General features: G+C 40.8%; 2 long non-coding RNA genes across 2 annotated transcripts; one reads left to right on the top strand and one right to left on the bottom strand.

Annotated features, from left to right (window-relative positions):
* Nucleotides 1–40,010: 40,010 nt before the first annotated feature.
* On the top strand, nucleotides 40,011–256,171 carry LOC110141081 (uncharacterized). The gene is made up of 5 exons (XR_011489978.1): nucleotides 40,011–40,400; nucleotides 127,225–127,338; nucleotides 227,365–227,516; nucleotides 250,457–250,519; nucleotides 255,409–256,171. It is a non-coding gene; the product is annotated as an uncharacterized lncRNA (long non-coding RNA).
* A 264,867-nt stretch (nucleotides 256,172–521,038) lies between these two features.
* LOC110141083 (uncharacterized) lies at nucleotides 521,039–522,974 on the bottom strand. The gene is made up of 2 exons (XR_002314978.2): nucleotides 522,883–522,974; nucleotides 521,039–521,122 (listed from the first exon to the last, which is right to left on the bottom strand). It is a non-coding gene; the product is annotated as an uncharacterized lncRNA (long non-coding RNA).
* Nucleotides 522,975–576,716: the final 53,742 nt, after the last annotated feature.

The following is a 576,716-nucleotide window of genomic DNA, read 5'->3' on the forward strand; positions in this document are numbered from 1 at the left end:
AGTGAGATTAAAATAAATATCCAAAAACGAGAAACCAAAGGTGAACCTCAGACAAATGACAGTTACAAAATCAGGCAAGTAATACGTAAAATAATGGAATATACACATATACACTCATGAGCAAAGTCAAAACAGTCCAACAAAAATAAAGAACAATAGACTGACTTGGTGAACAAAGGAAATAAAAAATTATATTTACCAGTTAAGACCAAAACTAACTAAAGTGCAAACTGGAAAAGCAAACTAAAGCAAGATGCCAAGTGGGGAATAAAGCAATGAACACAAAACTGACATATGTTGAGAGGAAAGGAAAGTAAGAATAGACATGCAAAGTTAAATAGAGGTAGATGAAGAAGATTTATATAAATTAAAGATTAACTGCAAGGGAGAAAGATCAGTAGGAAAGACACACAAAGGAATAAATGTAGAAAAAATATAATAGGTTTTAAAAATTAAAAGCTAAAATTATAAAAAAGAAAAGAGGAAAAAGAGAAGAGAAAAAATATGCAAAAAGAAAGAAAAAAGGGAAAAAATGGAAAACTTCACAGAACTGTGAAAGCCCAACGTAGGTGCAGAGGTTTATAACAATAATAAAAAGTGTGACTGAATATACACATATACACCCATATGCAAAATCAAAATACTCCAACAAAAACAAAGTTCAATAGATTGACCCAGTCAACAAAGGAAACCAAAAATTACATCTACCAGAACAAAACTAACTAAAGCACAAACTGGAAGACAAAACTAATGCAAGGTGTCAGTTAGGGAATAAAGCAATGAAAATAAAACTAAGAAATATTGAGAGGAAAGGAAAGAAAGAGAAGAAAGAATAGATATGCAAAGTTAAATAGAAGTAGATAAAGAAGGTTTATATACATTAAACATTAACTGCAAGGGGAAAAGAACAGTAGGAAAAGCAAACAAAGGAATAAATGTAGAAAAGATAATAATAGGTTTTTAAAAATACAAAATTAAAATTAATAAAAGATAAAAGAAAAAAAAAGGTCAAAAGCTTAATTAGCCTTCATAGTACCAATAAAATCGACACCTACAACAGAGGGGGAGAAGAAAGGAAAAAAAAGAACAATCCAAAAGAATCTACAGAACAAGTCAAAACATAAGAATAATGTTTTTCTTGAGTCACTGCTGTCAGAATGCTTTCCCTTACTGGGAGTCACAGTCCACCTCACCTCCCTAGGGGCCTCCAACTCGGCGCTGATCTCTGGACCTGCTGTGGGGGCAGCTCAGATTCCGATCTGGTCCTACCCCTATGTGTTCTTGTCTCCAATGTCCACGGCTATCAGAGCTAGTGCATTTTCTTTCGTGGGAGCGCTCAGTGACCTTTTATATATTCCAGAGACACAGAGTCTGCCTAGCTGATCGTCTGGATTTAATCTGCAGCTTGAACAGCTGGTGGGAAGGTTTTGGGTCGTCTTCTTCAGCCACACTGCCCTGGGTTTCGATTGTGGTTTTATTTCCACCTCTGCATGTGGGCCGTCCATTGGGGTTTGCTCCTGAGGCTGCCCTGGAGGACTTGGATTTGCCCCTGTGAGGGCCAGGGGTGGAGGTGGTGCAGCTGCTTGGGTCGCAGGGGTTCTGGCAGCACCAGGTACTCAGGGGAGCTGGCGGTTAGGGCAGCAGGAAATACAGTGCTCTAGAAAGGTATGGCAACCAGGATTGGCCAATACGCTCCAGTATTCTTGCCTGGAGAACCTCCCCTAACAGAGAAGCCTGGCAGGCCACAGTCTACAGGACCACAAAGAGTTGGACATGACTGAAGCAACCCTGTGCACAGAGACGGATTTTTTTTTTTTTTTTTGCCTTGTGGCAGCTCTGCCCCGTGAGAGTTGAGCATGAAGGTGGCAGAGCTGCTTGGCTTGCAGGGATCCTGGTGACCCCAAATGTGCAGGGGTACACACTGCCTCTGCCCCAGAAGTTATGGTCCTATCAGAGTCTTTTTTTGAACCTCTTGTAGCTGGCAGTCAGAAGGCCTCTTCAGCCAGTCCTTCTCCGTAGCTCCGCCCACACAGGCACTTAAAGAGCCCCCTTGTCTGGGGTCCTTCTCTGTGGTTCAGCGTGTCAGGCACATAGAGCGGCCCTTCTGGCTGGAGTCCTCTCTGTAGATCGGTGTGTCAGGCACTTAAAGGGGCGCCCTGGCTGGGGTCCTACTCTGCAGTTCAGGGCATCAGGCGTTTGATGAGCCAGCCTCTCTATTGTTCAGCTGCAGATGCTGGCAGTGTGGGGAGGAAGAGGCTATGGTGATGGCTCCACCCCTACACGTGACTCAGCAGTGTCACCTTGCTTCCATGGCTGCCTGACTTTCTTCCACAGGCATTTCCTACCACATTCTCCTCCCTCACATCCCCTTGATCTGTCTCTCTGCAGTCCACAGCAGCCCTCGCCCTGGGATTGCTCCACAGTCCCTAAACTCCAGCTTCCAGCCACTGTGCCTTCCCGGGGACCTGTGTCCCTGTCTGGGGTATGTGTGGCTGCAGCAAGGACTGTCTGCTGTTTCACTCTCAGCCTTAAATGTTTCTCTTCTGACTCAGTTGCCTGGATGTGGGGATCAGACCCTGCTTCGGTTCCCCCACCCACTGAGGGCAGGTCCAGCCCTACTAACACTCCTGTTTTCCCCTTAGTTCCTTCCTCCTATGAGTTTTGTGTGGTTCTGTATTTTCTTTTTCAGTGGTCAGGTACTCCTGTCTGCTCTCAGCTGGCATTCTTCATGCACTTCTGTGTCTGAAGGTGTATTCCTGATGTATCCATGGAGAGAGATGTACTCCACGTCCACCTACTCCTCCACCATCTTGTTCTCTCCTATAGATATAATATTTTATTAATTATATAATATGATAATTATATATAATTAATGTTAATTATATAATTTATATAATATATAGTAATGTAATATTATATAGATATAATTTAATTATATGTTACATGAGATGTTTCTATGAAAACTAAGTTGAATGCTTTGGAAAGACTTGGGAAAACAGTCAGTATGAAACTTGTTCTTGAATTAAGTGAGATAAAGATGATTGTAAAATAAAAAAGTAGGAAATATCTAGAAGGATCATAGATATTTTTTAATAATTACTCCAGGGCAAAAATTTTCACCTAGGACTGCACTGTGTAGATTGCTGCATATTTTCTTCTCTGTTTAAAAGAGAGATGCTTTATCAGGTCAGGCATGTGGAGGATGGAAGGATATTTCAATAAGAGTGACCTGCTTGAGTAAAGATGCTAAAAAGAAGGCACGTGCTGTGTGTGCATGAGAAAGTGGAACCTTGGTTTGGTAGGTCACAGAAAAGTGAAGGTGAAGTCGCTCAGTCGTGTCCGACTCTTTGCAACCCCATGGACTGTAACCCATCAGGCTTCTCTGTTCATGGGATTCTCCAGGCAAGAATACTGGAGTGGGTTCCCATTTCCTTCTCCAGGGAATCTTCCCGACCCAGGGATCAAACCCAGGTCTCCCGCATTGCAGACAGGTGCTTTAACCTCTGAACCACCCAGGAAGCCCAGGTCACAGAAAGGCAATGCAAATTATTGAATAATAGACAACCATGTGCTTTGTTTTGTTTAAACTTTTTGCTAAAGTGTAATCTATATATAAAAAGACACAAATGCAAAATGTAATGAGTTTTCATCATGTAGCTAGTGCTTAGAATAAGAAACAGAATATTACAAGGGCCCCTTCTGGTCCTGGCCGGTCAGTATCCCTGTAATCCCCGTAAGGGAAGCCACACATTATGGATTAGCTCTGTTTGTTTTTGTACTTTATGTAGTTGAATTTTGGTGAATGCATCTTTTTGGGCCTGACTTCTTTCACTCAGTGTCATTTCTCTGAGACTCATCCATGTTGTTCACATGTTGTTGTATTTCATCCATACTTTCTGCTAATGAATGTTTCATAGTATGATTACACAACAGTGTATTTTTCCATTGTACTCTAGGTGGATATTTGGCTTGTTTTCAGACTTTGGCTATTACAAAAGATACCAAGTGAGTGGATGTTCTTGAATATGTCTTTTATGAAATAGATGCCCATTTCTGTTAGTGTATACCTGGGGGTAGAATTTCTGTGTGTAGGGTTTGTGTGTGTGTAACTCTTACTGATGTGGAAGTTTTCCCCAATTGGTTGTGCTAACTTGTATTCCCACCAGTAAGTGGGTTTCAGAGTTCCAGTCGCTTCACTTCCTCACCATCACTTGTCATTTTCTGTCTTCTTTATTTAACCTTTCTTGTGAGGTGTGTAGTAGCCATTCATTGTGGTTTTAATGTTTATTTTCCTGATGCCATATGAAGTTAGGTGTGTCTTCATAGATACACTGGCCTTTCAGGTATCCTCCTTTAAGAAACACCTGTTTAGATTTTTGTTCACTTCCTATTGAGCATCTAAGCTATTTCTTTATTGATTTAAGGATTTTTTGGGAAACATTTTTATTTTGAAATAATTTTGAACTTACAGAAAGGTTGCAGAAATAGTGTAAAGCTCCCATATAAGGGTCACCTAGATTCTTCAAATATTAATAGCATATGACAGTAACATAATAAATAAAACCAAAAAATTAACATGGGCACAATACTATGCAGTAACCTGTAGACTTCAGTAGGATTTCAGCAGAGTAGTGATTTTAAAACTTCACAGTGTGACCCATTAATGCAGTGATTTTCAACTTTGGCTTCATATTGTTACCATTTGGAAATTTTATTTATTAAAATTGTATATGTTGATGGTGTATGACATATTTTGATACACACGTATACATATAAATGATTGCTACAGTCACTTGAAATAACCTACCTTCTCACATAATTATTGGTGTGCAGGTGTGTGTGTTGAGAGCTCCTGAAATCTACTCTCAGAAAATTCCCAATATTCAGTGCAGTTATTACTAATGCTAGCTATAGTCATTATACTCTACATTAAATCTCTAGACATGGAGAAGATCACAGTGGCATATACATGCCAGAGGGCTTGTGGGAAGAGGTTGGAGATGGACTAGCCAAGAGCCTACACACACACACACACACACACACACACACACGCACGCACGCACGCACGCACATATATATGCGATATATAGCAAACACTTAGGTATCACCTAGGGTTTAAAGAGAAGGAGAATAGGATCAAGAGCTCTGAAGATGTGGGGCCAATCTTCCTGCCTAACTGCGTGAGAGAAGAATGGATCCAGAACTCCAGGCTAACTCTAATCTGACTTTGATACTTACTTAGATACAGAGAGAATGGAAATCCTTTCAAACTGCAGGATCCACCCTTCTCAGTGATGTCTTGAGTACCTATTTGCCAGATTCAGAGAACAGAGTAAGCAAGAAGTTGTAGCAGGTATAATTTTGGAGCAAGAAAGGATTGGAGAAGTTGGCTGGGGGAGGTCCTGGGTCTTGATCTGAGAGACAAGCAGAGTGAGCAGCCAGCCGTGTGAGTAGGTGGACTGCTGGCTGGATGGAGTGAATGCTAACGGCTTTAGTGCGTCCTCATCTCGCAGCTTGAGGCTGAGTCATGGAGGCCGTTTACATGGGGAAACTGACATCTGTTTAATGCCACGGAGGGCCGGGTTTGCCAAGTTTACTTTTCCGAGGCTGTGATTGGTAAACTTCGCTGAAAGACCTTCTCCTCTAAAATACAGACGTCACATTTGAATGGCTTGTGCCCCGAGACTCTCTAAATGACGCAGACTGCAGCATAGTCACGTCATGAGGGAGAGGTCTATGTAAACTTTTCAGAGAAGAGAGCCTGCAGTTTAGATTTTTGTGTTACTAATTCATTCTCATTGCATTCTGGTGAGGATGTGTGTCCGTGATTTAAGTAAACAATTTCTCCATTAGATTGGAGATCGAGGTAGGAGTAACCCCATCTTTTGCTAGATCAAAATATTGTGCCAGATTTGAAATCCCACAAATTTTGACTAGCAGTTGGGTTTTATTGTGAGGCAGTGAAGGGATAAGTAGAGCATGAGATATGTAGACTCTGATTTTTATATATTTTTTTTTACTTAAATATAGTTGAGTTACAGTGTGTTAGTTTCAAGTGTACAGCAAAATAATTCAGTTATGTATACATACATACATACATATATTATTTTTAAAAAATTCTCTTCCATTATGGGTTATTACAAGATACTGCATATAGTTCCTTGTTGGTTATCTATTTTGTATATGGTAGTTTGTAAATTTTAATCCCAAAGTCCTGATTTATTCCTCTTCCTCCTTTCCTTTGATAACCCTAAGTGTGTTTTCTATGTGCAGACTCTGATTTTTTAATATCCTAACATCGTTTAAAATTCTCTCATTTTTGGAAGTGTTTGCTTGCCTTTGTGCCTGATTTGTCCTCTTTGGACTAATGAGGAATTGGGTTTCATCTGCAGAGGACTCTAGTCCCACAGTAGGACTTTATCTATGGCTTCATTCATTTGCTGTGTTTCAAATCCTACAAGATGATGCTGTGAAAGTGCTGCACTCAATATGCCAGCAAATTCAGAAAACTCAACAGTGGCCACAGGACTGGAAAAGGTCAGTTTTCATTCCAATCCCAAAGAAAGGCAATGCCAAAGAATGCTCAAACTACCACACAATTGCACTCATCTCACATGCCAGCAGAGTAATGCTCAAGATTCTCCAAGCCAGGCTTCAACAGTACATGAACTGTGAACTTCCAGATGTTCAAGCTGGATTTAGAAAAGGCAGAGGAATCAGAGATCTAGTTGCCAGCATCTGTTGGATCATCAAAAAAGCAAGAGAGTTTCAGAAAAATATCTACTGCTTTATTGACTATGCCAAAGCCTTTGACTGTGTGGATCACAACAAATTGTGGAAAATTCTTCAAGAGATGGGAATACCAGACCACCTGACCTGCCTCCTGAGAAATCTGTATGCAGGTCAAGAAGCAACAGTTAGAACTGGACATGGAACAACAGACTGGTTCCAAATCGGAAAAGGAGTACATCAAGGCTGTATATTGTCACTGCATATGTTTAACTTCTATGCAGAGTACATCATGTGAAATGCCAGGTTGGATGAAGCACAAGCTGGAATCAAGATTGCCAGGTGAAATATCAGTAACCTGAGATATGCAGATAATACCACCCTTATGGCAGAAAGTGAAGAGGAACTAAACAGCCTCCTGATGAAACTGAAAGAGGAGAGTGAAAAAGCTGGCTTAAAACTCAGCATTCAGAAAACTAAAATCATGGCATCTGGTCCCATCACTTGATGGCAAATAGATGGGGAAACAATGGAAACAGTGAGAGACTTTATTTTCTTTGGGCTCCAAAATCACTGCTGATGGTGACTGCAGCCATGAAATTAAAAGACTCTTGCTCCTTGGAAGAAAAGCTATGACCAACCTAGACAGCATATTTTACTTTTCCAACAAAGGTCCATCTAGTCAAAGCTATGGTTTTTCCAGTAGTCATGTACGGATGTGAGAATTGGACTGTAAAGAAGGCTGAGCACTGAAGAATTGATGCTTTTGGAAGGTGGTGTTGGAGAAGACTCTTGAGAGTCCCTTGGACTGCAAGGAGATCCAACCAGTCAGTCCTGAAGGAAATCAGTCCTGAATATTCATTGGAAGGACTGATGCTGAAGCTGAAACTCCAACACTTTGGCCACCTTATGCGAAGAACTGACTCATTTGAAAAGACCCTGATGCTGGGAAAAATTGAAGCTGGGAGGAGAAGGGAACGACAGAGAATGAGATGGTTGGATGGCATCACTGAGTCAATGGACATGAGTTTGAGCAAGCTCCGGGAGTTGGTGATGGACAGGGAAGCCTGGAATGCTGCAGTCCATGGGGTGGCAAACAGCTGAACATGACTGAATGACTGAACTGAGTGATACCCTTAACATCTCATCTGGGTTATCACCTTCTAGAGATATAGGTCCTTCCTTATTCTTTGCATTCCCTAAATATCCTAGTATATTGCATTACATGTAGAAAGTACTTAATAACTAGTATTGGGAAAAAAAAAACCCAAAACAGTGGACTAGCACAGGGAAATGGGAGTGAGAGATCTATGCAAAAGCTTCTGTCATATGGTCCAAACTTCTATATCCTTCCTTATCTCTGACCACAAACTGTCATATAGTCTATCGTTTAGTTGCAGTGGCCAATTTGCCACTCCTTGAATTTTTCTCCTGTATATATATATATATCCTATAACCATACCTGACAGTAGAGAAAATTGAGGGCCGAAAAAAATATTTGAAGTAATAATTGCCCCCCAAAAGTCCAAGTTAGATTTAAAACTTGTAAAGTGCCAAGAAGGTCAGTGAACCCCAAGTCAAACAGAGAGAAAACCATATATCTCAGCTCAGTGATTTGGTGCATCCCTGTCCCTTCAGTGTGGATGCCCTTTCTCTCCCAGGAAAAGCCTCCAGCAAACCTTTCACCAGAAAAGATATCCAAGTGGTTTATAAGCATATGAAAATGTACTCTGCATTTCAGAAACACAAAATCACAAGGAGGTAGGGATTTCCTGGTGGTCCAGTGGTTAAGAATCTGGCTTCCAATGCAGGAGTTGGGGGTTCCATCCCCGATCATTGAACTAAGATCCCACATGCTGCAGGGCAACTAAGCCAGCATACTGCAGTGAAGAGCCCATGTGTGGCAACTAGGATGCAGTCAAAAATAAAATAAATAAATACTTAAAGAAGAATCAACAGGATGTTAATTTCTTTTAAAAAAAAATTACAAGGAGGTGCAGAAAGAATCCAGAGGGGGGGAAAAAGAGTGTATATTGTATGGTTCTATTTATGTGAATTTCAAACCAAACCAACTAATCTCTCATGACAAAAGGTCAAAATAGTAGTCGCCATGCCTGGATAGGGGTATAACCTGGGAGGAGGCATGGGACAGGGGAGCTGCACCTCCATAAAATCAATTAATAAAATTAATTAAAATAAGGTACTGAAATTCACAAAAATAACAATACTAAGTGTTGGTGAAGATGTGAAGTTAATGGAAGTCTAACCCCTTGAAAGTGAGTGAATTGTTACAAGTGCACAGGAAAAATGTTTGGCAGCATCTAATAAAGCCACACACACCCATTCTGTTATACACTAGTGAATATATACCCCAAAGAAATGAGTGCTTATGTTTATCCATAGCCGTTTATAAGAATGTTTACCATAGTCAAAACCTGCAAACAATTCAGATATCTATCAGTGGTTGAATGGATAAATAAATTGTAGTGTAGTCACACGATAGAATATTGCATGACAATGAAAATGACTAAGACTGCATATGATATGAATGAATTTTTTAGACATAATATTAAGTGAAAGAATCTGGGGGGGGCAGGAAGAGTATATATTATATGGTCATATTTATGTAAATTTAAAAAAAAACAGACCACCTAATCTCTCATGACAAAAAGTCAGACTAGTAGTTGCCCTACAGGGGTGGACAGTTCTTAGAGACTGGACACAGTATTTGAATGCTTTAAGTTATATCTCAATCAAGCATTAAAGAATTAAAAATCTATACAGTAAGCCCCAAAGTCAATTAAATGCAGGTTTACCAGTAATTGTTATAAATACCATTATAAAAAATCAGCTATAAAATCTAGAAATGAAATATATTGTAAAAACAATTTTTTTCAAGAATATGGCTTTTTAACCTACATTATATTGACATTATTTGGAAGTAAAGGTGGGAGGTGGGTAACTAACAACAAAATAAATCAATCATCTTATATAAAAAGAGTAAAAATGACTATTTTTTAAAAACTGATTTTACCTGTAGGAAATATGGGAAGTAGAAAGATAATAAACTTTTGGTTGTCTGATTAGGATTTACTTTGCTAAAACACATAAAATTTAAACAAGAACTTTTTTTGTTCTTAAGTTCCTATGTTAGCTAGTAACAAACACTAAATTTTTTTCAAATCATGATCTTTGAATTTAGACCCCGTCTCTGTGGTTTCTCTTCCTTAGTAATAGACCTCTGCACCATGAAATATTAATAATAAACTGGTCTGGTGGACCAAACAAATTTGACCTCCGAGTTCTCTCATGACTCCTCAGTTGGTTGCGTTTGATTAATTAATTTTTGTCTGCACTGGGTCTTTGTTGCTGTGCATATGCTTTTTCTAGTTGCTTCAAGTGGAGGCTACTCTTCATTGAAGTGTGCAGATTTCTTATTGCAGTGACTTCTCTTGTTGTGAACCACGGGCTCTAGGTGGGGGGACTTCAGTGGTTGTGGTGCATGGGTTTATTGATAGCTGCCCTGAGGCATGTGGAATCTTCCTGGACCAGGGATCGAACCTGTGTGTCCTGCATTGACAGGTGATTCATAGCCTTTGGACCACCAGAGGCATCTGGCTGCATTTTACAAAGGGGGTAGGGTGGGGATTATTACTTTGTTTACAGAGTCTAAGGAAGGAAATTTTTGGAAGATGTCTGAGAAATCAAGTCCGTTACCTCTCCTCCCCCCGGTCCCATATTTCTCTGCCTTCAGCCTACCTCTCAGAGGCTTCATAAATTGTTCTCTTCTTTGCACTGAAGTGTGGAGCAGGCAGCTTTTGCAGTTCTTCAGGTTGCATGTGCTCTGGCCTGCCATGATCTTGGATCAGTGGCCACAGGCAGAAAGAGGGTCTCTTAATAAAGCTGTCTTCTCTGTCTTACTGTTCCCTTCTAATTTCAAATCTAGTTCCCTTGAACTAATGCTCATCTCTTTAGCTCCACAGTCATCAGAGACAAAGGTCCTAAAACAGCAGCTTCGGAGGGAGCATTATTTAATCCTCAAGACGCCAAAAAGACACATGAAATCTGCAACTTTGCTATGTAACAAAGATTGCTGTTATAAAACTTAAATGCAAATATGAAAGAAAATTAGCAGTGGAACAAATAATATGAACAATTTTATAGCAAAGTATGACTTTTCAACCAAGATTATTATTTGGAAGTAAAGTTGGGAAGTGAAAAAATAAAACGAGCTAGTCATCTTGTATTAAACAAGGCTCATTGCCTGATTTTGCATAGGCAATTCCATATTTTAGTGTCTGCTGTTTGTAATACCCTAAACCTGGTAACAAATCTCTATGAAAAAGCTTGCCATTGAAAAAATTAAATTTAACTTAGGAAAAAACAAACAGAAGGAAAAATTGAAGAAGTTTGTTGACAAAATATTGTTGAAACTCTAGAATAGAAGGTAGAGGTTTCAGGGCAGGCACATCTTATTAAAATGGGAATTGGAACCAGAGATCCAGCCACTGTCTAGATGCTGTCTTTTTTTTTTTTCTCCTCATCTATGTTTCTCTCTACTTGGTTTCTTTGTATCTCTGTCTGTAACATATACATATACATCACACACAAATATATGTAACATATATACATAGCTATCTATATCTAGTGAAAAGTAAAAGTAAAGTCGTTCAGCTGTGTCTGACTCTTTGCGACCCCATGAACTGTAGCCTACTATGCTCCTCTGTCTATGGGATTTTCCAGGCAAGAGTACTGGAGTGGGTTGCCATTTCCTTCTCCGGAGGATCTTCCCAACCCAGGGATCGAACCTGGGTCTCCTGCATTGTAGGCAGGCGCTTACCATCTGAGCCACCAGGGAAGTCCCAATCTATGTCTAGAGAGAATGCTTTTTTTCCATCTGGGGGGAACATCGGTCCCAGCAACTCTAAGTTTTTATTATTTTAGATTCATTGACTGAAGACTCGGGAGTTTCTTTTTATTCCTTCCAACTTTAGTGAATAAATTCCAAGGGCAGATTCTAGCTGACAGAGTTTAAATCATATATCTCTGAATATATGTCCAGTTACTATAGTCAGAAGGATAGAATACTATGGTTTGCTTTGGACTTGGCCTTTGATCAGGATGGGAGATATGAATTGTACTAAGATCTTAGCTGCTGTCTGCTATGCTTTACATGGGAAAAGTATTTTGGATGGAAAACTATTTTTATGTCAAAATATTTTTCTCTTCAGTTTTTATAGATACTGTATTGGTGTTTAGAATTGCAGAGATCTGAGAGAATTCACTGAGTTTTAAATTGATTTTATTTTTACCACATGGAGAGAATATTTTTCTTTATAATTTAAAGAATTGCTAGGACATGGTTATGTAAGTTAAGAAAAGTTTTTAAGGTAACTTATTCACCTGACATGTAGTCAGTCCTTTCAACTAATACACAATACATTTTCAAGTTTTTATAGGATTTTTTCTTTTATTTTTATTTATTTTCACTTGTTTTCTTGAAAAATGGTGTACTTTCACAATTGAATAAAGAACACTTAATCAGCATTTATTAATAAGTTTCTCATTGTGACACACGGCAGTTCTCATTGAAGAAATGAATAACGTATAGGCTTCCCAGGTGACACAGTGGGAGATAAATCCACTTGTCAATGCAGGAGATGCAAGAGACCTGGGTTTGATCCCTGGGTTGGAAAGATCACCTGGAGTAGGAAATGGCAACCCACTCCAGTATTCTTGCCTGGAGAAACCTATGGACAGAGGAGCCTGGTGGGCTAAAGGCTTTGTGACCATGGGGTCACAAAGAGTCAGACATGACTGAGCGATGAGCACGCTCACGTGCTTATTAATGCTCTTGGAAAGTCACATATGAAACAGAGATTGCCTGCTTGCTCATCAGCTTGGTGACACCAAATTGAGATTCATATTCTTTGTATTATTCTGATAGAGAACTTTTTCCTTTTCCTTTCTTCTACACCAAGCTCTTGATCTTTGTGACTGCTCTCTGCCTCCATAAACTCTTTTTACCTGACTTTCATATTTCAGTCTGTCTAGAAATTCTTTTAACTGTTGGATAAGCTAAAGAAACGTGTTCCATTTTAGCAGGAAGGATATATCTTATTATTTATAGTATCAATAATTGGTGACCCACCCTAGGCAGAAGGGTAGTGACAGCACAGATTCTTCAAGTCACAGGACCTCTGGCTAATACCTTAGCCTGGGTCTTTCCAGACAACATAGGGTGAGACAAAAGCTTATGAGCTACCACTTCATTAAGGAATATAACCACAAGAAGGAGGAGTGAAGAAAAAGAGTAGTGAGGCGGAAGATGTGCCAATATGAGGCTATGTTAGCGAGGTGTCTGCTGCTTGGAATTTAGTAAACTGATGTCCACAGAAAGTCTGTTGTTACAGTGGCAATTGGGGTGAAACAGGTGGTTAAGGGCTCCCCAAAACTGATACAGTTGAGAGGATGGTGCAAAATAAGTCACTGACAGTATTAACACTTGCACCATTGAAGTGTCCTGTTGGGCCCTCTCACACATGGTTCTCAATTACAGTGTGGCACCTCATTTTTGTGAGACCAAAGTATTTTCCCTGATTTTCAGACAGAGCTGGAGAAAGCCCAGCTAATCACAAAGAGCTCCTCAGGATAGTGGCCAGTGGCAGCAATCTGGCATAAGACTTAACGTCAAGAAGATCGTGGAAATAAGCAGCAGTTGGTCCCCAGGCCATTTTTGATCATCATCTCTTCTCTCCTCCACTCCGTTTAGGTTTTCCTTCCCATCAGCCACCCCTTTAGCTGTCCGGTGGGGAAATCTAGATTTCCACTTGTGTGGGGTCGGCGCGCTAACTTACCTTGACCATTTGAGTCACTGTGATTGGTGATTTGCTCTAGTCACTGAACATGAAAACAGAGAAACCTCAGAGGTTCCCTAGCTTCCAGGCAGTCCCCTAGACTCCCTGCTCTCAACTGTGGAGCAGCAATCCTCATTTCTCATAGTAGTCAGGTTTAATTACCACCAGGAGTCCAGCAGTTCTTTTCTTTGACCTCTACTCCATTGAGGTGAGGAGAGATAAGTGGCTGTCTGGCTACTCTTGCTTTCATCTTGGTAAAACCGGTGGAAGCCTTCTCTCCAAAGAGCCAGGACCTTGAACCTGGCAGAGTCTGATGTTGCAGAAACGCGGAAACATACATTTTGCACGTAAGTTACTGGGAGTGGTTCTGAGAGGGTTCAGTCTTACTCCTCTTCTTGGGTTCCTGGATTCACGTATCCCAGGTTTTAGAGTCCCGGGCCATCAGGCTAATTGGCTGGCTGGTGTGTGTGATGGGGTGCACGGCGCAGTGGATCCCGTGACCCCACGTCCAGTGTTGCTCCTCCTTGACTGTACGATGTGTCTCTTGGTCTGAGGCAGTCTCGAGTGTCCTGCCACATCAGTGGGGTAGACGTCTGGATTGTGGTCCTGGTGAAAGCAACATGCACAGGAGCAGGGAATGAAAACCCGTTTTCTGAATAGAAATAACCCCGAATAGAGAAGAACTACTGCTCCTTTCAGAGTGGAAAAGACCTGATGGAACTGATCTAACAATCAGTGCTGGCCTGTTCATATGGAGTGCTACTCAAAATGAGGTCCATGGAACCTGTGATGGGTCTTTTACCAATCTGGGAATAGTATAGAAATTGAGAGGAAGTGCTTAGAAATGAAAAAATAATTTGTTGGTGCCACATTCAAATATCTAATCATTTTTCTATTAATTTATTTCATTGTGCTATATAAAAATATTTTGTTTAGAGGTTTAAGAGCAGCAGACGTGGTTGCTCACCACAGATAGACTGATAAGCAGTGTCCTAGAGGAATGGTACCCTATCTATCAAGTGGTTAGAATTGGTCTCTGCGGCTGGCAGGCTGTGCAGGATCAGGAACCCTGGTGGGAGGGAGCCCAGACCGCTGTGACTGTGTGATACTCCACCTTTGCCACCACAGCCGCTCAGGGGTGGCTCGGGGCCCCTGAGCTGGTACTAAGCCAAACTGAGAGGCTGACCGACATCCGTCGCAGGACATGCTGTCTCCCTGGGGACTGAGAACATTTTTCTGTCTGGCTAATGGTAACATGAGACAGAAGAATTCTCACAAGTGTTTTAAACTTTACTTTATAATTGTAGTATAACTGCTTTACGATGTTGTGCAGTTTTTGCTGTATAATGGTGTGAATCAGCCATGTATGCATACATGTTCCCTTCCCTCTGGAGCCTCCCTCCCACCACCCGCCTCATCCTGCCCCTCTAGGTTATCACAGAGCACCGAGTTGGAGTCCTGGTGCTATTCACACTAGCTTTGTTTGACACATGGTAGCGTGTGCATGTCAGTGCTGCTCTCCCAGTTTGTCCCACCCTCCCCATCCCTGCCACCACCCCACCCTCCCCTTCCCTGCCACCCCCCCCCCCAATCATGTCCAAAAGCCTGTTCTCTTGTAATTTTTATGCCCACTCACAAATCTCTTTCTAGGACCTGCTCGTTCCAAATTATGGTGGATTAATAGGAGCCGCTGAAGGGATCTGGCCTTCATTTCTGGAATCTGTATATGTGATCTTATTTGAAAAAGTAGTTTTTGCAGATCTGACTAGATAAAGGATCCTGAGATTCAGAGATTATCTGTGTCGGTCTTAAAAACACGTGTGTCTTTATAAGAAAGAGGCAGAGGAATTTGATAAAAACAAAGGAGCAGAGTGTGTGAGGATGGAGCCCAGGCTTCAGTGATGTGGCCACAAGCCCAGGAGTGCCAGTCGTCATCAGAAGCTGGAAGAAGAGAGGAATGGATTTTCCTTTCAAGCCTCCAACACGTTTCTGTCAATCCAATGACAGTAGTTTCAGACTTCAGGCCTCCAGAGCTGTGAGAAAGTAAATGTCTGTGGCTTTAAGCTGCCAAGTTTGCGGTGCTGTGTGACAGCAGCCACAGGAAATGCGCACACACACATTCTAGTGGAGCCCCTCTCAGCCAAGCAGCCGGCCACTTCTCAGGCGTTCATGTACGTGCCCAGGCCTCACACTGTCCTCCACGTGAAGTATGTGGCCTGGATTGCTGCTTTGAAGTTCTGATTTCTAGGGGAGTTATCCTTTACCAGTGTCCTTAGGGTTTCTCCTGAATGAGGCTGGAAAGTGTCAGCTGTCCACATATGGGGTAGCCCCATTTTTAAACTAGGTTTTTATCTTTTTAAATTGGAGTATGATTGTTTTACAATGTTGTCTTAGTTCCTGCTATTCAACAGTGCGAATCAGCTGTAAGTATACAAGTATCCCTCCCTCTCGATCCTCGCTCTGCCCACATCCCCCCTCCTGGGTCATCACAGAGCACTGGGTTGAGCTCCCTGTGTTATGACAGCAGCTTCCCACTAGCTATCTGTTTTCCATCTGGTGGTTGTAGGTATGTCAGTGCTACCCTTTCAATTTGTCCTACTTTTCCCCTCCCCTACTGTGTCCACAAGTCCATCCCCTATATCTGTTGTCTCTTTCCTGCCTTGTAAATAGGTTCGTCAGTACCAATTTTCTAGATTTCATATACATGCACTAATATATGTTACCTGTTTTTCTCTTTCTGACTTACTTCACTCAGTATGACAGACTCCACGTTCATCCACATCAGTACAAATGCCCCAATTACATTCCTTCTTATGACTGAATAATATTCTGTTGCATATAAGTATTAATACCACAACTTCTTTATCCACTCATCGGTCGATGCGCATCTGGGTTTCTTCCGTGTCCTGGCTGTTGTTAAAATAGCGCTGCAGTGAAGATTAGACTACATGTGTCGTTTTGAATTATCGGGGTATGTGCCCAGTGGTGGCATTGCTGGGTCATATTTGATCTGTGTCCTTCTTCACGGGTGTGAATTGAAGGAGAAACGGGAAGGGGCATGGAAGTCTGGCCACTTCCTCATGTCATTTATTGGTGCCTTCTGAGTCCCTACGGGCCTGATGCACAATTTCCATTGCACAGGAATTTCTCTCTCAGTTGATCAGGTAATACCCAGCTTCTGATGGGCAGCCCTCATCACACAGATAGTCGCTATCCTGTTGTCATTCATTTACTCATGTGCTTCTTTTCAAACGCAGTGTCATTTCTGCTGCAGGAGACATGGTTTCCCTCCACATTCACGGTCTGTGCTCAGTGTCCTGGTGTGGCCAACAATTCTACACAACGTCTTTATCCACGTCTAGTATCTCTAGTATTAGTACCATTGAATCCTGAGTGGCATTTGAATCTGGTCCAGAATTTGAACTCTAGGCTGGACCTGCAGCGAAGCCTTATCTTACCTTGAACCTCATTTGAAACTCCACGTAATATCAAGATGTTCAGTTTCATGACTGTATCTCCTGTCAGTTCTGTTCTGTGGAGGGCAGCCACCTCTGAACTTTTCAAAGATGGCAGTGACCCCACCACCAGTGCATTTCTTATTATCTTAATGAGGAGAGAGTGCTCAGGGTTCTCCCAGAATAATGGTTTCTAAACTCTTATATTCTAGTGCATTCAGTGCTGAGGTGAAAATATGCAGGAGGACAGCGGAGCCCATTGGGTTTTGCTGATCCAGAAAGGAGGCCTGGAAAGACTTGTGTCTCTACCTGTGATTATTTGAGGTAAGGAATAATATGCAAGCTCATGGGAGAAGAAGGGATCTCAGTAAGCACCAGTGGCCCCCCTCCCTACCCCTCCCCCGCCAGCAAAGAACCTTTTGAGGTTGAGAGGAAAGTGATAGGGAACAGAGCTGGAGCAGGGATCCAAGCTGATGTTTAAAGCAGTTATCTGAGTTGACTTGGGTGTAGTTTTGGTAATTGATTATCTCATGTATTTGGCTTTTATGGCAGAAAACCCAGAAGGGTGGCATGAATCTCTGAAAACCATTCATCCTCCTAATTTCTATGAGACAACGGCCTCCTTTGCTCACCCATCATCTTTAATGCACTGGGGAGTTAGTTGTGAACTTTCCATGTAGAGGAAACGGCATAGTCTTGAGCTTGCAGAGAGGGGAGACTCTGCTCCAGCTCCATTCCGTCTCTTCTTCCTGGGCTCCCCTTACAGTCTGGGCCTGGCAGGACTGCTTCTCCACAGTCTGCAACATTCCACGGGGTGAGGCCTGAATTCTATTCTAGGATTCCTGGAACAGTGAGATAGAAGCCAGGAAGGTTACCTTATACATCCTGAGGATTTAATAAGTCATTCTCCCCTCTGCCTGTCTGGGTCAGTTCTGAGAAAGAATGGTAGTCTACTGCCTAGGGAACAGTGGCTCCCAACACCAGTCGTCACCGTTCAGCTTGCAGCTTAACCTTCGGTGGAACAATTTTCCTGACTGGGAATAATTAGCTTCTGGGACCAGGAAAGATAGCCAAATGAAAAATAATTAAGAAGACAAGGTCTGTGCATTTCAGTAACTCACTCGTCTTGTCCCCTTGCCCCTCCCTGACATGGAGGCAAGGGCCAGGGCTGGAATCCTTTCCAGCTGGAACAAGAACCTGTCTCCGTCCCGAGCCAGGGCGGAGTTAAATAAGCCATTGTGCCATGTGCTCACGGGTAATTAGGCATGAAAAGGGTCTGCCGTCGGCCCCTCCATTGTTACTCGCAAGCTGTCCTTTTGCTGTGTGCCCGAGCCCCTGGGTCTCGGAGCTGGCACGGCGACAGAGACGGGGATGTCGTCGTCATGGCAACTCCTCTCTGCTAAGCAACTTTATGGTCTAATATTATTAAGGGGGCAGGGGTCAAAAGCCAGCGAAGGACTTTGTCTCCGAAGCCCAGGATAACTGTGGCGGGGATGGGGCAGGATTTCAAGCTCATGGGAGAAGAGGGGTTCTCAGTCAGTACCGGTTGCCCCTGCAAAGAGTCTTTTGAGGCTGCGAGATGGCCATACTGTGAAGTCAATAAAATATGACTGTGAAACGCCCGGTTTCTCATCTCCATGTCCTGTTCTCCCCCTCACTCTCCCTTCAGGTGCCCCATACCCTGCTGCTCCCTCCTGGGAAAGGATCTGCTTTCAATAGTTTCCATCTGAATGTGAATTCTAGTCACTGTTCATCTGTATTTGTGTTTGTATTTCCAATCTTATCTCCAACTGTGAAGTGAAAAGCATTGACTAGGAGGGGGTAGAAAACGTTTGGGGGAGAAAGATCCCTTTCCCCCCAAACCCTAGAGTTAAATAGTATATAAACTGCCTTTTCTTTCGAGTTTACTTTTTTATTAAGGATTTTTAAAACATTGACAGAAGTGGGGAGAATAGTGTCATGGGATTCTGGGTACCTGTGGTCCCAGGAGCCTTCTTTACAACCTTCTCCTCAATTGACAGGTAAATACAGAGCAGAAAGAAGCGCTTATATCCATCTCTTTTACCTCATCCTTAGCAAGAGAGGGTTACTCAGCAAGCCAGGGTAAAAGATTCCTTCAAGACCTACACAGAAGAGGAAGTACTGGGCACTGCCTGGGTACCTTTAAAGCACTGGGTTAGGTGTTGAATGTTCTGCCTTATTCTCCCCTCCATCAGCCAGTCAGAAGACCTGGGGATGCCCAGAACACCCAGGTATCCAGCCAATCAGGGGCCAAAGGTGGCTGGCCTCTCAGCCATTCTGCTCTGTTAGCCATGCAGCTGTTCTTTGGTTTACCCAGGTCCTGTTTACAGACTGTATCATCAAGTCATCTGAGCCAGCAGATGGACTCTCAGTGTTGACCAAGAGAAGGGCTCAAGAGACTGTTCTCAACCTTTGAAAAGCGTCATTCATCTTCATATGAAGTGACAAAATGGATCCGCTGTTCTAATAGAATCCCAAGTGCTGCGACTGTTGTAGAGGTTTTCAGGGTACACTGGTCTTTCTTCTGAACCAGCTTTCGACCTTCATGGACAGGGAGTAGAGGACAGTGCCGTCTAGGAGACTGTGTTATAATGAGGTTACTTTTGTCTGTCTGCTAATGAATTAGGTTTATGATACTCCCCAATTATATTAAAAACGGTATTGTGGCATGAAAAAACCCTGGTTTAAAAAATCAAAGAGTCAACATAGAGTTCTGTGTGAGGTATAAAGATGTAAGAGTTGAGCTCGATTTCGCATTACCAAGTGTAATTTTCTATAGTGTAGACATGACAGCCACTACCACCAGTGCTCACTGCTGGCACTACTGTGGCCAGTACCACCTTATATTTACCATTTATAAAGGACTCTCTTGCCTATCATAGCTGGAATAACTTTTTTCAGTCAGACAAACATGTTGGAGTGTTTCAAGGTGAGATGTGTTGATTATTCAGTGATTGGATATTAGTAGAACTCGGCCAGAAACAAAAGACAGTAATGGCAGAGTAAGTATTATAAGAGAAAGAAATGGTAATTAGGTGGGATGGGGTGGATGTAGGACTGCTCAGTAAATCTTCAGCTGATATTACTAAAAAAAGAATGCAAAACAATTGTTCCTATAATTGATATGACTCATGATTATTTTTATTAGCACCTTATATTTTCACTTTTTAATATAATACCTAATCTTTCAATATGATTATCCATCCTATGAGATAAGTAGGTCAAGGTTTACATCACTACTTCATAGGTAAGGAAATGAAGACCCAAACGAAGAGACTTGTTAAATAATTGAATGAGTTGGGCAAGTATCAGCCCCCTTCCCAATCCAGGGAACTTTAGGAACAAATCAGTAGGACCAATCGCTGGTTGAGTTGCTCAGAGTAGCTTACTGATATCTCTTCATTCCATTTTTATTTATTATTTTTTTTCTTCATTCCATTTTAACGAACTCAAATGGCCTTTGTTTTATACAACTCCTGTTGTGTTACCTTACATTTTTATTTCACTTCACAGAAAAAGCTCCTTTAAAATAACTCTAGTCAGGCTCTTCTGGTTGCAAAGAAGAGAGACACTCAACTCATACTTAAGGAATAAAGGAACTTAATGGGCATGTGTTTGCGCTGGAAACAGGAAGCTTTCTGGAGTTGAGGAGTTGTAGAGACCAGTGACTTCTTTCTCTTGAGTGACCCCACTTCTCTCTGCTACTGGAGTCCATTTTTCTCTCTGCCAATGAATTCCTTGGCTTGCTTAGCATTCAGTATTCTATTGTTTGTTCAGTCGCTAAGTCGTGTCCTGCTCTTTGCAACCCTGTGGACTGCAGAGTACACCAGACTTCCTTGTCCTTCACTATGTCCTGGAGTTTGCTCAAACTCATGTCCATTGAGTCGGTTTTGCCATCCAACCCTCTCGTCTTCTGTATTCTATAACTTTGGTCTATGTGTGACCCATTGTGGCTCTTCTGGCCTCTAAATGATAGCATGTCTTCAGCTTTTCTTCTTTGGCCCACTAATAAATTTTTATGATATATTCTTGCTCAAAGTCTTAGAAGAGAAAATATGATTGACTCAAGTGTTCTAAGGGTTTAGGATTAGCTGTCCTTGGATCAGATGTTCATGCCTGGTCTGTCAAATGTGGCCTGTTTTGGGGTTCATATAAGATAAAACACGGTAGCTTAAAGCTACCCTTTCAGGGTGACTCAGGGAAAAGAGATGGAAAACTGGAGTCAGGGCAGTACAGTTAAGCTTGCTGACTCTGCCTGCTTACCTCTTGTTTGCTCTTCAGCGTGGCCATCAAGGGCACCAGTGGCCTCTCTGTTGTTATAAACCAATGAACAGTTTCAGACTCTTACGATCTCTTTTTTTGACCTTGCTATGTGTTTGACACTCCTTCATTAAAACTATTCTCTGTATTTTCTTCTTCTATCTCAAGATAATCTTTTAAAAAAATGATTTTATTGAAACATAGTTGATTTGCAATGTTTTGTTGATTTCTGCTGTACAACAGGGTGATTCAATTATATATACATATATATAGACACACAGTTAAAATCTTTTCCATTAGGATTTATCACAGGATAGTAAATACAGTTCCCTGCGTTGTACAATAAGACCGCGTTGTTTGTCAATTTTATATCAAATAGTTTGCATATCTCCAGATAATCTTAATCTCCCGCATGCTCCCTTTTTCAACCAGTCTTCACATTTGGGCATACTGTGGTTATCTCTTAACATAACTTCTGTAGGACAATTGAACTATACCTTGGGTTTTCATCAGAACCATGTATTGATGTGATTTTGAAGTTTACATCTTCAAACTGGATCTGTCCTTTGATTGACTGTCCACATCCCATTTGCCTTCCAAACCTCTCTCTTGATGTCTTACGTCAGAAGTGTCAAACTCAATATACCCCAGCACGTGTATATAACTGTCCCACAAAAAAAATCTTTCTCAGCGGTTTGTTACCCACATCAGCAAATCTATTAGATCAATCAAAACAAATGACCATATCATTCATGACTCCTTCCCATCATAGCCAATTTGATATTGAGATTTTTTTGGACTGTCTTCTATATATCTTGCATCTTCTCATTCTTGTCCATCTCTACTATTGTTACCTAACTCAGACTCTACTTCAGTTACCCACAGAGTGGTCTTTTTAAGTCCCATCTTCCTCACTTTCCAATCCATTCTCCACACTACAGCTAGAGTGATCTTCCAGAAATGAAATTCTGAACATGTTAGTTGTCTACGGCCATACCACCCTGAACGCGCCCGATCTCGTCTGAACATGTTAGTCCACTGCATAAAATTCCTAAATAGCTTATCATCATTTAAAAGAGAAAGTCTGAACTTTTTAGTATGGCTTCAAGATCCTTTATAACCTGATCACTTACTATCTCTTACTATCTCCCTTACTACCCCTGAATCTTATCTACCACCACATTCTCAGAGCCTTTAATCCAGTCATATCATATGACTAATATTTTTCCCCAAGACAGGCTGTTTCATGAATCTGTGCCTTTTATATGCTGTTCCTTCTACCATTTTTTGTTTGCCCAGAAAACTCCTACTCATCATTGAAGACCTATCTCCAGTGTTACTTATTAAGAGACTGTTTCTCATATAACCAGAGCTAAAGGCTACCTCTGTACCATTGTGTGTTTATATATCTTTTCTCCAGCACTCATCTGACTAGGTTGTGGTAATTTTTCACTTCTTAGACTTCCAGTTCTTTTCGGAACAGGGATTTTCTTTACTCGCCTTTGTAACTTTGGCGCCCAATTGTTTAACAGAGCTAACTCTCAGTGGGCTTCCGTAGTGGTTCAGATGGTAAAGAGTCTGCCTGAAATGCAGAAAACCCGGGTCTGATCCTTGAGTTGGGAAGATCCCCTGGAGAAGGGAATGGCTACCCACTCCAGTATTCTTGCCTGGGAAATCCCATGGACAGAGGAGCCTGGTGGGCTACAGTCCATGGGGTTGCAAAGAGTCGGACATGACTGAGCGACTGACACTTTCGCTTTCAACTCTCAGTACTCAGAATATGCGATGCTTCCACCTTTCTGGGCTCAGGGAATGTTTGTTGCTGAATTAATACTGCTGTCTGATTTCCAGAGCATATTCATGGGGTTCCTATTGTGTGGGGCCATTACTGCATTGGGTGATTTGGGTCATGGCTTCTCCCTGGGATTGGTCCTGTTGAAAGCAGAGTGGAGTGGCTGGAAGGGGACCAGAGATCTCCTGGGTCTGTCTTTGATGGTGGCATCACCCAGCTCTCCCATGTCATCGCTTGGGTGTAGCTGCCCTCTCTCCCCTTCAGATGTCCATTGTGTTCCCACTCTTCTCCTTTATTCTCAAGAATAACCTCTCTGTTCTTAGGAAATAATCTGATAAGCTAATTCACCCACAGGTGAATGACTAATAGCACTCAAAGGACACCTGGCCTCAAAAATCTGTCAAATCACAGTGGTCAGGCCATCACCACGCAGCACCTTCAAAAGACCCACATGTCTCCCACCCCCTAATTTCCTTCCTCAGCACTTGTTGCTTCATTTCCTGAATTAAAACATGTATGGCAACTTTGATAATATTCAATTGTCAATCCATTAAATCTTATTAACATCTTGGCACTGGTGAGTTTGTCATAGTATTGGATTGGCCAAAAATATCATCGAAAAACCCAAATGAACTTTTTGGCCAACCCGGTATCTTACTTAGCGGAGCTCTGAGAGAATAAAGGTCTGACCAGGGGTAGGAGGGTGCAAGGGGGAACCTGGGAACTGGGAATCAACCATGTCTCTAAGCTCTGGTCCAAGTGTGGGTCATGGGTAATTTGGGAGCAGGGGAACTGGCTGGCGTCTGGACAGTGGTGAAGGGTGGTGAAAAGGGGAATGAGGGACTGAAAAGCAAAGGGGATATGTTTGGTGATTCATTCAGTACTTTTATTTAATTTTACTATGGATCAGACTCCATCCAGGGTGATGGAAAAAAAAATTAACAAGTGATGCTTCTGTATTGAAGAAACTCATTATGTGGGAACATTAGATACTGAAGGTTGCAAAACAGTGTCTCGATTATTATGGCAGAGGTTAAATATAACATGCTCGTTAAAACGAGCACTGGGAGGGAGCAATGAACTCTGATGGGGAAGAGAAGTCAGCAAAACTGGGAAAGCTTCAGAGAGAAGGCAATCTTTGATGTCTGAGTGGGTGACTATGTCTGAATGGAGAAGAGGAGGAAGAATGTTTTAGGGAGCGAAGATGTGGGAAAGGTATTCATTGAACAAATATCTACTGGGAACCTGCTATGGATCAGGTGCTTTTCTGACTGTATGGAGTATATCAGTGAATAAACATTCTTCATGCTTACAGGGTTTACAGTCTAGTTGGGGAGACAGAAAATAAATAAGAAAAATAATTAAAATATCTAGTAAGTTATATATGATAACTGGTAACTAGCAAGAATAAAGCAGACATCAGACATGTGAAACATTTGGAGGAAGAGTAACCTTTTATTTATTTGGTCTTTTTTAAAATTAATTTTTATTGGAGAATAGTTGCTTCATAGTTTTTTTCTCTTTGTTTTTTACTTTTTAAATTATGAAAGTAGATAATACTTTTACAAGAAACTTGAAAAATACAGAAGAAAATTACATATAGTTACCTGTATTTTAAGGGCTTTCCTGGTGGCTTAGTGGTAAAAGAACCTGCCTGCCAACGTGGGAGATGTAAGAGACACAGGTTAGATCCTAGGGTCAAGAAGATCCCCTGGAGAAGTAGATGGCAACCTACTCTAGTATTCTTGCCTGGGACATCCCATGGACAGAGGAGTCTGGTGGGCTACAGTCCATAGGGTGGCAAAGAGTTGGATACAACTAAGCAACTAAATAAACAATAAGCTCTATATATTACAATTATTTTTTAAGTAGATAAATTAAGATTTTTAGTTGGAGTTTCGATAGCAAACTCTCAAAAATGAATAGAATGAATATACAGAAAAGTAAAAGGACATAGTAGGCCTGGAAAGCACTGTGAACCAATTCAACATAATTAAGATTTATGCAATTTTCACTCGATAGCAGGATACAAATTCTATTCGAATTCCTATAGACTGTGAACTTGGGAGACACTGGAACATATCCAAAGACATAAAACAAGGTGCGAAAACTTCATGGTCTAAAAGTATTGAAATCATACAGAGTCTGTTGTTTTATCACTGTGGAATTATGTTAGATGTCAGTATCAAAAGATATTTGAAAATAATGCACATATTTTCAAGTGCACTGTGACATTTACCAAGAGAGATCTTTGCCTTAGCCATTGAAAACCTCAATAAAGTTAGAGGAATAACAAACCACAGACAGTGACTGCAGAGAGGAAAGTGTTTAAATGAGAAATTAATATCAAAATGAGAAATTAGTATCAAAGATACTTAAAAAACCCATGTATTTGGAAACCCAATATCCACTTTTAAATGGTGGTTGTATCTAAGAAGCCATAACGAGGAAAATTAGAAAGCAGTTGTAACAGAATAAAAAAGAAAAGAATTTACCAGAATTTGTTGCATGCAGCCGAAGCCGCTTGATGCAATTAAATACAATGTGGAGTCTTGAATTAGGTATGAAAACAAAAAATGAACACTAGCATAAAATTTTGTGAAATTTCAATAACTTTAGTTAATAATGTATCACATATTAATTTCCTGTTTTTTTTTTTGCTACATTGTATTTATTTATATTCTCAGAATTGGATTAAAATTTTCAAGCCTCATTCAGTTAAAAAAAATCATTAAGATAATAAACTTTCTGGACTTTTAGCAGTCATACCAGATGCCAAAATATATGGAACTGTATCAAAGTTTTGAGTGAATAGAAATCTAGCATTCTATCCATACTAAGTCAAACAAGTGAAATTAAAATGTCATAATTTTTTTAATTAGGCCAAAATTTATAACTTTTCAAATATATATTATGCATACTATTTATGTATGTGTGTATATGAAAGTTTTTCTACTAGGCTTGATAAAGGGTTGAGAAAGAGCAACAACTAAAGGAGATGGAGAAATTGGAAAACATAAACTATGAAATGAGATTAGCGTTTTAGATGGGGGACCAGGAAAGGCTACCTGAGAAGGTGGCCTCTGGGTAAAGGTCTGAAGGAAGAGAGGGAACGAATCAAATGAGATTATAAGAGGTAGGGATGCTTTGAGTAGAGGAAACCGACAGGGCAAAGGCCTCAGCTAGGGGAAGGCATGGACTCTTTGAGGGTCACAATGGAGGTGAGAGGGACAAGAATGAGAAGATGGAGTGGGGGCTAGGAGGAAGTGAGGTTAGAGAGGCAAGGAGGAGGCAAATAATTTGGAGCTTTGTGGGTCACAGTAAGGACTTTGGCTTTTACTCCAAGCTGATGGATAGCCATCAGAGGGATCTGGACAGAGCAGAAAGGCGTTCTCAGATCCTAACAGCATCACTCCAGCTGCTATTTAAGAAATGACTGCAAGGAGTCGAGGAGGATGATTAGGAGACTATTTTGACCGTCCACGCAAGAGTTGATATTGACTGGAACTGCATGCAGTAGAGGTAGGGGAGGTGGTGAGACGTGGTCAAATCTTAGATTTACTATGACCGTGAGACACAGAAAGTCATGGCATTTTGGCAGGAGGTGCAAGAGAAGGAAGAGTCAAGAACAGCTTCCAAGTTTTAAAACCTGAGTAAGTTGTCATAAACAGAGAAAGGAGAGGAATGGGTTTGGGGAAAAAACAACAGGAGCTCAGTTTGAACTCAGTTATGTTAAACTGTAATATCCAAGAGGTGATATTAAATAGGTAGTTTTGGGTATGTTGGGAGAGATCCAAGATCCAGGCTGAAGAAATAATATTGAGAGTCATCATTACCAGATAAGAGAGTCATCCTAATTATATAAATAGCATTTAAGGTCATGAATCTTGAAGAGGTTATGTAATATAGATCACAGATAACATTTTTTTTCAATAAGTATAAATAGAAGACATTCTAGAAATGAGCAACGGGGAGATAGCTCTAAGAAGTTATACATTAAGTAGCAAGAGGGACGAGGACAAATCAGGGAAACAAGTAAATAGGGGCAGCCAGAAATGAAGAAGAAAACAAAGATAATGTGCTGTCCTGAAAGCTAAGAACATGTGTTTCAAGGAGAGTTTTCACTTATATCAAAAGCGGCTGATGGGTAAACGAAGATGAGGACTTGAAAAATGGCCTTTGGATATAGCAACGTGGAGGTCATTGGTAGCTTTCTGTTCCAGTGGAGTGATGGGGACAAAAATTTGATTGGAGTGTGTTTAAGAAAGAAAGATGCTCAACATCATTAGTCACCAGGAAAATGCATCAAAGCTGCCATGAGCTACCGCTTTTCATCCACTAGGATGGCTGTAATAAACATGACAGATAATAACATGAATTGGCATGGAAAGGATTTGGAGACATTGAAAGCTTCATACATTGCTGGTGGGAATGTGAAATGGTGCCACTACTTGGGAAAATAGTCTGGCAGTTCCTCAAAAAATTAAACATACTTAACATATGACCCAATAAATAATTCCATTCCTAGTATATACTCAAGAGAAATAAAAAATACATCAACACAAAAATGTATGCATGAATGTTCATAGCAGCTTTATTCATAATAACCAAAAAAGCAGAAATGACCCAAATGCCCATCAACTAATGAATGAGTACATAAAACAGAATACTATTTGGCAATTAAAAGGAATGCATCACTGATACATGATATAACATGGATGAACCTTGAAAACGTTAGGCTAAATGAAAGAATCCGGTCACAAAAGACCACATATTAATTTCCATGTATATAGGAAGTCCAGAATAGTCAAATCTGTAGAGACAAAAAGACTAACGGTTGCCTGGGTCTAGCGGGTAGGAGATAGGGATGGATAGGGAATGACCTGCTAATTGATAAGAGAAGAGGTTTCTTTGGGACTGATAAAACTGTTGTAAAATTAGACTGTGCTGAAAAATGAAACTCTGAACACTAAAACCATTGAATTGTATATTGTAAATGAGTGAATTGTAGGGTATGTGAATTGCTGCTGCTGCTAAGTCGCTTCAGTCGTGTCTGACTCTGTGTGACCCCATAGACGGCAGCCCACCAGGCTCCCCCGTCCCTGGGATTCTCCAGGCAAGAACACTGGAGTGGGTTGCCATTTCCTCCTCCAGGTATGTGAATTATATCCCAGTAAAATTATCTCAAAAAGTCATACTGTGAGGAAAGGAGAAAAATAAGTTGGAGGGGGAAACTGGATTAAGGAAGGAATTTTTTTTTTAATCAGAGGAATTTATCAGCATGTTTTATGATATTGCAGTTGATCTAATGGAAAGAAAAAGGTTGATGACACAGGAAAGAGATTTGGTGGAGCAAGAGAAAATAAAAGAGTGCATTGGTGAAGCGAGTATGGGGAGCTTATACAAAATAATAACATAAAGTGGAGTATATTCACTCTGGTTCTGGTAGGTAGGTAGATATAGAGTTGGAGAAATTTAAAATTCTATTCTAATTGCTTCATTTGAAAAATTATAGTAGAAAGCAAGATTGACTAGCTGAGAGTGAAGGTAGGGAAGGAGGTGCTGGAAATCAGAGAAAAAAAAATCTGAAATAGTTGTCCTGGAGAGCAAAAAAAAAGAATGAATTAGGGAAGAGAAGAATGACTTCTGAGGAGAGTTAAGGACTGACCCATGTGAGGTTGAGTGAGCCTGAATGTAAGATGAGACTAATTGGCTTGCTTGTATATTTTCTCTCCAGCTATTTTCAGTTGCATGGGTTCAGGCATGGAGTAAGTTAAGAGTTGAATTTAGCCAGGGTTTTGATTTTGCCAGATTAGATTGGGTTTCCAGAAAACAGACTCTGAGGTGGAGATTTGTGTGCCGGAAGTTTATGGAAGAGTGCTCTCAGAGACAACATTTGTGAAGAAGAGAGGGAAGGTGGAGCTGACCAGAGGAAGGAGAGGTTGACTGGCCAACACATGCGTAACAGTCTCAGGCAATTCCGTGAGGAGTTATGGGGCTGGAATGCCTTCAGAGTTGTCCCAAACTGAGGTAAGGGGGGTGGTTTGCGTCCCTTTGTAGATACTTAGATATGGGATTTCCCTGGGGAAGAGGCACTGTCTTGGGCAAGAAGACTTCCTTCAGGTGAAGGGAATTCTGCAAGAGGGACTGGGCTGTGACAGGAAAGTCGTCAGTATTCCTAGGAGCTGAGGTAACAGTGCCTCAGTCCTCTGGGGAGGGGTCACATGCAAGACCACACAGTCCACTACAGTTCATCCTGTGCTTTGCTTGCTGGCGTACGAAGTTTACCCCTTCTAGGAAGAACTCCTCTGAGTTTTTGATTGGTCTCCTTTTCCCAGGCAGACTTCCAAGAAGAAGGTTAGTGGGACTAATCCCACCTCTGTAACTGGCTTGGGGGCTGTGCCTGATATGCATCATCTCTGTATTCTGTACCCATTCTAGATTCTCTCTTTCTTTGGCTGGTCACTCTGCATATCTAGGTGGCTCACTTAGTTTTTATACACGTGGTGTCTGAGCCCAGGGTGACCAACCCATTCTCAGGATTTGGCTGTTGCATTTGTCCATTCACCATCAAAATTGGGTCCAGAGGTACCAAGAGATGCCACAGTGGATTACCTAGTTGCCAAACACAGTTTTCACTCCTGCCTTATGGAAGAGCCATCCTTCTTCTAATGGTCAGGGTTAAGTTCTTCTACCAGGTTGATGACACCTTTCTTCAACAGTTAGTACTGTGTACAGGGCGCTCAAAGTGACCAAGTGGCAGACATAGTTTAAAGTTTGGCTTAGTCTGTATAGAATCCACCTGCAATGCAGGAGACCCTGGAGACCCAGGTTCAACCCCTGGGGTGGGAAGATCCCCTGGAGAAGGGAATGGCTATTTACTCCAGTATTCTTGCCTGGAGAATCCCATGGACAGAGGAGCCTGGAGGGATACCGTCTGTAGGGTTGCAAAGAGTCGCACGTGACTGAAGAGCTAAGCACACATGCATGCAACATGTTTCTTTGTTGATTTCCATTTTGCGGATGAGGAACTTTAAACCTGTGGGGCACTGATGTGACAACAGGATGCTTATGTTCCCAAGTGGATTGCTGGGATGCTAGGAAGCAGGTCACCTGGTTCCCAGACCCATGCATTCTACATCCTAAGGACATGGGATCATAAAGCCGTCATTGCGTTAAGGTGTGTGCTGTATCTTAGAGGATAGACCCTCATCCTTCCAGAGTATCATCTCCAAGCTAGTGCCAGTTCTGCACTTCTGAAAGGTCTTTCTATTGCCTGATCAGTTTTATAGGTGGAGTGGTGCAGTATATAATGGGATCTTAAGTTCAGGTGCTTTCTGCCACATCTGCCTTAAATACAGTTTCTTGGTACAGTCAATGTTATGTGGCATTTCATGCTAGTGGAACAAACATTCCAAATACTATTGGTTAGTAGTGCTGGTCAAGGTCTTTTGGGCAGGAAAGGCAAATCCACATTGGGTTTGGATTTCCTGTGAAAACGAATTGCTGTTCCTTTTAGCATGGAAGAGATTCAGTGCAATAAACTTAACACCAGTGTCTTATTGGTCTCCTCTAGTGATAGGACCACATCAGCGGCTGCCTATTATATTAGTCTCCATTGCTAGCAAGTTGAGCATTTGGCAGCATCAGTAGGGAGCATCGGTAGCTAGATTGGCATAGCTGACTGGTGTTTCATGCTGTCGGGTTTCACGAATAGCCTCTAACTCTATTACCATAGCTACTCTACTCAGAAGCCTGTTATGCTGGCCCTGGGGGGACTACTAACAGTGGCTGGGAGAATTATTCGGTCCATTTAATTGTTTAGTGCTTATCCCATGGCGGGTGCCCTCTTGTGGGCATAGCCAGCAATAAAGCCTTCCTTACTTTGTGATCCTTCCCTACTTCCATTTGGGGCTTCCCAGGTGGCACAGTGGTAAAGAATCCGCCTGCCAATGCAGGAGATGCAAGAGATGGGTGTTCAATCCCTGGATCAGGAATATTCCCCTGGGGTAGGAAATGGCAACCCACTCCAGTATTCTTGCCTGGGAAATTCCGTGGACAGAGCAGCCTGGTGGGCTACAGTTAATGGGGTTGCAAAGAGTCGGACACGATTGATCAGCACAGTGGAGCATGCTTCCATTCATACCTCACTTCCCCTGGCCTCCTGTCCACAATCTTCCAAACTTCCTAGGTCTGATCAGCAAGCCGCGTTCATTATCACTGCCCACGGGTCATGTGTATTCTTATCTCAGGCCACTTCTTTCTCCATACAAAGTAAATGAACAACTTTTCCCTCTGAAGTCTACACATTGGGAGAACTTTCTCTTACCTCTGTCTTTGGTGTCACCTTTGAATGAGGCTATACTGCATCGGTGGGTCACCTTTGAGTGAAGCTACAATACATCAGTGGCCCTCATTTATCTTGTAACTGAACTGATGCAGCCATGAGCCAAACTTCAACTTTTTCATCCCCTGCCAGAGTGACCCTGCACCCCATGTAGTCATAGGTATGAGCTTAGAGACAGGCATTGGTGCAATTATGGGGATAACACAGGGGGTGGGGCTCTCTACTTATTCAACTTGTACTTGCCTGCAGTCCTGCTCATGCCTGATCCCGATAGACCACTTCCATCTTACAGCGAATTGCCATTGGGTCCTCTGGACCTTACAAAACATAGATCTCTCCAGATGGCTAGCAGGATCTAGCCCATAATGGTAGTTCTAGCCACATGGCCTCTTAATGTTCAATGGTCAAGTTCTTTATCTCAACCAGGGTCCAGTAGCAATGCAAGCAACATTGTGTCATATAAATTAAAGTTACCTGTTAGAGAAAGCATAGCCTTGCTCTAGATGCCTAAGGGTTTGTGTTGTGATTCTTTTATCCAAGTTTGGTGTAAAGTCCCTATGATAGATAATCTATGACTCTGCTGGGTCATATGGCCCAAGTGGTTGGCTTCCTGCAGTGTGGTCTTGATTCCTGCCTTGCTTGGAGCTGAACAACTTTTATATTGCTCAGTAATTGGTTCAGAGAAGCATCCCAAGAGTGGAATATGCTGCCTCTAGAGTGTGGAGAGGTTTACCAACCATTTTTTCCTTCCTCGTAGTGGAAGGTACATGATACAATAATATGAGCTTTAATATAGACAGTGTGTTTCAGCCCAAATTCTTTGTAAGAATCATGGTCCTCTCATTCTTTGAAAGTTGGATTTCTAACTGTCATACATGTCTTCATAATGTACTTGCTAGTTCTTATCCACTCAGTTGGACTAACGAGATGTCATCAATATAGTGGAATAATGTGATGTTCTGTGAAGAGTCCAAAGTGTTCAGGTCCTTTTACACAGTATTAAGGGGAAGGCAAACTTGTGTCTGTGTTTTTTTGTCCATTGCACATGGATGCAGACTCTTTCTGAGCCTACTTTTGATAAAGAAGGAAAAGACACATTTGCCAAGTAAGTGGGTATCCAAATACCACGTGCTTAAGGCTGTGTGACCAGCAAAGATCCCACATCTGGAAAAGTAGCTGCAACCAGGGTTACTGTTTGGTCAGATTTGCTGCATATCATCATCATACATCACAATCCGTCTGGTTTTTGTAGCAGTCAGAGTGGTGCATGAAATGTGATATGATGGGGACCATCACCCTTGCATTCTTCAGGTCTTTAGGGTAAGTTATCTCTAACATTGCCTCCTAGTATAAAATACTATTTTGATTTATTATCTTAGCCAGAGAATAAGATTTAGAGGATTCCGCTTGGATTTCTCAGTTGATAAATCATATTCCACAGTCCAAGGAACCATATGTGTATCCTGTCAATTATCAAGTATGTCCATTCTGATTGCACATTCAGGTATCAGAGAAATGACCACTGGGTGGATCTTTGAATAAGTGGACCCATTGTAATTTGGACCTGGGACAAGACTGTATGTATTACCTGGTCCTCAAACCCCCCACTCACATAGAGTGGCCATGAAGATAGCAGATGTCAGTGTCCTCAAAATGCCTCATTACTCCCATCTTCTTAATAAATGACTTTCTTTCACTTTGGTTTTTCTGGAAGGATTGGGAAAATTATTTTCACATATACTTGCTGACAGCAAGGAGATCAACTCAGTCATTCCTAAAAGAAATCAACCCTGAATATTCACTGGAAGGACTGATGCTGAAGTTCCAATGACCACCTGAAGAGCAGACTCATTGGAAAAGACCCTGATGCTGGGAAAGATTGAAGACAGGAGGAGAAGGGGATGACAGAGGACTAGATGGTTGGATGGCATCACTGACTCAATGGACATGACTTTGAGCAAGTTCCAGGAGATGGTGAAGGACAGGAAAGCCTGGCATGCTACAGTCCATGGGGTTGCAAAGAGTCGGACATAACTGAGCGACTGAAAAACAACAGATACTTGCTTTATTCCATACATTTTCTTCATGAGAAATCAGCCTGTATTTCAAGCAATGGGTTCTGGATTTGTCCAAAAGATTTTTACTCTTGATTGGAGTGACTACCTTCAGTTTCCTAGGATCCACACTTGATTTCTTTGGGTTCTATGAATTAAGCAACTTCCTTGCTGGCTGCACATCATCTTTCCCTTAGGATTAGTAAGAACCGGTCTTTTATTAACCATCTCCATGCAGTCCTTCAAGAGGTGGAACATATTCTTTTGTAAAACCAAGACCTAAAATAGGCATAAATGTCCTTATAAAGGCATAAATGCCAGCTTTTAACAAGGAAGAGTGGGCCACTGCTGCAGATCTAGGAGGTCCATGGGTATCTGGAGATTCTAGATTTTCAAGTTCATCACCACACATGTCCCTGTCCCCAGACTCAGGGTTCCATTCCTTCCTAATTGTGGAGTAGCAGCTCCCCAGGGACTGAGAATTCAACCTCCTCTGGAATTCTGCTACAGCTATCATTAAGTTGCCCTGGTCCTCAGCTTTCTTTTTCTCCAGCTGCAAAAGAGTTCTCTTTAAATACATCTGAAGAGGCCTACTGACTTTCACACTTAACCTTTAATTGATGATTAATCACCCACAGCCTTTCACTGTCATTCCTCGCGTCAGTAACCCCCAACAACAGCTATTCAACTTCATGGTCTGTGTCTTTCATGTTCCTGAGATATCCTTCCTAGTGCATTTCATTACACCAGCAACTTATCCAGTTTACCGCTGGTGGAAGTTACAACAGTTGTACCGTGGGAGCATGCCGGGAGCTACTCATACCTCTCATCCCAGTGATGGGGTCTTCACTGCCAGCTAGCTGGTGGGTGATCTGGCTGCAAAATTTATTTGAGTCTGTTTCCAAGAACTCATGGGACCAATTGTCTTGGGTCAGAATTTCTTAAAAAATTTTTTTAAATGTTATATTAGAATATAGTCGATTAACAATGTTGTGTTAGGTCCAGGTGTACAGCCAAGTGATACAGTTACACACAAACATGTACTCTTCTTCAAATTCTTTTCCCATTTAGGTTATTGCAGAATACTGAGAGGAGTTGCCTGTGCTATACAGTAGGTCCTTGCTGGTTATTTTAAATATAGCAATGTGTATACGTCAATCCCACACTCCCAATCTATCCCTCCCCCCACCCTTCCTTCACTAACCATAAATTCATTCTCTAAGTCTCTGAGTCTGTTTCTATTTTGTAAGTCACTTCATTTGTATCACTTTTTTAAGATTCTGCATGTAAGCAATATCATGATATTTGTCTTTCTCTGTCTGACTTAGTATCATAATCTCCAATCTATTCATTTGCTGCATAGGGCATTATTTCATTCTTTTTTTATAGCTGTGTAATAATATTCCATTGGGTGTTTATGTGTGTGTGTGTATAATATATATGTTTTATGTGTGTGTGCTAGTCACTCAGTTGTGTCCAACTCTTTGCGACCCCATGGACTGTAGCCTGCCAGGCTCCTCTGTCCATGGGATTCTCCAGGCAAGAATACTGGAGTGGGGTTGCCACTTCCTTCTCCAGGGGATCTTCCTGAGCCGGGGATTGAAGCCATGTCTTTTATGTCTCTTGTGTTACAGGTGGATTCTTTACTGACTGAGCCACCAGGACAGCCATGTGTGTATGTATGTGTATGTACATAAATACACACAGCATCTTCTTTATTCATTCCTTTGTCAATGGACATTTAGGTTGCTTCCATGTCTTGAGTATTGTAAACGGTGCTGCAATAAACACTGGGGTACATGTATCTTTCTGAACCATGTTTTTCTCCACATATATGCCCAGGACTGGGATTGCCAGGTCATATGGTAGCTCTAGGTTTAGTTTCTTGAAACACACTTGGAGGTAGATATGTGCATGTAGGAAGCTTTGGGGGATGCTCTTGGGAGAAATACCTGTAAAGGAGTGAGGGTAGCAGGATGGGGCAGAGGGAGGTAGAAGTGTGGTGCTATTGCCAGAGAACTGGCAGTATTGTTCCAAATGCGGCCAAGGGGGCCTGGCTTTCATACCTGCTCAGAGACCGATCAGGATGTGGGCTGTCTCAGGGATGGGGTCTAGCCTTGGAGAAGTGGCTCCCATTGGCTGAGGACAGTGCTCAGAGAGAGACTCATCTGTGAGCCCTCAGCAGCAAATCCCCCCACACCCCCAGGCTTGGGTGCTGTACTGGAGGCCTTCAGAACTGACTCTCCCAGGCTGCCACGGCATCCCCTCTGCTCTGAGAGTATGGTGACTTGAGAGAGGATCAGGAGAACTGAGGGTGTGCACAGAGGGAGAACTCTTGATGGTTGCCCATGCCTTGGTCAAGAGAAAAGTCGGGGTGAGGATGGTGAGAAAGTGGCAGGACCAACAAAGTGTAGGTTCCTGAGGGGCTGAAGTGTTGTTGGAGTTAGAGCAAGTGGTAGAAATTAATCTGAAAAGATAATTAAGGGTTAGCATATGAAAAGCCCTATGCATCTCGCTAAGGCATTTGACTTGTCTCATAGAAAATAGGTAAGTGATGGAGATTTAAAAACAACAATTGTCTTAATCATATGTGTTTTAGAAAGATTAAACTTGTAGTGGCTCACATACCATACAGTCTAGAACAAGGCCAACCGATTAAGATGCTTTTGCAATAATCCAGGCTTGGTTCTGGCTTCAAATGCTAGGTATTTGTGTCAGAAGCTGCCAGTTGCCTATCCAGCATTTATCCTTCTTCATTCCTTAGGAAAGGCTGCAATATTGTCAAAGAAGGGGCCACTGATATAAGAGAAAGACACTGGATAAAGCTTTTGAGAAATCTATATTGAGATAGGTAAATCAGCTGAAGATAGGTAAATCAGCTGATGGCAAGTGTAGAAAGCAGGCTGATGTTCCCCAAAGATGTCCAGGTCCTAACCCCTGGGCCTTTGAATATATTACCTTACATGGAAAAGAAGGATTAAAGTTGTAGATAAAAAAATAAATAAAGTTGCAGATAGAGTGTTGCTTATCAGCTCCATCCTAGATTATCCAGGTGCACCCAATGTAACTTCATCGATCCCAAAAAGTGAGAGAGAGGGAAGAGTTCAGAGTAATGCAACATAAGAAGGACTCAACCCCAGTAGAGGAAGGGGCCCAAAACCAAGGAATACAGTGGCCTCCAGAAGATGGAAAAGACATGGAAATAGGTTCCCTCCTATAGGCTAGAAGGAAATGCTGCCCTTCTGACACTTTAATGATACCCAAAAGAGACCAGGTCAGATTTTTAGCTTATAAAACTTAAGGTAATGTGTTTATATTTTTCAAGTCACTAAATTTGAGGTAGTTTGTTACAGTAGTCAGTTTTACTTTTTACTTCACCCCTGCTTCTTTCTAAATTCTGGAAAGCAGATGTGATGGTTGGTGTTCCAGCAGCCATGTTGGACTGTAAAGCAAACCGAAGCAGGAGCAGTGTGCATTGAGGATGGTAGACCAAAAAATTACAAAGTGGCCAAGTTTTGGACTGTCAACCTCCAAATTTCATTTAAATGAGAGAAAAACAAACCTGTGGGTACTTAAGAAACTGTAATCAGGTTCCTACTAATAGTTACACATAGTTTCTGAATAAAATAATAGTGTAGGCTGGATATCCTTATAACCCTTAAACTCAACATACTCAATCCAGTAAATATTTGAGCTAACCATAAATTAGACATGATTTTCTTTCTCCAGATTTCCTGATTTCTGCTGAAGATACCACCCTTCTCTTTTAATTAGATTGGCAAATAATTAGTTTTCCAAATATGCCTCCCATTTCCCTGGTTTTGTGGCTTCAAGCCCTGACACACACCCATCCACCCACCCACCCACCATGGTTTTCATAACTTATTCTTTCTCGTCATTTCCCTTTGATTCCTTCCCTTTGCTTACGTTCATATTTATTAGTTTACATGGTTATTTATTTATACTTCCACCAGAATTGTCCATCTCAGCCACTACCCAATTTCTAGGGCCCAGATGAGTGTCAGAGTAGGGGCTCAGTAAATGTTCTTTCAATTAAATGGACGAGTGTGCTGTCATTGTAAAAACTATCATAGCTTTGCATAGAATCATCTTAAAGTTCGAGCTGAAAAATGCGTGACTGTTTCCATCAACAGCACCCTTAAATTCAAGATGAGTGCTCATTCTCATGGGAGAAGACAAATAAACAAACCTACTGTACCATGATGGCAGGGAGGCCTGGCTGTCTAAGGTCAGAGCACCAACCTTGATCGAGGGTCCCTCATCTCCGTGTTGTGGGGCCTCTCTGATCACTAGTCCATCTCTTTGGGTCAAATGAACAAGTGTCCTTCCTATTTTACTGTTTGGCAGGCGATGAGATTATTTCATCTTTTTTATAAAAAACAATTGACTTTTAGCTCCGCTGAGGCTTTGTTGCTGCACTGGTTTTCTCTAGTTAAGCAGAGCAGGGCTACTCTTTAGTTGCGGTGTGTGGGCTCCTGGTTGCGCTGGCTTCTCCGTTGCAGAGCGCAGGCTCTGGGGTATGCAGGCTTCAGGGGTCTTGGCACATTGTGGCTCGTAGGCTCTGGAGCGCAGGCTCAACATGGCAGCCGTGCTGGAAACTTAGTTTTCTCTGTACCAGGACGAATAAACACACTTGGAACAGGAGGCTAAACCTTATTTTTCCCCTTGGGCAAAGCCTCAACAGTTGTGGCTCACAGGCTGAGTTGCTCCACAGCATGTGGAGTCTTCCTGGATGAGGGATCAAACCCATGTCTCCTGCATTGGCAGGCAGATTCTTTACCACTGAGCCACCAGGGAAGCCCTATTACATATTTTGAAATTCCGTTTCTTCTGGGCTTCATCTAACTGCTGGGAGCTTTGCTGTTTGGTTGCTAAGTCATGTCTGACTGTTTGCAACCCCATGGACTGTAGCCCGCCAGGCTCCTCTGTCCATGTGATTTCCCAGGCACGAACACTGGAGTGGGTTCCCATTGCCTTTTCCAGGGGGATCTTCCCGACGCAGCGATCGAACCCATGTCTCCTGCCTTACAGGCAGATTCTTTACCGCCAAGCCAGCAGGGGAGTCCATGCTGGAAACTTAGTTTGCTCTGTAACAGGGGACAAATAAACACACTTGGAACAGGGGGCTAAATCTTATTTTTCCCTTAGGCAAAGCCTAAAACAAATAAAACACCCCCGTCACCTCTCATAGTGAGTCTGTACTCACTCCAGACTTCATAATTACAGGAAGGAAAATGTGTCTGAGGAAATTTTATTCATTCAACAGCAGGCAAGGAGATAGTTTATGTTGCAAGGCTCTTATGTAAGGAAATACGTCTTAGCAGTTCAGTGGCTGCTAAAAATGTTACAGGTATGAGGAAGCAATGGGTTTACTCATAAGGTATACAGAAGCCCCTTGTGTTAATCCATGAAATCAATGCTAGTTAGGCAGGCTTTGTATTAGAGTCTGGGTGCATCATATTTCCCTGCACACTTAGGAAATTTCTATTGCTTTTCATCCTCTGTGATGTCATTTCTTTTCAGACACAAATTGGTGTGTATGTGTGTGTGTCTAGGCAAATAAGTACTTTAATTCCAAATGAGTATTTAATCATATTTAAATTTGTAATTTGATAAAGCCCAGAAACCCATGAATGGTACCCTGAAAATGTCAGAAGAAAAACAAAAGATATTTTATTATTATGATTATTTTAAATATAAAATACCCTTTCATTACTATGCTGTCTATATTAAGTTCTCTGTCTTCAACCCTTTTTATTTGCAGGGTAAGAATCCTGCCTTCTTGGACTGTCAGAGAAATAGTCCATTTTTACATTTTTTCAGAATCTCAGGCCTCCCATCATTAAACATGACAAAGGGATTTAGAGAAAGGGAAAGCATTGTTTGAAAATTAAAACCTTTTTTTTTCTTAAAGTATGACCTGGGCAGCAGGACAGATTAAATATGAATTTTGAACATATTTTAACACTGTCTACTGGTGTATACCATTTTAGAAAGACATAATGTATAAGTTATCAGAAAGAATACATTTAGGGTAGAAATTAAAAAAAGAAAAATTCCTGAAAGTCCAAGCTTTGTCACGGTGTGTTCTGATATACAGATGACCTTTATTCTAATCTGGGTTTGGAAGCTTCATCTGGAAAGGCCTTTACACTGGCGTTTAAGACGTGGTGTTCTTTAGAAAAAAAGCAATTTCTCTTTTCTCCAGGGGAACTGCACTTTAGGACAGGCACAAAGCTGGGAACACAACCAAGGGCAGAAAAAAAATTCACCTTCATGTTCTATTTGTCAAACTGACCTGCAGGTCATAACCTGAAAGTTTATGGATCGGTGAGGCCTTGTCTCCACATAAGCGTGTTTTCTGGACTTTGGCTGGAGCTAAATTCCTGACTTCTGAAAGCGGAGTGGGTGTGGACTTCCAGCAGGAATAGCCAGTGGGAAGGAAGTAATATTCATTAAGTGCGTCTCATGCAAGCCGTGCAGGGCTAAGCATGCTCAGTGTAAATTCTCCTGTAGCCTGTCAAGCTATGTTTGAACCCGGTCCAGAATCCTGGATTTACTTTTTTTTTTTCCACGAGGAAGAATGCTCGATTAGACTGCATTTTGCCCTGCTTTTCTCTCTCTTTCTTCCCTTTCTTTCTTTCTCTTTCTTTTCTCTCTCTGTTTTCTTCCTCCTGCCAGAAGATTGGAAACAATATCTTTTTCCGATCAGTTCAGTAATACAATGTCCTTCAGTGTTCACACGAGCATTTCAGTGGAGAAGAAAAGAAACTTTGCTACCTGGGAACAGAAGACTACTTAGGTCTGCTAATAAAGTCCTTAGGACTTCTGGAGCCAGAAGTTAAACTTTTCTCAACTGTTAAGGTAATCTACAGCAAATTTAATTGCCTTTTCAACTAAGTGGGTGTACATCAAAAAAAATTTCTTTTCCACACAAAAAGTATGTTTTTCATATGTTGGAGCGATTTTCCAAACACAGGGAAGATATGTCTTTTGGTTCATTTGCATTTGAAAGAACCTCTTTTTTGTATTAGAGGTTCTCTCTCTCTACCGCAAATTATGTGTTTTTCAAACAAATATTGTGGTAAGCTGATGTAGCCATAATGGTCTGAATGTGGATGTGTTCTGTGTTATATTAATTCTTGGCGTGGGTTGGTTTGGTGAAAGTTATTGCTTTTGTTGCTGCCAAAGATGAAAGAGAGTTTGTTTTCCGTTGCTGTTGTTTTTGGAACTTTTGGTGGGCTTTGAGGCTGCACTGGGAGCCCCTTACAGAGAGGAGAGCCACCTCTTTCTGTGTTTAATGTGCATTTTTTGTAATGTTCAACTCTTAACGCTGAGAAAAGGGGAAAGGAGTACAGATTTTATTTTAGAATTAGTGTAGGAGTGGAACTTTTTTTTTAAAATATAGTTTTGGAGGGAAAGAGTATTTAGAAAGGCAGAAACAGGTTTGTAATGAAGGAATTAAAATCAAGACCTTCTCGGTGAAAATAAGTAAATGCAAAAAATTGCCTGCTATATACTCACTGATTTTGGTTAATAATTTTACTTTTTAATTAAAAAAAGGGCAGATCAGACTTTAATATCAATGGATGACACAGAAAACTCAGATTAGAGAGCTGTTGGGATCTCAGAAATAGCAAGTTGGCAAAGGCAGCCCCTTTAAAACATCCGAGGACTGAGGTTATGAAACCACATGGCTTCATGTAGGAACAGTGCATCCTGGGCTAAAGCAGTTTAATTTTATTCAAGAATTTTAAGAGTAAAAAGGGGATTTATTTCTTTTCAAAAAAAGAACAGCCAGACAGGGATTATTGATCAGTCAGGGATTAAATATTTGCTGGAATACAAAGCATCACATATTATCAATGTGTAAATCAGACTAGCCAGCTATTCAGGGGATGTAAATGAAAAGAGCACAGTTTCATAGGAAATCAAATGCATTAGCACCTCTGCCCTTCATTCTCCATCTTTATGTCCCAGAAAGGGATGATAGAGGTGGGGCAGCATGTGAAATAAGACTTTAGTTGGTGGGCTGACCTTGTTCTTTTAACTTCTGTCCATCTGTTCTCACTGGGCAGCTGAAGCAGTGAGCAAACTCAGAGGGAAGGGACCTCAGGGAGACGAGGACGAAGAAGCCAGACCCGACCAGGGCCGTGATCTGCTTGCTCCCTGTCCTGCGATTTCGACATAAGTAGAGGAGCTAAGTGGATGCATCTCAATCCACTTTCTTCTGCTCTCAGGGTTTTGATTTAGTACCATTGCTGCCACTCTGCACCTGCCTCTGTTTTTCATAAGTAAAAGCCTCTCCACTGCATAGATGGTGGTTTATTTGATATAGATCGATCCCCAAGGAGATGGCCAAAGTAATTCAGGCTTGATTTGGTTTTTCCTTTCTCTCCTAACATGTGGTGTAGATCTTGATGGGTTTAATTGAAACAACAAATCCTTTCTGGGATGAGAGAGCACAGTTTTCCATGAAAGTGTATGTGTGTCTGTGTGTGTATATGTGTATGTGTACGCGTGCACACCACTTGCACTGTGGGCTCTGGGACAGTGCTGCCTGGGAGGCTTTGCATGGCTGATGGCATTTGTCTGGACTCAAGGACCCTCTCTTGTCTTGCCTCTGTCTGTATTAAGAGAGAGGAAACACATTCTGGAGCATTCTATACCTCCTTTTTCCTGACTCCCCTGCATCCCTCTGCAACTTTGTTCCCCTTTTCATGGCCTATGTTCTAAAGAATAGTATGGAAACCTATTGAGGCACAAAGGAAAATGAAAGGGTATGCATAGAGGCAGAGAGCAAACAAAGACAGGCCTCTTCATGTTCACATCTGGATAAAATTTAGACTGTGACAAGGGAAAGTGAGTGGGAGAAAAAAAGAAAAAGTCTGACATCACGTTGAAAAAAATGCATATAATTGACTTTCTAGAGGTTTTCTTGTCTCAAGTGCTATGAGTGTTTCTGAATCTTGCCCACACCCTACCTTCTGGACTTGGGGAGGGCAAGCATCATAAGCCTAGTGGCTCATCCAGAGCAGTGGCCGTGTTAGAGCCAGCAGCCAGAGCCCTCAAGCTCTGGTTCAAGGCTCTACTTATGCAGTAATCAAGAGCAGTCTGGGCTGAGTTTCTGTATCTTAGGCTCAGTTTCCCCATTCACTTTGACATTTTAGATGATGGTAGTTATTTTGTGCAATATTTTCTCTAACTGAATCCCTTACCAGAATGGTTTCTTAAATTGGAGAAGTGCTTGCAAACCTTTCAGGGATCTTTTGCCTCTTTCCTTTTATCTTACCTTCAACACTACTCATTACAACAGATCAGGCCAGTGTTGACATTTTCCTTTGACAAATGATAAACATCAAAAGATTGAATGACTTACCACCTGAGGTCAGGAAGAGGATGGGAGTTCAGGTTGCCCAACTCAGGGTCTGAAGTTCTAGACCATCCTGAGTATAGATGGGACCCTCTGGACTTCCTGAGGTGTAGGGATAACACAATAGGAGGAGTTCCGTGATTCATGAACGTAAGATGAGTGGCAGTGGCAGGAACTTTATTGTTAGTCCCATGGCGAAGGAGGAAATTCAGGCTGGAAAAGCTATGTACCGTCACCCACAGTCACACTCAGGGCATTGGGGAGCTGGCTTTGAATCCTGACTGTGGGACCTCTAGGTGTGTGCCATATGGAGTAATGACAAAGCACATGGCCCTTTGAATTATCCATTTTATTTATTTTTGTCTGTGCTGGGTTTTTTGCTGTGTGGGGCTTTCTCTAGTTGCGGTGCACGGGCTTCTTGTTGCGCTGGCAGGTTGTGGAGCACAGACTCTAGGGCTCAGTAGCCTAGTATCACATGGTCTTAATGTGCACGGCCTTTCCTGAGTTTCTTTGTGTGTCTGTTTCCTTTGTGTAGATTGGGGGTATCTAGCACAGGGTTGGCCAAGAGGATTCTATGAGATGATGCTTCACACAGAGTAAACCTTCAGTGCTTTGAACGGTGCATGCTCTCATTGTTGTGTGTGTTCTGTGTTACCCAAGCTAAGTGTCAGCTCTTCTGATTGGGATTCCCAGTCCCTGGTGGCTCAGAAGGTAAAAAATCTGCCTGCAGTGCAGGAGACCTGGGTTTGATCCCTGGCTTGGATAGATCCCCAGGAGAAGGAAATGGCAATCCACTCCAGTATTCTCACTTGGAGAATTCCTCGGGTAGAGGAGTCTTGTGGGCTACAGTCCATGGGGTTGCAAAGAGTCAGTTAGGACTGAACAACTAACATTTTCACTTTCAATCAGCTCTTAGCTCAGCTCCTAGATCCTCAGGATGGTTGTGATGGTGAGTTCGCATCATCAGGCAAGTTAGGCATATTGAAAACTCAAACTGTGCTGAATGGCCCAAGGAGATACCTGAGACAAGAGCAGGGGTCTCCTTGGTCTCTGTTCAGGGACAGGCTGGAGGGAGGTCATTGTCCAGGAGGACCAGTGCTGTTGGGTCACATCTAGTTATCTCTGAGGGCCTTCAAGTGCAGGCTCCTAGCATGGGAGGAATCTTCTATGAAGGGAAGAATGGATAGTTTGAGTTATTCCCAGACCATGGGTCTGGTAGTTATAGAAAAATGAGGGAAGGCACACATACAGGCAAGCCACAGAATTGTCATGAGTTTGTTTTTCTTGGTCCTTCTGAACAGCATCAACTCGGCTGTTTACACTGATGGCTTATCTGGACCCTGAAGCTCCTGGGATTACCCTTGGCAATGTGTTATCAAGATCCCCCTAGAGAACTCAAAGGCTTGTTTCTGACCAGGCCAATGCTTTCTCATTGAGTATTCTCTGGATAGAGAAATGTAAATCCAGCATCATGGCACAGGTGCGTGCTCATTTGTGTCCGACTTTTTGCAACTCCATGGGCTGTAGCCCACCAGAACCAGGCAAGAATATTGGAGTGGATTGCCATTTCCTCCTCCAGGGGTTCTTTCTGACCCAGGGATTGAACTCACATCCCCTGCATCACCTGCATTGCAGGCAGATTCTTTACCGCTGATCTGGGAAGCCCCAAGTCCACCATCACAGGGCTGCTAAATGCAGTGGAGGGCAGGGCTATCTCCCTCAGAACATGTTCAGTCTATCTGAACAGATGGTGCATGTGAAGGGAAGCACAGACTAACAAAACAGGTGTGGAGAAGCAGAAGCATGAAGCAGGCTGCGGGAGCAGAGGAGGATGAGTAGAGGTGTAATCCTCTGAAGTTCTTTAGTTGTATTCTCCTTCAGATGCCTCGCCATGGCCTTCAGCCACTTGTCCTTACTGGAAAGGGAAGGTCACTCCCAGGGGATGGGGTAGGTGGGTCTCAATTTCTTGAGCAGCTGTTATGTACCCAACACTAGATTTTATTTTACCAACAGTCTTCAAAGTTCACAATATCCACGGGAAGCTTAAAGAGGAGGAAATCTGCCCTGAGGGGAGAAGTATATGGTTGGTCCTCTGTATCTGCATGTTTGGCATCCTCAGTTTCAACCAACCAGGGATTGTCTGCCAGGGTCAACTATACTACCCTATTGTACATAAGGCTTAAACATGTGTGGATTTTTAAAAAAATAATATTTATTTAGTTAGTTATGTGGCTGTGCTGGGTCTTAGTTGCAGCTTGCAGGACACTTTAGTTGCGGCATGTGAACTCTTAGTTGCTACATGCAGGGTCTTAGTTCTCCTATCAGGGATTAAACCCATGCCCCCTGCATTGGGAGTGCAGAGTCTTAGCCACTGGACCAACAGGGAAGTCTCCATGTGTGGATTTTGGTACCCGTGGGAAGGTGGGGATTCCTGGAACCGATACCCTGTGGATACCCAGGTTCAGCTGCACGTGGCAAAAAGGGTTCATGTAATTGAACAACTGGGCATACCTTGTCTTGTGTAATCAGAAAGCGTCCACAACGCATTTTAGGTGGAAAAAAGATGACTGTGGTCCAGTAGACTTGGCTATTGAGTAGTACTTCTCCAAGCTTCTTAGATGGAGGATGCCTGTTTCTTGTCTAATTCTGGATCCATCAATATGAGTTGTCCAGAGTTGGGCAAGTCTGGTTCCAGGAAGAGATAGTGCTTCATGCTGTGTGCACTGTCTGCTTTTGGGGAGCTGTTGAACAGCAGATAGAAATTATCCCCCACCCCCTGCCTATAGTTAGATCCTTAAAATTTTGCAGCTTCAGAAATGAAGACCTCAGTCATTATTAGGTAGTAGCATGTAGTTTATTTTATTTTATTTTATTTATCATGTAGTTTAACAGGATGGAAGTGACATGACTGGGATTTGGGTCCTGACCCTGAAATCTTCCAGCTGTGTGACTTGGAGTCAATTATTTCACTTCATAGCTCCTCAGTTTTCACATCTGAAAAGTGGGTTGTAAGCAGGAATTCCTTCAGGTGGGAAGATCAAAGGTTAAAGTGATTTAGAAAAATGTAGGCTGCTATGCAAGCATCTGTTTTACACCTATCCCCTGGCTGTTATCTCAGAGTTCTAGTGTTTCACTTTTTTGCTTCTAGAAAGCCTTTCTGCCTCACTTACTTAAATGGTAGGTGGCATGACTAACAGAGCTAGACAAACTGCTTTGAATAAGAGGACTAAAAACTTTTTTAAAACAACAATGAAATAGAGTTGACATACAATGTTGCATTAATTTCAGGTGTACAAAATAGTGATTTGACATTTATATACATTGTGATATGATCACTATGCTAAGTCTAGTTACCATTTGTTACCATTTAAAGTTATTATATAATTGATTATATTCCCTATCCTGTATATTACTTTCTCATGAATTATTTGTTTTGTGACTGGAATTTTGTGCCTTTTATTCCCCTTCACTTATTTCACCCATACCCCAACCCCTCTCTGGAAATCACCAGTTCTCTGTATCTGTGAGTCTCTTTATGTTTTGTTTGCTCATTTATTTTTTGTTTTTTAGATTACTCATGTAAGTGAAATCACCTGGTATTTGCTTTGACTTACTTCACTTCGTATAATACCCTCTAGGTCCATCCTTGTTGCAAGTGGCAAAATCTCATTCTTTTTTATGGCTGAGTTGTATTCCGTGTGTGTGTCTCACAGTTTCTTTGTCCAGTCATCTATTGATGGACGTTTCCTTTCCTTCCCCTGAAGTCTTTTTAATTGCCCAAATTAACACTACATTTCCTAAATTAGTGGAAGACAGGACTTTGAAAAGACAGGAAGACTATATAGAAAATGTAGCCAGAGCAACATTTGTTTGAGCATAAGAAGTTCCTGTATGCAAACTAGAAATTAACAGCAAGTCAGCATACCAGACAAATTGTTGACACATGCATATTTCCCCCAAACTCTCTGAGAAGATGGAAGAACCACTACATCCATTAGGATGGCTACTTTAACAAAAATGACAAGTGTTGGCAAGGATGTGGAGAAATTGGAACCATGTGCACTTTTGGTAGAAATGTAAAATGGTACAGCTGCTATGGAAAACAGTATGGCAGTTTCTCAAAAAGTTAAACATAGGATTACCATTGTTGTTGTTGAATCACTAAGTCATAATTGACTCTTTTGCGATCCCATGGACGGTAGCCTGCCAGGCTCTTCTGTCTGTGGGATTTTCCAGGAAAGAATACTGGAGTGGGTTGCCATTTCCTTTTCCAGGGGATCTTCCCAACCCAGGGATTGAACCCACGTCTCCTGCATTGGCAGGCAAGTTCTTTGTCATTGAGCCACTAGGGGAGCTCTAGAATTACCATATGATACAGCAACTCCATTTCTGAGTGTATAACCAAAATAAGTAAAAGCAGGATCTCAAAGAGATATTTGTATAGCCATGTTCACAGCAGTTTTATTCAGAGGAGCCAAATGGTGGAAGCAACCCCAGTGACCATCAGCAGATGAGTGGATAAACAAAAAACAGTATATACACACAATAGAATATTATTCAATCTAAAAAAGAGGTGGAAATTCTGACACATGCTACTGCATGGATGAACCTTGAAGACATTATACTAAGTGAAACAAATCAGACAGAGAAAGACAAGTATAGGCCTACCTCAGTGATACTGGATATTCGGTTCCAGACCACTGCAGTAAAGTGATGATAGCAATAGAGCAAGTTGCAAATGTTTTTGGTTTCCTAGAGCATATGAAAGTTATATTTATACTATAGCTTATTAACTGCGAGATAGTATTATGTCTAAAAACAGTGTGCATATCTTAATTAAAAATATTTCTAAAAAATGCTAAGCTGCATCTGATTGTCCAGTGAGTCGTAATCTTTTTGCTGGTGGAAACTGCGATGGCTGCTAAGTTATCAGGGTGTAGTTCTGAAGATTGGGGTGGCTGCGGCAATTTATTAAAATTAAGACAACAGTGAAGTATGTCACACAGACTGACTCTTCCTTTCATCAGTACTGCATGTAGTATGCAGTGCTGTTTGATAATATTTTACCCACAGTAGAACTCCTTTCAAAATTGGAGTCAGTTCTCTCAAACCCTGCAGCTCTTTTAGCATCTAAATTTATATAATGTTTTAAATCCTTTATTGTCATTTTTTTTTCATTTATTTTTATTAGTTGGAGGCTCTTTATTGTCATTTCAACAGTCTTCACTGCATCTGTACCAGGAGTAGATATCATCTTAAGCATCTATTTTTATTTTTTTGCTCATCCACAGGAAGCAGCTCATCATCCCTGAAAATGTTGTTATCAGATTACAGCAATTCGTTCACATCTTCAGGCTCCACATCTGATTCTAGTTCGCCTGCCCTTTCTACCACATCTTCAATTACTTCCTCCACTGAAGTCTAGATCCCCTCAAAGTCATCCAGGAGGGTTGGAATCAACTTCTAAACTCCTGTTAGTATTGATATTTTGACCTCTTCCCATAAATTACAGATGCTCTTTATGGCATTTTTTCCATTCCAAAAGGTGTTCAATTTACTTTGTCCAGATCCATCAGAGGAATTACTATCTATGGCAGCTATAGCTTTATGAAATGTATTTCTTATATAACAAGACTTGAAAGTCAAAATGACTCCTTGATCCATGGGCTGCAGAATGGATTTTGTATGAACAGGCATGAAAACACCACCAATCTCATTGTACATCTCGCTCAGAGCTCTGGGGGTGATCAGGTGTGTAGTCAATGAGCAGTAATATTTCAAAAGGAATATTCTTCCTGAGCAGTAGTTCTCAAAGGTGGGCTTAAAATTTTCAGTAAATGACAATACAGACACGTTCTCTCATCCAGTCTTCTTTGTTCCATTTGAAGAGCACAGGCAGAGTAGAATTGACATCATTCTTAGGGTCCTGAGATTTTCAGAACAGTAAATGAGCACTGGCTTCAACTTAAGTTCACCAGCTGCATTTGTCCCTAACAAGAGAATCAGCCTGTCCTTTGAAGCTTTAACGCCAGGCATTGACTTCTCCTCTGTAGCTATGAAAGTCCTAGATGACATCTTCTTCCAAGAGAAGGCTGTTTTGTCTGCATTGACAATCTGTTGTGTATTGTAGCCGTCTTTATTAATTGTCTTAGCTAGATCTTCTGGATCACTTGCTCCAGTTTCTGTATCAGCATTTGTTGCTTCATCTTGTAAAATACTTTGAGATTATGAACTTAACCTTATTGCCTTAAACCTCATGAATCACACTTTGCTAGCTTCAAATTTTTCTTCTGCAGCATCTTCACTTCTCTCAGCCTTCATAAAATTGAAGAGAATTAAGGCCTTTCTCTGGATGAGGCTTTGGCTTAAAGGAATGTTGTGACTGGTTTGATATTCTGTCCAAACCACTAAAACTTTCTTTAAACCAGCCATAAGGCTGTTTCACTTTCTTATCATTTGCTGTTCACTTTAGTAGCTCTTTTAATTTCCTTCAAGAATGTTTACTTTGCATTTGCAACGTGGCTAACTTGGGCACAAGGAGCTTAGCTTTTTTTCTTCCTTTTTAATAATTTTATTTATTTATTTTTGGCTGTGCTGGGTCTTCATTGCTGTGTGGTTGTGGCGAGCAGGGGCTGCTCTCTAGTTGCAGTGCATGAGTTTCTCATTGCAGTGGCTTCCCCGGTGGGAGCACAGGCTCTAGGGCACTTGGACTTCAGTAGTTGTGGCCCATGGGCTCAGTAATTATAGCTCCCAGGCTCAGGAGCACGGGCGCAGTAGTTGTGGTGCAGAGGCTTAGCTGCTCCGCAGCATGTGGGATCTCCCTGGATCAGGGGCAAACCCATGTCCCCTGCGTTGGCAGGCTGATTCTTTATCACTGAGCCACCAGGGAAGCTCAGGCGCTTGGCTTTCGACATGTTTTCCTCACTAAACTTAATCAGTTCCAGTTTTTGATTTAAAGTGAGACATGCAACTCTTCCGTGAACACTTACGGCCCACTCTAGCATTATCAACTGGCCTAATTTCAGTATTGTTGTGTCTCAGGAAATAGGCGCTTTCTTAGTGGCTCAGACAGTAAAAAATCTGCCTGTAGTGCAGGAGACCCAGGCTTGATCCCTGGGTTGGAAAGATCCCCTGGAGAAGGGAATGACAACCCACTCCAGTATTCTTGCCTGGAGAATTCCATGGACAGGGGAGCCTGGCAGGCTACAGTCCAAGGGGTCACAAATAGTTGGACACGACCGAGCAACTCACACAAACACACACAACAAGACAGTGTGAGATTGGGGACCAGCTGGTTGGTGAAGCAGTCAGAAGGGATAGGAGGTTTATTGGTTAAATTTGCCTCTTATTTAGGTGCCCTTGGTGGCACCTCCGAACAGTTATAGTAGTAACATCAGAGATCTCTGATCACAGATCATTGTAACAAATATTGAATATGGTCATAAAGAAAAAGTGAAATACTGTGAGAGTCACCAGAATGTGACAGAGGCATTAAGTGAATAAATGCTGTTGGAAAAATGGTGCCAACAGACTTACTCAAGGCACGGTTGTTACAAACCCTCAATTTATAAATAACACGATGTATCTGTGGGACCCAGTAAACTGAAGCACAATAAAACTAAGAAAACGGGGTATGCCTCTGTTATATGATTCCACTTACCAGAGGTCCCTGCCAAAGTCAAATGCATAGAGACAAAGTAGAATGGTGGTTGCCAGGGGCTTGGATAGGGGAAAACGGCCAGTTTTTCTTTAATGGGTACAAGAGCTTCAGTTGGGGAAGATGGAAATTTTTGGAGATGGATCGTGGTGATGGTTGCACAATAATGTCAATGTGCTTAGTGTTACTAAACTGTATATTAAAAAACAGTAAAGATGGTAGCATTTGTATTATGTATGGTGGTGGTAGTTTAGTCACTAAGTCATGTCCAACTCTTTGCGACACCATGAACTGTAGCCTGCCAGGCTCCTCTGTCCATGGGATTCTCCAGGCAAGAATACCAGAGTGAGTTGCCATTTTCTTCTCTAGGGAATCTTCCCGACCAAGGGATTGAACCTGGGTCTCCTGCATTGTAGGCCGATTCTTTACCAACTGAGCTGCAAGGGAAGCTATTTTAGTGCAATTACAAAATTGAGAATATAAAAAATTCAGTCTCTTAGATAATGGTGAGGGCTGAGACACTGAAAGTGTTTCAGTACTGAAATTCAGCTGCATATGAGGAAGAAGGTTAGGCTCAAACTGAGAAGAAAAAGAGAATAATATCATTCAATAAATGCAGTTTGTGGAAGTAAAAAAAAAAATAAGGGAACAGATACAGGAGAAGAATAGGCTCTTGGAATAGAGCAATGGAAATTTTAGAATTTCTCTCCATGAGGTACTTAGGCATAGGGTTTTGTTTTGACACTGTGTTCACGTAGCAAACATGTCACTTTAACATATGCTATTTATTTGGGGTGGCATTTAGTAGCTGATACGTGGAGATACCAAAAGCCCTTCTGAGCCTCCTATTTTTGGTGGACCCTGAACTTTCTCTCGGATTAAATTTTCTTCAGCCCTCACCTTTGTGAGTGATCTGTGGTGAAAAGACTTGCAGAACTCAAGAGCAGTGGAAAAGCTACTCAATAGTCAGGCTGAGGGAGGGGGGGAAATAACTAGCATCCATTCTATGCCTATTTATGTGTATTATCCAGTTAATCCTCTTAGTTGCCTCTAAGGTAGATCTCATGTTGGCATCTTATAAAAGTGACTTTCTTAGATCCTTTTGCTGCCAAGTGGTGAGGCTAGGACTGGAACCCAGGTCTGAGAGAGCCTAAAGCTTATTGCATCACCCTTCAGGTTTTAGGAATTATTTCCTTAGTTAACAATCTAGGTGATCCCTCCCAGGCTTTGCTGTCAGCGGCCAGAGAGACATCTTCCTGGAATAGATACAGATCTCACACACTCTGCTTAGGGCCGTCCAGGGGGCCCCCAGCATTAGCATTCACGATCTGAACATCGTTTCTAATTTTCACAAATACTGGCAGAGCCACCTTTAGCATCCCCGAGGCAAAAAGCTGCAGAGGCACAGGTGTCTGGGATGCGTCTTTTCCGCGCTGCTGTCTTGGGTTCAGGTGTTGGGATGAATGAACGCACAGAGCACCGGCCCCTCCCTGGTGGGCTGCTCTCAGGCTCCTTTGTTTGGTTTATGTATAGCCGTCAATGCATCATTCCTTCTGCTTCAGCTGTTTGAGAATCCCATCTTCTCTATTGATTTCCCACAGAACGTTCACTGCTCTCCAAGGTGTGACCTGTACCTCTAGCTAATTTATTTCTGTCATGGCTGTAGGATTTAGGAATGAGGGGGGAGGGGAGCGAGGGCTTGAGGGGAAAGAGGGAGGGTGGCGAGAGAGCTGTGCGCCCAAGATGTGGGAAATAAATTCAGCCCTGGAACCCCCGACAGGCAGGCCGGCAGCTCCGGAAGGCAGGCACGGCAACAAGGAGACTTTGCTTGAAAATCTGCTCAGTAAGATGGAGGCTGCAGCCACGGGGTTTCAGGAGGCTGGGAATGATAGCAGGGCCCCATGGGGATGGAAAAGCAAGGAAAGAATGTGTTTGGAAATAATCTCTTGCCTGTTCAGGAGCCAGTCACCCTATTGAGCAGGATGTGGTAGGTTTTTTTTTTTTTTTTCTCTTTTAATGAAATGATGGAAAACTCTTCTAGGGGCGGGGTGGGGGGCGACTGGTGAAGTCCTGTTCTCTTCTTCATTATGAGATTTTCAACAGCAGGGCATTCCTGTGTCAGTCCTGGCACTGTGATTACAGTGACTGATGTGTGCGATATTAAATCAAACCACGTTAACACAAACCTTCCCTCCCCTCCGTGCCTAGAACAGACTGAGTTACCCTTTCCGTGGTCTCATTTTGCTAGATAACTGTTTGAGTGCCCACTTCATTTTTTTCTTCCTCATGAAAACAGCTTATATCTTCTTAGAAATTCTAGTTATAAACTTATACAAGGGAGGATGTTGGTTATTTGTTACGTTCACCTAGATGAAGTGAGTGGATGCGTTACACATGAAGGGCATTTTAAAGTTTTCAAAAATCTTTTCATATACTTTATTTCATTTCCATAACAATTATGATTTTCATAGTTGTAGAAATTCTGGCTTATGAGCCCAGCTAAGATCACATGGCTAATAAATAGCAAATGCAGAGTCTAGGGTTTCTGGCTCCAGATTCAGGTTGCAGTACATGACATCCCAGAAATGTGGGGTCACTCTGTTCTACCAAGACCACCCCCTGAAGAATAGAAGCTGGAGAGTAAGAGGCACATGAGTCAAAATTTGCCCCCCCTCTTAGAAAGGTATTGATGGAATGAATTTGAGTTAAACCAAACATATACCCTTCTAAGCTTCCACTCATATGTTTTATGCCTCAGGTCAGTCCATCTAAAGTGTAAAAAAGCCTTAGGAAGCAGGGCAAAAATCACTGGTGAGTATTTTCTCCCTCCTTCCCATATACCAGTCTCCAGTCCTGCCCCAACTCATATACAGATTCTTTGTCATTCTTTATAGGGAGTAAAATAAAACAAGTCATCATTACCACTTTATGTATCACCAACCATTATAATGTACTCTGGGCTGGGCATTGGAATAGCAGTTATTGGTGAGGCTGGCTAGTGGAGTTCATGCTTGTACATCCCAGGCTCTCTGCAACCCCCTCTGTTTTCATGGTGTGATGTATGGAGGGGCTTCTGGGACGTTAGTAGGAGAAGAGGATGGCGGGGATGGTGGACTGGCGGGTCTTTCACAACCTGGACATACTCTAACTGGAACTGTCAAACTCTGGGAGAAGAGTAGCCCACTTCTTCTTCCCTGTAGCCAGATAAATGATCCGCGTGCTGCCTCAGAGCCTGACAGAGCCTCAGAGCCTCCTTAAAGAGTTATTCGATTCTTAGAAGCAAAGCAAGACAGTATTATGGAAAAGATTTCTGTCCTGAGTGTCTGTCATGAAAGAAGGGATCATCTTGTGGATAAATAAAAGTGCCTCCCAGGTGGCTTAGATTCTGGTGAAGAATCCACCTGCAGTGCAGGAGACCTGGGTTCAATCCCTGGGTCAGGAAGATCCCCTGGAGAAGGGAAAGGCAACCCACTGCAATGTTCTTGCCTGGAGAATCCCTTGGGCAGAAGAGCCTGATGGGCTACAGTCCTTGGGGTTGCAAAGAGTTGGACATGACTGGGTGACTAACACACTTTAACATCCAATGTGTAGGAATTAAATATTACTGTGAACATCCCTGGACTACCTGAAGTTACTTTGGTTTGAAAAGATCTGGACTTTGAAAAGAAATGTGTACATGTCCTTTGTACACATGTACATGGCAAACTACATTCCTGCCATTCCTGAGGTAACCTTCATCTCAGGACTCATGATTTGGGAAGGGATAAGTAAGGCAAAAAGTAAGAAATGCTCAGAAGAAGATCATATTTGCTTCCACATCAACATTGTGTGATATGTTTTGCTGTTTCTCTCGCCTGGAACAATTTTTATTTCTCTTTTCCTTTTTGCAGACTCACCTAGGGTGATTCAAAAAGACTGAATTTAGGGTCCTGTTTCCACAAATTAAATTGCGTGCTGCGTGGCTAGAGAGTTCAAACTCTCATGATCAATTTCTACAAGGGTAGAATGGATATGTTAATATCTATCCTAACTCACCAGGTTGTTGTGAGGACCTCAGGTAACAATGGGTGGTGAAGTGTTTTGTGAACTCGAAAGCATGGTACAGGAAAGAATTTACCCTCTATTATTTTGAGTTCTCAAAATGTATACACAGGGACTTCCCTGGAGGCCCAGTGGTTACGACTGGACACTTCTACTGCAGGGGGCATAGGTTTGAGCCCTGGTTAGGGACACAAAATCCCGTGTGCTGCACAGTGGTCAAAAAAGAAAAAAATTATGTGCAATCAGTATTATCTCCATTATCTGTGTGATCATGGTGGTGAAATGGCATGGCATACTGCTGCTGCTAAGTCGCTTCAGTCGTGTCTGACTCTGTATGACCCCATGCATGGCAGCCCACCAGGCTCCTCTGTCCCTGGGATTCTCCAGGCAAGAAGACTGGAATGGGTTGCCATTTCCTCCTCTGGCATGGCATACAGAGTGTCATTATTTAGCATTAGAATCTATGTGGGGCTATGATTTGGAATCAGCCTGCAGCTCACTCAGTTCTCTTCAATTCAGTTGCTCAGTCATGTCTAACTCCTTGCAACCCCATGGACTGTAGCACACCAGGCTTCCCTGTCCTTCACCAACTCCTGGAGGTTGCTCAAACTCATGTCCATCAACTCGATGATGGCCATCCAATCATTTCATCCTCTGTCATCCCCTTCTCCTCCTGCCTTCAGTCTTTCCCAGCATCAGGGTCTTTTCCAATGAGTTAGTTCTTTGCATCAGGTGGCCAAAGTATTGGAGCTTCAGCTTCAGCATCAGTCCTTCTAATGAATATTCAGGACTGATCTCCTTTAGGATGGACTGGTTTGATCTCCTTGCAGTCCAAGGGACTCTCAAGAGTCTTCTCCAACACCAGAGTTCAAAAGCATAAATTGTTCGGTGGTCAGCTTTCTTTATAGTCCAACTCACATCCATACATGACTACTGGAAAACCTGTAGCTTTGACTAGACTACAGCTCACTACCAAATATGAAATATAAGTCTTGTCCCTTCACTGCTCTGCCTCTCCTTATATTTTCTAAATATCCTGCCGCTTTGCTTTGAGAGTTCATGCAACCCTCATATCCACCCCTGTTCCTCTTTGGAGGTTTGCCTGGGAAGGTCTTTAGTTTAAACCTCCTCATGAGCAGGACTCCATCTCACTTCTCTCGGAGTTTGCACTGTTATTGGAGCACAGTGGGGTGGGGTTGGGTGGGGTGGGCTGGGCAGGATACAGAGAGAACCACTGCTGCGAGAGGAGGCTGAGTTTCAGACATCTCCATTCTCAACTTGGAATGGTTTTTCTAGTAAAAATTATAGAATACATGCATTTTAAGTCTGATAACTCAATGGAGTTCTACCACGTGATGGATTAGCTAGTTGGTAGACTAATTTGAGACTCTACAAACCTTTTATATGATTGTGTATTTGGAGAAATGCTTTGTGAATTACAAGGACTAACTGACAAATATATATTTAGAGCTAAACTTAGTTGTGACTTGAGGTCTTTCTTGTCCTGAATATGAGAACCTTTCTTCCAAATTTATTTTGTAGACCTATTTTATGCTCAGTGTTGTGAGTAGTGACTAGGTTAGTGTGAGTAGCTGGATGAACGCTGATGCTGGGGTAGATGGAAAGGGAAGGGTCCCATCCTGGTTCTGTCATTTGCCAGCTGTGACACTGGACAACTACTTATGCTCTTTACTTCTCAATTTCCTTGCCTACAAAATAAAGATGTTGATAATAAAACTCACTTCCCAGGGTGGTTATTGTTATAAATGCATCATAGGAAAAAAAACAGTTTGGGGAGGGTGGGATGAATTGGGAGATTGGGGTTGACATACACTATTGATACCATGTATAAAATAGATAACTAAGTAAGCCAGAAAGATAAAGACCAATACAGTATACTAATGTATATATATGGAATTTAAAAAGATGGTAATGATAACCCTATATTCAAAACAGAAAAAGAGACAAAGATATACAGAACAGACTTTTAGACTCTGTGGGAGAAGGTGAGAGTGGGATGTTCAGAAAGAAAAGCATTGAAACAAGTATACTATATCAAGTGTGAAACAGATCACCAGCCCAGGTTGGATGCATGAGACAAGTGCTCAGGGCTGGTGCACTGGGAAGACCCAGAGGGATGGGATGGAGAGGGTGGCGGGAGTGGGGATTGGGATGGGGAACACATGTAAATCCATGGCTGATTCATGTCAATGTATGGCAGAAACCACTACAATATTGTAAAGTAATTAGCCTCCAACTAATAAAAATAAATGGGAAAAAAAAGGGCTATGTCACAATTCTGCAAAAAATAAAAATAAAAAAGATAAAATAAAATAGATAACTAATGAGAACTTACTGTATAGCTCAGGGAACTCTATTTAAGCCTCTTTGGTGACCTAAATGGGAAGGAAATCCAAAAGAGAGGGGACATGTGTATATGTATCGCTGATTCACTTTACAGTAGAAACTAACACAACATTGTAAAGCAGCTATTAATTAATTAAAAATTAATTAAAAAAGAAAATTATAGCTTATATGAAGAGAGTTGTTATCCTGACTTCACACAATATTCAGAGAGCTTTCCATTTTGCTGAACAGGCGATGACTGGCTTCGGAGCAAGGACTCTTAAGAGTATGTTCACTGATGGAAGGGAGATCAAAAATTACCACGGATGCTTTAGGTGCACACAGGAGTTGATGAAGTCCTCTTGCCTGGAAAATCCCATGGACGAAGGAGCCTGGTAGGCTGCAGTCTGTGGGGTCGCTAAGAGTCGGACACGACTGAGCGACTTCACTTTGACTTTTCACTTTCCTGCATTGGAGAAGGAAATGGCAACCCACTCCAGTGTTCTTGCCTGGAGAATCCCAGGGACAGGGGAGCCTGGTGGGCTGCCGTCTGTGGGGTCACACAGAGTCGGACACGACTGATGCAACTTAGCAGCAGCAGCAGCAGCAGCAGGAGTTGACTAAACTGGTATATACGTACAATGGAATAGTTGTTGTTTAGTCTCTCAGTAGTGTCTGACTCTTTGTGACCCCACAGACCATAGTCCCCAGGCTCCTCTGTCCATGGGATTTCCCGGGCAAGAATACTGGAGTGGGTTGCTGTTTGCTTCTCCAGGAGATCTTCCTGACCCAGGGACCAAACCCACATCTGCACTGGCAGGTGGATTCTTTACTGCTAAGCCTCTAGAGAAGCCCTTACAGTGAAATATTGTTCAACCATAAAAAGAAACGTGACAGTGATACATGCTGCCAGTGTGGCTAAACCTTGAAAATATTATACTAAGTGGAAGTCGGTCTCCAGATCTTATGGTATGATTCCCTATATACGAAATATCCAGAATGGGTGAATCTGCAGAGGCAGAAAGCAGATTGGTGGTTGCCAGGGGCTGAGAGGAGGGGGGACGTGAGAGGTAACGCAGTGGGATGAGATTTTCTTTGGCGATGATAACAATGTTTTAGAACTAGATAGAGGTGATGGTTACACAGTACAGTGAATGTACTAAATATCACTGAATTTAAAATGGGTAATTTTATGTTATGTGCAGTTTTTTAAAATGCTATGAAAGAAGAAAGCCACCTAAATAAGTTGACTGTCTAGGAAGCCTTCCTGACTGTAACTTATATACTGTTGGTCATTTGCTGAGTCTGTGAAGACAGTCTGTTTTATTTCCTTACATTTTTTTTTTTTTTTTGCCTTTTGTCGTGCCATCTTAAGACCTTGGTTTTCTGTCCCTCCGTGAAGACTCAGTTTCTGTTTGAGTCACTTCTTTCATTCACTTCCTGACTCACTCATTCACCTGGTGTCCAGGAGAATGACAATTAATAGGTGATCTGGGACAGAGGACAGCTGGCCCTGCTGTGTAACTTTGGCAAGTGTCTTAACTTCTCTGGTCTCAGGGAGATATCAATGAGATCATTTCTTGGGATTCTTTCAGTTTTAAATTTCTAGAGTTAAGAAATAAGGAATGCATTATTAGGGTTACTTTAAATAGTCTGTCAGCTAAATTCTCTGATTCTTTTACTTTGAATTCATTTATCAAACCTAGCTAGACAGACAGAAAAAAAAATAAATTACAAGTAGAACGAGCCTCCTCTTTTTCATTAGACCTCAGTAACGAGGAGAATATTCATCTCCATGTCTGGGGTAAAACTTCTTTGACCACAGGAAACCTTTCTTCATGGTTTTTTTTTTTTTTTTAAAGATTAAAAATGCCCAAGGCATGAAACTGATTTAGTTTTCTTAAGCTTTGAAAAGCATCAAAAATGATTTTTTTCTCTTTAATTATATTACAGAAAACAGACACTGCAATAACTTAATAGCCCATCAAAACACTATCTTCAAGGGTCATTTAGTATTTCCATGATAAATTGCTATTTTTGGAAGCTTATGTAACCAAACAAAGAATGTGTTCTTGGCTATGGCCATGAAGACAAGTTATTATCGTGGGAGGTACAAAGGAATCTGAGAGGCTTATGAGAGACAGAGCCAATTGCAGGGAACAGTTTATAGAGCGCCCTTTCTTCTGGGTCTCCAGTTTCTGCAGTCAGGATAACTCAGTGCCTCTCAGAGCCATTTTCATTTTTGAAGTGCTCTTCCACCATTAGCTAATAAATACTCATCAATGAATTTTCCTCTGCATCTTGGAAGGTGGGGGAAAAAGAAAATCGCTTTCTATCTCGTGAGTATTATTCCCCATGGGGTCTCCCTTCTCATGCTCCTAATGGAAACAAGAAATAAATTATACCTACTCTTTTGAAAGGGCCAAAGACCACCATTCTTTCCATAGAGAGCACCTGGAGATTTGCATCAGATATTAATGACCTTCAGTAACTACCTCACTGTCATAGCAGAGGGAATGTCTGTCTCCCATTACCATGCTCTATTCTCGTGAGGACAAGTGAGTGGAAAGATGCTTTGGGGGTCTTCTCATGGAGCTGTGTGTATAGAGTTGAGCTAAGGGAAGGTGGGGTCTGAGCGTGGGTTTCCAATGGACTTCATATCTCCAATTTCTAGCGTCAAAAAGTTACCGTTTTGGAATTTTCTGTTCTTTTGTATTATCTATGTTTCTCCTCCCCTATATCAACTTCATTCCATTTAGACTTGGCTGTGAGTTTCAGTCTCTGCTGTGGTAAATTGCACCACACACACTTAAAGCCGCTCCAAGACTTTTCTAGCTGCACGTGGGTTTTGAGGAAGACAGTCTGATTTATAGCATGAGCTATGTCTTACTGGGTTTCTGTTGTCTTATGGTCTAAAGTAATGCTATCCAGCGGCATAAAATACAAACCACACCATGAGCCATTTATAATTTTAGAGTTTATGGTAACTATGTTAAAGTGAAAATAAAGAGGTGAAATTAATTTTAATAATATATTTTACTTAATGCAGCATATTCAAAATTTTATTACTTCCATATCTAATCAGTATAAAAGTTAATGAGATATTTGACATTTTAAAAACCAAACTGATGAATTTTTTTTTTGAGGTTAAAAAAATCTTTATTTGAACTGCCCCATTCACCATTATTGGTCACTCTGTTATCCATGAAACTCATTTTTTTTTTTTCATGGCAGTTGTGATAACATTCTCTTTTTTTGAGCTATATACTCAATATTTTTACTATTTTAATTTTATTGAAGTATAGTTGTGTTATCAACCTGATGAATTCTGATGTGTCTTTTATACTGACTACATCTTACACAACCATCTCAGTTTGGACTAGCCATATTTCATGTGTCTTATAGCTACAGTATTGGACAGCTTGTAGTCATAGTAGATGATATTTTAACAAATATTTTTAAATTAAAAAGTAGTTCTGAATTATTTATTACACACTGAAGTTCTGATATAAATTGCTATAAGTTTTGTCTTCAGGGCTTTCTCTTTACAAAGTAACCCTTGTTTTATTTTTTCAGGAATGGGGGGATATTAGAAGGTTCTAGTGTTTATCTGCAGGAAAGGGGTTAATGCATGTTCTCTCAAACCTACCATTCATTCTGGAATTAAGATAGCATCAGTGAATTATGATCCCACCCTCCCTATTTCGCTTTATGTTTTGCTGTGCTTTGACCTCAGAACTGCCTATGAGCCAAGAAATGCCAAGCCTGTTGATTTTAGATCAAGATTGGGATTTGGCCATGTTTGACTGGGGCCCCATCTTACATTGTTGCTGCACTTGAAGTGGTTTCCACACACAGTCTTAGTTTTTTGGTGCCATCATCCTCCAAAGTAATTTTCTGTGCTTACTTTCTTCTTTTTTTATGGATATGAACTTTATTTTAAAAAATTTAAAAAATGATTTTATTTATTTTTATTTCTGGTTGCATTGGGTCTACATTGCTATGCTCAGGTTCTCCCAAGTTGTGGTGAGAGGGGGCTGCTCTTTGTTGTGGGGTGCAGGTTTCTCATTACGGTAGCTTCTCTTATTGTGGAGCACAGGCTCTAAGCAAGCAGGCTCGGTAGTTGTGGCCCATGGGCTTCGTTGCCCCGTGGCATGTGGAATCTTCCTGGACCAGAGATTGAACCCACGTCCCCTGTGTGGACAGGAGGATTCCCATCCACTGCACTATCAAGGAAGTCCTTTATGTGCTTATTTTTATGTGGTTGTGTTCTCATAACAAAAAAGCATACTTTTTATACTTGTAGCTTCTCACCTTAAGTGAAGGAATTCCAGTGGGCAGCAGCCACAACCAAAGGAGGCAGAGACAGTAAGGTGGCTACAAATCACTTCCCAAAGGCTGGGAATCTCTATTTTTGGGCCAAGTATCTCATTCTGAGGGAGAGGGATATCACAAATAATTGGTCTGTCTGTCATTCCATTGGCTAGAACTTCAGCCATTGGCATTTCCATCTGTCTACATAGAATGATGGTTAACAGTGATAACTGTTGATCATTGAACACCAACAATGAACTGTGGTAAGTGTGACGAGAAACGAAATGGAGGTGGCATCCTTTCTGCCCCTGAAGAGCTTAGCCTGATCATGAAGATTAGATGACACATGAGTCTTAGTCGAGGTTCTCAAGTTTTGGAGCCGAGGTATCAGCAGGGTACAGGGTGACCCTGAGGTCCTTTACAGGGGTTCCCAACCTCCAGAATCTAATACCTGGTGATCTGAGGTAGAGTCGATGTAACAGTAATACAAATAAAGTGCATAATCAATGTAATGTGCTTGACTAATCCCCAAGCCCCTGCCCTGGTCCTCAGAAAAATTGTCTTCCACAGAAGTGGTCCCTGGTGCCACAAAGGTTGGGGACCACTGCTGTCAGATACAGTGAACAAGCATTTATTAAGGACTGTGTCATGCCAGGAGACTGACGAGGTGTCAGTGACAATTAAGGTGAAGACAGTCTCTCTTCCTACAATATCCTAATCTACTGTGAGATAAGCGTGAAAAAACCACCTGCAGTGCCATGTGAGATGTGATATAATGGAGACACAGAACTACAGAAAGACAGAGGAAGGAGAGAGTAAGACCTCCAGTCTAAACTGCAGTCATGTCTTCAGAGGTAAGGATGATGGGGCTGGCTTTCAAAACAGGAGTTCATGGGCAGGAAAGGGCGATGGAAGCAGCCTGAAGAGAAAGGGGTAGGAGGGAAGGTGAAGGTGGTTCTGGAGCTGGTGAGCCCTGGAGAAAAGTCACACCTGGGTGTGTTGTGATTTCAACTGTCCTAGGACGTTTGATTCAAATGCTGCTTGTGTTATGTTCATGGATGTTGAAAAATTATTAAAAGTTCCTAAGGATGGATCATTTATTGTTTCACAATTATTTAAAAAGTACCATATCAATGACTGTTTTGGTTTAATTGCTATAATAGTGAGGATGCATGTCATGGTGGTTAAGAGCAGACTCTGGGAGTTTAAGTGCATAGATTCACATCCCAGCTTTGCCACTTAAAACTGTGCCATTTAGCCCCTCTGTCCTTCAGTGTCTTCATCTGTAATAGGAGAAATAATAATAGCACCTCCCTCAAATATTGTTCTTAGTCATGAGTTAAGATTCTGGAAGGGCATAGAAGAGTGTCTGCTTCAATATAAGTATCCTAAATGCTTGTTAAATGAAGGCACTACACAAAGGTCTAGTGGCTGGTGATGGCAAAGAGTTTTCTGGGTGAGTGGTGTGTGATCAGTACATTGTGTGTGTGTGATTTTTTTTTTTTTTTGATAGAGTGAATTTGTTTGTCGTCTACCTGGTCTGAATTCATCCATGACATGAAGGATGATTGCAGTAGGCAGCCCTGCCCTGGGATTGTACATGTTTTATATTTTACTTTAGCCTGTGCTAAAAACACTTCTAGTTCAGAATATCTAAATGATCCACTTCAAAAAAACTTGCATATAAAATATTCAAAATGCAGTTCTCAGAGAATATGTGAGAATATGTATACATCAGTACTGGATCATGTATGAAAATAGCACTTTTGTAAGTAAAAGCAGAACCATGTCATGTCTCAATGATTGATTTTCACTCATAAAATTGATAAGAAAAACTACAAATAGGTATAAAAGCAAAGAGAATAGTGTAGTGACCCCTCATGTACCCAATATTTATAATTTAGCTCTTCTTTTGGGGGGAAATATTTTAAAGTAAATCCCAGAAAACATGACATTTGAAACCATTAAATGTTAGATTAGAAATTTTGAAAGTTTGCTTTCTTATACAACCACATTATCCAAAGCAGTAATTTTTTTTGATACATCCCTTCTATAGTCAAAATTCCCCACCTGCCCCCAAATGGCTTTATAGAGAGTTTACTTGAATCAAGATACAAACAAGACCTACCCAGGGCCTTTGGTTATCAAGACCCATATGTTTCTGTTAATCTAGGATGGTCTAGATTTCTACATTAGTTTGAGAGGGTCTTATTGTGTGATGGCCTCCAGATCAGAGACCTAGTTGAGGCCAAATGATGGACATGACCAAGTTTATCTTAAGTAGAAATACTTTTGTCAACAAAGTTAAATTATAATTCTCTCACAACCAGCTTTTAAAATTGTTTATCTATTTATGGCTGTGCTGGGTCTTGGTTTCTGCGCATGAGCTTTCTCTAGTTGCAGTGAGCGGGGGATGCTTTTTGTTATGGTGCGCGGACTTGTCACCGCAGTGGTTTCTCTTGTTGCAGAGCATGGGCTCTAGAGCACGGGCTCCGTGGTTCTGATGCACTTGCTCTGTGGCATGTGGGATCTTCCCAGACCAGGGCTCGAACTCTTGTCCCCTGCATCAGCAGGCAGATTCTTAACCACTGGACCACCAGGAAAGTCCCTTACAGTCAGTTTTAATGTCAACTGTAAGTATTGTAGGCAGGGGACCAGGGACCAGGAATGAATGAGACAGGATCCCTGGGCTCAGCAATCAGGCAGAATTTCTGCTCTTTGACCTACCAGAGGATAAGATCTTGTGGGCGAGTGGGGAGTGTGGCTGCCCTCTCATACAATGCTGCCGATTCTTGCTTCTGGCTTTTGTTTGCATCAGACAACTGAGAAGGCTGGAATTTACAGCTCAGTGGGAAAGGTTCTCTGGTGATTAGAGACAGGAGGTCTGGGATCTGCCCTCCATCATAACACACTCTCTCCTTGGGACATCTGACACTGTCAGATGTTTCCTTCCTCCATGATTATAAGTTGTGTCAAGCCTCCACATGTATGCCAAGCCCTGGATAGCATTTGAGAGAGAGTTAATATTTCCCAGGAAGTTTCCCAAGCATTCTAAAGAAAGCACACATGAAATATTAATATTTCCCCCCTTAGGTCTTGGCTTTATGTATACCTTCCTTCCTCTAATTTGGAAGGAATTGCTGAAGATGGTAAATTTGCTGGGAAGAAAGGAGAAACCTCCCCCTGCCCATCCCTTCTCAGGAATATATACGTTAGGGAGAAAGCATGTTCTAGACACCAGAGGTGGACCAGGAAAATGTGGAGAGGAGATGGGGTTGGTGAAAGCCAGGTCTGAGAACTGGAAGGAACTGATATTGAGTTCCTCTCTTGTCACTCAGAAGATGTTTTAACTTGAGCAAGTTTCAGAACTTCCTTGAAATCCATTTTCTAATCTGTAAAATGGGTAGTATGATGCCTTTTCCATATGGTCTGTTTTGAAGATGAAATAAAAGATTATGTTGTTGTTCAGTCGCTAAGTTGTGACCGACTCTTTACAACCCCATGGTCTGCAGCACGCCAGGCTTCCCTGACCTTCACCATCTCCCCAAGTTGCTCAAACTCACATTTATTGAGTTTATGATGCCATCCATCTCATCCTCTGTTGCCCTCTTTTCCTCTTGCCTTCATGGTCTTTTCCAATGAGTTGGCTCTTCCCATCAAGCGGCCAGAGTATTAGAATTTCAGCATCAGTCCTTCCAATGGATATTCAGGGTTTATTACTTTTAGGATTGACTGGTTTGATCTCCTTCCTTTCCAAGGGACTCTCAAGAGTCTTCTCCAACACTATAGTTCGAAGGCATCAATTCTTTGGCCCTCCGCCTTCTTCATGGTCCAACTCTCATATGACTACTGGAAAAAAATCAGAGCTTTCACTGTATGGACCTTTGTTGGCAAAGTGATATCTCTGCTTTTTAATGTGCTGTCTAGGTTGGCCATAGGAACAAGCATCTTTTAATTTCATGGCTACAGTCGCCAACTGCAGTGATTTTAAGTAAAGTCAGCCACTGCTTCTATTTTTTTCCACATCCATTTGCCATGAAGTGATGGGACAAGATGCCATGATCTTAGTTTTGAATGTTGAGTTTTAAGTCTTTTTTATTCTCCTCTTTCACCTTCATCAAGAGGCTCTTTAGTTCCTCTTCATCTTCTGCCATTATAGTGATATCATCTGCATATCTGAGGAGGTTGATATTTCTACTGGCAGTCTCGATTCCAGGTTATGATTCATACAGCCCAGCATTTCATGTGATGTACTCTGTATATAAATTAAATAAGCAGGGTGACAATATACAACCTTGACATACTCTTTCCCACTTTTGAACCAGTCTGTTGTTTCATGTCTGGTTATAAATTGCCTCTTGAACTGCATACAGGTTTCTCAGGAGGCAAGTAAAGTGGTCTAGTATTCCTATGTCTTTGGGAATGTATACCATAAAACTCTGAGGCCATTCATTTTTAGTCTGAAAAAGACTTGGAAATAAGCACTTTCAGAACCATTACATTTCTCCCAATAGAGAGGACACTCCCCTATCTCCCCACACCGTTCCCCCCCCTGCACCACCCAGACCCACACATGCATGCGTTCCAGGTCACTCAGTTGTGTCAAATCTTTGCAGCCATATGGACTGTAGCCCACCAGGCTCCTCTGTCCATGGGTTTCTCCAGGCAAGAATACTGGAGTGGGCTGCTATTTTCTTCTCCAGGGTATCTTCCTGACCCAGGGATTGAAGCCATGTCTCCTGCATTGCAGGCAGATTCTTTACCATTAGTGCCACGAAACACCCATACACTTTCTGTCTATGCACATGCACACCACACAGACTCACTTCTGTTCACTTTTTGGTCCTCTGATCTTTGTTATCTAGGTTAGAAGAAGTAGTTAGGGAAAGTGAATTGAAAGTTGTATGTTACAGGTTTTAGGCCTTAAAAGATGGCATATCATCAGAGAAATATATCCTTTCTTCTGAGATGCCTGTATTATTATTTGGTGTCAGGGGACAAGTCCCCCTTCTCCTTTTCCAGCTCTACCTCTTTAAGTTTCATCCATTATCTCACTTATTGAAATGAACTTCATTTGGGAATGAGAAAGTTTTGGCATAGCTAGGAACTTTTAATGGAAATATGAGAGAAGACATCTCTGACATATATAATATGTTCAATATGTTTCCATATATTGCACAGTCTCTGATGTGTTACCCAAGATTCATAATGACAGATGGGCTGAGTAGAAGCAGGAGCACTCCCCAAGTGGGAATGTCTTTAGAAACCAGCACTCCTTCCAAGGTGCTTTGAGCTATTCTGAGCAATTGGGGTTCAACACATTCACCCCCAGCCAGAGCAGGTTCTGCCAACACACTGCCTGTGGGAGCTTTGTTGCCTAGCATTTTGCTCCAAACAAGAGTCAAGCCAGGCAGCAGAGTCTTAGAGAAACCTAGAGCCGGAGGATTGAGTTCCTGTTTTCAGCTGTGTGACAAGTTACTTGACTTCTTTCAACCTGTGATTCTTCAGCCATATAATGGGGATGAGAAGTGGTTTCTGTTCATTTTCCAGCTATGAAATAAGTGGTGAGGAATTTTTGAGATAGCGGTGGAGATTATGAAAGTCTTGATGTTCTTTGCAGCTATCCTTTTTACACATCTAGAGTGGAAATATTGGGCTGCCCAGATGGTGCTGGTGGTAAAGAATCCATCTGCCAAGCAGGAGACACAAGAGACGTGGGTTCAATCCCTGGGTGGAAAAGATCCTCTGGAGAAGGAAATAGCAACACACTCCAGTATCCTTGCTTGGAAAATCCCATGGACAGAGAAGCTACAGTCCATGGGGTTGCAAAGAGTCAGACATGACTGAGCACACAGCAGAGTGGAAGTAATTAGGAGGGATGTTTCTTTCCTGTCTTATTTGACTCTAATCTGATCATTTGATGACTCAAGATTTCCTCAAATGCAAACCGCACATTCTAGAATAATGCAAAATTTTATTTTGGGGTGAGATAGATGAGAAGTAAAGAGATTTGGCCATATAATGTGGAGTCAAGAAAATTTTAAAAACACCTAAGTGAAAATATAGGGTCAGAACAAAAGCTGTACAGTCATTTGCAATGTTTTCATGTATAGTCATTCTAAAAGCATCTTTTGTTTTCTTATTTTCCCCCATCCTCTCTGACTCATGCTACAACAATCTGAATCTATGGAATATTTTATATGCCATCTTTCTTAACCACATTCTATGAGCTTAAACTGTTTATCAGAAACTGCTTTTTTTAAAAAAAAAAATCATTTATTTTTGACTTGCACACAGTCTAATTGCCTTTTTTCACCACACCCATATATTGTGCTGACAGAGCCTTGTTTTTTTTTCAGCATAGTTTTCCTATCTAGGGTGTGTTCTTGTTATTGTAGCAAGATAGATAAAATGCCTACGTAAAGATGTACTCGGGCTGAACCCAAGGATATGCCCGAATTTATGGCTTGTTAAAGTAGAAGAGAACCAAGCCGCCTTTGGAGCCAGTGCCTTAGCTTTGCAGATGAGACAGGAAGGATTTAGAGAAAGAAAGTGTCTGGGTGTTATAGAGCTCATGATTCATCAGGGGACACATGCCTTTGAAAGGGAAAAGCTACCAATGGCAGAAGTCCTAGGATGTCTCCTTGGGTTAATTTAGGATTTTATTTATTTTTCTATTTTTTTCCCTGGAATTAACTGGGGCCACTGGAATTAAGGCCAGTGAAAATTAAGGATATTATCTTGTTTCTCTGACCGAATACAAATAGTCTTCAAACTGGGAAAACATTATCCTATTGCAAAGTGCAAATCAGAAGATAACTATAACAGGCAGCTTTACTGGATGTTCTCATTCCTCTGGAAACTGTACAGTAAAATGGCTATAATTTTTTTTCCCTTTTGCATTCTTGACATGCCTACCAGTCTGATCACTCCCTGCTTCCCACAGCATACCTTCTCTGCCTCTCCCTTTCATCCAGCCTAAACACCCACTGCAAACGTATCCTTATGTGCTGTTGTCAGCTGCCTTTTGCTCTCATCTGTCCAACGTGTGCGCACTCAATCGTGTCTTAATCTTGGCAACCCCAGGGACTGTAGCCCACCAGGATCCTCGGATCTGATCTCAGCCCATCTCCAAAGACCTGACTTGGCAGTCTTAAACTCCACTCTGCCTGTGGTTGTTAGACTTGGTGTTTAGACTTGGCCTCCATAGAGTCTGGATATTGATGTGTTCAGTAGATGAGGAAGCGGGGCTCAGTGAGAACAGATAGCCTGAGTTCTCAACTGGAGGCAGGAGCTCCTCCAGCTGGGGCTTGTTGATTCAGGGGCCATGCTGTTCATCACAGAATCACGGTGACAAGATGTGCCCACAAAAGGAGGCTCTTCACGTCAGGAACAACGAGAGTGTTCTCACCAGCTTGCCTGCATTAGGGAATCCTGCAGCAGCAGTGAAATGCAGGGGACTTCACTCAAGAGAGCACCCCACCACGTGTCCAGAACTTGTCATTTTAGGTCCTCAGCCACTCACCAGGCCCCAGCTGTGGTCTAATCCTCTTTCCCACTTATCTGATTGCCCACGCCTGGGGTACGCACACCGCCCTCTTCTGAGCGAGCACACTACTCACTATCTGTAAGACCTGAGTTTTCCTCTTGCTTCACCTTTGTTTCTCCTGTTCAATTTGAGCACCAGCCTTTCAGGTAATAAGCCTTTCCTTTGCTTCTAGAAACTTCTTCCACAGCACCTCTCATTCAGGTGACGTTTCGTTCTACTCCTTTTGGGTGGATTTAGGAAAGTGTATACATTGTTCCTGAATCAAACTGTAGATACTCTTTAGAGGGGTGTGTGTGTGTTTGTGTTTTTGTGTATAAATGCAGCTTCAGAATAGTGATTTACCTCCTGATTCATACAAAACAGGCGTAGAATCTCAGCATGAGGCAGTGGACAGAGTCCTTGATAAGGATCGGCAAACCCGAGTTTTGTACGTAGGTCTGCTGCTATCCTTTGCTGTGTGACAGAGGACAGTTACAGCCTCCATGAAATCTTAGCTAAAAACTATGGAGTCAAATTGTTTAACACTGGCATCTTTTACCGATTTTGTCCATGTAAGGTAGATCAGCTTAGCATGATTTGGGAATAACACGTGTGAGAATTTATTATAGAAATAGATTAGATCTCTTTAACCACCCACTGCAGTGATTTTGGGGGACCTGCAAGTTTGATTCGGTGGAAGAAGATGGACGTGTTCATGGCTAGCAAGTAGAAGATAAGAAGACCCAGAGGAGAAACCTCGTTAGCTATTATTGAAGATACTATTCTTACATCTGGCTGATGCTGTTGACATGTTGACTTTCTGAGAAAATATTCTTCTAGCAGCACTTTACTGGCATGGGCTATATTTTTAAGATATTTGGCTTTTCTCACATAAACCAATTAACTGTCATATTCTATCTTTCCAGGAGTATCCAAATATAAGGTTGGCAAAAACCAGTTTGCCAAGTCTTAGAGGATAATAGCTTATTATCTATCAACAACCTTCTTTTAAAATCTCTTTATTCAATCCTGGCAGTACTTGTGATGCAGAGGTTATTTATAAGGCTGTGAATAAAGGTCTTATTTTGGATGTGAGCTGCCCTGAGTAGCCCTAGTGATTTAATTTTTCCATTCAGCAGCTCATCATTGCTGTAGATGACCAAAACAAGGACTCCCTTTCAACTCTTTGCTGAAACTTTCACCGTTGTCTGAAAGCTTTGATATATCTGACTTGCTGAGTGGTTTAGAATGGTCCAATGCAACATTAGGTTTATCCTGCAAATACAGATAAATAATAAGAAAATGTATTTAGTCAGATTTGATAGTTCAGATTCATAGGCAACAGTATTATAATAGATTTAGGTTTCTCTTCTGTAAAAATGACCTCCATATCTAAGAGGAGAATCTGCTTTCAACAGCTTCAATGAGAGGGTGATTTTTTTTTTTTATCTTATGAAGCTTATTTGAACCAGCATATTAATGATTTATGAACCAATAAGGGGACAACATAAGGGATTACATTACTTTTGAGCTATACAAAGTTGTAAAAAGCTTAGAGAAAAAGGGCTTCTTTCAAGATAAATGTTTGTTGAACTGATTTATTGCACCCTTCTAAATGCTCTTGGATGAAAAGCTCATATCTGAACTCATGTTTTTTATGTTGGTAAGTTTTCTAGAAGATGACTTTGAAACCTGAATGAACATAGATTTAGGCATAATGCCGAGCCCTTGATAATTCCAGTTGAGAATGTGGACACCGTGATTTTAGTGCAAGAAAGGATGGCACTCAATCTAGTGTTGTGGCACACTACGAAAAAAGGAAGAACCATGTGGCCAGGCTGCCCTGTTTTGAATCCACTTGCATGATCTCACAATTCCATGACTATTTACTGAGTGCCTTCTATGTGCTATTACATGGCTGCATTGTAGCTGTAGTAATAAAGGAGAAATGCATTCTCTGCCTTCAAGGAGTTTCTAGTCCAGTGGGAGGGTGTGGACAAGGAAACAGAATATTAAAAGGCAGAGTTGCCACCAGAGGTGAATAGGGTGGTTCTGGAATTTGTGGAGCGTAGTCAGGAGGGGCAGGGAAGACTTCTGGGAGATGGGCAGTCTGGGCTGAGCCCTGAATGGTGAGTAAGTTCTTACAGGTTAAGGATGGAAGTGGAAGAAAACTATTGAAAACAGAGGAAGTAATGTGTGTGAAGGGCTTCAGATGACAGAGGATGGGACTAGAGCAGAAAGGGCAAGGGGTAAACGATCTTCCTCAGCTGCTTTTCTTCATCATCAAAAGAACACCTGCCCTGTGGCTCAGTTGTGAGCCTCTGTGAGCTGTCATAGAGCACGTGCCTATCAATGGTTCCCTACTTTGAAAATGTTCCGTTGCTCAGTCGTGTCCAACCCTCAGCGACCCCATGGATTGTAGCCCACCAGACTTCTTTGTCCATGGGATTTCCAGGCAAGAATACTGGAGTGGGTTGCCATTTCCTTCTCCACCCTGCGAAAGTACCTTCATTTGAAAAATTTTTGCAAATATATTATCTCATTTAATTCTCACAGTAAACCTGTGAAATAGATCACATTATCTGACTTTGTAGATGAGGCTCAGTGATGTGATAACTTCACCAAGATTGCTTGAGTAATGAGCTAGGACTGAGTCTCGTGTGGTTTGCTTTCTTCCCTCCACTGCCCTGCATCTTCATCTTCACCATCTTCATCTACTTAACAGTGGCCCCCATTGTTAACAAAGCCTCTACCATTGGTCAGATACTACCAAGCACTCTTCAAATATGGGGCCACTTAACCCTCATAACAACCAGGATCACCTGGAGAGGAGGGACCCATGCTCTGTTCACTCATCCTATCACCCATTTTGTGAAGCAGAGAGCTCACCCCTCCTCTGCCTTCAAACACAGTTGGAAAGTACGGATTTGTGGGGAGAAGGAAGGTTATTTAATAACAATTCCTCATACGAAGACTGAGGTCTTTTATCTTCTGAATGCTATGGATTGTATAACTGATCAAGTTTTCCTCTTTGATGGGCTGCTGGCCAGTTTTGAGCTAAATTTATACCCACCTCTCCGCTTGAGCTAAATTTGCACCTGCCTCTCCCCATGTCCCCTGCAAATACATAGGTCTTTTTGGAATGTATTTTTGTGGTAGCTCCACTCCTGTTTCTGTTTTATGGTATTAGACTTATTTTTCTTCCTCTTTTTTTTCTCCTACATCTAGTTCATCTTACTGTTCCTGGACTAAAGCAGGACATAAATAATTAAAATGGCATGAAATAACCTGAACATAGCGTGGAATTTAAATGTTCTGTCTTGTTGTTCTCTGCCGCTGGAGGGTGAGTTTGTCCACGTAGTTTCACTCACTCCTCTCTAGGACCACAGCTTTTGCTTGTGAGTTGGCACTCCAGGATTTCAGGTGCTCAGTGAGCAGAGGACAGAGTCTTGGCTTATCAGTCAGTTCAGTTGCTGAGTCGTGTCTGACTCTTTGCGACCCCATGGACTGAAGCATGCCAGGCTTCCCTGTCCATCACCCACTCCCAGAGCTTGCACAAACTCATGTCCATCAAGTCAGTGATGCCATCCAACCATCTCATTCTCTGTCTTGGCTTATAGTGGCCCCCAAATCTTTGCCAATAAACTTAGCCTAATTAGCCTTATATTAATATTTTTTTTCTCTGAAGCTCACTATTCACTTACTCCTCAGGTTTGCCTTGTCTTTATAAATAACAGCAGCTTTTTTTTTTCTTTCTTTTTTTAAACAGATAAGCTTAAGGAAGAAGTCAAAGCTGTAGCATCCTGTGTGCTTTCACTCCGGAAAGATGTACATGTAATTTACTGTAATTTAGAATGAAGTGATAGGATTCAATTTAGTAGATTTCTCCAAAAATGGAGCATCAAAAATATACTGTATCTGCAAATGAACTTATTTATAAAACAGAATCAGACTCATAGACTTAGAGAGCTAACTTATGGTTCTCGGGGGGAAGGATGGGGAGAAGGGTTAGGGAGTTTGGGATGGACATGTACACACTGCTATATTTAAAACAGATAACGAACAAGGACCTACTGTATAGCATAGGCAACTCTGCTCAATGTTATGTGGCAGCCTAGATGGGAGGAGAGTTTGGGGGAGAATGGACACATGTATGTCCATTCAAAGGACTTAGTCCCTTTGCTGTCTACCTGAAACTATCACAGCATTGTTAATTGGCTATACTCCAAGAGAAGATAAAAAGTTTTTTAAAAAATTATAAAATAAAAGGATATGGTAAGTCTATAGGTACTCATTTGAAAACAGTTTAAAATGTTAAAAAATATACTGTATCTGATGGAAAATAAGAAACATATTTCTTGGAGATGTTTACCTAAATTAGTCAAATAATATTGTGCTTGGGGCAAAGGACAATTTAGTATCATGAACCTGGCTCTTGGAGCCACGTCTAACTCTGCATGCTAACTTTGTGACTTTGGGCTAATGACATCATTGTGATGGCTTTTAAAATCTGCATAGGTTAAAAGAAAACAGGAACGCTGTAGCCTTGTGAGGATTACTCTGATGCTGTGGGATTAACTCCGTAGAGTTCCTGATGCTCAGTGCTAGTTATTATCCTTAGCTAGACTTCTGCATAGGCTTTGTATCTAAGCTTAATTGTTCCATTTCCTGGAAAGATTTTAATAGAAATAACAATAGTTATTATGATAACCACTGTGGGGTTATTATATATGTGCATATTGTATAAGTGTCCTATATATTCATATGTATACTGCGTGTGTCATATAACTGATATAAATAGAATATACACATTGTGTCTAATATGTATTGTCATTTTGTTGTTCAGTGCGAAGTCCTGTCTGACTCTTCGTGACCCCATGGACTGCAGCATGCCAGGTCTCCTTGTCCCTCACTATCTCCCACAGTTTATCCAGATTCCTGTCCATTGAGTCAGGGGTGCTATTCAACCATCTCATCCTCTCATCTTCTTTTCCTGTTGTCAACCTTTCCCAGCATCAGGGTCTTTTCCACTGTGTCGACTCTTCACGTTAGGTAACCAAAGTATCAGAGTTTCAGCTTCAGCATCAATCCTTCCAGTGAATATTCAGGGTTGATTTCCTTTATGTATTGTATGTGGGAATATATATATATATATATATATGTATGTACATATGTCCAGTGTTTTTGCTACTTCTTGGTGGACTTTGCCGTTTACAAGACCTCACCTCCTCTCTGCTGTCCTGATCCCCGCTCCCTTTTTGTTCCTCTAAGCATTTCTCACTGTCAAATTTACTCCATACTTCATTTGTTTACTGTTTGTCCCTGCCTTGTAGAATGTACACTGCAAAAGGGCATGGTGTGTGTGTGTGTGTGTGTGTGTGTGTGTGTGTGTGTGGGTGGGTGGGTTTGTTCATGCTACAGTAATCCTCAACATCTAGAACATTACCTGGGTTGCAGTAGTCACTGGAATCTATATTGAATCAATGAATGATCTTCAAACATCATCAAATTTTCATTAATATGAGTTTTGATGATACTTGAAAAAGAAAAGGTACTTGTTTGGTTAAGGGCAGAAGCTCTTCCCGGTGGAAGTGGGTGCTTGAAAGGCCAAGGGAAAATGCAGGTTTTGAGACTCTTTAAAGTGGTTGGTAGCTCAGAATTCTGTAACAAATTAGTTGCAGTCTTTTTGTCATCAATGAATGGAGTGCTGACTGTGAGCTAGGGCAAGACCAAATAGGAAATGTCCAACATGCCTTCAGAACACTAGCCGTTTTTCTATTTATACACAAGCGTATTTTGATCGTACCAAGGCATATGAATATCTTAGTTGGAATTCACAGATGTCAAATATTTCTCTTGTGCAGTGTCTGGTCTACTAACCCATCTGGGGTCATGGAAGTTGACCATTTTGTATCCAAATACCATATTAGTTCACAACAATCTAAAGTCTTGATGGACACAGGAATCCTAAGATAAATTCAGCTCAACAGATATTCACATAGTGTATGTTATATGCAAGGATTCTGCAAGGACAGCAGGGGATGTGAAGATAGAACCCTGTGCCAGACCTTTAGGAACCAATAGTCAAGTAGAGAGAATGAAAAGAAATGCCAACATTCTGGGACAAAAACAGAAGAGTTGTTTTTCTCTATTCTTTGTGGAGAGTTTTAATTCTTCTGACTGTATTAATGACAAACTTTCTGAGAATGCCTCTCTCTTTATGAGAAGGCTTAATTTGCTGCCTGTCACAGATAGAGATGAATGTTTTTACATTCTTGGGGCTTCTGGATTTCTGTATGCAAGGAAAGTATTATTTACCAATACTTCCTCTGTGGTGGATAATGTGATAGAAATGATACTCCCTGCATTCCATTTACTCCCCGCATTCCATTGTGAATCAGGTATAATTATGCTCACATCATAGGTAAGGAAGCTGAAGCACAGAGATTGAGTACTTATTGCCAATTTGCTGAGTTGTGTCTGGCTCTTTTGCGATGCCCATGGACTATAGCCCACCAGGTTCCTCTCTGCCCATCAGATTTCCCAGGCAAGAATACTGGAGTGGGTTGCTATTTCAGGGATCTTTCCAACCTAGGGATTGAACCTGAGTTGCCTGTATTGGCAGGTGGAATCTTTACCCCTGAGCCATCCATGGAGTTATCAAATTCAGTTAGTAAATGGCAAATAGACCCCAAAACATTCTTCTGACTAATATCATGCTTCTCCCTGCCCCATTTTCCTTATTTAACTGTAATTGAATATAAAGACTCTGAGAAGTAAGTAATATTATGGCATCAATTTTCCTGGTTCAAGGGAGAATATCACCATATGTTATTATATACACAGAAAGCATAATTTTAACCTATAGTAAATCTTTCTCTGGTATACGAGGTTTTTGAACATAAAGTTACACTTGAATTACTCATATAAGAGTTGAATTTGTTGTTTATGTTCAGTACTTAGTCATGTCCAACCCTTTACGACCCCATGGACTGTAGCACTTCAGGCTTCCCTGTCCCTCACCATCTCCCAGAGCTTGCTCAAACTCATGTCCATTGAGTCGATGATGCCATCCAACCATCTCACCCTCTGTTGTCCCCTCCTGCCTTCCATCTTTCCTAGCTTCAGGGTCTTTTCTAATGAGTCAGCTCTTCAAATCAGGTGGCCGAAGTATTGGAACTTCAGTTTCAGCATCAGTCCTTCCAATGAAGATTCAGGATTTATTTTCTTTAGCATTGACTGGTTTGATCTCCTTGCAGTCCAAGGGACTCTCAAGAGTCTTCTTCAACACCACAGTTCAAAAACATCAATTTTTTGGTGCCCAACTTTCTTTATGGTCCAACTCTCACATCCATACATGACTACTGGAAAAAACCATAGTTTTGGCTATGTGGACCTTTGTTGGCAAAGTAAAATCTCTGCTTTTTAATACACTGCCTAGGTTTGGCATAGCTGTTCTTCCGAGAAGCAAGCATCTTTTAACTTCATGGCTGCAGTCACTATCTGCAGTGATTTTGGAACCCAAGAAAATAAAGCCAGTCAGTGTTTCCATTATTTCCCCATCTATTTGCCATGAAGTGATGGGATTGAATGCCATGATGTTAATTTTTAAATGTTGAGTTTTAAGCCAACTTTTTCACTCTCCTCTTTCATTTCATCAAGAGGCTCTTTAGTTCCTGTTTGCTTTCTGCCATAAGGGTGGTATTATCTGCATATCTAAGGTTATTGATATTTCTCCTGGCAATCTTGATTCCAGCTTATGCTTCATCCAGCTCAGCATTTCACATGATATACTCTGCATATAAATTAAATAAACAGGTTGTCTTTTTTCCATTGTATATCCTTGCCTCCTTTGTCGAAGATAAGGTGACCATAGGTTCATGGATTTATCTCTGGGCTTTCTATTCTGTTCCATTGATCTTTATTTCTGACTTTGTGCCAATACCATACTGTCTTGATGACTGTGGCTTTGTAGTATAGTCTGAAGTCAGGCAGGTTGATTCCTCCAGTTCCATTCTTCTTTCTCAAGGTTACGTTGGCTATTCGAGGTTTTTTGTATTTCCATACAAATTGTGAAATTATTTGTTTTAGTTCTGTGACAAATACCGTTGGTAGTTTGATAGGGATTTCATTGAATCTATAGATTGCTTTGGGTAGTATAGCCATTTTGACAATATTGATTCTTCCAATCCATGAACACGGTATATTTCTCCATCTGTTTGTGTCCTCTTTGATCAGTGTTTTACAGTTTTCTATGTATAGGTCTTTTGTTTCTTTAGGTAGATATACTCCTAAGTATTTTATTCTTTTTGTTGCAATGGTGAATGGTATTGTTTCCTTAATTTCTCTTTCTGTTTTCTCATTGTTAGTGTATAGGAATGCAAGAGATTTCTGTGTGTTAATTTTATATCCTGCAACTTTACTGTATTCGTTGATTAGCTCTAGTAATTTTCTGGTGGAGTCTTTAGGGTTTTCTATGTAGAGGATCATGTCATCTGCAAACAGAGAGAGTTTCACTTCTTCTTTTCCTATATGGATTCCTTTTACTTCTTTTTCTGCCCTGATTGCTGTGGCCAACACTTCCAAAACTATGTTGAATAGTAGTGGTGAGAGTGGGCACCCTTGTCTTGTTCTTGATTTCAGGGGAAATGCTTTCAATTTTTCACCATTGAGGGTGATGCTTGCTGTGGGTTTCTCATATATAGCTTTTATTATGTTGAGGTATGTTCCTTCTATTCCTGCTTTCTGGAGAGTTTTAATCATAAATGGATGTTGAATTTTGTCAAAGGCTTTTTCTGCATCTATTGAGATAATCATATGGTTTTTATCTTTCAATTTGTTAATGTGGTGTATTACATTGATTGATTTGCAGATATTAAAGAATCCTTGCATTCCTGGGATAAAGCCCACTTGGTCATGGTGTATGATTTTTTTTAATATGTTGTTGGATTCTGTTTGCTAGAATTTTGTTAAGGATTTTTGCATCTATGTTCATCAGTTATATTGGCCTGTAGTTTTCTTTTTTTGTGGCATCTTTGTCTGGTTTTGGAATTAGGGTGATGGTGACCTCATAGAATGAGTTTGGAAGTTTACCTTCTTCTGCAATTTTCTGGAAGAGTTCGAGTAAGATAGGTGTTAGCTCTTCTCTACATTTTTGGTAGAATTCAGCTGTGAAGCCATCTGGTCCTGGGCTTTTGTTTGCTGGAAGATTTCTGATTACAGTTTCGATTTCCTTGCTTGTGATGGGTTTGTTAAGATCTTCTATTTCTTCCTGGTTCAGTTTTGGAAAGTTATACTTCTCTAAGAACTTGTCCATTTCTTCCAAGTTGTTCATTTTATTGGCATAGAGCTGCTGGTAGTAGTCTCTTATGATCCTTTGTATTTCAGTGTTGTCTGTTGTGATCTCTCCATTTTCGTTTCTAATTTTGTTAATTTGGTTCTTCTCCCTTTGTTTCTTAATGAGTCTTGCTAATGGTTTGTCAATTTTGTTTATTTTTTCAAAAAACTAGCTTTTAGCTTTGTTGATTTTTGCTATGGTCTCTTTAGTTTCTTTTGCATTTATTTCTGCCCTAAGAAGTAGTGCTGGGAAAACTGGTCAACCACCTGTAAAAGAATGAAACTAGAACACTTTCTAACACCATACACAAAAATAAACTCAAAATGGATTAAAGATCTAAATGTAAGACCAGAAACTATCAAACTCCTAGAGGAGAACATAGGCAAAACACTCTCCGACATAAATCACAGCAGGATCCTCTATGACCCACATCCCAGAATTTTAGAAACAAAAGCAAAAATAAACAAATGGGACCTAATGAAACTTAAAAGCTTTTGCACAACAAAGGAAACTATAAGCAAGGTGAAAAGACAGCCCTCAGGTTGGGAGAAAATAATAGCAAACGAGGCAACAGACAAAGGATTAATCTCAAAAATATACAAGCAACTCCTCCAGCTCAACTCCAGAAAAATAAATGACCCAATCAAAAAATGGGCCAAAGAACTAAACAGACATTTCTCCAAGGAAGACATACAGATGGCACAAAAACACATGAAAAGATGCTCAACATCACTCATTATCAGAGAAATGCAAATCAAAATCACAATGAGGTACCATTACACGCCAGTCAGGATGGCTGCTATCCAAAAGTCTACAAGCAATAAATGCTGGAGAGGGTGTAGAGAAAAGGGAACCCTCTTACACTGTTGGTGGGAATGCAAACTAGTACAGCCACTATGGAAAAACAGTGTGGAGATTTCTTAAAAAGCTGGAAATAGAACTGCCATATGACCTAGCAATCCCACTTCTGGGCATACACACCAAGGAAACCAGATCTGAAAGAGACACGTGCACCCCAATGTTCATTGCAGCACTGTTTATAATAGCCAGGACATGGAAGCAACCTAGATGCCCATCAGCAGACGAATGGACGAGGAAGCTGTGGTACATATACACCATGGAATATTACTCAGCCATTAAAAAGAATTCATTTGAATCAGTTCTAATGAGATGGATGAAACTGGAGCCCATTATACAGAGCGAAGTAAGCCAGAAAGATAAAGACCATTACAGTATACTAACACATATATATGGAATTTAGAAAGATGGTAACGATAACCCTATATGCAAAACAGAAGAAGAGACTCAGATGTATAGAACAGACTTGTGGACTCTGGGAGAAGGCGAGGGTGGGATGTTTCAAGAGAACAGCATCGAAACATGTATATTATCTAGGGTGAAACAGATCACCAGCCCAGGTTGGGTGCATGAGACAAGTCCTTGGGCCTGGTGCACTGGGAAGACCCAGAGGGATCGGGTGGAGAGGGAGGTGGGAGGGGGGACCGGGATGGGGAATACATGTAAATCCATGGCTAATTCATTTCAATGTATGACAAGAACCACTGCAATGATGTAAAGTAATTAGCCTCCAACTAATAAAAATAAATGGAAAAAAAAATTAAATAAACAGGGTGACAGTATCCAGCCTTGACATACTCCTTTTCCATGGAACCAGTCCCTTGTTCCATGTCTGGTTCTAACTGTTGCTTCTTGACCTGCATACAGGTTTCTCAGAAGGCAGGTAACATGGTCTGGTATTCCCATCTCTAAAAGTTTTCCAGTTTGTTGTGATCTACACAGTCAAAGGCTTTGGTGTACTCAATAAAGCAGAAGTAGATGTTTTTCTGGAACTCTCTTGCTTTTTCTGTGATCTAAGGGATGTTAGCAATTTGATCTCTGGTTCCTCTGCCTTTTCTAAATCCAGCTTTAACATCTGGAAGTTCACAGTTCGTGTACTGTTGAAGCCTGGCTTAGAGAATTTTGAGCATTACTTTGCTAGCATGTGAGATGAGTGCTAGTAGTTGGACATTGTGTGGTAGTCTGGACATTCTTTGGCATTTCCCTTCTTTGGGGGTTGAATTACTTAGAAAGTTTTTCAAATATAAACTATAAGTTGGTTATGAAACAGGAAGAGGGCAGTAGTAACCAGCAAGGACTGTCATTCCATGACTGAGGATCTGCTAGATGTTGGATGCAGGAATTTTGCCACAAAAATTAAAAAGAGGAGAAGAAGAGTCACCAACAGCATGTGGTGTTTGGCTTGTTAGTCTTTTTGTGCTCAGAGTAACATTGAAGATAAATCTATTGTTTTGGTCCACCTATGTTTCTTTTCCTTTTTTTTTTTTTTTTTTTAATGGTGACCATTTTTAAAGTCTTTATTGAATTTGTTACAATAGTGCTTCTGTTTTATGTTTTGGTTTTTTGCTCCCATGGCATGTGGGATCTTAGCTCCCCTAGAAGATACCAGACTTTCATCCCTCACATTGGAATGTGAAGAAGTCTCAACCACTGGACCACTGGGGAAGTCCCCAACCTATGTTTCAAACTGCATCCTGAAATATGAATATGTAGTACAACAAGATCTTGTTAATTTGAACTAATTGATGGGAAAGACAATCTAAATTAATAAGAAATTTGAACCCAAGAAGAGATCTAAAAGAAATACATCTTTGTTATTTCCAAGGAACTTGAACCAGAGACAATTGGAGGGCTCAAGAAGATCCCTAGTCCTTGGGTAACATAAGACGAAAGTGTCCTTTTATTAAAAAAATAAAAACCACGGAGACTAGAGGGATCAAATGATTTTCCCCAAGCTCCCTAGCTGGTAAGTGATCTGAGAAATGCCAGAATCCAGTTTTCTAAGAATAGGGCTGTCTGCTCCCATGTACGCTGAATTTAAAATGAACAAAATACTGCCCTTTTTGTATAACTTTTCATGAGTGGATTTTAAAAAATCATTACATGACATATATTTGTATATGGTGACTACTGTTAAAGTGCTTTATCCCAGTTATGAATTTATTTTCTCCTTTTTGGTACTAATTGACTTAAAAAAATTAAGTATAATTGACAAGTGAAATTGTAATATATTTAAAGTATGCAACCTGATGATTTGATATACATAGATGCTGTGAAAAGATTTCTATCATCAAGTTAGCACATCCATCACCTCCCAGATTTACCTTTTGTTCTGGGTGTGAGAACAGAAGTCTTAATTGCTTATCAAATTTCTGTTATAACATTCAGTATTATCAGCTATAGTCATGTTATGCATGAGATGAATGGACCTTGTTCCTATTTATTATTTTTTTGGCTGTACCAGGTCTTAGTTGTGGCACACAAGGTCTTTAACTGCAGTAAGCAAACTCTTACGTGGCATGCGGGATCTAGTTCACTGACCAGGGATTGAACCTGGGCCCCCTGCATTGGAGCACAAAGTCTTAGCCATTGGACCACCAGGGAAGTCCCTGGACATCATTTGTCTTAGAGCTGAAAGCTTGTACACTTTTACCAGTTTCTCCCTATTTTCCTCACCTTCCTAGCAGCAACCATTCTATTCTCTGCTTCTATGCATTCAACTTTTCAAAAAAATTCCATATGTAATACATACCATGTAGCATTTTCTCTTTCTGTCTGGCTTAATGGCCTCCGTGTTCATCCATGTGGTTGCAAATGACAGTTTTCTTCCTTTTTAAGGCTGAACAGTATTTCATTGTGTATGGGTGTATCATATTCTCTTTACTCATTAATCAACAGACACTTGGATTATTTCCATACCTTGGCTATTGTGAATAATATTGCAGTGAGCACAGGAATATATATCTCTCTTTGAGATAATGATTTTGTTTCTTATGAATATGTATTCTGAACTGAGATTGCTATATCATATGGTAGACTGTTTTTAAATTTTTGAGTGATCTCCATACTGTTTTCAGTAATGGCTGTACTAGTGTACATTCTAATGAACTGTGTCTGTGTCTGACACCCTTGCTGTCATTTGCTGTCTTCTGTCTTTGTAGTGAGAGCCAGTCTAACAGGTATGAGGTGATATTTTATTATGAGTTTGATTTGCATTTCACTCATAATTAATAATGTTGAGCACCTTTTTATGTACCTGTTGACCATTTATGTATCTTCTCTGGTAAAACATCTATTCTGGACATTAGTCTATTCTAAAATTGGGTTTTTGATATTGAGTTATATGAGTTTCTTGTATATTTTGGATATTCTTTATTGAGTATGTGGATTGCAAATACTTTCCCCCAATTTCATAATTTGCTTTCTTTTTCTTTGCTGATGGCTTCATTTGCTATTCAGAAGCTTCATCTTTTTTTTTTAAAGAGAATTGGCAGTGGGAAAGTAAGTTGAGCTGTCTGGTTTGAATTATCCTTAATTTGAATTAGTGTGACCCAAATTAATGGAATTTTACTTGACTGTATTTAAAGAGGATAGTATCACCACGAAGAAGATGTTCTGATGAATTCAGGGGATATTTCAAATAATCCTTTGACAATCAATTTTTCATGTCCCTTATAAAATTGTTCTTTTTTTCTTATGTATCCTTTAACCTCCTGAAGAACATTAATTTAGTATTTTCCTGTGGACTTGAGGATTCATTTACAGTGAATATCTTTTTATTTTTAAAGCTTTTCTTTTGGGTCTCACTCTGTTTGCAATGTTCTGTGTAAAATAAAAAATAATAGCTATAAATGTAGGTTTGTAAGAAGGCCTGTTCATTTGGGTTGAACAGTTTCAACTGTGTGAACTTTTTTGGCTCATGCTATTATATACATTTCAGGTATATGACATAGTGATTCACAGGTTTTAAAGATTATACTCCATTTATAGTTATTATAAAATACTTACTGTATTCCCTGTGCCATACAATATATCTTTGTAGCTTATTTATTTTATGCATAGTTGTTTGTATCTCTTAAACCCCTACCCCATCTTGCTCCTCCTCACTTCCCTCTTGCGACTGGTAACCAGTAGTTTGTTCACTGTATCTGTGAGTCTGTTTCTTTTCTGTACTGTTTACTAGTTTTATCTTTTTGATTCCATATATAAGTGATAACATATGGTATGTGTTTTTTTCTGCCTGGTTCATTTCAGTAAGCATCATATCTTCCAAGTCCACACATGTTATGGCAAATGGCAAAATCTCATCCTTTTTTATGACTGAGTAGTTCTCCACTATGTGTGTGTGTGTGTGTGTGTGTGTGTGTGTGTGTGTGTGTGTACCATGTCTTCTTTATCCATTTGTGTGAACTTTTTGAAGCTATGCTTATCTAAGGAAAGAGGCAAATTTAATCTAAGCTCACATCAAAGAAAGTGACTTTTCTTTTAATTTCACTCTGTAAAAGGCTATTAAAATGAGACCAAAACTCAGCACATGGGCATCATGTAAATAGTAAGCAAAGTGCTATGTTCTTACCTAGGTTATTTTTCTTTTCTTCCAGTTTTATTGAGAAATAATTGGCATATGTCATTATATTAATTTAAGGCATACAGCATGATGATTTGATTTGAAAATATTGTGAAATGATTACTACAATATGTTCATCTAACATCTATCTTCTCATAAAGATACAATAGAAAAAAAGAAGAAGAAAGAGAATAATTTTCCCTTCATGATGAAAACTTAGTATTTACTCTCTTAATAAATTTTCTGTACATCTTGTAGCACTATTAGCTATAGTCATCATGTTGTATGTTACATCCCTCATAATTATTTCTCTTATAACTGAAAATGTATAATGTTTGGCCACCTTTTTCAATTCCCCTTCCAACCACCTGTAGTAACCACAAGTCGGATCTCTTTTACTATAAATTTTGGGTTTGGTTTCACTTAGCATAGTGCCTCCAAGGCCCATTCATGTTGTCACAAATGGTAGGATTTCCTCATTTTTTAATGGCTGAATAATATTTCATTATATATCTGTTGTTGTTTACTTACTAAGTTGTGTCCAACTCTTTGTGACATCATGGACTGTAGCCCGCCAGGCTCCTCTGTCCAAGGGATTTCCCAGGCAAGAATACTGGTGTGGGTTGCCATTTCCTTCCCCAGGGGATCTTCCTGACCCAGGGATTGAAGGCGTGTTTCCTGCATTGGCAGGTGGATTCTTTTGCACTGAGCCACCTGGGAATCTCTCTCTCTCTTTCTCTCTCTCTCTATGTATATATCAACTTCCTGATCCTTTCATTCACTGATAAACACCTATGTTGTTTTCATGTCTTGGCTATTATAAATAATGCTACTGTGAACATAGGAGTGCAGATATCTTTTTGAGTTAGTGTTTTCATTTGAATATATTTCCAGCAGTTGAATTACTAGATCATATGGTAGCTCTGTTTTTAATTTTTTGAGGAACCTCCGTAGAGTTTTCTGCAGAGGCTGTATGTCAATTTACAGTCTCACTAACAGTCTCCAGGAGTTCCTTTTTCTCCACATCCTCACCATCATTTTTTACATCTTTTCGTTTTGATGATAAGCATTCTAACAAGCGTGGGGGTGATAACTCACTGTCGTTTTCATTTGTATTTCCCTAATGGCTAGTGATGCCGAGCATCTTTTCATGTATCCATTGACCTTTAGTATATCTTCTTTGGAGAAACATCTATTCAGGTCCTTTGTCCCTTTTTATCTGGGCTGTTTGTTGTTTTTGCTGTTGAGTGGTATGAGTTCTTTATATGTTTTGGATATTAACCCGTTATCAGATATATGTTCTTTTCACTTTGTTGGTGGTTTCTTTTGCTGTCCAGAAGTTCTTTAGTTTGATACAGGCCCACTTGTTTACTTTTGGTTCTGTTGCTCGTGCTTTAAGGGACTCTTCCAGGGAAGATGTCGGTACAGCTGGGTCCCTGGGATTTTGTCCATGCACGTTTCCCTGATATGAAGTTGCAGATGATGGAAAGCAGCCCCTTTGAGGTGATCATTTTTCCCAGTCTGTGTTTTTCTTGGCTTGGGTATGGAACACGGAGGTCTCTGAGCCCTTGGAAGAAGAGCGCCCCATGCACGTACCGCTCAGCTCCCAGGCCTGTGTTTGTGGAAAAAGTTCTTAAAGAAACAGATTGGAATTGAGTAAGCTCAAGTATTCTCTTGGGAGTTTCCACAAAAGTTGCTTTACATTTTTCCCCCCCTTCACGAGCTTGTGGAAATGTCTCAGGGCTGCCTCATCTGGAGAGATTTGCACATTAAGCAAAAATTTTTTATAATTCATATTCCTTCCTCTTCTCCCAGGGTTTCAACACACAGGCAGCCTCATTTGCATTCTCCAGCATTCATCTCCCTGCTTCTTATTTGTTTCAGGACTGTCTTAGGGAGTTACAATACCCTTCTCTCCAGCTCCAAGCCTATGTCTCTTGTGAGTCAGATAGTTGGTTGTCTTCAGAGTGGAAGGAAACTGTACTTATTTACATGGAAAGTGTCTTTCTGGACATCCACTGGCCTCTTTCTCTGTATTTCAAATCCTTGAATTGAGAACCAGAAGCAATGATAGGAGGCTGAAGGATTCAGTGGCAAAGCCTTATAACCAAGTACCATTCTCTATTCTCTCTGCTTTAGGAGTTATTCTTAGCATGATGATTTTTCATAAACATTGGCTTAAGTGTACAGACAGATTCCCCCCACCCCCCTGCCCCATAAAAGATGTTTTTCTAAAAGAAGTTAATTTCCTTTAGAAGCATTGCTAATTCTTTCAGACCAAAGAATGTACTTAAACATTTTCAAGCATGCTAACTAGTAAGTGAAAACCTGTTACTCTGAACATTTTTGAAGCATTGAGAGCTATTTGAGAGAACAATTTATGTTCTGAGTAAATTTAGATAATAATATGTTGTACTAAGAACAATCCCCCTTGCCCCTTTGTCTCCATGTCAGTAAGGAGCCAAACATCAAACCCTCCTCTCGTATTGCCCTGGTGAGTCCCTTACTAAGTCTGATGGTCAGTCTGCATCTCACTCAGTCTAGACATCAGGGCCCAAAAGGAAGAAGAAACTGCATTCAACTCACTAACCTTCCTTTCGCTTCTGGGTTCCTGCTATATCTTGGAGAAAGCATGATATAGTACAGTAAAGCATTAATTAATTAGTCCATTCACTCAATCCATACTGTCTAGGTGCCTATAGTATGTAGGTCTAGGTGCTTACACTATATGGAATGGTGGGCTAAATCTCTATTTAAGAGCTACAAGTTAGCTATTCAAGATAGACATGAAAAAGTGAAAGTGTTAGTTGCTCAGTTGTGTCCAACTCTTTGTGACCCCATGGACTAGCCTTCCAAGCTCCTCTGTCCATCCATGGAATTCTCCACGCAAGAATACTGGAGTGGGTAGCCATTCTCTTCTCCAGGGGATCTTCCTGACCCAGGGATAGAACCCAGGTCTCCTGCATTGCAGGCAGATTCTTTACCATTTGAGCTGCCAGGGAAGCCCATCCATTCATTCAGTACGCACTCTCTAGGCGCATGTAGTATGTGGGTCTAGGTGCTTGTAGTATGTGGGATGGTGGGTTAAATCAGTATGTAAGAGCTAAGAATTAGCTGTTCAAGATTGACATGTACACAAGTAAATGAACTGAAGTATTATACATGCTATAATAGAAGGTATGTAGGAACAACGGGGAGAAATAGAGAACCTCTGTCTTCATGAGAGATGCTTGATACAAGAGGGCACTTAGCATTTCCTGTGGCTGGTCTCACCAGGGAATCAACATAGAAATGAGAAGTCTAGTGTTTTCTAAGAAGCACCTTGCACTTTTTCATGCATTCTCTTAGCGCTTCCTGGAAACCGTTATGAAAAGCCCACAGCCTGCCCAGCTGACCTCCCAATGCTGGCGGTCTAGGAGCACCTGTTGCTCGTGAGGATCACTGGTGGAGAGCTCTGACCTGGGCAGAGTCTGTGTGAGCGTTCACGAGAGATCACAACACAGGTCTCAACATGAGTAAACTAACCAACGACACGTGCTCTTTTCTAGCTTTGTTACTGACTCATTGTGTGACCTCCTTGGGTTTTCTGTTTGTTAGTTGTAAAAATGGCTGCTCTGTTTTATTTCTTGGGGACTGATATAAAAGATCAAGTGAGAAAACCAAGGAAATATTTTGAAATGTGTAAAGTGCTTGAAAAAATGATACATGTGTAAGGAAATGCCATTTCTCATTATATTTTGGGGAAAAAATAACATGACATAGTGAACATGGGCAGGAGAGAAGGAAGAAAGGAAGGAAGCAGGGGAAGAGGGAAGGAAGCAAAGAAGGGAGAAAATGAAGGGGAAGGGAAGGAAAGGGAACAGAAGCGAATAATAAAATGAAACACATTCTTAGACACCCGAATCCAGGCTGTAGTTTCTGCATAATCCCAAGGTGTGCGAAGGAGGTCCTGGGAGAAATGAAGCATATGGTCAGAGAGAATCCTAGTGGACTCAAAGGCTGTAACCTGCTAGGTTTGTTTGGATTCCACTATTCAGCGACTGGAGTTGATCTTTGCTTTTTCTACTTCTACTTCAACTGTTGAGGAAAACTTTTTTGGATAAATAAGTGACATGAAACCAACCCTCACAAGGTCAACAGACGTAAGATGAGACATCAAAAACATAAAACATAAAGATTAAAAACGTTGAGCTTGAAAATTGGATCAAACTTAAGTTGTTATCAACTTATTAAAATAGACTGTTATAGATTTAAGTTGTTACATGTAAGCTTCATAGCAACCACAGAGCAAAAACCTACAGTAAATACATCAAAGGTAAAGAGAATGGAATATAAGCACACTACTAAAGAAAGGAATAAAGAGGAACTATGAAAGAGGAAACAGTTAATGAAAGAGCAATAAGCACATATCTATCAAGCATTACTTTAAATGGACTAAATTCTTCAATCAAAAGACAGAATTGCTGAATGAATTAAAAAACAGAACCTATTTACGTGCTGCCTACAAGAGAGACACTTAAGACGTAAGGAAATCCGCAGAGTGAGTGTGAAGGGATGGAAGAAGTTCCGTGCGAGTGGAAAGCAAGGCAAACTGGGGTAGCTACATGTATATCAGACACAAGAGACTTTAACACAAAGACTGAAATAAGAGGTACAGAAAGACATTATATAATGATAAAGGGGTTAATCCATCCAGAAGTTTTTACATTTGTACATATTTATACACCCAACATAGGAGCACCTACAGGTATGAAGCAAACATTAATTGAATTAAAGGGAGAAATAGAGAGCAATACAATAATAGTAGAGGACTTTAATACTTCATTTACATCAATGGGTTGATCATCCAAACAGAAAATCAAAGCCATAAGGAAGCATTGGCCTTAAACAACACATTAGGCCAAACGGGCTTAGCATAATAGACTATTCCATCCTAAAGCAACAGAAAAATACATTCTTCACAAGGTAAAATTCACCACTACTCTGGTCCTACCAAATTACTTGCAATTCTTAAAACTCACTGTGCCATTTCTGCCTTAATGTCTATATATTCTCTCTTTCCTTCTTGACTAAATCTACTGACTCCTTTTTTCTTTTTCTTGCTGAACACAGTTTCTGCTCATCCTTCAAGCCCAAGCTCTCAATCCTTCTATAAAACCTTCCTTGACTTTCCCCCTGGACAGGTGGTGGCTCTTTCTTCAGCTCCTCATGACCCTTTCAGAGGCGAGGACTTGTCTTTTTCCACCTCAGTATCTTGATGCTTAATATAGTGTCTGGCAGGCAGTTCATTCTAAAATTTGATTAATACAAATGTACATTGAATGATATGTCAGTATTAATTTTCCCTAGTCCATTTCAGAATGAATACGGTGAAAGAGAATTGAAACCAGGTTTTCTGAAATCAACTGCCTTTGATTTTTCTCCATTTCCATCATTAGGCCAGGATCTTATTACTTAGATCCTTGAAATGGCCTTGGAACATGTTTCCAGGGTCCAGAGTTTCCTCTCCACCAAACCACTCTCCATGCAATCTGTAAACGGATTAATCTTTCTAAAAGTAATATTTATACCACTCTTCAGTCTAAAACTTCAGTCCCTCTTTTTTCTACCCAGTAAAGTTCAAACTCCTTACCCATGTATTTAAGACTTCTAAATCTGTTCCTCAACTTATTTTGCTGCTTTATCTAACACTACCTCCAAAGCAAAAGCTTTCTTTTGTGACCACCTGCACTGTTTACCATGGTCCGTGTGTACCCAGCCAGGCTCTTGTTTGAAATGTCTGCCTTCTTTATTTCAGTCGTCAGAACTATAGCCCTCCCCACACCCTTCTGCTTGCCCTCACTCTTTTTTTTTCACCCTACTTTGGGATTCCTTTTTCTACCACACCATTCAGAAATGATCCCACAATGTCTAGTCTTCCTCTAAACACATAGGTTTATACCACCCACTTTGAACTTGTCACATACTGCATTACCTTGAAGACCTAGAACACCTGGGTCCTAGTTCTAGTTTCAGCATTGATAAAAATGACTTATTCATCTTTGAGTGGGACTGGTTATAGCTACCCATTTACCTTTGTTAGAGTATGGTAGAGATCAAGTGTGAAAATGGTATTTGTGTGAAAGTGCTATACACTGTAAGAGGGTTCTTGTTATATTTTATATATACATATATATATATATATGTAATATTTTATCTTTGATATAAGGTTCTAATTGAAGCCAGATCTACATCTTACAACACAGGTATTCTCTTTGCATCCTGAATGGTTTGAAGTCTGGTGCCTTGCACATAACAGGTGCTCAGGAAATATCTCTCGAATGAATGATGAATCATCTCTGCAGGAAAGAGGGGGAGCCAGCTCATTGTCCCCACAGGGTTTGTTTGTTGACAACTGAGACTAGGGATCATCCTGAAATGTGAGATCATGTTTCAAGCTCTTTCCCCTCAAACCCTACCTCCCACATATATTCACACTCAGAACTACTTATTCCCTGTGTCTTGCTGCTGCCTCTGTGCTTTAGAAAGTAAACAGCAGAACCATGAACACCTGCCATTCATTTTACTTTGATGCTAATACTTGGCTAAGCCCTTGGACCCTTTGCCCAAGCAGAAGACCTAGGATGTGTTATCAGGTTGAGTATATTTTCTTGGTTGTGATGAAGATGACAAAGGCCAGTAAACTATTCCACCTTGTAATGGGGAGAGAATTATGGCCAGAGTTAGAAATTGGATATAGATAGCTTTGTGCTTCTTGGTTTTTAGTGTTTTATTAAAGTCATGATCTGAGACCTGTCCTCGAATAGACATGCCTGTGGAGATGAAAGAGCAGTTCTGAACATTATTGTGAAAGTGACTGGTATTCAAAATGAAGGGCCAATGATGCATCTGGTGATATTCCTGCAGCTCAAGTGCCTGAATAAGAAGACTGTAAGTTTTACATTTGTGGGATATCTGAGGCAAGTGTCTGGGTGTCACTTCAGTGTCATACCAACCCATATTTGGAGCCTAAGTCCAAAAACAAAATCCATAACACTGGCTGATCCTGTCTTTAAAAAAAAGTACCATGTTCATCATGGATTTTCTGGCATTAATTTTATTTTTATAATACTGCATTAAATATTATTTGGGCTTTCCAGATGGCACAGTGGTAAAGAATCTGCCTGCCAGTGTAGGAGACGCAGGAGATGCAGGTTAGATCCCTAAGTTGGGAAGATCTCATGGAGTAGGAAATCGCTTCTCACTTCAGTATTCTTGCCTGGAGAATTCCATGGACAGAGGAGCCTGGTGGGCTACAGTCCATGGGGTCGCAAAGAGACATGACTGTGCATGCATGCATGAAATATTATTTGTCTTTTTAAAATTTTATTTTATATTGGAGTATACCAATTAGCAATGTTGTGATAGTTTCAGGGGGACAGCAAAGGGACTCAGCCATAAATATACATGTATTCATTCTCCCCCAAACTCCCCTCTCATCCAGACTGCCACATAACATTGAGCATGCAGTAGGTCCTTGTTGGCTATCCATTTTAAATATAATTTACCTTGATGACTGAGATTTTGACTCCATCTTAAGTCTATGCCTAAGGCAAGTGCCTCACTCTACCTTGTTTAATTTTAATGTGAGTGTCTGTGTGTGCCCTGGTAACAAATGAAATAGTTTAAACATTGTCTCAATTCCAGAAAGAGTACAGGTTTCTTTAAGGAAGCATAAATCAAGAAGGTAATGATTGTATACAATGTAGCCTGCAAAACCATAGAATGGATCATTATCCTTATACTAACAGTGACTCTTTTTAGATTTCTGCTAGGTGTTTTCCGGAAGGCTTTGGTCACATGTGATGGCTTGGAATTTGCAATCTAGCTACATAGACGTGTATACCTGCAAGGACATTTAGAGGTGGTTGAAGTTTAGTGAGCACACACATTGTTCTAGATGCTCTCTGAAGCAGGTTTATGTGCTTTATCTTCTTTTATCTTTTTCATAGCAGTCCTGTGTAATAATATTACACCCATTAAGAGACTATTTTTTAGAGCACTTTTTTGTTTACAACAAAACTGAGCATAAAATACAGAGTTCCTGTATCCATCCTCTCCTCACCAAACACAATCTCTCCCACTATCAACATCCTCCACCAGAGTGGGGCATTTGTTACAACTGATGAGCCTACATGGACATACCAGAGTCTATAGTTTACCTTAACCTTTACTCTTGATGTTGTAAATTCTTTGGGTTTGGACAAATGTGTGATGACATGTGTCTACCACTATAGTATCATACAGGGTATTTTCACTGCCCTAAATATTCCCTGTGTTCCACCTATTCATCCCTTCCCAACCCCCCACTACAGCTCCTGGCAACCACTGATCTTTTTACTTTCTCCATAGTTTTGCCTTTTTTAGGATGTCATGTAAGTGGAATCCTATAGTATGAAGCCTTTTTTTAGATTGGCTTCTTTCACATACAAATGTACACTGAAGTTTCTTCCATGTTTTTTCATGGCTTTTAATAGCTCCTTTCTTTTCTTTTTAAAAATTATTTATTTATTTATTTTGGCTGTTTTGGGTCTTCATTGCAGCTCAGGCTTTCTCTAGTTGTGGTTCATGGGCTTCTCATTGCAGTGGCTTCCCTTGTGGAGCACAGGCTCTAGGGCATGGGGACTTCAGTAGTTGCGGTTCTGGGCTCTAGAGAGCAGGTTCAATACTTGTGGTGCACGGGCTCACTTGCTTCGCAGCACGTGAGCTCTTCCTGGATCAGGGATCTTACATGTGTCTCCTGCATTGGCAGGCAAATTCGTTACTGCTGAACCACCAGGGAAGCCCTATAGCTCCCTTCTTTTTAGCACTGAATAATATTCCATTGTCTGGATGATATATTCATTTTCATATGGGGAAAATGAGGCTCTATACCAAAGTGAGCAGAGGGCCAAAATTGGAGCTCCAGATCTAATGCCTACTTGAGTGCAGTATTTACAAATCTATAGTTGCTTCAGATAAGAAAACAGAGGACATTGTCTGGATATGTATGGATACAAAAGGAAAGTGCATTAATGGCACCTTGGATACATGGTGAAGTCTTCAGAACCTCTTTTGCTAAGGCATGATTGGGACAAGCTCTCATTCTTCCTTTGGTGATTCCAGTAATGTTTCAGGGATTGTGGAGTCCTTAGGAGGTGTTTTAAAGGTTTCTTAATTAAAAAAAGAGACTGAGACTTGGGAGTTTCCCAGACATATGCCATCAACTGACAAATGTAGGACATGTGGACAAGTCAACTTCTTGAGAAACTCCCATGCAAAGCAATATAGTTCTATACACCAGCTATCAAGCTAGTGCAGCTACAGGATGACAAAACCACAACTCTTTGAACAGAATCAAGTTTATATCTCTTCCTTTGACATTTTTCTTCTCTACTGAACAGTGGTCTAAAGTCAGGCCTGGTGCTAACGGCTTTATATATTGATTATGTAATTGTCATATACCTTTTTTTAATTTATTTTTTTTATTGAAGGATAGTTGCTTTAGAGAATTTTGTTGTTTTCTGTAAAACCTCAATGTAATTCTCATATATCTTTAAGGCAGGTGCCACCTTCTGCCCAGTCTACAGATAAGGAAATTCTGTATCTAAAGAGAAGAGACTTGTCCAAGTATTTAATGGGGTGAAATTTGAACCCATGTTGATCTGATTGCAGATCCAAACTCTTACTTACTATGTTTTGTAGAATCTGGCATCAAAGCGTTTTAAACCAATATTAATTACTGTTTATCACATTTGAACATCCTCCCTACACTTCTGAAGAGGTATGCAGGTGAACTTACCATCAGTAAACACACACTAAGTCCATCATTCAATAAACATGTGCTTATTTTCTTTTTTCAGCCTATATATTTTAGTATGTATCAATGAGATATATCTTATTAATTATGTAGGTCTTCCATTCCCTTCTATTTCCATATCAATATTTTGACCTGTTGTAATCTGAGGAAAATAAATTAATATCTGTCACTACTAAAATAAAGTAAAATAAAATAAGGATGTGCCAAGACATTCAAGTTGCCTAGATGAAGCATTGATACTTGTGATAGGAGAGAGGAGAAACATGGTTTGTGTCTTTGATATATCTGCAGTTAGGTGTAGTTACACCAGACAAACATTTCCACTTCTTAAAAGTAGAGAAGTGAAGTTATATTGTGAGTCGGCAAATTGGCCAAGTCTTGTATCAGCAGCCTGTAATGAATAGAAGAGAAGCCAACATTTATTGAAAACTGTGGCTATGATTTTATTTCCTCACTGATAAAGCATCATTTTGTTCACTTTATAAGTAAGAAAACCAAAGCTCAGAAGAGTAGTTTGTTCAGTTACCAAGGAGTCAGTAAATGGTAGAGTTAGAATTTCCACTCACACCTGCGTGACTCAAAAGCCTTTGCTCTCTCTAGTACATCCTGATTCTTCTTCTTAAGCCCAGTTTTGTGGATACATGTTGTTTCTGATTTTTGTATGTTGACGGTTGGACACCTCGTAAAGCAGACCTGGTCATTAAAAATGCCTGTGAGGAGAAGAGATGTCAAGGAGCATGTTGAGAGTTTAATGGCAGTTCTGAAGCACTCCAGTGTTCTTGCCTGGGAAGTCCCATGCACAGAGGAGCCTGGCAGGCTACTGTCCATGGGGTTGCAAAGAGCTGGATATGACTTAGTGACTAAACAACAACTGAAATACTCAGGTGCTCTGTTAAGGGAATACTCAGATTCACTGGTCTTATCCTCCCACTTTCCTATTCTCTTTCTATAAGGTGGGTCAAAAAATGGCATAGTATCAACTCAAGAGTCCTGGCCTATCTACAGTGTCCAAATATGTTTGGATAGGAAAGGGAAGTGCATTGATCGCGTATGGTTTTGCATATGGTTTTCTGTAACTTTGGATGTTCATTTTCCTTTATTGCAAAATGAGAAGGGGCTGGACACATTGCATTCCTCAGTCTGTGTTTTTATAATTCTCTGATCTGGGGGTCCGCTTCTACTCAATCTTCCTTAATTCAGGGGTATGAGCTGGATCTTCATCTTGTAGGATCTTTATTTCTTATTTTTCACTGTAATCACAAAGCATCGATTACAGTTAGGCAACCTTCACACTTTCTCTACTTGTCCTAAGTTTGTGTAGCTCTCAGTGGTTTATAAAGCCCCATTATCTACTGTGCACTGCGTCTCATTTTCTCTCTCAGTAACCCAGATGAATGGAGGCAGCATCAAGCATAGGTGTGAGTTATTTAGCTTTATCTGAAAAACGTGCATAATATTAGTGTCTATCTCCTCAACAGGCCATGGGGAAGAAATAAGATGATGCACATAATGTGGTGAGCAGGGAATCCACCGGCGTAATCAGTGTTGAGCATGTGCCAGCTATTTTTTGGTGGCTTCCTCCAGATCTACATGTTCCTGCTGACAGAGCTAGTCTGGAACCTCAGTCCTCAACTCAAAGAGAAGTGCTCTTACTCCTACAGTCTCCTGTTTTTCAAGGTCTGGGAGAGAAACTAGAAGGAAAATTTCTTCTGGGCAAACAATAGGCTGTTGACTTTGATCTCGGGTCTGTGGGTACTCCGTGTACCCACTCAGTATGTCTTACGGTCACCTACTGTGCTTTAAGCACTGTGGGGGCTCAAATATAAGCACACCTGTCTGTGTGTGCAGAGAACTCACATGTATCCTCTGAGATAGAAATGTTAAAAACAGTGAGCCAGGCTTTCAACAAAGGTTCTTTTATTTTTAAAAACTTTTTTTTTAATGTGGACCATTTTTAAAGTCTTTATTGAATTTGTTACATTATTGCTTCTGTTGTTTATATTCTGTTTTTTGGCTGTGGGGCATGTGGGATCTTAGTTCCCCGACCAGGGATCAAACCCACACCCCCTGCCTTGGAAGAGGAAGTCTCAACCACTAGACCACCTGGGAAGTCCCCCAAAAAATGTTATTGTAAGCCAATAATGAAAGTAGGTGCAAGATGCCTTGGTGTGAATAAAGAAGGAAGCACCCAGATGCTAGGGGGAATTTGGCAAAGTTATATTTGAGCTGAGAGTTCTGAGTGATGAGGTGGTATTTGCTATACGAAACGCTGGAGGAAGGAAGGGCATTACAAATAGTGGGAATGGTGTGTGCGGAGGAAGCAGCGTGAGAGAACACGGCACACCCAGGAGCGCAAGTACCTCTGTGTGCCTGAAGCCCAGCAAGAGCCTGCAGGGTTGACAGGAGTGGAGTCTGAGGAAGAGGGTAGGCATCATGTGGCAGAGGGGCTGTGCACCACATAAGGGGATGGACATTTATCTTCAAGGCAACAGAGTAACATTTCATGACCTTGAACCACTGAAAAATGGCGTGTTCTCTTATTTTAAGAGTATTCCGGTGTTTATGTGGGGGAGAATTGGAGAGTGCAGTTACTGGAAGCGGGTTTAGTTTTTTAATAAAATTATTTTATTTGGTCTAGATATGAATTGCACAATTCTGAGCCACGTTGGGAAGTACCTTAGGAGACTTGTTTGTTGTTGTTTAGTCACTAAGTCATGTCTGACTCTTTTGCGACTCTGTGGATTAGCCCGCCTGGCTCCGCTGTCCACGGGATTTCACAGGCAAGAATACTGGAGTGGGTTGCCAAATTTTCTTCTCCAGGGCATCTTCTCCACCCAAGTATCGAACCCGTGTCTCCTGCCTTGCAGGTAGATTCTTTACCACTGAGCCAGTTACAAACAGGATTGCTATGGTTCTGACACATCGTGGAATTTAGACTTCATTGGTGACTAGGTTACTGTGTGCAAAGTGCTGGGCTTGAAATGATTTCAGATACTATTTGTGCAAACCCCACATTGCCCCTTGAAAAATCTGTTTGGGAAGTCAAATTCTTTCTTTCTTTCTTTACTACTACCTTTTAGGTAAGAGAGACTTTGGATACAGAATCAGACTGCAACCTTGGAAAATTGCCTCTAGGTTGATGAGCTATTTTGGAGATATTTGGGAGGATTGTTTATTGGGAGTGGAGAAGAAGTTAGAGGAATGAAGTAGAACTGACTCCCAGGTTTCTGGCTTGCATGATAGAGTGGATGGTTGGCCATTGTTGGCAGAAGCCATAATATGTCATGTATTAGCACGGGAGAAAAGAACACTTACTGGTGATATTAATAGTTCTTTTTAAGTGATGTTGAGTTTTAGTTTCCTGGAGGTCTTTGAAAGAAGTCTTGGGGGACTTTGAAAGTATCTGCCTGGAGTTCTGGAGAGAATCCTAGAATGACAAAGGGACTGTGAGTGAGCAGTATCAGGAAAGTGTGAAGGACTTGTGGCTTCGGCTGTGGCAGAGACGGCCCAGGGAGAATGGGAGCATGGGAGTGAGAAGTTGTTTTGTGTTCCCTGTGTCTGCAGAGACCAGGGAGTTTCACCCCATGAATGAGATTGTTGAATGAAGCTCCGCTAAGAAGCAGAGGTCCAGGCACTTCACTGGGGCTGCACGTTTCTCAGAGTGACCAGGAAGTGATGAGACAGCCAGGAGGTGATTGAGGCTCCCTCCTCCCCACTGCTCACCTCTGCCATATCACTGCTCTTCTGAGACTGAATCAAATAAAAACGAGGAGAGAAAAAACAGAAGAGTCCTCTAGGCTACATGGGAAAGACCCATAGTTCATGAGGACTGGAGATGAACCCCTTAAACTGTTGGTGACCATTATGCTGTCGTGTTATTCTTGAATGTGTGTCTCCATTCCCAGATGCTGTTAGGGATGGTGGAAAATGGGCCATCTTAGTTATCGCCAATATTCTTTTTTTGTGTGAGGCATGTTTTATACACACACACACATATACATATAGAAATTAACCCCCATTCCCCAAGTTCCTTTCTCCAGAAAGCTATTCCAGAATGGGTAGCTCTCTGGATATTTTTCTCAGAAGAGCTTCTCTTTTTCTACCCAGAGTTTTATCAGCAATTCTTATGCTAAGAGGGGTCAGGAGATGAGGCATTTCTCACGTTACTCTTGAAGCTACTCATGAATAATGGCCTATATCACCTCTATTGTCTGCCCCCAAACATAAGCAACCGGACAGGCAGAGGAGAAATTAAAGATCGCTGAATGAGCAAGAGGGGCAGGATAAGGCTGAGATGGTAGGAAGAGGTGAAAAATGCAAGGTGGGGCAGAGGGTTGCGCAGGCAGAATTGTTTGAGTTGATTACTCAACAGATAGAGAATAAGTCAGATTCCCTAGCTTAAAGGCAAGCAAGATGAACAACAGAAAAGTGTTATGAAATGTTCCTAGTGAGATTAAGGGCATCCCCACTGAAGAGTGATGTAGCTAAAATAAATGAGGGGTCATTATTCCAGGCTGAATGCATAATGGATTAAGAAGTTCACAGAGCTTTTCACCACCTCTTCATACCATTACTGGTGATTTATGCTGCAGTCTCTGCTGGGTGGGGGGCGGGGGTGGGGGGGTGGGAGGGTTATAGAATCTGTCTCTGAAAAATTTTCTTCCTTCATCAGTGAATTGATTTCCTTGGGCTCTGACTGGGGTTTTAGGTTTGTGGGACTTAAGAGGGACAAAAAAAGTCCAAATAATTCCAAACCATCTTGGGACTTGCAGTGCAGTTTCTTGATGGGAAGGCTGTGTGTAGTTTTTGCTGCCTATAGGTGATGTGATGTATGAAAATGGTGCCTTCTGCTGACTTGAAAGCATCTCACTGCCTACCAGAAAACTCATCCAGGACTCTCGAGAGAGGCAACATTTAAAATGAAAACTTGGTGGGGCTTCCATGCTGTGCCGGCTGAGTCATTTTACAGCGAGAGGAGGCAACAAAGAATACACCAGCCGAGGAGGTCACAGAGTGTGACCGAGGTCTGTGAGAAGGCACGCGGTGCTGCTGGATGAGAGCAAACCAAGCCCTTTGTGCTGGGGCTCAAGTCTTGGGAGTGATGGATGCTTTATGCACAGAGCAGGCTCTGAGCGGCCTGTCCTGTGGCTCTGCTGCTCCTGGGCCCCGTGAGATGACCGGCTGGTGGGGCGGGGCCTCGACTTTTGTTTCAGTGTCTTCAGAGCAGTGACATCAGATTTGATAGGCTCTTGGTATCTTCAGAGAGGCAAACTTTATGTTCCTATGAAGTGAAGTGAAAGTCCCTCAGTCGTGTCTGATTCTTTGCAACCCCATGGACGATATAGTCCATGGAATTCTCCAGGTCAGAATACCGGAGTGGGTAGCCTTTCCCTTCTTCAGGGGGTCTTCCCAAACCAGGGATCAAACTCAGGTCTCCCACATTGCAGGCAGATTCTTTACCAGCTGAACCACCAGGGAAGCCCAAGTATACTTGAGAGGGTAGCCTATCTCTTCTCCCGGGGATCTTCCTGACCCAGAAATCGAACTGGAGTCTCCTGCATTGCAGGCGGATTCTTTATCAGCTGAGGTATCAGGGAAGCCCAATATGTTGCATGGGAACATATGTTCCTATGTTTCTTATTAAAGTTTGTTAGAAGTAAGTAGAAAGGAGCCCTTTAATCCAAATGGAGAACCAGAACTGAGACTCTTGATTGATTATAATGGTAAAACCACAGCAAAATCACTCCAAGCCCTTCTTTAAAAAAAAAGATTACCACATGCAGGATCTGTGAAGACATGAAGAGAGTAAAACAGTGTTGCACTCTGGCCTAAATTTTCCTCATTTTGTTTTTAAACAAGTATTTTAAGGCAACAATCTCTTTTTCTCCTTGTCAGTCTAGCAGTAGTGAATGCAAAACAGTGGTTGCCTTCTGAGGTCCTCTGAGAATATGCTTCAATTTAACAGTGGTGGTGGCATTGATGGAGATGGTGGTGGTTATGGCAGAAGTAGTGATGATGGTGGTGGTAGTTATGGTGGAGATGATGGTAGAGATGGTGGTAGTTATGATGATGGTGGTAGTTATGACAGTGGTGGTGGTGGTGGTAGTAGTTATAGTGGAGGTGGTGCTTGAGATGGTGGTAGTTGTGGTGGTGGTGGTTATAGTGGAGGTGTTGTTTGAGATGGTGGTAGTTATGGTGGTGGTGGTTATAGTGGAGGTGGTGCTTGAGATGGTGGTAGTTGTGGTGGTGGTGGTTATAGTGGAGGTGTTGTTTGAGATGGTGGTAGTTATGGTGGTGGTGGTTATAGTGGAGGTGGTGCTTGAGATGGTGGTAGTTATGGTGGTGGTGGTTATAGTGGAGGTGGTGCTTGAGATGGTGGTAGTTGTGGTGGTGGTGGTTATAGTGGAGGTGGTGCTTGAGATGGTGGTAGTTATGATGGTGGTGGTAGTTAAGTTAACGCACTAGTTGTGGTGGTAGAGGTGATGGTCTTCCATCCCAGAGCTATCTGACGTACCAGAGGATCTGACGTATGCAGGGTATCTTTCAAATAAGATGGTTCGGGACTGTTGTTCCAAGGACTGGCTCATACTCACATCATGGACCCTTTGGGTTAAGATGGTAACAAATCAGAATCTATAGAATCAGAATTGTACATGGAAAGGACTTTGTGAGGTCTTTCTTGTCCATCACATGTCACTAGCTGAGAAGTGCTTCAGCTGCGCATCTTGTTGCTTTTGTTTAGCTGTTAAGCTGTGTCCAACTCTTTTGTGACCCCATGGACTGTAGCCTACCAGACTCCTCTGTTTGTGGGATTTCCCAGGAAAGACTACTGGAGCGGGTTGCCATTTCCTTCTCCAGGGGATCTTCCTGACCCAGAGATCAAACCTGTGTCTCCTGCATTGCAGAGAGATTTGGGGGGAGCCACAGATGAAAATCTCCACTATTGTACCCTATGTTCTTCCTTTAAATAAGAATATACAGTATTAAACATACTTCTGAAATGACTACTCAGCCCTACCTAGAAAAGAATGGCTCCATGTTGTTATTCTCAGAACACTTCCTTTTCTTTTTCTTTAACCTACTGAATCTTACAGATATGTGGATTAATTAAATAATTCATTTAACTAACAGGTATTGATACATTAAGTGCCTAGAGTGGGCACAGTGCTAAATGCAGTGCTGTGGGGAATACAAAAGAAATAAAGGGACAGCTCTAGTCCTTGAGGAGTATATCACATTGCAGAGACAAGAAAATAATTCATGAAATGTCTAGAGAACAGTGCAGCCCAGTACAGTGGAAGTAGGATCCTGGGGTGGCGGGTGGAGCAGGGTGATGCCACAGGCTGTGGGAAAGAGGAAAACGTCATGGAACAAGGCCAGTCTTGATTTTGAGGAATGGATTTCAGTTGATAGAAAGTGAGGGTTTGGGAGAAACATCTGACCTTTTGTATAGAATGTATAGGAATTTAGGATTCCATTTCTTTCTTCCTTAGTGACTGATCCTGTGCAAGATGTAGGGATCATCCCATCAACCTTATAACCCACATTCTCCATCCTGCACCCACCACCAAGACTTTTGTTACTCACATTGGAAGAGCTTTGTGCTGGCTCTTCTCCAAACAGGGCCCTGTCTATGAGATGCAGCTTAGGTGCCATAGGAGGACTTGGTTCCATGGACAAAGCTCAGTGAATGCCCACCTTGCTCTTCTTCCCTACTGGTGGGCAATACTAGAATGATGCTTCTTTCTACCTTTATTCCCTCCAACAAAGGACTGATTAACTAAGATAGGGTTTTTGCACTTCAGAGCATGGGACCCATTGTTTACAGTATAGTTTCCAAAGGTCAGTATTGGGAATTTCATCAGCCTCATGGACTGCTTCCTTCCAGCCAATGTTCATGAAAATTTTATACTCTAAGCTGGTGTTGCATCTTTTGTATCATGATGTCAGCTTCAGTTACACTTCCTCAGGGAGATTGTCCCTAAATCCGCATAATCTCTCTCCTCTTCTCAACTGTGCTACTCTAGTCATGATTTGTGATAATGTATTTACCTGTGTGGTTACCAGATAAGCTTTTGAGTCTCCCATTAGGAGTAAAGATCCATGAGTCGGGAACATAGTGTGTCTTGTTCACTACTATACACTTCAGCCCCTAGCCTTGGTGCAGAAATAAATGTTTGATGGTTGGAGGAATGAATTTAAAAATAAAGGCATGAGTGGGTAGAGATGTATAATCCTAGGAATTAGGAGACATTGGGATGACTATCACAGGCAAGGAGGTTTACTGGCTGCTAGCTCTGAAATCGCCCACAGGACCTCAAATAAAGCAGTTGGGAAAGAAGCCTGCTGTGGCAGTCTAGAGAAATGTCATCCTTGTGCCCTCTGAATTAACTCAGCAGACCCTTGGAACTGCCATCCCAGCTGTTTTAGAGGTGTTACCCTTTCTGTGACTACAGGCTGGATACTCTAGTGTTGCCACTAGAATCCATTTTATTGCAGTGCAGATTTTCCATTAACAATGGGGCAATCAGCTCAGAAAATCAGGTTTGTTGTTGATTTTCATTTAAGTCGTGTCTGACTCTTTTGTGACCTCATGGACTGCAGCACACTAGGCTCCCCTGTCCTTTACTATCTCCTGGAGTTTGCTCAGACTCATCTCCATTGAGTGAGTGATGTCATCCAAACATCACATCCTCTACTACCCTCTTTGTCTTTTATCTTTAATCTTTATATTTCCAGAGGAAAAGAAATTTCCTTTTATGTTTTCAGTTTCTTACTGACTTTTGACCTGGGGAATTCTGCCATGCATTCTGAGTACTTAAAACAATAACAATAACGGCCAATTTTTTATAGATAGGCACAACTGTTTAAGTTTGTATGTATATCATTTCATTGAATCTTCAAAACAACCCTGTGGAGCAGATAGCTTCCCTGGTTGCTCAGCTGGGAAAGAATACGCTTGCCATGGAGTAGACCCCAGTTTGATTCCTGGGTTGGGAAGACCCCCTGGAGAAGGGATAGGCTACCCACTCCAGTATTCTTGAACTTCTCTGGTGGCTCAGCTGGTAAAGAATCTGCCTGCAATGCGGGAGACCTGGGTTTGATCATTGGCTTGGGAAGATCCCCTGGAGGAGGGCATGGCAACCCACTCCAGTAGTCTTGCCTAGAGAATCTCATGGATGGAGGAGCCTGGTGGGCTACAGTCCGTGGGGTCACAAAGAGTAGTACACGACTGAGCGACTAAGCACTTGGAGTAAGTAAAGCTGTAATCAAATACCCATTTGGTAGAGGAGGGACGAGGGGGAGGCATCAGAACAAACAACAGAGGGGGCTTCCCTGGCGGTCCAGTGGTTAAGAATTCGCCCTGTGATGCAGGGGACACAGGTTTGATCCCTGGTCCAGGAAAATTCCACATGCTGCAAGCGACTAAGCCATATGCCACAGCCTGCTGAGCTCACACACCACACAGCTATGCTCATAACGAGAGAAAAGCCACCACAGTGAGAAGCCTATGCACCACACCTGGATAGAGACCTCCTCTTGCGGCAGTTGGAGAAAGCCTGTGCAGTAACGAAGACTCAACATAGCCAAAAGTAAAAATAAAAATAAATAAATAATTTAAAAAAGAACAAACAGTAGAGTTGGCGTTTCAGCCCAGATTCAATCTTCCACCTTGCATTCCCTTTCCTGTCTCCTAACATAGGTTAATATTCTAATGCTTCCCATGTACAGATCCACATATATTGTCCAAATGTGTTTTCTTATTTATTGTTATGACAACCCTATGGGGTGAATACAGCTGCTCTGCCCATGCTACCGGTGAAGGCACTGACGCTCAGAGAGGTTAGGGAACTTACTCAAGATGACACAGCTAGTTATTGGCACAGTTAGACTCAAGCATTGGCTTTCCTCTAAAGGCCATGTTTCCAGCCACTGCACCTTGATCCCTACACAGTCCCAGAAATGTTACGTGTGGACCATTCAATGTGGTAGCATGGAAGGACTAGTTAATTGTGTACCAGGCAATAGCAGCAGAAAGCCGACAAGTTTTTCTACTATGTGCCATAGCCTTCTTTCCCCCTCTACCTTAAAAAGAGGAAGCGCCCTTTCTTTTGATGACCCTGCATTGTCAATTGACCTGTTTTCCCTGGTTGGAACCCTGCATCTTTCCAGCACTAGCACACCACTGGTAAATGAGCTGTTTAAGTTTTCACCCTTCCCACCTGAACTTACGTGGGCACTGCAAAGGGACAAGGTGACCTGGGGTGGGTATCCCTCTCTTTAATTTTGAACCAAACTCTGTCTTACTTTTTCTTACCAGTGAAAAGGAAGGAAATTTAGATGACCCAGCACAGTTCTGTTTAACTAATTCATCACATATTTCTTTGGGGAAATCTAAACTGTAGCTGGCTTCCCTGATGGATCAGATGGTAAAGAATCTTCCTGCAATGCAGGAGACCTGGGTTTGGTCCCTGGGTCTTGAAGATCCCCTGGAGAAGGGACTGGCTACCCACTCCAATATTCTTGCCTGGAGAATTCCATGGACAGAGGAGCCTGGTGGGCTATAGTCCATAGGGTCACAAAGAATTGGACACGACTGAGTCACACACACACACACACACATGCACACACACACAGTAGTTAAGTTTCTGCAAACTAGATGTCCAAATGAACTTGTGCTTCTTGGTTCTGACCAAGAACCTTGCATCATTCTTATGCTTGCTCAGGAGATGAGCTGAATCCCCTCCCCACCCCCATTCCCTTGCAGGGTCTATCTTCTCTTCAAGATGTTCTGGCTCCCCTCTTCATCTGGGTCTATAAGGATGAGCTCAAACTTGGCTGATCTTTTCAAACTTTAATTTCTAAGTGCTCTTGTCAGTACCTGGGTCTTGACTCTCTCCTGCAGATGTTTATTTGATTAACCCCTATGACTCCTGCCTTCCCCTGTTGCCATAAGGTGGAATCTTCTGCCTTAATCTCAACTCCTCTGAATTCAATTTCAGCTCTTTGGTCATCAAGGCTCATCCAGAGACCCAGCTGGTTTTAGCAGCAGTCTTATCACCTAACATCAGCAATGTGATTGTCCCAATCCTTAATAATAGGATATTTTTGTCTCTCTGATGGCAGAACTCTTTCTCGAGATGATGAAATAGAAAATGCTTTGATAGTTTCATACATTAGAAAGAATTTAAATATAAACATCTGAATGGAATAGGTGGTCCTGAAACAAGTTTGAATATATATATTTTATTATACTTAAAATATCAATGGAGATCAGGATGAAAGGTAGAGAAATCGCCAGGTGAAGAGAATAGAAAACCTTCCTGTTATATCCTTATCTCACAAAATGCACCAAGTGAAGCTTAGTAATATTACATGCAAAGATGTTTCATGTAAAATAAATTGAAGACAATATAGGTGAATAATTTTGAATGAAAGGTGCTTCAGAATATAAAAACATCTGATGATATCACAAGGGAAGATATCAATAAATTTGCATATAGAATATAAAAGTTCTGCAAACCAAAAATTCATAAACGTCTTAGAAAATATATTTCCAATAGTTGACAAAAGCTATATATGTATATCTATGTGTCTATAAGATATACATATATATTATGAATCATGCAAATCAGTAGGAAAAACAATAGTGACACAGTAAGGAAATGAAAAAAGATAAACAGGTAATTAATAAAAAAATAAGTGATGAATAAATTCTTAAAATATCAGTCCAGTCTCACTAGAATTCAAATAAATACAAATTAAACAGCACTACTAAAAAGTAGATACTAAAATAAATAAAACTAAAGGCTGGTGAGATTATGGAGAAATAATTTTCTCCAGTCGTTAAATATGTAAATTGTCAGAACCTTTCTAAAAAGCAATCGAGCAAGACATTAATAAAAACACTTTGATCAAATAACCCTACTCCTAATCTGTACTAAGAAAAGTAGCCACATAGTTACATAATAAGATGGTTTTTACACCCCTTTATATAATACAAATCCTAAATACATCTAAATGCCTAATATTGGGAAAGTAGTTAAATAGCATATCCCGTAGAATAGAATATTACACAGTATTTTTATATGTTTTTGAAAGATATTTAAGCATCAAAAGTGCTTCTGATGTGGTGTTAAACTAAGAGTGTCAGAGGCAAAATTATCTACATTTTGATCCAAGTGCTGTGAAAAAAAAAAAGCCAAATATTAATACATAAACACCTACATAAGTACATGAAAGATTAGAGGGAACTCTATTAAAATACCAGAAGTGGTTATCTTTAATTACTTTTATCATGGATAATTTTAATTGTCATCTTTAAATTTTAATTTTTTTTCTAAAACTTTGATAGTGACTGTGTTCTGTGTTACTGTTATGATCAGGAAAAGTAATAAGCATTATTAAAATGTGTGTCCCTGCCTTACTTGAAAAAAAAATTTTTTGAGCCTCTGTTCCAGTTGAGGCAAGAGAGGAAGATGGGAAGATGTCCTCCTTTCCTTCCTTGTGGGATCTGGGCTGGAACAGGTTATTTGCACTCAGGGGATGTATGTCTCCAGGGCAGTTGAAAGGGGGTCCTGGTGAGCAGCTTACATCAGCATGTATCACACCAGGCCAGAAAAAATACAGATAGAAATTAAAAAGAGTGATTTTGGTTAGCATTAAACCAGATGAAAATACCTCTCTGAGAAATTTCTGGATCCAGACATACCGAATCTCACAAACCTGCTCTCCTAAGAGCTGTCCTAGATGCAAAGCAAGTATCCGGCTTTTCAGTTCTAGATTTTCTAACAAAGCCCTCATCTCTGTGTATTGCCATTGTTGTGACAGTGCTCTTATACCAGCCTATAAGCTCTGTGGGCTGGGGACCCACTCTGTCTGGTAGAGTCATGCTCAGTGATAATATTTGAAAGTGTGAACGAATGAACTTGGGAACTGAACTAGAGGATAAACAGAAGACTGGCTTTGTAGCAGCTTCACACGGTTAATGTTTTGGTTTGGGCTGTAAGGTTTACTTGCCTGTGTAGATGCCATCTCTTTTTTCTCTCTCAGGGTTTACCCATGGCTGATTTAACTTGTAGTCCACTTGGTCCCACTTTGTACTGAAAATCAGAATTGATGAGGATCTAAGGGGGGAAAAGGATGAGAGGTGACTGACTGTAGTGGTCAAGAGTGTGGGCTCAGGCGTGCAGTTGGTTGGGTGTGCAGCTTGATTCTGCTTTGTGCTAGCTGTGTGATCTTGGGTGGGTCACTTGACCTCTCTGTGTTCTAGTTTATTCATCTGTAAGGAGTGATGATAACAACAGAATGAATGTACCTAAAAGGGATGCTGGGAGGCTTAAGTGGATTATTATGACACATAAAGCACTTATCTTGGCAGTGTAAGTGATATATGCGTGATAGCTTCTATTGTTTTTGTTCCAAAAATCAGCAGACATCCTCTGCAGTTAACTGTAGCTATGGAATTAGTACATTTTTGTTTCTGTATGCCTCCCAATGTTTCCTATCCAAAACTGTGCCTAAATGATGAACTTGATGTCTTCATAAAGCTTGTTATTTTGCAGCATTTTAATCTCTCTCATCTATCATATTGTTTCATTAGTTAAGAATTATGAGAAAGTAATAAAAAGGGCCCCTTAAAAAAAGTTCTAATATTTCAGATGTCAAATACCAATTACCACAAAATTTTACTCTGAGACCTGTAGTATTTTTTTCACTCAATGCTTTGTAATTCTTTTTATGATTTAAACGTTTCCTTTTCTAGACTCTCAGCTCTCTGAGGGCAAACACTGTTTACTAGCCCTCCTACCTGGTCTACTCTTTATGGATATTTTACTGACATACAAGTGTTTCTTGAATGAATGACTAGGTCCCTTTTTGTTTTATTACAAACACAGGGGACCCTGAGTTGTGATAGTCTTACATCTTAGCAGAGGTGTCTCTGACACTTTGGTAGATGATTTCTTATAATTTCATCTGGGAATTTAAAAATCCTATTTTCCACCCTCTAATATTGCCATCTGCAACAAAGAGAGGATGTACTGGAAGACTGGTTGGTGATGACCATTCATGACACACCTTCTCCTGTAGAAGGCAACTGCTGAGATCTCCCCCGTGGATTTGAAATACATAATTGTGCACACAAGGAGATGCTGGACCATATTCCTCATCCTCTATGTCTTATGCTAAATAATGTGTTTATTTTTAAAAGCATTGTTGTTATTTTATGATAACTATAATACCCTTCTGTTATGCTGAACAGTTTATAGAATGTCCTGTATACATTATTTCATTTAATCTGTACAGTAAGCTTATGTGTATATTTTTAAACATGTAGATTATTTATTTGGCTGCATTGGGTCTTTATTACATCATGTGAATCTTTCATTGTAGCATATGGGCTCCAGAGAGCATGGACTCTAGAGCGTATGGGCTTGGTAGCTGTGGCACATGGGCTTAGTTGCCCCGTGTTATGTGGTATCTTGGTTTCCCAACCAGGGATTAAACCCACCCTGCCTGGCAAGGTGGATTCATAACCATAGGACCACCAGGGAAGCCCCAGTAAGCTTACATTTTTGTTACTGTTTTATATGCAGCAGTCTGAGAACTGGGAGGAGAAAGAGTTAGCTAGTCTGTGCCATGTGCTTTAGGTACATTATCTCATTCAACTTCATAGCAGCCCTGGAGGTAAGTGGTAGGATCTCAATTGTACCAATACAAATCCAAGGTTCAGAGATGCTTACTATAATACAAATGAGATTCAAGCTCTGGTTTGTCTGGCAACAAAGCCTATGCTCCTCTCACTACACCAGTGGTTGATTCAATGCCATAGTAACCTTTATTCTGTAGAGTCTACTTCTTAGGACTGAAGTCACTGATTTCTGCTCCCTCCCCCCGCCCCCTGCCCCTCCCAGGTTTATTGAGGTATAACTGACAAATAAAAATTGTATGTATTTAAGGTGCTCAATGTGATGATTTGATATATCCATACATTATAAAGTGGTTACCACAGTCAAGCTAATTAACATATCCATCACCTCACCTATTTACCATTTTTGTCTGTAAGACCAATTAGGTCTACTCTCTTAGCAAATTTCCAGTATGCAGTACAGTACTGTTGGCTATAGTTACCATATTGCATATTAGATCCTCAGAACTTACTTGTCTTATTAACTAGAGGTTGGTACCCTTTGACTCACCTCTTCGCATTTCCCTGACCCCCAGGCCCTGGGAGCTATGATTTCACTCTCCGCTCCTGAGTTCAGGGAGTCACCGCTCACCCCTACTAACCCTGTGATGCAGATATGCACGTGAATCTGGAGAACATCCTAGAACAAGCTTTCTTTGCCTCCTTCCCACAGAGAACTCATACTTGAGTCCTCTGTCTGTGGTGATAAACAGAGAGGATCGGCACCATGTTTTATTCCTGTCTGGTACTGTTCACATTGTTTCCCACCAAGGCAGTGATTTGGGATTAATAATGCCGACCGTCATTAACATTCTCATCATTCTTTCCCTGTCTCCCTCTTCCTAAGCCTAATTCCTTTCTACAGAATGCCCTCAAAAACTAGGGCCACAAATTTAGCAGTTTGGTTGGGCTAAGAAGCAGGAAGCGATGGCTGCCCTGCCTCTGTCTTGCATTTCAAGGATGTTTGTTCTAAAACTCTCTGAAACAACCAATTTAACTAGACCAACCTGTGGCCTTGTGAGAATACTTCAGAGACTCTTTAGAAAAAAGACTAAGCTTGCTTCTGACCAAGTAGACTAATTTTGGATGCTAGTAACCCTGGTTGGAAGGTAGAAACATCAATGTTCAGTTTTGGGTCAGGGAGTCCTTGTTCAATATGCTAAGAGAATTAAATTTTCCTTGAGTGTTTTTCCTTTCAAGTCACGTTTTACTGCTGGAGTTACTCAGCGAATTAATAGGTATAGAAATACAAAGCTCTTTTCTTATTACATCCTATCGATCTGATTGCAGTGTCATTAATTGAAAGACTGGGAAAATGTGATGGATGGTTCAGCTTAGGGTTCTATATTCATTTTGGCTCAAATCTGTTGGAAGAACGCTGCAGGAAACTGACCGAAACTGGCCTGTTGGTCTGACGTGAATTCTTTCTTTGTCAGTCCTTGTGAGAGCACTCAGCCCTAGTGAGATTTACAACGTGAAATTATAAACTGTTTCTACTCTTAAAGGAAAACCAACACTCAGGTTGCTTATTTGTAGAGTTGGCAAGAATCCATTTTGTACCTCCCTTTTATAGATACCACATATATGACATTTACAAAAAAAAAGAACAATTCTGACAGAAACAAATTTTGACTCAAAAATAAGGAAGTGGACATTTTGCTCTTTGTCTTAAGTACTTTTATTTGGAATATTGTGGTTGTGAAACATTATTTTCATTCATCACCATTGCAACCATCTCATTTTTGTGGTGTGTGAAACTTCAGAGACTGGTTATGTGGTCAGAGATTGTTTTTTAGGGTTATTTTCTTTCGGGGTTGTTGGACCTGCAATCCCTTGAATTTCTCCCATAAATTTAAATTAACTTGGAAATTTTATACATGTACAGATATGTCCACATACATATTTAATAAAGAATCTTTTAAAATATTTTAATCCTCTATGTGTACGAAAAATTCCCAGGCTCAAACAAAAGCATATCAGATTATGTCTGATTTGTTTGCAAAGGCTGAGCTGGTCTCCTTGCTTTCTTGCTTATGCTTTAATGAGCTGGGCTATTTTTCTCTCCTGTTTATTATTTTAAATGTTTGAAGCTTGACGTGAACGGGAGGAACACTCAGATTCAAAGCACGTCGACATGACAGAAGACATCACTCGTCTTGTCGCTTGCTTTTAATAAACGTTGTTTGGAGAAGTTTTGAAGTTTAGGACATGTTACTCATAATACATGTCCTGCCAAATATTTTTTCATCCTTAGTTTGTGGCATTCAGATGTGGTGTTTCTCAAGGTGCGAATGCTGCTTCTGGTTGTACTTTCGGATGGTAGAATAAGGCATCCGTGGAAAGATATGAAGTGAGCAAATGGCCACATGGCGTGACCTCGTTCTGGAGCACATCTTGAAAATGTATTTCATGGTCTGAGCGCAGAGACAATGGATTGCGGTTCGGGGTCCTCTTCACTGACCTTTGGCTTGGTGAGAAACGTGGGCTGCTTTCTCTGATCTTCAGCTCCTCTGAGAGTGAGAAAGAGGCTGCTCCCACTTTCAGATGTGAATACTGCCGCTGAGTGCACAGACTGCCTTACCCCGATATTGTGTCTAAAAATATATCCTCAGAGAGGCAGGCATATGCTCGCGCCTCGGTGTGAAGGAGCTGTCGCCTGTGTTCCTTGCTGTCCCCGTCTAGATGCTGGAGTGAGAGATTAAATGATCCCAGCAGCCCTGCCAGGGTTTTGATTTGCCATTGTCTCTGCTGCTTCGCTGCCTGTGAACGGGACCCCCGATGCAGGGCTTTCAGAGACCAGCCGGTGCTGATGGAGTCCGTGACTTGCTGCTGGTGCCTGCTCCTTCTGTTGTGCTCTGTCCCAGCCACGCTTTTCTTGCCTTTTCGGGAGGCAGAGAGCACGGGGCAGGGGTTGCACTTGGCACATTTCAACGCCGTTGTCACTGCGGTGGCTGTTACTCCCTTCGGCAAGAGCCAAGGAGCAAACAGGACGGTGGGTCACCTCTCCAGCTATTTAGCACCATTTCCCTTCCCCTCTATCCACATGGTTAGGATTTTTTTTCTGTCTTAGGTGACAGGGTTTGATGGGTGGTGGTGTGTGTGTGTTGGGGGGTGGGTCATGAGCCTCCCTCACTACCTGCACTCTATCTTGCTGGGGACCTGCTTTCTCTTGATTTCTACCACCTCTCCTCATTTCCAGAGCTTGCTAGATTCTTCATCCTGTTCCTGCAGCTCAGTGGGGTTTTCTGTTTGAGTGTTATCTCCAAATTTCTCAGCTTCTGCAGTCGCCTCCCAGGTTACAAGGGGGTAACATGATTGTTGAAATAATTTTGTCCAGGAAGAAAGAAAACAGAAATGACTCTTTAGAGTGATAGTCCTGAGAAGAGATCCATAGCACAGGGAAATCAAGTGGACTCTTGGAGACCCTGTCACAGTGTGGCTGTAAATGTATGTCTTCAGGTGAGACGTCCTGTCTTATTTACAGAGTTAGGAAAATATATTAACCTTCATGACAGCTCCCATACCTTACTGGAAAATAATTTCAATTCTAACAAGTGCTGAGGAAAGAAATGCAGCTTTTTATGGGCCAGAAAAGAAGAGTAAAATCACAGATCACATCAGAAACAAAGTACACCACTCCCTTTGCAATGATCCCTGTGCAAAAGTGAGTAAGATCAACGGCTACTTATTCCTCCCTCTTTCCTCTTACATATTCAAGTTAACAATATTTTGATGGCCTTGAAAATTGAAAGGCAAAGCCTTGACTTTCCAAAGATTAGGTTTTTTTTTTGAGGTTTCTGCAAAATGAGGGAAAAAAATTCTTTCTATTGTTTCAGATGGTTAGCAGGATACATGCAGTATAAGCTGATATACACAAGATGTGCAATTAGAAAAAATATACTCACGCACACACATGTACACACACATATACACACTCCAAAAGAAACCCACCTGATGTTAAACAAAATCCAGATTTGAATTTAAACCAGAACAGTTTCATCTATTGTGGAGAAGAATTAGTCTTCTTATATTCTTTTCCATGGCTGAATACTTCCTTCTCCTCCTTTCATCATTATTTTGTTAGTTTATTTCATAGATGGCACTGAAATGGACAAAGAACTCTACCATAGAGTTAAGTTCTAGTGGCAGTTCATTGAAATGGAGCGTGGATCAAATGTGTCATAAACTCTTATTTGTAATCAGGTATTTCCTTTTAGTTCAGCTTAATACATTTTATTCCCAGTTGTGTCAAAGAAACATGTATGCCTTTAGACACTCTGAGCCTAATTATGCAGCTGGATACATTAATATCCTGTCATGTTACATGGATTTGAGAGTTAAACAGGGAAAGATGCTGTTATTCATAGCCAGCAATTTCCCGGGATCCAGCAAGATCCTGGTGCTGGAGTATTTGCTTGTCTTTCTACCTTTGTTCCTTCAGAGGCATTGAGGGTCTCTGCTATTGCTGACTAATTGATAGTCTTACTAACCACTGTGGGCTCTGCAGATTAGAATTGCATGCAGATATGGGTCTTGATTCAAACACTAAGGAATGCACACTCACATTTACATGGGCAGAAAGTCTTCATACTAACAGAGGTGTGATGGAGACCGCAGGTCGTAGAAGAGGAAGGGGGTGGGGTGGGAGAGAGATGGCTGACAACAAGTATACCCCTGCAAATAGTTCTAAAATGCATGTACAGATGTAGAAGACTTCAGAATCATCCAGCAGTGCAGACACCCTTTTTTTATTTCTTCTCGGCAGGAAGTCTCCGTCCAGAGTATTCACAAACACACACACACACACACACACACACACACACACATGCAAACCAAGAAAAGGTGAGAGCCCTGCCATCTTAGCTCTGAATTCATCTGATTTCCTTTTTTCCTCCCTGCCTTGTATTCCTCCATGCATTGTCCCTGCATCCGATGGCAGCCGCCCTTACTCTTGAAAGCAAGAGTCACAGCAGGAGCAGAAAGAGGGTTGAGGGAATGCTTTGTCAAAGTCTATTGTTTCTTTGCTTTCACTGCTCTGCTTTTTTTCCCCCTGAGTCTTTCCCTTCCTAGTGGCCTGTGTCCAGGAGGAGGAAAAAAATTGCAAGAGTCTGTAGAGTAGCAGAGGGCAGCTATTTCTTTTGCACAATGTTCTAAGAAACAGCTTAGCAATTCGGTCCACAAAATTAGGAAATACAGCAAAAATGGGGGGTTCTGGTGGAAGAGTGAGGGGCGGGGGTCTTCGGGGCTCATTTGCTCCAGCCTAGATGCCAAAGGCAGTTTCTTCACAAGGACTTCTGTGGTTGTGTGTGTTTCCGGCTGCATTTTCAGTTTTTTTTTTTCCCCCGTTTATTTTTATTAGTTGGAGGCTCATTACTTTACAACATTGCAGTGGTTTTTGTCATACATTGAAATGAATTAGCCATGGATTTACATGTATTCCCCGTCCCGGTCCCCCCTCCCACCTCCCTCTCCACCCTGATCCCTCTGGGTCTTCCCAGTGCACCAGGCCAGAGCACTTGTCTCATGCATCCAACCTGGGCTGGTGATCTGTTTCACCCTAGATAATATACATGTTTCGATGCTGTTCTCTTGAAACATCCCACCCTCGCCTTCTCCCACAGAGTCCAAAAGTCTGCTCTATACATCTGAGTCTCTTTTTCTGTTTTGCATATAGGGTTATCGTTACCATCTTTCTAAATTCCATATATATGTGTTAGTATACTGTAATGGTCTTTATCTTTCTGGCTTACTTCGCTCTGTATAATGGGCATTTTCAGTTTTAAAAAATCATGAGACAAGGCTCATGTCTCTGTCAGGCATTCCACGTGTTTATTTTCTATTCGGCTCCACAACTGGATGGACATTTTAAGCCAGGCCAGATCTGCTGTTTGGGATTTACTCAGATGCTGAAATCAGTTCAGCCTGGATTGGTGATTGTCTTTTAAGCTTGCATGTGAAATGTACATAGTAACTTTTCCAATGTAGATTACAAAAACTGGTTTTTGACTATCATTTGTATGGCTATAAATCTTGGGGTTATGCTGTTTTGCACCTAAACTAACCATAGCTGTTCTTTTGGGTGATATTTATGCCCAAGTGATTGCCTTCTAGTTGGGCCAACTCCTCTGATAACTCACAAAGCTGTCTAAGGTTACAAAGTCACACTCTCAAAATAGATTTTCAGTACAGTATTTCAAATGGGCATTTGACATAGCATGAAAATCCTGGGACTTTTTCCCAGGGATTTTAGCTTCCTATAATTTGTATTTCTTCAAATAAATAAAAGTGATGAAAACTGATTCCATGTAGAAGGAATCAGAAGGCAGATTAAATCTGAATTCCATTTTCACAAAATTTTGCCAAAAAACATATTTGCCTTTATTTTAGCTTAGAAAAATTACATACCTATATTAGTTCTCTATAGTTTTTTTTCCCCTTCTAAATACTATACTATCCATAATTATCTAGAAAAAAGTTATTTTAAGTTTATTTTTTTCCCCTCAAGCTATCTAACTTCTGGCATGAGCCCAGGACTCCTGACTGTTGTCAGAATTTGCTACAATTCAGCATTTCAATTCCAAAATGTATTTTAAGTCTAACGGGAGTATATCTGCATGCAGAAGAGGTTGTTCTTTCTTTTGAAGAGCCATTCCATTTTATGACACATGCTGTTGGGTTGACGTTCAGTATGAGCTCATGATTTCTTTCTTTTCCGAATAATGATTGTAGTCTGCATGTGAATGTCAGAATAGAATACCTTCTGGGTTCCATAAGAAAACACCCTAAATTGGAAGTATGAGACCTTCACTCTTATGAACAGCTACTTTGGCACCCTGCAAATACATTCTCTTCCTGCCCATTTTCATTGCCTTGATTTAGGGGACTCGGACCCAGCCACCCTGCCTCCTTCTTTTGTGAAGAGACATTCTGAAATGTCTATAGAAATCTAACTTCTCCAAGAAATGCAGCGCGGGCCATGGTTTGAATGCAAGTCTGAATTTAATTGCGGCCACCCTGGCGGCACACTGTTTAATTTCCAGCACACATCTACATGAACCTACAGCAACTCCAGGCCAGGAATTGTGAACAAGGAGAATTCATCTGTGATAAAGCATATCTTTTCCAAGGAGCAGTCCACTTGGGGTTGATTCCAAAGTCAAATTTTAAACACATGTTGCCAATGCCTGTGTCCTGGGAAACTGGTGTTGCTAACTTGTTCAGAGTGTTTTGGACAGAAAGAAACGGAGAGCTCCAACTTGTGACCAATTCTTTGGTAAATGGGGAAATGAAGGGAAAATGACAAGTATCGAAAGGCTGGCTAGCATTTCCACTTGAAAATACCAAAGACAAAGAGGTTCATGAAAGGCTCAGGGTCTCAATGACTGAAGTAGTACAAACCAGTCCCTTTTGGACTGCGGCACTGTGTAGCTCTCCATGGAGCTGGGAGGAATGCTCATCCCCATGGGAGAACAGACTTGGAGGGCACCCCATCTCTCAGCCTGTGCCCCCTGCAGATAGCTAATTCCTGCTGGATCAACTTAAAAGGAACAGCTAAGCTTGTGGCCAAGGTCAATCTCCAGATATTTTAAAGGCACAGGTTCAAGTTCAGCCATTAATCCAAATATTTCACACAATAGCCTGTAGTTGCTCCAGTTGATGTTAAACTTCCAAATTATGCAGAAGACCCAACCTGGGCTTTTCTTGAAAATGGAAACCCTACTTCTCATATGTTACATATTGAGCACAATGTGGTCAAAATACTATCTGTGTCTTAAATCTCCTGGGTCCTAAAATTACAAACATCTTTAAAAACTAAAGGGGAAAAATAGCTTCTTTGGCATGTTAGAACAACCTAAGAAGAATCAAGCAAAGGGTCACAGGTGTGTGTATATTGCAGCTAGAGTAGGATGTAGCTTCTACTTCTCTTCACCCATATGCCTGCAGGCTGATTTAAGATAACCGCTAAAATGGCAGTGTATGGTCCAAAATATGAAACTCACCTACAACCGCCTCATTCATTAAAACAGTTTCCTTTTCAGAAGCATATACTCCGTTGAGATACTACACTTCAGTAGCTGACACATCTTTCAGGGTTCATCACTCTGTAAACCTTTTCAGAGTTTTCTCCCCTCCAAATTGAGAGAACAAAGTGGAGCTGCCTTCCCCTTTGCCATCCCCAACACACACCTTTTAATGTGTGGCTGTGCTGGGTCTTTCAATGCTGCACATGCTTTCTTTTGTTGTGGAGCATGGGCTCCAGGGCCTTAGGGCTTCGTATTTGTGGCACGTGGGCTCAGTCGTTGAGGCTCCTGGGCTCTGGAGTGTAGAATCAGTAGCTGTGATGCATGGGCTTAGTTGCTCCATGACGTGTGGGATCTTCCAGACCAGGGATTGAACCCGCCTCTCCTGCATTGGCAAGCGGTTTCTTTATCACTGAGCCACCAGGGAAGCCCTTCCCCACTTCCTCTACTTAACTGTGTAAGGCCTTTAGAGAGAAAATGCTCATTTAACTTCCTTTGCAATGTAGGCTTCCTAGTCCTTGTAAGAAACGTGACACACATTAGCACTGAAGAAAGTCTTCGTTTTGCTAATGAACCAGCACAACAAACTGTTCTTGTGATATTTTGGGAAGCAAACAGAAAGCTCGTAAGGGTTTGTTAAAATAGCAAAGAGGTAGCACTTGGATGTGGTGTTGGATTTTAAAGGAGTTGGATTTTAAAATAAGCAATGTGGAAAATGAGGATTTCATCGATATGGAATGATGCTTCGATGAAGCTCTATTTTCTCCCCAGATATATTTTTTTAGCTAGGGGACATGAAGACACTCTTCCATTTATATAAACTTGCTAGGCTAACTGTGGATGTTTGGGATTTCCTTGAAAAACCATTATCTTATTTTGACAGTTGGTGTTTTAAGGACAGCATAAAACTCCCAAGAATGTCCTAAGAGAACATTACCACAGGATTGGATTTTTTCCCCATGTTCATTTAATGTGAAATTCTGTGGAAAAGATGATTTGGAGACAATTCCTCCTGTACTCGCTTCTCTAAGTGTCAGTCTGGAAGGATGGAAGAGGAAGTGTAAAAATGCCTGCCCCAGAACTGCCAGCAAGAAAGTTTGTGGGAGGGTATTAGAAAGGAAGCTCAACAGGGAACTGTATTCAGTGTCCTGTGATAGACTGTAATGGAAAAGAATATGAAAAGGATGTATGTGTATATATATATTTATGTGTGTGTGTGTGTCTGTGTATGTGTATATATATATGTATGTGTATATATATATATGAAAATGAAAAAAAAATGAAAATGTTTGTTGCTAGTCATGTCTGACTCTTTGTGACCCCATGGACTATAGCCCGCCAGGCTCCTCTGTCCATGGGATTTCCCAGACAAGAATACTGGAGTGGGTTACTACTTCTTTCTCCAGGGGATCTTCCTGACCCAGGAATTGAACCCAGGTCTCCCGCATTGCAGGCGGATTCTTTACCATTGAGCTACCAGGGAAGCCTGGATACATATGCATAACTGAATCACTTAGCTGTACTGCAGAAATTAACCTAACATTGGAAATCAACTATATACTTCAATAAATAAATTAAAAGGGAATCTGAGACCAGCCTTTCCTCAAAAAGGGAGTAATTTTGTAATGCCTCTCTACCCTTCAGTCCCTTTTGCTAGTCCCCATCCCTTTGGGTTTTCTTGTCCCACCCTTGCCCCAGCCACTCGCAAAGTAGAACTAAAAGCCCAATAGGAATCACCAGTGCCATGACCCCCATGAAACCAGCTCACCCAAGCAGAAATCAAGAACTCATAGAAAAATTTTTCCAGGGCTTGGAGGAAACAGTTTACTGTTACCGCTGCAAAATCTTTTCCCAAAAAGCTGAAGTCATTTGACTATCACAATCTAATTGATCTTCATACTTTGGAAGAGTTTTGTACTGTTCTTCCCCCGCCCCACAATATACAAAAGGAAGCCCTGAGGACCAGAGAGAGCTTTGGCTTGTCCAGGGTTAAAAAAAACATCCTGCTGAATCACAAGACAAAGATCTCAGCTTCTCAGTTTAGCGACTTATGGCAGCATGTATTACTTTTCAAGGTTATGCTTGAGATGGTAGAGGAATTCAGTGGCTGCTCTGGGGTGGTTGGTGGGATCCTTGATGTAGACTGTGCTAAGAAGCTTACAATCAAAAGGAAAAGTTGTTTCAATATGATGCACTTCCTTGGTTTCAGGAACCAATTTCCTGGTAGAGAGAATCAACTGTTTGGTCCACTTGAGACATCTAGAGTAATTTTGAGCTCTTTGCACATAAAGTGTTAACAAAGTAGGACCAGTAGACATTAGAGTGGATAATGCTAAAAGTGTTGAAACATCTCAAAATGTTTATTTTTTTTTCACTCCCTGCAAATCTGAGAAATGATCTGAAATGACAACTCAGGTCTGCAGCATGGTGACCTTAACGAAGACTTCTCCTTTTTGTGTTAGGACTAGTCATTTTGGATATGCAAGATCACTCCATCTTATACCAGTGGATTTCAGTTGTATGGATAATCAGTCAGAATCATTCAAGTCCAGAGCAATCTTTTTTCGAATGTCAGATTTTATAAGACTAGTCTACACTGTTGCCTCGATTTCTGATTTCCTTTCATTCTTCTTGATGGAGTCTTAGAATACTGCATTGCAGCTAATAACACAAATGATCTCACTGCAGAAAGAAAATTATCTATCCTAGATCATAGAATTTTAAAATAGACATGACTCTGGGGATGCTTAAATACGGTGATAAAATGTGGATTAAAGTTCACCAGTATCCCATGTCACAGTCATTACTTTCTGTTTCCAAGTAATTTCATTCGTAGACCTATCTGGAAGAAACTCTAAAATTTTTTGACATCTCTGCTATCATGATGTATGATGGTGGCAGCCTTGCTTGGCATCTCTCCTCTCAGTTGATGTGCTATGATCAATGTTGAGTTTGTTCTTTTTATTTAACTCAAGTTAATATAACTTCCCAACTTCCAGAAAAACTATTTCCTCATCGGTTTTTCGGTTCCTAACTTAATGTTTTAAATGATGGTGTTAGCTAGGTTGTGCCTAGGCATTTGAGAATGGTTGGGCAATTTATGAACTTGTAGGACCATGTTTGTGTTGTTTTATTTAAACAGTGGAGAAAGAGAGAACTTTTATCATGTTAGTGCTTTTTAAAAGCATGATTATTTTTACTACCTAAAATAAAACATACCATGCAGTGTCTTCATTGTTTTGATAATAATGAGATATTGAGTTATTTTTTGTTTGTTTTTTTTTAATTTATTTATTATTGAAGGATAATTGCTTTACAGAATTTTGCTGTTTTCTGTCAAACCTCAATAAGTATTGTGATGTTTTAGTTTTTAAAAACAAAACTCCAAAAATGTTCAGTTGTGGATAAAGGAATGTTTTTCATTATCCAGTTGGCCTCTGTATTATGAATACATTGAACAGTGATCCCACCCTCAGCCTTGTTGGACTGGAACTTATCACATCAGTAGGCATTATTTTCACTCCTGTTTGAAGTTAATATGGTGCATGCCATTCTGATGAACACATTGGGACAACTGGAGAGAAGGGAGGTGGTTGGTATTGGACCAGGGAAATAAGCTGGGAATTGCAAAGTGACAGATGTGATCTTTCTAGTGATATGATGAACCATGATGAAATACCAGGATATATACAGGATGACAATTAGAGTTAGGAGATGGTCACTGCAAGACTGAATTCCTCCTTTCTTGGAAACACAACCATTAGGGACACTGTACCCTCTCAAGCAGGCCTCAACTTATTTAGGAATATTCAAGAAGAATGCGTCATGGATAAATATTTTGCTGAATGTTTGCTTTCAACCCAGGACTGGAGGAGATATTGAAATTGTGAGAGGGGGTAATAAAAGATGCAGTGAGGGTCTTTGAAGAGCTTATCACCTGGAAAGAAATGCCAGTAAATTCAGTTCAGTTATTCCAGAAGCTTGGTGGATAGAGCTATTTGTTGGGCACTGAACAACATGTTACAGGTCAGACAAAGATAAAGACATGGTTCCCACCCCTGATACACTTATTGTCTCAGGTAAGGCTATAAACTCGTAAATGACAATAGAAGGTGGTATTGGTGGCATGCTATGATGTTAGAGGGAAGGCACTGCTACTTCTTAGAGCCTGTAAATGCTTACTGAGGGGACAAGATTCAATCTGGATCTTTTCTTTTTAAATATTTTTATTGATCTGGCTGTGCTGGGCCCTAGTTGTGGCATGCAGAGCCTCAGCTGCAGCCTGTGGGATATAGTTCCCTGACTAGGGGAACCTGAACCAGGGCCCCCTGCATTGGGAGCCCAGAGTCTTAGCCATTAGACCACCAGGGAGGACCCTCCAATCTGGATCTTGACTGCAGTAATATTTGTCTAGCACCCGGTAAAATTCCGTACTCTTGCTTGTGCTGGGGATCAAAGAAGGATAGGATGGCGTCTATCTTTGAGGAGTTCATCGCCTATTAGTAGAGGAGCAGATTATGAACCACCAACCCCCCCAACATATGGAATAGAATAGGGCGTAAGTATAAAACAGGTGTAAACAGTTACTACGAGAACCAGAGGAGGTACGTCTATCCTTTCAGAGAGAGTCAAAAAAGGTGGCCTTCCTGAGCTCTTATTCAATAAATGGGCACTGTGGATAGATTGAGATGGGATATAGAGAAGGGAAGAACTAATTCTGCCTGGAAGAGGATGAAAATTGGTCATGACTTTGTGGAAGAGATGGCATAGGTCTGAACATTGAAAGTCATGTGGAATTTTCCCAGGCAAGGATAGTGAGGTGAGAGCAGAAGAGAATCCCAAGAAGATGAGCCGGCATGAATCGAGACCTGGGGTATGAAAGGGCCTGGTAAGTCTAGAGGAACAAGGCCAAGTTTGTTTCAGCTGGAATGCATGGGACATGGAAAGAGTGGGGAAATCCTGGCCAGGAAAGTAGCCTGGAATCAGAACGTGAAAGCCAGGCTAAAGAATCTCTTGTTTGTTTGCTTGTTTCTGAAAGGCAGTGAGGAGCCATGATAATTGGAGGTTTTGAAAAGTAACTTGAGCAGTAAAGAGGGCTTCCCTTGTGACTCAGCTGGTAAAGAATCTGCCTGCAATGCGGGAGACCTGGGTTCAATCCCTGGGTTGGGAAGATCCCCTGGAGAAGGGAAAGGTTACCCACTCCAGTATTCTGGCTTGGAGAATTCCATGGACTCTATAGGGGAGTAGAGGGGGAAGGGATTGGAGGAGATAGGTTAAAACAGTGGTTCTCATCAGTGATGAGCAATGTATCAGAATAACCTGGAAACTTTTGCAGGAGACTCAAGCCTAGCTTTTCCCTTAGTCTTCTGTCTTTTCCCTTAACTAAAATTTCAGATGCTGTATGGGCTGATGGAAATGTTCATAGGGGTATTTTGAAAAGCTTACTTGGTGATGTTGATACATTCTTATCTCTGCTATTGCATTAATCTAGTCAAGAGAGGCTCCAGGAAGGCTGAGACAATGGAGATGAGAAAGGATGATGTGAGATGCATGAGAGTTGGAATTAATGGGATGAATAGGAGGAGACTGTGATGGAGATGAAACATAACAAATACTTATGTATCTAGTATAAGCAACTGAGAAACTATGAACTGAAATGAACCCATGGAGAGGAGCAAGGTCTTTGAGAAGATTATGGATTCTCCTTGAAACATGTAGAGTCTGAGGTCACTGGAGGCAGCTGGTAACATAGGCTGGAGCCTGTGTGCTTAGTTGTTGAGTCATGTCTGAGTCTGTGCGACCCCTTGGACTGTAGCCCGCCAGGCTCCTCTGTCCATACGGATTCTCCAGGCAAGAATACTGGAGTGGGTGGCCATGCCCTCCTGCAAGGATTTTCCCAACTCAGGGGTTGAACCCAGGTCTCCTGCATTGCAAGTGAATTCTTTACCATCTAAGCCACCAGGGAAGCCCAAGCTGGAGTTTAGGAGAATTTAAACTACCGACACCCAAGTCAGTCATGCGGCAACAGAAAACACCACACTGGTATTTTTCAAAAGGCAACAGAAAACCAGAGACAAGGGAGATTTGTGTTGGCTGGAGCAGGCAGATACATCTCTGTGAAAAAAATGAACTTTGAGTTGCATCTCAAAGCATTAATAGAAAATTCAATTTCGAGCAATGAGGAGATTAAAAATGGAGGTTACTTGCAAAAAGAGTATGGGGTAAGAAAGAAAAATGCTGTTTCGAGAGGGCAGGACAGTAATATAAATGACTTAATAATAAAACGTAATACACTCTCATTTATTTTTCACTCCTAGGAGGAGCCATTATTATTCACAGTTTACAGATGAAGGAATAGGTTCAGAGAGGTTAAACAAATGACCCACATGAGGACAAGTGAAACAGTGGCTCCTTTAAACCTAGACTCTTATTTTGATCCATGAGATTGTATGTCCTTAAAGGCAGTTATCATTTCTTACATGTTGTTAAATACCTCCCGGCTAATGTGTAGCCTGAAAAGACAGTAGGCTCACAAAAAACAGTTATTTAATTATTGAAATGTATCCGTTCTTTTGTATATCAGTTTAGTTGTTTGCTGTCTACTCTTAAGTCTCAATGGCTTCCCCGGTGGCACACCGGGGAAGAATCCACCTGCCAATGCACGAGACGCAAGAGATGTGGATTCGAGCTCTGGGTTGGGAAGATCCCCTGGAGGAGGAAATGGCAACCCACTGCAGTATTCTTGCCCGGGACATCCATGGACAGAGGAGCCTGGCTGGCTACAGTCTATGGTGTTGAAAAGAGTCCAACACTACTAGGCAAACACACACACAAAGACTACACATGATCTATAACTTTACAGGACTGGAAAGTATCTTAATAATTTTCCAGTCTAACCAGCTCATTGTGTAGAGGAGGAAATTCAGTCTCAAGAAAGGAAGTGGCATACCTAAAATCTCACATCCAGTTATTAGCAGAGCTGGGCCAGTAACCTTGACCTCAACTTCTTCCACCAAAGCTTTTCTCTTATAACATTCAATCCAAGGGAACTATGATAGTCATCCCTCTTCTGAGCTCTCCAATGCTTGATGGAAATGAAAAATGTGGATAGGACATAAGAGGTGATTTGATAGGTAAGAACTTTGTCTTTTTAATCATCCAGTGAAATCATTGGATTTAGTGGCATGGGTCAGAGAAGCCTGACAGAGAACTTAAGACACAGGAGGTAGTGAATATTTCATCTGAAAAAAAAGAATAAATGCAACAGCAACAAATAAAAAGGTTCAGGGAGGTAGTGAGTTCTTTCACGTGTCGTCATGAAAAGCTATGGAGCCACCTGTGTTTTGCTCTCTTTTAAGTGGAAAACATGGTCTCACTTGCCTGGGGCAGATGAGAAGAAATGCCATCCCAGGCTAGAGGACTGATGAGGGAGTCATGCAGTGGGTAATGGAAGAGTCCAGGGCTGGGGTCCAGGACCCCTGGGGATGCTCACAAGCTGTGTGATCTTGGGGAACTCCTGTTGCTTTGCTTTTTCAGGTTTCTTATCTGTGTATTGGGGGTTAGAGCAGATCTGTCTAGCTTTTGTCCATCACTGGCCCTTTCAGCTAAGCCTCTGCCCACAGTCAGTGAGTCTCCTTACCAGTGAGTGGGGTGGGGCAGTGACTTGGGGTGGCTCTGCATTGCCGTGGATGGGGGCTCCTGAGGCTGAGCAGAGCCCCTGGGGTTGCAGCAGCATTGAGTGGCAGCCTCTGTGCTCAGTCACACCTCGTGGGTCCAGCTGGCTCCTCGACTCCCTTCTGCTTGAGTTGCTGGTGTTCAGCGGAAACCCCACCTCAGCCTATCGGCAGGGGGAACCTGATCTTTTTACCTGATCCCCAGCAGCCTGTCCTCAGGGATCAACTCTGCTCTGTCCCTCTGCGCTTTACCTACATTCTAGATAAGGACCTAGACATTACTAGATCTCACTCTTTAAGAAAGTTTTTTTTTTTTTTTGGGGGGGGGGGCAACATGGTGTGGCACACAGGATCTTGGCTCCCCTACCAGGGATAAAACCCACACCCCCTGCAGTGGAAGCTTGGAGTCTTAACCACTGGTCTGCCAGGGAAGTCCCTAGTTCTCACTCTTTATCTGTGCATCTCATCCTGCCCCTCAATTTCTTCCCCTTTGATTTTCTTTTATGGCTCAGTTTTTTCCTTAAAATTTTTTTTATTTTTTAATTAACCTACAGTGAAACACTTTCTTGAACAGTTTAATGCATTTTAACACATGTATACACTCATGTAATCATCACCAAAAGCAGGACAGAGCAGTTATATCAACTGCAGAGAATTGTTTTGTGCTGTTTCTTTTGTAGTCATCCCCTCCCCTCCCCCCAGCCCCTGGCAATGCTGAGATGTTGAACATATCTTACAAATGGAATCATGCTAATGGAACTTTTTCTTGAGAATGGTTTCTTTCACTCCATGTGATATCTTTGAGGTTCATCCATATTGTTGTAGGGCTTCCCAGGTGGCACTTGTGCTAAAGAACCTGCTTGCCAGTGCAGGAGACACAAGAAATGTGGGTTTGAACCCTGGGTTGGGAAGACCCCCTGGAGAAGGGAATGGCTACCCACTCCAGTATTCTTGCCTGGAGAATACCATGGACAGAGGGGCCTGGTGGGCTACAGTCCATGGGGCTGCAAAGAGTCCGGCACGACTGAAAGCGGCTTGGCACGCACAGCACGCATGTTGTTATATACATCAGTAGCTTGTCCTTTTTAAATTGCTGAGTGGCTTTTCACTGTATGGATATACCACATTTGGTTTATCCACTCACTGGGAGAAGGACATTCGGATGGTTCCCAGGTTGGGATGGCTGTAAATAGAGCTTCTATAAATATCCATGTGCAGGTGTTTATGAAAACATAAGTTTTCTCTTCTCTAGGGAAAATGCTGAGAAGTTTGAGGTGCTGGGTTGGCCCCCTTCCTTTTGATCATTTCCCACTTTTGGAGTAGGTTTATCCCTCCCCTTGGATTTCTGATACTGGACTCTCTCTACAGCCTTCCCTCTTCCTCAGATAAGCAGGTCCATCAACTACCACATTTCTGGCTCCATCTCTTCCGTCCCCTGGCTCTCCTCTTTCTGGCTAGGAGCTCCCAGCACATCGTAAAGCCGGAGCCCATTTTGATGAGCCTGAGATCTTTCTCGGCTCCGAGTTCGCGGTGATTTGGATTATTGCACCAGTTTTGAGGTGCCCTCTGCTGGCTGATTTACAAAGCTGGCTTTATGCCTGAGCCAGGGGAGAAATCGTAGGTGCAACTGGAAAAAGAAAAATTATCAGGAAGGGATGTTGTTGTGGCGAACTAACATTGTCGTGACAGCCTGATGGGGACTCTTCCTGTATTTGATGCTACACATATAAAGAAACGCTGCAATATTTTTGTGGTACCCTACAATATTGTGCTTGTCTTCTCAATTGTGGGCAAAGATGGGCTGTCTGGAAAGCTGGACTCAGCCTGGAGCCTGTTACCCAGATTGCTGTTTTGTGAAGACATCCGCATACAAATGACTCAGATCCAAACATTCAGAAATGCTCTTGGAGGGCCATCTGGTTCTTGCTGGTTCTAAAAGCCTCATTCAGCCTGGTAGATGGATCCAGTACAAAAGATAGTGAGGGCTCTTCACTGAGGTTTAAATAGGTTCCACTGACCAAGAAGAGAAGCTGCCTTTAAAAACAGCTGATACTGATGCTCTGAGAGCCAGTGGATGATGCTTCCCTCTCGTAGGTCAGCAGGAGTTTGATAAATATTTAATTGACAATCGTACGCTTGCACGGAGGCTCTGAAACACACACTCACACACAGAAATGCAATTTTGTATCACCATGGAACATGTGTTAATTTGTTTGGGTGTCTGAAACAGGCTGGGAAGTCGGCTGACCCAGTCTGCCAGGCAGTGAGGCCTCAGAATCGTCACTGTGATGTGTCATGTTTAATCCGTGAAGACAGCGCTGTCTGAATGGTGGCGCTGATCGGTGCGCCATTTGTACTCGCAGGCTGCTGGCCTTTCCGATCAAAGGTATGGCTGCGCGTTCTGTGGCCAGAGGGACAGGGAGTGTCTCCTTCCTGGGAGGCTGACCGGCTGGGGAAGGGAGGGAATCCTGTGCCGTCAGCCTCAGCTTTGGGCTCTGACCAAGTCCAAACAGAGACTGGGAATCTAGGGAGAAGGACACTCGCTACTAGGGAACAAGAAATTTGAGACAGCCACCTCAGCAAGCAAAACGCAGGATGTGGAGCTCATTTCTCGAGTAACCTTTTGTTTCTCTGAGATTTATCTTTCTCATCTGACGGTGGAACGAAGAGAGGTGCTCTTCTTCCCTTTAGTTTATGCAGACAAAACCCCAGTATATCCTGGATTGTGTGTGCGTGTGTGCTCAGTCGCGTCTGACTCTGTGTGACCCCGTGAACTGTGACCTGCCAGGCTCCTCTGTCCATGGGATGTCCCAGGCAAAAATACTGGAGTGGGTTGCCGTTTCCTCCTCCAGGGGATCTTCCTGACCCAGAGATGGAACCTGCATCTCCTGCATCTCCTCCATTGACAGGCAGATTCTTTACCACTCAGCCACCTGGGAAGGTGTATCCTGGATGGTAACAGTGCAATTCATACTTCATGCATTCTCACTCATGAGGATTCCCCTGGTGGCTCAGACAGTAAAGAATCTGCCTGCAATGTGGAAGGCCTGGGTTCAGTCCCTGGGTCAGGAAGACCCCCTGGAGAAGGGAACGGCTACCCACTCCAGTGTATCTTGCTTGGAGAATCACATGGACAGAGGAGCCTGGCGGGCTGCAGTTCGTGGGGTTGCAGAGTTGGACACGACTGAGCAACTTTCACTTTTCACTCATGAGGATATCAAGTTGTCGGAGGCAGGGGTCACATCTTATTTCTCTATGCCCCCATCTCAGCCCAGCTCTCAGCTCAAACAAGAGATGAAAGGGAGCTTGGTAACCACTGTGGATAGAGGTGTGGCCTTTTTAGGGCACCTGTGAAGTTGCATGAAGTTTATAAATGTTGACTCTTCAGGGAAGTCATTTCAGCTTTGCCTTTGCTAATTTGTCTTTCTTTTCTTCCCTCTCAATAGAGATGTTGGTGTCCCACATCCTGTTGGTCTCATCTATCCAGGACTGTGGCCCTCCAGGAAAATTTCCCTCCTGAAGGGGAGGCAACAGCCTAAAGGACCTCTTAGAAAGGACCGGTAAGTCCTTACCAGCAAGCTTCTAAAAGAAAAGAACTAGAGATGCTCAGTACCTGTTGTCCCCATCTGAGGACACAAAGCAAAAACCTCTTAACAGTCAAAAGCAAAAGCTAATGATTTGAAACTTTTTAGTTTGTCCTACTATGTCTCTCCTGTGGCGATGACACTTGAAATGATTTCTGACTGTTAATGGAGAAGTTTCACATGGTCAGTTTTATAAACCTCTGGTGAGGCTTACTGTCTGCAAGGAAGACTTGGCAGGATTCTGCAGGTGACCAGCTTTGTTCCACATGGACTCCCCTCTTCTCTCAGTGTTCAACACTTTCAGAGAGTTTCAACCTTCTTTTTCTTAAATTAATTTTTATTGGGATAGAGTTGCTTTACAATATTATGGTAGTTTTTACTGTTCAAAAGAATGAATCAGCCATACATATACATGGATACATATATATATCTGCTCCCTTTCGCAGTTCCTTCCCGCTCACATCACCACAGTGCATTAAATAGAGTTCCCTGTGTCATGCCGTGTATCCTCATTAGTTATCTGTTTTATACGTAATATCAATCATGTATTTGTGTCAATCCCAGTCTCCCAATTCCTCCCACCACCCCCTTCTCTTTTCTGCTTGGTATCAATATATTCTCTACATCTGTCTCTCTGCTTTGCAAATAAGATCATCTATACCATTTTTCTAGATTTCACATATATGTGTTAAATATATGTGTGTGTATATATGTATATATATATATATATATTTTTTTTTTTTTTTTCTCTTTCTGACTTCTATTTGTATGACACTCTCTGGGTCCATCCATGTCTCTACAAATGACCCAATTTCATTCCTTTTTATGGCTGAGAAGTATTCCTTTGTATATATGTACCACATCTTCTTTATCCATTCCTATATTGATGGACACTTAGGTTGCTTCCATGTCCTGGCTATTGTAGATAGCCAATTCTACTATGAATGTTGGGGTGCATGTATCTATTAAATTATGGCTTTCCCAGGGTATATGTCCAAGTGTGGGATTGCTGGGTTATATAGTAGGTCTATTTTTAAAGAAACCTCCATACTGTTTCCATAGCGGTTAGAGTCTTAACATTCTTTTGAGTGGTTTCTATTAGGCCCTCACCTAGCCTGATCTCTTGTAGTGCGGCTGGGGCACCAAAGGCTTAAATTGACTCCTGATGAGTTTGCTGATGATGGTTATTACAGTGCTTGTATTTTTTTAAAATTTTGGTAAAATGCATATAGTATAAAAATCACCATCATAACCATTTCTCTGTTCAGCTCACTGGCATTAAGTATAGTCACATTGCCTTGTTATCATCACCTCAGTCCATCCACAGAACTCTTTTCATCTCACAGAAATGAAACTCTGCTCCTATGGATCAAGTACCACCCCTTCCTCCCCCTCCTGCCCTTGGAACCACCATTCTGCTTTCTGTCTCTATGAATGACAGGTCCTCTAAGTACTTCATAGAACTGGAATCAGACAGCATTTGCTTTTTTGGTGGCTGGGCTATGTCCCTTAGCACACCGTCCTCAAAAGTTCACCCACACTGCAGCATGTATCAGATCCTTCTTTCTTGAGGTTGAGTAATACTCTATTGTATGTATATATCGCATTTTATTCATCCTTTCATCTGCAGGTGGATACTTGCTTCACTCTCACCTTTTGGCTGTCTCGTAGCACTCTGCTATAAGCATGGATGTACAAGGATCTCTTCAAGACCCTGCTTTCAGTTCTTCTGGGCTTGTGCCCAGAAGTGAGATTGTGAAATCAAATGGCAATTCTATTTTTAAGTTTTGGTGGAGGCGCCACCACCCTGTTTCCCACACTGGCTTGTGTCTGCATTCCACCAACGGCGCACAAGAGTTCTGATTTCTCCACATCTTTTCTAACACTTAAGCTTTCCGATTTTTTGATAGTAGCCACTCTAAAGGGTGTGAGCTAGTAGTTCACTGTGGTTTTGATTTGCATTTCCTTGCCAGGTAGTGATGTTGAACATCTTTTCATGTGCTTATCAGCCATTTGTATGCCATTTTTGGAGAAATGCCTATTCAAGCCCATTGCCCTTTTCTGAATCGAGTTCTTTGTTTTGTGGTGGAGCTGTTGGAGTTCTCGATATGTTCTGGATCCCTTATCAGATATGTGATTTGTAAATATTTTCCTCCATTCAGTGAGTTGCCTTTTTACTCCGTTTATCATGTCATTTAATGCATAGAAGTATTTCATTTTGATAGAGTCTGATTAATTTTTTTCTTTTTCTGTTTGGCTTTTTGTATTATATCCAAGAAATAATTGCCAAATCCTGTTTTGAAACTTTCCCCCTAAATTTTCTTCTAAGAGTTTGATAGTTTTCGGTCTTATATTTAGGTTTTTGATACACTTTCTGTAGTGCTCGTTTCCACCCCTTCCTGTTCAGTGAACTTCTTAAGCACAGAGACTATGGTTGTTCATTTTTATATTCTTAATGCTTAGGGTATACCTGACACATGACAGGTACTCAGTAAATTATGGTTGAATGAAGCAACTTTATCAGATATGATGAGACTAAATTAAGGCCTACATTCATAGTGATTTGCGATTTTCATAATAATAACAATTATAACAGACTGTCTTGGAGACCCATAAAGAAATCTCTGAAATAAAAATGTCAAACGGGTTTCAAGGGCTTTTTGGTATTGTGTTTATTTACTTCTCCTTGAGGATGTTGAATAGTATGCTTGGATGTTTGTCTCTCTAGTTGTGGCCAGGGCTCTCTAGTCGTGGCAGTGGCTCTCTAGTCGTGGCAGTGGCTCTCTAGTCATGGCAGTGGCTCTGTAGTCGTGGCCAGGGCTCTCTAGTCGTGGAAGTGGCTCTGTAGTCGTGGCCAGGGCTCTCTAGTCGTGACAGTGGCTCTCTAGTCGTGACAGTGGCTCTCTAGTCGTGGCAGTGGCTCTCTAGTCGTGGCAGTGGCTCTCTAGTCGTGGCAGTGGCTCTCTAGTCATGGCAGTGGCTCTGTAGTCGTGGCCAGGGCTCTCTAGTCGTGGAAGTGGCTCTGTAGTCGTGGCCAGGGCTCTCTAGTCGTGGCAGTGGCTCTCTAGTCGTGGCAGTGGCTCTCTAGTTGTGGCCAGGGCTCTCTAGTCGTGGCCAGGGCTCTCTAGTCGTGGCAGTGGCTCTCTAGTTGTGGCCAGGGCTCTCTAGTCAGGGCTCTCTAGTTGTGGCCAGGGCTCTCTAGTCATGGCAGTGGCTCTCTAGTCGTGGCAGTGGCTCTCTAGTCGTGGCAGTGGCTCTCTAGTTGTGGCCAGGGCTCTCTAGTCGTGGCAGTGGCTCTCTAGTCGTGGCAGTGGCTCTCTAGTTGTGGCAGTGGCTCTCTAGTCATGGCAGTGGCTCTCTAGTCATGGCAGTGGCTCTCTGGCCATGGCATGTGGGCTCAGTAGTTGTGGTGAGAGGGCTTAGTTGACCAGTGGCATGTGGATCCCTGCTTGTTCCCCAACCAGGGGTTGAACCCACCTCCCCTCCGTTGTAAGGAGTATTCTTAGCCACCACTCCTTCTAGTCCTACATGATGATGAAAGTTTAGGTATTGCAGTGTGTGCGTGCATGCTAAATTGCTTCAGTCATGTCCAACTCTTTGTGACCCTATGGACTGCAAGCTGCCAGACTTCCCTCTCCATGGGATTCTCCAGGCAAAAATACTGAAATGGATTGCCATGCCCTCCTCCAGGGGATCTTCCTGACGCAGGGATCACACCCATATCTCCTACCTTGACAGGTGAGTTCTTTACCACTAGCGCCACCTGGGAAGCCCAGGTACTGGCAGTGGAACATTTCAAAAAAGAGACGAAATTCAGCCACTTCTGGGAAGAAATGAAGACAAGATTTGCCAGCATCCAGCCTCTTCCTGCGCACCTTCCTGCCTGAGAAGTGACCTGAGGATCAGGTAGAGAGAGCCGCTGTGCCACCTTCGCAGTTAGGTTCCTGCTTGTGCCACACGTGTAGGCAACGGGGGCAGAGGATGAATTGGAAACAAAATTCCTATTATAGTTGTGTGGTCTGAATCAAGGACATCATCTCTGCAACTCGGCATTCCGGAGCCAGTTGTCTCGTGCTTGTATGTGTGTGTGGCACAGCCAGCTTAAAAGATATGAGAGAGAGCTCCTATTTATACCATTGGCTAACACGATGAATGCCATGCTACATCCAAAATGCCATACATCCTACATATTTCCTGGGCCAGTTTCCACCGAGTGAGGGGCAGTTACAACTACATCCTCCCTGGTAAACATCCTGCAGGAGGTGGACTGTGTTGCACTGATATCTGACTCCTAGGCTGCCTCTGCCAAGGCCATCATTGGACCTGTTTGAATCTGGATATTGGGTCATCTTCATGGTGCCAGTCAATCAACAAGGCCTAGCGAGGGCGTTGGGGAGATCTAGGCTCTTGCCTCCACTATTCCCATCTGAACACTTTGAAAAAGTGACTTACCCTCACTAGGAATGGGTTTCCACAAGTGTGAAAAAGTAGAGATTTTCTGTGCTGTTTTATATAGAGAATTGGGTTGTTGAAAAGGGGATGAAACTAGCTTTTACGGAGCACATTCTAGGTGCTAGGTCCTGTGCTGTGTATTTATACAAATTATCCTGTTTACTGCTCAAATGACTCCATGAAGGAGCCGCTATTAGACTCCTCTTATGATGGCAAAATTGATGCGAGAGGTGAAGTGCTTAGTTCAGAGCCACACAGCTTATGCACAACAAATAAGGACTGCAGTGCACGTCTGCTGGGTCTGAAGCCAGTGCCTTCCTCACGTCGTTAGACCTGGATGTAGAGTAAAGTGGGTGCATTTTTCACTGATGGGGGGCCCCCCTCACCCTCTCCTGCCTCTGTTCACAGTGCTGATTTACTTTCCTTAGGGCTCCTGAGAAAGGGAACTTGCAACCATATTTTCAAGTGAAAGAAGTAACTTTTGGTTACATTTGGTGAGGGGCGGGGTAGGTGGGAGGAAGTGTTCAGTCGAGTCCGACAGGCTCCTCTGTCCATGGGATTCTCCAGGCAAGAATACTGGAGTGGGTAGCCATTCCCTTCTCCAGGGGATCTTCCTGACCCAGAGCTCGAAACTCAGTCTCCTGCATTGCAGGCAGAAATTCTTTACCGTCTGAGCCACCCGGGGTGGGACAAAAACAATCCCAGTGCAAAGATCCAAGCACAAGTGAGGTTCATCTACCCGTGCTCTGGTCTTGCAGTCCTTCCTTTTCCTCTCTCTTCCTTTTTCTAATCATACTCTTCAAAACCTCGTCCTTCTTGGGGCCCCTGGTGAGTGTGATGGTGTCCAGATTTCCGCGCCGGGGCCTGGGTTCACAAAAGGCCAAGTTGACGTCCATTCTGCATCTGGCTTATTTGATGCCAGAGGAGCGCTGGGGTCTCCTGAGGAGCCAGGAGAGATTTGCCTCCTGCAGAGGTTTGGATAAGCCCCAGCTAATCTCCATGGCTTCTTAAGGGCACACCTGCTTGTCTGCCAGCCAGCAGCCTCCTGGCTCATTTCCCGTGGGACGGCTGGGGTCAGAGGGCCTCCAGAAAGCCTTTCATCCCTCACTGCCCCGCTAGGCCCCCCTCAGCAGCACCTGGGTTCCACACAGAAGACTTCCTTTGAGGGGAGACTGAGACGTCCCTCCCCAAATGGGGTCTGGTGCCCTTTCCCTTCCTTTCGAGGCGGCTTGCCTGTTCCTTCTTCCTAAAAAAGCATTGAATTCAAGCTTTATCATGGATGGCTCCAACTTTATCCCACTGGGGCTAAGCTGATCTGAATTAGTTTCTGGGCTGCTGAGCTGTGAACACGTAGTAGGTGCTCAGGAAATAAAGATGGTGCCTGATTACAGTCCTCTTGGGCATCCAGGAAAGCCCCGTCAACTTTCCCTGTGTTTTGTTACCAAAATGTAAATAATAATACTTATATAAAATAGCAGAGAATTTGAAAGTCATTGCTGTTTAGCTGTTGGAAGTTTGAGATTAGAGGCTATCTCCTCCCTCTTTTCCCCAGTCACATTTCCTTCTTAAATATCTTTAGGAGTAGTTAGTAGTGAAACTAATTCTTGTTCTGTGAGCACTGCGCTTAGGATGCGTGGTGAGGGGTTGCTCTTTGAAATGCAAAGCTCCCGGGGTTGGCTGTCTTCCTCCTCTCCTTCTGTCCCTCCTTCCTTCTCTCTCTCCCACCTTCTGTCCTTCCTTCTTTTTCTCTCCTTTTCTTTTTCCCTCCCCTCTGTCCCTCTCTTTCCTGTACCTAAAATGAAGACAGAGCTCATTTTGGAAGAGGGTACTATATTATTAATGGTACCCTTTGAGGTTATGGCTGAAAAATCTAGTTTGAAAAACTAGGATCCTCTCTTCCTTAACTCACCAATTGTTCTATAGGCTTATCATTCCACTTGTCCCTAATTTCACTGATATTTGTTGAGCCCTTATTCTGAGACCCTGGATGGAATAACATAGGATGGATCCAGCCCCATGGAAACCAGTTTAACTGGAAAGATGAGCCACTGGAATTACATGATCACATTATGTGTGAATTGATCGCCAATTGGAGTTTTAAGGAATGGAGGGGGGATGAGCAAAGATTTATTACTCTGATGCCAAGCATGATTTCCTGAGCTTATACATATTTCAGTTATCTTCCCCAAACCATGCAAGATAAGCAGTGTTATTCCCATGTTATAGTTGAGGAAGTGGAAGCCCAAAGACATTGAATAGTTTGGTAGATTGTTTGCAGAATTAAGACTATAATTCAGGTGATACAATTTTGCCTAGAAATCAAGCTTTAATTCGAACTGTATTTGAACAACCGTCAGATTCTCTCCTATTCCGTCTACACAGAAAAACAGTTGTGAGAGAGGCAGAGACTTCTGTGTAGACAGCCGCTTTAGAAAGTGAATACTCCAAAGTGATTTTTTTAAGGGGAATACACGTAAAGATAATTTCCCAGCTAATTGCTAATGTTTCCTTTCAGTCTGGATTGTGTACATATCAGGGTACGAGGTGACTTTAAACCATAGGTTTTAATTATTTTAGCTGGAGTGTTGCACCTCTGCCTCTGCCAGTGGCATTCCCATCAAGATGCTCCCCGCTCCCTGAGATGCTTTGGCATTGTCTCTCTTCTGATAATGTGCACACAAAAGGATGCTCCCCACCTCCCTTTTCCCCAGCGGAGTACACAAACCGCAAGCAGACAGACTTGCTCTAAGCAACTGCAACTCAGAGCCCATAATATTGTGGCAGAAAGTGGAAAATTAAACAGCCAGTGCTGGGTGCAAGATAATAGCATAATAGGGTAAGCGTGAGAGAGTCAGGAGGCAGTAAATGGCCCTGGAGATGTTGAGATTCTGGGAAAGTAGGGCAGGATAAAAGCGGAGACACCATCTGTGGGAGCCAGGCAGTTGTGAGAGACTCCGAATGACACAATGTGGGGATCTGTTACACAACACAACAAATAATAGTAAAGTGATCACCGGGCCTTACAAGTGACAGATACTCTTTGTTTGAAATGCCACTCTCCTGGCCATGAACACCAGTGAACCATGGTCATAAATGGCAAGGTTATGAACTACCTCTTCCTCCAGCCAGTAGAAATTGCAGAAAATGAGAATCAAAACAAAGGATGCCTCCTTTCCTCCCTGGATAGACTCTCCCCTGGCCCAGCAGTAGGCACCTTGCATGCCCTCATCCCGTCTTTTTAAAAAATTTTTTTAGTTATTCCATGTGGCATGTGGGATCTTAGTTCCCCAACTAGTGATTGAACCTGTGCCCCCTGCAGTAGCAGCACAGTCTTAACCACTGGAGCACCAGGGAGCTTCCCCTTAACCCAGCTTATTCAATCATAATAAGCAGCTATGTCAATAAACAGCCATATCAGAAGGAATTGAGGGACAAAAGAAGGGATTGAGAAAGGAGCTGAGCTTTTCATTTCTAAAAGTTTGTTAGGAAGTTTAGTTTTTAGTTTGACTGGGTACGTCTGTGTATCAGCCCTTTTGCACAGATCATCTCAGTTGGTTCTCACAATACCACTTTGAGGTTGATAGCATCATTCTGATTTTAAAGATGAAAACTGAAGTGCAGAGAAGGGAAAAGACTTGCTCAGCTTCACCCAGTGGTGAAGTCATGGTTCTCATTCAGATGTGGATGACCCCCAGGTTCCTGCACTTTCCCTTTCATCCTGCGTTTCCCATGCGTGGAACAGTAGTGAAAGCATTACATCTGCTCATCTGAGATCCTTTCCCAAATAGCCGTTATACACGAAAGATCCTTTGGACATGAAAAACTTCTCATTAAGTCTCTGGAAATCTGGAATCAACTAACCCAAAGCCTCAAGTAATTGGAATGATTCTTATATATTTCAATATTAGATGAAAGAGACAAAGGAGAGTTAAGCCACATAGTTTAGGTGTTTAGCAAAGCATTTGCTTCTTGGATGTACATTTATTTCAGTACATTTTTTTTTTTTCAGCTCAATAATATATACTTCTACTCTATTGAACTATGACTTCCAGAGTTTAGAATGATGACCCAGAAGTGTGGCAGGGACATAAATCATCAAAGAGAACCAAGGAAGAGCATAGAAGAAAGAGTACTGATTTAGAAAGTCTTAAGAATTTTGGCTTAAACCCCCAATGCAATCCACAGGTCCTGCCTCTAGGCATATACCACCACTATAACCTTCAGTTCTATCAGCTGCTAGATAGGCATGTAGTGCCTCAAAAGGCCATTGTGAAAAGTCAGTGAGATAGCGTGTGTATCCATTACCTAGTGCAGGGGATGTGCGTTGTACCTGCTCAGTCAGTCTTAGTTTTCTTCATACATCAGAAAGTTAATCTTTAAACACAGGTAAAACAAAATGGATATTAGTCATTTACAATTTTTCCATCTTTTTCTATTTGTGTAGCATCTGTGAAATGGGTTGAGAGGGTTGAGGACATTCAGATCATTTACCTTGACAAAAGGGTCCTGAGAATGCGCTCCCAATATGGAATTTTTTATGTCCAGACAATCAACCCTCTGCTTCTTATATTATTCCTGATCCTGTGTCTCACAGTGATAGGCCATATATTGAGCAACAACAATAACAACAAAGATGTTGAGGTTTGAGCAACCCACAGTAGAATTTACCAGCTTATTGCTTTAATGCAACAATCCAGTTTTCTCTAAGCAGACTCAGTCAAGGGAAGCAAAAGGCAGAGTACTAGGCTGAAATCTCCTTGCTTTCTACATTTCTTCATAACCCATTATTTTATGCCTCAGCTCTCTGCCTAAATAACTCAGTCACCTTTAAAAATATTTGTTCTTGTTCCTGTGAATCCAGACAGGTCAAGAGCTTGCCAGTAACCCCGACATGATGAATATCTTGAAGAAGAGAATGATGGCTTTGAAACACATTGTATTTGCAGGTGACTGTTTAACATTGGAGCGAGGCAGGCCTTGGTTTGAGTCCTAGATTTACTGCTGACAATCTTCAAGCTTTAGTTTCCTTATTAGTCAACTGTATCTGGCTCATGCAATAAGTTCTCAATACATTTCAGTCATTAAAAGAAGTTTGCTTTCTGTTTATCCTGCTGTTAGTAACCTCATTTAGCTACCTCCGAGTCTCTTCTGAGACTGAGATGTAGTTTATACCCATCATTCTAAAAATAATTCACATTCACAGTGTTTACACCTTGGATTAGCTGGATGGGCACTGCAGTCTTCCGGGCTTCTCCGTTAAAGACAACACAACGTGGTATCCACCCTCGGCTCCTGCTATCTTTTTCCTTGCCTGTCTCTCATTCTCCCCTCCCAAGGAGGGAGGGGTGTCCCAGTGACAAGGTCGATATGGCAGAGGTAGGGCTTGCATCAGGAGCCCTGCACATGGAGGACATTTTATCTAAATTTGCAATGATTTGCTTCTCACTGCAGACACTCCTCTTTAGCATTATTGATCTCCTCTGTCTGCTGAGCCACGTGAGATGTCTTTGACCCTGCTTTGCACCACAAGCAGTGGAGAAGCTGCCCAAGACTGTCTGACATTGGATTGAATTCAGTTCCTCTTGATGTCTGCAAAGGCCTTTTTCGTTCTGCCTTGAAATGGCTTGTGTCATTGCAGGTGGGGTCCAGAGCCTGCCTCCTTTGCATCACACCTTGCAGTATAGTAACAACTTCTTTGGGGGGGTGAGACTCTCTTTCCTGCATGAATCAGGTTGTCCCAAGTTGGCAAGCACTCTTGAAGCTTGGATTTATTCTCTAGGAAGTTGGTCAGGATAGTTTCTGAATAAAACTAGGAGGGGACGAAAGAAAATATTATTTATATAAAATTAATTTTTAAGGATTTTTTTATGTAGGCCATTTTAAAAGCCTTTATTGAATCTGTTACAATACTGCTGCTGTTTTATGTTTTGGTTTTTTGGCCACGAGGCATGTGGGATCTTAGTTCCCCGACCAGGGATTGAACCTGCACCTCCTGCATTGGAAGGCGAAGTCTTAACCCCTGGACCACCCAGAAAGTTCTGAGAACATATTATTTAATGAATGCATATAAACTGAAATGGTAGCATAAGTGGGAAGGAAAGGAGAATAAAGACTAAAAGTAGGGGTGCTGTCTTCTTTCCTTCTTTTTTCTTAGAATTGAAGGTTTTCCTGAATTATCTCTAGGGCTTTAGTGAGAAGAGAAGCCAGGTGAAATTTTTTTCTTTATTGTTTTATTTTACCCATCCAAAGGCCAGCTCAAAATATTACACTCCCTCAACCTCCCTGGACCATCAGAATTCCCTGCTGTAGCTTACAACAGCTCATGAACTCACGCCCTTTTTTTTTTCTCTTTTATTCTGGATCCTGTGTGATAATACAAGACACCTACTGTTTATGCTGTCTCACAGTGATGACTTCTGGACTCTTTGAAGCCCTGAGGTCACTCAGAGAGAAGAGTAATAATAACCCTGGGGAACCCAGAATAGCCCTGCTTGAAACATTTAATTTTCATAAGAGAATGATGATAACTTAAATCAGTAGCAAATATATAGCAGAGAAATAGGCCCCTGGTCCACAGAGAGAGGATCAATAAAGGTTCTGCTTGCAAGATGGAGTAAATCAGAGAGCTGGGGTAATTACTGAACAAATTTTCTCCAGAACCTCTGCTCAGGAGGGGTTTAATTTGAGCGCTTACTTTAGATTTATTGTCCCCTAAATTCATCAAGTTTATCAGATTTTACTTGTGCAGGTCCAATCTCCTCTGTCAGTTTCTCTCTCTCTCCCCACCACCTCTTTTCTCTCCCCCGACTTCCTCTGTGTATGTGTGTGTATTTTTCTAGGTGGCTGGAAATTGAGTGATGATCCTCTACCAATCTCATCCTTAGTCTAAATTTCGTTTTCTACCAGGACTGGCAATATTATCAAAATTGTTAACAAATCTGTGTGTTAAGTTATGGTCCCTTGAAGGTGAAAGACAAATAGTTGACTATCACACATTATCCTTAGTATAGTTCTTTTGGTAAGATATAATTATTTTATGTTTTTGCTGGCATGGCTAGCACCAGGCATCCCAGTACATCACATATACTCTGTTGCTTAAACCTGTTGCCATGACAACCTCAGCATTCTCCCAGAGCAACAAAATTTAAATATGTATCTATGAATTTGAAGAAACAACTATAAGATTGAATAAAACTCTACTAACATCAATCTATTTCGTATGGAGTTCTGAGATGATTTTTATAATAAAAATTATTGCATATAATGACATAAGATGCAATCCATAGTTAATCTTTCCTGGTAAAGTACAGTGTAATCAGGTTCTTTCATAGGCAAATGGGTGAATGCCCTATTCACTATCTTTTGAGTGTCTTGTATGCCTCTGCATTAGACTCATGTATCAGTTAGGGTGCTCTCTAGTAACAAACAACTCAAAACTATGTTTTTTTTTTAAAAATGGAAGTACAGTTCTTTCTTTTGTAGTAATCCAGTGTACTGTTTCTAGTCAGTATTAGTGCAGTAGAGTGTGGCCCTGCACAATCCTTAACACACAGCCATTGCTGTGCACCATTATCTTGCAGCCTGTTACTGGGCAACCATTACCCCAGGACCATTACTGGTGCTGCTCAGCCATTGGTTGGTGCCGCAGAGGACCCCACCCCCAAGCAACCAACTGTCAGTGAGTGACTGTTTGTGGTCCTGCTCAGCCATTGGTCAGTACCACAGTGGGCCTCTTCCCCAAGTGTCAATGAGTGACAGTGGTCCTGCTCAGCCATTGGTTGGTGCCACAGTGGGCCCCTCCCCCAAGCGACCACTTGTCAATGAGTGACTGTTAGTGGTCCTGCCCAGCCATTGGTCAGTGCCACAGTGGGCCCCTCCCCCAAACAACCAACTATCAGTAAGTGATAATTAATGGTCCTGCTCAGCCATTGGTACATGCCACAGTGGGCCCCTCCCCTAGGCAACCAACTGCCAATGAGTGACAGTTAGTGGTCTTGCTTAGCCATTGGTCAGCACCACAGTGGGCTCCTTCCCCAAGTGATCAACTGTCAATGAGTGACCATTAGTGGGTGATTCAGCCAGTGGTCAGCAGAGTGATGGTCATCAGGCAGAGTGAGTTAAGAGGGAGATCCTGGACTTCTCCTGGGGGCCTCCAGCTCATCTAGCCTCAGGTCAGTGGGTGACCTGGGGGCCCAGGGAATAAATTGAGGGATGTGTCCTGCAGGAATCCAGAGCCCTCATCAAAGCTGCCCACTGGTGGGGCCCAGGCCTTGAAGCGGTGGTGACCCTGTCTGCCATTCCCATCACCTGATGGCAGAGGCAGTCCTCACAGGATGCAGTCTACCCCCACTGCCTGGGCACCTGAAGAGCCTAGGAGCCAGTTGAGTCATGGACACCTGGATCCCTCAGTGATGAGAGCTGGGTAGGGTCTGGGGACTTGACCTTGGGGAGCTGCCAGCTGAGATCTGCCTCCTCTCACTCAGGATTGGGACCTCACAGGATGACAGTTGTGCCTTGAGACCTGGCCCTTTCTTGTCAGAACAGAGGATAACATTTGTTTGGTGAAGATTTATAGGCACATCATTACCTGACCATGACCTGACCTCAAGAACATAGGATCTACATCAAGACGTTTGCAGCAACTCACCATGCCCCTCCCTCACCTTTCCTAGAAAAGGGCTTTGCTGAAGGCTTTTGAGGAATTTGGGGGTTTCAAGGTGTGAGTCATCCTTCTTGTTGCAGGGCACTGCAGTAAACCTTTCTCTGTTCGAGACCAACATTTTGCTATAGTTTGGCCTCACTGTGCGTCAGGCACATGGACTTCTGTTTTTTGGTGACAGTAACTCTCTTTAGGGCAGTGATCCAGAGACCCAGGTTCTTTCCATCACACAGCTCAGCCAGATCCTGAGTCCCTTCTCAGCCTTAGCATGTAGCTGACAGCAGGCAGAAGACAGCATGGAGACGTGTTGTGTTGTAAACACCTTGAAGGGAAATGCATACCTTCTCCTTTTCCATTGGCTGAGATCAGGTCATGTGGCTGCCACTAGGTATAAATGGACCTGGAAAGTGTAGTCTGTGGCTTGGTAGGAGTTTCTCGGCAGTAATTCGATGAGAGCAGGAGCATCATGAATTTTCACTGGTAGCTGGCCAGCTCTGTCAACATGCAGGAAGATAGAAGAGAAAGCCGTGCTTCAAACACATGAAGGTTCACAGTTCGGGGGGAGAAGTCATGCGGTAGTAAAAGGTGAGCTGGGTGCCATGGGGAGAGCCTGCTTCCACTTGGCAGGATTGGGGAGGTTGGTGGCAGTGCCATCTCAGCAATGGTACCTTGCATTGCTAAGGAGACATGTTCATTGACGTTTAGTCATTCAGTTATGTCTGGCTCTTTTGCGACCCCATGGACTGTAGCCTGCTGGGCGCCTCTGACCATGGGATTCTCCAGGTAAGAATTCTGGAGTGGGTTGCCATGTCCTTCTCCAGGGCCTGTTTCTGACCCAGGGATTGAACCCATATCTCCTGCCTCGCAGATGGATTCTTTGCCACTGAGCCTCCAGGGAAGCCCATAGGAGGCATCGCCTCTAGTAGTTTTAAAATAATGGACTTGCTTAAAGGCGTATGTGGGAATGGAAGGCTAGAGGAGATGGGATTGAAGAGGAATAACTAGATAGCAAAGTTGTCTCTGCTGATTCTCAAGTGATAAAAGTCTGTTTTTCTCTCTCACTCTCCACTTGCCTTATCATGAGTGGGTGACCTTGATGAGACATTTTCAACACAGTATCTTTGCTTTCCTTTAATCTCCTGTCAGTTGCTATCACTGTCAGCATGACCTAGCTCCAGTGAAACATTCAGCTTTCGTTTCTGCCTTAGCAGGAATGTTAAATTATGAGGACATGTCAGGGTGGGAAGAGGCCATACACACCATAGACGCATTACTTGAGGGGAGTCATTGAAGGACACTGACCTCTACTCAACATTACAAGGGTTAAGAAGGCATGCATTTTGGCTTTCTGGATTCTTCTACAGTTTGAATTGATATAACTTGTCACTTGAGCACTGTATCTTTTGAGTGCTGACTACTGTTGTGTTCCAGCCAGGTAAATTGGAAATAGACACCTACTTGCCTGGAGTGAGAATGACCAGTTATAAGTTTACCAAAAGGCTCCAAGACTTCAGACATAACTTTCATTGGTGGGTGAGGTGATTGATAAAGGATTTGTGGCTGTAATGTTCTTTGAAATGTGTTCAAGAAACAAACACCAAAATGCAGTGGTCACTGTAAAAATGCTTTGAAAAATTATAAAGACTTCAATACAAATGAAAGACAGAACAGAGTAATGATTTCAAATGGAGAATTTCTCTAGTGACATTTATATGAGGCACTTCAAGTAATCTGTCTTACTTAAGGAAAAGCAGAAGTTGGGTTTGTGTGATTTCAAAGCATTTCAGTGATTCTTTGAGATGCTTGCCAACCATGGTAGACATGGCAAGAGATTAACATGGATAAAAGCAAAGCATTCAAGTATTTGGAGATTGGTTTGGGAGACAACAAAAGTAATAATTGATGAAGCATGAATTTAAATGCATAAACAGGCAGGAGAAATGGAGGCAGTTGTTTAGATAATTGGAGCAAAACCCCTCTCTATGAATACTGTACATTTTGATATATTTTGCCATTTAACTAGTTTTCTCTCTTTGAAAGCTTTTTAAGGAAAAAAGAGAATTTCGTAGTTTAACTTGGTTTGCAGAACTTGGCCCTTAAGTTCTGGTCATGGCTCTGTTGCTCCTTCACTCTAAGATAGTATTTTATAAAATATTAAAAGTCATAGACCAAAAACTAATAAATATAATGCTTCCCTAAGATAATCACTTTACTTTCTGCTTCTCTAAAAAATTTAAAATGGTCACTCGGCAGCCTGAGCTTGTGTTTCTATAAGTCTATATAAATGGATAACATTTTTCTAGAGGTCTTGGATTCTAAGGGTACATGTGAGTGTTTTTAGTTTTTATTCCAGTTGCCTCTGATATACCCCACATTTGATTAGTTGCATAATGGAAATTTTAATCATGATGTAGCCTTTCCACTTGACTTTTTCTCTAAGTGCTAGTTTTCCTTTCACCGTCTTTTTTTCTCTTCTGGATTTGAATCTTTTTGTGTTCAGTGCTTGGACTTAAGTCCTAGATCTCAAAAAAGACAAATGCCTCCTAACTCTTTTAATTTATGTTTGTAACATTGGTGATGTACTGGTTAAACAATTTAATCTTTTAAATGAAGTTTTATGTTCTCTGTTTGACTGTTGATGGGATAGGTGACCTCAAATTTCTAAGATAATGCTGAACTCTAAAACATCTACATTGACTTTGGCCAGAAAAGGACACATACTAAGACCCACTGCAGACAAATGTGTCTGAGTGATGAGCTGGGGCAAGGGGAGTTTAGCCTCATGGCAAAGTCAGTCCCTTGGGGGCCCAGACATCATAAAGGAGCCCTACCGGGTGTTTGAGTGAGAGTATAATTGTACATTTTTAACAGTTTCTTCTATGTAATGAACAAGAGGCCTTTCCAGCAGGGATGGGATGTTGCAGTGATGTCCATATCATAGAATAGTAGTGGTGATTTTCTTGTGAAGTCATTCAATCATACAACTTTCCAGTTAGAAGTGCTATTCAAAGTCACTGACTCTAACTTTCCAATGTGCTTCCATTAAGTGTTCTTGACTAAAGAGCATTCAGCCTCTGTGTGCACCCCAAAGTTATATCAATAACAAATAAATCCTGTCATTTTATCTCTCTCCCAGCTAGTTGTAAGTTTGAAAAGAGCTCTGAGTGACTAACATTGAGATCAACTAGCTAATGTAGATACCAACCAGAGTTTTAATTATGGTGGTGTCAAATATTCTGCATTTAATGTTGGGGAGTAACCACTGATTTTTAACTGCTTTATTAATAAGAAACAGAATCTAGAGTTTTAGAAAGTCAAAGGATCTTCAGTATCAGGTATGTGGTCATTGAAGGCTGTCCTCAAATCTGAAATGCCCCTACTCTGGGAATGTTTGAATGAATATTGATGAAAAATATGGGAAGGAATCAGGACCACTGGCTGAAACCCACAGCTACCAATATTTTCTGCTGCTTATCCCTCTTTCTGCTTTATGTTCTTTTCCTCTCCTCTAATCCCATTTTTTTCTCCTACTGATCTTTTCACTCTGATCTGTTCCCCAGTGTATAGATACCTTGTGATTAACTTGACAATTAAAAATCCCAGGCCATCTTTACCCAGTTTTATCACAGGTACAGTTAACCTGGAATGTGTGTACTGGGAGACAGCCAATTATGAGTATATCTTAAGCAAAATCAACCCTAGAAGCAGGTTTGCATGCATGTATTTGTGTGCATAGAAAGTGAAAGTGCAAGTGCAAGTCACTTAGTCGTGTCTGACTCTTTGTGACCCCAGGGACTATACAGTCCATGGAATTCTCCAGGCCAGAACACTGGAGTGGGTGGCCTTTCCCTTTTCCAGGGGCTCTTCCCAACCCAGGGATTGAACCCAGGTCTCCTGCATTGCAGACAGATCCTTTACCAGCTGAGCCACCAGGGAAGCCCAAGAATATGGGAGTGGGGAGCCTATCCCTTCTCCAGGGGATCTTCCTGACCCAGGAGTCGAACCGGGGTCTCCTTCATTGCAAGCGGATTCTTTACCAACTGAGCTATAAAACAGATATTTAGAATTACCATCTCTCTAAACTTTTCCCATAGTGTTGCTCCTCTATATTAGGACCAGCCATCTGAAGTACATTATATCTTCAATTTCTACAGCCTTAGAAATGAGGACAGAATATGTCAGTCATAAATTTGTTGTTTTATAAAGCCTCGAACCATACCCATGCATTAACACGTCTTATTGGTTAGTGTCATATTGTTTTTGCTGCTCAGCTGGACTAGATTGTATCACATCTTGTGCGCATGGGCTGGTAGCTGCTTCCAGGGCTTACTGGGTATCTATTTATCTAGCTAACACTTGGTGAATGGCAGTGACAAATGATTATGTACTTCCCAGGAGCACACGTGTATTTCCAAAGGTCAAATGCATTTCAGTGATCTGGTGATTCTCTCAAGGGGGAAGTCAGGAGCCACAGGACAGAACAATAGGAAAAGCTACACGTGAAGTTAACCAGGGAGCAGGGTGGCCCCGAGCTGGGAGGCACCACATGGCAGGGCTCTTGTACTTTCTCACAAATGCTCGTTCACAGCAGTTCCTAAACTCAGTGAACACACAGCCTCAGGAACTAGCAGTGCCAGCGACTCCAAGAGAGCCCTGCATCCTCTGTAACTGCTTGTGTTAGAGTGCAGTGTGGTGGAAACCCTGGAAGGAAGTTGCTACATTGTCTTGGAGACACATTTTTGTCATCCTTCTCCCTTCAGAAGCATTTTCTATAATCATCTGCTTTGCCACTTAGAAAGCCCTTTACTGGCATTCTCTAATGAAGCTCCCAGTTTCATGGACTGCGGTTCCCATTTTTCAGAGCCTGGGTTATTAGATACAGAGCAGTTAGGGTAATTGCCCAAGAGCAGACTGTTTCTATCTGAAATGAACCCAGACATTTAGGATGCTAGTTCTACAATGCTATTCCCCAGCCTTTCTGGATCTGAATTGCAATTCTTTTATGTATGACTTATGGAGTAATTTGTTTATTCGTCCAATAGTTACCAAATACCATTTTGTATTGGTTAGATGTTTGAGAAATTAAGATGTGGTCTCTATCATGGCCCTGGAGGAGGAAATGGCAACCCACTCCAGTATTCTTGCCTGGAGAATCTTGGGGACAGCGGAGCCTGGAGGGCTATAGTCTGTGGGATAGCAAAGAGTCAGACACGACTGAGCATGCACACACAGCTCTATCATGGAGGTCTGGAGTCTAGAAGGAGAGAGAGACATATATAAAAATAGTGATCATATCATGTGACTGATATATCAGACAGGAGTAAGTAAACAAGTACAGGTGACAGAGTCTCCATCTCTGCTTGGGCACTTAGGGGGCTAGAGAGGTGGTTTGAGCCTAGAAGAATTAGTAGGAGTTTGCCAGGCAGCCAAAATAGGGCAATGGCATCTTCCATTATGACTTACCTAAGTGATCTTTAGCAGCATCCTTGGTTCCTTTCCTAGAACCCTCCTTGCTAAGAAGGTGGGTACCATCTGATTGATGTGAGTTTCCTTAACTTCCCTCCATATCCAAACTTCTCCCAATCTTCACCTCTCTTCCCACCCTTCTCCTTGAATCAGAGGAGGATGTGTCTTCCTCTTTGCTGACCTTGGAGCTCCCACGGGAGCCAAATGAGCTCTCTAGGTTCTATCCTCGTTCATAGATTGGCCACAGCTCTCTCCCACATCTCTATTCTTCCTCTGCTTACAAGTTCCACTCTGATGAACAAGGTACAACATTGTCTGGGAGGGGAAAAAGTGCCTTTGAACTAAGATCCATCTCTTGCCTCCCTTTTGTTACCAACTTTTTGAAAGGTGAGTCTGCATGCAGTGGCATCGCTCTTCCACCATCCCTCATGATTTGACCTTATCCTCCACCCTTCGTGGGATCTGAGCTCCCTCGATTGCACTCCTCACTGTGTACCGCCTAGCTGTTCTCTAGGCTCACCCTCCTTTCATCCCTGTGGTGCGTGACACATGACTCACCTGCTAGCTTGATAACTTCTTTTCCTTGTGTTTCTATGACACAGCGTTCTGCTGCTTCTCTTAGCTGCTACATCTTCGCACTCTTGCTAGCTCCTCCTTGATTTTCCTATTAGGATTTGGCAGCTCTAATTAGCTCTTTCTTCCATAGTTTTATGATTTTTGTTCTCCTGAGTCTTACCATAGGCCAACTTGCTTTATAGTATTCATTACAAGGCCTCTATCTAATTTCTGATGATAAGAAGCAATGTTGCAGAGTGGTTGGGAATGCCATCTGAGCCAAACTGCCTGGGTTTAAATCCTGTTTCTGCTGTGTGACCTTGCATAAATAAATTACTCTTTGGTCTATGCATGCTTCCTTGCCCTTGAAGCAAGTGTAACAGTACCTTTCTGAAAATATTGTTGTGAGAATGAAATGAGTTAGCACATATGCAGTGCCTGGGACAGTGACGGGGACATGATAAGAGTCTAAAATTGTTCATTAGCTGTATTTACCTGGCACTCAGCTCATGAGTAATATTATTATTTCTTATATACATTTATTTAAAAATAAACAGTTACAAATAATCAAAATTTCATGAAGTTCATTATTACCACGGAGAGTTTACTCTTGGTAGACTTGGGCTCAATCGTTTTCTTGCTTTATCTCATTTCATCCTCACGTCAGCCCTAGAAATAGGTGCCATTTTATCTTCATTTTGCTGGTGAGACAGAATGGTCTCTGAGAGGTCAGGAGACCTGCCCAACTTCAAGGCCTTGTGGCAGAGCTGGTCTGTGGCAGAGTGTGATGGCTGTTAACTGCTGTGCTCTTAGTAGATGTCACAGAAGTGCCAGCTGACTGACACATTCAGGAATGTTCCCCAGCCTCCGTGAAAGCAGTCCACAGCCATCAAACATTGCTCTGTGGTGAATACCCACTCTGTGTTGCTATGTGGGGTTTGAGAAGTTATGGAGTTTTATACAGTTATAAAACCACAATTGTAATTGCATCGCCTTGCATTCACTTGGGTTATCTAATTATTTTACTGACACTTCTTTGGTTTCACTGTTACGTTTTATGTTCTTGAGGTATAGGGATACTATCTTTTATTTCATTTACGTGCCCTCTCTAGCATCTGAGGCAGCACTGTGTTCAAACATTTATTCTTACACACAACAAGCCGGAAAGTTTTTGTGTATTTATAATTTAATTAATTAAATTAAATTTTTTTTTGGCTGTACCACATGGCTTGTGGGATCTTAATTCCCTGCCCAAGGTTTGAACCTGTGCCATTGGCATGAAAAGATGGAGTCCTAACCACTGGGCCACCAGGGAAATCTGCCGGCCAGATTTGACCGAAGCAAATTCAGTTTGAAGGACCTTAGTGAGAAAACCCTTCATTCTCACCCCTAATAGCAGCTCCTCAGAAAAGACTTCCCAGGTCCCACTGCTTGCCATCACCCCATCTCCTCCCACCCCTGGCGTGCCCCACCCGCCCCTAACACTCATGATGACAGAGCACCCTAGCCTTGAATCTAGACGACTTCTTCCCATTACCCACTCTGTGATAGGGTCAGAGCTGTGATGAAAGGTCAGAGACCTATCAACCTGATTCATTTCCTCTGTGCTGCGCTCAGCACGTAGAAGCTTCTCAGTAAGTACTAATCCAATAAAGAAATGAAGGAGGCTTTTGAATGAAGATTTCTGAGTCTCCTGAAGAATTTGCAGATGGCAGTAACGTTTGACTCCTTGGGGGCTTGAGGTAAGAGTGGGCGAAGATTTTGTCCCTGGGAGTGTATGTTTTCCAAGCGTGAAGGGTGGTGCAAGTGCGTTCACGCGTTCTGTGGTTGGCTCCCTGGATTGTCTACTCCTTCCCCCCAACTCTGGCTACCCCTGAAACATCACCTACATCTGTACCTCCGCCCAGCTAAGGCAGGCATGATACCAGAGTGTCTAGACCTTTCCTTCACACCCTTGGCTGAGCCACCTCTAGAAACGAGCCCCCGTTCCCACGCCCCCTTCATTCCCCTCATTGCCCCAGTGAGTCCTGTTTAAGTGCATCATCTTCGTGGAACTTTTGGATCAAGAAATATTGTGAATTTTCCCGTGGGCCAGCTCCAGTTATCATCATATTTTTTTAATTTGTTTGCTTTCATAAAGCCCTTTCACTTCTTGAAGCACTGTCATATACTGTTTTTCATTTGGACAAAGCAACAGAGGGAGTTTAATAATGATGTTGGCAAAGTAAAATGAATGATCAGTAATATTGCTGTGTCTGGTACCAGAATCAATACTTTATATATTATTCCATTTAATTCCTAAGTGGTGGCTAATAGAGCTCTCGAGTTTGGGCTGATTGGATTTGAATCTTGGCTTCCTTACCAGCTGCATGACTCTGGATAAGTTACTTCAATGCTCTCTGCCTATTTCTTAATAAGGAAAAAGGGCATTTAAGAGTAAATATTCTGTAGAGTTGTTGTGAATGGGAAATAAGATAGGAAATAAGGAAATAAAATAAGAAGTAAGATAATGCATGTCAAGTGTTATGCACTGTTTGGCACATAGTGAGTATGTAGTAATTATTATTTCTCACAAAAAATGTTATAAACTATTTTATCAGATGGGTTAAGAGAGGCTTCCAGTCCTGATTCAAGGTCCGTGGATTAACCACAATGAATCCCACCTATTAGGTGTTGACAGTCATACATTCTTGTTAGATTGACTTGAAGACTTGGGCCAGTTGGTCTTGCAAAGTAATGAAAGCTTCTGACATGTCATTGTTGGGCAATTTTGAATTCTCTTGTTCCCAGGTGGTAATGTGCCAGGCCCTCTGATCTTTTCTCCCTCATCCCTACCCCCCACCAGACTAGAGGAATGAACTTTTCTGTTTGCAAGGGCAGCATAGTTCCCCGATACGGTTCAGTGGTCACATCCCAGTCGCCGGCCTTCCCACCAGCTGTCACACCCTCTACCTGCTGCCAAGTGGCCCTGGAAGAATCATCTGAGTGATTTCCTGCCCCTGGAGACATCAAAGCTGGCCCTCTCCCTGTCCCCATTCTTCTTACTGAATGCACCACTGGTCGATATCAATGGAGACAAGTGTTTCGCAGCCTCGACAACCTGGGGAGAATTCTGGTCCATGGGAGGGGGGCTCCATGGCTGGGATGGGGGAGGGGGAAGTTGGAGCAGCATCCAGCAGTATGGCCTAGCACTCAGGCCCTAGAGGCATCCATGAAAATACCAGTAGGTGAGGGGCATCATCATACACCCAACACCCTGTATGGGTTTCCAAAGCAAGCCTGCTGCCTTGAGTTATTATTTCTATATTGTATAATAATCAGGCCACTATTTTGAGATCATGTCAAAGATAACAAAGCATCAGAAGCCTCTTCCGCTGCTGAAGAACCAATCAACCTAAACTAATACTTTAATGACCACTTTTCCCAACGAGAAAACAAATTCAGGCAAAAAAAAAAAAAAAATGAAGCAGGTTTGCTGAGAAGAACCTTGTCTGGTCAATGAAAAGAAGAAAGAGACGTCTGGAGCCATGGCAATGAAGGAGGGATTACTTTGATCTGGAAAATAGGTTTCTTTCTTTCTTCTTTTTTTTTTTTTTCCCTCCAGTGCTTTTTCTCAGGCAGCCAAGAGATGCTATTGAGTTTGATGAGGGAGGCCCTTTCAGAATGAAGGGGCACCTCAGAGGAGAATTGAATGACTGCTTTCATAGGCAGCTAGTTTAATAGTCTCATGTTTGAAAAATATGCAATTAAAGGAAATAACTATTACAAATAGCCCCTATTTGTTGCTTTAAAAATACTATCGATTAACGGAAAAATGAGAGCGAGGTGTGCAAGATTATTATGTTAAGTGTAAACTGCAGATTGTTGCGGGGAAACACACACACACCGGGACGCACGACCTATGTGCGACACCCAAGGGGCTGGAGAGACGGCGCCTGGGGTGGATCAGAAGCTCTCTATTCCTTTACGTATTAAAAGTGACTTTCAGAGAAAGTCTTGCCCACCAGAGTTTTTTATCACTTTCTTCGTGTCAGTACTGTTAATAAAAATCTAAGTGTTATTGGTTAGGAATTCAATTTCTTGTAAATGTAATCTGCAGCAATTGGGGGGTCTCTGTGCGTGAGAATGATGCTTTTTAATGAATGCTCCATGGGCATTTGAAATGAAACAATGGGGATCCTGGGCATTTTGATCTTGCATTTTCCACCGATACTGCCTTTACCTTGCAGCCCCCTGCCAAGTCCACCTGCCTGTGCACCACATCCCAGATCTTCTCAGATCTTGCCCTGCGTTAATTGGGAAATACTTAGCAAACAAGTGGATGTTTGTCTTTAGCCAGGGATAAAGGAAGACTTTGTCCTTCCCAAAATATACAGAAACATTTCTGGCTGTTCTTTTAAGAGATTTCCAAAAATCTTTGTCCAGGTAACCTGCCTCGTTGTCATGGCAACTGTGGGATGGTTCCTGTCTGCTGTCTTGCCTTTTTGCCTTTCTGGATTTATTTAACACTTTTATAACCGATATAGAGCTGCCATTTAAAAGTGGATTTCTAGTCTTCTGCCCACTTGAGGCAAATAAGACTAAAAGTATAGTACCTATTTTTAGGCATTTGATTTTTTGTTGTTATTGTTGTTTAACCTGAAACAGTTGACCAGAGATCCATGCGTCCCTGTGTTGTGTACATATTCACCTAAGATGCAGGTGAAATTAGTTTTTCACCTTCTTTTAAAGCTAAATTTTGATAAGCATGTATGATAAGCTAGGCAGTGTGTTAGTCAGCCTTTTATCTATATTTAATCCTCAAAACAAATCCATGTGTTGGTGTTATTATTGTGCCTATTTTGCAGGTGGAAAGCTGAATTTGTAGAAGGTTGAGGAATTTGCCTAATGTCACATAGCCCCCAGGTGCTAGAGCCAAGAGGCAGATCCTGACTCCACGGTCCAAGTGTGGCTGTGTCACGGATATTTGAGGGAGTCTCCTCAGCGATGATCTAGTGCTATCACACGAGGAGGCAGAGCTGGGAGTTCAGGCCTTGTTAGTGCGAAGGGTTTAGATCAGACCTAAGTAAGCATATCGTCATGGAAAGGACCATCTGACCTGGAAAAGGGAGTTGATGCGTTGTGGAATCTTCGTAGGAGTCTGACAGTATAATAAAATCCTGCCTGGAAGCAGAGGGATGAATTAAAGTGGCCCCCGGGATCATACAAGATCCTCTGATTCCATGGGATGGGGGCAGGCTGATGTTGCAGGGAGAGTCAGAGATCCGCTTGTGGGGAGGACTCCACTGGCCCCTGGGGCAGGCAGGCAGGGGAGACACAGCAGAGCGTAGTCCCTGGAGACCCAGCTCACCAAAGGCTTCTCATCAGAGAGAGGCTGGCTGCTCCAGGGTTCAGTCACTGTCCTATGGCCCAACTGGGAGAAGTCCATTTCAGAGTAACCAGAGACTCACCTGGAACTTTAGAGCCCATGTCGAGCTCCTTCAGTTTATCCACGTAGACTGCTTGAACTCCCCACGAGTCATTAATATCCACGGGGCCTTTGGCTGGACCATTCTTTCTCTCCCTCTTAACTCATCTGTTTGATACTTGAGCAGAAGGACAGGCTACTGGTGAGAGGTGTGGTCTCTGAGAGCCAGGCTGCCTGGGTCTGATCTTCTTACCATTGACTAGTAACCTTGGGCAAATTGTTCTCCATCACCCCAGTTTTCTTAACAGTAGAAAAGAATAATGAGAACATCTGCTTCACAGAGGGAGTGAGAGGATTAGGCGAAGTGATACTTTTAATATGCATTGATTGTTGTTATTACATAATTCTTAAAATTTCATGCTAGGTACCAAACTCACCAAATAACTGTCTTGACACCCCATAGATTGGGGTAGCTGCTGCTACTCTGTCTCCAGTACCTGTGCTTCTCTTAACCTAATAGAGTCTCTTCTTTGCATTCTCTGATAAACTGAGCAGATCGGGGAAGGAAGGGGCCCTGTCCTGCTCACCAGCTCACAGCATAGTGTTTATGGCGCCGTTTGCTGTGGAATAGTATCAGGAGTGGGATCCCCAGGCTAGACTCAAGTAAGACAGGTTTCCTTAATGTTTCCCAGTAATTATTTGAGAAGTTTTCCGTCAACCTCCTCCTGTCTTGGGAACTGGTAGAAAGAGAAGAGACACATTTACATATTCTATGCCTTCACAGGAAAGCCAAGCAAAGTATATTATGGTTCTAAGACTTGACTGACCAATGAATGTGACAGGGAGTGATCAGTGTGAAATAGAATTTTGTTATAGAGGTGTGTACTAAAGGCAAGGCTTCCAGTGGGCAAGACAGGATGCAGGCGATTCAGTGAAGCAGAGGGGACTAGTTCAGGAAGGGAGAAGAACAAGAGTAAAAAGTGTAGAGTTGGAGGCAGCCACTGAGAGGATGCAGAAGGGTGGTGAGTGTGGATGTTCGACTGGGGGGTTGAGTTCATGAGTCCACGGCTCTGTAGGCAAACAGCTCCAGAGTGGTTGAGAGTATGGATCTCAGAGTAACAATAAGCAAGGTTTGGATGCTGGCTCACCTGCCTACTGGGAAGTGACCATGGGCAGAATATCTGGGCTCATTAAACTTCCATCGTCTTTCTTATAAAATTGGAGGTTCCTAGGAGGAGTACATGAGGCGATGCACGGGGGAGGTAGAAGCCTGGTGTATAGTGAATGCTCAGCTGTTTTTTCCTTTGTTACCAAACATACCTCTCTGAACTTAAAAAAAAAAAAAAATTTTTTTTCCTGATTCTGGAGGTTGATGTGACATGTCTCATTTCCAGGTCCACCTTGGAGATTTTACGTGTTGTCTCAATTTTATAACTAATGGAACATGCATTCCCCTACATAAGTTACAATTTGCAAAAGGATGATTGTATTTAGACCTATAACAGCTTGTGAGGTAGGCTAATTTTCATTTTCTAGCTCAGGCACCCGAGGCATGGAAAGGCTAGAGAAATGTGCAGTTAGTGGGTGGAGGCACCGTAAATATACTCAGGACTTCCGACACTAGTGTAATCCCCTCTGCCCCCATACCAAATGGTTGTGTGTTTCTGGTGAATGACTTGGATGAAACCAAAATGCATGGATGTCTGCCAAATCCTTTCAAATTTGTATCACATCATAATTGGTAAAATTTGCTAAAGGAAGAATGTATAAAGACATTTCAAGGGCATTGGTTTTGCATTCATTATTTGTAAAGGACTATTGAAAAAGAATGTAAAAGAAAAATCAATTTACTGGATATCAGCTTCAAAAGCACGAAAAATCTATTGTACCAAGTGGATAGAGCTGGCAGGGACCTTGTGCTCACTGCCTCTAGGCAAACTGTAGGAATTATGTATGCCACGTGTATTATTGTTCATTATAGAGATTTTTTGTTTTTTTGAGCTGATGGAGTTGATGCTATTGCATTTTTTTTGTTTGTTTGGACTGTTGTTCAGTCGCTCAGTTTTGTCCAACTCTTTGTGACCCTGTGGACTGCAGCACACTAGGCTTCCCCGTCCTTCACTATCTCTTGAAGTTTGCTCAAACTCATGTCCATTGAGTCGGTGATGCCATCCAACCATCTCATCCTCTGTCATCCCCTTCTCCTCCTGCCTTCAATCTTTCCTAGCATTAGGGTCTTTTTCAATGAGTCAGCTCTTCGCATCAGGTGGCCAAAGTATTGGAGCTTCAGCGTCAGTCCTTCCAGTGGATATTCAGGGTTGATTTCCTATAAGATTGACTGGTTTGATCTCCTTGCTGTGCAAGGGACTCTCAAGAGTCTCCTCCAGCACCACAAGTCGAAAGCATCAATTCTTTGGCACTCAGCCTTTTCTTGGCTCCATTAATTGTTGCTGGCAGAAAGCCTGGTCACCATCTTCCAGCCACCAGAGAAGAACCTTTTTAGGAGAGATGTGTGCAGGTGCTGGTGGTATAAATTCCTTCTCAGGTACTACAAGAGCAATTGAATGTTCCTTCCAACCTGGAAACTTAGTAGATCCTGTGTTTGAAATGACTTCCTCGAAGGCTGCTGGAGATTTTTTAGCCTCATCTCTGGAATTCATGTGGTGATACACTGCTTTCATTTTTGTCTTGAAGCAGGTACAATAAAAGACCTGAAGCATAAGCATGCTTAGCCTCTGATGGTCTCTGGGATACAAATGCGTGTTGTACATGTTGCACTTGTCTTTGATCTTACTTTATCTGGGACCAAGATGCTTGATAATTTGATACTCTAGTGGGATTATTCAGAACTTAAAAAAAAAAAATCCCAGAGCTGTCTCTCATTGTTCAGAGACAAATTTCACAAATGAAATCAACAGTCTAGTTAGGACAGGGGTGCTCCTACAGCATAACCAAGCCATCTGTCTCAAATTGCAAATCTGAGAATTTTGTTTTCATTTTATTATGGGGGAAAGCATGGCATATTTTTTGTATATATCTTCAAAACGCATGATATAAAGTGATAGAATGATAAAGTGTTGAAACTGGAAAGACCACAGGATAACAGACATCTCTAGGTCCTGGCTACTTCCTACCAGAGAATAGTTTATTTACATACCGAGTCATAATTCAGGTTGACAAAGAACCCTTGCTGTGATGATAGGATTTAAGAAATTTCACATATACTGTTACTGCAGTGGCTATACTAATTTACTAATGTTTTCATCTGTGGTTTGTTTTTTTTTTTCCATTGTACTGGATCTTCACTGCAGCATGCAGGCTTCTTGAGCTGTTGTGCATGAGCTGAGTTGCTCCTCGGCACGTCAGATCTTAGTTCCCTGACCAGGGATTGTACTAATTATTTATACTAATTTATTAGTATAAATTTACTAATTTATACTAATTTACAGTCTTCCTTGGAAATTTCCTTCAATGATAAGTTTTAGTATTTTAAGTATCCACACTTCATCAAACTTTGCATTTCAAGACTTTGTTTAGGGTGTGTCTACAGACTTGGTTTCAGGTCTAGAAATTTACCTGACACTGACGCCCTGTGTCATCCGTACCACTCCCAGATTTTGTTGGGTTTCCTCTACATGATATACATGATGCATACTTTGTATATGTAGATCACACCCAAATCACCTGGGTTAGGAATAGGACTGCAGTCTAAGAGGGAACAGGTTTACATTCTGGAAACCAGTGGCTGGTCAATAGGAAGGAGAAAGAAAGGCTTCAGCTTGGGGGACTGAAGTGTACCCAGGGCAGAATGACCCCGTGTGGGCTCCGTCTGCTGTGGACCTCCTTGGAACTCACATTCGGGGCCAGGCAGTTTCAGTTTTTGGCTGAGGCGGCCATACTTTCTCAGTGTCCTTATCTATAATAAGCCTTTGATGGTGACAACAGAGTCTACATTTTCCTTTGAGCTTAGGATGGTCATTTTCATAGTTTCTTTAAGCATCTTCTGATTGGCTCACAGAATCACCTCTTTGCATTGCTGTTATTTTTTTTTAAATTTCTTTCATAGAGAGTATTTATCCTTTATTTATTTACATTTATCCTTTTAAAATCCTCAAATTATCCTTAGGGTTAACCCCTGGGATGCTTGATACATCATACCTACCCTAGTTTCTCTATTTTTTTCTTGCTAGGCTATGGTAATACTTCTTCTGCATGCAGATTCTGTTTTCTTCTTTAAAAAGTTAAACTTTGAACCTTGCTGGTAGTTCAGTGGTTAAGACTTTGTGCTTCCAATGCAGGGGACATGTGTTTGATCCCTGGTTAGGGAACTAAGATCCCACATGCTGTATGGCAAGGAAAAAAAAAATCACTCAATAAAGATTAAAAAAGGAAAAAGAAATTAAACTTTCACAAAGCTCTGAGTTACCAAAGACCATTTGTTTTCAACATGTGATTTCCTGGTGGAGAGAAAGACATGAGTGTTTCCTGGGGAGGTGCATCAGATAGCAGGTTTATTCTGGAGGAAGGCAGCAGCAGTGGACATAGCTGGGGTGAAAGGTGATGCAGTGCATCTTTGAGAAATGAGAGTTTTATTGTCTTGATGCCCTTTCTGAAAACTGAAGGTCCAGGCAAAGAAGAGAAAGGGAATTAGGTTGTTTCAGTAGGAATGTTCTCAGTTGACAACAACAAAGGAAGTTTTCAAACCATTTGTAGAACTTTAGCATAGGTTACCAATTGTGGGTATAGGGTTCCTGGAAATCACTGATGAGGAGAGACAGTCACCTGCCTAACTGGTTTTGGCAGTGTGCTACCTGCAGGTAGGTGGATGGGATGTCCCCAAGATACAGAACAAAAGTGACTAACAAGAGAAGGGATTAAGTGTGGAGCAGGGGTTATACTGGGCCATCTTCTGGACCAGGACAGGCAGATACCCTCATGCTCCTCATCTCCTTTGCCACCATATCCAACATGTAGTCTTCAAAGTGTAGTTTTGTTTAGATTTTGTTAACTTTAATGGCTACCTGTGGCTCGGGGCTGCTGAGAACAGGATAATAGCCAAGCACAATGCCTGGAATAGGAAGCTACTGCACTAATGTTCATTGATTGACACTTCTTTTGTGGTTAAGAATCTGCCTTCTAGTGCAGAGGGCGTGGGTACAATCCCTGGTCAGGGAACTAAGATCTGATGTGCCAAGGAGCAACTCAGCTCATGCACAACAGCTCAAGAAGCCTGCATGCTGCAGTGAAGATCCAGTACAATGGAAAAAAAAACCAAAAAAACAAAAACACAGATGAAAAAAATGAACGAACAATGACAAGATAATGAACATGTATCTACTTGCCTCACAGGGTTGCTGTGAGGATTGACGGATTTGATAAACATCTAAGAACTTTAACAAACTTTACAAGCCATCATTCTACAGTAAGGTACTATTTGGAAATATATTAAATGCACCCAAATGTGAATTTTATTTAAAATTCTTTGTGATTGGAAATCTGTAGAAAATGTAGCATATATTTTGTCATCTTAAAACTTGACTTCTCATGGATTTTGGTTATTTCACCTCTCAAGTGAAGGGGTATAAACAGGTTGGGTTTCGGGTTGCAGTAGATGGTTAATGGCTGAGAGTAGCTGTGTGCCTAATACCAGTTCTTCTTGCCACATTATCAACTTGCACTTGTCTTGTCATCATGTTTGACTTAAAAGCTTCTCTCACCCTCCTACTAGTTTGTTGTTTACAATCTGATGTCCTCTAAACAGTCAAGTAAATAAGCTGTTAAGAATTATATGCGGTGAGAGCTAGGAAGGCTCTGACTGACCAACTGTTTGTGATCAATATGTCAGGAAGACGGGTGCCTTTGCATTCAGTGGACAAAGTGGTCAGTTGACTTGGAATTCAGATACTGTTTGCCTTTATTTATTGGTAGGTTAAGGCTTTATCCAGAAAACAAAGTATTGTCTTTTATAGGATTGTGATTTTATTGCTTTGTTTGTTTTATTTCTAGATAGAATCTAAGTTAAATTCTCTTTGACTATAGGGATATGGTGCTTTATATAGGCTTGCTCTTGCAAAAGGATGGAGGGAGGATGAGATTAGATATTAGGCAATGTTAGCTCCATCCCTGGGTTAGACAGAAACCTCTGTTTGACTTAAAATTCAGGATATACATGCTTCATTTCCCTGCTTATTTTGTAGTTAAAAAATAATTTGAACAATCTTGTTTTATTAGCAAGAATTTCAGCCAGTAGGTTGTCCAGGAAGGGTTCTGACTGGTGCATGAGAAAGTACAGGTATGGGCAGAATTGACCACTAGCCTTCAAGCTTTGTGGTGGCCAGGGCAGTGTGTGCCCAGCTCCAGCAGCAGAGACGGGCACAGATTAGAGCTCCGGAAGTAATTGTTGAGTGACCAGTGAATGAATGATGTCTGAATGAATCAATGTGCGTATGAAAGAATCAGCAGTGCATTTAACTTTTCACTAGGTTTTCAGAGGATAACGTACATCCCAGCTCTTTACTAGGCTAGGGAATTTATACTGACCTTACTTGGTTGCCTGGGAAGTCTTTCCCTGGCACACTCAGACACAGCTGTCTGTTCAAATATGATCCAACAGCAGTCTGGTTTGTCAAACACCAGAAGCTGGTCGGCTTGGTCTTTTTCACATCTTTAAGCAACATGAAATGAATATTACAGAGCTGTTCTGAGCCACCTGCTGGCAGTCACTGTTTCCCCAGGGCCAGCTGAGTCAGAGACAGCCACTTGCTCCAATTCGGTTTCTCTGATGTAATTGCCAATTTTATTGGATAGCTGGAGGGGGCTCGTCTTCATCTCCGGCAGATCTGGCCGAGTGGGACACAGCAGAGGGTCTGGAAGGGAGCTGCTCTAGGGCCCTGTGGCCCAGCTGGGCAGGTTGTGAGACTCCTTCTCGGCATCTCTTAGGGCAGAGGACAGGCAGGAGCTATAGTGTCAGCGGTGGCCGGAACAACAAGCAGGGCAGCCATCCCTGTACTCTTCTTGTCCGGGCCCCTGCTTGGTGGGGAGCAGAGAACCTTGGTCTTGGGGATGGTCACTGCTTCCGACTCTGAGCCAGAGAACCCATGGCCAGTGTTTTTACTTTTATTCTTTGAGGGATGTCATTTTTTAAAAACTGAAAAAGAAAATTAACTGAAATAATTTTCATATCAATGAGAGACCTAGAAATAATCACATTTTGGGGGGAACTTACTGAAGTCAGTCTAATGCTGGGGAAGGTAGAATCCTTCTTTTTTACTCTTTTCTTTCATTTCTACCCCAGTCATGTACCTTGCACATTTGGTAGTGGTCTAGGGCACATATGGGCCAAGGTGACTGCAGAATCAGGGGTCTTATTTAAAAGAGAGCAGTTTAACAACAGTGGTCATCATTAAATGAAATCAACAACTCCCAGCACAGCCAGAATAGAATGCAGGTCATGAAGCAGCGAGACTAATCAGCACCATCAGAGGGGGCCCTTGGCCCTTCAAGGAGAACACGAGAGATGTCTAGAGGCCCAGAGTTAGTCCTGGAAAAGCTGGTTTTCCGGCCGATTTTCTGGGGGACTCAGTGTATACCCCTTTCCCTTCTCTAACCTTTGGGGTCTGAGAAACCGAGTTATATTTAACTCCTAGTTCCCGTGGCTACATTATCACCTGTGTAGAAATAAGCATCTCATCTTGCATTTTTCTTGATGCTTAGGGGAGGCAGAGTACAAGATGGAAGGAAGAAAAGATATCCTATTGCTTACTACCCTTGAGTAATTTCAGACATGTCACAGAGGCTGTAAGTACAATGTTGACAGAAGTGCCAGACATGTCAGTTCTAACAAAGATGATTGGATGAAAAACTTAACTGAAGGCTTCTATGAGAACCTGATTCATATCAGCTGTTATTGGAGGAGGGCTTCTTCGTAAAGCTATGCCATGGCTTTTAGGAGAGTAGACTCAAATATTCATTTGAGTGTTCTTTCACATTTTACTCATAGCAGACTGTAAAAACCCACAGCTGCCCCACATAAGAACCCTGCCCCACATAGGAACACATAAGACATAGAGCAGATAAAGGTCTTACACAAATGCTCTAAGAAAAGGATGGGAGCATTAGACGCCAAGAGTTGATTGAAGGAGTAATCGTGACCCATGTTATTAAGAAGTCATGCTTGACTAGTTGCAAGCCGATGAATAAATTGAGTAAACAGGCGAAAAAGCATCTAAATGTATGTAATTCCTCATGTGTTGGAACCATCATTTGTTTTGTACTGACTCAAGGTTCCAACAAAGTCCAAAATTATGCTTTTGAGACAAAACAAAAAGCAAAGCAGAGGTTCTCTAAACACGATGTGGCCAAAACCACCTGGGAATTTGTTAACAGGTTCCTGGTCCCCACCAAGAGACACTGGGATTCCATAAACCTCAAATACGACTTGGGAATTGCATCTTTTAACAAGTCTCAGATGATTTGGGACCATATTCTGAGAAACACCAAACTATGGCCACCATCAAACTAATGGAAAATATCACATTAGCCAATTAAAAAATATTTAACTCAAACTGATTAATCAAAGTCTCACACATACCAAGTACTGTGCCAGGGATCCAGAGACTAATATTACACAGCTTCTGCCCTTAAGATGCCTAGAGTTGAGTGGAGCTTAAAAGTCCTAGAGGACAGTTTAGTGCTTGTTATCACTCATCCTATATCGAACAGTATTAATACCAAAACAAACTAGTTTAAGGGGTGACACATCATTCTCTAATCACATTTATTATAAGAAACAAAGACTAGGAAAAGTTTATAAGCAATATTATTTGAAGTATAGCAATCAAATGTTGATATTGTATGAAAAATCTGTAATCTCTATCTACTTTCTAGTATAGTAATTTTTCTAAAATAAATGTTGTATCTTAGAGGTTAATCTATTTGGTTATTTATGTCATAATTCCACTTCCAAGGAATTCCAAATTCCAATCCTAGATGGGGAAAAAATGGAAACAGTGGCAGAATTTTTCTTGGGCTCCAAATCACTGTGAATGGTGATTCCAGCCATGAAATTCAAAGATGCTTGTTCCTTGGAAGAAAAGTTATGACAAACCTAGACAGCATATTGAAAAGCAAAGACATCACTTTGTCAACAAAGGTCTATATAGTAAAAGCTATGATGTTTCCAGTTGTCAACGTATGAATGTGACAGTTGGACATACAGAACACTGAGCGCTGAAGAATTGATGCTTTAGAACGATGGTGCTGGAGAAGACACTTGAGAGTTTCTTGGACTGCAAAGAGATCAAACCAGTCAATCCTAAAGATCAACCCTGAATATTCATTGGAAGGACTGATGCTGAAGCTGAAGCTCCAATGCTTTGGCCACCTGATGTGAAGAGCCTTTTTATTGGAAAAAGACCCTGAAGCTGGGAAAGATTGAGGGCAGGAGAAGAAGGGGCTGTCAGAGGATGAGATGATTGGATGACATCATCAACTCAGTGGACATGAGTTTGTGCAATCTCCAGGATGTGTTGAAGGACAGGGATGCCTGGTGTGCTGTGGTCCGTGGGGTCATAAAGAGTCAGACACTAATGAGTGACTGAACAACAACATTCCTAGCCTAGGAGTCTGTCACATCTCCTTGAATTATTTTTCAAGCAGAAAACTGCAATTGTTGCCTGGAATGGGAAATGGAGACCTCTGACTCACCACTTACTGGAGGAAATAGTACCCAGATTCTAGAACAGAGGTTTTGGTTAACCTTGATGGAATCTGATAATACAGATACCTAAGAAAGTTACTAAGCTATTGTGTGGGCAGGCATAAAGCCTCATCTTGGTGTCATAGAGTGTTATTCTTCACTAGCGGGTTATGGAATTCTTGGCACAGATAATTTTAAGTGATTTTTTAAGGTTGACTGAAAATGAATTGCAAAGCTGGGAAGTGAATTGCTAGTCCTGTGTCCTCTTCATTAAGAATCTGAGATGTAAAGTCCTTTATGTTTCCTCTTGATCATGTTTCCTGGGGGAGGTGGAAATGACTAAGATAGATGTCTCTGAAAGAATGAATATTGATGATATATTATGTAAGGCTCAATGCAAGTTGTGAATCCACCAGATGCTTGGAAAGTCAGCAGCTTCTCTATTATGCATTTCCTTGGCCTAAGCTTGGATGTTTTCCAAAAAGCAGTTACAGAAGCAAGTGGAAGGACCTGGTGGTTGTGAGTGTGTGTGCATGTGTATTTGTGTGTGTGTGTGTAAACTCTAACTTGTTAAAATGAGTAATGTATGAGCAACTTTCCAATCTTCCTTTAACTGAATGATGAGCTTAGATTTTATAGGAAATCAAATTAGAGTCTGAAAAAATCCTGCTCCTTCCTTCTAAGCAAGTTGGCCTCTGGGCAATCATTTTTACGGGAACCAGGTCCTTACCAGTAAGTTTGCTTAGCAACACGTTTTCTTGATGACAGTTCTCAAAGCAGAGGAAAGTGAATGGAGGTCTGATTAACCACAGGCCATAATGGCTATATCAGTTTCTTTTGTAAGTGAAAGATTGTCTTTGCATATTCATAAGGGGGGTGTCTCAGCAGCACTGCTGGAGCTGTCAGGGCTGCTAAGCTGGGCTGGATTAGTGTGTGTATGGGAGGCCTCCCAATGGGTGGCCCTGGGGACATTTTTTTTTTTCCACAATTGAAGAATTCAGACTGTACAGAATTTACTCACTGTAAAAGTTGTTAGGCATAGAAGAAGGTTATAGAATTTATTTTTCCCATAGATCTTTAAGGACAGAACAGAAACTCACTGAATAGCTTGGGTTCAATACAGTCCTGAACCTTTGAAATTAACTATTACTAGGATGGAAGAGCCAAGGGGAATGTAGGAACTGAGAAGCATGAAAGTCAATCCAATTATCTCAGCAGCTGGGGGTGGAGGCTAGTATATAAATTGGACATTGTGTGGGTTGAAGGATATAGTTTGTGTTTTAGGATAATTCAGATTTTCCTAATAATATACCAGTGTAATGAGCTTGGCCAAATGGCTCTAACTTGTTAAAATGTATGTATATACCAGAGTCATCTGAGTTAGGAGAAGAAATGGAAGGCTTACATCATTTATATCAGAGTCAACCAGTTGCTAAAAATAAGGCATTATTTCATTTATATATATACATATATGTGTGTATATATATATATATATATATATATATATATATATAGTCTTTTGAAGTTACTTTTGTTTTTTTCATGTTTATTTTATTTTATTTTTTATTGAATTATAGTTTTTTACTGTTGGTTTCTGCTGTGCAGCAAAGAGAATCAGCCATACGTATACATATGTTCCCCTCTTTTGGGGGTTTCCTTCCTATTTAGGTCATGACAGAGCTCTGAGAGAGTTCCCTTGCTATATAGTAGGTTCTCATTAGTTACCTATTTTATACATAGTAATATATATACATGGGCTTCCCTGGTGGCCCAGTGATAAAAAAATCTGCCTGCCAGTGCAGGAGGCGTGCTTTGATCTGTGGGTAGGGAAGATCCTTTGGAGAAGAACATGGCAACCTACTCCAGTATTCTTGCCTGGGAAATCCCATGGACAGGGTAATCTGGTGGGCCACAGAAGAATCCAATACGACTTAGCGACCAAACCACAACAGTGTATATTTGTCAATTCCAATCTCCGAATTCATCCCACTTGTCCCTCCCCCCCTTGGTAGCCATACATTTATTCCTCACCTCTGTGTCTATGTTGCTACTTTGCAAATAAGATCATCTATATCATTTTTCTAGAATCTACTTTTAAATGTATTATCTCATTTTATCCTCCAAACATGCTTAACTGAATGATGAGGATCTGGGCTGTTACTTACATCCTGTCTTAGAATTACTGACAAGGCTAAGATTCGAATCCAGTGCTGTTTCCATAAAGCCACATTGCTTTCTTCTGAACACTTTTAGAGTCTTGGCATTGTCTGATTCTACAGTTTTGTAAAAGTGTCATTTTGTCAAAGAGTACTCCCTCCTAGAGACTTGAATCTAGAGTGGCAAGCACAGATACCTAAGAGGAAATCAGAGAGATTTCTATACTGTGGTTCCACTCCAGCTTTTATTTCACCAAGTCTAAGATTGAGGATCGTGTTCACAGACATTTTGCTAAAGACAAATGCAAAGGTAAAAATTAGACCCTCATAGCAGCTTGAAAACAATTCCTACTCAAGACACAGACTTAGCTTAGTGAATACACACACTGAACAGTAAAGACTTTTCAGGGAATTGGCTTTGCCTGTGAGCTCCTAGAGACCAATTTTTGATCCCTAAATTCAGCTTACAGGAACCTTTAAACAAATGTGTGCTGCATTATTCTCATTATTCAGTTATGACAGTCTTTCCCCCAGCATTTTAATTAGTGCTCATTTACAGAGAATTAAACTGTCATTTTAGTTGAACTCAAAGGAGTACCCCAGGGACACACATTCCACAAGATAATAAAAGCACCAGATAATTCCGATGCTTCAGCAATTTAGACTAGAGTTGCAACTGGGCTTCTCTGCCAGCCAGTTCTGATGGGACTTCATCATGACTGTTTACAGGGGTCGGGGGACACCATCATTCCACACCTGAAAACTTGAGGCCTAATCATCTTGATCAAGAAAAGCTGATGTTTCAACGTGGGATGATGGTCTCTTAAACAAATTTCTGTGGTTTGCACAGATTTGTTAAAATGTGAACATTTTCTAACTGTCCTGAATGGGAGAAACCATTATTTTCCAGGATGCTGTATTTCACTCCTCTAAGGAATTTCTTTATCATCATATTCGTAAGGCATATACTTACATGTAAGTTGTCCATGTTGCAAAAAAAGGAGGCTATGCTTACCACAGATTCTCCTTATTGTACAGTTAAACTGCAGCTGTCATTTCTGATATTGCAGTCCATTTTGATTTTTCATTGTACATAGACACATTAAGGTGTGCTAAAATTGTAGCATCTGAAAGGAAGTGATCAGCATGTTAGTGTTAGATGTTTGGCTTCCAACCCTGGTTATGCCCCACGACTGCTGTGTTTTCTAGGTATGTATTGGCCCTGTTTTCCCATGGGCACCATGGGTAATGACTGGTTAGCAACAAGGGGCTATGATTGTGGCTTCCCTTGCTTTCTAGATCCATCCTCATCTCTGCACACCCATCGCTTTTTCTTGGCATTTACACTGTGAAATGTTTCATGTCTGAGTGTAGCAGGAAACTCTGTCAAGACCATGAGATCAAGAAGCACTGTAGAATGTTTCATTGTTATGTCTGAAAAATGCCATTTCCTTTCATTTCTGGAGGTTCATGGGAGAACCAGTGGTTTTTTAAAACTCACCTGAGACATGTTTCATCTTACAGACTTTCATGCTTTCTGTTCTGTCAGTGAAGCAATTTACCAACTTTGAAAAGCTGGATGACCTTAATTCATTAAAATCAGCATAGATTAAAAGACCACAATCAAAATGTACAGACTTTCAGTCATAAGATAAATAAGTCCTGGGGATTTAATGTAGGGCATGGAAGCTATAGTTATAAATACGGTATTGTATATTTGAAATTTTATGAGACTAGATCTTAAGAAATTCTCATCCCCCCAAATTGGTAACAGTGTGAGGTGGTGGATGTTAACTGAACTTATTGTGGTGGTTATTTTGCAATATATTCAAAGATTAAATTATTATGTTGTCTATGTTAACCTATCTTATACAGCAATATCTTAATAAAACTTGAAAAAAAAGTCATGGGACCACAGGACTGTAGAAGAGACATGAATGATCTTAGCAATCCAGTAGCATCTAATGTCCCCACTTTAAAGTTGAGAAGACTGAGCAAGAAATCAGAGTATCAAATAACTTAACTTGAGGGAAACCAACACCAGAACTCATGTACCCTGGTTTCCATGTATTTGTTTTCTCCGTATCCATGAGGCAGCATACCGTAGCAGGGACCAGGAACTCTGGAATGCAAATGCCTTGGTATGACTTCCAGCTCCATCCCTTCCTACTGGGTTTGAGGGAAATGTCTCAATTTTCATGAAAATACTTCTCTCAGTGTTTAACATATAGTAAAAGCTCAAAAATAGCATCTGTTATCATTGCTGAATCTCCCTGTTTTCCATGAGTCCTTACAGCCGCCTGAGACGAGGAAGCAGGCGTTCATCTTTTGTCTGACTGTCTCCTGTCTCTTAGCTTCTGCCACACTTTGTGGCAGCTTTTGATGCTTTGTATCCAAACCTCATAAAAGCCACGCAAGTGCCACGCAGTGCTGTCCATCTGTCTTTGAGTGAGTGAAGTTGCTCAGTCATGTCCGACTCTTTGCTACCCCATGGACTGTAGCCTACCATGCTCCTTTGTCCATGGGATTTGCCAGGCAAGAGTACTAGAGTGGGTTGCCATTTCCTTCTCCAGGGGATCTTCCCAACCCAGGGATCAAACCTGGGTCTCCTGCATTGTAGCCAGACACTTTACTCTCTGAACCACCAGGGAAGTCTATCTTTAAGATTAAAAAAAAAAAAAGACACAGAGAAATAATTTGTTCAAGGCCCATAGCCAGCAAATCAGGACTCTCTCTAATTACAAAATCTAGACAACTTCCAATATGTCAGGTTGATATCACTTACGATTCTAATTCTAGACCTTTCAGATATTGACTGCTGTCTTGGAGTTTTGGTTCTTGTTGGGAGTGGGTGGTAGTTGTGTGTGTCAATATATGCTTTAGAAGTATGTTCTGTTGTTTGTTATTGAGATGGCTCCACCTCTAAACCTCTTTCCACTTAGCAGTAAGGATTAATTTTTTCTAACTTTGGCTTTCCTGGAAGTCAGTTATGTGGAGAAAGAAATTTAGAAGCCCAGCGAGAAGGGAGGGTGAATTTCTACTATAAGTGAGTGTGTTGTCTCTTTTTGTTTCTTGAGACTGTGTTTGGTTTTAACAAGATAGATAGAAAAAAAGGGCTTCTTTGAAAAATTGGCAAGAATAACATGAGAGAGGAAAGGGTAGAAAAGTTCATTTTTTTCTTCTCAAAAAAGTCTCCAGTAACATTTGCTCTGCTCTCCTTGATGGTCTACCATATTGATGTTCCCCACTCAGAAGGATGCTGAAGTCCAGAGCTCTTAAAATAGTTTCTGTTAAATCCTTGTTTCCTTTTAGTTTGAGTTCTCTTATTCTTGTGTGTGATTTTGAATCTTCTTGGCAAAGCTAAGAGGGAGAAAAATCCATCCTGAAGATGAGCATCTCTCCTGCTCACATTGATTTGTGAAAAGGAGCTTCTGCTGCATCCTTTCATCAGGACTAAAGAGGTCTGATGTCTGCCCTACAGATGCAGAAGTGCAGGCAATAGGATGGACTGAGTGGTGGTTTATCAGAAGCCAACCTGAAGCAGACATTGGCCAGTTATTCCCTTGAATACAGAGTAACAGTCAGTCAGTCAGTCAACACTGATTTGTTCTAGGTGCTGGAGAAGCACCAATGGATATGATGATATTATTGTCCTTTGGAGTTTTTAACCTTTTAGTGAGAAGAAAAGCAGGAAACATGTAAATAAATTCAGAATTCCAGACAATAAGGTAGTAATTCTACTGCATATTATTTCTATAGTGAGTTGCAGTTCACTAAATGCTTGTCTATGTGTTATTCCACTAAGTCCTCATGAGGATGGGTAGTGGTTTTCTAGGTAGGCTCTAGGGTGGCAGACACGTTCTCTCTGGTTCAGTTCCTTTCACTTTGGGTTGGTGCTATGCCTTGGATCATTCGCCCTCTCTTCCTTTCAGGAAGGTTAGAGCCTCCTCCTCTATTGGAACTCTTTGTCCTCTTGTGTGGCTTGTTTGTTTGTTTGTTTTGTTTTTTGGCTGCACCATGCAGAATGGGGGATCTTAGTTCTCCGACGAGGGGTCAAACTCACCACCCCCTCCTGCCCTCTGGCATTGGAAGGCAGACTCTTACCCACTGAACCACCAGGGAAGTCCCTATCACTTCTTGTCTTTGTCGCTATTCTCTGCCTAGGTGAGCTCACCCAGTCCAGTGACTATATATGTCATCACTGATGATGCTTCCAGATTTGGATCTTCATCCTTGTCCTCTCACTTGACTTCCAGATTCTTATATGTAGCTAAATAACTAACAATAGATGATGGCTTGAATTAATCCCTCATAGGAATCTCAGTGTGAAAATATAAAAAATGGAGCACTTGATCTTTTTCCTGCTTCCAAGCTCTTTCTCAATGCAACCAACCTTCATCCCTCTCAGTCTTGCCTCTAAAGACAAAGGGCATAGCAAGCTACTCATGGGGTCAGGCCAGAAACTTAGATATTACTCTTAATTTCTCCTGTCTTTGCATCATTCCCAACATCCAGTCTGTGAGCAAGTCCTGTTAATTGTATTCCTACCATGTACGTCAAACTGTTTTTCCCTCCTCTTCTCCTTTTATCATCCCAACCCAAGCTATCATCATCTATTGCCCAGGTTACTGTAGTGACTTCTAACCTAGCTCCCTGCTGCCATTCTGCTTTTCCATCCCACCCCTGACAAGCCAAAGCCCAGTATCTGGAAAGATCTTTAAAAAAACCAAACTAACTCATGTCTTTTTCATGCTTAAATCTTTTTTTTTTTCTTCTAAACTCTTTTTTAATTTGTTTATTTTTAATTGAAGGATAATTGCTTTACAGTATTGCATTGGTTTCTGCCAAACATCAACATGAATCAGCCATAGGTTTACCCATGTCCCTTCCTTTTAATGACTCCAGTTTGGCTTAGATAGCATTTTAACTCCTTACCCTGCCTTAAACGCCACGTGGCATCTGACTCCTCCCCAACCTCATTCCAGGCTTCTGTCCCCTCAGTCAGCATTGCTCAGCCCTCCCCTGGCTGAGCAGAGCACTGATACTTCTCAGAGCACTCTAAGTTCTTCCCTGCCCCCAGGACCTTTGCACCTGTTGTTTTCTTTCCCTCTCTTCCTCTTGGCTGGGCTGCCCTCCATTTTCCATGCTTCATTTTAAATTGAACCTTTCCTGGACACTCCCTCCCCTTACTTTTTTGTCTGTTGCCACACCTGATTGATTTTCTTCTTACTTACTTCTTTACTGTTAACTTACTTCTTTACTTTTGTCTGGAGCTATTTACATCTGGAAGTGGAGTAGTCCATGTGTTATAGGCCAGTTTTCCAAATTTATCTGCTTTGGTCTTAGATGCAAAGCCATCTATAGCCTTTTTTTTTTTTTTTTTTTAATCTATAGTTCTCACAATGGCATCTCCTGGAGTTCAGTCTTACCTTGATTTCCAACAAGGCTAACAGATTTACCCACGTCACATAAGAGGCAATTTTCCATTTGCTAATCAGAGCTGTTTGCACTTACTTAAGCTTCAGAGACAGTGGAGGTTAATGGGTAGGTGAGTTTCAAAATAAGTGAGAAAGAATATGTCTGGTGGCTGCCTATTACTGAGACATTTGCCCAAGTAAAGAATATCATCTTTGCCATATATCAGTGAATTTCAGTTAGCTACTATTTGTGTCTCTTCTCTGTTTGGTAAAATGGAAAGAAAGCTGCTCCCTCTCCTGTAGACACAATATGAAGACTAATGAAGTCTTTGATCTTAAAAAGCACACTTGCTGCCTCTCAGGGCAACTCATTCTGGTTTTATTTTGCAATGATTTAAAACCCACCAGAGGCAGCTTCTCAGAGCAAATATTTTGTGCTTCTACTTGCTTTGTTTTTTACTCATAACATTGTCATCCTTGTTAGGTGCCTGCTGCAGAATAATCTTTGCTGGAGAGAAAATGAATAAGACAAAGGAAGAAGGACATGACCCCGAAAGAGAGTGGTTGGGTCGGAGTGCAGGAAAGGACAGTGTGAACAATCTCCACTCCTGCCTGTTTTAATTATCTCCCAGTTTAGTTCAAGGCTTGCTTCCTTGTGGCTGTCATGAGCTGTGACTTCAGCTTGTGATATTTGAATACAGTGGAATTTAACACCACCAACATCATAATGATGCTCAGTACCACACACTAATTAAAGACAGCCAGTGGCAGTCATGTGACTCTACATGCAGGAGATGATGCAGTGAATTTGACGCTGAAAAGAGATAGGTGCAGAGCAAAGAGAGGAATGAGGAATAGTGAGAAACCTGAACTCTACACAAGGAATATAATTTCCAAGTATTGGCTGTTGTCTGCTCTTCCATCCTTGTAGCTCTTAGGAGATGCCTCTGTTTCTGGTTTTGCTTCTTCAGAGTGAGGACAGATGATATGGTTCAATTGGAAAATACTTAAAAGTGAACACACAAAAAAGGTTTCATTCCATAAGGAAGAAAACCAAAGCCTAGAACAACAGCCCAGTGAAAAACCCAAGCTTCAGTCAGATCATTTTTTATGCAACCACTTGAAGTATAAGGGCTTAGCATTGATCAATGAATTGACTAAGTAACCTGATTGATGTGAAATATTGAATGCCAAATACCAGTGGTTTTTCTCAACAGACAGGCTTCTGCTGGCTATGCCATGAAGTTTGCATGAACTCTACTGATACGTAGAGACAGAGTTGGGGTTAGGGTTGATTCTCTCCTCTCCTTACCCTCAACTGCTCACAATAAATGGCACCATCCCACTTGGTTACTTAAGTTCCTCAGTTTCGTCTTTGGGTTCATCCTTGTCCCTCTCATTTTTGTGTATGTTGACATTCAGTCCATCAGATGCCCTGTCCACCCGCCTTCACAACAGTGCCATTCAGCCATTTTTCATCTTGACCACCAACTTAGTCTAAGCCAAGACTACACTGTCTCCCCTGGACACTGGGCAGGACTCCTGAACACCTATCTGCTTCCACTCATGGCTTCCTATGACCAGCACCCCCTCCCAGAGTAGCAGAACATTGTTGTGAGTATAAATCAAACCATGTCACAAAGCTGCTTCAAACCCTGAAGAGATTTCCCATTGCATTTAGACAAAACCCATCACCCTCACCTTGGCCTGAAAGTTCCTACATGATTCAGCTCCAGCTAATATTTCTGACTTCACCCTGTCCCTCTCTCCATTTTCATCACCACCTGAAGTCACACCAGCCTTCTTCTGTTCCATGAATCCGCTGGTACCACTGTTCTCTCTGGAATGCTCTCTCATCCCCTCAGACACTCTTCAGACTGACTTCTTCTCATCTGGGACTCAGCACTACATATCTCCTCCTCAGAGAGCCTTTCATCAATTATGCCCTTGGACACGCACTCTTGTACATCATCACATGATTCTGTCTTATTTTCTTTGTGGCACTTACCACTCTCTGAAATTATTGTCTTTTTCCGTGTTATTTTTGATCCCTCTCTTTAGAATGTAAGGCATGTGTGAGCTAAGACACTGTCTCTTTTTTTTAACTGGAGTATAGTTGCTTCATACTATTGTGCTAGTTGCTGTTGTACAGTGAAGTGAATCTGCTCTGTGTGTGTAAATATCCCTTCTCTCTTGAGCCCTCTTCCTCCATCCATCCTTCTAGGTCATCAGTAGCACCGAGCTGAGCTCCCTGTGCTATGCGGCAGCTTCCCACTAGCCCTCTGTCCTACCCCTGATAGTGTGTATATGTCAGTCCTGATCTCCCAATCTGTCCCACCCTCTTCCTCCCCCTCTGTGTCCACATATCTCTTCTCTATGTCTGCACCTCTATTCCTGCCCTGCAAACAGGTTCATCTGTACCATTTTTCTGGGTTCCACATATAATGCATAAATATACAATATTTGTTTTTCTCTTCCCGAGTTATGTCACTCTGTGTGACAAACCCTATATTCATCCATGTCTCTACATATGATCCACTCTCTTATTACTCTTGTTATTCTCAATGCTGGGAACGATACTGGGTTCACAAAAGGGTGTTGCTCAATGAATAGTTGTTGAATGAATAAATGAATGAAAAGATGAAGCTCACCGTCATTAGCATCACCGTCAGAGCAGCCGTGACTTTACATGGGCTTGTCACATGCAAGGCACATTACCTCAGTTAATCTTCACAGCAGCCAAATGATAGAAGACTTCTATTGTTGTTTTTACAGATGAGAACCTGAGACCCAGGAAGGTTATGAAACTTCCTCATGGTCACAGGTAGTAAAGAATGAAACCAGTCTAACTGGCTCTGAAGCCTCTGCTTTTCCAACCTTATATTGAGGTCCATTGTATGGACAATAGAGCTCTATGGGGCATCAGTCTGAATCCATTCACTTGTTCTTCTATCTTGTCAGCTATTTGTTAAGAACCAGGTATATGCTGGGTACTATACGAGGTCTTGTGAGTGTCACAGGCATGAGATCGAATCCTTGCTTTCATCTGTCTTGCACTCCAATGGTTATTTGGTTGATGCTCACAAGAGATATTCTGACTGTATTAGTCTTCTGGAACTTGCATACCAAAAACCAGAGTGCGTGGCTTAAACAACAGAAAATTATCTTCTTAGACTTCTGGGCGCTAGAAGTCTAAGATCCAGGTGCTGGCAGGGTTGGATTCTCACTGGCTTGCAGATTTTCCCTGTCTTGCAGTGTCCTCATGCTGCCTTTTCTCTGTGCATACATATCCTTGACATCCTGTCTTCTTTTTACAAGGACACTGGTCCTGGTGGGTTAGGGCTCTGCTGCTCTTACTTCATTTGATCCTATTTGCCTTTTTATAGCCTCTGTATCCAAATACTCAGGATTAGGGCTTCATCCTATGAAATTTGGGAGGATACAGTTCAGCCCACGGGACTGATCACCTGAAAATGTAAATTCTTTATTTAAAAACATGAATAAAATCTGAATTTCTAGCTGAATTAGTATCAGTATTATCTGTGTCTTAGATTAAACTCACTTGTATTAGTATTTGTATTAGTATTTATGTGTTGCCTATGTTGTTTCAAAGTCCAAGACTACATTTTTATTGAGGTACACAGTCAGTTAGTTGTTAAGTCGTGTCTGACTCTTTTGAGACCCCATGGACTGTAGCCCTCAAGGCTCCTCTGTCCATGGAATTGTCTAGGCAAGAATACTAGAGTGGGTAGCCATTCCATTCTCCAAGGGATCTTCCCCACCCAAGGATCAAATCTGTGTCTCCCACATTGCAGGACACCTGAGCCTGGTAAAGAATCTGTCTGCAGGAAAAAAAAAAAAAGAATCTACCTGCAGTGCAGGAGACCTACATTTGATCCCTGGGTCGGGAAGATCCCCTGGAGAGCAAAATGGCAACCCACTCCAGTATTCTTGCCTTGGAAATCCCATAGACAGAGGCTACCGTCCATGGGGTCACAAGGTGCTAGACACTGAGCAACTAACACTTTCACTTTCTTCACACAATCAGTTATTCCTAAGAGAAAAAGACCTGGAGAAATCTCATTGTAAATAAGAAGGGTACTAGCACGTATGATGTGCGCAGTAGCATGGAATGGCCAGAGAGGAGCAGCTTTATCTTGAATATATTGATAGTAGCAAAGGCTATTGCTCCCACCCATGTCTTCATATGTACCTATGCCATGTCTTCTCATGGCAAAAATGTACAAAGAAGGTCCTGAAGGGATCATGTTTGCACATATGTGGCATATTCCAGGTGGACTTTGAATAATCTCCCCTAACTGATTTTGCAGAACAGTGAGCTATGGCTGGTTTAGACTTGGCTGTTTTTATGACACTTTGCCTGGAATACCAGCATGAATTATTCACACTGATGAAGGGGTACAGTGGTTTAAAATTTTTTTAAATAGTGTTTAAAAAAGAATATAATTGGATTAAAAAATATTTTTGACCCTTTGCCTGTATTAAGATTTTTAAAACTTTTTATTTTCCTTAGCATTTTACCAGTTAATACCATGAAAGTTATAAAGATCTGGGCAGAGTGTGTTCACTTCTTTTATTTTCTGTCTGTCTACAGAATTTAGTAGAGAGGTCTGAACAGGTTCTGCCCAAGAAATTTCAGATTTATGAACAAATTTTTGCAAAGTCTAGTTAAACAACACAACTACAAGAATAAAAAAATAATATTGCATTGTTATTAGAGAAGTGGCATGGGTAGTGGGTATAAACCTGTCTGGATTCTGGTCCAAATACTGTCGTTAAGTAGCTATGAAACTTAAGAACAAACAGCCCTCTCCCCAACCCCAAAAGCTCTGAATCTCAGTTCAGCTTAGTTCAGTTCAGTTGCTCAGTCGTGTTTGCTCAGTCGTGTCCGACTCTTTGTGACCCCATGGATTGCAACACGCCAGGCCTCCCTGTCCATCACCAGCTCCCTGAGTTTACTCAAACTCCTGTCCCTTGAGTCGGTGATGCTATCCAACCATCTCATCCTCTGTCGTTCTCTTCTCCTCCCGCCCTCAATCTTTCCTAGCATCAGGGTCTTTTCCAATAAGACAGCTCTTCGCATCAGGTGGCCAAAGTATTGGGAGTTTCAGCTTCAACATCAGTCCTTCCAGTGAACACCCAGGACTGATCTCCTTTAGAATGGACTGGTCGGATCTCCTTGCAGTCCAAGGGACTCTCAAGAGTCTTCTCCAACACCACAGTTCAAAAGCATCAATTCTTCGGCACTCAGCTTTCTTTATAGTCCAACTCTCACATCCATACATGACCTCTGGAAAAACCATAACCTTGACTAGATGGACCTTTGTTGGCAAAGTAATATCTCTGCTTTTTAATATGCTCTCCAGGTTGGTCGTAGCTTTCCTTCCAAGGAGTAAGTGTCTTTTAATTTCATTGCTGCAGTCACCATCCGCAGTGATTTTGAAGCCCAGAAAAATAAAGTCTGCCACTGTTTCCACTGTTTCTCCATCTATTTGCCATGAACTGATAATGGGACCAGATGCCATGATCTTAGTTTTCTGAATGTTGAGCTTTAAGCCAACTTTTTGACTCTCCTCTTTCACTTTCATTGAGAGGCTCTTTAGTTCTTCACTTTCTGCCATAATCTCAACCTTCTCATAAATAAAACAAGGCAGTAGGTCTGGTTCCAAGTTCTTCCTAAAATGTTCTGTTTTATGGTGGTGGGTGATGATTACCATTTGGACATTAGGCAGGGTTGCCAGACTCAGTAAATAAAAGTACAGGTGTCCTGTATTTTCTGTGAACCCTGATATTAGTAATTATACTGAGAGGTCCCTGGAGAATCCAGAGTCCTCAGTGATAATTGTAGTGTGCGTGGTCCTGATGCCACATAAAGAGTGACTGCTCTTGGTCATTTTTGGAACTTGTAGCATTTCAGAATGGTTTTGGATTAGTGGAAAATACTCCTCTCCCTGTTAATATAGCCCAGAACCCAGGACATAGCAGAAGTTAGGTGACTAAGCAGAACAGACACAACTGTTATCAGCTTTCCCCAGCCCCGAGATGGTTCCTTGGAGCCCATCATTCTCCCTAGTGGAGCAGGAACCTTCTGGAAACACTTCCTTTGCAAGGGTCTGCCAAGTTCTTGCAATGCCTCTGCCCTTTCAGACTCCATTGATGTTCTGAAAGAATCTACATTTATAACTAGGTACTTCAGGAAAGAAAATGCAAATATGTCAGATTCTCTTCAATCTTGAATCAAACTCACCCTAACCTGGTGACATTCTTCCAGGATGGGGAAGAAAAGTATTCTGGGTCAGAGAAAACCATCTCCTTGGAGAGCTTTAGAAATGTTCTGTGCCCCCAAAACATCTTTATAGACATCAACAATATTATTGTTCTTTATGCCAGGATAGGGTTACCCTTCCAGCATTTTTAAGAACTAACTTCTCATGGCCCAGGTCAGGTATGATAAGTAAGTTAGCCAATTTCTCCAACACCATGGCAAAGGAATTGAGAATGAGATAGCAGAATGAGGCATGTGGGTTCTGGGTTTTGAGGTCATAAATACAGGTTAGGAGCTTTATACCAATTGCGTCTATCCCTTGACACATTTCCATTTTAAGGTTAAGTAGGCTTAATTACACAGCTCTTTTTCCCATCTTTGCTTCTTTTTGACATTACATAAGATATTTTAGGGACAGAGAAAGGTTAATGGGCCTGTGATGGGGCCTAGAATTAACTTCCTTAATTAAGCTCCAGAAGACATCTTTTCATTTCTTTTAATGACCTGTCTCAGTTAAAAAAGACCCAAAGCTCCAGCAGTTTGGTGCAGGTCCTGCTTGTATAAGACCTGAGCGATCCATCACAGGGTCAGAGCTTTGTCTTTGGTGATGTTCCGGATTCAGGCAACTGCTGTCATCAGCAGGGGAGCCGAAGAGAAGAAACATCTGGTCAGTGTTGTGACTTTGGAAAATTTGCCTTTGAGGATTTGGACGTTTACAGTGCAGCATCAGTTTAGAGTTGACAAATTAAGCCCTTCCTCAAATTGTGCTCAGCAAATACTTGTAAATTAAATTATAATTTAAAGGTACTAGATCAGTAAAAAAAAAAAAAAAAAACACCTCGATAATTAAACACCTTGCCATGATTCTTCTCTCAAACTCGTACTTATACTCTTAATTTCTCTATTATCTAAGTGTTTTTTATGTTTTGCTTACACAAGAGTCAGCTGTACATTCATTTCTTACCTATATTCCAAATTAGATTTGTTTGAGAAGAAGTCATCGTTGGTGAGATTTTTACAGAGTCCATTGCAACATGATCAGAATACTCAAAATTTAAGAACACTTTCTGTGTTCCTGAGGCTTTTGGATTAGTTTACCAACATCTCACTTATATTTCTTGATATTACTGGAGCAAAATATATATGCTATTAGCGTTCTTGCTTTTCCTAGATAATAATTCTAGTGATATTTCCTAATCAGTAATGTGTATTAGAATCTCCTCTTAAAATTACCTATTTAAATCTCTATCTACATCTCCAGGCCATAGCAGGCAGGTTCTGATTCACAGAGATACAGGAGCACAGTGAAATCTAATCTGTGTTTTTCAGAGTCCTCCAGAGGACACTGATATGCACTCCTATGCACATGTGTTTGGAAATAACAGGCTGTTTACCAGGTCCAAGCCCAGGGTAGTGGACAGCTTCTGTTCCCTCTTCTGCTTTTGCAAATCTTCTCTCCTACCTGATCACCGAACTGTCTGAAAGGGGAATTATTGCCAAATGGCTTCTTGCGACATTGACCTCAGGTCTGTGCAGGAAACAGAGAGCTGTTATTATCTGAGCTATACAGACATGAGAGTAAGTGAGCATACTGTTTATTGAAAAGGCTTGTTAGGGACAAAAAAACCCAAATCTGTTCCAGGTGTTTCCACTAATGCCCCCTTCCTGTAATGGAGCAGTAAGGACTTGTGTCTTATTATGCATAGTTACTGCAGTTTGTTAATGGACAGCCCGTGTTTTATTACAGACAGTGTTTATGGAGCCTGGATATATGTCTAGGGAAATGTCAGCAAAGTGATGCACTTTTTATGTTGGAGTGAAGTGACTTAGCAGCAGCAGCAGCATAGTTGATTAACAATGTGTTAATTTCAGTTGTACAGCAAAGTGATTTAGTTATACATGTACATGTATCTATGAGTTTTCAAATTCTTTTCCCAGTTAGGTTGTTACATAATATTGAAGTGTCCTGTGGTATACAGTATGTTCTTGTTGATTATCCCTTTTAAATATAGCAGTGTGTACATGTCAGTCCCAAACTCTCTAACTGTAACCTTCCCCCCAAGTAACCGTAAGTTTTTTTCTCTGTTTCTGTTTTGTAAATAAGTTCACTTATATATCATTTTTTTTGAGATTCTGCATATGTGATATCATATGATATTTCTATTTCTCTGTTTGACTTACTTCACTCAGTATGACAATCTCTAAGTCCCTCCAGAGAAGCGAAAGGCCAAGGAGAAAGGAAAGATATATCCATCTGAATGCAAAGTTCCAAAGAATAGCAAGGAGAGATAAGAAAGCCTTCCTAAGTGACCAATGCAAAGAAATAAATGAAAACAATAGAATGGGAAAGACTAGAGATCTCTTCAAGAAAATTAGAGACACCAAAGAAATATTTCATGCAAAGATGGTCACAATAAAGGACAAAAGCCGTATGGAGCTAATAGAAGCAGAAGATTTTAAGAAGGGGTGGCAAGAATACACAGAAGAAAGATCTCAATGACAAAGATAACCGCAATAGTGTGATCACTCACCTAGAGCCAGACATCCTGGAGTGCAAAGTCAAGTGGGCCTTAAGAATCACTCCGAACAAAGCTAGTGGAGGTGATGGAATTCCAGCTGAACTATTTCAACTCCTAAAAGATGATGCTGTTAAAGTGCTACACTCAGTATGCCAGCAAATTTGGAAAACTCAGCAGTGGCCACAGAACTGGAAAAGGTCAGTTTTTATTCCAATCCCAAAGAAAGGCAATGTCAAAGAATGTTCAAACTGCCACACAGTTGCACTCATCTCACACGCTAGCAAAGTAATGCTCAAAAATCACCAAGCTAGGCTTCAGTGGTATGTGAACCAAGAACTTCCAGATGTTCAAGCTGGATTTAGAAAAGGGAGAGGAACCTGGGATTGAATTGCCAACATCCATTGGATTATCGAAAAAGCAAGAGAAGGGCAGAAAAACATCTACTTCCGCTTAATTGACTATGGTAAAGCCTTTGACTGTGTGGATCACAACAAACTGTGGAAAATTCTTAGAGATGGGAATACCAGACTACCTTACCTGCCTTTTGAGAAATCTGTATGCAGGTCAAGAAGCAACAGTTAGAAGCAGACATGGAACAACGGACTGGTTCCAAACTGGGGAAGGAGTACGTCATGGCTGTATACTGTCACCCTGTTTATTTAACCTATATGCAGAGTACATTATGTGAAATTTGGGCTGGATGAAGCACAAACTGGAATCAAGATTGCCAGGAGAAATATCAATAACCTCAGATATGCAGATGACACCACACTTAGGGAAGAAAGTGAAGAGGAACTAAAGAGCCTCTTGATGAAAGTGAAAGAGGAGAGTGAAAAAGTTGGCTTAAAACTCAGCATTCAAAAAACTAAGATCATGGCATTCAGTCCCATCACTTCATGGCAAATAGATAGCGAAACAAAATGGAAACCATGACAGACTTTATTTTTCTGGTCTCCAACTCACTGCAGATAGTGACTGCAGCCATGAAATTCAAAGATGCTTGCTCCTTGAAAGAAAAGCTATGACCAACTTAGACAGCATATTAAAAAGCAGAGACATTACTTTGCTGACAGAGGTCCATCTAGTCAAAACTGTGGTTTTCCCAGTAGTCATGTATGGATGTGAGTTGGACCATAAGGAGAGCTGAGCTCCAAAGAACTGATGCTCTGGAGCTGTGGTGTTAGAGAAGACTCTTGAGAGTCCCTTGGAGAGAAAGGAGGTCCAACTAGTCAATCCTAAAGGAAATCAATCCTGAATATTCATCAGAAGGACTGGTGTTGAAGCTGAAGCTCTAATACTTTGGTCACCTGATGAGAAGAACTGACTTATTAGGAAAGACCCTGATGCTGGGAAAGATTGAAGGCAAGAGGAGAAGGGGATGACAGAGGGTGAGATGTTTGGATGGCATCACCAACTCCATGGACATGAGTTTGAGTAAGCTTCAGGAGTTGGTGATAGAGAAGCCTGGTGTGCTGCAGTCCATTGGGTTGCAAAGAGTTGGACATGACTGAGCGACTATATTAACTGAAGTCCATCCATGTTGCTGCAAGTGGCATTATTTCATTATCTTTTTGTGGCTGAGTAATATTCCATTATATATATATGTCTTCTTTTTTACATTCCTTTGTCAGTGGACATTTATATTACTTCCATGTCTTGGCTATTGTAAATAGTGCTGCTATGAACATTGGGGTACATGTATGTTTTCAGATTATGGTTTTCTTTGGATATATGCTCCGGAGTAGGATTGCAGGATCATATGGAAGCTCTATTTTTAGTTTTTTAAGGAACCTCCATGTTGTTTTTTTATAGTGGCTACGCCAGTTTCCATTCCTACCAATAGTGGAGGAGGATTCCCTTCTCTCCATACCCTCTCCAACATTTGTTGTTTGTGGATTATTTGATGATGGCCATTCTGACTGATGTGAGATGATATCTCATTGTAGTTTTGTTTTGTGTTTCTCTAATAATTAGCAATGTTGAACATCTTTTCATGTGCCTCTTACAAAAAGCACCATGTCTTTCCTCTTTCCCTAATTCAGATATTATATAGTGTGGCTGCCTGTCATCATGCAGCATTTTATCCATATGACACACTCTGAGTTTGCTTCCAACAGCATTAAGTACCCATATTAAATAGAGTGGAAAATAAATGACCCTGTAACTGTCCTTAGGACAAGGCTAGAATTAGCAGATTAATCAGTAAAATAGGATGACCAGACTGGGAGGTGGCAGGAGGCGTGTGGCCTGGGGACAGAGGATGTGCAGATCCACCTCCAAGTTTAGATCATATTTTCTGAGGGGTGAGAAGATGCAAAGAAGTTAACTCATGCAATCTGTAGTAAATGGAGAGTCCCTAATCAAGAGAAACCAAGAAGCAAGCAATAGATAAAAAGTTTTCTAGGTCTCTACTTCTGTTATCTGTAAAAGAATTCAGCACCTAGTAAATTGGTTTGAATGAAGGTTAAACTTGTTAATACATGAAGTACCCAGACTGGTGCCTGGCACATAGTCAGGCTATATTAACCTGTGAAATAGCATTATTATTACTGTTTTCATGAGCAAAAACTGGAGGATGAGGTGACTTCTGGGTCTCAGTAGCAGGAGAGGGAGGTAGAAGTCAGGGTAGGGATATAGCTTGAGCTCTGAGCAGTGATGCTGAGCTGGCACTCCTGAATTCTTCCCGCTCGGGGACCTCATTGATCTTGGAGACAAGTTGAGCTGAGCCTGAAGCATAACATCCCGTAAAACCCAGTGTGGGCTTATGGGGGAGCAGAGGCTGAGACCCACTTTCTAAAACGGTCTTCTCCAGTTTAGCTCACCTCTCAGCTTAGCTGCAGTTTAGCTCATGCTCTCCTTTTGACAATAGCATCCAGCCCAAAAGGATAGGGCTCTATGACCACCAGAGAGAGTGGCTCATGTCCACATTTACTGTTGGCTCTGCTTTAGGCTATAATTCTGCTGATCTGTAGATGATACAGGTAAATAGATGTTTAATAAATGATTTGAGGTAGCTCATTTCCCTTTAAGGTGGTGGCAGAGCTAACATAATAGCTATTCTCACTACTAATACCAGTTCAGTTCCTTAATATCCACCATTGGAGAATCTCGAAGATTAATCCACTGAAAATATTTCCACAAGATCTGTGGTTGCTGTGTATTTTTCACAGTTCTCAGAGTTAAAGTGATAACTATTTTCCACAGTAACTGTATTCGGTTAATCATGTAATTAATCAGACTGCCATTGCGTTCCTACTGTAAGTTGACAATAGCACTTGATCCTCAAGATACCAAAGAAGAATGGGACATAGTTCTTGACTCATGGAGCAGTGCAGGGACAGAGACAAGCTGACAAACACTGCAGTTCAGTAGACGTGCTGACAATAGATGAAGTAGATGAAAGATGCAGTGCTGTCCGGCTCCAAGGGTGATCAGCTCTCCATCGGTAGCAGAGTCATGGTCAAGAAGAGCCGCACAGAGGGGATAAAGAGAATGACATGGCCTTAAAAGATAAGAAGAGGTTGATGGGCAGAGAAAGAAAGAGTATCCCCAGCAGAGAGATACCTTGTGCTTAGGGAGAGGCATGGAGCACACGTACAGGAGAGGGGGTAAAAGTGGGAGAAATAGAATTGGGCAGGTCTGGGAAAGCAGTGTCATCAGAGACTCTGCTTCGAAAACTTGCAAGTATTGACTTTATCAGAGTCATTAGAGGACTTTAAACCAGAAGATAACATGGTGAATTTTGCCTTTGAGAATATTCTTTCTGATGACAGTTTGGAGGATGCAATGGACAGGAGCAAAAATACTACATAAAGGAGATCAGGAATGCAGTTGAGAGGCTATTTTAATGCCCCCATCACAGACGATGGAGGAACTGAGTTAAAGTAGAGAGACAGCGATGGAAGGCAGGACTCAGATTAAAATCTTTTAGAGGTAAAGGACTTGGTGGCTACCTGGATATCTAGAAATGAAGCCGAGGTACTTTAATGCCCAAATATGTATATTTATTCTTGGCTATCACATTCCATGGTGCATGTTCCTCCTCAAAATGATCCAAACCATATCTGTTTTTTTGTGTTTAGAGGGGAAAAAAATGGAGGTGATCATCCTGTTGCAGCAGGAAAAAAAAAAAAAAAAAAGGTTTAAGGAAGCATTGGATTTTATTGGGATCCTTTCTCCATTTAAGTGCCCAGAGAACCAGGGGCAGTTCCCTTACCAGAACTTTATAGATGGAGCTAATGGAGAAGCCAAAGTCAAGATCTTTATCTCTAGATCAGTGCTTACCACATTTGATGTGCATATAGTCACCTGGAGGTCTTGCTAGAATACAGTTTCTGATGCAGTGGGTCTGGGCTGAGGTTTGGGATTCCATCCACTTAACAGAGCTCCCAGGTGACACCAGTGCATTTGACCTCAATTTGAGCAGTGATTACTTATTCATTATTCCCAGATTATTTATTATTCCTGGAAATACAACTTGTTAGTGCAATGGCGTGGCCACAACCAGATTATAATTGAGGAAGACAGTGCATGCCCCAGATTATGCTGCTGGTGGTGGTCTTTCAGATCTTACCTTGATGGGGCCTCTTGGGAATGAGGTCTGTCCCAAGAAGAGAGCTGATAAAGTCATATACAGTCACAGGTAGTCAGAGCCAGTAGGTGGTTCCGGTGTTCTACAAAGAGCCACTAAGAGTCTTCCCTCGTGCTGCCCCTGGCAACTCTCACTGAGTCAGGCAGTCGTGACTCAGACTTGAAAATAACTGTAACCCACTGGCCCGCAAGCAGTCCCACCTAACCAAACTTGCCATGGGGTTGAGGAATATTTTGAGTTAAGAGTTATAAAGGGCTCTTTGTAGCCTTTGCAGTATTTATGTACCTGTCACCAGAGACAAACAAGACTGGAAATTTGCTAACTGACTCCTTCTTACCTTATGAGTCAGCACTCGTCCACGTTTGGCCTCTCCTCACTAACCATGTCGTGCGTAAGTTATGGTTTGTTTGTGCATGTCAGCCCTTTAATCAAAAGAGCATAAGTGCTAGGGAGCAGGACCAGATGCCAGGGTTGGCATGGCCTGGTGGGCGACTGGCACTGACAAATGGCCCTAGGTGGCTCGAACCCGAGCTGGCCTGCCCTTGTTGCCTGAAATAGAAAGGAAATCTTGCAGGCACGGAGACTTCAGTAGACTCTGAAATGGAGAGGTGTCTGGTATGAGAAAAAGTGAATCTCGGGAATCAGGAAACTAGTCCTCCTCAGCAACAACTGGTTATGTGATTTTGGATGAAAACGCTTTGTTTTTCTTGGTCTTGATTTCTGTCTCTGAGAAACAAGGAGGTAGGTTAGATCAGTGGTTCTCAAACTTTCCTCTGTAGGGTCCTGCAGCCGCATGGAGGAGCCAAGAGCATCAGGCAGAACCTACCTAACTTCTTTCCAACTCTGAGTCATTTGAGTTGGTAGGTCCCCAGCATGTCTCTGCACTTGGTTCTTGCTGTCTTGGTAATTTCTTTCCTGTCTGTAAAAGTGTTCCCATTTGTGAGGCCATTTGATTTAGATTGTGGACTTCCTACAAGAGCTCTTTCTGTACTCAGCACTGGTAAAACAAGATAAGAAATCTTTGGAAAAATAGCTCTAATGTGACTCTCAGGAATTCCATGATCATGTGGAAAATACAAGAAGGCATTTTAACGATACTATACAAATGCAATAGCATCTACTGTATCTCTAGAGTGTCTTAAGAAAATGGATTTATTTCTGAATAATCAGCTGCAGAATTAATTTCAGCCAAATAAGAATTAGCCTAATTTTTGTTCAGTTCAGTTCAGTTGCTCAGTCATGTCTGACTCTTTGCGACCCCATGAACCACAGCACGCCAGGCCTCCCTGTCCATCACCAACTCCTGGAGTTCACTCAAACCCATGTCCATCGAGTCGGTGATGCCATCCAACCATCTCATCCTCTGTCATCCCCTTCTCCTCCCGCCTTCAACCTTTCTCAGCATCAGGGTCTTTTCTAGTGAGTCAGCTCTTCCCATCAGGTGGCCAAAGTATTGGAGTTTCAGCTTCAGCATCAGTCCTTCCAATGAACACCCAGGACTGATCTCCTTTAGGATGAACTGGTTGGATCCCCTTGCAGTCCAAGGGACTCTCAAGAGTCTTCTCCAACACCACAGTTCAAAAGCATCAATTCTTCGGCACTCAGCTTTCTTTATAGTCCAACTCTCACATCCATACATGACCTCTGGAAAAACCATAGCCTTGACTAGATGGACCTTTGTTGGCAAAATAATATCTCTGCTTTTTAATATGTTGTCCAGGTTGGTCATAGCTTTCCTTCCAAGGAGTAAGCGTCTTTTAATTTTATGGCTGCCGTCACCATCTGCAGTGATTTTGGAGCCCAGAAAAGTAAAATCTGCCACTGTTTCCACTGTTTCTCCATCTATTTGCCATGAAGTGACACAAGCTGAAATCAAGATTGCTGGGAGAAATATCAATAATCTCAGATATGCAGATGACACCACCCTTATGGCAGAAAGTGAAGAGGAACTAAAGAGCCTCTTGATGAAAGTGAAAGAGGAGAGTGAAAAAAAGTGGCTTAAAGCTCAACATTCAGAAAACTAAGATCATGGCATCTGGTCCCATCACTTCATGGGAAATAGATGGGGAAACAATGGAAACCATGACCCGGCCATCTTGGGTGGCCCCATACGGCATGGCTTAGTTTCATTGAGTTAGACAAGGCTATGGTCCATGTGATCAGATTGGCTAGTTGTCTGTGATTGTAGTTTCAGTCTGTCTGCCCTCTGATCCCCTCACTCAGTGCCTACCGTCTTACTTGGGTTTCACTTACCTTGGACGTGGGGTCTCTCTTTACAGCTGCTCCAGCAAAGCACAGCCATGGCTCCTTACCTTGAATGCGGGGTAGCTCCTCTCGGCCACCGCCCCTGACCTTGGATGAGGGGTAGCTCCTCTCTTTTTGAGAAATGCATTATTTGGGTTCCTGAACCATGAGCTGAACTTATTAATACACAGCTTGTGCAACCACTGGACTTACCTTTGTCTCAATATATTTCTTCTAAGCACCCTAACATCTTAGCACTTCATTTAAAAGAGATTGACCTGTTTTCATGTTCTCCCTTGTGTTAATATACATTTAAATTCTTTCCATGGACTCCACTTACAAGGATACTTCAGTTCAGTTCAGTTGCTCAGTCATGTCTGACTCTTTGTGACCCCGTGAATCGCAGCACGCCAGGCCTCCCTGTCCATCACCAACTCCCGGAGTTTACTCAAACTCATGTCCATCAAGTCGGTGATGCCATCCAGCCATCTCATCCTCTGTCATCCCCTTCTCCTCCTGCCCCCAATCCCTCCCAGCGTCAGGGTCTTTTCCAATGAGTCAACTCTTCGCATGAGGTGGCCAAAGTATTGGAGTTTCAGCTTCAGCATCAGTCCTTCCAATGAACACCCAGGACTGATCTCCTTCAGGACAGACTGGTTGGATCTCCTTGCAGTCCAGGGGACTCTCAAGAGTCTTCTCCAACACCACAGTTCAAAAGCATCAATTCTGCAGCACTCAGCTTTCTTCACAGTCCAACTCTCACATCCATGCATGACCACTGGAAAAACCATAGCCTTGACTAGAAGGACCTTTGTTGGCAAAGTAATGTCTCTGCTTTTTACTTACTGTACTATTATTTCTCTAACCCTGATTTTCCAGGGTCCTCAGCAGGATGTACAAGGATACAAGTGCAGAACTGCCTGGCCTCAGAGTTCAAAGGGGCTCTGTAACTTACAACTTGTAGATACAATGGAGCATTTCACAGAGGGTTTTTCTTTGTAACACTGACAACAGCCCCATAAAGACAGCAGGTGTACTTGTTGAATGACTGAATGATCGTTCGTTTGTTTTATTTGTTCCATGTTGACTCCATTGCAGACCTTTGTATGAATTTTTCTCCCTGGAGAATTGAAATAAAGCAATGCTTTTCCTAATGACTAAATGCTCATTTTGATTCACTTAGCCGGCTGGGGCTTCAGAGTTACCTGGCTTTATGGGTCAATCTTCTTTTGGCCAAAGCTGCGCACTGTCATTCTCCTCTTCTGTCTCCTCCACAGGGTTCGCCTCTTGGACTTTTCCTCTTGGGCACAGAGGAATCATTCAACACAGAGGCTACTGACAGAAAGGGACATGTTGGGTATCAATGGGGGGGGGGGTGCTGTGCTGTGACTGTGTCATTTAGTCTTGTCTCACTCTTTGTGACCCCATGGACTACATATAGCCCGCCAGGTTCCTCTGTCCATGGGGAGTCTCCAGGCAGGAATAATGGAGTGGGCTGCTATGCCCTCCTCCAGGGGATCTTCCCAAGCCAAGGATCAAACAGGTATCCCTCATTGCTTGCAGATTCTTTACTCTCTGAGCCACCAGGGAAGCCCTAATTTGAGGGAAAATCATAATTAGTTAATGGTTAATAATAGATTTTGATTCTCAAAAATCTAGGGAGTTTTTATCACATTCAATATGGTTTTTTATTGAATTGTGTTAGAATATGCAAGTTCACGTGCACAAATTCTGAATTCATTTAGATTTTTTCATATCACAGCAAATAACTGATTGAAATATGACGTTAGAAGATTGATAAATTAGACTCAGCTTCCCAAGGGCGTCAGAGAATCTCTAGAAAATAGTATTACAGGGACTTCCCTGATGGTCCAGGGATTCAGACTTTGCCTTCCAAAGCAGGGCGTGTAGGTTTCAGTCCCTGGTCAGGGAGCTAAGATCCCTCCTGCCTTGTGGACAAAAAAACCAAAAAACATAAAACAGAAGCTATATTGTAACAAATTTAATAAAAACTTAAAAAATGGCCCACATAAGAATATCTTAAAAAAAAAAAGAAAATAGCATTATATTCCTAGAAAATTGGCATTTTAAAGCACTGTTTATGAGAAAGGTGATTAATAAAACTATAAAAATTATAGAACTATAGACTCTAGGGAATCTGTTCTGGAACTCAAAGGGTAGATGAGTACAATTTACTTAGCTAAGAAACGTATAGGTAAGATAGCAGAAGACTCCAGTGAGGATATACTGGAAGAAGGGAGCAGAAGTTTGGGCTTTTTATCTGCTTGCTTGACCTTGAGCTTGTTTGAAATTAGCATGTCCTCTCTGTCCCTTCCCTCTACCTGGTGGTGGCTCAGATGGTAAAGAATCTGCCTGTAATCCATGTGACCCAGGTTCGCTCCCTGGGTCAGGAAGGTCCCCTGGAGGAGGAAATGGTAACCCACTCCAGTATTCTTGCCTGGATGATTCCATGGACAGAGGAGCTGGAGGGCTACAGTCCATGGGGTCCCAAAGAGTTAGACACATCTGAGTGACTAACACTTTTATACCTTCCTTTCTCATAGAGCAAGGAGTCTGTCTCTCACTTTTTTAATGGAGGTTTGATGAGAATATGATAATGTTGCATCATAGGTGTACAGCAACTCATCATGATATGGCCATGGCAAACACACAAGGCATTGAAGCCATGTAGATCATTGTTCATATCGCAAACCCTGCCCCTTATTATGATACCTTGAGAAAGATATTCAACTTTTCAGAGCCACAAGACTACTACTGTATCTTTAAAATGGAGAGAATAAAGTTAGTGGAGTAAAAATGTAACTTAAATATATAAAATGCCATACTTTATACAGTAGATACTCAATTCCTGCTTCTCATTATCATCATAGTATCACAGGTAGGAAATAAGTCCATTATCTAAGCATTTATTTATTCAACAGATATTTTGAATGTTCACTGCCTGTGTTGGAAGTTAGATTTACCGTCAGTTTTTCATACTGCTCACACCTTGAATCATAGAAAAAGCAAGAGAATTCCAGAAAAACATCTACTTCTGCTTCATTGACTATGCTAAAGCCTTGTGGATCACAACAAACTGTGGAAAATTCTTAAAGAGATGGGAATGCCAGACCACCTTACCTGCCTCTTGAGAAAACTGTATGCAGGTCAAGAAGCAACAGTTAGAACCGGAACAACGAACGGACTGGTTCCAAATTGGGAAAGGAGTACATAAAGGCTGTATATTGTCACCCTGCTTATTTAACTCATATGCAGAGCACATCATGCGCAATGCCGGGCTGGATGAAGCACAAGCTGCCGGGAGAAATATCAACAACACAGATATACAGATGATACCACCCTAATGGCAGAAAGCAAAGGGAACTAAACCACTTGATGAAGGTGATAGAGGAGGGCAAAAGAGCTGGCTTAAAACTCAGCATTCAAAAAACAAATGATGGCATCTGGTCCCATCACTTCATGGCAAACAGATGGGGAAAAAATGAAAACAGTGACAGGCTTTATTTTCTTGGGCCCCAAAATCACTGCAGATAGTGACTGCAGCCAAGAAATTCAAAGATGTGCTCCTTGAAAGGAAAGCTATAACAAAACTAGATAGTGTATTAAAAAGCAGAGACATCATTTTGCCGACAAAGGTCTTTAGTCAAAGCTGTGGTTTTTCCAGTAGTCATGTACAGGTGTGAGAATTGGAATATAAAGAAGGCTAAATGCTGAAGAAATGATGCTTTTGAGTTGTGGTGCTGGAGAAGACTCTTGAGAGTCCCTTGAACAGCAGGAGATCAAACCAGTCAATCCTAAAGGAAATCACCCTGGAATATTCATTGGAAGAACTGATGCTGAAGCTAAAGCTCCAGTACTTTGGCCACTAGTGCAAAGGTCCTACTGTTTGGAAAATACCCTGATGCTGGGAAAGATTGAAGGCAGGAAGAGGAGAAGGTGGTGACAGAGGATGAGATGGTTGGATGGCATCACTGACTCAATGGACATGATTTGAGCAAATTCTCAGAGATATTGGAGGACAGGGAAGCCTGGCACACTCCAGTCCATGGGGTCACAGAGAGTTGGACACAACTGAAAACAAGTGTCAGCTTATGTTACCAGTGGAGATAAAGTGAAATCATGGAAATGCATATGCAGGGAAATATGTTGTCCTTAAACAAAAAGTTAATGTTCATAAATGACCAATAAGATTTAAGTTGCACACATTTTTTTTTTTTGGTCTGGTGTTTGTTTTTAGATTTGTATGATAAATAATTCATATCCTTGCCCATTCTTCCTTGTGATTAACAACATATTTGCAATATGATCATATAGTAGATTTAAGCTGGAACCTAGCTAATAAACTATGGGCTCCTTTTTGCTTAGTATATTTCATGTAGACTTTAGATTTTATTCTGGAGGAGATAGAAGCTGTTTGAAAACTTTGAGCAGAAGAGTATCATGAACTGACTGTACTCACAGAGATTTTGCCCAGGTGGCTCTAGTGGTGAGGAACCCACTTGCCAGTGCAGGAGATGTAAGAGACATGGGTGTGATCCCTGGGCTGGGAAGGTCCCCTGGAGGAGGGCATGGTAACCCACTCCAGTATTCTGGAGAATCCCATGGATGGAGGAGCCTGGTGGGCTACAGTCCACAGGGCTGCAAAGAACATGCACACAATTCTGCCTCTGTGACTATGTGGAGAAGAGATGGTTAAGGGGGCAAAGGTGAACACAAGATGATTTGGATGGTCATTGATTTAATAAAGGGGAAATATACTGATTTTGTCTTGAGTGGCAGTAGTAGGAGGTGGTAGTATATGATTAATCTGATTTGATGGTAGAAATTATAGAGTTTGCTGCTGGATGGTGGTACTCAAAATATCTCAAACATGAGTTTAGGGATTTTGGACTGAGTGATAGGAAGAATGATATTTCACGGAATGGAGATGAAGACTAGAAGCAAATAGGACCATTTTGAGGGGAAGATCAAGAATAGTTTTGTATGACTTGAATGTGGGGTGTATATTAGATATTGTAGAGAAGATGCAGAGTTGATGGTATTCCATGTCAAGGAAACAGATCACCAGAGACTTGATGTATAGAGAGAAGAAGGTGGAGTCCCAAGACTGAGCCCTGGAGCCTGTTAACATTTACAGGTCAAGACGGTGAGAAGGAACCAGCAAAGGAGAACACAGGACAGACCGGTGAAGACAGAGAGAGCAAACTTACGGTTACGAAAGGGGAAAGGGTGGGGAGGGAGACACCGGTGTTTGGACTCAACAAGTACACAGTACTATATTTACAATGGACAAACAACAAGGAACCGACTGTACAGTACAGGGAACTCTATGCAATATTCTGTAATAACCTCTAAGAGAAGAGAGTCTGAAAAAGAATCCCTTTACCATACGCCAGAAACTAATAGAACATTGTAAGCCAACTGTATTTCAATTAATAAGTGCAAAGCAGAAAAAAGGCAGACCAATGGGAAAGAGGAGAACTCAGAAATTGGTGCATCAGAAATGAGCAAGATGGTTAAAAAAAAATGTAAGATGCATTTAAGGAGAGAAAGTAGTTAACTGTGTCAAATGCTGCTAATAAATCAAATAAGGTGAAGATGGAGAACTGATCTTTGGGATTTCAGGTTTTTTTTTGTTTTTTTTTTGAGAACTGATCTTTGGATTTGGCAAAGTGAAGGTCCATTGATGACCTCGACAAAAGCTGTGATGCTGGAAAGATTGGGAAGGTGACCTGATTGGAATGTGTTCAGAGCAAAAGGGGAAGAGAAACAGAGACTGTGAGAATGGATATCTTTGCTCTGAAGGCCAAGGAAGTAATGGAGGTGGAGGGGAGAATGACTCGAAGAAAATGTAAGGTCTAAGCAGATGTGATATTAATAAATGATGAATCACATTGGATTCTGACTGTCAGTCTGGTGCAGAGTCTGGCAGTCCCGCTGATCGAGACTTCAACCCTTTGGTTGCTGGACTGTGGAATGTCCAGGAGGCCCCGGGGGAGAGGTTGGGTTGGCAAAGTGGGAGAGGGGATACCTGGGAAGCTCAGGATGGTGGGTGTTTGTCCGCAGATCCAAATTTGTCTCAGTATTTTCTTAATCATGATAGCAGTACCGGCATGTTCTAGCTGAACATCTGCCTTGGCTACAGAAAGAATTTTTTCTGCGTTATCTTCATTTTTCAAGATGAAGATATTATAGCATATTTCCACCATGATGCAAATGACCAAAAGAGAGGGAAACTTGGAAAACATGATGATATCAGAGAGCAAGTTGAGGGTGAGAATTACAGGAGCTCCTTGAGTTGGTGGGTGAGAATGGGGCCAGTCCATAAATGCGAGGATTGGTTTTGACTGAGACACAGTCTCTTTGTTTCTTAGACTGGGAGGCACATGAAGAGAGCTGTCATAGGGTGGTGGAGGGTATGTGGGATTTCTTGCATGGGTGCTCCTGTTTTCCCTGTGAAAGAGAGGAAGTTTATTGTCACCTCATGTTTTTTTCTCTTCCTCAGAATCACCCACACTTTATCTGAGATTTATGTAGAGTTCTGGAGACATCCTGGTTGCTAGACCAACTTTTGTTTTTTCTTTTTTTTAATTGGAATATAGTTGCTTTACAATGTTATTAGTTTCTGCTGTACAACAGTTGGATCAGCTATTTGGATACATACATCCCCTCCCTCTTAGATCAGCTTTTGATTCAGAATGTCTGTTCCCCATTGTGTGTGTGCTCAGTCGCTCCGTCGAATCTGATTCTTTGCAACCTGTTTGACTGTGGTCCACCAGGCTCCTCTGTCCATGGGATTTTTCATGCAAGAATACTGGAGTGGATTGCTGTTTCCTCCATCAGGAGGTCTTCCTGACCCAGGAACCGAACCCATCTCTCCTGTGTCTCCTGCATTGCAGGCGCATTCTTTACTTGTTGAGCCATTGGTGTCTCCCACTAGGAGACATCAAATGGCAGAACTTTGGTCCTCTCTTATTCCATGAATGATGATTAGAGCCCAGTTTCCTTTAGAGGCAGTTTGTTTGGAATTTGATAAACCTGGGCCATCTAATGTCCTGCTTTGCTATGGAGTGGCCCAATAGGGCCACCCCTGAACCTGGGTGGGTAGATAGGTGTTCAGTAACTATTTGTTGAATGGCTATAGGACAGAAGAAAGCAAGCAAGCAAGAAGATGACATTCAGTTTGCATCTAGGAAAGACACTACTAATCCAGCCTAGTATCATGTATTTCTGCTCAGGAGAGTTACATCTTGCTTATAACTAATTCCTCCATCACATGTTTGGCATGCCAAGATTTTTGCCTAGACTCAGGAATACATCCAGAGTGGCTGAAGGATGACAGCGCTTGATTGCTTGTCTCTCCCTCCACCTCTGAAGTTAATATGATGCTATCTGAGTGCAAAGACACAGACAGGGAGAAATTTAATGCAAATTTAGCCAGGAGTCTAGTGCCACTTCACAAAATATTGATTAGGTGTCTGATTTGCTCTCCCCTGACAATGGGCCAAAGGAACGAACCAATGAGGCGGCTCAACTCCAGCTCGTCACGGTCATTCGATAAAGCCAGGCATCCAATGAGCAGCCGCTACCTTTTGATTGGGCGAGAGGCCAGAGAGGGGGGAAACCATCTTAGCAACAGCAGGAAGAATTGCACACGCCCTTGCACACACGCGCAAACACAGACCTGATGCTTTCCCTGCTGCAGGGAATGGGTGCTGATTGTGTCTCATAAAGGCATTCATTCAGTCACAGTCCTAGCTTCCTAAAGGACGGGTTTCTGTACACAGATCACGCTGCTCACCTGGTCTGTTAGCCCGTAATCCCCTTTTAATAGAATGACGGGGCAGCCTTTCTCTCTCAGCCCCTACCAACCGCATATCTTATTAAGAGCCAACTTTGATCTGCAGGTAAACGGCACAGGCTTTGTTCTTGAAATGGGCAGCTGGCCCCACCATTGCCCTTCCTCATACCACATGCCCAAGGGGAAGGTGGCAGCCTGGAGGCCAGGTCCTCTCCTGGTCTGTTGTTGCCTTTGCTTTCTGAAAGAATGGAGGAAGGGGTTTCCCTAGGCCAGCTCAAGCATCTGTGTGGCTGTTATTTTCCTTACTGGCTTCCCCTTCCTTGTTTCCTGGCCTTCGCATCCAAGGGCCCAGGAAAGCTTTCCTGTTTCCAACTTGACACTTGGCAAAGCCTTTTGTAGCCACTGGGTTCCCAGCACTTAACACTGTTGTTTGAAAGGCTCCCCTCCTTTGGTCTTCACTGGATTTTTATGTTTTCTGAACAGTTGCCCTTATTCCCCAGGTGCCAGGGGCTGGGAGCTGCCTGCCAACCCATGGTTTCCCCAGATTAGTGGCTTCTTGCCCCCCCTTCTATAACCCCCACCTCCTTCCCTGGCTCTGAGTCTATTTGGAGGCCTGTGGTGACTGTGGGTAACTGGTGGGGCTGCACACGGGTTCCCAGCATCTTTCTTTCCTCCATGGACATTGCTGACAGCTGCTTTCAGCATGACTCTTTGATCTAGGAGCATCTGTCCTTGGGTCACCCAGTCGTGCTGGTGGCTCTCACTCATGTTCCCTGCCGACAGGGGCTGTTCTGTCTGGGCAGGAAAGCCTATCAGGAAGGACAGACTTCACTCTAAGTGGCGTGTGGCTATATTCTGTATCAGAGAAAAGGAAGTTGAGATCATGTCATAGGAATTTTCCAGTCCAAGAAGGATTATTGTCTAGGAAATGGTACCCAGCTGTTTTCCATCTTCTAACCTAACCAAACAAAGGGAATGGCATGAAATGGAAGCCAGAGAGGATTATTAAGACAGACATGAAGAACTCATTCCTGCTTATTAGGCTTAACAGAACCTGGAAGATGTTACCAAGGGAACATTTGGAATTACTTTCCAAGTAAGGTATGATCCCTGATTACTTTCCAAGTGAGGTACGATCCCCATCCACTGGAGTTTTGTTTAGGTGTCTTCTCTCCGAGATGCAGTGTGATGGACGTGATGACCTCCAGGGTCCTTTGGAGTCAGAGTGTCCTGGATTTAAGTTGGAGCTTTGCAGCAGCCTGATAATGTGTCAGCAAATTTCTTAACTTCACTGAGACTTTTAAAAAATCTTTACAATGGAAGTCACAATATCAACCATATTGTTTTAAATAAAACCATATATGTAAAATGCCTTGCTTAGGGTTTTCTACGTAGTAAGCATTCGCAACTATTGGCACTTCCTCCCAGTTATAGAATTCCCAGAGCTTCATGCTATTAGTGGACCTATGGATACACTGTTATTAATCAGTTTAAAAACCTGAGCATTTCCATGGAGCTTAGCTTCATGAGATCTGCCCGTGGTTTCTACCCATGGCAATTTATGTTTTAAGCCAGTAAAGCAGTCGAACAGTTTACATAATAGGGAACCCCTGAGGCAAGGCAAATCTAATGCCAGTTGTACAGAGTCAGTGAGTGTAATGTGAAAGGGCTATCTACTCAGGTTAGAATCACCCAAGAAAATATTATAGGAAAGGTTTGTTTTAGTTCAGAAACTATCATTTATGTCTTGTGACTCAGTTTCCTTAGCTATATAGTATGTAGTGTTAGTCACTCAGTCGTGTCCGACTCTGCGACCCCGTGGACTGCAGTCCACCAGGCTCCTCTGTCCATGGAATTCTCCAGGCAAGAATACTGGAGTGGCTTGCCATTTCCTCCTCCGGGAGATCTTCCAGACCCAGGGATTGAACCTGGGTCTCCTGCATTGCAGGCAGATTCTTTACTGTCTGAGCCGCCCAGCTGTAAGGTGGGCACAATAATTGTGAGGATTAAATGATATTGGGAGCAGATGAAATGCTGCGGACATGTTTAACTGCAAAAATCATACTGTATTCAACACACACACACTGCCCTCATCACAGGACAGCCAATCAAATAATTTTAATGTGTCAAGTGAATTGATGAAAGTTCCAGCTATGAACGACAGCTGAACCGGATTCCTCGTGTACTGCTGAGGGGCGCCATGACAGTGACCTCTGGTGCCGCCCCTCCCGAGCAGCCGCAGACACCCACTCCTCCCTCCGCGGGCTGTGATTCATCTCATACACGTTTTCCTTTTTGCCTCCCCCTTTGCACGCTCATAGGCAACGTGGATTTGGTTGGACCTGCATCTGTTGAGATGGCCAGCCAGTAACAGAAGCCCCATGGGGACGACTGTGGTCTGGTTTCGGGAGTGGGTCTAGCAAGTGAGGTCTAGGTCAGGAAGCTATTAGCCGCAGAGTCAGGGAATATATTCAGCTGTCATCACTTTGTAATTAAAATAGCCTGGTAGTGCTTGCATTCCCCCACTCAGTTGCCTACCTCACACTCTATGCTCTTCCGTGCACTGGGTGCTCCTGCAAAACAGGGGCAGGTATTTTCTCCCTGGTCCAAGGTCTCTGGGGTTTGTGTTTGGAGACCATGAGAAACCTGACTCTTAGGAGGAAATGGACAAAATGCATGTTTCTCCCCAGCTCCGCCTTTAGTAATGACAGGGGGAGTGAGGCTCTTCATAGCAGGAAAGTCTGCAAAATGCTGCAGACAAGGGCTTTTGTCTCCTTGGAGAGTGGCACATTAAACACAGACAGTCACATCCATAGAAGAGACTTGGGGTCAATTCCCAGCTGATAATTCCTGAGATTACCCTTGTAAAGTAAGATTTTCCACACTCTAGATTTTTTTCCTTCATTTTCTATCACATTACATCCACGTGTTTCATTGCTTAGATAGAATGGAAACTTGAGAAACAAGATGGGCTCATTTTTAGAACCTGTTCAGCTTACACCTAAGTTAAAATCCCTGCTCTGTGATTGCTTGTCACATGCTTTGACCTTTTTTATATACTTAGCTGTTTTAAGCATTGATTTTCTCATCTGTAAAATGGGGCTAATAATAGTATCTACTGCTTAAGGTCACCGTGAGCATTCAGTGTAATCTTTCATTAAAGCACTGAGTGTGATATCTGGCATGAAATGATTGTGCAGTAAAAGTTGGCTATATTGTTAGTATTTATCATTCTGGTTGGGGGACATGATAAAAAAATTGATCAGATGTCAACTCACCATGTTCAATCAGGCTTGTCATGCATGTGGAAGTTTAGTGAGGACATTATTTGACACAGTTGTCTGAACCATATAACAGAAGTGTATGAATAGGGTGCCATAACACTTAATTAAAATGTTTAATTTATTACCCTGGTGTTTTCTGCGTTTAAAGATACTGTGCACAACAAAACAGAGCACAGTCCCCACTCTCTCAAATTGGCATAATACACAAATTATATATTCAGCACTTATAGCAATATGCAAATAAAGCATCAACATAGATGCAGCTTTATCAACACAAAGCACTTATTTTGTGCCTATTTTCCATAGGCATACCAGAACAAAATGATTTTGGACAAATATAATTTCTACTCTTTTGGAGTTCATGGTATGTAAGAGATAACATAGGCAAACCTTGTTTCATTGTGCTTCGCAGATGTTGCTTTAAAAAAAAGAGGGTTTTACAGCTCTGTGTTGTGAGGCGATAGGTAGCATTTTTAAGCAAGAAAGAATTGTTTAATCAAGGGATATACATTGTTTTTATTGACATAATGCTATCGCATACCACAGATTATAGGATAGTATAAACATAACTTTTATACATACCGGGAAACAAAAGAATTTTTGTGACACCCTTTATTGTGATATTGGTGTTATTGCATTGCTCTGGAACTGAGCCCACAGTATCTCAGAGATATACCTGATACTGTGATGTAGCATAGGTGGGAAGACAGATCGGAGATTCTGAAGGCAGACCAAAAAGTTTTGTACCAGGACCTAACTCGGAAATGTGGAGTTCCTCACCTTTGTCATGAGACAGAAATTCATTTTAGGTGAGCATGAGTTAGCCTCTTGGGAATCTTATACATGGGCCAATAGGTTTTGATTAAAGTTTGTTGCCTAGGTTGACACATTTTAAATTGTTTTTTCTTGAAGTGCAGTTTTCTTCTTAAGAGTGAGCCAAACAAGAGTGAGGGGCCAGTTTAGCAGGGGCCCATGGCAAAGCTCACCCAGCACGCAGCACTCTATTCTCAGAAGCCACCCCCGCCCCTGTTTCACTGGTTGCAGTGGTAGCTCCGGAATTAATGGTTCTCCACAAGGCTCCTCTGTGGGATGTGTTTACACTCTGGAGGTAAGTATCGTCAAGTCACCCTGCATTTGAATCACCTGGAGTGCTTATCAAAATGAAGATCCCTAGGTCAAAATCAAGTCCAGTAAATCACGGGGCTGGGACCTAGGAAGTTAGGCTTTCATTGTGGGCCTTGGATCACTGCTGTCCACCGCATACCCTGCTCTAGATCCTGCCCTTTCAACATTCCTCCTCTCCCTAGGCCTCCTAACTACTTCTGCTGCTATTGCCTTCGATCATAGTCTAACCTGGCTCCTTTATCCCTCTCTTAATTGCTTTCCTCGTTGTCCTCTTTACTAGTAAAAATAAGCTAAAAAGAATTCAAATCTTATGGTGTCAGATTCTACATAAGACTCTACAGTCAGCCCCTGTTTTCTGTGTCTCTTTACTGGGACAAGTAAAGCCATCACCAGCCTTGCCTCCTGTTTTATGCCCCAGGCTACCCTGTCCAGCCACACTGAGGACAGGTTTCTGAACACAGTGTCAGGGCACCAAGTCCTTGCTTGTTGTGTTCTGGCATTTGGCTCGAATGACCTCCCACTAGCCGACTCCTGACTCTCTGACAAATACCTGCTTTAATAGAATAGCTCAAGAACTACCTCATCTGGGATGACTTTTCTATCCTATTCCTTTTTTGTGCCTGCCTCCTCCCTCCCACCTGTATTTTCTTTGATGACAGCATTTATAACATTCCAGTATAATATTAGTTGACAAGTCTGTCACTCCTTTAAAAGCACAGCCCGGGTCTTTATCCTCTCGGTATCTCAAGAAACATGTTGATGTTTTCCAGAGTGAATGAATGAACCCATGAATTATACAATGTGGAGCCTCAGTCTATTCCCAGACTAAATTTGTAGCTCAAGAGTTGGCCACATCATCTTACATTATCTTGATAAGATAATGTATAATCTTATCAAGAGTCTTAAAGATTGAAAGCAAAATGAAGTCACTTTAAGAGTTTTCCACATGTGAGTGGGCTCCATCCAGTTTGACTAACACATACTAAAACTGTACGAAGCCCACAGTCTTCCTTTCCTTTGAGATGTGGAGATAAAAATAGGGAGAATGAAATAAATGAAACCAGTGTCTTTGTTATATAAACCTCAGGGTAAATTTGGGTAAGTGAGCAATCTATGTGGCAAATGTAACTGATCTTTCTGGGGAGTTATTTTATTTAATTGATTAATTTAATTGCCTAGCAAATGAAATCTGAAAATCCTATCCCTGAGAAGACTTACTTGCTACAAATCCATTCTCTTGTCTAAACCTCATTGATTGTAGTTAATTTCCCATCATTCCTTCTGTCTACAGTGTGATTTGAGCATTTTACAATTTTCTTTCAGGGCTGAAGTTCAAAGATTAGACATAAAAAGTTGAAGACTTTCAGTTCTACTCTGAGGCATTTTAAGAAATGCTCTCATGTGTTGCTGGTGGGGATGTGAAATGGAACAGCTGCCTTGGAAAACAGTTCAGCAGTTGCTTATAATGTGAAGTGGAAATTTAATATGAGACTTCTCTATTTCATCTCTAAGAATTTACCCAAGAGAAAAGAAAATACATGTGCACCTAAAGAGTTGAATGTGAATTTTCACCTCAGCAAAATCATAATACCCCTGAAATGGAAACAATTCAAATGTTCATGAGTTAGTGAATGGAGAAACAAAATGGTGTATATCACACAGTGGAGTACTAGTCAACAATAAAAGTAGAATAGTGATGCGTGCTGCTACATAGGTGAGACTCAAAGACATGCTACGAGTAAGAAGACAGACACGGAGGTATTTACATTGTGTTATTCTGTTTATTTAAAATGTCCAGAGAAGGCAAATTTATGGTGACAAGGAGCAGGGTAGTGGTTGCATGGGATTGGCAGGGTAGGAGCATAGAAACGGACTGCAAACAGGTGAGAGGAAATTTGGGCGGTGGTGCTGATTGAAATGGAGAAGGAAATGGCATCCCACTCCAGTATTCTTGCCTGGAGAATCCCAGGGACAGAGGAGCCTGGTGGGCTGCTGTCCATAGAGTCGCACAGAGTCGGACACGACTGAAGCGACTTAGCATGCATGCATTCCTTGGAGAAGGAAACGGTAACCCACTCCAGTATTCTTGCCTGGAGAATCCCAGGGACAGAAGAGCCTGGTGGGCTGCCATCTATGGGGTTGCACAGAGTCGGACATGACTAAAGTGACTTAGCAGCAGCAGAAGCAGTTGATTGAAATGTTTTAAAATTGGATTACAAGGCATTGGCACTTTGTTGCCTTCGTATTTTTGTCATAGTGATGTTACATTTTCAGAAACCTTTCCAGGTAATGTTTTTTAAAGTCTTTAATCACACAGTCTGGATTTTAAGTTGGTTTCTTTCCTCTTCTACAAACCTCTGAGACCCTTCACCTTTATACCCCTGGAGACATATTCAGACTAAAAACTTTTTCTTCTCTTTTAAACTAATTAAGCTTTGATGACATCAGCTGTGTTTGCAGTGCACCTGATTAAGGCCATGATACTAATTAAATTTTTGAGTGATTGGAAATGCAAATTACTAGGCTGGATTGAGCAACAGACCTTGCTTCTGGGCTCCATAAGAGTAGAGAACAACTAGCTTCTTCTCAGGTGAGGGAGCTCTCGTGTCTAACCTGTGTTGAATGAGACAGTGTTAACTGTGAATGACTAAGAGTTGCCAGTTTCATACAGGGCCATATTTCATTTGTAGAAGCAGTACATTTCTGGGTGGCTCATATCCTTGTGAATACACTGATAAGTGTTGTATTGGGATGGAATGACCTCCAAGCTTTGGAGTTAGAACTGAGTTCACATTCTGCCTCTGTCACTTACCAGTGGTGTGATCTTTGTCCAATTATTTAATTTCTCTGAGCATGTATATCTTTATAACAGGGAATTTGATTATCTAGCTCAAAGGACTTAAGGACTAATTCAGTGAGATCACTTATGGCACTGAGCCTAGCGTACAGGGGGCATTTAACAAGTGGGATCTATTCATGAGGTAGCTTCTTTGTTCCGTTCAGCAAATATTAACTGATTGTTTGCTCTTCATTTACTCCTTCAACTTAGAAAATATTTGTTGAACATCTGTCTTCTTGATGGTATTCTTAATGAATTGAAAAAGACAAATTCACACTATAGCAAAGCCTATGTGGGGAATATCTATAAACATAATAAATAATTAAACTATATGTTGTGTTGCAAAGAGATATGATCTATGATTTAAAAAAAAACAAAAATATTGGGTTGGCCAAAAAGTTTGGGATTTTCTATACCATCTTCTGGAAAAACTCAAACCAACTTCTTGGTCAACCCAATAGAATATGGGGTACCCAGAGTGATGGAGGTGAGGGAAAGGATGGATTGCAATTTGGGGTGATAAGAGAAGGGCTCAGTTAGCAGGCAGAAAATGAGCAAAGACTTGGAGGAGGTATGGGAGCTGGCCATGTGAGAAAGAGCCTTGTAGGTTGAGTAAATAGTCAGTATAAAGAGCCACGAGTGTCATGTCCCAGACACCTTCAAGAAGTACCAGAAGGCCAGTTACCATGCCAGACACTGTATACACGTGGCAACCCAACAGTCAGAACTGCATTCAAATTCTGCCTTTGTGACCTGCAAGTTTGGTGAGGTTTGGCTAATCATTTAATTTCCTGGTGTCTGTTATCTATAAAATGAGATTTGAATTTTTACTAATGAATTACCTGTCCCAAAGAATTGAGGCAGTCATTTACCCTAGTCATTTCTGAAGCTAGAGTTTGTAAATCATGCTTCAACAGAATGAGATCTATGGTTTTATTAGGTTGGTGCAAACGTAATTGCTGTTTTGGACTGTGAATTTTAAATCATTATAACTAGGCTCAAACACATCTTCATTAATCAAGATAGGAACCATTACAATCAACACATTTTTGCCAACTAGAAATGTTTGTTCCTGTAGCATAAAAACCCATGCTACAGGATTCAACAAACTCTTGAGAAGCATTTTCTGCATCCAGCTGGTTGTGGGAGCATTTTCCCTGCAAAATGTCTAGATGCCTGAAGAAGTGATAGTCAGTTGGCGAGAGGTCAAGTGAATATGGCAGATGAGGCAAAACTTTGTAGACCAGTTCATTCAACTTCTGAAGCATTGGTTGTGTGACGTGTGGTCAGGCATTGTCATGGAGAAGAATATGGGCCTTTTCTATTGACTAATGCTGGCTGCAGGCTTTGCAGTTTTTGGTGCATCTCATTGATTTGCTGAGCATACTTCTCAAATGTATTGGTTTCTCCAAGATTCAGAAAGCTGTAGCGGATCAGCCTGGCAGCAGACCACAGACAGTGACCATGACCTTTTGTTGGGGGCAAGTTTGGCTTTGGGAAAGTGCTTTGGAGATTCTTCTAAGTCCAGCCACTGAGCTGGTCATTACTGGTTGCTGTATAGAATCCATTTTCATCACACATCACAATCCAATCAAGAAATGGTTCTTTGTTATTGTGTAGAATAAGAAAAAGTGACACTTCAAATTGATGACTTTTTTCATTTTCAGTCAGGCCATGAGGCACCTACTTACCAAGCTTTATCACCTTTCCAATTTACTTCAAATACTGAATGACTGTAGAATGGTTGACGTTGAGCTCTTCAGCAACTTCTTGTGTTGTTGTAAGAGGATCAGCTTCAATCATGCTTTCAGTTGGTCGTTGTCAACTTCCAATAGCCAGCCACTAAGGTCCTCATCTTCAAGGCTCTCATCTCCTTTGCAAAACTTCTTGAACCACCACTGCACTGTACTTTCGCTAGCAGTTCCTGGGCCAGATGCATTGCTGATGTTTCAGGTTGCCTCTGCTGCTATATGACCCATTTTGAACTCAAATAAAAAAGTCACTTGAATTTGCCTTTTATATAACATCATTTTTCAAACTTTAAAATTTATTTGTTTTTAATTGAAGGATAATTGTTTTACAGAATTGTGTTGGTTTCTGCCAAGCATAAACATGAGTCAGCCATAGGTGTGCATTTTCACATCATTTCTATAGTCTAAAACATAAAATAAACAAGTGATAAGTCATTAGCAAAAAATACAGGGCAAAAAATGCACATTAAAATGATGTATAACATAACCACATTTAAGAATGTTTTCCAGTATCAAGCAGCAAAGTTCAACAATGTAAAACTACAGTTACTTTTGCACCAACCTAATATCTGTGTCTGGTTCTGATCTCCTTGGTTGCTTATAGCATCCTCTGACACTGAGCCTGTTTCAGTACTTTGGTGTGGGTGGCAAGGCAGCGAGAAGATGGAAGGACCATTCTAAGATGTAAAAAGGGATGAGAGATAAAGCATTAATTTGTTCATTCAACCAATAGATAGTTGAGCTTCCGCTATGTTCCAGGCACTTACTGCTTGGGGAAGAACAATGTGGAATGTGGTAAAGGGTTTTAAAATACTGAGAGGATAGTAAGTTTACACATATATAAATGTGGGTCAGTGTGTGCGTGAATCTGTGCAGTTTTACTTAGAATCAGTTGTGCACCACAGATGACACAGATATCCATGGAATCTTTGTCAGGGACGTCCAGTGCACTGTGGATTTTGGCGGTTGCAAAACCAGGAAGAGACCTGGGGGCTCTTTAAATTTCAATAGGATAAGTCCCCTACATACGAATCTTCCAAGTTGTGAACTTTTAAAGATGCAGACATTCATTCTATCAGTGTCAGGTGTGAATGAAATTGCAGCTTGCCCTCCACCTCCTATTGCTGACCGTCCTTCAGCTCCACCACCTCCCACCTCCTCTCCCTCCTCCAGTCGGTAACTCTTCTTGCCTGTTCGCTCGATGCCAGCCCCTGTATGCCAGCTATTGTACCGTACTACTGTGCTTTTCAAGGTACTGGACTGCAAGGTTGAAAACGTTTTTATTTTTGTGTTTGTTTTCTATGTGTTATTTGCATGAAAAGTGTTGTAAACCTACTACAGTACAGTATGACATAGCCGATTGTGTTAGTTGGGTACCTAGGCTAACTTTGTTGGACTTTCGAAGAAATTGGACTTACAAATGAGCTCTAGGAATGGAACTAGTTTGTATATAGGAGCTTTGCTGTACTGGCCTTCTCAAATGTTTCTCTCCTTCTCTGTCACTGGTTATGAACTGTGCCCTGGAATACCGGATTGAGTCAGAAGACCTTGGTTGGGTAACCAGCCCTTCAGATTTCAGTTATGTGACTTGGACTTGTCACATGACTCTTCTGAGCTTTATTTTTCTCACTTATATAATGGAAATAAAACTTCTATATTGTTGCCATTCACATGTCAAAGGTCAAATGAAATGCACTTGAAATCTCTTGATAAAATTAAACACGAGATGAGGGAGGGGGCAGCTCATTGTTGGAGGAAGAGGCTGATGGGAAATGGGGGTGGTCAGTTATCTGCTGTAGGAAAGAATGGCTTTGGCACTTCTCCAAGGAGTAGATGTTGGTGCTAATTTATGCACATTAGTTATTCTGCCTTGCTGGGGGCTCAGATGGGACTCCTTGATGGATGTGCCATCTATGACAGAATCATGAAAACCACGTGGCTCAAAGCTGTGATCTTTCCAGGGATGGAACTAGAGGAGAGAGGCTCTTGAGAGGCATAGGCTTAGCTGACAGTTTTAAAATTGTTTGCTCAGGGAAGCCCTGCTGAGCCCTGGGTAGTGGGGTGAGTAGAGAAAATGCTTTTGTCCTAAAAACTGTCAGATGCATCTCCTACCCTCTCCCCAATCATCTGGGTTTTACATTCCAGGCATGCAAAGATAACAGTCACCCCATGGTAGCTGGTGGTGCTAGGCCCTTCTTCTCAAGCTCTGAAACCATATGGGCTGGCTCAGAGTGAGAGGGGAAAGGCAGCATACTTTTCAGGAGGAGAAAAACATTCTCAAGAGTCAAACTTGAGGCAGGTTCTTGGAGCAAAGAGAAGTATTCAGGGGAAAGGCTGTCAGATGCTCTGTAAAAGCATGTATCATAGCATAAAGTGAGGATGGGCAGGAAAGAACCACTGAATCTTAAGAATTAGCAACATTCCCTGCTAAGCAATGACATGCACACAAGATGGCAGAGTAGAAGGATGTGTGCCCATCTTCTCCTGTGAAAACTCCAAAATTGCAACCAACTGCTGAACAGCAGAATGTCAGATCCCACCAAAAAAAGATACCTTATGTCCAAGGTCAAAGGAGAAGCCCCAACAAGATGGTAGGAGGGGCGAAATTGTGTTTAGAATCATAATCCATACATGCCAGAGATGCTCGGAGAGCTCAAACATTACCTTCTGCACAGCAGGACCCAGGGACCCCACAAGAGACTGGGCCAGACCTGTCTTTGAGCATTTGAGTGTCTCCTGGGGAGACACGGGTCAGCTGTGGCCTGCCATGGGGACAGGGGCTCTGACTGCAGCAAACCTGTGTCAACTACAAATTGGCACTTACCAAGAACATTGCCAACAACTGAACAAAGGCATTTGCTGTCTGCCTCACAGAGTCTGAGCCCTGTGCCGCTGTCACTGTTGATCTTCAACAACCCATGAGGGAGTTCAGGGTGGAGTGAGGCACTCTATGCTCCAGGGAATCCGGTGGGATGGGTCTTTAGATAGTTGGATGTTTTCAGGAACAGATTTTAGGATCTCACTCCTTGCATCTCCTCATATCTAGAGAAGCACTAAATCCTTTCATGGTGACATCAGATCCTCATGATTAACAAAAACCTTTTGTAAAATGAGTGCTTAATGGTATTGAACCCCCCCCCACCTTCACCAAAACCTTATATATTGACCTTCCCCCACTGTGGAAGCTATCTGAGATGCTGCCTCCTGGGCTGCAGTCCTCATTTTGCCCCAAATAAAACTTAACTTGCAACTTTCAAGTTGTGCATCTTTTTCAGTCGACACCTGGGAGGTGTAGTGTGTGAACCCCACCACAGAGCAACCGAGCAGACAACCCACAAACTGGAGAGCAATTATACCAAAGAAGTTCTCATACTGTTGCAAAAGTTCTAGGGCCCACACAGATTTCCCAACCTGGGATCCAGCAAAGAAACTGAGAACCCCCAGGGAAGTTGACTTTGAAGGCCAGTGGGATTTGACTGCAGAACTTCCACAGGACTGGGGAAACAGACTCTTGGAGGGCACAAACAGACCCTTGTGCATACCAGGACCCAGCAGAAAGGAGCAGTGACTCCACAAGAGACTGAACCGGACTTGCCTGTGAGTGTGCAGGAGTGTAGATTGACAGTGGCTTGCTGTGGGGTCAGGGGCACTGAATACAACAGTCCTGGCATAAACCCTTTTGAAGGAGGCTGCCATTACCACCATTACCCCTACTCAAGCCAAACTACAGGGGAGGAACACAGCCCTGCCCATCAACAGAAAATTGGTTGAAGATTAACTGAGCATGGCCATGCTCTTCAGAGCAAGACCCAGATTCCCCCACAGCCATTCTCTCTCATCAGGAAATTTCCACAAGCCTCTTATCCTTATCCATCAGAGGGCAGACAGAATGGAAACCACAGTTACAGAAAACTAACCAAACTGATCACTTGGATCACAGCCTTGTCTAACTCAATGAAACTATGAGCCATGCTATGTAAGACCACCCAAGACGGATGGGTCATGGTAGAGAGTTCTGACAAAATGTGGTCCACTGGAGAAGGGAATGGCAAACCACTTCAATATTCTTGCCTTGAGAACCCCATGAACAGTATGAAGAGGCAAAAAGATCTGACACTGAAAAATGAACTCCCCAGGTCAGTGGGTGCTCAATATGCTACTGGAGACAAGTAGAGAAATAGCTCCGGAAAGAAGGTAGAGGCTAAGCCAAAGCAAAAACAGCATCCAGTTGTGGATGTGATTGGTGATGGAAATAAAATAAGATTCTGTAAAGAACAATATTTCGTAGAAGCCTGGAATGTCAGATGTATAGAACAGACTTGTGGACTCTGTGGGAGAAGGTGAGAGTGGGATGTTTCAAGAGAACAGCATCAAAACATGTATATTATCTAGGGTGAAACAGATCACCAGCCAGGTTGGATGCATGAGACAAGTGCTCGGGCCTGGTGCACTGGGAAGACCCAGAGGGTGGAGAGGGAGGTGGGAGGGGGGACCGGGATGGGGAATACATGTAAATCCATGGCTAATTCATTTCAATGTATGACAAAAACCACTGCAATGTTTTAAAGTAATTAGCCTCCAACTAATAAAAATAAATGGAAAAAAAAAAAAGAAGCTTGGAATGTCAGATCCATGAATCAAGGTAAATTGGAAGTGGTCAGTCTGGAGATAGCAAGAGTGAGCATCGGCATTTTAGAAATCAGTGAACTAAAATGGACTGGAATGGGTGAGTGTAATTCAGATGACCACTATATTTACTACTGTGGGCAAGATTCTCTTAGAGGAAATGGAGTAGCCCTCATAGTCAATAAGAGTCCGAAATGCAGTTTTGGGTGCAATCTCAAAAATGACAGAATGATCTTTGTTTCCAGGCAAACCATTCAGTATCACAGGAATCTAAGTCTCTGCTCCAACTAACTAATTCCAAAGAAGCTGAAGTTGAATGGTTCTTGAAGACCTAGAAGGTCTACAAGACTTTCAAGAACTAACACCAAAAAAAGATGTCCTTTTCATTATAGGGGACTGGAATGCAAAAGTAGGAAGTCAAGAGATACCTAGAGTAACAGGCAAGTTTGGTCTTGGAGCACCAAATGAAGCAGGGCAAAGGTTAATGGTTTTGCCAAGAGAACGCACTGGTCACAGGAAACACCCTCTGCCAACAACACAGGAGACAACTGTACACATGGACTTCACCAGGTGGTCGACACTGAAATCAGGTTTATTATCATCTTTGCAGCCAAAGATGGAGAAGCTCTATACAGTCAGCAGAAACAAGACCAGGAGCTGACTGTGGCCCAGATCGTGAGCTCCTTATTGCCAAATTCAGACTTAAATTGAAGCAAGTAGGGAAAACCACTAGATCATTCAGATATGACCTAAATCAAATCCCATATGATTATACGGTGGAAATGACAAATGATTCAAGGGATTAGATCTGATAGAGCGCCTTAAGAACTATGGATGGAGGTTCATAACATTGTACAAGAGGTGGTGATCAAAACTATCTCCAAGAAGAAGTACAAAAAGGCAAATGGTTGTCTGAGGAGGCCTTACAAATGGCTGAGAAAAGAAATGAAAGGCAAAGGAGAAAATGAAACATATATCCATCTGAATGGAGATAGCCAAAGAACAGCAAGGAGAGATAAGCAAGCTTTCCTAAGTGACCAATGCAAAGAAATAAAGGAAAACAATAGAATGGGAAAGACTAGAGATCTCTTCAAGAAAATTAGAGATACCAAGGTAACATTTCATGCAAAGATGGTCACAATAAAGGACAGAAGTGGCATGGAGTTAACAGAAGCAGAAGATATTACGAGGTGGCAAGAATACACAGAAGAGCTATACAAAAAAGATCTCAATGACAAGGATAACCATGATGGTGTGATCACTTACATAGAGCCAGACATCCTGGAGTGTGAAGTCAAGTGGCCCTTAGGAAGCATCACTCCTAACAAAGCTAGTGGAGGTGATGGAATTCTAGCTGAACTATTTCAAATCTAAAAGATGATGCTGTTAAAGTGCTGCACTTAAATACCAGCAAATTTGGAATACTCATCAGTGGCCACAGGACTGGAAAAGGTCAGTTTTCATTCCAATCCCAAAGAAAGGCAATGTCAAAGAATGTTCAAACTACTACCACACAATTGCACTCATCTCACACCTAGCAAAGTAATGCTGAAAATTTTCCAACCCAAGGGTTCAGTGGTACATGAACTGAGAACTTCCAGATGTTCAAGCTGGATTTAGAAAAGGCAGAGGAACCTGAAATCAAATTGCCAGCATCTGTTGAGTCATAGAAAAAGCAAGAGGATTCTAGAAAAATATCTGCTTCACTGACTACACTAAAGCAATTGACTGTGTGTATCATGACAAACTGTGGAAAATTCTTAAAGAGATGGGAATTCCAGACCACCTTACCTGCCTTTTGAGAAATCTGTATGCAGGTCAAGAAGCAACAGTTAGAAGTGGACACGGAACAATGGACTGGTTCCAAACTGGGAAATGAGTACATATACAAGGCTGTATGTTGTCACCTTGCTTATTTAACTTATATGCAGAGTACATCATGCAAAATACTGAACTGGACGAAGCACAATCTGGAATCAAGATTGCCGGGAGAAATATCAATAACCTCAGATATGCAGATGATACCATCCTTATGGCCTAAAACAAAGAGGAACTAAAGAGCCTCCTGATGAAAGTGAAAGAGGAGGGTGAAAAAGCTGGCTTAGAGCTCAACATTAAAAAAACTAAGATCATGGCATCCAGTCCTGTCATTTCATGGCAAATAGGTGGGGAAACCCTGGAAACAGTGACAGGCGTTATTTTCTTGGGCTCCAAAATCACTGCAGATGGTGACTGCAGCCATGAAATTCAAAGATGCTTGCTCCTTTGAAGAAAAACTGTTACCAACCTAGATAGCATATTGAAAAGCAAAGACACTACTTTATTGACAAAGGTCTGTCTAGTCAAAGCTATGGTTTTTCCAGTAGTCATGTATGGATGTGAGAGTTGGACTGTAAAGAAACTTGAGCACCAAAGAATTGATACTTTTGAACTGTAGTGTTGGAGAGTCCTTTGGACAGTAAGGAGAACAAACCAGTCAATCCTAAAGGAAATCAATCCTGAATATTCATTGAAAGGACTGATGCTGAAGCTCCAATACTTTGACCGCCTGCTACAAAGAACTGACTCCTTGGAAAAGATCCTGATGCTGGGAAAAATTGAAGGCAGGGGGAGAAGGGGTCGACAGAGGATGAGATGGTTGGACGGCATCACTGACTCAATGGACATGAGTTTGAATGAGCTCCAGGAATTGGTGATGGACAGGTAAACCTGGCGTGCTATAGTTCATGGGGTCACAAAGAGTTGGACTTGGCTGAACAACTGAACTGAACTAAAGTGAACCTTGTACCCTTTTTATGTGTTGGTCTCAGTCTCCACAAAGTAAGCTCGTCCAAATAGGACCAAGATTTTCGCATTTTTTTTTCTGTAGTGGTTGTGCCAGTGTTGGCATTTCATGTGGCTCCAGATATATGATGGAGTGGAATGGTTCACTGGCACTTTGCACATATCAAGGCTGGTGAAGGAAGGAAGGTAACCCCTAGGTCCTCTGTGGGGAACTTCAGTGTTCCATAATCCTTAATATTTGAGGAAGATATTATTTTGGTTAAAAGACAAAACTGTTTCTCTTCTTTGGTATCTGTTCATCTTGACTCTGCCTTTGTATTATCAATAGGGGCTAGAAATGGATCAGAATGATCTCATTGTCTAAGGCAGAGCTTCTCAGAGGCACTATGGGCAGGCTCAGGGTGGCTGGCATGGTTTATAGGCATTTGCCCAAGATATAGATGGTTGAAAATTTCTTATTGTGGGAAAATATATAAAAGCAGTTTTGTTAACTGTTTAGAGATTTTTCATTCTATTTATTTGAGCATTCATTGTATGGTTTCATCTGTAAACTTCTTGACTTCTATAATGACTATTTAGGTATCTGAAACTCTATGAATAGCTATCACTGCCCCTCCTACCCCTACCACCCATACTGTGTCCTGGGAAGCTATTCAGTACAGTTGACTTTCCTCTGATTAGTCTGTTAAAATGTCCTGATTTGATTAGTTTTTAGTCATGATTTTTTTTAACCATCAGTGATGCTCTTTGCTTTGTTTGTCCTATAAAATGTTAGATTTTTTTCTAATTTCATTTGCTCTTATATTTTATATTTCGTTTTGTAATATAGGAGGCCTATGTGACTTTAATCATTGCAATTTTGTTTTGTTTTTGGCTGCACTGCAAGGCTTGTGGAATCATAGTTCCCAACCAGGGATTGAACCTGAACCCTTGTCAGTGAAAGCACAGAGTCCTAACCACTGGTATACCACCAGGGAATTCCCTAATTATTACATTTTACAAGCAGATGTTAGATGTTTCTAGAAAGAAAATGATTTATTTTAATGGGAGAGTTTATGAAAGTCCATATTTAATATCTTCTGTAACATTTTCTAATTTAAAACATAAATAATGAAATTTAATTAATTTTATTACTAAGTCTCAAATAGAATCTCCTGATGTCTTTCCAATGTATCCCAGTTATATAGTTGTTAAAACTTCTTGTGTGTGGTGACGTCAAAAAGGTAGGGCAACTTTGCCATAAATTATTCTTGTTGCAGTTTTTCTCCCTGGGAGATGGAGTGTCAGTGGAAAGAATGTTAATCTTGGTGGAAAGGTTTTGTTGGAGAAATCCAAGATGTTGCTATTTTTGCTTTTAAAGTTCCATTTGCTAAAATAGTGAAATAAAGAGGGCATGTTGAACTTGAAGATATTTCACAGTGATGGACATGGTATGATAGGGTTGGCTGTGTTTCTGCAGGTTCATACTTTGCCAGCTGTATCTTCCTGCTTCTTCCAGGACAGAATGGGTTGAAAGAGGCACAGAAACTGAAAAGCTATATATCACTACATCCAACTGGCCGTACTTTGAATGTCAACATGGACTTAATAGATTTCAAAGTGTCAGAGAATTCATACAATTCATGAATCCACATTTAAATGAAGAGCAAGTGATAACCCTCCTACCTAAAAACAACTGAGCAAGTGTTTTTATATTGAACAAAACACTTAAACTTCATTGCTATTGAATAAATACATCCAGTCAGTACAGGTGAAAAACATAAAATGGGTCTGAAGTTGACCTTACTCTTCCAATATTCTAGAGGTCTTTCTTCTGGAAGGTAGGCTGGGGAGAGAGATCCGTGCTGAGCAAGTACACTTGCAGCTTTGAATGCACACCCCCAACTCCCACTGCACGGGGATGGGGAGGGGGGAACAGTCATGAACTCAGGGGTCTCAGGAATGGGGCTGCTATATTTAGCAAATATAGCAGCAACACAATATTGGGGATATACTTCTACTAAAAATTATTTAGGTCTTCTGTTTTTATCTGACAACCCTACTTTGGAGTTGACGGGAAAGGAATCTGGGAAAACATGAAGTAGAAGGGCAGAAGTTTACAGCACAGCAAGATTTTATCAGGGACAGGGACAGCAGCACCATTTCTGTGTCATGTACTTTGAATGAGATTTGCACAGGAAAGGTGCTGGTCAGGAAGGGCTTCAGATGGGATCTTTACTGATTCTTGAAGAAGATGAAAAGTTACCCACAAAAGGAAGATGGTGGGCACTGATGAAGGACATTCCAGGCAGAACAAAGCAAGACCAAGGTAAAACAGCTCCAATATCTGTCTCCATGAAGCCTTTCTGGTCCCACCCAGAGGAATTCATCTCCCTTCCTCTGTGTTCTCATGGCCACTTGATGAAGCGTAATTGCTGAGCTGAGTGCCAAAGAATTGATGCTTTCGAAACTGTGCTGCTGGAGAAGACTCTTGAGAGTCCCTTGGACAGTAAGGACATCAGACCAGTCAATCCTAAAGGAAATCAACCCTGAATATTCTTTGGAAGGCCTGATGCTGAAGTTCCAATACTTTGGCCACCTGATACGAAGAGTTGACTCCTTGGAAAAGACCCTGATGCTGGGAAAGATTGAGGGCAGGAGGAGAAGAGGGTGACAGAAGATGAGGTGGTTGGATGACATCAATGGGCATGAATTTGAGCAAACTCAGGGAGATAGTGAAGAACAGGGAAGCCTGGCATGGAGTTGTAAAGAGTCGGACAGGACTTAGCGACTGAACAACAACAACAAATGGCTGAGCTCTTCCACTTTCTGCTATTGAGATGTCTGTGCTGTGGCCCCATCAAGTTACAAGGGGCAGGTTATAGAACAGACTCATCTACTGTCCTAGTTGAGCAGTAAACCCAGCAGAACAGACCCTGCTTTTATAAAAGATTAAGAACAAATACATCAAATATTTTGTTTCTCAATGCAAAATTTTTCATATATGTCCATGTAGTTAAATAAACACAGAGAATTGATTTATAAAACATCAGACCTTAAATATCTAGGATTGCTTCCCCATGAGAGAAATTAGCAACATGAAACTAAACCAAATGGAAAAATAAGTAAAATTCCTTGCATTCCCTAAGACTTATCCCCAAGCTAACCCACACTGCTTCAGTATAGAAGGTCAGTTCTCTATTGCACGTCTCAACAGTCTACTGCTTTTGAATGTTCTGTCTCAGAGGAGAGAGGTTGTCTTATACCCATGTGTGTGACAATTCCATCCCCCCCTCCCATTTAGAATGTCCCCATTACAGTTCTTCAAGTTATGGTGCTGCATAATTAAACAAGTAGGACCACGCTTTCTGCCCTTTGGGGCAGAGAAACTGAGAATCCTCTGGTATCTATGGGAGGACTATTCCACCATATTCTTCCTATAGCTGTATGATTTAGGGGCAACTTACCTAGGGATAATGGGCTTCCCTGTGGCTCAGATAGTAAAGAATCTGCCTGCAATGCATATGATCCAAGTTCGATCTCTGTGTCAGAAAGATCCCCTGGAGAAGGAAAATGGCAACCCACTCCAGTATTCTTGCCTAGAGAGTCCCATGGACAGAAGGAGCCTGGTGGGCTACAGTCCATGGGGTTGTAAAGAGTCAGACATGACTGAGCAACTGACCTCTAGAGATAAGAAGGTAGAGAAGGTGGCTTCGTCTAGCAGCTTTAAGATGGGAATAAATGTCCCTTTTGTGTGTATGTTTGGAAATGTTGCTTTCCAGATCTTCACCAACCAGATTAAGTGGGTTGTGGTTTTGTTCTGTTTTGCTTTGTTGGTGGTGGGGAGAGGTTATTGGGGAAATTATACTTTACCCATCTAAGGTTCAGAATCTAAGGGTTCAGAGTGGTTTGAGCTTTTCAACTCTAGCAGTGTTTATCTTGTCCCCTCAGTTAATATTGTATGTTGTTTTCCTCTTTCTTTTACGTTTTTGCTAAAAGTGCTGACCACTCAAGGATTTTACTTAGACCTTTGAGCACCTCTGTTGGTTTACCTTTACCTGAGAAATGCCCATATCTGGCTCTATGTTCCATCTGGACAATCTCCCTTTTTGGCACCACGCAGAGAGCCTGGTCACCTTGGCCGTTCTTGGCCCTTGCACCTCTTTGGGGTGGAGTTAATCCCATGCTTTCTTTGGGCCCCACGCAGGGTTGGTTTCTGCTCTCCTGCGCCACCTGCTGTCACCTGCTCCAAATGCAGCCTTCCGGGCTCCAGTCCCAGGCTCCCCACAGGAGCCAGAGCCAAAACCACAGCCCAAGCAGATGTTACTTAGGCTGCCAGATTTCTGTCCTGGTCTTATCTGTGCTGCCTCCACTGGCTCACCCGATCAGAATCCCAAATGTCCCCAGATGACTTGCCCTAAGTCACGCAGACCCTGAGCTCCTTGGCCAGAAGAAAGGAAGCTGCCAGTGTGGGGGCTGGTTGGTGATCAGGGGCTCCTGCCAGCTTGCTGAATATGTAATCAGTGGATGCCAGCCTCTGCCCAGTGGTGAAAATGCAAATGGATTTCTGTCACAACATCAACACACCCAGGGCACTGATTCTTTCATGGGCTCACCAACATGTCCCCAACATGTTCCTTAACTTAGCCACTAGTTTTCTCTCAAGCTGCTCAGGAACCAGAAACTTTTCTTTTCTTTTTTAGCACTCTGGACTTCCTTATATTCTTTCAAAACTTGGTAATTCTAATCAAGGCACCCCAAGAAAGTGGAGTGCTGCTATTTATTCCCTATTCTAGGTTGCATATCTCTTGGTGGTCAGGACTTTGGCATGTGTTTATTCTCTCTCTCACAGCCTGGCACATAGTAGGTGATTCCCAGAAACTTGTTGAAATGCACAGATTCTCTCCAGCCAAAATCCTTCTTGAAATTCCTTCTCTATTCTCCTATTTAAAGTAAAAACTGTCAGATCTGAGATTTTGATAGTTCATTCCTGATTTAAACCTGGGGGAAAAAAAGTCTGACTTGGTGGAAAGAAATAATGAGTGATAGCTGTGATTTCTGTTAGTAGTTTGATAAGGATGAGGATGGTCACCAGCTGTTGTCTCCAGCTGAGGTTAGAAAACGTAGCAACATGTGTGTGCAGGGGAGAGCTGGGTTAGATAAGAGAGAGAACGTCCTGAGAGCAAAGGTTACAGGAGACTCTTAGAAATTATAAATGGGGGTTTATGCCAGCAGTCATGATAGATACACATCCACTGAGTTCAATAAGCACTTATTAAGTTCCCACATGTTGCCAACACTGTGCTAGAAGGTTGATAACATATAATTCCTGACCGCAGAGAAAACTAAGACACGTAAGCAGACAATTTCAGATCATTTCCCAAGTGCCGCAAGAGAGGTGTGCCTGGGGCGTTGGGGGAGCCTGATGCAGGGGCACTGGTTCGAGCTATGTAGCCAGGGCTTCCTGGAAGCGGTGGAGTATGTACTGTTTCACTATTGGATGAGAGATTGAAAAAAATGCAATCAGTGCCTTTTAGAAAAGGTGGATAGTTGGATTAATTGATGTAGAAACATCTGTAGATCACAGAAAATGCCTTCAGTCCTTCCGAGCTGAGTCATTTGCAGCATGATATTGTCTTATGGGAAACGTCTTACAATCCTGGTGGCAGAAGGGTGCTCAGTTTTCTGTTCCATTATCGGGATAGCCTTTCATAATTTTAGATTGGTAAAGGTAAAGGAGGGAATTTTATTTTCTCCACGTGTCATGGTCCTTTAAGCAGCCTTTAAAGGTCCTTTAAAGCGGTCCTTTAAGCAGATTTTGTGTTTCAAAATCCTGAGCACTGCTGAGCTGGCATGCTCTGAATGCATCAGATTTGACATATCTGGGGGCTGCACACAGAGCTATGTGGACAGGAGCCCTAGAGCGGGTATTCTCCATGCGATCTAGGGGGCCACAGCCTGCCTGCCAGATTGGCGAGAATGGACAGGCTGCTACCTAGACGCTCTCTCGGCAGCTACTCCTTGGTCTGTGCGTGTGTGTTTTAAATTAATTTTTACCAGAGTGTAGTTGATTTACAATGTTGTGTTAGCTTCAGGTATACAACACAGTGGACCAGTGATACATAGATCCACTGTTTTAATATTCTTTTTCCAGAGATCATTACAGAGTATTGACTAGCATTCCTTGTGCCATATTGTAGCTTCTTATAGTTGTCTCCTTTGTATACAGTGGTGTGTTTGTGTGAATCTCAGTCCCTCAGTTTATTCCTCCCTGCCCCTTTCCCCTTTGGTAACCTTAAGTCTCTTTTCATCTTAAGTTTCTTTACATTTGTGACTATTTTGTTTTGTAAATTAGTTCATTTAAACAGCTACCCTTTGAATTCCAACAGATTCTTTTACCAGGCCCCATTGTACAGATGGGAAAACTGAGACTGAAGACCATGAAGCCACTTCCCAGGTCCTGGGGAGTAATGGGCGGCCGCCGTGCGTTAATTTAGCCTCTTGTTTGTTGCTTCAGTGCTGCAGCCAGTACCTCGCCAGGGTGGGAACCTCTGAGAGGCATTTTTCCCAGAAAGAAGTGCTTTTGAAATGGCAGGCCAGTTAGTAATGGCCCGTTTCCACTGGATACGCGGCTTCCTGGACTGGCATGGTGGGGGTGGGGGTTCCCAGCCTCCTCCGGGGAGGTCAGTCAGCCCCAGCCGTGGCAGCTGGTGTCTCCAGGCTCCTACGAGGGGGGACAAAGAGTGCGGCCCGGCTGCGGACCCGAGCCCTCCACGCCCACTCGCCCAAGGCGGCCCCGCAGGGTCCGTGCCAGGCGCTGTGTCGCCTCTCCACTCCCTGCCAGGGCCCCTCCGCTCATCTGCTCACTCTCGGAACTCCTGAATGGGTCTTTGTGTGCACCCCAGGAGCTGGCTGGGCAGAGTCCCGATCGAAATGCTGGACCGAGATATCTCCTCTGGGTCCAGGCGCCACTCGGCGCACTGCCCATCTTGTGGGAGGCAGGTCTTTATTTTGCCGCTGGCCTGTTCTGTTATCTGGGAGCGAGCTGGGGCCCTGGTGAACGGGAGAATGTTCTTCACCCCTGCTCAGTGGGGTCATGGCCAGGGCCATGGGGATGGTGGTGCCTTCCTGGAGCTCTCTTTTCCACTCTCTCTTTTTGCTAAATATTTTGCCCCCAGAGGTGACTCTACTAATACCAAGAGGGGCAGTTAAATGGTCCCACCTTAGGTGCCAGGCATTGTGTTAGTAAAGGTTTTATCCCATTGAGTCTTCTCAATAATCCCATGAGATATGTCCCCATTATTATCCCCATTTCACAGGTGAGGAAACCAAGGTCAGGAATGTTAATGAACTTACCCTGGTGATTCTCAACACAGATTGAATGGCTTTCAGGACATCACTCACCAGACACGAAAGTCCTAAGGCCGCTTCTCGGCTTCTTGCTTGGCCCCTTGAGCAATCACCAGGCTCCAGGGGGCCAGTTGCCTCAGGGAAAGCCAAAAGGAAGCAAAGCCTGGTTCTGGAAAAAGGCAGACAGGCTCTGGCTTTCTCAAGTCTTGTTTTATTTATACTGTCACCCCTTTGTGCTGTTTTTTAAAATAAAGTCAACTCCAACTAATAAAAATAAATGAAAAAAAATTTAAAAAAAAAAAATAAATAAAATAAAGTCAAGAGTAACATTTTATTTTTTGAGATAGAAGAAGCCAGGGACTTCCCTATAGCTCAAATGATAAAGAACTGCCTGCACTGCAGGAGACCAGGGTTCAATCCCTGGGTCAGGAAGATCCTCTGGAGAAGGGCATGGCAATCCACTCCAGTATTCTTGCCTGGAGAATCCCATGGACAGAGAAGCCTAGCGGGCTACAATTCATGGGGTCCAAAAGAGTCAGACATGACTGAGCAACTAACACACACACACAGGGACGTATAAGGAAAAAATTGAGGAAATTTTTCGATATTGGAAACTTTGCTAAAGAGCCCTACCCTCACTCTCAGGAAACAAAATGGTTTTGTGAGGCAAACGTGACTGAAGACTAGAGCCCAGGATTGACCTTGGGGTGGCCCTCTGCTGTGGGCCCGCGTCTTGCTCTCATGAGGGGATAGAGCTTAATTCCAGGCGGCTGAGTCTTCAGTGCTGCCTGGGCAGGTTGAGGTTCAGGCATCAATTTGGCTTTGGCTTTTTTCTTAGTAGATAGAAGCAGTGGTCATGGCGCCATCTGTATTCACACGCGTCTGGCAGGGCTGCCCAGCTTGAGAGATGTGGTCAGGGCAATCTTATGGAGCAAAGCTCAGTGGCCCCTTTCAGGCACAGACATTATAACCATGGATTTTAGAACAATCCTGTTAGCGGAGCCAAATGGCCAGCTGGAAAGGGCTGTGAGTATTTCTCTATTGGCAGAGAGGCTAGAGCCATCTATGGTCAGACAGAAAAAAACAGCAGAAGGAATGCAGTTTAGATCTCAAGAAGAACTTCTCAGTTGTGTATCACGGTATACTGATAATCAGGCACAATAGATTGTCCTTTAGAGTCTGTGTTTGCTTGTTTCTTTTCTTCATTTTCTCCCCCCTTTTTTTTTCTTTTTAAAGAGAAAGTTACTCTTCACTCCTAGGCTCTTATTGCAGTACATGCTACTTCTGGGAAAAGGGGAATGAAAGTGTCAGAGGCCTTATGGTGAGGGAGATTCCTTTATGTCCATCTTTCACACATGACAAGAAGCTGTATAGAATTAGAATCTTCACAATTGTGTGTGATACGGTGTGTTCCCCTCTTTCCCCCACTCTGAAGAGTTAATATCCACTCCTAGCCACTGTTGCATTCAACCCCAGAAATGACAGCGCTGTCAAGATGTGTGAAGTAACTGAGTAATAACTTTTTCATGCATTATTCTCCACGTTGCTTTCTGTGATCTTTATGCATTGCTCTGATATCCAAGGATCTTTACCCAAACATATTTCTCCATGAAACCATTCCCTTCATCATGGAGTATTATTATGGTCTAATTGTGGTGATACATAATAAATACTTGTGTTTTCAGTAACTGAAGCATACGCATGGCAAAGAAATCCCCCTCAAAGTCAAGAGAATAGCCTGTGGCCATCTGAGGCCCTGAGATACAGGGTACTGAACAAACAAGAGTCACGAACGCTGTGAGCACCCCGTTCTGTTCCAGCTCTTCTCCACTCAAGCTGTGGTCATTCTGTACTGTTTTCCTTAGTAGTCCCTTGTTCCTTTTTTTTACTGTGCTCACCTCATTTCTGAGAGTGGAATTCACTTTAAAAGATGTCATAGTGTGAAAGTGAGCAGAATTCAAGAGCTTGAGGGATAAGTTCAGGAGAGACACAGGAAAGGACTTTCTGATTGTGACAAGGCGAATGTAGAGGAGAGAAACCCACTGAAATAGGACAAGTGAAGTTTACCACTAGTACTTGGGCTGCTGAAGCTTGAGCAACTTTCTGGGTCTCAGTCCTTTATTCATAGGGTGACATGTGAGTCTCTGGACAGTTTCCTCTTTGTGAATAAAGCTGTCCCTTTATCTGTTGGGTTTTGGTTGGTAAGCAATGCAGAATCACCATGTTTGGACTGTGAACAGTAGGTAATAAAGCATCACCAAGAGTGAACAGAGAGGCATGTGTCAGGAAGACTCAACTGAGAGTCATGTGTAAGATGGATTACAGCTGATAGAAGCTGGTATTGGGAAACTAAATGGGAAGATAGAGGAAAAGTCCAGCAGAGAAAAAATGAGACCGTCAACCATGGATGGTAGCAGCAAAAATCAAAGAAAAGGACTGATTCAAGAAATGCAGGGAGAAAGAATGGACAGAGCTTGGCAACTAAGCAGCCAGGAAGGAGGGGCTTGGGAGGGAGGAATTCACTATGACACAGTCGCTATGCCATTTCCCCGGGGAGCAGTTGGGCATTTGTCCAGTGGCCAGTGGGAGTGACCGAACTTTCTGCACTTTTCTTGCTGAGAAACAAGGAGAGAGGAGCAGTGGCCCACTCCCTCTGTAAACTTACCCCGATAACCTATCATATGGGTAAACCGTGGCCTTGACATAGGGTGAGTGGGGTCGTATGACTCCATTGACACTCCCGTGGCCCCATGCTCAAAGGTGATGCTCTCTGACCCTCAGGTTACTGTGAGTTACTGGAGTGCTCTGCATGCAGAGGCAGGGAGAATTCTACAGAGAACCGAGAGGGAAAACATTTTTTTAGCAGAAAGTGCCATGGCAGTATCCTGCATGGCCAATAGCACTGGGTGACATTCAGTGCTGTGAATGACTTCACACGTTCACTCTTCTTGTTACCATTTTCCAGCTCATAATTCCAAGGCTCTGGTACCAGATTTCCTTGGCGTTAATGCTGAAATGGGAAATGAATGGCAGTTGGGCTCTGTGTTCGTTGCTGTCACGCAGCCTGAAGACAGCAGGCATTGGGAAGGGTAGTGAAGATGGCATCCTATTTGCCTTCAAGATGAAAGAGTTCAGTGTGGGACCGCTGGGCTTGTCTCAATGGCATCTCCCTGCCAGCCTCTCAGATAACCCGGCATCACATTCTTTACCCTGACTCCAGAACAAGAAAGAATATTCTTTCAGTAAGCAAAGCCCAGATGACTAAAGCTCTTTCTTTAAAACAAAAAGCCCAGGGGGTTTCCTCTTAGGATCCAGGTTGGTCTCTGGCCAAGGACCTATGAAATCCCCTGAAGATGAGCATCTCTGAAGGATGCAGCTGTATGAATTAAGGGCAAGAAATTTGACTCTTCCTACAACCTCATTTGATTTCCCACATTGAGGCTGCTTTTAGCCTAAGGTATCTCCCCCCAACACCCCTTGGTTAGAAATGTCAGTGTCTACTCTTCCTTAGTTAATATAGGAAAACTAAACATCCTTGTTGTTAGGTCAGGTAACCTTCAGTTTGTAAATTTCCCTCCAAAGCATGGAGATGGGCTTACTTCTGCCTGTGATGTTCCCACTGTGGCTGGAAGCTGCTAGAGAGCTTCTGGGTCAGACAGTGCGGTGTGCTTTGGATGAGCCTAGGAGGGTTTTCAGCATCAAGCCTTCTGCTCATAATGCCAGGTTTTTTGATAAACTTATTGAAGCCACCTTAGTTTCCTAGAAGGTATTTATCCATCTACTAATGAGATTTGCCCTGATTTCTTTAGGTTGAAAATGACAAGTTGGATCCTGGAACCCTTTTATTTTCCATCTGAGTAGGAGAGTTCAGTACTGAATGACTGCTCTAGGTATTTCTGGATACGTGTGGGTCATCTTGTCCTGTGAGAGTGTGTCCAAATCTTACTTTTCAAGAGACTCTGTTTTCCCATCTGAAGAATACCCTCAGACTCTGCCCGTGAGCCTGCAACTCTGTTACCTTTGTTATCCATACACTGATGCCAAGCATGTTGTTGCAGGGCTCTTTGGCTCATCTTGCAGGCATCTCTCAGAAACAGTCAGTTCTCAATGATCTGCACATGGATTACACGCCTTGTGAATTATTCACAGATAATTTTTAATTCCAAATTGGCTGTGCGACTGCTTGACAGGCCCCTGTGAAGATACTCCTCAAGGTTTTCCCCTCACTTATGGACACCTGGGGAACGTTCCATATTCTAATGTTCACATGATAGAAAATAAATGGGAAAGTAAGCTGATCGAAAAGTCATCAAATGTAGCAATTTCCAAATCAGGAAAAAAAAACAAACAAATTTTGGAGTAATCCCTTATGGAATTGGATTATTTCTACCCAAACATCCCTCTATGGTTATTAAAAAATTATTAAAGAAAAATCAAGCAATATATAGACTGGCTTCATCTTCCTCCCAAAGCCACAACTTACAAGAATGCAAGTGCAATATTGAACCCTAAACGGAGTGGAAGCTCGGGAGTGAGAGGGTATTGAGACACATGAATTCTTCTGCCAACTTGGGATCCCATGGGGCTTGCACTAAAAGCTTCCCTAGTCCTTTCTCAAGACAGTCTTCAAGGGAGCTGACTCTGAGCCTTCTGGTCCATCCTCTTAAGTGGAATGAAACCCAATCAAGCAAGGTAAAACTAAAATGAAAATCCGTTGCGCCTCGTCCCCTCTTTGGTTGAGGCCTCCCGTGCCTCTACCACCTTAAACGTGGAGCGTGTGCGTTCTGCACACAGAGACTGCACGGGGTGGGCCCCTGCCCTTTTCAGGGAGGGAATGTAAGCAGATCCCCGAAGAAACTGCCTGGCTCAGCGATTTAGGGGCTTGTTGTGACTGGCCTGGCCTAAAAGAATTCAGCAAGCTGCACCTTTGCCAAGGAAAATGCAAACGCTTCCCCGAAACAGGCGTTGAGGGTGATGGGCTCATCTGCGAACCCAAGCAGGAAAAGCAAGGCGGACAGAACTTTCAGGAAATCGGAGAGGCTCCTTAGAGATGGTTTTCTCACTGAGCCATGGGCAGAGGCCACATGAACTGATGAGGTGATACCCGGAAGGGTGAGTGGGGTCCGGAGTGGAAGGAGCTTGGGCGGACAGCTTCCTCCTTCCATCCGGAACCTCCTGATCTCCTTGAGGAGCAGGGCCCCATTTCTTACCCAGTCCAGCTCCTCCCCAGTGCTCCAGTGGTCCTCTGTTGGGCTCGGCATCTGCCACCTTGCCCGGGACCCTGAGAAGTTGTCAGGGGTGCTTCTCAGCTCTTCTGAGGCCAGGAGGACCCGGCCATGGCCTGACTCCTCCTGCTTCTGGTGGCTCCTTGCATCTCTTTTTTTGTTAAAAATGTAAAAAGAGCACAGACCCTATTTTGTACATCATCTTGTGGCTCAGACAGAGAATGCCCTCCAATGTGGAAGACCTAGGTTTGATCCCTGTGTTGGGAAGATTCCCTGGAGAAAGGAATGGCAATCCCCACTTCAGTATTCTTGCCTAGAGAATTCCATGGACGGAGGAGCCTGGTGAACTACAGTCGTTGGGGTCGCCAAAGAGTCAGGTGACTAACACTTTAACTTTCTCAAATCCCCCTATACTTCTTGGTAGACGTTTTATATCTGGCTACCACCTGCCCCTGCTCCAACTTTGTGATCTCCAAGTCCATAGGCCTGGTGACCCAACTATAGACCTTGTGCTGACCATGGTCCCCAGCTGTAGCTGTTACTAAATAGTTGTTGTTAGTTGACAAATAGTAATGAAGATTACCATGGGACATTCTTTAGCATGATTTTTTTTTTTTTTTTTGCTAACACTTGTATTTCTGTTTCTATCACGTGTGTGAACATATAGGAGGTGTTCAGTCAACACATGACAGATTCAGATCTTTCTGATGGATTAACGATCTTTTGCAGCCAGGAAAAAACTAAGTCTTATGATGAGTCTGGCTTCCTCTCTGCTTCTTTGCACTCAGGAGATCTTTCAGGACTTTGTTTCTACTACACCCCTCAACATTTACCCTTATACCCACCTCTCACCATCTCTCAAGACCCACGATGGTTTTGGAAACATCCCCGGCATCTTGGCCATCCCTTGAGGGTCTCTCCTCACTTCTCCCTACCTCTGAATTCTCTTACTGGTCTCTTGTCTCTCCCTTTTCCTCCAACCTTAAACTCTGTGTCTTTTCCCTCCTCCACTTAAGCGCTCTGTCGTCTCAATCAGAGGTCAATTCTTTAATGCATCGTTTCTCTCATCTGCTACCAACTTTGCCCTCATTTTACAACTCTGCCCCAGCCCTCATCATACAAGCAAGCCACACACATACCACATACCAGCCTCCCTCAAAGTCCCATACCTTGCTTTCTTCCTTGTTAGCAAGCTTCACCTTTTTAATTTCTCCTGCCCCTATTCTTCCCTTTTCCCACCTGGCACAGGAAGCCTTACACATACACTCAACAGACACCACAACAGGCAGCAATTCCACCTATGCTTTTTATCAGCACTGTGTATCATAATACACTCACACTGGAGGTGGCATTTTTCTTTTATTTTTTTCATTTTTTGAATTGAAGTACCATTGACTTACAATGTTGTGTTAGTTTCAGGTTATAGCTAGTGTTTCAGTTCTACACATCTATCCTTTTTCAGATTCTTTTCCATTACAGGTTATTATGAAATATTGAGATAGTTCCCTGTGCTATACAGTAGGTCCTTTTTGGTTGTCTGTTTTATATACAGTAATGCATTAATTGCATCCTCCTAATTTATCCCCCTCCCCCGCAATTTCCCCTTTGGTAACCAGAAGTATGTTTTCTGTCTGTGGGTCTATTTCTGTTTCGTAAATACATTTATTTGCATTGGAGGTGATATTGTTAAAATTTATATAATCTGGCTTTTTATAAGCCTTATTAATTTTAAGTTCTGTCTTTACATCCTGATGTAACGCATACCATTTTTCTTTTCCTTTGTTTCCATGTCTTACTGATGCATTTTACATGTGTATATTTTTGCTCATTTCCCCATTAAAATGGCCAACAATGAAATTAACTTTGGAGGCAGCCTTCAAATAGAGATCGGGCAACACTCAAACAGAGACGATAAGGAAGAAATTCAGACATGTAGAGTGGGGTGTAGGGGGAGGGTCTTTGACAAGCTGGCTTCTAAACATCTCTTTTAAAACCTGAGAGTCTCCATAAACTGATGAGTGCATGGGAATGTGGCCTCCTTTGTGTTTTGCATTTTACTAAATGGTATTTGCCTCACCTGGGAAGTACTTAAATATTGAAATTACCTGAGAGAGTGAAATAAATGATTCTGTTCAAGGGAAAGAGAGGATAAGACATAAGCACATTTTTGATTTAGGTGATCGCTGAATATATTAGGGTGTTAGATCCCTCAGTAGGAGTTACATGCTCTGTGGGAGGATTTCCTGCATTTCTTTTGTCCCATTTCTCCTTTTGGCACTCAGGTTGTTCACAGACCCCAACACTGTCAGAGCTAGAGGGATGTCTGGGGTTATTTCTGTCCAGGAGGTCTTCCTGCCTGGGCCCATCCTTTGACCAAGGGACTTCCAACAACAGAACCCTCCTGATCTTCTCCAGACAGAGAAGATCCTTTTACTTCTGGATTGAACTAGCAGAATGTTTTTCTTTTGTGAGTCAAAAAGCGTTCTCTTTGGAGTTTCTCCCCATTGGTTCCACTGTATTCCCTCAAACCTACAGCAAATCCCATCACTTTCTACCTGAGCCATTTGGATAGTCGAAGACAGTGGTTTTTCCTATATGGAGTTGTATCTTCACCTGTGAAAACATTTCCACTTTTACAGGGTCCTCCTGAGATTACTGCTGGTCTCTTCTGTACTACGGCTGTTCTATTACCAGCATGCTTGATTCTGCCTGCTGTGGGGTCCAGAGCAGAAGGGGATGCTCTGACTAGCCCAAAGGGAAGCAAGAGTCTCCCTCTCACCCCTGTCATTTTCCTGTTCTTCTACCCCTGACCCTTTGTCCTTCACATGCTCCAGGCCCTCTGTTACTTCCTCCTTTGGAAGTATTCCTGGATTCTTATTCCATCCTTCATAGCAGACCTGTCACTGAGGTCCTCAGGTTGAGATCCAGTTACATGAAAAGGAATCTTTTGTTTTGTTTTTGCAGTTTTCCATGAATTCTCCAAATCCTTAGTGCTGTTTTTTTCACTTGACTTCAGTTTATAACAATGTGTAAGCATCTTCACGCCAGGGAGGCCTGGTGTGCTGCAGTCCATGGGGTCACAAAGAGTCAGACATGACTGGGCAATGGAACAACAACAAGCATCTTCAGAGTGGGTTGCCTTTTTTGTATTCAGTCCAGAGCCCAGTATAGGTCTGAGAAATATTTAATGAGTCTGTGTTATGAGTTGGCATTTCTCCTTCATCGCATCATTTCATTTTCTTTTACCCCGAGTGTTTGTATTTATTTTGTCTTCAGTCCTATAGTATCAAGGTTGCTTATGGAGAAAGAGCCAATGAGGAAGCCATTTATTTTTATTTTTTAATTTTTATTTTCTTACTTTTATTGGAGGATAATTACTTTACAATATTGTGATGGTCTCTTAAAAAGCAGAAACATCACTTTGCTGACAAAGATCCCTATAGTCGAAGCTATTCTTTTTCCAGTAGGCATGTATGGATGTGAGAGTTGGACCATAAAGAAGATTGAGCACTGAAGAATTGATGCTTCCAATTGTGGTGCTGGAGAAGACTCTTGAGAGTCCCTTGGACTGCAAGGAGATCAAATCAGTCAATCCTAAAGGAAATCAACCCTGAATATTGAAGTACTGTTGCTAAAGCTGAAGCTCCAATACTTTGGCCACCTGATGCGAAGAGCCGAGTCATTGTAAATGACCCTAACACTGGGAAAGATAGAGGGCAGGAGGAGAAGACAGTAACAGAGAATGAGATGGTTGGATGGCGTCGTTGACTTTAATGGACATGAGTTTAAGCAAACTCCAAGAGATAGTGAAGGACAGGGAAGCCTGGCGTGCTGCAGTCCATGGGGTCGCAAAGAGTTGGACATGACTTGGCTACTGAACCACAGCTGCCATACATCAACATTTATCGGCCATAGGCATACATGTGTCCCCTCCGTCCTGAACCCCCAAGTCTATTATTTTTACTCCCAGTTCAGTCTTTCCATGTGGTTCAGCACAGAGCTGCTACCAACATCAGGGAGGTAATGGAGTTTAAATAGAGATCAGTGGGAACTGACTTGAGTTTTGACTTGCTGAAAGTAATATGCGGTGGCCCACGTCCCCTGGCCAGGACAGCTAGAAGAGTCACGGAGGCAATATGATATGGTGGAAAGAGCTCCAGGCTGAAACAGATTTAGGTTTGATCCCTATCATGGTCACTTATTTTATGGGCACTTAACCACTCTGAACTCAGTTTCTTCATCTGTAAAATGGGGCTCATCCAGCTCCATCTCAGAAATGGCATGAGGGTAAAACGAGGCAGTGTGTCACCATGCATGTCGTGGCGCGTGAACTCCGGCCGAGGCTCTGTTGTCATTCTGTAGTTTCCTTACTCTGTTCTAGCAAATAACGAGCATCCCAGTAGGCCCACTGGCTGTCTCCTCTGCTTTTGATATAATCACATAACGATGCAGCCTCTCCGGCAGGCTTGCTCTGCGTCTCCCGTCTGTGTCACAGCCAGCACACTGTCCTTGGGATTGCCCAGTCGGTCAACATCAATACTTCAGGGTGCAGCTGATTGCCCTGCACCGAGGAAGGTCTGGGAGTCCCCGCATCCCCATCTCTCCAGTCTAACTGGGGGAAGGGCAAGGAAGTTGGGAGACTCGGGCCATTAACAACCCCAGTGGCTTCTCTAGGGCACTGGACACCGTTCTGGGGGTGCATGACCCTCCAGTTCTGTTTGCAGATAGAGTGGTATATTTGATTTCCTCCTTGCCTGCCAGGATGGGGCTTCCCTGGTGGCTCAGATGGTTGAGTCTGCTTGCAATGCTGGAGACCTGGGTTCCATCCCTGGGTCAGGAAGAAGAAGGAATTCCCTGGAGAAGGGCATGGCAACCCACTCCAGTATTCTTGCCTGGAGAATCCCATGGACAGAGGAGCCTGGCGGGCTATGGTCCAGGGGGTCGCAAAGGAGTTAGACAAGACTGAGCGACTAACACTTTCACTTTCACTGCTACTTGCTCACCAGGGTAGGTGGGAATGAATGAGACGGGATCTCTCCAGAGGAAGACACTGTTTGAACCTAACAGTCTGTTTCCATCAAGGTGGGGAACAGGAAGTTGCCAGGACACCAAAAGGCCAGGTGTCAATACTGGTGAGGGTCCAGGAGCCTGGACCATCCTCCTCTCCTCAGATGGCAGACATCACGCCCATCTCCCCGGAAGAGCCCCGTGTGAATATCCAGCTTCATGATCCGTTAGGGCCAGTGAGGGAATTGGACATGAAACAGAGGCAAGTGGTGGCCAATCACCACGTCCACACAGAGCATAAACTGTGCAAGCTCATGACTCATGGTATACTCACCTGGACCAGAGAACCCCAGGCACTGGGAACTGTCTCCCCAGACCGTTTCTCTGGTCAATTACGGAGGACCTCGACCCTGCAGCTCACGCTGGGACTGTTATTTGTGGCTGGAAGGGGTCTCCACAGCCCCGGGCCGGGGCACACCCCTGGGGTGTGTGCACACCTCTCCCTGCTCGTCCCAGAGGCCCTGGCCTGGCTGGGTACCGCCTTGCCATGCCCCGCGTCTTCCACAAGGGGGAGCCCCCGGAGGGCAGCGGAATTTGGGAAGCGCTGAAGTTTTCTCCTCCTGTCCTCTAGCAGATTTTCCCGAACCCAACTGTTAGATTCCTTTGTTGCAATGTGGGGGCCTGAGCTGACACTTTTGGAGGCTGCGGGTGAGAACCACAGCTGATCTGCCATCTTTCCTGGTTTGTTGTTCTTTACCTAGCATCATCAGCTAAGGAGGAAAAGTAACAAAGAACTTGAAGACTTCCATGGCTCCCAGGCCCTGGATGGAGGCAAGCGGCATCAGGCAGCTTCAGACAGAGAACCGTGGAAGCTGAGGGGCAGCCGGGATGTGCCTGTGGCTGCAAAGCCCAGGTAGGTACCTGTGAGGGGTTGGCAGAGGGGCGCCCGGGGCCCAGAGCCCCTGATGGTGGGAAAAGCAGACGGACAGGAGGGATGGAGGACTAGCAGTGCAGACAGGACCTGGAGGTTGAGGGAGGAGCCCCTGAAGAGTGCAGAAGAAAAAGTGATGCAGAAGAAAAAGTGATGCAGAAGAAAAAGTGATGCAGAAGAGTGACCTTGGAGCCGGAGAGGGAGGGTTTGGGGGCTGACTCAGACTTTATTTGAAGGTGCTTCCAGCTCGGCTGCCCTAGAAACTTTATAGGACATCAGAGGCCAGGAGTTTGAGAGTGAAGGCTCAATTGCACAAGAAATTTCAAAGTGAGTAGGTGTGCCTGGGAGTCTCTCTAACCATTCGGGTTGTGCGTCATCGAGCCACACCTACTCCGGCTTTTCTACCTAAACCAGGAGGATTCCTTGCCTGATGGTGTGTTCAGGTTCTCTCCACCTGGAACCATCGTCTCGGTCTTTCCCTCCATGCCTCCGATGCCCACAGTTACTCTCAAGAATGACGAGGAGGCCAGTTCTCATTCTGCCACTTAGTGAGATTCACTTAAGCAAGGAAACCTCAGCATCTTTGTCTTCCTCATCTATAAAGGGAGATAATAATATAATATATTACTGATGAGCCTTATAGGATTTTTCTGAGGATTGAGTAAGTATGATAATGTGAATAAATGCTCTTAATAGATTATAATTGCTAGCTAAATAAAAGATGGCATTAATAGTAATTAATCAGTGAATATATCCTTCCTACTCTCAGTGGGGTATTTTCCTACTGGGCTTTGAAAGAACCTCTGTGAGTATGTGTGTGTGTGTCTAAGTGCATATGTGTATGTGTGTATATGTATACCTTCGACAGATAAGTGGGAAACTTTGTGTTCTTTCACTTCCAGCCACCTTCAAATGTTCCTTTTCGCGGCCTCGGCTGCATTTTTCTGTTTTTCAAATACGCGGATAATGATTGATGGTGTCTGCTTGGCTCCCTGGACAAGTGATTTGTCTGTGTCCTGGACACTGTGCTGCCCGGGTCAATGTCATACCATGCCTTAGGCACATGATCAGACCAAATACGCTTGGAAGAAGCAAATAAGAGGTTGTTTTTATAATCCCATCATCATATTCCCTGACAGCGTTCTTTCCAGTCCGCTTGTTATTCACAGAAATGCCTCACATGGGAGGTTGGGTTCTGCATTCTGAGTCAGGCTGGTTCAAGCAACCTATGAAGGCTTCTGAGCTTGGCTTTGATACCTGTGGACACATTCACTCTCTCCTGGGGTTTTCCGGATGACTGTGGTGTACGGGGAAGGCAGTGTAGACCAGGACAAATCCTTTGACTTCACTGAGCCATCTCTTCCCCATCTGTCAGGTGGGGTACTCCCCTTCCCTCCTGTACCCCTTCATGTGGGGACACCCCAGATAGATGTAAGGCACTCCTAAGATCATACCTGAACCCCCCGAAAGTCTGTAACTTACAATGTGACCTAATTATAAGGTATCACCATAGCTATTCTGCAGGTTTTTCTCTAGGGATTTACCTGCCTTTCACGACTTTATTTTAAAAGCTATCTTTTCCTGGATGGTAATGTACTCTCCTTTCATCTCCACCAACTGGCTGATGAGTCAAATATTTACAGAGATGCTAAGTGATACACTTACTTTAAAAAAACTGGTATCCCGTACAAATCAAATGTATACATGCACAATGTGTACATAGACTGTATTTTTCTAAAACCACCAAACACATATATATTCCTTCTATTTTCAAGCATGTACTTTCTCCCTTTTAAGTACAACTATACACAAATATATATTTGAGCAAAAGACATACACTGACATTCATGCAACATACTTACTTAGAGAGCAAATTTAATGGGCAAGAGGAATGAACAGAAACCCTATCAGCATTCCAGCTCCTTTAGAGTCCCAAAGTGACCGCAATACACAATTCACATGGTTAAAAAAATCATGGATCAATTTCTGCCCTGTTCCTAGTAATGAATATCAATATCTTGCCTCTTCCAGACAGACTCTCAGCAGCTTCAGATAATTTTAAATGTTTTTTTTTTAAATACATTTGCAAAGTCAATTATTTTGAATCTCATTTGAAGCAATTAAAAAACATCCTGACATTTTAGGTGATATTTTTTTCCCAAGTAAAATAATTATAAATAATACTAATTATGAGCAAATCATTTAGTTACTCTCAGCCTGGTTCAACCTTTAGGTTAATAAACCAATCCATTAAAATTCATCTTGCTCAAAGGACCAATTTGTTAAAAAAAAAAATGTAGCGACCTTTCACCACAAGTATGATTGATATTTTCTTTAACAATAATCAGAGCTGTCTTTCCCAGAAGAGAGTGTGGTCAAGTGGTAGGTGTAGAAAACTAGGGTTCCTTTATGCCTGGTCTCAGTAATATTTCTTGTGCGAAGTCGCTTCAGTTGAGTCCAACTCTGTGCAACTCCAAGGAGGGTAGCCCACCAGGCTCTTCTGTCCTGGGATTCTTTAAGCAGGAATATTGGAGTGGGTTGCCGTGCCCTCCTCCAAGGGATCTTCCCAACCCAGGGACCGAACTTACATCTCTTATGTCTCCTGCATTGGCTGGCAGGTTCTTTACCACTAGCACCACCTGGCAATGCCTAATATTTCTCAGTTAGGTACAAAATGATGTTGATGAAGATGGTAATGGGAATACACAAAACTAAAACTCGGATTTCAAAAGGTACTGAAAGAGATGTAAGTTGCAACTGTTCAGGACAGTTGCTCACAAAAACTGACAGTATCGTCCTTTGCACTGGGAAAGATTTTAGCCCCTCTATCTGCCTCTGGTGTTCCATTTCCTTTAAGGATGCAGGCCCGCGATTTGCAAATATGACCCATCAGCCAGATCCAGTCCCCCACCTGTTTTTGAGGTAAAGTTTTATTGAAATAAAGCACATCCTTTCATTTCCATATTATCCATGGTTGCTTTCCTGCTATAAACTCGGAATTGAACAGTTGCAGTAGACGCCATATGGCCCACAAAGCCTGAAATATTTATTTGACCCTTTACAGAAAAAGTTTGCTGACTCCAGGTGCAGGATGATGAAAAAAAAAAAAAAAGCAGTTATCTTTGAATGTATACCAGCAAGTAATATTGAAGCAGCACCTTACAGTTTATAAAGTCTGACAGCATTCTTTTGCAACTGAGCAGATGAGAAATTGCAGACTTTTCTGTGGCCATTCAGCCATTATGTGGTGTGGGTAGGGCTTGGCCTCTGCCCTCATGGCAGCGTGGAGGGAAGCGGTCCATGGAGGTGGCTCTCAGGCTGAAGTGATGGCCGTCTATCTCTTTCATCTGCCCAGAAGTGCTTGCTGCTGAAAGATGGTTGAGGAAGCAAAATTCTTCACATTCTGTTCCCTCTTTATCTGACCTTGACCTGGTTGACTTTAACCTTGTTCCACTTCTATGTCCCTATTCGCGTAATCAGAATGGTGAGAAAGTGAAAGTATCAGTTGCTTAGTTGTGTCCAACTCTTTGCAACCCCATGGATCATAGTCTGCCAGGCTCCTCTCTCCAGAATGGTACCAATAAACAAAAAGGAGAGGAAAGTGCTTCGCAGTCAAACAAAGCTAAGCTTTATTGCGTCAACTCTCGCTTATCCACACTGAAGGAATGTGTCTGCCCTGAAATTGGCACTTGGGTGCTGCTATTCTGAAACAGCCAGGAAGAGCAGTCTTGGTGGTATATGCTATCTTTTGTAAAGTTTGCTTTTTGAAATGGCAGATACCTCTCAATTATTTTTTTCTTTCCCTTGGTTTATGGTCAAAATTATATTTTCTCCCCCGAGCTTGTTCTGTCTACTAGCAAGGTGGACCACAGGTGCTGGGAATAGGAGGCAGGAAGGCTGGGATCTTGCCTTTGAGATCTATGGATCCAAACCAAGTTCTTTGCAGAGACCAAAAGATTTTCTTAATCTTCTATTTTCTTGGAAAGGAGATAAGGTATAAAACAAGAGAGATGAGAGTAAAAAAAAATTCCAAGTCAAACCTTTCCTGAAGATTCTGAGCCAAAGATAAGGATTTTTTTTTTTGGTCTTTTATTTTTTTAATTTGAGGATAATTGCTTTATAGTGCTGTGTTGGTTTCTGCCATACAGCAAGTTGAGTCAGCCGTAAGTGTACATATGTCCCCTCCCTCTTAAGCCTCTCTCCTACCCCTTACCCCATCCCACCCTCTAGATTATTACAGAGCACCAGGTGGAGCTCCCTGTGTTATACTTCTCACGAGCTATTTTACTTACGGTAATGTGTATTTCAATGCTACTCTCTCAATTTGTCCCACCTTCTCCTTCCCCTGATGTGTCCAGAAGTCTGTTCTCTATGTTCCAGAACCCTGCTAATAGCTTCATCAGCACCATTTTTCTGGATGGTGATATATATATATATATATATATATATATATATATATGCTTTATTATATGATATTTGTTTTTCTCTTTCTGACTTACTGCACTCTGTGTAACAGGCTCTAGGTTCATTCACCTCAGTAAGATTGACTCAAATTCATCCCTTTTTATGGCTGAGTAATACTCCATTGTATATATGTACTGCAGCTTCTTTATCCATTCAACTGTCAATGGATATCTAGGTTGCTTGATGTCCTAGCTATTGTAAATAGCGCTGTGATGAACATTGGGGTATATGTGCCTTTTCCAATTATGATTTTCTCAGGGTATATGCCCAGTAGTGGGATTGCTGGATCATATGGTAATTTTATTCCTAGTTTCTTTTTAAAGAAATCACCGTACTGTTCTCCATAGTGGGTGGATCAATTTACATTCCCACAAACTGTGTAAGATGGCTCCCTTTTTTCCACATCCTCTCCAGCATTTATTGGTTGTAGATTTTTTGGTAATGGCCATTCTGACTGGTATGAGGTGATACCTCATTGTAGTTTTGATTTGTATTTCTCTAGTAATGAAAGACGCTGAACATTTTTCATGGGTTTGTTGACCATCTGTATGTCGTCTTTGGAGAAATGTCTATTAGGTCTTCTGCCAATTTTTTGATTGGGTTGTTTGTTTTCTGATATTGAAAAGATAAGGATTTAAACAATTAATCTAATTTAGCTTTTATGCTCAACAGTGTTTATTTGGAGTGTCCTCTCTGGCAGGCACCACTGGGAGCTGAAAGAGTGTCACATTGACCAAGAACCAGATATTCTTCAGGAAATGATTTGTTAGAGAAATGAACCCACACATCTGTGTCTATACAGTAAGCTTCCTACATAGGAACCTTCAAGTTTGTGAACTTTCAAAGGTGCAAATGTGCATTCTCATGTCTAAGTAAGAGTTCACATTTCTGATTTACCTTCTCACGTGTGTGCATCCTCTATAAGGGGCTGTGCTCTTGTGTACTTTGCCACGCAGCAGTGTATAGACTATAGCAGCGCAGCTTCTTTATCTCAAGCCCAGCATGTCCTAAAGCAAACGGAAAGGAAACACTGATGTAGCTGGTGCTATTCAGAAGAGCCAGCTATTGTACTGTGCTTTCCAAGATACTGGACTGTAAGATAAAAAATGTTTATTTTTCATGTGTTCATTTGTTTTTTATACATTATTTGTGTATTACAGTACAGTACTATGTAGCCAATTGTGTTAGTTGGGTACCTAGGCTAACTTTGTTGGACCTATGGACAAATGGACTTATGAATATGCTTTTGGAATGGAGCTCATTGGTATGTAGGGGATTTACTCTAATTAAGGGAAAGGGAGCAGAGATAAAATCTGCACATGCTCAAGAAGACATTATCATCCTTATTGAGTAATCACCGATGATACTGTGGAGGAAATGGCGTTTGGTGAGACTTTTAAAGATTATGTAAGTTTTAGACGTTTGGAAAAGGTAGGTGTTGGGCATGCTAGGAAGAAACAAAGGGAGCAAAGTCATAGAGCAAAGTATAGGATTTGTGTGTAATCAGAAAGTCTTTTGTCCTGTTTGGAGCATATGGTTATGTGGCTGTCCAGGAAGGTATGTCAGAGTCAGAATCTAAAGGGAGTTACAGATTTAAAAGTTTGGTCTTTATTCTATAGATGATGAGAACCATCACATATTTTTATGCAGGAGAATTACATGGTCATACCTGTGATTTATTGAAAAAGAGTGTAACAGATGTTTGAAAAGAACTTGCATGGAAGGTCATCAGTTAGCAGCTAGAGCAGTGATCCAGGCAAGGTGAATAACATAACTCCTTTGTCTTGTGCTGTATTTGCAGGAATGCTCCTCTACAACCTGACTGTCATAGGTTACAGCATTGGCTGAGGGCTTTCCAAGGGCATTTATTTAATGGCATGCCAGTGGCATTTACTCATAAAACCAAAAAGCCATTGGGGCCAGAAATAGGGGTTTTGGTTACTTCCCCAGACAGGATGCAGTTGGGGTGATTATACATGTGATTCATCGAGGTCGGGAAACAAGTCCTCCACAAACAAACACCCCTCCCCTCCAAGCCCAGTGACTCACAGCTTCTTCACTCTGGAAAGCCCTGGAGTCCAGGCAGAATGTGAGGTATGATGTTAAATCATAAATCCTTGGTGTTCATTGTTACAAGAGAAACATTTTTATTCATTCTTTTCGCTCATTGAAGCAATAAATATTGAGTGAACTCTTACTGTTTTAGACACAAAGACATGGAGTTATAAAACATAGTTCCTGCCATAAAATATTATCCAGTTTAGCTGGGAAAACAGGTGTAACATGTGTGTTATCATAGAGAGATACAAACAGTACAAAAAGGTCAGAGGAAAGACCCATAACTGCTCTGGGAAAGGAGGAGCAGCATTGGAATTGGGTTCTGCCCTGTTCATCATTCATTCATGCATTCATTCAGCAAATGAATTATCGAGGACTTACTATCTGCCAGTATTCTTGCCTGGAGAATCCCATGGGCAGAGGAAGCCTGGCAGGCTACAGTCCACGGAGTCATGAAGAATCAGATACAACTGAGTGACTAGACACACACACATTTGCCAACCATTGTTATGAGCATGGGATTTCATGCTTTTGCAGTGCTTACTTTCCAGCAAGATAACTCAGATGTTAAATAGAGCTGGGAGCCAAACACATTGTTGTCCTCAGGGAATTTACTTATAGAGGAAAGTTACGGGCTTCCCTGGTGCCTCAGTGGTAAAGAATTCACCTGCCAGTGCAGGAGATGCAGGAGACACGGATTCGATCCGTAGGTCGGGAAGATCCCCTGGAGAAGCAAAAGGCAACCCACACTAGTATTCTTGCCTGGGAAATCCCATGGACAGAGGAGCCTGGCAGGTTATAGTCCATGGGGCTCCAAAAGAATCGGACATGGCAACTAAACAACAATAACAGCAGCAAGAGAAATATTACAGAGGGGGGCAGCCCGCACTTCACTCAAAGAAAGAACAACGTAGTCAAAAAGAAGCATGGATCTCACCCTACTAGTAAAGAAGAGAGAGAGAATGCTCAGGTTTAGAAGTACCCAGTGTGACAAGAGACCTGAAATGGGATGTGCAAGTCGCCCTGGTATTCTTTGGCTGGAGTTGACAGAAAATGAAGACTTTTCTCACATGGAGACTTGTGCCATTGAGTCCCCAGACCTTCTGATTTTGCAGTGCCTATCGGGCAACTGGGGTCACTGTTTTCAGGGATCTGAGTTCTGTGGCTTGAACTCACAGATGATTTTTCTGTACCTCTGTCTGACTGTCCTGCAGTAGCCCAGGGCCATGAACATTAAAACTGAAGATATTGGCTGCCTCCTTGCTTAAATATCCAGGTCAAATTCTGTCACAGCCAACTCTGGCTTGGAGGTCATGCTTGATTCTCATTTTATCAGGTTGTCTAAAATAACCCGGCCATGAGGTGGTTATTGTTATGGTACTCATTGGAATGGGATTTGACCTATATAAGGGAAAGAACTAGGACAGAAATAGCTCTTCAGCCCATCACAGACTTGGAGAAATCCAGTATAAGCAGCTGCAGAATCACAGAGTTGGAAGGGACTCAAGGTGACTTAGGTGTTATTTGCACCTGCCTCCGGGCAGATATATGCCTGTCTGGAAATTTAATATAAATTCTAGAAGTCATTATTTTAACAATACATAAGAATCTGCCCATCCTGAATCTGCACATCGCTTCAGGGCAGTGATACTGCCTAGCCTCAGGCAAAACATCTTTGAACCTCCTAGTCTACACTAGACCTCAGAACCCATGGCATATTCTTTTGAATATACTTAGGAGGAGGAAATAGTTGTCTTTGGAGGCTGTTTCACATTTTCTACAAACTGAGTGCTGTATCCAGTTGGTCCAGCAGAATGATACCAGTTTTGATTGAAAATGAATTTCAATGCAGCTGTGAAATGATGAGGTGACATTTTTGTTTGGCTCATAACTAGTTCAAAGGAGATTTACCAGTACTTGAAAAAGTAACAAGTACATATTCTCCCAGATGGCTAATTTGTGGGTCTGTGAGCTCTGGTTAGCTGTACAATTCCTCATTCTACTTGGTGAACTGCTTGAGGTCAAGGAGTGCGCCTTGTCTCAAAATACCCATCTACCGCAAGGGCAGGTGCATGCCAGGGGCTATTTATAAAATTAAACAAAATTTATATTTATAGAATTAATTATATCCTATAATTAGAATTAATTATATCAGACTTATTTATATATTAATTATATTTAATTTATATTTATAGAATTTAACAATAATGGCATCAGTTTACAGTCGTGTCATGAACTCTTTGTCCGTTTTGATATTTTCACCAAATTTGAACTCTGTGATCACTTCTTACCTTGAGGCTAATTGCCCAGCATGTGGCAACAAGGCAGCAGTCTGTGTGGATGTGACACTGCTCTGGGAGAGAATTCAGCTTCTGCGTTGAGCTGGATGGCTGACTTTGGGAAAAGTGCATGAGCCTGTGTCCCCATCTTTAAATAAAGAGGTTGAACTCAATGCTGGGAAAAGACCCATCTGAGAAAGAAAATATCAAGGAGCTACTTGGGCCCTAACTCTGTGCACGTTGTGGGATATTTTTGTAAGGTCTTAGTGTTGATCTAGATTCTTGTGTTTGCAGCTGACAGAAACGGCTCGACTGAGTTGAGGTAGAAAGGCAAACTTCAGCCAAGGCAAGGGTCTGGCAAACTCCAGAAATAACCCGAGACAGGGATTCAAACCCTTCCCAGACACCCTTTCTCCAACTTGTCCTTGACTTCTCCTTCCAGATCAGCTCTGTTCTCTCAAATCTGCTTCCTTGGTGAGCCTGAAGAAATTTGCAAAATCTCAAGTCCTCTGGGCCAGGGGAACAAGCTAATGTGCCGGGCAGCTGCTATTCCAGCCACGAGGTTGGTTGGAGAGAGGGGCAGCTCCCCCAGAGAAGGGGCTCCAAACTGGAGCCCCTGGAAAGCCTGCCATCCCTTTTGTCACCCACGTTCCTCTCAGCTCCACACGTGTTGGCTGGGCCCTTCCACTCTTGAAGCTTCACTGTCTCTGAGGGCTAACTCTCTGGGTAGCAACATCCCTCCCTATCTGTGTTCCCAGAGCTCCTTGAACCCATCTGTACCTCGAAAGGACTACTCCTCATGTTGCCTGCTGTGGTCGGTTGGTAGGTTTTTCTTCCCCATGAGACTGGGAGCTCCTCAAAGGCCCCAACTGCCTTAATTGGTTTTGTGTTACTTCATTTATTTGCTAGTGATTGACAGCCTACTGTGTATTAGGTTCTGGGAGGTCAAAAGAGAAGGAACCCAAGATCCCTGTTCTCAAGATGACCAAGGTCAAGTGGGAAACGTATGATAAACAGGTACCTGGAGTATAGTGAGGCGGTGTGAGTCCTCCGTGGATGTCCACACCAGTCTATAACAGCACAGGGCACATAGGAGCGGCTCCTTCCTAAGCGAGGACGGGAGTGGAGGAGGCCAGGGAGAGTTTCCAAGAGGTAGAAAGGGCCTGTCCCGGGTCTGAGCTCGGTTCTGTTGCACAGGATTGAGTGTGGTTGTACAGGGATCCCTGAAAGTACAGTGTAACCAGTCTGAGTGGGACAGATAAGGCAGACATACACAAAATAATTGAAAAATTGGACAGTTTCCAACGAAGTACTAATTTTATTTCTGCACAAGGCGTGTAGGAAAAAATTGAGATTATCATGGACTTGTAAGAGGCATCCTTCAGGACTCCTGGGTCGGGAGGATCCCCTGGAGGAGGGACAGGTTACCCTCTCCCGTGCTCCTGGCCTCCCTGGTGCCCAGTCAGTAAAGAATCCACCTGGAATGTGGGAACCTGGGTTTGATCCTTGGTCGGGAGGATCCCCTGGAGGAGGGACAGGTTACCCTCTCCCGCACTCCTGGCCTCCTTGGTGCCCAGTCAGTAAAGAATCCACCTGGAATGTGGGAGACCTGGGTTCGATCCTTGGTTGGGAGGATCCCCTGGAGGAGGGACAGGTTACCCTCTCCCGTGCTCCTGGCCTCCCTGGTGCCCAGTCAGTAAAGAATCCGCCTGGAGTGTGGGAGACCTGGGTTCGATCCTTGGTTGGGAAGATCCCCTGGAGGAGGGCACGGCGACCCACTCCAGGTTCTTGCCTGGAGAATCACTATGGACAGAGAAGCCTGGCAGGCTACAGTCCCTGGGATCACAGGGAGTCGGACATGACTGGGCAACTAACACTTTCACTTTGAGGACACGTGGGTACTGCGTCACTTCATGGGGAGTTGACAGTGCTAAATCTGAAATCAGAAAGGCTGGGTTTCAGTCTCACTCTGCCAGCTATGAGTTTGGTGGTAATACCTCAAATCTCTAATTTCTATATCACAAAGTGAAGATGTTAAGATTCACCTCTCAGAGTTATACTGAGGATAAAATAAGACTCACAAATGAAAGTGCTTCATAAACCATAAAGCACAGTACAAACTTGCTAGTCTTTAAATCTATTTTTTTGGTTACAACAGAGAGTTCTTAACTGACAAGAATATTTGGAAATATGAAAAGTGAATAAATACAGTTACATGGAAAGATACAATATTCACATTGGGAGTTATGTTAATTTTGCTTGCTGGCTAAACGTTGTGGTTAATGCCGTTGCAAAATGAATCACATGTTAATGAGTTGACTGACATTTCATACATTTCTGACTCTGAGGATAGGGCAATCTGACTCAGCTGGCCATGTGATAGAGTAGGAATTAAGTCATTTGGATGTAGTGATTGTAAAGTGTTCTCTCTACCAAGTGAGCTATATTCTTGTAGAGAGACGGTTTACCTAGGGATCCCTTCTAACTGTATTTCTCCAAGAGATGAAATCTTCCCTTCGGTGCCTCTGTTGCTTCCTCGTCCAATCATCATAAATAATGATGGCATTTTAAGAAGTTACACTCATCTAGAAGATCTGAAAGAGAGTGATCCATTATATTCTGGGTGAATCTATCTTAGGCTCTGAAGGCAGGGAAGTCAAGCCAGTAGGTACAGAACAGATTCCGCTTAAGGAATCTGCACTTGGAGTCTTTGAGTATATCTCAGAGACTAGGATGAAACACTAAATTTTAGTTGTCCAGTGGTTTAGGCATAACTCCTTTCTGAATCGCTTAGTTGTGTCCGAATCTTTGCGACTCCATGGACTATGGCCTGCCCGGCTCCTCTGTCCATGGGATTCTCTAGGCAAGAATACTGGAGTGGGTTGCCATTTCCTTTTCCAGGGGATCTTCCTGACCCAGGGATCGAACCAGGGTCTCCTGCATTGCAGGCAGATTCTTTACCAAATCGTTCACTCCATTTGCTCCCTCAGTTTTCCAGAGCTCTTAGCCACCACGACATGGAAAGAGACCCCTGCCTTGTGTCCCAAGTTCACCACCAAGGCCAGCCCTGATCTGATGATTGTAGGAGAGAGTAATTCTAGTGCTTCTTCATGTTGCTGTGAGGGTGGCCCTGAAAATCATGGAACGAGGCATTAGAGACTGTCATTTCAGCGATGAACTCAGAAACCATGGAAGTAAAGGCTCGTCACTCCCAGGCATAAGGTCAAAGCCATGGCCCGTTGGTAGTTTTCTTTCTCCACCTTTTATTCCATTAACCTCACCTTTCTAAAACTTGGGACTTGCCTGGTGGCTCAGATGGTAAAACGTTTGCCTACAATGCTGGAGACCCAGGTTCAATCCCTGGGTTGGGAAGATCCTCTGGAGAAGGAAATGGCAACCCACTCCAGTACTCTTGCCTGGAACATCCCATGGACAGAGGAGCATGGTAGGCTACAGTTCATGGTGTCACAAAGAGTCGGACACAACTGAGTGGCTTCACTTTCTTTCTATCTAAAACTTACATAAGGAAAGAGTACGTGGCTCCTTTTTGAAGTACTAGACCTATGAGATAGGATTACAAGGTCCACAAAATAAAAGGGCATTCTAATGTCAAATCAGTTTGAGAAATTCTGAGTATGTCCCCAATGAAGATACAGAATATACATGCATGTATCTCAGACCGCAAAAAAAAATTGAACTAAGTTTTCCCAAAGTTATTTGACTGTAGAACTGTTTTATTTAGTAATATTCATTAGCATCTTGTATACTTCTTGTTCCTCTTTAGTACAGTTTGGAAAATGCTATTCTCAGAGAAGCTTCAGTGAATCTTCCCGTTAAAGGCTGAAGTCTATTTCTTAGATTGGAGAAAAGTTGAATAGAGCTTAGATACAACTTTGTCAATAGGGAATACTTGATACCATTCCAAAGATTCTTTTCAACAGTGGTTTGCAGGGAGGGGAGCTGAAACCAGCAATTGGCATTCTAGTCCCTTCATCCAGTAAAGCTCTTATTTCCAAGATTAATTCAGAAAAAAATTTTTCTTCTTTTTTGTTAGACTGCGTAGATCCCATGGAAGATCCTTTGAAAATATTGAAATTGACATTTTTCCCTCCCCTCTGTCCTTCTGTCTTTTTTTTTTTTTGTAGAGAATATGAATGGGTTTGATTTATAACTATTATAGTTAGTATTTGATGGAACCCAATGGAAACCTATTTGCCAAGGGAAAGAGTAATAACTAGTAGTTTTAGCTATAATCACTGAAAAATCCTTTTCTATCCTTCAGTCTTTCCATTGTTCTGTGATCATAAGCCATGTCTTTAATGAAACCTTTTTACTAAGTGCTAGGGTTGTGTTTTTCTCTCAAGAGGCTCCCCAAAGTACCTTTTCTTTCTATCGACAAAACAGGAAGATAATGGAAATGGGATCAACTTCATTCATCATGTGCTTCATTTTATTCCTCTTCTCTGCTTTCATTGATCAACTTTCTCCTCCTCCTATCACTGCTTTCCCTGCATGGGTTCAGAATTTATTCAGTTTATAGGATATCATTTCACCCCTGCTTTGTAACTGACCTTAGTCCATTCATATATGTATTTTCTCTGCCAACTAGAATTTAAAGTTTATTGGAGGTAGGTACAATATGTTTATATCTTTCACATTATCTTCAGAGTCTCATAAGTATTGCTCTGTACATCTGAATTGACTTAAAAATACTTTACGTGAAGCTGAATGTGAGTGAGGATAGCAGCTCCTCTTTTGGGCTTACTATCTCTGTGTCTAGAACATAAACGTTGGAGCCCACATGCATGCTAAGCTGCTTTAGTCATGTCCGATTCTTTGCTACCCTATGTACTGTGGCCCACCCTCCTCTGTCCATTGGATTTTTCAAGTAAGAATACTGGCATGGGTTGCTGTTTCTTTCTCCAGGGGATCTTCCTGGCCCAGGGATTGAACCCACGTCTCCTGCATTGGCAGACAGATTCTTTACCACTGAGTCACTTGGGAAGTCCCTTTTCTCTCTTAAATGGCACCAAAGTCTTCTGAAGAAAGGGCTTTTTTTGTTTTATGAGGGTGGGTAGGGATCATGAACATCTAGATTAAAAAGAATTTACATTCTGAAAGTGTGGTGAGTTGGAGACATTTTTTATTGAACATAGCCATTTTGTGATTTAATTTCCCCAGGATATGAATCAGAGAGAAAAAACTGAAGTCTTGTCCCAAAAAAAGACAGGGAGGACAGCAAAGGATTTTTCACTGGTAAGGCCGTTTATACACTTGTCCTTTTTGTAGTGAGTCACGGTCTGTGATACGTTTCATAGTGGTGTCTATGAGTTTCCAAATGTGGAAGAAGACAGATCAGCCAAATAAGGGAGATGGAAGAAAACAGACTTTTAATCCACCTAGTTACCATTCACAGAGCTTTGGAAGTGGAACTCCAAAAAAAAAAAAAAAAAAAAAGGCTATGGCAGCACCCCACTTTTAGTCACATCTTTAAACCCATTGAGAAAGAATTAGCTAATCACTTCCAAAATATCTTAAGCAGAGCAGCAAAGGAATTCAATTGCTAGCTCTAGGGTTCCAGAAAAAGTTCTCTCTTTCTAATCTCTTCTCCAAAACCTCCCCTCTTTTTTTGCTATAATTTGAAGCTAACTCTTCTCTCTTCTTTATCTTTTATATTGTCTGGCCTAAGTTCATCTTAAAATGAGATTGTAAACTTTTTTAAAGGTAATTATCATGTAACCCCCTAGTGTTTTTATTTTTCTATTTCTATAATAGAACAGTCTATAACAGTCTATTTCTATAATAGACTGTCTTAAGTCTAATTTTTTCCCTCCTTCGTGTCATTTTGGGTTACTGTTCTGAGGGTGTTCCTCAGATATTCTAATACTAGAATAAAAAACACCAACACTTTGTTATATCTGCTTGGGTACTCCCAGGACCTAGTGCCACTCAGAGTACATCACAACTGCTTGAATAAATATTGACTGAATGCGTAAATAGGACCTCATATTTGTATAGCTTCTAATATTTTATGGAAAGCTTTAAGTTCCTCAGAAATTACCTGAGGTTCTCTTACTTTCATTCCCCATCCCCCACAGAAAACATCTTCCTTTTAGTTATAAAGCCAGTCAGAGGTAAAATGGAGACCTGAACTTAGATCTCCAAGTCTCAGTTACATGAGTTTCTTGAGTTGACCTGAACATTTTCTAAAGCAGGGCTGGTAGTGTTTTGAAAAATATAGACCCTCAAATTCAACCTTATCCTCAGATAATGAAGCACATAATCGAAGGAGAATATACCACTTCTAACATGTCTTTGTTTGAAGGTATATCTGAGCATCATGTTATTTTTTCATTGTAAAATGTGATTTCTTCATGGATAGCTTTCCATCTTCTCTGACCCTGGACTCCAATTCCCACTGCCTTTCTGCAAGCTTATCATTTTTTTTTCCAGCAGAGTATGTCCCTATTTTGTTCTGGGCATGAAGTATTAACAGGACAGGACAGAGCACTTTTAAGCCCTTCATCAGGATGTACGTGGTGCCTTGGTTGAATGGTGTGTGGTTGCTGTAAGAGGGTTGGGACACCTCATGGTTTGGTCCCTTGCTGGTCCAAGATTTCTTTAGTGTTGACATCAACCATCTTCACCATTTATTTCATTCACTTTACTAGAACGTACAAAGTGAAAGTCGCTCAGTTGTGTCTGACTCTTTGCAACCCCATGGACTATACAGTGCATGGAATTCTCCAGGCCAGAATACTGGAGTGGGTAGCCATTCTCTTCTCCAGGGGATCTTCCCAACCCAAGGATTGAACCCAGGTCTCCCACATTGCAGGTGGATTCTTTACCAGCTGAGCCACCAGGGAAGCCCAGAACTTACAAAGGTGGGTTTTAAATGATCAAAGAGACAGGGTCTCTTGAATTGAGCTCTTTAATGCAGGGACTATGTCAGAAATTTTTATATTGCCTATCCCTTATCCATGGTCTGGCACAGAGCAGGTACTTAACACGTATTTCTTATATTTAATTGGCATCCGTAAGGAAATCCAGACATCTAAGACTTAGTCTTAACTTGGTCAAGACTTTGTCCATAACAGTGTGCCCTTGAATAGGTCACTGAGCTTTGTTATGTCATCCAGAAAAAACGGGATATGCGTGTACTCTTAAAGAACTAAGGAGAGTGTGAGAGTTACAGGAACTGGGACTTTACAGAATATTGGTTTTGGATTTCACTGACCAGGCAGGGTTCTAATTGTTAAATAAATACTTTACAAACTGATGGTCCCTGTGTCATAATCCTCTATCAAGCAAATGATCAAAGCAAAAGGACTCTTGGTGACCTACTTGTGGATTAATATTTGTAATTAGTATGTCATTCTTGACAAATTTCTCCAACCCTCAATATCTATTTTTTCCTTTAATTCACATTCCGTTGCGGTCGTCTTTATTGTTGAAATGGAATTGTCAACTTGAAGCTAATTTGAAAAATGGTTTGCTGCAATCTGGGTTCATAAATCTTAACAGGAAGAGCTAAGAGCCAAGTAGCTCAGAGCATTGTGAAATCATTAAATTAGGCTCCTGGAATATGTGAGTAGTCTTCTACTTTCTCGTTAATCTGAAGCAGAATGCCCAGAAAGAGTATTTCATAAATGTTAGTGTTGGGTGCTGGATGACCTAGGAGTGTATTGCGTTTATCAATGAAGGAAATCTGTATTCTAATGTTGACTTGATTTTTAAAAAAATACCTTTGTAAACTTGAAAGTGAATGATTATGATGCCTGTCATTTTGTTTCCTCCATGTTTCTTAAACCAAAGCTTTCCACAGATGTCTAAAGTAGACATTATAATTATCTGGAGGAATTGTTAATTCACAAGTAGTTGGGCACTGTCATCAAAGTTTCTGATAGAGTAGATTTTAGGTGGGATGGGTCTCAAGAATTTGCAATTCTAACAAGTTTCCTGGTGTTGCTAATGCTGCAGGTCCAAGGACCTCACACTGAGCTTGCTGTGTTTCCTGATCTCCCTTATGATTGTCAAGGCTGGTACAAACAAATACTCGTACATTGCTCCTTTTTATTGAGACTGCTTTAATAAAATGGAACTAGATAGCTATCAATGGCACAAACCCTAGGTGGACATCAATGGGTCTGAGTGTCTGAATAGAACTATGGTGAACTATAATGAAAGAAAAAGCTGGATTTTTTTTTTTTTTAAGTTAAACTTTGAGTTCCTTCATGACTTTTAGAACACACTGTTGTGGTCTTTTCCATATTCCTTCTTGAGTCATCTGAAAATAGATTACCTGAGTCTTTAAAAGCAAAGGAGGGAAGACATGTCTCCATTTTTTTCCCAGGTTGTCATTTTTGGTTCCATACTCTCTTTCCCAGAAAATGGACCATGTACCTGGACAGCAATTCTCTATCAAGCTATTTTAAGCTGAGCACTTATTTCCTATAGACATGATGTTATCAATTCAGGATTTCCTTTTCTTACTGGAAGCCTATTTCATCCAGTGCATTTCAATTCAATATGATACCCACTGAGTGACTGCATATGCCGGCACTATGTTAACTCAGATGTTCAGGAAAAGACATGACCTAGATCTGCTCAAATTCCTGCCTTTGCAGAGACTACATTCTAGCTGAGGCTGACAGTGAACTTAATACAGAAAGCAATATGTTGAGTTCCTGGTAGTAGATGCTGTGGAAGGGAGGGAAATAAAGCAGGGTAGTGAGGCTCAGGACTTCAGGGACTAGCCCCAGAGGGTTGTGTGTGCATTACATTTTTAAATAGAGGGGCCATGTAAGCAAAGACCTGAGACAGATAGGACTATAGTGAAAGTGATAGAAAGTGAAGTCAGTCATGTCCGACTCTTTGTGACCCCATGGACTGTAGCCTACCAAGCTCCTCCGTCCATGGAATTTTCCAGGCAAGAGCACTAGAGTGGGTTGCCATTTCTGTAAGCATGTATTTATCTAGGGAAGAGTGTCCCAGACAGAAAGAATAGCCCACGTGAAGGCCAAGGGGCAGGAGCATGTCCGGCATATTTAAGGGAAAGCGAAGAGGGCAGTGGGGCTGAAGTCAAACGTGTGAAGGGGGAATAGTGGTAGATAGGAGGGTGACATTGAGGTAAGGTCAAGACCATATAAGGCCTGGTGGGTCACTGAAAAAGATGTTGGCTTTAATCTGAGTGAACTAAGAGTCACTACAAAATGTTGACTTTCAAAAAAGGAGCTGATCAGATGTTGTGTTTAGAATACAGTGAGTAGGACTAGGAAGGAGCTAAGAGGCCAATTACAAGGTTATGCAGTAAGCAAAGCAAGAGATGTGACTTAGGCCATGGGGTTATTGATCACTAGAGATGGTGAGAAGCAGTTCAGTTCTGTATATATTTTGAAACTAAAGTTCAATAGGATTTCACTGTAGATTGGATGGAGAATGTCAAAGGAAAAGAAATAAAGGTTTTGACCCGAGGAGCTACAATGATGAAATTGCTGTCAGTTGAGAGGTAAAAGGCTATAGGAAGATCAAATGTGTGGGGACTGTTGGGATCTTGAATTGGGCATACTGAGTTTGGCATACTACTAGATACCTGATGGGAGATGTAGAGTTGGTTGTTGCTTATGCACATGTGGGGCTTATGAGAGTATGTGGCATGTGTTTGGGTTAAAGAAGGAGTCACCAGCATAATGGCATTGAAAGTTGTGAGGCTGAATGAGATTATCAAGTAAAGGAGAGATTGAGAATGAGTGACAATCCAAGTAGGGAAACTGGGAGTGAATGGTGTCCTAAAAGGCCAAGAGAAGGAAATGTACCAGTTAGAGGGGAGTGAGAAATAGAGTTAAATGCTGCAGATAGGTCAAATGAGATGAAAACTCCAAATTTACTGTTGAGTTTCACAACTGAAGAATTGTAACATGGACATGTTTGGTGGAGTGGTGATGGTTAAAGTCTAGTCTAAGTAGCATAAGGGAGAATGGTAGAAGAAGGATTGGAAATGGCGAAGAAAGACAACTTTTGAAGCTCCTGCCAAAGAAAGCAGAGAAATGGGCGGGAAGCAGGTGAGGAAAGTGGGGTCAAGCTAAGGGTGTGTTGGCGGTGGTGGTATTTGTGTGGGGTTGAGAGAATCAACAATATGGTTGTGTGCTGCTGGAAATGATCCAGTAAAGAGGGACAGATTAATGTTTTAGGCAAGGTAGAAAGGGCTCCTTAAGAAATTTCATTGGATTGGCAAGCAGTGATAATATCTAAGATCCAGGTAGAAGATTCAGTGTCCAGGAAAGCAGGTATTTTCATCAGTGGTAACAGGCAAGTTTGGGGGGAGTAGCGCTGATGGGTTGTGGCAAGTGTGGTATTGAGACTGTGGGTAAAATCCCTTTTAATTGTTTCAGTTTTCTCCGTAAGGGAAGAGCCAACATTATCTCATAAAATACCAAAAAGGATTCAAAAGAAAATAAAGCCCACATATATGCTTCCACACATATTTGTTCAGAAAATAAAGCAAAGCCAAACACAATATGAAAAGTATGCTATAACTGTTTCTTTTGGGGGCTTTTTCTGATGAACTGAATTGACTGAGGTTTTTGAATAGAGACGTAATATCTTTTCATGTAGGGACTCTTCTTCCCCTGGAGACTGCCTCTGTCTGAAGCATAGGCATTCTTTGTTGCTCTGCTAACCTTCACATTGATTTAAAATTAGGGCTATTTGTATAGAAATTTTTATTTGCCAGTTCAGTGTGCATGAATATCTGTAATATTTTTTTTCAGATGGTGAATGTAGGTAGGAAATTTCCTTGAGACTTCTTTTACAATGATCTCTTGCTCTCCATGTCAACAGTATGGATGACCTCTACCATCTTACCAGTGTGGTCAGTTTTATATTTTGTAGATATTGGCTTCAGTTCTCTTTGTTAATTTTTATTAGAGTATAGTTGCTTTACAATATTGTGTTAGTTTCTGCTTATAGCAAAGTGAATCAGCTCTATGTTTATATGTATTTCCCCTCTTTTTTGAAATTCCTTCCCATTTCGGTCAACTCTACCACATTGAGTTCCCTGTGTTATATAGTAGGTTCTCATTAGTCATCTATTTTATACATAGTATCAGTAATGTATATATCCCAGTTCCCTAATTGACTGTTCTTAATTAGCTGTGGTTTTTCTTCTTTTTCCAGGGGGAGGTCAGGAAGAGGAGGACAGAATGTTATTGTAGCCTAACATTATTAAGAACCAATGTTTAGCAACAGAACCACATAGGGGTCCCATGGTCCAGAAACAGTCATTTAGCTTTTATGTCCCAGGTGCTGTGTATGCTTAGTTGCTGAGTTGTGTCCAACGCTTTGTGGCCTCGTGGACTGCAGCCTGCCAGGCTCCTCTGCCATGGGGATTCTTCAGGCAAGAATACTGCAGTGGGTTGCCATGCCCTTCTCCAGGGTATCTTCTGACCCAGGGATCGAACCTGGGTCTCCCTCATTGCAGATGGATTCTTTACCATTTGAGCTGCCGGGGAACCCCACAGCACTATAGGCAGCATTTAATGTATGCATCTTATTTGGTCCTTATGATAGACCTGTACCATAAGGTATATTAACCCGATTGTGAGGATGAACAGATTGAGGAGAAATGACTCAGCACTATCACAGGAAAGCTCCCTATAAAATTTGAAGTAAATTAGAAGACTGACCCCATCTACCAAGCTGCTCACAAAAGAGCAAAATCCACCAAAATCACAGTGTGGTTTGATTCCTAAGTTCGCAGTCTTACTATATAAGTTACTGCATAGTTCATCAAAACCCAACTGAAATCCAGGTGCCTATTGCTAGCTAGATCAGAATCAAGGAGGCAGCTTACTTTGCTATCTCATGGCATTCAGTTCACGCTTCCAAACATGTATGTAGAAATGGTTCCCCAAAAAGGACTTCCCTTGGTGGTCCAGGGTTAAAACTCGGCTTCCCAGGGGGCCCAGGTTCTATCTGCTATCCAGGAAGTTCTGCAAGCATAGGTATGGAAAAAAAAAAAAGTGGTTTATGCTTTGTTATTAATTTTTTTTTAAGTCGCTCAGTCGTGTCTGACTCTTTGCCACCCCATGGACTATACAGTCCATGGAATTCTCCAGGCCAGAATACTAGAGTGGGTAGCCTATCCCTTCTCCAGCAGATCTTCCTGACACAGGAATCGAACCAGGGTCTCCTGTGTTGCAGGTGGATTCTTTACCAACTGAGCCATCAGGGAAGTTACAATTATTAAGTGGTTGAAGACAAAAGGAAAATCTCACCTCCAGTCCCCTGAGGGAAAAAGCTCCTCCCATTCCTGAAAGCTATAACATAGTTTATTTGGATATGGCTGCATTTCATACTCAAACTAGTATCAGTCTGGTTGATGAAAAAGAGAACATTCCCTTTCTCTTCCGAGAGGAATACTGAAATTGCAAGAACGAGAGACCTCAAAAGAATATCCAACTAAGTTAAAAAGTTTTTTCTATTCAGAACAAAAGAAAATCCGGTAGAACAATAAATTTCTTTGTTTAAGAGGAACCAAATGGTGGTATCTTGGTTTTAACAACTTTTTTTGAGAATTCTTCATGGTAATCATTGATTAACACTGAGCAGCTCTATTTGTTAATGAAGGAGGACTAGTTTCGCTGGCAAAGCAACTTACAAAATTATGTTCATGAATATTATGTAAATTCAGTAAATTAATTCAATAATGAATATGTGAAATACAATATTTTACACCTCAAAGTGAAAAGTGAAAGTGTTAGTTACTCAGCTATGTCCAGCTCTTTGTGACACTGTGGACTGTAGCCCACCAGGTTCCTCTGTCCATGGGATTCTCCAGGCAAGAATACTGGAGCGGGTTTCCGTATCCTTCTCCAGAGGATCTTCCTGACCCAGCAGTCGAACCTGGGTCCCCTACATTACAGGCATATTCTTTACCATCAGCCACCAGAATTAATCCAAAACAAAAAGTAATCAACACCAACATTTGCGGTGGGGGCGGGGGGGGGGGTGGGTTGGTAAGGAAATGTCAAAGCTCTAGCTCTTAAACCTTCTAATTTTTTTTGTTTATTCTTATATGCAGTTATAAACTCTCTACTTAGTCTATACTGGGGCACCTGAAATAGGAAAAATGATACCAGGACATCAAAATGTTTTTGTTTTGTTTTCCTTTCTATAACTTGGTGGGCGGGTGGGGTGGTTGAGAAGTTCTCATTTGAGAAGGGACAGGAAAACTTCTGGGTTTTCATTAGGAGTTTAGTATGAGAATACCTATGTGAAAATATATGTAGCATGCATATTTTCTAATGGGCAAAACCAAATCACTTGTCCTTGTCCACAAAGATCACTTTAGAGAAACTTAAGCTAGTTTTTGCACAGAAGTTAGTGGCTAAGAGGGTATGGAAAGATAGAAATTAATTACTAAGAGGAATCATGATTTTCTTTTTCCCCAAAGAACTTAAAATTCTGTTGAGCCTCCAAACTGGATAACCTAGGTACCCTTCTACCTTGGTACATCACTTTATAATGGAGATAGGATTCAGCAGGAATGAGTTTCACAGGTGCAAAGGATCCTGGGAAAGTCTTTCCTCCTCCCTATCTCAAGACTTGTTTATACAGTGTATATATTTTATATTACAAATGAAACTTGATTTCACTTTTTTGACAATTTCTCATTGCCCAGTGGCCAGCTCACTTGTTCCTTTTGGCTGATTGCAGAAGGGCTGAAATCTCTCGAGAGAAGGAGAAAAAAGGGAAAAGGGCAGAGGCTCAATCCAGTTTCCTCCAGCTTTAGTCCACTTCATTTTAGGAGTCTATGACTCATCTCTGAATTCTCCCCACCCCCAAGCACCTTCCATCAAATCATAGCCCCCCAAATGTATTGTTGGACATTTTCTTTAGTGGTGCCATCTTGTTCTGAGATTACAGGAAATGCTGATTCTATTAGAGTTTTTTCAACAAAATTGTTTAATTGTTGGTGCCTCTTGGCAAGTGCTGTGTCATTCTCAATGCTTCACAGCATTCTACCAACACCTCATCCTTCTAACTTTCCTTTTTTCTTTTTTTTTTGAATTCTTCCTTTTGTTTGGTTTAGAACAAGTCTTCCCTTTATTTCCCCTACAGACTTGTCTTTGGAAAAGACTCAGAAGAACCCATTAACTTGGCTTCCTCACTTCTGCTCATCATGTGAGTACAATTTATATTTCTAACTATTATGCAAGTGTCAGTAAACAGCGTTTCCCCCAGGTTTCTATGGAAGAACTGCTTGCTTGATCTTTGCGACGTTGGCACTCTTTTAGAATTAACCACGGAAAAACTTGATGACACTTCCGAGCTTCTTGTAAGATTTATCTTCAGGGTAATTTTATGGTGTGTGTTTCCCCCTTGAAAGTTTTAAAGAGCCGGATTTCTGTCTCTTTGCAGAGCGTTCTAGCAGCTGTGTCTCATTTGCTTTGCAAGGGCATTGGAAGAAATTGCTATTTTGGAAGCTCCTTAACATATGGGAGAATTGTACAAAGCACTTTACAGTTTGCATAGTGGTTGCCCATTGTTTTACCCAGTCATTTCTCACAGAAGCCCAGGACATATTATTTACATTTCCAGAAAGAGAAATAGAGGTCCTGAATAAATAGCAGGAGCTTGGCAGGACAATTTATCTTACTGTGGAATTAATCAATAGGTTAAATCTCTTCCTTCAGATCCTTTAATAACTATGACCAGAAAGCCTCATGTTTTTAGACCAATGTACTCACTGTATATCTGAGGAATATGTGGTCCAGCTAGTTTTAGGTCTATCCTAACAAAGAGCTATCTTAGTGATTGGACATGGGAACTGTGCTGTTTAATGCTTTTATTAAAAGTGATATAGTGGATGCTAAAAGTACTTGTTCCGGGGTCAAACTGCCTAGGTTTAAATACAAGCTCCAAACTTTATCAGCTCTGTGATATTGGATAAATCACCTGACCTCTCTCAGCCTCATTTTTCTTACCTGTAAAGTGGGGATATTAGTCGCTCCTTCTTGGGATTATTGTCAGGCTGGATTGACTGAATTCATGTAAAGCTCTAAGCATCGCACCTAGCACACAGTCAGCCCTCAGTCAGTATTAGCCATTACAATGTTACAATTCAAAAGCTGGGTACCTGATCATTTTTTCTGAGTCCCTTAAGTTGATTGGTTTCATGAAATTACACATGTGACCCAGTCAGGGCTGGAGATAGTTGGGGATCCCAAGAGGTAGTTGGTGGGATACATACTACTATGTAATATAATTAGATATTATACTAATATTTCCTCCCCTCTTAACTTCTTAAGATCATCATAATTTCTCAGTCTCTCTGTCATTCTCTTTAAAACATAAAGCTGCAATGCTGTTCCTCTCAAATAATATGGGGTTTTGACAAAGGACCCTATTTGCTAGTACCCACTATTTCATCCTAGCACTTTTGGAATGGTAGGACACAAAAAAGATGAAAGATGACACGGGTTTTCTTACAGGTCCAGGCGGAAGTAAGGTATAGAGGAAATAGCAGGATTTGCCTAGTTGTGAACGTTCTTTCGTTGGAATGCAGAGACTGAGTCCCACATCGGCTTCTAGTTTGCTGGGTAAACTGGACAGAGCACTGTGCTTCTCTGTGCCTCAGTTTCTGCAGTTTGAAGAGGGGTTATAACATCCACAGGCTGATCCATCAGTTTCTCACTTGCTGGGGCCTTCCCATGCAAGTGCCATGTCTCAGGAGCTTCCTCAGCCCCAAGGAGACTGGGGTGGTTGGTCACCCTGAACATCTTAGGGGGCTCACAATAAGGGCAGTGAGCATAAATGTGCTTTAGCATTTCATGGCCTAAGGAGTATAGGCAACCCAATTCTTAACACCTAAGTTCCCAAAATAGAGCTAGGGGTTGTTGGAAGAAAAAATTGGTAGTACAGTGTATCATTTTTTAAGTAAGAATATACTTTAATTCTTGGTACATTTTTTAAGAAACTGCTTAGAAATATATAATGTGACTGGCAAGTTCCACTAATGGATATGCCATTTTACATCATTTTTACCTGTTTAAATATATGTAATTGAAAGTATATAAAGGCATATTCATACAGAACAGTTAGGACAATTACTTTCAAGTCATGACAAAAATAATTTGCATTGGAAAGACCTCCTTTGAAACATCTTTACTGCCTGAAAAGTTCTGTTTTGCACCCAAGGCATATTTTTGAGAGGATTATCATTTACAATAAATGGATTAGTGATTTGTCTTCAAAGGAAAACAAGATAGTCTGGGGAAGATGACATAACTGACCATCTATTTGCTAGCCAAAAAAAGAAACAACACAACAAAGGATGATAGTCCATTAACTGAGGAAGCATCAGTGTTCAAAAGATGTGCAAAAATATTAACCAAAGTGCACACTCAGGAATTAGAGAACTTTCCCCAAATGATTCAAATGATTCATTTAGATTTCTTTGAGTGGAACTTCAAAATGTGCAAGTATGCATTTGCTTGGTAATTCAAACACTTTTATTTGTGTTTGACCTAGAGGCATCCAACCAGAATTTAAGCCAATGTAAGATCTATAAGTGAGGCTTTTTGTAGACATGAATAGCAAGATAAATAATACAATAATATGTATTAGTAAAAGCATAAAAATAAGTTCAGTCAAACTCAATTGCTTACATTAATAGAAAAAAGTAATATTTATCTTAGAAGTTAGATTTTTAAAACATAATGGCTTGTTTTCTGCTTGGCTTTTGAAATGGAACATGTAAGGAATTCCCTGGTGGTCCAGTGGTTAAGACTGTGCTTCCACTGTACAGGGCACAGGTTCCATCCCTGGCTGGGGAGCGAAGGTCCCTCATGCCAGTGGCATGGCCATAAAAAAGTGAACAAGCAAATAAATAAAATGGAACATATAAACCTCTAAGAAAATGTTAAGATACTTGAAGACCCTGAACATGTCACAAAGTTTTTCTTTATCTACCCCAGAGGACCTACAGCAGTCTTGGGTACATGGCAGACGCTTAGTAAAATCTTGTTAACTTATATTGAGTGTTCTGTGTATTAATAATAATTCAAAATAACATAATGAAACTGGAGTGAAAAGGGCATGGTCTACCATTCCACATTCAACTTTTCCCCAAGGAATGAACTACTTTGCCTCTCAGACAGAAGCAAAGAACTCATTCAAAAGCAGAGCTGAAGGCTGATGGAGTTATTGTTGTTTATATTTCCCTGGACAGAGGAGTAATTCTGTTGGCTTCAAAGGCCTTTTCTTCTACCTTCCATCACGACATGCTTTTGCAGGAAGAAGCCTTCATCCTATTCCTTCATTTTACAAATGAAAACCCAGAGGAGGGAAAATTTGCCCCCAGGTCACAGATTCAAACCTTTCCAGATATTTGTTAATCCTGATTTAATTTTTCCCAATTTCACCAAATCGAGCTGTAGGGAATTTTCTTGGCCCTTTCAAATTTTATTTTATTTTTTATTTTGACTGGGCTGGGTCTTTGTTTCGGCATGCAGGCTTTCTCTAGTTGCAGCTTGCAGGGGCTTCTCTTGTTGTGGAGTACGGGCTCCAGAGCATGTAGGGTCAGTAGTTGCCCAATGAGGGCTTAGTTGCCCCACAGCATGTGGAATCTTAGTTCCCTGACCAAGGATTGAACCTGAGTCCCCTGCATTGGAAGGTGGATTCTCAACCACTGGACCACCAGGGAAGTCCCTGGGCCCCTTTTAAGTCCAGGAGTCTCCCCTGCTCCTTGTGCCTTGCCCTACCATTCATTGTTATTCCAATGCCAATACTCCTACGTCACTCTACTTCCTTCTGTCACTTTCCAGTGGCATTTTGTTAGCTTTCAGACAACACACTTGAACTTCCCCTCCAAGGTCTGAAGCTAAAGGGATTTTCTAGATTACCCAAAATGCTATATAAATTTAAGGGCCACTCCTGCACTTTTTCTTAAGTCTGCACCCTTGGAAACAGTGATGCATAGCTCCGGGCTAGTACTGATTACTCTCAGGCTTCGGTAATACGAGTCAAGGCTCTGCTTTATGGCTAATTTAGCTGATGATGAGAGCAAGCTGAAACTTGTGAAGACAGACATAAGTTGGAACAAACCGAGGTCATAGCTTGAGCAGAACCTCCAAGAAGACAGATTGCCTATGGCTCTTAGAGCATCCTTCCCTCAACAGTAGTGAGGCAGATTGAAAGTAGAAAAATGGCAGTCTCCTTTGAGAGGCATATGAGGGCACAAAGATTTTTCAAAACTCAGCCCCACAGAGAGGAAATCTGCTTGATATTTATTCAGGCCTCTTTCTTTTAAATCTTGATTACCCTTGGCTCAGCTAGGTGCTAAAATTTATGCACCAGCGACAGGTGATTCTTACGTAAGGATGGAATCTCGGGTGTGATAAATTTGGTCTTGAGACATCTCAGCTCGCCTGCTGCAGATGGCAGTGTCATGATGGCAGAGTTAGAAAGTGGTGTCCTGCCAGGCTGTGGGCTGTCTGTGAAATGGCTACTCAGTTCAGAACTGTCGGAGCCAATTCCTTGAGCCTCAAGGTCATGACCAAGGGGCTCAGCACAACTGTATGGTTGACATTCATTCCAGCAACATTCTTTCCTGCTCCCTTAGACACTTCTCTGACTTACTCCTACTCAAAAGTCCAGCAAGAATCAGCTAATCTGTTCTTTGCGAATATCTTTATAACATGAGGTCTGTGTTATTACTAACTGTTATTAGGGGTGAATTCTGTGTTTTTAAGGAATTGCTTATATGATACTGTAAGCATTTGTTGGTTTGGCCGAGGAGGTAGTTTTACTCACTACATCACTGTTGGGTCCTGCAACTCTCAGGGCACAGGTTCTTAGCGTTTGTTTTGAGGACTCTAGAAATCCTTCTAAAATATGTATATGCACACCAATTGTCAACATATACATCTCGTTCTAGGGAGAGCAGTGTTCATAAAATTATTATAGAAGTCTGAGATCTAGCAAGTAGTAAGGGTCACTATTGTAGATGAAGAAGATGTTCTGAAGCATCTCTTGTTTTCTTCTAACTGAATTTCCAACTTTGATTTTAGATGGAACTTGATCAGAGGTTAGAAACATCAGGCAAACTTTGGAGTCAGATAACCTCGATTCTGGCTTAGACCCTGGCTCTACACTTCCTGACTCTGCATGCTTAGAATATCTTCTTCTGTGTGCCTCACATTCTTATTTACTCAATGGGGAAAATATCACCTCCCTTGTTATGCTATTGTGGGACTTGAGGGAGGGATATATTCAATATAAATCTTGTGTTGTACCTGTCATTTGTTTACTTTTCAATAAACAGTGGCTAGGAGTGGTTAAGAGTCAAGTGCACTACAATATTGTAAAGTAATTAGCCTCCAACTAAAAAAAAAAAGAGTCAAGTGGAATTCATATCTCTAGAGTACAGGGTGTGGTGCCCAATCCCATGTGTCTTCTACCTTGCTGCATTTTAAAATTTATCTCCTGTGTTTGTCTAATCACTGAGTCATTGGTGGCTCAGAGGATAAAGCGTCTGCCTGCAATGTGGGAGACCCGGGTTCGATCCCTGGGTTGGGAAGATTCCCTGGAGAAGGAAATGGCAACCCACTCCAATATTCTTGCCTGGAGAATCCCATGGACAGAGGAGCCTGGCGGACTACAGTCCACGGGGTTGCAAAGAGTCGGAAAGGACTGAACGACTTCACTTTCACTTTCACAGTCCTGATAAGCAAGAGCAGGATCTACACACCACTCTTAAGAAATGTCACATTCTAATCCACTAATCCACCTCTTATGGGCAAAAGAAGGCATTAGATCCCTGGAATCCCATTTTACATTTGTTAGTTTCTTTAGAAAAATCATGTTTTATGAATTTTAACAATTCTTCAAAAGGGGTATATGATGTATATTTTAGTAGGGGACATTTTTCCTTACCTTACATCACGTGCAATAACTTATTTCATCTCCTAGCACATGGTAAGTATTGCTTAATATTTGCTGAATGAATGAAACAGAAAATCTTAACAAACAAAAAGCAAGAGATGTATGCATGAGAACATTAGTTCTTTGACTAGTCATTCTCTCATCCACCCGCCCCTTCCCATTCTTTGTCTCTAAAGACCCCCACAAACATGACTCACCTTGGGAGTTATGGGGAAAATGATTCTGTTTGAGGACACTTGTCATGCCAGGTGGCCTAGTGGTAAAGAACCCGCCTGCCAGTGCAGGAGACCTAAGAGACCTGGGTTCGATCCCTGGGTTGGGAAGATCCCCTGGAGGAGGGCAGGGCAACCCACTCCAGTATTCTTGCCTGGAGAATCCCATGGACCGAGGAGCCTGGAGGGCTGTGGTCTATAGGGTCACTAAGAGTCAGACATGACTGAAGCGACTTAGCACACCTACATATCATCCTGGTATCAGGTGCTGCTTTTCTATTTGGGATCTGAGGCCAACAATATCTAATCTCAGCATCTCTTTTTAAAAAAAAATCGATATTTCTATAACAAGTGTAAAATCATCCTAATTGGGGAACCCTATTTTTTTTTAAACTAGAGATTACAGTTTTTTGATACTGGTCAAAAAAAGTTTTTGAAGAGCAAATGCACAGAGTGAAAAAACTATGTCTATGTAAATATCATGAGAGCTAAATGTGATACCCTGGAAGACAGCAGACTTCACTCTGTACCCATGAGATCTATATCTTAACTATACCAATAAGTACTACTCAAGAATGTGTCAAAATTCCTTCTGCATATATGCATTTTTATTGGTCTAGCTCATTGCCTAATTCACAGGAGTTAATAAATATTTTTTGGATGGATTCATATTATATTTCTATTATAATATGTATAACTTATTTATTTTATATTTATATCATTCCAATCCCAAAGAAAGGCAATGCCAAAGAATGTTCAAACTACCACACAACTGTACACATTTCACACACTGGCAAAGTAATGCTCAAAATTTTCCAAGCTAGGCTTTAACAATATGTGAACCAAGAACTTCCAGATGTTCAGACTGGATTTAGAAAAGGCAAAGGAAGCAGAGATCAAATTGCCAACATCTGTTGGATCATAGAAAAAACAAGAGAATTCCAGAAAAACGTCTACTTCTGCTTCATTGACTACGCTAAAACCTTTCACTCTGTTGATCACAACTAACTGGAAAATTCTTAAAGAGATGGGAATACCAGACCACCTTATCTGCCTCTTGAGAAATTTGTATGCAGGTCAAGAAGCAACAGTTAGAACTGGACATGGAACAAAAGACTGGTTCCAAATTGCAAAAGGAGTACAACAATGCTGTATGTTGTCACCCTGCTTATTTAAGTTTTATGTAGAGTGCATCATGTGAAATGCCAGGCTGTATGAAATACAAGGTGGAATCAAGATTGCCAGGAGAAATATCAATAACCTCAGATATGCAGATGACATCATCCTTATGGCAGAAGGTGAAGAACTAAAAAGCCTCTAGATGAAAGTGAAAGAGAAGAGTGAAAAAGTTGGCTTAAAACTCAACATTCAAAAAACTAAGATGATGCCATTTGGTTCCATCACTTCATGGAAATTAGATGGAGAAAACAGTGGAAACAATGACAGGCTTTATTTTTTGGGGCTCCAAAATTACTGTGGATGGTGCCTGCAGCCATGAAATTAAAAGAAGTTTTCTCCTTGGAAGAAAAGCTATGACCAACCTAGACAGAATATTGAAAAGCAGAGATGTTACTTTGCCAACCAAAGTCCATCTAGTCAAAGCTATGGTATTTCCAGTAGTCATGTATGGATGTGAGAGTTGGATCATAAAGAAAACTGAGCATCAAAGAATTGATGCTTTTGAACTGTGTTATTGGAGAAGACTCTTAAAGAGTCCCTTGGACTGCAAGGAGATCAAACCAGTCCATCCTAAAGGAATTCATTCCTGAATATGCACTGGAAGGACTGATGCTGAATCTCCTGTACTTTGGCCACCTGGTGCAAAGAACTGACTCATTGGAAAAAGACCCTAATGCTGGGAAAGATTAAAGGCAGGAGGAGAAGGGGACGACAGAGGATGAGATGGTTGGATGGCATCACCAACTCAATAGACATGAGTTTGAGCAAACTCGGGAGTTGGTAATGGACAGGGAAGCCTGGCGTGCTGCAGTCCATGGGGTCACATGACTGAGTGACTGAACTTAACTGAGTAAGGAGAATGCAGTAGTTTTCCATATAATATCTTTATGGACATTTATTTCTATAGCCCAGCTGACTGATAAACCATTAAAAGAAAGTGTCTTCTGCACCTCTTTTCTATGACAGAAACTTTAGAGAAGATGGGTGTAAAGCTGTTGAGTGAGTGTGAATTGCCATTTAGTGTGTTAACAGTGAGTTTTGCCGTTACACCCATTCAGAAGGATCTTTCTGCAGTCTTGGGGTGTGTCCCCTTTCCTCTTTCTGTCAGTCTTCCCTTTCATAAGAGAGCTGACCAGTAGAATCAGAATGCTGAGTAGAGTCAGGTGCTGGCCTACCTGACTTAGGGCTCATAGTATGCAAGCACAGCAGCACATTCAGCAACAAGGCTCTGAAGCATCCCATCCCAGGGGGCAGACTGACCTGGGCAGTTTGGGGAAAGGTGGCCATGTGGCCAGAAGAGCTCCCTCCAGTCTCCAGTTTTCTCGCGAGGCATACTTAGGTCTGTGGCATTGGCATCCAGAAGCCAGTGGTTATGTTGGAGAATCATAGAAACTGGGAGGTCAAGAGGATAAAAGGTAATGAAATAGAGAGAAATTATCCCTCAAGTGAACCATGTCTTTCTTTCTTCTTTCTTTTATTGCTACCCTAAGCCCTGTCTTTACGTTTGATAATCAGTGCCGTATCTCAAGTGTGTTTTCCCATTTCACCACTGATGCTGCTCTTTAATCCTCGTTGAGAGCTCACCAGGTGGTGCAGTGGTAAAGAATCTGCCACCTGCCAATACAGAAAGTACAGAGATGTGAGTTTGATCCCTGGGTCAGAAAGATCCCCTGGAGGAAGAAATGGCAGTCTGCTCCAGTATTCTTGCCTGGAAAATTTCATGGACAGAGGAGCCTGGTGGACTGCAGTCCATGAGGTTGCAAAGAGTCAGACACAACTGAGCACACATGCCATGTGTTGTGTGCATGTGTGTGTGTCTTACAAAACATCTAAGCAAACAAGGCGTTGGTCCTTGCCTTATATTTCTATTAGGGAACGAGGAAAAGTAATCAGCATTTATTGGGCACCTATAGGAGCTAAGGAATTGTATGTACTTGTCAATTCAATGAGTTTTAGATGAAGAAAAATGAGTATGAAGAAGTAACTTATCCAGAGCTGCCACCTAAGTGGTGGGACAGGATTTGAAACCCTTGGCTGTTGGGACTTCCAGCACAGGGGATGAGTGTTCCATCCTTGGTTGGGAAGCTAAGATCCCACATGCTGAGGGAGAACTAAGCCCATGTGCCACAATGAAGACTCAGCACAGTCAAAATTTTAAAAAGAAGACGGAAAGAAAAGAAACTTTGGCTGTCAAACCTCTGCATTTCTCCATGGAACTCCTTAGAACAGATAGAAAGTCCCAGGAAATTGAGTGCAAAGACTTGCTTGGTGATAAAGAGCATTCAACTTGGAGATTTACCATTTTACTTCCTTGAATTCCTTCTCTATACAGACCCATACAGAGCTACTCATTTATATACCCACCTATGTGAGTGTAAGTCTCCTTCCCAAAGGTTCCATCTCAAAGATATGGAGGTCAGGGTCTGTGACTGCACTTCTAGCGTCAGGCAGGCCAAGATGGTCGTGGGAGGTGATCAAGTAGAAGAGGAATGGTGCGATAGTGTCAGACTGTGTGACCACATACCAGAGCACTTTGGTTTTCCTCTTACCCATGTTGATGTTCGGAGTCATTGCACTAGAGTTTGAATTTACTCTAACTCAATTATTATTATCCATTTCTGCGTTCGTTATTCAAGTAGCTTCATTAAATGTTGAAGTGCCTATGCTCCCACCCTGATAGTTTCTCAAATCCTTCCCCCTCATCCTCTCTCCCTGACACTCTTCCACTGAGTTCGACTTCCTGGTGCAGAATAGCAACTGAGTGCCAGGTGTAAGTCAATCAATATCTCTGTGAAAATCAGGAGAAACAGAAGCTTACCACTTCCCAGTACTTGTTAAAAACGTCCCAGAACAGCTCATGTGCTAGTGCCAAGGTCAAGAAGGTCAGCCCACACTTGAGCTCAGGCATTTGAGTCTGTCAAATGAGTCAGTCAAATGGGAATGTTGGGGCTTCTTGGCTGGACGTGTGTCCACATTACAGCATATAAAATTGTCTGTTTGCTATACCAGGGTTTACTATCATGCTAAACCATCAGTTTAAAGAGTGCCTAACGCCCGGAACCCACTTGTCTTTACATGAAGTTCCTGGTTTCAGGGGAAGGTGAATTTTGTTGTCTGTTCTTTGGTCTCCTGTTTCCTGGCCTCTCCCTGATCACCCCCACCTCCTTCTTGCCTCCTCTGCACCTCTCCTTGCCCATTGACAACACAAACATGCATGCAACCCCTGGTATGCCATCCATCTTCACCTCTAGAGTGGGCATTCCATCTAGACCTGTTTTCCCACTTAAATATAATTCATGTGCAAGTCACTGGTGCCAAGTACATGGCTAGCACAAACCAGACATTCAGTAAATGTTTGTTGAACGAATGTAAGATAGAATGAATAGACAGGTTAGTTTATTTTTTCTGCATGTTTGGCTTCACTGAATCATTTGGGTTTTTTTCCTTTTCAGTATCATTCATTCTTACTGCCTCTCTGCCTTCCTCAGTCAATATTTATTGAGAGTCTTTGATGTGTCAGGCTCTGGGCTCTATGTCAGCATGAGTGAGACATAGTCCTTACTTCCTTGGAAGGTCCAGAGTGGGTTGTACTGATTATGTTGGTTCTGAGTCAGGCAGCCATACTTGATGAATCACCAGCCACTGGGAGCAGAGGCTCGAAGTGGCTGTTTGGGGGAGGATGCAGAGGAGGAGAACATTATTCTGATCTTAAGACTCTCACAACTCATGGGGTAGTGAACAAATAAAGACATGAAATATATAGGATAATATATGCCTAGTAATAGCAAATGATGGGGTTCAGTAGAAATGGCTAGGATGTCTCATAGAGGTAAAGCAATTTATTTTTCTCCCTGTTAACAGATCTCCTTGATACCTTTAGCCAGTATGTAATTTACATAACAGATATTTTTTCTGTACTTCTGTGTGCTCGATGCTATGCCAGGGTTGGGCACGTGGCAATGCAAAGTGTGAAACTTGCTTCTAGGAGGGTGCAGGCCAGGAGACAAGTGTCTGACTCATACCTGAAAGTGAAAGTAAAGGTGAATGAGAAGAAAAGTGAAGGCGAGAGAAAATGGATAGGGATGGGGAGAAAGCAACCAAATCTAAACATTCCTTCTCCTTCCCCTGTTGGGGTCCAAACATGGGAGCTTTGAACTCAGGAATTTTAACTTTCTCCCTGAGAAATGTTTTCAGGAAGGAGCTTGATAGATTCGAGGTGATAGAATGTGAATTAAAAAAAAATAGAAATGTGAAAAATGTCTAACTCCAGCAGTCTAAATTATTGGAGACTAGCTCATTTCCAGGTGACTTAACTCTGACCTAAGATTTCCACATGTAGCCATCTCTCTTCTCCATACAATATCAATCATTTAAACAAAATTTTAATCTGTTTCTTTTACAGTGGCTGGGAACATTAGATCTTGTGTTCATTTCGTGCATGTTTATTTGGTGTTTGGGCTTCCCGGGTGGCGCTAGTGGTAAAGAATAGTCAATGCGCTATCAGGCTCCTATGAGGAAGGCAAGAGAGGCTCAAAGGACAGTTGGCTTCCATACCGTCACTTGAAGAAAAGTGGTTTCTTTTAAACATTGACCTCGGGCTTGATGTGCCTTGGACACAGGGGTAGGCACTTTACACGTATTATTGCATTCAATTCTCCCAATAACCTTATGGAATAAATCTTATTAACCCCATTTTACAGGCAAGGCCTCTGGGGCTCTGAGTAACCAAGGCAGTCACCCAAGACAACACCCCTTGTAAAGAGGGCAGAGAACATAGACAGGCTTCCCAGGTGGCAGTGGTCTGATGAACCCGTCTGCCAGTGCAGGAGACCTGAGAGACACAGGTTTGATCCCTGAGTCAGGAAGATCCCCTGGAGGAGGGCATGACAAGCCACTCCAGTATTCCTGCCTGGAGAATCCCATGGACAGAGGAGCCTGGTGGGCTACAGTCCCTGGGGTCACAAAGAGTCAGACATGACTGAAGCGACTTAGGATGCACGTAGGCAGAAAGCTTACATCCAGATTCACTGACTTCCAACATTGCCTTCGGCAAAACTGTCTTTCAGAATGTCCTTTTTAAGACTTGGAGTCATTTCTTGATGACTCGGAGAAGGTCTTCTCTATCTGAAGACTGAGGAAGGGTTAAGTTGGTCTTGGATTTTGTCTTCAACAGACCTTTGGGGTTTCTTGGAGGATGCTATCACTTGCCATATCCTGGCCTGCTACCCACAGAACATGCTAGAGGGTCCCTCTTCAACTCAGCCATCTGTGCTCTTGGCTTTCAATTTCCATGAAAATGACTGGACACATTCCTCTTCTTCCATCCATACCCAGGGCTAGGGAGACGTTCTTTTGGCTCTCTTCAGTGATATTTCCTAACGTTGTCTTTAGCATCTGTTCCAGGGTCTTTATACCACCTTCCCTTTCTTGCGTGTGTGTTTTTATATGTGTTTGTTATATTAATTCTTATAGTAATTGCATTATGTTAATATATTACAGTTCTAACACAAATATATTAAAATTCAGAAATTGTAGATTTTGATCATTAAGAACCAATGCTGAGAGACTGTCCTTGCCAGTTTGTTTTAGTAATTAAAAAATATAAGGTACAAGAATGAAAAAAAAAAAGAATGAATAATATAAGCAACTTCTGAATTTGAAAGTATCCATATGGCAGCCTGGGGACCCAAAGGCAGCTCACACCAGGTCTGAACAGACCATCTTATATGGCTGAGGGACAGGACTGCCTCAAGGCAGGGAATTGGATCATTCATGGTGATAGAATTCTACAACTTCAAGGAGACTTTGCCATGCAACCACTGCACTGTACAGAAGGAGTTGAATTCTGGAAAGGTTAGTGGTTTGCCCAAAGTCAAAAAGGAAGGCATGATAGGATCTGAAGCAGTTATTCTCCGACTTTATTATTTTTTTTAATCTATACATAAAAAGGAAATTGTTACAATACAGATTCCTGAATCACAGTCTCAGAGAATCTGATTCAGATCAAGGGTGGGGCCCAGAAATCTGTATGATTAATAAGCCTGTTGGGTGATTTGGCAGCTGGTGGTCCTGAGACCACACTTTAAGAAACATGACTCTGGAATCTAGGCCTTATGACTCTTAGTCCAATTTCTTCCCAAAGGAGTAGGCTGCCTTCCCACATTAAAAAAAAAAAAAAAAAAAAGATCCAAACAATACATAAGACTGTCGGTGACTCACATTAGGGCTCTTCTTTCCTGACTCAACAGTTAATTCCTGAAAACATCACTCATTGAGTAGTTTTCTTTCATTCAATCCATCAGTCCCTCTGAAGTGCCAGGTGCTCGAGATAGAAAGATTAAAACGCAGCTCCACCTCCAAGGAAACCATCCAGAGCGGGAGTCGTGACTACTCTGTCCACTGTTTATCCATGCTTCCTAGAAGTTAGCTCATTCCTTACCTTTCTGTAAGCCTGTGCGTAATAAGATGCTGAGTTGGGGGTTGTTCATATATATATATATAGAATCAGGCATATTCTCTGAAACTTGTTCTTTACCCTTAATATGTCTTTCAAGTATTTCTCTCTACTCTTTATATATACTAATCTTTATAGCAGCTACAGAGTATTTTTCAGTATTGACATACCATCATATATTTAACCATTCCCTTATTGATGGATACTAAATTGTTTCTATTGCCTCCTGTTACAGATAGTGTCATGATAAATTCCAAACTAAGTCTTACTATCCCTATCTCACAGATGAGGGAAGTAGGGTAACTTGTCCAAGGTCTCACAATGGCAGAATTCTGTTTCAAACTAAGGCTTGTATGTCTGAAAAACCACAGAGTGAGTTACTTTTCACTATTACACCTTTTAATGATTACAGAAGAATGGTGTGAGTGCTGGACGAGGTGGACTACAGAGCTCCTAAAACTTAGCTACTGATAGAACCTTGGGGTCGTCTGGGGAATAACGTTTGAGCAGAATTTAGGAGTCTTCTGGGCAGAGGGAGAAAAGCCCATCTAGAAGGAGGTTCAGGTTTATTGCAAACCAGTCAGTCATACGTATTGATCACCTACTAAAGGAAACCTGCAATACATACTGTATGGAGATTCACAGAAAAAAGTCATGGTATTTACACACTGGAATCTTGCAGCATGATTATGTGAATGTGCGTGAGAAAAATACTAGAATAATAAGCTAGTGAGCATAGTATAAACAAACACCCACCTCATTTGGCAGCTTCAGCAGAGCCCTGGAAATGAGTGGGCTGTGGGGTCTTGTCTACATGGTGTGGCAAAGAAACGTGCCCTCTTAATAACTCTGTTTCTTTCTCTGAAATGAAGGAAGTACTGTCTAGTCCCTGCCTACTTGTCAGGGATGGTGCAAAGCTTGGTTAATTTCTGTAAATGTTTTGAGTTCCTCCAAGGTGTGTGTTCTGTAAATAAGAGGTATTAATAGCAGCCATCTGAACCCAGGCAAAACTGACATGAACTGTAGTTCTCTGAGAAAAACCCAGAAAGGGCCACAAAGCCTAGAGCCCGCCCAGGGCCCGTCATATTGACCCTCCTTGAAAAGGTAGCGTGGTTTTTCTATGGGGCATTGCAGTAGCTCAGGCCCTGATCTCGAGTGGGAGAATTCAGGAGACTAGCTGGATTTTCTAACATTTAATTTCCCAGCTGATTACTGTGATTAAGAGTCCATCTGGCACAGCCCATTTGTGAGGTATGTGTGTGCAGGGAAGTGGGACTCTAGTAAAGGCAGAGATCTAAGCGAGAAAAAGAACAGGCACAGTGGAGCCAGGCCATGTTGGAGCCCTTGGCTAAGATGTTTAAGCAGGACTTTCATCATATTAGCATTAGCATTAGGCCATATGTTGTAGGAAAGGCAGTGAGGAAGCCAGCATTTCTCTTTCTCAGGGCTTTTATGTTCGCTTAGTGAGGATTTGGTGGTGCCTTTGTCTGCCATGGGTCTAGAGGGGCTGTGAGCAAGCTAAGAAGAAAATCCAGCCCTGGGTATCAGCAGCAGCATACCAACATTTCTATCCACAGACTCACGGAAACTGAGCAGAGGCTGGGAGATGCACCCTTACACTCCTGTCCAGGGTTTGGGGTATTGTTTAGGACAGGGGGTTCCCTGGATCTCGTGCTCCACTACTCTCATCCCTGCAAAGAGCAGGGGGTAGAGGAAGCCATATGTTCGCACTCAGATCCTCATGGCTCCTTTGGCATAACTGCAGTGCCAAATCAACCCACAGGCATGTCGATCTCGTAAGCACTAATAGGAGTTACAGATGCGCACAAACCGATGTCGAGATGCTCAGCTGAACTCCTGGATGGAATTTCTCGTAATTTTCCATTACCCGGGGGATCCTGTGTAAACCTGGCTCAGACAGAGTTTTTATTGTATTTTATTTCTGAGCTCCAACCGAGCCTTCCCTTTGGAGGTCAAGCCTCTCGGTCTCCTTGAAAATTCCGATCTTAAAGGTAAGAGGCTCCTGACTGCTGTAGTCACCACTTCTGCTGGGGCTCCAGGTCCACAAGGAAAACTCATCAGTGACTTGATCTTAATCCCTCGCTGTGTGTGCACAGGTCACTGAAAAACATCTGGCAGCCCTGACCCTTCGTGTCCATTTGCCAAATGTATTGAAGCGGGGAGGAACTTAGCGAGCCCATCTGTGGTCCTCCGTGGAGACAGAGCGATGGACTAGGTAATGGCCTGACTTTGGGAGGACCCCTGAGTCTGTGTTGCTCAGTCAAAAAAGGATTAATGACCTCTCTCCCATGGCTGAAAGATCTCCACTTTTACAGGCTGAGTTCTCGGAGTTGAGACTAGGAAAATGTCCTCTCCCACATCTCAGAAATGTGAAAATAAAGTTGGCTCCCCACAAGTTGGAATCAATTCTTAATTGCCCTCTGCCAAATCCCCACCCTGCCTCTTGGAAAGGTGGATTTCATAGCCTACAATGCGAAGTTTGACAGAAAAAGCTAGATCAGTAGGAGTGACAGTCTCTGCTATGGTCCCCTTAGACTTCTGTTTCTGGAAACTGACTTTTAGTTTAATGACTTGGACCATAGACAAAAGTTTTGCCTTCTTGAAGGGATAGACATCCATTAATGAACCTATGAAACACAGTGAGACCTTGTTTACAATGATGGAGCCTCCTTGGGGCCTAAGGATGTCTGTGAACTGTCTGTGGCTGAGTGTCCTGGAGAAAGGGCAAGTCCCCTGATTTCAGGTCCTGTTTCATCACAGATGTCTAATGTCCTAGCAGCAGGAGCTTGGCAAGGTCAATAAGGTAGGATGGAAACAACCATATCTTGTCATTGTCTTATCCTTGCCCCTGCTTGCCCTCACCTAGCACCAGGAACCTTCCAAGCTACCCGGGAGAAATGGTAATGCCAGTCAGGACCAGCTGCATTGCCCAGAGAGAGGTCTTTCTTACAAAATGCATCATTTCACGTATCTTCTGAGGAGAACTGAATTAAGATAAATAGATTTGGCATCCCAGTCTGCACAGACATTTTTCTTTGTCATGATTTTCCTTGTCTTCAGCAGACTGACTTGTCAGGAGGTTTGTATCTCACAGTGATTGGGGGTGGAGGATGGAAACTGGTTTGCCATTTTTTTCCTACCTTATTCTAGTAACTTTGAATGTGTGAATAAAATATGTAAGACCTATTACATACAAGATAGAAATTCAACATGAACTCCTTTCTTTATTAGCTAGAGTGTCCAGAAATAATATAATAATAACAATTAAACTTTACAGGAATTCAAAACTTGATCTCATAGAGGTTGCTGAATAACACTTCCCACTGTCATGAGGAAGACAAAGAAATGCAGATGCAAGGGGATTAGGGGCTCACTCAGGAATGGAAAATACATAGTGTATGTTTCATCATCAACCTCCTTCTCCCATGGCGTTGATAACTTACACTTGTAAAAACTCTTTCCTGCTGAGATCAAGCAGGATTTCAGACTCCTTCTCAGTTTGTACTCCAGACATCCTCTACCAGTCATTCTGCGTTGGCACAAGCGGTTTCATTTGTAAAGAGAAAAAGTGGCATCTTGAGTTTTTCATGGCATCATTAAAATGTTTCAGGAAGGGATTTTGGACTCTATCTGTGGCGTTTGCCAGCCTTTTCTGTTTACCAATCATTTAGATGGGATTCAAGACTGAACATTCCACATACTCCACCCATTCTTGTCTGCCACCCCAAAAATATCACACCAAAAGAAATAGGAAATATGATCATGCTTTTATGAGCCATCCATGAGGTGATGTCTGGTCCATATTAAATGTCAGAAATAAATTATTTATGTGAGAAGGAAACATAGAGATGTGATTATATTATGGATATTAATCCTACCCAAGAAGAGCATCTTAACCATCTTGAATCCCCCTGAGAGACCCTAGAACTTTCACAGTTATCCTTTAATGACCACCTGCCTTGGTAATATATAGAAAAATATGTCAACATTTTTCACAAGGACACTGTACATTTGATGCCCTCTCTTCAAATCTTGAGCTCATGCTCTCCTCAATCCTGCCCCATGTATGAAAACAAATAGAAGTTCAGCAAGCACTAACAATTACACCGGGTGGTGGGTAGATTGACTTCAGTCTCGGTGTAGATGGGCTAAAACCATTTTGCAGAATCAGGAACCTGAGACCTATTATCTGTCACTCCTGGTCAGAGTTATAGGACCACACAGTTGGATTGGCCTGACCAGAACAGGCTGCTGGAGACCTTTCTCAACCTTAGTTGACCTCTGACATTAAACCCCACTATGAACTTTTGCTGGCTTAGTCTTTGGTGTTAAACAAGATGGTGGCTGCAAGAGTACATGTGGCCAGGGTCTCCTGTATTTGGGGATTATAGGTGATACAAATGCCTGACTAACAAAGCAGAATAAGAGGAGGGACAGCATAAAATTCCTTCAATCTGACCTAGGACCCTCTCACAAGTTTAGGGGCCGAGAGAGTCTTCTGATGCTATTATTATTCCAATAATATATGAGCTTTGGGAAGACACTTAACTTTCCTTTCTGTCAGCTCTCTGACATGAAATGCAATGATAATACCAACTAGACTTACTTATGTGTAAAGCATTTTGCAGTTTGAGGCATTAACTCATATATGATGGAGAGGCCAAACATTCTCTTCCTTACCTTGCATGCAGGGTATAAGACTGAATTTCAGGGTAGAATAAGGGAAAGTCAGTTTACAAAATGTGAAAAAGATGTGGTCTTTGACCTCAGGGCTAGAGGTGAGGGATTTGGAGGGCAAGTGTGTGTGTGTGTGTGTGTGTGTGTGTGTGTGTGTATGTCTATATGTATATATGCATATATATGTGTGTGTATATAGGTATGTGTATGTTTATATATGAACCAATGAACATGTACCTATATACCCATGTTAGATTTATTACTTTATGCTTTGAGATGTGTCTCTAGGCAGCATTTTAGCTTGCCAGCCACTGTTAACATGGCTGTTTTTCTTTCTGCATCTCAAAGAACAGACTCCTTAAAGATTTTGCAAGATGATGTGAAAAACCATATTTTAAAAATCTGAATACTATCTGAATCAGCTTCATGTGCATCTGATGTAACCTTTCTTCCAGACTAGCCTGGCTGTGTTGATCATTTGTTTACTGATATCTTTCCCTTTTTCCACAAAGGACTGGAAGGGTTGGAGGAAGGCAGGTGGTGCTGTAATGAGAGGTATCTAATATGTTTTCTGTTCTTGGGGGAATTTGAGAAAGCGGTAAGCGAACGTATAAAGGAAAAGCACTATTTTGGCAATCTAGACAGAAAAGAATCCTCCATCGCAGGACTGGTTGTTGCATTGATTTTGTAAGTTAGTTCGTCTTCTTGTTGATGCCCTAGGATCACACAGTGTCCTAGCAAATGTGTCTTCACATTAGGGCAAGACAGTCCTCTGATTCCTGGCAGGCAGGACAAATAGCCAACTGGCGACAAGGCTGAATTTCTTGGGGTCTGGGCTACTGCAGCTTCCTGAATGAATGAAAAAATGCAGGTGACACTCCTCTGCCCCCAGGCCAAGCAGGTCACAGGGCAGTTGCCCAGTTGCCCGCTGGAAGAGGCCCACCCTGTTCCTTTCTCTCCAGGTCCATTTTTCATGTTGATTGAGTCATGACGGCTCAGTGCCTTGTAGGGAAAAGGTCAGAAAGGAAACCAAGGATCTCCCCTTCCCTAAAATGCAGGGCTGTTGTAAAGGATGGGCTGGCAGCACTGGTTGGGGGGCTCTGTCTCTCTCTGCAAGTGGCAGGAGCAAACCCCCCATCTTGCTAGCTTCAGGGTTGCCTGGCTGTCTTATTTCAACTGAGGCAGCACAGCTTGCTTTAGCTTTGAAGTGTGAAAACCAAATACAGGTTGGCAAAGGGGAGAGAAGGAAGCCATGTAGCCTTCTTGGAGCATGAAGGCACACACTCAGCCCTACGCACTGAACACAGAAACTTTTCCCATCCCCTTAGCAATCCCTTGTCCCGTGGTCTCTCCTGAGAATTGTGACGAACACAGCAGCAGACCTGGTTGGTTGCCCCTTACTGGGGCTCCTTTCTCTGGCTGGTGGGCAGATGCTGTGAATTCCACTCATTTGGGAAGAGTCCAACCTATACCCCCTTCCAACTCTCTGGTGTGTGTCTTCCTAATCTCGTGACAGTGAGACCAGAACACACACACACAGAGGCATGCACACACAGGCACACACAGAGATGCACACACACACAGGCATGCACACAGAGGCACACACACACAGGCATACACATACAGGCACACACACAGGCACGCACACACAGGCACACAGATCTGACTGTGGTGTGCCCTAGCACCCTGAGCAATGATTGAAGCTATTTATTTTCTCCCCTTTCGAGGTCCTAGAGAAGATTTTAGAATTTCTAATACAGGAGACTGAGAAGGGAAAATATTGGCTTCAACAGTACAAACATCTCTGTCCTGAAAGAAAATGTTAATTTTCCCCTAAATCAAATGTTGACATCTATCAGCTGCTGCCGAAGATGTGTTACTATGGGTGGGAGAAGGTCTCTGCTCCAGAGCGTGGGTATTGAGCCAGAGTCTGTCCTCTGAAATGCTAACTGGTTTAGAATCTAAACAGGCTTGGTTTAGAGGTTTCATGAATCGTTCCAGTTAGTTTTTAAAAAGCTGATCTCTCTGGGATGCCCTCCTGAGCAGGGAAGCAGGGGCCAGGGTTCCCTGCTGGGGAATGCGATCTTTCCTGCAGAAGCCTGGGCCCCTTCTGGGTGTCTGCAGTGATGCAGGCACTGCTTACCTCTGCCGCGAGATACAGGCTTTTAACTGGAGATGGGAGTGGGCAGTGGGAAAGGGCCAGCTGAGTGGAGAGAGGATGGAAACCACAGGCAGAGGGAAATTTCCAGAGTTAGGTGCTTTACCTACCCTTTTCCCCACTGCCCCCAAAACACACGGTGTAAATACTCTTCTTTGTTCAACACCTATGTTTTTAAAATTCCAAATTGAGTTCCCCCACCCACTCTCTCCCTCCAACTAGTCACACACACACAGACGCACACACACACACACGCACCCTTTTCACTTGTTAAGCTTGAAAAATGATGATATATACAACCAGCGCGCTTTGCCAGTGTGCACAGCGAAGGCCAAGATTAATGCAGAAGGTTGGTGCAACGTTGCCGCAGAGCAGCGTGATCAGAATACAAGATGGAGTGCAGGGGGAAAGGCCAAGAAATATGTCTGTGCTTGGAGTTTACACAAGTCTCCTTAGCAACTTGTCTGAATTTATTTTTCCCTTAATGTGTGTGGGTTTCTTCCAAACCCTGAGTGAAAGGGGAGTGGAGTTTCTGAGTCCCCCCACCCTTCCCCTTCCCTGAGGGTGAAATCCTTGAGTTGGTGAGCAGAGCCTTTCTCTCCTTCACCAGCAGCGCCTGCCTGCCGCTCCCCTCCCCCGTCGAGGTAGCTCTGATCCTCTGCTTTGTGACTCTGTGGACTGTTGGTAGCTTTCCAGAAATTCTCGTCTCCATCTCCGTGGGGGAAGGATGGGACCAGTCTCTGACGGCCACAGCTGTGCGGGTTTCTGCCGCAGCGCCCCTCTCCTGGTGCCTGCTCCGGGAGTGGCATTCACGGACATGTGCCTGTTTACACACCAGCATGTTGTAAACTAAGGGAGAAACAGCACCGCTCCTTCCATCTCAACTATTTTTAAAAAATTTTTCTGTCTTGTTCATTTCCCTTTCTGTCTTTCATCACCTCCCAACAAACACACACACACACACACACACACACACACACGCACAAGATCCTGTAATTCTAACTAGAAGATGAATATAAAGCTATGAGAAAAAAAACAAAACGCTGCCTTTTAGGAATCTGATATGTTGGATTTTATGTGACCCAGGCTTGCTTCAGGGGAGACGACCATAAATACTGTAGTGGTTTTTCCCTACAACCGCTTTACCTGGAAATAACTCTCAGGCAGTATGATTGCTGCCTTGTTGGAGCCAATGTTGAATATAAATCTTCATATTTCTTCTTCTTGACCCCTCTCCTTTTAGAGTCAGGGGAAATAAGAAAAAAAAAAAAAAAAAGGAATCCTAGCCAAAAAACCGTGAAGGTTTGAATCTGGCTTTTTTACAAACAGATGTTGCTTGTCATTCTGTTGTTAAGTAGGCACCAGATTGGACCAGGCAGCAGTGTGTGTGTGTGTGTGTGTGTGTGTGTGTGTATGTGTGTGTGTGTGTGTGTGTGTGTGTGTATCTGTGTGTGTGAGAGAGATAGAGAGAGAAAGAGAGAGAGGGACAGAAGAAGGAGGGAGGGTAGGGGGGCGGAGAGAGAGAGGCTTGGAGGAGAGAGAAGGAGTGTGTTGGGGGATAGATCAAGGGCCAGAAGGCAAAACCAGCTTGATTTGGGGAAAGTTGAGATAATATAGATGCAGATTTTTTTTTTCTTTCCAAACTTTAATTTGATGGAGACTGTATAAAATCCTATTTTATTTGGTTGGTTTTTGTTGTTCTGAAAGAAGGGAGAAACATGGGGATCAGTAGATGTGAAGAGCCCTGGATGAGAAGAACGAAGCTCTCCTGGGGTGCGGTGCAGAGAGAGGGCTGGAGGCTCCCCTGGAGGCATCTCTTCCCTGGAGTAAGGCAGAGGTCCCTGTTTCAGTTAAACGTAGTTTCTTGTGTCTGCTGGTCTCTTCTTTTTGTAAGCATCACTGTGGAGGTTCCAGGCGCTTTTGTATTTTTCCCAAAACATGAATCTCCTGTTTTACAGCCAAGGTTCTAAGGAACACTGACTCTTAACCTATTGCCTATCTCCTTTCTTGAAGCATCCAAGCGCTCTGAACTTCAGTCTCCACCCCCACCCCGCCCCAGCCGCCCTGTACCCATATTAATTTGTAACTTTCTAATCCAATTGTGGTCTGCTTTCTCAAAAGCAAAACATAGCTTTGAACATGCAAGCAAGTGTGTTAGAATAGCCTGGCATATAGAAAGCTTTGTGCAGCAGATAATTCATTTATAACCCAAGAAATGACAGACATCTGATTTTTTTTTTTTTTAATATGTCTTCATGTTTCCATACCAGAATCAGGGTCTTCTCTGTTTTTAAAATTTTTGATTCTTGTAAAAGCCTTTTGGCTTTATTAACCTAGAGCTAGAAAGGAAGTTGTAGGCTGGCATCCTTACTTGCTTTTTAAAGAGGAGGAGAAATCGCCATCCTGAGCAAACTTCATGCTTCCAAAAGTGAAAGCGTCCTCAGCCAGCTGCACACGGAGTAACTTGTTACTGGCCGGCTCTCTCCCTTTTGTTTCCTCGGGTGTGTCAAAAGCAAATTTGCTTCCAACTTCTCCCTCTTCAGTAGTTGGTCCCTGTTATACCTCTGTTGTAAATGAACACTTAGTGGGCTTAAGATCGTTTTAAAATGATCCCCCCCCCCCGCCTTGCCGCCAAAAAAGTCCACTACTCCAATAATCTGAGGACATCTTTTGTTTTAGAACCATCTATTTTATCCTATCACGCCATTTTTCATGTCTTTGTTCCTTAGCCGACCTAGTCACACTTTCATTTTGCATCGTACGTAAAATATTCATTTTTTTTTTTTAATACAGGGAGCGTTTGGTAGGAAGGTTATAAATAGCAATTCCTAATTTTCCCTTTGCCCGAAAGGAACGCAAAACCATGGCATTGCTTTGCCAATCTCCTCCCCCCCCTTTCTGGTCAGTTTTTCCTGAGGAGAGAAGGATTCCTTCTACCTAAGCTGGCTGGCCGGGGTGCTGGAAGCCTCTGCGTGGGGTGCTCCCACCATGGAGGCTGGTGTTCTGGTGGCCAGATCGCAGGTAGAGAAAACATGCTGGGATGCGGGGCACCCATGAATTACTCTTGGAGCAGCACTTGCCGATGCACCTCTTTTGTTGAGGTGATTGGATCTTTCTATAAAGGGCCGCAGAGGGTGAGAGAAAAGACATCAGGAGAACTGGAAAGCCACAGGGAGACCAGGAGTAGCTGTCTCTCCTGCTTCGTTATGTTGAGTTAATGCCAAGGGTAGACTTGAGCTCTCTCTCTCTTTCTCTCTCTCTCGCCTCACCTTTCTCCCCACCCCCACCCCGCTTTCTCCTGCCCTTCCTCCTTCTGTTTCTTCCTCTTCCTTCTCTCCCTCTCTTCCTCTTTCTCCATCTCTCATTTTCTAAGTCTCTTTCCTTTCTTTTTCTCTGCCTCCTCTCTCCCTCCCTTCCTTCCTTCTTTCTCCATCTCTCACTTTCTAATTCTCTCTCTTTTTCTGTCTCTTTGTCTCCTTCCTCTCTCCCTCCCTCCCTCTCTTTCTTTCTTTCATAACAGGTTGAAATTGCTCTTTCTTTTCAGCTGAACTGCTCTTTTCTGCCAGGACAAAGGAGATCTGCTGAGATTCTGTATGAGGGATCCCTCCTAAACAGAAGGAGGGTGGAGGGCAGGGAATCTTTCTGTCTGTGTCATTCTGCTGACATCACCATGAATTTGGTGTTCAAGTCCACAGCCAGGCAAAACTCAAGTACATTTTCCCTTTTATAAGCAGCTGCTCAGTGCGTTTTCCTGCCTTTAGTAAAGGAACAATGAAGGAAAAGCAAACCCGGCATCTAAAACCTGGCCAATGAAAAACTGTTGGAATGGAAGCCAAGAATCCTGCTGGGGTGGAGGGGGACAGACTCCTGAAGCCACCACAGTCAGATATTTTACTTCTATTTTAGCGGCCCCATCAGCAGAGAGAAATAATGACTCCTGAATCATTTCAGAATCAAAAAGTTAAAATGATGTCTCAGTGACGCTACATCGTGCCAGGTAATGATTGCCCAACTTGATTATACCTTAACCATGCTTAATTATTGATAGGCTATCTCTTAATCATGTTTAGGCAAATGAGCAGTTTGGTATAAAACATCAGAATTTGGGAGTATTCCGAGACATCCCATTCCTATTTGATCATTTTTCTGGTAAAATCGTTCTCAAGCTTCATCAGTAGCCAGGGAAATTCCAGGAAAAATATGAAAGTGACTTATTTGCAGAACCTTTCTATCATGTGTAGTTCTGGAAATGGAGAAAACATAATGCAGCCCAGTGTTTTTCTAGAGTTACTTTTATTTCAGTCTTTGGTGTTCTTTTTACTTTCATTTTGGCATTAATTCTAGTTTAGCTTTGTAAAAAGAGTTGGGTGACAAAAAGAAACCAACCACAAACCAAGCAAAGAATCTTGATCCTTTTAAAATAATTTTATTTTCCAGACGCGGGTGAATGGTTTGAAGATGCTGGCCTAGCAAGATGGCAACAGGTTTAAAAAATAGGATTCATAAGAAGTTCCTTTTTTCAGGTAACTACATTTTTCTAAAATTTCTCCCAAACCTTCCATTTCCTTAAGTTATTACAAGTTTATAGAGTATGCTTGAATGATTTAATTATGAAGATTAACTGCATTTTAAGCTTTGTTTTTCTGACAATAGTAACCAGCTTTAGAATATTCAGTGAAAAGAACGTTCAATTCTCTGAAGTTCAGAAAAATATTTTGAATGTTATTGTTTAATAGTGCTTATTTCTTTTGACAACAATTTAGGCAAAACTCACTTGAAACCATCAGGTGTCATTCTTAAACTCTGTGGCTATCTTCAGTAATTGTACTTAGAAGTATTAGAAGATTGCTTCTAAAAAGCCTAGTGTATGCTTTGAATTCCTGGAAGATATGGCTTCTAAAAATTGTGTAATCATCGATGCTTTGTAACATAATAATTGCGTAACAGTTGATGTTTTAACTTTAGTCCTAGATGAGTAATCTAATATGTCTGGAATTTTATAAAACTGTGCTTACACAGGTCCAGTGACAAAGATTTAAGCTCAGCTATCATGATATAAGTAGATTCTTTTTGATGCTGTTGAAGGATTTTGTGCCACTTAAATATGTTTAATAACACAAATGATATATTTACTTGATGAATTACCTTACCCTGAGTTTACCATTGTTTTTAACTATTAGCCTGCATTTCCCAACTTAATTGTTACTATCTCCGAGAGCCCTGCAGAATCTTGCTTAAGAAAGCAGGCCAAACTTTGCTCTGAAAAGAGCCCTTATTTTTCTGTTCAACACAAAGAAGGTTCTTGAAGGAGGTATTCAATTAATATTGGGAGGAAAATGTCTCTTCCCAAATAAACCATTCTTCTACTAGATCAGTATTTGACTTTCTTTTTTTCTGCAACCTAAGCATCTTCTGATTGCTCTTTTACTTTTTAAAAGTAAAACTCTAGATTATTTGAAAGTTAACATTACAAAGCCTTTAGAATGAATAACTTTTTTCTGTCCTATATTTTCCAAAAAAAAAAAAAAAAAAAGACAGAGGCCCCCAATTGAAACTAACATTTACAAAGGTGATTAGTTCTTGAATGACTCAGTGTAATACTTTGACAGATCATCCGTTGCTGACGAGTATTGCATGCTGTATTTTTAACAAATGATAACAACAATTAGTTCTCATTACTTTGCGAGCCTAAGCCTATTCCTTTTTATTTTAATAAGAGCCCCAGTGTCACACCCGTTCCAGCCATCCTCAGCGGTGTTCAAAGTGCCCATCCTCAAATACCTCTGGCCCCATGCCCTTGTCAGGGAGATCAAAGGAAAATAAGAGGCTTGGCATTTATTTTAAAATCTTTTATTTTATAAAGGAAATGAACATTTTAAAATAACAGAAAGTCCAAACCATTTTTGAAGTGACTGGTTTGGATCCTGCTTGCTTCCACTTGGGATTGTTGTTTCTTTGGATCTAAAAGTCAAGCCACGGAGCTGCGACTAAATTCTCCGTCTTGGCAATCTTCACAGTCATGCCCGCGGCTCCACCACGATTAAACAGGCAGACAAGGAAGTGTCTATGAATGGTTGCCTCTTCATCCCTGTTTGACCCACTGTTGGTTTCCTGCTTTTACCTTTTAAATTGTGTGCCTAGGGGCCTCCTCTTTTCTCTGAATAATTCCCAAATTCATCTGTCTTTTTTTGTTATTACGAGAGCCTCCTACATTCTTGAGATAGGAATAAATGTTCATATATCAAGGCAAAGTTCTAGTTTTTTCTTTGAGAACCAAAATCTATAGACATTGCTGACAAAAATTGAGAAGAGCTCTTTTTAGGTCCTACAAAGAGATGGAGGCATATGTTTTTCCCAACTTCTCAGAACAGAGGTGATTTTGCTTTCCATCATTTGTCCTTGAAATACTCATGCTTAAGACTATGTCCTCAATAAAATTCATGAAAGGAGTCATTAATGAAAGATCATTGTCTTGGCTGCCCCATTCTTACTTGTAGAACATTGGTTTTGAAGAAAGAATGTTATGCTGACAAAATGCTTTTATAAGAAGTCCTTAGAAATCCATTCATTCCCACAACCTGGAACAGTTATGCAGGGAGCCACTATACAATTTCTTTTCTGGTTCAGATTTTATAAAGTATGTCTAAACTTGCTCAGTGTTGGTGTTTGGACCAATAATGGGGGTGGGGTGAAGGTGAAATATAAGCTTTTCCTGAAGAGGAATCTTCCAAATTAATAGAACTGGACATCTCCTCGCATAATTTTCAGAAAATACTTACAAGCCTGTTGGCGGTGCTTGCTAGTTTACTACTACTGTTTTGTGGAAAGCACATTGGAAGAAGATGGTGTGGAAGCACACCATCTTTCTTTTCATGTAATTACAGGTATTTAAAAGAATGAACTTGCATTTGGGCTTGCCTATGTTTCTCTCTTTCTCTCCCCATAATTGAAAGACTTTTCTTTATTCTGCTGTTTTGCCATCCGTATGTCACTATGTTCAGTTTGTGTGTTAAGGTCGGAATGAATGAGTCTTCTGTAATATGAAACAGTGAAATGATGAGATTGACCCCAGAGCCCACTGTGTCTGTGGGGGAAAGTGAAAAGGGAGAGAAATGTATGGGGGGAAACACAGAGATGCTGCTCGACTTTTGCCCTTTTAAGAGCAGAACGAAGTCTCTCCATTTCTGGCATGAAACGATGGAATGGCAGAGTCTTTGGTTGGACTAACGATGTTTACATTTCATTTTCAGACATATCAGACCCCCACACGAGAGAAGATACTAAGGCCTGTTGCCACAAACCCGTAGATCCGAACTTGTGGTGATAGTCCACACAAGCTTGTGTCTATAGGTATGTGTCTGTGGGCGATCTCACAGACCACGGGCTCTGCTTGTCTGCCATCCAAATCCCTCCCATTTCCTTGATTCTGCCTCCCTTTCCCTTAGTTTCTGCTATGAGGGGTAGACATGGAAAGAGGAGCCAGTGAGAAGGAAGGAGACCTTTTGTCCCGAAATGGATGAGGCTCTTCAGTGATCAGTCTATAGGTTCACCCTCAGGCCCTTCTCTCTTCAAAACTCCTCTCAAGCTGTCAAACCAAGAACGTGGGCTTGCAGGCAAGGCAGCAGGAACTGGGGTGACTGAGACAATTTACTGTTGAGCGGTGAGTAGACACATATATAGGGGTTTGTTTTGTTTTCTGTGAGCCTGCCTAATTGCTTTCAAAATTGTCATGATCTTTTTTGGAAAGTGACAGAGACTTGTGTACAAGACCTGTTTCACCGTGGTTTGGGTTCTACCTTACAGCAGTTCTTCGTCTCCCACTGTGCTCCAAGTGCCATCAAATCAGTCTTTATCTTTAAAAATATAATTAACGAGGGGAATGGATGTGCCTAACTATTTATACTTCTGGACTGACCATGTAAGAAAAAGAATTTTTTATAAAAAAGAAATGGCCCATTTAGGTCCAGCTTCATATTTGTCCAGAGCTGTTTTATAACTCTTCACCATGTTTAAAAGGCTGGAATGAAAATAATTCTATCCCCTTGCCTCTTAAATGTCACCATTGTGCCAGGATTGGAAAGCCAAACTGACTCCAGATCAGAGCAAAACTGGCTATATTTGTCTCATTCCAACAATGTGAGCTGAAGACTCTGTAAACAGAACCCAGGGTGAAAAGTTGATTAGATTTGGATGACTCCAAAACTTTTGCATTCCCTTTTGGTCAAACATAGCACCAAGAATCCCCTTAAGATATAGATATATAGATATCTGTATCTATATATATCTATAGATTAAGCCTCATTTAACAAAAAATAGTCAATATGAAGTAGTTAGTTACTGAGTTAGCATCAGCAAAAAGTTTGACATTCAAATGGATACTTTTTTTTTTTTTTCACTAAATGCTGTCTTCTCCTAAGAGCCACACAGTTCAGGGGTAGATAGTGCTCTTTCTTCTATCAAATGAAATTTTGTATGTCAGAATTAGAAAGGCCCAGATATAGATGGATGTTATTTAAAGAATACCAAGCTCTGCAGACGCTACATCCTGAGGGGGTTGTCTGTATGTGTTTCCTTTGTGTTTGCTCTGCAAAGCATTGAGGAAGGCAGTTTGTAGATCTCAACTTCCAGCTTGGCAAGAAATCAGAGCTTTATTCTAGAATGATGGAACATTACATCCCAAAGAAAAAGTCTGTCCCCATTGGCGTGTAGCATGTATAATTGTTTGCCCAAGGCCTTTATCTACCCATAAGCAAACAATCTATTTGGTTGGTTTTACATGCCTCTTTGAAGCGGTTGACTTAGAATGGTGCAAATTAAACCTGAACCTTCCCTGAATAAGTGCTTAGGTTTTATAAAGGCAAAATCACATCTCTACACTTCATCCCTTTAACATGCTATTAAATGTGCTACCAGTGGGACCAGTAGTACATTCATGAATCCGGGGGATGCTGAGCAGTCTAAATTCCCTCTATAGGAACAATGTTAAGACTGCAGGGTGACCAGTAGGTGACTATCAGTTCATTTCTTTTAAGGGGGTTTTAAAAACCCATCACCCTAAGAATAAAGATTATGCAAAGTAGTCCATCTTTTCAAAGTTTCTAAAAGGCCTAGGATATGATTCTTTGATTCACCTGGCTAGAAAATATTCTAGTGGAAAGCCCAAAGCCCCTGGACACTGGCCACAAGAAACAGGATATTAAATATTTTACAGGATGATGAAATTCAGTATTTTTCCCTTCTTCTGTGTTCATGAATGAATGGTTCTGTAGCTATTAATTATTCCCTTGGGACTCACTCAGAGTGGACTAGATATTTTACAGGAAACTGCAGAAAGTAAAATAACTTCAGGTTTTCCTGAGAAAGACTCTAAATTTTAGAGTCTAAAATATATATTCAGTAGTCATTGCTGCATGAGGGTATAAAGAAAATGGGTATAAAATGAACTTTTTCTATTAAAATTCTCAAAGTCTCATTATCAAAATATATTCTTGAAGCTATACCACCAGGATACAGTTTAGATTTTTTTTTTTAACAGAAAAAACTATTATTCCAAGAATTGTATTTGATAAAGCAATTCACCCTTCAGCACCAGAGTTTGGGGAGAGTGGGGGAACTGATGTTTAATTTTGAAAGGGTTTCTTATTTGCATTTCCAAATTAATAAATGGATTTCTCTTCATGGGAAGACAATGATATTTATAGGACAGAGTTAACTTTGAATTTTAAGTTAATATGATTTCTTATTTTTCAGTGTACCTACCAATCACTCCTCGGCATTTATTATGTACTCTGGATCTTTGTCTGCTATACTATTTAACTCCATCAAATGTCACTCAGCATCTCTAATTGAGATTTTAAAAGTTGCTTATATCTGTAATAGTGATGAAATTTTACAAAGAATTCAGTATGAATAACTCTTCCAAATTTGCAGAGATTTATTAACACCTAATGGAGTAGGAAGTAGCAACCCAGCCCAGTATTCTTGCCTGGAAAATTCCATGGTCAGAGGAGCCTGGCAGGCAATAGTCCAGGGGGTTGCAAAGAGTTGGACATGAGGACTGAGAGACTGAACACACACACACACACACACACACACACACACACACACATACACACACATACACACACACACATACACACACACACACACACACACATACACACACACACACACACACATTAACACCTAATATGTTGCTCAGTAAAGTATGAGTTGGAATAAAGCCACTTTTTTATTTCAGTGTAACCAGATGGCTAGACAATTTGTAAGATGTATTCACTCAACAAACCTTTATGAATGCTCTATGAATGCTTTGCGTTCAGTACTTTGCTAGAGGGTGAAGATATTACTGACACCAAAAAACTGATTATCTGGTCAGGAGTCCCTTTGCACAATTGCTTGTCAGCCATATTGACACATACCGTAATGAATCACATATTTTAATCATAACATTTGTCCAACTTCCAAACAGCAAATCAATACAGAATATGTTTACTAGTGGGGAGTCCCTGCTTTTCCATAATTTCAGACATTGTTCAAGATTCATTCTCCCTTCAGTTGAGGAGATTGCTGCTGGTAGCGCTTAAAACCTCGGTAGTCTGAGAGTCTGTACGAATTCAGAAAACCTTTAAAGTGTATTTTTTAAAGTTAAGGAGTACAATAGATTCTCTATACCTAAAGATATGTAACTACTGTTCTCCTATAAATGCTACTTATTTTATTTTTTCCTTTTCTTTTCAATAAGACTTTTATGACATCATCCCATATCATAATTGCATGTTGTTATTACATGCCTACAAATATTTACACTAATTATGTAATGAGCCATAATTGCACTAATACATGATAATGGGCTAAAATCAGTGTAAATAAACAAGGAAATTCACACAACCAAAAGAGCAGGGCGTTGAAAACCATTAGTATTCTAAGAGCAACATCTTTTTATCTTTGACCCCTAGAAGAAGAATGTACATGGAGAAGGATGAATGTTTCCATTTCCAAATATTTAACAGCTCTGTAAGCTATACATTTAGATGAATATGCTAGCATTCTAGTACACTGAAACTCACCCTCTCTTTGTTATATCTTCTTTTACAATCTCTCACCTGCCCTTCCACTGCCTTGTTTCCCATTTATAAGAGTTATATCCTAGCTGTGTTTATAGGATCAGGCAAATGATCAGTCAGGGCAAGGAAAATGAAGGAAATTCACATTCAAAGGAAAGAAAATGAATTCTATATTCTTTTCGTGTCCCAGTGGATGTTAAATTATATGCATAAGTTAGGATCTGGAGGCAGAGGACTCAGAGTTACCTCTTGAATTTCTGTATGAGATCCAGGACTTGAGGCGTGTTTGCCAGTTTGAATACAGTTATTCTGCACTTCCCCCCCTCTGGAATCTTGATGGCGAATCCACCTTCCTGTGATCACAGTTGCAATGTAAGTGGAAGAATGGGGAACCTGACATAAAATAAAAAATCACCTAGCCATTAACTTTAGGTTCCTTTATACTCTCACTTAATCCATTCGTTCATACATTTTTGTTTTCATGAACATGTTTTGAGGTCCCTACTATGTAGCAGGTAGTAGGCATGCAGGTGGCACTAGATTTGCAAAGGTGAGGAGTGCAGCTTCATCTTCAACTAGCTCCAGGTCTAGTGAAGGAGACAGAGAAGTGATAACGTAATGGCGTATGCCTACATTTGAAATGTGTGTATGAAATCATGAGATAGAGAAAGAACTCTTTAAATTGAGGCTTGAAGGATGAATGGGAGTTTGCTTGGTAAAAGTAAGTTCCTAGTCTTTCCCCAAAACCAGGTAGCATTGATTCAAGAGAGGCAGCCTCCTCAAAAAAGCAGCTTTTACCTCCTTGATGTCAGCATGAGGGAATAGGGTTGGAAAAATTGGAGAAACAATCCTTTGCCAAGTTAATTGAGTAACGCTAACTTCAGTGTTTGATTGTCACCATACAATTATCACTCTTTGATCCCTGTGTGCCCACACAGATCCTCCTCCAACTGTGTAGGTTAGGCCCAGCTCCTCTGAGGAACAACCTTTACCAAGCAAAACCAGAGTCCACCTAAGCAATGAGGCGAGATGGCCCCAGTGTAGTCCTCATTGGAAAATACAAACATGACCAAATATGGGAACATAAAGAGACGGGACGTCACCAGCCTGGTGAGTCTATCAGCTCTAGCACTGAACTGGGCCTGAAGGTAAAGAAAAGACCCAGTTTTAGAATGAAAAGTACAACCAGGGAAATTTATTCCTCATAAGAGAAAAATAAAGTCAACATTTTTGTACATTGTTAAAAGAAAAAAAACTGTTAGGGATAAACTTTGTGAAAAAGTGCTGAAGTAGTCTAGTTTGGAAAATGGATACCTTATAAATATGTCAATTACATGATATACCTGATAAATACTATTTAATAAATATTTATCATAACTTCTATATTATTTGTTTATCTCTAATTTGTTCATTGTCCTTTTTTCTGTATCTTCTCACCATATTTTGGCTTAAACTATTTCCTTTTGTCTACTGACCCTTTAGAGATTCCGGTTTTTCAGTTTCACGTTTGTCTTCCCCATTTTCTCTCCAAAGATGTGAGTTTAAATATTGGTCTACTTTCATTGTTCTATTAACAGATACCAGAGAATCTTAGATTGATCAGAACAATAACCATTATATAATCTTCCTATAATTTTCATGCACAAATAATTTAAAAAAGATTGATCTCAAGTATTTCCTTCCTTCCTGTCTGCACAGTAATCTTGTGCCAAGGTTCTCGTGTTATTTTCTTTACCGTCGAGCCCTTTGATGGTCTCTTGTGAGTGGCCCAAATAAGTGACAGCACGAAGAACAATTATAAGACTAACTTGTAATTTCATTGCTTAAGAAATGGTAGCTTTCCAGCCATTGTGACTGCATGCTCCCAGGTTGAGGTAGTAGGTTGTATAGTTTAGAATTACATCAAGGGAGATAACTGTACAGCCTCCTAGCTTTCCTTGGGTCTTGCACAAAGCAACATGCCAAGAATGATCATGGTTCCTCCAGGCCTTTTTTTTCCCCTAGGAAAGCCTGTTAAAGGTAAGATTGGGTAGTTATTTTATTGGTATTTTAGAATTCATGTTTCATTTAATTCTTATACCCATGCTATATTTTCATGTTTTGTTTCTTTGGGTTAGATTTTGTTTTACCAAAAACATGAGACTTTGAGAGATTCAGATTATCAGTTATCTGTTGTCAAAAGATTGCTGAATAACAACACAAGGTCTCAGTAGCTTATAACAATAAATACATATTTAGCTCATAAGTGTGGATGCATGACTGAGAATGAGAAGTTTTTTCTGGTCTTGGTTGTTCTCATTCACTCTGGCTGTCAGATGTAGGATGGGTTACTAGAATGATCAGGACAATTTGGATCTAGTCCATGTGTCACATACTCCAACAGGCTGGTCCCAGCACATTCTCATGGTGGAGGAAGAGGAGCAAAAACAATAACAGGCCAAATGACTTAAATATTTTTTAAAGCAAGCTTATGCCTGCTTTATGCTTACTAATAATTCATTGGTCAAAAGAAGTCACATGACCAGGCATGGCAACAAAGTTTCATGGTAAAGGGCATGAACTCAGAAAGGCATGACAGATCAGATTGTTTTTGCAATCACATTCTACTTTCTTGAGTTTAACCAAATTGAAAGCAATCATGTATCCTCCATCTTAGGAAGCTCCCAAGATCAAGAACCATGTTTGTGAATTCACACTTTGGATTTTGGGTGAAGCTGGTCTTTGACTGAATGCTGTTTATATCCCTGTTAATGAATGTGATATCCTCCAACCAACTTCCTTGGAGAAAACACCAAGAGACTGAGATGGCAGTAGTGTGGATAGATTGTTTCAGCATACAAGGCCTTGTCATTTCATGGTGATAACTAATGAACAGTGGAGATTTTGCCTGATTTAGACTGACTTCATACAACCTTCCCTGGTAGCTCAGACAGTAAAGCGTCTACCTACAATGTGGGAGACCTGGGTTTGTTCCCTGGGTTGGGAAGATCCCCTGGAGAAGGAAATGGCAACCCACTCCAGTATTCTTGCCTGGAAAATCCCATGGACCGAGGAGTCTGGTAGGCTACAGTCCATGGGGTTGCAAAGAGTCAGACACGACTGAGCGATTAACACTTTCATACAACCTACAGAGCATATGAGTGGTGCTATAACTCAGTATTTTGGCTGGAGTTGTTTGCTCCAAGTTTAGATACTTCTCAGTAGAAAATGCAGAAAGGTTATCAGAAAGTGATTAATGAGGTTATTCTGTTCATTTTACTATTTTCTGACACTTGAATATGTGACACTTGTAGAAGAGAATGGTCTTGCCGTATAACTGTAGCTCTCTCTTCACCACCACCTCCTGCTGCTACATTTTTAAAAAGATGTGATCACTGTATCACCATTTTAATTCCATGCTCAAGTACTTTCATGGTGAATCATAGTGACTGTGACATCACTAACAGGTCAAGGATAACTAGTCCCAATTTGATGATGAAGCACAGCAAAAGGTCCACTGTTATTAGGCCACCATGTAGGTGTACAGCAGAAATAGAAGCAAGACCTTCAGGCTTATGTATGGTCTTCATTTCTTAGCTAATTCATCCATCCTTTAGAAGAGCCTGCAGCCTTGCTCTGGAAGATACTGTCATTACTTTGTCACATTTATTATGAGTTTGATGGGAAACACAGTTACTACCTGTGTCTGTGTTGGCTAAGTTTGTATATTAAACATCTGTAGCCACTTGACATATAAGGACCTACTTAGTATTGTTTATACATTTGTAAAGCTTTTTTTTTTTTCCTAAATCGAATTACCTTCCTGTACAAGACAATATTATCCTCTCCTTTGCTGTGGCATAAACTTGAGTGATTTCACACAGCCATAGTTTCCAAAGGCAAAGTAGGGTTTGGGGTCTTGTTTCTGAAAACAGACTAACTTTCATTATGGTTGAATTTCTCCTGACTTTGTAATAAGGTTACATCCACCAGAGTTTAAATCATGTCATCTTTGCTTTCAGAATGACTGTGGTATCTAGAAGGTCATACCTTTGTGTTTTTCAGCTAGTAGCTCATGGTAGGACAAAGAGTTTGGGAACTGCATGGAAAATAAATTATGGAGGCTACTTTAGATGCAACTTAGTCTCATCAGTAATAGATGGGTAAAGAATTCTTCAAAATGATTTCATTCCTTATCTTCATCTTTGGTGAGTATGGGTTCTGTTTCCTCAGGGAAACTCTTCACTGAATTTTATATCTGAAAGTCATTCTTAGTCCCAGAAATCCCAAGTACACAATTAATGCAATAACCATAGCTTATCTTCTGAGAATTAATCTTGGGATTTAAGAAGAAAAAAAATTGTTGCAGCATGCTACACTTTTTAATACCCTCCAAAGTTATAATATCTATAGTGGGTGATGTGAATGCTATTTTAACTTTTCAGAATCTAGTGATTTAATGCAGCTATTTTCTAGCACGCTGATAAGTTTCAAAGCATAGACATGTTACTGGCAACTTGACCATCTTCATCAACAAGAAATGTTTTGCTGGCACAATTTAAGGAGACTCTGACAGTTAGTATGGCGAGTTTATAAACTTTCCTGAAGACATGTCACCTGTACTTCTTTATTTGAGCATATCAGATTCTTTTTGACTTGGTTTATCAGTAGAAGCATTTAACTAGTATGTGATAACAAAGTCAGCCCCTTCTGGTACTGGGTGATTATACATTTCCAAAGTCGTTCTTGTCAGGACAAACACTAGCCTTCTCCAAGCTGGTTTTGGTTCATGTCTTCACTGAGCATTTCTGAAAGACCCAGGGAGGAATAAGTAAACCAAGTTTTTGTTAATTCAGTCAATATATATTGGGTTTGCTAAAGAGTTCCTTTGTGTTTTTACATACGGTATTGATATCTTAACAAAATTTTGAGCCACCCCAATATTTTCTAAATATTTAGTGCAAGTTTGGATTGCAAATAGAATAATACTCTACCTCATTACTATTATGGTCCCACTATTTCCCCTACATTCTTGCCTTCCAAATTCTAACTCCACCACAACACTTGAATTCCTGTTCTGAGAGAGACTGATCTTAGATGATCTTTAATAGTTTCTTTCTCTAATAGTTGTTTTTCTAAGTTCTATTGAACACTTCCTTTAAATAGCATTTATCAAACTTTAATTACCGTGAACCCCTCAGGGATCTTGTTAAAAAGCAGATTCTGATTTAGGAGGTCTGAACAGGGCCTGAAATGTGACATTCCTACCGACTCTCAAGTGAGGCTGGTGCTGTTGGTGTGTGGAGCACATTCACTGGGTAACAAAGTTTTACATAATCAAATGTTTCTAAATTCCAAGATGGTCGGACACCAGGGCTGAAGAAAAAACATTTGGAGACAGCTTCCCATCTTTAGATAAGTACAGCAGATTTCCCCTTTAATTGCAACTGCACAGTTTATCTTTTACAAATATTTTAGTTTCTTTCACTAATATAAGATGCCACACTATGAAAAAAAAAGTTGCATTTTATTTATTTTTTTTCATTTATTTTTATTAGTTGGAGGCTAATTATTTTACAATATTGTAGTGGTTTTTGTCATACATTGACATGAATCAGCCATGGATTTACGTGTATTCCGCATCCCGGTCCCTGAAAGTTGCATTTTAGAAACAAGGACCTTGTGACTTTGAGTTTTGTCCTAAGATCTGCATATGACACTGATTATTCATGCAGTGTACACATCCTCAATTAGAGCCGGTAAAGAGAATCCACTGGGGGCATGAGTGCAGGTACCAAACCTGGTTTTGCCCTACTCAAGTAATTTAAGCCTCCTGAACATCAGCGCCCAGTTACGTAAATCCTTGGACTAGAACTGGTCTGTTCTGAGGGACTTTTCAAAGGAATATTCTGCGATTCTAGGACTGTCATTCAAGAATGGTAGATAGATGGCAGTGACTAGAATTTTACTTCTTAGCCTCCGTATTCTCCTGCCTTATAACATAAAAGTGGAAATTTCCACTTCTAGGTCCGCACCGTCAAAGGGACATGAGCAGAATAGTAAGAAACAATTTGCAGTAGTGATTACCACACCAAGCTGCTAACACAGAAAGCCACATTAAGGCAATGGAAAAAAACAGCTTAAGAAAACAGTAAATATTAATTCCCTTGTTCCTTCCATGGTTTGTAGATCATTAGGATAATAAAGAAAAGTAAATTAATTTCTGCCTAGTTAATGTCTGTGAACAGAGTTAAAAGCACTGAATATCATTTTACAGTAGAGATTATCTCAGTGGTAAGCAAGAGGGGGCTATGTCGGGCATGTGAAATTCACCACCTCCTTCCCTGGTTCCTGTTTGAGCTCTTTCTAAACAAAAATTATGTGCTTCGTGCTCCACCGCCAACTGCAGTATGGAGCACACGAGAGCTTCTGTGGCCCTTCTCAACCCTTTTACATCAGTCACAGAACTCCCACTGTTCTGTGCTAATGCAAAATGCAATAACGTGTAGCGTCAGGACATCTCTGAGTCAAGAGGTTAACGGAAAACACATCTCCCATTGTGTTCCTGCAGCTCTGATACTGTTAATGGTGAAAACACCATGGAGACAAATAGATCTCTCTTTATTCAGGAAGCTTTGAGTGAAGAGAAAATATATATGACATCTTTACAACATGAGAGCCCTCTCTATATGGTGCATTAAGGAAGGATGGGGGAGGGGAGAGGTTCACGTAACATCATGCTTGATAAAGCTTGAATCTTGTCTAGAGGGAGTTTTCTGTTGCCTTCATTTTCATTCCGTTGCTCTAATATTAATAAATTCTTCCAGTTATGGCAGGGGGTTGGGGGGAGTGAGATTTAATCTTTCAAGGTACAAATTCAGAGAGAGGAATCTTTGGATAAGTATAGTGGAAGCCTTTATGGAATATCTTCTAAAATGTGCCAGGAAGAGATGTGTGATGACATAGCTCCCTTTCTCATCCTACTCTTATATAACTTCTCTTTCTCTGTTGTAAGCTTCCGTGCTTCCAGATCGAGATTATGGACCAATATACTTGTGACAGGGAACCAAGGCAAAAAAAAAACACCCAAAACCCACATTATAATTATGCTGAGAATTTTAGTTAAAAATTACCTGAAAGTAGACTGAATGTTTTATATGGCCATATAAAGATCAGTGTGGTCTTATTATCCATTCACTTATTATCCACTTCCCTTGGGAAAATCTTAGTCAGGGTTACTTCTTGTTCCTGTAGAACTTCAAAAAGAAGTTTGTTTAATAGTTTATGAATTGCTATCAGAAGCTAAAATTGGGGTGTTCTGTTCTTTAGGACCTAAAGACTTTTCAGTTTGTACTTAAAAATTCTGGGTCAAGAATCTATTTTGGGAGGGTATCTATCTGCACAGGTTTAGATGCACCAAATAATTATCAAAATTTTAATGTTATGTATAGTTTTTGAGGGAGTTCTCTTGTGGCTCAGATGGTAAAGAATCTGCCTGCAGTGCAGGAGACCCAGGTTCAATCCCTGGGTTCTGGGTCAGGAAGATCCCCTGGAGACGGGAATGGCTGCCCACTCCAGTATTCTTGCCTGGAGAATCCCATGGACAGAGGAGCCTGGCGGGCTACAGTTCATGGGGTCACGAGGAATTGGGCACGACTGATTGACTAACACTCACACAGTTTTTGAAGCACTTGAAGGATATACATTATTGATTACCACTCGATTCAGTTAGATGACTCCACTGGGAGGGGAAGAGTAAGTATTTGCATTCAGCTTTTGCATTGGACTGGACACTTTTGGGATGTGTTTTCAAACCAGGCTGATGCCCTTCAATACTAGTACTCTAATTGTTGATTCTTTTGCATCAGGGCAGCCACATTTCATGTATAAAAGTTCATCAAGTCTGGGAAACAAGGAAGGAACTTTTCAGAATGGCTCATTGTTTAGTGAATAAGGCCCCAAGTGTTCTGTGGTTGCTGTTTTAAAATTTGAGGAAAATGTATAGAATCCAAATCATAACTTGAATTCCATATTGGAGCAGATCATGCTCAGTTGTGAGGCTGCAGGGTTATAGCAAACTGTTGTTGGTCAGCTGCTAATAAGCAACTTCCAAGCATAAATGGGACACTCATGTTGTGGGTTCTGAATCCTCTAAGGGTTCTTCATTAATCTATTTATAGCTTTTTGTTATTGAGTAATGAAATGCTCCTAATACACTGGAACCTGTATGCAAAACACATTAAATCAAGCATAATTCAAGAAGAATGTATATCCCCAAAGACTGAACAGAAAGGTGCAGAGTGAACTTATGGGAATTAAACTTTGTGGGGTGAGGTGGGGTGGGCTGGGATGGGGAGAGTAAACTTTTCATTACCTTTCATGACCACCAAGAAGCAGAGTTTTCTGGTTAACCAATATAGTTTTGGGGACTTCCCTGGTGGCTTGGATGATAAAGAATCCACCTGCAATTCAGGGGATCCACGTTCAATCCCTGGGTCAGGAAGATCCCCTGGAGAAGGGAATGGCAATCCATTCCAGTATTCTTGCCCAGAGAATCCCATGGAAAGAGGAGTCTGGTAGGCTACAGTATGTGGGATCGCAAAGAGTCAGACATGACTGAGTGACTAACACACAATATAGTTTTCGACAAAATTGCCATATATGAGATTCATGAATGGCCAAATTAAAAAATAAAGATTATATTCTGCTTAAGGCTAAGGTTATTCTAAATATGATATTCTTGAAGATTTATAAGTTGTTTAGAATTCAGTATGCTTCAAGACCACCATTATCTTATATAGTTATTTAATAGTTGATGTGTAGAAGTGCCAATTACAGACCTTACATTGGCAGAATACTGGTTAAATTAGATTTCACCATTTATGTTCCACAGCTTAAGCTGGAAACTTGTGTTAATATTGACTGTGATCTCATCTAATGGAAAAGTGCCAAAATTCTCTGTTGCAAGTGAAATGCTCCTCTTAACCAATCTACCAAAATTCTTAGTTATGAACACAGCATATACATTATCCTATGATCTTGGGTGATTCTAAATTTAGCCAGTTCTCTTGGCTATTCTCTGCCTTGCCAGATATCCTGTCTACCTTTTCCCATCCTGTTCTGTGCTCTTGGAGGCTGGCCTTCATGGGCTATCTCAACAGTCTCTTTCCTTCTGGCTTCAGCGTGTGTTTGGTGAGAGGGAAGCACCATCAGGAGACCCAGGGGAGCATGCAGTTCAGTTTCGTGCATATCAGCCTTGTGGCCTTGTTCACTCAGACCTAGGTGGCTGATGACTTCCTCTCTTGTCTGTCCTCAGATACCTCGGCATTTCTTTTCAATCTCTCTTAACTCTGCCTGATCTTTGCAAATAATACTTTGACTAACTTCCCTTGGCTTCCCCATCAGAGTCTGCCATTTCCCTGTCCGGACTCTGATTTTCCAGCTAAGTTTTTACAAGCTAGATAACAGAAATTAGTCCCTCACGTCCCACCCTGCGCGGGACGTGAGGGATGGCAGAGTAGATATGTATCTTCTCCATAATACCATAAGCTCTGGAAGGGCAGGGACCGTGTTTAATGCCCTTTATATCTGTCAGCAACACCTGGGGGTTGGCCAAGGTGTTAGGGCTTAGCCCGTGGTGCATGCTTAGTGAACATGGAGAGTCTTACTGAGTTTCTCTGGGATCCTTAAATTTGTTATTGGCTTAAAATGGATTGTAAGCTCTTGATGTAGGATGTGTACTTCAGAAAGTCAAGGACCACATTTTTTTCAGCAACATTTTTAGTATACTCTCATGTGATGCAAATACTGTACCTACATGAAATACTAACTCAATAAAAACAGAAGATTTACTCCATGGGTTAGGTTGATTTGTGTTTGGTATATGAGAAATAATTATGTTTAAAATGTTTAGATCTAATTTTTCTTTTGCATTATCATTCCGTACTATTTGTTATTTTTTCCTATTTGTGTTGTTTTTTGTATATTTGTTTATATGACTTTTACCTCTTCATTTGTATTGACAGTTTTCTGAAACTAATGTGGGTAGAAGGAACATGCCTGGAGCAGTTAAAATAGGACTTAAGAACTGCGGAATAAAAAGAATAGGTACCAGAACAGGTGTCTTCACTGTTTCTTTGTAGTTCACATTGCCAGTTTACTCTTTGACTTTCACCATAATGCCAGACTTCTCCATACTTTGTTTCAAAATTATTCCCAATTCTATGAAATGTAGCAAATGTAGAAATAGAAAATGCTTTGATTCTGAAAGTAATAAGCTGTTATCATATTGTATTCTACTGTATTCACTTCCTACTTTGCTCAAACCAATGTTTTAACATCTAATTGCTCCAAAATTTGAGAAAATAGGAAAAACAGTTTGGGAGAATTTGCCTTTTGACTTCCAAAGAAGGGAAACTGCCTAGTTAGTTCAAAGAGCCGACTCCTCACTGTTCATATTTTGAAAACAAGATCATTTCTTCAACAAACGGAGGGGGTTGAAACGCTGTAAACTTAGATTAAGTTAAACTTTGTGTCTTCTTGATAAGCGAAACTGTTTAATGATAATTTTATTAGTCCACTTGGGAAGTGACCAAAGCACTGTTAGATAAGTTAAAACCAAAAAAGCATGGAAAATATTTTTGCCAACTATTTCTTCTTGGCCTCTTGGCAAAGATCAACAATTACGTTCCCTATCTAGGGACTATCTCTTGTGGGCCAGACCGGATGATCTAATAGGTCTTTATAATCTCTAAATACTGTGACTTTTATCCCCAAGTGAACTACATAGTTTATTTACATAGAAACACACTCACAGGCTTAAGGAAATGCAGTTATGACTAATGGTAAGAAAAATGAGCCAGGATGACTTAAGTGACTTTTTTTTTCTAAATAGGATAAGTAAGTTAAAATCATAGACGTCCTCTCTCGTTCTCTTCCAGCATCTCAATGTGTAGATCTTAGATGTCAGAATTTCCCAGTAGTGAGTGAGTTTCCTACCACCAGCAAATTATAAGCATGTTTGCCTGTTAAATCAGCAAACCTTTGCTGTGCTTATCCAGAAAACTCTTCAGTGGAGATTTGGCTTAATTGTTTTAATTTCACATTCTGTTCTGGGCACATGGGAAATTAGAAATGTTGGGAATGATAGGAAAATAAAAATTGCTAGAAAAATATGAGCATTATAAAGAAAGCATATTCACTGTGCATTTCAACATTATTAAGAATGTGTTTTTGTAGCCTTGGGCTACATTTATCTAGACAAATGATGCATTGGGAGGAATCTTATTATTAATAAAAAAGTTGTTTCCTCAGGACTTTGTTGGCAAAGACAACATTTTCGAGGTCTCTTTTCTTTCTATGTGTTATAGAAATATTTCATGCTTTCTCCATAAGGTAATATTTTGAATAGTGTATCTGGGACTAAAATAAAAATATTTGTTCTTGATGCTTTATAGTTTTTTAATCAAATCTTCTCCATACTTGACATTGGCCCCCCTTAAAAATAAATATAGGGACAGTCAAGAGGTCTTATTTCCAAAAGGCTTAGAGTTTCTCAGTTGATTTGTTGCCAACTCACTCTGAAATACAGAGGGTAGAAGAATGTGTTTAAGACACACCAATTGAGCAGGCAGATAATAAAATCCTAATATTACCCATAGATTGTGTTCATGAGACGACTGGACAAATTTCAGGGTGATCTTTATTTTCAGAGGTGGTGTCCGGATGCTGATCCTTTCTGATGAAAATAGTGTTTATGAGGAATTCTCTCTGGGGGCTTGATCAGTGAGACACCCATTCTATTGTGCTTTCTGCTTTCAGAGCCCTGAAGTATCATTTGGAAATCCCTTCTATTTCAGCCCTGAGGAGTGGGGCCACATAAACATCACACATTGTTTTCTGACACCGTATGGCTTATTGCACAATTATGTTGCTCATCCATAAACTAAAGCCTTTCTTAAAAGATGATTATTTTTCCACAGGTTCTCTTATAGTATATGCTGAAAGCCCCAGTAAGTCACACCCAGTCATCTCTGTTATGGGAAGACAGTTCTCATGGTCATTTCCGATATGGGGTGAAGCATGAGTTCTCATCCCATGGTCTCACAGTTTAAGTGAGAATACCACCCTCATGGACATAGCTCATTTTACTAATTTATCTCAGTTTAGGTTCTCATCAGGGCTTCCCTGGTGGCTCAGATGGTAAAGAATCTGCCTGCAAGGCAGGAGACCTAGGTTTGATCCTTGGGTCAGGAAGATCCCCTGGAGAAGGGAAGGGTTACCTATTCCTGTATTCTTGCCTGGAGATTTCCTAAATTCTAAAGGAAGCTGAAGCTCCAGTACTTTGGCCACCTGATGACAGCGGCAGACTCGTTGGAAAAGACCCTGATGCTGGGAAAGGTTGAAGGCAAAAGAATGTGGCCGAGGAGGAGATGCTGGGTAGCATCACCAATTCGATGGACATGAACTTGGGCAAACTCCGGGAGATAGTGAGGGACAAGGAGGCCTGGTGTGTTGCAGTCCATGGGGTTGCAAACACCAAAGTATCTCATCACATATTCTACCTATGATTTGTCTTTATTCTCAGTTACTTTCATAGCTTATGCTTTGAAATTATCCTGTCTAGGGCTTATTCATGGTTGAGGATACCTTTGTTTTTCTGGTTTGCATCTTCCCAAGTCAAGCTGGAATGTCACCATTTGTGTCTGTGTCCCTGTCACCTCCCTCAGGCAGCTCTGTCTTCTGTGTTCACGTAATACTGTGTTCAAACAGCTACCCCATCATGCGATGTGAATGTTACACATGTCTGTTTTACTGATAGTTTTTGTGAGTTCTTTGATGGAATGGACACCATTTTAATCATCCTTCTCTTCCCAGGCTGACACATAATAGTTATTTAATAAGTGTTGGTTCAGTTGAATCACATTTTCGTTCAGTAAACAATTTTTGACAGGTCTGTGATTTAGGAAATATTAAACTCATAACCCACCTTTGTATACCTCACACTTAAGTTCTGTATTATAGTATTCTGTAACATCTAGAGAATATTTTTCCTTTCATTCTGCTATTGTTTCAGTGCACAGGATTGAATCTGAAATAGGGTCAATAGCCAAGTCAAAATAGGGTGCAACTGAAGCTTGGCTTTTAAAAAGTTTTCCTCAGGATGTTGGGAGTTTCTAGAAATTAAAGTGCTTATTAAGCTACAAGAGCAAGAACAAGCCCCAAGAGAAGTATTTGCATGCTTATCAGAACAAAATTGACTAAGTTTCATCACTTGATTTTTATTTCACAGTAATCTCATGCAATTGCCTTCAATGGGACAAAAGCACTAGCAAAGTCGTCTCCCTGAATATTGTACCCTTTTCTGCATTGCTCATTGAGTGTGGATAGAACTATCGTGGTCCTGAAGATGATGGATGGTTGTCTTTGATGTTATTAAGCTTCCACAGTTGTTGTAGCTTCCTACTGAGTTACATTTCTAGTAGAGTTTTTGAAGTGTTTTTTAACTAAGGAATATATTTTATGATTCTGGTGGTGGTGATGGTAATTTGTTTCATTAGTATTCATGGTGCAAACAGAATAGACACTAAATACTAAGTTACTTTTTACACTTAATCAAAATTTTAAAAGTCCTTCAAATAAAGTAACGTACCATTACAATAATATCTATTCAATTTAAGAATTCATTGAGTATACTTAGTCTTCTGTTATCTTTTACTTTTTAATCCCAGGAATGAAGTAAATCTTGCTATCTAGAAGGATTTCAGTACAACTGTACCTAAAGAGTTGTTGTTACAATAATTAATCACTCATCAGTTTCTCCAATCAATTTCACTTTATCAAATGACTGTTAACTTACTACTGTTTTGTTTGCTTTTTCCCTATGTCTATTTCAGGTTTTAATCTATCAATAATATGAGCTACTAACAGTGTTTTTAGTCTTCTCTGTTTTACATAGATCATATTATATATACATATATACTTTATGTATATTATGTCCATACCCATATTAGGCATATATATACATACACACACACTTTATATATATATGTATATATATACACACACACACATGTATCTTTTTGTATAGATATATATATATATACATCTGTAAAGTAGTTTACTGAGCATTTGTGCTAGGTGTTGCGGTGAATGCAAGATAGGTATATATTTTCTGTCCTCAAAGATCTTGAAATGTAGTGAGGAGAGTAAAATAATTACTTAAAAATACAAATGTACTAAGTACAATTCCAGAATGCTATGGTGAGTCAGAGAAAGAGAATATTTCCAAATATTGAAGCAGAGTAGACTTCATAGAAGAGATGTATTTTGAATTGGGGCTTAAAGAATGGGTAAGATTGTGAAGGATAGAGATTAGGGATAAGGTATCTCTGACAAAAGGAAAATATAAATAAGGGGCTTGAATAAAGAGAAGAAGGACCTGTGTAAGAATGGAAATAGTCCATTCAGGCTTAGACATAGTATGAAAATGGATTTAATAGAAGATAAGTCTTTATAAGTAATCTGAAATCAGTTCTTCAAGGGACTTTAGTTTTTTTATTTTTTATTTTCAAGGGAAAATTTATACCAAGTAAAGGTGTTTGGAATTTCGCCAAGTAGCTATAAGGAGCATGTAGGTTGATTAACTGTGTACTTTAAGATGATTAATTAGCTTATAAAGTGGACAGGACAGGATGGGGGGAGACTATTTAGGGACTTATTACCATAGACAGGTGATCTGTGTATCAGACTGAATTAGAGTGTTTGTTGGCAGTATATATAGAAAGGAGGGAATATTTGACAGATCCTGTCTGTGCAATTGGATTTCAATAGTAGATGAATAAGAATGGTAAATATTTGTTGAAGATTGATTGAGTAAATTACTTTATTTTGGATTTTAACATTATCTTGTGAATGTTTGCAGAAATACTTGGCAGACCAGGAATGGAAGTAGAAGAAACAAATGGTGATTACTCAAGGTCATAATTTGGAAAATTAAAAGATGTAAAAGGTCAAAAGATAATAGGTCTTTGGGTGCTAGTGAAAGCATCATTGAAATGACTTCACAAGTGTTGCTGAATTAAGTGCAGCTAGATAGGGTTTCCCTCAAACAATCTGGCTGTAATGCAGGAGACCCCAGTTCGATCCCTGGGTCAGGAAGAGCAGCTGGAGAAGGGACAGGCTCCCCACTCCTGTATGCTTGGGCTTCCCTGGTGGCTCACATGGGGTGCAGGAGACCTGGGTTCGATCCCTGGGTTGGAAAGATCCCCTGGAGAAGGGAAAGACTACCCATTCCAGTATTCTGGCCTGGAGAATTCCATAGACTACATATAGTCCATGGGGTCGCAAAGAGTCAGACACAACTGAGCGACTTTCATTTCACGTCACTTCAGATAGTTCTGATTGTCTTGGGGGATATGTTGAAGTTTTGGAGTTTCTATGTCACAAATTGAAATTGAATAGATTCACCAGAAGTGAGGAGTGGATGTGTGAAAATTAAGAGTCTTTCCTGAGGTTGAGACTGTTCCAGATTTTGATGAACTTCAGGTTGTGGCCAGGTATACTGGTGACTAAAATGGAAAGGAAATCAGTTCCATTGGACTTGGTGAGGCCAGGGCACTGAGGAGGCCCTCAGTATAGCCAGGGTGGGGGACAAAAGGCCATAAACTGAGATAGAACTCATTATAGAATTAAAGTGCCCCCAAACCGGATGAAAGTTCAGAGACAAATGTCCATTCATACTCATATTTCCATCTCTAAGAAAAGTTGATACTGTAATTGGCCAAGTCTTAGTGAAGAAGCCCCATTCTTTCTGCTGAGTTCTAATAAGTGAAGAATTTTCAGTGACTTTCTAATTTTCTGAGAATTCAGTCCACCTTTTGAAATGTAAATATTGTACTTATTCACCAAAGGCAAGAATATAACTTCATAGCCACTGGACGTGTTTAAAGGTACAGTCAGTCCTCGTTATTTATGAATCCCATATTTGCAAATTCACCCACTTACTAAGACTTATTTACTTGTAAACTCAAATGAACATTGGTGGTGCTTTTGTGGTCACTTGCAGACACGCGCAAGGCAGCGAAAATTTGTGTTGCTGGTGCACACAACCCCCCAGCTGGGGCTGAACAATATGGCTCTGCCTTCTTGTTGAAGCTCTCATACTGTGTCCTTTGGGAGATTTATTTAGTACCATTTTTTGTTTGCATCTTTGCACATTTTGCTGATGACTTTGCTGTTTAAAATGGCCCCCAGGAGTAATGCTGAAGTGCTGTCAAGTGTTCCTAAGCACAGAAAACCGGGATGCGCCCTATGGAGAAAATATGTGTGCTAGGTACACTTCATTCACACAAGTTATGGTGCTGTTGGCCATGAAATCAATGTTAATGAATCAACAATATGTATTAAATAAGGTATCTTCAAATAGAAACATACATAAAACAAGATTATGTACTGACCAGAGGCTTGTAGGAAACGACCCCTATATTTCCCTCAGGAGGAATTCTTCAGTATTCCCTAATTTGATATTCTCAGCATCTCTCTAGAAAGTAACTGCTGAACATAATGGAATTCAACTATGCCTTGTTTCCATTAAAGATATCTGTTTTAGTTGTTTGGATCCCCACTCTAGTTCTTTTTGACTCATGACCATTTCCTCTGAAAAGTGTATGAACTTTGCATAAACACTGTTCTCTTATTAATTGGTTGATGAAACCAAAATATGATCTATTTAAATTGTATTTTGAAGGAATTTTAGACCTATGGACAAGTTGCAAAATAGTACAGTGTCATCTGGATTCCCCTAATGTTAACATTTCTATAACCACAGTTAAATTATCATAACCAAGAATTTAACATTGTTATAATGCTATTAATACTAGCTTATTACATGTTATTAGAATTTCTGTTCTCCTTTAATGCCCTTTTTCTGGCCCAGGCAGTATTCTGGGATTCCACATTGCATTTGGTCTTGTTCCTTGGTCTCTCTCAAACCGGGACAGTTCTTTAGTCTTTCTTTGTCTTCCATGGCCCCAACATTGTTAAAGAGTATTGCTGCTCAGATATTTTGTAGTTTGAATTTTGTGATGTTTTCCCATAATTAGATTGAGGTTATCCATTTTTGGCAAGGATACTACCTAAGAGGAGATGACAGCATATCCAGGTCAATGATGTCAATGCGTTATCTTACTGGTGATGTTGATTTTGATCACTTGGTTAAGGTAGTGTCTTCCATGTTTCTCCACTAGAAAGATACTCTTGTTATCTTTGTAATTAATAAGTGGAGGATTTTTTTTTTAATTTTAAAAATTTCTAGAAGATTGCTTTTCAACCAGAGAGTACAATATTACTAATCAATTCCATTCTGAGCACAGTGATAAGTAGTTGGCATAATTTTTAAATGGTGTTATTTTGTTCACTGATAACTGACAGTCTAGTTGGGAAGATAGAAATAGCACACACTGAACAATGTTATATTAATGCAAGGAAAGATACAGAGAACTACATTGTGGCGAAGCATGCAACACAAAATGTAAAAGCTATAGGATTGATTAGGGAAAGCTTCTTGTGGGAAGGGGAAACTCCTATTGTACTCTGAAGAGTGGGTAGGGTTTTTGTAAGTAGAACTTTGTAATTCAGTGAAGTATATTGCTTATTTAGCTCCTTTGGAACTGTGCTAGGATCTAGGAATCCATAGATAAAAAACAGAATCCGTACCGTTAAAGAGCTCTCAGTCTAATGAGAAGGACATATGTGTCTATAAGTGGAAGGCAAATGTGATTACTGTGGTATAGTGATGGGAGAGGAGAGGGCTTTACAGGTATGGCAGAGCAATACCACACCTTAGAGATGAAAAAAGCATAACCTTCAGGTTATCTAGCAAAAATCAATGCACTCTAAGAATGCCAAGAAGTTCCTGTGATGATGTCATTCAATCTGTACTTGAACATTTCTAGTCCCAACAAATTACTTTCTCAAAACATCTTATTCCACTCATTTGTATCTTTTACTGTTTTTTTAAGCTAAAATTTACCTCCTCCAAACTTTTACCAGTGGGTCTAGCTCTTTCCTCTTTTGGCATGAGAGAATATTTCTACTCTCTCTTAGATGGATAGTCCTTAGAAGTAGACATTACATCCTTCCTTAATGTCCTTCTTTCTAGTTAAATGTAAGGAAATTTATATACAGATCTCTCACAAGTCTTCATGTAAATTGTTTGTCAATTGACATGGCAACCAGAATTGAAGATATTCTCAGGCTTTCTAAGCAATGCACAACACCATGTAACTAGTCTATAGACAACATAATTCAATTAATACAGCCCAAGTGTGCTTTATTTTGGAGGCAAAACTGTTGGCTTGGTTTGTATTTTCCTTATAAATAACACCGCCCCCTTGCTCTTGTCCTCATCCCCTCACCCTCACTCTGATCTCCTCCCTTGTAAATATTTTAGAATAATTACTGTATGGAGTCTCCCCTACAAAGTGCAGTTGGGGTTTTGAGCCTGGCATTCAAAACTTATTTATTTCTGTCATATTGTGTGCTCTTCATTTTGACTTCTTGTTGGAGTTCTCTGAGTGTTAATCTTGTCATCTGGCATGGCTTTCATTTTTCCCCCACTTTTGATATCTACAGATTTGATAAGAATAGAATCTATTTTTATCCAAGGCCTTAATAAAGTAAACAAGACAGGTCAAGAACAGAGCTCTCGGGCACGCCGTATATATCTGGTCCTTTCACAATATAAAAAGCTGCCAGTTGCACTGTCATTCAGCCTCCATGTCTCTCTCTGGAGGGAACTGGCAGGGGAGAGAGCAGGGCATGCTCTTTGACAGTGATGAGCCTGACCTAAACAGAGCCCAAGGTGGCACATTGGCCAGGTTCCACTTCATGGAAGGCGGATCACATGGTGTCCTGTCCTAAGTGCCAGGAAGAGCCATCCTTACTAAAGACAGAAATTCTATCGTGTTTCACTCCTTATGGAATTTTCACATGTGCTTGGTCTCGTAGATGTGGAACAGCATGAGATGAGTTGCCAGTGAAGATTTGGGGTTAGGGAATGACAAAAGAAAAGCAGAATTTAAGGCAGAATATCCTGTTAATGGAACTCCAGATGGACCAGAAGGGAAAGAAACTGGAGAACAGGAGGCTAGCAAGGAGTGCCGGAGGGACCCAGGAAGTGAGGAGGTGAAGGACTTAGACAAAGACAGTGGTGAAAAGTGAAGAGAAAGGAACAAATCAGAGGTATGTGTTCCATAGAAGAGAAATAAAATTTTGTAACTAAAAGTGAGTTTGGGGAGGGAGGAGGAGGGACTAGTAAAAGCCAACTGGCACATTCTAATCTGGAAGAATGATGGCTCGGTAGGCAGAAACAAAGGAGCTGGTAAAAGGGGGAATCCTGTTTAGGGTGAGGTTGTTTTTTCTTGTGTCTGTGTTTGACTTAATGGTGACGAGAGATGAGTAACATTGATCAGAACCTAAGACTGAAGAGTCATTGTCCATATTAGCATATAAAGAGGATATTCAAGTCAAAACTTAAATGCCCCCCTGGCAAGGCAGAACTGTAGGATCACTGCAGCTGTCTGCACCTTTAGGTTTCCTGGGTTATTGTAAAAGTAATACACATTGTTTCTGGTTGATCCAAGAATCTCTTAACCTTGCAGATGCATTTATGATGTTGCAGCTGGTAAATGAGGTTATGAAAATCTTGGAAACAGAGGTTGGCTAGGATAAATGATGTCCAAAGTCATAGAATGAGTCACAGGAATAAAATCCTGGGTTTCTCATTCCTTCACCATCAGCAGATATTCTGACAAAGCTGTCTACCTACTTCTAAATGGAACATTCTGTTTGTTTCTTGCAATGAATACTGTTTGTAGTCTCTCTACACCCAGATGCACACACACAAATGAGTGCTGAAGAGAGAATACAAAGATATTGACTTGAAGCCCTATCACAGCCTTTAGAGAAGACCCTGTTATTAAGCTCTTGATGATCACCATCACCAGATATTCATTCAGCACCAGATTGTGCCTATGCTAAGGATGCACACACACTGGGCAAGCAAGAGTCACATGGGTTTACCCATCTCTGGGCATGTAGACCCTCCATACAAGAGCAAGAGAGAGAATAATGCAAAACGGATGGATGGAAATGCTCAATGAACAAGGATTCAGTTTATGTTATCCTGGAGAAAGGGAAATCGGGCAAGGCGTTTTTGGTTGAGCTGATAGGGAACTTCCTCTCTCATCTCCACAAGCTTCCCTTTAATCAGTCTCCCTCAAGATTTTGGCTAATCAGATTCTATACTGTGGGGTGGTCTGAAGACCCAAGAGCTAAATATGTTTTACTCTTTGTTCATTGTCTTTGTTCGTTCCTATTATTAGACATGAGCATTTTCCTTTTACGTCCAATGTGTCATCCTTTTTCTTGTAAGCAAACATTGCCTATTCCTGATATGGGGTCAGTGCAGGTGTTCCCATGTCTGGTTCTAACCTTGGATTATCTAGATCAGAGGCCTATCAAACTTTTATCTATAAAGCTCCAGAGAGGAAACATTGTAAATTTTGCAGGCCATATGATCTTTGTTACAGCTAAACTCTTTTGTAGTGACAAAGATGCTGTAGACAAGAGAAAACAAATGGGTGTGATGAGGTCCCAATAAACAGGGTCTGGACTGAGTTTGACTCCAGAGCTGTGATTTGCTGATCCTTAAACTAAAAGGAAGAAGTTTGTTTGCTAACAAAAATGTGTTAAAAACCAACCCAGAGGGAGGGGCTAATTGAAAGAGTAACAGTGAAACGTATACATTACCACATGTGAAACAGAGAGCCAGTGAGAATATGCTATATGACACAGGGAGCTCAAACCCAGTGTTTGGTGACAGCCTAGAGGGGTGGGATGGGGTGAGAGGTGGGGGGGGAGTTCAAGCGGGAGGAGACCTGTGTATTATGGCTAATTGTGGCTAATTCATGCTGTATGTCAGAAATTAACACAACATTGTAAACCAATCATCCTCCAATAAAGAAGAAGCAAAACAAAACCCAACCCACATCTCCCTATATGTGATGAAAACTTCTTGGCCAGTAGACAGAGTAACATGAGGAAATGGCAAAGTTCATCTGAGGTCTTCAGTCACAGCATTTCTCAACAAATATAACTGCTCTCATCTATAATTTGTCATTTTAGTCAAACCTTCATTATGATTAGTCTTTGAGAGCTTGATTGCATTACCTATTTTATTTCTAGGAGAAGGGATAACTATGTTCTGTTTATTAAATGTGCCTGGTTACTTCTTAAAAATGACCTTCTAGAAATTTTTCTAAACATACATTTCTTCTAAGCAGCTGTGTTAAGAGATCTCCTCCTGACTTGACTTTTTGGGGTCACTTTTTGTGTTTGCTGTACCCAGTACTCCCCTTTCCCCTTGAAATCTTCACACTGGGACCACATTTACTCGTCACTTGTATTTTTGTTGTTGTTGGTTTGTTTCTTATTAGACAATAGTCTACTCTCCACTGACTGCACCAATAGAAAGCAGTGGCGTAGATAACCCAGAAACTATGCTGTTTACTTGCTCAGTCGTGTCTGACTCTGTGTGACCCCATGGACTGTAGCCCGCCAAGCTTCTCTGTGCATAGGATTCTCCAGGCAAGAATACTGGTGTGGGCTGCCATAAATCACTCTAACTTTGGAATGCTTCATATGATTTTTGTGGGAACAGATTTACCCCTGTAGTTGTATTCTACCCAACCTAATATTAAAATCAGCTCTCATTTCTGGATCACCTCATTGACCGAAGTGATAGAAAAGTATGTCTCTGATTAGGAAACTCAGTTGACTTGGGTGGATAATAAGAAATTTGAGTATATGAATAGCCAGATAACAACTGACATGCCAATCAAAATATGTTTAAAAGCCCTACTATTTGTAATGGACATGTAATATCCACTTAAGTATTATTCAGTTCAGTTCATTTCTATCACTCAGTCATGTCTGACTCTTTGCAACCCCATTGACCGCAACACACCAGCGTCCCTGTCCATCACCAACTCCCAGAGCTTACTCAAACTCGTGTCCATCGAGTCGCTAATGCCATCCAACCATTTCATCCTCTGTTGTCCCCTTCTCCTCCTGCCTTCAATCTTTCCCAGCATCAGGGTCTTTTCCAAGGAGTCGGTTCTTAGCATCAGATGGCCAAAGTATTGGAGTTTCAGCTTCAGCATCAGTCCTTCCAATGAATATTCAGGACTGATTTCCTTCAGAATGGACTGGTTGGATCTCCTTGCTGTCCATGAGACTCTTAAGAGTCTTCTCCAACACCACAGTTCAAAAGCATCAATTCTTTGGTGCTCAGTTTTCTTTATAGTCCAACTCTCACATCTGTTTATGACTACTGGAAAAACCATAGCTTTGACTAAATAGACCTTTGTTGGCAAAATAATGTCTATGCTTTTTAATATGCTGTCTATGTTGGTCATAGCCTTCCTTCCAAGGACATATTTTTTTTTGCATTTTTTTAACCCTTAAGACAACTGTATTGTGGGGATATTATAATCTTTAGAATGAAAAGTAAAATGACTTCCAGCAGTTCTCATAAGGATAAAGAAACGGGTTGGAATGTGTGCTCAATCTTCCAATAATAGATGCAGCAGCCTTTAAACAGCTACCTGTGGGTCTAGTGAATGGATCCCATACAATTCAGAAACGTCATTGCCCTCCCCTTTTCTGTACACTGAGAGGGCATCTCTTGCATCTCCTGCATTGGCAGGTGGATTCTTTACCACTAGCACCACCTGGCAAGTCCCAGTATCTGTATGTAAAGCAGCCATGACAGTCAAGACAGAGAACATCTTCATTATCTCCTAAAGGTTCCCTGTGCCCCTTGGCAGTTCATGTCTCCTTCTGGCTCTGGTCATAGGCAAGTGCTGACCTGCTTTTTGTCTCTATAGCTTAGTTTGTATTTTGTACGCTTTGAATAAATGTAATCATACAGTATGCACTCCTCCGTGTTGGTTTCTTTCATTCAATAGAAAGATTTGGAGACTTATCCATGTTGCAAGTGTAAGTCGTTTAGTCCTTTTTATTGCTGAGTAGTATTTCATGGTAGTATGGATATATCACAATTTGTTTATTCATTCTCCCGTTGATGGATGTTTGGGGCTGCTCTGCTTACATTTGTGTGTAAGCCTTGGTGTGGACATATGTTTTTATTTCCTTTCATAAGCCCTAAAATTAGAATTCCTGGGTCATATGGTAGATATATATTTAGCTTTGTAAGAAAATGCCAGTTGTTTCTCAGTGGTTTACCATCTTACATTCCCACTTAGAGTATATGTGAGTTCCAATTTCTCCATGTTCTTGTCAAAACTTGTTGTTGTCAGCCTTTTATTTTTAATTTTACTTATTTTTATACAATTTTAAAGATTATATTCCATTTACAGTTATTATAAAATAGTGGCCTTATTCCCTGTGTTGTACAGTCCATCCTTGCAGCCTACCTTATGCAGCTGTTCTTATGAGCATGTACCAGTGTCTCCTTGTGATTTTAATTTGCATTTCCCTGATGGCTAAGGACTTTGCACATCTCTTCATATCCTTATTTGTATATCTTCTTCTGTGAAATGTGTGTTTAAATTTTAATCTTTTTGTTTTTACTAGGTTGTCATTATTATTGGGTTACAAGAAGTCCTTATATATACAAACTAGATACCAACCTGTCATATTTATTTGTGTGGCAAATATTTCTCTTTAATTTATTGTGTGCATTTTCATTTTCTTAATGGTACCTTTTAAAGAGCAAAAGATTTACATTTTGATCAACTTCAACTTATTGAATTTCTTCTTTGTATTTGCGCCTGATCTTTCTTATCTTGAAATAAAATAATATAAAACCTCTGTTCTTTACAGATTACTTTAAAAATTCTGGAACCTTTGTCTTTCAGTATTAATTTTAGGATGAACTTGTCAATTTTTGCAAGAAAAGGGAAGGGTTTGCTGAACTTTTGATTGTGAGATTACTTTGAATGTCTAGCTCAGTTTGCATAGAATTGACATTTAATGACATTGGGGTCTTCCAAGCTGTGAACCTGGTGTGTCTCTGCACTTCTTTAGGTCTTTAACTTCTCGAAGCAGTATTTTGCCATTTTCACTGTAAGCTCTTACACACTCTAAAAGCTTACACACTGCATTAGTTTCCCAGAGCTGCTGTAATAAATTACCACTAAATGGTTGGTTGAAAGTAACAGAAATTTATTTTCACTGTTCAGGAGGCCAAAAGTCCAACATCAAGATATTGGCAGGTTGGTTCTTTCTGAACACTTGGAGGGAGAATCCATCCCCTGCCTAGCTCCTGGCGTCTGCCAGCAGTCCTTGGCATTCCTTGGCAATTTTCTTGCCTCTGTTTCACCTGGTTTTCTCCTTCTATGCCTCAGTGTCGTCTTCTTTTCTATCTCCTGTAAGGACACTGTTGTTGAATTTAGGGACCACCCTAACCCAGGATGATCTCATCTGAATATTTTTATCTTACATCTGCAAAGACCCTTTCCCTCTCCCGAAAGTTTACATTCTGCGGTTCCAGGTAGAAATATCTCTTAGGAGCCATAATCAAACTCACTATGCACCTATTTTTGAAACTGTGTTCCTGAGTATTTTATGTTTTATGATAAATGGATTTTTAAAATTTCATTTCCAATGATTTGTTGCTAGTATATAAAAGTGTAATTGACTTGTATGTATTAATCTTATATCTTATGATTTTACTAAATGCAGCTCTTAGTTCTGGTCAGTGTTATTTAGATTCCTTTAGGATTTTCTACATGAGCAACCATGCCCTTTAAAAACAAAGGCAATTTTACTTCTTTTTCTATTTATGCCTTTTATTTTTCTTGCTTTGTTAAAAATTGCTTGGATGTCCAATGAGATGATAGCTAGAAGTAGTAAACACAGGCATCTTTACCTTGTTCCCTATCTTAGGGGGAGATAGTTTTATAATTAACTACCAAGGATGATGTTAACAATAGATATTATTTTAAAATCTTTATTGATTTTGCTACAATATTGCTTCTGTTTTATGTTTTGGTCCTTTGGTCACAAGGCATATGGGATCCTAGCTCCTCTACCAGGGATCAAACCTATACCCCCTGAATTGGGAGGCCATGTCTTAACCACTGGCTTCCAGGGAAGTCTTGACAATAGGTTTTTTATAGAATGCCCCTTTTCAGATTGAGAAAATTTCTTTCTATTCCTAAAATGCTGAATGATTTTTCTTTTTCTTTTTTTCTTGGTCATGAATGGGCGTTGAATTTTGTCAAATGATTTTTCTGCACCTGTTGAAATAATAATATGTTTTTCTCTATTTATCCTGTTAATATGATGAATTACATTGCTTGAATTTTAAATATAAAACAAATATTACATCCCTGGAATAAATTCTAATTGGTAATGTTGTATTTTTATGTTGTTAATTTTGATTTATTACAATTTTATTAAGGATTTTTGCATCTGTGGTCGTAAAGGTATTGTCCTGTAATTGTCTTAGAATTTATTTATCCAATTTGGGTAAAAAAAAAAGAATCAGTTGGAAGTGTTCTCTTTTTATCTATTTTATGGAAGAATTTTTGTAAGTTTAGTGTTATTTCTTACTTGAAAATTTGGTGGAAATCACCAATGATACCATTTGGATCTAGCATGTTCTCTGTGGGGAGGTTTAGATAGTGAATTTAATTGCTCTAACAGGTATAAAGCTATTTAGATTTTCTGTTTCATCTGTATCAATTTTAGTTAGTTGTATTTTTCAACAAATTTTTTTCATTTTATTTAAGTTCTAGCCTACTTGTTTTTATTTATCTAGCCTAGACATTTTCTCTTCTGTGAAACCTTTCCTGGCACCTTCAATAAGTGATATCTCATCTTTGTGTCATTACTTTATCTAGTATCATTTGTCCTCTCCACTTTTCTTTCAGCTTGTCTGTTCATGTATCTCTTCCTATGCTCAATGAAGAGCCTTGAAATTCAGTGATTCCATCCTATATATCTTTGTGTCTCTGCCACCTTGTATGTTGCTTGGCACATAATAGATGACCCTCCATCCCAATTTGAATTATCAAATTATTTTGTATACTGTTGTTTAATTTATAGTTACATAAGCGTATTTTTAATTTCCCTAGTAGTAGATTATGAGCATCTTTTGCAAAAATGGCAAGTATTATTCAATATTCATATTCCCTTTATTTCTTACATTTAGAATGATTTTTAAACTATTAAGTTGAATAGACTTACTGAATACTACAGAAAAATCAGTATTCTAGAAACTCAGAGAGAGAGGTTAAATGGAAACCTGGAAATCACATATCAATAGAGGAAGAAAAATAAAGGAACTAACATTGTTAAGCACTTAACTCTGTGCCAGACATTTTGATAAGCAATTTACATTCCTTCTCTCATGTAACCTTAAAATACTTAGGCACAGAAAATATTATCATCCCCATTTTATAGATCAGGAATCTGAAGTTCAGAAAAGTTAAGTACTTTTCCCAAGTCCACAGAGTTATTAAGTGGCAAATCTGAGTTTCAGATCCAAGTCTGAATGATCCCGTCATCCATGTTCTTGGTTTCAGTCACACTTTTGTCCATTTGAGTTTCACTGGTCTCGCCAAGTGAGATGCTTGATGTATCTGCCCAAGTTACCTTTAAACTTTGCTAGAGTAGATTATTCTGTTGTTCCCCTAATTGAGCATTGGAATAATTGTACATTTAGAAAAGCTACAAAACATTCCCTGGAAACATGTTCTGCCTAGAGCATGAAATAGAAGAAGTGTAAAAGATCAAGAACAGACTTATCTCAAAGTATGTTGCATAACTCCCTGTGGTCTTCCCACCATTGTTCATCAGCCTTTTGTCCATAATCCTAGCATTCTTTTGATGGTATCAGGTGCCACCATTCTGGCAAATTGGGGGTGTCGCTGGTTTCTGAGTCCCTACCCAAATAGCCCGGGGCTTTCCAAGTGACTCAGTGGGCTATAGTCCCCGGGGTCACAAAGAGCTGGACATGACTAAGCAACTGAGTACATACACACATTCACACACCCAGACAGCATAAGGGGAATTAAGAGGTCAAGACCGTGATAACTCCATCTCCGTGACTTGGTGTGAGAGGAGAGTATCTTTTCTCACAGTGGATCTCACCTTTAGGAGTGTTTCATGTTGGTTCTGTTTAGAAAGATCTGTGGGCTAATTTGTGCAATGCAGTCCTTCTCCTTATGCCTTGGTGCAAGATGAGTAAAACACCAAATCCAGTCATATAACCTCTATGCTGCTGACAAATAAGATGCTTCTACCTTCAGTTTACTTTCTCTCTCAACACAACAAGTACTGTGTAAGTCACCTAGAGCTGGATTGCCTGTGATAACCAGGCTTTTCTTAATTAGAAACATGAATAGCGCATCATTTTACCAATATATCTTAGCCCAAGAACTAGGAGGGGAAGAAGTTTTTCTGTGATTTCAGTCTTTCCATTGAAACAAGATGTTTCTGAGGTCTTCTCAATGTAAAAATAATAATAACAATATCATTTGTTTATTTATTTGCATACAATACTGTGGTCAGGAACTTGCTACATCTGTAGAGAAACTGCTGGCAAAGCCTCATTGAGGTGGCCACTTAGCAATTCACACTAACCATTCCCTGTGGCCTCTCATGGTGTGGGTGATGCTTTCATGTATTACAAGCACCAGAAAAGGGAGCTGAATCAATTCTGTTTAAATTCTAGTCTCGGTTGGAATGATTCCCTTAGGCACTCACAGCTCCAGGTTCTTTCTGACTAAAAAGTACAGCAAATATTCTCAGAGCTGTTCACATTAGGATTAAAAAAAAAAATCTAAAAAGTATCCTTGCCCTTTAAAAGTCAGAGATCAACCTGGGGATCTTCCTCTCTTTCAGGTAGTATATATGGCTCCTTTGTGGTGTGAGCTTCAAACTTGTTGGGAGAAGGATGTTGTTGAGACTTGTCATTAATTAATCATGATTACCATGCAAAACCTGGGTCATTTGATATGCCACATAGAGGTAAGAGAGAAGAAAATAGCATAAGTAGGTGACCCCCTTGGAAGCTGTTTTCCATGGAAATATTTGAGTAGGCAGTTGAAATCAAGGTAAATATAGGGAGGATAGGAGTTGGGAGGGCTTCCCTGATGGCACAGTGGGTAAAGAATCCACTTGCAATGCAGGAGACATACGAGACGCGGGTTCAATTCATGGGTTGGGAAGATCCCCTGGAGAAGGAAATGGCAACCCACTCCAGTATTCTTGCCTGGGAAATCCTATGGACAGAGGAGCCTGGTGGGCTACAGTCCATGGGGTCGCAAAGAGTCGGACACGACTGAGTGACTAAGCACAGACCAGCACAGGAGCTGGGAAGAAAAGAAGGGCAGAATTAACCACCTTTTTCCTTCCACCTCGCACTGTGCTTAGACAAAACAGTCTGCAGCAGAGTGCCTTCTAAGATCCTTGCTGACTCTACGTGCCTTGCTGAATGAACAGGATGAATGAATGAATGGGTGGATGTCAGATTCTGAGCTTTCTAACATGGTAGCTTCAAATTGTGGTAGATCTGTTGTGTTCCATCTCAGTGCTATAGAAGCCCAGGAAGGACCTTTCAGTTTATTAGATCCTAGAAACTGATCATGTGCTCTGCACTGTCTGGATAGGACCAGCTTCTGTAGTTCTCTCTCTCTCTCTTTTTTTAATTGGGGTATAGTTGCTTTACAATATTGTACAGTAAAGTGAACCGGCTACATGTATCCATAGCTCCCCTCCCTCTCAGCTCTCCCTCCTCCCCCCATCCCACCCACCCAGGCCACCACCCAGCACTGACCTGAGCTCCCTGTGTCCAACAGCAGGTTCCCACTAGCCATCCATTCTACACGTGGCCATGCACGTATGTGAACCCCAGTCTCCCAATTCATTGCACCCTCCTCCCTTGCCCTGGGCCCACACATCTGTTCTCTACGAATGCATCTCTGTTCCTTCCCTGCAAATAGATTCATCTGTACCATTTTTCTAGATTCCACATCATGTGTTAATATATGATATTTGTTTTTCTCTTTCTGATTTACTTCACTCTGTTTAACAGACAAATGAATGGATAAAGAAGATGTGGTACATATATACAATGGAATACTACTCAGGTAAAAAGAAGTGAAATTAGGTCATTTGTAGAGAACATGGATGGACCTCAAGTCTGTTATACAGTAATAGTAAGTAAGACGAGAAAATTAATTCCTACTGTTCTCTTTATCCAGAGGCAGAAGGGACCCTCTTGCCTGCAACTGGAATACTGTTGCCAGTTTTGACAAAGAATCTATATTGCCTAAGGAAACCAGTGTTTCCTCTTCCAGCATTCAGTCTTGGCTCCTTTGCCTGAGAAGGCTGTTCTTAGAAATGTCCTCCAGAGACTTTTCTATTAAACCAGGATGCAAAGTGCATTGCTCTGTAATTCTGCTGCTGAGGTTCTATGAAAGGAATGAGTTGGGACAGATGCAGCAAGGTATTCGGACACATTTTCCCCATTCTTCATCCTGCACAACCCAGAAGTGAACTTATTTTCATCAAGATGACCCAATTCTTAGCATGTTTTTCTACTCACTTTTACTCATAATACTTTCAAATCACTGTCTTTAATTCAAACTATGCAGAACAACAAGAACATGAAAAGAAGATAAACTGGTTAGTCAAAAGCAAAATGTCATTTAATTAAAACTAAGCTGGCAAATTCATGGAAAATAAAAGTATTTTATGGAAAAAAAAAGAAAGAAAGAAACAGCCCTGTGATTAAACCTCAGGGCCACAAAGAGCATCACTGTCCTTTTGAGGTTTTGAGTGTATTTCATTTGTACATTGGAAGCAATTATTTGTCACATTGTTGATAATCTCTCTACTAAATTGTGCACTCAGCACTGCCATCACTTTAACCTTTTTTAGTCACCAGGCTTTCATCTTCTTTCTGCACTTTTCTTAAGTTTCTGAGTGGTAGTTTATTTTCATAAGCTTTTAATTAAAAAAAAAATTAAAACGTAGTTGATTTACAGTGTTGTGTTAATTTCTACGGTACAGCAAGGTGATTTATATACTTTTGTATGTTCTTTTCATTATGGTTTATCTCAGGATATTGAATATAGTCCTCCGTGCCATACAGTAGGACCTTGTTGTTTATCCACCCACCTGCTAACCCCAAACTCCCAGTCTGTCCTCCCCCACCACATCCCCTTTGGCAAACACAAGTCTGTTCTCTGTGTCTTTTTCCTAGCTAGATTTATTTGTGTCACAGTTGACTTATTTCACTAGGTGTCTTTATTCACATAAAGTGTCCCTCTTCTCTGATTCTTTCCCCTACCTTGACCCCACCCTCATCCTATAGTCAGAATAAGGACACAGAGCAGTTCGGACCCTGAGCAGAGAATAAGAGGCTGGCTCTTAATTATCCTTCCCCAATAATCTTGAAAGATTGAGGATGAAAAGTTATGCCTGGAGAAATTCCTCTTCACATTCCTAAAACTGCATCAGAGAAACTACTAAATTTAATCAATGACCCACAATCCTTTTAAGTAAAGAATTTTCTGTGTGTATCTAACAATCTTGTTGGGCTCTTTTGTGGCAAGACAGTATGATGAGAAATAAACATTCCCTATAGTCCGATGTATTGGGTATGCTCTTGGAAACGTGGGAGGGACTGTTTGCCAGAGAGTCTTGGCAGTTTTGAGAGATGACTGGCCAAGTCATAAGGGAATGAGAAGAAGAAGTTTATGTAAAACCAAGTTCATCATTGTGTATAAAACACAGGTTTCAATGTAAAGAAATCTGTTGCCTTAAAATCTTGGGAAATATATCACCACATCTTGTCTTTACTACACAGATAACCCACACAAGTAGCCTCTTCTTTAAAAAAAAAAGGTGTTTTTTTTTTTTTTTTGAAATAAGAATATAAGAAAATCAAGATGATCTTAAAGAAATGGATCTCTTTATATTCATTTTCTTATTGCTTTTACTTTTAAGAGTTAAGACAACATTTCAGGAGAGAAATGTGGAGAAGGATAAAGGGAAATCAATAAAGTTATTCTGTGACTTTTCCCAGGAGGGACCTGTGTTAATCGAGGATGGCTTGCCTGGCTATATATCAAGTCCAAGGAGACCAGGAGTTGATTTTGAACCAGATTTCCCAGCTAGACTGAAGAAAATAAATATGTATATTGATGTATATACATGTATGTATATGTATGTGTGTATGTATATGTTATTTAGTTGCTAAGTCATGTCCAACTCTTTGTGACCCCATGGACTGTAGCTTGCCAGGTGCCTCTATCCATGGATTTCCTAAGCAAGAGTACTGGAGTGGGTTGCCATTTCCTTCTCCAGGGGATCTTCCTGACCCAGGGATCAAACCCATGTCTCCTGCATTGGTAGGCAAGTTCTTTACCACTGAGCCACCAGGGAAGCCCATATATGTGTGTATGTATATATGTATGTGTGTGTGTGTGTATATATATATATATAGATAGATATAATTTTATGAGAATGGTTTATGTTTGTATTTGTACTATTATATACATTTTACTGGGCTTCCCAGGTGGTGCTAGTGGTGAAGAACCCGCCTGCCAGTGCAGGAGATGTAAGAGACATGGGTTTGATCCCTGGGTCAGGAGAATCCCACTCTAGCATGGCAACCCACTGCAGTACTCTTGCCTAGTAAATCCTGTAGACAGGAGCCTGGTGGGCTACAGTCCATGGGGTCAAAAAGAATCAGACATGACTGAAGCAACGTAGCATGCATGCACATACATTTTACTATATATTTAAAATGTGTGTGAATGTGTATACACACATATTTTAAAAGTAGGTAAGAGTAATTTCTTTAGATAACTAATAATACCAGACAAAAATCCTTCTCATCGTATTTCATGTATTTTGATTTAGGTAATTTTGCACTTTATAAGTTTCTCTTATAAGACTTTTGACTGCAAAAGAAGGCAGTTGGTTACAAGAGCCTAAAGAGGGAGAAAAGGGGATGGGAACCAGAGTTCCTGACCCTAGGCAAGTGGACATGTCTGTGACCACAGGAAATCTTCTGAAGAGTCTTTGTGTCATTCACGTGGTCATTTTCTCTTGTGATCACATTACAGAAATCTCTAGCAGGTGTGGTTTCAGCCTGAAAGTCAAGGTGGCCAGGAGACAGTTGGAACGCCAATGGTCCCAACTGCTGGGCTGGGACGCCATGGTCCCATGTTTATCAAAGCAGCGGTGGTGTCTTGTGGCCAAACTGGAACAGCATAGCTGGTTGGGAGACAGGATACCTGGGAGTCAGGCCTGACTTTACCTTCACAGTGTGATCTTGAGTGAGTTATCCATCCTTCCTGAACTTCAGTTTCTTTGATTATGAAATGGAGTGGATACTGATTCTTGCCCCTTCCCAGCAACATGCTGATTTGCTGCCCAAGAATCTTGTCAAAATTTCTTGTTTTACTCAGTGATCAGGAGATTTTGAAGACAAGTTAATGATCCTTTTAATGACCTAGCCTAGTGTGGTGAAACCCCCCATACTGAGATTCTGAGCTTCTTTCTTCTCTTGTATATTCAGACTCTAAGTTGTTTTTAACATCACCTAAGATACTGTCTTTATTTTCTAAATCCCATGTATATCATAACTGCTGAGAAACTATTCTTATACATAAGGGACAGGACAATTCTAGAATTTTCCTGGAGGGAACTTAGGAATTCACCTAATTTAATCCTCTCATTTTATAGTTGTGGGGACTAATGATCAGAGAGGTAAAATATCTTGTCCAGAGATAAGCAGAGAACTCATATCTCTTTAACTTTCATTTCTATGTTCTTTCCATTGATTCATGTGTCTCAAGATAGAAATAGAACTTAATGTTCTAGAAAGCAGACTAGACCAGGGGGTATAAGTCTTTGATTTTCCCCAGGGCCAGATTCTAACTCTGTGTGCACATCCTGGCCAGCAGGCTTGTAACATCCTCCTGAGGGGTGAAGAACTCAGGGTTGTCAGAGCCTCTTCTTTGCCCCTTCTTGCACCATAAAACCCAGTCCAGAATCTGGATCCAATTGAACTCCTGCCTTTCTATGTTTATTTTGGATGAGGTTGCACTTGCCCTTTATCCTGTAGGTCTTACATTTTATCTTCCAGTCGACTTTCCTCATTTTATGTTCAACATTTCTGAGAGTCTGCCTTGTGATATGTTATGGTGCAGTGGGCTAGTTACACAGTCTTTGCCACAGTCACAATGCAACAGGTCCTGAATAAGACTTGCTTGCAGTGCTGGGGGCCTCTGAGGAAAGAGAGACTGAAGTCATCCAAAGGAGACAAGGAAGACAGCAGACAACATATTCATTCTTCTTTCTCATTAGCACAGAAAGTTTCAGCCTGTGCAGTGGTATTTTCCAGACCAATCTCTTCCTCGTTTTCAGTAGAAGAAGAGCAGGAGGAATATGTCAGACTGCCCCCCCCCCCCCCCCCCCCCGTCTCCACCCCACCCATCTTCAGGTCTGCTTGGGTCTTACTTGGCTTGCTCTCCATGAATTGTCTGAACCAAGCTGCTTCCTGATCCTTCACTCATTTCCTGCCACATGATGAAAAGCAGTCATCAGGGCCCAGAGATACACATGTATCAGTATATATGTAGATGAGTTGGAGGGAAGACATTGTCCACCCAGTATTTCCTCCCTTACTTTAGTTTACTGATCTGTTTTCTCTGTTAACTCTGCTTTTTTTTAAAAAAAAACTTGACAACTGGATACCTAGATGTTCCCTAGAAACACCCAAAGCATTATTAACATTTTAAACAGAATCTAAACACCAGCCAGATGTTCTATTTAATTTTCCAAATTCTTTTCCTCCTTCCTTACCTTAGAAGTTTTCTCTCTTTCCCATGCAGTTTAAGATATGGATTTTGAGTCACTATGCTCATGGCAGGAGAAGAAAATCATCAGTTAGAGGTTGATCATGTCTATATCACCAGTCAACAGGCCTGAGTTACATAGCATTATAACCCTAGATGATGTTAAGTTCCCAGAAATGTACAGAATGAGCAATAATTTGCAAAGCACCCATTATGTGGCAGGCACAGTTCTAAGCACAGTAGAAGCAGAGTCGGTACACAAGCAGGTGAACCCCTTGAAGACTTGAGCATGTAGACCCAGAAGCCTGTAAGCTGAACAGTCCAGAAGAATGGGGGTAGACAGTCAGACCATCACCGTGAATCTTCAAAGACCTAAGAATGCTGAAAGAATGTACTTAACCTCCTCTAGTATGGGAATGCAAGTTGGCCTCAAACTGTAGTTGGTTGGCTCCAGGCTGGCCAGCATTGGAGCGCACCGTCCAGCATTCCTGGAGGGCGAAGCATCAGACCGCAGGAGACGAGCCTGGCTCCCTCCAACATGGTTCTCCGTGGCCCTCGTGTCATTGCTCACTGCAGCATGGAGAGACTTCTTGAAAAGTGTCAACTGTGGCAACTATAAAATCTCGGAGGTAGCAGCTTCTACCCTTAAAATATTCCTCGGCTTCTCCCCAGAGCCTTCGCTCTCTGCTTTCATCTCCGCAGGAATTCTGATACCTGTGCTGCACCTCAGTCCTGAAAAACATGTTTGAAAAGGTTTCTGTGTTTTAATTTTTTTAATTCCACATGTTCAGCACTTTTGAAACACATCTGTTTTCAAATGCTCAAGTAGACACAATCGTGTCTTTTTGGAATCCCTTCCTAACTGCCCTGTCCTTAGTTAATAATGGGGGAAACCAAGGTGTCCAGAGCATGATAATACTTTTGTTTGCTTGTTTTGTTTTTAATTATTTGTAATAGAAGGATGATTGCTTTACAATATGGTGTTGGTTTCTGCCATACATCAGCGTGAGTCAGCCATAGGTATCCACGTGTCCTCTCTCTTTTGAACCTCCCTCCCACCTCCCACCCCATCTCACCCCTCTATGTTGTCACAGCGCCCTGACTTGAGTTCCCTGAGTCATACAGAAAATTCACACTGGCGAACAGTTTTACATATGGTAGTGCATATGCTTCCATGCTGCTCTCTCTGTTTGCCCCGCCATCTCCTTCGCCCCGCTGTGTCCACAAGTCTGTTCTATCTGCATCTCTGTTGCTGCCCTGCAAATATGTTCATCGGTACCATCTCAGTGCATGGTAATTCTTAACGATACTCTCGATTTACAGCAGACTCAATCTGGACGAACTTGAGGCAGTTCATACATACTAGTTCATCTTTCCCCACAACAGTTGGGTCCAGAGATCTAGATTCTCTTCCTGGTGCACCAAAAATCCTTCTTGGGGAAATATACTTAGCCATGAACAGCCTTGGTTCCCAACTGTGAAACAGGAGTAATGATATAAGGACGTTTGCTTCCCTGCTTCCTTGTCCTACACCTTTAAAAAGTAAACAGATTTAAAAGATCCAAGAAGTCTGAGATTGAAGGAGTTATGTCTTAACTTTATGACCCTTAATGGAAAAGTGAGAGAGAATATTAGGAACTTGACTGGAAACCCTGAAATCTGAATTGTAATTCATTCTCTTCTTTTTTTAATATTCATTTATTTGTTTGGCTGCCCAGGATCTTAGTTGTGGCATGTGGAATCTTTCAGTTGTGGCATGTAAACTGCTAGTTGCAGCATGTGGGATCTAGTTCCCTGACCAGGGATTGAACCCAGGCCCCCTGCATTGGGAGTGCACAGTCTTAGCCACTGGACCACCAGGGTAGTCCCTCAATCTCTTCTTGATAATGGGTCATTGCCCTGGATGGATACCTCTCTCTTTTTTTTTTTCATTTATTTTTATTAGTTGGAGGCTAATTACTTTACAATATTGAAGTGGGTTTTGTCATACATTGACATGAATCAGCCATGGAGTTACATGTATTCCCCATCCCAATGCCCCCTCCCATCTCCCTCTCCACCCGATCCCTCTGGGTCTTCCCAGTGCACCAGGCCCAAGCACTTGTCTCATGCATCCAACCTGGGCTGGTGATCTGTTTCACTATAGATAATATACATGTCTTGATGCTGTTCTCTCGAAACATCCCACCCTTGCCCTCTCCCAGAGTCCAAAAGTCTGTTCTGTACATCTGTGTCTCTTTTTCTGTTTTGCATATAGGGTTATCATTACCATCTTTCTAAATTCCATATATATGTGTTAGTATGCTGTAATGTTCTTTATCTTTCTGGCTTACTTCACTCTGTATAATGGGCTCCAGTTTCATCCATCTCATTAGAACTGATTCAAATGAATTCTTTTTAACGGCTGAGTAATATTCCATGGTGTATATGTACCACAGCTTCCTCATCCATTCGTCTGCTGATGGGCATCTAGGTTGCTTCCATGTCCTGGCAATTATAAACAGTGCTGCGATGTACATTGGGGTGCACGTGTCTCTTTCAGAATACCTCTCTCTTTTATATGGAGAAAGTACTGAACAGTACAGTATATCAATAGTATATTGCAAAGTGCTCAGAGATCCAGAGATGGAGAACCCAATAAAAGGGACCCAGTCTTCTAAAGAGCATGACTTTGGTCAGCAAAGATGCCGTTAGGGACCATAGCATCAATAGGACTAAATGTAAGGTAAGTACAACCTCCAGGCTCTGTAGCAATTTCAAAAAATATGCACACTCTAGACTGAGTCCCTAGCCTGTACCATTGCACGTCGTCTCTGGACTCTCAACCTAGTAGCCTTAATCTTCCCAGATCTCAGTGGGTAGAGATGCCTCATTGCTTGCCAGCCTAAACCTAATGACTGAATATCACGGACCTAGACTGAAATAAAACTTGGCTCTTAGATGACACATAGCAGCCAAGAGTAATTATAATATCAGGTTCAATTCTCTTAGTGCACAGCTAGTAGGGATCTTACCTTTAAGAAGGGCCTGGATCCTCATCCTCTTCCTCTCCCTTTCTCAGTCAGTTTACCTGCTATTTTACAGGAATGAAAGATTTTTTTTTTCCTTTCTTGGACCCAAAAGGCCAGTGAAACCTACTTCCTCAAATTGGTAGAATTAGGCATAACGCAATGGACAGTAGATTATGTTTCAGACAACTTCACAGACCATGAGGGTTGATCAGATAAACTCCAGTTCTTCTATGGAGTTAAGGCTAGAAACCAGGAAAAGTCCTCTGAAACTCACCCAATGAGGAAGCAACAAGGCTATTTTATAGATTCATATCAAACAATATTGGGCTTCCCAGGTGGCTCAGTGATAATGAATCCACCTACCAATGCAGAAGACGTGGGTTCAATCCCTGGGTAGGGAAGATCCCCTGGAGAAGGAAATGACAACCCACTCCAGTATTCTTGCCTGGAGAACGCCATGGACAGAGGAGCTTGGTAGGCTACAGTCCATGGGGTCACAAAGAGTTGGACACAACTGAGTGAGTATGCGCACGCACACACACACACACACATATACACCAGACAGTATTATTAAATATATACACTGAAGCATTGTCTTGCCATTGATTTCCCCTAATATCCTAAAAGGTTAAAGGAAAGCAAAAAAAAAACCTTCCAGTGGGCCACACATTTAGTGACGTTACTCAGCCTGAGACACCTGGAGCTGATGTGGGTTTGAGGAATAAAATCCACCAGATAACTCCTTTTGAAACCACTTGAAGTATAGAATGCCTGTACCAGACACTGCTCCCTACTGGTTCAAATTTTCTTTGCTTTTGGACAAGGGCATTGCTACCCAAACAGCGCATAACTAAGCTTCTTCTTCCTCATCATCCTAGGAAAAACAGTAGGAGTGTTTTTGTCAATTGATGAGCAACTCTTGCCAACAGAAGTTAAGACAATTCACATCTAAAGTACACAAGTGGACTATGTTATCCATCTGGTTCTCCCATGAGAGATGCCACCCACCCACAAGGGTACATCTTTAGAAACTGTGTTCCAGGTTAATATAATGGAAATTACCCCAGCTTAGTGAAGATAGTCACATATTTGTAACCCGATTCAGTGGTGTCTAAGCTCTGAATGTGCATGGATGCCTGTCAGAGGACAGACTGAATGTTATCCTGTGCCCCTTGCCCTCTGTTCAGAGACAAGGATTCCTCAGATGAAAAGCAGCAGAGAAGCTAGCCTCCCTGGGGTACCACTTACACATACTTAAATAGTCCTTCCTTAGGCAAAAAAAGGAATTGTCCAGTCTTTTTGCCAGAAGACATACTATGAAACCCTGGAGCCTTTAGGTCAAAGAGTCATGAAGCATTTCTACCTTCTCAACCTCTCTTTCTGAAATGAGTGCATCTCAGCTGAGTTGCTGATCTCAGATCTGGACTCACCCACACCCTCTAAAGTGTAAGAGATCTCTCTCCCTCTGTGTAGCTCCGAATAATCCTTCTCGACCACATCATCCTGGATGCTTTATCACTTGGTGTTACCTCCTAATTTCCAGAGCAGTGAGATTTCAGGTGAAATTTGTCTGGCTTCCAACAGCACACCTTTGGAACTTTTAGAATAGATGAAATAGATCAATTTGCTCTTTTCCAGAAACACAAACATGGGTATAGTGGAAACCTCTGTCAGAATATCATCATGGATAAAAAGAGTACCATTCACCATTTATTAAATGCTACTTTTATGTGGCATTTTACTAAGCATTATTTCCAAGGCTATTTAGAAATGAATCCAGATCTCTCCAAAAGTTATGATCAAAACTGCATTTACTGGGGGAGAATGGATACATGTGTATGTATGGCGGAGTCCTTTCACTATTCACCTGAAACTATCACAACATTGTTCATCAGCTATACCCCCAAGACAAAATAAAAGGGTTTAACAAATTACATTTACATGAGTGTAAAAGTTCATTCAAAAAGTGCTTGTTGAGTTCCTGCTATGTGCCAGGTGCTGTGTACTGGGAATCCAACCATGGCCATGTTACAGCCCCATCTTCGTTCACTTTGTCTTTGGAGGTGGAGATAGCAGAGTATTAGGCAGAGCCATTACCACACCAGTGTCTTCTGTCCTCTGGCTGAGGAGGTCACGCTGCCCAGCACAAGGCCTGATATACAGTCAAGTACTCAATATATGTTTATTAGATAAAATGAACTAAATGGAAAAAATGAGTAAATGCCAATATAAAGTGTAGAGTGCGCCATGCATAATCCATAGAAACTGGAGTAACTGGAGATGATGACCTATAGAAAGCGTCATTTACACTGAGCAAGGCAATAGGAGCCTTACTGATAAAAAGGGAACGATCATACTCATGGAGTTAGACCTGTGTTCAAATCCTAGCAGCGACACTCGTGAGCTAGACAGTTCTAACTATTCCAAACCTCACCTGTGAAACACTGATGACGGCTTTCAAGGCTGTGCTGAGGAGTAAATGAGATATTAGTTATCTATATCTGTCTGGCTCATCGAAGAGCTCCAGCAATAGCTTAAAGGAGTCACAGAGAGCATACGTGCAGCAGTAAACCAAAAAGCACCTAAGTAGTAAGATGAACAGCACCAGTATTTTGAGCATCAGAGAGCAATGATAAGCTTAGTATCATGGTGGAAGCAAGGGAGAGGTGTCACCCTTGGGTGGTGACACCCACACAGGGCGGAGGGAGCGGATGACTTTCAGGGTTTTATCTCCCCCTCAGGGTCATCCCCAAAGGCTTTCATGTTCAGCTTTCAGCTACAGGACCACATGGCACCTTCCTGTCATTGTTCACAGAATAGTAAATACCCTTCCAGGCAATCAGATGATGTTACGATATTGTGACACTTGGAGGCACTCTGCGTGTGTGCGACACACACACACAGACATAAAAATACAATTTTAAATGATAATTTCTTGTGACAATTAGCTTTCGTTGCTTTTGTCCTAAATATCCTAAATATATGAGAATCGCTTCCTCTGTTCTTTCTTCCACCCGTGTACCTCAGACCTTTTCTTGCCGCATTCCTGTAGTTAGATGAGTTAACACACACCCTGTTCTCTACTGGCTTCATCTGTTTTTAGGTGAGCTATTAAAAAGTGCCCTGATATGCACTGGCTTACTTTCTATGTTAATGTGAGTGGGGAAAGACCAGGTTGAGGGAGATGCCAGCAGTGGACGTGCAGTTTGAGTTTTCAGTCTGAGACATGAGATAGGACTATATTGTGATATGGCCAAAAAAAAAAAAAAAAAGAAAAGAAAAAGAAGTCCAACTAGACAGTGAGAGAGGTCAAAGAAAGGAGATGGTGGTGGCCAGAGATGAAGAAAAGTTGTAAGACGTAAAAGGATTTGAGACCTAAAAATCTGAGCTTTGGAAAACCAGATGTGCTTAAAATGATGATGGGGGAGAGGGAAAGCAACTGTTCGGACCTGTGAAACCGAGCCGGGAGCTGAGAGCCAGGGGCAGTGGCAGAGGGGAAGGCCAGGTAAGACAAAGCGGAAATCTGGCTCCCTACAACACAGCACGGAGCAGGGATACAGAATTTGCTGCAGTGGGAGGTGGGGCCAGTCTGGCACAGTCTGTGGGTTTGAAAGGAGCTGGGCGGGTTGGAGAATGCCAGGCCGCCTTTGTAGTTGTGAGTTCAGAGAGGGGGTGACAAATGCTGGGTTTCAGGTCAGAAGCCTGACTTGGGTGGCTTCTGGAGAAATTTTCCCTCTGCTCCCAAACTCTTACAGTGCACTCATCACACCGCTGGCCTCCAATCAGAGCATAAACACGTGTCCCGGAGGCCGTCCTCCAAGCAGAGATTTCAGCAGTGCTACCTGTTGGCGGACTCATGGGGCCCTTTCCCTTTCCTATTCCCTGGAGGCAGTAAACTGGGCTGAACACAATATCCTTGTATATTTCCTGTCATCCTCCCAACATGCTTCACCTCTCCCAGACTCCTAGGGTTAATCCCCAAGACAACCTTGCTTTGAAAGAAAAAATGTGGTGAGCCTACTTGAAGATTTGGATCCCAGAGGCCTCTTCTCTGCCCTGCCTCAGCCAGACACGGGGCAAAGAGATGGACGTTTACAGAGAAAGAAGCAGTAAGTTCCTGTTGTTGTTTGTTTTCAAGGTTTGATTGCTCTCCAGATTTAGGGTCCCTGAAAGCAACGGGCCTTTCTTTTCTTCTTTTTCTCTCCTCTCTCTCTTTTTTTCTTTCTTTCTCTGCAGAAATTAATAATATCCCCTTCCCATCCTGCGGGTGATTCATAAAAGCAATTGCATTAGAAAGTGCTTCTTCGTTGCTGCTCGTAGCCTGGGTTAAAGATATCTGAAGTTGATCTGTGTGTGCCTGTTCGCAATACTGTAATATTTGGAAATATATCTGCATTTGTGAAAATGATTTGTACTGATGATTCTTCCCTAGAAGAAACACTACATAGCTGGCTGATTGATTGTAATGATGATGAATTTGTCCCAGGACTGGCATGGATGTCTTCTTTGGGGATTTTTGTGCCTATTTGCTGCTCATCAAAGGGAAGCACGGACCGAGTTTGGAATGAGGGTGTGGTCCGCCTGATTCAGCTTCCTTCCCGGCCCATCTCTGACTCCTGCCTCCTGCTCTTCCCCTCCCACCCTGGCTCCTCCGATCCTTCCTGAGACTGTCAGTGAAACAGCATCCACCTTTCTTTTCCCTTACTGCCTGTGTTGTGCTCCATCAGGTCAGAGACCACTCCCTGTGATCAAACTCATCACGTTTGTGATCTCGGCATATTTTCAATCCAATTGAAATCAACTCCCTTAGCTTCTTCCATCCTGGGATTATTCATCAGTGTAGTAAGAGAAATAATAATACTATATTTAGAAGTTTCTTAGCACATTGAATCTCTGAGAGTCTTATAGATGTTACTAATTAATCTTCACAACACGCCATCCAGGAGCGGTAAATATTATTAACCATAATAGAATATACACACGTGCATGCACACACATACACATATATATGCTAAGGACAGCAAAATAGTTCACTTATTTATCATGGTTCACTTGATACAGTAACTGATATTTTTGAGACACCCATCATAGATACAATAATTAGAGATGTGCTTTTGTTAACAAAACCACTACCCACTTCTAGCGTACCCTTGGGTACTAAATAATTACCCACTTTGTGTGGTTATCTAGCTCACTAATTACCCACAGAAATTGGGGTCAGGTGTTAACTGCTTGAAATAAGTATCCTCTAAAGACATCGCTGAGTTGTATAGAGAAGATGATGTGTTCATAGCAAAACTTTTGTAAGTTACATATTTGTGTGTCTTGGTAAACAGAGTGAATACAGACGGGGATAGATCAGCTCAGTGTGTGAAAATCATGCTGAGCCATTGCTGCAAATATATAGAGGTTTTGGAGAAGCTCAGGAAATGTCATTCTGTCTACCTTTCCTTCGTGAAGATGATCACAATCATGATTCCCATAATCTGGACTTCATATATGAGGACACTAAGACAATTGATGATTCTCCTTAGGAATGATTCATTTTGGTGTTACAGGGAGGCACCCAGTGAGTCAAAGATTTTTTTTTTGACGGCTCCACCCTTTATGATTATTCTAGCATGTTTCTTTTTCTGCATCAGTGTAGTGCAAACATCCTATTAGCCAAATCTGAAAAAGATTCTAATCCAGTCTCCAATCCCTGCCAGCCATCTCTTTCTCCTTCCCAGTAATGACAAAAAGAAAAAAAAGGAAACCCAACACTGTGACTGTAGGTCTTTCCCTTTCTGCCTTGATTTGTTCTGCTGTCCTCTCTCCTCCACTCCCTTCTTCCTCTCTCTGCATCTTCTTCTTGTTTGTGCTTTTTCTTCTTTTCCTTGGCATCCATCCGTGATTCGGCAGGTCTCACAGTCAGAGACAAAGCACAATATCTTGAGTTGAGCACAAAGAAACTACCTTTTAAAAACATCAACTTGGAAGAAACCTGCATCATTAGCTACCTCCCTCCCTTCCTCGGTCTTTACAGAGCTCGGCATTATATTCAACACAGCACTGCCTGTTGTCTGCATGATTCTAGCCACAAAAATTGGGTGAAGGTGGCAACATATCCACTGTGTGTTCAGATAGGTAGAGACCCCAATTTTCAAGGGACACCGGCTTTACAGGATCCTCGAGTAGCTGAGCTTTTAAGATGTGTGCCCGCAAAAATGATAGGATTTTCGTCAATTCAGGATGTCTTTCATTTTCTTCTTGTGCCACTTTTTTCTATCATCTGAATGATTACTTCTCACGATCAAGGGACTGTCAGCTGATCAATGAAGTGTGTATGGATCTGATGGACATATGAGGAGAAATGCTTCAGGAGTAAGAAAAGATGTCTGCAGTGGAAGCGGAGGGTCAGGATGAGCTACAGTCACTGATACGTTCCCTTGGATTTGGAAATGAACTTAAGTGGTAAATTAGTACACATGACTAACAGAGTCAATGTGAAAAGCACAGCCATTGAAAAGAAAGAGATTTTTAGCATTGTAGTCATCACATGCCTTAATGGAGTGTATACTTTAAATACAGATTTGAATCACTGCTCTTTTATCCCTCTAAATGTCAGTTTCAAAGAAGTCCCTGGGCATTGTTGACTTCTTGTCCGTAAAGAAAACCCACCAAGATTCACCAAGTACCTCACCTGCAGCCACAAGCATACGTGTTTTAAATGCCCATGGGATGTTGAACAATTAGGCAGAGAACTGCACTGTGGTCTCTTCTCTTCGCTGCTCCCCTCCACCCCCCATTTTTTTTTTTTTTTCTTTTAGAAAATGTGATACCTGATCTCTGGATCTAGCAGGGATGAGGGTTTTTTTCTTTTTTGGTTTTGTTTTTTTTGTATCTGTATAATACAATGTCTGGCCTTCCCCCTGACCTGCTAGTGTATTTTCGGTCTCATCAGTAGTCAAGGAGAAGCCCTAGCGCATCCGGTGCTGGGAGTCAGGTCTGAGACACAGGACAACAGAGAGAAGGGGCGGGTGAGAGGATACTGGAAGAGAGGCTTGTCCCCAAGATATGGAAGGAAGTGAGAAATGACAGGACTGCAAGCTTTGTATGGAGGAGCCTGGCAGGGCGGGGGGGAGCGGCGAGGAGCGCAAAGTGGGTTCTCAGAAGCCCTAGAAGAGCTAAAGGTGATTAGAGGGGGATATTGATTCCTTATTCTGCCAGCGATTTAAGCAGGCATGCAAGGAATCCGCACCACGGTTGCAAAAGGAGACCCATTGCCTCCTGTAACCAGACACTCGGGCTTTCCAGGAGCCCAGCGAGAGCTGGGAAGAAAGGGGGCAGTGTGGTCTAGGAAAATTCAACTTGTCGCTGATTTGTGCCTGATGCTCGCTGTCCGTCAGCAGCCTCCCTTACAATCTTTTTTTCCTCTCTCTCCCTTTTTTTTTTTTCTTGCCTTCTCCTTCTTCACTGAAGCCTAGGGGAGCCAGTAAAGATTAAATGTGCTTTCTCAAAGGCAGCCACTTCATGCTGCTATGTCGAAAGGGCCATTATTATTATTATTATTTTAATAGTAAAAGAAGAAGGGAGAGAGGTTGAGAGAGAGAGAGAAGCTAGGTAGGATGATGACGGACTAGCTTTTCCGAGAGGAAAAGGGAAGGGAGAGAAAAAGCAGAGACCCTGAACGGAGGATTGTGCCTGAGAAGAACCTACAGAGGTGAGAAAAAAAAAAGTTGTCTTGAAGATTGGGGGGCGGGGGGGAGATGCTGAATAACCCTGTACAGCAGGAAAAGAGACGTAATTTAGCTGTCTTGCTGGTATGATTCTATTTTGGAAGGGGTGGGGGGAGGGACAGGGGTGGGGGGATCCTGGAGCTTTAACGGTTTTTAGTTGCATATGGAAATACATACAAAATACTTAGCATTTTTCCTAAGTGCCCGAGGCCCCCTCCAGTTCCTTCCTATCAGGGGCTGCTTTGTCATTCTCTTTGACTAGCCAGCCATCTACCTGGCTCAGGCTGGAATAAAAGAAGAAAAAGAAAGAAGGACAGGAGAGAAACAAGAAAGAAAAAAAGGGGGAAGAAAAAATGTTAAAAGAGCCATCTTCCCACCCACTTCCCCTCCCTTTCATTTTTTTTTTTTTTTTTTTGGAGGCGGCACTGGGAGCCGAAAGCCCAGTTTCCAGGCAGATGGGGGAAGCGCCGATCTAGCAGGTACAGAACCAGTAGCTGTCTGCGAAGATGGAGGGGAATTATGCTTCGGATTCCTCCGAAATATTGGCAAAAGGCTTCAAAGGATCCGCAGCGGGAGCGGGGCGGGGGAGATGCGCCTCCCTGGCGGGCGCCCACCCCTTCCCACTCCCCTCGACCGAGTGACAGCCTGGTGCTGGCTCGGGGTGGTTTGGCCTTGGCTTCAGCCAAGCAGCTGATGCACAGGAGGCCTGTTCGCAGGACTGGCAAAGTGCACGCTAAAGAAAGAAGGAGGAAATTTTGAAAAGCAACCCTGGGGAGGGTTCATTCTTATGAAAACATTAAAAAAAATTTTTTTTAACTGAATATACTCAAAATTTGATCAGTCCCAGTTCTTCTCTCCACTCCCACCGAATTGCCCCCCACCTCCCCTCGTCAAAGCATAAACTACAGAGTTACAGTCTCTAGATTTGGTGTATCGCTTCCTGCCCCCGCCTCCCCCTCCCCGCCCAGTTCTCGGTCCTCTATTGAAACACCTCGCCCAGGCGAGCGCCCTGCAGCTCACATTTCCCCCCCGGCTCGGATGGTGCTACGGGAGCTGCAGCCTGACTCCACTTCCAATGGGTGAGTTTAAAACGCTATTCGTATTTATACTTTCCAAGCCTCCAAATCCTCCTCCTCGGTCTTCTTCTAAAAACCCAATTTGGATGGTGTTGCATGCGGCATGCTCGCCCGGGGTAAAGAGATGCCTCCGATTTTCTTTACCGTCCTTGGTGCTAAAGCTTTGAAGAGACGTTTAATCCTGACTGTAGACCGTGGTTTGCAAAACATGGGCATTTCTGAGTCTATTCATACTATTTTCCATTTTACTAAACTCTTTTGCTCAAAGCCCCAAAGAGTTTTCTCTGATAGACTGACGATTGTATGTTCAGGTATGTATATGCGCCCACAGACCCTGCGTCTGTGTGCATGTATCTACTCTAAGTGGAATCCAGATTTTGTGGACGAGGGCAATTGAAGAGAGTGAGGGAATATCCTGCCACCTGTTTGTTGTCCTTTAGTAAAAAACTCGAACACAAACTGCTTGTCATTCCTGTTTTGCTTTGTTTTGTCTCAAGAAAGAACAATTTAGCGCGCGCCTCTCAATCCCTGAGACCCTAACTTGTGATGTTTACCGTTTAAATCCACGGGTTAGGCTCTTGGGAGCTGCGAGTCGCGCCTTTGCATCCTGGAAATTTGGTGGAACTTTTTTTTCTTTGAAGCAAAAACAAAAGAAAAGTTTGTCCGAAGTGCCTGAGTGCATCTCTGAGGTTTTCATTGTTAGGTGGGATCAGGTGATCAGAAAAGTGGCAGCTCCTGGATTTCTGTTAAAGTAGGTACATATTCCGTGATAATAGCGTGCTGGCTGCGATGTGTATGCATGTATATTGCTAATGCCTGAGGCTTTTGGAACTCACCTATCCTGGTCTATTCCTTGAGAGCAACACGCAGTACTATCCGAGCGTAACAAGAACAGCTCAGTACCTGGTGCTTGACCTCAGAACATATCAGCTGAAGTCCCAGCATGCCCCATGCCTCCAACTTTTCAACTCAACAGTTAATCTTAAAATTGTGCCCAATTAAAATGGGCATGTGGCTAGAGTATATATTCAGTGCCCACACGTGCATCATGTATGGCTGGGCAGTGAACACACAGACACGGGTAGGGGTGAACCAATAGTGTGAGCTATAATAGCAATAAGCTAAAAATTCTACTTCTATTAGACTTGCTAGAAGGATGGAATTTATGCTGTTACCCAAGATTAAATTTGTATTACTTTGCAAGATTTTAAAAAATAAAACAGATATAGCCTCCTTGCTTGGCATTTATTTTAAGAGGTTATATAGAATGAGCTTAAAAGTAATAGAGATTGCAAATGCATTTTCTAAACATGTAAAAGAAAAAATAATAGGAGATATATATTTTTAAACATATAAAAGGAAACAGCGCAAACAGAATTATTGTATCCTATAGGAGTTGTCAATGCCTATTCTTTATTTAAAAATTGGGAAAAAAATGATCAGGATTTCAAAAAATTGATCCAACAAAGTTATTTATAACACCAAGCTATACAGTTCAAATAATCTCTCAAGGTAATTGTTAGCATTACTCAGTTTGCAGTTTTTAACTTTTCATACCATAGTAATCTCAGTGATTTAGATCTGTCTCATGGTTAGAGAAACAGTAACTTACCTTTCCTTTGTTATGAAAAATTCCAATATACAATTTCATTTAAACCATTTTAATATTTTTGGGGCAACATTTGTCTTCTATTTTTGGAAAATACCTAAATCAACCCTGACTTCAAATGCTTTCTTCTTTTCTTTTGAAGACTTTATATCAGTTATAACCTCAATTTATACATGTCGTCAAAGGTTAAGGAAACTGTTCTTTTTCTGCTTTTCTTTTTTTAAGGGTTTATTGCCATTTTAGTAGCTGACTCCAAATCGCAGTCAAGAAACCATTTTGTATCAGAAAACTGAATCGAGAAAATGAATTGTACAACAATAGCATTGTGCCTTTTGTTGAAACCTTCTAGTAGTTGTAATATTTAAATATTACTTTCCAGCCTTTGATGGCCTGAATATATTTTGAAGAAAAGAGCTATTTGATTTTCAAGTTATCTTTTGAGTTTTATACAATAGATTAATGCTTTTACCCCATCTTATCTGATACGTATGCATAGGCATTTGGAAATTATGGAAGGGCATCTATTTAACTTACGGATATATATTACCACTTGATTCATATCAAGTATTTGCCAGATATTTGGTACTTTTGGAAGTCAAAATATATCTACATCTTATTCTATGAAAATGTATGCGGGGATCAATAAAAGCACACTAGATATGATTCTTCTATGATTTTTAAATGATAATAGCATAGTAATTTAATACAAGTGATAAAATTTCTATTCCAAGACACTCTTTCGGTTTTTTACATGTTTTCAAGTGGGTTGCTCATGTCCTGAGGTTGCTATCATACGATTGATCACACAGGCAACCAGGAGTGCATAACGACACACGAGATTTTATATTTCAGCAGGGAACTGCTTCAGTGTAAGGGCAGGTTTCTCAACACCCCTTCTTCCTCACCGAGCCCATCAGTGAAGTTCAGTGAAATGAATAACATAATTGGTGGTTGGTTCAATCACTACCAGTCTAGACTAGCCCAGACGCATCAATTAGAGGGGGCTGTCTTTTAAAGGAAGAGTGCCACCGAAACAAGCAGGGCATTATTGATACTGATCTTTAAAAGTGCAAATCCAGCTTGGCAGATAAAAAAAAAATAAGGCGGAGAAATGGGGGGGGGGGGGCTGCGTTGTGGGAAGAAAAGAGAAAGAAGTGAACTGGAGCTTTCGGGACACAGAAGGACAGGAAGCTTGAGAGAAAAGCAGGGAATAATGAGTGAAATGCAATGCAGCACTTCCTTGCAACACACAGTTACAATTCAGTTCACAGGGCACACTGGTTCACCGTATTTTTAACTAGATTCCCCACTTCGTTTTTTTTTATTCCTTTTTTGCCCCTCTTTCCAAAGTGCCAGCTTAAAACCAATGCAGTTGGAAATTTAACAGCTCTAGGAAGCTCTAGTGAGAATAAAGCCAAGTAAGACGAACCAGCCAAAACTCCTTTTGCAGCACTTTTCCCCAAAAGAAAAACATGGAAGATGTTTATTTTTCGAGTCTCTTATTCAACCTTTTTTAAAAAGAAAAAAATCAAGTGTTCAAGTGAACAGGACTCATTTAAATCCAGCACCTGGGAACTAATTTTATGGGCAAGACACCTTTAGGTAAACAACTCATAGTTTTCTGTTGAATATAGTAAAATTGTGAAGAATGTAACAAAAGGCTCTGCTAATTTGGTTGGTTTTTTTCTTTCTTCTTTCTTTTTTTTTTGGATGGATAAAAGACAGATGATTTAGAAAGCATTAGGAACACATCAAGCCCCAGGGAAAGAAAATGTTTGATTGGTATTAATTAAAACACTGCTAATATATTCTAATAAAATCAAATTTAGCATTCTAAACTAATCCGCTTGGTATGTCAAAGGGAAAGAAAAGTATTGTCTTATTTGCATCTCTGCGATCCAAATGCATTTGCTCATTCAGCAGAATTAATTTTTATCACCAGCCTGTTTAATCTCCTCACAGATTTAGCCAAACTTATTCTTTCAAACTAAAAAGGATCAGAGTAGGGAATCCATAAAGGTATTGGGAAGACTAGTGACTGTATTTAGTACTGGCTTTATATTACGATGTGTTTCTTCGTCTTCATCCGCTTTAATGGGGTTTGGAGGAAAACGGTGGGTCTGCAGCAAGAATGATGAATGGTTAATTTTTCCTTTCTCTCCTACCTACTGGGTTATTTAGGAATTCCAGTTGCCAAATTATATGAGTAGCATTTATTTACAGGAATGATGTTGTTCTATTGGTTAATATCTCATGTATTTCTAACTTCAGTAGCTTATTTATTACAAATTCTTAATGGAAAAAAAAAGACTCTTAAACCAGAGACCAATCGCCTTTTCTCAAGAAAGTGGAGAGGTGAATGTAACATTTTCTTCACTAAGAACTGAGTTCTTTGTTTCCTTTTTTAAGTCAAAATTTCTATAGAAAAATTCATACTATCATAAAATGGAGAGTTTTACGCTCTTTATTGTTAAACTCTCACAATGGGTAAAATTGTCCCAAAATGACATCATACCCAAAATGTTTCTCCTCTCATTAGTCTCCCATGACTGTGATATCATATGTAAATATGTGCCTCACACACAAAATGAATGGGCCATAAATATCGAGTACCACATTTGTATATTTCAAAAACAAGGAATCCTGCACACTTTCCAGGAGATATAAAACCACTGACTAAACCACTGACGGTACTGCCTCTTGATCCATTGCCTTTTTCAGTTCTTGGACGCAAAAGAGCAGTCGCAGTTCGGTTTCACATGTATTGTTCTATAATCCAGGCAATAAATGCTAATTAGTAATGCTCAAGGATCCAACCATTCAGAGTAATTATCATAATTTACTTCTTCCTTGTTAAAGACATTCCTTGCTGATTAAAAAAAAATTAAATCATGATTTTACCATTGCACTGCAGTGGAAATACACTGGAGAGGTGTTCAAGGTATAGGAATATCACTCTGGCTGCATTTGAAGTCACCGACATGTGCCTCTTAGGTTATTCCAAATGGGATTGCAACTAGATTTTGAAAAAGAAATTCATGTAAATGCACAAAGTTTTGCATGTGCACCAGGAATGTATGATTGTATTTTACAAACCCCAAGGCTCCTCCTTCCCCGCCCACCCCCTTTTCTAAAACCACTTACTGAGCAGAACAAAGGAAGCTGCTAACTATAGAGGCATCATTAAGTATGAACAGCAACAGCGTGATAAAGTATGTGATATGACAACATATTTCATTGCACAAAAGTGCAGATAATTAAATAATTCAATAGTAACCCTGGCTAATTAGGAGTAAGATCTTTAAGGAGGAATCAAGAAAATGGATCCAATCAACTTGAATAATATGCTCCATTCTCCAAGATCACAAATACATATTTGGTTATTTGCTGATTGATTGATTGATACAGAAAGATGAGGACAAAAGCCTATTCTTCAAAATGGAACTTTGATCTGATGTCCTCTTTAGAACAAATTAGCCATATGTTTTAACAGAGCAGAATTGAATCCAGCACTCTGTTTTCAGTCCAAGGTGTAATCTGCCATTCGCTTGCACACTTATTTTAACAATTGATCTAAAAGCTTTTCATATCATTGCCTCCGAATATGTATGTAGCCTCACCACATTTTCTAACGAGGCTCTTGTTTAAGTTTGTTTCTTATTTCTTGAAGCGAATAAGGATCCTCTAAGGAACAGAATAAATAACCTTGTGAACATTATCTTTGGACCCTACCCCCTTGCTTTTTCCATTAAGGTAACATTCCCAATGTTCATTGTTTGTTGGTCCTTTAAAGGAAGAGCTTCAGCTTTTACATGAGGGTTGAAAGCACATTAGAGAAATAATTCCCTTTGGTTACTATACAGAAGGAGCCACCTGCAAAATGTTGATGCTGTTATTGAAATCTCAAGTGGAATCAGCTTTCAAAAAATTAGATATTAGATACATCCGATATAATTTGCAATGTGTAATTATACTAATGTGCATATAGTTGTGTGTTGCTTTACATGTTGCCTACTTGAGATTTTTTTTTTCCCCTTGGGCATTTCTCCTTATTTGAAATGATTCCTGAGTAGAATGCTTTTAAAGTCAGCTTTTATTTTAAAGTCAGTTTTTATTTTTTAAATTCCTTGTTAATTAATAAAAGAAGCAAAGAACTCCATGTTCTCACGTAAGAATGAATGTATCTGACCTAGATGTTGGAAATTAACCGTCACTAAAAGGGTGATTGTGGAGCATACTTGCATTATTTATAAAATATTTGCTGCTCTTTACTGATTTAGTCTTCATCTTGACTTTGGACAACTTGAAGTAATGGAGAATATTAGAATAGTAAATCTTATTCATAGGAAATCCATTTCCTTTATTAGAATAATGAGATAAAATGCCAGGGAAATGGCTTTAGGCAGAGATAGTAATTTTAATTTAATCAAAGTAATCAAAACCATAACAAAAACAACTTCTTTTCTGTTTTTCCTCCACTTTGGGTGGCACGTGATGAATAATTGAAACTCTGGCTCTCGTCATTTATGCACTAACATCACCTTCCTTTATGGTATCTCAATACGGTGTCTCCTAAACTGGAGATCCCCCCACACCAAGGTGTGGACCCTTGAAGATCTAGCTGTGAAGGGGAAACCCAGGCAGAGCAACAGCGAGTTGACCGGTCAGCCTGGCACTTGGCACTTGCTATGTGCTCAGTAGGTGTAGATGCTCCTGATGCAAATTTGGAGAACTGTCACCATCAGATCACAGAGGGACCCTGAGGAAGGCAGTGCAGGGGTCCCAATGTATGCTTATATGTTCAGGAGACAGAAAGGGTTCCCAGGGAGTCTCATGTTGAGATGATACAAGATATTACTCATTCCAATTAAGTAGTCACAGATCCCAAAGAAAGCTGATTTGTTAAACCTTTGACTCATAATAGGCACCTAGAATACGGTACTCTGCATATTTATACTATTTATTCCTCAAAATTCATTTTGATGGTGGGGTCCACATTGTAGAAGAGACATTATGCATGGGCTCCATCTGTACAACACCAAAGCAATACATTGATTTAGTTTTCATCTGATCATGTACACAAGGGCTTTGCATTATTAGCTACCTAAAAGAGTTTCTCAAAAATTGTGTGAAACGTCCTTCCTTGCTACAATAGCATTTTTGTTGATTCACAAATGTATTGTACACATGTAGCAAAACCTTAGCACCCCACCCTCCCATTCTGTGTTCACAAAATAATCAGTTCTAAAATCTATGTTTATTTAGTCACTCATCCAGGATCATTCATTGCATGTTTCATCAGAACAGAAAAATACCTATTAATAATATTTTAATACTAGGTTGTTTTACAGTTTTTCAGAAATATATGTATACTATACCTGTTAGTTATTAGGTATAGTACTAGGTATAGTATTTTCTGGATATAATATACCTAGAAAAAGAACCAACATTTTCAGTGTATCCAAAGGGTTTAGTGCTGAAAGAGAAATGTTTCAGAGTAAATCCTTTTTGGTGTACCTAATTCATTATGCATCTTCATTGTGCTAACATAATGAAGAGATTGACAATAAAGGCTTTAGTTAATTTAAAATCCACCTGCAAAGTATATTTCATTCATAAAAACTTTTGTAGACTAAAAGAAACATTAATACAACTCTTCCCAAAAATCCGTATCTGTAAAATGAGTGGGTTGGATTAGTTGGTCTCTAAAATCTTTTCCAGCACGGAATTTTGGTAAACGATTCTTACAGAGGTGTGAGAACAACTTCAGGACATTTGTACCAACAGCTGCCCTTTAAAGTTATATTTGATCCCACCTCCAGGTGCTGTATTTACTAACATATTTTGCCTTGATGCTAAAACAGTAAAGACTGAAGTTCATTTTCAGGAAGGGCAGGGATGGAAAAGAGGAACAGCCGAAGAACGAAAAAAGCTACCCAGTGGGAGAAGGAAATTCTTGATCTGAGACCTAAGCCCATTTCCTTCAACATTAACTAGAAGAAGCCCAGACAAGCACCTGCCTTTCTATTTTAAGACCAGAAGGACTATTCTTTAGTCCTTCTGCCTTCATTAATTGCTTGTAGTATCCTTTGGTGTTTTGTTTTTTTTTTTTTTCCATTGGGTTGACATCTTTGAGTTTCATATTTCCCTTTCCACTTGATGCATTTGAATCATGTTAATATCCTCTTCAAAAGCCTACAGTAGTTATATTAACATGCCACCCTTCCCCAATTAAACCTTAACACATTCAAAGCCTGCTGAAAATTGCCCCACCCACTTTTTCAAACCACTCTGAATGTATAACGTCTTCTCGGATTACGGGAGCCTGCTCTTATCAGGTCAATGAATATTCTCTCACCCAAGCTCTTTTCTCTGCACACTCTTTCTCTCACTTCTTGTACATTTCAGAAGTCTTCCTTTTCTTTCTCACTCTCTCTTCCTCCCTTCTCCTTCATTCTTCCTCTGCCTTCCCCTTCCTCCCTCCCTGTCTACCTTTTGTGGTTCTTTTTATTCTTTCTTTTATTGGGCATCCCGTGTCCCGTTCTGAGCTAGGCGCTAGAAATACAAAGACACAAGGAATTAGCGTTGACTCCTAACCATTCTCTGTTCACTCCTGCATTGCCAAGCCCTGCTGTACCCACACTTATTTTATTTTGCATTTAGTCTTTAGATTTAGTTGAATGTGTCCTTAATGTCCTGTGTTCTTTTGTTGTTTCCCTCCGTGTCCTATTTCAGTAAGTTGCCTGTTGGATAAGACCTGAAGCTTTTCTTACCGAGCGCTTTCTCCCTGGGCGAGGAGCGTGGCGCTCTCAACACACCCCCGAACAATGCTGTTGCTTGACTGATTCCCAAACAAGGTGAACAGTGAGAAAGCTCCATTTTTCTCATGATGCAGCATTTCACTCATAGTTGGAAATAGCCTGGCCCCCAAAGTATCGTAGCATTCCTTTATTTGTATCGAAGAGTCAATGTGATAACCTTCTGTGACGTGTTCTGTTATTTTTTTAGTCGTCTCCATGTTCCTTTCAGCTGGTCCTATAGTTCCCCTTCCTCAGGAATGTCTTCCCAGTGAAAGAACACAGGCTGCAGAAACCCTGTCCTGATGGATGCTAAAGCCAACTGCAAAGTGGAAACAAAGAGCAACGCCATCACCTGAAGACTTCTCTCCTGCCAAGCGACACACCCACACGCTGCAGTTTCAGCCAGTAGCGTCTCAGAACAAGAGGCAAGCTTTTCAAGAGACAGAAACCCTTAAGAAAGCTATCTAGATTTCGAATGAGCGAGGACTTTCCCTTCCTCACGTGTACTCCTCTGTTTGTATTTAAATTCTGTGTGACGTTCATTTTTTAAAAACTTTTCTTTTCCTAGCATGACTATGCTTATTAATACTCTAATTTTTAAAATAGAAAATTGTTCATGCCAGAGGTCGATTGCATGTTAGCCACACACAGAGTTTGGCCTTAAAAGACTGACTTAAAGAATATTGAGTTCTTTTGCAATCACAGAGTTGTAGGAGGCAATACAAAGGATAAAATGATGGTGGGAACTCAGAATGTGTCATCGAAATACAGTATCAGGCAAACTTGGTTCTGTGAGACATAGTCTCTGCCTCTAAGGAGTTTAAACCTAGTTAAACAGAGGCACATAAACTTTTGAAAAGAGAAGTAACAGATCAAGTCAATTTATAAGAGCAAATGAAAGATATAAACAAGGAGCTCGGAGGAAGTCCCCTTAGGCGGGGCAAACTCGTCTGTCTAGGGAAGAAAGTTCCCAAAGGAAGAAAATACAAAGTGAATTTTAAAGAATGTTAAAGATTTAGATAAATGGGAAGGAAAAAGAAAATAGAATCCTTTCTTTGGATGCAATATTGTAAGCAAAGTCAGAGAGGAAGGCATCTACCTGGTGATTTCAGGAAATTATGAATACACAGATCCAGTTGATTAAATTCCAGACTTCCATTGCCAATCTATATGTACATATATGGTGAAGACTTTGCACACATACTTCCCCTTGCCCACCTCAGGTGTAGACCAGAATTATAATCATATTTCTTCCATTAAAATAAGTGAGTGTGATTGATGATAGTATGATGATTTGTGATTTTTCTGTTAGCCTAATAACAGTGTATATTTATTGAGTTCTCCCTACATGTTAAGCATTTTATATGGTAACTCTTTTAAGGATTACAACAACCCTGCAAAATAGGTATTATTTTGTATTTCCATTTTACATAAAGAAAGCTGAGGCTTAAGTAACTTGGCAAACGGCCACATACAAGGTTCACAATCAGGACTGTGATTTCATAGCTCACGATCTAAGGCACTAAGTCACAGTATTGCAACCAAGTTTGTAATTTTGCCACTTCTATATTCCTTGATATTTTTCTATGGTAGACACATAGCTATTTTCTTTAATCATCTTCTCAAAATTTTCAGTTTTCTGGTTGAACTAGCATGGTGGAATGTATTTTCATGACAGAAATGGAAGATACTGGGAAACAGAGTTTATCAGCATTTTAAGCTTTTTTTGGACCAGACTCTGAGGAGACTGTTAGCTTTGGTCAGCATGAAATCTCAACTTCTTGAGAACAAAATAGGGGGTGGAGAGAGCTTAAAGGTCATCTATTGCAATGTTCTTTCCTACAGATGTGATAAACCTGTAAAGATAGAGCTACTTACAGAAGATCGCACATTTGAATATAACAGAACTGGATCCAGAAATCATGCCCTCAGAGGCTTTTGAACTATACCACCCTGCCTAAATGAGGCATGAGCTTGAATTTCACCAATGGAAACATTCTGTCTGGGTGATCAAGGAGCACCATACCAAGTAGATTGCTTCACTTTTGGCTACGTCTTTGGCTTTTGACTTCAATGTGAAAGATAGTTATGGACTGACATCTTTAGTTTCAAAAGCTGTCAATGGTCCAGCCGCAAAGAACACACAGTAGCCCAAGTTATGCATGCAGTGTCTTCAATGATATTCTTAAGTTACTTGGCGTTCTTCCTTCACCTAAACCAGTCAGATCTTCTAGTGAGCATTTTCTTAACCAAGTTTATGCACAGTATATATTCATAAGAGTTTCTGCAGAATGTTTAAATGTGTCTGTTTTGATAGTCTTTATGGTTTTTTTAAAATATCAGTGGTTATTTGCTATTTTAATTGTCAGTTATCCATATAACTAACCCAAGAATACTTCAGCCGTAAAAAACTAGAATTAAGGAAATCTTAGTCTTCTATACTAGCCCCTTTGCCTTTAGTTGGCACTTAGTAATAATTAATAAAGTGGTGTACTGGAGAATACAGAGGTTCAAAACACAATTTTGTCTTGAAGGAGTCAGTTGAACTGTGTCTACTTGAGAGCAAGCATCTAGACATTTGGAAGGACCTGAATGTTTGACTGTTGTAAATTTCCATTTAGCTATCCGGCTTTGTCACACTTAGACCTCCTGGTGGCTCAGGTCGACCTATTTTCAAAATGATGATCATTGGCCATATCTCACACAGTGATCATTAAGTGAGTTCATAAATAAACAGGTTGTTTTCTTTTTTAAGCATAGCCAAGCACAAAATGTGACTCTGTTGACATTTTATGAGACTTTGTTATATGTCCCCTGAACCCCCAATAAAACCAATGTTGCATCAACTGTGAACTTGTGTTGATTTCTTGGAAGAGTATGCTCACAATTTGGGTGTTTTCGCTAGTGTATATCAAAGCTAGTTTCAGGATCTATGAGGAGCAAATAATCTGATATGATGGGAAATTTTCAATTTAGAAGCAATTTCTCAGTGATCCCACATTGCTTTTAATAAACAGCACAGTTATCTACTCATAATTCAGAAACCAAAGTGTGATCCTTGGCTTTTCTCTTCCCACCTGTCATGGTCAATCAGATGAATCTCTGGTTTTTCTGTCTTTCTGTTTTTAAATGTGTCTCCATCCTCCAACTGTTTAAGACAACCGTAGTATCACCTGGACCACTATCTCATGCCTCCAGTTTCTCCCTTTCACACTGCCAAGTAGCACCCAGGGAAATCCATCTAAACCACAGATATGATCATATCATTCCACAGTTACAAACTTTTCACTGGCTTCCCATTGCCCTTTAACTATCATTATATCTAAGCCCTTCCTAGCCTGGTTCCTGGCCCCAACATTCTTCTCTGGACTCACCGAGTCCCACTGCTTTTGTAGGTCCTTGCCATACATCTTTGCCATTTCTTAATGCCCTCTTTCTCCTCTGGGCTTTCTCACACACCTACACCTTCTGCTTGGTACTCCATCACCCCTTTCAGGCTCCATCTCTTGTCCTTCAGGTCTCATCCTAGAAATCACTTCCTCTTAGAAGTCTTCATCTCGACCCTAAGACTAGCTTATTCACCTACGTGCTTTCATAGCATTCTGTTCTTACCATGTATTAGTGCTTATCACCCAGGTTATGAGAACTTATGTAACAGTCTCTTTAATTTGGATATGATATTCTAGAGCTGCCTTGTCCTGTAAGTTAACCACTTGCCGTATATAGCTACATTAATTTAAATTAATATTAAGTAAAATTTAAAATTCAATTTCTCAGGTGCACTGGCTAATCTCAAGTGCGCAGGATCCACCTGTGTCTAGTGGCCACTGTGTTGAATGGCACAGATGCAGCACAATTCCATCCTTGAGAAAGATGTATTGGACAGGGGTCACACATGGTCAGACATGTCCAGCTCTGCGACCCCATGGACCATAGCCCACCAGGCTTCTTTGCCCCTGGGGCTTTCCAGGCAAGAAATACTGGAGTGGGTTGCTATTTCCTACTGCAAGGGATCTTCCCAACCCAAGAATTGAACCCCAGTCTCTTGCATCTCCTGCATTGGCAGGTGGGTTCTTTATCACTGCACTACCTGGGAAGCTTCTATTGGAGAATACTGTTCTAAAAGACAGGTACTGTATTCTGTTTGTCATTTTATCTCCTAAACATGCAGCCTTTTTTATCTCGAGTTTGTCATCTGAACCCACAGAGCAAAACAATTATTTCAGTGACTATATTTTTTCCAATTGTCTCAACAATGATATATAACTAAAATTAGACTATATGTATAGGAAGGAAATTGATTCATTACATGTAAAGGTGCCCAGGGTATTAAGGTTTAATTCTGGCAAAAAATCCTCATTGAGAAAGCCTACAGTGGTTTATCACAGTGTTTGGCATGATGTAAGTACTTCATAAACATCTGTTGAATGAGTGAATGACATCTGGATAGTCAGATGTTTTATTTATTTTCACCTGAATGTGTGGAGTCATGTAGGAGACATATCCTTAGCTCCCCCTTAGCTCCCTTATTTTCACCTGAGTCATGTAGGAGACATATCCTTAGCTCCCCCTTAGCTCCCTTATTTTCACCTGAGTCATGTAGGAGACATATCCTTAGCTCCCCCAAAAGCCTCTCCTCGAAAGGATATGGAGATGGATGATTTCCTTGCATCCACCCCAAGATAGTTGAATTGTGCTAACTGCAATAGGTTGCCCATTATTTTACTTGCCTTCCTTGTTTGCACTGGCAAACAAAAGTAGAGAATTGAGCTCTTATTCAGTGAAGAAGATCAAAGTGAAAATGATCAGTGTAGACACCAGATTTGAAAAATCCTCTTTTATGAGGGATTGGCCAAAGTTCACTTAATATGTTAATAATTTCCTGAGCACCTACTTTATATATGCCAGACACTTTGTTAGGTACTAAAGTCATAGAAGGTATCAAGCAGATACAATTCTTGAGTTCACAGTGAAACAACATATCTTTATTTCATTGTGCCCAAAGCAGGAGTCCTCAGCTTTGACTGCACATTGTTACTGCCAGGTGGAAAACTGCTGATACATGGGGCCTTCCTCAAAAGACTTTGATTTAATTGGTGTGGGGTGTAGCCTGGGAACTGGGAATTTTTTGTAAAGCTCACTGGGTGATTTTAATATGCAGCCTAAGTTGAAAACCATTAACTTTATGGGGACGAAATCTTCTCTATAAAGATTTTATGTATATATGTGTGTGTGTGTAATATATATCATATATAATATATACTAATATATTATGTATAAAATACACATTATATACATATGTATATACATGTATGGGCTTCCATGGTGGCTCAGACAGTAAAGAACCTGCCTGCAATGTGGGAGATCTGGGTTCGATCCCTGGGTTGGGAAGATCCCCTGGAGAAGGGAAAGATCTCCTGAGAGTGAGCTCAGAGCTTAAAAGCTTTTGGTATTGATGATTGATAGCCTATTAGAACCCAAAAGAGAACCTTTAAAATAATCTGTCTAACATATCCTAATTTTACTTTTTATTCCTCAGAATAGAAACTCAAATTAAAGAGTCAGTGAACTGTCCAGGTCGATCAGTTCATGACTCAGATAAGACCTGACCCCAGGCTTCTGTCTCCAATACCGTGTTCTTTCTGCTGCACCAAGCTGTCTCCAGGAAATGGAAAATATAATTATCTTCAAATCAAGAGACAACCAACATATAGTCTGGTGATAATTTTTTAAAGCAGTAATTGAATTTAGACCAATTTTAATCCCATGTGCTCAAAATTTTCTGCTAGTTAAATGTGAGAAATATACATTTATTTTGCTAGACTGTAACTTTTTGAAAAATATACACTATATACATATGTATATACATGTATACTTATATATGTAATATATATCATACATTGTATATATAATGTATAAAGTAAACATTATATACATTTGTATATACATGCATGGGCTTCCATGGTGACTCAGTTGGTAAAGAATCTGCCTGCAATGTAGGAGACCTGGGTTCTATCCCTGGATTGGTAAGATCCCCTGGAGAAGAGAACAGTTACCTACTCCAGTATTCTTGCCTGGAAAATCCCATGGCCCAGAGGAGCCTGGTGAACTACAGTCCATGGAGTCACAAAGAGTTGGACATGATTGATTAACTAACACTTTCATATACATGTATACTTATATATATAAAATATATATTATATATATGTAATGTGTATGTATATATATGCTGTTGTTGTTTAATCGCTCAGTTGTGTCTACTCTTTGCAACCCCATGGACTGTATGTAGCCTGCCAGGCTCTTCTGTCATGGGATTATCCAGGCAAGAATACTGGAGTGGGTTACCATTTCATCCTCCAAGTGATCTTCCTGACCCAGGGATCAAACCTATATACATATGCATATTTATATATATACACACACAGACACATACACATATACACACACATGTGTACATATATTTACATATATATGTATACATATACACACATACGTGTATACACACACACACACATATAATGAGATAGAGTTTAGTTTCCCAGGAGCCTTCACCACATTCTTACAAAGTCAAAAATCAATAGACATATGTTAAACTCCACGCATGACTAAGGACATTTTGCCTTTAAACTTGAACTACTAAAGAGCAGAAAGGGGAGTGGAGGAGAAATAAGTATGTATTGTACTCCCACAGTCTTTGTTCCCACCCACCTTATTACATGACATTCCATTCAGTTTAACATTTCACATATAGGTACGAGTTGCCAGTCTGTCTCCTTGAAAAATCTTGACTTTGAAAAATAACTGCTATTTTAAAAAGTTACTTCTCTTAGCTATCATTCCCCACTGGCACCTCCCCCCCGCCCATTTTTAGATTCTACTCATAGATCAAGAGAATTCAGGAGCCATACATCATCCAGTCCATTCATCTTTGTCCATATAAGATCATATAGTGAAAATGTGCCTTTCCATTTTTTAACGCTCAAAATAAAACTCATGTCCACTTCCTTTGAGACACATTTCAGTGTTTGAGAGCCTACACAGTTGGGAAATTCTATTTCACTTCTATCCCAAATCCCTCACGCTGTAGTTTAATCCCATTTTCTCTTGTTCCCTGTGGAGAGAAAGGACAGCTGGTCTCCATTCTCTCTAAACCCAATCCCTTCAAGTCCTTAAAGACACCTACCTCCCAGCCTTCTCTTCTCTGAAATAAATAGTAACAGTCCCCATCAGGAAAATGTCTCTCTCGTGCATATTCACTGCCATCCATATCACATATATTCATGTTCATTGCATAATTTCATAAATAAAACAAGCCAAGGCCAAGAGCAAAACAAGCAAATGTATCATTGTTTTCATGAATGAAGTCACAGATCCAATAATAGATGCTGAATACTTAGTTGTGAATGGTAGCCTTCCAATAATTATGTGCCAAAATTATCATAATTTCTTTTAGAAAGTATTGGCAATCTGTTGCTTTTGGAGAGGGGAATTAAAAATTCAGTGATTAGGTTTCAATTTCCTTTATTCAAGTTCTCCCCATGTTCCACAATGGACTATTCCATTCAGCATTCCACAGCAGGAGCCACCATTGCTTTGACAAAAATAGATACAGTATTGGAACATTCAGTCAATGGAGTAATCCAATTGTCTGAACATTCTTTTCTGCTTTATCATTTACATTTTAATAAATCCCAGAATATGTCAAGCTGTAGCAAGTTGTACCAAGTGTAGCTAATAGCATGCAGTTACCAGATGCAAAGAGAAATCATACATGCAATGCATCCACATTTGGTTCATATATATTTTTAGATTTCTACATTTTAAACAGGGATACTCTTAAAAATAAAAAGTGGCTAGTTAGCAAAATCTTTGTTATCAATATTCTGTTAGTATATTCAGCTTTCATGAAGGAAGCTGTGGGGATGGGGTGCTCTATTTAATTGATGTAGCTGGCATCTGCAGATCCCAAAGATGACACTATATAGCGGGTAGAATGTGGAATGTTAAATTATCATCCTACGCCTGTTTCTTTGGCAGTTTACTGTCTCTCCATTCAGGAGGCTCAGATGATCACATTTTAAAGTCACCTGACATCCCATGATCCCAAGATTCCAGGGAAATCAATCCTGAAAAGATTGTGTGTGTGCGATTATTATTAACCTGTTTGCATAACTTACCCCATGAATATATTGACTATCAACTGTGTTTTAACACTTTGAGAGATTTGTTGTCCTGGTTTGACAGAGTCCACTGAATTTCTCCAGCGTCACAGAGATGTAATGGTAGAGTGAGTCTCAGCATGTTGGGGGTCCCTAAGCAGTAGATATGTGCCTGGAGAGAGGTGTTTTCAAGGATGAGACTATTCTGATCAGTCTCTATTAGGAAAAATCATGGGAAGCATGAGACTTAAACTTAGCTTTGTTTATCTCCTTTATACCTAATTACCTAAATTATTTGTTAGCACATCAGAAAACTCATTTTATATACTTCTACCCAAAAAACCAGGATTATTTCTTGACATCAGGTATATCTGATTAGTGTTAAACTTGTAGTAGCCTGAAGGCCTACAAAGAACCGTTTGTTTTTTGCTGATGCTTAGAGCAGAGTAAATGTTTACCAGGGAGACTGTGGGTAGCATACCACTGTCACTATATGGGGTCAAGTTCTGTGCTGAGGATGGAGAAAACCAAAATGCACTGGCATTGCGGTGCACAAGTGAGGTCATCAGCATTTCTTAATTCCTAGATTTTTCTCTAATTTTGCCCACAGTGTGGTGACCGGTAGATTTAATGGAAAAGTATGACCTAGCCATTAGTAAAATGATCACAATATCCTGAAGACCTCTTGAGAAGCACCCTTTACAATTTCCTTGTGCACTTAGAGTAAGATCAAACACTTGCTCTCCTAAAGTACTTCCATGATCATAGAATAATGACTTATGGCTTTGTATAGCTTTCAATGACCTTGAATTAATCAACTAATGATCTGAGCATCAGGGAGAATTTTAGGAGATATGTCAGATGGTGAAGGTCCAAAGGTATGATTGAAAGTTTAACTTCTGTGAATCAAAGGTTCTGTTCTAGGTATAACACTATTGATAATTATCTCCTTTAAGATTTCTGAAGTTGAGTTAGCTCTTCTGTAAAATGAGGTACATGGCAGTTGATGTGTTGTTACTTCATAAAGTTATGGGAAGTAAATACATTTAAATGTTTTACAAAGTCTCAGACTGCTTTTAACATTCTCTCTGTTTCTTTAACATTTAGCCCTTCAGTTATATTGTGTCTTGGTGTGGGTCTCTCTAGGTTCATCTTATCTGGACTTCTTTGGGCTTCCTAAATCTGGATGTCTATAGACTTCCCCAGGTTAGGAAAGCTTTCAGCCATTATTTCTTCAACAAGATGTCTGTCTCTTTCTCTCTCTTTTCTCCTTCTGGGACTCTAGTAATAGAAATATTAGTTTATTTTGTGTTGTCCCATAAGTCCCTTAAGCTATCTTCACTTTTTAAGTTTTTGTTTTCTTTTTGCTGTTCTGATTGAATGAGTTCTGCTGCCTTGTCTTCTAGTTGACTGATTCTTTTTTCTGCTTTGTCTAGTCTTGCTTCGAACCCCCTCTTAGTGTATTTTTCAGTTATCTTTCAGCTCTGTGACTTCTATTTGGTATTCTTTTCTATTTTCTATTTTCCATCTCTCTCTTGAAGTTCTCACATGTTCATCCATTCTTCTCCCCAGTTCGGTGAGCATCTTTATGACCACTCATTACAATTCTTTATCAGGTAAATTACTTATCTCCATTTTATTAATTTTTACTGAAGTTTTATCTTGTTCTTTCATTTGGAACATATTCCTCTGTTTCTTCATATTTTCTTGGCATTCTGTGTTGGTTCTTATATGGATGAAACAACCATCTGTCCTGGTCTTGGAGGAGTGGTCTTATGTAGGAGGTGAACCTTGTTGTTCAACCCTGTCCCAGCTCTGTCATCTCTTAAATCTTTGTGCTTGTCCAAGCAGCCTATTATACTTTTAATGGCTCCCAGTATTTGAGGATGTGCCAAAACCTGTCAGTGTCTTTAAGGGGAGGATCTCAGCACCCAGATCTGGCTGGAAGCCAAACGCTCATACATCAGGTTTTAAAAGCTACAAAAGCTGAGATCACAAGTGTAATTCCTGCTGCTCAGTGCTTTGGCAGTGTCTCCAAGGTGGCAGTCACAAAAATTGGGGCTGCAGACAAGTTTATAGGCGTACCTTGGTGATACTGTGGGTTTGGTTCCAGATCACTGCAATAAAGAAAATGTTACAAAAAAATGAGTCACATGATCTTCTTTGTTTGTTTCTCAGTGAATATAAAAGTTGTGTTTCCCTATGCTGTGGTCTATTAAGTGTGCCATAGCATTCTACCTTTAAAAAAAATCAACAACAATGTACATGCCTTAATTAAAAATTAATGCTATTGGAAATATGGAGCTGATAAACTTGCTTGACTCAGGTTCCCACAAACTCTCAGCTTGTAAAAAACCACAATATCTGCAAAGTTCAATGAAGCAAAGTGCAATAAAACAAGGTATATCTGTGCAAACTCTTTTCTGGGAGATACCAGTGAGCAAGAGCAAGGCAGAGAGGGGGACATCAAGATGATATCCTCCACCTATGTTCCTTGAGATCCTTGAGAATAGCTTTGTGTCCACTAGAAATGTGCCAAACTTGTGCACCTCAAACAGAAGCTTAAGGACAAACCAAGAGACTGCCTTCACAGAAAGACTTGGAGGTGTGCCTCAGTCTGCAGTCCACCTGGTGCCCTGTGTGAGGCAATCTGCCAAGAACTGTCTCTCCAATTGTTACAGTCTTGTGGGACCCAGGAATGCAAGTCCTTCTAGCCATAGAGCCAGTTGATCAAGATTACATATCATTGGCTTTTAACTACCCAAGTTAATAGAGAAGAGCAGGAAAGCAGATGTTATAACAATATAGTTTTACAGAATGCACTATTATTATTTTAAGTTTTTTTAATTTATTTTATTCAAGTATAGTTGATTTACAATGTTGTATTTCTGGGGTCTTCTCTGCTATAAAGTTTTTCAGTTATAGATATATATCCATTTTTAATATTCTTTTATATTAAGGTTTATCACAGGATATTGAATATAGTTCTCTGTGCTATAGAGTAGAACCTTGTTTATCCACCCTATATATAATAGTTTGTATCTGCTAATCCCAAACTCTCAGCCCATCCCCCCACCCCTTGGCAACCACATGTCTGTTCTCTATGAGTCTGTTTCTGTTTCGTAGATAAGTTCACTTGTGTCATATTTTACATTCCACATGTAAGTGATATCATATGTTATTTGTCTTTCTCATTCTGATCTACTTCACTTAGTGTGATGATTTCTAGGTCCATCCATGTTGCTGCAGTCAGCATTATTTCAACAGAATGTATTTTTGATGTTTGCTTCAGCCACATTTCCTTTTGGATTCTAAACCCATGGATTTTCAATGACAAAGAAGCCATAAAAGCCATCTAGTTTATCTTTTGTTTGAATTTTCTCTGCTGCCTGTAATGGACCACTTCACTAATCAGCAATTCCACCTTTGGGGAATGCAGATAGTTTAAATATTTCTCCCTCATATCGAGTCACAAGAAGTTCTTCCATCATTCCTTGGGTGAAAGTCTCATCTCTTGCACCTATCAGTCCTACAGATATTTAAAAGAAGAAACCAGGTTTCTTCCAGAGTCTACTTTTCCCTAGGCTACATACACCTAGTGCCTCCAAACACTCCTTCTGTGACATATTTCAAATGCTTCAATTATTTTTGTTAGTCTCCACACTTCACCTTGTCTATCTGCCTTTTTTAATGTGCTACTCAGAATCAAGAGCAACTTTCTAGACGTGGACTGGCAGATAGAGAGCAGAAGGAGATGATAACTTTTTAAATGCTTCCTAAATACTGAATTTCTATGCATAAAACCTCATATTAATCTTCTTGGCAACTCTTCAGCAGTATTGACCTAGCTCATCTTCAGTTCAGTTCAGTCGCTCAGTTGTGTCCGACTCTTTGAGACCCCATGAATCGCAGCACGCCAGGCCTCACTGTCCATCACCAACTCCTTGAGTTTACTTAAACTCATGTCCATCAAGTCAGTGATGCCATCCAGCCATCTCATCCTCTGTCATCCCCTTCTCCTCCTGCCCCCAATCGCTCCCAGCATCAGGGTCTTTTCCAATGAGTCAGCTCTTCGCATCAGGTGGCCAAAGTATTGGAGTTTCAGCTTCAGCATTAGTCCTTCCAATGAACACCCAGGACTGGTCTCCTTTAGGATGGAGTGGTTGGATCTCCTTGCAGTCCAAGGGACTCTCAAGAGTCTTCTCCAACACCACAGTTCAAAAGCATTAATTCTTCAGCGCTCAGCCTTCTTCACAGTCCAATTCTCACATCCATACATAACCACTGGAAAAACCATAGCCTTGACTAGACGACCTTTGTTGGCAAAGTAATGTCTCTGCTTTTTAATATGCTATCTAGGTTGGTCATAACTTTCCTTCCAAGGAGCAAGCGTCTTTTAATTTCATGGCTGCAATCACTATCTGCAGTGATTTTGGAGCCCCCCCAAAATAAAGTCTGACACTGTTTCCACTGTTTCCCCACCTCTATCCCATGAAGTGATGGGACCAGATGCCATGATCTGAGTTTTCTGAATGTTGAGCTTTAAGCCAACTTTTTCACTCTCCTCTTTCACTTTCATCAAGAGGCTTTTTAGTTCATCTTCACTTTCTGCCATAAGGGAGGTGTCATCTGCATATCTGAGGTTATTGATATTTCTCCCAGCAATCTTGATTCCAGCTTGTTCTTCTTCCAGCCCAGCATTTCTCATGATGTACTCTGTATTTAAGTTAAATAAGCAGGGTGACAATATACAGACTTGACGTACTCCTTTTCCTATTTGGAACCAGTCTGTTGTTCTATGTCCAGTTCTAACTATTGCTTCCTGACCTGCATACAGGTTTCTCAAGAGGCAGGTCAGGTGGTCTGGTATTTCCATCTCTTTCAGAATTTTCCACAGTTTATTGTGATCCACAGAGTCAAAGGCTTTGGCATCGTCAATAAAGCAGAAATAGATGTTTTTCTGGAACTCTCTTGCTTTTTAGATGATCCAATGGCAATTTGATCTCTGGTTCCAATGCCTTTTTTAAAACCAGCTTGAACATCTGGAAGTTCACAGTTCACGTACTGTTGAAGCCTGGCTTGGAGAATTTTGAGCATTACTTTACTACCTTGTGAGATGAGTGCAATCGTGTGGTAGTTTGAACATTCTTTGGCATTGCCTTTCTTTGGGACTGGAATGAAAACTGACCTTTTCCAGTCCTATGACCACTGCTGAGTTTTCCAAATTTGCTGGCATATTGAGGGAAGCACTTTCACAGCATCATCTTTCAGGATTTGAAATAGCCCAACTGGAATTCCATCACCTCCACTAGCTTTGTTCACAGTGATGCTTTCTAAGGCCCACTTGACTTCACATTCCAGGATGTCTGGCTCTAGGTGAGTGATCACACCATCATGATTATCTGGGTCATGAAGATCTTTTTTGTACAATTCTTCTGTGTATTCTTGCCACCTCTTCTTAATATCTTCTGCTTCTCTTAGGTCCATACCATTTCTGTCCTTTATTGAGCCCATCTTTGCATGAAATATTCCCTTGGTATCTCTAATTTTCTAGATCTCTAGTCTTTCCCATTCTGTTGTTTTCCTCTATTTCTTTGCACTGACTGCTGAGGAAGGCTTTCTTATCTCTCCTTGCTATTATTTGGAACTCTGCATTTGGATGGGAATATCTTTCCTTTTCTCCTTTGCTTTTCGCTTCTCTTCTTTTCACAGCTATTTGTAAGGCCTACTCAGACAGCCATTTTGCCTTTTTGCATTTCTTTTCCATGGGGATGGTCTTGTCCTTGTCTCCTGTACATTGTCACAAACCTCCGTCCATAGTTCATCAGGCACTCTGTCAGATCTAGTTCCTTAAATCTATTTCTCACTTCCACTGTATAGTCATAAGGGATTTGATTTAGGTCATACCTGAATGGTCTAGTGGTTTTCCATACTTTGTTCAGTTTTAAGTCTGAATTTGGCAATAAGAGTTCATGATCTGAGCCACAGTCAGTTCCCGGTCTTGTTTTTGATGACTGTATAGAGCTTCTCCATCTTTGACTGCAAAGAATGTAATCAGTCTGATTTCAGGGTTGACCATCTGGTGATGTCCATGTGTAGAGTCTTCTCTTGTGTTGTTGGAAGAGGATGTTTCCTATGACCAGTGCATTCTCTTGGCAGAACTTTATTAGCCTTTGCCCTGCTTCACTCCGTACTCCAAGGCCAAATTTGCCTGTTACTCCACGTGTTTCTTGACTTCCTACTTTTGCATTCCAGTCCCCTATAATGAAAAGGACATCTTTTTTGGGTGTTTGTTCTAAAAAGTCTTGTAGGTCTTTATAGAACTGTTCAACTTCAGCTTATTCAGTGTTACTGGTTGGGGCATAGGCTTGGATTACCGTGATATTGAATGGTTTGCCTTGGAAATGAACAGAGATCATTCTGTCATTTTTGAGATTGCATCCAAGTACTGCATTTTGGATTCTTTTGTTGATCATGATGGCTACTCCATTTCTTCTAAGGGATTCCTGCCCACAGTAGTAGATATAATGGTCATCTGAGTTAAATTTTTTAGAATACTTAACGTCTATTTTGTACATGCTACTGTCAAACACCATTTTCCTCATCCTTAGATTCAGTCCATTATCCTATCTCCCAGTGTCTTTTATAATCCTAATTAAGATTTCTGATCTATTAGATATTTCTCTGAGTTATCTTATTCACATAGACTCAAACTTGTCCAAAAGAGGTCATAAGACTTATCAAGTGACACGTTGAAGTTAGGATTTCAAATGTCAGTCCCTAAAACTTTAAGTCTAATAACTGTCAAAGAGGTGAAGTTAATCTGCAATTTTTGTTGCTGTTTAAATAAAAAAGACATTATTTCTGTCTTATTAATGACTCTTGCTGGGAAGCAGCCATCTAGATGAATGGTGAACGATAAAGGGAAGTTGTTTGCTTTAAGTAATTTTTAGGTAATTTTAAGTTTTCTTTAGTAATCAAAAGAAGGAACATTTCATTTGGGAAGAATTGAGATCACTACTGTATATGTTGATATCTTAAATAACTGGATTTTCCTGTTTCCTCTTATTACTTTTCTTTCCTGATCTTTTTGGGTTGGTTAATAACCTTCCCTGAAAGAGTCTATGGAATTTTCCAGGCAAGAATACTGGAGTGGGTTGCCATTTCCTACTCCAGGGGATCTTCCCGATCCAGGCATCAGATGTGAATCTCTTGCGTCTCTTGCATTGGTAGATGGATTCTTTACGTTAGTGCTACCTGAGAAGGTATAGTAAAGGGAGTTGGAAATCTTTCGTCCACAGTATATAAGGCTTTTAGTAGGTCCATACATCTTTGCACTTGGCTAGCGCACATAATAAAGTAAGAGTAAATGTGTTTTTTTTGTTTTTAAAGAATTTGGATTCTTCACTGTAGTAACAATTCTTTGAAGAGGAGAGGGAGTTACATAAGGTGAGTATAGTCTGGCATCTATTCAAGGGGTTTAGTTACAAAAGTGCCAGAAGACACTCATAATGAGGTATTTCAATTCAATTCAAATTGTTGAGATGAATTACAATTCATGATACAGCAACTCCACAGTCTGGCCCCAGAGGACAGAATTCATAGCAAGGCTCCAGTGTACTGTGCTATCTGATGGTAACGTTATCCAGAAACATTGAAAGTCCTCTTTTTATTCTTTCTCTTTCTCCTTCTGTACTGGATTTGGCAATTATTTCTCTGTACCTCATTTTCTTTTGCTCTCCGCGCTTTCTTTCCTCCCCTCCTTTCACTGTCCCTCCCTTTCCTTCTCCTCTCCCTCTTTCTTTCCTTCCTTTTTTGTTGGCATTTCTTCTTCTCTCTTTCTCAGTCTCTCTCTTTTTATTTTACTAAACTTTGTTCCATTAAATATGAACTATTTAAGAGCCAGCACTACTTGAGTTTGGTGTGTGCACGTGGCTTTATATCTCATACTACCTACTGTCCTCATAAGACCTCATCTTTTAATAAATCAATGTTAAAATTTTATCTGAGGATAAAATCACATGTAGTTATCAGGGTTCTGAACCTTCCTTGAAAGGAAAAAAAAAGAAAAGAGCCCTCCCTGGATTGTTTCTGTACTGTCTTTCCCCTTTATGTTACTTCCTTACTTTCTTCTATAGCTCTCAAGTTTATTGGACATGGGTTAAAAGTCAACACTTAAGAACACACACATCCTTTTATTTTTTTCTGTTAACACTATTCATTTTATTATTTGCTTATGACTGCCACTGTTATACTCTAAGTGGTTCTTAAACTGCAATGTGCATCAGAATGATCTTGGAGAACTGTTAAACCATAGACTCCTGGGCCCGATCCTCAGAGTTTCTGATTCAACAGGTCTGAGATTAGAGGCCTAGGATGGGCACTTAGTATTAAGTTCCCAAGTGATGCTGCTGCTATTGGTCTTGGGACCACACTTTCAGAACCACTGCTTTACTTCTAAATCTATTTCATTCTCCTCCCATCACGTCTTCAATGGGATAAATAACATTACTTCCTTTCATCTTCCTTAGTAACATGTTTCCAGAACTTTCAATCATCAGGGTGACTCCTGTTTGAACTATTTCCAAATCTATATTTTGCTGAAGGGTTAGAACTGAACACAAGACTGTAGCTAATTCTGACATGATAAAAAAAATATTAAATCCCTAGGATTTATATCTCCCAAAGGGTTAGAGCAAGATTTTCTTATCTATTATCTTGTCTGCATAATATCCATATGATATATCTCATTTTGGTAAGAAGAGATATTGGGCAATTACCACAAAGATATGCAGGAAAATTTGAACTCAGGTTTCTAGACTCTTAGTTCACAGTTCTATTTGAATTCTTAAGGGATTTATTTAACTTCTAATACGTGAAGTCCAGTTTATCTCATTGAATTAAGGTGAACTTATCTAATCTATTAATTTACTGTAAAAAACTAGAAAGTTGCTTAATTTTGAGTAAAAGATACCATCAGCTATTCTGATACAAAATAAGCATTCTTTAAAGAATTCCACTCCAGCAATATGAAAATTTAAAACTCTTTTACTTGGAACTTTGTTTCTGTGATCACAAATATTGGCTTTTACTATGATCCCACTTTTGGTTTTCATTTAACTGAACATATTAATTTTGGTGTATTTTGCCCCCAATTTTTCCTGCCATAGTAAACTAGCCTTTCACCTGATTCTACCAATTGATTTTGACATTATTTGATTTTTACAGTCTTAACTGTCCTACATGATAATCAGAAATTTCTACATTTGCCATTTACCTGGTTTTATGGCCTACCTAGTTCCAAAAATGCAAGTGAGAAAGAGAGGTTAGAGGAAAGCAGTTTTCTCAACATGTCATTGTCGTTCATTCGCTAAGTCCTATCCAACTCTTTGGCCCCATGGATTGCAGCACGCCAGCTTCCTGTGTCCTCTGCTATCTCCCGGATTTTGCTCAAATTCATGTCCACTGAGTCGGTGATGCTATCTGACCGTCTCATCCTCTGCCACCTTCTTACCCTTTTGCCTTCAATCTTTCCCAGCATCAGGGTCTTTTCCAGTAAGTTGTCTCTTTGCATCAGGTGGAAAGTAACATATCAGTGTTATTATTTATCATCATCTCGAAGTTTTTAGTTCCTTATATCCCATGGTCTTCTCTTAGCTTTTGTCATATCCTGTTCTGTTCTCCCATCATGGCAAATAAAATGAAGTGTCTGACAGTTTATGAAACAATAAAGCTGGATTAAATGGGTTTTTAAGGGTCCTATTGTTTGCCCCAAACCATTGTTGCTATGGGGGAAGCCTCCAACTCTTTGACTGACACACAAATTGCCATCAGCAAGGTATTAGAAGGAATCTCATTTATTACCACGAGGAAATAAATAATGCCATGGACTGAGTGTCTTTCATCCAGATTAGACTAACCAAATCAATTCAGATCATTAGAATACATTCTATACAATTATATATAAATCTGCCTTGTAAATAACCACTTACCTGCTTGCCCAGAGCAATATAATGCTCTGTGCTAAACCAACAGTTAAAATTATAGATTCGACTGGTAAAGTATTTTAATGCGTTGTTACACATTTTGTACTTAATTCATTCAGTAAACATTAATTGAGAACCTACTACATCTTGGGAATACAGCAATGAATAATAGATGATTCTAGTCCTCAAAGTGCTTACCCAGTAAAGGGAAATAGATATGTAAAAAAGAAAAGTGATTGTCCTTCTCTTGCTCTAAACTGCATTCAATCCCAGGGAAACTAATGGGAGTTTCTTTTCTGATTTATGCATAGGGAAAAAATCATGAAGAGACTGGTGAAAATATCTAGAGAAAACTAAAAAATGAGAATTTGCATAAAGGTTCAGGTTCAATACCTTCCAATGAACTTCTCTAGTAAATACAGGTTTTAAGTTAAGCAAAACATAAGGGGGAAGTGAGTGTGTGCAGGAGTGGGAGACACTGTATGCTGAAGTCAGGTAGCAATGACTCTTGTATTATCTAGAATGTTGTGATTCCATTCTGTCTGTTCTAATGGATAATTAAATACACTAGAAACATTTTCAGGGGAATGATTAGCAAAGGATATACATGTTCATTCTTCAAATTATGTCTCTATCCCTGAGATAGTCCATTTACTTAGGTAATAATATGTTCTTTCATTTATTTATATCAAGATGGTTTGACTAACCCACGTTCAACTGAAAGATGCACAAAGATGCACATGGATCCACCTACACTTTCTTTAAACAATTGCCCCATCTCCTTTAAACAGTGACCCTTGCCAGTTGGACCTAGACAGGCTTGAGATCACAGCACAAGTCCAAGTGGACAAGTGTTTGTGGGGTGAAAACCAAAATTGGTTTATTTAGGGATTTGAATTTGTAACCTCATGAGTGCGAAGTCCAAACCAGCTGATTGTAGAACCCTGTAAGGAGCGAGATTATCTTCTTGGTTTTAACTTTTTAATAGCTTCTTTAAAAAGGCACAACCCTAACATTGAGATGAAATGCTGATTTTGAGACCACCAAGGTGGGTCACTTCAGACCCTTTGACCAAGGTGGCCTTCTTCAGACCTTTAAAAGGAAAAAGTTTCTGTAATCTGTGGGTGTCAAGTCCATTACCATCTTCAGCCAAGGGACCCTGGAAAGGAAATAACAACCCTCTTAGGAGTGCTGAGAAAAAATTTTAGAAGTGGCGTTTGAACCCTAAAAGAGAACCATACCAAAAAAATCATTTTTTCCCGAAGTCACTCATTTTCCCCTTCTTAAGCATAGTGTGTTTCCATTTTCAGCCTTCTCATCATTTTGCATTCTCCAGAATTTCTTTGCAGTGATTATAGTCCTATTATTAGCTAATAACCATGAGAAAGTAAGTCTCCTTTTCAACTGATTTTTTGTTGTTGTTACTGCTTATAAAGCTCCATTATCAAGAACTTTTAAAGTTTTGTTATCAGGTTCTGAAAACTGGCATTTCTTACATCTGTGACCAGTTTGGGACTGGGCCTTGCTGGGCTTTCATTGGCCAGTCTGCTTATGGTCTGACTGCCCCTCAGGAATGCTCATTCACAAAGGCGTGGGGTGAGGTCATCATGCTTACAGCGAGGAAGTTTTGCATGCTTTTTATTTTGTATGTAGCTCGTAATCACCTTTTTCTTCCATCTGGTGAAATATGTGCCCCTGTGAGCTCCATGGATACTAAACAGCAAAGGCGCCAAGTCTGTACAGGTTTTCGTTTTGACTGTGTGAGTGTTGCCAGTGTCCTGTGAAAACAGCACCTTTGTGTTCGGCCAGGGGCGGTATTTTGGGAGCCAGTACAGACACTTGAACAGTCAAGACTCTGGCCAAGCCTCACTGGTCAAGCTGGATGGAACTTTCTCCAGCATGATCCCTGTGCCTAATTCTATCACCTGTTTCCTCCCTTTAGGGTCTCAGGCTCAACTGTATGTGCCTATTAGAAAATAACTGATAGATTTCTGCTTCTTTAAGGTATTATTTTAAAAGGGAGATTCCTTCCATGGGTATTAATGAAGGACTTAATGTCTCAGAGAAGACTTTCATCACAGACTTTTCTGATGCCATAGCAGACTTGCAGGGTGAAGAGGGGAACCCAGGATAAATCACTTTTATTCATGCTTCTCGACGCCACTTGCCTGGGCAGAACTGTGAAGCAGACAAAGCTTATCTTTTGTACCCACAGCTTCTCCTTTTCATATTTATTTTGCTTGCAGGACTCTGAACAGTCAGTTTCTTCCACCTGACTTCAAATCCAAAGTCACTGAAGTTTAAATGGTGATGCCCCCAGAGACAAGCTTTCTCTTTCCCATTAAGCATCTCATTGTTGTGTCAGCAGAACTAGAAAAGCTCACTTGATCCACATGGAGTGGAGTCGGGGAGGAGGAATGGAAAATATGTTACTTTTTCCGGCACATCCATGGTATCTCTCTTCTGTATCCTAAAAAGTTCACTGTGGATATTGAATAGTGAATGCAGTGTCTTAGAGTTCTTGATGTACCTTCCCCCTCTGCTATTTCAGTTCTTGAGAATTTTGACCACTGGTGTGGACCTTAGAGTTCATCTATACAAATTCATCTGCCTTCCCAACTTTTCCAAGTGTAACCTCCAGCCATAATCTTTCTTTTCATAAGCTCAACTGGGAGCATGTTTACAAATAAATAACCAGTCAGAGACAGAGGCACAGAAAGACAGACACCAATCCCCCACATTTAATCCCATGTAAACCCTACTCTTCTTGGCTTTCCATGCATCCACAAGGGTGATAACATTACATTAGTCCAGGACCTAGGCAGAGACATGCATGTTCTCATGAAGGGCGAAGAAAGAATTTCCCTTAGTCAAAATTCTTTCCTTTCATTTTAAATAGAAAAAGCTTAAAACACCTGCAAATGAGATGATTTTTGGTTAAAGGTTTATAGGATTTATTTGAGGCATCCTGGAAAGAGAGGGGTGGTACACTCATCACTTCCTGCTTTTTGCCTTGTGTGTTTCTCTGCTTGTTCCAGTTTATTATTTATTCATTGAGCTATTTCCCCCTGCCCCAGACTTATCTCTCTCCTCCTTTATCATGTTCTCTGGACCATCCTTCTTACTGTCTGCCTACTTTATTTTCAACATACACTCAAAATTAGTAGCACCACTGCTGGACCACTTGTCATCCACACACAATCCTAGAGACATTTGATTGTGGGGTAGAAATGCCTTTAAATGGCCATTCTCTTCAATCCCCTGCTGTCAAGTCACTACTGTGCCCATGATCAACTGCTATCATCATTCAAATCTGAATGGAAACATCGATTCCTCAAGGAAGCCTCCCCTGACCTCCCCCCAATTATATTGTGTTCCTTTGTTTGTGTTCTCATAGCTTGCTGTAATGTTCTTCTTTATACCATTAACGGTTTATAATTATATAGTTAGGCAATGGTGTGATAAATGTATGACCCTTCCATAGGGCTGAGTGCTCCAGAGGGGAGAGAAGTGTATGTTTCACTCACCAGTGCATCCTCACCTCTTTGTTCAATGCCTAGTTCATAATGGGAATCAATAGATGTTAATTCATAGTTATTATTATTATTGTTACAAATATCAAGGTCAGTGATCAACTTTTTTTTTTTCTTATTGTAGAACAAAACCTGGCTAGAGGTAAGGGATTTATAGATTAACTTACCATTTCCTTCACTCATTCATTCACGTAGACATTCATTTAATACAGTTGCAAACAAACAATGAGGAAGGCTTGCACGGAGGAAGTTGCCTTTGCTAAGACTGGAAGGTTCCCAATAATTTGGACAAAGTAGAGATGGAACAGACTGTGCCTTAGATGGAGAGAAGGCTGAGACCAAAAGTTAGTGTCTCTCTCCTTGAATGCCCGGTGCATGGTGAAGAGTCAGTGAATATCTCAGTGACCTTGAAAGTGGAGACTGAAGGAAGGTACTGGAGGAACTTGGATGTTCATCACAGGAGTTGAGATTTTTATTCTTAGGCCAGTACGGAGTGATTGAGGCCTGTGGGCATGGTGATCTCATCTGAATGGTGTGTTTGGGAAGATTAATTTGGCATCACTGCGTCTCGGGGTTAAGTTGGCTGTCTGGCCGACCTTCACGGCTCCCACCTCTAATGCTCATATTCCTATCCCTGTGTCTTAGTCCCTGTTTAGGGCCTGGACTCTAACCACTGCTGCCCTGGCCTGGGGATAGCTGCTGAATCTCCCTGATATTGGTTGCCTATAGTTTGAAACTCTGCTTATCAGCTGTATAGTATCAATGGACATACTTCACCTTGGTCTCTTTAAAAAATGGACTACTCATGACACAATTTTTAAGTGAGAGCTCAACTAATCTTCTTACTTCCATTTTCATATGATGAAACTGAGGCTTTCAAGTGGCAGAACTGACTTCCAAGTTCAGGATTCCTGATCCCAGGTCTAGAGCTCTTTTCTGTCATAAGTTCACAGTCTCTCTCAACTAATATAAAAAATGCCATCCTGTGCTAAATTGCTTCAGTCATGTCTGACTGTTGGTAACCCTGTGGACTGTAGCCCACCAGGCTCCTCTATCCATGGGATTTCCCAGGCAAGAATATTGGTGTGGGTTGCCGTGCTCTCTCCAGGGGACCATCCTGATCCAGGGATGGGGCCCGAGTCTCTTACATCTCCTGCTTCGGCAGGCAGGTTCTTTACCACTAGTGCCACCTGGCAAGCCCCTAAAAAGAATGAATGAGTACAAATCAAGACCCGATAGTTAAAATTTATTGAGCACTTTCTATGTGCAGGCTTAGCTCTAGGTGCTTTTAGATGTGCTGAATTGCTGGATGACCACAAAAAATTGGGAAGCAGGTACCACCGTTCTTTCAACAGGTAGAAAAACCATGATAAGAAAATTTAAGTAATGTGCCTGGTCATGAAGTTACTGAGCAAAATTTTCCAGATGGAAACCCAGACAGTCTGACTCTTGAGCCAGTATTCTGCTGATATGGTAGGTTAAGAGGTATATGTAGGTGAAGGCATCTACTCATTGTCTCATAGACAGTAGGCGCTCAAGGAATGTTGCTAGAATGTCAGTTCATGCTTTGGTCTCAGCTAAAGCTATGTGTACCCTACTTGTCCTATGCTACAGACCAATTCTGGGGTCTGAGTTGGTCTCCAGATGCTCACACACAGGTGATCTTCCTGGGATGAAAAGCTCTACTGCTGTGTGTTTATATTTGGTCCCCCATCTGTCGCCAACCCCAGGAGTCTGTCTTTACTTTCCAACCTGGTCTCCCCAACCAAAAGCAACCTTCCCTCTTCTGGTGAATTACAGATGGCATTCACTCTTCTACACTTGCCACAGACGTGGTCTTTGCAATAGATCCACACAAGCTCTTTCTGGGGAATGAAGCTTTGAGGAATCTATAGTCTAAGCCACCAGCGTTGATGAGTTTTCAAAGATTATCAGAAAAGACCTTCTGACAAGCAGTTCACTTAAAAATTCAACAAAAGGTATTGAATTAAAAGGTATATTGCATGCTACTGTGTCACTCCAGGAATTATGTATTTTTCACAGACCTATCTTATTTATTAGTCTCAACAGTTATTTGAAGAATTGTCATTTCATTTTACAGAGAAGAATTCAGGTGTAGACATGTAAAGATGCCATGGCCAGATAAGTGATAGATCTACGACATAAACATAGGTGTATAAGAGCTCACAATCTAGCAAGGAAATCAGATGACTATATAAATAACATCAAGCATGATAAATACTATGATGGAGAAAATACAACCAATGTGTCCTTTCTTTGTACCATATGTCAAAAGGTGCAAACCTTAAATTTTATATATATTATTATATATGGTGTTAGTGGTTTGGTCTCAAAGTCTTGTCTGACTCTTGCAGCCTCATGAACTGTAGCCCACCAGGCTCCTCTGCCCATGGGATTTCCCAGGCAAGAATACTGGAGTGGGTCGCCATTTCCTTCTCCAGGGGATCTTCCTGACCCAGGGATCAAACCTATGTCTCCTCTACTGCAGGCGAATTCTTTACCAACTAAGTCACCAAACATCTTTATATATATATATATATATATACACACACACACACCCCATTTAATAAAACAATCCTTTCCCTCAAATCTTTAATGTTTATTCCTCATCTTTTAAAATTACTAAGGAGTTTATTTGAACAACTGAAGGTCTTAATGGTATGTAAAGTACCATGATATCTAATATTAGAAATGTTAAAAGCATGAACAAGTATGGTCTCAGGACAACAGAAGCTTAGACAGAGCTGGCCATAGTAGTGAGCAATGTAATGCCAGAAAATTCCAGATAAAGCTCATAAAGAAGGTGAGTTTCAATACACTGAGTTCCCTTTGCATGAGTGGTCAGGGGAAGCCAGCCAGCATGGGCCAGAGTTTTGATGATGGCAGGCTGTGGGCCGTGAGAGAAGTTTGTGCCCTGGTCTTGTTTACAATTTGTCTGAGGCTTCTTGAGATCAGCCCAGCCAGATGGACTCTTCCTCTCAAATATCAGACCTGATCTTTTCAAATAAAACAGTACAAAGCACATTAAAAGCTTTGATCCAACTGTTTACTTTGCATTTGTGTGTGTTGGGGGAAATGGGGACAAAGGAAGGATTTATTAGGCCTTGCTGTGGGTGGCCAGTGCAACCACTGGGCATGTTCGAGTAGAAATGGGAATGCTCGGAGCTCACATACCGGATCCATGTCAGCATTTGGACACCCTGATGTTCCAGCTGAATTCCATGGACTCGCCCCATGAGCCTCCTACATTTCAATCTTCTCATCCACAGTGGGGCAAGGTTCCTGAGATAGGAGCCCTTGAAGTTTAGCTGGTCAATCCATCTATCCGTCTGCCTCAAGGCAGGTTGGAGTCAGACACCTTTTTTAGGATTCTCATGGAAAAGAAGATTCTCAACATCTTTAGGTCATGCCACCTTTCTTTTTCATGAGTGTGTTGTACTTTCAAAACATTTCACATAAATTATTTGGTTTGCATCCTTCTGAAGCAGATGGTTATGTATTTCCTGCCTTTGTCTTTCTCTCTCTCTCTCATATACACACTCACATTTACACAGACATTTCTACTACATAGATCAGAAAACTGTGTTGATAATAGGAGGGAGGAATCTTTCACTCCCATTATATACCAGAAACTCTCAACAGATGATATCGTTAATCTTCTCCAAAGTCCCCTGAGATAGGTACAGTTTGCCCATTTTAGAGATAGAAAAGTTCTGAAGCTCAGAGAAGTTAAAAACTCTTTGGCTCATTCCTAGTAGATATTGATACTTATTATGACCAAAGGGGTGGAACTAAGATTCATGGATTCCAAGACCTGTTTGTCTGTCCTCATCCTGCAGGCTGGTCTCATTGCTCTCTGTTCTTTGGCTCCACAAAAACCCAATGCAGAGAGGCGATTGCTCTCAGAAAATCCTCTTTTATGTCTGTTTTCTATTTGCGTTCATAGGGACAGAGAAGATCTAAAAAGAAAGCTGCGCTACAGGATTTTTGAGATCAGTAAATAAGAGGAAATTACATGGGCAGAATAGACAGTGTGCCAAATGGGGTTTCAGGAACCTTCTTCTGTTTAGGAATGAGAAGATCGCAAAAGAACTGCAGCTTTCTTTTAGCTCAACAGAAGAGCAACTATGATTACTTAGTAAATCTAGTGGAAGAAGTATATGGTATCCCCGAGTGTGAAGACAGAATTGTCCTCTTATTTCTCAGCCCTGGTCACTTTTCTGCCCTTACTTTCCCCACTCATTCAGTCCCCAGATAGAACTGTTGCACATAAGCCCTGGGTCTCTGGGTAGTTCAGAGATGGGCACTAGAGAGGAAAGGAATTTAGAAATTCCAGTACAAACACAGTACAGAAAGCTTCATCAACTGCACTGTCTAGTGACTTTAAAGCTACTCAGAAAAAAAAAAGACACAGTTATTCTGAGATTTCAAAAACAAGTGAGGCATTTGGAAAAAATAAAGCATGATGGTTACATGTTTATCAAGTAGAATTTTAAAATATCTTGTTGGTGTGTGTATGTCTGTGTTAATGTGTATATGAGAGAGACAGACTCATACTGTAATTTTAATTGCTTGTAATCTAACTTGCCTTTTTGTTCCTTTTTTTCTTTCTTTTTTTCTTTTTGTATCAGTTAATCTGTTGGTTACATTTTCAGCTTTTCTTTGCTTCTGGTTTCATTTTCAGATGAAAAAATGCTAGGCACACAGTGCTGCTGTCTGGTTGCCATGGCGACCACAGCCTATTATCCTGCCTTGTCATTCATCAAGAAAGAATTGCACTTGACAGAGGGAGAGGAAAATGCCTGCAGTCTGCAGCATAGAAGGAAAAAAAGGTTCTCTTTTCTTCTATGTCTGTAAAAGGTCTTTAATGCCCGTTTAGTTACATGTTTTATTTAGCATTATTTATTACTTGTAACGACAATAATTGATACCTGTAAAAATACATCCCCTCCCCCCAAAGTATTTAGCTTGCAATTTGTTCATTTGCCTTGCTTTCCCATTTCAAACCTACACCTAGCGTCACACCCCCAACCCCCACCACCACGAACACTGCTTCCACTCTTATAACAGAAATAGCCCAAAGATTCTATTTTCCACAGAGGATGCTCATTGTAAAGGTAGCTAAATGAACTACTTCTTCTTCCTGAAATTGTGTCTTATAATCAACAGTTCTCTTGTCTTGCTATTCCTAAAACTAATTATTGGGATATGTGATCGATCGATAATTGAATATAACTTTTGATGAAATGACTTCTCCAAGTGTGTGATGCTTATGAAATATGGTGTTAGCAGAATAATGCAAAACTACAGCAATCTTTCCATTAGATAATTGAATATAAGATCATGATTGCTCTTTACAAATTTGGATCCATCCCAAATCCATTGTTCTTCAAAGGCAGGGAAATGTAATTACTTGTTATTTGACTATTCCTCATCATGGCCATTGGAATTCACCCAAATTATTTCCAAAAATAAATGGTCTAAGAAATTTTTTATAGTTGAACACTTAGGTTTATTTATTATTTTTAAATCTGATATTTTCTACTTCATTATTTAACTCTTAAAATATCTGCAGCTGGTGGGACATTTTAAACAACTTTGTTCTGTTGATTGCTTGGCTCTTCTTGAATTCTTTGCTGTGTTAAGGTGGAGAAAGTAGTTGTAAAATAGGCAGTATCTTAAGTTGAGATCATCTGAGCTTGGTTTTTGAATATTTACTTGATCTTTCATCTTATTGATGAGACAGAACCTGGACAATTAAGAACATCATGAGTTGGTAAAATCCCAGCATTTGGCATAACCAATGTTTGTTTCAAATAAGCCGTCCCACCTTGAGAATATATGAGCAATGAGGGTGACGAATAATGAACTTCTGAAGTTCAAGTTCTAGTCCATCTGAAGAAAACATCCCTTCTAGAGGTCAAACTTCACCAGCACCCACGGCAATGCTGAAATCACATTTCTACCTTGTAAGTGAGCAGAGAGTTGGATAATTATCCGGTCAGTTTTGGTTTTTGAGATGGTTTAGATTCTGACATTCCCACCACTTCCTTCATTATCTGGATAATTTTGGCAAGAGGAGGTTTGGGGGCGGAGAGGGATAATTCTACAAGAATAAAATAATTACAGCTGTCAGGAAATCTGCCCTGGATTTTAAATATTGCTCCATAATAATTCAAAATCTCTTGATTCTCATTGCGTCGCAGATAAATTCCATGAGTACATACTTGCCAGGATCCTTGATATACCCTGACCGTGTAAAAATGTAGAAACCATGGGATGTTTTTCTTTAATCTTGACATTTGGGAGTGCAAAAGGAAACAAAAGGGAGAAAAGACATATTGAGTTTAGAATTGTGGCTGTGTTCCATTGGTTCTCAACTTTTACTTTAATATTGCAGTAACACTACCGGTTCATTTCCTGTTAAACTTCAAGCCTACCTTTTGATTTTCAAATGTCCCCTAGGCTAATGTTTTCACTGAAGAATGAAATGAACAGGCAGAAACAATTAAGCGAGCAGATACAGTGAAAAGGAACGCCACACTGCACTTTCACAGAAATGGACATGTATGAAGGAATTCTGCTTGGAATTTGATCTCACAGCAGCAAAGCCTTTGCTTCTTGTCATTTTTCTTTTGCCCACCCCCAATCCACACCAATTCCCCTTTATGGGGGGAAAAAAGATCTAGGCACACAAAGGAACTCCTAAATACTCACAGGCATGGGAAATATTTTCTCTGCCTGTTACTAGTACAGGATAATCTCCAAGAAAAAAAAAATGTCATCTAGGTATTCTAAACTGCAAATGTCTTCCAAAGCCTGTTAAATGTTCACATATGCTTTTATGAAATTTGTAATATGGATTGTTTATACACTCTTGATTATGGGCATGGACACCATTAAAAAGGATCAAGTCAGTGTAAAGATGGAAAATTAGAAAATCAGATAAAATTGTAACCTACAAGAAAAAAGTGTGTATTTTTAAAAAACTTAATAATCTGCAACTCCGTATATTAAAAAAAAAAATAAATCAACAGCCAAAAGTGAGCTGTTAAAGAGCCTTCTAACTTCTATGAGGAATTAACAAGGAAGTAATTGACTCTCCCCCAAACAAATCTGCCATCACATGTTTATAGCATTTTTGTCACTCTATGAAAGCTGTGTCTTCTTTTTCAGCACCAAAATGAGAGATTTTACATGGCATTAGCTTGGCGTGCCTATTTTTGGATTTACTTTGTTAAAACAGAACTAAGTCATATGCTGCAATACAGAAGAGGCTGGGTAGAGTATAGCAAGATAAGGAGGCTGACAGTGAGGCATCATCATATACATTTTAGAAGACTCTATGTTATTATCTGACAGAAGACCTGCACAACAGGTTCAAAGTTAGTTCCCACTGAAATTCAAAGTGTATTTCTAAGGTGGTATGCCATGGGAAATTGTCTTGTGAAGGGATCAGAACACTCAAAACATGCACAGTTTAAACCTTGCAACTCTCCTTTGTAAGGCAGAACAATACCTCAGTCATGGATCTGGAAGATGGAAGGCACCCATAAGATTATACTGAGCGGAAGGCCTGGTTTTGTTTTTTTTATTGAATCCATCCCTTAGTATGTTCCCAATAAAACACCTCTCATAAACCGAGGACTTTGTATTTTTGTTGTTGTTACGGGGATTTAAAAAAAATACCAGTATAATAGTTTTACTCTGCAGTAGTGAAGATTTAAAGACAGCTGCTAGTAAACATAAAACCAGCTATATAATGGCATTACAATGGATTTTTTATTTGAGATTCCAGGATGGGGTAAATTTGTTACCCTAACAAACAGCTGGTTACATGGAAATTGACTTCACATAATAGGGAACATTCCCCTGGAAAAAGAAGGCAATTTATATTGGTTGAAATACCAAGCAATGACACACTTCCTTTTCTTTGTTACTTATTAAAAACAAAAAAAAAAAAATGAAAACAACAACGAAAACTCCACCCATGTAGTATTTAGGTGTCATGAGAACACTCCAGTAAACCATTCTTCTTCCAGGTGCCATGGTCCTAGTCCTGGAGTGTTACAAAAGCACATATGAATTTTCAGGTATACAGGAAGTCCCAAGTTGGAACAGGACATTCTTTAATCTTATCTACAGTGCTCTGTCACCAGCATCATTTGTACTAAGCATACTGAGGTCACCTGATGTTCTTGCTTGTCTTTATAACACAAGAAAAGATAAATCTAAAATATCCATGGGTGTATTTCCATGTATTGCGACACCATATTATTTTTCAGATTATAGTGTTACATTTGTTAAATGTCAGAATGACCTTACAAGAAAAATATGGGCAATTGTGGCAGTTGAGAAAGTGTAATTAGATATATAAAAGAATTTTTTGAGATGAGTATCACTAACTCTTGAAACTAGTCACCACTCCAATCTGAGATTTTCTTTTTCTGGAGAGTCATAGCAGACTTCACCAAAGATATGTCCACCCAGAACCTGTGAATTTGCAGAAAGGGTCTTTGCAGATGTAGTCAACTAAGCTAAGGATCACAGCAGGATAACTGTGGGCCCTAAGTCCAACCACAGGCTTCACTGTAAGAGAAAAGAGGGAGAGAAAATACAAAGAGACAACCAGAGGGGAAGGTCATGAGTAGACAGAGGCAGAGGATGAATTGATGCATCTACAAGGAAGGAATACCCAGGATTGCTCAGTGGTAAAGAAATCACCCTGCCAATGAAGGAGATATGAGTTTGACTCCTAGGTTGGGAAGGTCCCCTGGAGGATGAAATGGCAGCCCACTCCAATGCCTGGGAAATTCCATGGACAGTGGAGCCTGGTGGGCTACAGTCATGGGGGTCTCAGAGAATCGGACACGACTGAGCAACTGAGCATGCACGTACACAAGCAGCCAGTAAACACTAAGAGATCAGTTCAGTTCAGTCACTCAGTTGTGTCTGACTCTTTGCGACCCCATAGACTGCAGCATGCCAGGCCTCCCTATTCACCACCAACTCCCGGAATTTATTCAAACTCATGTCCATTGAGTCGATGATGTCATCCAACCATCACATCCTCTGTTGTCCCCTTCTCCTCCTGCCTTCAATCTTTCCCAGCATCAGGATATTTTCAAATGAGTCGGCTCTTCACATTAGGTGACCAAAGTATTGGAGTTTTAGCTTCAACATCAGTCCTTCCAATGAATATTCAGGACTGATTTCCTTTAGGATGGACTGGTTGGATCTCCTTGCAGTCTGATGGACTCTCAAGAGTATTCTCCAACACCACAGTTGAAATCCATCAATTTTTCAGTGCTCAGCTTTCTTTTTAGTCCAACTCTCACATCCATACATGACTACTGGGAAAAACCATAGCCTTGACTAGATGGACATTTGTTGGCAAAGTAATGTCTCTGCTTTTTAATACATTGTCTAGGTTGGTCATAACTTTTCTTAAAAGATAAGCGTCTTTTAATTTCATGGCTGCAGTCACCATCTGCAGTGATTTTGAAGCCCCCCCCCCCCCCCAAATAAAGTCTCTCACTGTTTCCACTGTTTACCCATCTATTTGCCATGAAGTGATGGGACCAGATGCCATGATCTTAGTTTTCTGAATGTTGAGCTTTAAGCCAACTTTTTCACTCTCCTCTTTCACTTTCATCAAGAGGTTTTTTAATTCTTCTTCACTTTCTGCCATAAGGGTGGTGTCATCTGCATATCTGAGGTTATTGATATTTCTCCCAGCAATCTTGATTCCAGCTTGTGCTTCATCCAGCCCAGCATTTCTCATGATGTACTCTGCATATAAGTTAAATAAGCAGGGTGACAATATACAGCCTTGACGTACTCCTTTCCTGATTTGGAACCAGTCTGTTGTTCCATGTCCAGTTCTAGCTGTTGCTTCCTGACCTGCATACTGGTTTCTCAAGAGGCAGGTCAGGTGGTCTGGTATCCCCATCTCTTTGAGAATTTTCCACAGTTTATTGTGATCCACACAGTCAAAGGCTTTGGCATAGTCGATAAAGCAGAAATAGATGTTTTTTCTGAACTCCCTTGCTTTTTCGATGACCCAGTGGCAATTTGATCTCTGGTTCCTCTGCCTTTTCTAAAACCAGCTTGAACATCTGGAAGTTCATAGTTCACATATTGTTGAAGCCTGGCTTGGAGAATTTTGAGCATTACTTTACTAGCATAGGCTACAGTCCATGGGGTCTCAAAGAGTCGGACATGACTGAGCAGCTTCACTTCACTTTACTAGCGTGTGAGATGACTGCAATTGTCTGGTATGCTAAGAGATAACAGGAAGCAAATTCTTTGTCAGAGCCTCCAGAAGGAGCAGGTTCTGGATTTTCAGGCTCCAGAACCATAAGAGTGTACATTTCTGCCATCCTAAGTCCTTCATTTTGTGGTGATTTGTTACAACATATGTTAAGGCAAAAAAACTCAACAATTAAGGCAAAAGGGGGATATATTAGCACATGGAATACAAGGGAGAACAGCACAACCAAACTGTTAGAAGGTGAAGAGTGCAACTGAACCTCAGGAACAACCAATCTGGGTACAAATTCTGCCAGAATGCTCCAGCCTCCCTCTCAGTGTCACGGTCTCACACTGACAACTTCACTTGGCTGGAAACATTGCCACTAGCATCTAAATTTCCCATTTTATGGCTTCAATCATCTCAGACAGACTTATTCCCTTTCATATGTCCAAATATTGCAGAAAAATTATACTTTTCTAATTTAGGTCATGACTACCCCAGAACAAATCAACCAAGGCTAAGCTGCCGTATCTTATCTAATATGGTAGTTTCATGGGAGCTCATAGGAATAGGTGGAGGTGCCGCCACTCAGGTGTCCACCTCGTGGACTCTTTTCTTGTCTATCTCTGATGCCATAGCCACTTTCATAAAGACTACAGTGTAATACTGGCAAAGACATTTGCTCTGTGGATAAGGTATGGAGGTGAATCCAGGCTAGAGTGTGGTGTTAGCAAGTCACGGGACCTTTCTGAGCTTCTTTATCTTCTTTTGAAAGATGAGGAGAGATTCACAATACATATAGAAGGATCCCAGTGGTGTGTGTTCCTGGTGATAGCAGAAGTAGAGATATTGGATGGGCCTAAAAAACACACAAGGTCAACTGCTTTGTTTCTGTAGCTGAGATTTCAGAAGTTAAGTTGGTAAGAAAATCAGGGCGAGAATTTAGGTTACTTAACTACCAGATGAGTGCTTCTTTGTTATTTTATAGGATCTGTCCCATCCCTGTGGATATAAAATAAGGTCTCATCTGAAAGGTGTCATTCACCTAAGTCAAAAGCATCTCTTTTAGAACAGACACTGATACCAGGTTTTAGATTAGATAATAACACCGGGGTAAAGAGATCAAATAAAAGAAAGTGGGTTGGGAGCTAAGACGTGAGGGACCCAGTCTAGGTGCTTGTCAAATTGTGCCTGCCCTGGAGCCTATGGAATGTAATTATTTTGAGACAGCTTTCAGAAAAGAGAGAGATAAGCCCTGGATGATCAGAACCCTCTCATTTTAAAGCCATATTGTTTATATCCCTCTACCCGGTGTTTATTTTTCTCTTACCATCCCTTATTATATAATGAAAACATTTTGAAAGATCCTACTTGCCTCAGTTTTGCAATGAGGAAATCAAGAGAAAGGGTTTTGTGTTCTTTGGGCCAAAGTTGAGCCAGAATAAGGACAGCTACTAATATGTCTGGTGAGTGTAGGTCATCTCATTTTGTTGTTGTTGTTTTTTAACATTTATTTATTTATTATTTTTTACTATGCTGGGTCTTCGTTGCTGCATGCAGTCTTTCTCTGCATGCAGAGTTGTGCTGAAAAGGTTGTTGACTTCCTTCCAATGGCCTTTGCAAAATATGTGCCATTTTAATGTTATCGAAGAGTGGCTTCTCTGTGTATGTGTTCAACTCCAATGCTTGTCTCTGTGTGTTTCTGCAATGCCCTACAGGAGAAGGGAGTCTTCAATATCCAGTGAATCAGCCATCCATTCAGCTCATTCGGCAAGTATTTACCAAGCCCCTACTATGTTCCAGTTGATGCTCTAGGTGCTTGGGATATATTAGCACATGAAACAGACAAAACCAATAGGCCTTGATAGTGCTTATATTTTATTGGTTAAAATAAGCCAACCCTCCCCCAATAAGTACAATAAATAAGCTATGGGGCAAAAATAGAATAAGCATAATCAGAAGTGGTAACAGAAACAGGAGTACAGGCTGCAGTTTTTAATAGGATACATAAAGAGGGTCTCATTGACACAATTTTTGAGCAAAAACAATAGGCACAAGAAGGAGTTAAATATGTGAATACATGGAATAACAATACAGTATTCCAGGTGGATGGAACAGTCACTGCAAAGGCACAACGGAGAATGAGTACTTTGCTAGTGGCAGTAAGCACTGTGATGCCCCCAAAGGTATTCAGAAGTCCATATCCTAATACATGGAACCTGCAAATAAGGTCACCTAACATAGCAAAAGGGACTTTACAGATATGATTAAATAAAGGATCTTGAAATGGAGATATTATCCAAGTGGATGCAATATAATCACAAGTGTCCTTGTACATGAAAGAGGGAGGTAGAAACATCAGAGAAAGAAACATGTGATAGAAAGCAGAGGTTGGAGTGATGTGATTGCTGTTTTTGAAGATGGAAAAATGCCATAAGCCAAAGAATGTGGGAAGCATCTAGTAGGTGGAAAAGGTTAGGAAATGGATTGTCCACTAGGGTTTTCAGAAGGAGTGTGGCCATGCCAACAATTTGATTTTAGCCCCTTGAGAACCGTTTCAGACTTTTGACCTTTAGAAGTGTAAAATAATAAATGCATGCTGTTTTAATCACTAGTTTGTTAATTAATTTCAAGAAACTAATAAACTAGTTCACAAAACTGTGCGTGTGCCCAGACGCTCAGTCATGTCTGACTTGTTGCAATCCCATGGGCTGTAGCCTGCCAAGTTCCTCTGTCCATGGGATTCTCCAGCAAGAATACTGGAGTGGGTTCCCACTTCCTCCTCCAGGGGACCTTCCTGACCCAGGGATTGAACCTACATCTCTTAAGTCTCCTGAACTGGCAGGCAGATTCTTTACCGCTAGCGCCACTGGTTAGCCCAGTACATTCATTCATCTATTCAGGTGATCTTCAGATAATATTATTTTGTGTATTTAATACAGACGAGTTATTGAGTGAGGACCAGAGATTCAGGGTTAAAACACACAGCTTTTACCCTGAAAACTGTGATCTCAAAGCAATGATAGATACTTCCTACAAAATGTGGTAAAAACTGTGATGAAACTAGGCACACAATAATTTGAGATCACATGGAAGAGATGTTTAATCAGACTGAAGAAAGAATAATAGCCAGAAAGACTTCCTGCAGGAAGTGACATCTTAACTAAAATTTAAGCAGTTTAAAGAAGAATTTAAAGTAGAATTTAACCTGGCAAAGATGGGAGAAGAGAGCATTATAAAGAGAAATAATTTTGAGTTCAGAAAGCCTTAAGAATACATGTCACTTTCAGGAGTCTGTGGGTAGTTTGCTGCTTACCAAGAGGTAAAATGAAATGTCTGAGAAGCCAAGGACCAACATCCTCCTAAGATGAAGACTTTAAACACACAAATGAGTGTGCTAATATTAATTTAATGCTGTTATTTTCTTCCCCTGAAGTCTCATTTAGCTATTAGAAAATGCACGGATATTAGATGTACAGTTTAATTAGATTTGACTATTAACCTCACCTGTATGGACCCATACCACAGCATGATAAAGTCAGTTCTACATTGCTAAATTTGTTGCTGCTATTGTTCCGTCACTAAGTCATGTCTGACTCTTTGTGATCCCACGGACTGCAGTACATCAGGCTCCCATTGTCCTTCACTACCTTGGAGTTTGCTCAAATTCATGTCCATTGAGTCAGTAATGCTCTCTAATCATCTCCTCCTCTGCTGCCCCCTTCTCCTCCTGCCCTCAATCTTTCCCAGCATCAGGGGCTTTTCCAGTGAGTCAGCTCTTCGCATCAGGTGGCCAAAGTATTGGAGCTTCAGCTTCAGCATCAGTCCTTCCAATGAATATTCAGGATTGACTTCCTAATCAACATGCCATGCAAGATCATGCAAGAAACATCACATCATAAGTCTCATGCAAAAATGTTGGAGGGTAAAACATTCAAATACTGTCAGTGACATATAAAATAAGTAGTAGCTTAGTAAAAATAGTAGTGCAGTTTTATACATATTTGGTGATTAAGAAGTTCATAAAGGAGTTATTATAAGAAGTTTACATAACAAATATGGCACTTTACTTTGAAAAAGACCTCAAGTCTGCTTGTGCAAGTAGGCATCAGAAGGGTTGCAGTTTGTTAGTTCTTATGAAGTGAAGGAAGCAGGGTTACCTGAAATGCGGCAGAAATATGTACCACCAAATATGGATGATTGTGACTCAGAATACGCGAGATAAACTGAAGCAGCTAGTAGATGTTTGAGGTATGTTCCTTTGTGTGAGATTTGTGTTTTCCTAAGCAGCTCAGTCTAGCTGGATGCAGTTTTTTGCATCCACCTAGCGTTTCTTGCAGACAGCATCACATGTAAGCAAATGAAAAGTTCCATTTCCCATTTCTAATTTTTCAGACAGTTACTCCTACTACAACTCCTCCTCTCTTCCTCCTGTTATCATTATCATTACATTATTAGGCCTTGAATTTAGTTAAATGCTTTTTCTTCAACTAATAAGATACATAAATTTTATTTATGTTGTCAATATGTTGAATTGCATCAATTTTATTTTGAAAAATAAAACATCTTTGCCTTTCTGAGATAACCCCATTAGTTCATGATGTATTTGCCTTTTGATTTATTGCTGGATAGTATTAGCATTTTGTATTTATGCTAATGAGAGGTATTGGTCCATCATTTTCCTTTTTTTGTAATGTATTTAAGTGGTTTTGGTTTCAGGGTAATGTCTCATTAAAGGAATTGAGAACTGCTCCTCCTTCCTTGTACATTCTTGAAAGAGTTTAACAATTTGTATTGTTTGTTTCTTAATTGCTTGAATCAATTTCTTAATAGCTTTAGAACTATTCTAATTTTTTATTTCTTCTTATGTTAGCTTTAGCAATGTGTATTTTCAAGGGTCTTGTCCTTTTAATGTAAATTTTCAAATTTATTCTCATAAAGTTGTTCATAATATTCATATATCAAGTTTTTAAGTTTGAATGATCTCTATTAGTATCTCTTTTTTCATTTGTAATATTGATAATTTGTATTTTCTCTTTTTTCTTGATTAGGTAGGAGCTTATCAATTTGATTAATCTTTTTAAAAAGCCAATTTGTGCTTTTATTGTTTTTTCTTTATTACTTGCCAGTTTTTTATTTAATTGACTTCTGCTCTTATCCTTATTATTTTCTTCTATATTCTTGCTTGGGCTTGTTTTTTTCTGATTTTTCTAACTTCTTAAGGCAGAATCTTAGATTACAATTTTAAACAATTCTTATTTTCTAACATAAACATTTAAAACTGTAAGTTTCTTTCTAAACTTTGATTTCATCCTACAAATTTGATGTATTATATTTTTATTTTAATTTAGTTCAAAATATTTTCAACTTTTTCTCTTAATTTTGTCTTAGATCTATGGTTTAATAGGAAGTATTTTGATTGACTTCTAAATACTAGAGGATTTTCCAAATGTCTTTTTGTTATTGATTTCTAATTTAATCCTAAGAACATACTCTAAATGATTTATAAGTTTATTTAGACTTACGGCACAGCAAAGGGTCTTGGCAACGTTTTGTGATCACTTCAAAAGAATGTGGATTTCCCAATTATTGAGAGGAGTACTTTATCTATCTATCTATCTATCTATCTATCTATCTATCTATCTATCTATATATCAGGTTGTGTTGGTCGTTAGAATGGTTCACATCTTCTACATGCTTATTGATTTTCTAGTTATTCTATCAATTGTTGAGATAAAGGTATTGAAATCTCCAGCTATAATTGTCAGTTTGTCTATTGCTTCCTCCTTTTCTGTCCTTTTTTTCCTCTCTTGAATTTTGATATTGTTATTAGATATATATCCTTTTATGATTACTGTGTTTTCTTTATAATTTGGCACTTCTATTGTCATTTTCTTTATTTCTGTAGGATTACTTTGCTTGAAGTCAGCTTTCTCTATATTAATATACACAGTTCATCATTCTTATGATTAGTGTTTTCACTAATAGTATGTATTTTTTCCACATTCTTACTTTTAAGCTACCTGTGTCTTTACATTATATGTGAGTTTGTCATAAGTAGTACATATTGATTTTTAACACAGTGTGATTGTTTCACCTTTTTAATGGAATGTTTAGTCCATTTACATTTAATGTATTTATTTAAATGGTTGGAGTTAAGATTGTTACCTTGCTATCTCTTTTCCTATTTGTCCCATCTATAGTTTGTTCCTTTTTTCTTCTAACAGACCAATTTTGGACTGTTTATTATTCTATGTTATATTGTCTATTGGCTTATTATTTTTACCTTACTTTATTTATTTTTTAATAATCCTTCTGGGACTTATCACATGAATCCTTAACTTATCATAGTCTACCTTGAATTAATATCAGCCCACCTCATGTAAAACATAGGAACTTAAGTTTTTCCCATTTTTTTTTCCTATTGCTATCATGCAATTTAACAATATGATATTATTAACAATAGCAATATGATATTGCTATCATATCATTTAACTTTTATGCTGAGACTCTATCAGTTTTTCAACCTTTTCCTGTCTGTGTTTAAGTTTAGCTAATTTCTATTTTCCTCTATTCAAATTCACTGATCTTTCCATTTGCTGAGTTAAAATTATCCAGTGAATTTTTACTGCAGATTCTTTTTTTTTTTTTTAATTCTAGGATTTCTTTTTGGTCTTTTTATGTTCTTTCATAAAATTTCCATGCTTTATTGTGTTTATTTTACTTTATCCATGTTTTCATTTAAATCTTTGAACACATTTATAATACTTGCTAAATAATTCCATTATCTCTGTCATTTCTGTATGTTTTTATTGACTCATTCTTCTCCTGGTTATGGGTCATACTTTCAGCTTTTTTATATGTAGTAATTTCTGAGTTGATGCTAAACATTATAGATTTCATGTTGTTGAGTATCTGGCCTTCATTTTCTTTTTAAATTGAATATTAAATTTTGCCCTGGGAAGAAATTAAATCAAGGCAGTTTGATTCTTTTGGGTCTTTTTTTAAACTTTGTTAGGGCAGGTCTAGGATAACCTTTACTCTGGGGATAAATTTTTCTGTCTTTTAAGGCATGGCTTTTCTGGCCTCTCTACCAAGCACTGTGACTTCTCTGAGAGGTCTCTACACTCAGGAGCTAGAACCTGAATGTGCCTCATCATTGCACAATTTCCAGTACTTGTTCTACTCACAGTTTCTCAGTAGTTTTTATCTCCCTAGTAATTGTCTTTGCTAGGTAGCTGTTCTGCACATGACCTATTGGCTTCTTGTTTTGCACATGGGAAGCTTTGTGTTCAAACACTCAAGTGGTTCCAATATAGATTTGTGAAGCTCCTTCTCTGTATAGTTCCCTTTTAGCTGGTAGCCTGACCCACAAGTTCCAACACAGGAACTCCAAACTCATTCTCTTTCTCTTTAGCCAAGCAAGACCATTGTTTTCTGACTTCCCCTTCCCTACATTACACTTCAGAAAGTGCCTGTAAGCAGAAAGCCAGGGGGGTCATGGAGCTCACGTAATTTAGCTCTTTCCTCACCGTAATCATGGTTCAGTGTTGATTGTTGTTCAACACTTGAAAATAGTTATTTCAGGTATTTTCTCTAGTTTTATAGTCCTATACCAGTTACTCAGTTATCACTGGTCAGCAAGTATTTTAATGCTAAATCATTTTGGTCATCAAGTTCTTTGAAGAAAAGATATGAAAGTTTTCCTTCATAACAAGATCTCTAAATAGCCTTTACCTGCAAAAAAAAAAGAAAGAAAGAGAAAAGAAAGATTACTTTAGTAATTGTATTCTAGTAAATTTGTTTTATGTGTGTGCATTTATGTAAATATAAATGTATGTCTATATGTGTGTACATGTGTATAATGGAATTTCAGCAATCACGAGGGACAACAACCATTTAGTTTTATGCATGCAATCTTATCAATTTTTTCAAATAAATTTTGAATAGCTTGGACCTTTTTGAGGCCTGTGGGAATTACAGCTATCAGAACAGAATGAAAGCGTGTTTTTCTGTTTTCTTTAATACTAACGTATATCTCTTTTCACAAATGTTATTCATCTAAGGTGGAGAATAATTCTATTGGTGGGAGAGTTAATCAGAGTTATTTATAACCTAATAGACCTAACAGTCTTTCCATGAACTGGGATATAAAGCGGGTTTGTTCTTTGCATTCATATGGTTGATTCAGAGAGGACATCATTTACAGTATTTGTAAGATGGGGTGCCCAGGTCAATGGAATAAATATGGATTTATTTGATTCACATGGATTCCTATTGTTCAGATAATAAAAATCCATATGCATTAACTTGTAAGCAGCTGGAACCAGAAATATATCCATTATGTTGAATGGTACATTGAAAGTGAAAGTGTTAGTCGCTCAGTTGTGTCCGGCTCCTCTGTCCATGGAATTCTCCAGGCAAGAATACTGGAGTGGGTAGCCATTCTCTTCTCCAAGGGATCTTCCTGACCCAGGGATCAAACCCTAGTCTTTTGCATTGCAGGCAGATTCTTTACTATCTGAGCCACCAGGGAAGCCCATTACATTTTTTAAATCTAATTTCTATGATACAGACATACTTAGCAATTTGCCTGGAGGATTCTCCTAGTGTGAATAGTTCTTAACGCCTTGTAAATTTTTAGAACCAAGTAATACCCTAGTAAACATGATTAAAATAAAGGTTGCAAATACATAGACTTCTTTGATAATGTAAATGTGAATATTTATTGGTGTCATTGATCTAGTTAGTCATTTAACAAACACATTTTGAGTACCAGAAACTTTATTAGGTCCTAGAAAAACCATGATGAACGGTTGTAGGCACATGATAGAATATCTTTTAGAGAAAACCTATGTCTGTGTCAAGATGTGCATATAAATGACCATTTTCATTACCTACATATTGGACAAATCAAGAATTTGAGAAACCATCTTCTCAGTCTCCCATTCCAGAAACATGAAAGCTGTCATTTATCTCAAAGAAAAAAATCACCTGGCCAAAGAGAACTTTCTCTTTCCTCAAAGTGGAGTTGCATTGGTAGTAGTCATTACTGCATTTTATACTTGCTAACCTGGTGGCTCAAATGGTAAAGAATCTGCTTGCAGTGCCAGAGACCTGGGTTTGATCCCTGGGTTGGAAACCCCCCTGGAGACACGAATAGCCACCCACTCCAGTATTCTCATCTGGAGAATTCCATGGACAGAGGAGCCTGGTGGACTGCAGTCCATGGGTTCACAAAGAATCAGACACAACTGAGTGACTAACACACACACACACACACACACACACACACGCACACAAAACCTTAAAATCAATCTCAGCTATGAGTAAACACTATGGGTTTGTTATTTTTTGAAGTCATCATGTCTTTGGCCTAAGTAATGGATGAAGGCGTTTGCTACCAGTAATCTTTTTTTTTTAGTGCTGTATAGACTGAATCTCAGTTTCTACATAGCTTCCAGTATTATCATTAAGAGCTAAGTTAATTTTCCATTGTATAGAGATGTATCACGTCACATACAATTGAAGATCCCTCTGGGTGATAGACTACAAGATGGTATATATTTCTCATCAAATGCATCTGTTAATTAGTTAATGTTGGTAAGGCATTTTCAAAATTAAAGAAAGAGGATAATTCATTTTTATCAGCTTGGGAGCTTCTCTATTCATGGAGACTGAAAGTATAGTACATTGAATCACAGTCATAGAGCTCATTGCAGCTGGTACTTAAAGCTTGTATGGGAAGTGAATGCCAATCAATTTCTGTGATTCTCATCTAAAAGAACATAAAGCTCAAGTTGTACTCTGGAGATTAACTGGCTTTATCAATAGCAAATGTTCTTCACCTAAGATTAGCAAGAATTCAGACCTGGTCAGGCTGCTTTTATATTTGCTCTGGATGATACTTTAACAGATGCCATATTACAGAAAAAAATGCAGATGTTTTTGCATTTTATGGGGAATTGCATCTAGATATTTCAAATATTACAGCTATAGTTCCAGCAAATATGATTACTATAGATACAATATATACTATGTATTTTTCTGCAGTGATTCATTGATATCTTGGGATGTCTACATATCATTAATAAAGGATACATATGCATACACAAATATAAATGTGTGCATTTAAAAATTCGGTTAAATATTTGTTTGCCCTTGAAGCCCAAATATGTCATCTTAACATGAAGGAAATACAATTAATTGGAAAGTAAAAATATTTAGTAGTCAGTTTCGTTTATGCAGTCTTGTTTGCCTGAGTTTTTCTTTTCATGAAACTGACCAATTGTTTTGATATAAAGCCATTTGAAGAATTATGTTTGTTGTTGCTCAGTCGCCCAGTCATGTCTGACTCTTTGACCTCATGGACTGCAGCTTGCCAAACCTTCCTGTCCCTCACCATCTCCCCAAGTCTGCAAGTTCTCCCAAGTTCAGGTCCATTGCATCAGGGATGCCATCCAGCAATCTCATCCTCTGACACCCTCAATCTTTCCCAGCATCAGGGACTTTTCCAGTGAGTCAGAATTATGTTTTCTGGTAATTAAATAATGTAACACATGCTAATTTCGTATTTTTTCAAAAGACATGACACTTAAAAGGTAACTTGCTCATCCAGCTTCAGCATAAGACTGTATTTAAAATTGGTGGAGGCAGAGTGATACCACCACACATCCCTTAAAAGAATACCTAAGAGCAGAATTATTTCAGTTTAGTGTAAGGAAGAAAGCCTCTCTGGGACCAAGGGGGCTCCATGGAGACTCTCTCAGTAGTAAAGTCTACCTAGAAATTTAAAAATAAAAATAATAGAAGGGATACTTTCACTAGAGGATACTTTATTAAGAATAATAGAGAATCTGAAAAAGAAAATGTATATTTATATATAAATGAATTTATTCAGTGTATATTTATTCAAATTCTATTTCACTCATATATTTATATTATATATAATATTATAGTTATATTATTCCATTATATTTATGTTTATTCAACTTATAAATATTTATTATATTTATATTTTAAGGCATTTATCTTTTTATTTAATATATATTATTCATTATATTTATTATATATATATATATACATATATATGAATCACTTTGCTGCATACCTGAAACTAACACAGCACTGTAAATTAACTATACTCCAATTTTATTTTATTTTATTTTATTAGTTGGAGGCTATTATTACAATATTGTAGTGGGTTTATCAATTTTAAAATGGTTAAAGAATGAAGATAATGGAGAAAAACTATCTTCTGGCTGGCTCCTATAAAACCAAAGGAAGAAGCAGGCCAACAAGTACACTAACAGGGTATTCATCAGATATTGTTTAAAACCCAGCTAAGAATAAGCATCGTGAGCAAGAGAGTCACACCAAAGTTATCCACAGTCACAAAAAGAGATATATATGTTAATTTGGAGAGAGTGGAAATCTTTGTAATATTGAGTCTACCAGCTGCAATATGGTGTATTGCTCCACATACTTAAGTTTTCTTTCTTTCATTTTTCTCAGAAAAATTATAATATCATTTTATAGCAAGCCTGATGGATAAGTGAAGTAAGATGAGGTAGACATGAAAGAGAATTGTTTCAGCTCAGCACAGGAGGCCTGTGCATTGATTGGCACTTATACCTCAACGCCAGCCGCAATGGCCTCTGTTTTATAAAATATGAAGAGGAATAGAGGTGAAGCCAACCAACTGGCTTTAGGAACTTGAGGTCAATTCACCTTGGTGTAGAAGGACTGGAACTGAAGCTTACATTCACCATAGATTTTCTGTTTCCTGGGCTTCATTTTTTTATAAAGGACAGACAACTGAGTTGAGGTGGGGCAGGAGGGGAAGGGGAGGATCGGGAACACCCTGTGAGAGAAGATGAGAATCCTGAGAGGAGAATGGCTGGATGGAGCAGAAACATCGCGTGGTCTGGAGTGAGAGTCACGGAAACTGGCAAAGGGTTCCTCTAACTGGCTCTTCAAGGCCCAACAGTCTGAACGCTGTCCTCTGGCTTCTCCTCTCTCCCTTCTTCCCTAAGCACTAGTGGAGTCTGATACCTGAGCTTAATGTCTGAAGGCCTTGAGATAGTGTTGTGTGGCCCTGTATTAGCCACAGTTTAATGCTTGGTTGGGTAGCAGGATTGATAAAGGAAGAGTTGAAACCTACAGAAAGGGACAGGCTTGATACGGCTGCTGACCCAGACCCCTGTCGATGGGGTCCTGATCTCTGCCCTGGCTGTCAGATAGATGAGTAGAAGGGCAAAGACATGAACTCGGGAGATACAGTCTGTGTCCCCTCTACTCCTTCAAGGCAACCTGAAGCCCAATACTCAGACTCTCATAGCTGATGTCTTTCCAACAGACTGTGAAAAAGAAAAAAAGAATGAGGGATAAACAAAGCATGGTATATAAATGCAATGGAATATTATTCAGCTATAAAAAGGAAGAAAATTCTGACATACATTGCAACCTGGAGAAACCTTGACGAGATTATGCTAAGTGAAATAATGCAGTCATGAAAGGGCAAATACAATATGATTCCACAGATGAGAAGTCCCTAGAGAAATCAAACTCATAAAGACAGAAAGTTTTTATGAATGGATGTTGTCAGGGGCTGGAGGAGGGAGGAATGTCGGGGATTAGTGTTTAATGGTTACAGAGTTTGCTTTATAAGATGAAAGAATTCTGGAGATGAGTAGTGTGATTTCAGTGATGAGGATGTACTTAATACTACTGAACTGTATATGTAAAAATGGTTAAGATGATAAATTTTATCTTATGTGTCTTTTTATCACAATTTTTCTAAAAAAGAAGGAAATACGTAATACTTTTGGGTATGCACATTTCTAGTCCCTATATTTTCATCTTTGATCTGATAACCGCTCCTACTAGGCAGTTAAACAAGTCCCTGACTTGACTGTTCTTGGGATTTTTCTTCCAAAAACACGGGGAAAATGCTTCTTAATATGCAAGTGCTTCTTTTGAAGTAGAATTGAACTTTCTCTTACAGTCCAATTGAATAAAACTCGTCTTTTCTTTTCCTGCTGCCTCACTATCCACCTTCTCAAAAAGAAGAAATACTTAGTCATGAAGCTGAAGTGTGGTAAAACTGTTGGGCTGGGTGGGGGCACACTAACTTTCACAGTGCAGGTGTGGACCAAGGGTTAGGACATCTTACTCAACCATTTCTACTTGCCATGGAAAGGGCTAGGAAAGCTGTGATTCCCCCACCTGTCCTGACTTTACTTCTCAGATCTTTTTACTAAATCTCACACGCAGCAGAGTTCTTGTATCCTTATCCCCAGCTGTCCCCTTATTTGAAAATCAACCACTGAAGCAATTAACTAGTGGAGGGACCAAGGCAGGATAGTAAAGAGTTGCACATCCAGGAAGACTTCATTTTGTGTTTGGGGGTTTTTTGAGAAAGGGTTGTTTTGGAGGGAAATAATTTTTTAACTCATTCATTATCTTGTCAAATAACAATCGTAGTTAGTCTAGCATGATTTTTTCTTATTTTAATTAAATGAAAGATTCTTTAGATTCTACAGTGCTGCACAATTTTCAAGTTTCACAAACATGATTTCATATAATCCCATAATAACCCGAATCCCCTCTACCTTTGCTTATCCTGCCCCCTCCCCTCTCCCCACTGGTAACTGCTACTTTGTTCTCTAAACCTGTGAGTCAGTTTCTCTTTTGCTGTATTCACTAGTACGCTGTATTTTTCTTTTAGATTTCACATATACCTGATGTCATACAGTATTTATCTGAATTATTTCACTTAGCACAGTGCCCTCCAAGTCTGTCCAATGTTGCTGCAAATGGCAAAACTTAATTATTTGTTATGGCTGAATAGTATTCCATTGTGTATATTTACCACATCTTTATTCATTCATAGGTTGGTTGCATACTTTGGCAATTGTTAACACTGCTGTGGACATCAGGGTGCACGTACTTTTTAAAATTAATTTTTTCCCCCCAGAGTTGCAGGATCATATAATAGCTCTATTTTTAGTTTTTTGAGGAGCCTCCTTACAGTTTTTCACAGTGGCTGCACCAATTTACATTCCCACCAACAGTGCACGAAAGGAACATCTTATTTTGACTTCTAGCTGCCACTCACTAACTGTGGGTCCTTGGCAACATTGCCAAACCTCTCAAACCTTAAAATTCTCACTGTAAAATGGAGATAATAAGAACCTACCTTTTGGAGAGGTTGCAAGGATGATGTCAAAATGCCTAGTGCACTTAGTTTACAGAAAGTATTCAATATATGTGACCATTTATGAAGATTACCTCCAGAACAGGAAAAGGCAGGTAGAGATTTTGAGTCATGGTATCAGATGGTGACGTGAAACTCTTCCTCTCTATCTGCAATTAAAGTCTCTTACTGAGTGTGTATCACATACACACATATGCAATTACCCACTGTGTTTTTGGTCTATTTCTGTAACTTCCTAATACTGTTTTATTCCTTCTTCCTTTCTTCATCTCTGAAAGACCTCCTTGTGTTTCCTTTTCTTTACCTCTTAAAAATGTCATCAGAAGTTGTGATGAATCACAGTAGTCTGACTTGAGAATTGGTCCACATGAAAATTCCAAATATAATCCACCCTGGAATGATGATGTTGATGATGTTGGTTGTGAATTATTCATACAGTCTAATGAGGAACACAGGAGCATTTGTAGTCAAATAACTTTTCTCCAAATGACATAAAGCACATCTGAAATAGATCACACTGATCTCACTTTGCTTGAATGGAAACCAAGGCCAGGGGATGGGAAAGGACTGGGCCAAGTTGACCAACAATGGGGATTCAGACAGGAGCATGCTTCTGTCAGGGTTCAGGACTGAGGAGTAAATCTCCATCCACTCCCTCTCATACCCTTATTTCCTGTAGGATAAATTATATGATTTTTTTTTTTTTTTTTTTTTGGCTACGTGGCATGGCGTGTGGTATCTAGTCCCCTGATCAGGGTTTGAACCTGCTTCCCCTGGTTTGGAAGCGTAGAGTTAACCACTGGACTGCCAAGAAAGTCCCAAATTGCATGATTTTTAAAGGAAATACAAAGCTGAAAGAAAAACGTAATGGTATAAGGACAGTTGGTTAGCCCAGATGAAAGACAAATGTGAGCTAAAGTCAGCATTTGATCTGTGCTTCCTAACCTAGAAGACAAGGCCCTTTGTGATCCAGCCTCCCATCTACTTGCCAGCCTCAGATTTCCCTGCCCCACAAATGGAAACTGAAACCCTGCTTAATATCCATACTGAAGTCTCTCGAAACACACAGTATCTCATACCTGCCTGACTCTGCACGTTCTTACTCTCCACTGATCTTTACTTCCTGACTTAAATTCTTGTTATCCTTGAGTCTTTGGCCTGAGCATCAGTGCCTCTGGAAATAATTGCCAGTCCTCTTTCACCCCTGTTAGAGTTCAGATTCCCCTCTTTTTTGTTCCCAGGGTTCCCGACACATATTCCTGTCATGATATCTCACACTGTGTTAATATGACCTGCTTCCTGCTCTGTCTTCCTCACCGGACAAAGGACTCCTTTAGAATGAAGACTGTAGCTTTGTATCGTAATGCCCAGCGCCTACTAGGCTTTCAATAAAGTCTTGTTGAGGGAATTGGTATTGTTTCCAGTTCTCCAAAATTCAAGAACTTTTTTTTTTTTTTTTGAAAAAACAAATACTTTCATTGGGGCTTCCCTGGTGGCTCCGTGATAAAGAATCCACCTGCCATTGTGGGAGACAGTGGTTCAGTCCCTGGTCCGGGAAGATCCCACGTGCAGTGGAATAACTGAGCCTGCGTGCCGCAACTATTGAGCCTGTGCGCCAGAGCCTGGGGTTGCAACTCCTGAGCCCATGTGCCGAGACTACTGAAGCCTGCAAGCACTAGTGCTTGTGCTCTGCCACAAGACAAGACACCTCCGTGAGAAGCCCATGCACGGCAACAGGAGACTAGCCCCAGCTCACTGCAGCGAGAGAAAAGCTTGCATGGCAATAAAGACCCAGCACAGGCAAAAATAAATAAATACATAAATTGTAAAATTATAAAATAATAAAATTGTTTATTTATTTATTTACTATTTGGCTGCTCCAGGTCTTAGTTGCGGCATGGGGGATCTAGTTCCCTCACCAGGAATCGAACCTGGGCCCCCTGCATTGCAAGCAAGGAGTCTCAGCCACTAGGCCAGCAGGGAAGTCCCTCCAAATGCAAGAACTTCTAATTCAACTTCTTTTTCTTTCACTAATAGATAACAATGTCCTCTCCGCCTCTCTCCACCATATGCTGGGTATATGGCCTAGCAGACTTGTATGGAATCAATATGACTTACTTCAATTAAAAAGAATGACAGGGGCTTCCCTGGCTGTCCAGTGATTAAGACAATGCGGGGGTGCAGGTTTGATCCCTGGTTGGGGAACTAGGATACTACATACCTCACGACAAAAAACCGAGACATAAAACAGAAACAATATTGTAACAAATTCAATAAAGACTGTCAAAATGGTCCACATTAAAAAAAAAAAATCTTTCAACAAAAAAAGAATGATGGATTGTTAGACTCAAAAGAATGTACAGAGGTCATTTGATCCACTCCTATCAGCACCCAATGTGAATTTTCTGGATATTTGAAAATATTTCAGTAATGGAAAGCCACAAAAGGAAGTAATCAGCATCAGAAATAAGGGGATGCTAACCTTCAAGTGGGCTCAGATGGTATGTTCAGATAAGTTTGGTTTTCAAGAATCAAGAACAAATCTTCCAACTTGTTACCCCTTCATGTTGAAACATGTAAGTACATAGAGCAAAATGTAATTCATAATGTAATTTCATATGCCTGTGATTCATCTACTGTTCATTCATCAAAATGTTTAGGTGAAGGAATGTGCTTGACACCTGTTTAAGCTTCCTTTTCTTGACAAGAAAGTTTGTTCTTTGTGAGGTAACTCATCTCCTAAAATTTGGGTACTTATAAGGAAATTCCAAACCTGAAAAGTCAAAATGGCTAGTAAACTGGTCCCACAACTTTCTTACAGTACAAGTTAATAATCCTCTGTGTGTGTGTGTGTGTGTGTGTGTGTGTGTGCGCGCGCTGGGGGGTAGTGTTAGTAGAGTTATCGTGCTGTAGATGAAATAGGTCACTGACTAATTGACTGAATTTCCCAAGAGATTAGTGATCCACATCAGAACTTCTAAGCTTTTCCCAATTTGCTATACACCCTTAATTGGCTTCAGGTTTATGGTTTGAGGCTAAAGTGTGTAAAACTGGACAGAAGCCTTTGAAAAGAAAACACTCCACTAAAATGGTGATCATTTCGAAAAGTGGATTGCGTTATTGCCTATATAAAAATCCCATGATCAACTTTCAATGCCATAAATTGCATCTATACAAGGAAGGGCTGGCTGTGGTCCTTTTTGTTCCTTTGTGTGATAGAGTTCAAGAACAAAAATGCTAAAATCAAACCATCGAATGAGAGCATCAATCAGAAGCTGGTGTCAGATTACTGAAGCAAAACAAAGCAAGTCAAATAAACAACCCAGACATCTATTTCTGCTGTATTGACTATGCCAAAGCCTTTGACTGTTTGGATCACAATAAACTGGGGAAAATTCTGAAGGAGATGCCAATACCAGACCACCTGACCTGCCTCTTGAGAAACCTGTATGCAGGTCAGGAAGAAACAGTTAGAACTGGACATGGAACAACAGACTGGTTCCAAATAGGAAAAGGAGTACATCAAGGCTGTATATTGTCACCCTGCTTATTTAACTTATATGCAGAGTACATCATGAGAAACACTAGGCTGGAGGAAGCACAAGCTGGAATCAAGATTGCCAGGAGAAATGTCAATAACCTCACAAATGCAGACGACACCACCCTTATGGCATAAGTGAAGAAGAACTAAACAGCCTCTTGATGAAAGTGAAAGAGGAGAGTGAAAAAGTTGGCTTAAAGCTCAACATTCAGAAAACTAAGATCATGGCATCTGGTCCCATCACTTCATGGGAAATAGATGGGGAAACAGTGGAAACAGTGGCTGACTTAATTTTGGGGGGCTCCAAAGTCACTGCAGATGGTGATTGCAGTGATGAAATTAAAAGACACTGACTCCTTGGAAAGAAAGTTATGACCAACCTAGACAGCATATTAAAAAGCAAAGACATTACTTTGCCAACAAAGGTCTGTCTAATCAAGGCTATGGTTTTTCCAGTAGTCATGTATGGATGTGAGAGTTGGACTATAGAGAAAGCTGAGCACCGAAGAATTGATGCTTTTGAACTGTGGTGTTGGATAAGACTCTTGAGAGTCCTTTGGACTGCAAGGAGATCCAACCAGTTCATCCTAAAGGAGATCAGTCCTGGGTGTTCATTGGAAGGACTGATGTTGAAGCTGAAACTTCAATACTTTGGCCACCTGATGTGAAGAGCTGACTCATTGGAAAAGACCCTGATTCTGGGAAAGATTGAGGGCAGGGGGAGAAGGGGATGACAGAGGATGAGATGGTTTGATGACATCACCGACTCAATGGACATGGGTTTGGGCAGACTCCAGGAGTTGGCGATGGAGAGGGAGGCCTGGCGGGTTGTGGTTCATGGGGTTGCAAAGAGTTGGACATGACTGAGCGACTGAACTGAACTGAACTGAGGCTAAAAAGATGGTACCTCCAAATAAATGTCACACCCAGAACTGAGGCCTGTTTCATAGTGCTGACCAAGCCAGTAGCAGCAGAGGTCAGATTCATGCTGAGAAGAGATGGCCCTGCCACTCAGAATCTTGGGCTGAGTTAAAGGAAAATCAGTAGATTCAGATCAATTAGAATTATTGTGTGGGATGCTAGAAATCTGTTAGTCACTCAGTTGTGTCCAACTCTTTGCAACCCCTTGGACTATAGCCCATCAGGCTCCTCGATCCATGGAATTCTCCAGGCAACAATACTGGAGTGGATATTCATTCCCTTCTCCAGGGGATCTTCCTGATCCAGGGATCAAACCTGGGTCTCCTGCATTGCAGGCAGATTCTTTACCCTCTGAACCACCAGGTGGGTCATATCTTAGAAATCTAAGAACTCATCTAATTCTGGAATCATCCCACTCATGTCCTGTGGAGTTCCATCCTATGTCTGAGTAATTCTGGACTTACAAAACTCTTTTCCTCAACTGGTCCTTTGTACAGATGAGTCTAAATTTTAAATGATTGCTCCTTATATCTACCCAACATTTATCTGTGTTTCTTCCATTGTACCTTTTTCAAGGTACAATATACACAATACACTGAATCCTTTTATCCAACATCATTCTGGGAGTTTTAAGACCTGATTCTTGAGATCTCTTGGATTCTTTTCTCTAGATGAAAGCTTCTTGGATCCTTTTACTGTTTTTCATATCCCTTCACTTTCCTGGCTGTTTTCTTCCTCTGAAAATCTTTCTCTTTGTGTCTCTATCCCTTAAGTATATTGATTAGAATGAGTGGATGGATCTCGTCATGATCAGACCTTGAAAAGTTCACAACAGAGTGAACAGTAGATATATTTCCTTCCATGAGCTCATTCCCTCTGTAGTCAACACTTGTGATTTTCCTGTACTTATCACATCAAAGTGTCATGTTTGTAGTTATTTGTTTACTGGAAAATTCCCTTCTCATTATTTTCAAATTCTTACAGACTATTGAGTGAAAGAGCCTGCCTCAGACCACATTTAAGTCTTACCTCAAGTACAGGCCATACAATTCATGGACACATAAACCCCAAATGAAAATAAGGAAGAAAAGGGACTCTTTGTACATCATTCAGAAGCAAAATGAAACATCACTGCTTTATGTGAGTGTAAGTGAAAGTTGATAGGAAATTCAGGGTAGGGTTAGGGAAGGGACAAAAAGCCTTACTGGTTTATTTTTCCACAAAGAAAGGCAGACTGGGGAGCAATAGGTTGTATCTGCATCTAGGGCACATGCTCATCCAAAATTAATCAAGAAGAGAATGTATGACTGAATCATATGTTATTATTTTTATGGTTATTTATGGGGTTTTATTTGTCTATGCAATAGAGAATAGTGCCTAGGTTCCATGGAAAAGGTTTGCATGACATCAACTGTAGCAGAAAACAGATGGTCATCTGATCTTAATAACTGGGTTTAAACAAAGTGGAACTGCTATTAGCGATACCCTCCACAAAGATGTATTTGGGAAGCATGGTACAGGGACTTTCACCCTCATGGAATATTTTTTCTTTCAATGTTTGTGATTGTCTACACAACTCTGGAAACATCTGGATATAAACTAAACCTTTCAGTTGGTCATCTGCATGGTTGGCACATGCAACGCCAAAGCACTGAATGCCAGAAAAGAAAAATGCAGCTGACCATTATTTAGAGATGTGTAGATTGCCAGACCTGAGTAATTATTCGAAGGTTGGTTCATATGGACATCTCACTGGGACAAAATAGAAATCTAATTCAGATCACTTGGTCTGTTAAGACCTACTGGTTCCTCAGTGCTTGCAAGAGCACAGTCCAAGTGCCCTACTAAAGCATTCAGGTCTCTCTGTTATTTGGTCCCACCCTATCACCCCAACCTCATCTGTTAATTCTTTTCACTAAGTGAATTCTAAAACCCAGCTACACAAATGATGCATCAATTAAAAGTGCTTATGCTTTTTCATGGGCTTCCCCGGTAGCTCAGAAGTAAAGAATCTGCCTGTAATGCAGGAGACCAGAGTTCTCCATTCCTGGGTCGGAAAGATCCCCTGGAGGAAGGCATGGCAACCCACTCTGGTATTCTTGCCTGGGGAATCCCATGGACAGAGGAGGCTGGCAGGCTACAGTCCATAGTGTCACAAAGAATCGGACACATTGAAGTGACTTAGCATGCATACACACATGCTTTTTCATGATTTCAGCATGTCTTTGTTCATATGCCTTGTCCCTGACGTGTTTTTCTTCTAATTTCTCTGACTGATAAACTGTCTATTCTCCCATCCATCTTTCAAGACGACGCTCAAGTATTAACTCTTTGGAGGATACATTTGCTGACTTCCCTGTACTAAATAGTTGTTATCTTCACTATGCTTTTATAGGGCACTTCATGAGAATTGCTGTTTCACTTTGCATAGTCATTATTTATCCAGACATCTCTCTTTCTTACTGGACTACAAGCGGAGTAGGCTGCGTGTCTTTTTAATCATTGTGCCTAGAACAGAGGTTGACTCATAACTGGCACTCCATAGATGCTATTTGAATGAATTAATTCTGACTTAAAAACTTTTTTCTTCAGTGAGAGAATTTTTATCTGAATAATTTGGGGTCCTTGTTCAATAGTTCACCCCAGCCATACAGGGGAAAACTCAAGGAATATATCTCAATCCAATATTGGTTTGCTTACATCAATTTAAATAATAATGTGTTCAATCAACTTTAATTCATTGACTACATGTTTTGCATTTCATGTTTTTATGCAAAGGCATGGAAGACACATTTTAATAGTACTTAAATTCTTATTCCCAAAATACACTTTAGGACATGTGTAGCTGTGATACATGCCTTGTGAGGATGCCTGAACTCTCTTTAGGAATTTTCCAATCTCTCTAGAATGAATGATATTAAAAAAAAAATACAGGGAATATTAAATACCTCATAACCTTCGCAGAAGCTATGTTCACAGCATGAAAAACTATAAAAGGATTATAGTTCTTCACCTATTCAGTTCTGGGAATTAAAGACTTTTCATCATGTCTTTTTTGCTTTATGTTTCATTATTTGATAAGAAAACAAGTTCCCATGTTTGCGTGTGTTAGGGTGTGTGTGTATGTATAGTAACATACTACTGTATACTTATGTATGTATTTTACCAGTAGTGGGTATATACATGCAGATGCAGCATATGCCTTTATATGCTTGTGTATACATATACATTTGTATTCAGTGAAACAGGGGCAAACAAACCCACAAAAGAAAATTACTTATCCCCCCCACCCTCACCCTCAGCCCCTTGAAACATGCCAATATTTTTCATTTCTCTCCCAAATTGTCAGTATAGAATTGGATGCAGTAGCATGAAGGGTAATACAGGAATACTTTCACCAGGCTTAAGGGTGTGAGATAATGAAACTTGCTCCCGGGATAAGCATATTGATTGGGTTTGTTACGTATCAAATGTAACAAAAGTAGAGGATCTGAGGAACGCCCTGTGTGGCTCTTTTCACACCCTTTGATCACACAATTCCTCTTTAATTCAGATGCAGTAGAGCTTAAGTGGCTTCATTGATGTGTTAAGTGTGGAATGATTTTTGTATAAAATAAAAAAGGCTCCATTATGTGTCCAGAAAAGCCTGTGTGTGCTCGTTTATTGAGACAGGAAGTCGGTTTCCCACACAGAACAACAGTTCTGCCATGCTGCAGCATTGTGTCTGGGAGGAGAGGAAAGGAAACTTCATTTTCTACCTGGCAGAAATCGGCTTCTGGAGGAAGGGGCAGACAATGCGATTGGGCTTCCACTGAATGGGAGGATTTGATTGATTTTCAGAAAACGCACCATGCCATGTAGAGGGAGGCTCCCTGCAATACTTTTGTAAGGAGAACGTGCATTTTATAACAGGCGCCTGTCTTTTGAATCTTCCTTAAAATGCATTTTGCTGAGCACTTATCACCCCCCTCTTGAAGTAGAGGGGGGAAAGAAAAATGCTCTCTTGGATTTTTCCCTTCTAGTTTTGAGTCTGAATTGATTTTTGTTTGTTTGTTTTTCCCTTAAGTTGGTTGCCATTTGCTTTTTTTAAAAAAGAAGTTTTCTTGTTTTTTGTCCTCTTCTTAATCACGTAGAATACTGAGACTTTCCAAGGTGAAGTTTAAAAATCTATCCATAGTTTAAATATTTAGACATGGATATAGTTCTTATCTGGGGGCTTTCCTGGTGTCTCTAGTGGTAAAGAACCTGCCTGCCAAGGCAATGCAGGAGACATAAGAGACGCAGATTTGATCCCTGGGTCAAGAAGATCCCCTGGAAGGGGGCATGGCAACCCATTCCAGTATTCTTGCCTGAAGAATCCAATGAACAGAGGAGCCTGGCAGGCTACAGTCCATAGGGTTGCACAGAGTTGGGGGACCCCTTCCAGGGCCTGAAACTGGGCTCTTGTCTAACACTCAGAAGTGAATTGTCCAAGGAGACACACGTGCTGACAAAGCAAGAGATTTTATTGGGAAGGGGCCCCTGGGCGGAGAGCAGGAGGGTAAGGGAACCCAGGAGAACAGCTCTGCCACTTGGCTGGGGCTCACATCCCATGGTGATGGGATTAGTTTCCGGGTTGTCTTTAGCCAATCATCTGACTCAGAGTCCTTCCTGGTGGTGTAGGCCTTGTTCAGCCAAGATGGATGCCAGAGAGAAGGATTCTGGGAGGTGGCCGGACATGTGGTATCTGCTTTTGACCTTTCCCAAACTCTTCTGGTTGGTGGAGGCTTGTTAGTTCTATGTTCCTTACCAGGACCTCCTGTTGTGAAACAACTCATGCAAATAGTTACTATGATGCCTGGCCAGGGTGGGCTGTTTCAATCAGTGTGCTTCCCCTAACAACTCCCCCCAAGAGACTTCATGCTCAAGATACTTCTTGGGAATTGGGGTGGAGGTCTCTTTCTTCTGTAACTTCTTCCTGCTGTGCATGGGCGTAGGCCTGCCTAGCAGAGCAGAAATCTCTCTCTTCCTGATCTAAGTCGAGGCTTTTTTTGCCTTGACTGAAACCAGCATTCACCCTTGTAATAACAGCACTTTAGTTTGAAACTGTTGGCTCCTCTCAGAGATGAAATAGACAGGGGCCAAACAGGAGACCTAACAGGATGGTCATCACTGGTCCCCAGAAACAGGAGGCAATATTTGGGGTGAGGGCTGCAGGGTTTGTGACCCTCTTTTTTTTCTCTTTTGATTGACTGGTGGTGAAGCAACAGAGCTGCGCTCCAGGAATCTTGTGTTGAGTCTGAAGTCACCATCCTCCACCTGGGTGGGGCTCCAGTTCTGTAGAAGAACTCAAAGACATTGCTATGCATATTTCTTTGAGTAGGACCCAGGACCCTGTCTGAAGGCTGTACCACCATTTGATTGTTTCTCCTCTGTTTATGTATCCCCTCCCTTCCCTGATTAGCAATTGTTTGAATCCACCCTTTGGAGCTCAGGGAAGGTCAAGGAGGCTGAAGGAAGCCTATATCCTACAGACAAGAAATGGAGAGCACAGAACAGATCTGTACTGCAGAGCCCCACGGAGTCCTGCTCAGTTTTAATTTAGGGACCTGGGCGACTATGACTGTGATGACTTCCTGTCAAAATGGGGCATAGGACTGCCTCAGCTTGGAGAATAAACACCGAATTGGAAGTATTCCTGAGTTCCAAGTCCTAGATCTGAGCCTCGTATGATTAAAATCTCAATCCCTTGGTCTGCCATTTTGTTGTAACAGAACAAATTAGAAGTAGCTGGAGGAGGGATATATGGAATTTTAATAGACGAAATAAATCTCATTTCTTTTTAGAAGAATAGGCCTGAAACCCAGTCTGGACCTGGCACTTCGGGGAGACTTGTAGCCAGGTAGCCAGTTGCCTAGTATTATAAAAAGCAAGGTTGTGGTTACTAGCTTCCAGCAGACATTGTTTTGAGAATGGTGGCATCTAAGCCTGACACAGCTCAGAAAACTCAAGTGGTTAGCAATACAGTGTCTAATCTGAAATTACACTCATAGTATCACCTAGTTATTTCCCAGGATGTCTGAACCATAGCCACTCTATTTCAACTTTTAATGTAAAATTTTCCTTAATAGCCAAAGCAGATGTCACCATTAACAATGTCAGTGTTTCTCTAAGTATGAGAAGATGCAAGAATTGTAACTCATGAAATCTTCGCCTGAAAAGATCTGATTATCTGAAGGCCTGTTCTGCCAGTTTTTCCCAGAGCACAGAGTGCCTCATTCCTGATTTTCACCCTGAATTCCTTTCAGGGGAGTTGAAGGTCAGCAGTTGCAGTGGCCATGATTTAATCTTTGTAGACGTAGATGGCAAGTGTCAGTTTTCAGCTGGCAGAGCCCCTTTTTGTTCATAAACTTGACCATGATTTTGAGGGACTGTTTTATCCCAAGTTGCTGAGAATGTCCATTCTCAGGTTTGGCAAAGATTGTGTTGACAGGTCACTCAATGTGCTGTTACTGGACTAGGCCATAAAACAGTATCCAAAATTCTCTGGACCACCTGTCTTACTAGCCTCTTGGTCCAGGAAAACATTCCCTCTTGTTGCTTCTTCCCATATCTAGACTTACACTGTTACCATCATTGATCTCACATGGAACTATATATTATTTTATCAGAGGCCTCAGTCACACATTTGGCAGTGTAAGAAACAGCAATTTTGTAAAACAGGTGAAATACAAATAACATAGCTAGCAGTATTAGTAAAGTCACAAGTAAGACTTAAGAGTTTCCATTAGATGTAGCCCAGTATATCCCAGGTCATCTGACTTAGTCTACTCTGTACAAATCTTTATCTTCCAGGGAAATTATATATTGGCACTGTCTATAAGGCACATAGCCCAGTTTTCTAGTATTACTAGACTGATTATTCTTAGTATGATTTAATTGTTTCCAACATAGAGGAGACTTTAAACCTAAATTACCATAGCCTGATGGTATCTATATAAATCCATCCCATAATTGTGAGAGATTTTTCCTCCTTTGCTGAAACTTTGCTTGTTGCTCTGATTGAGCTTGAGAAGAAAGCTCAAATTTAAGGCCAGAGTCAGAGCAGGCATTATTAATTGGCCCGGTGAGGGCCATCTAGTAATATCAATAGTGACCTGAATATGACTATAATTTAAGTAAATTTTCTCAGGGCCAACCAGTTAGAGTCTTGTAGTAGAGAAATTTACCAAGGTAACCCAGAACTAGACACAGGTAATTGGCCAAAAACCCAACAATTGGATTGATTTCTAAAAGTAACATAGGATCAGGCCTATGATAGGAAAGCATTTGATTCATATGCAAAGGTCCAAGAAGTCAAGAAAACATTATAAATGATCATACGAATCAGGTCCAGCATCTTGGGCAAGCTGTCTACCTCTGAGGTCATCATCTTCTCATCCTGGCGTAGTGTAGTTTCTCCTCTGTTTGAGCATCATTTTAAGGTGAGATCAGGTCAGCTGTCTTCTCTATAGACCAGTCCAGTATAGGGGTCTTTGGAAGTGGGAATTAATCTAAGAGTTAATTTCCCTTCAGTTTCATTGTGCATGAGCTAGTTAAGAGTACCTGATAAAAAAAGTCCTTCCATCCAGGTTGGAGACAGTCCCTTAAATTATGTCTTTTTCCAGTCTTGGTTGCAGGTCATGAGGCATCTGATCTTCATCCTAAGATTAGATTACTGAGATAAGCTTCAGAAACAAACTTAGGGTGTTCTTTAAGAATTCAATTAAATTTTACATTAATATCACATAACAGCAAAAAACTATCCAAAAAATGAATCTTACTAGATGCAGATCTCCATTAACAAACTGGGATTTAACATTTATTGAAACATCTTTTTCTCCCTAAAATTACCCTCATTTTTATCAAATATAACCAAATTAAGGCTAGCTTGTTTGCAAAATAGGTCTGTTCTCACTAATTTTGGTCTGATGATTTATATAACCATAACTGATTATAGACTTTTTATTTTGCTGAAACATTTACAGAGTCTCAGACTGAACTTTTAAAATAAAACAGGCCTGGGGAACTCACACCAAAGGCTTATCACAGATTTTGCCTAACAAATCTAGGTGAATTCTTCCCTTTATAAGGTCTCAAAAAGTCCTTGAGATTTTTGTACCTGTTATTGAGATAACCTTCCTAACTCATTGATAAACTTACTGGAAACCTAAGAGTTTCCAATTTCTGGAGGAGTCAGATAGAGAGAAAATATAATCGTTTTGTTTATAACATATAATTTTACCAAATTATTGTCATAATTAGTTTGAAAGGAAGATTTTCCCTACTCCCAGAAAACACAAGATTCAAACCCATAATTTTTCAGATAGAAACCATAAAAGTTATAAGCATATTTGCTGGTTCATTCAGTCCTTTTGTTAACTTTTGTGAAGTCATTAGGTTTTCCATTAGAATACCAGGACATATCAGAATGTTAAGAACTCCATATAATTTCTAGGATATCTGTATTAGTAATTTTACCATAAATTATAACATGAGAGGATTTATTACTCATTTGAACATTTGGTCGATTTAGTCAATGTTGATGGGTGTATCATTTAGCTTGTTGATATGTCACAATGGGTGTAAATACTGAGGCTCAAGGTCTAGTGAAAGTCGACTCTGCCATCTTGGCCCTAGTTGGCTCTAACCAGTTTTCCTATGGCTGTGTCATTCCTAACAAAATCCATTTATCTAACTAATTGTAATCCAATTTTAGAAAATCCTGATCATGCATAACTCTTTTTAGTCTTTTTCCATAACTTTTTTTTTTTTTTTTACTGAAAACACACTTCCTACTTTCCTTTAGCAACCAAGAACTAACTTTTATATTAGCAATTTATAGATTGGTGAGCATAAATACCAGTGATAATTTTTAAAACCCTTGCTTTCTTAGAACATTTTAGGATGGCACCAAATATTATTCATGTACAGTCCCAAATCTCTTTAGTTTCTCTGTAAAAGGAAATTAGTGTTTAGTAGTAAATGTTTCAAAATCTTATTTTATTTGGAAATTACCTAACTATTCAATAGACTTCCAGCACTTAGAACACTTAGCACAATCCTTAGAAATTCAAGTTACGCCAATCTGGAGAGACTATTTTAGACAGATATTCCTAAGGAATAATTATTCTTAATAGAGTTTATATAAAAACTCATATTTACATTTTTTTAGAAGCTTCTTCACTTGAGGTAATTTCCTTGTTGACAAACTTGTAACAGATATGATAATATTTAATTTATATTAAACCTAGGTACAATGAAAATATTCTACTTAATGTTAATTACTCTAAGACATGTCTATATTAGATAGGTCAACAAACAAACATTAATATCAGATATTTAATACTGAATATTTCCCAATTCACATGAACCTAGAATTTATTGTTTAATTTAGAATTATTTGATTTGTAAGCACTTACTTTTCTTTAAACCAATTAAATAGAGCTCATTTACAAATTAACCTCAAAAATATTACCCAGAGACAAAGACATACCAAGACATATTTAGACAGACACAATGCAAGATCTAGCTTCATTTTCTAAGTTTAGTCATGAATTAGATATTACAATATAAAATTTACTAATTTATTAAAAAACAGGTGGAATAAATAAAAATGTTAAAGCCTTTTCCCCATTTTTCCTCAGTCTCAGGAGTTAGAGATGGTCTAGATAAGTGTTCCTGAGAGCCCTGGTCTCAAGGCACAGGGAAAGAAAATCAAGTTCTAACAAAATGGTGGCAGGTCTAAACCAAATGGTGGCCAGACAAAGCAAAATGGCCATCAAAAATCAGAACACAGAGTAAAAACACACATATAAACCTGGCAGTCCTCATCAGACACTCCCTTAAGTACAAGAATACAGTCTCTCAGAAAACCTCCTATAGAGACACGGAACTTCAGATCCAAGCACTAACAAAGGAAAATATCTCAGGTCTTCAAAGATTTCAAAGGGAGGAAAGGAAGCCAGGTTGAAAGAAGAAGGGGGAGGAGGCAGGAAAGGGGGCAAAAGGGGTGGACTTACAGACGTCTCCTGCCACCTGCAGATACCCAGGTGTTACGGGACTTTTCCCTGGGCTTCCAGATAAGTGAGGACTGGAACTCAGCCCTACCAGAATTCGAGTTCTCTGCCAAGAGGAGGTATCAATCTCCAATCTTCAGCTCAGGTTGAGGCCCTTCAACCAAATTCCTGCGTCCAGGATCAGGGGACTAGAAAAAAGGGGAAGGATAGGAAGGGTTAAGGAGAGAAAAGAGAGAGGGAAGGGGAGAGAGATCAATAAAGTCTCTTGTTCCTTACCGGTCGGGGCACTATGGCCAGTTGTCCACATCAGGAGGAGACCAGGGACAAAAGGGTCCCAGTTGTGGCCACTGGGTCTGGTTCATTGGCAGGCAAGCTGGCCCCTGAGTACCCCGAGTGGTCAGGATGTCAGTCACAGCGAAGAAGAGTCTCCGCCAGAGTCACCATTTGTTGCAGGGAGACCCTTGTCTGACACTTAGAAATGAATTGTCCAAGGAGACACATGTGCTGACAAAGCAAGAGATTTTATTGGGAAGGGGCCCCTGGGCGGAGAGCAGGAGGGTAAGGGAACCCAGGAGAACAGCTCTGCCACTTGGCTGGGGCTCACATCCCATGGTGATGGGATTAGTTTCCGGGTTGTCTCTAGCCAATCATCTGACTCAGAGTCCTTCCTGGTGGTGTAGGCCTTGTTCAGCCAAGATGGATGCCAGAGAGAAGGATTCTGGGAGGTGGCCGGACATGTGGTGTCTGCTTTTGACTTTTCCCGAACTCTTCTGGTTGGTGGAGGCTTATTAGTTCTGTGTTCCTTACCAGGACCTCCTGTTGTGAAACAACTCATGCAAATGGATACTACGCTGCCTGGCCAGGGTGGGCGGTTTCAATCAGTGTGCTTCCCCTGACAGATAGAGTTCTTATCTGGGTGCTTCCCAGGTGTCTCTAGTTGTAAAGAACCTGCCTGCCAAGGCAGCAGACATTAAAAATGCAGATTTGATCCCTGGGTCGAGAAGATCCCCTGGAGGAGGGCATGGCAACCCATTCTAGTATTCTTGCCTGGAGAATCCAATGGACAGAGGAGCCTGGCAGGCTACAGTCCATAGGGTCACACAGAATTGGACATGACTGAAGTGACTTAGCATGCACGCATGCATATAGTTCGTACCTGGTAGGAGTGGATCTCAGTCACGTTGTAAGACCATGGAATAAACCCTGTGCTGTGGTCACAGGATGAGAAGGAGCAAGATTAGAATTCGCCTCTGTCTCATACTCCAAAACTCAGTCTTTTGTCTTTACATCAAGCTGCCTATGTTCTATGAGGCAGCTAGATGCTAGCCATCCTCCCCATGGCTCATGTAATCCCAATGTCTACCCTCATGGTGACTGTCATTGTCATTTTTCTCTTCAGCCTCATTATGAACCAATCTTAAAAGCCATGAAATTAAAAGATGCTTGGATCTTGGAAGAAAACCTATGACAAACTTAGACAGTGTGTTAAAAAGCAGAGAAATTACTTTGCCCGCAAAGGTCCATATAGTCAAAGCTATGGTTTCTCCAGTAGTCATGTATGGATGTGAGAGTTGGGCCATAAAGAAGGCTGAACACTCAAGAATTGATGCCTTTGAGCTGTGGTGTTGAAGAAGACTCTTGAGAGTCCCTTGGACTCCAAGGAGATGAAACCAGTCAATCCTAAAGGAAACCAATCCTGAATAATCATTAGAAGGACTGGTGCTGAAACTCCAATACTTTGGCCACCTGATGTGAAGAATTGACTCACTGGAAAAAACCCTGATGCTGGGAAAGATTGAAGGCAGGAGGAAAAAAGGATGACAGAGGACAAGATGGGTAGATGGCATCTCTGACTCAATGGACATGAGTTTGAGCAAGCTCTGGGAGATGGTAAAGGACAGGGAAGCCTGATGTGCTGCAGTCCATGGGGTCCAAAGAGTCAGACACGACTGAGTGACTGAACAACAACAAAGACTTATGTATCTTTACTGGGAGTCATTCTAAAAGAATATATGACATAGTTATTCCACTCTACAGTTTTATAATCTGAAACAGACAATAGCTACATGGACCTAATGAGAAGAATGTATAGAAAATAGAACTAGACTTAGGAGATTTTTCCATTGGTTATGTTTTCCATATTAACATTTCCAAGATAAGTAAATTTTCAAGGTGAAAAGCTCAGGAAAGGATAGGTATGGCAGTTTCATGTCTAAAAGGACAGTCATTAGACTATGTAAACTTTTAAGGTAGGAGGTGGAGCCAGGATTAGAAGAGCTATTTGGTTGAGGTTTGGTGAGAGAACTAAGAAGGGTAGATATTCCAGGCACAGTAAAGGCCTCCCCATTGATTATTTGATTCTTCCTTATAGAGTTGTGTTCGTTTCTGCCCATTCTTCTTAACTTTTTCCAAACCTACTGTTAATACAACATCTACTTTTTCCTTCCAGTCAAGTATGGGTGATTTTTTACCCTTAAATTTGATATCACACTCTTCTTTTGATTATTATGTGTGTGCGTGCTAAGTCATCTTAGTCATGTCTGATTCTTTGTGAACCTATGAACTATAGCCCACCAGGCTCCCCTGTCCATGGGATTCTCCAGGCAAGAATACTGGAGTGGGTTGCCATGCCTTCCTCCAGGGAATCTTCCTGACCCAGGGATCGAACTGAGTCTCTTATGTCTCCTGCATGGCAGATGGGTTCTTTACCACTAGTGCCACCTCAGTCAGTTCAGTCGTTCAGTCGTGTCCGACTCTTTGCAACCCCATGGACTGCAGCACACCAGACCTCCCTGTCCATCATCAACTCCCAGAGTTTACTCAAACTCATATACATTTAGTCGGTGATGCCATCCAACCATCTCATCCTCTGTTGTCCCCTTCTCCTCCTGCCTTCAATCTTTCCCAGCATCAGGGTCTTTTCAAATGAGTCAGTTCTTCACATCAAGTGGTCAAAGTATTGGAGTTTCAGGTTCAACATCAGTCCTTCCAATGAATATTCAGGACTGATTTCCTTTAGGATGGACTGGTTGGATCTCCTTGCTGTCCAAGGGACTCTCAAGAGTATTCTCCAAGACCACAGTTCAAAAGCATCAATTCTTCAGTGTTCAGCTTTCTTTATAGTCCAACTCTCACATCCATACATGACTACTGGAAAGACCATAGCCTTGACTAGACAGACCTTTGTTGGCAAAGTAACAACTCTGTTTTTTAATATGCTGTCTAGTTTGGTCATAACTTTCAAGGAGTAAGCGTCTTTTAATTTCATGGCTGCAGTCATCATCTGCAGTGATTTTGGAGCCCCCCAAGATAAAGTCTGCCACTGTTTCCACTATTTTTCCATCTATTTGCCATGAAGTGATGGGACCAGATGCCATGATCTTAGTTTTCTGAATGTTGAGCTTTAAACCAACTTTTTCACTCTCCTCTTTCACTTTTACCAAGAGGCTCTTTAGTTCTTTTGCCACCTGGGAAGCACTTTGGTTATTAAAAATGTGTTTATAAAAAAAATAAAATAAAAATGTGTTTATAAAAGAATCCAGAGTCAAGGAACTCTAGGGGTCAGGTATTGGGGCAACACAAATACTCTTCCAGAAGGTCCTAGCCTACTAGCAACAACCACTAGCTTTCTTCCCTTTGGCATTTAGAACAAATTCTTCATCCCTGACTCCTTTATCAGCCTTATCTATTTCATTACAATTCACAGTAGCACTGCCTTTGCTGTGATCCTAGGTATTTAATGCTTCTTCTTCATGCACTTCTCACATTCTTCTCATGCATTTCTCAGAGATCCCCATCTCTCACCCCTGCAATCTATGTGTGCAATGCTTGGTATGTGACTGTTGCCATGAACAACAATAGACCCTGCCCAAATCATGTGACTTTATCATGTCAGACATCTTTTTTCTTTCCTGCAGAGAATTAGTGGGTGCCCTAAGGCTAACTTTCTTACCTTGATATGATATAGTTTCTCATCTCTTTTCACCCCACACTTATATCCAAAAAAAGAATACTGTGCCTTTATCCCCCAATTCAATAACTCAGCAAAAAGATGGTAAGATCTGGAATCCAAGAGATGGGTTCTGCTTCTTGTACTGTAACTAACTTCTTACAACTTCAGACCAGTTGCTTAACTCACTTCTTACTGGGGGATTTTTGCAGAAACTATTGCCTATGGCTGGTGATTTTTACTTTTTTTTTTTTTGTGTGTGTGTGTGTGTGTGTGTTTTTATTTTTACTTTGGCTGGCCAAAAATTAATTCTATTTCATTAACACTTTGTGGGTTATTACATTCAGTAGTTACACCTGACATACCTGTTATTATTGTTGTTGTGTCAGTCACTCAATCATGTTTGACTCTTTGTGACCCCAAGGACTGTAGCCCACCAGGCTCCTCTGTCCTTGGAATTTCCTAGGCAAGAATACTGGAGTGGGTAGCCATTCCTTTCTTCAGGGGATCTTCCTGACCCAGCGATTGAACCCGGGTCTCCAGCATTGCAGGCAGATACAGTCTCTACTGTCTGAGCCACCAAGTCTTCTAATTTTCATGGAATGCCATCTTCAATCTACTCTTCTGTAGAAGCAAAGGAGTGTTCTCCAACATTGTGACTTTCATTTTCACTTTCCATATCAGAATCAATCAGTAACGTGTTTTTTTTTTTTTTTTGTCTTTTTGTTGGTCTGATATTCACATAGTCTGAATCAGAACTATATTCTGAAGAACAATACTCTTCTAGACACTAGTAAATATGTTGGTTGGACAATCAGAGAAAGTATCTGCATAAAATTCTTTACTCAAAACTTCACAATGCATCATTTTTTAAAATTTCACATTTATAATATACACAAGGTTGGAACAAAAACCTAACAGAATAAAATGTGAATGATAATGACAATGATAAGCTGTATAACGAACCCTTGATCAATTATTTGGTTGGTTTAGTTGCTAAGTCGTGTCCAACTCTTGTGACCCCATGAACTGTAGCCTGCCAGGCACCTCTGTCCATGGGATTCTCTAGGCAAGAATACTGGAGTGGGTTGTCATTTCCTTCTTCAGATCTTTTCATGGTGGTATTAATGTGTCACTCTAATAACATATTGATACATCTCCAGACAATAACATTTGGGTAATAAAAGACATATTAATACATTTCTGGTCAATAATGTGACCTCTCCCTGACCTTAAATTTATCCATAAGCAAATTATCTTTTTTACCCTGTCTCCCATCCTTCCTTCATTTTCCTTTCTTTCCTTTAACTCCTATCTGCTGCAAATCTCTATGCCCTAGTAGAGAACAGAAAAGACAAATGAAACATTAAAATAACCATACAAGACTGGTGTAATTAAATGACCAGGTAACAAGGAATAAACTCTATATGCATTTGTAAAGCACTATGGAAAATTATGATATTGTTATGGGAGAATGACATTCTCAGGAAGACTGGATAACACAGAGGTTAAGAACCTGAACCATGGCATAGAAAAAACAAGAGTTTCAATCCTACATGCTGTGTGATCATGGACACAGTAAATTTTCCAAGTTGAAATTTCCTCATCTATAAAATACAGCATGCTAATAAAATTATATAAATCAAAGAACTGTTGTGAAGATTTTGAGTGAGATTATATATGTAAAATGTTAGGCACGAATGCCTAGCATATGATATTTATGATAAATGCTAGGTAGCTATAGGACTTCCCTGGTGGTCCAGCGGTTAAGACTTCACCTTCCAATACAGAAAATATGGGATGGATCCCTGGTCAGGATCCCACATGCCTCCTGGCCATGAAACCAGAAGCAATATTGTAACAAATTCAATAAAGACTTTAAAAATGGTCCACATCAAAAAAATCTTTTAAAAAGAAGTAAAGTTAGCTGTTATTATTATTGTTAAGGAAGGCAAAGTAGCTTGCACTATTATCATTTCATTTTTATTGTTTAACAGTAATAATGCAAAGGAAGCAAAGGTCAGTGGGGGTTGAAGGAGTCAAGACTTCTGAGGTGTATCAATTTCCTCTGAAGAAAGGCATTCTTGCAAGTAGAGGCGTTAACTGTGCCCCAGTAGAATTAATGGTGAAAGTTCAAGCTCTTGAGCATCCTTTTCTGACTGTGAGCTGTGTGAAGGCAGGAATTACATTGTATTCATCTTTGTACCCCATATCTTAATCACTTGTGCTTAGTATAGCAGAGAACTAGACAAACGAAATGAATTTATTTACATTGCCTTGAATTCAACCTTGCAAAGGAAAAAGCCATGAGTCTGCTTTCCTGAGAGTTTTTAAGGTCTTGCTGCAGCTAAGCTGGGAGCATACAGCCAAGGAAAGGGCCCAAGGGCTTGGAATTCCAGCTCAAATCCCCTGTTCCACCACAAGCTGCCTCTGGATTCAGAGGCCCCCCATTACTGACTAGGTGGCCATAGGTCCCTTGAAGCTGGAATTAAAGATAACCCGTGTGCAATATTTGGATAAGTGCCTTAATAACGTGGACTCTAAAGATCATAAGGCAATAAGAATGTTCCATTTAGCTTATTTTTGCTGTGTGCTTATCAGAGCTTGGAGCACACGGTCCAGGACATTCAGATAGCTGGGGTTAAAATGATTAAAGGATGTGGGGCCTGCATTTGGCTTAATGCTGCTAAGAAATTCCTTGGCTAAAAAAATAATAATAATAATAATCTTTCTTTTCTTCTTTTTATACATTGTATAAGTTGATCGAAAAAAATTCTTTGCAGTTCAAGACGGAGTTTTCTTTTTCCTTTTCTGTCTGTCTCGGGGGCCTTATCTGATTTTAATCAACACTGGCTTGATATGATTTGAAACAGCTGAGGCTGAAATGCCCTTAAAAAAATATCTGAAGTTAGAACTATTGGAACTCCCTACCTCTCTACTCCCCTTGTCCAAGGCAGTATGTGCTATTAAGTGTAAAATATTGGGGATTATGAGTTTACCCTTAAAACTTTTCAGTGCCCTGCAGAGTTTTCTCAGCAATGTGAAAGTCCTGTTAACCATAATATAGCCAGTTCTTGATTATTCACAAAAAAGGAAATGAATAGTGGCACAGATAATCCAAAACAGAAAAACAATCAAAATGTTTCTTATATTTTACTTTGGAATGCTTTGTATGGCTTTTGGGGATTCAGATTTTCCTTCCCAGGGATGTTGCACTCAGGAAAAAGTTAAAATGAGTTTGCATTCCCTAAGCCCACACTAAATAGCTGAAGGGGGATGTGGCCCAGCCACATGCTGGGTGGCAGGGAGAAGGAGCCTGAAATCGAGGGGAAAGAATTCCACTGATAACCTAGAAGTGGAAAATGCCCATATGAATAATTAAGTGCTGACTGGAATATAATTCAGTCTTGTAAATTAGTGTGGACAATTTTCCACCCTACATTTTTGAAAAATCAGGTTATTCTCTTCAGTGGAGTTACACTGGTAGTTAAAACAAATGACCTCAGTGCTCTTTATTGCTCCCAGTCCATTGGCGCTGGCACTGTGCGGAATCAGGACCTATTGCTAATGCTGTGGGGAGTTAGTCCTCAGCTAATGCATACCAGCCCCATCTGACACCATCTTCAACTGAACATACATAGGTTTATAAAATGCCAGACTCTGTACTAATATCATCTCATCCACTAGGATAGTTATCATTATTGGTCCTGTTTTACAGATAAGAAGACTAAGGCTTGAACAGGTCCATTACTGATTTAAGATCACAAAGCTAGTCACTAGGAGAGACTGAATTTAAGCCCAAATCTCTTTTACCTAACTTAGGATAAGGAAGGGAAAAAAATAGAAATGATTTCAAAAAGGAGATTTAGTGAATGAATGAATGGAAGTTAGTGGGTAACTATGATGGAATGTGGGTGATGTTACTGCAGGAACAGATACAAGTGCCATGGAGATAGATCTTAATGATCAAATAGCAATTTTTTGAGAGCTCTGAAATGGACAGGATGGGATTTTCAGTGGCCAGAATAACTTTGGCAGGAACATACAGGTTATAAAACACCATACATGTTCACAGAACCATGAGTTGGTCTGAAAAAAGAATTTGCTCAAGGTGAAGAGATGTTAAAACTATGGTTTTTCCAGTAGTCATGTATGGACGTGAGAGTTGGACTACAAATAAAGTTGAACACCAAAGAATTGATGCTTTTGAACTGTGGTATTGGAGAAGACTCTTGAGAGTCCCTTGGACTGCAAGGAGATCAAACCAGTCAATCCTAAAGGAAATCATAATATTCATTGGAAGGACTGATGCTGAAGCCGAAGCTCCAATACTTTGGCTACCTGATGTGAAGAACTGACTCATTGAAAAAACCTTGACGCTGGGAAATATTGAAGGCAGGAAGAGAAGGGGTCAAAAGAGGATAAGATGGTTGGATGGCATCACCGACTTGATGGACATGAGTTTGAGCAAGCTCCGGGAGTTGGTGATGGACAGGGAGGCCTGGCGTGCTGCAGTCCATGGGATTGCAAAGAGTTGGACATGACTGAGTGACTGAATTGAACTGAACTGAACTGAAGAGATATTAACAAAAATGAAAATAATAACAAATGAAAAGAAGGGTCTAAACAGCATAATAGTCATGCCACAAAAAGTTAGCATGGGGAACAGGAACAGGAGAGAAAAGAAGAGGATGAGGAAGCCTGTTTTTTAATCCCCCTTCATGTTTTTCCATGTTTTAAAAAATGTAAATGCTCACTTTGTTATCTAGTGCAGGACAATCAGTGCATCTTTCAATAATTTTGGTGTTGGGCAGAGATGAGGAAAATAGGTAAAGATAAAGAATTAGTTGTGTCAAAGTCACCCAATTGACCAATTGGATCCCCAAACTCAGGTCTTCTGACTCCTACCCCTAGGGATCTTCCAGTGGTCAGGCTGGCCTTGGGGGTACCATGTTAGCACTCAGGCTAAGCCTCTGGGAAGCCTCAGAGTAGCTTTGCGGAAGAAAGTAGGGACTAGGATGCTTCAGAAATAACTCAAGGCTTATATATTTTCAATTAGTTCTGGAAATGTCCACAGTCATCTTAGCTAAATCATGTTCTTTTTCACATGCTGACTCTTTTGTCTGCTCTTGATCATTTCCCACTGTCCATCAAACCTGAGATATTTCCTATATAAACTTGCAGGATCATGGAGTGGTTTACCTCTGGGTGCCATCTTCTGGGTCTCTGCCTCCTCAGTCTTTGGAGTCTTAGATGTCAGTGGGCCCCATTCTTTGTTCTAGGAGCAATGTTTTATCACTTTGGACATGACCTCAGTAAAGCTGGTCCTGGAACTCTGAGTCCTCGGCATACAGTTCTACTTTTCCTCCCATAGTGGATGCTGTGGTTCCTTTTAGAACCAAGGTGCCCTAGCTACCCAAAGTGTTGCCACCTACTTCCCACAACTGAGCCTTCCCTGGAAATTGCTTTCTGTCAAAGGAGACTTCCTTGCCCAAGGTCATGTCCCCTCCCCAGAGAGGCTCACGTCTAATGACTGCCCAGATCCAATACCACAGTTCCAGACAACCATTCATAGCTTTTCAGTTCTCCAGATTTCCCTGTGGCATCAGTTAGGCCCATACCTGTAAACGCAGCCCTTTGCCCAGTCCTGCTTCCCTTCCTTAAAGGGTACCATTCTTGAGAGCATGCCTGAAAAACTCATCACCTGAAAAAATCTCCTCTCTAGATTAATTTTTCAAAAGAACTGATATATGGCATTCCCATCTCTCTAGATTTATTGTGACTTCTGTGTTGGCTTTGTAGTCACCTGTCCCATAACAAAAGAAAAACAAACTTTGAAGCGGTCAGAGACCAAGTTTTTGGTGGATTACACACGTCAGGTAAGGTCTGCAGTCCAGTTTCGCCATCTTCTTGACCTGAAAGAAGAAATTTATTATCCCTATGTACTCATTTCTTCTCATTCAAAATAGATAATAACCTATAGGTTGGGGGTGATGGGGAAGAAAAATGAACAGATGGCTAAGCAAGTCCTGGAAGACCATTAAGTTCAATGGGAACACTTAAACTCTGTGGTGAAAGCTCTGAAATCTAGGGCCCCATAAGACTGAGGTTCTACAGCCCACTTCCTTGGAGGTAGTTTTGAAAATACCCTTTGCTTCATTTCCTGTGGATTGTGCAACCACAGAATTCCTCCAGGGACTCAGCCACACCCCAACTCTTAGCCTAAATCACTGAGTTTGACACAGATTCACAGGAATTTGGCAAGGAGCTCACCCAATTTTTCTATCTCAAATTGAATCCAAATGTTGCCTAGGTTGGCCGAGAGTTCAGTCGGAAGAGAAGGAGGCCCAGGCCCATCAACTGCTAAATGGTGATATTTGAAACTCAAACAAGTTTGGCTTGGCTTTAAGAGTCAGAGGAAGTTTCAAGCCATAGTATATGATATAAGCCCTGGTCCAACTCAAAATGGTTTCCACCTTTTTTCTGTTCTTGTTTCAAAGAACTGGGTCTGCTGCTAAGGTACACAAGTCACTGTGCTCATTCCAGATGCCAAGGCCATTAGCAGGGAACTTCAGGCTCCTATGGGGTCAAGGCATAGTGGAGAAGTAAATTCTCATTCCCTGATACTTGAACTCCCTCTGTAAGAGAGCAACGGAGGATGGAGAGGGGGGAATGTTGGAGAAGAACTAGGGAAATCCCTTGTTCAGCTCCGGTAAAGAGTCCAGCATGGAGTTGGCTCCTCTGATTGAATTCTCCCTCTTTTCTCTGGGTATTCAGAAAGTGCTGGACTCCTGCTTCCTGGAGTAGTGACAGTGGCTATTACATGGAGCACTGATTTGGGCAAAACTGTAAGTTAGGGAGACTTAGGTTTTGCTGCTCACATAAAACTTTCTATCATAATTTCTCCTTTAAAACTTCTTATTGAAAAAAACTTTTTTTTTCACCCCAAAATCTTCCATCACAATATCCACTGTTTTCAGGCCTCATCTACTCCTCCTCCATGGCCCTAGCATCCAACCACTGGGCTGGCCTTTCCCAAGCAGTGTTACTTCCTCTGGACCTTGCTCCCTACCCAACCCACACACTTGTCTTCACCTGATCCCTCTCTATCTCCCACCACAGTTAAGATTCAGCTTTCATAGATACTGTCTCCTAAGGCCCTAAGAGCAAAACTCTGGGAGATAGTGAAGGACTGGGAAGCCTGGCAGGCTGCAGTCCATAGGGTGCCAAAGAATCAGACACAACTCAGTGACTGAACAACAACTTGGGAAAACTTTAATAACCATAACCCACTAAACTGTTGTCAAGATATGTATGTGTCTGGATCTTGTCACTTACACAGCAAGGAACATCAGGTAAGTCATTTTGATTCTTTAAGCTTCAGTCACTTCACCTCTAAAATAGAGATGAGAAACACTTAACCCATAGGGTCTCAGATTAAAATGAACTCCCATCAAAAATACCTCTTGGTCTTCCGAACTAAGATGAAGTACCCCTTCTCTATGCTGCTCTGCCAACCTGTAATTCTTGTAATTCAAGAAGCATGTAACTTTGCATCTGAATTGCCTTTTTTCTCTGGGGGCAAGGACTATAGCTGATCACACTTGAAGGCTAGTGCCTCACACAATGTCAGGCATGGAGTTGGTGCTCCAAACGTGTGTGTTCAATGCATGGGCCACCTCTGAGAGCATTTATAAATAGCCGAGGTTGTTTCTCCCAGAGAGCGTGTTTATATTGGAACAGGGTCCTTTTGGGACCACGTCTTTCCTGGAGGAGAGACCATAATGGAAATGTCAGGTGCAGGGTGATATTTGAAAGCAGGTGGAGTTCATGTTGTCCCTTGAATAACTCCATGTAGGTGGCCTCTTGCAGGCGTCCAGCTGGCCCTGGGCCTGTGCACCTGAAAGGCGATATATGAGACTCTTGAAATTTCCTGCTCCAATTCAGTGAAACCAGTTTGGCTCAGTTTTCACCTCCAAGCTGGGATCAACTCTTGCCCAAGTGTGGAGAGAAGAGGAGAGATGTTTCGCTCCCTCCCTTGACTTTTTCTCCTTGCCTCAACTGCTCTCTTCTCACATTATTTATGGAAGCTTAAACTAGATTCCCAGGGCAAAGTCCTGCCCTGGTCGCCAGCAGCCTGCACAGCTGTGGGCTCTGCCACTGCTCATAGCCACTCACGATGGGTACCAAAAGTCCCTGGTGGGGGTGCACCACATGCTGGGAGGAGGTGAAGAGGAATGGGATGCAGGGCACATGTGATGTGGGAGACGCCCATGTTCACCGAGCAAAGTGATGTTGTGCAGAAAGCCTGCCTCTGTTAATGAGCCTGGTAGAAGGACAGAAAGGAAATGGACTACTTCTGTTATGCCTTTGGGGAAATGGTTTTCCATGTGTCTGTCTCACATTTTTTACGTCTGGCAAGCAGGAGCGGTGACTGCCTTCGTTCCATCTTTTCAAGGATGTCTCTACAGCAAATAGCATCGAAAGAAAGAAAGAGCCTGGAGCACAGGGCAGGTATGCTGACTCTTCATTGGACAAAACTAGGGTTCTCTAAGCTCGGGCTCCTCTCCTGTAATACACCACACAGTGCACTCAGCCATCACCTGGCTCTATTCCCATTGCCCTGTGGAATTAGGACCTGGGGAAGCAACGCAAATATGATGCTACTCATGTTGCTTGCTGCACTACAAGTAATCAAATCCTTCTTCTCTGATCTAGGAGAGACTCGTGTGTTTTTTTCAGCATCCATGAAAACATGTCAGGTTAACTTGTAAGCTTAAGAGTACTTAATGTTTCAGATCCTTCACAGTTCTTGACAAGCCTCTCTCCTCTCTGCATAGAGGCAGCAATGAAAGAATTCTGCCCTTTATGGGGTTTTGGGAGCCCTATCTGTCCTGTGAAAGGCAGAGAGAGAGAGAAAGATAAAAGAGAATCTATTGATTGAATGTCCTATTTGCCACACTGGACTGGGTTAAGCTGAGTCTTTCATCCATTAATTCATTTAACCTTCACAATAACCCTGAGAATAGGCATATCCTACCCATTTTGCAGATGAGGAATCCTAGCTTCTGTGAGGTGAGGTGACTTTCCAAGGTCATACCCAGGTTAGGTGTAGATGCGGAACTTAAACCTAGACCTGTGTTTGCTAGAAGAGCCTCTGACTCCACCATTCTGGAAAGTCAGTCAGTTCTTTCTGTTGATTAGGTCACCAGCCCAAGATAACTTGAAGATGCCAGCAAGACTAAAATCATTCCTCTCCCCATGTCTGTCATCTGCCTCGTGATTTTGCCTAGTTGTACCCCTGGATATTCCCCTTTACTCCCAGCTTAGCAGAGAACTTCTTACTTTTTAAATTGGCTCTAGACTCCTACCTTCTCTTTTTCTAGGACCCCAGCCTCCCACTGATGTCAGGCTTACTCTTTAGCCTTGATCTTCTTGATCCTGGCTACTGCCCTGTTTTTGTTTTTTGTTTTTTTTTCCTACTCAGAAGGAAGGATGTGAAACAATTTCTCTGATATCGTACGGAACCCATAACACTCTCCAGACTTCACAGTTCTAAAGAATCTTGTTTGGTTTTCAGATGTGACTGGAGTGATTTGCGCCCGGATGCTTAGACTGGCCATCTGCTCAGAGGCTGCTCAGGAAGACCCGCCCATGTGCTCTTCTGTCGCAGACTAGCCTGCTCTGCCTGTAGCTGTGGGTTTCCAGGACCTCGTACGTATGCCACACTGTTTGAAGCCGAGCTTCAAGAAATCACGAGAGCATTTGCCTGGACCTGCTACACAGCCTAAAAGCAACATGAGCTGACCTTGTCTTATAGGAAGTGGGTCAGGGAACAGGCATCTTTTTGGTTCAGTGTCGGCTTCCCAGGTGGTACTAGTGGTAAAGAACCTGCCTGCCAATGGAGGAAACATAAGAGACACAGGTTTGATCCCTGGGTCGGGAAGATCCCCTGGAGGAGGGCATGGCAACCCACTCCAGTATTCTTGCCTGGAGAGTCCCATGGACAGAGGAGCCTGGCTGGCTACAGTCCATGGAGTCACAAAGAGTCAGACACGAGTTAAGTGACTTAGCACACACACAAGTGTTTACCAGTTAAAAGGGGAAAGCAACAGGCAGTTGAAGTGCACATATGAGGACAAGGGATTCAGACAAATGAACAGCCCTTTCCATTGAGAGGGTCTGCTGAGTTCTCAGGCTTCGGGACGTCACCGCTGCTTCCTCTGTCTCAGGCTCAGTGGCAGTGGGTCACCAGGTTCTTAGGGGAGCTTTCATGAGGGTTAGAGTTCACTCATAAAAAGAAATGTTGTGAATTATCTAAATGTTTGAACAAGGATATATTTATTTCTTCATGGAATAGGCTGAGTTCAGCAACAAACTGACCTACCTGACCTAAATCTAATGCTCTGAGGAAGAAAACAGCCACCTACACGAGAATACCATCCAAACACTCAATTAGCCATGGATATTTTAAAGCACTTATCAGCACTGCCTAGACTCAGGGTAAGCAAATTTTGAAATAAAAAGAAAAGGATGAAGAAACATCAACCATGGTTTATGGAGCTCATAACCTAATGCAAGAGAAAGATAGTCATACTTGAAATAACCTATGCCAGACTGTAGGTGAAATTACACATATGAGAAGCAGAGATGATAAACAGATGCTGCAAAAGTTGTGAAAAAGTATCATCAGTCTTCTAGTTACTAAGCCTCTAAATTGGGGTGACATTGAAAACCCACATCTATTTCAGTCCCACACAGACACCTCAAAAATCCTTCTTACAGCCTCCTCTTTCTCCTTTCCGAACCTAACATCAGCACCTTTAAGTTTCAATTTATATTTAATTCATTTAATTCATCTGTCTCCTTTTTGGCCTCTTCACACTTTAATTCATGGGGAGTGCAAATTAAGCTTCAGAAAGGACGACTCCTCTTTTCCTTCCCTGTCCAAAACTCTCCTGGATACTAATTTCCAAGTTGAAATAAAATAAAAATTTGAGGATTGGCTTGGAAGAAGAATCCAGGTTTGAGATCATCCGGGTTTAGTTCTAGGATGGTCACAGTGGAAAAGGGAAAGAAAGAAAGGAAAAGAGAAGCAAGATTTGATATTTGGAAGGTAGGAGATGATAGCAAATAGCATTACTAAGAACTATAGGCTGAAATCCAGAAGACTGGAAGGTGGGCAGAGGGCAAATATAGAGAAGAGCACGTTTCCAAGGAGAGATGCTGAAGTGAAGAGATACAGGGCTTTAGTAACAGCATCCAGTCTGGAATGCACTGAATAGGACCTCGGAGGTGTTCAGTAGCTGTTTGTTGAATGAATAAATAAAAAAAAGAGTGAATAGCCCTCTTAATTTTGTCATATTCATTGCATTTTATCTTTAGAACAACTCTGTTTGGTGGTTACTATTATTACCTCTATGTTACTGATCTCTAAACCGAGGCTCAGGGTGGTTGTATGATTCTTCCAGGATCTCACAGTGATGAGTGGCAGTGCTCAAAAGTGAAGCCAGATCAGTGCAAGGTTGAAATCTATCTGTCATGATGTCCTCTGGAAATATCTGAGTCCAGCACACAAAAAAATTGGGGCTGGGAAGATAGGTCACAACTATCTGTGGGATTTGTTTACAAAAAGGTGATTGTTCATAATTGAACCCAGGACCATGAATGAGACCCTAGAGAATTGTTGTAAATGCCTTTGACCTGAGCAATGGAGAAGCCCAAACTTACAGAGATAAGGGAAGAAAGAGAAACCCCTGAGAACAGCAGAGAAAATCAGAGGAGAACCAACAGAAAAAAATAATGGATGTAAGAGAGAAAGGAAATTTGTTGTAAATATAGGGTCCGCAAAGTCAAAACCTGCAGGAGTGTCTCTGAAGGGAATGATGAGGCAGTATGGTTTGAGTGAAAGAGGGAGACACCTGGACCACATCAGATCATCTGGGTTAAAACCAGCCATTGCTTTAACCTTGAGCAAATTGCTTAACTATATGAAATCTGTTGCTTATCAAATGGCCATTATACATAGAATAAAGGACCTAATACCAGGCTTGGCATCATGGAGCAGATAGCTGACATTTATAAGGCACCAGGTGCTGATCTAAGCATTCAATTTATACAGATTCATTTAGGCCATATAACAACCTTGCTGCGTGCATGCTAAGTCACTTCAGTATTGTCCGACTCTGTGCCACTCTATGCACTATAGCCTACCAGGCTCCTCTGTTCATGGGATTCTCCAGGCAAGAATCCTGAAAAGGGTTGCCACTTCCTCCTCCAGGAGATCTTCCCAACCCAGGTGTTGAACCCACATCTCTTAGGTCTCCTGCATTGGCAGGTGTGTTCTTTACCATCAGCACCATCTGGGAAACCCAACAACCTTGCTAGCTGGGTTCTGTATTTGTCAGCTTCAATTTGTAAATGAGGAGACACAGGTTTAGAGAGTTTAAGTAATTCCTTAACAGCTTGTGAGTGATAGAAGCTGGTGTTTAAACCCAACCATTCTGTTCCTAGAGTCTATGCTCTTAACCACCACATTTTGCTGAACTTTGTTGAGTAAATTACCTCTAGGTCTTTTCCCTTCAAGAACAAGTGAGCTACATTAATTTTTTAAAGTAGGAAGATTAAAAGTATTTGACTTGGGGTGAGCAAATGAAGTATTATAGGCCAAATATGGTGAGGCCCACAAGCTAATAATTTTTTTTCAAGTGGTTGAAAAAAATTTTAAATAATATTTTGAGACATGTTAAAATTATATACAATTCAAATTTTAATTTCCACCAATAAAGTTTTATTGGAACACAAGTATATCCATTTATGTGTCTCTAGGCCCATTTTGTGCTATAAGAGCAACACTGAATAATTGTGAAAGAGACCCTAAAGCCTCCTAACCCTAAAATATTTACTATCTGACACTTTGCAGGAAAAGTTTGCTGATTCCCTACTATAACCAAAAACTCTTTGGCGAATGAACAGAAGTAGACTTAAGAGCTTGAATTTCTCAGCAATGTTGTTGCCCTTCACCCCTCCTCTCAGCGCCTGGATGGACCGCTCCCACACCTGCACTGCATTAGGAGCTGGGGGTGGGCGTGGGGAGGAAAGAAACCTCTGACCCAGTAGTTTGTTGCATTTCCTGGGTGGAGGAGGAAGGTGGAAGGACTCTCGCTGGTGAAGGTGAAGCTTTCCGTTTCAGTCCTGAATCACAGCCAGTTGAATTTATCCCTTTTTGGCTGTGGAATGGTAACTTTTAATGCCAATAGTAAGTTCAGATGCTCCACAGTCAGGGGAGGAGAGGCCTAGCTAAGGCACCTTAGAGGTGTCTTCTCTCGAGGCCTACACCAGAAGCCCGAAGCTTAGACGTGTCCCAGATGTCTACCTGGCATTCACTGGGGAATGACCATGCCTCTAGGGCACTGTATGGGGTCAGGAGCCAGTTCACCTGGGTTCTAAGCTGAGATTTGTCAGCAAACCTCCAGCATGATGGCACCAGGAGGATTTCTTCCCTTCCACCTTGCTTAACATAACTAAATGGAAGTCAGATGCTTATCAGCTTCTTCAGCGTGTTCTTGCATTCAGCCTATAAGGTAACAGGTATACAAGAGGGTGATAAAAATGACAGGAATATTTTAGCTTTTTTTCTTTAATGTTCTGAAATTGTGGCAATATATCTATGAATGTTAAGTCACTTCAGTTGTGTTTGATTCTTTATGACCCTATGGACTATAGCCTGCCAGGCTGCTCTGTCCATGGGGACTCTCCAGGCAAGAATACTGGAGTGGGTTGCCAAACCCTCCTCCAGGGGATCTTCCTGGCCCAGGAATCAAATTCCACATCACTTAGGTCTCCTGCATTGGCGAACAGGTTCTTTACCACTAATACCACATTGTAACATAACATTTATCATTTTAACCGTGTTTAAGGGAACAGTCCTGTGATATTAAGCACACTCACACTGTTGTGTAACCATCACCACCATCCACCTCCAGAATTGTTTCGTCTGCCCCAGCTGACTCTGTAGCCACTAAACAGTAACTACCTGTTTTTCCTCCCTCCAGAGACCAACAACCATCTCTTCCTGCCACTTTGAATTAGATTTCTCTGGATATCTCAGGTAAGTGGATCCATTCATTATATGTCCTTTTGCATCTGGCTTGTTTCATTTAGAATGACGTTTTTAATGTTCATCCATGTTGTAGCACGTGTCAGTTTCTTTCCTTTTTAAGGCTTATCAAATAAAATGCTGGTATTTGATTTATATAATTTTGTTTATCCGTTCATCCGGCAGTAGACACGAGAGTTTTCTATGTTTTGATTGCTGTGAATATAATGCTGCTATTAACATGAGCATAAAAATATCTAAGTCTCTGATTTGACTTCTTTTGCATATATATCCCAAAGTGGAATTGTTGGGTCATGTGGTAACTCTTTAATTTTTGGTGAAACAAGCATACTATGTTTCATAATGGCCGCACCATTTTGCATGCCCACAAGCAGTGCACAATTTTCTTACATCCTTGCCAATAATTCTTATTTTCTCTTTTGTTTTTTATCTATATCTTTTTTAAGAGTAACCATCTTGATGTAAAGTGGTATTTCATTGTAGATTTGCAATTTCCTTGGGATATTGAGCATCTTCTCGTGTGCTTGTTGGCCAGCTGTGTGTCTTCTTTAGAGAAATGTCTGTTCAAGTTGTTGCCCATTTTTAAATTGGATTGTTTTTGATGATTGTTGAGTTGTCAGAGTTCTTTCTACCTTCTGAATATTAACCTTTTATCAGACATATGACATGTAAATATCTTTTCCATTCCATGGGTTGCTTTTCACTCTTGATAGTGTTCTTTGTGTAAAACTTTTTGATTTTGATATAGTCTAATTTATATTTATATTTGTATTTGATATAGTCTAATTTATAATCTATTTTTCTTGTAGTTATTGCCTGTGTTTCTGGTATTATATCCAAGAAATTATTGCCAAATGCAATGTTATAAAGCTTTTCTCCTATGTTTACTTCTAAGAATTTTATGATTTTAGCTCTTACATTTAGGTCTTTATTCCATTTTGGATTGATTTTTATTTGTGGTATAAGGTAAGTGTTCAATTTCATTCTTTTGCACATGGATGTTCAGTTTCCCTAACAACATTGGTTGAAAACAGTGTCCTTTCTCCACTGAATGGTCTTGGCACCCTTATCAAAAATTTTTGACTGTATATGTAAGGGTTTATTTCTGAGTTGGTTTGATTTTTTATATTAGCAGACATGTCTCTTCAATCAAGACCTAAGTTGTATAAACTTTCCACAGATGATCTAATTAAAGAATCAATGCATTCACCCTATCAGAACCTTGGTTGTAGCTCATCTCATGTTAGCATTTCAAATGCGTGAATCTCTATCACCACTAGTTTGAGAGTTCCCAGAGAACAGGAACTCTCTTATAACTCAAATTTAAACTTAATCTGTATGTTTTGTTTGTCTGTTATGTGTCCAGTATCATGAAAACAGTAATGATAAACTTTTCATTTAAGAGCTTGCAAATTAGTAAACATATGGATATTTTCTTGTAAGAAGAATACTCCAGAAGATAAAGCAGGAGTACAAAAATGGACATGGTGACATCCAGTGCCCAGCATGGTTCCGTAACTGCGTCTTGGAGAAGAGAGAGAGCTTCCTTAGAAGTGGTCATACTTCTGCTGTATTTTGAAGAATGAGTAAGAGTTTGCCTGACGAAAAAAAGGCAGAGGTCATAGGGACATTCAAAACAGAGGAATGTCCCACACCTGTCGATTTGGAGTGTGGGCCAGAAACATGGTTGTTGGAAGACTGCTACATACATTATGAGGCCAAGAGGGGTGGGAGAAGAGCCTAGAGGTGTAGGCAGGTGATTGGGCCCAGAATTTGAACTTTATTGTGAGTGCGATTGGGAGAATTTACATGTCTGTCCCTTAGCACCTATCATTGTTTATTGAACTGATTTTAGTCTACAGAACAGTGTTTTGTGTTTCTTTTCCTTCTCAAACATTTCCTGTGTCTTTTTTTTTCTCCTTTTCTTTTTTTCCCCTTTTCCCTCTTTCTAATATGATTTTGATGGCTTCGCTATTTTTTCTCAGATCAATGTCTCAACTACAGAAGAATATAAACTATATTGGGGCTTGAATTTAGACAAAAAACAAAGAAGTGAACTCTTACGAGAAATCATTGAAACGACTTAGGTTAGGCTCAGCTGAACTTCCAAATGTGTTTCAAATTAGGTCGTCTCAACCATGACTGCAAGTTCAAAACATTCAAAGCAACCTTATTGGAATTGGAACAAGGCATATTTGGTTTCCTTTAAAGGATTTTTAAAAGTGGAGTTAAGAGCAGAGATCGCAAATGTAAAAATACATGAAAAGAAAGCCCGTAAGCAAATTGTCCTCATAACAAATGGCATTAAAACTTCCAAACTCTCAAAAGCTATGGTCTCTTAGGAACATCTCACTTGTTGGAACAAAGCCTGTGCGGCACCCTGATTTATCTGGGCAGGGCCACTCAGGTCCTAGTGAGCCGAGGAAGCATTTGGAACCACCAAAACACATGAAAGGTCTAGGAACCCAGGTTTTGCTCTTATTTTATACAACATACAAGCAAACTGGGTAGTCCAGTTTATCACGAGCACAGAAGAGGAATAGTATATATAGGTCACCAAAAGAGAGATGTCTAGAAATGGGCCCAAGCTCAAGGATTCTTTTGAGGGGAAAAAAAAAAGTGTTGGTTTGACAAGGAGAAGACAGAAAAATTCAAAGTAAAAACCTACAAACTACAGAAGAAAACCCACTTACAACGTACAAAGCATCCTTGAATTATTTAGTAAGGAAAAAGAGGCCTACACCCCCCAGGAGTCTCTGGTCCATTGCCAAAGGAAGGTACAGAATCAAAACTGATGTTCATAATGATTCCTTACCTTCATACAGTTATACCTGTACTTTAAAAATTTAGGCCCACAAAGTAGTAAAGATGAGCTAGTCTGGAAAACTTACTTCTCCAGAGATAACTGTACCTCAATCTGCCATGATGCCAGTTAAATGAAGCATCAGATCACCTCACCTAATATTAGCATAATTGCCTACTTAAACCAAAAGCCTTTATAATTAGAGACCTTATATAATTTTCCCATAGCCTAAAATATGATCTTAGTCAAGTCTCAGTCTCCTTATCTAAAAAAATGATGATGATACTAAGTATGTCATAGATCTGTTGTGAAGACAAAACGATAATTAGTGTGTGATAACCAGCAACTTACATAGTCAACACTTCCTAAGTGCTAAATATGACTACTTCTAGTACAACTATTGTTGATCTTTTAAACAAATTTTATTTATGTTTTGATTGTGCCGGGTCATCATTGTTTTGTGTGGACTTTTCTAGTTGAGGCGAGTGGAGGCTGCTCTTCTCGTGGCCCTGGCTTCTCTTTTGGAGCGCAGGCTCTAGGCACAGGCTTCAGTAGTTGCAGCTCACGGGTCCTGTAGTTGAAGCTCATGGGCTCTAGAGTACAGACTCTGTAGTTGTGGTGCACGGGCTCAATTGCTCTGTAGCTTGTGGAATCATAGTTCCCCAACCAGAATCAAACCTGCATTCCCTCCATTGGCAGGCAGATTCTTATCCACTGTGCCACCAGGGAAGTCCTGTTGTTGATCTCACAGGACTGTACTTGGGTTCTTATCCTGACTCCACCATTTATGACTCAGTGTACATAAGTTTGAGCAAATTCTAGGAGATAGTGAAGGACAGGGAAGCCTGGCATGCTGCAGTTCGTGGGGTACCAAAGAGTCGGACACAACTTAGTGACTGAACAATAGCAACAACCATGATGAGCCATAAGATCTTGAAAAACTCATTTTATTTCTTTCTGCTTCAATTTTCTCATCTGAAAAATGAGAACAAGTTGTGTAATATCCACCTCAGGGGTTGCTACAAGGATTAATGTGATACTATATGAAACATGCTTAAGTTAGGGCCAGGCACAGAGTAAGGATTTAAATGGTTCAGTTCAGTCAGTCGTGTCCAACTGTTTCTGACCCCATGAGTCACAGCACGCCAGGCCTCCCTGTCCATCACCAACTCCCAGAGTTTACTCAACCTCATGTCCATTGAGTCGGTGATGCCATCCAACCATCTCATCCTCTGTCGTCCCCTTCTCCTGCCCCCAGTCCCTCCCAGCATCAGGGTCTTTTCCAATGAGTCAACTCTTCACATGAGGTGGCCAAAGTATTGGAGTTTCAGCTTCAGCATCAGTCCTTCCAATGAATACCCATGACTGATCTCCTTTAGGATGGTCTGGTTGGATCTCCTTGCAGTCCAAGGGACTCTCAAGACTACAGCATAATTTAAATAGTATTATCTGTAATTATAATGCAGGTTCTTCAACTGAAGAAGCTGAAGTTGAACGGTTCTATGAAAACCTATATGACCTTCTAGAACTAACACCCAAAAAAGCTGTCCTTTTCATTATAGGGGACTGGAATGCAAAAGTAGGAAGTCAAGAGATACCTGGACTAACATGGAAATTTGGCCTTGGAGTACAGAATGAAGCAGGGCAAAGGCTAACAGAGTTTTGCCAAGAGAATGCACTGGTCATAGCAAACACCCTCTTCCAACAAGACAAGAAGACTACACATGGACATCACCAGATGGTCAACACCAAAATCAGATTGACTGTATTCTTTGCAGCCAAAGATGGAGAAACTCTATACAGTCAGCAAAGACAAGACTAGGAGCTGACTATGGCTCAGATCATGAACCCCTTATTGCAAAATTTAGACTTAAAGAAAGTAGGGAAAACCACTAGATCATTCAGGTATGACCTAAATCAAATCCATTATGATTATACAGTGGAAGCAAGAAATAGATTTAAGGGATTAGATCTGATAGAGTGCCTGATGAACTATGGACGAAGGTTTGTAACATTGTACAGGAGGCAGTGGTCAAGACCATCCCCAAGAAAAAGAAATGCAAAAAGGCAAAATGGTTGTCTGAGGAGGCCTTACAAATAGCTGAGAAAAAAAGAGAAGCTAAAGGCAAAAGAGAAAAGGAAAGATATACCCATCTGAATGCAGAGTTCCAAAGAATAGCAAGGAGAGATAAGAAAGCCTTCCTCAGCAATCAGTGCAAAGAAATAGAGGAAAACAATAGAATGGGAAAGACTAGAGATCTCTTCAAGGAAATTAGAGATATCAAGGGAACATTTCATGCAAAGATGGGCTCGATAAAGGACAGAAATGGTATGGACCTAATAGAAGCAGAAGATATTAAGAAGAGGTGGCAAGAATACACAGAAGAACTATACAAAAAAGATCTTCATGACCCAGATAATCATGATGGTGTGATCACTCACCTAGAGCCAGACATCCTGGAATGCAAAGTCAAGTGGGCCTTAGGAAGCATCACTATGAACAAAGCTAGTGGAGGTGATGGAATTCCAGTTGAGCTATTTCAAATCCTGAAAGATGATGCTGTGAAAGTGCTACACTCAATATGCCAGCAAATTTGGAAAACTGAGCAGTAGCCACAGGACTGGAAAAGGTCAATTTTCATTTCAATCCCAAAGAAAGGCAGTGCCAAAGAATGTTCAAATTATCACACAACTGCACTCATCTCACATGCTAGCAAAGTAATGCTCAAAATTCTCCAAGCCAGGCTTCAACAGTATGTGAACCATGAACTTCCAGATGTTCAAGCTGGGTTTAGGAAAGGCGGCGGAACCAGAGATTAAATTGCCAACATTCGTTGGATCATCAAAAAAGCAAAAGAGTTCCAGAAAAACATCTATTTCTGCCTTATTGTCTATGCCAAAGCCAAAGCCTTTGATTGTGTGGGTCACGATAAACTGTAGAAAATTCTGAAAGAGATGGGAATACCTGACCACCTGACCTGCCTCCTGAGAAATCTGTATGCAGGTCAAGAAGCAACAGTTAGAACTGGATATGGAACAATAGACTGGTTCCAAATCGGGAAAGAAGTATGTCAAGGCTGTATATTGTCACTCTGCTTATTTAACTTATATGCAGAGTACATCATGAGAAACACTGGGCTGGAGGAAGCACAAGCTGGAATCAAGATTGCTGGGAGAAATATCAATAACCTCAGATATGCAGATGACACCACCCTTGTGGCAGAAGGTGAAGAGATGAAGGTGAAAGAGGAGAGTGAAAAAGTTGGCTAAAAACTCAACATGCTGAAGACTAAGATCATGTCATCTGGTTCCATCACTTCATGGCAAATAGATGGGGAAATAATGGAAAAAGTGAGAGACTTTATTTTGGGGGGCTTCAAAATCACTGCTGATGGTGACTGCAGCCATGAAATTAAAAGACACTTATTCCCTGGAAGGAAAGCTATGACCAACTTAGACAGCATATTAAAAAGCAGAGACCATCTTTCTAAATTCCATAAATATGTGTTAGTATACTGAAATGGTAACAATAACCCTATATGCAAAACAGGAAAAGAGACTCAGTTGTATAGAACAGACTTGTGGACTCTGGGAGAAGGCGAGGGTGGGATGTTTCAAGAGAACAGCATCGAAACATGTATATTATCCAGGGTGAAACAGATCACCAGCCCAGGTTGGGTGCATGAGACAAGTGCTCGGGCCTGGTACACTGGGAAGACCCAGAAGGATCGGGTGGAGAGGGAGGTGGGATGGGTGGACCGGGATGGGGAATACATGTAAATCCATGGCTAATTCATTTCAATGTATGACAAAAACCACTGCAGTGATGTAAAGTAATTAGCCTCCAGCTAATAAGAATAAATGGAAAAAAAAAAGAAATCAAAAATAAAAAAATAAAAAGCAGAGACATTACTTTGCCAACAAAGGTCCATCTAGTCAAGGCTATGGTTTTTCCAGTAGTCATATATGGATGTGAGAGTTGAACTGTAAAGAAAACTGATCAATGAAGAATTTTGCTTTTAAACTGTGATGTTGGAGAAGACTCTTGAGAGTCCCTTGGACTGTGAGAAGATCCAACCAGTCCATCCTAAAGGAGATCAGTCTTGGGTGTTCATTGGAAGGACTGATGCTGAAGCTGAAACTCCAATACTTTGGCCACCTGTGGCAAAGACCTGACTCATTTGAAAAGACCCTGATGCTGGGAAAGATTGAAGGGAGGAAGAGAAGGGGATGACAGAAGATGAGATGGTTGGATGGCATCACTGACTTGATGGACATGAATTTGAGCAAGCTCTGGGAGTTGGTGAAGGACAGGGAAATCTGGTGTGCTGCAGTCCATGGGGTAGCAAAGAGTCAGACATGACTGAGTGACTGAGCTAACTGATGATCTGTAATTATTACTGTTGCAGTTGTTATCCTCCATTTTCCTTTTAAGGATGTTTGTTCTCAAAGAGTAGTTTGGGGATGCATGGTGGTCCCTTTTGCAGGCAGCCCAGGGGGTCCAAACTGTTTTCATAGTAACTGTAATATTGTGCGTCTTTTTCACTCCTTGAATATACAGTGTGAGGTTACCCAAGACAACATGAAGTTTGATATCTTAAGTTAAATGCAGTCACACATCTGAGACAATAGACATTTGCAAAAATGTGAAATAATGTTCTCTATTGTTTTTTGCAAAATATAATCATTTTTCCAAAAATATGTTTTATGGAAACCTATAATGGATTTATTGTCATTATTTTTAAGTGAGTCAATCTTGATGCTTAATTTTGAATATGGTAAATATTGATAGATATAATCCACATAAAGGATAATTCTTCAGGTATCTCTAAGAGGGTAAAGGGTCCTGATACAGCATATTTTGAGAACCACTGTCTTAGTACATAAAGCTTCAGAGTTGTTGACATCCTTCAAGATCACTTTCTTGAGATTTGAGTAGAGGTAGAATCAAGTCTCAACCAAAGTTTTCTGATAATGAAACCTATTGATAATTATAATATGTCACACTCCAAGGGTTGTAGAACTCCTCCACGGGGAGGGGGCCAATGGTTATTGCAATGCTTTTGTAGTTGAGTATGGTTGCAGAGTTCTGTGTGGCTAACTTAACAAGACTACCCTTGACAATGTACTCAACGCTATAGATGTTTTTCAACGTCTTAAATTCTATTCCATTTGGCCAACCAATGCACCACTGAATTCACAGGCAGTTCTTGTCTGGTGATTAAGAGGAGGCACCTAGTGTTAATACTCTTGAGTTATGGCTTTGGAGTCCAAACTGATTCCCATCACGGGTTTTCAGTCTCAAATGTCAGGCAAGAATTCTCACCCGTTTGTAAGCCACTTTAAATACGCTTCTCAGGACTTCGAGAACTAATCCCTGAAGAAACTAGGTCAGGTTCTTCCCAATCCTGTCCCCATACCACAGATAGCTAAGCTTCAGTCTTAAAGGAAATACTCTGGGACACCAGGGCATACTTAAAGAAGGGAAAATAAACAGGGACAGACTTGCACAGAAGAAGACATATGTGGTCTCTCTTCCAATAAGCATTTGATACTTGAGTGTATTTCACTGGAACAAATTGGTTTAAGTATGTATGATTCCAACTTAGTGTTCCCACCATTGTTTTGATGAAAAGTTGACACCTGCTGTGTTAAGACCTTTTGTCTCAGAGGCTTCAGATTTTTGCACACATATACACATGCCTATATAATGCATTTGGTTGGGTTGGACTGAAATCTTCAGTAGTAATTCAAAGAGTTTGGCTTATGGGGCAATGTCACAGGTTTGCATGCATTATGCAGAATTTTCTGCTAAGTGCAATCAGTTTTTGGAAATTGAATTGGTGTATTTCAATCCAATGCTTATTTGACATAAATGTCACATTTATGCTGAAGAGTCATATCATTCTTCTATTCCTGCTCCAATAATGTTAATTCTTAAAGTGTTACTGTACATAGGCTGTGGCTACAGGATGCCAAATATCCATCTGGAGATAAGAAACCTTTATTTTATTATCCCAATGTTCCTAAATCTAATATTTGAGAAGATGGAGTTAAATTACCTGCATGTTTAACTAGTTTCATTTATGGCTAGATGCCGCAGTGTTGTAGAAAAACAGAAATAAGTAATGTGAAATGAAAATCATTTTCCCCGAACTATATGGCACCACAGAAATAAACAACCCTCCTCCAATATTTTGCTCAATTTAATAATCTCAACCAAATGTTATCAGATCAGTTTGTGTGCGGAACACAATGTGCCAAACAAAATAAATTGACTATTTTACTGTTGAAATAATGTGAAAGGAGCGTGGGTTTGGGGAAAGGAGCACTGGGTTCAGCGAAGGCGGTTCAGTTCTCTCCTCCTCCTCCAGGGAGGGTTTGAGCAGATTTGGCTGTTTCCAGCAACAGAGCAGGGACACTGGTCCTCTTATCTTTGGCTCCTCCTGTGATGCCGTCAACCCAGCCAGCCCTGTGTTTTGGAATAAAGGCATACAAGGTAGTGCTTACTACCCACTTATAGCAAAGGATTCTCCCTCCCTCAGTTTCCCAACTAGTGTCTTAGCGCACACTGGAAACACTCCAGGCTTTAGGGATAATCCATTCATTGACTCCTCCTCACCACTTTAAAAAATTTTGTGAATATATTTACCTATCTATTACCTTGTTTATTTAGGTGCATCAGGTCTTAGCTGTGGCATGCCGGATCTTTTGTTGCGGCACACAGGCTTCCCTGGTTGCATAGAACAGGCTCTAGAGCTCATGGGCTTAGTTGCCCCATGGCATGTGGAATCTTAGTTCCCCAACCAGAGACTGAACCCACGTCCCCTACATTGCAAAGTGGATTCTTAACCATTGGACCACTAAGGCAGTCCCCTCATCACTACCTTAATGTAAGACTTGGAAGTTCAAACAGAGCACCATACTACCCATACTGGGTATTGGTTTATCTTGTCCTGAGCAAACTCAGGGAGGTAGTGGAGGACAGGGAAGCCTGGCCTGCTGCAGTTCATGGGGTTACAAAGAGTCAGACATGAGTGAGCGACTAAACAACAACAATAGAGAAGTACCCAGCTGAGATACTTCCTAGGACACAAGACTACACAATAGGAGAATAACCCCATAAAAACTGTCCAATCTCCCAATATATGTTTTGAGGCTTTGAAGTATTCCAAGATTTCCATTTAATTTCATTTTTGTCCTGCTTAGAGTTTGACTTCATTATTCCCCTGCTCTAATCAGATCTACAATATGCAAATGGAACTTCAAAGTTAGCCATTTTTTATAAATCAGGAAAAAAAGTGAAGTATTATCATGTTTCCAAGCTCTACCCTTTTCTCAGTTAGTGGGGCCAACTGAGCCACAAAGTGGATTTGGCTTAATGATCCCATTAAATAATTTATGTCTGGATGATCTTGATCTTTGTCTCAAATGCATGAAGATGGAAACGTAGGTGGAGCTTTTCAGATAAACAGTGCTGATACATTGCCAAAAATAGACATACTTACTCAAACCTCCCTAATGAAATTGAAAGACATGTTATACATTTATGCAATTTAATTCAACACATAAGCCATTTAACCCATATTTCTTGAGTGCCTAGTGTGTGTTAATTTTGGAAAATGAGAGTTAAGTAAGACTTACTTTAAGGCACTCACAGTTTAAGTAAAAGAAACAAAAGCAAACATAATTTCCTACCCATATAGTTTATGCCTGAGATACAGGTATGCCTACATCTTTTGGGAACTTGAAGGGTGATATTTTTCTTCATTAAGATTACCAATAACAAGCACTATACACACACATTCACACATACACATATACACACACACAAATGTATATATATGGTACCCAGTAGAAGTAGACTAAGAATTATGGGAGCTGCCTTGTTCCTTCCCAATTCTTCATTGCCAAGGCTGCAATGATTAATCTTGAGAAAAGCTACAGTTTAGCACCTGTTGAATGATATTAGAGGAAATCATCTGTGTTGCAAATAGAGAATATGTTAGGGAGGCTGGACTCAAATGGCTCCAGGTTTTGATATCTTTCTCCTTCTGTTTTAGCAGACAAATAATCTGTTGCAACTTTGCTGCTTCTCTTCCCTCGCTTGGCTCTGTTCCCGTGCACCATTTTGTTCTAGGGGATGCCTAAACTGATTCTGCAGCGTTAGCCAAAACAAATGAGGAGCTTGGCTCTGGGTCTGGTCGCCGCAGCTGCTATGATTGAAGTTCTCTGCACCTAAAGACAGTGGGGCAGCTTTCCGTTTGACAGATGAACACATTTTCATTACTAGAGAAACAGGAAACATGGCATACTGGGCAGAAAGGGAAAAAAAGGAAAAAAAAAAAAGAAATATTTGGGAAGTCGCTTTGTTCTTTCTTCTATCAATTGTGGTTATTGTTCAGTTGAAATGTTGGTGAGGAGGTTGACCGAGTGGGAGCCTCATACCCAAGCGTCAAGCTTCTCTTCCCTTCAGCCTGTAACTGGGAGCTGACAGCTGCGTGGTTTCTGACCTCAGGTTACCTCAACCAGAAAAATCCTTTTTCAGATAGGCTCTGGGAGGTCCTTTCTGCTCATGCATGCAGCACAGGGCAGGGGGAGGCTTGGAGGTCTAGGGGAACCCACTTATAAAGGAAAAGGAAAGCAACATTTGACTGTATCCACTGATTCACTCGTACAGTGGAGCTGAACTGTCAAGTGGGTATTTGAAGGCCTTCAAAAAGCTACTGGAGACTTCCAGGGTGATTTGGAAGCTTGTGGCTGACTCAGCTGCAGGGGGACAGGATACAGGTTCTTTAGAGAATAGAGCACATCTCTAGTGGGGTGACCTTACGACAGCCTTTCCTTGATCCCTTCATTCTCAGATTCTTTTTATTAAAATGATAGCCTTGAGAGGCATGCTTGATTCCCAGGTTTTGTGTATTGAGGCTCTAGGTAAAACTTGTACCATTCAGTGATAATGGAAATCCAAAAAGCAGAGGAAAAGTATGGGAAGGAGAACAGAAGAAGATAAGAAATATGTAAATCGAAGGGGTGAAGTTGCACATGAAATGGTGAAAATTTATTAAGTATTAAATAATAATAAGTATTAGGGGAGGTCTTCCAAGATGAGAGAAGAAACACATGATTGCTGGACACTTGTTTACAATGATCACAGTATGAAGAACCTCCTGGCTACTGTGGAATCTGTTGAAGAAGTTAGTTAGCTAGTCAAGGCAGCTGATGTATGTTGATCAACCACTATTTGTCAGACACTGTGCTTGGGGCTTTATATAGGTTGGCCAAAGGCTTCATTCAAATTTTCCCATAAGATGCTATGGAAAAACCCAGCGAACCTTTAGGCCAATCCAATACAATGACGTACCTACAACAGCATAGGGCGTTGGCATTCAGTATTTCATTATATACAAAAAGAAGCTGAGATTTGGGATGTCCTAGGTCACATGGTAAAGTGACAAAGTAAGACTTGCAACCCAGTTCTTTGTACTTCCAAAGCCATCTTGGAGTTTGCAAGTTTCTTCTACCCACATAACCCTGCTCTATCTTACCTACAGCCTTGCTAACCTTTAGTATTCTTTCCTTCTTGGCCTGGACAAAGTCACCAATCTCGCTACACAGGACCCCAGACTGCTGGTAATTGATGGGAATTGGCACATGAGGTGAATCCTATTTGTAATCCTTAGGCCAGGGTGGGAGGAGGGGAACTGATTCTGCTGTCCTATTTATTTGCCAAAGATTTCCAATACAGCAGGATATGCATTGTACTTATGTGTTCATGACCTTGATTATTGGATTCCTTGAGGATTCACAAGGACTCTCTCACTTTCTCATTCTTGTCACATGACATGCATAATCCTTTGTCTCTGGTCTTCAGGCTAAGGACTCAGACTTGCTCATCCAAAAAATCAAGTCCCTCCCTGTCTGTCAATTCCATGTTCATAAAAGCATTTGATAAACATAAAAGTGTCTGATGAATAAAAGCTTATTAGTGGTGGTGTCTATTATGCCAGAAAGGTTAGGGTACTTAGTTGAGGTTCTGCAGTAGGTAAGTTACAAAACCAACCAAAAATTCAACTCTTCTGTTCCCCAATGAATTCCTTCCTCTTATAAATCAAGATTTTAATAAGTCACATGTCGGAGAGGTGTAAGTTTCAGTTATAGCTTCACAGGATTCCTTAGGGTTTCGCCCCAAGTTTAATTGTTCTCATGAAAGTGCTACATCTAAAATAAGCTTCTGGTAGGCTTTTTTCCCCTCTTATTTTAGTTCCTTTCTTTCTTTTTATCTCTAAATTACTCTTTTAACTTTGCTCTTGCAAATGAATTTGTTCCCAAGTGCAACCAAGGTCATTTTGTGAGAAAAATATATGTCCAAATGTTTCCTATAAACAGAAAACTATGTGTATGAATTACTAAACTTATCAGACTCAATTTCTACATTAGTGGTATGCAATTTCAGTGTCCACCTCTCAAGGGACTGACTGTGGGAATTGTTTTATATAAAGCATCTAAATGTGCCAAATACATCGTACATATTTAGCAAATGTTAGCTTATTAATATTGACATGAATTTTGTGTGTGTGCGCTGAGTCACTTCATTTGTGTCTGACTCTTTGTGACCTTGTGGACCGTAGCCCTCCAGTCTCCTCTGTCTCTGGGATTCTCCAGGCAAGAACACTGGAGTGGGTTTCCATGCCCTCCTCCAGGCAATCTACCTGATCCAGGGATTGAACTCGCATCTCTTATGGCTCCTGCATTGGCAGGCAGGTTCTTTACCAATGAATTGTGAAAAGAATGACATAAAAAGGGTAAAGAAAAGTACTACCACCATAACTTCTAAACCTTACTGTATACATTATTATTTTTGTACCTATGATTTCCTTGTACCATAGATTTTTTATTACAGACTAGGTTTGCTTGATGTCTATCTATCTAAAATCCATCTGTCTCTCATTGGGCAAGTCAAGGTCAACTATTGTGCATGCCATGACCACAGCCTTTTCCCAGGGAGACCTCTTTGCATACAGGTCTTCCCAAAGGAGCATCCTGGAGAGCCATATTTTCAACCCAGTGGTCTAGCTTCACTAAGTCTGAATAACAAACTTGAGAGTAATCAACCCATAGACTGGCGGGTGGCCTGTGAAATCTCTCTCTATTCAGGAATAAGCTAAACCGTTAACAATCCTCTCAGTTCTGCAATGTGTCTTGGAATTGTGGAGATTAGGCTTTTCACAGTAAGATTTTGAAGAAGACAGAGAGAGCTCATGAAGTCAGAGTGAGGCCATACCCTGATGTTGTGTGGAAACAGAAACTAAAATTCAGCTACTTCTGATGGCCGTCTCTCCATGGCCTCCAGTTAAAAATTCCATGCACTTGTGTCCCCCTCATCCCAATGGTGAAGCTCCTCTTGAGTGGCTTTGAATTCTCAGCCGCTTTTCTCATGCTGTGTCTTGGTTGGAGAGACTTAGAGTTCCTCTCAGGTCCACCTGTTGATTTGCTTCAGCAGTCACTGCTCTATCATCAAAGGCCGTATTGGTGCTGGAATTTCTCTGTGAAGCGTGCAGTCCCCCAGACAGCATATGACAAATTGGAAGATGATGCATTCTGTTTTGAACTCCTCTCAGGCTCATCTGGTATTTCTGTCGCGGATTCTACTATCCTGTTATCTCCAACCACAGCTGGGACATGGGCCACTTCTCAGGGACTGTAGGGCATGCCTGTTAATCTACGCTGTCTTCCTTCTTTGATCAAACTGTTCTTAAGCAATGGTTCCTAGTGTCTTCACACAGTCTACCTTACTCTGTGGCTTAGGGTGCATGTAACTGTGGGATTGTTTGTTTTGTGGTTACCTTCAAGTTTGCAGTGTCCATTTGTAACTAATGCAAATCCATGTTCAAAGAATACTATACTCCTTCATAGGTAGTGCAAGTACCTCTTAACAGTAGTCTCAATTCTTTCTTCCTGTCCCTTATAGCATTGCTGTCTTTTATTTCACTTAGAGGTAGACTGTAATTTCCAGGCACATTGTCACTATTATTATTTTGGACAAGCTATTATCTGTTAGATCAATTAAGACTAAGAAAATATTTTATTTTACCTTCATTTATTCTTTCCCTAATATTTTTCTCTTCTTTGTGTAGGTACAAGTTTCTGACCTCTATCATTTTTCTTCTCTCTGAGAATTTCTTTTAACATATCTTACATGGCAGATCCACTAGCAACAAATTCTCTAAATTTTTGTTTGTCTGAGAATGTCTTTATTTCTCCTTTACTTCTGAAGGAAAATTTTTACTAGACGTGGGATTCTAGTTGGTGGGGATTTTTTTAAAAACACTCTCAATATTTCACTTTACTCGCTTCTTGTCTTGTTTGTGAAGAAAAGTTTCAGGTAATTTTTATCCGCTTTTCCTCTGTGAGGCAAAGTTTTCCCCCTCTGATTCTTTCAAGATTTTGTCTTATTTTTTATTTTTATTTTTTTGGTATTTATCATGGTTGGTGCTGTGTGAGCTTCCTAGATCTGTGGTTTGGTGCCTGTTGTTTATTGTGGGAAATGCTTGTCCAATATTACTTCAAATGTTTTCTTTCTCTCTCTTTCCTTTCTCCCCCCCTTCCTTCCCTTCTTCCTTTCTCTCTTTTATCTCCTTCTGGTATTCTCATTATGCTTCTGACATGTTTTGTAATTGTCCTACAATTTTTGCATATTCTTTTCCACTTTTTTCTCTCTTCTCTTTACGTTTTAATTTTTGCAGTTTGAAGTACTGACATATCCTCCAGTTGACTGAGTCTTTCCTCAGCCATGCTGAGGAGCCTATGAAGGCATTCTTCATTTCTGCTACAGTGTTTCTAGCATTTCCCTGAGCCTTCCTTAGACTTCCTGTCTCTCTCTGCTTATGTTACCCATCTGTTCTTGCTGTATTTCGAATCTTCTAGGCCTTGCCTCTTCCACATTTAAAGCCAAGAAAGTCAATTCTTCTTCGGAAGAATTAGTCAAATTAGTCAAATAAGTAAAATCTTAGTTAAAATATATAGCTCTTGCAATAAAAGTCATGGCTTTCAAAACTATTTTTCCTACTTTAGATCCGCCCACATTTACAGAAGAGCTCCAAGGTGAAGAATTTAACTCTTTCTTGGGTAACAGCATTATCTAAAGGCAGCATTATAGTAAGTTCTTGATGATGCTTGAATCATTAGACACTGGGAAAGATAAGGTAAACAGACTTCAATTTTAAAATATCCTTTTACTACGTTTTGCTTCTTAAGGGATTTGTAAAACCTGGAACACTCACTGCACTGACCTATCTGAGAAATAAGACAGCCCCAACCATCGCTGGGAAGATGAGACAGAAGGAGCATCTCTACCCCAACCCTGGGTATTATTTACAGCTCATTTACCCATTTATTTGGTCAATCGATTTACACCCTGGTGGTTGTAAGAAATAGAAGGAAACCCAGACATAACCCACTTCTTTCAAAAAAAACCCCAGAGAAATTTGATACTGTACTTGGGATTGAGGAAAACTAATTGATTTGACAGCTAATCTAAAACTCCTAAGGGAAAAATCAATATAGAACCAAATAATCTCATCTGTAATTTTGTATGCTCTTCCCTCAAGTAAGTTGATTGTATAGCATGTGTCATCTATTTTAGATGGGAATGTTACCAACTATAATGCTTGTGTTGATATTTCAAACAGATTCTAATCTTATTTCAGTAATAGCTTCTGTCATTCCTAGCAACACATATGCCATAACATTCTTGGTTGCATTGACAGAAATATTAATGTGCTCAGATTTCATATTATTTGGACCACTATATGTCTCTTTCTTAGTGTTTGGTTGCTTTTGATATATACACAGTGTTAGAGCCTGGCTTCCCAATCCAGTGCTTTAGGTATTATTCATGAGTAGGATCCATCTTCTCATCTCTGTGTGATTTGGGTCTTCTCTAGCAGAAAACCTTTCTACAATTCTATGGAGTTGTTCTTTAAACTTTATACTTTCCCATCTTCTGTGACTCAGATATTGGGTTGGGCAAAAAGGTAAAAGAAACCCAAAAAATATTTTTGGCCAGCCTGATACCTGACTCCTCATCTTCATTTTATTCCCTTAGTGCTATTGCCTCTCAGACTGGAATAGATTTATTGCCTACATATCAATTTGATGTTTGAAACTTTCATACTCCTTCTCTGCCAAATTCCTGCTCTGTCCTTAAGCTCATTGCCTTCTACTTCTATCTCCCATTTCTTCCAGTGCTATTCCTATTACATAGACCTTTCACGAACAGATGTATTTCAACATAGTTTTTACCTTTTACTCTAGTTGCACTTTTTAGTGTCATTTAGAACAATCCAAATCTTCCTTCTACTCCATAACCTTTTAGGTATTTAACATAGTTACCAGGAGCATTTACTTCTTTGGGCTAAATATCCTTAGTTCCTTTTGTCATTAACTATAGAATAGAGTTTTGGATTGCCTTATCGTCTAGTTGGTGACTCACCATACATTTGAGTTACACACCCACATTTTGGAAGTGATATTAGGAAATTTTCCCATTATGGCATCAGAATCCAGACTGGAATGATTAAAAATGTTAGAGATATCCATATACTCTTAAATTTAAATGAAGCTTTAGAAAAGTAAAAAAAAGATTAATAAGGATAGGGGTTGAATGAGATTCACTAATTCATGCAATAGAATAAAATCTCATGCAATTTTCTGTAAATTTGATAATGAACATTTTTAGATGTCATGAAACAGTGATGATCAAGCTCACTCAGTCTGCAACCCAGTCGGTACCGTGGGAGTGCTCTGGAAGGCTTGGCGAATTATCTAGGAGACTCCATGATGATTTCAGGGTCCTTAGTGGAGATTGGGCTGAGGGTGGTGGGGAAAGGTAGTAATGTTAGAAAGAGAAACTAGAGGATTTATCTTGAAACTCTGTCAGCATAGTATATTATATTTTTACATACATTCTATAGGACAGATCAGTTCAGGTAATAAGGCTCTCTAAAGATACTTTTGGGCTTCCCAGATTGCACTAGTGGTAAAGAACCTGCCTGCCAATGCAGGAGATGTAATAAATGTGGGTTTGATCCTTGGGTTGGGGAGATCCCCTGGAGGAGGGCATGACAACCCACTCCAGCATTCTTACCTGGAGAATCCCATGGACAGAGGAGCCTTGTGGGCTACAGTCCAAAGGGTTTCAAAGAGTAAGACATGACTGAAGTGGCTTAGCATGCATGCGCAGATACTTTTCCTCACACTTCACCTAAGATTAAGAAGTTATCCATTGTCCATATCAGAGATGATTATTTTTTGTTTTTTTAAAAATTTATTTATTTATTTAAATTTGAGGATAATTGCAATATTGTGATGGGTTTTGCCATAATTGACGTGAATCAGCCATGGGTGCACGTATGTCTCCCCATACTAAAACTCCTTCCCACCTTCTTCCCTACCCCATCCCTTTGGGTTGTCCCAGAGCACCAACTTTGAGTGCCCTGCTTCATGCATGGAACTTGCACTGGTCATCTATTTTACACATGGTAATATACATGTTTCAATGCTATTCTCTCAGATCATCCCATCCTTGCCCTCCAAAGAGTACCAAAGTCTGTTCTTTACATCTGTGTCTCTTTTGCTGCCTTGCATATAGGATCATCATTACTGTCTTTTCTAAATTCCATATATATGCATTAATATACAGTATCAGTATTTCTCTTTCTGACTTACTTCACTCTGTAAATTGGCTCCAGTTTCATATACCTCATTAGAACTGACTCAAATGTGTTCTTTTTTGTAGCTGAGTAATACTCTGGGAGTTGGTGATGGACAGGGAGGCCTGCCTGGCATGCTGTGATTCATGGGGTCGTAAAGAGTCGGACATGACTGAGTGACTGAACTGAACTGAATATTCCATTGTGTATATGTACCACAACTTCCTTATTCATTCTCCTGCCAGTGGACATCTAGGTTACTTCTATGTCCTGTCTATTGTAAACAGTGCTGCAATGAACACTGGAGTACATGTTTCTCTTTCAATTCTGGTTTCCTTGGTGTGTATGCTCAGCAGTGGGATTGCTTGGTGGGGGTTGTATGGCAGTTCTATTACCAGTTTTTTACAGAATCTCCACACTGTTCTCCATAGTGGCTGTACTAGTTTGCATTCCCACCAACAGTGTAGGAGGGTTCCCTTTTCCCCACACCTTCTCTAGCATTTATTGTTTGTAGACTTTTTGATGGCAGCCATTCTGACCAGCGTGAGACGATACCTCAGTGTGGTTTTGATTTGCATTTCTCTAGTAATGAGTGATGTTGAGCATTTTTCATGTGTTTATTAGCCATCTGCATGCCTTCTTTGGAGAAATGTCTGTTTAGTTCTTTTGCCCACTTTTTGATTGGGTTGTTCATTTTTCTGGTATTGTGCTTCATGAGCTACTTGTATATTTTGGAGATTAATTCTTTGTCAGTTGTTTCATTTGCTATTATTTTCTCTCGTTCTGAAGGCTGCCTTTTCACCTTGCTTGTTGTTTCCTTCATTGTGCAAAAACTTTTAAGTTTGATTAAGGTCCCTTTGTTTATTTTTGTTTTTATTTCCCTTACTCTGGGAGGTGGGTCATAGAGGATCTTTCTGTAGTTTATGTCAGAGAGTGTTCTGCCTATGTTTTCCTCTAAGAGTTTCTAGTCTTACATTTAGATCTTTAATACATTTTGAGTTTATTTTTGTGTATGGTGTTAGAAATAGTTCTAGTTTCACTCTTTATATGGTTGACCAGTTTTCCCAGCACTACTTGTTAAAGAGACTGGCTTTTCTCCATTGTATATTTTTGCTTCCTTTGTCAAAGAAAAGGTGTCCACAGATGTGTGGATTTATCCATGTCAGAGATTATTATTTTTGTTTAGGGTAACTTTAGAAAATGATGGAGATTCTGAAAGATAAAACCACCCTCCCACCAAGACACCTACTGGAGCTGCCATTACTTTGAGTCCTCATGTTAATTGCTTTTGTCCCAGGTGATTCTGTTTTGGGTGTACCCTGATTATAAAAAAATATGCAAAAATCCATCAATCTTTATGATGCAGTTGTTTAACATTTACTTGAAACAGCAAGACTTACAGTGGGTGTAGAGAAATACTTCTGATACGCACTATGAAGAGTCTGCTACCAATTACTTTTTATTCTGGAAATAATTTGTTCTCTCTAAGTGCTTCTGCATTTTACTGTCTCTGTGTCTGTCTTTTCCTCAGATGCCTCTCTGTTCTGTCTGTATTGTGTTTCCAGAAGGAAAGAATATTCTGTTCATTTTAGTCCCAAATTGGTCATTTCCAGGCCCAAAAAAAAAAAAGTGCTCTCATCACAATAACATTTATCCCTAAACACTTTTAAACATTCTTCCTGGCTACAGCTGTTCACAATTTGACTCTCGAATCATTCCAGGCTCATTAATCCTAAGACTGCACATGTGATGCTTTTGAAGTATGGTATCTAGAACAAAATCCAATACCACAGGTGAGATCTGATCCTAGCTTTCTCTTAGCTTGAAAGTCATGTGAATTACACTTGGAGGGCTATTTTGGACTTGAGGCACTGATGACAGATTGCCTTTAGTAAGCATCCTCTGTAAATAGAACATTATGTTCAGCCTTGGAGCATCAACAGACTTATAGACAGCCGTGGAGAAGGCAGAGAATCTTCCCTTAAGAACTGCCATGTAAGACAAAGCTGGAAGCCAAGTTGCCACTTGCAGCTTAATCATAAAGCCATCATCTGGCGAAATCCCACCTACTGGTATCTGTACAGCCATTGACCCATGAGAGATATAAGCTCAGAATGACAAGACTCATGCTGCAATGCATATTTGATGTATTACATAGACACCTGTTTAGGGACAGTTTGGAAGTACAAATCTTTTCTTAGGGCCTTCAGGGTGCCTGCACTACCTTATTGAATTTTCGGGATGATTCTCCACGTTTGCATTGTTCTTGTCTTATAAATGAGGACACTGAGTTTCAAAGGTCGAGCAGCAAGCATCTGAATAACCAGCAGGGCCAGGATTAAAACTCAGGTATTTTACCCAAAGCCCAAACTCTCTCCCTAAAACATACTTCCCAGGAAGTTGCCTGTGCACAAAGTGAAAATTATGTTCTTGATAGAGTGTTAGCCAACATATGAAAAGAAAATAGACATAATAAAAGTAACTAACAGTGGAAACAGTTCATAATTCTTAATTGTTGCAATGATTATGAGCTGAAATGTATTCAATTTTACCATATTATTACTCAACAGATATTAGCCAATTATTTTAGGTACATATTGCCCTGCAGTCCTTGGTATATCCTCTTCTATGTACCTTATGTGAACTGTTGGGACTTCACAGGTGGTGTTTCATCATTAACGTGTGTAAATTTAGTAGGCATTTCCCCCACAATTCATTCTGCCCTAGAAATTCTTATTTCTTGTACTAAAGTGAAGGGTCCCTTTGACCTTTTCAGTGTTGACAAGATGCTGAGGCAGAATCTTTACCCTAACAGACTTCTAAAGCAGATAGAAAGCTTTGATGCAAAGATATCTATAAATGCACCGGGAATCATAGAGATTAGAGCTGGAAGGGACTTTGAATGTTGTCTGCTCGAGCATCCCATTTTAATCAGTAAGGGAACCAGAGAAACCTATAAATAGAATGTTCTAATAACACCAACCCTATGTAGGATGGCTGTCGCTCATTTGAAGAGTAAAAGGGGTGCTAACTGACAGGAATGCCAGGAAGTGAGCAGTGTCCTGTGCAAGCCAGCCTGTAGTTATTCTAGCCTCTTTGAACTTTTTATAATAATGAAATAAGATGGCATATGTGAAAACACTTGGACTGATACCTGGCATATACATGGAAAGTGCACATAAATTTTTCCCTGTATCTGAAGTCCAGGTGCCCAGGAAATCAGGCGATTTGGGAATTAGGCCTAGGTGTTCTAACTTCTAAAGTTAAGAGTCAGCAGTACCAAGTGAAGTAAATGAAAATCAAAAGTGACAGTGAAGCATCAGGTTTTATTCCTGTGTATCTTACTTTTTGTTTTTGTGTTGAATCTAACATAGCGAAGCTTCCTGTCATTTTTTTCTCCCATTTTAAAGATTGACCAAATTATCCCGTGGCTTTAAGATAGAAACACATTAGTAAACAGCTATGCAGACTAATAATCCTGCCGGAAGGAAGGAAAAGATAAAGGAAGGCAGGGAGGGGAGGAGGGATGAGGAAGAGGGATGGTGAGACCAGTTGTTTCTGAAGATACAAGATTCTGTGGAATCTGTACCCAGATAAGATGCTACACATTTTATACATGACTTCTTAAAAAGGAAACAAGATTGAGTACAGATTTTTAGCTTAAAAGCAATAGACTTACAATTACCCTCATTCTACTGCCTTTTCACTGTGTAGGAGTCATCACTACATCTTTGTTTCATTCCAATTATTTATTTAATAGCCGGCTTTCAGAGCCCTTGAGTTCACTTCTTCTTCACTTTTGTCATAAGAATAACTGCAATTTGTCCCTTAATTGATGGCAAACCACAAAGTGAGGACCTGGGACTTTCTCCAGTGTTAAGTTATGAGTGCCCAAGAGTAGTTAGGGCTTCCCTGATGGCTCACTGGGTAAAGAATCCACCTGCAATGCAGGAGACACAGGAGACGTGGGTTTGATCTCTGGGTCAAGAAGATCCCCTGGAGTAAAAAATGCCAAGCCAATTCAGTATTCTTGCCTGGGAAACTCCATGGACAGAGGAGCCTGGTGGGCTACAGTCCATGGGGTCACAAAGAGTCGGACATGACTGAGCACAAACGCATGCACGTGCAGACGCATATGCGTGTGCGCACACACACATATACATACACATACACTAGAGTAGTTAAGAAGTGATACGCTAGAAACTGATTTTCTAGTTTTTGTCACTTAGAAGTTCCAAGTTATCCTAAAGAGACATAGAAGCATTCACTTGTCTGTTTCTGTATCCAAGATGTTGGCTCCAAGATATTTCGGGTTGAAATCTTATCCCTAAAAGGCAACACAATAACCAATTCTATTCCCTGCCATTTCTCCAATGGCAATGAGGAGGTGAAACTTCAAATGTTATCTAGGCTGTGAAATCTGGCCCTTCTCCTGTTCTGACCTTTTCATTATTCTTTGTTCTGACTGACTGGTCATTGCCAGCCCCTTCTGCAGGTTGGTTGTGTTCTAAGGGCTGGAAGACAAGAATCGCCAGCTAATCAACATACCAACTATAGAAAAGGTGAAAAACAGCTGCCTTTCCCAAAGCCACCCCCAGTGCATGCACTTCAACTTAAGCAGAAACTGGCTCCATTCTAGAAATGTCCTGTACTAGTTTTAGCCCAGTTCAGAGAAATAAGGAATTTGAATAATACCAATCATTTCACTCTAGCGAACTAAAGTGAGAAAAACTATCTTCTGACACATCATGAGACTGTAACTCTTGAAGGGCTCTATGTCTGATTTATAATTAACTCAGGATATTATTTTCAACTATAACTCTTAAGATTTTTCTTTTCCAGTAAGAATTCTCAAATAAGATTTGCCCCCAGTGACTGGATTTTCCCACCTCCAGTTTGAGAATGTTATTCCTAAATTGAGTTTTCTTTTTCTTCTGTCTTTGACTTATATGTTCAGGTTTACATTTTCTCCCAAGTACAGTCAAGAATAATGGTAAAAATAAGCAGTTAAATGAAAAAGTCTTTTATTTTCACGGTGACATATATTTTACAAAGCATATTGTTTTAGTCAGGATAGGATAGTTTAAGCAGTAGTAACAAATTAATCCCCAAATCTCAGTTCTTAACACTCAAAAACTTCATTTCTTGTCACATGATAATATCCAGTGTGGCTTAGCTGGGGGCTGGGTTCCATATTAGCTCACAAATCACAGGCTAATGACAACGCCAGCATCTTAACACATGTCTTTGGAGTTTGCCGTGCCAGCCATAGATGACACTTATTCTTCTGTGTTTTGGCCTAAATTGAAAATGCATTGCTTCTGCTCATAGCACATTGGTGAGAATCTGTCACGTCGCCCACCTGGGGTGAAAATATAGGTGATCACCTGGATGTTCCCTAAGCAACAGATGTCTCTGCCATACACGTTTATGTCAGTGTCTTCACTTAAGCATAATAACCTTGAAAGGGTGATAATCTTTGCTACTACTGACAATAGAGCAGCTATTTATCATTTCCCAATTGTGTATGAGCAATGAATTCGTGCAACCTCATTCGAATCATCTGGAAATTGAGTCCTGTGAAAGGACAGGGGGAGGGGAGAGCCAGCTTCAGAATGTGTGGCAGCTTTGAGCATCTCCGCCAGCCCAGAGGCTATGCTAAGGGAAAGACTGACCAGAGAGGAATCTCGCAGTGGGCAGAAACGGCCAGGCCCTAGTACTCATGCCACGCTCAGTAACTGACTGGGAACCCATGTTCTTGGCTCGATCACTGAGGCAGACCCCAAAGGCACTGCAGCTGCCGCAGATAGCCATTCTGAGAGCAGTAGGCGAACTGGAAGACGTGCTTGGGGTTCCTGTTGTCAAGACTTCCTGGCACTCTAGCAAGTCCTGATAGCTACAGCAGAACTTTCAGTGTAATTATTCTATTAGGAAATGGGTAAGAAACTTCAGGAAAAAAGGAGGGAATAGTAATGGGGGGAGAGAGAATGTTAAGGTCAAGTAGTCAGGAGAGGGCCGTTCTCACTTCACTGCCATTAACTAGCTGTGACCGCCAGCCTTGTCTCTGAACTCACTGTGCCTTCATTCTCTGGTCAAAGTTAGATGATTGGACTTGATCAGTGGTTTTCTTAAACTTTACTATGTTTCACAGTCACCCAGGGGCTTGTAAAAACACAGATTGCTGGTCCCACACCCAGAATTTCTCTTCTGAGAAATCTCGAGTGAGGCTGGAGATGGTCCTTTAAATAAGTTCCCAGGCTCTGCTGGTTGGTTGGGAGCCCACACTTGGAGGAACACTAGACTAGACCCTGATGCTGGGAAAGATTGAGGGCAGGAGGAGAAGGGGTGACAGAGGATGAGATGGTTGGATGGCATCACTGACTCAATGACCAGGAGTTTGAGCAAACTCAGGAGAGAATGAAGGACAGGGAAGCCTGGTGTGCTGCAGTCTATTTCTTCTCAAAGAGTCGGATACAACATAGCAACCGAACTGAATTGAATGACTGAACAACAATACTAGATGCTCTCCAACATCTTTTCAAACTCATCAATACTATGTGCTTGTGATTTAGCTACAAGACTTGAAAACGACCACCACTTACTTATCCATCTCTTCCTGCCCCTCTATAAACTAATGTAAATATTGCCTTTATTACTATCTGTATACTAACTGTATTGATAACATATCATTAAATAAAAAATATATAATGATTTCTTACCATGTGATGGATACTGTGCCAAATACAAAGAAATTATCCTTTATAATTTGAGTTAAAATACTGACAGAAGAACCATCATCGTCAGCATTGATGACGTGTATTGAATATACACAATGTCCTGGACTCTGTGCTAGCTCCCTAGGTCTGTTATCTCATTAGTGTGAGTACGTGATTAACTATGGTGTTAAGAGAGTTATAAGGAAGGAGCAGTAACATCTATCTTCAGTGCAGATAGGTGAAGTAGGGGAGGAAGAAGCTATGCAAGGGGTAACATGGGCAGTCTGGCAGCCATGTGTAAATGGTGAAGTCTTAGCCTAGACTAAAGGTGCTTTGGGGGTGAGAAGGAAATGCTGTTTGTGTGAGTGGGAGAAAGGAATGGATTAAATTCAGACATGCAGTTCGAGTCTATGAAGCTCACATATTTGACAACCTTAGCTTAGAGGAGTCTACTACACCACGTGTTGTATAAGTAAACACCAGTAGATTATTTTACTGGAGGGAAAAGAAAAGAGAGAGGTTAAGATTGGGGGACCTGTCTCAGTTCTGCTAAAGTGTCACCTTTGTAGCCTTGAGCAAGTCACTGAGCACTCTCAGCATCCTGTTCTCATCTCTACAAGGATGTAGCACTCACCATGCCTGTCTTAAAGGATGGCGAGGATAAAGCAAGAGCATTTTGTTCATCACAAATCTCTGTGCATCAATGAGACATTATTAACGAGCAAGCTGTATTGCATTTTTAGATTTTTCAAAACAGTTCCAGCTTTCTGCGTTGGTGACAAGTTTCACTCTTTGCCCAAAGACCAGAATGCCTGTGGAGAATGGTCTGGCCTTTATCCACTTGTCTGTGGGGAGTCGTGCACTTTAGGAATGTAGAAAAGGAATCTTCTGTGTTGTGACTTAACATCCCAGGAGTTCCCCACCCACATGTCGGTTGTCTTCTCCTGGCTAATTGCAAATAGGAGACTCCCAGAGAGTTGGTCCATGTGATGTTCTGTGGTGTAGGACAATAAAAGGGTGACATGAACAGAATGAAACTCCAAGACATGGTTGGCCAACACATGTTGTAATTAATATGTCCCAGGAGCTCAATTGGCTTCTTTCTCTGGTTGAAGCCTAAAGGAACAAAGGAAGGAAGAGGAGAATCCAATCCAGTTTAAAAAATGCAGCTCGGCTAAGGTCAAGATTCTTGTTCTAGGAATCTTTCATTTACCACTTGAAGGCAGGTTCAGAATGGTTAATATATGCCTTGACCTCTGGCATTAGATAGGTATTGGCAAGGGAAAATCATATTCCTAGCCAGAGAAAAAGCAGGAAACTTTGTCTACACTTCAATTAACAGATGTGTATAAAGTTGATATTTGGAAAATTGAGTGTGTCCACAAGTGCTGTGGAAGCTGGTTATTTTGGGATACTTTACTTTTATGGGTTATCATTACCTTAAGCAGATGGATAAATTAAATTTGAAGGTATCCAAAGACTGGATTGTAGGAAATAATTCAAAATTCAGAGGGGACTGTTCTCAGAGTAGATAATTTCAATTTACATTTGATTTTAGAGTTTTATCCTAACTTATGTTCAGTATATTTACCTATGCATTGGTATTTTGTTGGAATAAATATTAAAACAGACCAACCTTCTCTGTGTTCTTAATGCCTCAGTGGGGTAAAAGTGGTTGAGAATTCCGTTTTGGACTCATGAAGTGTACAATGACTAATACACATTCAAGTGGAAGTGTGGAGTATATGAAAAACCTTAAAAGCCATTCCTTCAACACTCATTTGTCTCCTGAGCTAGAGTCTTATACTCTTAGCCGGTGAGGGGTCTAGACATTTCCACATCTCTTCTTGGATGCTCCATTATCACAGCAAACCCAGTGTATCTGAAACAAAACTCATTTTCTGCCTCAACACATTGGCTTTATTTTTGCAATCTGTTTCTGCTGTTGATTTCATTGTTTTCTAAGGCACCTAGGTCCTAAACCTCACAGGTCATCTAGGGTCCTCTCTCTCCCTTTCTACCTAGATCAATTACAGATCAATCTTAGCTTTGTAATGACCATTCTGTCATCCCTTCTTTTTCCAATTCATCTGTTACTTCTCTGGTTTGGCCCAACATCCCCAGGTTTTCTTTGCATCTAGAAACCAGCCATCTTGACTGCAGACTCTCTAAGCCTTTAGTTCATTCTTTGTATTACTTCCATGTTGATCTTTTAAAACTAGTGCTCTTGCAGGTATCCTCTTTCAACTCAAAATTATTTCTTGACTCACCGTTTTTGGTAGGGACTATTAGATGACTCCCAGTGTCCACCAATCCATGCATTATTTCTTAGGAACAAAACCCTAGACCATCTGCTCATCTCAGAAACTCACCTTTCCCAGGTTTCCTAGCAGTTGCATTATGTCATGTGACCAAGTTCTGCCCCATGAGACATAAGCAGAGTCTCATGTGTCTTTTGCATTGTTTCTTTCAAAAGGAGTAAGTTCTTCATTGCCCTTTCTGATGCTGGAATGTGACCATATTGCTGGAACTCCAGTAACTGTTCTGAATGATAATATTGAGGGTGGATGTTAGCTCTGAAGGTGGTTAAACAGAAAGACAGAAAGAGACTGAGTCTCTGACTTCATAGAACTGTCATACCAAGCCTGTACTAATCCCGGACCTTTTTTATTTATAGGGAAAAATAAATATATGTATATATTTAACCCACTATCCTAAGGGTGTGTTACTTACAGGTGAATGCAAATCTGGACCAGTATCCCCAGGATACAGGGAGTTCTTAATATTTACTGCAGAAACTTGGACTGCCTCTAAACCTATTTCTACAAAGTTTCTCCTACCAGTAACATTCCTTGTGATCGAGCTGTATGCATTCTCCTGTTTGTGGAATTTAATACCTCAGAGACCCTAACTGTCATTTCGTTCCATAGCACCTATTAAATATTTTGCATTGAGATGCAAATAAATGACAAAAGAATAGACTTTTCAAAATGGAAGGGATTTAAATTTTATCTAATTCAAACATTTCTATATAGTGAAGGAAAATTCTCTGTATCCTTGGTGCTCATAGTATATTTGCTGACTGGCAGCATTTTATAAGACTCTGGGTGATTCAAATGCACCTTCGAGTTTGAGAAGCATCTCATCTGTAGCATCTCTAATCACATGTCATTCAACTGCTCCTTAAGTTGCTTACAAATATATAAAGCACCTTAGCTTATGCCTGAACAGCTGTAATTGCTAGCAAGCCATTCTACAGCATAAGCTACAGACTGGTTCCTTGGAATTTCACTGTGACTTCCCTATTTCTGGCTTCTAGAATAATGATAAATAATATGACATAATAATAACAATAAATAAACACCAGAATAATTTTAAGATAGCTCTCATTGGGTTAAACCTTCTCTTTTCAAAGGTGAACAACTCATTTGAATTGGCATTCTTCACCTAACCTGATTTTTAGACATTTTGTCTGTTTTAATTTGATCATCTGTTAGTGCCCTAATTAAAATACAAACCAGAATTCAGTATTATTCCCTGAGTGTGTGGAACTAAATGCTGCAAGAAACAGTGAACTCTAACTCCCTAAATCTGTAGCCTATTACATGCAAAGTTTAGTCCGTCACCATAGTTTTGATGATGTTCTGATCATATTTTTATTTATATAAATATTATAAAAATAATTTTTGAATTAAAGTATGCTTTAAAAAATGGGGCTTCCCAGGTGGCACAGTGGTAAAGAATCCACCTGCCAGTGCAGGAGATGCCAGAGATGTGGGTTCGATCCCTGGTTTGGGAAAATGCCCTGGAGGAGGAAATGGTAACCCACTCTAGTATTTTTACCCGGAAAATCCCGTGGACAGAGGAGTCTGGCGGACTACAGTCCATGGGATCTCAAAGAGTCAGACATGACAGCAACTGGGCACACACATGCTGAAAACTTGTCAGAAATCACATCTTGTTTGTTATTTGTTTTAATCGGGAAGATCTGTGTGTGAGTTAAGATCTTGTTTTATTTTTCTTTTTATAGTTTCCTCTGCTACCACCAAAACCTAAAATCTCTTCTGTGTGTGTATGTATATGCTTGTGCTCTCTTGGGTATAAGTCTGTTCCTACCTTCCTGTAGGAAGGAACTTGTCTGAACCTCTGATTCAACAGCCTTACCTAACTCATTTTTCTGTCCGTTTGGTAGTTATGAATTTATGCTTTACTACGCTTTTAGAGAGAGGTCTCCTTGACAGCTAGAATTCATATTTCCCATAATATCAAGCACAATGAACAACTTACACTAGACACTAAAGAAATATCTTTAAATGAATGACTCACTGTTTATCCACTGGAACACAGGACATTATTAGGTTAGACTTCAGCAGAATGAGCTGGAATAGACAAATGAGTAAAATACCCGCATTCCTCTTGCTATCTTTAGGTGAAATGTATAGCTCCCTCTGGGATAGTCCCAACAAAGGAGCTGACCCAGTTTAATAGAGTATAAATATAGTGTGTTCCCAAAAAGTCCCCAAACACTAGATACACAAAAGTGTGTCCTCAGTGTTTCAAGTGGTACAACGAATACAGATTGACCCACTTAAAATGAGCCTTTTTACACAAAGTGATTTCTATTCAAACTAGGACCATCCAGCAAAATTCTTGTATCTGTGGTCCAGGGTGATTGCTCTCCTTTACTCTGAATGGATTTTGAAGAATTTGTGTTTACCCAAATTAAAAATCAAGGCAAGCAGAAAGCAGACAGCAACAACAATTTTTTTTTTTTTAACAAAAATGCAGTTCTTGACAAGAAATAGAGGTAAATGTAGATGAAGAAAAACTTCTCCAGCATTTTCCATCATTTTTATAGTCTTAGTTTGTACAGCCTCACTCAGGGCACTATTTTTATTGTCCAGATATTTTGTCTGAGGTTACAAAGCTGTCACTGGGCAAATATTTTTGTCCTGATTATAGTTTCAAGGAGTATTCATCAACATCAATACCTGGGGAAAAAATACCATCATGTATTTCCTCCTAGTTGTAGAATATTAAGGAAAAAAATGGACCACTTTGCTGAAATAGACAAGGATACATCTTAAGAAATATTAGTCTTATCTTGCTCTAATTAAATAAGCAATATTTTATAAAAATACTAGTGGCACATCTTAGATCTAGGGGAAGTTCGCACCTACTCCCCTTCACTTACACCAGCAAGGAGAATTTCTGGTATAGTAATTGGTAGAGGGTGGAGTTGTGTTTGTTTTTTTTTTTTTTTTGCATTGTTCCCTCTTTTCACTATTCCTCCCACGACCCCTATGTTCTCAAGTTGGCTGAGGCCATCTCCCACTTGAGAGGGCTCCACTACCTTGGAAGGACCAGTAGGACTGAAGGGCCGTGCACAACAATGAGGAATGGAATTAAATAACTGGTCAGCTCATCTCTAGCCTTAGGAACCAGGGCGCCCTTCCTCCCCACCCCACTTTGAAGTAGTAAAAGCAAGCTAAATGGAAAAAACCAGTCTCCTATTGATGGAAGATTTGGGTTGCTTCCAATCTCTTGCTATTACTAACAATGCTGCAATAGATACTCGTGAATATCATTTTGCATGTGTCCTAGTATAACTCTAGGATACATTCCCAGAAGTGGAATAGGTGGGTCAAAGGGCATATGCATTTGTGATTTTAATAGATATTACTAAATTGCCCTCCCTAGGGGTTGTAACCATTTACATTCCCACCATCAGTATATGAAAGTCACTCTTTTCCTTTAGCCTCACTGAGCGATGGTATCACGCTTTTGGATTTTTGACAATCTGATAAGTGAAAAATAGTATCTCAGTGTAGTTTTCAAACTGCATTTTACTTATGAGTAGTTTCATGTATTTAAAAGTAATTTATACTTCCTTTTATATTGTTTGCTCATTTTCTTACTGGCTTTTATCAAAATGTAGGAGCTCTTTATATAGTTGGGAGATAAATTCCTTTTTGGAATTTTTGGAATTATTTTTTGGGTATTTGTTGGAAATATTTTAATTCGGTTTTAATATTTATATTTTTCTTTGTTTAATGCTATTCTTTCATGCTTAAATCTTCTTTTAGTTTCATGTAGTCATATACAATAATTTTAAAAATTGGGATATTTTGGTTTATATTTAGATTGGCTTTTCCATACCCAAGCCTATGATGGAATCCTTCCATGTTTTATTTCAGTATTTTTATGGTTTCATGTTTTATATTTAAATATTGATCCATTTGGAATTTATCCTTGTTTGAAGTATGATATGTGAATCTCATTGTTCCAAAAACATTTATTGACTGTTCTGTTTCCCTCTCTGGTTTGAGATGCCACTTTTGTTGTATAGTATCTATCTCTATTTCTGAATTTTATTTTTTTTCTTTGACTCTGTTGATGTCTTTATGCATTAGTGGGATTTAAAATACATATGATATCAAATAGATAATTTCTCTTCCTTGCTTTTCATTTCAAGAATTCTCTAAATATTGTTTTATGAGTTTTTAAAATTAACTAGTTTAAAAAAATATTGGTAATCTTAATGGGATTATATTATTTTTAATTAGGTTAGATAAAATTGACATCTTTATGATCTTGGTTCTCCCTATGTAAAATATATATGTCTTTCCATTTGTTAAATTTTGCTATCTCTAGTTAATTTTGTAAAGTTTCCTTAATATGTCTTATGTTAATTTTCTTAGACATTTTATTTTTTTGTGTTGCTATTATAAATGGGTTTTTTTTTTTTCTTCCATTAGATGTTCCAGCTGGCTGTTGTTTACATAGATGAGAATCATTGATTAATTCGTATTAATTTTATATCTGCACTGTCTTGATTTTTTGTTTATATTTCATTCAGTTTATTCTTTTGGGTCTTTTCAGGTTATCATCAAACACCTTCAAGTACTGGGTTGTATGTCTTCTTCTTTGTTCCAGTTTTGCACTGCTAGCTTTTTTTTTCTGTTCCAGTTGTGTTGACTAGTACCTCCTATACAGTGTTAAGTAATAGTGATGATGGTGGATCCATTCTTCATGTTTTTAGTGGGAATTCCTCTATGGAATTGCAATTAAGAATGATGGTTGATTGGGGCTAAGATGGAAATATTTAATTATATTAAGAAAGTATCTAACCCTTTTATTGAGTTTTTTTTTTAATCAAGAAAGAATGATGAATTTTTTAAAAATCAGGTTTATTGAAGTATAATTTTCAAGCAGTAAAATTAAGATTTTTAGGTCTAGAGCTCGGAAAATTATGACTAATGTATTACAGTTCACTAATTATGAACCCATTAAAGATATGGAATATCTTTGACACCACAAAAAGTTTCCTTGTGACACTTTATAATCAATTTCCCAACATCCTCACCCCTGTCATCCCTGATCTGATATTTTTACCCATGATTTTGCTTCATCCAGAATAAATGAAATTATACCATATATAACTTTTTTTGTATCTTCTTCCTTTTATATTCTTTTGAAATAGCCATATTACTGTATTTATGAATAGGTTTTTTAAAAAATTTTTTATTGAGGAGTCTACTGTATGGATGTACCACATTTTGTTTATCCATTCACCAGTTAACAAACATTTGGAATGTTTCTAGATTTCAACTTGTTGTAACTAATCTACGTATCTTTGTGTGTACTTATGCTTTCATTTATTTGAGGTAAATATTTAAAAGTGAAGAATATGAGTTGTACGATAAGTGTGTGTTTAACAGATTTCCAAACTGTTTTCCCAAGTGGTTATATAATTTTGCATTCACACCAACATTATATGAAAATTACAGTCAATATGTACTCCTAACCCCTTGTTTTATCTTTCTTTGGGGGTGGGGTGGGGAGGAGTCATTTTGTAGGTGTCTAGCAGTATCTCACTGTGACTTTAATTTGCATTTCCTTAATGATTAATAATGTTAAACATCTTTTCATGTGCTTATTTGCCATCTGTATCTATTCTTTGGTGAAATATCTGTTCAAATATTTTGCCCATCTTTTAATTGGGACTTTTGTCTTCTTCTAATTATTTGAACAGCTTAATGAAGTATAATTAAAAAACAGCAGACTGCATGTACACAAATTGATAAGTTTTGACAGATGTATATAACCATCACCAAAATTAGGATAATGAATATATCTATTACCCCTAATCATTTCTTCTTGACCCATTATAATTCTTCTCTCCCACACTTCCCAACTTTAACCCTCATCCCCAGGCAACCAAGGACATGATCTCTGTTCCTAGAGATTAGGTTGCATTTTCTAGAGTTTTATATAAATGGAATCATGCAGCACATACTCTTTTCTCTTTTAGGGTGGCTTCTTTCATTGGCATAATTATTTTGAGATAAGTCTATGTTGTTCCATGGATTAATAGTTCATTCCTCTATGTTGCTGGGTAGCATTCAAGTACAAATGAACCATAATTTAATTATCCATTTGTCTGTTGGTGGACCTTTGCTTATTTCCACATCTTGAAATTTATGTACAAATTCTTGTTTGTATGAACATATGTTTTCAGTTGTCACGGGTATGTATCTGTGAGTGGAATTGTTATACCACATGGTTACTTTAACTTTTTGAGAGACTCCAACAAAAGTTTTTGACAGCAGCAGCACTGTTCTACATTTCCCACCAGCAGTGTACAGGGATCAAGTTTGTCCACATCCCTGCCACATGTATTTTCCTTTTTATTTTTTAAACTAATTTTTATTAGAGTATAGTTGCTTTACAGTACTGGCTTGAATCAGCCATACGTGTACATCGATCTCTTTTTTGGATTTCCTTCCCATCTAGGTCACCGCAGAGCGCGGAGGAGAGTTCCCTGTGCTGGGCTACATGTTCTCATTAGTTATCTATTTTATACATAGTATCAGCCGTGTATGCATGTCAATCCCAATCTTCCAGTTCATCCACACCACTTCCTACTTGGTATCCATGTGTTTTTGTCTACAGCTGTGTCTCTATTTCTGCTTTGCAAATAGAGATAATGCCCATTCTGTGACTTAGCCTTTCAATTTGCGGGTAGTGTCCTTTGATTCACAAAAATTTTTAGTTTTATTGAAGTCTAGTTTCTCTGTTTCCTCTTTGGTTATTTAATTTCAGTGACATGTTTAACAAACCATTGTGCATGCATGCTAAGTAGTGTCAGTTGTGTCCGACTCTTTGCCACCCTATGGACTGTAGCCCGCCAGGCTCCTCTGTCCATGGGATTCTCCAGGCAAGAATACTGGAGTGGGTTGCCATGCCCCTTCCTGAGGATCTTCCTGACCCAGGGATCGAACCCACGTCTCTTACATCTTGTGCATTGACAGGCGGGTTCTTTACCACTAGCACCACCTTTACCTAATCCAGAGTCACAGAAATTTACTTCTATGTGTTCTTTGAAGGGTTTTATGGTTTTAATTTTACATGTAAGTCTGATATATTTGAAGTAATTTTTGTGAATAGTGTAAGGTAGTTGTCCAGTCTCAGTCTTTTGCGTGTGGATATCCAATTGTTCCAGCACCATTTGTTATAAAGTCTATTATTTTTCTCAGTTGTTTAGCACTCTAGTTATAAATTAACTGACCATGGATATATAGGTTTACTTCTCATTTGTGGTTTATTGATCTTTATGTCTATTTTTTATGCCAGTTTTTTGGGCTCCAAAATCACTGCAGATGGTGACTGCAGCCATGAAATTAAAAGATGCTTACTCCTTGGAAGGAAAGTTATGACCAACCTAGATAGCATATTAAAAAGCAGAGACATTACTTTGCCAACAAAGGTCTGTATGGTCAAGGCTATGGTTTTTCCAGTGGTCATGTATGGATGTGAGAGTTGGACTGTGAAGAAAGCTGAGCGCCGAAAATTTGATGCTTTTGAACTGTGGTGTTGGAGAAGACTCTTGAGAGTCCCTTGGACTGCAAGGAGATCCAACCAGTCCATCCTAAAGGAGATCAGTCCTGGGTGTTCATTGGAAGGACTGATGCTGAAGCCGAAACTCCAGTACTTTGGCACCTCATGCGAAGAATTGACTCATTGGAAAAGACCCTGAAGCTGGGAGGGATTGGGGTCAGGAGGAGAAGGGGATGACAGAGGATGAGATGGCTGGATGGCATCACCAACTCGATGGGCATGGGTTTGGGTAGACTCCGGGAGTTGGTGGTGGACAGGGAGGCCTGGCGTGCTGCAATTCATGGGGTCGCAAAGAGTCAGACATGACTGAGTAACTGAACTGAACTGAATACTGGCATAAAATTGGTATAGCTGTGCTTTAGTGAGTTTTAAAATCAGGCAATGTGATTCCTCCTGTGTTCTTTTTCTCTAAGTGTTTTGAATATTCTGGTTTCTTCACATTTTCACATGTATTTTTACATTAAAAGACATTGGAATTTTGATAGTTTGCCTCAGATCTGTAGATCAATTTGGAGAGCATTACTGTAAATATAATATATTCCAATCCATGAAACATGAGGTATCTATTTAGGTGTTCTTTTTTAATTGGAGGACAATTGGTTTACAATATTGTGTTGGTTTCTGCCATATATCAACATGAATTAGCCACAGGTGTATATATATTTAGGTGTTCTTTAATTTTTTTCAACAAAGTTTTGTGGATTTTTAGTGTGCAATTATCAAGCTACTTGTGCTAAATTTATTCATAAGTGTTTTATTTTTATGCTGTTGTGACTTAATTATTTTCTAAATTTAATTTTCGGAATGTTCACTACAAAGGCATAAAAATACAATTAATTTTTGTATATTGATCTTATATTCTGCAACTTCACTATACTGTCTCTATAATGGATATTGGTTTACATATTTTTTCTGGCGATGTGTTTTTCTGCTTTTTGTGCATGAATATGTTCAATCCATAGAATGAATTGGAAGGTGTTCCCTTCTATTTTTTGGAAGAACTTAAGAAATATCGATGTTAATTTTTCATTAAATGTTTGGTAGAATTTACCATAAAGACATCTAGCCCTGGACATTTCTTTGGGGGAAAAAATTTTTTTTTATTACTAATTCATTCTCTTCCATTGTTATGTATAGGTCTATAGATTAGATTTTTACTTCTTATGTTAGTATTGGTAGTTTGTGTGTTTCTAAAAATTTTTTCTGTTTCGCATAGGCTACTTAGGTTTTGGCTTCCCAGATGGCTCAGTGGTAAAGAATCTGCCTGCCAAGCAGGAGATGCTGGTTCTATCCCTGGGTCAGGAAGATCCCTTAGAGAGGGAAATGGCAATCCACTCCAGTATTCTTGCCTGGGAAATCTCATGGCCAGAGGAGCCTGGTGGGGTGCAGTCTATGAGGTTGCAGAAAGAGTGGAACACAACTTAGAGACTAAACAGCAGCAACTTATGTTTTATCTATGTTAATCATTCATATTCTTCTCTTTTAATCTTTTTTACTTCTGAAATATTAGTAGTAATGTCTTCACCAATTTTAATTATTTCCACTTTCTCATTTTTTTCCTTGGTTGGTCTATCTAATTTTCTTGGGTCTTTTTAAAGAACTAACTTTGGTGTTTCATTAATTTTTTTCTACTGTGTTTCTATAATCTGTTTCATTTATTTCTGTACTAATTTTATTACTTTCTTCCTTTTGCTTTCTTTGGATTTACTTACTTGAAAATACATTTGTTACTTCACAGTGCCTGTGGGTCAGAAATGTGAGCATAGTCTATCTGGGTTCTCTGCTCAGGGTCTCAGAAAGCTATAAGCGGAGTATTGACAGGGACTACAAACTCATCTAAGGCTCATTTACAGTCCCTTTCCAAACTCTTTAGTGATTGGAAATGTGAATTTTCTTGTATGACAGATACCCAATTTCTTGTTAGCTATAGATCAGAACCACCCTCAGGCCCTGAAGTCCACTCTCTGATCCTTGGCATGTGGGTCTTGTCTCTCAAAATGTGGCAAAATTTGCTCTTCTTTTTCTAAAGTGGAAGTTTAGGTTATTGATTTGAGATCTTTCATCTTTTGTAATGTAGATTTTTACAGGTGCAGATTTTCCTTTAAGAACAGTTTTAACTGCACCCTAGAAGTTTTGGTGTGGTTGTGCTTTCACCTTTATTCATCTCAGAGTATTTTCTAACTTGATTTGTGAAATCTTCTTTGACATGTTGGTCATTTAGGTATGTCATTTAATTGTGTCACATGTGTGAATATATGAGTTTGTTGCTCATTTCTAATTTCTTTCTGTAATGGTCAGAGAATGATGTCACTCCTTTTTAATATTGTTTGAGACTCATTTTATTGTTTAACATCTGGTTATCCTAGAGAATGTTTCATGTGCTTAGAGAAGAATATTTGTTCTGCTATTTATAAAATTTTTTAATTGAAGGATAATTGCTTTAAAATATGATGTTGGTTTCTGCTATACATCAACAGCAATCAGCCCTAAGTATATATATGTCCTCTCGCTCTTGAACCTCCTTCCTACCTCCCACCCTATCCTACCCTTTTAGGTTGTCACAGAGCTCCGGTTTGAGTTCCCTGAGTCATTCAGCCAATTCCCACTGGCTATCTTATATATGGTAGTGTATATGTTTCCATGCTACTCTCTCCATTCTCCTTCCCCCTTTCCCAAGTCCAAAAGTCTGTTCTCTATGTCTGCATGTTCTGCTATTTTTAAGTGGAGTGTTCTGTCCGTATCTGTTAGGTCTATTTGGTTTATAGTGCTGTTCCAGTCATCTCTTTCTTTGCTAATTCTCTGTCTAGTTGTTCTAATCATCATTTAAAATGAGGCATTGAAGTTGCCAATTATTATCATTGAATTGTCTTTTTCTCCCTAAATTATGCTAGTTTTTGCCCTCCTGTTAGGTGTTTATATGTTTATGATTGTTATATTTTCTTGATGGATGGACTTTATCATTATAAAATATCCTTCTTTGTCTTTAGTAACAGTTTTTGTCTTAAACTTTTTTTCTGATATTAGTGTAGTTACTCAAACTCTTTTGGTTACTATGTGCATGGAATATGTATTTTACAACCTTTTATTTTCATCCAGTTTGTATCTCTGAATCTAAATTGTGTCTTTTGTGGATAGCATATAGTTTGATCATTTTTTTTTTTTTTTTTGAGATTGCGCTCAGGAGATTAAACAATGCAGTTTGCTATGTCTTTCAATATATACTATATACATACAGATATACATGGCAAGATAGATAAAAGGGAATACAACTGAATGAGAACTAATTGGAAGAGGGGCCTGGAACAAGAGAATTTCTTTGAGTAGATGCTAGATATAGTTCTGATCTTTCTTCCAGTTCATGACAAAAAGCAGCTAGAGGATTATACAGCTTTCAGTGTGTAACTGAAGGACTGGCAAGATCAAAAATGGAAAGTAGAACATGCTTGGGAAAGAACAATTGCCTCTGGACCATAAGCTCAGCAAATTCCAGGCTTAGTGTAATCATTTTAAAATACATTCTGTCAAGCTATGCTTTTTAATTGAAGAGTTTCATCTAGTTATATTTAATCAAATTATTGACTAGGCAGGACTTATCTCTGTATTGCATTGTTTTTCCTGTGTCTAATACATTTTATTCTTCCTCCTTCCTCCATAATGCCATCTTTTATGTTAAAAAAATATTTCCTAGAATGTATTCCGTTGTCTCTTTTACTACTTTGAGTTATTTTCTTAGAAGTTGCCCTAGGGATTAACATTCTCATTTAAGCAGTCTAGTTCAAATATACAATTTAATTTCAATAGTATATGTTATGGATTGAATGAATTGTATCTCCCCCAAATTAATATTTCGAAGGCCTAACCTGCAATGCAACTGTACATGGGAAAAGGCCTCTAAGGAGGTGATCAAGGTTAAATAAGGTCCTAAGAGTGGTTTCTTAGTTTGATAGGACTGGTGTCCTTGGAGGAGGAGACTCCAGTGGGCTCTCTGCTTCTGTTCACAGAGTAAAGGACACGTGATGACACGGTGAGAAGCTAGCTGTCCGCGTGGCAGGAAGGGATGCTTCACCAGAAACTGATTCTCACACCACCTTCATCTTGGACTTCTGGCCTTTAGAACTACAAGAAAATAAATTTCTGTTGTGTAAGGCACCTAACCTCGCCTGTGATAATCCGTTATGGCGGCCCAAACAGACCAACACAGTTTACAAAAACTGGGCTCCTGCGTGGCTCCATCCCTAGCTCCTCCTCATGCTGTTATCTTACACAATCTTTATATTGTGTACTATAAACACAGATTTATAATTACTGCTCTATTCTGTTGTCTTTTCAATTAGATAGGAGTTACAAACTAATACATTCATATTGTCTTTTCTTTCTTCATGTGAATCTGAATTACATTTAGGATTCTTTGATTTCACCCTGAGAGATTTCCATTAATATTTCTTGATGAAAGACCTAGCAAAAATTTTAGATTATCTGGGAATCTCTTAATTTCTCCCTCTTTTCTGAGGAATGATTTTTCTGGCTGTAGGTTCATGGCTGACAGGTTTTTTGTTTGTTTTTCTTGCATCATCTTGAATATATTATTACACTGCCTTCTGGCCTCCATGATTTTTGATGAGAAATCAACTGTGAATCTTATTAAGTCTTCCTTGTAAGCAGTGAGTCACTTCTTGCTGCTTTCAAGAGTTCCTTCCTTCCTTCCTTCCTTTTTACTATCAACAATATGACAATGATATGTATAGGTGTGGTTCTTTTTGAATTTATCCTAGTAAAAGTTTGTTGAACTTCCTAGGTGTGTAGATTAATGATTTTCATCCAGTTTGGGAAGTTTTAAATCATATTTCTTTAATTGTCTCCTGTTCCTTTCTTCTTTATTCCTTGTTTTGCAGTTCCTATTATTCATGTTAGTCTTGATGATGTCCCAAAGGCCTCTAAGACTGTGTGGCTTTTCTTGATTCTTCCTCTGCTCCATTTCCTCAGATTAGATAACTTCAGTTGATTTACTTTCAAGTTCACTAATTCTTTTGCTGGTGCAAATCTGTTGAGTGTTTCTATTGAATTTTATTTTCAACTGTTGTATTTTTCAACTCCACGATTGTTATTTGGTTCTTTCTAAATAATTTCTATCTCTTTATTAATATTCTCTACTTGGTAAAACATAATGCTAATTTTTTCCTTCCAACCTTTAGACATGATTTTTTTTTGTTTTTAGTTCTTTGAACATTTAAAAAATGGCTGTTTTAAAATCTATGTCTGCTAAATCCAATATCTGGACCTCCTCAGCACTTTCTATTGTCTGTTTTTTCCCCTGGAAATGAACCATACTTACTTGTTTCTTTCCGTGTTTCATAAATTTTTATTAAAAACTGGACTTTTTGAATAATAGAATATGGCAACTCTTGAAATCAGATTTTCCTCTTTGTTCAGGGCTTGTTGTTGTTTTTGCTTGCTGTAGTTGCTTGTTTACATACTATTCTGAACTAATTTTATAAATTCTTGATTTTAATGAAGTCCACTTCATTAATTTTTTACATTATGGATGATGCATTTGGTGTCATATATAACAAATCTTTGCCTCATCCAGTGTTCTATATTTTTTCTTTTCTTTTTTCTTTTTTTTTTTTTTTCATTTATTTTTATTAGTTGGAGGCTAATTACTTTACAATATTATAGTGGTTTTTGTCATACATTGACATGAATCAGCCATGGATTTACATGTATTCCCCATCCCAATCCCCCCTCCCACCTACATTTTTTCTTTAGACTTTTTATAGTTTTGGGCTCTTACAGCTTTTCAAAAATAATTTTAGATTTTTATCTTGGTCTATGATCCATTTGATTTAATTTTTTGTAAATACAATGTATGAATTGAAGGTTTGTTTCTTTGCTTGCTTGCATAGGAATATCTGCTTCTTCCAGAACCTTAGTTGGAAAGACTGTTATTTTTCTACTGACTTGCCTTGTTCCTTTATCTAAATTCAGTTGACCAATATAGGCATTTCAGAACGCCCTCTTTTATTCCATTTATCTATTTTTAGGCTATCTTTATAGCAAAACCTTGTTTTGACTCTTGTCAATTCAGTTTTGAACTCAGGTATGTAAGTCTTCCCACTTTATGCCTTCTTAAAGTTATGCTATTTTAAAATTGTCATGGCTATTCCAAGTTACTTATATTACCAAACAAATTTCAGAATCCATCAAAAATACCTATAAATCATTTATTTTATTAGTATTTTGTTGTATGTATACACAGTTCAATTTTGGGAGAATTAATTTCTTAACAATATTGATTGTCCTAATTTATGAAGACAGTCTATTTCAGTTATTTTCTAAATTTTGATGTATGTTTAGAGCCTAGAATGTGATCTGTTTTGGTGACTGTTTGATGTGTTCTTTAAAAAGAATGAGTATTCTGTTGTTTGGGTAAAACATTCTCTATATATATCACCTAGGTCAAGTCAGTAGTTCAGGTTTCATATTTCCTTACTGATTTTCCTTCTGCATACTTATGAGAAAGGAGTATTGATTTCTCCAAATATAGCTGTGGGTTTGTCTATTTCTCCTCTTAGTACTGTCAATTTTTGTTGTGTTTTTTGCACTATTCTTTTATTATCAAATAGTATAATCTTTAATGACATGTAAGGTCTCTTTATCCCTAATAATAGTACTTGTTCTGAAATCTACTTTGTCTCTTGTATTAATAAAGCCATTCTAGCTATTAAAAACTATTTAAATTAGTAATTTCATGAACTATGACTTCCATCCTTTTGCTTTTAACCTATCTAAGTTTTTATATTTTAAAAAGGTTTATTGTAAATAACACATAGTTGACTCTTGTGTTTTTAGCCAATAAGGCAATCACTGTCTCTTAATTGAAATGACTAGAACATTGATATTTATTTGCTGCTATGACTCAGTTTAAGTGTAAAACCTTGCAAATTTCTATCTGTTGCCCATAGTTTTTTTGTTTCATTTTCCCTTTTTCTTGCCTTCCTTTTCGTTAATTGAGTTTGATTCCATTTTATCTCCATTATTAGCTTATTAGTCATGGCTCATTTTTAGAAAAAGAAAATTAGCGATTGCTTTAGAGAAATGGTTCTCAACGGGGGAAATTTTGCCTTCTACAGGATGTTTGGCAGTGTTTGAACACATTTTTAATCATCACAACTGTGAGGGTTCTTATGGCAACTAGTGGGCAGAGGTCCAGAGTGCATCTTAACATCCCACAGTGGCCCTTCACAGCAAAGAATCATCTGGCCCCCCAGGTCAGTAGTATCTAGGTTGAGAAATGTTGTTCTAGGATATACAGTACACATATTTAAAGTACAGCAGTCTATCTTCAAATAATAATTTATCACTTCAGGTATCATTTAAACCACTCCTACAGTGGTTTACTTCAACTTTCTTCTTCCCATCCTTTAGGTATTGTGCATTACTCCATTTTCAATATCTGACTTGAAAACTTTCAAGCCTACTGCTTCTCTTTCCCTTTATGCCCCACCCTGGGTGTGTTGATGAGAAATTTTTGAAATTTTTGGCACCAGTGGAAATTTCAAACTATGCAAGCCTTGGTTTCTTTATAGAAATTCTCACCTCAATCCCATCCCCTAAACATCATAGAATCTGTGCAGGTCTCTTTTCCTTCATTTTCCTGAACCAATTCAGATTGCTTTGGGAGTCCTGTAACACATGCGCAATAGGCTTTTTCAAGCCCTCTCAGTGTGTAACAGGTGTCACTGTCATTGGACTCAACATCCAAACCAACTTTTTACTGTGAGTCATATTTTCCTTGTTGTTTGTCTCATAGTTATTCACTGAATGACAGATGTTGCGTGTAGAACAGTAAATATAGAGGTAAATAGCGTTCATGTCCAGAAATGGTCGTGTCTCTCCTGTCGGGTCATTTGTGTGTGTCTATAGACGTGTTTTATTTCAATGCTGTCAGTAATTGGGCTGAGTTTGTATTTAACCGTTGCTAGTAGAATCCTCAACACATGATAGGCTTCACATTCCCCTGGTTATGGGCTTCTTTTATCTTGTGGAACCTGCAGGTGAGTTTTTCTCCTAGGTTTCAACCATCCTTGTGACTATGCCTTAGAGGAGATCTCTGTCCATGTTATTTTCATGGACATGTCCATGGACATAATATGTCCATGTTATTAACATGGACATCTCTGTCCATATTAATTTCACCATCTTCAGGGTAAACTTTTTGTCTTACAGCTAGCTCACGTTGGGGTAAGGTGTCGGTTGTCAGTTCTAGTTCTGACTGTTCTGTCAGTCTTGTTTATGAATATATGATTTGACTCTCCTTAAACCTATTAAGATGAGAAAATAAGTCAAGGAACTTTGTAATACTGAACAAATTTCACATTCCTTGAGTAAACCCCACTCAGTCATTGACACTATTTTAAAATATTTCCACCAGCTTCTTACAAATATTTTACTTAGAATACTTGAAAAAATATTTATACAGGATATTGATTTGTAACTTTTCAATGCAGTATTTACTTGAAAAATATTTTGAAATTTAGTGTTCAGCGTTTTAAGTTCACTTGCAAAATTTTCTACTTTTCCTATTCTTTGGAATCATTAACATTGGAATTACATGCTTTTTCAAGTTTTGATAGCATTCTTCTATAAAACACACTATGCCTGGTACTTTTTTTTTTTATGGGTGCATCTTCTAGGGGACATTGACTCACTTAGATTTTTTATTTCTTCTAGGGTCAGGATTGGCAAATCATAGCTTCCTGAAACTAACTTGCATACAACTGAACAAAGTCCTTTCTTAAGAGTACTTTAATTCTTAATGCTTATTTAATTTTGTTTTGTTTTGATTTTAAATTTGCACTTTCTCCCTGTTTTCACTGATTAGGTTGAATTGTATTCTAATTTTTTAGTGAAAGTGCTAACTTTTTAAGATATTAATTTGTTTTTCTGTTTTCTAACCCCTTAATATCTGATTTATTTGTAAAAGTCCATCCTTCTGCTTAATGTAAGCATCACATAAGATTATTTTGTGGTGTTTAATTTGCTTTAACACATTTCATTTTTATGTTTTAGAAACTATATTTCCTATAGTGTTCATCCTTCAACATGCTTCTTATAGTTTTGATTTTGTGTGATGAAAATTTTGCTATATTCTTTAGTTCTGCTACCTCATATTTCATCTCCTCCTGTCATCTCTTCTCTGGATTCTTGTATTTTGCCTTGGATCTCCTCTTTAAAGACAATAGTTCTTTTAAGTTGTTTCATCACTTTCAATTTGTGGTCACATATTTCATCTGCTGTGTTGCAGCATTGGCTGAGTATTCTTGGTCTATTGGTTAAGTTTTTGTTTTTAAGATATATGATACATCTTTAATTTATTTTTGTGTGTAGTATAAGGTAGAGTTCCAGTATTATGTTTATTTTTATTTTGACATATGTTTAGCCAGTTGTAACAGCAAAATTTGTTGAAAGGATTTTTCATTCCCCCTTTGAATTGCCTTAGCACCACTGTAAAAAATAATTGACTGTGTGTATATATATATATGTCTCTTTTTGGACTGTATTCTGTTCCATCGGTTTCTGTGCTCATTATTTGTGTTGTTTAGTCGCTCAGTTGTGTCTAACTCTTTGTGACCCCATGGACTATACAGTCAGTGGAATTCTTCAGGCCAGAATACTGGAGTGGGTAGTTCCCTTCTTCAGGGGATCTTCCCAACCCAGGTCTCCCACACTGTAGGCGGCTTCTTTACCAGCTGAGTGACAAGGGAAGCAGTAGTAAGTTCAGTAGTAAATCAAATAGTGTAATCCTCTAGACTTTTCCTTCTTCTTGAGATTGGCTTGTCTGTTCTCGGTTCTTTGCATTTCTATCTTAATTTTAGAATCAACTTGTTTATTTCAATCAAAGATACTACGGGGATTTTTATTGAGATTGTGTTTGATTAATAGATCAATTTGAGAAGACCAGCAATTTTGAGTTTTCCAATTCACAAACATGGCGTATCTCTCCATTATACAGAATTGTGTTTTTTATAATAGGTTTATGTTTTTGTGGGTAAACTTTGGTGTTTTGCACATAGATTGTTATTATGGGATCATTCTATGAGTGGTCTTCCAGTTTCTTTGTTATTATTTATATTGAATGAGTTGGATATTCCTAGACTTGCTCTTTGAAAGAAGTTCCTATAGAGGGAAAGATGATATGGGAGCCTTATAACTGGTACAGAAACAGATTGGTTTCTACAAATAAGATTGATTGTTTTATTCTTTATATGTAAACAGACTTTTCTGTTTAGTTTGTTTGTATTTTAGTTATATTGACTTCAGTCACCAAGGCACCCCACCCTAGTTTCTAACCCCATTTGGCTAAAAAAATGGAGTAGGTCTCTTCCCTTTAAGAAGATACTTTCACTGCCTTTTTTTCTTAAGGTTTTTCATTCCTGGGTTACTCTTTCTATGCTTTTTTTTTTTTTCATGGCTTTATGACAATATTAGCACTTTTTGGCAGTAGTCCCTACACAATTTTTCTGATCTATATATTATACTTTAATATAGTTGCCTTTAACATGGAATTCAAAGTTTTTCTTCTTTGTTTCATAAGACTTCTAGGGCAAAGTGGGAGGAAGAGGTACTGAGTTATGTAGCTATGCTAATGTGAGAAGCCAAAATTTTAATTTTTGAAAATGACATTTAAAACAATTTATCAAACTTCCTAAACAAACTTATAAAGGAAATTCACTGTGTAATAAAATTAGAAACTATGTCATAATGCTGTCAATGTAGAAGGCAGGAATTCTGGTTCTAACCAAGAAATACTCTTTTCCAAACTACATTTCTGTAGCTATAAAGGCCTATATTATTATTAAGGATCAAAACTGACTTAATCTGAGCAATCCACTAAAGCAAAACTCCTTCAGTATTTTAATTTCTTTAAGATTCTTTTAGGCTCTAGTCTCTTAGATTCATCGGAGTTTAAAATTTTAGAGCTTGTAGAGATAGTAGAGTTAATTTTGTGGGAAACTGAAAAAAGGGACCTTGATCTAGAAGCCACTGCTGTGTGGCAGAACCATAGCATTTGTATAACTCAACTCTCTGCCATTGATTCTTATGTTGGTAACTGCAGCCCTTTTTATTACTTATTTCTGGTGAATATTTCCCTTCAAAGTTCTTTCTAATAAATTATCAAAGATAATTTTCTTTAATGTAGATGTGAGAAAACAGATATGAGTTGGATAAATCTGTATACTTCTGTTAAAAACAGAACTAAGTCTAAAAGATTCACTAAAGAAGAAATTTTCAATGATTCAAAGATGCAAGCATTAGAACAGTCCATAGAAACCCCTATTTCCTCCTAGTGTATACATTTATTTCTTCTGTGTTGTTTCGAGTAGCTGCAATTGCTTTGATTTTGAAACCCTAAGAATCAAGAATCTGAGTGTGCAGTACATTAGGCATTACCCAACAGGCTAGCTCATTGGTGACTGCTCCACGAATGCTTTCTAACGGGTTTCCACCGTCAACAGATCACATTGAGAGTAGTGCCTACTTTGGTGCTCCACCTTCCTTTTCTTCTTTCCTGACTCTCCTTGCCATCTTCTTTAGGTATCCAGCTTCACATGAGACCAGGAGCAGCTGATGCTCCCTAAAGCAGTGGCATGCCAAGACTGTGGGAGGCAGGAAAAGGTGACAGACATCACGTAAGGAAGGATGTGCAGAAGTAGGCAAGACGGAGGGGGTCATCGGAACTGGAAGTTAAGAGAAACCTAGGGATACAGTAACAAGAGATTCCCAGATCACATACATTCTGTCTGTGATCCAAGCCTGGGAAGATAAGGACTCAAGCAGAAAGCAAGCACAGCAAACCCAGAATGCTTGAAAACATGCTGGAAACTGTGGTCAATACCAGTCTCAAGGAGAAACTTGCTTAGGGCCTGTGGGTACAAGGCCACCATTTCGCGCAACTCAGGGGAGCATCATGCCTTGTTTTGGCTGTGCTGAGTCTCTGTTGTGGCACATGGATTCTTTGTTGCCGCATGCAGACTCTATTTGCAGCGAGCAGGGGCTCCTTTCTAGTTGCAGTGCGTGGGCTCCTCATTGCAGTAGAGCTTGTCGCAGAGCACGGCCTCTAGGATGTGTGGGCTCCGTAGTTGGTTGTGGTGCGTGGCCTTAGTTGCCCCGCAGCATTTAGGATCTTAGTTTCCAGACCAGGGATGGAACCTGTATCTCCTGCATTGACAGGTGGATTCTCAATCACTGGACCACCAGGGAAATCCCATCATTCTTATTCCCTACTGTGAAGAGAAGGTCAGCAACATTAGGGAACTGGCTAATGTCTTTAAAAGATTCAAGATGAAAGATGGGATATTTCCCTCTGACATCTTTCCCTCTGTCATGTACTATCAAATATACTCTGGGGAGAAATCCTGAAATTCACGAAGTTTCTGTCTCCCCAGGACAGTGTAGGCCGAAGTCAAAGTAATAAGCTAAAGAACTTAACCTTCACGTGGCGGAAACGCTGTGGGCAGGGGGTGACCTGGACCATTTTCGGGCTCCCTGACACCGCTGGGTGAGTGTCCTGCTGGCTGGGAGCCTCGGTCCCAAGTCTGGTAATTGTAGAGTCTTCAGGAGGGCGCTTCTCTACTCAGTGCCTCAGTTCAGCATACGCCTTTAGTCCGGTGTTTTTTAATTCAGCTCCAAGGCTGTCATCAGCCGTGTCTCCCTCTCTTTAACACTGTCCACCTTGTTCCCTTTCATGCCCTGAACAGGGCCAGGCAGTGTGCATTGAAATCCAACATCCTTTGTGTTGTTTGAGAAATCTGAGGCTGACATCTTCAGGGCTTTTTTGTTTCTCTTGCTTCTCTCTGCCATGACCTGCCAACTCCTTTTGGCTCTCCTGGGCTTTCGTCATGTCCCATATCGATTGCTACCCTTCTCTTTGTTTGTGGGATGGTAAGGATGAGCTCCGCAGCACAATGACACTGACTTTGGACATGGTCAGGTCAGCCTCCAACCCTGGGCATGTAGGTCCAAGGTATTTCACCAGAGCAGGGTTGTTGTTGCACCAGCAGCTCATAAAGGAGCCAATTGATTCCCCCCACCCCCAGACTGCTATTCTGAATTCACAAGGTCTTTTCTGGGATTTCATTCAGCTGCTTTAAATGCTCTTTTTTCTGCTTCTTTCCCATCTTAGACCTTGTGGTCCTCAGGTACCCAGTTTGCTAATTACCCCCATCGCTGGCACCTGACAGCAGGTGGCCGCGGTTCTGTTAATTATGTCCCCAGGCTTAGGAATTCTCTTGTAATGACATCCAATCATCTACCTCTGACTCGTGGGCTGAAAGCAGGTTGCAGGCATGCTTCTCTTCCCCTGAGCTCTTAAAATCTTCTTCTGGCCTAGCACCTTAAGATTCATATGCTGTGCCTTGAAGGTATATGATAGAGTAGCCAACTCCGTGCCTTTTACAGCATCTGGTTCAGCACAGGTATTGAAAGATCAAGTGCAGGGAGATTCGAGGTCCAGCCAGCACCAAATCAATTTACCAGTCACACACCCCGGCTGAGAACGTGTTACCAGAGGCTTCTGGGCGGACCTATAGTAGATTAAGGCCCTTCTCTTGTCTCCTTCCATCCCATGACCCCACTGTAAACTGTCTTTCAGCCCAGAAATTACAGTGTTCCATAAAGAGTGGAATAAAGGTTAAAGAAAGCCATGATTAATTCCTTCCTATGGAACTGAAAAAGACTGTGGTGTAGAATATAAGCGGCCTGGGTTTCCAGAGAACTAGATCGGAATCAGTTATAACATTCATTCTATGAGGGACTTGTCCTCTGCTTTTCATCCACAAAATGGAAATATTTAATATCTAGTCCTTCTTTGCAAGTGAAGTTTGAAGTGGGGCCAAGATAATTCATGTGCAATATTTCCAGAAGGTTTGGTTTTCCATGGAGACAGATGCTGTTTTGTATATATGTAAACACAAGGATATGTACATATATAGACAGTTTCTCATTGATTATTTCAAGATACTGGAAGACATGAATTGTGGGTAAGGAGAACTGTTGAGCAGGGAGTTTTAGTCAATTTGTAGGTATTTTAAAGCAATTGTGATTGATATGGGAAAAGAAATCAATGGAGAACCATCAATAGGGACTTCACTGTAAATACAATATCCTAACAGCCTGACTAGTCATCAGAAATACTGCCTATCAGTAACATGAGCAAATTAAAAGGGGGTAAATAAGACCTTTGCATATAAGTCATAAAAATAAAATAAAACATGCACTTTGCTTCACAAATGATGAGGCAAGCACGGGGGGAGGAGGCAGGCAACAGACACAATCAGTCCTGGTTCTAGTCTACAATTATTGCTTCGGCCAAAATGTTCTTTCAGATTTTCTATAAGATGCTTTGGAAAAACCCAAACAAACTTTTGGCCAACCGATACAATCACAGTTTCTGTTTGCATAAAAAATTTTATTGCAATTGACTCTCATAAATAGGAGAGCCAGGTCAGATTCCCTTTTTATATAGGAGGAAGCTGGCTCAGAAGGTTTACTCAGAATCACAGGATGTTCACACAGGAAGTTCAGAGTTAATCCCAGGTCATTCTTTCGGATGTAGGGTGCTTTCCACTTGTCCACCCTTGCTGTGGGAATTAGGTGTTTTCTCTGAGCCTCAGTTCTGTCCTCATACAGTGTTCTGTGTCTTCAGAGAATCTTTTTCTCGTTGGCCTTTCTTTAAGGACTTGGTAAAGTAGGCTCACTTAATGCCTATTCTTTAGAAATAAGACCTTCCTTAAGACATTCCTCTTGAGTCAGCAAATGCCCCAGGGCTACCCTGAACATCCTGATATATCATTTGGGCCCTGGTGGGTCTCCACACCCTCTCTTCAGCTGCTTCTACCTGAGACGCCTTCCAGCCTGGAATTTCTGGTCATTGCCCAGTCAAAGGTAAGCCCACAGAAAGAGGGTGATAACAAGTTACTTCCAAGGCGGCGCTAGAAAAAAGAATCCACCTGCCAATGCAGGAGACTCAAGAGATGCGGGTTTGATCCCTGGGTTGGGAAGATCTCCTGGAGGAGGAAATGGCAACCCCCTCCCATATTCTTGCCTGGAAAATTCTATGGACAGAGGGGTCTGGTGGGATACCATCTATAGGGTCACAAAAGAGTTGAACATTACTGCACACACACAAATAACTTGAAGATGCATTAAACAGACACATCCTACAATTCCTGGCAAGTCTGTACTCCCCACTTCCAACTACACACCTGCCCTGCTTTCAAATAATTTCGATTTTCTTGCGCAGCTGACTGACTTTTTGCCATCATTCACATCTACACTGATAAAATAACTCTCAAGAGGGATTTTTAATTTGTGCTCCTTGTGGCCAGGTCTCCTCTTTCATGCTTCCATCTCTAGTTATCGAACTCTTTGCTCTATTTCTTTCTCTCAGGTTGTTGGAAATCCTCTCAATCAATGAATTACCCACCTTCTGCTTGCCAATATGTTTGGGAGCTTTGAGCTCTCCAACAGATCAGAGACGGACATGAAGGATGCTGTTAAATGTGCAGGCCAGTAAATACACCTATATAATGACCTTGGTGTCCATTCGTTCTGCTATGGTTAGATATAGGGAAAAATTGTCCCCATGTTAGGTTCCTTCCATTCCATACCTATCATAATTTTTCCTGACCCCCTTGGAGACTGAGGAAAAGTGGCAGTGGTAAGGATTTATTGCTCTTCCTTGATATGTGTGAATAAATTGCACCATTCCAACAAGATCTCAACTCATACAACAGACTCTCCCTGCCGGCTTGGCTGTGTTCTCTGTTCCACAGACAACAAAGGATGACAGGTTGTAAGTTTCAGCATCAGAAGAGAGCAACTGGCTTCCGTTGGCAACCTCACTTGTTAACTGGCAGCTCCGAGAAACAAGATTCCCTGGGTCATCTAAGGACAGGGAGGAGCTGATGAGTTTAAGAAGCGGCAGCAAAGAAGGGGTTGATGGCAATTCTATAGCCCTGCAGCGCCTTGGTCCCCCTCTTCCTCTGCCCTTTCTCCTCTCCAGAGCTCTCATCCCTTCTCTCAGCCTCACCCTGGTAGAAGGATCAGATTGTAAGAAATATAATAAAAAGCACTCCCATTTCCTGAATAGGTTGCCTTCATGGAAAGGAACCCAGCCCAGCCTTTGTGACTACATAAGTTACCTGCCCAGTAAATGCCTTTTTGTCTTCCTCAGCAAACCCAGCCAGCTTGGGAGCATCTGTTCCTAGTCAGGAATAAAGTATACCTCTCTGATTTTTTTCACTGGAAGACTCCCAAATACTTAATTTTCATTCATTAGGTATACCTGTGGCCAATTGATGTTGGTATATGGCAAAAACCATCACAATATTGTAATTATCCTCCAATTAAATAAATTAATACAAAATTTAAAAAAGAAAAATATTATAAATCTAGCTAGGTCATAAATTATCTTTAATAAATGTTTTGTCCCAAAAGCACTTAAACAATAAATCAGCTATACCTCAATAAAATTTAAAAGAAGAAGATGAAAAGAAAAGCAAGCCAGAAAAAGACTGGATGGACCCATATTAATGGTAGCCAGACTTTTAGATTTCATTTAAAACCAAAAGGATATTTTTTTTAAAAAAATGTATTCAGTAAACTTTTTATTTGTCAGGTAAAGGCAAATACCCTTTATGTGTGCTGTCACATCAATACATAAAGGTGATTTTAAAACCAATAACTCTGGAAAGGGTGTAGTCTTAAAAAAACAAACCAAAAAGAACTTCCAAGAAATAAAAGTCAGCAGTCTTATACCAACTTCAACAAACAAACAAAAACAAACACACTTCATTTGGGAATGATTTTAGATATGCAGAAAAGTTGCAGAGGTGATACAGAATTCCCATATACCCTCACTCAGTTTCTAGATCAGGTTTATTTTTTAATTTTTTTTATTTTTTAGTTTTTTTTTTTTTCCATTTATTTTTATTAGTTGGAGGCTAATTACTTTACAGTATTGTAGTGGTTTTTGTCATACCTTGACATGAATCAGCCATGGATTTACATGTATTCCCCATCCCGATCTCCCTCTCCACCCGATCCCTCTGGGTCTTCCCAGTGCACCAGGCCCAAGAACTTGTCTCATGCATCCAACCTGGGCTGGTGATCTGTTTCACCCTAGATAATATACATGTTTCGATGCTGTTCTCTTGAAACATCCCACCCTCACGTTCTCCCACAGAGTCCAAAAGTCTGTTCTATACATCTGTGTCTCTTTTTCTGTTTTGCATATAGGGTTATCGTCTAGATCAGGTTTAATACTTAGCTACATTTAGACTCTATTGCAGCAGCATTTGTCCCCCTCATAGCATAAGTCCTCTACTCCCATGTGGTGCCTCAGTCCCATCTTGGGTGCTAGGCTAAGCCTGACCAGCATAGCAGGGATTTGCACAGACCCAGCCATGTATTCTGGCAGCTCCAAGAAATAAGAGCTGACCTTGTGGACAGCCAAGCCAGCCCTTGGGTCCCAGATCTGAGCCAATGATACACTGAACGTCTACCTCGTTCACAGGAGCAGCGTCCCCTTTAAGCTCCATCAGAATCCCTGAGTCAGGAACCCTGTGCTTTCCTCCCAGCTTAGGGAATAACTCAGTCATTTGCTCTTAACTTTTGCCTATCTTATCTCTAGCTCCCAGGGGCTGTGCCCTGCTCTTGCCTTTGTTTGTCCTGATATTGTCGATAGACCTGGATCACTACCAAAAATCAGGTCTGCTGGTATCACACTTTTTACATTTTGTGTCCTGGCTGCTAGACTAAGCTTTCTCTTGACCCCTACTCTCTTGAATGAACTAGTCTAGGCCCATGTCCACATGCTTCTGGGGCTTCTTGAAATCTGCTGAAACTGACCAGGCCATGCTTGATTACATCATGAGTTATGATAATATTTAACTTTATTCAGTCATTTTTAAGCAAACATTTACAACCTGCCACTTTTTAGGCTCCATTATGAAGGTTTATAGAGATGAGTAATAAAGCCTTTCTTTCGGAGAACTCACAATCTAGCAGAAGGTATAGGCGAGAAAAGTGAGGATTTCCATGTGACAGTCATTAATATGAGAAAGCTGGTGCAGGGGAAGTGACTAGGTAAGACTCAATCCCACACGAAGCGGCACACAGAACAGCAGGTTTGAAGAGAACAAAAGACAGTTTGGGGGCTTCCCTGGTGGCTCAGTGGTAAAGAATCCGCCTGCTAATGCAGGAGACACAGGTTCAATCCCTGATCCGAGAAGATCCCACATGCTTTGGAGCGGCTAAGCCCATGCACCAACCACGACTATTGAGCCTGTGCCCTAGAGCCTGGGAAGTGCAGCTACGAGCCTGAGCGCTACAACTCCTGAAGCCGGTGCGCCCTGGAGCCTGTGCTCCAAAGAGAAACCACTGCAATGAAAAGCCCGTGCACTGCAGCTAGAGAGTAGCCCCCACTTGCCGCAACTACAGAAAAGCCTCACAGCGGTGAAGACACAGCGCAGCCAAAAATAAACAAATAGATGTTACTTTAAGAAGTGTCATTTGGGATATATTATATTTGAAATAACGACAGGACACCCAGATGAAGATGTCCCTTATGCCTCGAAAAGAGAAACCTGGGCAGGGGAGAGGCATGTAGGCTGAACTTTCACGGGTTTGTCAGAATACAAAGGCAAATTGAATTCTAAGGCCATTCAGGTATCATGGATAGAAGGAAAAGAGGGCTTAAAAAAGGGACCTGGAAGAAATTAGCACTTAAGGGGTACGAGGGACAATATCGAGCAGTTTCACAAAGTGACCTTCCAATGCGAAGTGTGGGGGAAGAGGTGTTTGTTCACATCCTCTCTTCCTGCACCTTAGCTCTCTCCCTGTTGTGAAATCTGCCCAGGCAGGCGGCCACTGGGTATCACTCTCTGCTGTTGCTGAAACAAAGAGCAGGAAAGCCCAGCGTCATGGCCTCTGCTACGCAGGCATCAGAATACTCATTCTCCTCCAGGTTGTTCTGGATATTGGCGAAGTTGAAGGAGAAGCCAGGCATATCCACAGTCCCTGAATAGATTTCACTCTCCTTGTCCATAATGTGGAGATAAGATATGGGTCATTTAGAGGTTCCTAGACAGCTCAGTTGGTAAAGAATCCACCTGCAATGCAGGAGACCCTGGGTTTGATTCCTGGGTTGTGAAGATCGCCTGGAGAAGGGATAGACTACCCACTCCAGTATTTTTGAGTTTCCCTGTGGCTCAGCTGGTGAAGAATCCCACCTGCAGTGCGGGAGACCTGGGTTCAAGCCCTGGGTTGGGAAGATCCCCTAGAGAAGAGAAAGGCTACCCACTCCAGTATTCTGGCCTGGAGAATTCCATGGACTGTATAGTCCCTGGGGTCACAAAGAGTTGGACACGACAGAGACTTTCACTTTCACTTTCATTCAGTGGCATTCTGAGAAAGGCATTCTGTGCTCCTGAGACAGAGGTTCCCTGAGTTATCACCAAAGAGTGATTAGAACTGGTAAGTGTTCAGGTTCCCAAATAGCTTCCAATATAATAAGGACTCCCAAAGAGCCTAATGCATAAAGGATAAACTCCACGGTCTGTACTTGGAAACTAGAGACACTGGTATATGAAAATTGTATTCAGCAAGAAAAAAAAAAAAAGATGAAAATGTGCAATTGTAGTGATGATGCCCAGAAGTATAACAAACACATTGAAGCATCCATCTTATTCCTTGTGTTGAATGAACTGATCAATGATTAATAATGAACGTTGTTTTCAAGCTCCAGAATATGCAGCTAGATACCCAACAGCAGTATTATTATTGTACTGTGGATGCTGCTGGCTCCCTGTTTTCAAAGCAAGTCTGAAACACATACGTGAACCTTAGTTGTTTCTCTGGGAAATTCGAGAACACGATGTGGGTTCCACTGGGATCTCCTATCTGCATGCAGACCTTTCTTTAAAATCTCTTATGTTTCCAGCAACAGATTAGTTGTTCTCACTGGGCTCTCAGGTCACTTTCCATCCAACCTGAAGCAGGTTCTCATAGAGGCATTCTTAAGTGGCACAGATGAATTAATGTCGGACATGACTTGGCAACTGAACAACAACAACCAGGGTATCTAAAGATGAATAGTGAAGACTGCCCTTATCCTGTTAATTAGAGAAGACCAGAGCCTTGATAAGGCACCCTGTGTCTATGTGACCAGATATCCTGGAAAAGGTTCACCTAGAGACAAAATTTAGGGACCAATTCCTGCTGACAGTGGGATCCACTGAAGCTGCGGGTTGTGGGGAGAAGGCTGGAAACTGGAGGAAAGTCTGAGAACTGTATGTAAGAATATCCTTTCTGGAGAGCAAACTTATTCATACCAGTCTTATGAGCTGCCACAATTATTTGTCCTAAAATGTTTCTGCAATTTTATACCCTGAGAATAAGGAAAGAAAATTCATTATTTAATTTGATCTTCTTAGCATTCCTATACGGAGAAGGCAATGGCAACCCACTCCAGTACTCTTGCCTGGGAAATCCCATGGACAGAGGAGCCTGGTGGGCTACAGTCCATAGGGTCACTAAGAGTCGGACACGACTGAGCAACTTCACTTTCACGCGTTGGAGAAGGAACTGGCAACCCACTCCAGTATTCTTGCCTGGAGAATCCCAGGGATGGGAGCCTGGTGGACTGGCGTCTATGGGGTCACACAGAGTCAGACACGACTGACATGACTTAGCAGCAGCAGCAGCAGCATTCCTATAAGGACCAGATATCAGCATGCCTAATTTTCAGAAGGGGAAGCAGAAACTAGATTTATTTAGCCAACAAATATCTACTGAACACCATTAATACTAGCATCTACTATGTGATGAGTATAAGATCTGATCTTTGCTCTTAAACAGATTTCAAATTGAGAGAGGAAGAAATAAGTAAATACAATTTCAAATTTTTAACCATTCAAAAGGATAATGGATACTGTAGATTCTGTTGTTTGTTTTTTCCAATTTTTTTGCTGCTCAACTTTCTTATGTCATTTCCTAAGGGACACCTCTCTGATGCTTTCCTTGTGGGAAGAATATTCTTACCTCACTGAGATCAAATTTGGATGTATGATGTGCTTTGACCAATGAACCATGAGTGGAAGTGATCTATTCCATATCCAAGCAAAAGTTTAAAGAGTCGCATTGTGGTTTTGCCATTGCCTTGTTTCTCTCTGGGTTTGGAATAGAGTGTTCCGGATAGAGGCTGCCGCATCACCGACTCAATGGACATGAGTTTGAGTAAACTCCGGGAGCTGGTGATGGACAGGGAGGCCTGGCGTGCTGCAGTCCATGGGGTCGCAAAGAGTCGGACACGGCTGAGCGACTGAACTGAAACAAAGACAGCACATGGAGGAGAACCTCAGCCTTCTCACTGCCCATGTGAATAATACGAGAAGGAGAAATGAACTCTCTGTTTCTGGAAGCCACTAAGAACTGTGCTTGTTAGGCAGTATAACCTAGTGAAATTTGTTTAGCACAATAAGTATATTTGTGTGTTGGGGTGAGGGATAGAAGGTGGCTTTGGGGGATGGGCTCTGAAAGCTTGCTTAGGAGCCAACATTTTATGGATGAATCTGAGGTCACTGTGTACCCAACATAGTAACTAGATTTTCCCAAGTCTGTATAGGCCATTTCTTCACCATTGACATTATTTGCAAAAGGGCTGGATTCTGAGTAAAATTCACAGAGCACATAGTGGAAAGATGCATGACTGAATTTCTGTGTAGATTTAGGAAAATTTCAAGCAATTTCTCAAACAGTTATGTTTGGATTAAGTCTAAAGCATGTTTTGCCTCAAGCTCCTTGTTCCTTAATTTTAAATCTGTATGAATCTTTAGGAAAACGGAATCCATATGTTTCTCATTCATTTACCCTTACCTCATCAAAATACAGTTTGAAACAATCACTTGATGTTTTAAAGTCTTAAAATCATATTTTCCTTCCCAGTTTGGGATGCTGCCTTTCCTGTGGTCAGCACCTCAAAGGAAGAAAATATGTTCGTCCTTTTGGGGTGTGGTGAGGTCCCCAGCTCAGACTACTTCTCCCTCTTGGCCACAGTGAAAAGTCCTCCAAATGTGGCCTCTGTTTTCATCACTGCATTGCAATCTGCCAAACTAAACCACAATGTCCAGCCATTGGAACGAGACCTATTTCTTTCAAGAAAATGAAAGATTCAAAACCAAGAGTCCAGCATGTCGCCAGGCGTCTCCTCTTTTCATTGACCCAGTCCTTCTCTTTGCAACCAGGTCAACATCAGTAGTTTATATCCTATTTCTAGCTAATGAGAAAAGTAATTTTTTAAATCTTCCTTCTTCATTATTTGGGAAAACATGAAACATTTTTATCATGTCCTAACGAGCCCTTTGTCCTTCATTCTAGCTTATTATTTTAATCTCTCTCTGTTAATGTCAGGCTACTTGTAATTTCCCAAACAAGACCTATTTCTGCAGCTTTCTGAATGCTGTTCTCACTAGCTGGATGTCTTTAGCCCCCTGGTCAGATGCCTTCTTGCTCTTCTTCCAGGTTCTGCTGGGAAGTGCCTCGCCCTGTGACCTCCATGCAGTTCTCTGCTTCATTTCTAGTGTTCTCACATGGCCATGCACATACTTTCATTAACGTTTATCTCATGGTGTTATAATTATTTATATGCAGAGTAATCTCCTCCAATAGATTTTGTTCTATTTGAGGGCAGGGGACCGGTCTTATTTATTATTGTTTCCATGGCATTGCCTGAATAAGAGGCCTTAATCATAGTTCACCTGTTGACTATGGGGTTAAATACTTACATGGCTAAATGACGTTTAATAGTCATGGTTATATTTTTACTGCTCTGAGAGAATATAAAGATATTTTCTGGTTTGGAGAAGTGGGATTCTGAATTTCACACATACTAAAAAAGTCAGCATTTAGTATTTTTTCAAATTATTATATAAAAAATTACTTCTGCTGAAATGAAAAAGTAGGAGGAGGAGAGCCGGCTAATTATCCAGAAAATTTGACAGTGTATCCTGGATAGGGTGGGTGATGAGCCCAATGCAGCTCTCTAGGTCTGCAATATTCCACGTTAATTGTGCTTTTATAATATTTCTGAGGTTTGATTTTGTTTTGTTTTTCTACCCCCTACTTCTCCAGGCCTTCCTGCTAACCCAGCTTAAGTTTCATAAAGTGCTGAATTTTCAACAATTGAAGATATATTTTCTGGGAGAAACTAAGGGGAAGGGCAGGTAGATTTTTTTTACTGGGGCTTGGTTCCTTTACAATGTTGTTTGTTTCTGAGTCTGCTATACATGTGCATATATCCCCGCCCTCTCGGACCTCCTCCCACCTCCTCACCCCTCTAGGACAGAGTACTGTGCTGAGCTCCCTGCGCTATACCGTATGTTCCCATGAGAGATCTGTTTTGCATATGGCAGATCTTTCCATGACCTTTCACATTAAATTATATCTATATCTATATAAATATGTCATTGTTGTTCAGTCGCCAAGTCATGTCTGACTCTTTGTGACCCCATGGGCTGCTTTCTAGTCATTCACCATCTCCCAGAATTTGTTCAAACTCATGTCCGTTGAGTCAGTGATTCTATCCACCTATCTCATCCTCATACATGTGAGATATATATGTACATGTGAGATATATTTATATCTAGTATACTTATATCTATTTCATATGTATATATATGTATACATCATATGACTATAGATATCTCACATGTATATGTAAACACATAAATATGTATATAATATATGTGGCTATACAGCCCATGGGGTTACAAAGATTTGGACATGATTGAGCAACTGAGCATCCACACAATACGTATATAAAAAGAGAGAAAGAGAAAAATGTAATATGTAGGTGCTTGTCTGTCCCTGTTCATTTGACCTTGGGTGCACATATATTTACAGGTTAATTTAAATCCAAACTGCCTAATTACAGTGTTGCCTTAAAGGAGAATTCTAGATTTACATTGTGTAGAAGACAAAAAGAATTTCATGAATTAAGCACCCATTGTTGCAGTAATAAGCACAGTAAAAGCTGGTTGGATTCTGGCCTTAGTATTTTGAGCAGCAGAAAGAAGAAATAGATTAATTTTTTTATGAGGAGCTAAGCAAATAATTCAAGGGAAATATGGGTGTCTTTACTTGAAACAACGAAAAGACTCAATCAAAAACTTCCTTCCCTACCTCCCCTTGCCTCAAACCTTTGAGAATCTCTTGCAGAATTTGTTTTGTTAAAACCATGGATTGAGGAGCAGTCAGGGGAAAGGTAGGGGATAAACTTCATGGAGTATTTCACAGTCAGAAAATCTTGGCTCACATTAAAACTGTGAGCACCAGGAAGTATGAAACACTGATTCTTATCTCCTAAAGAGTTTTACTGTCATCAATGCCCAGGATAAGCTGATGAGTTGAGAGTGGGTGACCTTAATAGATATAACTGTGTATGAATTCATTGTACCATGAAATTAAATTTTAAATCTGAATTGATGAACAAAAATGCCGGTTTGATATTTTTGAACAATAGTTTGAATAGTTTTGTAACTCTTTCCTTTCCATGAGAATTGATCTGAATTTGGGACTGTGCAAGGAAGCTTCCTGGTTCTGAAGATTGCATCTGAGTTCTCCCACTAATTGGTAAATTATAATTATTTGAGTAAACTGGCAAATCCAATGAGCTTCTTCTTAACCCTCTGTCTACCTGCTGTCTCTTGGAATTGACCACTATTAACCATTATCTTCTTGAGTATCTCCTTTCTGGCTTCAGGATAAAGGCTCCTCCTCCTGTTTGATTGACTTCTTGGTCCTATTTGCTGTTTTCCTCCATGTTACCCAAGTAGCCCTTATCTTACTCCACTGCCACCATCTTCTTTATCCCCTTGGAAGTCTCATTCTTTCTTCCATGTTTAGTCATCACCGCTTTATATGACTCCCAAATCTATACTTTCTCTTTTTTAGATATTTATTTGTTTGGCTGCTCTAGGTCTCAGTTGCAGGATCTTTGTTGGGGCACGTGAACTATTAGTTGCAGCAGCAACATGCAGGATCTTTGTTGGGGCATGGGACCTAGCTCCCTGACCAGGGACCAAACCCAGGCCCGGTGCATTGGGAGCACTGAGTTTTAGCCACTGGACCACCTGGGAAGTGCCCCCCAAATCTATATTGTTATTTGACCTCTTATCTGAGTACACATCCCATATTTTTATTTACCCTCTTGACAGTTCCACATGGATGCTTTCCTAGCATCTCACATCAGTAAAATTAAAACTCAGATCATCACTAGTTCCTCAAGCCTGTATCTTATCTTGACTTCCCCATAAAGAAAGAGCAAGACACAGGAAATGGAATTCAGAAACTGCCATGTTCTGAGCAGTGAAGAGACGGAATTGGGAGGCAGAAGGTGTTACTAAAACTGTGCCAGTCCCCTTACAGAGTATTTCAGGATTGTCTCTTCACTTGTGGTTTTACTCATTCTCCATTTACTCACCCATTTATTTATTTATTAACCCATCCATCCATCCCTCCCTTGCTCTCATCATTCATTTAGAAAGCATTCATTACATTCCTTTTATTTGTCAGACATAAAAACATGAGTAAGACACGGTCCCTGACTTTGAGGAATTTCATAGGAAGATAAAAATGGCACTACATTTTCCAGATGCTGATAGAAATATTTGAAAGTTGGGACACCAAGTATGAGATGGTCAGTCATTGAGGAGAGAGAGGTTCAGGAAGTCTGCAAAAATAGGGGGCATGAGGCACATCTTATTAATAAAAGAGGAGTTGATGTTCGTCATGGACACAGGCCCCAACTGCTGCATAACAGATGCCAGGATCTGAAATGGCCTTGTGTCCACAAGAGGCAGAGGGTGGAAGACACTGAAAGTTGGAATTTAAGAGGTAGGCGAGGCCAAATGGTGAAGATGCTGGTGTTCATCATGCATAGGCGTGAGAGTTTTATCCTGAAGTCCTTGGGGAATCACTGAAGGGTTTGGGTTTGGGGTTTGGCATCTGGGAAGGTACAGCTTCTATACCTTGGGCTCCTGCTGCCACAGTCCTGCCCAATTTTAGTATTTATTGTTCTGGCTTTAGTCTCTGACCGAGGAGAGAACAGCCTCCCCCTCTTGCTTCTGCTCCTCCCAACTCTTGGAATAGCTGCAATAGTTTCTAGTTTTCAAATTGAACTTTACTAAGAGCTAAAGGGAAATAAAAGGAAATTGTTGCAGAAATGTCATCTGTAAAACAATAGTCTAGTTTCCGAAGTACAGATGTGTGAGTCAACCATTCTGCTAGAAAGAGCAAAGAATTCATGTGGTTTCCTAATCTCTCTCTCTTTTGGATTTTTTGTTATTGGAATATAATTGCATTACAATGTTGCATTAGTCTCTGCTGTACAATAGAGTGAATCAGCTGTATGTATCCATATATCCCCTCTCTTTAAAACCTCCTCCCACCCCCATCCCTCATCCCAGCCCACCTAGGTCATCACAGAGCCCTGAGCTGAGCTCTGTGTGCTAATCAGCAATTCCCACTAGCTATCTATTTTACACACGGTAGTGTATGCGTGTCAGTGCTACCGTCCCAATTCATCCCATTCTTTACTCCTCCACCACTGTGTCCACATGTCCATTTTCTACATCTGTGTCTCTATCCCTGGTACAGGTTCATCTGTACCTTTTTTCTGGATCCCACATATATACATTAATACACAGTATTTGTTTTTCTCTTCCTGACTCACTTCACTCTGTGTGACAGACTCTAGGTTCATCCATGTCTAAACACAAATGACCCTATTTTGTTCCTCTTTATGGCTGAGTAATATTCCATTGTGTATATGTACCACATATTCTTTATCCAGTCTTCCGCTGACAGACATTCAGGTTGCTTCCATGTCCTGGCAAGTCTCTATTGTTCGTACCACTCTCACCACCAGTGTTATTTCGTCTGCCTCTGCCACCGTGACTACTGCTCCCATCACCATCACACATGGTGACATTTTAGCAGCTCACATATACTAAGTATATATCTTATGTCAGTCACTATGCTGTTGCTTTATTGAAAACATCTCCTTTAATCCCCATCAAAAATAAAATGGATGAAACAGTTATCAACATCCCATTTTATACATAAGGAAACTAAAACTTAGATGGAAGTACAGGGCCATCTCCAAGCCCACATCAAGTAAGTGATGGAACAAGTGGTCCCTATCAGCTAGTATCAGCAGGCTCAAAGAGTTTTACTGTCATCCTTGGTAACCAGAGTCATTCATGCCAGGGTGTACCATAGCTCACGCTAAATAATTGCTGGATACACCCAGGCTCTTGTCCTTTCTGTTGGTGTCTTCTGTTTAACTCCTTTGCCCAATAAGTACTTTACTGGGATGGTAGAGTAACTGCTTTTATCAAAGCAAGTCCCAAGCTAAGACTTGTCATTCTCTTGCACGAGCATTTGATGGGGAAGAATGGGTGGGAGAGGTGTTGATCTGACAGGTGGTCACTTATATGTGGCCCAAAGAAAAAAATAATAGATGGGATTCAAATGTGTTTCACTTCTTGTCATTCCCTTGGATGAAGGGTTTATGGGGTAGAGGGAAATAGTAAACAGATAACTGCAACCTTTCCTTGTGTGGTTTTGAGAGGATTCTTCATGCATTGTTGAGGTTTTTTGTTTTACTTATTTCCAATAATGGAACCAACCAAATTAGCATCAGATGTTAAATAAAATCAACAAATCAGTTCTGGATTTAGTATAACACTGTCAATGCTAGGGATACTCAGAAGCCACTGACTATCTCCAGGACCTACTTTCAGGGGACTTGGAACTAGAGCTGAAGGCAGACTTCCCTTTCCTGAGAACATGAAGATTCTGGTGATGATTCGTCATTAACATATATAAGAGCATATGCCATGTTCTAGGCACATCTGCAAATGTTTTGTACATTTCACAATCACCCTACAATATAGGAATTACTATCCTCATTTCTTTTTTCAATTTTTAGTTTTTTAATTGAAGGATAATTGCTTTACAATGTTGTATTGGTTTCTGCTGTACAACAGCAAGAATCAGCTATCATTGTGCAAACGCCAAGTCGTGTCCAACTCTTTGCGACCCCATGAACAGCAGCACACCAGGCTTCCCTGTCCTTCACTATCTCCTGAAGTTTGCTCAGACTCATGTCCATTGATTCAGTGATTCCATCTGACCATCTTGTCTTCTGTCGCCTCCTCCTTCTCTTGCCTCAATCTTTCCCAGCATCAGGGTCTTTTCCAGTGAGTCAGCCCTTCTCACCAGGTGGCTAAAGTATTGGAGTTTCAGCATCAGTCCTTGCAATAATATTCAGGATTGATTTCCTTTAGGATTGACTGGTTTGATCTCCTTTCTATCCAAAGGACTCTCAATAATCTTCGCCAGCACCACAGTTCAAAAGCGTCAGTTCTTTGGTGCTCAGCCTTCTTCATGGTCCCACTCTCCATACGTGACTCCTGGAAAAAAGTCTGCATACATCCCTCCCTCTTGAGCCTCTCTCCCATCCCCACTATCCCACCCCTCAAAGTTGTCACAGACCCCCGAGCTGGGCTCCCTGTGTTATATAGCAGCTTCCTACTAGCTCCCTGTTTTACACATGGCACTGTATTTATGTCAATGCTACTGTCACAATTCGACCCACTCTCTCCTTCCCCACTTTGTCCACAAGTCCATTCTCTATGTCTGTGTCTCTCTTCCTGCCCTGCAAATAGGTTCATCAGTACCATTCTTCTAGATTCCATATATGTATGTATTAATATATGATATTTGTTTTTCTCTTCCTGACTTACTTCACTCTGTATACCATTCCCATTTCTGAGATGAATACATTGAAATTTTGGTAGTTCAGTAACTGACTCAATGTCACATTTCTAAGTGTCAAAGTCACTCAGTTGTGTCCAACTCTTTGTGACCCCATGGACTGTAGAGTCCATGGAATTCTCCAAGCCAGAATACTGGAGTGGGTAGCCTTTCCCTGCTCCAGGGGATCTTCCCAACCCAGAGATTGAACCCAGGTCTCCTGCATTGCAGGCGGATTTTTCTTACCAGCTGAACCACAAGGGAAGCCCCACATATTTAAGAGGAAGAGCTAAATTTCAAAACTAGGTCAGGCTACCTTTCATGCTTCACATCAGCAAGTCAGTATGCAGGGATACCTGGACCTCCCTTGATGTCTGAAACCTAGGGATGCTGTTTTCCATCAGTACACCTATGTTATGTCTTCTCCTCTTTGTAGTCAGGCCCACCCCACCACCCACTGTGTCATAGATTTAGACTCTGTCTATACCTTCTCAGGTGATTTAGAATCTCTCACACTGACCGCAACTTATTACCACCTCTATATCAATTATCCTCTGCCTCTTGTTTATCTTTCCAGTTCAACCTGAAATTAAAGATGTTGACTCCAGCCTTACACTCTGAACACACGAAATCACAGTCCTTTCTACCCAAAGCTCCACACTCCCCGGCAAGGACTCTGTGTTGTATTCTGTGCCACCCACCATGCCCACCTTGGAACCATTTCTTATTTCCCTGCCTTATTCAGCAGCCACCCATAAACTGACCCATACAAAGAGACTGATGAAATAGACAATGTGGCAATGTTAATGAGAAAGCAAAAAGCAGACATTTTGAAGAAAAGTCCTAATGGCAAAGAGCTGTCAGTAATTTTGTTCCAGGGGCAGTGACTTCACTTGTAAGCATCATAGCTAATCAAATTGGAAGTTTCTTTCCTTGCTCTGTGTGTATGTGTGTGTGTGTGTGTAATTATTTATTTGAACATGGAATCTTCAGAGAGTGCAAAAGAAACAGCTCTTCCTTCCCATGTCAAATGGTGTAGGGCAACGATTGCAAATAAACCCATTTCCTTAGATCATCTCAAGGTTCCAACTCTTCTTGGTGCTCAAGTGCAAAGCTGCTCAAGGAAGATGAAGCATCCACCCAGTTCTTTGCCAATTAAACAATTATTTATAGCCTTGAGAGTTTTCTGAAGTGCAAGCTATAATAATGGCTTATATCATCATCACTACCATCACGGTCTCATCTTCTTTGGCACTTTACAGTGTGATCACAAAATGTTTCCACACCTAATTTATCCTTTGATCCTTATTAAAACCACTGTGTGAATTAGGTATTGCTGACCCCAATTTCATATAAGGAAATGGAGCCTCAAGGAGGACAAACTACAGAGAATGAAATCTGTGCTAATTCCCAGGCCCCCTGACTTCTAGGCCAGTCTTATTATATCATGCCTTACTGAGTAGTCAGGGTTAAATGATACTTACATGGGTGGCAATGTGACAAAGTGGGAATGACCAATAATTTTGGAGGCTGATTCCTTGGGATTCAAATCTTAGCTTTGGTGCTTGCCATTTGTGTGGCCTTGGACTAGTTACTTGAGATTTAGTTTCCTCATGTATAAAATGGAGCTAAAATGAATATTCACAAAACTGCGGTGAAGGTTAAATAAAATAATGCTATAGAGTACTCTGGCTCAACACAAAGCAAGTGTTTAATAAGTGACTTTTTTTTTTTCTTTTAAGATGTCCACCATCTACCTTCTTTCTATTACGAGATATAAAAGCTCTGAAAGGAAAATTTAAAAAAAGATAACTTATTTCACTGCAAAACTTATCTTAAAGTAGACTTTGAGCTAATCTTGTGTTTTTTATCTTTTAAAAAATGTTTTTTACTCAATTTTTTTCACCTTAGTGAAAAATTTATGCTTGCTATAGAAATATTACTGTTTTTGCTGCCACAGACCCTAAGGGTATATTACATAATATTCAACATATCACCTTCTTTCTAAAATTCAAAATATTCTGCATTCTGAAGTGTAACTGTCCATGAAAGTATTGGCAAATGACTGTGAGTCCACTCTTCCACACTGGTGATACTAGCATTAGGAAAGTTTACTAGTATTTCTGTTATTCCTGATCCTTTGATATTTGCTTCTTTTACCTATGGGGGTTGGGCTCTCTTGTCAGTGGGTGTGGAGTTCCAAAGGCCTGGTGCTGGAATGGAGGAAACAAGCTGAAATCGTTAGCCACAGCAATGGTTAGACCAAGGTGGGTCGGAGAGAGGTAAGGCTTGAATGCCTGAGAAAGTGAGCAAGGATGCTGAGTGCAGGGCCCAGAAAAGGGAGCTATACCAGTGCAGGCCCTCTGAGAAGCAGATGCCAAACAGAATGAAACCTGCAAGAGATTTAGTGGAGGTAACACACGCACATGCAGCACAAGTAAGCAGAGGCAGACTTGAGATCACAATTCTGGGCTGACACCTGTGAAAGGAGAACGAGAAGAAATGAGGGGGAGGTAGGAAGACTCAAGTGGCCCCAGAGCACAGAGAATGTCGCAGGCTGGCTGATGGGAGCCCCAACCACAGGTTCACCAGGGGAGGACTGCCCTGGGCAGAAGCAGCCCTGTTCTGTCACCTCCTGTGATCAGTCACTGGCTGGGAGCACCCCGTAGGGACTGTGACCTTGGCACCATTACTGGGGAGGACCCAAAGGTGCAGCATCCGGAGGTTGTCAGGCAGGTGCTCTCCTTGTGGTGGTTCCTTTAAAGGCAGGTCTGAGCAGCGAATCTTTGTGCTGTGCTGAGTCATGTCTGTAGCCGGCCAGGCTCCTTTGTCCATGGGGATTCTCCAGGCCAGAATCCTGGAGTGGGTTGCCATGCCCTCCTCCAGGGGATCTTCCCCACCCAGGGATCAAACCCAGGTCTCCAGCACTGCAGGCCGATTCTTTACCACCTGAGCTATCAGGGAAGCCCAAGAACACTGGAGTGGGTAGCTTACCCCTGCTCCAGGGGAACTTTCCAACCCAGGAATCAAACCAGGCTCTCCTGCATTGCAGGCTGATTCTTTACCAGCTGAGCTACTAGGAAACCCCAAAGGCTGGAGTGGGATACGAACCCATGCCTCCAGGGGAGGCTGTAACCTGAATGCAGTGCCTTGCACCTCTCAGGATGCCACAAAAGTCAGACTTTGTCAGAGAAGGCTTGCTGAATCTAGCCAGAATGTATTAGAATCAGGGAAAATTAGAAACAAGTCAATGGGAACATATATTAAAATTATAAGACAATCTCTAAAGACCTCAGAGGAGACTCACCGTGTTACCTCTCTGGCTGGTGGCTTTGTGCACCAGCCCAACTAATGTGGGTGCCAGGGCAGAGTTCCCAAGGCATTGGGAATTGTCTCCAGTTCATCCCACCATACCCGGAAAAGAAAAATCATTGAGTCATCCACTCAGTTCCCCGCAGTCAGCTGGGGCAATCACGCCACAGTTCCTTTCAGTCCTTAACTTGAAAATGCTGCTTGTGGAATTCCAATGCCCTGCCCACAGCAGGCCCCCTGCAGGCACAGTCCATGTTCTAGTACAAAGGCTGGAAATCATTGCTTCCCAGGTCTGACAGCTCCACTCAATGCGGAAGGCCATCTTAGTCCCTCTCCCCACGTGGAGCTTTTCTACCAGTTTCTAACTTCAACAGAATGTTCATTTAAGAAGAAAGATTTGGGGATCTTCCTCTGAGCTGAAGATCACAGAGCTGGTCATTACATAGGGCAAGGAAACCTGCTGGAACCAGCAGACAATACACTTCACAGGACCAGAAATCTGAGTCAGTAGGTGTTCTCTTCAGAAATCAATACTAATATATTTAGTGCTATTGAGCATCATTAAATAGGTATCGGTTCTTTTTATTCTCAGCTCAGAATGCTCTAAATGTTTTCTGCATGCAAATGAGTGTTTAGAGCTGGTGCATTAATGCTGTCTCCAAGCACCGGGGGTGTGTCCAATCTCAAGTTCATGGACAGAATGAGGAGTCAGTGAGCTGTACTGGGGCTGCTGCTAAGTCGCTTCAGTCGTGTCTGACTCTGTGCGACCACGTAGAGGGCAGCCCACCAGGCTCCCCCGTCCCTGGGATTCACAAGGCAAGAGCACTGGAGTGGGTTGCCATTTCCTTCTCCAATGCAGTAAAGTGAAAGCGAAGTCGCTCAGTCGTGTCGAACTCTCAGCGACCCCATGGACTGCAGCCCACCAGGCTCCACCATCCATGGAATTTTCCAGGCAAGAGTACTGGAGTGGGGTGCCATTGCCTTCTCCAGAGCTGAACTGAGTTGTCGTCATATGGCTGTTGCACAAGTCATCATGGAATTCTCTCCTGTTGACCAGTCATGTGCCCTCCCAATGCCAGTGGAAATTGAGACTGAACACTGAGTAAGAGCTATGGTACCCTATAAGCAAAAGTAGTGTTTGGATGCTGGCATTTGGAGACCGGAAGTGAAATGCGTGGAGCACTTCTACGGACAGCCCCGTCTGGTTCTCCCTACAGCCTGTGTCTGCATTCCAGCTCCCTTTACAGAGTGGCTCAGGTCTACTTGCGCTGAGGAAGAAAGAGATGACTTTTTAACTCCAGAAACAAGGCCAAGTAATAAGTGTATCTATAAAGCAAAGGAGATATATTCTATCATCTTTGAGATCTCTTTTAAGGCAAAAGCCCTAAGAGACTTATAAGTAAAAATTCAGAAGGTAATTATATTAAAAAAAAAAAAAAAAGACCAAGTCCAAGTTGTTCAGCCCCTGCCAGGCTTCCATCAGTGGGTTTATATAGAAGTTTAAGTTCCACATACAGATGTAACCATTTGAGTTTCAACTGGAAAATTCTTTTCTTTTTTTCCCCTGGTATAGATTATGTAATAGCTCTGTCCCTATAAGAAAAGGGAGATCTAGAAGATTTCATTGATAAAGCATGAAATTTGGAGTCACAGACTTGCGATCAAATTCTGCCTGTCCTGCCTCATAGCTCTCTACCTTGCTGCATCTATAAAACTGATGCAATGACTATGGGCCTCGCATGACTGATATGAAACCTAAATGTGAGACCTGAAACAAACTGCTTGCTAATAGAATGTGATAGAAAAATGGCAGTTTCCCCCATACCCAAGGCCAGAATCAGAATGGATTCTCTCATCTCTGTGATGCTCCTTAAGTTAGGAAGATGAATGAACTGGACTTTGTGGGGTCATGGGAGACACCAGTAAAACCAAAATATTGGGTTGGCCAAAAAAATCTGTTGGGGTTTTTCCATAAGATATTACAGAAAAATGTGACGAACTTTTTGGCCAACTCAGTGGAAGAGAATGGAGTTTCTTAAGCACGTGATGAAAGCCCAGAGAATAACATACTCGAAACTAAAAATCAGCACCACTCTTCTCCAGCATGGCACACCTCTCTGAGAGGAAACTTTGCACGCAGGAGGCAATGGAGAATTCTCACATACCTCCAGCAGCTGCACTAATACGGGGGTCCAGCGACAGATTACACAGTCCTGGAGCCAACAGCCAATACTTAGCATCAACTCTGAGAGATTTGCACATAAATAATAGTAAAGTTTAAGAACCATTCTACTGTCTCTGGAAGAATGCCTAGACCCACATGATAGCATAGAGGCTTAAAACAGTAGACTTTATCTCAGCTTATGTATGTGGTCCAGAAATCCAGCAGCAGTTTAGCTGTGAATCTCTTGTGAGTTGAAGTCCTGGCATTGGCTGGGGTCACAGTTAACTCCAAGCTTGACGGGGAAGGATACCCTTCTGAGATCACTCATATGCTTGCTGGCATCCCCCACAGTTCTCTGTAGGCTGCCTGAGTGCTCTATTACCACCACTGCTTTTGAGAGGACAGCTGATCTCTCTCAGAACAAGTGACTGAGAGGTTTGGGAAGTGTACCCAAGACAGAATGCACAATCTTCTTGTTACCTAGAATTAGAAGTGACATCTAATGATTTCTACTCTATTCGACTCACCAGAAGTAAAGTCACTAAGTGTAACCTACCTGCAGGTGAAGAAGGACGGTCCATCTCTTAAGTAAAAGAGAATCGAAAAACTCAACAAATCTTTAAAACCAGCACATGTATTTAAAGGAAGAATTCAATTAAGAAATTGAATTGGTAGTCATGCAAAGATCTTGAATGGGAGACAGTGAAATCTGAATGGACTCTCTTCATTCCAAATAAAAAGCTGGTGAGGTTCTCAAACTGTCTGGGTGAGTCTGCTGTGTGCATAGAATACACTTTCTCTTCCTTCTGGGATCAGAGCTGCAGACTAGCTTTTCTAACCTCCTTTATAGGTATCTGGGATTGTGAGTCTTGAGTTCTGGCCAATGAAATATACAGAACAGGTTTCCACCCTTTCTAGGCTTCTCCATTAAAAACAAAAACAAAAACAAAAAACTTCTTGCACATCCTCTTTTTGTCTCTACTGAATGGAGATATTGACTGGATATGACTCAAGGACTTAGCAGAGGATGGAGCCGTAGAGAAAGGAACCTTGATTGCATGCATGCTCAGTTGTGTCCAAATCTTTGTGACCCAATGGACTGTAGTCTGCCAGGATCCTCTGTCCAACTGGAATGGGTTGCCAATTTCCTACTCTGGGAGATCTTCCCAACCCAGGGATCAAACCCATGTCTCTTTGAGTCTCCTGTATTGATAGGCAGATTCTTTACCTCTAGCGCCACCTGGGAAGCCCAAGAGAAAGGAGCCCAGGTCCCTAAACAAGCTGCTGGAAGTTTGCCTGATAAGCACATTTGATTTGAATCTATATGAGCAAAACTAAATTTCTCTTTTTTAAACCTTTGGAGCTTGGAAAGTTGTTTCTGACAGCAGCTAGAATAACTTATTCTATTTCACTGTCTTATAAGGGAACTAGTTCAAAGGTAATAGGTGAAATAATGTTGAGTCTATAAGATCTTCTAAACATGAATTAATACAATTATATTCATGTAAAGGCTTTTTAAAAAATCCACAAAAAAAGAAAACTACAGGCCAATATCACTGATGAACATAGATGCAAAAATCCTTAACAAAATTCTAGCAAACAGAATCCAACAACATATTAAAAAAATCATACATCATGACCAAGTGGGCTTTATCCCAGGAATGCAAGGATTCTTTAATATCCACAAGTCAATCAATGTAATACACCACATTAACAAATTGAAAGATAAAAAACCATATGATTATCTCAATAGATGCAGAAAAAGCCTTTGACAAAATTCAACATCCATTTATGATTAAAACTCTCCAGAAAGCAAGAATAGAAGGAACATACCTCAACATAATAAAAGCTATATATGACAAACCCACAGCAAGCATCACCCTCAATGGTGAAAAATTGAAAGCATTTCCCCTGAAATCAGGAACAAGACAAGGGTGCCCACTCTCACCACTACTATTCAACATAGTTTTGGAAGTTTTGGCCACAGCAATCAGGGCAGAAAAAGAAGTAAAAGGAATCCAGATAGGAAAAGAAGAAGTGAAACTCTCTCTGTTTGCAGATGACATGATCCTCTACATAGAAAACCCTAAAGACTCTACCAGAAAATTACTAGAGCTAATCAATGAATACAGTAAAGTTGCAGGATATAAAATTAACACACAGAAATCTCTTGCATTCCTATACACTAACAATGAGAAAACAGAAAGAGAAATTAAGGAAACAATACCATTCACCATTGCAACAAAAAGAATAAAATACTTAGGAGTATATCTACCTAAAGAAACAAAAGACCTATACATAGAAAACTATAAAACACTGATGAAAGAAATCAAAGAGGACACAAACAGATGGAGAAATATACCGTGTTCATGGATTGGAAGAATCAATATTGTCAAAATGGCTATACTACCCAAAGCAATCTATAGATTCAATGCAATCCCTATCAAACTACCAACGGTATTTTTCACAGAACTACAACAAATAATTTCACAATTTGTATGGAAATACAAAAAACCTCGAATAGCCAAAGTAATCCTGAGAAAGAAGAATGGAACTGGAGGAATCAACCTGCCTGACTTCAGACTCTACTACAAAGCCACAGTCATCAAGACAGTATGGTACTGGCACAAAGACAGAAATATAGATCAATGGAACAGAATAGAAAGCCCAGAGATAAATCCACGAACCTATGGTCACCTTATCTTCGACAAAGAAGGCAAGGATATACAATGGAAAAAAGATAACCTCTTTAACAAGTGGTGCTGGGAAAACTGGTCAACCACCTGTAAAAGAATGAAACTAGAACACTTTCTAACACCATACACAAAAATAAACTCAAAATGATTAAAGATCTAAATATAAGACCAGAAACTATCAAACTCCTAGAGGAGAACATAGGCAAAACACTCTCTGACATAAATCACAGCAGGATCCTCTATGACCCACATCCCAGAATTTTAGAAATAAAAGCAAAAATAAACAAATGGGACCTAATGAAACTTAAAAGCTTTTGCACAACAAAGGAAACTATAAGCAAGGTGAAAAGACAGCCCTCAGATTGGGAGAAAATAATAGCAAACGAAGCAACAGACAAAGGATTAATCTCAAAAATATACAAGCAACTCCTGCAGCTCAATTCCAGAAAAATAAATGACCCAATCAAAAAATGGGCCAAAGAACTCAACAGACATTTCTCCAAGGAAGACATACAGATGGCTAACAAACACATGAAAAGATGCTCAACATCACTCATTATCAGAGAAATGCAAATCAAAACCACAATGAGGTACCATTATACGCCAGTCAGGATGACTGCTATCCAAAAGTCTACAAGCAATAAATGCTGGAGAGGGTGTGGAGAAAAGGGAACCCTCTTACACTGTTGGTGGGAATGCAAACTAGTACAGCCGCTATGGAAAACAGTGTGGAGATTTCTTAAAAAGCTGGAGATAGAACTGCCATATGACCCAGCAATCCCACTTCTGGGCATACACACCGAGGAAACCAGATCTGAAAGAGACACGTGCACCCCAATGTTCATCGCAGCCCTGTTTATAATAGCCAGGACATGGAAGCAACCCAGATGCCCATCAGCAGACGAATGGATGAGGAAGCTGTGGCACATATACACCATGGAATATTACTCAGCCATTAAAAAGAATTCATTTGAATCAGTTCTAATGAGATGGATGAAACTGGAGCCCATTATACAGAGCGAAGTAAGCCAGAAAGATAAAGACCATTACAGTATACTAACACATATATATGGACTTTAGAAAGATGGTAACGAGAACCCTATATGCAAAACAGAAAAAGAGACTCAGATGTATAGAACAGACTTGTGGACTCTGGGAGAAGGCGAGGGTGGGATGTTTCAAGAGAACAGCATTGAAACATGTATATTATCTAGGGTGAAACAGATCACCAGCCCAAGTTGGGTGCGTGAGACAAGTGCTCGGGCCTGGTGCACTGGGAAGACCCAGAGGGATCGGGTGGAGAGGGAGGTGAGAGGGGGGACCGGGATGGGGAATACATGTAAATCCATGGCTAATTCATTTCAATGTATGACAAAAACTACTGTAATGATGTAAAGTAATTAGCCTCCAACTAATAAAAATAAATGGAAAAAAAAAAAGATAAAAACCATATGATTATTTCAAAAAGTTTTTTTAAATAAATAAATAAAAGGAATTCTCTTATGAAAAAAAAAATAAAAAAAATAAAAAATCCAAGAGTAAACATATAAAATTGTTTTTTAAAATGTCTGTGTGCTCCATAACTGATAAATTGCCATTATTACTTTGATTCTTAGAATATAATCTGGGGAAAAGACCAGTAACTTTTGCTTCCAAAACTTTTGCTCTTTGTAATATGGAGCTCATCCTAGGACATAAAATTATTAACCAATAGAACATATTTAACCACTTGGCTTTGGGGAAAATCAGCTAGTAAGCAACATAGTATAATGGATAAAGGTATAGTCTTTGGAATTACACAGACCTGGTATCCTTTCTGTTCCACCACTTTTAACTTATATAACCTTAAATTTCTTACTCAATTTATTTGAGTCAGTTTTCTGATCTATAAAATGAGGATGATGATGATAACAATTGCATAATTTACCTGATAAGAATCCAGTGATAATTAACTGAGATCTCTGTAAAGTACAGAAACTATACAGTGTTCAAAAAGTGTAAGCCATTATTATTATCATTGTTGCATTTATGTTATTTTTGGGCAGGGACAGTAATAGTTTGCTAGTCTCTTGCTTTTTGAGGAGAAATAAAGGTTACAAATAAGATAAAAGTAAAGATTATAATTAATTGAAGAGTCAAAAAGACCTAACTTACTAAGGCTAATGACAACAGTCTCTAGCAGGTCGTATGAGAAAATTTTACTTACTGTGACAAATGAATTTTGTAGGAAAATAGAAGATGTAATATTCCCAAAACTTATTGGCCAGATACAAGAGTTTTTAGTCAAAACCTAGGCAAGGGATAAATCACTTAGATATCCCTATTACTTAGATAGTCTTCTGGTTACAAAGAATAGTGACGAGAACCTGGCGAAGTGGCTTGGTTGCCACGGCTGTCCCCTGAAAGAGCAAGTGGTGGGTCCATTGTATTCAGAGGGAATGGACAGCTCAGATATGTATCATGTAGGTATCACAATGAAGAGAGGGAGTAGTCCATGCTAACAGACAATACAAGCTCGGCAAGAACTTGAGATAATATTCAAAGTTTTGTTGACAGTATTATTGCAGGAGTTCAGTCCACCAGGCCAGGTCAATGCAGCAAGCTGTGAAGACCGCAAGTTCTGGCCAAGCAGGTGTAGTCTGAGGCAAGGCAGACTTGGAGCTGAGGTTGGAAGGGAAATTGAGGCAGAAAGACAGTTGTATGATCTGGGCCAATACGGATGACTGAGTTTGGGGAGTAGGGAATGGATGTGAAGCAATACTGTGACTGCCTGGCTACACCAGGAGCCAGATCAAGTTGGCAAACGTCTGTCAGACCTAGGGGGTCTTGATTCACATTTTTCAGAAGCCAGAAATGCCCAGGGCCTGTAGGAAAGTCTCATCAAAAATAGACTTTACTTCACTCTGTATAACAGTCTTTAGGTCCATCTACATCTCTACAAATGACCCAGTTTTGTTCCTTTTTATGGCTAATATTCCATTGTATATATGTACCACATCTTCTTTATCCATTCATCTATTGTTGAACATTTATGTTCACAGTGAAGCAAGTCAGAAAGAGAAAAACAAATATCGCATTGTATTGTGTACATATAGAATCTAGAAAAATCGTACAGATGAACCTGTTTCCAGGGTAGGAATAGAGACACAGATGTAGAGAACAGACATGTAGACACAAAGAGGAGGCAGGGAGGGTGGGATAAATTCAGAGAGTACCACTGACATATATGCACTAGCGTAAGTAAAAGAGATAGCTAGTGGAAAGCTGCTCTATAGCACAGGAGCTCAGCTCACTGTTCTGTGATGCCTTAGAGAGGTGCGATGAGGGTGAGGTGGAAGGGAGGGGATATATAGGTAATTCACTTCACTGTACAACAGAAACTAATACAACAGTGTAAAGCAATTACACTCCAGTTAAAAATAAACTTTAAAAAATAGATACAGCTAAGGAAAGCTAAAGAAGCCTCATTCAGAGTCAGTTCAGTCACTCAGTCATGTCTGACTCTTTGCGACCCCATGGAGTGCAGCACACCAGGCTTCCCTGTCCTTCACCAACTCCCGGAGCTTATTCAAACACATGTCCATCGAGTCAGGATGCCATCCAACCATCTCATCCTCTGTCATTCCCTTCTCCTCCCACCTTCAATCTTTCCCAGAATCAGGGTCTTTTCCAGTGAGTCAGTTCTTCGCATGAGGTGGCCAAAGTATTGGAATTTCAGCTTCAGCATCAGTCGTTCCAATGAATATTCAGGACTGATTTCCTTTAGGATTGACTGGTTTGATGATCTTGCAGTCCAAGGGGCTCTCAAGAGTCTTCTCCGAGACCACAGTTCAAAAGCATCAATTCTTCAGAGCTCAGCTTTCTTTATAGTCCAGCTCTCACATCCATACATGACTACGGGAAAAACTATGGCTTTGACTAGATGGACCTTTATTGGCAAAGTAATGTCTCTGCTTTTTAACATGCTGTCTAGGTTGGCTATAATTTTTCTTTGAAGGAGCAAGCTTCTTTTAATTTCATGGCTGTAGACACCATCTGATTTTGGAGCCCTAAAAAATAAAGTCTCTCCCTGTTTCCATTGTTTCCCCATTTACTTGCCATGAAGTGATGGGAGCAGATGACATGATCTTAGTTTTCTGAATGTTGAGTTTTAAGCCAACTTTTTCACTCTCCTCTTTCACCTTCATCTAGAGGCTCTTTAGTTCTTTGCCTTCTGCCATAAGGGTGGTGTCATCTGCATATCTGAGGTTATTGATATTTCTCCCTGCAATCTTGATTCCAGCTTGTGCTTCATCCACCCTGGCATTTTACATGATGTACTCTGCATATAAGTTAAATAAGCAGGGTGACAATATATAGCCTTGATGTACTCCTTTCATAATTTGGAACCAGTCCATTGTTTCATATCTGGTTCTAACTGCTGTTGCTTGACCTGCATACAGATTTCTCAGGAGGCAGATGAGATGGTCTGGTATTCCCATCTCTTGAAAAATTTTCCATAGCTTGTTGTGAATCACACAGTCAAAGGCTTTGGTGTAGTAAAGCAGAAGTAGATGTTTTTCTGGAACTCTCCGCTTTTTTGATGATCCATTGGATGTTGGCAATTTGAATCCAGCTTGAACATCTGGAGGCTCATGGTTCACACACTGTGGAAGCCTGGTTTGGAAAATTTTGAGCATTACTTTGCTAGTGTGTGAGATGCGTGCAATTGTGCGGTAGTTTGAACATTCTTTGGCGTTGCCTTTCTTTGGGATTGGAATGAAAACTGACCTTTTCCAGTCTTGTGGCCACTGATGAGTTTTCCAAATTTGCTAGCATATTGAGTGCAACACTTTCACAGCTTTATCTTTTAGGATTTGAAATAGCTAAATAGCTTAACTGGAATTCCATCATCCCCACTAGCTTTGTTTGTAGTGATGCTTCCTAAAGTCCACGTGGCTTTGCATCCCATGATGTCTGGCTCTAGGTGAGTGATCACACCATCGTGATTATCTGGGTCATGAAGATCTTTTTTGTATACCTCTTCTGTGTATTCTTGCCATGTCTTCTTAATATCTTCTGTTTCTGCTAGGTCCATACCATTTCTGTCCTTTATTGTGCCCATCATTGCATGAAATGTTCCCTTGGTATCTCTAATTTTCTTGAAGAGATCTCTAGTCTTTCCCATTTTATTGTTTCCCTCTATTTCTTTTCATTGATCACTGAGGAAAGTTTCCTTATCTCTCCATGCTATTCTTAGGAACTCTGCATTCAAATGGGTATATCCTTTCTTTTCTCCTTTGCCTTTAGCTTTTCTTCTTTTCTCAGCTATTTGTAAGGCCTCCTCAGACAACCATTTTGCCTTTTTGCATTTCTTTTTCTTGGGGATGGTCTTGACCACTGCCCCCTTTACAATGTCATGAACCTTCTTCCAAATGAAAAGGCAAAAAGTATGACACTGAAAGATGAACTCCCCAGGTCAGTAGATGCCCAATATGCTACTGGAGAAGAGTGGAGAAATAAGGTAGCCTAGGACCAGGGAAATGGTCACAGGCTAATAGTTACAATTGAAAAGCCCTGAACAAGTTAAGAGGACACACCAAAATGAAAAAAGCTACGATCCACAATGACAAATCCCCATGACTCTGTATGCACTAAATAACGCAGCTTCAAGATCCAGAAACAAAATCTACAGAAATTACAAGAAACTCATCAGTAGAGAGAGATTTATTGGGCCTCTCTGAGTTAATGATAGACCAAGAAATTTCATTATAGACAACATTCTTTGGTCAAAATGTAATAAAATTAAAACTGGGAAAAAAGAAACCTACCATCTAGGAAATTTAGAAACTTTAAATAATTCTTGAGTCAAGGAAACAATCAAGGTAAGAACTGATACCTATGTAGAAAATAACACCAAGCTCTATGGTGTGTGATAAAATTAGAGCAAAACTCCGTGGAATATTCCTGGCTTAATATTGTTTATATTAATAAAATAAAGATCTAAAAGATTGGCTTTAGTATGAAACTCAAGAAGTCAGGGAGAACTCAAGAAGTCAGGGAAAAAAGTAATCCAGAAGAACCAAAATAAACACAAAAGCAGAAATTTAAAAGGAAAACCAGAAAGAGCAGAATAAATAAATATACTCAAGAAATAGATCAGTAACATACGGTATTTGTCTTTTGCTGTCTGACTTATTTCACTAAGCATATTACCCTCCAGAACCATCTGTGTTGTTGCAAAAGGTAGAATTTCATTCTTGTTGATGGCTGAGTAATATTTCACATCTTCTTTACCCACTTATCTGTTCATGGACACTTAGGCTGCTTCCATATTTTGGCTATTATAAATAATGTTACTATGAACACTGAAGGGCATGTATCACTAGGGAGGACGTGCAAGATAGGGGTAGGAGGCTGAGAGGTATCAACTACTATGTATGAAATAAAGATACAAGGCTATATTACACAGCACAGGACATATAGCTAGGATTTTATAAATGGAATATAATTTATAAAATAGTGAGTCACTATGTTGTGCACTATATTGTACACCACTATTAATATTGTAAAGGAACTATGCTTTAAGTTTAAAAAAAATAAACCTTTAGAAAAGTAAAATAAAATAGATAAAATGTTACCTAATATAGGGCTTCCCTGGTGGATCAATGGTAAAGAATCCTCCTGCCGGCGCAGGAGACATAAGTTTGATCCCTGGGTCAGGAAGATCCTCTGGAGAAGGAAACGGCAACCCACTCCAGTGTTCCTGTCTGGAGAATCCCATACAGTCCTTGGGGTCGCAAAGAGCTGGTCATGACTGTGACTAGACAACAACAACAGATCAAAGCACAAGTGTATAAATTAAGAAATAAGAATAAATAACCACAAACAGAGAAGGAAATAATTAATAACTACTTAGCTCAGCTGTTTGCAGAAAAATATGAGAATCTAGTTGAAAATGGATATTTTTCTGGGAAACTATAAATTGCCAAAACTAATTCCTGAAGAGATCAAAAGTTTAAAACTACCAATAGTCATAAAATACAAATTTGAAAGAACTAGACCTGGATATTTTCACAAATGAATTCAACCAAACTTTAAAACAGACGGTTTCAGTTCAGTGTTATTTAAAGCCTTGTTATTCAGAGTGATTGAGCACCAGCAGATGGGTGTCACCTGGGAGCTAATATGTAATGCACTCTCAGGTTCCATTGCAAACCTGCTGAAGGAAAACCTGGTTTTAACAAGATTCCTTGGAGATTGCACACCCATTAAATTTTGAGAAAACAGATTTATACCAAGGAATGGGCCATGGGCCAAATTCAGTTCACCTCTTCTTTTCATAAATAAAGTTTTATTGGAATACAGTCACACTCATTTGTTTATGCTTTCCCACTACACTGCTAAGTTGAATATCAGGGGACTGAGACCATTCAGCCAACAAGGCATAATATATTTACTCTCTGACCCTTTGTTGAAAAAGTTTTCCTACTTTGATTTATACCACTTGCAGGACATAGAAAAAAATGAGAAAATCTTCCACTTCTATTGATTACAAAAACATCAGCTAGATCACAAAAACCTCAGACTTAGCCAATATTTAATGAGCAATAGAGAGCAAAATAAGATCACTCTCACCTATGAATATCAATGCAAAAACACAGTCCTGTTAAAATAATTCAGCAGAAAAATTGTAATACTCAGATATTTTAAAGGAAATTGACAAAGTTCAATACCATTATTGATTTTAAAAATACTGTTAATAAGATGAGAATAAATGAATAGATGTCCTTAACATAACAAAATTCATGAATTTCATCCTAAATGGGGCAACAGGCTTGACGGGGAAGCAGTAAAGTGATTTTTAAAGTCAAGACCATTATCGTTGTATGTAGACAATATTATGATTCTTAAGTAACACAAAAGGATCAACTGAAAAAACACTATGACAAACAGTAAAGCAATTCAGGAAGATACATGTATTAGTTATCTCTTGCTGCTTGACAAATTATCCCAAAATTTAGTAGCTTAAAACCATATGCATTTATTGTCTCATACAGTTTCTAGGGGTTGGAATCCAGGAACAGCTCATCTAGGAAGCTCTGGTTCAGGGTCCCACAAGAGGTTATGGTCACGTTGTTGGCCAGGGTTACAAGCATCTGAACGCTTGTCAGGGCCTAGAGGATTTCCATCACTCACATACATGGCTGTGGGCAGGAGGCCTCAGTTTCTCACTGAACGTTGGTCCCTGCTCTTCCCCACGTGGCCTCTCTACAGAGTTACCTGAACATAGTAGCTGGTTTCCAGAGAAAATGCAAGAGAGTAGGAAGCCCTGGTGCCTCTTGTGATCTAGTTTATGAAGCGACACACCATCCCTTCTGCACTGGAAGTGAGACACTAATTGTATACACTCAGTGAAAGAGTAACCAAGGTCCACCTCTTATAAGGACATATTAAAAGATGGGGTACCATCATGGCGCCATGTCATATACCACTATGGTACCACTCCTGTGTTCTTACCTGGAGAATCCCATGGACAGAGGAGCGTGGTGGGCTATAGTCCATGGGGTTGCACAGAGTTGGACATGACTCAAGTGACTTAGCATGCATGCACATGATATATAATTCATATACAAAATCGACACACAACCTTCCTAACAAGACACTTTTATAATATAATGGACATAAAATAAAACAAATCAAAAAGTGTGCTAAAGATATGAACAAGCAAGTAATTTTTAAAAAAAGAAAACTGTATTGTTACTGGGGCTTCCCTGGTGGCTCAGATGTAAACAATCTGCCTGCAAGGCCTGGGTCTGGAGATCCCCTGAGAAGGGAATGGCTACCCACTCCAGTATTCTTGCCTGAAGAATTCCATGGACAGAGGAGCCTGGTGGGCTACAGTGCATGGGATGGCAGAGTCAGACCTGACTAAGGGTGTAAGTCAGACATATTGTTAATGAGCATATGAAAGATGCTGCAACTCACTAACAGAAATTCAATTATGTGTGATACTTTTGATACCCCTCAAATCAGAAAAAAGTTAACATTTTACAATACTGAAAGCCAGGATGTGGGACATAGGAAACTCCCGAACATAGCTGGTAGAAGCATAGCACTTTCAACACAATTTGACACTATCTGGTAAGTTTGGAGAATTGCCCCACCAGCATTCAATTCCACTCCCAAAGAACCTCTCTCTCTGTGTACAAGGAGATCTGTACAAGAATGTTCCTAGCATCATTGTTTCAAGTAGGAAAAAGAGAAAAGGGATACCCTAAAGGTACATTTCCAGGAGGATGTACATGAATGAACTAGAATTATACATATCAGTATATATTAATTCTCACAAACATATTGGGCAACCAAAGCAAGATGCAGAAGAATACATGTATGCAAAGATTAAAAATATGCAAAATAATTCCATGCATTAAGAATACATCCTAATGTAGCAAAAATACTTTAAAAATGTAGAGCAGTGATACGCACCAAATGCAGACAATGATTACTTCTAAAAAGGAATGAGAAGAATGTAATGTGGACATGTAGATGGGGAGTTCAACTTTATAAGTAATGTTCTACTTATTAAACTAAATAGTAGACACTTGGCAACTGTCTTATTTCTTATGCCTTTAAAAAATTATCTTTTCATAATATATTTCATTATAAAAAGTTTAAAGAAAATGTAATAGAAGAAAATATCCCTTTTTAAGTGGCAACACAGGAAGAAGTTAAAATACCTAAGAATTTCAGGTAATCTCAGAATGGAAGAATGAAATAATGTCATTGCAGCAACAAGGATGGGCCTGGAGATCATCACACTAAGCAAAGACAGATATCATATGATATCACTTATATGCAGATTCTTTTTGAAAAATGATACTAATGAACTTATTTACAAAACAGAAACAGATTCACAGACTTAGAGAATGAACTTACAGGGAGGGAGGGATAGTTTGGGAGTTGGGGACTAGCATGTATACTCTGGTATATTTAAGATAGAGAACCAGCAAGGACCTACTGTATAGCACAGGGAACTCTGCTCAATATTTTGTAATAACCTAAATGGGAAAAGAATTTGAAAAAGAATCGATGCATGTATGTGCAATCACTTTACTGTAAACCTGAAACTAACACAACATTGTTAATCAACTAGGCTCCAATATAAAATAAAAGTTTCCTTAAAAATTTCATGATGAAGAAGGGATACATAGAACTACACTTTTTGGCATGTAAATGAAATATGGTATTAATGCAGTGTACTTAGTCATTCAGTTGTGTCTTGAGTGTTTTGTATCATAGCCCAGCAGGATTCTTTGTCCATGGGATTTCCCAGGCAGGAATACTGGAGTGGGTTGCCATTTCCTCCTCCAGGGGATCTTCCTCACCCTGGAATCAGACTCTCATCTCCTGTGTCTACTGTATTGCAGGCAGATTCTTTACCTGCTGGGCTATCTGGGAAGCCCAAACATTGGGCTTGGAAAGATCCCCTGGAAGAGAAAATGACAATCACTCCAGTATTCTTTCCTGGGAAATCCCATGGACAGAAGAGCCTGGTGGGCTACAGTCCAGTGAGTCTCAAGGAGTTGGACACGACTGAGTGACTAAGCACAGAACAAAATGAAATATGAATAAAACTTAAAGATGAACAAAAACTGGGGAAAATATTCCCATATTCCAAAGGGCTAATCTCTTTAATACATACAGACCTTCTTGTTAAAAGTCCTATGACCAATAACCCAGAACAGTATTAGACTAAAGTCATGAACTGACAAATCCACAGAAATATAAATAGTGTTTAAATAGATGAGAAATGCAAGTGGGAACCATGGAATAATATGTTTGCCAATCAGACTGTCAAAGATGAAAAGGTTGATGATGATGCAGGAAGGGAAGTCAGTCTCACGTGTGTTTGCCCAAATTGTATGGGAGGGTTTGTTGTCAGATTGTCTACAGAGGAGCATATGTAATGATCTATCAAAATGTGAACAGTCCACATCCTCTGACCTAGATATTTCACCTCTATAAATTTTTCCTGGTGATACACTCACACATGTGTGAAATGATTTATTACATTGTTTGTAATTGCAAAAAAATGGCAACAAATTAATATCCCTTGATAGGGGCTTGATAAAATAAAATATGATACATTCATGGAATTGAATACCAGATAGTGGTTTTAAAGTGAGGTCATCTCTTTGTGTATATTGGAGAGCCGCAAGACAAATCATAGAGCAAAAAATGATGTGTGGAATAGTGTGTATGCTTCCATTTACAGAGGGGGAGAAAAGAATAGTGTACAACACATATATGCTTATTTATACATAGAAAATTCCTGAAAGGAGAGGAATAGAACTAAAGAGCTGTGACTGCCTCCAGTAGTATTCTGGTAGTATGGAAGAACCTTGAATTATATAAAAAAACAACAAAAAACAAACTCTAAAACTTAAGATGCTAAAGACATCTGATCTAATTTAGCACCAAGGTATAAATTGTAAAATCCTCAGTGCTGGCCATTTGAAAGTAGAGAAATGTTGCTGATGTGCAATTCTGGACCTAATTACTTTCTCGCTAACTGCTAAACATTTCTCTCTAATGGTCCTGCTACACAGCCAGTCAGAGAGGAGGAGAAAGAGAGAAATATGGCTTGTTATCCACACGGCCCCACCAATCCAATCAGCATCCTGGAACTGCTTACCTTGTGCTTCCTGAGTCATTTCTAATGAGAGATAATGATAGCAAGGTGGGAGGTCTCAGGTGGATTTGGGGAAGGATGCCAGAATGTAGGCCAAGTCAATTTTGATCCATTGCACATCAAACTTTTCCCTTTTCCTTCCTTTGCACATTCACAGCTATTAGTGGAATTTGGGGAGCAAATACAAGCCTGTTGGCAAAACTGGCTACAGAGCCCTGTGATACAATTTGGCGATATAGATGGAGAGAGACAGATGCCATCTTCTGGGAGATGCTCTGAGACATCCCTGCTCTCAGGGATTTAGGGGTGCATACTGCATATTGAGGGAAGTGTAAAGTGAGTAAAGCTGGTGGGGGGAGGTATTCACTGTCAAATGTTTTGCGACTCTGGAAACACAAGGGAAGGTACATGATTTATTTTATAGTCAACAGAAATGTTGAACATGGCACATCTGCTCAGTACTTACAATGGATCTAGGTTTGGGGGGATATGTCAGGACAAATGCAGCCTCATCCCTCATGCTGATTGCATTCTAGTGGCCATGGCAGGGGGCTGGAAATGCAGATGATACACTAAATAAGTGGTGGGGCTTCGCAGGTGGTGCAGTATAAAGAATCTGCCTGCCAAAGCAGGAGATGCAGGAGACGCGGGTTCAATCTGTGGGTCAGGAAGATCCCCTGCAGTAAGAAATGGCAACCCACTCCAGTACTCTTGCCTGGAAGATCCCATGGACAGAGGAGCCTGGGGGGGCTGCAGTCTCTGGGGCCTTAAAGAGTCAGACACGACTAAGCAACTGAGCGCGGCACAGCACATAAATAAAGGCACCTATGAGATAATGTTAGGTAATGTACAATCCAGGACTTCTCTGGTGGCCCAGACAGTAAAGAATCCACCGGCAATGCAGGAGACCCAGGCTTGATCCCTGGGTTGGGAAGAAGGAACAATCCATGGGTCAATTTGCAATGGTAAGGGAAGAGAAAGACAAGTAGTGAGAGAGTAGTTTATTTATTTAAAACATTTTTTTAAACTTTACTTTTGGCAGCACTAGATCTTTGCTGCTGCACATGGGCTTTGTCTAGTTGTGGTGAGCAGGGCCTATTCTGTAGCTACAGGGCATGGGCTTCCGTTGTGGAGCATGGGCTCTAGGCACTCTGGCTTCAGTAGTTGTGGAGTTGCCCCACAGCGTATAGGATCTTAGTTACTAAACCAGGGATTGAACCCATGTCCCCTGCATTGGCAGGAGAATTCTTAACCACTGGACAACCAGAGACGTCCCAAGAAAGTATTTTAGACAAGTGGTCAGGGAGGCCTCTCTGTTAAGGAGTCTGACAATGTGACATTTGATGACAGGCCCGAGAAAGTTAAAAAGCATGCCATGAAGGTATAGAGGGAAATGCAAAGGCCTTGAGGCTGAAGCATGACTTTCCCCACACAGATCAAGGAATAGTGTTCAGAAAATAATGATAAGAAGTGATTGAAATAAAAACTTACCTTCCCTATGATTATGTATGCATAGAAATCTATATCAGAAAAGACTGTGTGTGTGTGTGTGTGTTAGTAGCTCAGTTGTGTCCGACTCTTTGTGCCTCCATGGACTGTAGCCCAGCAGGCTTCTCTGTCCATGGAATTTTCCAGGCAAGAATGCTGGAGTCGGTTGCCATTCCTTTCTCCAGAGGATCTTCCTGACCCAGGGATTGAACCCTGGTCTCCTTCATTGCAGGCAGATTCTTTACCATCTGAGTCACCAGGAAATATATATCAGAAAAGACTCCTAAAAAGATATATATCCTTGTTGCTTCAATGAAGGACTAAAGACTGTTTCTCAATGACAGGCAGTATCTTCTAATTCCTTGTGTCTGATCCAGCCATACTTGGCATATATAGAATTTTGGTATATATATAAACAATATCTGGTGACTGAATGAGTGATTTTTTGTGACTATTTTATTCATCATTTAAAAAAGTAAAACAAAATGACTGTTTTTGAAAAATCAAGTTTGTAACAGCACATTGCATCACAGGGTTTCTCAGAAAGACATGACTTTAGCTCTGGGTTAGCCCAAGATGTCTGTCATTAGGAAAGAATACTGAAAGCTAAATTTTACTGATTACCTAATGTCTGCTATATATTTGTATGTGCATCATTGTGAGTATAGTTGTTCCCATCTTGCAGTTTAGAACAATGAGGCCAGGGAAATCTAGTTTCTAGCCCATGGACACAAGACCAGTAGATAGTAGAGCTGAATAGCAGATCTTCTGCCTCCAAGTTCAGACCTCTGATATCACAGTTACGGAGGGTGGGATCTACTCCAGACCTCTTCTGTCATATCCAGTTCATGAGTACCAGTTCTTGGTCCCCAGTATTCTCCATGCTCCTTGATTTTCTCAAATGATCCAAGTGAGGCACATCTTGGGAACTATCCCCCTCTTCTAGCCCCATATCTGATCTTTTCATCCAAAGCTCACCATTATCCTCTTACTAGAGGTGTAACTCTTGGCAAGTCATGTCACCTCTTTGAGTTTTATTTTTGTCATGTTTTAATGGAAGTACTGTGTATTAAAATTGCGGTGCAGAGGCAACGGAATCATGCAGTCAAAGTCTTTGGACCAGTGTCTGATATTTATGGCAGATACTCAATAAACAGTGGATGAATCTGTGTGTGACCATCTTGTGTCTGGATCCAGCTAATGATTGACTCACCTGATGAAGGAATCCTGGATTGGTGGCTGGTGATGATAAGAGCATAAAAATAGTGTGCTTCCCCCCAAACATTTTCAACTCAACATAGCTCAGATTAATTGCCGATGGTGTGAAAGCCAATCCCAGTTCACCAGAAAAGACCTTGCTGACTTCCCTTGACTTGTCATTCAGTGGGAAAGCAGCCCATTTGTTCAGAATTCATTTGGCCATGACTTAAGCTCAGAGTAAATCTAATTTGTAGATTGTCATAAATTGAATAAAACCCTCCTGCTAAGAAGACACCAGTCTGCATATATAGCCCTCAAACTTAAGGTTTGGGGTTAAAAAAAAAAAAAAACTCTTTAGAACAGTCTGGAAATAAGTCTAGTGAGCCTTATTTTCTGAAATCTAATGTTTGCCTTTTTATACAGTAGTTTTATTTACTTCAGGTTTCCTTGGTGCCTCAGATGGTAAAGAATCTACCTGCAATACAGGAGACCCAGGTTCGATCCCTGAGTCAGGAAGATTCTCTGGAGAAGGGAGTGGCAACCCACTCTAGTCTTCTTGCATGGAGAATCCCATGGACAGAGGAGCCTGGCGGGCTACAGTCCATGGGGTCACAAAGCGTCGGACACAAGCGAGGAACTAACACTTCATTTACTTCATCTTCTTCACTGACAACAGGACAAGGGGGTAGATAGGGAGCCTAACAGGTGAGCATCACAGTTTGCTAGCCCTTCCACAATCAAGAACTACAAACTGGAGGGCTTAAAACAGATTTTTGACCTCACAATCCTAGACTTTTGAAGTCAAGGTCTCAGCAAGACCATACTTCCTTTGAAATTTGTAGGGGATGCTCCTTCCTTGCCTCTCCTGGTTTCTGGTGTTTTTCTGCCATGTTTGGCATTCCTGGACTTACGGATGCCTCACTATTGTCACATGGCCACCTAGTCCCTGCGTGCCTCCTCTCTTCTGAAGGACACCAGCCATACTGGATGAAAGGCCCACTTTACTCCAGTCCGACTTCATCTTAACTAATTAAAGCTGCAACAAGCCTCTTTCCAAATAAAGTCATGTTCTGCAGTTATCAGGACACATCTCTTTGAAGGACACAATTCAGCCTGTAACATTGGGTCACTAGCCTTCTGTGAAGCCTAGAGGGACACAGGGCTGGAAAGCCAGCCAGGTGACTTTAGTTGCAGAGGAACTGTGCCACGTATCTCAGAGCCGATGATGTTATGAGTGGGCTGGAGGTCACTTCTCCCCTTCTTTCTCACTGTAGGAGGCTTGATTCTGCAGATGATGCAAGTCTAGAGCTGGGTGACCCTATCCAGGTGGCCTAGAGCCATAGATACACAACTTTGGGAACCAAAGTGAATGACCTTTTCTCTTTCCATTTTAATAGCCAAATTTTTATTTCAGTCCTATGTGTGAGAAATATTAAGTGTGGTTAGCACTGATGATCCTACTTTTATTAGGTTGAATCAAGTTTCCATTTTTAGAGATGATAAATGGTGAAGCATTGGCATTTTCACATGATTTGACCTTTGTATTCCATTAGATGCTGTCGTGAATAAGTGCTACTTGGCCCTGATTATTGAAACTGGTCCCAAGACTTTGAATTTTATACCGGGTCCAATCTTCCCCCTCCAAGGGTACCACTGAGAATGTATGTGCCCCACTATGCGCAGCCACCCTATAAAAGGTACGCACTCAGAATGAAATGGTTGGATGGCATCATTGACTCAATGGGTATGAGTTTGGGAGACAGTGAAGGACAGGGAAGCCTGGTGTGCTTCAGGTCACAAAGATTCAGACATGACTGAGCAACTGAACACAGCAACAAAGCAGAAAAGAAGCAAGGATTTGGGGATTCAGAAATATCTGAATTCAAATTACTCCTCTATATTTCTGAGATTTGACTTTAGAGGGCCAGTTATGTCTCAGAATCCTTATTTGTAAAATGTGGGTAAATCCTTGTAGAATTTTAAAAAAATATTTGGCTCCATCAAATCTTGGTTGCAACAAGTGGGATCTTTTGTTGCAACATGTGGGCTTTACTCTGATTGTGGTGTATGGGCTTAGTTGCCCTGTGGCATGTGGAATCTTAGTTCCCTGATCAGGGATCGAATCTGGGTCCCATGCACTGGAAAGCAGATTCTTAACCACTGGATTACCAAGGAAGTCCCATTTTACAGGCTTAGTGTGAGGATTAAATTATTTATGTGTTTAATTTATGCACTTCCAGCATTTGGGGGATTCCCTGCTATAAGAATCTGCCTGCATTGAGGGAAACCTGGGTTTGATTCCTGGGTGGGGAAGATCCAATGGAGAAAGGAATGGCTATGCATTCCAGTATTCTTGCCTGGAGAATTCCATGGCTAGGGGAGCCTGGCAGGCTACAGTCCATGGGGTTGCAAAGAGTCTGACATGACTGAGTGACTAACATTTTCACCAGCACGTAGTAGATGTTCAACAAATTTTGATTCCCTATACTAATGACCACCATCACCTCTACTTGTAATCCCTCATAATCCCAGGAACTGCTCAGGGATCAACAGAGCCAATGGGAAAACCTGCAGGCCTAATCCAGGTAACTAAAGATTACATAATAATGGGGCAAATGGACTACTTGGCGTGTACCCTATTCTTCTGGATCCAACACCAACCTCAAAAAAATATACCTTGAAACCCATTTCCTAAAAGACACCATCATTATGTAGTCTTTTTTTCATCTCACAATGGCTAAATTCCATTTGAATTGCATACATGATACACCTGTGTTTATACTAAGTTATTTTCTAGCATAGTAGTTCTCAACCTTTTTCTTTCCATGGGGATGCTCATGACATCAACGTAAATCAGCATATATGGCACATTCTTCGGGGACTATTCAGAAATTATCAAATTCCCTATAACTACACTTTTCTAAAGTATACTGGAAAGGATATGATGAAGGTTGCATTGTAGAGATAACCTCTCTAAGTTTTTTCCAATTAAATTTTATACCAGCTTGAGCAAATTATCCACAAGTGCTACACTTGTAACCCACCTGAAATGTATGTGGTACAAATCTGAGGTTGAGAGTCAGTCTTCTAAGAGATGCTGTTATCATGACCACTCAGAATGGTTCAAACATGCCAAAGCCACTAGACAATTCAGCTCTGAGGAGACAATTGCAGTTCCCTACGTCTCATGTAAATACTTCTAGGTGCTCTGACCCAGAGTGAACATGAAGAGCCAGGATAATTGCATGCGCACAGCAAACAAACGGATCTATTTCAATGACAGTGTACTGGCACAAGTGGTAGTCCTGCCTCTGTGCCACAAAGCGAAGCAGTAAGGTAGAAGCGAAGCCACCCCACACTCCTTGTCTTTCAGGACATTCCATAGATGTAATATTGCTACTGATAGGATCAATGATATCCAACCACCAGAAGCAGTCTGCCCCATCTTTATGCACTTAAGCATTCTGTTCAGCTAAATTTGGTCAAAGCCATTTATTACCAGTTGTAAGTAATGCAACCATGGAGGGTGCTACCTGGGGCCACTGGAAGCCTGCCATGGTTTACAGCCCTTGGAACAGACTCAGACATTGTAAGTTTAAAAAAAAAAAAAACAAAACTCTTTAAGCCAATCCCAAACCTTTTATAATTTAAATTCTAATAAATCACACCTCCTAAATCTTCCTGGAGGCAGGACTCAGGAAAGATTTCCCCTCTCTCTCTCTGCCAAAGAGCCTCTTAATAAGGGAGAGATGAAGAAAAAGCACAATGGTGTTTCAGCTGTGCTCAAGGCTAGGATAGGGAGTCTAAGATTTGGCCAATCCTTAAGACAAGGAGGCCGGCATCAGATAGCGCTAGACAGAACAAAAGGGAAATGGAAATGGGAGCCTGTTACTTCCCAGCTTTACTCTCAGTGGCTCTCTATCACCCCTAAGATAAGTCCACATGCTGAGCATGCTGTGTATACACAGGACCCTCCCAGCTCTAGCCACACCTGATATATCTGACTACAGCAGTACTCACCTATGTGTATCTGTGTGTGTGTGTGTGTGTGTGTGTGTGTATTGTGACTGTTTCTGTCTTCCCTCTTAGAGTGTGAGGTCCTGCACGGAGGGATCTTAGCTTACTGAACTTTAATCCTTAGTACCTCGATACCAGAAGCCCAATAGGTGCTTAATCAATTCTGAAAAAATTAGGGAAATGACTGTAAGCTAAAGCTGTACAGAAGCTAAAGGGTCCAAGTCAAGAGATGTGAACCTCAGGTTTTGCACTGTCTGAGAAATCATGGGTGTGTCCTTCTCCTCTGCCAGGCACTCTCAGCTATTTCAGGGAAGGTGATTATAAAATGTGACCATGAAATAATGCTGTATTCTCTTCCCCACAAAGGTACCACGATCTGTGATCCCTTCTGAGTATTCTCCTCAGCAGACTATGGGTGTATTTTTATTTTTTAATTTAAATTTATTTATTTTTAATTGGAAGATAATTGCTTTACAATATTGTGTTGGTTTCTGCCATATATCAACATGAATTGGCTAAAGGTATATGCATGTCTTCTCCCTCTTGATCCTCCCTCCCACCCCATCCCACCCCTAGAGGTTGTCCCACGTGAGTACTTTTAAATGGCTGCATTTGCTCCAGAAGCCTCTTGGAACTGTGGTCAGATTCAGTTTATAAACCATATAAGAAAACCAGTGTAATTCCTTTATATGCACATTATTTCCAAAACAATGTCCCCCCAGCTTGACTGCCCACCATATACATGGGCTATAGCTTCAGGGAACCTTTTAATACTGCCCCACAAGAAATCCACCCTCTGAAGATGAAGATGTGCCACATTTGAAGATATTTAAGACAGAGTGCCAAGAGTGTCCACATAGGATTCTAAATTAGAGGTCCAAAAACGCCTTGAGCAATTTTCGTTATCTTGGAAATAAGCATACATCCATCAAGGAGATTAATTTGAAGTCTATAGAACAGCTTTAGGATTTTCTATTCTAATGTTCTCCTTAAAAATCACCAGAATTTATTTGTGCTTACTATGATTTGCTTTGAGTGTTTACTATGACCAAGCAATGCATGTGTGTGTGTGAATATATATATGTACATATGTGTATTCTTATTGAATCCTCCCAACTATATGAAACTAGCAACAACAATAGCAATAGTTAGCATTTATTGAGTGCTTACTATAGGTCCGGCGTGAACTAAGGGATTTTTCATTTTAATCCCCATTTTATAGACAAGTAAACTGAGTTACAGAAAGAAGTGAAGTACTTTCCTAATGGCACAAAGTCCATAGAGAAAAACTGAGATTCATGTACAGATTTGTCTGACTTGTTCTTGATTACTGTGATACATGCTGTGTTATAAGCTCTGCTCTTAAACACTGTGATTTGACCTCTGCATTTTTATTAAAATATCAGGGATGTATGTGATCTATATCTTCTGGCTTTCCAGGTGATGCTAGTGGTAAAGAATCCACCTGTTAATGCAGGAGACACAAGAGATGTGAGTTCAATCCCTGGGTTGGGAAGATCCCCTGGGGCAGGAAATGGCAACCCACTCCAGTATTCTTGCTTGGGAAATCCCATGGACAGAGGAGCCTGGCAGGCTACAGTCCATAAGGTTGCAAAGAGTCGGACACAACTAAACTCAATCAATGCTCCTAACTCATATTTTGATATGTAAGGCTCGATAAATACTAGTTGAATGAATAAAGCTATGTCAGTGGCTGTGATCCAACCAAGACCAGGCAGAAAGGCAAAAAGAACAACAGGCCCATGTGATACAAGCTGATTCAGCTTGTCTCACCACCAAACTAAAGCCACACTCATAGCAAAGAGCAGTGGGTGTTAGAGAAAGTGTTTGGATGGCTCCCTGCCCTGGCTGCAGCATGCGGCATTGTGGTTTTTTTGGTATTTAATTCCCAGTAAACCCCTGCAGGGCCCTGGGGCCTCAGTACCCCCATCCATGTGCCTGGAATGGGTATATTCCTCGCTCTTCTTCAGCCTTGCCCTCTGCATATTTATAAAAGGTCTAGAATCCTGGTATCCTATAAAAATGCAAAGTACGATTATTATTAATGATACAGTTAGCAAGAAGGACATTTGTTATTTCTACTCAATTGGTTTCCCCCGGGAGCGGAAACAATTTTTTTTTTTTGGACATAGTATTAATGTGCCGTCTTTGCAACTTTGGTCATCTGTCATTTGCTTTGGGGGGATAGTTGTGCCCTTGTTTCAGGCAGCACCCTGCCTTTTCCTCTGCAACGTGGACACTATCCGAGCACAAGTTGCTTCATGGTCTAGATGAAACCAGGGATCTTTATTTGATTTCTGGTATCAGGAAACAATTTATTAGGATCAAGGCAGTTAGGCTACGAGACTTCCTTTCTTGCCTGGGTAGTCACTAGTTGAACAGGCAGCCTTGGCTCATAAATCTAGTTTTATTTCCCCATCTATTCACCTGGAACTAAGTGATTTTTTTGAAGGCAAAGGGGAGAACACATTTCCTTATGTAAGCACTCTTCCTCCGGCTCGTAATCACCATTGTTTCTTAGACAAGCTGGCGAGCAGGCTGAAGTAAGGAGCCATTTCCAGTCTATGCATCACACTTGTATTTTCAGAGTTTACAGAAAAATACTGCAACCAATTTGGGATTTCCCTGTAATGATCCACTTCCTCGAAATAAATCAGAACGGATTCAAATGCTCCTTTCAGAGACAAAAGGGCTTTCTGCAAATATCTCTTTCCCTATGCCCTTCAGAAACTACCTTGTCTTTCTTTCGGGCCCCCATCCCCCGCTCCCACCCTCCCTCAAGCCCCCCACCCCGCCTTCCCCTCCTTCTTAAGAAGACTTTCCCAGGTCCCTCTTGGCTGTGGTTGAACGACGTTGGCTCCTGTCCATGCCGCAACAAAGACCTGGCATTCCAGCTGTCTGAGTCTAATCTCCAGTGTCAGCTCTCGTTAATGTGTGCGCGTGAAATCAGAGGGGGCAGAGCTGCACGGAATATTAAAACCATGATCAGAATTCCACTGAAATGCTGAGAGTCTGCAAGCACCATTAGAGGAGGCTGTCAAATCAAGGCTTCGCATTAAATAAAAGAAAAGATTTCTATCAGAGGAAAGTACAATCAGTGAATCGCTGAGCTAAATTAGCATTTTTTCAATTGGAGATCGAAGTTGATTTATTGTTCTACACGACATTAATGTAACTATGTGCTTGACCTGCTAAGGCAGCTAATTTTTCATTTAAATGGTTTCTTTCCTTCCCGGTGCAAAGGCTGCAATCATATTTCAACTTTGCAGAGTGATCAGAAAAGTCGTGGAATGCGGCAGAAATGTCTTAGGGCAGCCTCCCCTCCCCTCCCCTTCCTCTCCTTTTTTCCAACTCCAGCGCCTTCCTCCTTCCCTCCCCTTCCCCCTCCTAACCTCATGGCTGGTGGTCAAGGTCACAGAGGAAGAGTAATCTCAAAGCCACCAACTTCAAAGCTGCCATCAAAGAAGCCCCCACGTAGCCACTGAATTAAAAGGGAATGGGGGAGGGGCTCTGGGCCCTGGCGTTCATCTCTGCAAGAAAGGGCCCCCTAACTGCCCCATTGGTGCAGCCCAACCTGGGGCGCCCTCTGTCCACTTCTCCCCTGCCAGCCTCTCAATACGGGTCTCTTCTCAACCTCCCCAGCCCCCCTCCCCACACACACATCGCCTGAAGATAATATACATTTCCAATTAGCAGAGCACATTGTAGTCATGTTCTCTTTTACGGCCCTAACTATCTTCCTTTTGCTAAAAAGCTGGGCCGTCATTAATGAAATCCTGCAGTTCTGTTAATCCGAGATACAATGCTCCTTTTCTCTCTCAGGCTCTCCCGAACATAAAAACTACAGTTACTTCAGCTCCCCTCTTCTGTTTAGATTCCTTGTCATTTGTCTTTCATTACATACCTGATGTAGCACAGTAGCGGTCGAAGTTCCTGGACATAGAGGGAAAGGACGCAATTATGTTCCTTTCCCAATCCCCTGTTTGCAAAGGCAGCTGGCATTTTCTGGGTTGTTTTTTTTTTCCCCCTTTCTAAAGCGCATTGATTTTAATCTCTGGAAGTTGATGAATATATTTTAGGGTACTTTGGGGGCCCTAACATTTAGCTAGCTTGTTAGATTTGAAACTAGCTGGGAGTCCTGGAAGGACTCTGATAAATGAGATTTCAGCATTTCTCTGCAGTTCCTCTTATGAATTAATTCATTGTATCCCACAGTGAGAAAAAGGCAGGCCTTGAAGGTGGGTGGTGGAGCAGGCATTTGCAACTCTTTACCGATACAGAGATATTACTTTGCCAACAAAGGTTCATCTAGTCACAGCCATGGTTTTTCCAGTAGTCATGTATGGATGTGAGAGTTGGACTATAAAGAAGACTGAGCACTGAAAAATTGATGCTTTTGAACTGTGGTGTTGGAGAAGACTCTTGAGAGTCCCTTGGTCAGCAAGGAGATCCAACCAGTCCATCCTAAAGGAAATCAGTCCTGAATATTCATCGGAAGGACTGATGCTGAAGCTGAAACTCCAATGTTTTGGCCACCTGATGCGAGGAACTGACTCACTGGAAAAGACCCTGATGCTGGGAATGATTGAAGGCAGGAGGAGAAGGGAACAGCAGAGGATGAGATGGTTGGATGGCATCACTGACTCAATGGACATAAGTTTGAGTAAGCTCCGGGAGTTGGTGATGGACAGGGAAGCCTACGTACAGCAGTTCATGGGGTGGCACAGACACGACTGAAGGACTGAACTGAACTGAATCGATACAGATATTAACTTTTAAGACAAAAGAGACACTGGACCAATAACTAGCATTTATATTTTATCTTTCTTCCTCCTACCACCAAATATCCACCTTATGAAATGACAAATGGAGTACAGTTCTATATTTGTGGGAGGTCTGAGGGCATTGTCAGTCCTGTAGCTCTGAACGACCTTGGGGCATCAGGCGAAGGAACAGCACAGTCAGTCACTGTGCAGGGCTCGCTGTGGACATGAGGCAGAGCATAACCCCCACTCTCCACCCCTCTGGCGTCTGACACAGCTGGAGTCACTGCGGGTCAGAGGAATAGAGGCAACCTCCCCTCCCACTTCCATCACAATTGGACCTAATTGGCCCCCCTTGGTCAGCAGAAATACTACAGAATGAATGGTCAGTGTTCTGCTCTTTGCTCTGACCCAGTGAGAGGGCTTCTGTACAGGCCAAAGGTGAGGGTCTTGAAAAAGACTGCTTAGGTGACTGCTGGAGACACGCACTACTGGTTTCTATATACCTGTTGCCATTTTGTCCAAGTTGATCACCCTTGCTCATCTCATACTCCCTTGAGAAAGCTACCCACCTCTTCGTCATGTGGATTATCACTCAAATTAACTACTGTAAAAATTGAATGTGGATTTCATTCTCCAAAGGCAATAAGAGTGTGTGGTCACTAAATACAGAAAAAACTCACACTGGTCACTTGCATCTGTCCCGGTTTGTCCCCACAGTGGTTCTGTAGTGATAGCCAGCGTCCTTGACCAGGGATTCCGTCACTGCCTGACAACCCACATTCATTAGCCATGAGGTGGAGGCACTGCACATGGCTCTCTTATTTCCTATCTACAGGGCAATCCCATGACACAGCCAGCCTCCTGAAGCACCCAGATGCAAAGCTTCATGATTTTCTGCTCTGGATACTTCCATGGTCACTTGCACCTTTCCTTTACACGCTAATCTCCTTCTGAATATAAGTTTTATTCATGGAATTGAGGACCGCCAGATAATTTGGTTTCCTTCTGGTTCACTAGTGCACAAAACAGAACCCCAGTCCCTGGAAAAGATAATGCAGACACTTTGTCAGTCAACCCACGTGACTTGCAACACCTTGGGAGCCCAGCAAGCAACATGCACCCCAAAGACTAGGAGGGACCAGGTCTGGATGTCCTATCAGGGCAGGAAATGTGAAAGGAAAACCAATTTGGTAACAGTGGCAGACTCTGTGGAATGTAGCCAGACTGCCCAAGACACTGTGGTCAAAGAGCCTGATTTTAGAAATTCTTAGCACCAGAGACACGACCTAGTGAGCATTTAGTAGGAAGACAGGGCGGAAGGTGAGATTATGAGATCAACCCATTCCCCACAAAAGTTTGGCAGACCAAGTCTGTCCCAGAGAGAACAACACTGTGATGAGTAAAGCAAGAGTAGAGGCCTGCCATCTGTGGGGTTTCAGAGGACAAGACCTAGTCTTTAAGGAAAATAAAACTACTAGAATAGATGTGTGAAAAGACTAAGAAACATACTAAAGGCAGTAGCCCTAGTTTAGTTTTTAAAACAAAATAATGAAACATTTATTAAGTCAGTCACTTAGGATGCTAGACTCTTCCATGTGTTATTTACTTAATTTATTCTCACAACACTTATCCAGTCATCACAGCAACCCTGCAAGGTGTGTATGTTTACCTCTCCTTTCAAAGTTAAGGAAATGGAAGACTGGGGAGACCGAGTGACTTTTTCTAGGAAAGACACCCAATCATGGTAAAACTATTGAAACTCAAAGTTCTAGGATCTAACTCCAAATGACTGACTCTTAAAAATACTAGGAGGATTTGAATCATCTATTCTCAACAGTGGCTTTTTGTAAAAGTGAGCCTCAAAGCATTCAGAACATAAATATGATGGAAAAAACCATCAATAATGCAATATCACAGTCACTCCAGATAAGAATTATTTTATTTGGAGAATAATAACTACTACCTAACATCTCTTGAATAGGTGTTTTAAGTGCCATGCAGTATTCCACACATGTAATTTCAGGTATTAATACATTTAATCCTCACACCAACCTTGTGAAATATGCTCTATTATCATCCCCATTTTAAAGATGAGGAAACCTAGGCACAGATATTTCAAATAACTTCCCCAAAGTAAAGCCAACCTAATCTGGACTTCAAATTCCACACTCCTAGTCACCATGCTCTCCTGCCCTAGAGGAGAATGTAGCATAATTCCTCATCATTATTCTAGTTCATTAAAGAGTTCTTGAGAAAGGCACATTGGAGCCCTGCAGCTATGGTTTGAGTCAAAAGAGATTTTCAGCGCAAAAGTTACAAACTTAATTATAAAGCTCCCTTTTATGAGGTTTAGGCCACTAATAGACTTTTTCCTCTTGTTAGAATGTTCCCTGAATTAGGGAAGATCTGGTCCTACAAGTTTGGGGGAAGTAGTGGGGGGAAATAAAGACAGGAGAGATAAGGTGATAGTTAACACTCGGATCAAAAACCTACTGTGGAACTTCAGAGTAGAAGCACCATGCTGCTGGGGCCCTGGTAAAAGGGTGACTCATTCTCACCATGAGAAGGTCTGGTGAGGGAGTGAAATCAAGTCCTGCTTGACAACTGGCCCTTTAGGAATGGGAGGGATCACCACAGGGAGAGAGCAGTGTGAACTCCGTCCCAGGCTGAGAGTCAGACGGGAGCACAAGCAGAGAAATTATGAGCTCCTAAAAGACCGGCTATCCAGCCGGGTCATCTCTGTGTCCTTCACTGCGCCTCCTCCAGTGCCTGGCTCTGCTCGGATCACAGTAGATGCACAATAAATGCTGAGTGAGTTGGATGGCGCATGTTTTCATGCATGCGTGAAAGAATGAAATCACAGTGCAGGCCGTGTCCAAGTCATAGCAAGTCATCCCATATGGCTGAAGCTGGTCTCCCGGAGCATCTTTATGGATCCCAGAGAGTAGTTTCAACAATGAGCAGATTCGGTTGCTGGGGGCCTGGGTTGCCCGTCTCTCGCCATGCCACAGCATCATTGCGATGTGTGAGAGATTTGTTTGGAGTGGGGGAAGCATATTTTTGTTTGCATTTGCTTAGCACGTTGCTGTTGCACATTTTGCTATGAGATGTAAAGTCATCTGCATGCGCCGGTTGTGCAGTGAGAGAAGAGTCAAAACAAGCGTCAGGCGGGGTGTCAGCCACATGGCCCAGGCAGATTGTCATCCTCTTTGCCCGTGGTAGCCGCCACCTTCTCTCTCCTTTTTTCCAACTCTCTTCTCATTCCTGAATCCCCACACCCTGCGTATATAGCTCACCTTAAGTTCCAAGGGTCTAATTTCTAATTGGCTTAATTATATGTCAGACAGCATCTATACAGACTGAAGATCCAAATCCACCAGGATGGCAGTGCCTCCGGCATTCATCCCTGTGGATGAACAACTTTGCATCAGTCTTGACAGCAAGTAAGTAGGAGTTAAGAACCCTCAGGAAGCCATCCTACCTTGCATCATGGCATCTTCTAAAAAATAAATTTAGCAGTGTGCACAAGCCAAAGGATCATATTTCATCTCTTTTTATTATCTAGGAATACTCCCTTCTCTCAGTCCCATTTCTACCCTGAGTTACCAATGGGACAATCGCATCCAGGGTCAACGTCAAGATCATTCATGTCTGGAAGAACACAGGCTCATGTTACTGATAGAGATAACTGTGATACAAAGGGAATGAGTTATTAATTTGGAGTCAAGGAGACTTCATTTTGAGTATTTCCAGTTTGTGAAATTTTGGGTCAATCAAATTAAGTTTTTCCAAACTTATAAGTAATAGAAGAGTGATAATAACATCACAGGGTTGAAGTAAAGACCATTCATACTCATTCATTTATTCAAATAAGCCTTAGTTAGTGCTCATTATGCACCAGATGTGACACCAATCTTGAGATGGAGCAGATGGCAAAGCTTAGTTCCTGTCCTCATGGAACTTAAAGCCTACAGGAAGAATGGATCATCACAGGTATGATGATGGCTAGGAAAGAGAAGTACAGGTGCTTGGAAGGGGGTATTAGCCAAGAGGAAAAAGTATATGAGAAGGTTCTGTGCCACCCAAAGCATGATGCATTCATGGAGATGAAAAAAAAAAAAAAACAGGGATGGATGAAGGATCACAGATAATGCATGTGAAGGAGCTCAGTAAACAGAAAGATACTCTGCAGATGTGAAGGGATTTCATGCTAATAGAGACTATATCTTTTGGAAAAAATCATCTCCAGTGAAGCTCCTAGCAGACTGACAAAGGAGATGTTTAGAGACAAGGAGGAGTACTTCCACTTCTTCTCAAGTCTCATCTTGTAGACAAGCATCTACAGAACGCAGATCCACAGCAGAATGTAGAACAGGAGCACCCGGCCCAAATGTACTTCTCTCCTGTCACATCGAGGTCCTGCCATCCAGCACTCATACTTGTCCATTCATTTTGCCTTTGTTTTAACACACCAAACCTGATGAGAATAGATTTGCTCACATACCATGTACAGGGACACATTGAAACACACACTAGTAAGTGGTTCAGAAGATCCCCCTTGGTCCAGGACTCTCACAGCCTTTGGAAGATGCTCATTGTAGGCTTTGGCCATTCATGACTGGTTAATCATCTCCATGTTAGGAAGTTACTTTCTGCTTCCAGAGAACCAGAGATCTTTGGAAAAGATCAAGGGTCTTCTTGGACCCCTCCTACCCAGTTCAGGTGTCTCTTCTGCACCCTAACAGGTAGTCAGTCAGTCTCTGCATGGACCCTTCCAATGGCTGGAGCACTAAGGCCTTGCAAACCACCCGATTCACAGTTGAGACAGTTCATACTGGCTGCTCCATGCATTGGTTATAGCTTTTCCTCTGCCAACCCAGAGATAGCTCTGTTCCTTCATTTAGAATGGATTTATTGAGTGTATTCCTGGCTCCCTATTATGTGGCATAATTCCATACAAAAACACATGTAGAACAAGGTTTCCTCCTCAAAAGGTCTAACATCTAGTGGACTTGGTCCACTCCCTGTGTTACTTTGCCTGAACCACCACAATAAAGTACCACCAGTGGGGAGGGTTAAACAACAGAAGTCTATTTTCTCACAATTCTTGGAACTAGAAGTCTGAAATGAAGATGTCAGCAGGGTTGCTTCTCCTGAGGTTTCTTCCATTGGCTTGTATATATCATTGTGTCTTTTCTATGTCTTCGTCTGGTCTTTCTTCTCTTCATGTAGGTCTGTGTCCTTATCTCCTATTCTTACGAGGACACCAGTCTTGTTGGATTAGGGTGCACCCTAATGACCTCATTTTAATGTAACTACTACTTTACAGATCCTATCTGCCAGTAGGTTCATCTGTACCATTTTTCTAGATTCCACATATATGTATCCATATACGATGTTTGCTGTTCTCTTTCTGACTTACTTCGCTCTGTATATCAGACTCAGGTTTCACCCATAATCTCTGCAGATGACTCACTTTCATCCTTTTTATGGCTAAGTAGTATTCAAAAGTGTATACATACCACATCTTCTTTATCCATTCATCTGTCAATGAACATTCAGGTCATGTCCTGGCTATTGTAAATAGTGCTGCAGTGAACACTGGGGTGCATGTGTGTTTTTGAATTATGGTTTTCTCAGGGTATATGCCCAGTAGTAGGATGCAGACTTATAGAGAACGGATGAGTGGACTTGTGGGGGAGGTGGGGTGGGATGAATTGGGAGATTGGGGTTGACATAGATACACCACCATGTATAAAATAGATAGCTAGTGGGGACCTGCTGTATAGTGCAGGGGGCTCAGCTCAGTGCTCTGTGATGACCTAGAGGGGTGGGATGGAAGTTCAAGAGGGAGAGGATATGTGTATACATGTAGCTGATTCACATTGTTGTTATAGCAGAAACCAACACAACATTGTAAAGCAGCTACACCCCAAGTAAAAAAAAGACCTTATCTGCAAAAAACAATCCCGTTCTGAGGTTATGGGAGTTAGATCTTCATGTGAATTTGGAAAGGAGCACACAATTCAACCCATAACACTCCCCTTTGCTCATGTAACTCTCCATACATTAATGTGCTGTGCTCAGTACAAGAATACTGGAGTGGGTTACCATTTCCTACTTCAGGAGATCTTCCCTACCCAGAAATTGAACCCGCATCTCCTGTATTTCCTGCACTGGCAGGTGGATTCTTTACCACTGAGCCGTCTGGAAGCCATATCCTTTAGCTAAGCTGCTGTTGCTTGAGGGTTGACATTCTCAGTTTCTTTGACTTTGACTTTTTATTCCACTATATGGTCACCAAACTTATCACTGTGTTATTTTCCCATAAAGACACTTTCATTTATTATTGTATCCACTAAAATGTCAGGTCCAAAAGGACACAGGCAACTGGATTGTTGTCTCCCTACACCTGGTGAAACTAACTATTGGCATAGCATTTCATGCGTTATGTGTTTTGGTAACTGTCTTGTACAATAACTCTTAGTGACTTTGAAAACAACCAAAATTCTTGGACATTGTAAACTATTGTTTGTTATATAACCTTTTGTTTTTAGTAGTTGTTTCTTTGAGGCAAAGTGTAAAATCTTGTGTTTATGAATGGGTTGATAAGGATAAGGACATGAACAGTCTGAAGGCAGCTACATTGTTCATATAAAAGTATAGTATTTAGGTAAAAACTGTTTACTTACTAACACAGGCTATAAATTATTGAAGGAGATTTGCGATGGTAAAATCTCCCTACAAAAGGGACACAGGTCGATTCTGTTAAAGACTGAAAGAAAAGTGCAATCCATCAATCTTGACTGGAAATCATAAAACCTGCAGGCCTAAGTATCCATGGTGAAAGAAGTAATAAACTTAGTGACAAACTCTACTCAGAACTTATCTAATGCAATGTACATTTTATTTTTTTCAACTTTAATTATGTATTTGGCTCAAAATATTGCAGCACTTGGAAAATTTTTTTGTCCCATACAATCTTTAATTGGGATGAAATCTATTGGTTTGCATTATGCGATTAGTTTCCTAAGGATAACCAGGTCTGATGAGATAATCCCTAGTACATTGGGCAAACAAATCCTTAATGTCTTTGGAAACATACTTTAACTAGTTGTTTATACATTATGTTTTTTGTTGACAACTAGAAATAATACGTCCAGCTTGTCAGCCTTCTATTGATCAAAGCCTTTGAAGACATGGTTTAATCAGGCAAGAGTCTAGCTAATTACATTATCATTTTATGTGTGTGCTCAGTCACTCAGTTGTGTCTGACTCTTTGCAACCCATGACTGTAGCCTGCTAGGCTCCTCTGTCCATGGAATTTTCCAGGCAAGAATACTAGAGTAGGTTGCCATTTCCTGCTCCAGGGAATCTTTCCAACCCAGGGATTGAACCCACGTCTTCTGTATCTCCTGCATTGGCTAGCAGATTAGGCCCATGATACTCCATGTTACCTTGGAACCAAATGTCAAGTACCTTATCATTCACATACATAGCTCTGTGTCAGTGTTTCCCAAAAATGTGTCTCAAGGAACACCTGATCCTACGGAATTTTCCAGTTAAGAGTGATCAAAAAAATAGTTCAAAGCAGTATGACTATTCTTTCTTGAAAATGACTAAGCTACATTGTCACATAAAAAGCTATTAGGTATTCTAGGGTAAAGAAACATGTTTACCTTTACATAACACAGTGCCTTATAAACTTATTTGACATGGAGCATTTGGTGGCTGAGTGGTAAAGAATCTGCCCACAATGCAAGGGACACAGGTTCGATTGCTGGGTTGGAAAGATCCCTGGAAAAGAAAGTGGCAACCCACTCCAGTATCTTGCCTGGGAAATCTCATGGACAGAGGAGCCTGGCAGGCTACAGTCCATGGGGTTGCAAAGAGTCAGACACAACTTAGTGACCAAACAACATCCACAGAACTAGTTTCTATGCAATGTACTTTTTGTTTGTTTTCAAACGTTTTATTTATTTATTTGGCTGCATCAGGCCTTAGTTGCAGCACTTGGGATATTCAGTCTTTGTTGTGCCATACAAGATCTTTAATTGTGGAATGCAAACTCTTGGTTGTGGCATATGGGATCTAGTTTCCTGACCAGGGATCGAACCCAGGTCCCCTCGACTGGGAGGATGGAATCCCAGTCACTGGACCAGCAGACAAGTCCCTGTGCAATGTACTTTGGGAAACACTAGTCTCTAAGCTGAGCTGTTTTACCAATAGTGTTTTTTTGTTTGTTTGTTTTTTGTTTTTCATAGATTTCACTTAGTCTCCTTATAGCCAAGCATATGCCAAAACATTCCTTCAACAGTTTTCCCTCTGTCCTCTGGGCCTATCTTTTTAATTTTATTTTTTTATTTTCTTTTATCTTTCCTTTTCTCTCCGTTTTGCACATATATAGCACTTCCATTAGTTTCCTTAGAAACATGCAAATGGCAGATCATACAGGCTATTGGAACTCAGCATCGGGCTGCATACTCCATGTGGGGTCTTGAGCAATGTGAGGTAAGAGGTTGTGATTAAAGTTTAGAGGATGATCAGACTGCTGGGGGCAACTAGAGTTGGCGTTCAGTCATAATAGAAGGCATGGCCAAATTGCCAGTGCTTGAGGTCAATGAGGAAGGAAGGAAGAGAGAAAATCCCAGGAAATATTTACTCTGCACTGGACACTGTACTATGTTCAGGCCATTACAAACAAATAATCCACATTTCCGTAGAGTTCTTTGGCCAATGGGAGAGGTAAATAGGTAAACAAATATAAGTCAGGGTCATATAAATATTATATAAATGTGGGTTTAAGATGTTATTGAAACAAAAGAGAAAAAATATGAACTCTGTCCAGAGAGACTCACTCTTGCCTCCATTTTCAGCCTTAAATATAAAAGGACTTTGACAGTGTCAGTGATTGAGACTCCATCAGAAAGGGTAAGGACTCATATAGTTGCATATCTCCAGTGCACTCAGCATCCCACCTGAAAACTTTGTGTCTGAGTCAGGGAGAGTCAGGAAGCACAGGGTCAAGGAACCAGCAAAGATAATGTCGTAAAGCCCCTAAAAACAAAGACTTCCTGGTTTGATGACTCTGAATAGTGATTCTGCTTAATTAACTGCCAGTTTCCGGTATTTGGCATGTGAATGACCCTTTACAGTTCACAGACTGCATTTATACATCCTAATCTCAACAATCCTGCAAGATTGTTCAGACTGTCCCAATTTATAGATGAGGGAAAAGCAGTTCAATGAGACCAAGTCATACATAGGACATCCCATGATAAGTGGAAGGAAAGATGAACTCCCCACTTGTTCAGACATCAAATCCATTTTTTTTTGAAATTGAGGAAGTGTTTGAGAGTATAAGAGAAATAGCAGAGGAAACACTTGTTTAATAATAATATTCCCAAAGGTATGCGATAAGAGGGGGGGCAGCTGAAGAACATGGAGTGGAGACAGTCCCTAACCTAGATAATAAAGGAAGAGCTTCATGAGAACTTATTCTTTCAAAAGTTCAAAGTAATCTAAGGGCAGACATATTCCAATAATAGTCCCCAAGTAAGGAGCAACCCTATTTTTATTTAGAAAAGTGAATTGTCTGAAGGTATTTTCTAAGCTGCAGAGAAAGCTCCATCTGCCCTCTGCATCAGCTCAGGTGCAGTCAGGGCCATCAGCTCCTAGTCACCCACTGTGACTCAGTAGGTAGATGTCCTCTCCCACCCAGAGCTGAGTGATCAATGGACGATAAGTTATCCTTCATACCATGTTACTTTAAAAAAAATTTTTTTAAATCTTTATTGGTGAATGGTTGCCTTACAGTGTTGCATTAGTTTCTAATCTACAGCAAAGTGAAGCCACTGTATGTATACATAGATTCCCTCTTTTTTTTATTTCCTTCCCATTGAGGTCACCACAGAGCTCTGAGTGGTGTTCTCGGTGCTATCATCATTAATTATCTATCTTATACGTAGTATCAATAGTGTTTTTATGTCAGTACAATCTCCCAATTCATCTCATCACCCAGACTTTCCCCCTTGGCATCCATACCTTTGTTCTCTACATCTGTGTCTCTCTTCTGCTTTGTAAATAATATCATCTATGCCAGTCTTTTCAGATTCCACGTGATAGCAAAGAGAAACCAGGATGTGAGTGCCTATGGCTGGCATCTCAGGCTCCATCAATTCTTTTTATCTTTTCATTGAGAAATGATGTAAAAAGAGAGCATGCAATAGAGGTGAGTTAACGTAACCTTTCACAGCCTCTTGCCTATCCCATCTTCCTCCTCCCTCTCACATTCTCTGTATTCTTGGCATAATTCTTTCCCAACAGCTCCCTTGAGCACCTTTCTGCTCATTATTTTATTCTACCTGCCTAGATAAATCTCCAGATGATTCACTCCCTCTAAAACCCACCTACTCGAACATTGTCAGGGGATTCCTGCAAAGAACAATCAAGCATTTGCCTGGAGGACTAGTGGACTAGATTTCTTCTGTTTTAATTTACAACATGAAATAAGGAGCTTAATCTACACCAGGCCCCTGGGAACCCCACTTAATAGACTGTGCATCAGGGAACTTTCCACAGACTGCTTTGGAAGATGTCTTCCATGCTACTGGAATATTCTCTGGCCAACAAACTGGTTGCTGATGTCTATTTCATGCCTCAGTGGCTTCTTGCTGTTGACCTGGGTTCATTCTCTCATTCAGCTTATTGAATACTTTTTATGAGACAGGTTGCTATCAAAAGGCTGTTTGTACCTTCATCAGAGGACAGAAGGACGGGCATATAGTATATAATTCATCCATTTTTCTTAGTCCTCAATATTTGTGAACAATTGTTCAGACAGGTCCATAGGAGGTCCATCACATAGTGATGTGGCCAGAACACCCTGCAAGAAAAAAGATGAAAGAAAATAACTTTCTCCTTCTTAAGCATGGTCCAGTCTTCAAAATTCACTGAAAATAGGAGCTGATGCTTTCTGTGGAGAGCTATTGGAGCTGATGCTTTCTGTGGATAGCTATTGGAGATATAGACAGAATGAAAAGTCGTCCTCAGAAAGACATAAGATAATCCTTTAAAGCAGTACTTCTTCTACTTGAACAGCATTTAATGTCTTTTTAGAGGAAAACAACTGTTGTGTAGCCCCATGTTGACACCAATTTATTGTATTTTAATGTTTCTTAGATATATATAACCATTAAACTAAGCGTAAACTCCTTATGCATATTAACCCTTAAGCAATACAGTCAAAATTAATTTGCAAATAAAGCTAAACTAATACTGGAATCATTAGCATTAGTTTAATATGACATATGACAACTTGGTAAAATTAATTTTTGCTCAGAATGTGACTGTGATTCCAAGTGCTATGGTGTATGTACTCGCTTTTAAGTTTGGTCTGCCTCTGTTGTCTCCTGTTACGCAATGACCCCATCCCTACAGTACTTCTGTGACAGTTCTGAGAAGCCACCACTCCTTTAGTATACATTGAAGCTCTCTGGCCTTCACTAGAGTGCAAGTGAATTCTACCTCACCCCCTTCTCATTGGTGAAACACACCACTTGGCTCCAACACAAATGCAATGGAGCTCTGGAATCACGCAGCAGTTGTCAATTCTGAGGTCTTTCAGATGCCCCAGGATATGCACATGTGTGTTTTTTTAGATCATCAAACTGAAAATATAACAGAAAATTTCTCATCAAGTACCATGTGTTAAATAGATAGCTAGTGGGAAGCTGCTATATAGCACAGGGAGCTCAGCTCAGGGGTCTGTGATGACTGAGAGGGGTGGGATGGAGGGAGGGATGTCTAAGAGGAAGAGGATACATGTGTGCATAGAGCTGACTCACTTCATTGTACAGCAGAAACTAACACGATGCTGTAAAACAATTATACTCCAACAAAAATTTTTTTTAATGTTATTTGACTTTCTAAGAATATGCCTCTAGCCTCCCACAGAGATTCCACATATTGCTGCTTGACAAATATGGCCAGAGAACCATCTGAATTTCTTCTGTCAGAGCCCATAATGACACAGGTCCTGTACCACTGTCCAGAAAGAGTTGGCCCTGCTTTCATCACAGAGATGGAGGTCAGGAGGGATGAGGAAAAAGGCATGGCTGCTCAGACTGAGCCATCTCCAGAATCTTCCAGATGGAAATTGGGCAGAAATTCAACTCATTTGGAATATTTTGCACTTGCCACAAATGGCTGAGAGACTATTATGATCTAACCCTGTGTAGGATGCTTTTATGGGATGTTATAAAAGAAAAAATACATACACACTGGCTAACAAGAGAGGCGGGATGACATAATGGCCTATTTCATCTGCAATTTCAGTGATTATATAAATGATGAATAAAATCCAACTACAAGTGCTTTTTTATTATCTTCTCGATGGGGTAAAATCTGAAAGCTTGACCCCTGGAAAGTAATAGCCTCTTTCAGATGTATCCAGATCTGGAATAAAGCTGGGGATCTGGACTTTGACCCGAAGCTCTTAAACAGAATGCGGCTTATCACTCTACACTGGAGGAGTCCTATAGATGACTCTTAAAAGTCAATGGAATCTACCCCAAAATGGCTTCTACTGGGGGTGGCTGAGATATCAGATGGGCAGTACTGAGCTCTTCACCAGACGCCCCCTACCTTGCCCAGGATCTAGGAGAAAGGTAGAGGTCAGGCTTCTGATACTCATGTCCTGGAAGCAGGGGTTTCTGTCTCTGTCTTGAGGTCACTAGATAGAACAAGACCTGAGTCATTCTCTCTGAAAGTGTTTGAGCTCAGATCAAGTCTCTTGTTGTCAGTCATATCTCTTTGTGACCTCATGGACTGCAACATACCAGACTTCCCAGTCCTTCACCATCTCCCAGAGTTTGCTTAAACTCATGTCCATTGAGTCAGTGATGCCATCCAACCATCTCGTCCTCTGTCGTCCCCATCCCCTTCTCCTCCTGCCTTCAGTCTTTCCCATCATCAGGATCTTTTCCAATGGGTCAGTTCTTTGCATCAGTCGGCCAAAGTGTCGGAGCTTCAGCATCAGTCCTTCCAATGAATATTCAGGGTTGCTTTCCTTTAGAATTAACTGGTTTGATCTCCTTGCAGTTCAAAGGATTCTCAAGAGTCTTCTCCAACACCACAGTTCAAAAGTATCAATCCTTTGGCGCTCAGGCTGCTTTATGGTCCAACTCTCCCATCCATGCATGACTAGTGGAAAAACCATAGCTTTGACTATACAGACCTTTGTTGGCAAAGTAATGTCTCTGTATTTTAATATGCTGTCTAGGTTTGATCAAGTCCTAAAAGCCAGCAAACCAATTACTGAGCAAACTACCTAACCATGCATCACATTAGACGTCCTCTAGCCAGGGTGTCCAGAATCTGGGTTCTTTCCAATAGAATGGAATCTCTGGGGTAATACCCTTGCTGGTCTTCCATTCCTGGGGGAAGTCACTTTGTCATGTGTTGCTGAGCTTGTTTGTACCTGTTGTCTGTCAGGCATTTGTAGTTGAAACCAGCATCACTTTGGATGCTACCTGATTGAACCAAGATTTCTCTCAGTAACTTCTGCCTCTCTCAAAACTCACAAATCATCCATGTAACTTGGGGCTTTATCCCCTATCAATGGATTCTATTCAATGTGCACAGATAGGAGAAGGCAGATGAAAGCAACCTTTCCGGGTAGAAGTAGGCAGTTGAGAGAAAGTGTTTGCAGATCTCTCACACCTCTGATGGTGATACACAGCATCCATTAGTGAGACACCTAATCATCTGTAGCTGTCAAATCCAAACTGCCTTCTTTTAAGAGCCAATTTGTTTTCTTGCCAGATCAATGCTCTTATCTGTAATTGTGTGGACCACCAGCAACAGCCAATAACCAGTTAACATGCAATTCAATTTAGGAAGAAAAGAAATGTCTTAATTCAAGCATTCATTGTACAAGTGTGAAATGCCCTTGGTGAAATTAATGGTGGCTGAGTGGCTTTAACTTGTAAATCAGTTTGCCTGAGTGGAGCAAAGTGATAGAAGGAAATAATATAGACTTTAGAACAGATGAACACAACTTTGCTCAGTCTTTTGATTTTTAACTCTGGGTCTGCTGCCATTACTATATTCTGTGCATAATGGTTGTCAGCATGCCTAGATCTTATCTAGTGTAACAGCTGGAACAAGAGTCCAAGTTGCCAGCGCTCCCACCAACCATAACTTCTCAACAGAAAGATGCTCTGCCGCCTACTCATCACTCCCTCCTCTACTCCAGTCTTGGTCCCCAAACAGTTGTCTTCAGATGTCCATTAATCCTATCATGAGACCCCATCCTCCATTTTTCCATTTGAAATGGATGCAAAGGAAGATTTCTACTTTCTGAGACACTCTTGTGTTGTACAGAGGCTGTGGCCTGATTCACAATTTTTTAAATAGCCAAATCATATCTCTGTACCATGGTCTAATACATTTGCTCATGAAGCATAACATCACTGAAAGTGCTCTAAGCAAGTAGAATTTTCCGTTGAAAATAGAGAATAGCAAGCTGTTTATGAAGCCTGTATCTTCTTTTCCCTTGCCACATAGCCGGATCATACCCGCTCTTTCCTTTTCTGTTTGATGTGGCCATATGACTGAGTTCAAGCCAGTGGAGTCTGAACCTAAGTGAACCTTAGTGAAGATGGGCTTGAACGCTTGGTCCTAAGAAATCTTTCACATACCATTCTTCTTGTTCTTTCCTCTTCTAGTAACTTGACACAGATTAATAATGACAGTTTTGGAAGCCAAAGTGTTGATGATGGAATAGTAGATGGAAGAAATACGAGTCCTTGAATCACCATCTGGGAGAGAGTTAGGCATCAGTTAGGAAAACCTATTTTATCCTTTATCTGAAAGCAAAGTAAACTCTTTCGGTGTTTGAACCTTTATTGAATTTGGGGTTTACTTGTTACAGCAGCAAGCGTAAATGTCAATGATACAGTGTGTTCTACTGAATATAATGAGAAAGGAAAGTGGTATTTCAAGATTCCTAACAGTTTTAGGATATTTTTCTCCCAAAATGAGTGTTTTTAAAGAACAATAATAGCTTCCTTAGGTTTGAGATTCAAGTTCCTTGTCCGAGCAAAAAACAAGAAAAAAGAATTTTGGACTAAATCTTCCTGGACACATATCATGTTACTATTTTGTTTTTTTACTCACATAATCTTCCCTTTTTTCTTTTTTTGAGAAAGGAAATGCAAAACAAAAATGCCATACAATGAAAAATCTTTTTCCAAGTAGAGTGGAGAATAGTAAGGAGGCCAAGTCAATGTAGAAACAAATAAATACAAAATCTATTAGAATTAAACCAACTAGTTACACCTGGCTTTGATATTGCTTTGGGGCTTTTTACTGCTGCAAAGAAGTATGAAACAAAACGGTGTATTATGAAAAGAGGGAAGGGTAGAGGGAAATCTTGAGGAAGGAAGGGAGGAGGGCAGATACACTGTTGAAACTCAAGTAGGAAACAGAGTGACATTTAGCATCGGTTCCATGACTTGCTAACCAGTCAACGCTGATAGATTGTGACCCCACCTGTTAACGAAAAGAGCTGTTGTCTGCTTCCTGTTTAGTCAACTCCTGCTCCCCTAACAGCAAATGAATCTCACATGTACATAGACACAGACTCCCACACAAGCACACTTCCAGACAGCGGGTCATAATTTCCTTCAGTATTAATTCCAAGAATTGCCACACTGTTAAAGTCTGTCTTCCAAATAAACTTAACCTTCATGTGTAAGTGATTTGACATTACATCTTTTCCTATTAATGAAAAAAAAATTTTTTCTACAGTCACCCAGCTTCCAAAATAATCCCAGGTATAAAATGTAAATTACATTAAATATTTAAACTATTCTGGACATACCTTAATCCGATAATCCTTTCTTAATTCAGGAAGGGTCTTAAAAGATGGACTGCAATTTATCAACCCAAGAGAGCTGAGACCCAGAATTCAACAATATGCAGTTTTCATGAGTGGCTCCCCTGGTTGGCATGATACCACAAAGCACTGTGGAACGCCAAACACCCAACTCTTTGGATTAAAAGCACAGTAATTCCGTGAAGTTTTTTGTTCTGAGTTGAGAGAATGGTTGTGTAGTGACTCACACTTCTTCAGACTTATCAGAGTAACATATGTCAAGTATTTCATAAAATGATCTTTCTTTCCCTCTGTCCTTCCTCTCTCTCTCTCCCCCTCTCCCTCTGTCTCTCCCTCTCTTTCTCCATCTCTCTCTCAAAGGGAGAATTTAAGGTAATTTGTCAATCTTCCTTCAAACTTAGCTAAAATTTAGCTTTAATCTGACATTAAAAAGATTAAAAAAAAAAAAACAAAAAAAAAACCTGACCCTTATGGAGAAATCTGGTCCATAGCTAAAAGGATTTCAGTAGCAAGAAAGGTCCTCTGACTTCAACACTGATCAGATTCCAACCACAGTTCTAGGCATCAGAAGTGGAGAAAGAAGATGTAGTAGGACTTGCCCATGCCTCCTCTCTCCAGTTTCACCCCTTGTTACCCAGCATTGACGGGAGGTTAAGAAGGACTGCAGCCCCCAGGAGCTCTGAGTTTGACTGTCACTGGCCCATGAGCATTCTCTCTTGAGCTGTTTAATCAGACACAGAAGAGTAAGTCTCTGACCTCCGAGTGAAAGGCTCCATGGCTATGTTCTAGACTCAGGGAATAGAATTGAGTGTGAAAATCACTTAGGACACATGATTCACATTTCTTCCCATTTGCCTATTTGTTTAGTCCCTTGTTTCATTCCACAAAGTACTGAATCAGATACTGAGGTAGAAAAGGGGAGAAACTTTATCAATGTAAATTTATGAAATAAAATCAGAAGTCAGAGTGATAAAAAAGGCAGTACAAATACACTAGCCATAAAGTATATGCTATGGCAGACAGAGTCACTTTTGTTCCCGGCCAAAAGAAACTATTATCAGGAATGTTCTTCAGGCTTTTGGTCTGACTGACGTTTTTAAAATTTTAGAACATGAAGAAAATGTAAAAAATTTTAAATAATTTGTAAACCTCTCACAAAGAGATTTAGAACTGCTTACTCTTAGCTTTTCTCTTTCTCTCCCTCTATATATATAAATATAAATTACATTATGTGCATTCTTCCACATCATTAACTATTTTATGCAGAAGTGATTTGTAATGGTCTGAAAAATGTTACCTCATATGGACATATCATAATTATGCTAGACTCCTATTTATTATTAGACATTTTGATTGCTTCTAATAATTTGCTATAATAAATTCATGATGGAGGGCCTTATATATAATCTTTTCAGACACTTCTCATAATTTCCTGAGATATATTCTTATGAGTGGAATTATCAGGACCAATGGTAAAAATTTCTGTGTGGTTCTTTATTTTCAAATCACTTTCTAGAACGTCAGTAGCCATTTTCATTTTAACAATGATTCATAAGAGCACTTTCTCAACATTCTCTTCAAAATTACTATTTTTAAAAATTTCATTAGTTTGATAGGTAGAAAATAGTATTTCATTAGAATTCTTTTCTTCTGATTTCTGATGAAATGGAATACTTTGCTTCTTATACTTGTTAAGGATTTGTTTTCATTTTTAGAGTGTATCAGTTGCTCAGTCGTGTCCAACTCTTTAAAGTCTCGTGGACTTTAGCCTGCTAGGCTCCTCTGTCCATGGGATTTCCCAGGCAAGAATACTGGAGTGGGTTGCCACTCGCTTCTCCAGGGGATCTTCCCGACTCAGGGATCAAACCTGCATCTTCTGCATTGTAGGTGAATTCTCTACTGTCTGAGGAGGATAGCCTATTTATGTACTTGGTGCTTAAACAGTTTGGGTTTAATTTTTAATGTTTTTATTGATTTTTTTTGTTTTTTAATATAAAATTCTCACACATTATAGTTTGTTATATTTATATTCATACAATGCTTTAAGCAAGTTCTCTTATTCTTTATATTTTCTAAATATTTATAATACAAAGTAGTTGAGTATCATATATGTACTTTGAGATCCACCACTTGACCCAGTGCTAAATTATTATACATTATTTTAATTCTAAAATATTTTGGAAGATATATCAAGTTTCTTCCTTTTGAATAATTTTACTTATTTCTGTTTCATATATAAGCATCTTCCCTCTTATAAACTCCTGTCACTTTTAATGAGCTAGATATTTGTAATTGGTTTAAGATACAGACTTTTTCATATTAAGAAAGCATACTGTTTGTTCTACTTCACTATAGTTTTCTTTTTCAATATTGGATACTAAATTTTATCAGATATGATTGATATGGTCACGTAGCCTTTCATGGTTTGACTTATTGAGAGACATAGTATTTAAACAGACTTGGATTCTTTGATTCAGGAATTTACTCTTACATGTCAAAAAAATTTTTTTTTTAGCCATACTATTTAACTTCATTTATTGGCCTATTTTGTTTATGACTTGTTTTTTAATTAATTAGTTTATTTTAATTGAAGGATAATTACAATATTGTGGGTTTTGCCATACATGGACATAAATCAGCCACAGGTGCACACGAGTCCTCCCATCCTGAACCCCCTTCCCCCTCCCTCCCCACCCAGGCATTGGCTTTGAGTGCCCTGCTTCATGCATGAAACCTGCACTGGTCATCTGTTTTGCATACGGTAATATACAGGCTTCAATGTTATCCTCGCATATCATCCCACCCTTGCCTTCTCCCACATAGGCCATAAGTCTGTTCTTTACAGCTGTGTCTCTTTTGCTACCTCGCGTATAGGATGGTCATTATTACCATCTTTCTAAATTCCATATATATGTATTAATATGCTGTACTGGTGTTTCTCTTTCTAACTTATTCACCTCATTAGAACTGATTCAAATGTGTTCTTTTTTATGGCTGAGTAATATTCCACTGTGTACTTAATTATCAGTGTTTTAGTTTGGACTTTTTATATCCACATTCATAATGTGGAATTCCATAGTATTATTATATGCAATATAAATAAGATTTTTTATATCAGTTTATAGTAAATTAATTAGAAACGTTCATTTATTAAATTTATTTAGGTTATTATTTAATTAATTTAATTATTTAGTAAATTAATTAAATATATTCAGTATTTTCTCTGTTCTTTAATTTACAGTTCACATTACTTTTATCGTTTTAGAGAACTCATCAGTAGGAATCTCTGTCCCTAAAACTTTTATTTAATAGAATAATTCCTTAATAATTATTTGAAATGTTTGCCATATTATTTCATCTGTTCAAAATTTCCATTCTCTTTGAGTCAACTTTGATAATTTGTAAGCTCCCTAGATATTTACCATTGTATTGTGTTTTTCAAAGTACTGTGAAGTTTCACATACATCATTTTCATTAAAATTATGTTAATATGACATATATATATGCAGCATTAGATATTTTTTTGTTCATTTATTTTAAATGTGTTGCATTTTTTTCTTTTCTTCCTGATGAAAATTTCCTCTGCTGAATTTTTCTGATTTCTAATTTACTTATTTCTGTTGTTATCTTTACTGTTTTCTTCCTTCTGCTTTCCTTAGATTGATTTCAGTTTTCTAACTACTTTAAAAAATGATCATGTATTTTTCATAACTAAATCACTTTAGGCAATGAATTACTTCTAATTAGAACTTTGACCATATCCCATAAGTTTTGGTAAACAAGTTTTATTGGACTGCAATTTTAATTTTTATTTCTTCCTTGAATTACTCATTCAAGGATGATTTAACATGCTTTTGTAAACCATCTTCCCCCTAAGCACACATATAGCTTTGTTAAAATGACCTGAACTTTTAAAATATTTTTCAAGAATATTTTCAATATTCTTGATTTCTGCCCTCGATTTTATAACCAAATATATTACAAGTTATATCATCAAACCCTGTGTTCTGCTATCTAAAAATGTAAACAACTGTATTACTTGAACTATTCTTGATCCCATCATATTTTAAAAATTAGTAGTTCTTTATAACCTTTGTCTCAGTGCTATTTGGTGCTGTAAGATAAACCATCAGATTGGTAGCACTGAATTAGTCTGTCCAGCAAACAAGTTTGAAGCCATGTCCTACAGAGATTCTAATTGAAAGCAGCAGTGGCTATTCCATTGGCATCATATTTACCAATACAGTTCAATTTTACCACATTTGACACAATTCCCCTTTCATCAAGTTAACCAACTTTCCTTCAAAACTCAGAAAAAAATAAACTCAGCTAAAGTTTCTCCTTCTCCATAAAGGTACCCTTAATTTCCAGCTTTCTTAAAAGTCCCCTCAGGACTTCCCAGAGCATTCTATACACAAAATTACCCCACCTTGTGTCCTGCTGGTCTTCTATGACTGTTTCTCAGCTAGGCATTTTGTGGGTAGTGTTTAGCTCAGTGCCTGAGAATTTATAGATGGTTGATGAAGGTTTTCTTAAATGATTTAAGGTAATAAAATGGACATCCCAAGTGTGGCACGGTGGTAAAGAATCTGCCTGCTAATGCAGGAGACACAAGAGGTGTGAGTTCAACCCCTGAGCTGGGAATATCCCCTGGAGTAGGAAATGGCAACACACTCCAGTATTCTTGCTTAGAAAATCCCATGGACAGAGGAGCCTAGTGGGCTACAGTCCAAGGGGTCACAAAGAGTCGGACAAAACTGAGTGACTGAACAGGCATGCATGATAAAAGGAATACTCAAATAAGCAAACATTTTGAATGGACAGTAACTATTATCTATTTGTTCATCTCCTCTGATTGGCTCTTTAGTTTTAGTGTTGCCAAGAGAAAAAGTCTGCAGGGACCTCCTTTGTGAAGTCAGAAAGGGACCTCCCCATGAACTCAGAAAGGAGAGCGGAACTCCAGGAGGTGTTCACCTATAGAATTAGTAGAGGGGTTGCTCTTCGTAGTACCGACAATGGCTGTAAGGCATTGTGAGAGACTGGGAACTTTGTAAGTGCCCCCATCTGTTATTATCAGTTTACCCTCTTCCATTATTTCCCCCAGTGGCAGCTTTCAGCAACACACTCATCAGAGGATGGTCTCTGCAAACCTGAAGAGGTTCATGCTGCATCTCCTCCCTCCCCAGTCTTCCCTGACCACTGGCTTGAGAGTAACTCCCTCCATCTCTGAACTTCTTCCCCACACAATGACCTTACTAGACACTTGGCTTCTAACACTTACTGCTTTCTACCATATTTTTCCGGTTTAACAGTTTGAGGATCTTTAAGGATGAATGGAAAACTACTTTTTCATTCATGTTTCTAGCAAGACATTTTGCACATTGTTATGTATTGAGTGAGCATGTTAATGCATGTGTGTATATACATGGGCCTAGGAGTATGTGTATATGGAATTGCACATCCCACAAATACCCATTTCAAAATCTTCCTCCCCAGACAAAATCAAAAGAAGGGGAATGTGGAGAAATTTTGTGCAGGGAGGATCAAAAATGTCCCCAAACACCTGCAACCTCACTTCCTTCCACTCTACTTTAAAATCCAGAATCAACATACCAAAAACTTTGCCTCTTTCAGGAAAGATAAATGCAACCAGTTATTATGAATATGTAACAAAATATTTCTGTGCTTCCAAATTAAGATTGGAAAATTTCTGGTTCCTGGAGAAAGCTTAAAACACTCCCCCATAGTTGTCAGTAGTCAAGGGAAACTCCCTGTAATGAGCATGAACCCCACTACCTCCCCTACAGATATGTATACATGCAAGTATCTGGAACCAGGAATTACACACATAAGCCCAGGCACACATGTGCACCCACAGACGTGCACACATACATGTACATTCTTCTCACTGACTTGGGAGGTCCCTCCCTGACAGAGGAAGGATAGAACTCGAGGGCTGTTGGAGCACAGTAAGTTTCTAACACCAGCTGCCATCAAGCACTGGTCCAGACAGGCAGAAGGACCATGTGGCTGAATTTCAGGGTAATTAAGAATGTAAATGGAAGCCCTCAGTGCCACTGGGCACTTAGCAGCATGTGCAAAATTCTCCCAGCAGGTACCCAGGTGGGCATGAGGCCAACAGCCTTCCCACCCCCCGCCACTTTTGGCAAGTGAGGCTGAGCTGCTCTGGGGAACGTAAACGCAAGAGCAGCGGTGGCAAGGCAGATTCTCATTAGAGAGCCAGCACGTTTTGCTTCCATGCTGTCGTATTGGTGGCATGCTGTTCTCCCCTTAATCTGTCAGCTCTCCATCACAGTCTGTTGGGGCAGTTCTCTCTATTCCTGGCCAGATTATCTGCACAAATAGTTGAAAGGGAGATTTGGTTGGCAGCAGGGGCTTTCTGATTTCTCATTATCTGACCTAAGCCTGCTGCCGTGGTGGGCAGCTGGTTATTCCAGGTAGGGCGTTATTCTGGGTGTCCTTTACCTTTCATCACTCCTGTCCTTCAATTTCTGATGGGGCTCCGTGATCACAGAACCCTTCCCCAGCTTCAGAGAACAGCAGAACTTGGGAGTCAAGAATTTTACCTCCTCTTAATGTCCCTTGCTTCTCATCTTAACTCAGAAACACCTTCAATAAGAATTAATAAATAATGTCACCGGTGGTAGAATTTTAGGTTTTGTGGTCACTAAACAAGAGAACACATTTTGGATGGCAGTCTTCCCAGAGCTTCTTGGTTATTTGTAGGGTTTACTCTAATATTTTTGTCCCTTTTTCCACATCCTTAGCATGAGCTTGGTCCTCAAGTTTCTGTGGGATAGTTTTTTTGATAGAAACTGTGCCTAAGGATCAAGAGCTCGTCAAAATAAGAGTTAAAAAATATTACAAGGCCAGTTTTTCGATGCATTTCTCTCCAGAAATGCAGACTTGCACATTCATCTGCATATAGGACCCCTCCTCCTAGATGTCCATGGTTACTCACAAGCAACACTGAACTACCTTGTCTCCCAAGGCCCCTTCTCCTTGAGAACTCCCTACATAAAGCTCCTGGAATCACCATCTACCAGGCTGTCCAAGTCAGAAATCCAGACTTCATCATTCATCTGGACTTTGACCTTGACTTCCTAAAATTAATTAACTATTAAGATCCATCTGTTCTATCGCCTTCCCCACATTTCCACCAACACAGTCATTACATCACTCCAAGCAACCATCAGGCATAATTTGACTGTCATTGTCTTTCTGCTCTTATCTTCTAGCATTGGCACAATTTTCAGGAAAAACAGGATGATAATGTGATGGTTGCTTTATTAGAAGTAAGAGCAGAGTACAAAAGGAACATAGAGGAGGGAAAAATTCCTTCTAGCTTTGATGGACATAGGCTTTTGAGAAATACTTTGAGATAGAGATAAAATATTTTCAAAGATAAATACTGGCTAGAAAACGACACTTGGTGGAAGAAATTGCATCAGTAAAAGTATGGGTGTTTTCCAAAATCAGAGTAGTCTAGACTGAATAGTCTTATAGGCTGTGTGTTAGTTTTCTAGGACTGCCATAAGAAAGCACCACAGGGACTGGATGGCTTAAACAGTAGAAGTTTATTTTCTTACAATTCTGGTAGCTAGAAGTCCAAGATCAAGGTGTATAGGGTTGGTTTCCTATGAGGCCTTTCTCTTTGGCTTGTAGATGGCTGTCTTGTCTCTATTTCTTCACATGGTCTTTCTCTGTAAGTATATGTGACATACACATAACTTCCTTATTTTTTTTTTTGTAAGCAGTGAAGCCAATTTTTTTTTTCCATCTTGGGGAATACAGCCCGTTTCTTTACTGTTTAGGGTATACAACTTGATATTTAATATGCATATACATTGTAAAATTATTTCCACAATCAAGTTAATTAACATATCCATCACCTCACATGATTACCTTTGTGTGTGTGATAAGAACACTTAAGATCAATCCTCATAGCAGTTTTAAGTATACAATAGAATATTATGAACTACAGTCACCATGTTGGAAATTTGTACTCTTTGACTAACATCCCCCCACCCCTAGTCCCTGGAAACCACTATTCTACTCTCTGATTCTATGGATGTGACTTTTTAAGATTCAACATGTAAGTGAGATGTTGCAGTATTTGTTTATTTGTGTCTGGATTATTTCACTTAGCATGATGTCCTCCAGGTTTATCCATGTTGTTGCAAATGACATTATTTCTTCCTATTTATGGCTGAATAATATTCCACAAAATGTATATAGCACATTTTCTTTGTTGATGAATCCATTGACAGGTTGTTTCTGTATCTTGGCTATTGTGAATAATGCTGCAGTGACTGTAGGAATGTAGATACCTTTTTGAAATACTGATTTCATCTTCTTTGGATATATACCCAGAAGTGAGATTGATGAAACATACTGTACTTCTGTTTTTTATTTTTTGAGAAATCTCCATACTTTTTTCCATGGTGGCTGTAACAACTTAATCTCTACTAACAATGTACAAGTGTTCGCTTTCCTCCACATGCTTGCCAACCTTTGTTATCTCTTGTCTTTTTGCTAATAGCTATCCTAACAGATGTGAACTGATATCTCACTTTGGTTTTGATTTGCATTTCTCTGATAATTAGTCATGTTGAACACCTTTTCTTATTATTGTTGGCCATTTGTATGTCTTCTTTGGGAAGATGTCTATTCAATTCTTTGCCAAACTTTTAATCAGCTTATTTTATTTTAGTTTGTTATCGAGTTGTATAAGTTCATTATATATTTTGGATATTAACCACTTATCAGGTATATGGTTTGAAAATATTTTATCCCATTTCATAGATTGCCTTTTCATTCTGTTGAATGTTTGCTGTAAAAGAATCTTTTTTAGTATAATGTAGTCCCATTCATTTATTTATTGTTGCTTGTGCTTTTAGTGTTATAGCTAAAAAATCATTCCCAAGACTAATGTGAAGGTTACCCTATCTTTTGTTCTGTGAGGTTTATGGTTTCAGGTCTTCCATTTAAGTCCTTAATCCATTTTGAGTTAATTTTGTGGTATAAAGTAGGATCCAGTTTCACTGTTTTACATGTGGCTGTCCAGTTTTCCCAACACCTTTTATTGAAGAGGCTTTTCTTTCCCCATTATATATTCTTGATACTCTCATTAAAAATAAGTTGACCATACATGTGTGTGTTTATTTCTGAACTCCCTGTTCTGTTCCATTGGTCCATGTGTCTGTTCTTATGCCAGTACCATACTGGTTTGATTATTACTGTTTCATAATATAGATTGAAATCAAGAAATGTGATGCTTCCAACTTTGTTCAGCTTTCTCAATATTGCTTAGGCTGTTCAGTTTGTATGTAATTCCACAGGAATCTTAGGGTTATTTTTTTCTATATCTATGAAAAATGCCGTGGTATTTTTGATAGGGATTGCACTGAATCTGTAGATCACTTTAGGTAGTATAGACCTTTTAATAATATTATTTCAGTCCATGAGCACAGACTATCTTTCTATTTGTATCTTTTTCGATATCTTCATCATTGTCTTATAATTTTCAGTGTATGGCTCTTTCACCTTCTTGGTCAACTTTATTCCTAAGTATTCTCTTATTTCTGATGCTATTGTAAATAGAATTGTTTCCTTCATTTTTCTTTTGGGCAGTCAGTTAGTATACATAACTGCTTCTTTTTATAAAGACACCAGGCTATTGGTTAAGGCCCTAATGGCACTATTTGTAACTTAATTACTTCTCTTAAGGACCTGATCTTCAAATATTGTCACATTCTGGGAGTTGGGATTTCAACATGAATTTGCAGGGGAGACAAAATTATCCCATAAAGGGCTGTTATATTTCAGAGTTTTGGAGGAACTAGTATAGAAAGGCAAGTAGAAGTCAAAGTGTGAAGAACTTTGAAGTAAGGAATTTGGACATTTTTCTGAACTAATAATTCAAAAGAGTTTTCAGCAAGGGTGTGCCTTGATCAGATGCGCATCTAAGATGACTGACAATAGAGGTCAATAGTCCAGACAAAGGAAAAATTTGGAGATATTAATAGGTCAGTCAGAAGGCTGTTGTAGTGAGGTGAGGTAAGGTGATGAAGGTAAGAGTGAAAACACTGCTTATGCAGGGCAACAAAGGATGATAAGTTTGAGAGACATTTTGCTCACAGAGTTGAGAGGACCTGAAGGGGAAACCTCGAGATCCCAGGTCTCTAGCCTGAATTACTGAGGAGAGTAATGTAATGAATTAAAACCAAGAACACACATTGAGTCTGAGGTGCTTTAGTCTATCCAAGTGAAAGCATTCAGGAGGTGTGGCTCTACCATCTAGGAGAGGGAACTGAGCTGAAGGGGTATAGTCAGTGTCATTGCTGAGATCAGTCTGGGAGTGTGCATTGACCAAGAAAAAACACATCTTAAAAAAAGGAACCATGGGGAAATGCAAAACTATGGGGCAGGTGGAAAAGAAGAGAAAGAAAGAAAAGAAGAAAAACAGAAAAAAAAAAAAATAGAGTTCCAGTTGTCACACAGGAGAGAGTCAACAAAAAGAAATCAGAAAGTCAATCAAAAACAACAGAGTAAGAGAATTTAACAGAAAGCATTGAAGTTGGGCTCCAGAAGAGAAGTTATGGTGGAGGAGTGGAAATAGAAATGGAACTGCAATAGGTTTGGGGCTCTCCCAGTGGGTCAACAGTAAGGAATGCACCTTCCAATGCAGGAGATACAGGAGGTGCGGATTTGACCCCTGGGTCAGTAACATCCCCTGGAGGAGGGCCTGACAACCCACTCCAGTATCCTTGCCTGGAGAATCTCATGGACAGAGGAGCCCAGTGGGCTACAGTCCAAGGGGTCACAAAGAGTCAGAAGTGACTAAAGCAACTGAGCACACACTAGATTTGAGAGTGAGGGGAAATCTGGTGGTAGGAAGACAGAATCAGCCCATTTCTGGAAGCATAGCTATGTGAGGGGAAATCTGGTGGTAGGAAGACAGAATCAGCCCATTTCTGGAAGCATAGCTATGTGAGGGGAAATCTGGTGGTAGGAAGACAGAATTAGCCCATTTCTGGAAGCATAGCTATGTGAGGGGAAATCTGGTGGTAGGAAGACAGAATTAGCCCATTTCTGGAAGCATAGCTATGAAGAGAGGAAGGAACTGAGTAGTTGATGGGGAGGTTATATTGATATCTTGCTGTCCCAGCCTGGTTTCCATACCCACAGAGTAAGCAACTGCCTGATAGAGAACTTCATCCCACACCTTCAATCAGAATGACAAGCTATGTGACCTCTACGTAGTTTGCCACTAGGCTTTCCTCTGTGCCCCCACGGTGACTGTACATACTTCTGTCTCAGGGTCTCTATGTATACGGCTCTTATTAAAAAGCTTGCCTTCCCATATTACACCATTAATGCCTCAGTGGCAGAAACTGATTCACCTTTTTACTCCCTGCCTTATATCTATGTTATCAATATACAAAGAAGGAGAGGGAGGGAGGAATAACAGTGCTAACACTTGAGCATTTATTCTGGGCCAGGTGCTCTGCAGAGTATCTTTTTTGAATTAATCTTTACATTAACCCTATGAGACAATTATGATTATCTCCATTTTACAGCTAAAGAAACTGAGGTAACCATATAACTGACCTGTCCAAAGTCATGTAGTTAGCAAACAGCTGAGTGTGCCCCTGAACTCAGGCATTTGTTATCAAAAGCCTATATTCTTAAATGTGCAAAAATCAACTACATTATTTTTAAAACTTGACCTATATAAGTGGATTCCCTGGAAATATTTTGAAATGTTTATTTCCTAAAAGAAAAAAAACAAACAGCAACCAGAGCTACATGGATCTGCTGAATTGCATTTCAGTTGCCTTGTGTGGTGCAAAACAGAGCATGTGATCGCCCCATCACTCCCGCAGTGTTGCGTTATGTTCAGCCGTCAGGTTTGCTGGTTTCCTAAATCAACCAGTCACAGACCATCACCTAAAATATTTTTCACTGTCAAGTTCTAGAGCATAAAATTAGCCTTTATTGCTTGGACCATTACTGATTTTGAAGGCCAAAGAATGATTGTGTAGAAAAGGTAAGCTGAGACTTGACTAGAAGGAATCCTCAGATGAAATAAATTTTTGCTGATGGTTTGCATTTGAGTACTGCTGTGAAGGAATCGTCAGGACCCTAAGATGTTTCCTTAGGGCTGGGAAGGCTGGGCATAAGCATGCTGGTCGTGACTCTCTTCACCCTCAGCACGTCTTCCCACGAGCCAGGCCATTTCACTGAGTCTGGGCCCAAGCAGTAGACACAAAAGGAAGTCTTAGCCCAGCCAGCCCTCTGTTAGGGCTTCAGGTGCTGAAATCCTGGGGATCTCCAGGGTGAGAATCAAGGTGCTTCCTGGGAAGCCTCCAAAATAGTCTCTCCCATGGGCTTCCCTGATAGCTCAGTTGGTAGAGAATCCTCCTCCAATGCAGGAGATCCTGGTTCAATTCCTGGGTTGGGAAGATCCCCTGGAGAAGGGTAGGCTACCCACTCCAGTATTCTTGGGCTTCCCTTGTGGCTCAGCTGGTAAAGAATCCACCTGCAATGTGGGAGACCTGAGTTTGATCCCTGGGTTGTGAAGATCCCCTGGAGAAGGGAAAGGCTACCCACTCCAGTATTATGGCCTAGAGAATTCCACGGACTGTATAGTCCATGGGGTTGCAAGGATTTGAACACAGCTGAGTGACTTTCACTTTCATTTTTCATGAATCACACGAGGAAGAAGTAAAGTCAAGTCAGTGGCTTCTCCTTTAGATGATACGTGTTTTTAGTATAAAGAGACTGCCAGCTCCATTCATAAGCTCAAACTTGTATCAGCCATAGTTTGAGATGAAAGAAAAGGTCAGACCATGTTTCAACTTCTCTTCTTTGAAGACACCTAGGCTTTGGTTATCTTTTACTAATTATCACTGCCCTCATCACCCAGGCCTCAGATGGATTTCTGTACTATATCTGTCACAGTGGGTTTAGTGAAAAATCTCAAGGTAAAGATACCCTTTGGATGATGGAGTGGAGAATGCAAAGCTGGCCTGCTCCTCAGCAAGTGGATACTTTCCTGAATGAGGACCATGTCTTGTTGAAGGCTATCTGTGAAGCCTCATGTTCTGTACTCCTCTCCCGCACCCCACCAACAGTCCCTCTTTTACTTGGATACTACTTTAATCCTTCACTTTACAGATAAGAAAACTATAGCTTCACAAGATTAACTGTCCTTACAGGATGGATTGTGTACTCCCCAGATGATATGGTGAAGTCTTAACCTACAATACCTGTGCACCTGACCTTATTTGGAATTAGGGTCTTTGGAGATGTAGCCAAGTTCAGATGAGGTCGTTAAGGTGGGCCCTAATCTAAGATCACACAAGTCAATCCTAAAAGAAATCAACCCTGGATACTCATTGAAAGGACTGATGCTGAAGCTCCAATGCTTTGGCCACCTGATGCGAAGAGCCAACTTATTAGAAAAGATCCTAATGCTGGGAAAGATTGAAGGCAGGAGAAGGGGGCAACAAGGGATGAGATGGTTGGATGGCATCACCAACTCAATGGACGTGAGTTGAGCAAACTCCAGGAGATGGTGAAGGACAGGGAGGCCTGGTGTGCTGCAGTCCATGGGGTCGCAAAGAGTCAGACATGACTTAGTGACTGAACAACAATAAATTCGAACATAGAGACAGACATGCACAGAAAGGAGACAGTGTGGAGACACAGAGGGAGAAGATGGCCTTGTGACAATGCAGGCAGAGATTGGACTGGTACCCCTACAAGTCAAGAAATACCGAGGGTTACAAATACCCGGAGCTAGGAGAGACAAGAAGGAGTCTCCTGCCAGATTCTTCTGAGGGAGCCTGGCCTTGCTGACACCTTGATTTTGGACTTCAAGCCTCCAGACCTGTGAGACAATAAATTTCAGTGGTTTTTGGCCATCCTAGTTTATGGTCCTTTGTTACAGCAAGCCTAGAAACCTAGTATGACTGCCGTACCCAAAATCACAGAATTAATCACCTCCAGAATTAGATTTGATTCTGATTCAGAATCATGAATCAGAATCAAGATTCATCTCCGGAATCATGTCTGTCTGGCCCCAATGCCAATGGACTAAGGCAGCATCAAGTATGAACGATCAATTCCACCTCTTTTCCAATAGAAAGTACCCTTGAATTCTGCTTCTGAGGATGAGGATAAATTTGTTAGATGAGGAAGGGAAGAAAGAGAAATTCAGGAGCACAAAAGACATGAAAAGAGGATGCTGTGCTTTGAGAATAAACATGATGTCTGCATGGGGTGGAGGAGATGTGTATGGCCAGGAAGTGGGACCGTGAGAAACACCCCCATCTTCTAGGAAAGCCCTGGATGCATACTTGAAGGTGGGCTTCCACATCAGAGGAGCATCCAAAATGATGGGATGGCTACAGTCTGTGCCCAGATCTGCTGCCCTGCAACTTGATGTTAGAGCTTTCATGGTCATAAATCTTTCTAGCACGGTCAATGCTAGACTTAGCCAGGGTGAGCTGGAAGATTCCATTAGCAAAGGAATCTACCAGATAAGGAACATTTTCATTCCTTGTCATTAAGCACTGCCTCTTAATTAAGTTGTCTTCCGCACACCCGATCAAACAGAAATTCCAAGAAGTCCTTTTCCAGGAAAATGCTTATTTCTGTTCCCATCTCCTCCAGAGCCACCTCCCTCCCTTTCTCCACCCCTCACCTCCGGCAACATCTCCCTTAGTAATGGGCTAGTGCCTGGAGGTGAATAAGCCAAGGGACTAGGAAGAAAGCCCCTTTCATCTCAACACTGATGCGGGTGTGTGCGCCGGGAAGGACATGGCCCCAACCCCAGGCAGGTGCAGAGACAGTGCTCAGAGCATGGATCACAGACAGGTTCAAGCCAAGCTTTGTGATAAGTGCAGCGAATCCTTTAATCTTGCAGAGAGAGAGAGGAGGTCACACGCTAGTTATTAGTGGTAGCACTATGGCACCAGGCTTTGCCTTGTTTCTACCAATAAAGACTCTTGTTTTGAACACTGTACATTTTGATCCAATTCAGGTAAAGTTAATTTCAGTAAGGCCAAAGAGGCTGTGTCAGCAGTGGCCAGTGGTATTAGAACATCTTTAAATGAATAAGAGGAAGAGAATAAGATCTCATAGCCATTTTTCTTATTTTCTTATTTTTATTTTTTGGTCACACCATGTGGCATGTGGGATCTTAGTTCCCCAAACTGGCACCACCTGCCTTGGAAGCAGAGTCTCAAGCACTGGACAGCCAAGAAAGTCCCGTTATAGCCCTTTATAACCTCTCTTCCTCGGCCCCTGCCTCACACCCAGGCGATCTCAAAGGGCTATCCATTCTTTCCTGTTTTCTCCTGCCTCTCTCTTTCTCCATTTCCACGGTGTAGGTGACACTCACCTCCTCATTCTTACAGTTACAGCTCCTGTATCACCTCTCTCGCACACACGCCCCTGCCCTTCCCGCCTCCCCTCCCACCCTGTGCCAGCAGACTCAGGCACCTCCTCCCCACTGTTTCAGCCGCACAGCATCAGATCAGCTATCAGGAGATTTATCACACTGTGCTGTAATTATGTATTTACTTTCCTCAATGGTGGTATAACAAGCCACCTCAAAACTCAATGGCTTGAAACAACAATTTTTTATTATCGTTCTCGCTCACACAGTCTGGGGTTTCACTGGGCCCAGCTATGTCATTGCCAGTGGGTCTCTCCACAACCACTATCAGAGCAGGGACATCCGTAGTACTCAGGGCTAGGGTTGGGATTGTCTCCAAGGCTTTGTTATACACAGGGCTGATGCCAAGGCTGAAACACTCCAACAGCTGGGGCCCTTTGGGCAGGTCTCCACCTCTCTCCAGTCTATCCTCATGGTCCGTCCTTCATGGAAGCTTTGGAGCAGTCACACACCTTACCTGCCTACTCAGGACTCCCAGAGGATTGTTCCAAGAGGCAGCGATCTAGGCAAAAGCTGGTATTACCTTTCATCACCTAGCCTTGTCTCACTGTGCCACTTTTGCCACAGTCCTAGACCACCCATATGCAGAGGAAAGGGAATAGAATCCATCTCTCAACCCCACAGAGGAGGATCAAATCACAATATAAAAAGAGCACATAGGATGAGATGTCCATTCATATGGTCATCTTTAGAAAATACAGCCTACCACAGTTATAAACCCGGGGCTTGGCAAAATGCCTGGCATTTAATGTTTTCTCTCTAAATACAACTGGCTGATTGAATGGATGACCCTTATCCCCCCTCCCCCCAACCACCCTGCCATGTAGACCTTGTTTTCTTATGCCCAGCTCTAATCTTGCCTTTCTCTTTAGCCCTTCCTACATTCAATTTATCCTTTACCCTACTTTCTGAAGAACTGTCTTTTAAAATCCTGCATGTCTCATTTTCAAAGGTTCCAGTAGCTCTCAGTTGCCTATGGCAGTATGATGATATTGTCTTAACTTGTGTTTCTGTGAAAATGGCACAGAGATACACACCCATATACGTATTTCACTTTATCTCTGGACTGAAAGAAGAATATGTCTGGCATGTGTGTGTGTTACTGTCTTCCAAATGTGCAGTGTCTATTATCCATAGAAATTGTCCTGAGGTCGGGGTTATTGTTGCCATTCAGTCACTTGGTCATGTCCAACTTCTTGCCACCCCATGGACTGCAGCACACCAGGCTTCCCTGTCCTTCACCATCTCTTAGAGCTTGCTCAAACTCCTGTCCATTGAGGTCAGTGATGCCATCCAACCATCTCATCCTCTGTCACCCCCATCTCCTCCTGTCTTCAATCTTTCCCAGCATCAGGGTCTTTTCCAATGAGTGGCATCAGGTGGCCAAAGTATTAGAGCTTCAGCATCAGTCCTTCCAATGAATACTCAGGACTGATTTTCTTTAGGATTGACTGGTTTGATCTCCTTGCAGTCCAAGGGATTCTCAAGACTCTCCTCCAGCACCACAGTTCAAAAGCATCAATTCTTCAGCGCTCAGCTTTCTCAACTCTCACATCCATACTTGACTACTGGAAAAACCATATCTTTGACTGTATGGACTTTTGTCGGCAAAGTAATGTCTTCTGCTTTTTAATATGCTATGTTTGTCATAGCTGTTCTTCCAAAGAGGAAGCATCTTTTAATTTCATGGTATCATAGGGATGGATTAAAACATCATGTTTAATTCTGCTCCCTCTTGTAGTCCCACAAAAACAATAGCAGAAGGCTAGAAAGGACACGCATTCTTTTTTTTTTTTCATTTATTTTTATTAGTTGGAGGCTAATTACTTTACAATATTATAGTGGTTTTTGCCATACATTGACATGAATCAGCCATGGATTTACATGTGTTCCCCATCCCAATCCCCCCCTCCCACCTCCCTCCCCATCCCATCCCTCTGGGTCTTCCCAGTGCACCAGCCCTGAGCACTTGCCTCATGCATCCAACCTGGGCTGGTGATCTGTTTCACCCTTGATAGTATACTTGTTTCAATGCTGTTCTCTCAGAAGATCCCACCCTCGCCTTCTCCCACAGAGTTCAAAAGTCTGTTCTGTACATCTGAGGACACACATTCTTGTAAGACTGGACTGAAAAGAGGTAAAACCTCAAAATTTCGGGTAGAAAGCCAACAGAGAGCAACAACTGACTGGGGATTTGCAGTGTTGAAGCTGCTTTGCACCAAAAAACTTGATTAGGGCTTAGGAATTGGAAATTCCAAATGCTTCTGAAATTGAGGAAGAAGGTGGGGTTGAACAATTAAAAAGAGTGAAAAGTCTACATAAGAAGTAGACTAAAGGTAGAAGATTAAATGCTTATTCTCTTGGAGAGGATGAACCAGGATGACTGTGGACACAAAAGAGCAGGCAAGTTGATTATGTAATGTGTGAGTAAAAAGAGGGGATATAGTAAAGACCTACACATGGAACAGTGAGATATCTGGGCACCTTTTCCTACTAGGCTCATAAATATTAACAGATAAGTTTTGACCCATGTACCCATTCCTCAGACCAGTCAAGAAATTGGGGGAGTAGAAGGTGTACCCAGATGATTAGGGGGAAATGTCAGAGGGCAGGATCTAGGAAGCATCAGGTCCTGATTGGCACAGAGACCCAGACGGCTACAGAAATGTGTCTCAGAAAAACATGAAACAACGAGTTCCTGGTATGTTTTAACAAAGTTCTGAGAAAAGACTTAGCCCTTAAGTAAAGCCTGAGGGTAAATTTTCAAGCATAATGAAAAAAAGTTTTAAAATAGAATAAAATAGTACAGTTGTTAATTCCAGGGTGGAAATGTAATCCCAGTATACTACATGGTTCAGCCATAAATGAAATGTACATAGTCATCGTTGTAAAATTTAAAAATTAAGTTTAGAAAAATAAAAGAGAAGGAAGGGAAGGAATGGGGGGAAAGGGAGGATGAAAAAGAAATCCTTGTTAAGTGTTACTTACTTTAAAAAGTTTTGGAAGCTCTTGCCTATGAGATCAAATCTAAATCCTTCTGCATGACATTTAAGGTCTTTCAGAATTGTATGTGTGTGTATGAGTTGCTCAGTCATGTCCAACTCATCGCGACCCCATGGACTGTAGCCTGCCAGGCTCCTCTGTCCATGGAATTCTCTAGGCAAAAATACTGGAGTGGGTTGCCATTCTGCTTCATGCTAACTCACTACAGATCAATAACACCTGATATTTTCATACTCTACACCATGCTCATCTTTTCCCTCCTATCCTGGCATTTTCCCTCTTACCTACCTTCTCCAAATCTTATCCATCTTCTAACATCACTTATACCCTTACCACCTCCATAAAGCCTTTCTTGACCATCCCCCAAAGAGGGATCTTTCCCTTCTCTGTTACTGGCTGGATCCAGTTAGTTAATTGGGCTCTTTGCACTTCAGCTTTCAAAGCATTATGTTCTATGAAAGGGGCCTGCAAGTTCCTCAAGGACAGATTCTCCCACAGTGGCTCATGCGGTGCTACAGATCTGTTTACATGGTAAGAACATTAACATTTTTTGAACAAATTAATAATTAAGCTACTCCTCCTCCTGTCTCTCTCATGCTAGGCTTTTGTTGTTCCTTCCGCTGAGCATCAGGGATTTGTTGTAACTTTCCACTGATCTCCTCTGCCTGTGTTGCTGGGCTGTGGCTACTGACTAAGTCACTGCTTGGATGCCCTACCCCTCCATGGTCAGAGCCCAGAAGGTGAGGGAGGTTTGGATGCAAACGGAGTAACCACACCATGATGCTTTATTGGTACTTATACTGCTCTGGAACATGTTCCTACCAAAGCTGAGTGGGACCAGAAGTGGCAGGTGCAGGGCTGGAGCCAAATTCTTAGTTCCATTTAAGAGAAAGAAGAGGAAAGGCAACAGGACTATCAACTCTTTCAAAGTGGTTCTGGTCTCACACAGACCCTTTCCAGTTAGGTCCCAGGCATATTCTTGCTCAGAGACCTCACACCAGCAGCACCCACCTTTTCTAAGACCATCTGCTTGGCCCCCTGAGTACGTCATGTATCACTTTTTGTATTCCTTGGTGCTGAGATTCCCCCTGAGCCTGTCCCCGTAGCCAACACACTCCATCTCCGATTCTACTTGTCAGATTCAGTCCTCTGAAGAGCAAGCAGACGATGAGGGTGACAGTTTCCCTTAAAGGAGAAGCAGTGTAAGTAAGTAAGTATTACTTGCCTGTTAAGTGAGTAAGTTTTAGTAGCTCAGTTGTGTCTGACTCTTTGCAACCCCATGGACTGCAGCCTGCCAGGCTCCCCTGTCCAAGGAATTCTCCAGGCAAGAATACTGGAGTGGGTCACCATTCCCTTCTCCAGCAGATGTTCTTGACCCAGGGATATTGCACCTAGGTCTCCCACATTGCAGGCAGATTCTTTGCTGTCTGAGCCACCATGGGCTAAAATGCCTATTCTGTGGCCACAGATACTTGTTTCTGGGTCATAGTTCACGGAGTCCTAGAATCTTAGAATTGAAAGAGACCCTCACAGTCATCCGGATGGTCTCCCTACTCTGCTGCATCTGATAACAAATCCCTTCGGCTTGTCTGACTTGTGCAGTGCACCGCTCCTACTCACATTCTACCATCGAGAGGAGCGGCCTCCCTCAGCAAGTCATTGACGAGAGACCTAGAGACAGGACAGGAAGATCTGTGGGCGGAGGGGTGATTGAAGGGTTTGCCTTAAATGTGATAGTTCTGTATTTTGGGTTGGCCAAAAGGTTCATTTGGGAACATCTTATGGAAAAACCTGAACAACATTTTTGGCCGACCGCAGTATTTTATAATCACAAACCCCCAAGAGAATATGAAGAAAGCTTTTAGGTCATCGCCTCCAGAAAACATGATATTTTGAACATAATTTTAATAGGTTCAAAGACTCCTCAAACCCATTTGCAGATGCCAAGTTAAGAATCCCTAACTTAATGTTGTTTTGAGAACCAAGCCAATGATTTTGGTCCATGGACTAGCGTGCTTGTGTGCTAAATCACTTCAGTTGTGTCCGACTCTGTGTGGCCCTTGGACTGTAGCCCACCAGGCTCCTTTGTCCGTGGCATCCTCCAGTTCAGAATACTGAAGTGGTTTGCTGCACTGTCCTCCAGTGGATCTTCGTGACCAAGCAATCGAACCTGCATTTCTTGTGTCTCCTGTATAACAGGCAGGTTCTTTACCACTAGCACCACATGAAGTGAAAGTTGTTCCATCGTGTCCGACTCTTTGTGACCCCATGGACTATACAGTCCATGGAATTCTCAAGGCCAGAATACTGGAGTGGGTAGCTGTTCCCTTCTCCAGGGGATCTTCCCAACCCAGGGATTGAACCCAGGTCTTCTGCATTGCAGGCGGATTCTTTACTAGCTGAGCCACCAGGGAAGGCTACCCGCTCCAGTATTGTGACCTGGAGAATTCCATGGACTGTATAGTCCATGGGGTCGCAAAGAGTCAGACACGACTAAGTGACTTTCACTGGAGCAAACTAGCACCACCTAACAATAATTAAGTCTGACCTGAGCGGGGCAGGGGTCAAACCTTGGAAACTAAACATTTATTGTAAATTGTATCACTTCCTATGACTCTCATCACCTACCTGGACCAACTGTATCTCAGGCATACTAAGAAGGTTTAAAAAAAAAATGAAAAAAAAAAAAAAAAAAAGAGGCAGCCTTGCAAGTTATTTTGTGGGGCTGTGTCTTTCCTTGATATACTTGCCACATTGTGTGGTGAAATGAGACACTCTTCACCATTGTGGGTTGGCAACTCCTGTGTTTCTGAAGGTTCATGATTCTCTGGGCTCAGAGCTCACACACGTTGCACCTTTCAAAAGCTTCATTTCCCTTTTGTTTGAATTTTTTCCCAATGACTTTGAATTAAGTATATTCTCTGTTGGCAGAAATGAGACAATTGGGAAAGGTTTTCGTACATTCTTACTCACAATGGTTAGATAGCATCACCGACTCAATGGACACGAATTTGAGCAAACTCCAGGAGATGGTAAAGCACGGGGAGCCTGGCATGCTGCAGTCCATGGGGTTGCAAAGAGTTGGGCAACAACTAAACAACAGCAACTGAACTGAACTGAACAACAAGCAACTGAACAACAATTCACAAAACCAATATTGTTTGCTGATTGTTGTAACTGCAAAGCAAAACCCACAGTTATGTGCTCCCTGTAAAAACAACCTTGGGAAGGTCATGTGGCATGTTCCATCGTATATTTGGGCTGTGAAAGCTTTCTTGGGCTTCCCAGGAGGCACAGTGGTAAAGAATCCACCTGCCAATGCAGGAGATACAGGAGACGGGGTTCGATCCCTGGGTTGCCAAGATTCCCTGGAGGAGGAAATGGCAACTGGCTCCAGCATTCTTGCCTGGGAAATCCCATGGACAGAGGAGCTTGGCAGGCTATAGTCCATAGGGTCAGCAAGAGTCAGACATGACTGAGCACACCCACAAGCTTTCTTAGGTGTCAGGATATTACTCCTGGGAGCGCATGCTTTCCACAGAACTCGATGGACAGAGAGTCAGCCCTGCACTGACCCCTCCGCATATGAAACAATGCTGACTGCTGGACCAGATGTTTGGGAAAGGGAGAGGTGTTGGGATGATTATCAGTGCCTAGAATATGAGTCACTTCTTACCAGCCCTGAAAAGAAGTGTTCTATTATGCAAGGTGAGAGGAGACAAGAAGCAGATCTTTTTTCTCAATATTAACTCCTTGGTCTGAAAGGAACTAATCCATTCTTCTGCCTCCAGGCAACACGGCATTCAGATAGATTAGGTTTTTGTTCTTTTTTTCCCCTGCATTTCCAAAGGACATTCCAGCCTTCCTTAACCTTGCATTCCAGAGCTTCACAGAGCCTGTACTCAGGAAATACTTCCTCAGGTTTAACTTAAATCCTTCTCCCTGCAACAGGAGACCACTGCTGTCCTCTGAGGATTCAGAGAACAGCTGCCTGGCCCCTTGCCAGTCCTACCATCCCACGTTCCCATTGTTCCGGGGAGGAAACAGCTCTGGGCATGTGTTGATTTGCTCCCTACCACCCAGTGGGAACCCAGGCATGAACCCCAGGCTCCTCTGAGGGGTTACTTTGCATACTTGGGGCACTGTTCTCCCAGGACTCTAAAATGATCACAAATGGCAAACAAAGTCTCTGCAGGGGCTTTGAGAGATGACATAAAAGAATGCTTTGCATCTTTATGGTACTTTACCTAGCATTTGTGCACAGGCAAGTTCCACTCTAGGTATAATAACCATCATTTTAAAGATAAGGAAATGGCTTGACCAACACTGGCACAGATTAGAACAGGGGAAACCAAGAGCTGGACCTGAAAGCATGATGCATCCACACTCCACTGCGCGAGAGGTGCTTCCTGGGGAGAAAATAAAGCCCTGGTTCACTGACCATATACTTCTCATCTTTGCAATTCTTAGTCTAAGGAAAAGAGAGGCAAACATGCTACAAGAAGGGGGACCCCTTCCAGGACCCGAGAGTGGGCTCTTGTCTAACACTCGGAAGTGAATTGTTAAGAGAGACACATGTGCTCACAAAGCAAGAGACTGTTGGGAACGGGTAGCTGGGTGGAGAGCAGGCAGCTGAGGGAACCCAGGAGAACTACTCTGCCACATAGCCTGCAGTCTCAGGTTTTATGGTGATGGGGTTAGTTTCTGTGTGGTCTCTGACCAATCATTCTGACTCAGGGTCCTTCCTGGTGGCATGTGCATTGCTCAGCCAAGATGGATTCCAGTAAGAAGGATTCTGGGAGGTTGATAGGCTGTGTGGGCTGGCATCTCTCTTCTCTTTAATAATTTATTTTATTTCTTGTTGGTTGTGCTGGGTCTTTGTTGCTGCAAGCAGGATTTCTCTAGTCATGGTGAGTTGTGGGGCTCCTCTTTGTTGTGGTGCGAGGGCTTCTTATTGTGGTGGCTTCTCTTGTGGAACATGGGCCCTAGAGCACTTGGGTTTCAGTAGTTGTGGCTCTTGGGCTCTAAAGCATGGGCTTAGTAGTTGCAGCAAGTGTGCTTTAGTTGCCCCATGTTATGTGGAATCTTCCCGAAACAGGGATCGAACCCATGTCCCCTGAATTGGTGGGAGGATTCCTATCCATTGTATCACCAGGGAAGTCCTCTCTCCTTTTGACCTTTCCCAAATTCTTCTGGTTGGTGACAACTTGTTAGTTCCTCATTCCTCACCAGGACCTCCTGTTGTTAAGATAGCTCATACAAGTGGCTACCATCTTGTCTGGCCAGAGCAGGAAGTTTCAGTGTTTCCCCTAACAGATTTGCAAGGAAATGGCCATGAAGACTCACTGAAAACTGTGAACATATGGAAAGTCTTTCTTCAGTCACAAGAACTGTGGAGTAGGTGGTGGAGTAGAAAGCAGGAAAGTGACCCCACATCCCAGGGTGAGCAGAGGGGCTGTGGAGGTAGGTAGACCTGATTTCCAGCTTTAGCTCCATACGTGCAGTATGATACAGACAAGTTTCACTCAACTCTGAGCTTCTGCTTCATTGTGTATGAAATCAGAATAAGCATACCATCTTCACAGGGTTATTTTGAGGAGTAAAGGAAATAATATAAAGTGCTTAGTGCAGGGTCTGACAGGAAGTGCTAAGGAAATGTTATTTATTTTGTAGAGCAAATTGAGCAATGAGATTGAATGAAGTTAAATTAGGAAAGGTTTCATGGAGGGAATAAGAGCGGGGTCAGAATTTGAAAGCAGCACTGGGGCTTGGTGAACAAGATTAGAGAGGGGGCATTATTTCCTTGCCCTCAGCTTCCCAAAGGCACAGAAATGTCAGTCTTTGAATGTGGATGCCCAAACTGTCTGTCTCCGTGGACTTTCGCATTTTTAAACACACTGAGGAAGGATAAAATAGCAGAATGTCATCAGAGAGGCTGTGGATGGATGGCTTATAGGAGATGTGGGGAGATGCCAGCATTAAAGCAACGTCTATCCCAGAATGAAGAATAACTTCAGTGTAACTCCATTAAAAATTGAATGTGCTGTAATGTTGAGCTATTCTTAGTGTAGATAACTGCTTAAAAGGTTAAGTTTAATGGCTTGGCTTGCTTGCCATAGATCTACTGCTTCTGATATAGATGAGAAAGATGACCCCTCCAACACTCTACAAATTATTGGAAATAGGGAGATTGCAATTCTTGGAACTTTCCTATTGATTGGTTAAGTAAATCATCTGTTAAATAGAAATCTAATTTGAAAGATATACATTTAATAGAATTAATAAGTGAACTGATTAGGCAGAATGTTAGAAGGAACCCCAAAATGCCTTCATTGATTGGAAAAGTATCAACTGGGCCCCAATGAGGAAGGGTCCAGGAGGGTTCTTTACCACTAGCGCCACCTGGGAAGCCCAAAGATAAGAATTAGTAGACTCATTTTACAAAGGATTCAGCCTAGTGGCATGCACTTCCCAGGTGGCGCTAGTGGTAAAGAATCCACCTCCAAGTATAGGAGACACAAGTTCAGTCCCTGGATGGGGAAGATCCCCTGGAGGAGGAAATGGCAACTCACTCCAGTATTCTTGCTGGGAGAATCCCATGGACAGAGGAACCTGGTGGGTTACACTCCATGGGGTTGCAAAGAGTTGGACATGACTGAGCATCTGAGCATCAGCAGCCGAATAGTATAGCCGATATTAACCCAGCTCTGACTGACTCCAAAGTCTGACTCCATGGTCTATCCACCTCACAGGTTTGCCTCAAGAAAGTGGAATATTATTTAATTTTACTGAGAGATTATACTCTATATTTGGGACTAGAATAAGCTAGGACTGCAAAGTTGTATCCAGATCATGAAAAGTGTGGAATCACTGAGTGTAATGTTAAAAGATGAATAGGCAATGGACAGTCAAAGAGGGTTTTAGAGTGAGGTAAGGGTGCAGAATAATCAGAATTTTCTTTTCTACTTTTAAGAGTGTAATTCAATATAGGAAAGAGTAGGAGATATGAAAAGCAAACAGGAGGAGACAAGTTCTAGTTCTAGCAAGTTAGTAATAAAAGGTTTTTTTAAAATTTTATTTTATTTTTTATATAATTTTAAGAGATGGGAATACCTGACCACCTCACCTGCCTCTTGAGAAACCTATACGCAGGTCAGGAAGCAACAGTTAGAACTGGACGTGGAACAACAGACTGGTTCCAAATAGGAAAAGGAGTATGTCAAGGCTGTATATTGTCACCCTGCTTATTTAACTTATATGCAGAGTACATCATGAGAAACGCTGGGCTGGAGGAAGCACAAGCTGGAATCAAGATTGCTGGGTGAAATATCAATAACCTCAGATATGCAGATGACACCACCCTTATGGCAGAAAGTGAAGAAGAACTAAAGAGCCTCTTGATGAATGTGAAGAGGAGAGTGAAAAAGTTGGCTTATAGCTCAACATTCAGAAAACTAAGATCATGGCATCTGGTTCCATCACTTCATGGCAAATAGATGGGGAAACAGTGGCTGACTTTTATTTTGGGGGGCTCCAAAATCACTGCAGATGGTGATTGCAGCCATGAAATTAAAAGACGCTTACTCCTTGGAAGAAAAGTTATGACCAACCCAGACAGCATATTAAAAAGCAGAGACATTACATTGCCAACAAAGGTCCGTGTAGTCAAGGCTATGGTTTTTCCAGTGGTCATGTATGGATGTGAGAGTTGGACTGTGAAGAAAGCTGAGTGCCGAAGAACTGATGCTTTTGAACTGTGGTGTTGGAGAAGACTCTTGAGAGTCCCTTGGACTGCAAGGAGATCCAACCAGTCTATCCTAAAGGAGATCAGTGCTGGGTGTTCATTGGAAGGACAGATGTTGAAGCTGAGACTCCAATACTTTGGCCACCTGATGCAAAGAGCTGACTCATTAGAAAAGACCCTGATGCTGGGAAAGATTGAGGGCAGGAGGAGAAGATGAGGGAAGATCTTGAGGGAAGATGAGATTGTTGGATGGCATCACCACTAGTTTGTTCTCTATATCTCTTGAGTTGCTTCTTTTTTGTTATATTCACTAGTTTGTTGTACTTCTTAGATTCTATATATAAGTGATACCATATAATATCGGTCTTTCTCTCTCTGACTTGTTTCACTAAGCGTAATGCCCTCCAACTGCTCCCTTTTGCTGCAAATGGCAAAATTTTGCTCTTTTTTATGACTGAGTAGTATTCTGCTGTATGAGTGTCCATGTAGGCGTGTATACGTATATATATGTTTTCCTTGTCGATTCATCTGCTGGTGATGAATGTTGGTGGACACTAAGATTGCTTCCATATGTTGGTGATTGTAAATAATGCTGCTATGAACACTGATGTGCATGTTATCTTTTCAAATTAGTATTTTTATTTGTTTGTTTTTGGATATATACTCAGGAGTGGAATTGCTGAGTCATATGGTGGTTCTGGTTTTAGTTTTATGAGAAATCTCCATGCTGTTTTCCACAATGGCTGCACTAATTTACATTCCCACCAACAATGTACAAGGTTTCCTTTTTTCCCACATCTTTGCCACCATTTGTTGCTTGTCTTCTTTTTGATGATAGCCATGCTGATAGCTGTGAGGTGATATCTCATTGTGGTTTTGATTTGCATTTTCTTGATGATTAGTAATGTTGAGCATCTTTTCCTGTACCTGTTGATCATTTGCATTTCCTCTTTGGTAAAATGTCTATTCAGATCTGTCCATTTGCAATTAAGTTGTGTGTTTATTTGATGTTTAGTTGTATGAGCTGTTTATATATGTTGGATATTAATCCCTTATCAGTCATATCATTAGCAAATACTTTTCTCCCATTCAGTAGATTGTCTTTTTACTTTGTCAATGGTTTCCTTTGCTATGCAGAAAGTTTTAAGTTTAATTAGGTCTCTTTTGTTAATTTTTGCCTTTAAATCCTTACTTTGGAGATGGATCCAAAAAAATATTGCTGTGATTTATGTCAAAAATTGTTCAGCCTATGTTTTCCTCTAGTTTTATGGTATATGGTCTTACATTTAGGTCTTTAATCAATTTTTTTTTTATAAGGTGCTAGAAAATGTTAGTAGTAAAGATGTGAACCAAGATGGTAATGAAAAGACCTGCAAAAAAGGGACACATTCTATTTTCCAAAAATAACCATAACAATATTTCCCATCCCACATGTTCTTCCAGTAACTTGTCGTTCCCCTTCAAGAGGTAGAATCTCTGACTCTTCCCCATAAACCCAGCAGGGCTTTGTAACTGCCTCAACTAACAGAGTATGACAAAAGTGACATTATGTGACTTCCAAGATTAGGTGACAAAAGGTGGTATTGCTGCTACCTGGTTCTCCCTCTCTCTGGATGCTTGTTTTTGGAAGCCAGCTGTTGTACTACAAGAAAGATGAGGCAACACAGAGGGTTTACGTGGAGAGAAACTAGGGCCCCTAGCCACTCTCCCCGGCTGAGCTTCTTGCCAACATCAAGCAGCAACTAATGGCCATATGGAAGTAGATCTTTCAGCTCTCATTTGAGCTACCCAGATGAAACCACATGGAGCAAAGACAAACCTTCCAAACTGAGCTTTGCCCCAATTGCAAATTTGAGGGCAAAATAAATTATTGGTATTGTTTTAGTTAACTAAGTGGGGTGACTTGCTATACAGCAATAGATTGTTGTTGTTTTGTTGCTAAGTTGTGTCTAACTTTTTACAACCCCATGAACTGTATAGCCCACCAGACTCCTCTATCTATGGGATTTTTCAGGCAAGAATACTGGAGTACGTTGCCATTTCCTTCTCCAGGGGATCTTCCTGACCCAGGAATCGAAACCACATCTCCTGGATTAGCAGGAGGGTTCTTTACCACTGAATCACCAGGGAAATGCAGCAGTGGATCACCAGGACAAAAAGGGCCAGCAGAAGAATTACTGTTGTAGCAACCAACAGGCATACTGATGAATTCTGGTCAAACGGTTACAAAGGTCGGTTTTATTTACTTGATTGTGTCTCCATTGCTCTGATGATTGAAAATTTTGAGAGTTAGGAAATATATGCATCTAGATAACAAAGTACTAATCAGAGCATTTATATAGTATCCACTCTAAAGGGTGGAGATTGTGATTCAGATAATTGTCCATAATGATGAAGGATCCAATGGAAAACAAATCTGTGTTGGGAGTCTACTATATTTCAGGCAAAATGTTAGATTTTCCACCTGCCTTTTCTCACCAAATCTTCACAAAACTCCTATAAAATCCTACTGTTATTTTACAGGATCAGAAAAAGTTAGAAAATTGACCTTTTAAAAAAATCATCTCATGCCAATGAGTGGTAGGGGCAAAATTCAAGCTCAAATCTGATTCCAGAACTCTTTATTTCACTGCATTGTCCTACATATTTGTCAAAGGTGATTTCTCATTGGTTTTCACACATGTGCTGTCAGTGGTCTTTGAGTTATTCAAAATGGATTCCTTTTTCTTCAGCAACAGCATGTTTATTTACCCTTCTTGGCTACTATTTTTTACAAAAAGAATTTGCATTCCTGGTGCATACACAATCCAATGGTGTTGAAAGCAGATGGTCCACAAGTATGCTGTGAGACATGGGGAATCAAAATTAAAAGAAAATTTTGTCACAGTTTATGGAGTGCTGTGGTGCTTTGTATATGCGTACATACAGTGGAGTGTATGTCATAAACAGAAGTGGCTTCTTTATTACATTGGCTATTAACTGACTGACTGATCTTTATTAAAGGTATTTTTTCTTTCAATCAAAGCTAATACATTTTACCCAATGCATGAGTGTCTTCTAAGTTGGGTTCAGAACCCAGCATGAGTTGTGCAAAATATGCAAATGCCTGCCCTGATCAATCTGCTTTAGAATTCTGTCGGGGCATGTGATTGTTTGAATGGGAAGGGTTCCCTGAGTCATTTCTTGGAGGGAAAAGATGTATAGAGAGCAAGAGGTGAAAGTCTCTACTTGTGAAAGTCAGAGGGTTCAGTGAGCAGGGCAAGTGGACATTTAAGCTCTTCCATTCTGGCCTGGTACTGCCACTGCACATGGTGACTTTGCTTAAGTCATTAACCCCTTGTTTTTCTTATTAGTTCCTGGGGGATGATAACACCAAGCCAGCCCTGCTGAAAACAAATCAGTTCTTCAGAAAAAGTCATCAGTGTGTATGCAAATCCAAAAGTCCTTTCTTATAAACAACACTCTCTCTTCCTGTTTTTTTTCCCCTGACAGCAATGCATTTCTTTCCTCAGCATGCCATTTTCAAAACCTTTGACATTTCACTGCACCTCGTCATTGCCTTCATTGGGGATCATGCCAATTTGTCAGTTTTAATCTGTCCAAAAACCTGCATCTGCCAGCATAAACCTTCTTATTTCTTACATGTTGATACAAAGATTTCACACATTGATTTTTGCATAGCTCTGATTTCATGCAAGCTAAGCAAACAATGACAGGTTGGTACTTGAGGTAATGAATGCTCTATCAGATTAATACAAATCAATGGCATTGGCAAGTTTCAGATGAGGCACAGGGGGTGGGGTCTGGAGAGCAAGAGCTGCCAGAACAAGACAGATGGTCAGAAGCTGACACTCTTACCTCTTTATCTTGATGGGCTCATTAGCAGATTTCTCTCCTTTGGGTCTTATTGGAGTTTCTTGGCTTTAAATGGCACCCCACCATCTTGGAAAAAAAACTGATGTACCCTTCTCATGACCTGGCATAGAGGACCTTCTAGTGTCGAAGGTCTATTTAGCAGCCTGGAGGGCTAGAACTTGGGTAAATGGATACCAGAATTTACTGTTTATCGAATAGGACCATTGGGGTCCAAAGAGTCATTGTATCTCTGGGAAGCTACTTTTCTAAAAACTATGATTTATTGAATGTCAAACCCTATACAAGGCACATTATTTTATTTAATTCTCACAATGACTCTAGGAGGTAGACATCATTATTTTTAATCCTTCTTCTTATTGTTGCTATGCTGTTTCATAAGTGAGAAATGGAGGATTACATAATCTGTCCAAGGGACACAGCTGGGGAATGGACAAGGCAACACTTGACTCTGGGTCTGTAGAATTCTGAAGCCCTGGGATTAACCACTGGTCTCATGTACAGAAGCAAATGGCTAAGTCTGTGGGCAGCTTTCTTGGTCCTGAACTGGTGCTTCTCCTTTTTCCCTTCCCCCACCCCTTTCTTCCAGAAGATGTCCAAGACTCTCAGCTATCTCTCTTCTCCTTTCAGAAAAACATACGTCCATCCTCAGGTTCTTTCCTCTCTAAAGCTGGCAGTGAAGGAGAGTATAGTAACCTTGGCTCGCCTCTTTCCTACATTTCCTCCAGATGACAACCAACACAGGACAAGAACAATAGATAGACCAAAAGATTTCAGAAGTCCTATAGGGTTTTTATAGTCATTGATCCATCACATAGAGGTCTTGACTTCCTATTAATTTATTCTTTTCCATTATAGTTTATTAAAAGATATTGAATATAGTTCCCTGTGCTATACAGTAGGACCTTGTTCACTTATTTTATATGTAGTAGTTTGTATCTGCTAACCTCAAATTCCTAATTCATCTGTCCTGCCTTTCCCCTTTGGTAACCATAAGTTTTTTTCTATGTCTATGGGTCTGTTTCTGTTTCCTAAATAAGTCCTTTTCTTCATTTTTTAGATTCCACATAGAAGTGATATCATATGATACTTGTCTTCCTCTGTCTGACATACATCACTTAGTATTGATAATCTTTCGGTCCATCCATGGTGTTGCAAATAGCATTATTTCATTCTTTTTTTTTCTTTTTATTTTTTTAGTGACTGATACTCCATTGTTATGGATGTACCACATCTTCTTTGTCCTTTCATCTGTTGATAGACACTTAGGTTGCTTCCATGTCTTGGCTATTGTAAATATTGCTGCTATGAAGAGTGGAGTGCATGTATCTTTTTGAATTAGTATTCATCTTTTCCAGATTTATGCGCAGGAGTGGGATTTCTGGCTTATATAGCAACACTCTCTCTTTTTCAAGGAACCTCCATACCATCCTTCAGAGTAGCTGCACCAATTTACATTCCCACCAACAGTGTAGGAGGGTTCCTTTTTCTCCACACTGTCTACAGCACGTATTATTTGTAGACTGCTTAATGATGGCAATTCTGAGTGGTGTGAAGTAATACTTCATTGGAGTTTTGATTTGCAGTTATCTAATAATTAGAGATACCAAGGGAACATTTCATGCAAAGATGGGTTCGATAAAGGACAGAAATGGTATGGACCTAACAGAAGCAGAAGATATTAAGAAGAGGGGGCAAGAATACATAGGACTGTACAAAAAAGATCTTCACAACCCAGATAATCACGATGGTGTGATCACTCACCTAGAGTCAGACATCCTGAAATGTGAGTCAAGTGGGCCTTAGGAAGCATCACTACAAACAAAGCTAGTGGAAGTGATGGAATTCCTGTTGAGCTATTTCAAATCCTGAAAGATGATGCTGTGAAAGTGCTGCACTCAATATGCCAGCAAATTTGGAAAACTCAGCAGTGGCCACAGGACTGGAAAAGGTCAGTTTTCATTCCAATCCCAAAGAAAGGCAATCCCAAAGAATGCTCAAACTACCGCACAATTGCACTCATCTCACACGCTAGTAAAGTAATGCTTAAAATTCTCCAAGCCAGGCTTCAGCAATATGTGAACTGTGAAATTTCAGATATTCAAGCTGGTTTTAGAAAAGGCAGAAGAATCAGAGATCAAATTGCCAACATCTGCTGGATCATCAAAAAAGCAAAAGACTTCCAGAAAAACATCTATTTCTGCTTTATTGACTATGCCAAAGCCTTTGACTGTATGGATCACAATAAACTGTGGAAAATTCTGAAAGAGATGGGAATACCAGACCACCTGACCTGCCTCTTGAGAAACCTATATGCTGGTCAGGAAGCAACAGTTACAACTGAACATCGAACTGACTGGTTCCAAATAGGAAAAGAAGTACGTCAAGGCTATACATTGTCACCCTGCTTATTTAACTTATATGCAGAGTACATCATGAGAAACGCTGGGCTGGAAGAAGCACAAGCTGGAATCAAGATTGCCGGGAGAAATATCAATAACCTCAGATATGCAGATGACACTACCCTTATGGCAGAAAGTGAAGAAGAACTAAAAAGCCTCTTGATGAAAGAGGAGAGTAAAAAAGTTGGCTTAAAGCTCAACATTCAGATAATTAAGATCATGGCATCTGGTCCCATCACTTCATGGCAAATAGATGGGGAAACAGTGTCAGACTTTATTTTTCTGGGCTCCAAAATCACTGCAGATGGTGATTGCAGCCATGAAATTAAAAGATGCTTACTCCTTGGAAGGAAAGTTAGGACCAACCTAGATAGCATATTAAAAAGCAGAGACATTACTTTGCCAACAAAGGTCTGTCTAGTCAAGGCTATGGTTTTTCCAGTGGTCATGTATGGATGTGAGAGTTTGTGAAGAAAGCTGAGTGCCGAAGAACTGATGCTTTTGAACTGTGGTGTTGGAGAAGACTCTTGAGAGTCCCCTGGACTGCAAGGAGATCCAACCAGTCCATCCTAAAGGAGATCAGTCCTGGGTGTTCATTGGAAGGACTGATGCTGAAGCTGAAACTCCAGTACTTTGGCCACCTCATGCAAAGAGTTGACTCATTGGAAAAGACCCTGATGCTGGGAGGGATTGGGGGCAGGAGAAGAAGGGGACAACAGAGGATGAGATGGCTGGATGGCATCACCGACTCGATGGACATGAGTTTGAGTAAACTCTGGGGGTTGGTGATGGACAGGGAGGCCTGGCGTGCTGTGATTCATGGGGTCACAAAGAGTTGGACACGACTGAGCAACTGAACTGAACTGAATAATTAGTAATGTTGAACATCTTTTTATATGCCTGTTGGTCATGTGTATGTCTTCTTCGGAGAAATGCCTAGGTCTTCTGCCCAGTTTGTGATTGGGTTGTTTGCTTTCTTGATGTTGTATGAGCTGTTTCTATTGTATATTTTGGAAATTAAGTTCTTATCAGTCACATCATTTGCAAATTTTTTCTCCCACTCTGTTGATTATCTTTTCATGTTATTATGGTTTTCTTGTCTATGCAAAAACTTATAAGTTTGAGATCCCATTTGTTTATTTTTGCCTTTATTTCTGTTACCTTGGGGGACTGATCTAAGAAAACATTGTTATGATTTATTTCAGAGAATAATTTGTCTATGTTCTCTTCTAAGAGTATTACTGTATCATGTCTTATATTTAAGTTTTTAATATAAGTTTTGAGTTTACTTTTGTATATGGTGTTCTGACTTCATTGATTTACACGCACTCGTCCAGCTGTCCAGCTTTCCCAACACCACTTGCTGAAGAGACTCTACTTTCTCAATTGTTTATTCTTGCCTCCTTTGTTGAACATTAGTTGTGTATTCAGTTCAGTTGCTCAGTCATGTCTGACTCTTTGCGACCCCATGGACTGGAGCACACCAGGCTTCCCTGTCCATCACCAACTCCTGGAGTTTACTCAAACTCATGTCCATTGAGTTGGCGATGCCATCCAACTATTTCATCCTCTGTCTTCCCTTTCTCCTCCACCTTCAATCTTTCCTAGCATCAGGGTCTTTTCAAACGAGTCAGTTCTTTGCATCACGTGGCCAAAGTATTGGAGTTTCAGCTTCAGCATCAGTCCTTCCAGTGAATACTCCTGATGAACAAGACACAGTTCCCCCCTCAGTCAGTCTCTCCCATAACGAAGTTTCCATAAGCCTCTTATTCTTCTCCATTGGAGGGCAGATAGACTGAAAACCATAACTACAGAAAACTAACCAATCTGATCACATGGACCACAGCCTTCTCTAACTCAGTGAAACTATGAGCTATGCCGTGTGGGGTCACCCAAGACGGATGGGTCATGGTGAAGAGTTCTGACAAAACGTGGTCCACTGGAGAAGGGAATGGCAAGCCATTTCAGTATTCTTGCCTTGAGAACCTCATGAACAGTATGAAAAGACAAAAAAGTTGTGTGTAGGTGTATGGGTTTATTTCTGGTCACTCTTCTGTCCCATTGATCCATATATCTGTTTTTGTGCCAGCACTATACTGTTTGAATTTCCATTAGTTTTGTAGTATTGTATGAAATCTGGGAGGATTATGCCACCAGTTTTATTCTTTTTCCTAAGGATTTCCTTGGTAATTTTGGGTCTCTTATGGTTCCATATAAATTTTAGGATTATTTGTTCTAGTTCTGTGAAAAATGTCATGGATTATTTGATATGGATTATATTAAATCTGTAGATTGCTTTAGGTAGTATGGCCATTTTAGCAATATTAATTCCTCCAATTCAAGAGCATGGGATATCTTTCCATTTCTTTGAAACATCTTCAGTTTCTTTTATCAGTGTTTTATAGTTCTTAGGATATAATTCTTTCACCTCCTTGGTCAGGTGTATTCCTAAGCATTTTATTTTTTGATGCTATTTTAAAAGGGATTTTTTTTTGTTTGTTTATTTTTTTAAAATTTTTTATTAGTTGGAGGCTAATTACTTTACAATATTGTAGTGGTTTTTGTCATACATTGACATGAATCAGCCATGGATGTACATGTAAAAGGGATTTTTAAAAACTATCCCTTTCTGATATTTCATTGTTACTGTAAAGAAATACAACAGCCTTAAGCATCTTAATTCTGAATTCTGCTATCTTGCTGAATTCACTTATCAGTTCTAACAGTTTCTGTGTGGAGTGTTTGGGGTATTTTATACATACAGTATCAGGTCATCGGCATGTAATGACAATTTTACCTCTTCCCTTTCAATCTGGATGCCTTTTATTTCTTTCTATTGTTTGATTGTTGTGGCTAAGACTTCCAATGCTATGTTAACACATTACTGACCAGGGGATTTTTGCAGAAACTAATGCCTGTGGCTGGCAGTTTATTATGTAAGCTAATATTGAAGAGTCTCCAGTCAATAATGTTCGGGTAACAAAAGATGTATTAATACATCTCTGGTCAATAATGTGTTAAATAGAAGTGATAGTGGGCATCCTTATCTTGTTCCAGATGTTAGCAGGAAGGCTTTCTGCTTTTGAGCATTTAGTATCATGTTGACTATGATTTTGTCATAAATAATTTTTATTATGTTGAGATATGTTCCTTCTATATACACTTTGGTAAGAGGTTTTTTTTTTAATTACCATAAATGGATGTTGAATTTTATCAAATGCTTTTTCTGCATATATTAAGATGATCATGTGACTTTTGTTTTTTATTGACGTGATGTATCACATTGATTGATTTACATATATCAAAGCATCCTGGTGATTCTGGGTTGAATCCAATTTGATCATGGTGTACAATCTTTTTTATGTGTTGTTGTGAAGAAAGCTGAGTGCCAAAAAATTGATGCTTTTGAACTGTGGTGTTGGAGAAGACTCTTGAGAGTCCCTTGGACTGCAAGGAGATCCAACCAGTCCATCCTGAAGGAGATCAGTACTGAATATTCACTGGAAGGACTGATGCTGAAGCTGAAACTCCAATACTTTGGCCACCTCATGTGAAGAGTTGACTCACTGGAAAAGACCCTGATGCTGGGAGGGATTGGGGGCAGGAGGAGAAGGGGACGACAGAGGATGAGATGGCTGGATGGCATCACCTGATTCAATGGGCATGAGTTTGAGTAAACTCTGGGGGTTGGTGATGGACAGGGAGGCCTGGCATGCTGCAATTCATGGGGTCGCAGAGAGTCAGACACGACTGAGCAACTGAACTGAACTGGATTTGTTTGCTAGTATTTTGTTGAGAATTTTTGCATCTATCATCAAAGATACTGGCCTGTAATTATCTTTTTTGGTAGTGTCTTTGTCTAGTTTTGGTATCAGGGTGATGGTGGCTTCATAGAAAGAGTTTGGAAGTGTTCCCTCCTCTTCAGTCTTTTGGAAGAGTTTGAGAAGTGTTGGTATAAGTTCTTTGTACATTTGTTAGACTCCCTCAGTGAAGCTATATGGTCCTGGACTTTCGTTAGCAGAATTTTTTAAAATTACAAATTCTTTCACTTCCTGTGGTTGGTCTGTTTATTTATGTCTTCTTGATTCACTTTTGGTATGCTATTTGTTTCAAGAAACTTGTCCATTTCTTTCAAGTTGTTCAGTCTTTTACCATATAATTGTTCATAATATTCTTACGGATTTTTTTTTTTTATTTCTGTGGTGTTGTTTATTTCTCCTTCTTCATTTCTTTTTTTATTTTATTCCTCTATCTTTTCTTCTTGGTGAATCTAGAGAGAAGTTTGTCAATTTTGTTTACCCTTTCAAACAAAAAAAAAAACCGGCTCTTTGTTTTATTAATTATTTTCAATTTTAAAAAATCTCTGTTTACTTCCTAATTATTATTTCCTTTCTTCTGTGGAAAATAATAAAGTTTTGTTTGTCTTCTTTTGTTTGTTCTTCTAATTCTTTTAGGTAGTGAATTAGGTTATTATTTGAGATTTTTCTTCTTTTTTGAGAAAGGCCTGTATCACTATGAACTTACCTACTAGAACTACTTTTACTGCACCCATAGATTTTGTATGCTTGTGTTTTCATTGTCACTGTCTCAAGATGTTTTTAATTTCCTCTCTGATTTCATTGTTGACCCATTGGGTTTTTAGGAGTATGTCATTTAGGGGCTTCCCTGATAGCTCAGTTGGTAAAGAATCCGCCTGCAATGCAGGAGACCCCAGTTTGATTCCTGGGTCGTGAAGATCTGCTGGAAAAGAGACAGGCTACTCACTCCAGTATTCTTGGGATTCCCTTGTGGTTCAGCTGGTAAAGTATCCATCCGCAATGTGGGAGACCTGAGTTTGATCCCTGGGTTGGGAAGATCCCCTGGAGAAGGGAAACACTACCCACTCCAGTATTCTGGCCTGGAGAATTCCATGGACTGTATAGTCCATGGGGTCATAAAGAGTTGAACATGACTGAGCAACTTTCACTTTCATTTAGTCTCTGAGTTTTTTGTTTTTTTTTTCTCATTTCTATTTCTGTGATTGATTTCTAGTTTCATGCTACTATGGTCAGGAAAGATACTTGAAATAATTTCTATCCTCTTAAATTTGTTGAGGCTTGTTTTATGACCTAGTATGCTGTCTATCTTAGAGAATTTTCTATGTGCACCTGAAAAGAATGTGTATTCTGTATTTTTCAGATATAATGTCCTCAAAACATCAATTAAGTCTGATCTATTTTGTCATTTAGAATCTCTGATGCCTTAGTGATTATATGTCTGGAAGATCTGTCTATTAATGTCAGTGGAGTGTTAGTCTCCTACTATTAATTTATTTCTGTTAGCTTCTCCTTTTATGTCCATTAGTATTTGTATTATGTATTTCTGTGCTCATATATTGAATGCATGGATGTTAATAAGTGTGATATCCTTCTTGTATTGATCCTTTCATCACTATATAATGTGTTTTTTTTTAAGTCCTTTGTTTGAAAGGCTGCTTTGTCTAAGTATTGCTATGCTCACTTTCCTGTCATTTCCTTTTGCATGAAATATCTTTTTTCATCCCCTCACTTTCAATCTATGGTGTGTCCTTCACCCTAAAGTGGGTCATTTGTAGGAAGCATATTGTAGGCTCTTGTTTTATTATCTAATCAGCCACTCTTTGTCTTTTGATCAGAGTTTTAGTCCATTGTTATCCAAGGTAATTATCGACATGTATTTATTGTCATTTTAAACATTGCTTTCCAGTTGATTTTGTATTTGTTTGTTCCTTTCATTTTGTTATTTTTTCTTTTGTGGTTTGATGGTTTTCTGTTATGTTTGAATTCTTTTATTTTTGTTTTTTGTGAATCTGTTTTTTGCTTTTGATCTGTGGTTACAATGATTTTGAAGTATGTTAACCCATTACTACATCTACTTATTTTATTTTGGTAGTCATACAGGCTCAAACACATTCTTTAAAAAAAAAAAAATCTACATTTTCTTACTCCCTGCCCCACATTTTATATTCTTTGATATCCTCTTTAACATCTTAATGTTTATCCTTTTTTTTGTTCACTGTAATTATCATTGTGTTCACAATTTTAAAAAAAAATCTATATCTTGGTTTATTTAAATGATTTACTTTCCAATTGTGATTTTGTCTTTTCTATAGATTCTTGCTGCTCTTCTATTTAGAGAGGACCTTTCACTATTTCTTTTAGGATATGTTTAGTATTGCTATATTCTTTTAGTTTCTGCTTTTCTGATAAATGTATTATCTCTCCTATTCTAAATGATAATCTTGCTGGGTAGAGTATCCTATGTTATAGGTATTTTCCTTCCAGGAGTTTGAATATATCTTGCCACTTTCTTCTAGCCTGCAGTGTTTCTGTAGAGAAATCAGCTAATAGCCTTATGGGAGTTCCATTGTAACTACTTTTTTCTCCTTGCCTTTTGAATCCTGTCTTTAACTTTTGTCATTTTAATTATAATATATCTTCATGTACGTCTGTTTGGGTTCATCTTGTTTGGTGCTTCCTGTACCTGAATATCTGTTTCCTTCTTTAGGTCTGGGAAGTTTTCAGTCACAATTTTTACAAATGTATTTTTATCCCCTTTCTTTTTCTTTTTCTTCTGTGATCCCTAATATGTGTATATTGGCTCACTTTATCTCATAGTCTCATATTGCTTTTATTTATTTGTTTATTTTGGTTTGACTTTCTGTCTGTTGTTCTGATAGGCTGATTTTCAGTATTCTACCTTCCGGATTACTTGTTCCTCCTTCTACAATATTAGCTTGTTATTTATTGCCTTTAGTTCAGCTCTCATCATGGCAAGTGAGTTTTCTAATTTTTATTCCTCTTAATTATTTCTAGTACCTTTTGTTACAGTGATCTGAATTTCTGTTGTTGTTTCCATGTGTGTGCATGTGTGCTGAGTCGCTTCAGTGATGTCCAACTCTTTGTGACTCTATAGATTGTAGCTCACCAGGCTTCTCTGTCCATGGGATCCTCCAGGTAAGATTCCTGGAATGGGTTGCCATGCCTCCTCCAGGGGATCTTTCCCACCCAGGGATCAAACCTGCATCTCTATGTCTCCTGCATTGGCAGGTGGGTTCTTTACCATTAGTGCCACCTTGTCTTTCTTAATTCATTCAGTATGTTTATTACCTTCTTTTTGAATTTGGGATTTGGTAGGCTGGAGAGGTCTGTTTCATCCTTTGTTCTTTTAGGGGATTTTTCCATGTTCTCTTAATTGGGAGTGGCTCCTCTGTTTCTTCATTTTAGTTCTATTTCTGTGACTATGAATTTAGGGAAAATGGTTATCTACTGTGTTTTTTATGGCAGTTTTGCTGAGTAGCCTGCATGAGTCTAACATTTTTGGTGCCAGGGCTGTTTTTAGTATGGATGCCTGCCAAATATTTCCTCGGTATGTGTTGGCTGTTATCCCCTTGACAGGTGGTGTGATTGGTGGTGTGCTGATCAGTGTCTGCACTGGATGTTGAGTAGGGCCTGCTCTTTACTCTGTGGTTGTCACATCTCTGTGGAGGCAGAGTCTGTTCCCAAGTTGTTGGTCCATCCCAACAGGATAGCCATAACCCCTATACCCTCCAAAGCAATATGCTTTGATATTTTAAGGAGAAAGGGTATGTCACTGGAGCTACCTATTCATCAGCATCTCCTCAGTGGTCAATCATAAGAAGGTCCTGAATGTTGAGGTTCAAACACCAGTGTTTTCCCAGGACCATATCCTTGATAAGCCTACCATCATCACAAGGTAGAAGTCCATAAGATCCTGGCCCATGCCAGAATTGCAGTGAGGGAGCTTTCTTTCCTCCAAGGATCTTCCTCTGACCTCTCAAGTCCGACCCAGATGGTGACCGACTGGATTCTGGGAAACACTTCAGCATAAGCTTTCTGGGGAAGACCATGAAGCCACTAAATGACAGTCACCACAGGACCCACAGGAGTCACAGTGATCACAGAAGCCCTCTACTGGCCCTTGGCCAATAACCAGGGCAACATTTTGTTGTTGCTGAAGAGGGTACATGTCCTACCCATCATGCTCGACTCACTCTCAGAGCAAGAGAGTCTGTCCCAGGTAGAAAAACTCTTGGCAAGACCTCACCTCAGCTACCCCAGGTGGGGGCCCCACAGTGCAACACATAGCTTGAAATGACTTATTATGGCCAGATGTGTCTTTTCTACGTGGATTTCCAGGAATATCAGCTACATGGACAGAGATATCTCATTTGAGGCTGTCATATCAAAAGCTGCAACATCAGTGACTTTTGTTCTTGTAGCCATTCTCTGGCATACAATTCCACTCACCTGGGGATGTGGAGTGAGAGAGGATGAGGAAGAAGGAGGCAATATTCATTAAAGAGCCTGCTGCTCTGTGTTCTTATTCCAGTAGAATATTTTAACTCCCGATGTAAGCTTGAGAAGTCAGTGAGTCTCTCTAGGCCTCAGTATATCTATCTGTAAAATGGAATTGCCTTTACATCAAAGGATGTTCAAGAGTATGAGGAAGGTACTAAGAGGTAGGATCTTATAGAAGTTTGTGGGTGAAGTGATTCCGGCTTGTGTTACAGCTTTTTCTACAATTTTGATTACTCACCAGTGTAACTCCAGGACCTAGCAGAGTGAACATCACATAGTTGGCCTTCTATATGCATCAAGTGAAAAAGTGAATGACTGAAGTTTCTGCAGTCATTCATTCAAGGGCTATGTATGAGGTTTTTTTTTTTCCATTTATTTTTATTCGTTGGAGGCTAATTACTTTACAATATTGTAGTGGGTTTTGCCATACACTGACATGAATCAGCCATATATGTATGAGTTTTTAAGAGATAGGTAAGTAGCTGTAGTTCTCTTTTCTCTTCTGCTTCTCTATGCCCTTCCCCAGTGTTCAGTTACAAACACTTCATCTTGTGCCAGCATCAGTAACTACTGCCCCCACCCCTCCATGCAGTTGGCTGTGTAGTACAAGTTGTGTGTGGCTGTCTTGGGGTACTCAGAGAAGTTAAATGGTGGCTCTTAACACCACCCTAACCCTGCAGTTTGGGGTATGGATGGGGAGAAAAAGGTGGATTCAGAAGTTGGGGTAAGAAGTCTTGGGCCCACTAGCCTCCTCTAGGAAATCTGCGGTTTGCCCAAACTCAGGCCTGGACTTGCTCTTTTTTTTTTAATAGTGTTGCATTTCTTTTTCAGGTGTACAGCAAAGTGATTCTGAGAATCACATACACACATATGTATCTTTTTCAGATTATTTTCCATTACAGGTTATTACAACATGTTGAATATAGTTCCCTGAGCTATACAGTAGGACCTTGTTGTTTATTTTATATAAAGTAGCTTCTGTTAATACAAAACTCCTGATTTATCCTCGCCCTTTCCACTTTGATAAACATAAGTTTTTTCTATGCCTGAGTCTGTTTCTGTTTTGTAAATAAATTGATTTTGTACCTTTTTTTTAGATTCCACACATAAGTGATAATCGTACTGTCTTTTCCTGTCTTCATATGATAATCTGTAGGTTTATCCATGTTGCTACAAATGGTATTATTTCATTCTTTTCTTATGGCTGGGAATATTCCATTCTATACATATATACTGTATCTTCTTTAAACATTCATCTGTCAACAGATATTTAGGTTGCTTCCATGCCTTAGCTATTGTAAATAGTGCCTCTATGAACATTGGGGTGCATGGACCTTTTCAATTAGAATTTTCATCTTTTCTGGATATATGCCCTGGAGTGGGATTGCTAGATCATATGGTAACTCTATTTTTGTTTTTTTTTTTTAGGGGACCTTCATGCTGTTCTTTCAGAGAAGGCAATGGCACCCCACTCCAGTACTCTTGCCTGGAAAATCCCATGGATGGAGGAGCCTGGTGGGCTGCAGTCCATGGGGACGCTAAGAGTCGGACACGACTGAGTGACTTCACATTCCCTTTTCATTTTCATGCATTGGAGAAGGAAATGGCAACCCACTCCAGTGTATTTGCCTGGAGAATCCCAGGGATGGGGGAGCCTTGTGGGCTGACGTCTATGGGATCGCACAGAGTCAGACACGACTGAAGCGACTTAGCAGCAGCAGCAGCATACTGTTCTCTATAGTGACTGCACCAATTTATATTCCCACCAACAGTGTAGGAGGGTTCCCTTTTCTGCATACCCTCCTCAGAATTAACATTTGTAGACTTTTTGATAATGGCCATTCTGACCAGTGTGAAGTGATACTGCATTGTATTTTGATTTGCATTTCTGTAATAACTAGTGGTGTTGATACTCTTATCATGTGCCAGTTAGCCATCTCCTTTGGAGAAATGTCTACATTAGGTCTTCTGCCTATTTTTGACTGGGTTGCTTTTTTTTTTTTTTTAATTAAGCTGTATGAGCTGTTTATATGTTTCAGAAATTAAACCCTGTTGGTTGCATGATTTGCAAATATTTTTTTCCATAGGTTGTCTTTTCATCTGGTTTATGGTTTGCTTTGCTGTGCAAAATCCTGTAAGTTTAATTGGGTCCCATTGGTTTATTTTTGCTTTTATTTCCATTACTCTAGGAGACAGATCCGAAAAATATTGATGCAATTTATGTGAGAATGTTCTACCTATGTTTTCCACTTGGAGTTTTATAGTATCTGGTCTTACATTTAGGCCTTTAATCCATTTTATTTTTGTATATGATTGTTAGAGGATGTTCTGATTTCGTTACTTTACATGTAGCTGTCCAGTTTTCCCAGCACCACTTATTGAAGAGACTCTCTTTTCTCTATTGTATAGTCATTCTTCCTTTTTCATAGATTAATTGACTGTAAGTGCGCGGGTTTATTTTTGGGCTTTCTATCCTGTTCCATTGACCTTTGTGTCTGTTTTTGTTCCAGTACCAAACTATTTTGATCAGTATAGTCTCAAGTCAGGGAGCAGGATTCCTCCAGCTCTGTTCTCTCTCAGGATTGTCTCAGCTATTTTGGGTCTTTTGTATTTCCATATAAATTTTATTTGTTGTATTTCTGTGAACTCTAATTCTGTTTTGAATAAGAGTGGCAATAATGGGAATCCTTACCCTGTTCCTCATCTTAGAGGGAATGCTTTCAGTTTTTCACCATTGAGTATGATGATGGCTGTGCGTCTGTCATATATGGCCTTTATTATGTTAAGGTTTGTTCCCTCACAGGAGAAGACTCTACACATGGACATCACCAGATGGTCAATATCAAAATCAGATTGATTATATTATTTACAGCCAGAGACAGAGAAGCTCTATACAGTCAGAAAAAACAAGACCAGGAGTTAACTGTGCCTCAGATCATGAACTCCTTATTGAAAAATTCAGACTTGAATTGAAGAAAGTAGGGAAAAAAACTAGACCATTCAGGTATGACCTAAATCAAATCCCTTACGATTATACAGTGAAAGTGACAAATAGATTCAAGGGATTAGATCTGATAGACAGAGTACCTGAAGAACTATGGACGGAGGTTCATGACATTGTACAGGAGACAGGGATCAAGACCATCTACAAGTAAAAGAAATGCAAAAAAGCAAAATGGCTGTCTGAGGAGGCCTTACAAATAGCTGTGAAAAGAAAAGTGAAAAGCAAAGGAGAAAAAGAAAGATATACCCATTTGAACACAAAGTTCCAAAGAATAGCAAGGAGAGATAAGTAAGCCTTCCTCAGTGATCAGTGCAAAGAATAGAGGAAAACAAAAGAATAGGAAAGACTAGAGATCTCTTCAAGAAAATTAGAGATACCAAGGGAACATTTCATGTAAAGATGGGCACAATAAAGGACAGAAATGGTATGGACCTAACAGAAACAGAAGATACTAAGAAGAGGTGGCAAGAATACACAGAGGAACTATACAAAAAAGATCTTCATGACCCAGATAACTACAATGGTATGATCACTCATCTAGAGCCAGACATTCTGAAATGCGAAGTCAAGTGGGCCTTAGAAAGCATCACTACGAACAAAGCTAGTGGAGGTGATGCAATTCCAGCTGAGCCATTTCAAATCCTAAAACATGATGCTGTGAAAGTGCTACACTCAATATGCCAGCAAATTTGGAAAACTCAGCAGTGGCCACATGGCTGGAAAAGGTCAGTTTTCATTCCAATCCCAAAGAATGCTAAAACTACTGCACAATTGCACTCATCTCACATGCTAGTCAAGTAATGCTCAAAATTCTCCAAGCCAGGCTTCAACAGTATGTGAACTGTGAACTTCCAGATGTTCAAGCTAGATTTAGAGAAGGCAGAGGAGCCAAAGATCAAATTGCGAACATCTGCTGGATCATCAAGAAAGCAAGAGAGTTCCAGAAAAACATCTATTTCTGCTTTATTGACTATGCCAAAGCCTTTGACTGTGTGGATCACAATAAACTGTGGAAAATTCTGAAAGAGATGCGAATACCAGACCACCTGACCTGCCTCTTGAGAAATCTGTATGCAGGTCAGGAAGCAACAGTTAGAACTGGACATGGACCAACAGACCGGTTCCAAATAGGAAAAGGAGTACGTCAAGGCTGTATATTGTCACCCTGCTTATTTAACTTATATGCAGAGTACATCATGAGAAACGCTGGGCTGGAAGAAGCACAAGCTGGAATCAAGATTGCCAGGAAATATATCAATAACCTCAGTTATGCAGATGACATCACCTTCATGGCAGAAAGCGAAGAAGAACTAAAGAACATCTTGATGAAAGTGAAAGAGGAGAGTGAAAAAGTTGGCCTGAAACTCAACATTCAGATAATTAAGATCATGGCATCTGGTCCCATCACTTTATGGCAAATAGATGGGGAAACAGTGGAAACAGTGGCTGACTTTATTTTGCGGCGGGTGGGGGGGACTCCAAAATCATTGCAGATGGTGATTGCAGCCATGAAATTAAAGGATGCTTACACCTTGGAAGAAAAGTTATGACCAACCTAGACAGCATATTAAAAAGCAGAGACATTACTTTGCCAACAAAGGTCCATCTGGTCAAAGTTATGGTTTTTCCAGGGGTCATGTATGGATGTGAGAGTTGGACTATAAAAAAAGCTGAGCGCTGAAGAATTGATGCTTTTGAACTGTGGTGTTAGAGAAGACTCTTGAGAGTCCCTTGGACTGCAAGGAGATCCAACCAGTCCATCCTAAAGGAGGTCAGTCCTGGGTGTTCATTGGAAGGACTGATGCTGAAGCTGAAACTCCAATACTTTGGCCACCTGATGTGAAGAACTGACTTATCTGAAAAGTTCCTGATGCTGGGAAAGATTGAGGCGGGATGAGAAGGGAATGTCAGAAGATGAGATGGTTGGATGGCATCACCAACTCAAAGAACATGAGGTTGAGTAAACTCCAGGAGTTGGTGATAGACTGGGAGGCCTGGTGTGCTGCAGTCCATGGGGTCGCAAAGAGTTGGACATGACTGAGTGACTGCACTAACTTTTTTCCCTCTATGCCCACTTTCTGGAGAGTTTTTATCATAAGTGTTCGTTAAATTTTGTCAAAAGCTTTTTCTGCATCTACTGAGATGATGGTATGGTATTTATTCTTTAGTTTGTATGTGTGGTATATAACATGTTGATTAATTTGCAGATATTAAAAAGTCTTTGCATCCCTGGGATTCTATTGCTTCCTGGTTCAGTCTTCAGAGATTGCACCTTTCAAAGAATTTGTCCATTTCTCGTAGGTTGTCCATTTTGTTGGCATTACATTGTTCGTATTTGTCAGGTAACATTTAACAGGAGGATTCCTGCATGCTGTTTTCTATTTCTCATAAATCCTCTGTTCCTTATCAGGTCCTGGCAATGGGAATGAGTGAAATGGCACGCAGTTCTCAGGACTGAGATCTTGGGAAAGGGTATCTACTTGGATTCCTTTCAGTAACTCCCTTCTGTGACTCTTTTCTGCGTCAGTGACCTTGTATGTATTAGACTATCCATATTGTGACTATTGATAAAATTTCATCCTGAGTAATAACTGAGTAATCATCTTACTAAAGATACATAAGCCTACATTTCTTCTAATAAAATACCCTTGCTCCATCAGAGCTTGGGTTCCCGTGTCCTTCTTTCTCCCTCTCTCCCTCCCTCCCTCTGGCTTTCTCACTTTCTTATCATTGACTCCAGACCACCAGGTTCTGGTCCATTAAAGGACCCCAACAATATTAATCTCTTAAGATCCTTTGTATTTCTATGGTGTCAGTTATAACTTCTTTTTCATTTCTGATTTTACTGACTTAGGACCTCATCTTTTTTCCTTAATGAATCTGGCTAAAAGTTTATCAATTTTGTTTATCTTTTCAAAGAACCTGCTTTTTGTTTCATTGATCTTTTCTATTATTTGTCTATAATTCATTTATTTCTGCTATGATCTTTATGATTTCCTTCCTTCTACCTTTGGGTTTTGTTAATTTTTCTTTCTCTAGTTGCTTTAGCTGTAAGGTTGCTGTTGTTTTTCAGTCACTCAGTTATGTCCGACTCTTTGCAACCCCATGGACTGCAGCACACCAGGCTTCCATGTCCTTCACCATCTCCCAGAGCTTGCTGAAACTCATGTCCATTGAGTTGGTGATGCCATCCAACCATCTCATTCTCTATTGTCCCTTTCTCCTCCTGCATTCAATCTTTTCCAGCATCAGGGTCCTTTCTAATGAGTAGGGTCTTCACATCAGGAGCCAAAGTGTTGGAGCTTCAGCATCAGTCCTTGCAAAGAATATTCAGGGTTGATTTCCTTTAGGATTGACTGCTTTGATATCCATGCAGTGTAAGGGACTGTCAAGGCTCTCCTCTAACACTACATTCAAAAGTATCAATTCTTCAGCACTCAGCCTTTTTTTATGGTCCAACTCTCACATCCATACATGACCATTGGAAAAACCATAGCCTTGACTAGATGGACCTTTGTTGGCAAAGTAATGTCTCTGCTTTTTAATACGCTGTCTAGGTTGGTCACAGCTTTTCCTCTAGGAGGACCTTTCAATTTCATGGCAGCAGTCACCATCTGCAGTGACTTTGGAGCCCAAGAAAATAAAGTCTGTCACTGTTTCTGCTGTTTCCCCATCTATTTGCCATGAAGTGATGGGACTGCATGCCATGATCTTCAGTTTTTGAATGTTGAGTTTTAAGCCAACTTTTTCACTCTCCTCTTTCATCAAGACATTCTTTTTTTGTTCTTCACTTTCTGCCATAAGAGTAGTGTCATCTGCATATCTGAGGTTGCTGATATTTCTCCTGGCAGTCTTGATTCCAGACTGCCTGGCATTTCACATGTACTCTGCATATTAGTTAAATAAGCAAGGTGACAATATTCAGCCTTGACATACTCCTTTCCCTATTTGGAACCAGTCCATTGTTCCATGTTGGTTCTAACTGTGGCTTCTGGATATGCATAAAGGTTTCACAGGTAAGGTGTTGCACTCCCAATTTTTTAAGAGTTTTCCACAGTTTGTCATGATCCGCACAGTCAAAGACTTTAGCATAATCAGTGAAGCATAAATAGATGTTTTTCTGGAACTCTCTGGCTTTTTTGATGATCCAACAGATATTGGCAATATGATCTCTGGTTCCTCTGTCTTTTCTAAATCCAGCTTGTACATCTGAAAGTTCTAGGTTCACATACTGTTGAAGCCTAGCTTGAAGGATTTTGAGCATCACTTTGCTAGCATGTGAAATGAGTGCAATTGTGTGGTAGTTTGAGCATTCTTTGGCATTGCCCTTATTTGGAAATGGAATGAAAACTGACCTTTTCCAGTCTCATGGTCACTGCTGAATTTTCAAAATTTACTGGCATATTGAGTGCAGCACTTTCACAGCATCATTGTTTAGGATTTAAAACAGCTCAGCTAGGATTCCATCACCTCCACTAGTTTTGTTTGTAGTGATGCTTCCTAAGGCCTACTTGACTTCACACTCCAAGATGTCTGGCTTTAGGTGAGTGATCACACCATTGTAGTTATCTGGGTCATGAAGATCTTTTTTGTATAGTTCTTCTGTGTATTCTTGCCATCTCTTCTTAATATCTTCTGCTTCTGTTAGGACCATACCATTTCTGTCTTTTATTGTGCCCATCTTTGCACGAAATATTCCCTTGGTAACTCCAACTTTCTTGAAGAGATTTGTAGTCTTTCCCATTCTATTGTTTTCCTCTATTTCTTTCCATTGTACACTTACGAAGGCTTTCTTGTCTCTCCTTGCTATTCTTTGGAACTCTGCATTCAGATGGGTATATCTTTCCTTTTTTCCTTTGCCTTTTGCTTCTCTTTTTTTCCCTCAGTTATTTGTAAGGCCTCCTCAGATAACCATGTTGCCTTTTTGCATTTCTTTTTCTTGGGGAGAGTTTTGATCACTGCCTCCTGTACAATGTTATGGACCTCCATCCATAGTTTTTCAGGCAGATCTAATCCCTTGAATCTACTTGTCACCTCCGCTGTATAATCATCAGGTATTTGCTTTAGGCCATACCTGCATGGTCTAGTGGTTTTCCCTAGTTTCTTCAATTTAAGTCTGAGTTTTTCAACAAGGAGTTCATGATTTGAGCAATAGTCAGCTCCTGATCTTGTTTGTTTAGAGCTTCTCCATCTTCAGCTGCAAAGAATATTATCACTCTGATTTTGGTATTGACCATCTGGTGATGTCCATGTGTAGAGTTGTCTCTTGTGTTTTTGGAAGAGGGTGTTTGCTATGATCAATGTGTTCTCTTGGCAAAACTCTGTTAGCCTTTGCCCTGCTTCATTTTATACTCCAAGGCCAAATTTGTGTTACTTCAGGTATCTCTTGACTTCTACTTTTGCATTCCAGTCCCCTATGATGAAAAAGGACATAGGTTTTTTGGTGTTAGTTCTAGACGGTCTTGTAGGTCTTCACAGAACCATTCAACTTCAGCTTCAACATTAGTGGTTGGGGCATAGACTTGGATTACTGTGATATTGAATGGTTTGCCTTGGAAATGAACAGAGATCATTCTGTCATTTTTGAGATTGCACCCAAGTACTGCATTTCAGACTCTTGTTGACTATGAGGGCTAACTCCATTTCTTCTAAGGGATTCTTGCCCACAGTAGCAGATATAATGGTCATCTAGTTAAATTCACCCATATCAGTCCATTTTAGTTCACTGATTCCTAAAATGTCAGTGTTCACTCTTGCCATCTTCTGATTGACCACTTCCAATTTACATTGATTCATGGATCTAACATTACAGGTTCCTATGCAATATTGCTCTTTATGGCATCGGACTTTACTTTCACCTACCAATCACATCCACAACTGATAATTGTTTCCACTTTGGCTCAGCCTCTTCATTCTTTCTGGAGTTATTTCTTCACTCTTCTCCAGTAACATATTGGGCACCTACCAATCTGGAGAGTTCGTCTTTCAGTGTCTTATTTATTTTTTTTTTTTTTGCCTTTTCATATTGTCCATGGGGTTCTCAAGACAAGAATGCTGAAGGTGGTTTGCCATTCCCTTCTCCAGTGGGCTACGTTTTATCAGAACTCTTGAATGTGACCCATCCATCTTGGGTGTCCCTACACAGGATGGCTCATAGTTTCATTGGGTTAGACAAGGCTGTGATCCATGTGAAGTGTCCTCCATGTCCCAAGTGGTAAAAAGGTAATCGTGTCAGTTATTTATCTATTGTCTGTCATTCCCATACCTGACTGTCCATACACTGCTCAGACTTTTGTGCAACTGCCTTTCTAATGGGTTCCGCATACTAGGAGTAGAGAAAAGTTATCATTATCCCTCCTTTTCTTCCTTGGCCGCTGGCAGCAACTGTGGAAGTGGCTTCATTGCTTTGATGATTCTGACTTTGGTGTCAGCAATCCTTCTTTGGTGGTTCTGGTAGTAACAATGTGGTTTTCTCTATTGGATCAACATTGACTAGGTGGTCTACCCCATGGCTTCAGTATCAGCAGGTGCTCCTAGCTCCCATGGTAACAGCATTATACTAACTAGCACAGCACTCAGAGCACTCTGAACTCTGGAAACACCAATTCCTTCCCCTTTTTTCTTAGCTATATTTCCTTCCTGTAGTAACTAATTTCTGGGTTAACTCTTTTCCCGCCTTTTCCTGATTTCATCTCTTTAAGTCTTTTATAACTAGTTCTCTGT

This window comes from Odocoileus virginianus, chromosome 10 (assembly GCF_023699985.2).
Source record: "Odocoileus virginianus isolate 20LAN1187 ecotype Illinois chromosome 10, Ovbor_1.2, whole genome shotgun sequence".
Lineage (NCBI taxonomy): Eukaryota > Metazoa > Chordata > Mammalia > Artiodactyla > Cervidae > Odocoileus > Odocoileus virginianus.